This window comes from Falco punctatus (genome assembly GCF_963210335.1).
Source record: "Falco punctatus genome assembly, chromosome: Z".
NCBI lineage: Eukaryota > Metazoa > Chordata > Aves > Falconiformes > Falconidae > Falco > Falco punctatus.
This window is the reverse complement of record NC_137586.1, coordinates 52,411,135-52,906,094: the sequence shown is the minus strand read 5'-3', so window position 1 is coordinate 52,906,094 and position 494,960 is coordinate 52,411,135. Positions and strand designations below refer to the sequence as shown.

Below are 494,960 nucleotides of genomic sequence, written 5' to 3'. Positions count from 1 at the left end.
CTAAATTCTCAGGTGGCTGACAGTTCCTCATCCTCCCAGATGGGCTCCTCCCCTGGAAACATCACCCACCACACAACCCCTTCCTAATTTTTGCCTGTTACGTGGCAGAGGCACTTAAAAGCACCACAGTGCAATCTGTGAAAATGTAGCACTGCATTTTCAATGCATAAAATGCCCTATGAATGAAAACAAGCAATGCACAAAGGCAGGCAACTCTAAATTATGGTTCCCTCTACAGACATACTGCACTGCCATTGCTCTTCTGCAGTGAAACGGTTCATGTTTTCATTCATGCAGTTAATGCTTTGCCTTATTATGAGCAATCTGGATGATACGCAGTTACTGAGGCAGCTGTATCTTTCATCTTCTGTCTTGTGTTTTGGTGCTTAGCCTACCACCATTGTATTTCTTCAAGTGGCATAGAAATACAAATACCTGAAAGCAAAGAGCTTGGACTGATTGTAATCTGACATAATACTATAAACTGGAGTCTTGTAGATAGCAGTAAATACTCAAATAAATAACGCAGACCCTTCTACACTAAATAAAAGCTGATGCATTCATTTCGGTAGCGACCCAAGCTCCTTCTCTCAAGTCACCATCTCACAGAGATGCTCAGGGCTGGACAAAACAAAAAGGTTCCTGGTTCTGATTTTGCTTTCCCCAGTGTAGCACAACTTCAGTGACTTAATCAGATTTACTTTGTTTGTACTTGCAGCTGGTTGTAAAACTGAAATAAAAATTGGGCCTTTAATGTATAAATGCAGCTGTGTGTTTTTCACCATATACTAGAGCTTTCTTTACACATCCAAACATTTACTGGACTGAAATTTTAAATTCTAAAAGAAATAATTTCAGTATGTTTACTCAGAACACAGGGAGAAAGAGTACATTTAGTTTACTATCAGCAGAGTGTTATGGCTCATCCCACATAGTAAAGACTTTGAAAGAGAGGGAGGTATACTGGATAGGGTTTTTAAAAGAGCTAGTGACCTGACATCAGTGGAAACAGTGCTACATCAATACCAAAGAACTGAAAATTGCCCTGCTACTGATGTCTCCTTAAAACAGGTTCCTCTAAGGAAAGTGTAGGCTTTTTCATTATCATCAGAAGGCTGGACTTTTAAGTTCTGGAAATAGGTATCGGTGCCAACTGTTTCAAGCATTTTGACATTTTCCTATAAAACAGCTAGCATACAGCTGTTCCTGAGAAGCAAATGGACCGTTTAATTTAGATTGCTCTGTTAAAATACCTGTAGGATGGTGGGATATCTTTGTGCACCACTGGACAGCATTTCTCCACTTGTGCATTCTCCTGGTTGAATGACAGTGGCATGAGGTCATTGAGAGACAAACGCTGACAAATTTTACAGGAGGGATGACATGGGAAAGGGACACAGTTACATCTGATGGCAAGGCTGTACAAACAAAGTCAATAGCCACACTGGCACTAGTTTCTAAGAATAACACTAACTATACTTATATTTGGGTGGCTTGAGTTTTCCATGTGGATGAGCACATGTGGCTCCTACAGATTTCTCAGAGGCATTTGTACCTCCCAAGTCTCACATCCACAGCAAACATTACATTGGCTTTTGTGTCCTGTAGAAGATGTGACAGATCTTTGCAGGCAAAGCAGTCTCCGTCAGGGAATCCTGCTTAATTTAATTTATTGCCAATTAACACAGAATTTCAACTACTGATTCAGACACTGGGGGTGGGGTGGGGGTTGGGGGGTGTAAGAAGACACAAACTTAGGGAAAGACCTTTTATCCTCCCTCCCCAAGCTCAGCCCCAGTTCAGCACTCCTCCTCGTCTCAACATCCCTTACTTTCAATAGGTGTTATGCTCAGTCCCTTCCAATTCCTTCAGCGAGGTACTGGGCAATGTGGAAAGTTGGGGTCAGCATGTAATGGTTTCTTTCTGCTGTTTCTTGCTTCTTACTCATTTTCCTCTGCTGCTCCTTGCCCCTTACTGTTCCTTGCTTCACACTGGGTCCTCCATGGGCCACAGTCCCTCCAGGGTGTCCCTGCTCTGACATGGAGTACTTCCTCCAAGATTCTGTCTCTCCCTTCCAGGTGTTTCCTCCACTTCTTCCTCCTCCATCTCCTCACAGATCTCCTCATATCTCCTCCAATGTCTCCTGCTCTAGAGGCTGCTGCTTTTTCTTAAATATGTTTCAGCAGAGGTGCTATGCGCTGCTCTTATTAGTTAAGGTTTTGGTATGCAGTGGGTTGTTTTCAATCCTTTTGAAGTTGGCTGAAAGCAGCTATGACTGGCACAAACAAGCTCACGGCCTCCTCCCTTGCAGACCCCTGCTATGGAAAGCCTGCTAGTTACACCCAATACACAGTCCCCATGGCAAGCACTTTAAGATTAGACCTGATCCTTTCTTCTTTTTCAAATTATATACTTCCCCTTCAAGCTATTCTCTCACTACAACATCCGTTTGCAAGTACGAACAAGCAGCCCACGCTGGCATCCAAGGCTGGGTGCAAGGGAAGAGCTACCAGAGCTGCAAAGGAACTGCAGCCACACCAGTTACTGAGAGGTCAGTGGACATGTAAATTGCTATTCATGGAAAAGGCATTATGTAGTGGAATGAAGGGCTGGAACTGAAAATAGGAAAACACACTGTTCTTGCTGAGGACGTTGTTTCTTTGTTCTTGTAACTTCTGCAAGGCAAAACACACCATTGTTACACCTGCAAGATTGATGGCTCCTAACATCAGGATACTATAGAAGACTGTGGACTTAAGCAAACACATCAAAAATGCCTTGGTATAAACTGAAAAGGTCTAAGACAGATTTCAGCAATAAAGCAAGCCATAGTTTAGTACACATTTTGCAGTAAGCTGTTGAGATATTCCATCTGGAAATCCAAGCTCTTTTTAGCCCTAGATAACCTAGTTTGGATTAAGTTCAGGAAGCAGGGAAGATAGCAGATTAGTAATACTTCTATTCAGAAAATTACTTTTCAAAGAGCTTTTATCACCTCTTTTCTATTACTTGACAGTTTTGTAGCACAACCATAGCTTCAAGATCCCTCACTATTGTATCTTGGGATGCACATTGAAGGTTAATCTGCATTTCAAGCATTTGCTCTGTCTTGTTTTACTCTCCCTTGATTTGCAATATCTGAGTCAGAGGATGGTGACAGCTTTCCTAAGGTCTTCCTGGAAGGAGCTTCCTAAATTTTAGTAAGAAATAATTGCAGTGCTGTTATTTTATAGCAACATAAGCTCTCACTGAGCATCCTAGCTTCAATTTACATTTCCTAACATAGGAGTTAGTCACTCCAGCCTGGTTTACAGTCCAGTGAGTACAAGTGACTACATCATGCTGTTTACTGCAAGCTGCTACACTCACTTTTCTTCTCATCCCTCTATGTACAGAAAAACAGGTAACAAGTTGTTGCTGTTTAATTGTTCCAAATGGAGAGAATATGAGCAAGCCATGATTTAAGCAGTTATAGGTAATGTTTCTTAATATAACATACCTTGTGTTTCAGAAAGGTGATTTAAAAGCCATATCTCATAAGGGTTAGTTGCCAAATGACTGCTGTTATTTTAAGAAGAGAGCCCATTGCCACAAGCATAGTTTCTCACAAACACTTAACATTAAAAATAAGCAAAATTACATTTGCAATAATGTCTGGCCTGCAAGAGTCTGTGCAAGCATTGTGATTGGATGGATAGCTATGGGGAATGTAAAAATCCAAGGTGAATAAAGCCCACACTTTAAAAATTCTGCACTTCATCTCCCACAATTGATGTTCATGCTAGTAACATCCCAGTGCACAGAACAAGAAAGCAAAAATTCATCACAAAAGAGAAGTGAAGCCTAGTAGACATAGAATATGATCAAATTCAAAGAAAGCCAAATGAAAGGATGCAATGTGGTTTTCTCTAACCTCAGTTTAGGTACCGATGGACAAATCTTCACTGGTGTAAAACAGACCAACCAGGATGTGAACTTCACCAACTGAGCCCTTGAGATGTAAGCCAAAATGGTCAATTCCCAATATTTCCTCATGGCCAGCCAAATGCCATTTCACATCAGTTCCAGTACAGAGCAAAATTCAACTGTTTAAGATCCTTACTCAATCAGTCCTCATGAAATGCTGTGCAACTTTTGCCTGAATAAGGACTCCTACACTGTGCTCATTACTACAAAAGCTTCAACTTTTTACATAGAGAACATGTATTTGAGTAGCTCCATCAGGTCAGTGGAGATGGGAATTTGACTGCATACACTGGCAGTGCCCCCTCTAAATTTTAACTGTAGATAATGTCAGTCCCTGATTAACAAATCTTTCACCCACAGTTGTAGGGCTGTAGACAACAGCAATTCAGTGCAAATCTTAGTGGCAAGGGGACCCGTTTTAGGAAGTTATGTTTTTCCTTCACTAGATAATGACACTCAAGAAGGGAAAGAAATGCACCATCGAGTGTCCAAAAACAAGCTGTGAAACAGAAGGAAAGAGAGGATGGTATTACTTCATAACTCTCTGGCCAGAGGCCATGAAGGAAAGAAAGAATGCTGTCCCTCACCTCCAATCTTAACAAAAGAGTTACACTCAGGGCAAGCCGTCCTCAGGCCCTGGAAGTTTTTATTTACCTAGCCTCACTGCAATACACAGGTCAGTAAGCCCCTTGGCCCCCACCCAAGCAAAACTGTGCACTCGGGCTCTCCAGCCTCTCAGCAGCTTCCTCCGGCTTGCTCTGTACCCCTCAAACCTCCAGCATGGAGCTGGAAAAGTGCCTCAGTCCTTCTCCTGGCAGCATCTCCATGTCCATGAGAAGGGAGGATACAGGCCTCTTGTCTGCCACGAACTACACTGGCATCGAAGAAGGAGTTACACTTTTCTGCTACTGTCAGAACCATTCTCTCGTCTTTTCCCATCCCTGGCCTCCACTGAGCTCAGGAGTACTCCACATTACTGAGCTTTTGTGTGTCCATGCCATCCTCCAGGACTTCCTTTCCAGGAGGCAAGAAATACCTCTTTTAGGCTTCCTTTTCCAGCAGTGACTTTTTCCAGAGATAGGACTGAGACCAGGTTTTGTGTTTGTTCTCTTCATACAGCTGGAGAAGCACCTTCTGCAAGTGAGCTTTAACGGTGTCTCTTCAAATCCTGAGCTTCCCCAGACATCAAGATAAACTTATACTGCAGAATGATGGATCTCTATTCAAATGAAATCTTTCCAGAGCTGCTCTGAATTGCCAGCCCCCTTCCACCCTTACAGACACTACAGTCTGCTCTGTAGTGCCCAACTCATTTTCCTCTCACTAGGTTGTTCACTTCGGGGTTTGCTTTGCGCTGTGCTTTTATATTAAAAAAAACAGGCAGCTTCTGAGTTCTGCCAGCTGTTACATTTCACCCTGTTGAAATAGCTTCCTTTATGAAAGTTTCCAGCTCTTTTATCGAGGCAGCAGGTTTGACCTCTACATTCTTTAACTACTTGGAGGCATCCAGGGATGGATCTAGGGTGTAGCTGGCTTGCTCTGCCGACACAATCCCCTTCTTGGCTCCAAGATGGCCCAGTTCCCACTTCTGCTCATTTTGTCTTAATGTGAAGAACTGGTATCTCCCTGTGCCTGTTAATTATCTCCCCAGCACCTGCAGCAAGAGGACATAGTAAAGTTTAACTTTCTCTGATGCCCCTCCCCCCCTCCCATCCATTACTGTGTGATTTCATCAGGTAGTTGGAGAGACTCATCCCATTACTGCAAACGCTGTCTTTAAATTGCCTCCAGTGTTGGTGCCAGAGGCTGTGCAGCCACTGGTCAGGATATCAACAATCTTCCTGGGGATTTTGTACACTTCCACAGAGGCTCCAGTACCTCAGCTATGTCTTTTCTCATCGTTCTTGGCCAGCTTTCCTCTTTATACCCATGTGGCACGCCCAAGTGTGAAATGCTCTCTTTATTGTCCAGCATCAAAACTCACAGACTTCAGTATCCAGATCCTTCCTTTCCTTCGGAAGAGCTTCCTTCTGTTTCTCTTCACCTTAGATGACCTCCTTCTTGCTTTTGATGCTTCTGCTTCAGCGTATTCCCACCTGCCTCTGTAGCAAGAACGATGCAATGTTTTGGAGTCACTGCAGTTTTGCAAAAGGACAAGACAATCAAGCTTCATTTCTCTGTCCTCAAGTCTTTACACAGTCATCCATCCTGCTGCACATGCTCCTGGTAATGCTAGCCCGAACTGCCATAAAAACTAAAAATTCTGGGGCTTCTTGTTTCTCCTGTTAACTGTTTTCTCCATTTCTTAGGCCTCAGAGTATTGCACATAAGTGTACAGGAATTAGCTAGCTTTACTGACTCTGCTACCTTAAAAGGAACAAAACACTCTGGTCACTTTTTTCCCCAAGTCAGGATCCACCAGATCACCCCTTTCTTAGGCAGCCAATAAGATATTCTCTTTTCTTTGAGAAAGGCAATGTCTTCAACACTAGCTCCATCAGAATTACAGAGCAATGAGATATCTGCTTGTGTTGTTTTTCTTGATAACTGTAAAAACTTGTCCACTTTCTTATTGCGCATTCAGGAAAGAATTTTATTACAGTTGCTGTATCCTGTGATCTCTCTCCAGGCTTCCTCCCTAAGCTGCTCATCAGTGTTGACTTTCATCTTTCTAAAGGAAGTCATGATCAGGGCCAAGTTTTTTGACCAGGATTTCCAGGACTCCTCTGCAATGATGTGTTGGCTACTGAATCATTGCAGCCTACCAGAAAGAAATCTACAGTAAAAACGATTCCTAGCTAATAGTCCAAAACTATTAGTTTCCAAAGGAACTATATAAAGAAATGGAGGGCATGAGAAAAATGATGAGTATATAACCCTAAGAGGAGGGGATGCAGACCATACAGATAGATGTAAGACAAGTTTAGTTTCTACGCTATCATATAAAGCTCTCCCAAGGTTAGCCACAAGATGAACATGCATTTTAGGTTTTGGCATATTCTGTCTTCCTTATTAAAATCAATGAAATCTAACCTTGACAAATTCTTGAAAACCAATCCAGGTGCCAGGAACATTGTTAATTCATGGGAAGCTATGATCAAGAAAACTATATAGGAAACATATACTATCTCATTTCTGTGAAAACATTTTTTTTTCCATTACTGCTTTTAGTAGTTCATACATCACATGTTGTGCTAATCACAGGGAGTCAGAAGTTAATATAGCTTAGGAGAACACCATTTTGTAATGCATCTGGTTATGAGTGATTTTAGAGATTAATTAGATGGGCTTTGGGTCTCATCCGTTCCTGCACCATGGTACTCCCTCTAAACACACACTGGGCTGATTAACTGGGTGTTATTCAGTAGCTCAACTTCAGATCCAGAGTTTCTTCACAGAGTACATTTCATGTTGAACTAGGCCCGTGTGGTCATTACTCTTTTTCTTTTCCATATTCCATTACCATTTTTCGGTCTTAAAAAGACAAGAAACCACATGGATGCCCATTAACATACAGAAGGGGTCTTGTTTACAACAGATGTTTATCATCCACAAATTTTCTTCCACAGAAGTTCAGTCATCTTCAGGTTCAATCCGCTACTGATCAGGTGTAGTGTATTTCTTTCAGGGACAGAACGATTCTGTGCAGTCCATCTGCATGTTCGGCAGTCTCCTTAGTACATCAAAGTAAAGGAGTTCACTGACCCTGAAAAGTAAATTAAGGTTGGGTCTTGAAAGCCACCCAGTAATTCTAGTCCTCAGTTAAATGGGAAGTGTTTGTCTCAGTTTCTGCCACTTTAAATAATCAACTCAGAGTGATAGGTTCAGAATTTCACTCTTGCTCTCCAAGACTGCTTTGGAAATATTTAAGTTTAAGCATTCAGGTTTAATTTTGTTATGTTTTCATTTTCAATCAACAATCAAGTCAACCTTTCACAGATGAGTACTTTCAAAGCTGCCAACAATCACTAGAGTTTCTTTGGGACACTGGAGTGACAGCTCTGGACCCTCAGTATCTTACCTGTTCTCTGCTTCTAAACATTGTGCACAATGATGAGGGTACTGTTTAAGAGGTAGTATTGATCATCTGTTTATAGGTGCTCCAGTATTCATGATATATAAATCTCTGATGGCAGAAAGCTTATGCAAAATTCCTCCCTGTGCAATTACAGTTCAGACATACAAGCACATAAATGTGTAAATAAGCTAATACTGTGCCCTGGATGGATTCCTGTGTACCTGATCATATGTAGCAATGTGAGCTGCAGGGTATTACAGCTGGGAAATCTCAGGCTGCACAGGTGGAACCAAGATTGTAGAGCTAACTGGGAAATTCTGTAAGCAGAAGCTTTTCTGCCCCTAGAATTAGCCTTTAAAAATAGGAGATGGGTTTCCTAGCAAAGTAAGAATGAAAAAATATTTGCTATCTACAGAATATTTTTTTTCTTACCCTGAATTCAAGTAAAAAAGGATTCTTTGTACTATATTCTTTATTTTATTTGTTCTTTATTTCCATTGTCCTTGCTGCCACCCTGTCAATGGAAGTTAAAAAACCCCAACCAAACAAGAAAAGCTAGGAAGAACTAGAAAATAATGTAAGGCAACAAAACAAACAGGGAATGCCCTTGAGGAAAACAAACTTTTCAGTTTTGTAACAACTACAAATCAGAGCTTTCAGAGAATAATTATTAGTAGTTTTATCAGTTCTGCCTGATCAGCTTGTTCTTCATTAGCTTGTTGCATGTGGACAAATAGAAACGGCAGTAATTGGTGGATACATTCCTATCCTGCCTACACCAGAACAAACTCCTACCAGAGAGAAAAAGAAATGTTCTTTCTTTCAGGGGTTTTCTTGGGTCATTTTTTGAGGAGAACTGGAGCACCTCTACACCTTAAGCAGCTTAGCTGCTCTTGCCCCAGTGCAATTGTGCCCCTGAAGGCTATAGGTGGAATATAACCCTTCTTACGTACTGCCTCTGAAAAACTGACTGCAACCGACCACTGAATGATAGTAAGAAGCAAGAATGCATCTTGATTTACACTATTATCTTTACGTTTATATATATTTAATTCCCTCACTGTGTCAACCCATGGCAGTTTTTCAGCCTGAACGCTGGGGAAATCTGGCCAGCTATTCTGTTAGGAAAAGTTTAAGTCTAGTTGATCCTACTTCGGAAAGACATGGTGGAGAAACTTACTTCTTAAGGGATCTTCCAAGTCTGTTTTTCCACATTACTCTCCCTACAAAGGAACAGAGCATAACTAGTAAGTACACCTGCGTACTGCTGTATCACACACATGCTCAGCTGCACATTCTGCCACAGGGGAGCCGGAGGAGGTGTCAAACCAACTACAGTGCCATGGCTGGAAGCCCTGTTCTCACAGGAAGACATACAGTACAAAAATCTTGCTATGCTGTAACTGTTTAAAGGAGAACCAGCAGTCAGGAGTTTTAAGGCACCCCCTCGTTTTGCACAGTATCACCCCCCTTGGGAATGTCAATATAAATCAACTGTCAGTACTGTCCTTGCTAACAGAGCTCTATGCACGCCTCTGCCTTTCAGGTTTCAAAATTTTTCAGCAGTACAGGAGTTACTGGCTCCCCTGCCAGCTGGAACCAATGCTGGAGACTTGAATGACCCATAGATGCTCTTGCTGTCCAATATTTTACCTGCCATGCAGAAAAAATAGTTTGACGTGTGGAATTCATTTGCTTGGTATTAGCAAGTAATAGAAGTTGAACACACCCCTTCACCACTTATATTGCAATTTTAGAGGAGAACATCCTCGCTGACTAATTTTCTGGCACGTGTCTAAGATTTGAGAATGTGTGGGCCTGCATACCTAAATCATTTGCTGAGTAAAACCCTGGTGAAGATACTCCAAGAAAAAGCAAGGCTGATTTTCTGAAAAACAGCAACTAAACTCCAGTTTTGACCTGCGTCTTCAAATATGATCAGTAATATACTTTGCACTTAACTATATGTTCCCTTACATACAGTGCGTTATCACAACTGCATGTGAATCTTGCACACATTTATTTTACCCATACTTTCCTGAGGATCTCAAAACCCTGGCTCTTCCAGCTTTTTGTTCCTGGGACTGATTTGCAGACAGCCAGGTTTTGTATTTGCATCTTTCCACTTGCACTTCCTAGATGGAGACTGCTGGTAGCTAAGCTTTGTCTTGCTGTTAGCATTCTGTGGAGTTTTGGCAGCAGCAGCACAGAGCAGATGGCAGGCCTTTCTCCTTTCTTTAAGACACACCAACTGACCTGGAGGCATGTATGGCCATGAAGTAGAGACTGAATGCAACAGTACCTCCAGATAATGTATAGGAGAGAGGGGCTGCAAAACAATGCACATCATGACCCCACTCCTGACACTCCCACAAATCACTGTCACTCACCTTTGAATCAAGTTCCTCCCTGCTGCTCTGGATCATAAGAGTGACTATTTTGTATCAGTAGAGACCAGCTACAGCTACAGCACAAGTTGTGCTCCATACAAACACACAAAAAAAGGAGAGTCCTCAGACTGGACAAAATCACCTTTGTCTCTCCTACAAAATCAGTTCCAGTCCGCTTGGTACATTGCTGGTAAACTTCACTTCAGCCTTGATCCTCATGGATCAAGATGGCAGTATTTTCTGCTAGTTAGAGATTACTTTCATCAGCTATATTACTAGTACTGGTTTTTATGGAGCTCTTTGTATTAGAGAACCTGGGCCTCATATGCACAAATTAAAGGAAAAACCTTTCCAAACTCTTCTGTCAAACTAATCTATGGTGAAAAGCTTCCTTCTGCCACATACAAATGATATCCAAACCCGGCACACCTATAGCTAGCTGCAAGACAACATTAGAGTTGTTAAAACTGAGTCTCTCACCACAAAGTTTGTGCTTTTCAAATTCTCACAAGCTTCATTAACTACTCATATGTTTAATGAGCTTTAAATAAATGGATGAATCCTCATCTGCTGGTGTTAAAGCAACTTTGCAAATATGCATGGGTGAGAATCCACTTGAAGCATACTGTTTTATCTCTTTTCTTTTTGACAAAACTGGTTTCTAAACCATCTAATCCATATTTATCCTTTGGAAAAATGCAGTACAAAAGCAAGTATCAACAACCTTCCATGCTTGACAGAAAGAATTATCTCCATAGAATAACTAATGTGATTTAGCGTCTATGCCAGTTCAGGCCTCATCCTCCCTTCTACTTTTCTCCTACCTTCTTTCCTACACAAAAGACTTCCCTTTATTTTCCCTTATGCCCAGCCTGCACAAACATTCCTCACTAGTTAACAGCAGCGCACAGAGCCAGATTCTGTGACAGGATAAACCAGGGTGCACCCAACGCCCTCAGCTACATTACACCACTGCAGACCAGCGTGAAAGCCTGGCTCATGCACACGGGGAGTTTGCTTTTTCAAGTTAGCAAATCCCTGAATTGCTGGGACATGCTGCAAATACATCTAATTACTGGAAGGCATTCCTCCATCTCCATAGACCATTATATTGCTAGTTTAAACACAAACTGACTTAGAGCTTGTCAAAGAAGCTACTCCTTAGTAAGAAAGCCAGTGAATTTACAGCTGAGCACTATTCTACTTCTGTGGACACACTCAGTGTGCATTAAGAAAACTATTGTTTGGTCAAGTTTTGAGTGTTTGAGCAGTAAGTTTTGCTCAGGAGCAATTCCCTGAAGACTATCCAGTGCAATGCTGATCAGCCTTGTGAGACCCAGTGAAGACAAATACACTGAATATACTGAAATAACCAGTAAGAACCAGTGATGAAAAATGCTAGAAAAAACCCACAGCTTTCCTGCAAAGTTATGATTATTACTCACAGTAATTCATTCTTGATATGCCTCTGTAGTTTGCCAAACAGATGGCAGGTTAACTGCTGGAAGGTTAACTCCGAAGCAGCTTGGGCAAAGGCTTCCAGTATGTCACAAACACATGCACACATGACTGGGTTCTCCTGTTAATCAGACAGTTGTTAACAGAACTACTACATTTTTAGAAGGAAATTGAAACATTTCCCCTTCTGTGCTGTGATGCAAAATCCTCTGGCATCCGTCCTTCTCTAAAACTCACCTCAAGAATTCTTTGTCAGCCAACCTCTTCCTACTGGTCTGGCTCTTCTTCTATTTTCAGCATAGCTGTTCTACCCATCAGCTCTTCTCTTCTCTGTCCAATTTGACAAATTCTTCTTCCTTTGCTACTTCTTGTCTCACCCTTCCTGAGTTAACACTAAGGAAGGCAGTTAAACCTTCCTGGAATATGGCTAAAAGCAAGACCTATACACAATGGGAAGGTGATCATTTTGAGGCAGGGAAGCATAGCCTGAAAATAGGCCCCTTCCAGTTGTATCAGTTACAAAGTTTCCATTCTTATAACGAGAAACACACACAATACTAGGCCATGGCTGTGTTAAATTAGCGTAAACTTTCACATCCCTTGTTTACCCATTGCAAATGAAGTCTAGATCCATTCCTACCTAAGCTGCTCAGATGGTCAGCTTGAAATAGATAAAAACCACTTTTAGTTACATTATCCACATAGATATAGATGTAGATGTAGATGTAGATGCAGGTGCAGATGTAGATGTAGATATAGATAGATATGGGCCTCAATTATTACTGTTTAAAATAGAAGTTTGGGATCATGAGGACAATTGTCTGAGAGCTTTGAAGTATGTAGATTCAGATTTCATAAACACATTGAACATGTGGCTGCCTTTCCAAGTGATCTGAAAGCAATAAAAGATACAGCTTAAACTCCCTTGCCAACGCTAGACCGTGACTAGTACAAACTTTGGAGTCCCACCCTGAGCACTTGTGATTCTGGGGTGATTCTGGGATTTCCATGTGCATTGAGATGCAAGAAGACAGAAGAAACTGTCTGCTATAAAGTACTGTGAACAACATCCGATTTCTTCTGCCAGGAAAGCTGTACAGGTTGAGTCCCACGCGTAGCACAGATCCTTGACACTGAAAGATGATAGGTTTAGGTCTCTCTCCTTTACAAAGACCCTCACCCCCCTACACCCTTAGTCCAGACAAAGAACACTTTTACCAGGCTAAACAAAGGAAATGCAAAAGCAATGTGAAGAGAAACTTCCACATAACTTACAGGAAGAAATGAAAGGACATATGTCCCTTTCACTTAATCTGTACATGCAGTTCTAAGCCTTGGACAAGGCCACTGTTTTTAAAGGTGGAGGAGGTGCAGCTGGAGTTTGGAGCTGTAGGTCCCTGTCCCCATCTCACAGGGATTTCATGTGTTGATGCACCGCAGTACCCACAGCACAGCAGAGGCTCCACCTGCCAGGCAAAGCTGAAGATGTTTTGGATCCTGCTGTTCTTCGGTGGGATTCTTTGGTTATTTTTAATAGACTTTTTTTGCTGTTATTCTGACAGTGCCTGAGCAGAAGTGAGTTGAATGCTTCTTAGGATGGGCAGAGACATGCAAAGCAAAGTGAGTTAACTGCTTTTGTTTGGAGTAGGTATGTACCACAAATGTCAAGCTGTAAAGCGCAAAACATAACGGCCACCAAGATTTTGGCATCTCTTAATTCAAGATGCCCTTATGGCCTAAAACTGGACTGAACTTCTCTTTCAAAGTGTGCATGGCTACTATTGAAACAGAAATAAAACCTTCTGGAAGTGAAGAATCATCCTGACAGGTAAGCTTTGTAACAAATCTTACCCATATTCCCAGACAGAAGTCAATATTCTTATTTATATGCAGCAATCACAGAAAAAGTACCAGTTTCCTCCTTCAGGCATGTTCTGCTGAGGTCAGGTTTTACTGGCACCAAAAGACCTCCACAAAACACTCCCTTTTCAGAAATAGGATTTTTCCTTGCACAGGTGACCTCAAGGATGACACAATTGTGAAGGCTGCTTGTGTGCTTTACTGCAACTCTTCTTAGCATGTTAGAGGCCAGTTCAGAGAACTGCTTAGGTAATAACTCAAGAATGCCAAAAATTACTCATGATTAGAGCATCTCTACATTGTTGATTAATATGATCACAAGTGTGTACAGTTCAGCAGCCAAACCCAGACTTCTGGCACCCATTTGCACTGGGGTTTGTATCTTTGTTACTGTTAATATCAGGTCTGCAAAAATGTATACACTGCAGCCTTCTTTTAATGGCACCAACATTAGCATATAAAACAGTCCTCCTAGCCAAGACCCACGTCCTGCACCTGAACTGTATACCAAGCACCACGCTTAGGATCCACATGCCATAGCATCAGGTAATGTAAAGGCAGGAACAATGTTTATATCCCCTCGCCCCCTGACAACTGAATATAAAAATGAGGAAACTACATTAAACACTCAAACTTTAAAATTTCAAGTGGTGTTTCAGTGGGGTAGGCATTCTACCTCTGTTTCACCTATCCAGTATTTCCTTTAGGAATAGCTGAACTAATACAGCCCCTGGTAAGATACGACAAGCTCTGATAACTTCACACCAGTGCCAAAATATCTGAAATCAGGGAAACAAAGGGAAGGCTTGAGACTGCTCAATTAAGTTCACATTGTATCACGGGCTCTGGGATGAATTCAAAGAACAGGGATTCAGCCATATGATCTAGAGTTTTATTCAGTTCAACCCTAAAATGTCCACTTTGTATTTTTTAATGGCAATCAGAAGAATTATCAAGACAATATTATCTTCATAGGAAGGAAAATTCCCCAGCATATCCCAAGTGTTTCTAACTCCTAGATAGCTGTGTTTGTCTGTGTACTAATTAGTCTCTTCAACCAGCTGGGGTTGTAAAGCCAGGTATCGGACCTAGGCAGAGACTTCAAGTTATTGCTAACAGGTAATTACATTAAAAAAGGGAACAGCTCTTCTTTTACACAGAAAGAATTGTTATTTACATAGTGCCTAGAGCATACTACAGGCTTTGAAGGGAAAATTAAACAACCAGCATATGATGTAAAGCAATAATCCCACTCTTACGGTAATAAAAATGAACATGTTTTCTTCCCTAGGTGGATGGGCTGGGGTCCACATGTTTCAATACTGAAACATGTGCTTTTAAATTGCCACGGTGCAGACATTTTTTTGTTTGTTTTCTTTCAGCATTAAATCTCTCAATTCCTCTGCCATAAACCAGGAACAGATTATTGAGTTCAGCACAGTTCTTGAAGTCAAAGGGAGTTACTTCTCCAATAGGAAGGCTTTTGTTAAGAACACAAGGCTGTTTAGACACAGTGCGGATATGTAAGCTGTAAGGAACAGTTAGTGCCAGAGAATTTAGCTTGTTCATTGTGCTCATCAGGGTGTGTTACCATTTTGGCATGAAAAAGCTGCACAGTATTAACAGAAGAATTATTGAGAAGGTAGAACATTTTCATAGCCAAGCTTCCACAGTTCACTGTGTTATTGCAGACCTGTACAGTGCCAATGAGCCTGCTGACAAACCCCAAACAGTAGCTGGGCATGACCAAAACAGATTGTTTGAAAGCTCTACTCTTGCAATCAAATGCAAGTGGATTTACGCTTGCCAGTCTCTCAGCCTGCAGCACCTGTGTGTACACCATGGGACACAGTCCAAGCACTTTAAAAAAATTTGAAGGGAACTCAGCTAAGAAAAACACCCAGATGTCTTGCACATACAGAGAATTATTCACACTTGGTTTAATCATGTGATGGACAACCATTTGAAAACAAAGAAACCAAGAACTCCATTTTTCTTGGAGAGGAAAGCTTATGGTACAACAATTAACTTCACCTTACCCTCTTTTTTGACTTGACATTCTTCATGGTATTTTGCTTTATGATTTTACCTCCAGCCTGATGCAAAACCATTTAGTATCATTATAATTTACTACACATGATAATTCCCACAACACATTTCATCGTTTGTACCGCAGTAATGCACAACACTTCTAGCCAGTAATCAGGTGCTGTGTAAACAGCAAATATGAAGACAGTCCTTGCAGCATAAGAACGTTTTTCATGTACCTGGAGCACAGAATTTGCAGACTGTGGAACTCCTTGTGGATAAGGAATTGGCTGGATGGCTGCACTCAAAGAGTTGTGGTCAACAGCTCCATGTCCAAGTGAGATCAGTGATGAGTGGCATTTTTCAGGGCTCAGTACTGGGACTGGCACTGTTTAATATCTTTGTTAGTGACATGGATAGTGGCATTGAGGGCAACCTCAGCATGTCTGCCGACAACACCAAGCTGTGTAGGTCACCTTGAGGGAAGGGATGCCATCCTTGACAGGCTTGAGAGGCAGGCCCGTGCAAACCACATGAAGTTCAACAAGGCCAAGTGCAAGGTCCTGCACCTGTGTTGGGTCAATTGCAAGTGCAAATACAGGCCAGGTGGAGAATGGATAAAGAACAGCCCTGAGGAGAAAGACCTGGGGTTGTTAATGGATGAGAATCTCAACATGACCCAGCAATGTGCACTTGCAGCCCAGAATGCCAACCGTATCCTGGGCTGCATCAAAAGAAGTGTGACCAGCAGGTTGAAGGAGGTGATCCTCCCTCTCTATTCAACTCTGGTGAGACCCCACCTGGAGCACTGCATTCAGCTCTGGGGGCCCCAGCATAAGAAGGATATGGACCTGTTGGACCGGGTCCAGAGGAGGGCCATGTAGATGATCAGAGGGCTGAAGCACCTCTCCTATGAAGACAGACTGAAAGATTTGGGTTGTTCAGCCTGGAGAAGAGAAGGCTCCAGGGAGACCTTATAACAGCCTGCCAGTACCTGCAGAGGGCATACAGGGAAGCTGAAGGGGGACTTTTTACAAGGGCATGTAGTGACAGGACACGGGCAAATGGTTTTAAACTGAAAGAAAGTAGATTTAGATTAGATATTAGGAGGAGATTCTTTACTGTGAGGATGGCAAGACACTAGAATAAGTTGCCCAGAGAAGCTGTGGTTGCCCCCTCCCTGGGAGTGTTCAAGGCCAGGTTGGATGGGGCTTTGAGCAACCTTTGCTCTTTGCAGCTTTGAGCTGGTCCAGTGGAAGATGCCCCTGCCCATGGCAGGGGGGTTGGAACTAGGTGATCTTTAAGGTCGCTTCCAACCAAAACCAACCAAACAAAAAATTAAGTCCCTTTAGTTCCATACTCAGCCTCATTTATCACACATACAATTTCATTAAATCATTTCAGGAATCTCTTTATGAAATCCCAGTTATATGACTGAAGTTGTAACCTAGGCCTAAGGAGGCTAATGATATTCCTGCTAACGGGGAAAAAAATCTGACCAAGAAGCTCCCACATTTGAAATAAGAGAATGTCATTCTAGTTCCTAATTCTCACTTCCTTATTTTAAAGGGAAGGTGAAAATGAGCACTTAAAGCTCCTAACTTCTGTCTTTACCATACAGGGCTTTTAAGGCTGTCCCAGTATGAGGTACAATTGCAGTTCTTGCCTATGTATGCCAAATAATGAATATTCCATTGAACAAGGCTCCGATTACACTTCCAAGGAAACCAAATTGGAAATCTGTGCTATTTTTAAAGACAATCCAGTTTACCATAAAATTCCAGCTCAGCTGGCTTATTTTCCAATCTGGGGAGACATGTCCAGTCTTGTTAGAAACACTGCAGAAGCATGAGCTTTCTAGACCTGGGCAGAAAATATCCTTTTCAAGAACAGCTCTTTTACAGTTTAAAGTGTCCAGATTACCATGTAAAACCACCTTAAAATACAGGAGGACAGGAATACTGCTTGAAAATGCTGTGTATGTGTCTACCTGCTTTTCAGGTAGAAAAGAGAAGAGATGCTCTTGCCTGAAGCACAACATTTTCCGCTGCTGCAGTCTTGAGATTTCTGGCTGTAACTCTACGGCACCACTGAAGTAGCACAAGAAGGGACAAAGGCCTGTAGAGTAAGGAAGGATGACACGGAAGAAGGGAAAGGAAGCACAGAAAGTGCAGGCACTCACAAGAACAGATCCAAAAGACAGTCCATGGAAGGCAGGGTCTTTTTGGAAGGGACTGCAATACTAGATCTGGTATGCTGCTCTTCAAAAGATTGTTTTATCTAGACCTTTTTTAGCTCATAATTCTGTCCTCTCAAGCACACTGACACTTCTTTTATCTTTAAAGTATAAAACCTGTTTCTTCACTGGTATGTATGCAAGTCCACAGCTACTACAAAATTCAGGAGACAGTAAAATTGTACGAATAAATGTAAATAAGACATTCTCATTATCCCACTAGCGAAACAAAAATTATAGCTGTGGTAAACTTTGTATTCATGAGGAAGTTAGAAGATTCACTGGTATGTATAATGGGCCCCCAGACAGTTCAGTACTTAGTAAACAGCAATTGTGCAGTTTCCTTTAAATATCCCTGAAGTGAAAGATAACAAATGCAGGTGGAAAATCTACATTAACAGGTGTGAGCAATGGGGGGTGGGGAACAAAACTTCAGAGGCTGTTAAAGTGGTAAAATGCTTAGTTTCTTACCACCCTCACCCCCATTTCCCATAGCAAATCTAAATATTTCCCCCTCAATTTATTTGTGCCTTTGTACAGAATAGGGATAGCCAGTAAACAACTTTACTGAGCAACTTGGTAACAACAGAGTACTAAGAGAGAGAGAAATCAACCAGTGCTTTAGAAGGGGACAGAAGAAAGTCTGCAAGGGGACAATGGGTGGGATTCCAGTGAAGAACACCAAAAAGCACAAGGGGGAAGGAAAACAACGGATGCATTTAACTATAGCAAATTGCAAAGCTGCTTCTAAAAGTAATGACACTTTCTTTCTAAATTCCTTACTACTTAATTTTACATTGCTGTGCAATATTGTGTAGTTTGTGTGAGTGTATGCTACAGCTTAAGTAGGAGCAATCTGTAGCTCATGAAAGAACAACAACAAAAAATCCATCTCTTTTTGTAGCTATTTAATGACAGCTAAACTGTACAGAAGTTGCTGTTACAGAGTGGTATACAAAAAAGGGAACGTGTATCATGTTACAAATTCTTGCAGCATTAAATTTCCTTCAATTTTGGTCTCTTCTAGACCAAGGGAAGCTGCTCTGTCGTGCTTTGAGAGCCTATCCTGCTGTTAAGATAGTTAAAAAAAGAAAAAAGCGATGACAGTGTCAGGAAGATCTACAGACATTCCTGAAACTGACCTAAAAAACCCCCAAGGATAATCCAAGTCTTCTGTTCACAGGCCTGTGAGGGCCAGTCCTCACCACCCTTTATAGCAATGTCCTTGAAACAGGAGTGGTGGTGCTGCAGCTACACACAGGGGGCAAACCCCTCACCCCGTTTTACTGGTCAATGAAAATAACTATGGTTAATGAAAAAAAACATGAATCCTAACCATGGTTAATGACACCGGGTAAACTTACGGGGGTAAATGCAAGAGGCCAAATGGAGACCAGGTAAATGGTACCTACAAATGGTACGTATTTGGCCCCTCGAAGTGCAAAATCCAACCCTGCTGCAGGCCTCGCATGCCAGGTCTCAGTAAACACATCTCGTTTTAGCTCTTTTAAGAATCACTGTGCATGCCTCACCGCTGTGGTTTTAACACTGTACAGATACCTGTCTTCTCCAGAGTGAGCGACCATTTCCATTTGCTGCTAGAGAAGACTGCAGAAAATGATTTTTTTATTTCCCCAACACACACACTCTTTTCTCCATCACGCACTGCCAGCCTGAGCTGGTGCTGATCTAGAGGTTTCGTAAGTCTCTTCTGAGCACTTAACGCTTGATCCAAGATCAAAATTCTCACTAGGAGTAATCCTTTCATGCCAAAATCCATACGGTATTGGTGCGAGCTTTGTGTGCAACAGAAGGCTCATTCACGCAGCGTGCCGCGGGGGTGGCTGAACACAACTTTGCAAGGCGATTGCGGAGCGGCACAGCCTTCCGTTATCATTTTGCCAGCACCGTTTAAAGCAAAACCAGAAGCGCGGTTTACAGGGCCGGAGGCAGCGCGCCCCCTCCCCCCTGCCCCGCCCCGAGGGACGGGGACCGCGCGCCGCCCGGCCGCCCGCCGGCCGTGACCGGCAGTAACCCCGCGCACAGGCGGGCGGGGCGGCGCGAGCGCTGCGCTGTCTGAGGGCTGAGCCCGGCAGGCGCGTAACCCTTCGGCTGCGGGAGGGGGGGGGGGGGGCTGGTGACAAATATAGCGCGCACCCAGTCCCGCTGCAGCCCAGCGTGCGCGCCACGACTAAGTGACACCGTCACCTGCGTGCCTTGTGTGTCGCCCTGCTTCCCCGGTCCCCGGGCCTTGGGGGGGGGGGCGGGGTGCCGACCTGGCGGAGCAAGCAGGCATGGGGGCCCGCGCTGCGGGGAGTCGGCGGGCGGATGCGCGGGCGGACGCGCGGGCGGGACGGTGCGGCGGGGGGGGCAGCCCCCGCCCGGGCGCGGGTTGGGGCGCGGGTGCTGGCGCGGGGCCCGCGCAGGCGCGCCGCGTGCCGCCGCCTGACCGGCAGTTACCCCGCCGCGCCGCGCGCCGCGAAGTAGGTGAAAAGTAACTCGGTGTCAGCGCCCTCAGGAAACGCGGCGGCGCCGTGCGCGTGCGCAGGGAGCGCTCACACACACACACACACACACACACCCCCCCGCGATCCCCCCTTCCTCCGCGCTCTGCCTGCCCGCGGCGGGGGGGTGCACGGCCCGGCCCGGGGGCAGGAAACGCGGGGGGTCGGGCGGGAGCGCTGGCACTCGCGGAGTCAGGGCGGGGCCGCAGCGGGTTGCCGGGGGGCCGGTAGCAGCGCAGAGGCCGCCCACCCCCCACCGACCCCCCCCGGAACGCCTCGCCCACGGCGGGGGGCGCGGGGTCCGGGGGTTCGGGGCCCGGCGGTTCGGGGCCCGGCGGGGAGCGCGGCGGGGGCTGCGGGGGGGGGGTGGTGTAGCCGCGCCGCCCGGCGCCAGGGTGGGCCCGGCGCTGCCACTCCGCTGTGGGGGGGCGCTTGTAGGCCTTCACTGGTCACTTCAGCAGATAGATCGGTGTTTCAACGGGTTTTTCTCTTGAGGCGACAGGAAGACGGTGGCTTGGCTTTAGACTTCTGATCTGTGTATGGCCTCTCAGGGAGCGGGGGTAGTTCACACCGCCCCAGACCAGGCAGGCGCTGACGTTCCTCTGCCTGTGAAAAAGAGCCATCAGCTCTCACATACGTACACACACACGCGTGTATTTTTATATGCGTGTGTATATATGTAATCAGCGGCTTAGGTACTGCAGTTCGTAGCCCTGAGCAGCTTCCCGGTGGGCCTGGGTCACTCCGTTGGGGGAGATGGGTGCCGAGGGCCAGCGGCCCGCCGAGCAGAGCAGTGGCTGGCAGGAGCCCGCGCTGTGCTGAGGCAGGCGGGAGCGCTCCGGCCGGGGAGTTGCCTGCTCTGTAAACAGCTGCACAAGGAGCCTGACGTCCCGCAGGCAAGCCAAGAAATCTCCAGCTTTTTTTGCACCTTTCCTTCGCACAGCACTGTAGGAGTCCTTTGTTTTACGAAGCGGGAGGAGGGTGTATAATGTCAAGAACGGCATGGCACAGATACTGTAATAGAGAGGCTTCCAGCATCTCACAATCTATGTTCATCTCCTCTCCCTCTTCTGGAATGTAATTCCTATAAAGTGTGAATAATTTATTGCAGCTCTTGCAAGCTTCAAATTGTACAACTGTTTACGAAGCGCAAAGAACACTGGTGTTTACTATATTTTAAGCTTTGAGTACATACAGAGACAGGGGATAGTGATTATTATAACCAAACTAAACTACAGTGCCAGGAACTCTGCAGGAGCTTTACAGCTGTACATAAAGCTACCTGAGTGAAAACCTTGGTGGGTTTATCCTGTGTCACCATTTCCACTTTTTGTAAACACAAGATGTACAAGCTCATCGAGCAGATTTTGCCTTGAAACACACATTTGACTGAATATGAGGACATCACCACATTTCATTACCTGTCTTAAACTGCAGTAGGTGTGATGACAGTAACAACAAGGAGAGCATACGATGCTGTTGCTGAGAATGGTAGGTTTCTAAACCTATGCTTCAATTACATCTATGTTAATGTCTTAAGTTTTCTAAATGTAGAGGGACTGGCTACGTTTCTCTGAGGCTGACATCACGTTGTGCTTTAATTAAACCTCACTGTACACTTGCCTTTTCTTTTTCCTAGAACTATTAGTCTCCTGTGCCCCAGAAACAATTGTTCCAAATACTGTGTGGCCCAGTCCTAAGGAAGATAAATGTATTTAACCTTACAGAACATGCTGCTCTCCCACAGCCTGAACATGCTGAAACAGAACACAGCTGCCTCAGAAGACAGCACAGAGAGGCTGCAAGTATATTTCAATAGAGAAGGAAAGATAAAGTTGGTATGGACCTTCAAAGTGTGCGGGGAAGAATGTATTACTTCAAAACCCTTCATGTTTGTCCAGGCGGTCAGACAATAGCATTCCTAAAAGCATACCATGTCTGTTTAGCAGCACTTTCAGAAACGCTGGGTACCTCACAGTGCAATTTGAAAATAGGTTCTGGCTTAAGTGTTTACAATCCATTTTCCGAACACTGGAGCAGCTGGTGTTAAATTCAGTCCAGAGTGGTAAATGGCAGACATTTTCACATTTCATTTCAGGGCACTGATTTCAGTGCTGGATTTGCACAAAAGTTGGGCAGCCACTCCTCCGGGTGTTCACCTTGCATTGCGCCCTGAATCCGTAGTTGAATTTGCACTAAAATCAGTAAGAGAGGAGTAGATCTGGCCCAAATTACTGCTGAAAATCTCAAATATTAGGAATTGAATTTTACCAGTAGGATATGAGTAAAGTTGCACCCCAAGTTTTTACTGTTTGGGACCTGTTACCCCTGTTACACAGCAAAAGCCTGACCTGGCTTCTTCCATTAAAGTCAGACCCTCTGTTAAGTAAGTTTAGTTTAAGCAGAGCTTTGTTTCCATGACTTTAGGATGGATTATGCCTCACTGCAGTTACTTAAGTGTCATGTTGCTGGTTTTGCCTTCTGACAAATTTCTTCCTGCTATGATTTCTCTTGCTGCTAGAGGCTTTCCACAAATATTCAAACAGGGACAAAATTGAATTGGCATGCCATCTTCCTCACTGCCATGAGGGGCTGATGCAAGCAATATACTTGGAGAAATAACCTCTTTTTTGAGGGTTACACATTGTCCTTCTTCCTGCCTGCTCTTTGCGGTTGAAGGAGGAAACAGGGCAATATCTGCATTCAGCCACCTGAATCGTTCAAAACCTAGCTTTCCTTTCGCATGCGCACACCCTAGCTAGACCATCCAGCCCAATGTCTATAACCTGAAGGCAGTTGTTTTCAGCCATACCAGCTAATTTTGTGCCCTTTCAAATAGGACCGAATTTGAGACAGCCACAGGATAATCTGCAAAGATTTTGAGCTTCAGTGGCTCTGTTCCTCAGGAGAGAAGTCTTGATCTGTAAGTTAGACTAGAAGCCTGCTCACTTCAGCACTTGAGGGAAACCGTTGAAAACACTGGATGCACTAAGCAGTATTTCAGGGGCTTTTCCTAAGCCTGTCGTGGGCTCCCCACAGTTGTTACAAGACCATGTGCATCACAGGCCACTAGTTCTTCTTGCTTTCTAGCCACATAGGCAAAGGTGATCAGCTCCATTTAGCACACCAAACCTGTAGTTCAATTGCCTTCAGCAGGTCCTAATTCTGCCTCACGCTGCTTCACATGCTCCCAGTGTCTTCAGTCCAAAGCTGTGTGTCTGAGCCTCAGGACATAAGAAACATTGCACTGCTCTCCCACTGCTCAGGAAATGCCCCTTCTTGCCTCTTCCTTCCCAACAGACAACTTTTCCTGCCAGGTGCAAGCAGCTTTTTGTAGATCCAGCCTCTTACGCCTCCCAGTTATGGAGGGTCACAGACTGCCTGAGTCCCCACTAGTGCTTTTCTTCCTCTCCCATCCTGCACTTTCACAGTGCTTGCAAGTCCACAGGGTTTTATTTGCACAAAAACCTCTTTCCAAGTGTTGGTGCTTGCAAAGCCCCTGGAATATGAGAATGACCTACACCCACATGCCTGTAAGTCATGTTAACAACTTAGCCAGGCAGTCACAGAAGAATACTTGGGAAAGTGTGAGAAAGAAGGTAAGTAAGTGTGCAAGAGAATACCTAATGGAAATGAAATTCAGGTCTCAGTTCTTACCAGATGGCTCAAAAGTGCTAGACTTAAGGCCTAGATCCTCATCCCCCGCTGAGCTCTGCTCACTGCATCATGAGAAAAGAGGGGACGAGGAGGAGAGAAGGTGCAGCTCTTCGCATATCCCCCCAACCATGCAGCTGCCTATTGCTCAGTGGGAATTGAGCTGCATGGGAAATCTGGCAGCTTAATTTCTCTGGAGCATTTTAGCGCTGAGTTGTTAAACAAATCTGTCCCACATAATGTAAATGTATTCTGCAACACAGCACATTATTCTTGATGAACTCATATGGCTGCTAGGCTGAAAATTTGCCTCTAATTTACTCTGCGTGCACAGGCTGCTTTCAAACATAAGGTGAATGACTTATTGTAACCCCAGATTGGTTTCAACACCAAGTGATTAAGCCGTGACATCTAGACAAAGTAAATTAAGGAAGTGGTTTCAGAGAACAGGCTGACACAAGACAGGCACAGAACTAACTCTGTAGCAAAAGCAGGATGAGTCATGCATCTGCTGCATGTGCTTTGGTCTAGTTCTTGCAGATCGGTATCTCTTGTACATAGAGCAAATATGAGGGGAGGCGCTATAATCTGACAACATGTTTGTATATAACAACACTGTTATAGCAGCATCCATCTTCAAACATTTTTACCCCTTAAGCATCACTCTTACCTTAGGGAAGCTATACCCTTCACCTCTACAGCTGCTTTCTCACCTAATCTCCCTTTTATTTTAGGGAGTTGTATCTCTCAAGTCATGGTAAGTCTGCAGTGGTTTAGCAGACCAACACTTTTCTTTAATGATCATCTGTCATATGCAGAATTTACATGGATTTCTTGTCTTTTATGGCCTCAGAAAATATGAACCAGATTCCAAAACCACATCCCAGTCAGCTCAGCAGAGTGGGTTCACCATCGTTAGTTTTGAGATTTAACACGCATCCTTACTGAACTGCTGATGACAGAAGAAAGGCAGATAGTTCCATTCTGGAGAGCTGCAAAACTGCCACCTTGTTCTGTTACGAATAGATGGAGCCTGAGTGATACAAATAGGTGGAGTCTGGTGAGCATGTGCACTTCATTCTCATCAGCCTTCCCGCAGTCTGCACTTACCGAGGCAATCATCCCATTGCAAGTGAGTTCAGTGTAGAAGGGGCTTATGATGCCCACCGACTAAATATCTCTTAGAGGCATCTGCGTTTTTTTTTAACAAAAATGCACAATGTTCCCAGTCCTACAGCTGCATGGACACTTACTATGGTGCTTGATAGGGAGGAGACTGGAATACAAGTGACCCAATTAAAGTAGATGGCAATGGAGATGGTAAGAAAAATGTCTCTCTTGCCCTGACTTTTCCTCTCCTAGATGCCTGCTCACTAGCATTACCCAGGAAATGAGTAAAGGAAGCAGGTCTACCATTTCCCTGAAGTATCTGTACCATAATTACAGCTGCTCTGTTAGATTATGTTTGGCTTTTACTACAAGGTCCTGTCAGTCACAAAACAAGTTATATTAAGGATCACTGCACACTGAGAATTCCCAGTTCCCTGACCTTCACATGCTTGCTATGTTAGAAGCAGCTGTACTTTGATGCTTCTCCTCATTGATCTAACATGCAAGTATCCACTGGAACTGCTCCTCAGGTTTTACATCTCTGATCTTCCTAAATTCTTCCCAGAAGACTGGGAGCTCTCATTTGCACTGAGAGTGCTTGTTCTGGCTGAACTGGCTTAGCCTTTCCTGAGCCTTCCCTAGCAAAAGACCGCAAATGCTACCCGTTTTAAAGTAAATTGTGCTTTAAAGTAGCCATTGAGCTACTACTGTTGGTTCTGGCTATAGTCACTGCTGGCAGACTGTTGCACAAGGCACACTGTAGCCTCACATACGCTTAGGCTATTTCTCTTTTTTAACTCTGCTATCTTCTGTTCTCAGGTATCCTCTGTGCTCTGCTGTTAAAGCGCTTCCTCCATTTCAACCTAGAAGTGGGTGCATTTCGCTAGGCGATAAAGCAGCATGCTGCATTTGTGTAATGACTCTGAACTCGAGTAACCCCAGTGGAGAGCTCATTATTACAAGTGCTGGAACAGGCCACATGGTAGAACCAGATCTTCCTGCCCTGAGTCACAGAAATAGGGAAATGCAGAATTCTGTTTTCATCATTAGAAAACCAAAAAAGGCATCTGGTCTACAAGGTAATATATGCTAGAGGGGCCAAAGGACAGCTGGGTTCTGAAATATGCTGGCATAATTTTGGAACTACAACCTAGCTGTTAGGTGCAAATGTAAGGAATTTTCCAGGAATGGAAGGGCCAAATTTTAAAAACTATTTCAGTGTTACAGAAAATCTCCCTAAGAGGTTATCAGCCTCTTCAGTCTCCTAAACACTGTGCTTTCACCCAGAGGCACACGTGGTTCTCCAGACTGGGTATGGAGATACTCTGGAGAGTGCATTCCTGTAGTTCTCTCTGGTGTATTAGTAGGATCATCTCAGGATGCCCTTCTTGAGAGTGCTTTTAGCAGATTGTTGTGGGACTATTCAAGGAGTTTTGCGGTAGGTGAACCAACAGAACTTCAGTGACAGAACTGCTTGTAGGTTTTATCTGCTTCTAAAGGCTGTCAGTATCTTAAAGTATGTCCTCTACAATGAAATCCAAAACTAGTTTAGTAGTCCAGGGCTTTTATAATGCCTTGTTTGCAGTACACCACACCAGGTGGTATGGAAACGGGCTTTTCAATCTCTCTCTTTGCCCGATCTCACCTCAGGCAAGATTTTAGTCCTAGATTTACTGACTACATTTTCTAATAGCAAGCCTGATGCAGTCAGAGACCTACCAAATCAAGGTAACAGCTGTTTCCTCTAGAATTTTTTCTCACTTAGTGGTTTTCCAAACAAACCAGAAGGACAGCCTTTTGAAATTGAAACAGGACTTGTGGAGAGAACTGCTTAAAGAAGGCTTAGTTGCTTTGCTGGGCAAAGTGATTCCAAAGACTGAGGGTACCTCTCATGGTGCCGTGCAGCCAACTGCCTGATCCTCCTTTAGAAACTAAAAGCTGTTTTCCCCAAGAAGTTCTAGAATGCCACAGTCACAGGCATTGTCCCTTAAATATTTTGAGATTGAGGTTAAACTTTACTTCAAAGACTTTTCCACTGAATTCACAGTGGAAGGAGGAGTTGAATTCAAGCAGCCTGTCTCCAGAAGAGGACGTGACTGGTTATACCTGATAGACTCGTATGTGCCATCCCCCAGCCACTTGACCTATATCTTTGCCTTTCTCTTAGCCAAACACTCTTCTTCAGGGTTCCAAACCCCCTTGCTTTGAATGGTGCAGAGACAATACCCAGCTGTACAAACAGCAGAGTGCTTCTAGTGCCTTCACAATGCTAGTGAATGGCAGAAGGTTGAGTGTCATAAAGCTCTGCACATCAGCAAAGGGTGTGTAGCGGTGGCATGCTGTTGCAATATAGTTATGAAGGACTTCCCTGTGCCTCTTGATTTCTAACTGGGTTTCATGGATACATCTGGCCATTGCTGCTGGTTTTTAAAATTAGATTAGCAATTGAATCAGCAGTAGGGTATCGGGAGGCTGGAACAGGGAGAATGGTGCAAACTCCTCTTGTACTGCCCTGATGCTGAGATGAGTAATTAGTCTCTTTTTATTCCAAACAAAAACTCAAACTGCTAGCAAAGATAATGGAGACAATTTGGCCCTTGCTGCAGCCCCTTAATCCTTTTCTATTTCACATATATGCATACTGGGATTACCTGCATACACTATAAACTTCTTTTCTCAAACATAATCCTTCACAGCTGCCAGCACAGAAGCATGCCAAAACAGGGCCAGGGCCTCTGGCTGCATATCAAGGTGGGCAGAAAGAGAGCCACTTAACCATAGACTCTGAGTTCTCATAAGCCATAAGTTCCCATGAATCTGTGTTTTTCTTCTCTTCTGCCCCATCATGTGCTTGGCTTATTTCTTAAGCATATAAATAGTTTGCCCTACACACAGGTAAGTCTTGGAATGTCTGTGGTGTGAATACTAAATAAAAAAATAGATTATAATCATTTCCTTCTCCTGAATAAATGAGTCAATCCCCTAAAGCAAATTCCTATCACTCTTCATGTCCAGTTGCATTTAGCTAAATGTGATCCTTTCTGCAGCACTTACTACAGGCATATCATTCAGGCAGTTCTGTTAAAAAAATCTCCATCTGCCTGTGTCAGCATCACTGACCTGACATATGTCTATCATGGGTCATTAATCACACATTAAAGACATGTGTGGGTGCTGTCAGGTTTAGTCTTGGAACAGGTTCTGCTTCAATGGGTTTGAATGTCACCTCCCATTGGGATCATTCATTTCCAAGGGAAAGTAATACCTTAGTCTTTTCAGGAAGTTTTATTATCTCGCACATTTTGTCCTTCACTTCATCTAAGTTACAGTCATTCTCCCTCTTCCAGTTATAGAACGTCTCCCCTGAAGCCACAGTTCCCGGTGTCAACCAAAGGGAGCACTACAGAAAAACTCTTGATGCTTTTTTGCAGTCTTCAACAGTGTCGCTTCTGTAACAAGTAATAGGCTCATGAACTCGGCTTCTGCACATCTTCTGTCATTAATTCTCAGAAGTAATTTTCACATTTCAAAGTTTTATTCACAATCTCCTGAATACCTGGGGTGCAGGTGACATGAATGCCAAGGATTAATTTGAAAATAGTCAATTTATATTTTCATGTTCGTTGCAGTTACATGTTCGTTTCTCTGTTGGAGAACTTTTGTAACTAAGCAACAAGAACATGTGTCTCAAATCTTATATTTGAGAATAAAGTGTGATTTTGGCTAGCGCAGAGTTGTGTTTGTGGTATTACAACAGATTCTTGATTTTGTACACATGTAGAGCATTGAAGTAAGTTTATCCATGTCTATCAGGAGTAAGCAGGCCCACTAATATCCTATGAGAACAGTCCGGACTACTTGTATGAACAAGTGTTTGATTTTCCAATGTGGGAAATAAATGAATCATGGAATTTCCAAGTACTCGCACTATGAAAATCTAACTGTGAGAACGTTTCTGGAAGGTGATGAAAAAAAGGCTGCAAACATGTTGAAAATTAGTTGTCCTTAGACTTTGAAGATACATTCCTGGAGCTCTCCTTTGCCCTGGCTATTTTATTCAGCTCTGGTATTTCAGGAGAAAAGATTTAGGAATGACTTACCTCTCTAAGGTGAGTCAATACATAGCGCACAGAACTGCATGTCTCGAGAACCCAAAGGCTCCACTTCAGTGCCTTATCTTTCCTCACGTATACCTTCACTCTTCAATTCATCCCCTCTTAGCAGGACCAGGGCTTTCTTACTGTTCTGTACAGCAGCTAGCACCATTAGGGCTTGGTTTGGAAATACCATAAAGACCAACTTTGTTTAGGTGTTCCACAGAAACATGGCATCAAGACAGACCACAAGTATTAAAAGCCTCTATTACTGGTAACCTATAGAAGAAACAGTGATATTCAGTTTATTTCTAGCTGTGTGTACATAGAGTTTATAAAAACTAATAAATTGAATGTTTAAGATGACAGACATATTTCTTTTTTTTTTTTCTCATGCAGTGCTTTAGCCACACAACAACCATTAATTCTAACAGAAATCGAAGTAAAAAATCCCTGTGTGACGCATCAAAAACTCATGCACAAACATGTAGTACCTGGAGAACAATTCAGAATTAACTACCAACAAAGTGGAGGACAAGTGGACAGCAAGTTGCCCATGAGCCAGCGCCAGCAGCATGTCCATGTGGCCAAGAAGGCCAGTGGGATCCTGGGGAGCGTTAGGAGGACCGCGGCCAGCAGGCAGAGGGAGGTGATCCTCCCCCTCTGCTCTGCCCTGGTGAGGCCACATCGGGAGTGCTGTGTCCAGTGCTGGGCTCCCCAGTTGGAGAGAGACAGGGAACTGCTGGAGAGGGTCCAGCAGAGCGCTGTGAAGATGATGAGGGGACTGGAGCATCTCCCTTGTGAGGAAAGGCTGAGAGAGCTGGGCCTGTGTAGCCTGGAGAAGGGAAGACTGAGGGGGGAACTTGTTGATGTGTACAAATATCTCAAGGATGAGTGTCAAGGGGATGGGGCCAGGCTCTTTTCAGTGGTGCCCAGTGACAGGACAAGGGGCAATGGGCACAACCTGAAACACAAGAAGTTCCTTCTGAATATAAGGAAGAACTTCCTTACTTTGAGAGTGGCAGAGGACTGGAACAGGCTGCCCAGAGAGGTTGTGGAGTCTCCTTCTCTGGAGACACTCAAAACCCACCTGGATGTGATCCTGTGCAGCCTGCTCTAGATACACCTGCTTTAGCAGGGGGTTGGACTAGACCAGGGGTCCTCACACTTTTTAACAAAGGGCCCGGCGCGGATGCAGTGGCAGGCAGCCATCTGCGGCTGCTTGGTTTCCCCCCCAACCCCCGGCGGGGGGTGGCGGGGGTTCTGTAAATACCGGGGGCCGGATTGAGGACCCTGGGGGGGCCGTGTCCAGCCCTCAGGCTGTAGTTTGAGGACCCCTGGACTAGGTGATCTCCTGAGGTCCCTTCCAACCCTGACCATTCTGTGATTCTGTGAACTGGGGAAACTCAGGTAGGTAGATCAAGTGCCGAAAAGCATACAGATACGTATTTACACTCTGATTTGTAGGTTATGTGTCACAGGGAGTCCTCCTGCCTAATATTTTATAGGAAAAAAGCTATAGTGGAAATCAGGCAGAATTGTATGAGGGGTTACACTGCTGTAATTTTTTAATTGCGTAATTTTTTATTAAAATTTATATAGAATTATATAATAATATAATAAAATAATATATATATATATAATTTAATTGTGTAAAATTCCCTTCTCTGTTGTCACCAAGTGATTCAAAGTTGCATTTGTCAGCCATCAACACACTAGGATCTTCTCCCTATATCTAAGAAGTTTAATTTGGGGTTCCATGCACAGGGAATCTCTGCATGGCTTTTCCTTGCCAAATGTCAGCTATGTGTAACTCCAGGCAGGATGTCCTAAGTTCTGTTAAGCAGCCAGGCTTCAGCCATGCTTAAGCCATGCTATGCTCAAAAACATATGTGAAAAAAGTAAATACACCTTATATGTGACAATAAGGATTTATGAATAGTATAAATGAAATCTTAATTAATGAAAGAATTATCATTCCAGATTGAATTATTAAAAAAAAATGTTGCTATAAAAAGTCTCCATAACAATACAGTTTAAAATGTTAAACACAGTACTTAGTTTCTAACCTTTTCCCTCGTGTTACTCCCTGCTGCTCCTCCAGGTACTAATGTTAATAGTTTCCACCTAGTTGGAGGGGAAGGGGTAGAGTAAATCACGAGCATCCAGATTCCTTTGCCAGGAAGCATATGATGTTAATTTCTCCTTCCTGTTGTCCTTCCTTTTTTTTTCAGGTACACATTTTATGTTATACTTTCACCCATTGCTCTTTCTTCACTGGTCTGCAACTCCATATTGTATCTGCATTTGCTATACATTATATATACATTGCATACATTCCACTATGTATGTGGAATATTTGTACTTTTTTTTTGCTTTGCTAGTCCTAGGAAGAGCTTTGCCCATCTCCAGGTCTGCGTTTCTTTAACCGTTCATTGGTGGGCTAGGACCTTCAGGACCAGCCTTTGTGTCAGCTCTTATCATTTCGTGCCCATACCCCTCCATACTGCATCTTGTGCACTCCCTTCCCAAGGCCTCTGCTATCATGCCAGGCCTGTTATTCATCTATGCTACATCACTATGTTAAAGTTATATCTTGCTTTGCACAGGACAGCTATTTGTTAGTGCTACCAACACTGCAACCATGGCTGTACCATACAGTGATAAGCAAAACTAATGACATCGTCATTAGAAGAATTGCTGTTACAGCTAAATGAAGTAAAAACAAAACTTCAGTCAGGCCAAGAAAAGTTCCAGCAAAGCAAGCCTGATAAATTTCAGGGCTGAGGCCTTGCAAACTCTGTACAAAATCTGTGACACATTACTAGCAATGACACTGCTGCATTACGAGGCTACAAGGCTACACAACCTGCCTCAGCTGTGAGGTGAGGCTCACTCATGAGACCACTCTGTTCATTCAGGATGTATTAGGAGAAGCTTTCCCAGTCACCTATGGAAAGTATAAGCAAGTTTTTAGCATAGCAAAGTGATGTGCAGGCACTGGCTGTATTTCAGAGCAGGTACAGTCCCCATGAAAGGAAGAGTGTGAAGACCTTCCTGTTAGAGTTATTCCAACCCTATCCCTCTAAAGCAAACAGGCTTGTAGGGAATCCCAAGCCCTTGGACCCAGGTCATCTGCAGAAGTACCATGTGTAAGACATGGATTAGACTAACACCCAGACCTCTAAAATCATGCAGAATTCTGTAGATATGTGACATCTGCTTTGGCCTCTGAAAATCAGGGACTTGCAAAGGATTCCACATTGGTTGCCCAGACAGAAGACCTCACAGTGATAACAAGGGATAACAACTGAATGATTGAATAACTTTAAATAAAATGTCTAGAAATCCATACTGATACCACAAATACCAGGAAAGGTCTACAGCAATTTTGGTGCAGGACTCCACGGTCATAGTTGAGGAGGGAATGGCCTATACTCAACCTCAAACTTTAAATCTGTAAACACTCAATACTTGGACACTTTGGCATACTGTTCTGCAGAATGTCTGAAGTAACAATCCAGGTCAATGGGATTTTTATAGCTTCTTTAGAAAAAAGAACAAACAAACCAAAAAAATCACAAAATTAAGCATCTTCTGTATAGGTGGTTTAGTATTGATATTTCTACATGAATCATTTTGCATGAAGTATTATTTGAAGTTCTGGATTGGAGGTGGTTCTTTTGATTTACAGAATGGATGCATATGAGGAAAACATGTTACAAACAGCGACAAAACTTAGTTAGGAACAATCTTTCCTTTTAAGCTTTGCTTTTGGGCTATTAGTCATTAATATTCCTGTAATGACTTTCATTCTTTGATTTAATATCTAAGGAGATTTTGTTCTCTAAAAAGCAAATATATAGTCTGTAGGTATGCCAAAGCCTAACAGCAGTCTTCTGTTTGACATAGATCAATACAAAACTGCCTCATTCTTTACATCTAATTCTGCTTACCAACTATTCCACCTTTTCAGTTTTAGAAGCACAGCATATTAAAACTGCTTTAATATTTCTAAATTAAAAACTGGTAATTAATACACCTATAGCAAATGCTAAACTCACAGCTTTATAAAAGTAATATTAGCTGAAGGGCATAATGTTTTTATGCCCAAATAACAGGAGATATCTTAATAACTAAATATAGTACAGAAGCTAATATATTCTGACAAGAATTTTGGGGTTTGATTTTTTTTTCCACCACAGAGTTTTCTACTAAATTATTTGACCAGCACTATTAAGAAATAATCACCTAATGACAGATACATGCAATTATCTTTAATCACCTGATTTATTAATTTTATTGAGATCAGTAAGATCAGATCAATACTCAGTTTGTGTCTACATATCAAAGATAAATGATTCAGCATGTGAGTCATCAGATAATGATGGTTACCAAATTAAAAAATAAAATATAAACTTCCACCCCCCAAGACATACTATATTTAGGTCTTCTTACTTTCTTACAATTAAATCCAAGTTTTTAACCTGTCTCAAACTCTTCATAGGTATGAGTCTGTCTTGAGAGGGTCATTTTAGTAAAACCTGTAAGTTTAATCATTTCCATACATGCCGTTTTACAAGTTGAGTTAATTTTACTTTGATTACTTGATAAGAAGGAGAAAATCTGGTTCCCCTTTACCTACAAAGCCTCTAAGCAAGGTGTGACCAACCTAAGTCCTTGAGCAGAGTGCACATTTTAGGTCCAGTTCTTGTGCCACAGATAATATATTGCACAGGTGGGGACTGCTGGGTATCCAAGCTCCCACATGAAGGATGAAATGAGCCAAGAAGTGTCTTGGTGTGTTTTGGGTTGCTTTGAGGTCCATAGGCTAACCTGTCCTAACTCCACCTATAATGGCATAATGGGATGCTGGCAATCAGTATTGTCTCCTGCCTGTGAACAACCCCGGACAACCCTGCCTCCTTGATCCTCCATGGTGTCTGGTTCTTTGTCGCGTGAAGACTGGTATGTGTCTCATATTGCCAGGAGGCCGGGTTACCCTTGCTTTTAACCTTACATTAACGTGAGGGATGACAGTATTTTTCTATCTACAAATCACCCCTGGGAAAGTCTGTTCATCCAGTAACTGTTCCCTTGTTTCTTCTTTCCATAAAAATACTTGGAATAACTCTCTGATGGTACACATCTACACTGAATTACTCAGCTCCCTAGTCCATTCCTTGTCCTGGTTTCCTGACATCTCCATTACACAAATGTTAGTTTCTGTAATCCTCTGGGGTGTTTCTGCTTTGTTTTGGGGTTTTGTTGGTTTTGGGTTTTTTTTGGAGGGGGTGTGTTCTTTGGTTGGTTGGTTTTGTTGTTGGGTTTTTTGTTGTTTTGGTTTTTTTTTCTCCTTGAGATAGAAAACTAATTCTCTCTTATGTAAGATCCAAGCGTAATTTTGGAGGTAGCTAACTCAGGTCAAAAGGCAGCCTGAATAAGACAGCATCAGGTCTGCCAGATATATTATCTTTTAGTCATATCCCAGAAGGTTTTGCACCCTCAATACACCTCTGCATGCACTCATGCTACAGCCTAAGTCATACAACATACCATTTCAGTTTCATGCTAAAAAGACATTACACTGCCAGGCTGGAAAAACTGACCACCACAGAAAACGGTGTCTGTCTTATGCCCACAGGGCATCACTGTGCCAAGTGCTTATGCAGTATGCATGTTACCCCCTTGGTCTAGAGTCCCCAGCAACCGCAGACATAACTCTAGATCACTTAAACTGAATGCCAGGAGCTGGATGCAGCTAGCCATGATATACAGCCAAGAACTCTTCCCCTTATCAACTGACTTGGTGCTTCATCAAGCTTATCTCAGTTCTGAATTTGAGCAGTCACTTCCAATGCTTTTGTGATAAAGCCAGTGGAAGACTGAGCTGTGTATTGTGCTGTAGCCTCTGCTTGAAGAGGAGAAGAAAGTCTCAGAGCACTTGAACTGTATCCTGGGTAAGACAGCATCGGGTCTCACCACCGTCCTACACAAGCAAAGATAAAGGTAACTTGGTCTCCAGTTTCATGCTGGGGCTTATTTGTTGCAGCAGTGTGGAAGCAGTAAGATAGTAAGATTCAAAGGTCGTTTCTCTTTGTATAGTATTTCCAGTCTTACTGAGGTGGTAAATACTGAGATGCAGACCACAGCTGCTACTGTCAAGGCTTTTACATGTATATTCTCCCAGTCCTGTTAGCTTTACCTCAGTGTGGTATGACCTAGTGTATTGGTCTGGTCAGAAGATGGTTTATTCTGGTGACAAGAAAGTAAAATATAACTGGTGATTTGCCATCGTGCCGTAATTTTCAGATCAGAACTTTGAAGGTCTCCAAGTCTGTGCATTAACAGAAGAACATAAGCATGGCTGCACTGGTCAGATCAGAGCCCCATCTCCCTTAGGTCCAGATGGCAGCAGCAGGCACCTAAGGATGATCATAAAGAGGGCAAGCGTATAGTGGTATTTCCCTGGCATCACCTCTCAGTCTCCAGTGACCTTTTCAGGGTCTCTTTAAGTTTCACAACAACGATAAAACAAGCAAGCAAGCAAACAAACAAACAAACAAATATAAAATAATGGTCTAAAACCAGAAGATCCTCAGTGGCATGGTGGCTGATTTTGAGACCTGCCCAGTGCTGTACCACTGACAGCATACACTGCAGGAATAATTCCTTCCAATCGACTTTGGCTCCCACAGGAGGAACTGGGTCTTCTGTGGGGACTTATGGATACAGCTGTAGCGTTAAGGAGAATAAGCTGGCCTTGGAGTGGAGTTTAGTGGTTGTAATGAATGTTAAAAAAAAAAAGCCCAAACATATTTATGTGAAGGTGAAAGAGTATGTCAGGTCTGGTTTGAACTAAAGGCCTGGGCTGCATAAAGGTTCTTTATGGGCTTTCTGATAACTTACACGCAAAGTGGGAGGATGGCTTATGTATGGCTGCCTTCCAGGACTTTGGCTTGTGCATTGGTCTACAATAAGGTGTGTAAAGTACATTTGAATGGAAATGACAGTCTAGAGAGCCAGACTGCTCTGAGGTGCAGGGCGACAGGATGAGATGTAACAGGCACAAGCTGCAGCCAGAGAAACTCAATCTGGTATTAGGAAAAACTTTTCACTATGAGGGTGGTCAGTCCCTGGAACAGCGGCCCAGAGAGGCCTCTTGGGGATCTCCATTCTTCAAAACTCAACTGGGTAAGACCTTGAGCAACCTGATGCAATGGACCTGCTTTGAGTGAGAATTCAGACCAGAGACCTCCAGAGCTTCCTTCCAACGCCCGTTACTGTAGGAATCAATGATTCTTTCAAGTCTGTAAAAACTTCAGTGAAAAATCGTGGTTCCCTGGGAGAAGAAAAGCATGTTATCCACTTTAGATCAAACAAATTCGCATCAAAGCACTGAGAAAAAACATAATTTCTATCTCTCTGTGATTTATTTTTACTTTTGTAAAGGATTATTAATGGAGTAATGAAAAACAACACCAGCAGAGACACACCCAGCAAGACTGTAGCTATTGATGTGCACTTTACCAGTGTTTTTTGTTTCTGAAGATTTTCAGTTATATTTGGTTCATAGGCTCTAATGCCTTCTTCATCAGATGAGTTGGAAATATCTTCAGAAAAAAGTAAGAGTCAAAACCGATTGTCAGTCACATGAATCTTCCCTTTGATGACAACATATAATCTAGATCTCCTACAGTGTTCTTCACGCATGTATCTCAGAGCATTTTATAAAATGTATGGTAAACATTGTCTTCTTTTCATAAAAAGAGGCTTGAATATGGAAGAAAGTGTTCAAGGTCACGCTGAAAAGTACTGGCAGAGCTTGGTAGTAAACCTGTCTCTCCTAAGTCAAGGAAAACAAATAGTGAACTTTTTGTTTTGACGATCACACCAAAAGCCAGGGAAATAATCACTTTGATTCAAATCATACAAAAAGACATGTTGGTAAGTTACCAAATTAGTGCTGAAATGCAAATTACAACATTTCCCATTGGTTTTCCAGCCAAAACTTTTCCTTGACCTCAACACAGATTTTGAACTGTTTTCCATTTTCTACTTGATGACTGTAATTTCATTTGCCAGTACTAGGTAAGAGCTCCAGTTCAGCATGCTACTTGGACACAAATATCCCCAAAACAGTCAAGTGTAACATCACAGAATCAGATGCTAAAAGAGAAGCCTGAACTTCTGCCTCTTTCAAAGGACACTCAGTTAAAAAAAATAATATTTAGAATATTAAAATACTAATAATAGTAAAACAAAAATATTTTTTAAAAAGCTGGTAAGAGCTTATCATATTGTTTTCCCTGTAATAGTTACTGACGTACAGAGAGAAAGTGGACTAGATCTTCCATTTGTGCAACTTTTCTGGAAATGCAGAAGAACAAGAAAGGTGCCAAAAAATCACAATGCATTCAAAGATGCTGTCTAAAGAAACCATAACGAGAACTGCACCACTACAAAAGATGTGAGAAGGCAACAGCAATCCAGCTCTGTCATGTATTAACTTCTAGGTACAGCTACAAATATAAGAAATATCAGACCAAATGCCCATTGATCCAGTATCTTGTCTCAGACAGTAGCCAAAGACAAGGAAAAAAAAATACACAAGACAATCATATGGAAACACTTTTGCTGATATACTGTCACCTTTCAGTGGTTTGAGAAACTATCCTCACCTTTATGTTTATTAGCCCATGATGGACTTCCATTAATTCATCTAATGAAATTTAGTCAACTCTGGTGTTGAATCCATGCCTTTACAATGAAGCCCTACACAAGGTCAGAACAATTAAAACAAGGAACAAATATTTATCAGCTCAGTACTTCACTTTCATAGCTTCAACAATCTGTCTTTTGAAGGGAAACACTGACTACAATCGCAGGGACACTCACCTGTCCTTGGGCTATGCAAATGTTGGAAGATTAGTCCAATCTCCTGTAGATAAAACTCTTGTTTAATCCAGGATATGGCTGATACCATTCGTACTGAATTTACATAATGCCCGGAAACAAAGAGGGCAAGCAAACCCAGCTGCCATGCTTTCTCTCTCTTTCTTGTACCTAAGTTATTACATGAGGTGACTGACCAAATTTTTAAACCCTTTAAAAGGCTTTCGGTGTCTGGTTCTTTTTTTTTGTTTTGTTTTGTTGGGGTTTCTTTTGTGTGTGTGGTTTGGTTGTGTTTGTTTGTTTTTTTTTTTTTTTTTTTTTTTTTTTTTTTATGTTATTAGTATAGTTTTAAAGTGTAAGACATTTCAAACAGCAAACATTTTCACCGAATTGTGCATGTGCCTAACTCAGCACTCTCTTGGAAGGGAGGAGCAGGAAGGGGGAAGGATTTCAGCCTGATGCACCATTAAGTTCAGGTGCTACTGACCTAAACACTGAATTCAAAGACATTGAAGGTTGCATGAACATATCTGATTTGTGTGTTTAAGAACATAAATACAGTGTAAATGTAAAGTTCTTTCTTAAAACTCTGAATATAAGATGAGTTTCCAGAGTTGATGATCCCATGTAGCTGTCACTAGACTCCTTGAGAAATGCACACACTTAGCATCTGAAATCAGACCACTTTTGTTACTTTTTTCAGCTTCAGGTCCTGGGCACTAGTTTTGCTCATTGTTTGATATGTATAAAGAACACAGAATTGTAAAGCTAAGGGAAAGGAAAGAAACGAAAAAGCCAAGCTGTCAGTGTGGGTTTTTTTAAAACTCAAATAATTTCTAGTTAGTCATGAAGTTCATTTTCTTTTGTTCAGCTTTAATAATGACATCAACCCAATTTTCCAGGAAAGCGCAAAAGATTATGTGTGCGGTGAACTACACCCCAATGAGTTTGCCTCCTGTTGTCAGGAATTACTTAATTAAAGTAAGAGAACTGAGATTTTGAACAACATATTCATTGTAATGAAAGTGCATGGGAACCTGATAGGGTGCAACAACACCAGAAAAAAGGCATCTCTTTTGTCCATCAATTATTTTGTTCTAAACCAGATGACTCAGGGCATGAGCCACAATAAAAGCTGACAATCCAGAGGAAGATGTTCTACCTCCCTGTGGTCTACTGGGCTAATCTTTCAGTGCCTGGGAAAGGATGAAGCTTTCATCTTGCACTACTTGTTGATTTTATCAATGTTGTCTTTGGAGAAGGACTTAGGGCTGTCTGTTACTGTTTCAGCGCTTGTAAAATTCCCATCCCCCAAATGAAACAATCAGCACTGATACTTGTTTCTTGCCTGCCAGATGATTCACAAGCAAGTCTGGGTCAGCCTTACTTCGAACATAAACAATCCATAAACAACAATCATGCCATTCAATCATTTGTATAAAAATTCAGCATCAAGGTCTCCATGCAAACTTGCAGGAGAGTATGTTATCAAAACTTTGTTTAAAAATAAATAAATAAATAAAAACTAAAAAAAAGAGAAGTGACTTTTCCTAGTTGTACAAGAGATTTGGGAGTCGTGTGGTCAGAGGTGTCTACCTGTGATGGCTCCTGCTTAGTGTGGTTAAATAGGGCTACCACCTGGCTGGGGTTGGTAGCAGTGGGTGTATTCTGATTATTGCTAATACTACAAGCCATAAGCACCTTATAAACTGCAGTTCTGAATCAATTTGAACATACTAACCAACAGGGAAATCCTGGCTCTTTCAAAGGAAAGAGAAGGGGAGGAGGCACATTGGCACCTCTGGTATTCATCCACAGTTTAACCTGTGTGTTACAAATTGGCAGATCTCAGCCAAGTAGCTTGTGGAATAATTTATATCTTCAGATATGACTCTCAAAGTTCTCCACATCACTCCACTCTCCCCTTGCACCAACACAAGATGTGCTCGCAGGTTTCTTCTGAGAACCGGCCCATTTCTGCTTGCAGCCAGAGGTAATGTATAAGCTGCCTTTACTGCTGCTTGTGGTCACTTTCCTTCTAGCCTTAAAGCTGGTCCACTCCAATATTTGTGGTTTAGTTTTTCTGCTGGAGTAGTTTTCTCCCTTTATAAGGAGTCAAGTCAGTTCACAAGGGCTGTGTGGCTGCTTGTGCTGGCGTTAAGGGGAAACTGCAGGAGCATGCAGTCAGCAGTAGGAAGGGGGGAAATGGGAAGAGGAAGTAATGTTATGCTATATTATTACCTAACCTTTCTAGAATTTCCCTACTCTCCCCTACTCTTGGTTACCTTAAATAATTCTGTGTTCTTAGCAGGTTTTGCTGCTTTAATGAGAAAAGGACCTTTGTTCTCTAAGTAGTAACCTTTTTCAAATCCTTCTCAAAGCTTTCTCAGCTTGTGGATTTCAGCCTTTCTTAATAGCTTCTAACAAGGCATTTCAAAAAAGCTGTTTAGAAAACTTCACTTCTTTATCATGAATGGCTTGTTTCATCCCCCCTTAGCCTATGCAGTTTAGCGTTACACCACTAGAAGTCAGGGGACTCTGCTGTTTTATACTGGTTGGGAACCTAGCAGCCAAGAATCTGCTCCACTATTCTTCCTAAGAAATTTATATCAGAAGCATGGTTTATAAAGGCAGAACTATTTCAACCCCTATTATACTGTTCAAATCACAATGCTATGTAGTCCCATCTCTAATCATTTGCTTCAGAATATTCCCTTCTAACAGTTTTTCTCAGAAGAGTAGTATAACATGGGCAACTCTCCAGCCAAGCAGCTCTTCTGAATGATAAAGAGCATAAGTTTCGTCACTAGCATAGCTATTTTATTCCCTGGCTCCTTAGGAACTCCCAGACAAATGTCATCCAGTCCTGGCAAACACTCACCAATTCCTACAGGTTTTCTACCACATTTCTTTTTAATGCTTCTCCCTATGACAATGCTTCATCAGCAGACAAGCATCAGCATATCTTATACCTTGTTGTGAGGACCACAGCAAAAGGATCATTTTGCTGCTGTCTTTTTGATGTTCTCTCTTGACAGAAAATGTGTACTTTGTCTGGGTTATATTCATTTTTCCTTAGAGGATACAAGAAGGAGATAAAAAATATAATATCCAGAGAAAAAGTCCCTCTCCCTGTTTCCATACTATGAGGACAGTGCCAGGGAGAGGGGGAACTACAGCCCTGGCTATGAATACACAACAAGTGCCAACAGTTCAGATTATCACTTAATGTCATTTATAATCAGGTAGTCCCCATTGATTCCCAGTCAGAATCAGAGCCTTATTATGCACGATACTGCCAAACCATTAACCAGAAAGAGAAGCAGATGCTTACAGGGGGCTTATTCCCACCTCGACAGCTTACATAATTTCTGGCATTTCCTGTTTCCAGATGGACTACAAACAATTAAACATTTGCATCTTCAAAGTTTTAATTGCTCCTCATAGGAATCCCAATGAGGTATGTGCTATACCTATTATTATCCATGTTTATGAAGAGCAGGAGACAGGAATGGTGAGTCGTATAAACACTGATGAGAAGTTTCTACCATCTACCTGTAAAGGAGGCCACTAGATCTTTTCTCAACATATGCCTTCTCCCAGCTGCATCACCTATTCTGCCTGAACTAGGAAATGAATGAAGGATGTAATCACATTTCAAGAGTGTAAACGCTCATTTACATGTGGGCTGAAGAGATACCTTCCACTTCAAAATTATCTGGAATCTCATTACAACCAAATACATTCAAGATGCCCTCCCCTCCCTTTCCTTAGATTCCTGCCCAATATCTTTGGACAGCATACCTGCTGCATGGGCATAATGACAGCTTCATGAGGAGGCTGCCTGCAGACTGAATCTGGTGTGCCTGTTCTGCTTGTCTTACACACCTGCTGATACCAAGGACTCCCAAGAGTTTTCCTTCTAGAAGCAGTGGCAGAGTTATGACCAAAGAGACTACAGGCAGGTGTGCAAAGTGGCGGAGAAAGGACGGATGAGTTTTAACAAGTCCAGGTAACACTGCTGTTTACCAGGACTGATAAAGGCATGGATGTGGAGCCTGGAAAGGCAATGAAATCCTGGGCTGAAGTTGGAAGTATGCCCAAATGCAAAGCATGCTACTTGAAAGCAGAAAACCCTGTTTTCCCATCTGTTGGTCTATGTATCCTGGTGGTGTCATATAGGAAACCGAGTTTCAGCAGTCATGTGCTGCAGACGTTTGTCTTCATTCTGAACTCATAGTCCAATTACAGCCAAATTTGAGAGGGAAAGCAATCGTAAAGATGTAGAATTCCTTCACGTTATAGGAAAATTGTTGAACTAGTGGCAGAGCGACTCCATCAGTATGCTCACTAAGGGAAAGGCTGCACTAAACACTGATTAACAGCAAAGGATGGACATGGGACAGAGATGCTACTGGTTCTCCAGCCACTGGAAAGCTCTCGTCAGAGCCATACTTAACTGACCAGAAAAACTCACTCTGCAGTCCGTATATTGGTGTCTAATAAGGAATGAGTTGACAAAGCAGCTTTGATGTAACTGTTAAAAAATCAAGCAACTATAAGATGCACATCCAAAGAAACTAGGATTTATGAATTCTGCACCTTCTGGAACTCATTGTTCTGATTCAAGAAACAAGATAAAGGGGACCACATGGCATCACATGTTCACATTTTTATATCCATTCAGAAAACCACCTCAATTCAATGTATACAAGCACAGGCAGTTGAACCATCCTTGTTCACCTTTCTAGTCCCAAGAATAAAACATTTAACAAGACCTACATCTTAGGAGCAAAATTTACTAGAATGACCTGGATTTCAGCACTTTTCAAACTTTTGTTTCCTGAGTACACCTACATGCATTTTTTTTAAGTGTTGAGACTTACATTGACATAACAAGGGCCGTGTTGTGCCCCTTGTGTGGAGCCTTGGAAATGAAAGGGCTAAGATAAAATGTCATCCAAACAACATAAGGTGACTCCAGAGTCTCTGATGAACTTTTCAGAAGATAATTAACAAGACAGTAATGTTCAGCCTTGCTATTCCCATTCCATTTCCATTTCTGTTTCCATTTCCATTATCATTATCATTCCTATTCCCATTCCCGTTCCCATCTAACAGAATTTCTTAGGGTACCACTAAGACAGAGCTGTTCTGGCTGTCAATTACTTCCAGAAGTTTTGGAAAAGATCTAGATCCTGATCTGGAGTGTAGTTTCTCCATCCAGGTAGTCAACAGGCAGTCTTTGCTATAGATTCTCTGATTTGTTAGTATTTTAATACCTTATAAATGCAAAATGCCACAAGATCATTCTCTCTCCACATCATTATGATTTGAATTTCATTTGACATTTAGAATGGGTACTCAGGAAGTGTCTGTTCTGTTTTTGGTCTGATTTTCCCTATTTGCATCCCAAACTGGAGAGAAGTACAGAAAGAGCATATCTGAATTCTCAGCCTGATAAGCCAATGTTTAGTTAGATTTTTAAAATAAATCTCTTCCTAATGCAATATTGAAAATATATAAATACAGATTAAAAGAAATTCAGCAAATATTTTTCAAACCTTCTGTGACAGAACTGTCCAGGATAGTTGTATTTCTCTGCCCAGTCTGCAAGAGAATCCTTTGCATGGGCCTTTCCCGGGCATTGCATTCCCTGTCTCCATGCATATCATCTGAGGCAGCCAGGAAAGATGAACCTTACTTCCCTGCATCTTTACAATGGTCCATAGGCGTGACCCAATGCTGGTAAGGTGACTGTACCAATAGTTCATAGTCATACTAGAGGATATTCTTGTTTTGAGGCAAGTGTTTCCCCCTGATCTCAATCCCTGTCTAAAGTGCTGTGGATAAATGGTACAATCCAGTCTTCTGATTATTATGAGACAATTAATGAGAAAAAGTAGTTGGGATTTGCAAGTCAACACACGCTGAACATTTTCATCCATCTATTTCTGTGATGTTTTTGCCATCCTACAGTTCTTCACCAAGATATGAGAGGGAAAAAAGTGTGCAGGATAATGCAGATCTGAAATGAACTTTCCATATTTTAAGTCTGATTTCCTAAGAAAATCCTGCTAATACTAAACCACTGGCTACCCATCTGCTTGTCTCTCCTGTGATGAAACTCTAAAGATGAGCTGACTGACTTGTGGTCTGAGTCCCTAAATATAAAGTCTACAGAATGATCTAGTTGGCAAGAGAATAGTGCTGTCTGCCCGTAAGATGTTTTCACACTGCTTTCTCAAAAACCAGGCTTTTCCAGCACTCACACATCCACAGTGAGGAAGGAGAGGAGGGTATGGCTCCATGTGCTGTGCACATGCTGACTCTGCCGAGTTAGGAATAGCTTGTGATGGGCCAGCCTACTGCATGGGAAGGCTGAAGCATCACTGAGGGTTATGGAGCAGGTATGCAAGGCAGACGCAGTGAAGATCAAGGGTAAGGCCCTGAGTGGCTGGCATTTCCAGACCCTCAGACTTACTGCCTCGGAAACAGGAAACTGGGGTGTAAGCAAACAAATTTGCCTGCCTCCTGTTACACCTGAAGGAAGCCAAAAGGGAGGCTGCAAACAAGAGATGATATTGAGCAGTAATCCTGACTTCCCTGGGTGCACAGCTGGTTCCTTATCTGTAAAAAATTGTGCTATCCGCCTATAAGATGTTTACTCTGCTTCTGCATTTCAAAAGTTGAATGCCAAGCAACTGGATCTTTTGCCAGTTTGTGGGTGAGCTTTCCACAGGCCAGTAACATGTCAAGCAGGATGCAGTCACAAGGAGGCTGGAGGGGAGGGTGTCACGTGAAAATGTTGGGAGGAGAGGTGGGAAATCCTCTCAATCCCGGGTGTTTGATCTGTCTATCAGCACTCCAGGAAAGCTGAGACCCTTGTGCCCAACCAGTCTGTCAGCGTCCCGTTACAGGGACCCTTCACTGAACAGTCGTGCTGGATCGGAGGGCGATTTGACTGACTTGTTCAGGGAAACGCACCAACAGCGTCAGGGGGAGTCCTCAGCAGGTCTGCCCACTTTGTCTGAATGTGTGACCTGCTGCCGGCAACTGCTGGCGCCCACAAAGGATGAGTACTAATGGTTTACGGAATAACACTCTGTATTAATATAAAAATCATGACAAATTAAGGTTCATGATTGCCAGTGATAGGGACTGTCTGCAAAAACAAGCTTGAAATGATATACAACCAAACTACATACAACTAAATTATAATTACTAATAACAGGTAGCGTGAGTTAGTTATTTAGCATGCATAACATGAAGTTCTTACCCAACAGGTGTCCCTATAGGGGAGAAGACACGTTCAGCCCATCAACTGATCCCAGAAATTACGATGGAGTCTTCCCCTAACTTCTCCCCTCATCTGTCCACTTTTTATACTTCATAGCACATCGCATATTCATTTATCATACACAGGACTGGTTACAAGTTTCTCTCTTCTAATGCAAATTAATACACATCCTCAGACGGCACTGCTGAGTTCTCTGCTAACTATGCATCCTCCTCAAGTGGCGTTTTGCCTTCTTTTGGGGGAGCTATTTGAGCTGGAGGCCATGATCTCCCACTACCACAATTACCTTTGTCCTATTTTCAACTAATTTTCTGTTGATATCAGCGGATTACAACACCTTGTCATCCTATTCCCTCTCATAGCCAGAACCTTCCTCACTTGAAGGCTTCTTTCTGCATAACTTAGATAATGGTGTTGTTTTCACTATCTGTTCTTTCTCTCTCATCTTCCCCAAGGCTGACTACCTTGATTAGAAATCCACCCATTCATAACAACTTTAGAGTGAGACAGCTTGGCGTAGCTTTGTGAACACTGAATCAGAGTTGGATAATCTGGGAGTATAGACAACAATTCCCTGCCACTGGACTTATTTCAGTCCAGGACTAGTCCATTTCCATCACATTTAGGTGGAGCTCGAGTGACTCTAGTCATACATGTTGTTGTTGCTAACTGGTATCGTGTGCCCAGTGAGGTGTAGTAGTACCTTGGGAGCAGGTAACTTTGGGATGGAGGTGTGCGTTAGTATTGCAATGACATTATTTCATCTGAGGAAAGTAACTTCTCCACAATGTTTGGCTCAGCAACAGACATCTTATGGATTCTTCATGCGACAACTGCTGTGCAGTTTATCAGCTGTGTGGTGCCATCCAGTTCCCATTCCTGCAGGAGCACAGCAGAGCCCGGCCACGGGGTCTCCACTCCGCTCCAGCCTCCGTCGCTCCCATCAGCAGGTGCTGAGCTGGCAGGGTGTGCTGCTCAGGGAGCCGTGGGGATGTAGACTCTGTGCATGCCAACCATCCTGAAGGCGATAGCTGTATTCTACCCTAGAACAGCTTTCTGTAATACTACACTTCTGTTAGGACCCAATTTTCTCTAATTCCCTGCCTCAAGGTGATTTTTCCACAGAGGGAGAGGGCTTTCTCAGAAAGCTGGCATTTGTACTTTTTAGCTTCAGACCGAGCAGGGAGTGGAGGCTTTATTCTGTGCAGTGACGCTGACACTGCCAAACTGAAAACACCTCATGAAAACCGGGTCAAAGTGCTGCCATGGAGGATGTTGAGCATGATTGCCTCCACAACCTCTTTAAGTTTGTAATTTCCCAGTGGTGGTATAAGAGGTGTAAAAATATAACTTGTCCTATGCACATCTAAGTAGTATAAAAAATCCACAAGGAGAAGCAGCTCTACAAAAGATGTACAGTCCTAAACAGCCTCATACAGGTACTCACTAAAGCATGTTCTCTATTTTCTGTTTGAGCAACCTGAAAAAGTAAAAGCCATTGAGCTTTAAACTGCCAGACTTCATTTGTCAGAGCATCAGCGATGGCCTGAACTACAGAGAGAACTAGTGAGGAAATGTCAAGCTGTGTATGAGACCAGACAGCTTACAAGGAGGCTTTGCATCCACTCTAATGCTGCATTTCATACACAAAACTTACTTTGTTTTCCTTATATGACCCTTTAAATTGACTGCCTTTCACAAAATACTGTAGTCAGGATTTTGGAGTCACTGGTCTCTTCCTTGAATTCCTTCCTGGGATGTATGGAGGTTGATATGCTGTGTTCATAGAATAGTTTAACACCGGAGAGAATGTTTATTCCAAGCCAGCGCTGGTGTTAACCTGCTGATGTGAGTTTGATTTGGTAGTTGTTTTGCTTTAATCTTAAATAAGTATATCAAAAGGAGTATAGCTTTTAAAGAAAAGTTTTCTTGATTTTATAGATAATAATTTGCATAAAATTGGTTCTAAGTTTCCTTAGCAACATAGCAACGTGAGTCAAAGCCCTATAGACACTTGTAGAGGATGTCAGTGATTTAATGTAAAAAACCTCGCCAGCACCTTTGATTAGTCTCAGGATCTTACTCTTAAAAAATTCTAGCTGTGTCATTAATGCCTATAATTAAGGGAGAATATAACTCCAAAGAAATTATTTAGTGTCTGAAAATAACAACTAGCTGTGCAATCAGATAAAATACACTTCAGCTCCCTGTTGATTATACCAATCGCAAAGGGTAGGGAAAAAAAAGACTATTGTCCCTATGCAAATGCAAAGGCAGTAAGAGCCGGTCAACCTGCTCATCTCAAGTGGTGCCAGAATTGGAACTGTCAGGAAGCACTAAATACTTCCTCAAGAAATGTCTTTCCACAGAAGACATAATACCGTTGAAAACACAGAATACTCCACAATAAAAACCAAAACCAACCACCCACAGTGTTATAATTCAGGACAATGCAAACTGAATTCCATGCTTGCTATCTCACTCTTCAAGTTATGTCAGAGATTATATTCCACCACACCACGAGCACAACAGGAATATTATCTGTTGAAGTGTGAGGATATTTTTCAGTCAACATCACTTAATCACAGAATAACAGCTAATTCACGTTGGAAGGGACCCCAGGAGCTTGAGCCCAACCTCCTGTTCAGAGCAGGGTCAACCAAGAAAGCAAATCAGAACATATGATGGTGGATGGGGAAACTGGCCCGAGTCACTCTTGAGTGACACGTTTAAAGTCAACAGAGGAGTACAAACATTATGCTGAAGTAATAGGTAGTAATTAGGCAGAGGGCTTTCTTTAGGCTGTAACAATAGAATGTAGCAAGAGTTGTACCAGTCTTGTAGCAGCAGGTTACATCTGGAAGGCATTAGGAAGGGGAAGAGTAAGGAAGTATTCTCCCTTGCTTGGTGGAAAGCAAGAGAGTTTGCTGGGCTGCATAGTGTGGCCTGTGGCAGAACATGTGGTGGCAGGCAGAGGGGTTACTGGAGTATGTGTTTTACCTTACATGGGGTAAAACAGGAGTCAGTGAGATCTGCTGAGCTTTGGTTACCAAGATGGTGAATTACAGAAAAGAGGCAAAGAAGTCCTCTGCTGTTCCTGCCTCAGACTAAGTAAGAAAAGTTCACTGAAGAAAGTCATGCTGCGATGAGTTATCACAAAACTTCATCTGTGAGATATGTATTTTTCATCCAACTAAAAAGAAGTCAAATTCAAGACAACTTCTAACTTCTGATTTTTCTCCTGACCTCTTCTCAAATAAATGTTTACAGAAAAATAGCAAGGTCTATACCAATATACCTATATATTAGGACAGGGTGACATGGAGAATGGAAGTAAAGGCCAAAGAAGGTATGCACTAAAGCAAAAAACGTGTATAATAACTACAGATAAAGACAGGTAGGTGATTCATGTTGATGCTTTTGTGGATGCCATAGTTTCATCATTATTTTCTTTGCCATATCAGTCATGCTCCACTCCCACAAAAATTAGTAATGAAACCATGAAGGACCAAAGAAGCTACCCAAGTATACACTAACATCAGCTGAGGCAAAAGTCAAATATTTGACATGAACATTGGTAAACTGTTACTTCCTGTCAGGTTGGATTTAGTGTTGTTTATCCCCAAGAACACCCATCACACATTGTTTGTATTAGGATAGGCGCAAGAAGAGGAACGAACCCATGTCAGAATCTCAGTCTCTGTGATTATTCTTACCATAAATAGAAAATAAATTTTCAGAGTAGAGAGCAACAGAAATTCTGTGTACAATCTTGCCAACTGGATTTGGTTAGAATTGGAAGCCTTTAATTTCTTTCAAAATAACTCTTGTAACAGTAAACCTCAATAATGTGTGAACTGAATAAATTAAGGTTTTGCGTAAGACTTCTGCCTTCTCCTATAGAGCCACAGAAATGGTGCCTGTGACTTTATGAAATCATCCTGTGGCCCCAGTGTTGACAACCCATGTTTTATAACAACCAGAGGATGGTTGTTCCACATGACAGGATGAACAGCCAGATAATCCTGTAAGGCAAAACACCTTCCATCTCACTTGGAAGGCATCATCTAAGTGCAGATAACACCTATTTATCCTACAATGTTCTCCTGTTCATTTGGCAGGAAAAGCTTTGTGAGAATTGAGTAATCCATGCTTTCTGCAGGTCTCTAGTGAACTCCAGTAACCCCTGTGCCTGCCACTACTCACTTGTCATGGACTATACAGGCAGGTTCAAAAATTCCCTTGTGGGCTGGCACTGCTCAGAGCCACAATTTTGTAAGCAGTTGTTGATATGGGTGTCTTCCATTGCACTAGAATAACCCCAGGACTGGTACAAAAACACCCATTGATAAATGTCCTCCAGAGAGGCCACATACACAACAATAGCATATGTTTTGCATTTAATTATGATTTTGCAAACATGCATTGGTAGTAAACACATCAGCTAAGCAATAACTGTACATGCAAGCCCAGGCAGAGCAGGAGTCCCATTAAAGAAAGAACATCTACTGAAAATGTACCTACTAACTTAGTGCTTGCTTGCAGCTAATTACCATAATTTCCAGGGAATGTTGGGACATGCTAAATCAGTGGTTCCTGTTTGTGTTTTTGATTGCCATTATTCAAATACAATCTACATTAAATACCATCTGTATCTTTTTTTGGTCAAACATGCAAACTGAGCACAATAAGAGGCAACAGGCACCAACAGTGTAATTCATATTTCTCCAGTGCCTCTAGCAGTTAGACAATGCACCATCAATACAATTACGGTAAGAAATGGTTCAGCGAGATCCACTGTTGAGGTTAGAGCAGCCTGTACACCAAGCAGATGAAAGGCCCATCCTGCTGTGACCCTTGCTAAAAAAATTAATATAATATGTATGTATATATCTGCATATTTAACTGTGATTTTGAACACAGAAGTATCATCAAAATGTTAGACAGCCTAAAAGGAATTCCCATGAAGATCGTGGGATCATGGGATAATTTAGGTTGGAAGGGACTGTGGGAGATGCCTAGTCCAACCTCCTGCTCAAAGCAGGGTCAGCCATGAGGTAGACCAGGGTGCTCAGTGCTTTGTCCAGTCACATTCTGAAATCGTCCGAGGATGGAGATGGCACAGCCTCTCTGAGCAGCTTGCTCCACTGCCTTGGCTCTCCTCCTGGTGCTACAGTTTCTTCTTACATCAATCTGGACTTCTGTTTCAAGTCACACTTGTTTCCTGCCCTCCTGCCATGCATTGCTGTCATCTCATCCGAGCTGCAAAAGTCAACCACTAGGACTCTGACATTAAACCTTTATCTGTTTGCAGACTCTCTATTTTTCCAGTGAAAGTACAGATCCCTGTATGGTAAATTTAAGCTTTCTGAACAGGTACTGATCTGTAGTCCCCTGACAAGTTGTTGAGGACCGCCAGCTGGAAAGCACTGTCAAGATAAATTCCCAATTAAAGGAGAGAATAGCTTGTCAGGTTTCAGTGTGGAAGACTGGGGAGCAGAACGGTAGAGCACCAGTCTAAGTGGAAAGATGAGACTTGGCAGGAGATGGCTAGCAATGAAGAAACTTCAACACAGCTGATGAAGTAATTTTATTAAGCTGGACAGGAAAAAGATATAATAGAAAGAACACAATCTCTGTTCACTAATGAGAAAGAGCTGGCACCCAGACTGCTGTAAATCAGTTTATGAGCTCTGGTTTATTCAGTGGAGGTATATGCCACTTACACCACCTCAGGATTAGGCCTGAAGTATCTTATTCCCTAGGGAGCTATTCCTTGTCTCATTCTATGTATCATCTTCCATGTGTTGGCACATTATACACCAGCAGGAAGTTGCTTGTTATGTCTTTACAGTGCTGCACTGCATGATAATTCACTGCTCACTGACATGTCAGAAATTTTTTTAATGATGTGCCTCTGCTGCTCCAAAATAGGGTGAACTCTGAATATTATGTTTTATTTATATTCCACATTCATTTAGATCAAATGGCAAATCCCAACATCCTCATAGCATAGCTCAAACTCCTTTTGCTATATTCCTGCTATTTGAACAAATAATCATTATTCATTTTTACTTTTTTGCCACCAAGTCAAAGGTGGAGAAGTCATTACAAGGACAAACAGTCCTGGCAAAAAGTTTGTAGGATGCTAGAGGGAGCACAGGCAGTCTACTTATCTCACTATTTAGTGAGACTGAATGAGGGCTACATTAAACAGCTCTGATTTGTCTGCAAAGTGGGAGAAAAGTGGAACTGGAGCTATCCCAGGGATATGGTGGTGCGTATTTACATTATACAACAAGCTGAATTTGCAATCTGATGCAATTCTGGTATCAGCCACTGAGTCAAAAGTCATTCCATGATATTGCTCTAGATCTTTAATTACATCCCCTGTCTAGGCAGGTACTTAAGTACATGCTAAACTCTCACTTCAGCACGATCACTCACATGCTCCCAAGTTAAGACACATGCTTGACTGTCTTGCTTAACTGTGGCTGAGCTTGATTAATTTCCAAGTCAAACTAAGTAAAGATAGTCACAGATTAAAAGAAATTTAGATCGGCCCCTCAAACTCGGTGCAATATCTCGTGCCAGGGCAGATAAAGCACAAAGGTTAAACAGAAGCATGACACAACATATATTGATTTTTAATGAGGCTGTTAGGTAGATTGTTCACTGATACAAATCAGCATAGCAGCAGCACCATCACAGCTGTCAAAATAATGCTGATATGCAATTGCTCAGAACAGTAGGACAGCAAAGTGAGGAGCATGGAGGTCCAGTATCCCATGGCTGCATGCTAACTTAGCTCTGCTGCCTCATCCCAATGCAGTGCAATTGCAATACAACCTTCAATACTATAATACCTATTCACAAATGCTCTGCATAGCAAATGACAAAGATGAACTACATTTACTGTTATCTTAGTGCTCCTGATGTAGCCTTCCCTCATTCATCATTTTAATATCTGACTCATCAGCTGGACACCAAATGAAATCCAGGTTTCCTAGTGATGTCTCAGTTAATACACACACAGTCAAGGCATGCAGTTTAATTCTTTATGATCTGGATAAACCGAACTGCGTTTTTTCCATTATCTCCATTCCAGATTTTAGGTTTCCAGTGTCTCATGTTCAGATGTTTTAGTCTACTCATGAAAAAATACACCTTTCTTTATAAATATAAAAGCTAGAAAGAAAGTATATCCATTGCACCAAGCTGTTTCTGCTCAAACTTCCTGAAATAATTCTCTTTCAAGCAGAGTCCAGGTTCAGAAAACCTCAGCTCTATAAAAAAAAATGAAGCAGTCATCATTTTTTTTGAAAAAGACTTTTAGACCAGAAGCAATTAGCTTTAATTCTAACCCCGTTTAGGTTTCAGCTATAACCATTTGTAATACTGTAAATGTTAAAGCACGTCAGGAGCATTGTAAACCATTTGATAAAGCATTATCAACTGTTTCCCCATTATTTCACAACTAATCAGAATAATGCATAATTACTGTACAATCAATAAAAGTAGATCATAAATTAATTCCATGCTTACAGTATTGGCTTTAGCTCAAGCATTCCAGTTCCACTGTGGTTAGATTTGGGAAGTGAAATGTTTTTTGAGAAAGCCAGTATTGAAATGGAATCAAAACGCTTAGAGAAAAATATTAGAATGTTACTGTAAATGACAAACCTGTGCCATCTCTTACAAACTCTTGTCTCTCCAGCACTAAACAAACCAGAAAACAGTTACAGGGCTTTGAGATATATATGATATGTATCTGGTGAGAGGTGGAAAAATATATCTGTTTATATAAAGAATAAAAAGCGAAAAGCAAAGTTCATGCTGAAGCTACATGAAGTCATGACAGATAGATAGAACATGTGCTCGCACCGGGTCTGGCCGAGCCCCACGGCAGCCCTCGCAGCGCTGTGCCTGTATGGGTAGCTGGGAAGGTGGTAACACACCAGTGTTTGACAGCTGCTGAGCAGCGCTCGCACAGCAGCAGGGCTGACTCTCCAGCCGCCCCACTCCAGCAGGCTGTGGGTGGGCAAGATCTTGGGAGGGGGCACAGCGAGGACAGCTGACTCAGAGTGACCAATGGCATATTCTGTACCATATGACATCGCTCAGATAGAAAAAGCTAAGAGAAAGGAGGAGGAAGTGGGGACATTTGTTATTTATGACATTTGTCTTCCAGAGCAACCGCTACGTGCACTGAAGCCCTGCTTCCTGGGAAGTGGCCTAACATCACCTGCTGATGGGAAGCACAGAACAGCATCTTTTGTTTTCCTTCGCTTCCATGTGCGTGACTTTTGCTATTGCTTCATTAAACTGCCTTTATCTTGACCCAGAAGCGGGGGATGCTTGCCATCATTGCAGCACTCAGTGTTGCAAGTGGATGACTTGACCTTCTAAGAGCATAAGGTGGCAATGTCCAGGTATTAAAGCCTGAAATGAAAATGTGTCTGAAAAGAGTCTATCCTGGCAGGCAGGAAACAGAACCAGCATGTCCCAGGCACAAGCAGTTCCCACCCCCTCCACTTGCACACATTCAGACACCCCATTTTGATTTGCAATAGCCGAGCAATGCCACTTGCCTAACAGACAGAGCAGTGACAGCCCAAGGAGCAGCAGCTGGAAAGCTGTACTAGTGCAATGCTGATTTACCTGCACGGTGATGAGAGGAAAAGGTTAAACATTTCTGTCTTCAGGAACAAAAATTACTGTCTTACTGCTTTGTCTCAGTGTGCAAAGACTGGCACACTGGGAAGCTGCAGCTCCCAGTGAAGGAGCTGCCCAGCAAGCTTCCAGATGACAGCTGGAGGTGCAGAAGAGCTGCAGCTTAGCAAGAGAACAGGCTGTCTTCAGCTGCTTTTGGAAGCTGTAACATCCTGCTGTATCCTCAAGTGGTGTAAATCTGTACAGCACCAATAACTTTGAAGGACTGGTGCAAGCGTATATAGGAGGAGGAGTAATCTTAGTTTTGGCAGACACTTACAAAGATCTTAGGGCAGTAATGATCACTTTGTCCTCTATTTGTACGACTCTAACCACAGTGGTACTTTGGCTCTAAGCTGCTTGGGCAACTAGTAACGTTAGTAACTAACAGGTCTCACAAAACACTGCACAAGACAAAAACATGCAAAGTGTAAACTAAAATGAAAAATTATAGCTTTACCACTCTGTTTGCGCTATAAGACCTACACCGTGTCCTACAGAGCAAGGAGTATTGGCAAAGCTATTAATAGTTCAGCCACAAAATGCTATATTGGTACAGTTATTCAGCTTGTACTTCGTATTAGTTTTCCTTCCACTTTACACAAGATGGCCTCAATCGAGTTTTATGCTCTCTGGAAATCTGAGTTCACTTTGAAAACAAGGAAAGATAAGCCAGACCCTCTTCTACACGGTGTTTATAACTCAGCATGCAAAAGGTTAATGGTCTCTTGAAATACGTGTGTATATATGGGACTTGCATACCTTTTCTTCCTTAACTTTTATCCAGCGCAGATGTCTGATCTATTTAAGACATTATGCCAGCAGAAGAGAGGGTCAGGTAGGAATTAGAAAACAGAGAGAGGAGGGAGAACACCAGAGCTGGGGCGTGGGAAGGGGAGGGAAGCTTGCAGTCAAGACACAGAAGTCAAACTGCTTGTAGAAGAGGCTTTGGGCTTTTGCCGGCACCAATCTAATAATGTTTGTGACATCCTAAGCTAACACTCGGTATACCAAATTATACACCATAAAAAGCAATCAAAATGCAGAGATGTGGTGCTGTGCACAGAAATTTCTGATATTTCAGAATTCTTTTCTTCCCAAATAGCAACAGCATTAGTAGATTATTTTCCATAAAAAATCTGAAAGAAATACTTTCTGGAATTACCCAAATCTGACTAGGTTGAAGTGCTTTGTTTAATCTCTGTTGTCTAACATACTGTCTATTGCAGCATGGCATGGCATAACACATTAAACAATACCCTGAAATGTCAAAACATTAAATGAAAGGTTCTTAAATCATTCAAACCCCCAAACATTTCATATCTTGCTCCCAGTAACGTTCTTAAATGTTTCTGACTTCGCTGAGATGAGACAAAATTGTCATTAAAAATACTGCTCAGAAATTCTTACCCTGTTTTGCCTTCTACTTTCCAAGTTATTCTCAAATGCATAAAGAGGTAACAAAGAGGTTTGATATGCTCTGAAATGGGAATGGAAGTATTTTATGCCCTGTTCACCCAGGTATGAAGTACAGTACAAGGTAAAAGCACACGTCCTGGCAAGCCAGGCCTTCAGTGAGCCAGGGGTGCTCGTCATGGGACGAGAGGGCCGCACACTATTGCAACATGCCTCCCTTAGAGGAGTTACCAGTCTGCTGAAAACTGAAATGGAACAATGGTGGGAAAAGCAAATTAAAAACATGCCCAGGTATTGGGTTTTGACCCTCTGTTTGTAAGTCTAATTTAATAAAAGTTCAATGTTTTTCTTATATCTAGATAGGTTGCAATTATGTTGTTAAGGCAAGTGTAAGAAGTTACATTGCTCTGATTTTTTCTGGCTCACTTCTTTGCTGGTAGTAATACTTGTTAGGCTTTGATACCTAAGGGCAAATTTGGGCCTAGTTCTCCAAGAAGCATTGTCAGTGGTGCAGACTGGACTCATGAAAAGAAGTGAATTAATTTTGTCATAGATGAAGCCTGCAATATTACAGAAGTCAAACTGCTTATGCAGTGGCCTTGATCTGGGATACTTTCTGTGCCTCTTTCATTATCGTGCTGTTTTCCAAAATGAATGAGTAGTCCAGCCTTCAGAATTGATGTTCAGCTTTAATTGCTTAGTGCTGTATCTTTTGCCTTACCACAGACAAACATCCTCATGTATTTTAGTCTTGAATTAGTTCAAGTTTCTTTTCATCTGCTGTTAATTCAAAGGCTTTGTTACAATAGTCACTTTCATTCTCTTTCTCTTTCATCACCTGTCGCTTCCACTCTCTCTCAGTGTCAGTCTTTACCTTATCTCCTAACTGAAGGAAAAAAGAAAACCAACCTCCTCCATACCAGGGAAGAACACGTTTTGCATGACCTACATATTTCCACCTCATCTTGCAATATCTGTTTCTACGGTGACTGTAATGAATGCACACAAAAATCAAGCAACCTCATTTTTTTCACTTCATTGTTCTGTTTTCTGGAGGTAATGAATTTTAATGTCTGTGGCTCCAACAGACCCACAACAATGTCAGGTCATGGCATGGGATCAGGAGAGATGTACAATATCCCAGCTGCTCTAATCGCAGTCCTTACTGTATCAGAAGCTGAGCCTCAGAGGCTGGGAGCAGGGCTCTTTGTGTTCAGGCTCTGCCTAGGATTTGGGTGTTGCCACATCTTGAAAGCCGTCAGCCACAAACTCTGACACTAGTTTCCTCCATTATCCTGGGAATATGCCTTTGTAATGGGAAGTAATAATTCTTGCCTGGCCACTGCAGGATCTTTGAGATGGCAATCATTTTTTATTGTTAGTCTCTACAATGCCAAACACAACAGCACACTTCTCTAGATCTGCAGGAATGACCATATCGTAAACACTGGGAGTAATAAGGAATAGCCAGAAATAGTGTTTTGTGTCATGACTCATCTCAAAGTAGTTTCTATTGCTTTCTTGGGACTACACAAAGATAGACTGTGTCAGGGTCGGAAAGAAGATACCCAAAGCTGTAAGCACAGTCAGAAGGTTGAATTCCCAGTTAATTTTTGAAAATGTTAAGCACAAATAAAAGACCTGGGGCATGCTGGGGGGTGAGTTTATAGTGCATCCTGTGCTCTGCTGTTAATGGTCCTTTGTATGGAGCCACACCTACACAGTAGAAATCAGAACAGACAAGACTGGGGCTGTTGATTTACCAGGCTAGTAGTTCTGCTGAAGGTAACTGTGTAAATCAATTTAGCAGCTACTCAGCTAAGCTAAATCAGCAAATTTCCCTAGTATAACCCACTGACCAAGCCTTTTCACAGCCTTGCAGTGTGGAAACAAGCTGTAGAGACTGAGAGGAAATTCCTCACTTAATCCCTTGCAGCAGTCATCACATGACCTGCATCTTCTAGCAGCTGCCTTTTTCAGAAGCAAAGAACTCACTTAACAAATTCTCACCAACAGTAGCTTCTAGGAATATTGAGTCCTCCAATACAACTTTTTAAAACAACCATCCAACAAACAAGAGGTCCAAAATACCACAGTAGGTATTTCATGATGAGTGGGGGGCACTTCCCACACTGAGGATCTATTTCTGCAAACTCCACTCATCCTCCTCATGACATAGAGTACATGAAATTACAGTGGCATACTATGAAAGCATTGGTCAAGCTGATATGCTGGCAGCAGCCTCCTCCCATCAACATTGCATCCTGTGCAAACAGATCTGTCACTCAGATCTCTGAACGCTCAGCTGACCTGAAAGAGCAGATGGCTCATGTTGGGGAACGCTAAGGCAGCCTGCATAAGGAAGCATTTTGAATAAGCCACCATTCACCATAGACTTCCTAGGGGGTTATATGGTCTGTATTATCCAAGGACCATGCAGTCTGCGTTATCCAAGGACTATGTGGTCTGCCTGTTTAGTGAAGCAGTGGCCTGAGACTGTGCTCAATTTACCAGTTTATGTATCAAATATCAAGAAAGAAATTATTTGCCAAAGGCACACAGTGAAGCTGGTACTTACCCAGCTGAATCCTTTCTCCTCCTAATTGGTGCAAGGTATTCCTGTGAGGTGCCCTCCCCTTTTTTTGAAAGGCTGACAGCTGTGTTTTTCTTTACTCACGTTTCCTTACTGACACGGCCATTCCCTGATGAAGCCATACCCATTCTGTCAGAGTCAGGCTGAGCTACATTGACCAGGCACTTCTGACTGCCAAGTCTAAATAGCATCAAACGTTATGCCTAAGTACAGAACAGATGCCCCCTAAAACAGTCACAGCTGGTTTACTACACAGCAGGCCATCTGCTCATGCAGCACAGATGGGTAAGAACAGAGCAGCTCTGGGCTTTGCTCTTTTCCCTGGCTCCAGGTTAAAATAAGATGAGAATTTTGATCTTCGTATTATCAGAGAGATGACCTCTCTGTGACGGAGGAAGGCTTCTGCAACAGGTAGGACAGGGTCACAGTCAGCATGGACAACAGGCAGAGGACTTGCAGAAGACTCCAGGGGGCTGCTCTAGCTACCTGGGCCATTCTCCAGAGGAGATGAAGATGTCCACACAGCACGCCATTCCTCTAAACACATGCACAGATACAGAAACAAAGAGCTTCTAGAGACCCTCATGTCCTCAGATGTAAGGAGAAACAACTCTTTTTATGATCACACTTTACAAAGCTGTGAAACACTCAGATGCCACAGCAGTGTCTAAGAAGAGAGAGATTAAAAAAAAGAGATGCAAGCTGTAGAAATAAGGAAAAAATCTGGCTTAAAGAAGAGTACAGATTAGGCCTAAACCTAGGATTTACAGCTTTAGAGTCTCATACCTCTCCTCTAACTCATCTGGGGTGTATTTAGCTGACTGTGTTGCACTGTTTTATATTCCTGAGGCTCCTGTTCAGGAAACTATAGAGGGTCTCGGCGAGCTTGAAATCTGGTTTCAAGTACATGGATAATCCAGCTGAAGTAAAAAAGATTACTGCCTAAAGTGAAGCACATGTATAAATGCCTTGCTGAATAGGGATGAAAGTAATCAAGACAGTTTCTACAGGTGAAAGATTTGCCACTGATATACACATTGAGAGTTCCCGAAGCACCCAGCAATGTGTGAATTTTACCACCAGCTTTACAAAAAGAAACCAACAATGACATAGAAAATGGATATATGCAAGGCAGCTGTTCAGTGGCTAGAAAAAACAGTGACATATGTGCTAAATCTTTAGGATTCTCATTCAAAATAACCTTATTGCTGCTGTAAGATAATTACAGACAAAGCTGAATGGGTACAATTCACTGAAGTGCCTCCTATTAATGTACGAGGCCTGCTGAGACCCTATAAAGACCGATAATTCAAGTAGTGGCAAGGAAAATGTTCCTTATTTGAAAATCTGGTGTCTGACTTAGACCTGGGTCTTAAAGAGTTCCCTGGAGCTCTAGATAAACTGAGATAAAACTACATGAATGGGAATTTGAAGGGAATGGGAAGGGTAGGGACATAGGAAAGAACCATGCTCCCAACTCCTGTTGTAAATGGCAAGCAGTTCTGAGATTATTACTCATCTTCACATGAACCCTATTACCTATAATAGTGACTTCAGTGCGTTCAATTGTTATTTCACTTAAATGGGTAAAGCAACAAAACTTATCAGAAATAATTATTTCATCTTATGCTACAAAAATGCATCTCCAAAGTAGAGTTGAGTAAGCCTGGAACTGAGTCTCTGACTTTGATTTCCTAAACCACAGCATGAGGCAGGGTTATAAGCTGCAGATTGAGAGCTTGCCATTACTTTACAAGAAGATGTCCTCTCTTGTTCTGTTCAGGTGAATTTGGGGTCTGGTTTGTACATTCTTAGCACCTTCCATGTTCTGCACATCTTCACAAGTGTTCCTCAGCTCGTTCTCACTAATTTTAATTTTCCACAGAACCCTGTCAGCCTCTGTAGCAAATCAAACAGATTCAATTCAAAGCCAAAGCAAGACTGCAAGTGACTGAAATGAGTAGAAGCAGTTCTGCAGAGCATACACAGTAAGAACACCATTCTGCCTGTGAACTTTTTTCTAGAGCTACAGAAGTCCACCTGCAAAACCCCAAAATGACACCTCCCACTGATTTTTTACTCAGCGAAGACCAGAAGCTCCTTGAGAAATGGTTGACAAAACCTTCTAGTAGTCTAGAAGGCATCCGCTTCTTTATGTTAGCACAGCATATCAGCATTTCCCATACTTGAACACACATGTCCATGTCCTTAGGAGGTGAGCATGTATTCTGGAAATGGAGAATTTTCTTGAAACACAGGCATTCTGGAGTTTTAAAATCACCTGCAGCACTTTCATGCTTTGGTTGATCCTGTCTCTCATTTCCTCATCTGCCTCTGAGAGGCTGGTGTAAGTCCCTCCGCTCTCAAGCCATGCTTGCAGTATCAGAAAAGAGTCACACAACTCAGACACAGTGAGATAGACTAATAAGTAATCTCCCTCTCTAATGGTCAATAAAGGTCTTATCACTCATCCTGCACTCACCACACAGCGTTCTTATTGGTGTCACTTTATTCTGCATCTGAACTTCCCTGGAAAAATTACTGCCATGTAAACCAGGCAAGGACAGCAAAACCAAAGTTACAAGTCAACACACAGACTGAAGCCCAAAGCTGCTTACACTTTTGCCATGGAGCTTGTCTGGATTTGCCCCATATAATCAAGGGCAATGTCTAGACAAATAGGACAGTTACTGGAAAAAGAACCAGCACAATGAGATGGAAAAAAAAATCATACCTGTGAATTTTAGCCTAACTTTAAAATAACACCGTATGGCTGTTGCCTGTACACAGATGCAGTGCTACATTCAACTTTACAGATGTGCATGTTCTGTGAAATATTCTCCTGTGAAACTCTCTTATGTAACAAAGTTGTCATTACAACAGTATTCTGGGAACAAGGAGAAGGATAAATGAGATTTACAATTCCCCAGTGTGATATTTAATAACATAACAAAAAACTGATTGGCTAGTTGTTACTTTAGTAGCAGCTCTCTGTCACTGGACATTGGTCATTCTTCGGGTGACTTGGATTCAAGACCAAGTGGTCACGAATCTTTGATTCATGACTCCTTGTGGTTTGTTACATAGCTTGCACCTCCTGAGAACAAGCTGTTCTCCAGCTGCAAGTCCCTGTGCTTTGGGCCTTTTACTGCACCTGTTCATATTTGCTCAAAGGCAAGAACCGATAGAACTATGAAGTCATGCTGCACCTGCCAGCAAGTGTCCTGCATATGAATCTTGCCAGGTAAATCTTGTCCAGTGCATAAAGGCTCCTGCCAGATTAACTGCTGGCTTTCAATGGCTTTCCCGGCTGTAGTCTAAGAATTTTTTTTTTTTTTATAGAGACTTCCCAGATTCAGGAATTTGCTCTTCCTTAAAAATGTAAATGAGACTAGGTCTAGGATGCTTTTTTTACCAATAGTTTCAAAAAGGTTTCCTTTGCCGTCTCCTTGAGTTAATGTATATTGTTTTGAATACAAAGCAGCAGGATATAAGATCCTGGTGCCTTTTAATTCTGTTCTTCAAAGAGAAGACAGTTCCCATTCCTCCTTTTCTGGTAGACCAAGCTATATGTTTGCTATGGCAAGAGATAACAATTGTTGCTACTGTGCTCGTACTATCTTAATTTGGTACTCTGGTCCTGAACATATTGCTAATTCCTACTCCATGAAAGCATTTCTCAAAGCGTCTTTCTTTCAAAAGTTCACAGTACTTCATGTACTAAATTATTTGCTCTAGCTGAATATTTAACGAAATCTCAAAGTTTTGGACATGAAGAAAACAAGTTCATATTCATCTCTAATGTGGTGGGATGAGAGAAAACCACTAACAGATATTATACACACAGTAACATTTCACTGGCTACTGACAAGTAGGTTTAGCAGAACCCCATAGACATGCACATAGGAGGGAGGATGCACAATTCAGGTAAATACTCATACTGCCCAAACTGGGACTGGCAAACAGTACTGGACAAATTGTGAGGTATTCAGTGGCAGGCACGTATTTGCATGACAAACTAGTGAGTGCCACCAAAAAAAATGTTTGTTGCTTGGTTCATTTCAACGGGACTACCTTCTGAGAAGGACCTTCTCTGCCTGCTTTCCATTTCAGTGTATAGTTGGAAAGCCAACACTTTCTTTCCGAACACAACTATCATAAAGTAGTGCAGAGAAAGCAGGATGCAGAGCAGCCAACACTTCAACAGCTGGATTGCACCTCTGAAGACTGCAAAACAGAAGCTATGTGTTGCAAGAGTATTTTGACTTAGTGGGCATATCTGGCACTAGCAGAAGCTTCCAAGTGCTCACCAAAGTTAGTTCTGAAGTACAGTTACATGTCTAAAGCCAAAACTGGGCATAAATGAAAAAACGTAATAACTAGCATTTTCAGGTTGTAGAAGAGGTTACCGTGTGATGCTGTTACATATAGATCCAGATGTTTGAGCTTAAGGTACAATGAGATTCGCTATTTTTAAGGATACACCTCATAGGAACTCATAGTGACAATAGCTGGTACAGCCAAAGACTGTGGTAGAAAGAGGTCGAAACAAGTAGAAATAGGTAGAAAAAGGAAATATGGAAACAGTCATCCCAGACATGGACACATCCCCTCAGCCACCTGGAAGAAATGTTGCTCTCCTACAGGCATACATTGCTTTGCAAAAGACTGGGAAAGCAGCTGGAGGTGGATGCTTTTAAAAACGAAACGCCTAGATGGATGCTCTAATCTACCTCTCATACACATGTTAGTGGCTGCATTATGTTCCCAGATGCCTGATGTCTAATGGAAACTTTGCAAAAGAGTCACATGCCTTGTTCCTTCACTTTCATAAGGGCACTGGGCAGGACACGTGAGGCCTTCAGCTGTGTTATGCCACATTTCTCTATGCAGAGATTTATGACCAAGTAGAGAAAAGTATGACATGGGGGGAGGGGGGGGGGAAGGGGAAGTATTTTTATTTCTTTTGGTGGTACTTCTCTTCCTGCTGTCTGAATCCACAGAGCTGATCAATAGCTCTGAAGTAATTGATATTTTCTGTAGTCTGCTTACCTGATATTGGCCACTGAAACCTAGCTGTTGCTCATACTCCATCCCTTGAATTCATGGGTCATAAATAACTAATTTGCTGCCCACTGTTGCAGATGAAAAGCCGGTCTTAAAAGCACGCCTGATTTTAGTTTTAGCATTGCAATCCCAAGCCAAGGCCAATGTCTCTCTACTTTCTCCCTGGGAATGGTTTGCAGTTCTTTCTTTGCAGTGTTATGACTAGCTCTTTGTACCTTCCTATTAATTTCCTTTTTCAGCTCTCCACTGCCAACTGCACTTTTCAGTACAAGGTTATGAATGCTTTACTGGCTTTCTTGTCTCATTGTTTTTGAAACTGTGCAGCAAGCAGGATATGCTTCTGTTACAATAAAAAGGACATTCAGTCTTGGTCTAAATGCCAGCAACGTGAACCGGGGAAAAGAACAATAACCCAAAACACCCAGAGACAATAAAGTTAAAAGGAGGCTGTCACATTCAGACCTTTGTTGCATTCTTCTCTTCATCAGGAACTTTGACTCATGAATCTTAAAGAGGGCAGGAGACATGTCTAGCATTATTTTCATGGCACTGATGCATGAACTCATTCAAGATGGGGGAAAGTAAATATTATGATGCTTGGCACTGGATCCCTATAGCTTTGATGTTCTTTGAAGTTTCATACTGCTTCAAAGCAGGAGGAGTAGTTACTTGTGTTGTTCACATTACAAAGGCCTGCCAACAGGGGTGTAGCTCACATACTGGTCTGTCGAGGTCCTGAGTGGCACTGTCATCTGGCACTCAAGATCCTGCTTCATTTGCTGTCATGCTCATGCTAGTAAAAAAGCACCATTGACACTTTTGGGATCTTGTTCATCCAGGGACTGTGAAACACTTTGCAAAAGGTCAGTAAAAATCTTGACAAGTTAACGAGCGCAGAAGCCATCCACAGTTTAAAGGGCATTCTCATAATACTTGAAGGTATTCATTGTATAAAATGAGCCCACTGAATCCTCATCAGTCAACTGTTATGGGCAATAGATCACTTTTGCATTATTATCATATGCTGACAGCTAGCTAGAATAGCCTAGGAATGAAAATAACATCTTCCAAAAAATGAAAGAGTGAGTCACAGAACAGACAGCATGACAGTCTAACTGAGACATTGCTATTTTGCTCCCACTGGAGCTCTCTACTGACTACTGTGAAATGGCTTCTTCTTCTTAGTATTTTGTTGGCTTCTTAATTTACCAGTGAACAACAAACACTGTATATCAAGCCATCTGTTAGGGAAGTCCTTGATTTGATCAGGGATACATTTATACAGCTAAAGACATTGTTTGGTACAGAGCAAATCTCTCTGGAATGACACAGGTTTAATCTCAGGTGAATATTGTGCAAGTACCTTTTTCCTCGCTGTGCAAATGAGTTTCGGTGCCTGTGGACAGAAGAGAAAGTGGTTACAAACCCAGGGAAATAGAGCTGGATGTAATGATAATGATAATGATGATGATGATGATTATAATAATAATAATAATGCTCAGAAGCAATGCTTTTTCATCTGAAACAAACTGCATAAAATATAGAGCAAAGCTCTCAAGAAAAGTTGTTTAGAGAAAGAGAAAACCACAAACTCAAATACCATATGTGTCATTGGTAGGAGAACAGTCACATGGGAAGATCTCTCCTAACTCTGCACAGTCACCACTTCAATGAGAAAAACTGATCGATGACTTTTTGAAATCAAGTGTAATAATGATAAAGTCAAACTTGATGCACTGAGTTTAACCATAGCTGTCAATTTTAAACAGTGGAAACAAGGGATCAAAATGTGCAAAAAACCACAAAGTCAAAGCTGCTGAAATATGTATCTTTCTGCTGCAACTGCCTCTGGAGATGTTGTCCGAGCACCTCAGTGCCAAGCATTACGTGAAAACATGTCCTTTACTGTGGAGTTAACAGTCAAAATCAAGGAACAAAAAAGATTGAGAATGGAGAGTGGTTAGTATCAGATTTATCAGAAGGCAGAAAATCTGGTGATAGATCATCTTTGGTCCAAATAGCACTACATGGAAAGCCAGTGTTGCCTGGAAAAAGAATCATATACTCAGTCCTCAGCTTTCACTGATAAATTCATCTCTGAAACAGCCTGCCAGAAATAATTGCATCTAATAAATTCAATGAAAACACAACGGAATCTGTTATAATTGGATCAGCTTAGGCAATTTCAGTTCGATCATTCTATGCAAATTAGCCCTACATCCTGATCCACAAAATCAAACTCCAAATCAGAAACTGAATGCAGTGTTGTGCTGGCTAAGTTCCTCAGTGCCGGGAAAGACCAGTCACATGCTGATGGATTTTAAGTAGCGCTCTGAGAAGCTGCAAGACTCTTAGGCTTGCAGCCAGTGGGTAACCAAAAAGATGGGGAACCCTTTCTCTCTTTGGGAATCCTTCCAACATCACTTCAGAGCTGGGAGCTATCACAAGTGCTCTCACTGGTATATGAGCTGTATCAGCTGAATACACCAGGAGACACTGGCACAACTGGCGGGCAAGTGAATGGAGGGAGGAATTTCCCCAAGTCTGTCTCAGTGACCTGCAGTCACAGCCTACAGGAGCACCACAAGCTGGCATTTCTGCTTTCACAGAAGCAATGTCACCCTCAAAAGAGCACACCCTGCCCACAGCACCTCCCATAGAAGACAATCATATAAAGACAAGGTGTCTTTGGTGCCTCCCTTTTTCATGCATCTGCTCTTAACACCTCTGGCCATTTCTGGAAGAGGTAAATGCTACAAGCACTGTGAAATGGGAGAATTTGGCCTAAAAAGTATCTGCAAGTTCTCTACACTACTACCTACCGTCATCAGCGGAGCTAGCTCACTTCCAGAGTGACTCTCTCCCCACTTCAAAAGGAAAGACAAGGAGAGTCTGTTTTCTACTAACAACACACTTCTCCATCACAGTGCACTGTCTGCAGCCAATAATTTGGCCCATTTTTTATGAATAGTATACAATCTGGTATTCCAAAATAATTCAAGGGTATGCCTGTGTAACTGTGTAAATGGTAAAATTCACTGAACCTATCCCTGAAGGATTGATTTGCCTTTGAATGTGACCTGAGCTTTTACTGCTTGAATATTGTTCAGGCTTTTTGAATGTATTCACATTTGCTTTCAAATGTAGCAACTTCCATGCCAAACTACACTTCAGGACAAAAAGATAGAGCTCACTAATGGAAATAGTTGTAAGGTTAAAGGCAAAGAGGTTACTGTTTCTCCATCATGCTCTACGTAGGTGCTTTTATGATATTTATCATATAATGGGAAGCCTTCATAGATATTCAGTGTTTCTAATACCAATTATTCAAAAACCAACTTGCCTTAAATATCATGACACTTCTAAAATGTTGGTTCTACTAATCTGCCTTGTAGTTTTAAGTTTTTAGGTATTATTTTTTTCCTCCAATTAGGGCCAGAAGTACTTTTACATTCAAAACAGGTATTCATCCAGAAAGTCCTTTCCCAGCACCTCTGGGACCAGCATCCCAATTCCAGAAGTTTTCTGAGTCACAAAAACAGCAGCCTCCTTGCCTTCCTTTAAACACATGTACAGCCTAACTTTTTCTCCTGTCTGCTGGGATGAGGCAAAAGCTCTAAGGTGGCTGTATCCAGCAGCAGAAATAACTCAGGCCATACAGAAAACACAGAGTAGTTAAAGATCTGTAGGAGAAAAATCCCAGTGTCCACATCAAGTCCTCTCAGTAGAATCTGAAGAAGTATTTGAAGATGCTACTGCATCCTTGCTCTGTTCTTAAGCTTCTCCTTAAACACTGTGTTTTGGCTTATGTTGTGGAAATAAACCTAGGGTCTGACCAAATATATCTCTTCTTATGTTCTTATAGAATAGGGCAGGGAGGAGAGAAATTTCTGTCTTAGTGAAAGGACAGACCAGTCACTGATTTTAAATACGCACTTCTTGACCCACTTGCACATCTTGGTGTATTCATACTGCCTTCTTCTGCCACAATAGCTTGGAAGTGTGTCTCCTTTCTTTCTTTAGCATACTGTCATCTGTTTACATGCCTTGGTCAGCAGCTCAGCAATGCCACCACTGCAGATAAAGAGACTGCTTGAAGAGGAGGAGAACTCCTTGCTGGTGCAACACTGTTCCATTTCACTGAACACATGCAAATGGTTTCTATGTGCTGACTTGCAAAAGCATTGCAAAATACAGGAAGGAAGGAAAAAGGCAATGTTTTTTTGCTGACTGGACAGAGAAGACAGAGCCGTCAGTCCCATCCATGAGAGCTACGCTAACATGCATGGCAACTGGATGCTCACAATGCAGTAAAACTGTTCTTACTGCTCATCTTCTAGCCCTGTCATCTTAGGGAGCATTGTTTTCAGACAAAATAATACTAACTAGCAGGAAGCATGAGTTCTGACAAAGGGGTCAGTGGCTTTCTGCACTAGGGTCTTTCCAGAGACAAATTCCCTCCTCAGGGAAGGCATGCTTGAGTTGTCTCTTCTACTGATATTACAAGGTTAATTCCATTTGTCCCAAGTTATCAACTTTACTCATGCATTCTGAGATTACCTATTTGACAGTATGTTCCAACTCAAAAACAACCACTGGGCACAGAAGCCTGAGCTGAGGGCTCAGGCCTCATAGCTGGTCCTGGAAGCACCAAGTCAGCAATGTACCAAGCAGACAGTTAACATCACGTCTGTGCTTGAAGTTCATCATCATCCAGCCAAGCATTTAAGCACACAGTTGAAATCAACTACCTGTGTAAAATGCTTTGCTAGACCAGATCCTTACATTGACCAAGACCTGGGATTGAGTCCTCCTACTGAGACGCCACACAGGCCCACAGGAAAGTACAGTAAGACTGTCTCCTGAAGTTATTTAGTTACATATTAGATAAACTCACCACCTGTGGAGAGGGAAAAGAACCCCCAACCAACAGAAGCCTGTGGGCATTGATTTTTGGCAATGATCATCGCTGAAAAGTCATCAAAATTTCTGAAGCACGCCATGGTCTTCAAAAGCCCAGCAATCAAACCAAGTCTTGTATCATTATCTCCTAAGCTGGAAAATCTCCTGCCCTGCAAGAACACACAAAATACTGGGATATGAAAACTTTGCCATTGCAAAACTATTTTTAATACAGTAGTTAACATTTCTGCTGACATCCAAATACTGGATGCTAAAAATACTCTCCATCTTCATTCTAGTCCAGAATTTTGGTATGCATAAAGAAATAGCTGCTGTCTTCTTCAAACACAGAACAGGTCTGACTTCTAAGGCTAGACATGGAAAAAGAAAACCAGCATCCCAGAGCTGTGAGCTTACTCTTTTACTCTATATTAAATGCGCAGTTACTGCAGCTGTGTGGCAGATCAGGCCATTGAATGTACAAAACGGTGAGATGGCCATCTCACTGCAAATTCCAACTGGGGGGAAGTAATATTTTTACAAACTGTACAAATACATTGACCACAGTGTTGTAAGGGACTGTTCCATCTTCCTGAAAATACAGTACCATAATATTTGAACAGTGAAATGAGATTTAAAATATTTTATTGTGTTAAGCAACAATACTTATAAAAGGGACTTATTGCCATAGACAGCAGAAATGGAACAATTGGATCCTCCAGTACTTCAGCTAAACGATTCCTGATTCCTAACTACAGGCACAATCACAGTATGACTTGAAGCACAAAGATTCTTGCCTGTCTCAATGGAGAGAAGAGCAAATTTACTATAAGACTGGGAGGTTTTCCTTACTTTCAGGTTTTCTTTCTGTACCACTTACTCCCTCCCTGCTAACAATAACCAGCAGTGATGGCCAGGAATATGAACCCCGAAGCTTTGCCTTTGGCTCCTTGATCAGAACACGCAGAAGACTGACTACCGGGACACAATGCAAGCCTCAGGTTCCTGGCTGTAGTAGGCAAATAGAGCCGATATGGGAGGCGATTAGAGTTTGGATTTAATCTTTTGCTGTGCGTGTTTTCAATGTGAGGGAGGAACAATGCTGAGGTCTTCCTGTGATTTTTCTTAATATTTGTCAAAGATGCCACTCTCATAGAATCATTTAGATCAGAAAAGACCCTTAAGATCATACACCCACCTTGCCACAACCCCCTTTCAGGTAGTTGTAGACAGTGATAATGCCTCTCCTGAGCCTCCTTTTCTCCAGGCTAAACAACCGCAGTTCACTCAGCTGATCCTCACAGGACATGTTCTCTGGACATTTCACCAGCTTTGTTGCCCTTCTCTGGATACAGCTCCAGCACCTCAATGTCTGTCTTGCAGTGAGGGGCCCAGAACTGAACAGAGTGTTCAAGGTGCAGCCTCACCAGTGCCGAGCACAGGGGGACAATCACTTTCCTAGCCCTGCTGCTTACACTGTTTCTGATACAAGCCAGGATGCTGTTGGTCTTTGTCATCTGGGCACACTGCTGGCTCACATTCAGCCAGCTCTCAACAAACACCCCCAGGTCCTTTTTTCCACTGGGCAGCTTTACAGCCACTCTTCCCCAAGCCTATAGTGTTGCATGGGGTTGTTGTGATCCAACTGCGTGTCCTGGCATTTAGCTTTGTGGAAACCCATACAATCGGCCCATTGATCCAGCCTGTCCAGATCCCTCTGCAAAACCTTCCTAACTCAAGCAGATCAACGCTGCTGCCCAACCTGGTGTCATCTGCAAACTTACTGAGGGTGCACTCGATCCCCTCATCCAGATCGTCGATAAAGGTATCGAACAGAACTGCCCCAACACTGAGCCCTGGGGAGCACCACTTGTGACCAGCCACCAAATGGATTTAACTCCACTCAGCACCACTTGCTGGGCTCGGCCATCCAGCCAGCTTTTTACCCAGCAAAGAGTACACCCATCTGAGCCATGAGCAGCCAGTTTCTCCAGGAGAATGCGTGGGAAATGGTGTGAAGGGCTTTACTGAAGTCCAGGTACACAACATCCACAGCCTTTCCCTCAGCCACTAAGTGGGTCACTTTGTCATAGAAGGCGATCAGGTTAGTCAAGCAGGACCTGGCTTTCACAAAGCCACGCTGGCTGGGCCTGATCACCTGGTTGTCCTGTATGTGCTGTGTGTTGGCACTCAGGATGGTCTGCCCCATAACCTGACCTGGCACTGAGGTCAGGCTGACAGCCCTGCAGTGCCCCAGATCCTCCTCCCTGCCCACCTTGTAGATGGGTGTCACATTTGCCAACCTCCAGTCCACTGGGACCTCCCTGGTTAGCCACGACTGCTGGCAAATGATGGAAAGTGTTGTGGGGAGCACTTCTGCCAGCTCCCTCCGTACCCTCAGGTGGATCCCATCCAGCCCCACAGACTGGTGTCTGCGTCCAAGTGGTGTAGCAGGTCGCTGACTGTTTCCCCTTGCATTATGGGGGCTTCATTCTGCTCCCTGTCCCTGTCCTCCAGCTCAGGTACTGGGTACCCCAACAACAACTGGTCTTACTATTAAAAACTGAGACAAAGGTGGCATTAAGAACTGAAGTATTATACTTCCATGTATAATAAATCTCTTCTCTTTTTGCTAAGAAAAATGAGAAAAAAACTCACTAGAGAAGAATGGTAACAACACATTTGAGTACAAAGAGCCAAGAGAAGCAGGAAAAAATTATAAAATTACTTGAATCACCACAGCAGACCAATTTCCTTCAGAACCTTCAATACTCCTAGCCAGGGGGAATACAGCTGATGAAGGTTAAGAGCATTGAATTGTGCATGAAGAATAATCCTCAGTGGGCTCAAGGCAGAGTTGGAATCAGGTTTCAAGTCTGAAGACACTGAGATCTGGGAATATGGTTCAGAAGATTATGAAGCCTGTGAAATGCAAAACAAGAGCTAGTAATATCACAACTTTTTATTGCAGTTGAATTCCCCTCAAGGTCCAAAGATCTTGGTTCAAAATCTTGAAATCTCACTCAACCTCTGTAAACACTTGAAAGGAATTCTCCTACTAGCAAGCTGTTCTCAAATGCTGCTAATAGTTTGATGGCTAATTATTTGGAATGAAATTCAAGGGGAGACAGACATTCCTTCATCAATCCGTATACCGAAATATTATGCTTTCTCATGGACAGCCAGAAACTTAACTGAATGGGCAAGATGTAGTCCTTCCTCCTCCATTCTGTTGGGAGAATTATGGAAGACTCTCTCCAAAGTGTACGGGCCAGCAAAATATGCCAATTACAGAATTAAGGAAGGTGGTGAGCTTTTTTCTATATGCTGCATGATAGCCCTAGTGCAGAATAGTTTTTTAACCTGTCCTTAAACTATATGGAATTTTAATTTGTTTTATTCCCCCTGCCCCCCCTTTTTTTTTCTTTTAATTTTTGTCTGTTGGCTTATACTAATTTTCCTGGTCTGCTCTTCAGTCCTTTGGATTAAAGACACTTAACACATCAAAAGTTGAAATAAATAGATAGATAGATAGATAGATAGATAAATAAATAAATAAATAAGGTGGAGCAGCCCAAAGAAGGGCAACAAAGCTGGTGAAGGGTCTGGAGCACAAGCCTTATGAGGAGCAGCTGAGGGAACTGGGGTTGTTTAACCTGGAGAGGAGGAGACTCAGGGGGGACCTTATTGCTCTCTGCAGCTGCCTGAGAGGAGGCTGTAGGTAGGTGGGTCGTTGGTCTCTTCTCCCAGGTAACTAGCAATAGGACAAGAGGAAATGACCTCAAGTTGTGCCAGGGGAGGTTTAGATTGAACATCAGGAAAAATTTCTTCACTGAAGAGGTTATCAAGCACTGGGAGAGGCTGCCCAGGGAAGTGGTGGAATCCCCATCCTTGGAGGTATTCAAAAGATGTAGGAGTGGTGCTTAGGGACATGGTTTATTAGTGGACTTAGCAGTCCTGGATTAATGGTTGGAGTTGATGATCTTAAAGGTCCTTTCCAACTTAAATGATTCTATGATTCAGCCATCTCAGTATTTCCAGATCTACCAGGACAGGAAACAGCAGTCTTATTCCAGACTGGGAGATCTTGTTCTCCCCATTTGCTGCTCCTTTTGATCATTGTTTACCATGGCAAAACACAAGATAGAGTAACTGCAAGACTCATTTATTAAACTAGAAGTTGATTTGATCTGGAGCTGCTTCATATATCATTATGTTTACCTTTCCTTCAATGTATTGAAATTTTCTAAGTTTACAATCTCTCTGTAAAATCACATTCCTGTTATACACGTTTTCTGGACATTCTCTTTATCAGAAAGGTGCTTGGAATTAAAAACATTATTTAAATGTTCTCTCTATATTGTGTGGCTTAAAGATTCAAACCAACCTAAAACACTTTGGCAGAAAGATGTTAAAATACAAAAGCTCTCCAAATCTGAATTTTCCAAGTGCTTCAGTTTAGCTCAAAAATAGTCCCCCATGATCCCTGATGATGTAGTGTGAGCTTAGATTTCCACTAGTGTTAGCCAAAAGCATTACAGGACGTGTCTCAGAGGCAGATTCCTCTTGATGAAAAGTGCAAATATTGTTCAGCAAATAGAAAAGTCCCCTGGATCAGGGCTGAACTTCTGCTGAGACCAGGCCTGCAAATCAAAGCCTGAAAGGCTGCATAAACAGGAGAACCTGTCAAATTTGCCTGGGTCTTGAATCCAGCATAATGGCAGTGACCCATCAGCTGCAATACCACAGCCTTGAGAGGGAGTCCTGCTTGTTCCTTTCACACAGCTCCCTCTATCAGGACTCAGTAATTCATTTACAGGTTCAGAGCTGAAGTAAGTTTGTAAGCACTGGGAAAAAAAAAAAATCTTGCATGGTTTAATAACGCCAATTCTGCCACCTAGTGACCAAGGAAAATTGACCTACACTTTATGAAGGGGCTAAAGCAGGATTGGCTCCAACCAGCTACAACCGTGCCATAGCTGGCGGACGGGCACTGACTGCCATAATGCCATTAGTGCCCACGGTTACCCAGGCGGAGTGCCTGGGTGCTCAGAGCTTAAACATACTGCTCAGCACTGCATGAGAAGGATGACCAAGCCAGCATGTAGAAGTCCAGTCTCAAGGCTCAGTCATCAGCACCCTGGAAGTGCTGACGATCCCAGACCTCTTCAGGGAGCTCAGTCAGCAGGTTCATCTGCACAGGAGCACAACACCGGCAGACAGGATGGGAGCCGATACTGATGTCCTTTGGCTTACTGGACAGTGAGTCTGATTTGGACCCCAAAAGTCCAGCGTATGGGTTGTGGTTCAGCCGGACCTTCCTGCGTTCGGAATTCACACAGGGAACTCATGAAGTACTCACTCATAGCAAAGTCTCACAGCCCTGTTCTCCAGATGAACTGCCAGCAATCAGCAGTCTCCAGACCTGAAGCCACAGAGTGACTTGGTGCAATTTCCTACATTTCAGATGGATTCCTCTGAGCTGAGCCATACATGAAAAGGACATAATCTACATCCATTGGAAATGTATATGCTCTTCTTTGCCCAGGATCTTGTGACTTTATTTTCATTGTCCTGTATCATGGATCTACGAAGAGATAAAGCATTTAGGGTGGAAAGGTGGCTGTACCTGCTGTTACAAAGGGAAACAGCAAATAGCATGGTGTTTAGAAATGTGTTTTCACAGCAAAATCACATGGGTTAAAACAAATTGCTTCTACACATCTGCCTTGGAAGCATTCCTACACTACATAGGTGTAAACCCATTCCTACCTGCTGCATTCCTCAGTGGTTACCCATAGCAAAACAATATTCAAGCTTTTGTAAAGTGGATGGCAAGTGGATAGAAAACTACAGTTGGAAGACTAAAGATGCAAAAAGCGGAGCTGCTTACAGGCCTGTATTACTAATTAATAAAGTCTGCAATCAATCATTAAAAACTTGGCAGGGCCAGAGCTGCAAATAGCATCCAGGCTTGCCATCTCCATCTTCCTTGTTCTAATGACTTGAAAATCCTTCATCCCTAGGTAGCTGTGCATCTGTTTTACAGCCTTAGTAACACTGCTATAAAAAAGCTACTGGAAGTAAAGCTAGCTACAGGGCTTTGGTTTCAGGCAGCTGGTTTGTTCTTTCTTGCACATCTGTAACTCAGAAAATGTCATCAGAATGCATGGAACTAAAAAGGTGAAAGGAGAGACCAGTTTCAGACCGGAGTGTCTTCACAACCCCGTTATCTCATATTCAGTCTTGTCCCAGGAAAATAAAGGTGGCAATTCAGGAATGCATTTCTATTGCACCCCAATATACATGTAGCTTTAGCTACTTTCCTAGTTGAAGCTATAGCATTTAAGCAGAGCTTTTGCAACTGTGAGCTAGAAAAAAAGGGCAGTAAACCAAAAAGTATTTAGTCTTTCTGATGAGTGACAGACTTTGTGTCATGCAGCTATTTCTAAAATCTTTGGAAGGCATTCCCTCCTTTTGTACAACATACATTTACCACATGGAATCAAAGGCACCTGGGATTATCACAGAGATACTGTAAAGTAAATCAATGGCCACTTTGGGTTTTTTCTCCTCCACACTGTCATGCAAGATAGAAAAGCTACTTTCTTGGTGATTAAACCATGTATTAGAACAACTAAACACAGCAAGATTCTGGTAGGAGAGAGAAGGATGCCAGACTGTTGTTCCACAGTATACATATTTTATCCTCCAGCTCCATCTGGTTTCTCAGCCTGTCCTGTTTTGTTCATAGAATAGGAAATTCCAGCTACTATTTGAAAGCAGAATCACTAAGGCAGTGTTTGTTTCAATAACGAATTGGATTCAGAAAATAATGGGGGGGGGAAAGAGGAGAGTTACAACAGAGGAGATCCAAAAAATGTTTTGATTTTTATCTTCTTCCAAGGAACTGGATGGTGAACACACTACTGAAGACAGCAGCTGTTTCTTAGGGTCACAGTGGAGGAGGGTGTAGAGATCTCTCAAGTGGTTGATCTAAAAGGTTCAGCTCAGGTAAGGTGTACTACTATATGTCTCTACCATTTCCTGAAACAAGTGTGTATGTAGCTTTGCATTTTTGAACCATACTGTCCTACATATCAAACTGAAAGATCAAAAATTCCACAGATATCCTGGATGAATATTCCTGGATCCGTACTGCAGATGATCCCTAAATGACTCACAATTTTAATTCTCCATCCTGAGGTGCCATTAAGAGACATGATTTTCAGAGCTAATACTAGGTCATGCATGTGTGTGCATGGTGGTGGTGGTGATCGTTGTTCATTTTATATAGAAATGAACCAAAGCATAGATGCCTCTAGAAAGCACGCAGCGAAAAGTCTTGTGCACAGGCAATCAGCTTGACAGTCACTGTGCATCAGTACCACAGCTCAAGCATTTGTAGTTCTTCACATGCCAGAAGAGTCACTAACTAGGCCACAACTCAGGACTGGGTACAACTTTCCTACTCCAGAGCCGTGAGGCACAGACAGACACAGACATGAGGTAAAAACGTCTTTCCTCCCAGAATTCCTTTTGTTTTCCTCATAGAAAGGGGACATAACACTCCTTTTCAGGTGTCACAGTCAGCTCTGCATAATGTATCAATGAAATGGTGACAATACAAAACAACCCTAGCAAACAAGTGCTAATGATTGATACTTCATGCCCACCCAGAAACTCACAGGGAGGAACAAGTGCTGCATCAGGTATTCAGTCAGACCCAGGTAAAAGAAACCACAACAGCAGAGGCCAATATCCTCTCTACTTGGAGTGAGGGTAGCTCCCCCACCTCTCCTTTACCTAGGTATCACACACAGTTTGACACCTGCTTAACGACTTCCATGATGACTCACGAAGAAACCCTCCTCACAACAGAATGAATCTGCACTATAAACCAAATGTGATCCCTCCTGCAAGCTCAGTGGTTGAGGTGGAGGTTATTTATTCCTCCAAGTCTGAGAAGATGTAGAAATGTCACAGGAAAATACACCATGGGCAATCCACTGCCACAGAAGAGTTGTTCTAAAGAAGGATCAAATGCAAATGCAGCCAGCTCTCCTAATTCTTTCATACATTAGCCTCCCCCACTGAAAAAGGTAGATCCACTTATCAGAAGGGTGGAAGAAGTCCCCTCTTCTTTACCCAGCTACCAGCACTCAGCAGCAGAGTGCATCCTGTGGAGACATTGTGGAACTGGTGGCTCTAATCAGAGAAAAGCTTCACAGTAGGATGAAATTTATCTAGGAAAGCCTCTGGTTGAGCTGTTTGGCAAACATGATGGAGTAAAACCTGAAAAGGAGGGCATGTCTCTCAACCATAACTGAAGCTCTCTGAGACTTCGACCTTACCATCACTCTTATTGCAATTGAGTTATTGTTTTAAGCTTTTTGCTAAGCAGTTCCTCATTGAAAACTACAAGTTCTTTGAAACAGAAACTCCCTGTGGCAGTGCATAAACCTTGACCTAAACCTTTCAGAAATTAATTTTGATACCTGAAGTGCAATGTCTGATCTATACTAGAGTCTGCCTTTGGCCATTAACCCAAACAAAACCAACTGTTCAAGGAGTGAGCCATTCATTTGAAAAATGAATGAACAGCAGTGTGATACTTCTAAGAGCATCTACAATATCTTAGTGATTAGCTAATCAACTAAAAACCAGCTTTTTTATTTTTTAAGAAGAAAAAATGTGGAGTGGATTCCTTTTTTTCATATTACAGAACAGCTACAGAAATCAGTTTCTGTGGGATGGTCACCAGTTACTACCAATAAGGAGGTTTTATCGTGTAAAGTCCAACTTCTCATGTAAGTCATCTGTGAGCCAGAGAACCTTTCTTTTCTCTATCTACTCACAAACCTCCCTGCCTTTCACTGTTTCCATTCATTCATTGGTCCTGTTTTGCAACACAGACTTGCCATTCCCCTAGCTTGTCTCAAATGCACGGTGCATCAAGAAGCAGTGAGGGGGGCAGCTGCTCCACAAGGAAGGTGAGCTTGTAGCCAGGAGCCTTATTATGGCTCCTGTGAGCAGGGATCTCACCGAGGAGTTGAGATGTGGAGTGGCAAGCCTGTGTCAGGATCAGGGCCAGAGACAGTGATCAGGGTCAGGCAGACTAGAGATGAAGCAGTCTGATGTCAAGCCAGACAGCCCAGCCAGTGGGGTCTTAGTCAAGGTGAAGACCAATGCCGACACATCTGCTTACGCAGCTGTATGTGGCATAGCAGCAGCACCCCAGCATAAGGGCAGCTCCCAAGGGAAAGGAGGGCCAGGCCCTTGCCTCTGGCCTTCTCTACAACAGTTCTTACTAGTGAAAGAGCTGACCTTGGGCTCAGACAGCTAAACTGAACTCAGCCAACTAAACTCCTGGAAGGTGGATGTGCTTCTGGACCCTGCATAATAAAGATCTGAAGCAAAGAGGGAGAGGTTTCCTCATCTACTTCTAAAACTTGCAAGGGGCTTTCTGGTAATGAGCTATCATAAGCATCCACCTTGGATAGACTTGGTGGATAGACTCCACCTCTCCGAAGTATACAACATTCCCACAGCATTGTTAGAAAACCACTTCTTCAATATGTAAATGTTTTCCATCTTTCAGCTTGAAAACTGTTTCACCAGATCTTCTGGATGTCACAGTGACACACTTTTCACTCTTCCATAATCCCTCCTACCAGAAACAGCTATAAGAGCATCCCTGCCAGACACTGCATCCTGCCCTGGGGTTTTTCCAATGTGCCACGGAAACCAGTAAAGCTGTAACATTTGTGCCCAGGGTCTGTCAGTGGCTCTGTGGTCCACACCTAGCTAGCTGCCTTGGTCAGGTGTCAGGTTTTGGGAACACTAATCATCGAGGCAACAGGGACAGCGACAGGAAAGAAAACCTCTTCAGTCAGTTATTAGCACTCATCCCAGCTCTCCCCATACTCTTAGCCTCCTGCCCCAGTCCCTTCACCCCAGTATCTCAGTTCTGTGTCAATAATCACATGCTCATTAGTCCTGCAACAGAAGTTAAATACTTCTGCTTGTCTGCCACAACTGTGATGATGTTACAGCAAAAGTGCTATTTGTCAGTGTCACCTGTTCAACAGTGATGTACCTTTCAGTGAAGCAACAGCATGTTTGGCATGTCAGCTTATTTTCTACAGGCAAACAGCTTCTGCTTTTATTTTTGAAATATCCTCCCACCTGTGAACTTAAAACAACTGTCAATGGAAGAATTAATAGCAGGAAAACTGGTACAAGTGACTAGAGGCTGGAGTTTGAATGGTGTCAGGAAGAAGTAGAGAGCAACCAGAACATTCGAGTACTGTTAAATTAATGGTTATGGGAAAGGCAGAGAAAGAAAATTCCCACAGACAAGTCCTGGCTTTCTACACACTATAAAACAATGTACTTGGTGGATATTATTCCAGTATTTAGGGGAATACTTTGCCAGATGAAACAGATGTAGCCACAGCAAACCAAACCAAACCACACCACACCACACCAAACCAAACCAAACCAAACCTAAAAACCATTGACTAATTGTGTTCCTGTAAAATACTTCTGAGTTTGAATGAACAATCAGAAGCAAATTCTGTAACTGAGCTATAGCCTGCAGGTAATTAAAGATAAAGTACTGACAAGAAAAAATGCTTGAAGAAGTTAATAGAACCTGCTCTTCCCAAGAATACTGTCAGCCAATGTTTTCCCTTTGGTGTTTATACCACAGTGAGTATTGCAGATGTGCAAGGACTTTTTTTCCCCCATCTGAGCTTTTTGTGGCCTCAGACACCACAGCTGTTGGTATGAGGCTGTGTCAGCCAGCACAAGACTGGTTCAAGGCACATGGGCAGCCTGATACCCGATATGGCTGAGCAGATGCAACCTATATCTACTGGAGTGCATACGTTTTTCACAGTACCATCCAGCTGTCCAGGACCAGCAAGGATGGAAACCCTCCAACTAGACCAGTTAGGTCACACAAGCTCTACCACTTACAAAGTTTAAATTATTTTTTTAAATAAGCAATGTGCTTTTTTCAAAAAGAAAGTCAGGATTAACAGGAGCTGATGGAAGCACGGAACTTCTGAAAGTCTCCATCTTTTCTGGAAGCCAGAAAAATTAACATAACACCAGACTTTCATTCTTATGATCACTTATAGGCTTTCACTAAGCAAAGTTGAAAGTTAAGCATTTCTACATGTATAGGGGACGTGCAAATTGAAATTCTCAGTTTCAAATAAATCTTGATGCCTGTTTATATTTATATGTACTCATTTTTGTAATTGGGATTGGTTGGCATTGTATAAAACAAAATTGCTTTTCAGATTTTTGAAACCCGAATTTTAAAGTTGAACTACAGTGACTCAAAGAACAACTAAGCAGTGAGCCTGGGACCTTTAAAACTCATTCCAGAGAGAAAAGTGAAATTCAGTGTGAAGACCCTCAGCAATTTTCCTGTTAGCTGTCACTGGCAGCTGCATTGACTGTATGTATACTGCCAAGTGCAGTATGGAGCTGAGTTATGCTGAGTCCTGTGACAGTCCCATCTCTCTATCTACCCTTCTGGTTTAATTCAGCCTCAAGGTTTCAAAAAAGTACTTTCAAGGACTCATGCACAGGATACCCATGAATATTTTGAGCACCATCAGTGTCTATTCACTTACACTGAGTATATGAATGAGGGTTTGTGTTCATGACAAAGCATTCTTTGGTCTCAAGGCTATTTGGTCTGAAGCCTGCACCTGAGTTGAATGCCAACTCTGAGCCCGCTGTATATGTTCTCCATAACCAGTAGTCCAGATCTGTCCCAATCAAGCAACCTCTAGTTGTCCATTACTATAACTAAGCTATAAAATCCATTACAGCCTAAGTCAGTCTCTGGAGAGTGATGTTTCTAGTCCTCTCTCATACAAAATACTATACAGAAAGCCAGAGCAACACAACACATTGAATATTGCCATGTCTCCTTTCTTGTCTTACTGAGAAAAAGCTGAATCTTCCTTGATGAATGCTTCCTTGCATAACATTAAGAAATGTAGAATGGAACAGTACCTCCCTCCATAGCCCCTCTTCCCATCTTCCCTAAGAAAACAAATGGCAGGTCCCTTTAGCATAGTTTCTTTTAGGCAATGACTTTTCTCTAAAGAGATTTACTGCAGCAGCCTTACAAGAGATTTGTAGCAGGCAGTCCTCCATCTGCAGTCTTACATCCTCAGTGTGAGAGCCATAATTCTCCTGGAGTGAAATGACAGGAGATCATAATGGCTAATCATGTATTATGATGATACTGTCTCTACAGGAAGGATTGCACTTGGCTCTGCGTGTCTCCTTTGGGCAACAAAAAACTTTCTTACAAAGCTGAAACAAATTAAATTTTTTCTGGTTGCTACTGTGACATCAGTTGGACACCCCATCCCCTCACCCGCTCCCCCGCCTTCTCCAGACAATGGCACTGTATCAGCTACTTTAAAGATCATTTTCTGAAGAGTGGGTTTCTCAGAGGTTTGGATATGGGATATGGAACATTTCAGCTGCAAACTGCTAGCATGTTTCTGGCTCAGGCTGACAATGAGGTAAATGTATGACAGGTGTTTTACTTGCATGAAATGATTGCATGAAATGATCTATTCCTACAGTTCTTCATGCACAGGTGTCCAACATCAGAATGAAGTCTGACAGGTATTATATACTACAAAGCAACACGTTTTAATATTGAAAGTATATCTATTTTACTTTCATTGTGGCATTAACAGACTACTGTAGGCATAAACCACATGCTTAGAAAACCATTTTGTGAACACACCAAAATACTATTCTTCTAATGAGTCTTGAACAGTTTTGATAGCCACCGACAGGACTTCCCCTGCATGTCTGTCCTCTCACTGAAAGTTACACTCTAGAGTACGATGGGCCAAAATTTGATTCTGAACTAGGGAGAGAAGATTTCACCTTCCTGATTAAATCAAAAAGCTCTCTGCTGCTTTCTCTGTCCTTGGAATCTTCAGTTCTTAAATTGAAACAGACCTAATGTGAACAATTTATGGGGCTGCACCACAAGGCAGGATCACAGCAAGTCTTCTGACTTTCTCAGAAAGCTCACTGAATTGACCTGTTTTCCTCTATGGTCAGGCAGTCAGCAAGAAAATCTTAGCTTTAACTTGGGAGAGCTCAGACTTACTGAGAAATATGCAACTTTTCTTAGTCAGAGATGAGAAAGTCTGCAACAGTCCTGCCATTCCAACTGCAAAGCAGGATCACTCGAATGCTTTTGCCATGAACTGACTAAAAATCGTAACAGACAGCATCTTTGGTGTACAAGCTGAAGTTTGTAAGACGCAGTTTCAATTCTCTGCTTTGTGACTGGTGTCCTGTGTGACTTGGCACAAGCATCCATGCTGTAGCTCCCCAGTAGTAAAAAAGTGCAATGGCATGGTAAAACTTTCCAGAAAGATGATTGGTTTCAGGTGGGTTCTGAGATATACAAGATAATGGAGCCACAGGACTCTGAGTGTGTCAGTGGACTTTATCCCCACATTCCTCAGAGATGGGCTGACATGTCTTTGCTGGAATGCCTTCTCATGTTGCATTTTTGTTAGTATTCTGCTGAAATCAGCAGAATCACTCCTAATCTGACACTGAGACAAAGGTATGCAAGCTAACTGTTTGTTCACTGGGCACAGTATGGAGGGAATATGTGTGATTCTGTATTTAAACAGATTTAAAAACCAAAACAAAACACAGGAATGTTGAGACTAAGCACTCAGGATAGGATTTTTAAAAGTGCAGAGTGGTTGCCAAGCTTTCATAGGTGCAGATTTATTGGTAGAAGGAAGAAGTCAGCAGAATGGTAATAAGCTAAGTTTGTCTGTGAGAAGAGGGAGGTGAACACAAGGACTGTAACAATGCCTTGCTGGTGCAATACTCAATTTTTAGTCTGCATGATGAACTCTTCCCTTCCATTAACAGCAAGGCCAGGTTTGGACCACTTCTTGATTAAGCAGTTGGCCCATTACTGAGCCTGTTTGAAAACTCCATCCCCAAACCTCATATTTAACATATCTAAATGGTCTGAATTTTACCTGCTACTATTTTAAAGGTATTTCTCTCATTAATATGGAACAAAACCTATAGATTGTTTTGTACCTTCGAAAATCTTTCGGTGTTTAAATATAGATGCCTAAGGTTAGGATCCTACACCTGGTGAGAAAAGATAAATATTTTCACACAATTCATGCTTTCTGGAATGTTTCCTTACAGGTTTGTTTTTGGTGGTTTTGGTTTGTTTTATTTCTTCTCTTCCCCACGCTTCTCAGAATGGAAGCAGTCTGGATACAACCTACAATTTACTGAACTCATTTTTGTCATTTTAGGGCCTTCTTTCTGTTGCTGTCTCCTTTTCCCAGTATCAGATGGTACTTCAAAAACTCTAACCTGTCATTCTGAGTCTAGCAATGAAATGAAAATATAGATAAAGCTCATCCTTCTTAGATGAGGGGAGAAGGGCAACTCAAATCTGTTACAGAAAAAAGCCCTGGATTCTTACTAACACTAAATCTGGGCAGTCAGATTTGCACTTCAGCAACTTGTGATGTAACCATGCCTTAAAGAAGATTACAATCGGCTTCAGAAAGGAATCCATAAAGCACAATTCAAAAAATGCATAGGCATATGCTTAAAGTTCAACTTGTATATTACTGAATTAAGGTTTAGCAATTCCCATTTTAATCCTTTCCAGTTTCTTCAGAAAATACTAGTATGAATCAATACAAAAGCAAGTACAATCATGAATAAGCAAGAACCTCTTAACTTTTCCTCCCTTTTCTGTGACTGGCCAAAGTTAGCATAGTTAAACTAATTAAAGCCAGACATCTACTGCCACTGCTATTACTGCATCTCTGTCAAAAATGCAACTAATTTCCTCCGGTCAGAACCAGAGATAAGGGCAATTACTCTGGTGATTACTTCTAACACTCAGATTTGTCCAAATACATTCTACAGTTGTCACATACTTCCACTAAACCCCAGTTACCTGTGCTTCAGCCTTTACAAGCTTCTCCATAAAGGCTCCCAATGAAGGACTAGTATTTTTTAATCACTATAAAGCCACCTACACAGCTGAACAAAGCTTTTGATTATTGGCTAGAATGCCTTTTGGGTGGGGGTTGTTTTTTTCTGCTTTTTAAAAGTCCACAAATTTGGGAGGCAGAGACTGTGTTTTAATCCATTGCTATCTTTTGATAATCAAGGTGAACATATTTAGTCTGCATGCAAAAAGTAGGAAGCAGTATTTAATTACCATGACAACACTTTGAGGTCCTAAATGAAACTACCGAAATGAAAGTCCTAAATGAAAGGACTATTTCAAAACATTGAATTTGGTCTATTTAACAGATTGACTAAATCACATCTATGGCACAGACATCATGCTGTGGTTACCCAAGCAATCAAAAAAGACAAACACTGGGACAAAATCAAGGTTATAAACGGCAAAACTGAGAAACTGAGAAACTGAAATGATACATCCAAAGTTACACAGAATTGACTACAGATTTCTTTTTATCTAATCACAAAAGAAATATGCCTCCTAGAGAGTGTTACTGCAAAACAATTCTTTGATGGTCACGCCTTTGCATACAACAGAATATTTGGATGGAATGAGGTAGAACAATGAGAAAGAATGGTGATGTACATATAAGTGGTAAAAAGGTATTTTAACCAGGTGTTAGACAGTATGAAAATTGTGAGAAGTGATGTTACTTGCCATTAAACTGCAAAGATCTAAAAAAAAAAAAAAAAGGTATAATTCACAATTCACCCACATGCCAGTTTTTGATCTATTTTGGAAGCCTAACGAGACTCCTTCTCTAGTCAGGCAGCCTCTTTTGCCTCATTCTGCCTGTCACAGGATCATTCTAAATTTAGTCATTGTTGTTACTTCTAATCATGGATATTCTACTATATTGATAGAATTAAACCTGTTACAGAGTTAAGATTTGGCAAAAATATTTTATCATACAGTATCACTAAAATGCTTAGGCCATGTTCAAGCACAGCTGCTGGCCCAGTAAATTTTCCTTAAGAGAGGCTGCAACTTTCCAAACAGTACTCCCTTTCACTCTGAGAAAAGCTGACACCTTTGTTGCCATTAAAGACTGCAAGATGCAGCCGTGTAGTGGCTTCACCGTTTCAGAAGCTCTGACGCATTTGCTGCTTCCTGCATGGTTTAGGAACATGGTCCAGCCTATGGTTCCAAGCCTGAATTTGTATCAGCTAACCATGCAGCTAGCATCATCCTGATGTAGCTCATGAAACCAGTTTTTTGCAGCTACTGAGGCATACAGCTCAAAAAATTGACACCTGCATTTGTGCCTCTGAGATGGCTACAAAGCCTGCCAAAATCAGCTGCAAAAATATGGCAATCAATTAGCTGCGAACCTAGGGCACAACTCACATCTTCTGCAATCACTCAAGGCTACCATTTCAGATGGCTGGGCACTTAATGGTAGGAGCTGGTCTAAAGAATGGGATAAGCCACACTAAAGGCAGTGTAAGGCACAGGCCTGCTGGGCTGTAGATTTCTCAACCATCTCCCACCAGCAAGCAGGGGCACCTCAAGCCCCCTCGCAAGTGCACGTACTACAGGGCCACACACAGCCCTCGTCTCCCTTTCGGAGCACCAGACGCTTGGAAACCACCCTGACCGGGGCACGGCTTCCCCTCGCGGCTGCCCCCACCCCCGCAGTGCCCGCACCGCCTCCGGGGAATCGAGACGAACGTCTGCTCTGGCCCAGCCCCGAAAGGCAACAACCAGGGCCCGTCGGGCAGGGCAGGGCAGGGCAGGGCAGGGCCGGAGCCGCCACCCGCCCCGCCGTCGCCTTGGCGACCGGGCAAAGGCAACTGCGCCACCGGAAGCGGCGGGCGGGGCAGGGCGGGGCCGGGGGCGGTGCCAGCCGGCCGGGCAGGTACCCCCCGCGCTGCAGCACGCTGGCCCCGCCCCAGGCCCCGCCCCTTCCCCTCAGCCGCGGCAGCCGCCGCCGCGGGGGGAGGATGAGAGGGCGCCGCGGCGGGGCTGGTGCTGCAGCCGCTTTCGCCTGATCGGGCCCGGCGGTTCCCCGGCGGCTCCTCCGCGCCGCCTCGCACGTCGCCGCCGCCCCGGGGCGGGCCGTCGGGGCGAGTGGATGCCCAGCGCCTGCCCGCCCAGCGCCTGCCCGCCGCCTGGCGCCTAGCGGGCACCGCCAGGGCAGAGACCCGCGGACGCCATGGGCTGCTGCAGCTCCGCCGCGCAGGTGAGCGGCCCGCGCCCGCCGCCGGGCCCCGCTGCCCCCCTCCCCTCCCCTGGCCCCGCCGCCCAGCGCTGCGGGCCCGCTGTCCCCCACGGCGGTGCCCCCCTCCCTCGCCCGCCTGGTGCTGTCCCATGGCCGCGCACTCGCTGTTCCCGCCATAGCCGTGCTCTCGGGTGGCCGTGCCTCCCCGTGTACTTCTCACGGCGCTGCTCTCCCGTCGCTGTGCACCACTTTGCTCCCTCTCATCACCGTAGCCCCGCTGTCTTTCGGCTGTGCATCCCGTTGCCTCACCTGTAGCACCGCTCTCCTGTAGCTGCGCACTCGCTTGCATCCCCTGTAACCGTATTCTCCCATGGCTGTGAACTCCTTGCATTCCCTTCCCCCCCCCCCCTCACGCCCCGCCGACAGCTCTGCTCTGCCATGGCAGTGAACCCATTGCTCTCCCCTCCCGTAGTCCCGGTCTCTCATGGCTGTGAACCTCTTTACCACCCCCCCACCCCCCAGGCTTGATGTATTTTGTTCCCTTCTGTGGCTCTGCTCCTCCCCCTTATGGCAGTGCACCTCCTTGCCCACCCCCAGTAGCCTTGCTCCCACCATGCTAGGCACTTCCACCCTCTGCATTGCTCTGCAAACTGTGTGCTGCTTCCCCAGTGGATCAGCATCATCCTGCCCCTTTCCCCCCAGCCCTGCTGTGGCTTTGCAGTCTTTGCCATATCCTGCTCCCATCCCCTGCCATGGCTGCAGCAGCATACCTGCAGCTGTCCCCTGCCATCCCCATACTGCCTTGCACTCCTGTCCTATGGCTCCACACTGCCTCCTCCCCTCTCCCGTGCCTCGATGCACCCTCGGTATGTAGCTCTGCACTCCCTCCCCTTCCCTGCAGCTTTTGTTTTGGGGTTCCTACCCCACCCAGAGAGAGGAGCCATCTCGTGGGAGGAAACTTGCCATGTCCAGGGCCTCCCCCAGGTCAGCTGTTTCTGAAAAGGGAGACAGGCCTAATCCCAGCCCCCTTCCCCACTCCATGGCCAAGGGTTCATTCAGGTGCCCTCCTGCATCCTTCTCCCTGTGTGTGCCTGGCCCGGTGCACATCTATTTCCAAGCTCGGGGTTTTTTTCTTCCCCCTCCCCCCTTGTGCAGCTTTGCTCTTACTGACTCCTCTTTTTTTACCCCCGTAGTGGTGCTGCCAAGCGAGGCACAATCAGGAACTCCACCCAGTGCTCCAGTTCGCGGCTCTGCTTCCCATTTTAACTTTCCCTTTGAACAACATGACCAGGGCTATACTGTTTTTTGCATGGCTCCTTCCTGAAGGCTGTAGGATGAGCGTTCATGACTAATGCTGTGGCTGTGCTTTGCTTGCTTGTAAACGTTAAGTTTCCTTTGGCTGTGTCACTTGCAGTGGCTGAATCCAGCTTCCAGCAGACTGCTTATGTGGGAAAGTCCATCTCTGCTGTCCCAGATGACTCATCACAGAGATGAGTTTTTGTAGCTCATCTGTTCAGGCAGACTTTTTTTTTTTAAAGGGCTCTGTCCTTCCAGTGCAAAACACTGCAGAGGGCTGTCCAGTTGCAATAGGGAACATCCTTTCTGTACAGCGATTTTGCTGCAGAGGAGAAGGCAATCAGTTTTATGATGCATGAAGAAATGACTTGAATTTCAGAGAGAGACATGTATGCCAGATTTTAAAAATGTTCGGTCACTGCAGTAGACTGCCAGGGGAGCTAGTGGAGTCTGAATTGTTTGAGGTTTGCTGGAAAAAAATGTTAGATGAACCTCTGTCAGGAGTGGCTTAAGGAAAGCTGTTACAGACTTGGAGTACTGAGAGTGAAGCTGATGTTTTGAAGTATTTTCCAACAGTATTTTCTGAGATTCCTATCAAAATTGCTTTTTTTAAGTGTTTGGTAGGCCCTTTCTACCTCTTTGAATTGCTATTAACTGTTATGTTCTTAAATGAAAATGCAGGCTTATTTGTGGGTAACATTAGTCTGAAAGCAGAAGAATCAGGTGGTTTAAATATCTGGCTTCACAGATTTCAACTAACTGATTCTGTTTTTCAGTGAAGTTTGTGTTGCGCTTTCAGGGCACATGATGTTGATAGTACACTACTGAACCTTTCATTTGCTTTCCTTAAGTGTGGCAAGATACAGTACAGTAACTGACCTTTGTATCCCATATACCTAACAAATATAAAATATTGTTTATTTAATTCCTTAGTCATAGGCAATTGTGTCTCCCTTCAGGAAATCCAAATCAAAGGCTAGTTGCTGAATATTTTATCATAACAGTTTTGTATGGTATATCGATTGCAAAAACCTTGCTACCACCAGTACAGCATTACATTAGGGCCTAATGTCTGTCTTATCCTCCTATTTATCATTAACAATAAATGCTGTGTTCCTCATCTACCGTTATCTTTATACTTCCCCTGCTGTTGCTTCCTCTTAAACTTTCCTTGAGCAGGGGTCCATCAGATATTCCTTTGTGTTGCCTCACTTAGTCCTTGCTTCTCCCTGTGTAGCTAGCTGTATGTTAGTCTTTGACATACAGTCCCTTACCATGGATGTCTCACCTCATTCCTTATGACTTTGTTTTTCAAGTTGATTTCTCATTACATTTTTTTCTTCAGCTTTCTGCCTATTTGATCTTCATCTGCTAATCCTCAGTTCTGTTTCTGAGAGAAATTATTACTTCTGTTCTGATTTTGCCAGCCATCTTGCCTGATTACTGCATTTCCAAGTCCCTTTCTGATGACTGCCACCTCCTCATCTCATTTGTGGTAATGCATCTACCTGTGACTGGTTGTTGAATTAGGCAGATTTCTTTGACATCTTCTTCTTAACTCTTATTTCACACTCAGTTACCCTCCCCCTCTCCCGGAATGCACTTCCCAGTTCCTCTGCTTTGCAGGCTGTCTGGAGCTCTGCCTTAGGCTTTTTCCTGTGTCTCTTCCCCTATGGAATCTGAAGGTTTCTAGAGAAAAACTGATTAGAGTTGGCATGTTTACCTTTGCTCAGCACTCTTGTCTGCTACTTACAGTGATGGATTCTTGTGTTTGCTATCTGCTTTTTCTGTCTTTTAAGTGCATAGCCTGACCCCAAAGCCCCATTCATTCAATTTTTCTGTTTTAATTCTAAATTTCTGGGGTTTACCTCTTGCTGCTATCTTACTCTCTGATTTTTATTCTGAGTTACTATCCTCCAACCTTAAAGCTGACAGTCAAGTCTGCTTGCCTTTTCCAAACTCCAGAGCACTTAAATTTTTTGTTGTACAGTCTCTCCTCTTTTTTTCATACTAAAGATCCAGGTTCCGTGGTCTGCTAAAATTGCCTTCATTAAGGTCTCTGCAGCCTCCTCCTAGCCAAATTACAAGGATTTCCCTCCTTTTTTACCCTCCTTGATCTCTGCTGCTTTTGCTAGTTATCTGTAATCCTCTACTACTTGATGTGTTATTCTCCCTGGGCTTCTGTAATACTGTCCTCATCTTATTCTTCACTGCCTTCTACTCTCTGATTATTATTTCTTCTCCTCTGCTGCTGTTTGTGCTTGCAATTTTAGCATTTTCTTCCCCTTTCATTAACTTACCTCCTGTTCTACCACATTTTTCAACTTGGTGAATTGTTACGAGTGATATTAACTTGAGCTTAATACAACCATACTGGGCTTCCTTCCAGGTTTGCTCATTCTTTCCTGCTGTTTAACCTGTTGAGGTGCTTCAATCTGGATTACTTCTTTCTAGTGTATTTCTTTTTTTCCATTTCAGTCATATTCTATGCTTGCACAAAGTTCTTTCACTTCCCCTGGTGTAGTATATTCTGTGATCTGCACTTGTTCTTTATCGTCAGAACTGGAGTTCTTGTTAACCTGTTGTTCCTTTTCGGTGTTAAAACTGTGTCATCTCTTTGTTTCTTTAGGGGCATGCGCTGGCCTCTACTTACTTAGGTAGGCTTAGCTCTATTTTTTTGTGCTTGCTGACTCTTTGACTGTCACCATCTTGAAGCTTGAGCTTGTTGGGAAAACCTTGTGCAATGTCAGCTACATCTTACAGTTGTTGTCTTGGAGCAGTCTGTGTACTCTTTGTTGGTTGTCATGACCAGATCTTCCAAACACGTCTTTGAACTGTAGTTGGTTGGCCAAAGTGTGCTAATCTACATAAGATTAAAATAAAACCTCGTGAATGACGGGAGAGAAATACCTCCACTCTATTGATCTCTTGTCTTGCAGTGCTGAATACCTTCGTGTGGCTCCAGCCCACTGTCTTCCCTTACCATATCTTTATCATGAGCTTCTCTGATGAGTGCTTCTGTCTAGGTGCATCTGTTTTGTCATGGATCTGCTGTACAACAAAGCTTAAAAGTTTCTACACATTTTTGGTACAGATAGATTTTTATTTTTTTTTTGTTGGGCTGTTTTGGAAATGATCTTCCTTTCCTAGACATGGGGATCTTTTGAGCAAATGGTGCTGAAGCCCTAAGTTGATAAAATAAAGATTTAGAAGAAATTTGATTAGTTACATTAAAGAGGAAAAATGGAATCCACAGTCAAGTGGCAATACTCTCTTCCCTTTCTTTTCATTCTTCTTCTTCATCAGTGTTTTTTTCTGCTAATCTCACATCATTAGTTCATTACAAAACTGGATTTGCAGGAGATAACTGTTAGAGTTCATTGCTCTCACGTCACCATGACTGTTAGGCTGTGCTGTAAATCTGTTTGATGGAAGTAGTCTGTACACCTTTCTGGATTTTTTTGATGTGTTTTTTTTTGAGGAAGCAAACTTACAGTGTAACTCAGATTGTTCCGCTGACCTAGTATGTAACACAGCTACACAAAGTTTGCACTGTTATGTCTGAGGGACAGAAATTCATTGTTCATGAAATGGAACAAGCTGTGGGCAGAAGTGGACCTTAAATTGCTTAAATTGGAGCAGTTTTGATACAGAATCCAGTCCCTCTTCCTGCTCTTCTGCAATTGAATTGAAGCGGCTGATTATAGTTAAGCCACATTTGCTTTGGCAAGATGTTACAGGAAAGAAGGCAACTTTTTGAGGTCTTGGTGTTTGTTTTGGGACTGGGAAATACTGTGTGTTTATTTTACACTTACATCTTTGTATGATAGTGACTTTATCTAAGATACGTGAGAGAAGCTTAAAATCTCACTGGAAACTACGGGCGTGACTGGGATAACATGTGCTTCGTTTATTCTTGGTGATTTTAGTGGTGGCCTTGGTTTTTACAAGACTAAAAGAACTTCGCGGTATAAGAGGAGGTAGGACAGATCATCCATTAACTTTCCCTCGAACGTCTGCTGTCAAAGCAATAGAGAATAGATGTGGAGTTCCTAACTTTTAAAAATTTCATCGTTTTGATGAAGTATCTCTTCTAAGCTGTTATGGACAAGACAGATCCTTAATTGTACTTCAGCCATCTCTTAAATTGTCAGGTTCTTGCAGCCGAGTGAATGTTGGGGGCATCAAAACATGCCTATGTCATTGTGGGCGTGGGTACTGTCATGGAAGAAGAGCAGCTGAGTCATGGTGTTGATTAGCAGAAACAGAACGAGTTGTGAATTCTACTTCCAGAAGCTAGGAAGCTTGATGTCCCTTTCAACACATTGACAGTAGGTGAAACTTCCCTTCTAGCCTCTGGTGAGCAGATACAGAATGAAGCCTACAAGCAGGATCCAAGAGCAGTGCTAATGAGACAGGCATCTTGGGGAGTTGTTGACTACTTTTCTGTATTTCTGGACTGTGAGCTCTGTTTCCTGTAAAACATGAGGTGTCCTTTTACAGATGCTGTCACAAACAACTGTGCAAATAATTCCTTTTGATCTTAATGTAGAAAGAAATATTTCAACTACACAGATACTTGCAAGTACTCTTTCTAATTAATTGATTTTTTTCCCACTGAGGACTAGCTCCTTCTGAAGTTCTGACTTCTTGCAGCTGTATCACATTTTAAAAGTTTTAAGTAGTGTATTATCTAGTTTACTTTGTCAGGTAATTCAGATTGACCTTTTTTTGATAATTCATTGATAGTTGATAGTTCATTGATAGTTTGCTGATAGTTCATTGTTGATAGTTTAAGCACAAGTTGATAGGATTTGGATGGAAGATTGCATCCTTGCAAGGCATTTTTTTGATATGGTGAAAACAAATTTGGAAATTATTATTTTGCATTGTTAATAGTGAATGCGAAACCCAAAGTTTTTTATTGTAATCTAGTCGGCATCTAGAATGCTGTCAGCTGTTAGGTTAGCAATTGTGAGAGTATATTCAGTTTCATCCAACTGGCTGCTTTTATTTTTCATTATGAAGAAATCACAGTGTGTGTTATGTAGTGAAGTTGTCAGCTGTCTTCGTGCTGTTTACTCTAAAGGCAAGCTTTGCACCAGCTGTGCATGCTTTTTTGTCCTTTGGGCTGCTATGATTTTTGTTCGTTTGAACTTAGAGTGGTTTCTTTAGTGGGAAAAAAAAACCAAACCCAAAAAAACTTGCAAACCAACTTGACAGAAACTGTGTCTTTTGTTGTTTTGTATTTGATTCTTTCTCACTTGAAGGAGCTGTTGGAGAATTGTGTAAACTTTATATTTTGCTTCTGAAAGACAGTTATGCAGTGTTGCCAGGTGACCACTACCTGCTGACTGAACTATTGCTAATTTTTTATCTCTTTTTGATGAAACTATACTGATAGGGTTTTTGTGTATATATTTTAGAGAAAGACCCAGTGTTTGTGAATATATAATAGAGTTCTTCTAGGTCTTCCAGCCACTTCAAAGTTTATGAAGCAAATAAAATTTATTGCATTTATTTGCCTCCTGTCCCTACACCCCCTGTTTTTCTTTTTTCCCCCTTTAATCTTCAAGGTAAGCAAATTTCTAATATGGAATGAAAGTGCAATTGTATGACGATAGCCTCAAGAACATCTGTATACATATTTAAGAAGAGAGAAGAGTCAACTTCATTTTGAAGTTAGCTTTACAGTCCTAAGATTAATTTTCTCTGCTGTAATACGATTTCAACACCAAGTGTGCAAAGCGCTGCAAGAGTCATATACGAATGTCATATACGAATCTGTAGAAACAAAACAGGAAACTGATTAAAGTAAAGGTCATTATAGCCATGTCCTGGGGATGCTTTGTCAGACTTGCCCTAGTTTGCTGTGAAAAACTGCAAAATAATTACCCACTTGTAAGGAAGTATGGTTATGTAATTAAGGTAAGGACTTGACATGTTATTTCCCTTTCCATTCTCCTCTCACCCTTTACTCCATGAATCAGATAGAGCCTTCTTAGTGTGGGTTCCTGTTAATCTAATACACTTTCAGTGTCCTCAAGCACTGCCCTGTTAGTGTAATACTGAGTGGTTTTCTTGTTATGCCAGGAATTTTGGCCTGTAAATCAGGATTTTGTATTTCAAGAACCTATGTAAACTCCTCCCTTCCCCCACATGTGAATTTGAAGTTTTTCTGATCTTCATTAGAGGAAAGGGGGGGGGGGGGGGGGGGGGGGGGGGGAGAGGTTCTGAGAAGTTCTTGTGCAGATGGCATCCTTTAAATGTAACTCAATATGGCTATTGGATTCTCAGTTTCCAACATAGCTCTGTCTTTTGGCTTTCACACAGTGGTGTGGAAGAAAGCGTGTGGCCAAGTTGTGCAACAGTTAGTTCATAGTGTTCAATATAGTGCCACAAGGATCATGAACCCTTCACCAAGTAGGCCCTTGCCTTTAAAAGGTAGGAAGTTCTTTTGCAAGTATGGTAAATGCAATACAAATATACATGTTTTAAGGATTTTCAATTGACAAACCCATTTGAATGTAGGATGCATTTTGAAAGAATACTTAGCAGACTGCAATGTCTCTAGAAAGTGGCAAAATCATTACTTTTCACAGCAGGACTGTGCAGGCCACAAGCTTTTAAAGGACTGTAATGTTTTGGTCTTGTTCTGCTTTAGGTACTTCTAAGAGTGAAAAAATTATTTCAGAGAAGATTACTCATCACACACAATGAGCGTAAAGAACAGGGGTAGCGTTTTCTATGGAATGGGCTTCAGCTTCTGTGGAGACCACTAATTGGGGAGTTTGCTGGTTTTTCTTCTGCTACTGTCATGTTGTGGTAAAGCTAACACATTTGAAAGCAAAGTGTGTATTGTGATCGGACAATGTTTTACTAGTCCAAAGTTTGAAAATATTTTGCAATTTGGGACTTGCATTCTTGTAGTAAGAATAAAATCTGAGAATCTGTTTAATAGGTTGTTATACAAGTAGGAAATTCAGTGCATTCAAGTAACTTGGTAGGTGCAAAATACTCCAGAAAGTGAACTGGTGTTAGGTTTGTTGTTTTGTTGTGGTGTTTTTTTTTTTTTTTAAACATGCATTGAACTGGATATTTTAATCCCCTGAAAAATATTACTGTGATATTTGTAAAGTGTCCTTACTTACTGCTGCTTTCTAATAAGTGCTTGACAATGTGTTACAAAGAAAAGAAACAATAACTAAATACTTTGAGGGTTAAAACCTGGGCTTTTGTCTGCAGATGACCTTATTTTTAAGCTTCAAAACCTCAGCAGGTGTGCTGATCGTGTCAGCTCTTTATTTAATCATCTGTGTTATGTTTCAAGATAAATATTTTAAGTTGTAGACTGAGGTGAAAGCGTGTAATAAAGGACTTTTAGAAGAAATGTTTAATGTGAGTTGACTGAAAAGATGAGCAGAAGACAACGGACAACACAACATTTGTCAGATTCATAGGCGAAGTCTCCTTGTATGAGTTTTCAGGGTAAACATCTTTATATTACATCGTCAGTAATGTAAGTACTGTCTTATGTGCTCTCAATTTTGTTTACATTATGTTGAAAACTCATAAATATCATGTATGGAGTATGAGAAGATTAGTGAAGTAGCAGTTGGACACCAGAATTGGTGGTATGCTTCATCTCTGAAGAGAAGCAAAGCGTGAATAATTTACCCTTTAGTGGATAACCTTCAAAGCAGTAGTACACCATCAGAAAAGCTTTCCTGTCATGAACTCTTGAGTTTTGTACTTACAAAGAGCAGATGCATCTTTTCAGTGGACAAGATGTTAGAGAGCAAGTGGTGATGTGGCGCTACTAGGTAAATAACGGTGTGGGTACTTACATGTAAAGTACTCGCATGTGGCTTCTGGTAAAACTTTGAAAGCATGACTAACATCGGCTTTGAAGTAAATTGAAGAATAAAGCATTTTGGAATGAGATTGAAGCAGAAATTCCACAAAAAAGGGTGTTAGACACCACCGTGATTTCCATGTTCTGTGATGCTGTCCCCTTTGGAATTGTCCAAAGGCCTTTGCCCTTGGTATCCGGAGGAAGGCTCACAGTGGAGGGCACTTGCAGGAAACAATGTATATTTGCCTTTTTTTTTCTAGAGATGACAGCTGCTTGTCGCTGTAATAGTATTACAGTGACAAGCTCATTTGCCCCTGGAGGTGGGAGACATGGCTTCAGTTCTGTAAGTCTGGGGGAATTCAAGCATCCACCTCCTAGAATAATGCTGTCATTTGCAGGCTTTTTGGGATAGGAGCAATACTGCTCATCTCCAGAGGCAGAGCCAGGACAAGTCTACACTAAGAATGTTTTTGGTGTGTTCATGGAGATATTTTTATTGATAAAGCATAGTTCATTCTTCCAGGGAACTGGCATAGTTCTGGAGTAAAAGTCTGTGTTTGCTGGTATGGGTTCCTCCTCTAGTAATGAATGCATACCAATAATTTGCTATATATTGAATCAGTTTTACTGTGAACCTGAAAGAATCATCTGAATTTGTGATAAACTGCGATAAGCTACTGCTTGGTGCTTTACACTTGTAGCTCATGCACAAGTCTGTAGGTAATGATGAGTGCTTTGTGTGGGGCAGCTTCACACAGTGTTCTTGGGCTTCATGGTGCAGTAAAGTAAGGGTTTTCTATAAAAGATGTTAACATACTTGATGAAGTCATGAACTGAACAGACTTAGCATTTCAAGGCTTTGCTTTGGACGCATAAACAGGGTGCTTTCATCACATGAAGATTTTATATAGAGAGCTAGTTTAGAGCTGCTACTTTTGTTCTCAGAAGTGTACATGTGCGGGGGAAGTGTGTGCGAGTTTTGCAAGGTTTAGGGTTTGGGGGCTTTTTTAGAAACAGTGTCATCCAGTCTTCAGAGTAACAGAAGATCCTAGAATAATTACATGCTTCATTCTCACTAGAGGTAACACAAACATTCATGTTGGCATTTTCAGGGAGGCTTTGCTTTGTTCACTTGTGAGGGTGTTAAAAAATGTCCATGCCTTTTCCCTCCCCCTCAGTATGAATTCCTTTTGTGTAGGGTATTTAACAGGTTAAAAGTTGCCTAATGCTTTTGTTTGAAAATGTGAAACAGCTTGCTAGGTTTTGATTCTATATGCTGATGTTTTCCACCCTTGTTCAGATCAGTTATAATCTGCGAAGTTGACTGCGTGAGCAGATAAATGCTCTGTTTTTAGTGAAGTAGTTACTGAGGCATGTTTATAGTGAACTTAGTCAGTGCCTGTGATTGGTATCACATACATTTTAACCACTTTGTGGTCAAAATGTAGTTTAGGTGCATTTTACTGGTCATCTTACTTGCTGCAGTTTAACATTCATAGTGAAAGGAGAGGAATGGCTGGTAACTTCATTTGATGTCAAAATGGCTGCAGCTGCTTCCAGAATAGGGGATTTATGTCTTGCTTTTAGGCTTCAGTTAAGAGTGATCCAGAAACATCCTGAACTATTAATGCTTGGGATCAGGACTCATTTCCTCTTCCACTTCTGAACAGATCTTAATTACAGAGCCTAAAGAGGAAGACATTTCATTAGGACAATACAGAGTTACTGCTAGTTATTGAATGGTTGAATAGTGTAGAAAGTTGTGCTGTGTCTTTACAGAAAAATGCCATGCTTTCTGATAGCTTGTATTGGAAGCATTAGGTAAACTAGTAAATTATGGGTCCTCTTTTTCATACATCGCGTACTTCATGGTAAAAGCTAGCATGTGATTGGGACTGTTCTTTAGCTTGTAAAGATATGTAAAATGAGTAAAGAATCAGCTCATTAAATGGTTATTAGGAAATGCTATCAAAAGTTTCAGGAACTGTCTGGTTGTGGCAGTGTGGAGATGTTTCAATAGCATGTGAAGTTGTAAACTTAAGTTGCAGGAAATCTTCTGGACTGGCTGACTTCTAGGTAGCAGCCTCTATTTCCCAAGGAGAGCTCAAGAGCTGGACTGTGTCTTACATGTCATTTTGTGGTGTGCACAGTACTGCAAATGGACTCACCAATTCTGGAGCACTGAACTTGCATTGTAGGTGTAAAGTGACCGTATTATGTACTCACTGTGCTGTTGGAGTAAACTGAATGCTATTCATAAAAACAGTTGAATCTCTGGCACTCTATCAGAACTGGCCTTCCTTCTAGCAAACGTAGATTCTGCAGGACTCAGTGGCAGTTTCCCACAAAAGATCCTGGTCAGGATAAGTGTCCTTTTTTTTACCTCTAAGTACTCTTTATTAATGCTGTGTGCACACTATGGCTGCTTGTCTCCTATATAGATAGGTGGCTACACAGCCACTTCTGAATTCCTTGATTTAAATATACAAACAGCAGTCATTTCTGTTTACTCTCCTGTATTGAGCTATAGTTGCATATACTCTGAATCCAAAAGTTACGTCAAGGTGGTAAAACAAGTGAGAGGGAATGTAGTTAGGTGAATGTGGTTCTTAGGATGGGATTTTCTAACCCATTATCTTAAACTGCCGCACCAGTAGTAATATCCCTGAGGATTTTTAAAAATATAATAAAAATCTATCCTTTCATTTAAAAAGAAAAAAACACCTGAAATACTGAAAATTTTGGGTTGCAACTATTTTCTTATTATTGAAACTTGTTGGAAATTATAACAACAAATGCTCCATATTTAAAACCCTGAATTAATTACAGCCATTTGAAAAGTCAGTTTATGTAATCCTTTTGTAGTAATTTAAACTGCAGGTAACTTACATTTTTTAAAAGAAGTATCTTTGGCACAGGTTACATACATTTCATTCCTTCAGGAAACTACTTGTTCCCCACCCCCTGCCTCAATAACTTAAAAATCATTGATTCAACATGGCTAACTTGGCAGTGATAGCTAATTCAGCAGCGATAGCTGATGCAGAGGTTTCGTTGTGTTCCTGTGAGCTTAATGAAAGATTGAGGTCAAACTCTTGCCACAGAGAAAGGAGCTGTAACAAAAGCGGAGTTACTCTTAAATACCAGAAAACATAAATGAGAAGGATGAAAAAAATAAAAATTGTTTCCACTGCATGAAGAACTGTGATGAGAACTTTCCCTTTGTTTTAGGTACCAGAGGATCTGATTGTACTGTACAGAAGGACCAAAGGAAATCAATGTTACTACTTCCATGGCTTCTGGAACTATCGATTTGTTTTTTAGCGTGGTTCTGTACTTAAAAAAAAACAAAATAAACCATGTCCCACTGAAAAGAATAGTCACCATTTTAAGGAACAAACAGGAGTTCAGGTATTCATGCATACCAGTGTTTGTAACTGACAGTGTAACACAATAGTTCTGTGAACAGAAGATGCATCTTAAATTTTCTTAAATTTTGTAAATTGTCTTAAGAAGGAAGTCTTTGTAAAGGACATGCCATTGCTGTCATGATTGAGATACTAAAACCTTGGAAGATAGATGTAATGCAGAAGTGAGACTAAGGGCCAGAAGTGGTTAAAAATTCAGTGTCTGTTTGGTGAGAGTAGTGAATGAATTTATTTTGTGACTTTATAGTCTTTAAGTAAAGGTCAAATAATGAACGCATGTAACTGGTGAATGCACTGGAGAAGTTTCCACGCACTAGGTCTGTATCTGGCAGTACTGTAACCCACCAGCTGAACCAACAGAAGTTTCAGAAATAGTAAGTGTTCTGAAAAGTCACATCCTTGAAGTATGGTGTGAGCTGCTAAGGGGGAAATGGGCCAAATGCTGATGTGCCAGAGTATATAGGATCTGAAAAAACTTGGAAATGTAGGCCTGATAGTTTAGATGGATGAGTCAAAATGTCATGTCTTGTGTTCAGTATTCAACAGGAAGAAAGTGGCCGTTTCTAAGTGTAGAAAATATGAAAGCTTATTCTCAATGCCTGGCAATGGAAGACTAGATGTTTTGCAGTATCTTTGTCTTGTATTAAAACCAGATTGAAAGCTAAAAGGAAACTAAACCAAACAAATTTATTGCTTTTTAATGGAATGTCAAAATGATTCATGCACGTCTGTTTAAAAACTATTTCAGCTTTTCTGTCTTATTTTCTGTCATTTTTTACTTGGAAGTGGAAGGGATTTAAACCAAACACTCAAGTAGATGATTATTGGGTCACTGTGTTTCATCTGCCTGTAAGGTTTCATCTAGCATTACTTACAAGTAATTTGCAATGATTTGTCCTGGATGTGGACCTTCTAGAAGTTCCCAGCACCTCTACCCAGAAGCCTTCTCTTAAGCCAGAGCAGCACAGCTCTTGTAACTGGTATCTCATGAAGTTTAACTTGGTTTAGTTTTGCTGGCTGTCGACTTTTTGCTTTAAAATTTTGTCTTCTCTTGGCTTGCTTAGCACTGTGTATGGTAGTTCTGGAGTTACATTAATAGTTTGCAAGACTCCTTTTCCTCATGACTAATGCATCTTCCCATAGGATTTTGGTGGGACATCCTTGTCCTGGGTCTCTTCTGAGGTTTGTTTTTAGCTGAAAAATGTGAGGATTTTATTTGTTTGTTCTGGTTTGGGTTTATTTTTTGTCCTTGACAACCTGTATGAAGCTACTGTTCTTGCAATTTGTGTGTTCATATGCAAATTGGAACAGTCCTATACTCTCCAGCTGCTAGCTTAAACTCGCTAGCCAAAGTAAAACCTTGTCTAAGGTGGAGTCTCAACTTCTCCCTGCATCTCCTTTTCATCCAGTGGCTGTTACTTGGGCCAGTTTTTCACTGGGTTGGCCTTAATTCAGCCCATCTGTCTCAGCAGTAGCTTCATTTTCTTCTTCCTGAAGCACATGATCTAATCACTACAAGATTTTAGAATTTCTTCATGCCGTCTTTCTCACGATGTTTCAAAAGCCTCTGCTGATGGCAAATTCCATCTTCATCCTGATTTCATTCACATCTTTGCTACATGCCCACAGCTTGATTTTCCATATATGTAGTACTGCAGATGTTCTTTACTTGGCCTCTTGCTTCAGTCACATCACTCCCAAATTCTACATTGCGTGAGACATTTTGTTTAAAAAATAATTCTCTGTTAACTCCTTGCATCAGCAGTTTTCTGCTGACATGCTGTATTTTTACCCTTTTTTTGTGCTCTTATGTGTGTTGCAGTCTGGTTGGGGCAGGTGAGTGCTTGTATTGTAGCATCCAGTACAGTTGTTACTGTTAACAGTGAAAGTGGTAGTCAGTGCGTTTGTGTTATGATGACAGAAGTACATTACAGTATGCAGAAGAGACATAAATTCAGACCACCTATTTGGTGCTGCAAGTGTATATTTTGGAAGGGAGGAAGAAATCTGGAGGGAGGACGGGTTCTGCATTTCTTTTGAAGTGATTGGATGCAATGAATACCAAGAAAATAGCCGCTTTTTATTTTGCATTTGCGTACAAGCACTTGCTGTCTTGAGCCATGCAGCTCTTAATTGAGCTAGCCAACAGCTAATGTGCTGGCATTCTTCATGCTTCTCTTCTGCAAGAGAAAGCCCAACTTTAGACATCCAACTTTCTGGGTGTGGAATTTAGACATACTTGTAAAATTGTGCCTCACCCAATACATTTGGTTTTGAGAAGCATTAAGTTTGCCGAGTCTTCTGCAAAATGGACAGATGTCAACTTCTGAACATGCTCATTTGGGTTGTTGAGTAAATAACTCTTAAAATCAGCGCAGAATGTCTGTTCTGGGCAGAAGAAGTGTTCCCAACCCGCAAGATTTTCTTGGAGAGACAGGCTCTTTTTCCCACTTTGCGTTCTTGACTGGTAGTGCTCCTATCAGGTTCTCGGTGCTGTCATAACAGTGCACAGGTAGTCCTGTACTTTGTTAATGGTAAGAATATCCACAGAAAGCACCGCATAAACTATGAAAGTTCTGTTTTAAAAGAAAACCTAAAATGAATCAAATGTTTTCCAGAAATGTTCTTTTTCCTCTACGTGTTTCTCTAGCATTCTTGCATTAGCAGATACTGAAGGCTCTGTCTGGAGGAAAGGCTGAAATCAGAAGTGCTGCTTTAGGACTGCAGGCAAAGCATGTCTGCTAAAATTTTTGTGGTATTTCAGTTACAACAGAGAGAAAGCACAGTTTCCAGACTGCAGAACAAACAACATTTGTTAGACCTTATGTTGGCCATAGATTGACAATTTGTGTTGCCCAAGCATAAATATCATGGTGTGAGGAAATGTCTAAAGGTGTGGAGTGAACAGAGAGCAGTCACAAGAGAGACACAGACACCAGCATCAAAGATTAGGAGGAAGGACTGTGAAGCTATGGAAGAAGGTTTAGGGGGAATCCAAAATGCAGAGAAGCAACTGAGAAGAAAACAGCAGACAGATAATGGCATCTAGCTTGGGTTGTAGCAAGGGCTGGAGAGGAGAAAGTTTGAACAGGCTACTAGAACAGGGTATTGCTCCAAAGGTGCATGAAAGATGTATAATTTCATACCATGTTACTATGCTAGATGGTTAAACTGAAGATTGCCAAGTATATAGTGTCTTTTGAGTTGCCTCCAAGGGTACTTTTTGTTTAAAATAACTTCTTTTTTTTTTTTTTTTTTTTTTTTTAATGTTTTGGAGCAGTGTAAAGTCTATGGACATAGAATTAATTCCTCTGTGTAACATTTGAACTGTGTGCTACACCATCGCATTTTAAGTTTGTTTTTGACTTAGTCACTTAGTCCATTTACAATAAGTAATCCATTTTATTTACTAACTGTGACTAGTCAGACAACCTAAATCTTTGCCAGAGCTATTCCAAGGGATGTCCAGTGGCTTTTAAAAATCCTATTAAAAGATTTTGTTTGCAGATGGCACAGAGAGAATAAACCACCCCCACCCCAACAAAACAAACCAACCACACTGCAGTACTTACTGCTCCCTCTTTTGCCAAGGGCAACTTAATCTTAAGGTACATCTATAGCTGAAATCTCTCTGCTGTTTGTAAATAGATCTCTAAAGGATCTAGAGTTCTTGGAGTGGATTTGGGAATAGGAAGTATGAAGCTTTACATATTGTATGCAATTATGATTATGATAATTGTAACACTATAAATGTCACAACTTTGTTGTAAATGTTAAGTTTGAATAGTGTGTTAGTTTTAAGTGTGAACCACCAGGATCAGAAGACGGTTTTGTTGAATGAGTGTAGTAGAGTGCATAATGTGACCTTTTGGCAACTCTCACTATGGATTATTGAGTAAAAAAAAAAGAAGTTTGACTGTTTCGAAGTCAGATTGAATTTGCACAGTTTTAGTATATAAAATACAACATCTGCGAGTGGAACTTCCTTAATAAAAGATTCCAAAAGTAGCATGGAATTCCCCAATGCAAAAGCGGGCTACTTAAAAAACTCTGCTTTTTGAAGCATAGTGCATGTAGGATTACATTTATCTTGTACCCAGTTTGTAGTTTTCTAATGCTAGTATTTGAAAAGGTTGCTTTGTGCTTGTGAATTGGCAAAAAAATACCTTGCCAATATCACATGAGCTACATGCTGCAGCATTGTTTGGAAAAAAAAATCTACAAAAATACATACTGGAGCTAAAAGCTGTTGACTTCTCATCCAACCATGCTATTTGAATTCAGTACTGACATTTGCTACCTTGTCAAGAAAATCTTGAAAATCCTTCAGAATCCTGAGAGGAAAAAAAAAAATTGAAAATTTGAATAGGTAACCTCTTTTGCTCTGTCTCTGAAGAGGCCTGTTCTGTATTCTCCCTATATCAATCTCTTTTTCTTCCTCAAGTATGAAAACAATGTGCGCATTTTTGGGGTCTTAGTAGACATAGGCAAACAGTTAGCATGTGGGAATTAATTGAAAAGCTTGTCTGCGTAACCATGTATTTGTAAAAGCAGCTATAATCAATATTTTTTTATTATCATTATTATAAACAAATTCTGATATGGTGGTTAGATTTGTGCTATAGCCAATGCTCATTCTTCTCTTAAAATAATTATTTTCTTAAAAAACTTCTTGCCTGTATGGTAAACTGACTTTTTTTAACAGATTTTAACTACCTTAGCAGAGTATACACACTTAAGAAATTTTACATCTTTATACTTTGCAGTAGAGCCTCCATCATTGAGTATTTCAATCTTTTAAATACACAACTTTCCTTTCTGGCACCTGGGTGATACAGACTTGATTTCTTTGCTGAAATGTTAAGCCCAGCTGCCTCTTGGCAGGTAGAAAACTGTTCATGTAACAGCAATTTATTACCTCCTTCCTATGTACACTGTACTTGTTAAACCTGACAATAGTATTTTAAAACTTGGGAGCTTTTAAAAGTTTAACTTTTTTTTGTTATTGGAAAGCAGATTACTGGAAGGTAGCTGTGGAGGACTACAACAGCAAATATTGTTGATTCTGTGCCATTAGCTTCTCTCATCTGTTAGGAAAAAAAATACAAATGAAAATAACCTGTTTTTTGGATAAATACCTGTAAATTTCTGGGCAAATGTCCTGTGTTCTAGGTAAATAATTCTTTGTCAATCAAGTTTCCAGTGGAGGCTCTTCTTTGAAGTATCTTTCGTGAGCCTTACTCTTTAAGTTTTTTGACTAAGCTGCTTCGGCTGTATTTGAGTTTAAAGATAAATCCTGTGTTAATGCCCTGGGGAGTCATTTTCTGCCTTTCTCTGTTATGAGCAGAAGACAAAGTTTTGTTAAACCTCATCTCTCTCTTCTCATGTAAGAGCTCCAAGCGAGAGTGGAAGCCTCTGGAGGACCACAGCTGCACAGACGTACCATGGCTGCTCTTATTCATCCTCTTCTGCATAGGAATGGTGAGTAGAACTCTGTGAATGTCTTCTTACATATTCTTATATAGTTTACGAGTTTGCATTCATTAGAAGTTTTAAAATCCTGTAGTAACTTAATCACTGGGTAAGGCCAAGGTATGCTGTCGTAGGAACCATCAGTACAACAGAAATGGGTAATACGTACATATCAAAGGTATTTGGTAAGGATCCATAATTTAATGTTTGTGCCAGTTTTTGCTTCACCTCCTCTTCCTCTGAAACTCCAGTTTCATTTGTAAGTCATTTTCAGTGTGGCTCTGAGGTATCACTTGACTCAGTTCCTTATGGGACTGTGCATGTCCCAGAAATGATAGCTTTGAATCTAGTAAATAGTTCTGCTATTTGCTAATATGAATTAAATGACAGTAAATTTCTTGCTGAGAAACAAAGATTCTGAATGTCAAACAGTTGACACTTTTTTTTGTGTGTGTGTGGAATGCTTAGTAGAAGCACCTACTAATAACAACTGTATTACTAATACTAAGATCTTACCAAGTTATCCAGGCTTTGTCCTGTGTGATGAAATGGTTACTTCTCTCAAAGCAGCCTCACAAGACTATACACTTTATATTAAAAAATCCAAGAGCTGTAAATTAGTGAAAACTAGAAATACACTTCTTTTCATCTTGTTTTGTTTCATGGACCTATGTATGCTGTTCTTTCTAAACAGAGAATGTCTGTCACTGTCTTGTACTGCTGTCTTGCAAGCAGTAGCCCTTAAGAGTTTGGGACTTCTGTGCTGTCAGCTTTATTTTCTACTGTACCTTGGTTTCTGGTCTTTGGAATTATTCCTTTGAAAAACTTATTTTTCTTTCCCCAGAGGATTGTCATTGGCTGTGCTTCAAGTGCAAAGATGAAACTATTTTGTTGAAATTATATGAACTATATTGTCACTGTAATGTGAATATCTTAAAATCATAAAAAGCACAAGTACTTCCTGAAACAAGCAGCTCTTTTTTTGTGGTTGTTTTTTCTGCCTTTCTTGATGTCCTCTGGTTATTCAGTCTGTACCTACCTGTTGCCCCAATTATAAATTAGTCTGCTGTGGGTGAATGTTGCAGGTTTTCCTGTCTAAGCAATATGATACACAATGCACTTACCCTTTTGAGTCAAATACCCTGTTAGTCACTGTTCTAGGGGACTTCACTTGGAGGGTTGGGTACCGTTATGGGTCGAGAGGACATCCCCACGGTGTTGTAAATTAGCTTAGATGAGGAATTGCATGATTTCCCTTAACCTGTGTATATGGAAAAGAAACATTACTGAACCAGCAAAGAACCTGAGTGCTATTGTATGTAAAATGCCTGCTAGTATGTCTTTCACAGAATGGCAAGGATCTGAGAAATTGAAAATGAGTGCTGGTAGTTATTACTTGTGGTATCCTTTTGCTTACTTTCCCCTTGTTCTCACTTTGATATTAAGTCTGTAAGTGCTTTAGTGCATTGGCAAGAGAAAGATAATTCCCAGCTCGCTGTCTGGAGTTTCTGTGTAGGCTGTCCATCAGAAAAGGTCCCTCTCCTGTATTTTCAGACCTTTAAAACCGCCCATGTTTTAACTGTTCCATGCAGACTTTATTACCTGGTATCATCATCTCATCTGATCCTGTCACTTCTATCTGTTGCTCCTCACGTTTGTCTCAGCTGTTTACTCTGCTGCTCCTTCTTAAATCTTAGCTTGCTTCATCTGTAAAAACAGTTCATTGATGGTAGTGGAGTGAGCTGATGGTTCACTTCTCCCTGTCAGTGGTGTTGCTGGAGAGCTAATTATTCTTTTGGGCGAGTCTCCTGTTCGCATAATCACTGCCTTGATCTTGGTTTTGCTAGTGAAGTGTCTCAAGTTCACAGCAAGACCTGCCTGACATTGGGTATTTTCCACATTACTCTGAGTCATTTTGCATTGTCTTGCTCTGTGGCTGTTCCTTTCCTGCATTTGAACCCAGCATCTGGAACCATAGTGGCCCTGACCTGAGCACTTTCTTGAGAGGATTTCTTTAAAAGGAACTTAATTCAGATAGGGTTCCTTATTCTAGCTCATCTTTGAAAGCACATAATTTGAAGGAAAAAAGTAATGATCTTAAAGCAAGAAAATCTGGACTGCCTTGAGTCCTCGAAGATGCATACTAACCCTTAACAACACCAGCTCTTCTTGTAGCTCTCCTTCACTGCCTGCCCTTGGCCCCCCTTCTGCTTCATGCATCACTTCCTGACAATTTTTCTCAAAAACACCTTCAAGATTCTTAACTGTGCTTGGATAATACGCAATGTTAGATATCTGAGTCCTCTTTTGGCTTGTATTAAATTTTATAATTACACAGCATTCTCTCGGATGGTCCTTGTCTTTCCTTTTTTCAGTCTGAAGGAATTTTTAAAGAAACTCTGCTTAGAAATGAATGAATTAAACTGACTTTTCCCAACGGTCAAACAGAACATTACTAAACTGTGGGTTTTTTTCTTCTCCAGGGTTTTATCTGTGGCTTTTCAATAGCCACAGGAGCAGCTGCAAGACTGCTTTCAGGATATGACAGTTATGGAAATATTTGTGGACAGAAAAATGTCAAGGTGGAGGGAGTCATCAACAGTGGTCTGGACCTCACACACAAGAAGTGAGTATGTGATCAAATTGCTTCATTCTGTAAACCAGGAAGGGCAAAACCTTTCTTCCTTTGAGAGTGGTTTTCAATTAAATGGACAAGTAGGAATGAGCTAGCATATCCCTTTTCCCTTCCCCAGTTTTCTCACGTAGAGAACAGCAATCCTTTGTAACAACCAGTAACAGTACTTGGAGAGTATATATTGGCGAATGTTCAGTATGAGTGCAGCTAAGATGTTGAGAAATTTCCCTTTTGTAGAGTCTGCTTCATGTAGGACATTGTATCAGGCTACTGAGAATTTTGTTTGTCTGCTAGAGTTTTAGGTGTGACAGGTATTCTTAGATTTGGGAGCAGGTCTTCGATACCTGCGTAGAAAGTATTCACTTTCGTTGTTGTATGCTCAGTTTCTGCCACTCAGTTTAGGGGCAAATGGGATATATCTGACATATTAAAATGAGACTTTAAAATTTGAACTGTAAGCAAAATATATTTATGTGGCTTGTGGAGAAAATGCACCAAACTTTTAAGCAGCACACAACTCTTACTCTGAGCAGTGTCATGTTAAAACACATACTTACAGGTCAGAACCAGCACAGGTATTTCCTATCTATTGTGCAGGAAAACTTCATAGTGCAGTAGTAGTACTGGAGCTGAGTAACAAGACTTCTGGACTGACAGGTTGAAAACCTGTGAGCATCTGCTGAGGTTTGTCTGCCAGTCAGTGCTCAGAGTGCATCTGTACATCTTGGGTGACTTTAGAAAGTAAACTATTTAGCCTAACCTTAGAACAGTGGTATTAATTGACCAAAAAGATGTTTCTTTCACTGTTGATTACTTCAAAGACCTAAAATGTCTTTAATTTCTGGGCGTGATAGTCTTTTACTTCACACTTACAGGCTAAAAGAAAATCCATAATTTATGTGAATTATTTGGGAAGGGTGCTTTCCTAAGATTTGCTTATTTTGAGTTGCTAGACTGAAGATTTCTAAATATCTGGTTTAAGATTTAATGTGGCTAGGTAGTTGGTGTGTTACCGGAAGAATCTGAGCGAAATAAAATAACCTGAAACTTTTTACAGATTCCATCTGTCAAAAGAGTAATTTCTTAATCTAATCACAGCTTCAGGGAGGGTTGAAGGGTTTAGAACTTAACACAGCATAATTTTCCTGGGTTTTTGTACTTAAATATTTTCTAAAATAAGGTGTATTCAGTATGAAATTGTCATTCTTGTGGTGTGAGAGAAAATGTGCATTTTAAAATTCTTATATAAGTTTAAATTTGAAAGAAATGGTGTCTGAGTTTGTGTGAAGGCAGAGAAACTGGGATACCTTATTGAAATATAACAATTGATAGTGTGATAGTATACATGTGACAGAAATTAGGCCATCATGAGGAGATATGTACCACTAAGTGATTTCCTCAAGTAAATGCAAGATCAAAGGATAGCAAATAAAAATAGGCTGTTCTAAACAGTTAATAAACAACAACCCATTGCTTGTCAAAGTCTTATTAACATTCAAAAGAATTATGTTTTCATAATAAAGGTATCATGGCTTGATTACCTAAGCAAATGAATGGGATATGCTCATATCAACATGAATGGACTTTGTAATCTCTGTTTGGTTGAGAGTGAGGGAAAACCTTCTGCCAAGGCAGATTCTGTAACTCTTCACAGTGAAGTGCCTCTGATACAGTCCAGGGTTACACAGCTTTGGAAGAGACCAGCTCTTATATAAATGAGTGATCCTTCCCACTTGTACAGCCTATAGCTTTTTAGTTTCTTCTGAAAAACTGCCAAGCAAATTATCTGCTTTGCATCTGTCTCTAGCAGATGGGGTTCCTGCAGTGTCTGTGGTATGGTTCATGGGAGTATTTCATGCTGTTTTACAGGAGTACTTTCCAAACAGATTGTAAACATAAACCCTTCATCCTGCTTGTACATTTTGGGTTGTCTAGAGAAGGAAAGGGCTTTAAGCTCTACAAATGTGGTTCTGGAAACATGAAGTTATTCTCATTTCATTCTGCTTGCAGGGTCATTCTGCAACTCTCATTTCCCAGTCCAAGGCAGAAATCATCTGTATCTGTAAATCATCTGTAAAAATAACAGTTTTTTCCCTGTAAATGACAGCGACCCTTAGGCACTGTAATGAGGAAGTGAAATGGATGCGGTCTGTGTGGATATGGAAATCTGGTTGGTAATGGTGAAGAGCAGAGTCCTCACAGTTATATGATTTGACCCATGTGCATTATATATGCTGAAACCAGTGAGATGAAGTGTTGGGAAGGAGGATTTTTACAGTCTGGTCTCATCAACAAAGTATGAATCAAGCATCTTTTTATTTTTACAACGAGAACACAATACAGCTTTAATAGGCTGTGCTCTAGAGTCAGACACGGGATTATCGTCTAGCCCTGGCAGTGAATTCTCATTAAACCTATCTGCCTCAGATAAGCTTCTTTTCAAGTTCTGGCAGTTATAAGTGGGTTAAAAAAATTACCTTTTATTTACAAATTAATGATGGCTATGGCAGCCAAATATAAGTCTCTGAAATGCTAGTTCAGTCTGAATTATTTTTTTTATCACCCATACTTTGCCACTTGGATAAAATTCAGTTTGTGCTGTTCACTCAAGTACAAGGAGATGTGCATGTGCTGCTATAGGGAAGAGTTACGGTGGTATTCCACCTTAATAAATGCCTTTGACTCAGGAAAATCCTTGGGGCTTAGGTAGTGGGAAAACCCAGGGAGAGTTTGCAGCACACATGGTTGAGTGAAACTGTATATGCCCTGCCCATAATTTGTTTAGAGATGTGATCACTTAAAACTCACTTCTCCATTATTGTGATAAGGCGCTTGTAGATCACAGCAAAGGTTTTCTGTAAAGTACTCATTTGCCTATAAAGAGGTGCCTTGAGGGTTGACAGAAAATCAGTGACACTGCTAAATCTAAGAGCATACAAAGTACATGAAGGTAAGATAGGCTTGTTTGTATGACTTGCCACAGTGCTTCCAGAGTAAGTTGCAGTGTACAAAATAATGATGCCTTTTGTCTTCCTGTTTTGCAAGGTGTCTTTACTGATTTTCTCATGGGCATGAATAGGCAATAGGGTACTTGTCTAGTAAGCTACTAGAAGTAGCCAAAATTTGGTGAGAAGCCAAAATTTTTGAAGCTTTTTTTTTAGCATCTGGTCATTTTGAAATTATATTTTTAATTAATTGCCTAGAAATAGGGATTTTTCTTTCAGAAATGAAAAAAGAAATGTATTGCAATGTAAGCTTGAAATGGTAAGAAAGCATAAGGCAGGTTATCCTATAGATGTGTGTAAAAAAAATAAATTAATTATGCGTTTTGAAAAGTTGGAAGTTGTACTGAAGTTCATTTTGAATTACGTGCCCGAGGATGGACAACTTCACCTTATTTCCAGAGACCATGAGTTTTGCAAAGTTAATAAACTCTTTCCTTCCTTGCCTTCATGTACAGGATTCAGCCTTAAATTAAAGATGAGCTTAAAAATTCTAATTTTTTGGCAACAGGAGGTAGACATACTAAAAATTACATGCAGTTATTTTTACTCAAATAACTTTTTCATCATGCTGTATTTCAGAAGTTCTTTTAACCAACTTTCAATTTTTCAAAAAAGAACAAAGAATCATAGAACCATAGAATAGTTTTGGTTTGAAAGGACCCAAATAGGCTGCCCAGAGAGATGGAGGAGTCTTGAACATCTCATCTGGAGACATTCAAAGCCTGGTTGCAATCCTGTGCAGCCTGCTCTAGGTGAATCTGCTTTAGCAGGGCAATTGGACTACATGATCTCCAAAGGTTCCTTCCAACCCCGACTATTCTGTGATTCTGTGACTTAAAGACCATTTAGTCTACTTTCCCAACCATAGGCAGGGACATCTTCAACTATATCAGATTCCTCAAAGCCCTGTGCAGCCTGACTGTGAACACTTTCAGGGATGGAACATCCACAGTTTCTCTGGGCAGCCTGGTCCAGTGTTTCATTACCCTCACAGTAAAGAATTTCTTCCTTCTGTCTAATCTGAAGTGATTGTCCACCTGTACTTGGCACTGGTGAGGCTGCACCTTGAACCACCTTGAACACTCTGTTCAGTTTTGGGCCCCTCACTGCAAGACAGACATTGAGGTGCTGGAGCTGTATCCAGAGAAGGGCAACAAAGCTGGTGAAGGGTCTGGAGAACAAGTTCTGTGAGGATCAGCTGAGGGAACTGGCGTTGTTTAGCCTGGAGGGAAGGAGGTTCAGGGAAGACCTTATTACTGTCTACAACTACCTGAAAGGAGGCTGTGGCAAGGTGGGTGTTGGTCTCTTCACAGGTAACAAGTGACAAGAGGAAATGGCCTCAAGTTGTGCCAGGGGAGAGGTTTAGGTTGGATATTAGGAAAAATGTCTTCACCAAAGGGGTTGTCAAGCATTGGCAGAGGATGCCTAGGGAAGTGTTTGAGTCACCAGCCCTGGAGGTATTTAAAAGACAGGTAGATGTGGCAGTTAGGGACATGGTTTAGTAGTGGACTTGGCAGTGTTAGGTTTATGGTTGGACTCGATGACCTTAAAGAACTTCTCTAATGTAAACAATTCTATGATTCTAAATCTACCCTCTCTTAGTTTAAAACTGTTACCGCTTGTCCTATAATTATAGGCCCTCATAAAAAGCCTCTCTGCATGTTTTGTATAAGCCTCCTTTAAGTACTGAAAGGCCACAATAAGGTCTCTGTAGAGCTTTCTCTTCTCCAGGCTGAACAAGCCCAACTCCCTTAGCCTTTCTTCATAGGAGAGGTCTGCCAGCCCTCATTATTTTCCTGAGCTTCCTCTGGGCCCACTCTAACTGATCCATGTCTGTGTTGTACTGGGGATACCAGAGTTGAATGTGGTCTGCCAGGTGGGGTCCCATGAGAGCAGGGTAGAAGGGCAGGATCACCTCCCTGCTGGTCATGCTTCTTTTTGTACAGCCCAGGATACAGCTGGCTTTCTGGGCTGCAAGCTCACATTGCTGGCTCACGTCCAATCTTTTGTCCACTAGTACCCCCAAGTCCTCCTCTGTAGGGCTGATACTTTGTAAAGATGCGTAAGATGCTTCCTGGGTTGTAAAACTAAATTTCCTATAGCAAACAAATTTTTATTTGCAGTGTTGAAGCATCTCTAACAATATGATTATTTGTTTACTTTAGTCTGTGTATTGCTGATGTAGTTACTTTCTTATCAACAAATTAGTCTATTGTTGATTCTAAATAACTGAAATTGCAGCTCAAAGTGTGTAAGTATTCTTCTAGTGAGAAACAAAACGTCTTCTGTGGTGACACAGCATGGAATTTTCTGCAGTAAAATCACTTACTTTCAATAAGTAAGCTTTATAAACAAAAACTAAACCACCTTTTTCTCTGTAATGCTGTGCCTAGCATTTTGAGTCTTGTTTTAGCAGCTAGAAATTAAAAAATTCTTACTTCTCTCTTCTAGATAGACCATGGATTGAAGCCACAGGTTTGATAGGTTGGTGTTCGCTTTGCAGCTGCCTTACTGCTGTCAGAACTCTCAGCCATGCAATGCAGTGTTTGAATTACATGTGTCTGTTTAAGGGTATGCCAACACAGCACACTTCTGTCAAAACTGCATATGGCACTATAGTTTCATTGTATTTCTAAATTTCCAGACGTGAGTTAAAATTGTAGTGTTCATTTTACAAAATATTCTAATTTCTTCTGGCCATTAAAATTACAGCTTGGTCCTTGAGTTCAAATCACTGTAAAAGTGGGCTGTATTCTAGCTTCTTAATGCTGACTTCCTTGACTTGGTTTCCTTACGTAATACGTGTTAAGGGACATTCAGAGGAGCCTCCTGTCTGGCCACTGGAGCCCAGCTCGATACATCGGGGTCTCTGCCTGGACTGAGGGATCTGGATGGGACACTGACATAGCTGATTACATGGATTAGCGTTGACAGGGTGCTGCTTTAAACAGCACCTGCAATGTGGGACTTGCATAAGCACAACCCCAAGCAGCTGTGTCCCTGCTGCTCCTTGTGGGCTCTAAGAGACAGACAGTCACCAGTGCAGGCCCACATGTGACGCTCTCCGGGTTTACAGGCACGTGTGCCTGTACAGATCCTCCAAGTACCAGCAAAGCCCCTCGGCCCACCCAGGCCCTCCTACTCACCCCATGGATCCCCCCTATTCAGCAGCTTGTGCATCTTGGTGCTCACTGGCAAACATTAATGCTGTGTTTGCTTGAGTGTTTGATGCTGACCGTTGTTGATGATCTACCAAAATACTGGCACAGACCTTCCATCCACCTGACACTTATGCCTGGACCTAGAGCCTCCTACTCACCGGCTGGTACAGCCTGGAGTTTGCTGGTGAGTTACACATGCACACATGTGCTTTGGGAAAGGTACACGTGCTCTTCCCCTGTCAACAGCCAGCACCACATGGACTGTGACACATGGTCCTGCTCCAGCCACTATGCTGAGCCCTTTCACCTCTGTAGCTGTTTTTTTTGGGGACACTATTCCCACCCCAGTGGCTGGTGGCCAAGACTCCTTCCTGCCTTTGTCACTTGTACAGAGACTCCATTCACTTTTGTAGCTGACACCACAGGCCTGGGGCACCCACACCCCTGGTCTGACTCCACTTTCTGGCACCAAATATCACGCTGCTTCCCTCAAGTAGCTGGCACTTAGTGCTTACACCATCTGTGCGCATAGGATAGAGCCAAGAATTATGCAGAGAAAAAGTGAGTTAAGAAAGATTTAGTAAAAGGATATGACAGACTGCAGTGATCAGGTACTGGGTTCAGTCAGACCAATGTATTGACCAACTTCCATGTAACTGTCCCCTTTTACACCCCTTTCTGTCCGCCCTTCCTCTTTTTTTTTTTTTTTTTTCTCCCTGAATTCTGTCCCAGTTCCACTGACCCCTCCTGCATCCTGCACCTTCAGATCCACATCCTTAAGCGTTGCAAAGTCTCTGCCTGCAGTTTCTTGACAGCCCATCAATTATTGTGATTGAACAGGTTTGTTTCTGGGTATTGTTTCCATTAACATTAACTGGTCAAGTTTTATGTCTGTCTCCCTCCTTTTCTATATGGTCACAATTTGGCAGGGTGCTTCCCCAGATAATACTGAAAGATAAGAATTCTCTCTGCATATCCTTACCAGTTGGTGTACTGACTAGATTTGTTTCCATCATACACCCCCTTACCATGTGGCAGCCAGGTTTGACTCTGTGGGTTCTTGTTTGCAGCTGTTTTGACTAGATGCCCTCAAAGGAGCAGACATTCTCCTTCTATGTACCCTGACAGTGTGAAATAGCAACTGTGGGCACTTGCTTTCATGAAGAGGAAGCTATGACAGAGTATCCAGTTAACACAAGTATTGTATGTTTTGGTATCAGCTCAAGAGTATTTTCTTCGAAACGAAGGAAAACGGTGGAATTAGTGGCTTATTGCTGACATGCAGTTACTTTGGCTGTGTCTGCAGGTCAGAAGTTTTCAAGTTTGCATTTGGCTTCTTAGACTTCCATGATCTATGGAGTCATGAGATGTTTAGTATATATTGAGTAAAAAAACCTAGAAATAGTACTGGGTAATTTTCATAGATGCACGCACAAGGAAAGAGAATGTTTTAATAATGCAAGTAGTCTATTACCGCATTACAGGTGATACAGATGACATGGGTTTTGGTGGACTTTCAGGAAGTAAGACTGTGTGTACTAAGTACTAATAATTCCTGTATACTGAGATTGGATAATAGAACAGTCTTTCTGTGGGGGAAAGTTAGGCAGTAATTACCGTATAGACTGAAAGTGTTCAGGCAGGACCTAAATGCTTTCTAGGAGCAGAAGAGCTTTTTATTGATTACAGAGTGAATTCCTGTTGTGAGGACTGCAAAAATAGAAATGGCACTTTTTTATAGCAATGATCTTTTCCTACGGTGATGTTAGATAATACAAAGAGTGTATTTCAGTGCATACTATATCACCAGAATAGTAAGAGTTTGGAAGACTTGTTCACTATAGAAAAACATCCTGCATCTTTATTAGACCATGAATGGACAGTGCTGTAGGGTAAGCATTGGTGATGAAATGTGTATAGCCAGGAGATGACAGTAGGGAGTTATAATATGTACTTCACATGTTGGATTTTAAATGGCAGTGACTCATCATGGTAAGTTAGCAAATAAAATCTCTTTAAAATAGCACACTTGAACATTAGGTTGTTCTACTTGAAATATCTGAACGATTTTTATTTCAAAATAAGTAGTAAACTAATGTGCTCTGTCATGTGGATTAGTGGGGTGGAAAATCATTCTAAACCAAAAAGCTGTTCTTAATTACTGGCATTATGTAATCATTAAAATAGCTGCATTTTTACAGCCCAAGTATAACCTTATGGGGTTTGTTGGGTCTTTTGGGAAAAAGTTGTAAAACTTGAAGTCATGTTTAAGGTTGGAGTGAAGCTTTTGTTTGTGAATGTTTAGACTTTTATCTGTGAAGAGGCATCATAGAAGTGCTGTTGTTTTTATGAACACTTGAATGACCTGGAATCTGGTAGAGTTAAACATCCTTTCTGTGTGATCCAGAAGTATATAAATATCTATATGTTTGTGTTGTATATGTTGAGTGCGTGAATTTTTTTGACCCACAAAATTCTGCTAATATCGAATTTCCTGTGTTTCTGGGTAGACTGATGGTTAGTCTTGGCTGAATCCTTTAGGTTGTAATGAAATTGATCTTGTTCAGTGTAATTTTTAATTAAAATAGAAGTAACTTTTCTTTTTCTTCCCTAGGTATGTGTTCTTCTTGGATCCATGTAACATTGACCTGGCACATCAGAGGATCAAGTCTCTTGCTTTGTGTGTGTCAGCTTGCCCAAGGAAAGAACTAAAAACTCTGGCTGATATTCAGAAATTTGCAGAAACTAATGGTATGCAAACCCCATGTCTGTTTTTGTTCAGGTACCAGATGTTTTCATAGGATTAAAAAAAGACTCATGTAGTAGCTGAATTAAAAATTAAATGTAAGAAATACCAATAGAAAGAAGGTGATATTTTTATGAAGCTAAAATGTTACTATATCTTATTTATATATACTAGGCTTTTATACATACTAATATTAATACTGAGTATCAGTATGCTTCTGTTTTGTCATGTTTCGGACAGTTTTGAAAGACCATCTTTAAAACAGGAGTACAAAATGTAACAAGAATTTGAGAGAATGTCTGGCTGTAGGGTATGATCTCAATAACTACAGAAATGTCCTGACATTGCTGCTCAAGAGTAATGCTGTTGAAATGGCGACATGTATATGGGGTTAGCAAGAGCAGTGCTGCCACTGTACGGCACTTGCTGTCCAGAGTATGGCAGTGGATGTGAAAATACTCCTGCCTTCATTCAGTGCTACAGTGCAGTTACTGTTTTTTTGTTTTCTTACACTTCCCTTTTTTAAAGAAGTGTAAAAGAAATAAACTGTATTAATAAATGTTTTTCTCTGTAGTAATAATACTGATATTACTAGCTCAATTCATATGTTAACACTGCATGGAATAAAATGCATTTTGGACCTTCCAAAAGAAAGTAAAGGTAAAAACTTTGAGGAAATTTCAGGGGTTTTCAGCTGTTCACGTGGGAGTGTTTTTTGTCCTAAGCTTTCCTACTTAGTCTTTTAAAATGCTGTGAGAGGATTTCTTTGCATGGTACTTGGCTAATGATGAGTCAGTCTGGGTGACCAAGTTCAAAGCAGTGAAACTGATTACTTTTCATAGAAGGAAGGGGGATGTCAAATTATGTTCTGATAGAAGTTATGTGAACGCTTCTTGTTTGAAAAGCAGAGTGAGTTGAAGTGGCATTAGGACACTGCTAGTGCCCTTGAGTGGCCCACTGCATTGTGCCTGCATACGTGTGTGAATGAGGGAGCTGAACTATCATGTGGTATTACAGCATGTGTGGAGCTGCACCAGCATCTGTGCCATTGCAGTGGGTGTTCTGGGAATGGGAGCTTCCCCATGTGATCTGTACGCTGCTGTCAAATGCAAGCCCACAGTGAAACTAGCCAGTATCTACAGTTCTGCTCTTTACCCTGTATCTGAACACGCTGTGTTTTTCTTAAACTAATGCAAGCCAGTTATTTGTTGGTATGAAGTCAAGGTCATTAGTAGTGTTTTTTAAGTACCTCTTGAAGTAATGAAATGCAGCCATGCCTTGTTTTACCACAAACGTTATTTCTGTGTTTATAAGTCAAATATTTCATTAACTGTGCCTGAAATACGTTCAGTATAGCCATCTTTTAAAGTACACCAAACCCATTTTCCTAAAACATGCTGTGGCTTGTTCTCATGATTCTCCATTCCAACTGTATCTCCCTTGGTGTTTTAGATTTTAAAACCTGAAGGTAAAATACGGTTTTTTTGAATTATTAATATCACAGCCAGTTGTTTTGATTTATAGAAGCTTGGTCAAAAGTATGAAACCTGGTTTTGAACAGAATTGTTACTGAGTTCAATTCCTAAGTTTCATTATATGATACTGTACTTATCAAAACCAGGTTCTAACCTAAAATGAGCTTTCCTTTTGTAGATGAACTCTGTTCAAGACTGGAATCACACAGCTCAGAGAAATACTTACGGTTATGTTTCTGCTTAAATGTTCACCAGCTTGTATGGGTTCCAAAAAGTGATGGTTTCCAGCAAATGAACTGCTTAAGTATTGATCACCTTAAATATTGCATATGTATAGTGAAAGTTCAAGCATGATTCAGTCTTGTAATAGAGCAAGAACAGTGATTTAGCACCAAAACTATAGTATTAAGTAAACAGAATCATTTTTGAGAGCCACTTAGTAACTATGATAGGGGGTTGAAATTAATTAATCCGAAGAGGATGTTTGGCCTTCTTTTTCAAGTGACCATAGACTCCACTGTAAAAAGGATAATAAAGCAATGTGAGAGCTTTGAACATGACTGTGCAGAGCTTAATTGCAGTTTGTTTGTGATGATATCTAGTTAGAATTTAGAGTTCACCTGTCAAGTTCTGAAGAAGGAGGGAAAGACATATGTGTTTGGTTTCTTGTGATAAATGCTGAATTTTCAGTCTTGCAGCTTCTGACGCTCAACAATAAAACCATCGTAATTTTTTTAATATGTGGGTAGAGAACGCAGTCAACTCTTAACTTTGCTCAGCTGAGCCTTTCTGAAAGCTTTAACTTTTCCTGCAATGTGAAAGTCACAATTGTGCTGGAGATAAGCTCTGTGTAGGTTGTTGCATATACATTTGCAGAGTTAGCCATTTTCAGCTAGCTCACATGCCATCCTTGGGAGCACCTTACTTGTCCATGCACCTTGGAACTCTTTGATAAATTACTGTTTAAGAACCCTTCCAGCTCAAAAAAGTTCTCTGTTGTGCCTCAGTCCATCAAGAAGTGGTATGATAAGTTCAAATAAAGGTTTTTTAATCTGAACATCTTTATCAAAGGATGCAACGTAGTAAAAGATACTACAGCATCCTTATATTGATTAATGATTTCATCAACATCAAGTATGGTCTTCCAGCTGGCTTAGAATTTACGGTATCTTTCCCAACGTGGGAAAGGCACTTGATTCCCTCTACATAACGTGACAAGAACAGCCAGCCCCTAAGGTTCAGAGCAATTATGGCAGTGCTTTTACTTGTTGTGCAGTACAGCTTGTATTTTTCTGTAAGCAAGATTATAAATAAGCATTTAGGGCAGGGAAAATGCTTTCTTGAGGCATGAAGATCATTTCATGACAAAGCAGCCTTTTGGCTTCCTGAATCAGTAATGATGCACTTGCTATTCTGCTGCAATTTGGGAAAAGGAGCTGATTTGGTGAATAACTCTGCACTATTTCAGGAAAGTAACTTCACTCCCACCCCCATCCCACTTACTGTCCCACAGTCAGGTCCTGCATTTGCAGTATCTTGCTGTATAAGAAGTCAATCCCTCACAAAGCTTGGTTAATTTTAGAAAAACAAGAAAGGGCACGCCTTTAAGCTGTCAGAATAATTGACACCCAGAACATTGGGAACCAGTTGGTACATTTTATGAGAGGAGGAAAAAGGGAAGAAACAAGCTGGGCAGTTGACCACTCAGATCTTCAGCCTGTGCAAAGGTGCAGCTGGTAAGGTATAGGAATGTTCTGGAGCGACTTCTGGAGCTGGTGCGGAAAGGCATAGTGATGCAGAAAGACTGAGAGCACGTTCTAACAGTGTTCTCACGCAGCCATGCTGATACTTGAGTTTGTAGAGCTATGCGTTGGACACAACTGAGAATACTGTATATTGCAAACTGGCTGCTGCTGGTCTCCCAAGGATTTTTCTCACCTGGCAGAGGATCTTAGGCCAGGAGTACTTGCAATTTGTTTTTGCTGGTCTTGGCACTTAAAGTATGGATTTTGAGTAATGTTGACTGAAAGCTGTTTTTTCCAGAGAGCTGATTGATGCTTCAAAACTTTATGTCCATGAAATATTGCAGTGCTGTTTTCAAGGACTTGCCAAAGCATTTTGGAAATGTCCTTGAAGACATAATTCATATATGACTGTGCCAAATGAGTAATGAAATGTCATTATTAAAAAGAGACACTAAACAAGTGGGCACAATTTCTGTTGTGTTTAATTTAGTAATAACTATATTGACAGGTCATGGTGGGAACTGATATTCCTATCTGTTCTGTAAATGTCTGGATGCACATTTACGAACCTAAAATGAAATTTCTATTTTACGGCATGTTGGCAGGCATCTTCGTTCTTAGAATTCTGTAGCTAGGCCAGGCTAGTTGAGATCTGGGTGGATTTAGATAGAGCCAGAGGTAAAGCTAAATGAAGTCTGCTACAGAGACTGACCTGAAACGATAAAGAAAATCAGTCTGGCTAAGTAAGAGTGGGTCACCTCTCTGACCTATGGCAAGGAACTGTAGGGGAAACAAAAAGGATTTTTCTTTTGCCTGAAGATAATGACATCTTCTTGTGTGGTAATCAAACTATGTCTTTGCAGTTACTGTTGGTACTTGCCTTAGAAACAGCAGTTACATGGGTTGCTGCCAGCTTCTTGACATTCTTCTTCTGTTCCCATCCCAGCCATCCTCCCTCCTCTTTGTTTTTAGCAAAAGTGTGCTGGTTAGAATTTAATCCTTTGCTTGTGATTTTCCTGAAGCCTGTTGTACCATATTAGTTCTAGTTGTCTTATGGGTAAAGAGATTCTGCACCACTAGGTCTCTGGAAACCTGAGTATAGTTTTGAATGTCATTTTTTGAATGGCTGGAATAAAAGCACACTATGACTGGTATGGAGTCATCCACTGCCACTTTGTCAGGGTTGTCTTGTGTTGGAAATGGATCCTCTAGTCAGAATGAAATTGTTTTTGCAACAGAAGGTGGCTGCATGTGGAGTCTTCCAGAAATACTGTGTTGTGTTATGATTACATTAATAAACCATTTGGAAGGGGGGAGGAACAGTGAGGTAATAAATCTTGCTGTGGATACTGAATTATTTAGAATTACATGAAAAAAAAATCTGGTATCAAATGTAATAGAATAAAATGTCAAATGGAAAGGGATGTGTGCAGAACAAAGGCCTGGGAAACAGCCATTGTTAGGTATTTAGCATTTTACTTTAAAATGGTTATTGATACTTGGGAAAGATTGTGAAGCTACTGAGGATCATCAGGATTAGGTGGAGTGACAGCATTGTCTGAAAGTGTACTGTTTATTAATTGTGAAGAGGGAAAAAGTAAGGACTGTATTTTGTGTAAACTTGCTCTGTTAGCAGCATAAGGGCTGTGTTCTGGTCTTGACAAAGTGTTTTTTTTAAAACTTTTTAAACTTACACACATGGACACACATACAAATATGTTCTCAGTATATGTACACATACTGAGAAGGGAAACAAGGATGATCATGAGGAAATGATTCTTCTGCCTGGAAAAGAGAAGAATATCAGTAAGAGGAAGGTATGGGTATACCCAAAAGCAGCAATAGCTTAGTTAAGGTTTAAAAACCCAATGTTCCTTGATCTCATAACCTGAATACTATGAAACTAGAGCTGAAAAATTAAATTAATAGGAATCAACCAGATTTTTTTTCCACACTAGTTATGGTTAACTTAAAAACCATAATGCTATGAGGATATTTTAGATACCAAAAGATAAACTGTTAGAATAATAGTGCTTGGATATTAAATGGGAGGTTAATATTCAAGGATATCCTTGAGCTGTAAGTTGTGGAGAGCTATAAATACAGTAAGGGAAACATCTGGAACTTAACTATATGGATTTTTAATTTGATTCCAGAGTAGCTGATTTTATTTAGCACTGGAAGAAATATGAGTGGAGTAACGGGGAAATTAATACTTATTTTCAACTTTCTGTACTGTTCATAAGAATGAGGGATAGAGAAGAGGATAGTCTGGGCTTTTTAATTTCAACTCAAAATATGTGTATATGAATTCTGACTGATGTTTGGGGTTTTTTTTAACATACAGTTGTAACAGCAACTGTGCTTGGCTATTGCAGTAGTTGTCTTTGTGTTCTCCAGTTGTGGATCTAACTAGTGATGTTTTGTGTTGGGTTTTTCTTGGAACATTCTTGCAGAAGCTACATAATACTTACTTTCACTTCAGTCCCACATTTATTTATTAAAGCAAGCTTCATTTTTCCTGCCCTCTGATGCTCACTTTCTAAAAGAAGTGATGGTGTGTCTTTCTGCAACAACTAGATGTTTAGATATGTGCAATCCTTGCTTTCCTTCCTTCAAAACTCACACTGTGCTTCTGGAAGGCACCAGTGGATAGATCCAAGGAATGAAGCTTGCTTTCTTTACCAAGAACAAATCTGTTTTATTAATCTGAGAAGTCCTGACTGCAAAGTGGTCTGTCCTGTGCCTTCCTGCCCATCTCAAGGTATCACTCTTTTTCTGGGCCCTTTCTGCTAGGGCCCGGAAATTAAATTTAGGTGTTAAGATTCAGCTGTATCCTTGTTTGACCTTCTGCCTCTATTCCCGCACCGTTTGCAAAAGGCTGAGCTGCAATGTTCAGGTATGTTTGTACAGTCCTCAGATGCTTCCACATTAACCGCTACCTCAGGCTGTATTCAAATCAATGGCTAAGAACTCGAGGTTTTGTTCTCTCACTCATTTCCAGCTCCGATGCTGATCTATGCACAGCTAAATGCTACTCCATTCTTAAATGAAGCATCAAATGTGAAATTGTCTGCTTATGGAATGTTTTTGTTGGTCTAAAAACCTGTGGGCAAATAGGAAACTTATACAATCTATAATAATATTTTTATTTAATAATTTAAATTAAATAATATTTATACAATATATACTGAACTTTATGTAAACTTAGTGCTTGTGTTCTGAGTAGAATTACTTCCTGTTTTTGTAGACAGGGTATAATTACAGTTGTCAGATGTACAGACAAAGAATGAAGGAAGTCTGGTCAGCATTGGTGTTATTTCCTTTCATGATGGCCTGAACCTTTTTCCACTTGGCAGGAGTTTGCGAAGAGAAGGTCTTGTTATTAGTCCTTGGTCTAATTCTGAGGTCATGCAACATCGTTCTGTTACTGGCAGAAGTCAGCAATAGATAGTAACATACCATCTTCTGTGGAAGTAGTGCTTGGCATCCTACTTGTTCTGTGGGTTTGAGCTGTGGAATTTGCGGCAGAATTCCCTACAGATACAGAAGGCAGTGTTTTACGCTTCCACTTTTCTATGCCATGTTGCTAGTCCGTAGTATGCTAGGATAATATGCAGTTATTGGTGGCGTACCAAGTTCTCTCATTGTGTGACACTCCAGACTGGTAATACGGTTGAGATTAACAGTTTAGAACTGATAGTTTGACAGATAGATTTGAGGCAAGCTCTGGAGTCAGAACAGGAGAAGAGTGTTAAGTATTTTGTCCTTATTAGAGTCTGGGAGCCTTGTCCTTCCTGAATACCAGTGAATTCCAGCTCTGTCAATATCCACCTGTCAATACATCTAGCTTGTATTGCATGGGTTGGTCGAGTATAATTGTCTGAGTCTCATGTACTCACAATGCTAGCTATGTTTTAGTTGGTGACACTTGGTCATAGAACACCCAAACCCCAAGAGTAATTAGCATTGTGCTAGAAGTACAGAGGCCAGTAGCTGTGATTTAAACAGTCTCAATCCTGCTAACATTTCTGCACGTTTCTGTCTCTGTATTTACCTGGAGTTTGACTCCTGTGTTAAAGGACTCATGTTACTGATGGAGTTAACAGGATGTTGCTTGAGAATGAGAGAGAATGCTTAAAATGGAGTAAGATGTAGAGTTTTTAAAACTATAATTTCTGCTTCATCATACGGTCTTTTAGAAGTCAGTTATGTCACATATGTGCATATACATACTGTCAATCAGACCCCAAATGGTAAGAACATACATGGAGGTTCATATAAATCACCGTATCAAAACTGCGGTTTCTAGTCTCTCAGTCTGTGTTTTGCCACATGCCTCTGAAAGGAGGAATGTAGAGCTGCTTGGAGCTGTGCCTAACTTAAGCAGAACATATTCGTAAGTTCCTAAGGTGACTGTACTGCTCCTGGTACTGAAGATACCCCAGGTTATCTCTGCACAGTTCTGTATTTTTCTGCTGAAATCCTTTACTCTGAATATGAGTCCATTTTTTTGCATCTGAAAGCCCTTGCTTTAGTTCCTTCAAACAGTGTTGATAGATGAGTAGGTACCACTGAGCAGCTCAGAATGGGAAGCAGAGCCCCTGGTGTTCTTTCCACCACTACCATTCAGGCAGCGTTAATGTCAGTGGTTTCTCTGTGGGCTAGTCGTCTTAGCGGTTGACTTAGGAAGTCTTGCCATTTCTCAAGCTGAAAATTTTGATATTGATCGTGAGGCTGATGTAGCAGGAGTTTTGTATGTTTGTTTAGAACACAGCAAGTACAGGAAGAAAAGCTGTACTGGAGCTCTGGTCTCTAAGTGTAGTTTTATCTAACCACCTTAGGTTAGTATGGAACTGTCTGTTAAGGGCACTGCTATGGAAAGGAGGGGCTGTGTCTTGTTGTTTTGTGTACTATGTCCTCAGAGCATGCAAGACCTTTAATAATTTGCCTGCTCAGTTGGAAAGAATCTTTGAACTAAGATTTAGTTCCCCACCTTTGTCCTGGCTTTCTACAGCATCTTTACATCATTTATGCTAACTGTAGCTCTTCTTAGGAATCCAGAGGTAGCAGCTGTTCAGCTTTTTACTAAACTAAGTCTAGCCAAAACAGAAAGAAGGCTTTTAAAGGAAGTAGTGGCTGTCGTTCCTACAGCTAGGTTAAAGTTGAAAGTTTGTCTTTGGAAATACTTTGCTCCAGTCATGGCTCCAGATTATTGCAGTGGCTGGAGCAACTTTTATTAATGGAAATAAAACCATGGAACAGAACTGTGCAGAGTCTCCAGGATACCACTTTGTAGGTGAAAGCACCAAATACAGCACTGTGGGATCAGTAAACTCTTGTGTGCTCACCATTAGCCTGGCACCTGTTGCTCCACATAGTTCAGAAGTATTTTTCTTTAAGGTTACAACATGTTGGGATCTCAAATACAGTCCCTGTAGGACAGTTAGTGTTGTTTGCCTAATGATTTCTGCAGAAGAAATACATGCATTGCTGTAGGAAGCAGAGGATGTATTACTTCAATGATTTTTTTTTAGTTTGTTCTCTGAATTCTACCCATAATATTTTTGAAACATTTACAAATTATAATAATTTAGGAATGATAGTAGTGTCTTTGGTACTTGTCTCAGCACAGTAGATTATTTGAATTCTTCTTTAAACTTTTGCAGACCTTGGAAACTCAAACAGCAATAATAAGGCTGGCTGTGCTAAGACAGTCTCTACTAACCCAGAATAACTGATATGGGGTGGAAGGTTTAGGAATGCAGTCCATTATTCCGACTCTTACCTTACAAAATTAAAACTTTTATTTATTGATGCACAGGGACTCTTTTGTTAAGAAATTGGTTTAAGTCTGATGTAAAGTGACACATTACTTCAGCTCACATTTGGGTTCTAGTACTCCTACGAAATATTAGAGAAGTTGGAAGGTTTTCAAAGGAAGAAAGATATATGGGAATAGTAAAAACTTATTCTGCTTTATTATGTAGGACAAAAAGACAAATAAATCTCATGGGCATTATTGCAGCTATTGGGCTGGTAGCTCCATTAGATGCAGGGTGGCTATGTCCCTTGTCTGTCAAGCTCCATGAAAGTATTTTTCTGCTTGGCTGGGAGTTGAAAGCAGCACACTATGTGAGGTATGTAGCTGAAGGGAAGAGATCCAAAGGAGCTCTGAGAGCAGTTCCAAGGCAAGAGATAATAGTGGCAGCCAGAGCCGTCCACTGCTCCATTGCATGACAGGAGGGAACATGCCATTTGGTTTCAGAGGGACCTGGCAAGATGTCTCCGGTTTCCTCCACAGCCAGGGGTTTGTTGGGTTACCTTAGTCTACAAGTCCTGCTTGAATGGCTTATGATCTGGGATTTGGTTTCTGCTTGGCTTGCATTTGTGATCCAAACAGAAGGTCTTCAGATACACATTTGTGCAAAGAGCCTGGAACCTTTTTCCCTGGCCATAGTAAGTTGTATACCCATTTTCTCTTCTGTGCAAACTGCTAGAAGTCACAAGGGAACATGGGCATCCACAGATCACCCGTGCCCCATAAGCTTATTTAGGTGTGGGGGCCTCTGCATAAGGTAATTATAACGTAGTTCTACACTGGTAGTGCAAAATGACCAAGCTGGCACCAAACATTCTCTGTCATGAATCTGAATTCTGTTATCCACATACAGCCCCACACACACACACTTCTTCCTGTAGAAGTTCTTGTTCTCATCATAGAGTCGTAGAATAGACTCATAGCCTAATTTAGGTTGGAGAAGACCTTTAAGATCACTGACTCCAACCATAAACCTAACACTGCCAAGTCCACCATTAAACCATGGCCCTAAGCACCACATCTACATGTCTTAAATGCCTCCAGGGCTGGTGACTCAAACACTTCCCTGGGCAGCCTCTTCCAATGCTTGACAACCCTTTTGGTGAAGACATTTTTCCTAATATCCAACTTAAACGTTCCCAGCACAATTTGAGGCCATTTCCTCTTGTCCTGTTGCTTGTTACTTGGGAGAAGAGACCGACACCCACCTTGCTACAGCCTCCTCTCAGGTAGTTGTATAGAGCAGTAAGGTCCTCCCTGACAACCCCAGATCCCTCAGCTGATCCTCATAAGACGTGTTCTCTAGACCCTTCATCAGCTTAGTTGCCCTTCTCTGGACACACTCTAGCACTATAATGTCTGTTGTGCAAAACCAGTGTTCACAGTGTGGCCTCACCAGTGCCGAGTATAGGGGGACGATAATTTCCCTAGCCCTGCTGGCCACACTATTTTGGATACAAGCCAGGATGCTATTGGCCGCCTTGGCCATCTGGGCACACTGCTGGCTCATGTTCAGCTGGCTATTTACCATCTTTATAACTTAGCTTTAAGCCTATATTCAAAGCAAAATAAATGTGAATATCTGCAATCTTCTTTTTCCTTCTGTTTTTAAGATAAACATGGGCGTATCTCTACTGCTGCCCCTCCATCAAATTCTGGCATTATTTGTAAATGTGCTTGATCCAGAAGTTTTTGTATCTATAAGAACAGATTAAAAAAATTTTGTGGCACTATAGAGCCTTTTGTCCAAAAATAGTAATAATTACTTTTAGACACTGTGTCTTCAACTGCAATGTAAGGAAGGTGGTTTCGTCTGATGTCTGTTTATCTGGTACAATGTTTTCCACATAAGCAATTAGAGGCATAAGGATTCATATAAACAGTATAATTGAAAATGAAGTTTAGATATTTTACCTGATATCTTCTCTTTGCAGGAAATCTAACTTTCTTCAATGGTGTATTTGGTGTTTTGGACCTGGCCCCAAAAAACTAATTCGTAGAAGTGGTATTTAAGTAGTGTTCCAGAGACTGCATGGGATAGCCTGCTCAGCTGCTCTTTGTCTTCTCTTTCAGTCTGTAAATAGAAGATGTCTCTTCATAGAGGTAGCAATGTGGCAATGGTAAACAAGATTTCTGCAAATAATATTCTACAGTATCTACAAATAATACTTCTGTTTGATGTCACGCAGGCAAAGATAAAGCTGTCTATCAAAAGTCTTGGTTTAATTTGGGTAAAAGTGTGTATGTGTTATCTAGATGCGCTTTATAGAACTCTTTCTGATGAAGTATTTCTGGAGAGGAGACTTCCATAATGGAAATAATTGAATATTTATAGGGATGATCAAGATGTCCTTAGTTTATTATATAGGAAAAAAGGACGTGAAAAGCTGTATATCCAGTGCGCTTGTGCTGGGGAGTAAGCAATCTGATAGCAAACAAGCTTGGGAAGAAACTCGTCTTTGGGTAGGCAGCTTATACTGTTGGAGGCTTTCTTACCTCTTCCTCCAGTTTCTGAGGGACCCCTGCGCCAATCTGGTTTGGCCGTTGCTATATTTCTAGAAGCATTGGCTCAGATGTTCAGTATCTTGATTATAGACAAATGGAAGGATATCTGTCTAGGTAACATACTTCCATTAGGCAAGTGTCAGGTACTAAGGAAACCTTAAATTATATTTTAATTTTGTTGTAGGCAATTTGATCTTTATTGTGTTGCCAATTTGTTTATGCAGAGAGTTAGCTTTGTTAGAAGTTTTGGACATCTAATGCAGAGCTTGTGTTATTTTTCAGCCAACTTTCTAACTTCAGCAGTTTGGTTCCTTTGTTTCTCCCTCTGAAGTCTATAGAACATTTGTATTTTGAAAACACAGAAAAAATCCCTAAAAAACCACTTGAACGTTTCTGTAATGAATGTTGTCTTACGCAATATTCATGCACTAAAAATAATGGAGAAAAAAGTGTGGTGAAGTGGCGGGGGAGGATGACTTCAAAGTGCTTTGTGTTCTTTTTTACACTGCATTGTGAATTAGCCTTTTCTGCTGGAATACACAAATGTTGGAAGACCCAAAGCTAGATGGAGTGTCATTCTGTTGCACTGAAGCCTATGTTTGGCTTGATTCACTGTTCTGTTATAGGAGGAACTGTAGCATAACTTTGTGGTAATAACATGCAGAGCTGCAGAATCAGGATGTGTATCAATTTTAATGCTTTTTGCAAAGAATAAGAATATTTGGTTTTTATTTTTTCCCCATCAGTCTTTTCTTTTTTTTTTTCCTTTCAACAGGATCCACTCTGTGTAGCTATGAACTACTGCCATCAGAATACACTACAGACCCAAGGGCTGCCAAGTTATGTCCTAAATATCCTGTTCCAGAGAGGTAATATTAACATCTTGCCTGACTGGGGGTAGAGGGAGCAGAGATTTGTTTGTGACAGTTCTGTAGAAAATATGCAGCACAGATCTATTCTGTCTTACAACTGGATGTTTTAGTGTATTATTGCCACATGTTTTTAAAAGACTCTGAAAGCAACTCTTAAAGAAAAATCCAAACTATCCATGCATGTGTTACTCAGACTATTGAGCTGGTACCTTCAAGTTCTCTTCTGCTTCATGTAACTGACACTGTGCTGAGTATCAGCTGTTTTATTGCCTTCAGCAATATATCAGTAATGCAGATCAGACACTATTATGGAGCACTTTAGATCTTTGGGAGGAAAAGGGATATATTGACATGCAGCTCTCTGCAGTGTTCACTTCTTACACCTTGCTTTGGCCAGTCAGATTTAGCAAATTGCTTCATTTTTTATTCTTTCAGTTCCCAAATGGCTAATATGAGAGTGGGCAAGTACCAAAAAGAGGGCTCTTGTTTTATAAACAGATTGATTTGGGGTTTATTGTTTAAAATATTATATTAGACTGCTTTTTGTGAAGTAGGATAGAAAAGTTCTTAGCTCCAGAAACTCTTGCTAGCTGTGCTGGCTAGAACTGGAGATGAGCATGGCTGAGAAAAGTGATGTGTTTGCTGTGGTGCACACCCTTTTCTCAGTAATTCCACTCGCTCAAGAAGAATCACATTCTCTCTTCTCAGTTTAGCTTCTCAAACATATTCAGTAGTGGGTGGTAACTGCAGAGTCTTTTCCAATGCACAGTTTTCTGTTACGTTTTTATTAAATGTATTATATCAGTTCTAAAACTCTGATTTTTAAGTTTTTCTTGTTTGCATGGTAGTCTCTCCAGTGAATTATTGTAGTGACAATAAGTAGCAGCTAGAATATTAACTTTTTTTTTTACTTTTCCCCACTGCAGATTAATATTCTGTGCAGTTAACCAGCTGTTACAGCTGTAATACAAAAACAAATGAAAATTTCAGTGCCAGCTTGCGTACTGAAAAGGCTTGACAGTCTTAAATTTTGCCAGAATTATATTGACTTTTCTCACTGTGTGCTCCCATGTCATTCAGTCTGAATAAATACAGCTTAATAAGAAAATAAAAGGATAGAACAATGTGTCAGAGCTCTAACGACACTATGTAGATCCCTCACAAAAACTACCTCGTTATTTTTGAAAAGCTATTGTGTAGGTGAGCTATTTCCACTTTTTTATTTGGTATGAATACAACATAAAATGTGTTTGAATATTTTTGAGATCTAAGAGTCTGAACTTAATGCCCTAAGGCAAAAAAGGCCAACATTGCATCTATAAACCACTCTGGTTTTCAGATTTTTATAGTTAAATTATTTGAGTAAATTATTGTAATTTGGAGGGGAAATGAAATCCTCTGGAGACAAACGAAAACCCAGTGCCGTGTAGGCTGGGGCATTCAGGGAGAACTTAACACTCCTGTTCTCAGATATGATCTGTCAAGAGGTATCAGCCATCTGATTCCCATCAGATGGAGGTAACGTATTCTGTGAGGACTGTCCCTTGATGTTTTCTGTTGGATGACCGGGCTTCTTCACACCTTCCAATTTAGGTTCCAATTCTCAATTGACTCTTGATTCTCCAGCTTCAAGGCATTCTGTCCAGCTTTGACTTAGCAGTGCAGCCTGGCAATGCAGCCAGTGGTACACTTTTCTTCCAGAAACCATGCCTAGCATACCTCAGCCTCAGTAAAGCATAACTTTGCTGTTAGCATGTCCTAGATGAAAACCTGTCTGCCTTTTCCCTGCAGTGTTTAGCTGTGCCGAGCTGTGCCAAGGGGCTGTCCTGTAGAGGTTATAAAGAGCTGCCAGCAGTGGCATTCCAACCAGGCTCCTCAGACACGGGTTGCTGTATGTGTCCAGGTGTAGCAGTGAGAGGAAAAAAGCTTTCCTCTGAAAACTAGTACTTGAACAATCAGATGGGTCTCTAAATTTCATTTGAATATTACATTATATACGTTTTTAACACTGCCATTTGCTGGCTTGAACTTTATTCACTCTTCTTCATGATTCTCAGAAATTTGTAATTCCATTTCAGTATGTAATATACCAAGTTATAATCAAGAGGCCATATAAAATAGCACAGGTCACAGAGTAGATCCATTATTGCATTTTTTTATTGAACAAGACACTTTACCTCGCATAGTTGTTCAGTCAGAACCACAGAAACAGCAGTGGATCTCAAAAAGTGGATTCTCGGGAGTCCCATTTACTCAAGAAACCTTGTAGGAACCAATAACCTCATTTTTTTATTAATTACAAGAAGCTAGAAATTAACTACTACACATGAAAATAGATAACTTAAATGTGTAGTGAAATTGGTATAGATTAAGGGACGTCAGATGAGTAGTATAAACTCTAGTATGCAAAAAGCATGTTTTCCTCTGTTGGGATGTATTTTGGCACAGTATTTTAATCCCATTAGTTCCACTTTTCAAAATGGCTATTTCTGTATTTCAGTGCAGGAATGACAGTCCTTTGCCTACTCCCAGCTGAAAATTTGATCTTTGCTACTGGTATTGGCAGCTAATAAACTCCCTAGGCTTTCTGCAAAGTTGGAGCAGTTAACAATTAAATAAACCTCTCAAATTTCAATTTTTTCCAGTATTACTGGGTACAGTGAACCGCAGTATGCTGCGTGTTCCAAAATAGGCTATGTTGTAAGAGGCTGAAAGGATACCCGGGCCATCTTTTAAATAGGGCAGCCATCATTACGAGTTTAACTTGGTTTTTTTAACAACTGTGACTAATTCATGGTTACTTTGCTGTGCCTAACTGCTGTCTTCATTACTACCCAAAAGCAGACCATCAATATGAGCATCTCCAAATGCATTTAGCTATTCAGCACAGTAAGTTTAAAACCATATAATTTACAATCATCAGTCACTTCAAACAAACACCTAGGACTAATTACCTAGGTATGGCAGGTGATCATAATTTCTCCTGAATTCTGTACAGAATAATTACATACTAATGCTTCTCAGCATGTTGTCTTTTTTTCCAAAAAAACAATGCGCAAAAAGAATGTGTTTAAGGCAGCTGGTTTACTTACTCCATGTTTAAAATGACAAAATTCTGGAAAGGCGTGGCCTTAACAAATAGTTACTGAGTACAGAAAATTGCTGTTTATAGGTCATTGCTGAAATGGGCAAACTGCAAAAGATTATGTGTATTGCTGCTACAGTCCACTGGAATCTTTAAGTAAGGAAGATTGGACAGGCTAAAGCAAATAGGTTAGAAGAAAAAACTGACTTAATACGAAAGACATTTCTTTCATTGGATCCAGTTACAGGAGGGAGTATGTAATTATGGGACATATGTCTGAAGTGTAATTGGGAAGATTGATCAAAAAGATGTAATAGGCCACTTTGAGATCTGACATAGTTTATAAGCAAGAAAGGCAACTACTTAATGGGAAACATTTGGAAAATAAAATTGCCCACTTTTAAAGTGAAATTTTTTCTCTCTTGTATCTTCTGATGAACTTGATAACAGGTTCTGCTGAGTATTTTGCAAAGTTTAATACACAATGCCAGTATTTTGGGGGAGGATGCTTCCAAAACAGTTCAGGAATAATGAAACATTAGAGGTATCTTTGCATCTTTTGGGAAGAATGTAGTGCATAATTTTAACAAAGTTAATCAAAGTAAACATTGTGATTGTAATCCTCAATACAGTAGCAAGTTTAGTATGGGGAAAGACTTAAGAATAAATACATTGGTTTTGCTTGGCAGTAGTAGTCAGTGCTCATGTCTTTTAGCTTGAAATGTATGCTTGCCAGAAGAGTATTGCCATTCTGTGATTTCTTTTGCTGCAAATATGGACCAGTATACCATTCCAGCATGAGTGAAAGGCACTGTTTCACCTGACGCTTGAATGAGAGATGCTTAAGTGGAAATAGGAACATGTATTTTCAGAGCCTTGCCATTTAAGAGTGGGAGGGTGTTAATTTCCTATTGGACTGTGCAATCCAGTCTCACAGGGTTGAATACTTGTAAGAATTGCATCACTTCCCATTATGATCATTCTCATTCCAGCAGCACTTGTGCATTCAACACATGGTTTCTGGTTATGATGTTATGAGGGTGGAATGGTTGCATCTATTCACCTTTCATTTGTGTGTTTATGTGGCATTTATATTAAGTAGGAGTAATTTTTTTTTCTGATTTTTTTTTCTTGTGTCACCAGTGCACCTATTCCATTCTTCCATCGCTGTGCTCCTGTGAACATTTCCTGCTATGCCAAGTTTGCAGAGGCCCTGATCACCTTTGTCAGTGACAGTAGTGTCTTACACAGGCTGATTAGTGGAGTTATGACCAGCAAAGAGATTATAATGGGACTTTGCTTGTTATCACTAGGTAATTGTTTTTCTCATTACTAGCTATTTCTTAGTACTGCATTAGGAGATTGTTTAACACCCTCTAACCACAATATGAGCAAAAAATTTGTATGATAGCAATGAGCCCTTAGAAAATGGTTCAGAATGCTTTTTTTAAATTTTATTTGACAGCTGGGTAACTTACTCAGAAGCAATATACATATGCTTTCCTGTTTTTTCTCCTCTTCCACTGATTATGAGATGTGTGGATGTTGATTAGCCAACATTGTTTTTTGTGTACTTAACAGAGCTTCCCGATTCTCCTGATTTTTGTTATAATATCCCCCTTTTCCCATTTCTAATACTAATCTTCTGCCAACTGAAGTTCACATAAACCCTTTCCAGATAAAAAGGACAGGGTGAGAAATGCACACTCATCCAGAATGTAGGTGTTTTAGTTTGTTTCATTTAACGTATTTGTGCAGGGATATGAGAACTTTCAGAGGGAAAATGAGAAACTTAGGTGCCCATTTGTTGTATTGTATGTTACCTGCTTCTTCCTCTTCCCCTGCAATGAAAAACTTCATGTCTTTGAAAATCTCAGCCTTGCCTAAAGAGCTGGAAATTCACAGCAGTATAGAGGTGCTGAATTGTTTCTACAGTTGTGAGATGCCTCTAGCCTGTAGAGCAGGGGTCCTCAAACTACGGTCTGCAGGCTGGATACGGCCCCCCAGGGTCCTCAATCCGGCCCCCGGTATTTACGGACCCCCCCGCCGGGGTTGGGGGGGAAACCAAGCAGCCGCAGATGGCTGCCTGCCACTGCATCCGCACCGGCCCCTGGTTAAAAAGTGTGAGGACCCCTGGTCTAGAGTGACACATATCACTAGACTGAAATGCTGTTTTAACAAAGTCTTCTGAGTTAAGGTGGAATACTACTCACTTACAGAAATTACTTTCCTAATGAGTCTGTTTTACTCCTACCAAGTATGAAATCTGAAATCCTGAAATTGGAGGCCCCAGATACTAGCCATGTAAATGAGCCATGTGTGGTTTAGAAATAAATACTGCAAAGCTATACCTGATAAAGAAGTTGTTTTCTATCTGCCTTTGTGTATAAAAAAAAATAAAAGAAGATACTAGATACCATTAAAAAAAACTACAAAACAACCACACAAGGCCATTGAGTATCTTTTCAATTATAACTGGAAAGCTGTTTAGTCTTCTGTCTTGACAGCTGCAGTATATTTGATAATAACAGTAGATACTGTTCCAAATCTGAACAAGTGGCTGATTAGCAGTGCTACTGTTTAGTTAGTCAGAAGTTAGTAGAGCTTTAGATACAGTTAATTTAAAAAATATTTTTCATACCTTTGTAAAACAAATTTAATTTATTTTTAAACAGTGGGTAAGACACTGTGATTCAGAAAGCCAGGTTCCAGTGGCTTTCATGATGTACATGATATGTATATGCAAAAATATGTGCCTGTACTTAAACGTACCGCTCATTAAATCTTAATTGGCTGAGATTGTAGAGGACTTTTTAACATGCAGTTCCTGACAGTCGAACTGTATGAACACAGCTTGTTAAAGAACTTGCTTTGAAAGTTGAAAGTAGTCATAGTTGTTTTACTTTTTACTGGCATGACTTTTTGGAATACACAGGTGTTACATTATCTGCACTTGTTTGACAAGTGTATTTGAGTGCGAATTCTGCCCTGTTCCTCAGGAAGTGTGCTCATGTTACCAGACTTGGAGTACTATCATGTCTTGCTGTCTGTTTTGTCATTGTCTAAATACATCTCTGTCTGTATGTATGCATTATGTCTTGTATTTAATGTACCATGTAAATGTATTTATGCTCCTTTTGTTTTAATCAACAGTATCAAAGCAGAAACATAGAGGTGGCTAATTTCCTTAACTGTCTGTGCAGTGAGTTCATAAGCCTCAGAAAAGAAATCTCATGTCTAAAAATTCTGTTGGAAGGCAGCTATCTCAGTGCAGTGGAAAATTAGGAAGACTATTTTTAATTGAAATAATTGCTCTGCTTATTTTATTTGTCTTCTTTTCCAGTGTTGTCCATGATTTTGATGGTTATAATCAGGTACATTTCAAGAGTACTTGTCTGGATTTTAACAATTCTTGTCATTCTGGGATCACTTGGTAAGTCTTGTTTGTTTCCCAGTTTTCGAGAGCCCAGTTCTAATCTTTGGCTCCATGTCCTCATGCCAGCTACATCCTGCGCAGATCATGGACCATGCATTTCCTTTCAGCTTTCCTTTGAGTCCCTTGCAAAACATAACATCAAAAATGCCACCTTTGTAATTGCGGTCCTCTCCCGGAGTGTATGTTGCTCCTCTGAGATTTGCTGCATGCTCTGCTCGTCTGGTCAGCTTCCTGTCAGCCTAGCTCACTAGAGCCCATGTAGGCAATAAGGGATATTCTTCACAGCACTTGCAGCACAACCTTAAAACTTGCCTATTTCTTAAGCTGCCTTCCAGGCATGTCCGACTCTGGCAGACTCTGGCATACTTGAGCATGCAGGAATCAAATGGTAAATTACTGGTTATGCAGGTCCAGGAGACCTCAGGATGTAGATGTGTCTGTATGACCCTGACATGTTAGTCAGCCCCTTCAGCTCTCCAGGTAGCTCTGTGGGTGTATTTAAGACCTGTTCTTGAGGAGGGGAAGCAAAGGTGCTTTTCTAGCATTTCTAATTAAGTCCTTGTATTTCCACATGACTCAAAGTCCTGCATGACCTAGGTCATGTGTGAAATGCAGCCAGCCATGCCATCTTGGGAATGGCCAAAGAATGTCTCATCCAAAATGATGTAGCTTGGGTGAAAATACCCTTACTTCATCATGTTATCTTTTTACATCCGTAAAACTAAATTTTTCTGTTATTGTTACTCAGTAGCTAAGCTGCAGGAGCAAAATCACAGACTCAACGACCTATCAATATGATCCTAGTTGAAGCCACTTTACTTAAGTGTCTGCAAGCTTATATACAATTTTAATATTCATACACATGTCACACTTTAATTCTGTTGGTTACATACACTATTCACATGCTGCTACACAGATACTAATTGGTTAAGAGCATACAAGTGGTTAGTCTCATCATTAAAATTGTTGACATGCTTGCAGTCATCAGTTCCCAGCTCAGCTCCTGTATTTCTGCCTGCTTAACTACCAAATAATCCTGTTTTCTTGGTTCGAGGTGTCTTACTCACACAACCTTGCAGCCTTGCTGAGCAGATAAAGCTTTTAATTATATCAAGCTACTAAAGCAAGAGTGACTTTTGGTAGGCCAGGTGTCCCTTTTCTTCCAAATACATTGCCACACTAAGCCAAAATATATGGGCAGATGACCGTATAGAAGGAACAAAAATAGAATACTATCAAATTATGAAGCACTATGGAAAAAAAACAGCAGTCCATCTGTTTTTTTCAGGATCATTTTGGTTTTCTGTTTACTGATCTCATGATCTGTGACCACAGAAAATGAAAAAAATTGATTTTTTCCCCATGTTTTCCATTTTCTTTACAAGCTGAGCAACTATGTTGAGTTAAAGAGTTGAATGACTTGTCTTATTGCCATCCGTTGTTATGTTCTAAAAAATTGCATCCATTACACAGCCTGAATAAGAACATATCATTTGTGAGACATACTGCTTATTGTTTATTCACTGTTTGTTTAGGAGACCCTGAAAGAGCATCATCCATTTTAGACCTGAACAGAGTACCTTCAGTAAAGACTTGTGATCTCCAGATAAGCTTATGCAGCTGATTCAGAAATAACAAGAGGGATACTCAAAAGAGGGGAAAAAAAAATTATCGGAGAGAAGAGGTTATCTCCCTGAGGGGGTGGAGTCTTGTGTTTAAGAAAAGTTCTACCTTGGAAAGGTAGCTAGAATAGGAGTATGATATTCTGGCCCTATGGGTAGGATTTTGGAAAGTACCTCACGTTATAGTGGCCTCCTGTGCCTTTCACTGATGTTTTTTCCAGTGCCCAAAAGACATTGTCTGATGCAGGTGTAGCTGTGTGCCATTAACCTGAGATGCTGTTTTCAGCATCAGGACTGTTTCTACTCTTTTCAGTTAGTCTTCTCAGGAGTGGAGACTCCTTCTTTTGTTCCTCTTGTTATTTTGCATCCTCATCCAAAAGTCTCTCTCTGTTCCTCCTACCAAATTCTTATGCACAACTTTATTATACACATATATACGTACATCCTACCGTATAACCTCATTTTTTATTTTGTACCTCTATTACCTGTATAATAGGAGCTGTGATCTTCATTTTTAGGGCTCCCCACAAACCAGTTATTTCATGCGCTTCACCGTAAAACACAGGGTCAGAGAGCTTCAAGTTGTCTAAAGTGGTTGTAGTGGGTGATACTGTGGAAAGAGTATATCCACTTGAGAAGAGGGCAACAGAGGAGAACTAAGCACTTCTCTGTCATATGAAGTTCCTGTTGGCTTGGGCATCAGTGCCCTTGAGTATTCTCTGCCACACTAGACTTAAAAAGAAGAAACTGATTATAGCTTCTTTCATACTAGGTAGTGTGACTTTATCATATAGAAGGAGCATTTTTCGTTTATCCTTTTTTTTTTTTTTCTCTAAAACACAGGTGGCACAGGAGTCCTGTGGTGGCTCTATGCTAAGCAACGAGTATCTGCCAGTGCTGTTGAGACTCAAATAGCCAAAGACAATCTTCAGGCTCTCCTGATCTATGCCATTTCAGCGACAGTCTTCATGGTATGCTTTGTTAATGACTATTATTTTCTTATTGTGTCTTCCTGGTGGTCTCTATTTTTTTATTCAGCTGAAAGGTTTATATTGCACGCATTTTTGAAGAATTTGTTTCTATTGCAAGCTCTGTTGCAGTGATACATATGTTTGGGGTTTTTTTAGTTCCAGGTATTGTTTTCTAATATCTGGTTTTGAGTCAGGAGAGAGTTCCTAACCCTGCAGCTACTTTCCTCTGCTGTAAAGTGTCCACAGGGACTTCCAAGAATAGGTGGAATATTGGACTTCTAATTCAATTTCACTTACGAGATTTTTCTTAGGTTCTCATTTTAGAGATATTTTGTAATTTCTGTTTATTTGAAAGTCCTTAGACTATTCCTGCTTCTGAAATGGGTTGTTCCCAAACTTTTTCCATTTACAGAAGGATCATTGTGAACTGATTATTGAACCAATTCCTCTTCTTTAGGCCTTGCTATTCATTTTGAAGCGGACTTTACTACTAAAAATTGACAATGTTTGACTAACTTATGCCACAAGACCACCACACCATGCTCAAATACAAATGTTAAATTGTATTCTTTGTTACATCATGCTGATTTCACTGGTTTGTAAAATATAATTGAGGATAGAATCTGGTCTAATTTCATCAGCCTGAGGCTGGTGATGATTCCAGATACATTATTATGAGATTAGAGTTCCCCAAAAGTATAATTTGGAAAATAATTTATCACCAGAGGAAGCTGATACAGGTTTTACATTTTGGTCTTGTGGTCATATAGATAGAGCATGTGTTAATTTCCTGTTTTTGAATATCTTAGCTGTGCAAAATGATGTCTTGCTTAGTTTTCAGTTCTCTGAAATGTGATTTGTAAACTTCTCCCGCTAGGTTATCTTGTTCTTGATAATGTTAATTATGCGTAAACGAGTAGCTCTCACCATTGCCTTGTTCCATGTGGCTGGCAAGGTCTTCATTCACCTGCCACTGCTAGTCTTCCAGCCGTTTTGGACATTCTTTGTGCTTATCCTCTTCTGGACATACTGGATCACAGTCCTGCTTTTCCTTGGTACTACAGGTAAGCAGCTACCAGGCTTATTCTAAATAAATTGCACTTTTATTTTGGTTTGGTTTCAGGCAGAGTTAGTTAAAAAGCATGTGGGAACCTCTCAAAAAAACCCCACATGTTACGCTTCTGTGCTTGTCTGCTTCAGTGACTTCAGAACATTTGTTTCAGGGAAGTAGTGTTTGAGTCTGCAATCCCAGTACGTTAATTTGTGCCTTAGGCCAGCTTTTTGGTTTAATGCAAGTTGGTATTTTGCAGACCACAAGATTCCATTAATAAGTCTGATGTAACAGTTTTTCAAATAATTCCCTCTAATTTTACAGAAACAGGTTAAAACCAGTCTAATCTTGCAGCTAATCTCATAAAGTAATTGTAGTGAGTGTCCACGCAGATGAAGACATGGTAATGTAAGAACTGTTGCACACAATTACCATCTACCCAAATGTAAATATACTGAAGTAGTTTTCAGTTGTTCATAACTTAGGTGTCCAGTATTATTCCAGCATTTTCCAGATCTATTAGGGAGATTTTTCTGCTATTACTACACCGCATTCTGAAAGCAGCCACTGTACTCTCTAATTTCTACCCGCTGTGAAGAGCGTGGAAGGTGAGAGTTTTGTTTGTGTTCAGGGTCTGACAAGAGCTTCTAGAATTAGTCAGTCCTATAGGTCCAAATCTTGGTTACTTCAGCAGAGAAACCTAGCAACTGCTTTTTAAAATGGGAGATATCTGTGCTATTTTGCAGTAGGCAGTGGAGACCATCATTCATTATTAAAACCTTAGTATTTGAAATTTATTGTTTTCTGCTGATCCAGAAGTAACAGCGTTTCAGGTCACAGCTATTTCAGGATAATATAAGATCAGTATTTTTTATTTCATAGCCTGAATTCTTGGTGAGGGATGGAGGTAATAGAATTCATGTGTTCTTGTTCTCATTACTGTTGAAACTTCAAGTTTTCATTACATGCTGTGCTATGTTCATATAATGTTCGCCTCTGAAAGTGAGTTAAGTCTCAGTCCTGTGCTTTACTCTGTGAGTTAAAGACCACCGCATAAGGACTAAATTTGTAGCAGAATTTAGTCTGATACTGTATTTTACTGACAGCACTCTTCAACTGGCCCTGATTCTGCAAAGACTATTTTATGCTTGTAGCTTTATATGCACTCAGTATCCTCACTTGTATCAGTTAAACAAAAATCTTTATGCAAATGGAGCCAGATCTTTTCAATCCAAACCAGAAGTGAAAAAGTTTACGTTATCTGTGTATGAGAAGAAGCCTACACTCACGAAGAGCTTGTTCACTGAAACCAAAACTTACGAAGAGCTTGTTCACTGAAACCAAAATTATTTCAATAGTTCAATTGCTTCAAAAGAAAAGACTAATTTTTTATATAAGCATAAAAGCATAGCTAAGAAGGTGGAGAAGGCGCTATCAACGCTAATTCAAAACAGTGTTTTTTGAGGTAAGCATTTTATCCACATGTTACTTTCAGTATTTTTCTGAATCTCAGCCGTTCACATAATTGTGTAAGACAGAACATCTCAATGTGAGTTAATGCATTGAAACAGAGCTTATCTGAGGAGGGTTCTGACATGTGCTGTCAGTCTCAATACATGATATCACTATTCACATTAGACAGTCAATGGATTTCTGAATGTATGAAATAATAAATTTAGAATTCTAAAGCTGCTCCTTATGTTTGTAAAATGTCTGTTCCTTTAAAGCTACAAATATGGTTGAAATACATGCACAAAGACTTACCATTAGGAAATCAAAAGCGATTGTTGATGTTAACATCTAGATATAAGGAGCTACGAAGTTTAATATTGTTTCTTAATATATGAATAATATCAACAGAACAGCAGACTGAAATTGAGGATGATTGAGACAAGCTTCTATTATGTTTAACTGTAAGAATTTTTGCTACTTGGAGGTGGTTAATTTTGGAAATTTTCACCATGTGGCTAAAAATTAGAAGTGTTGCAGGATTTTGTGTATGCTCAGAATATTTTTAAGAGCTTTTTTCAAATGCCATTATGCTGATTGTCTCAAAAGCTGTATCTTCTTACAGTCTTCCTAAACATGACATTTAGAACTATTAGTAGAAGCTAGAAGGATTCTGCTGTAGCTGGTTATGAACTGCTAATACCATATGCTGGCTTCTTTCTGAGTTGATGGAAGCACCATTACCTTTTTTTACCCTTATATATTTCTAGGTAGTCCTGTCCCAAATGAAGAAGGATTTGTTGAATTTCGGATGCTGGGTCCTTTGAAATACATGTGGTGGTATCATGTAGTGGGACTCATCTGGATCAGCGAGTTTATCCTAGCCTGTCAGCAGATGACAGTAGCAGGGGCTGTTGTGACATACTATTTTACAAGGTATGAACAACTTAGCTCTACTGTGAGCAGCCTAGAAATGGATTTAGCAGAAATAATGAGGGACAGAGCTTTTGGGGAGAATACTTGCTTCCATCCTGGAAGCTGGAAAGAAGTTGAATTGTATTGACTCTTCTTAAATCATGTCATGTCCTCAAATAATCTGGTTTGCTGGTTACAAATGGTATTCTTGATATTTAGGATTTGAATTATTGTTTGCCTTGTAACCTGTGCACATTGTATGCTCATGGATGGTGGTTTGCAAACCAGGATGCACCTAAAAGGTCATCTGTGATGCTAATAATTAATGCTGATAAGCTCGGTAGAGATTAAAAAATATTGAAAGCAATTGGTTATTACTTTAATTGCAAAACAGTGACCTTTAAATTATTTACAGGGCTTCATTAATCTTTCTTAGACTAGGTTGCTTAAGGTGGCATTAGCTTTGTCATTGACATACAGATTCTGACAAGTTCATGTACGAAAAAAAGTGACTACAAAATATATGAACATTAAACCTGCGTATTTCATTGCTTTATTTGTGTACTGAATTGTGTATCAGGGCATACCTTACATTGACTATTCTGCATGTATCTGCTACCTGTTCAAGAAGGCAATACTAATTATTAAACAATGGTTTTGCCAACTTTCAAGAACAAGAATTTTGTTTTACAGAGATGTGAAACTGCTTTCAAAATAGTGAAATTAGCTTTGGGGGTTTAGTCTTGTATTTAAAACTTTTCTGAAATTAAGATTGCTTAAAATTTACTTTAAGTAAAAGAAAATTAAGTTCAAAACTCTGAAAGAGTATTCATCTGATAGATCAAAAATATTCTAGCCATGCTGCAATAAAATAGCTTATTTTAAGGTACTTGGTTCCTTGAGGGTATAGTAATTGCTCAATCAGAAATGTTAAACATCTGAGAAAAGAATTTACTTAATTACAATTAGTAATGTCCTCTAAAGTCTCCACAGAGACTGACAGAACAGGAGAGAAGGGGAACACAAGTTTATCAATATGCCAGCTAAAAAAGTATTAGCGTTGTTTCTCACTTTTTTGAAGGTTTTGAATTGCATGTCATCAAATGTACTTTTATAGCAATTGCTAATAGGTGATAGCAGTAATACAGCCAACTGCTAGTACAACTACCCTTAAGACTCACTGAGTCCTTATCCTATTCCTATTACTGCATCAGAGCCAAAGCTGTGACTTGCACAGGATGTCAGTGTGGACTGAACAGTATGCCCTGGAGGCTAGTATGAGGATAATACATTCCTTTTGCACGTTGTTTTCTTGAGAATATGTGGTGCTTCTAGATGATGTTGCATACAGACTGATCATTCTAGTTTATTCTTTTTCTCTTTCTAACAGGGAGAAAAGGAATCTGCCATTTACTCCTATTCTGGCATCTGTTAATCGCCTTGTTTGTTACCACCTAGGAACAGTAGCAAAGGGGTCTTTCATTATCACACTAGTGAAGATACCACGAATGATTCTGATATATATTCATACACAACTAAAAGGAAAAGTAAGAGAAATAGATTCCATTTTCTTACTGATACTCAAGGCCTGATGTATTTACACATTAATTTAATCTGTATGGGAGGCTGAAGTCTTTGTTTTGGAATAAATAGATACGAGGAAGAAATTCTTCACTATGAGGGTGGTGAGGCACTGGAACAGATTGCCCAGAGAAGCTGAGGATGCCCCCATCCATGGGAGTGTTCAAGGCCAGGTTGGGTGGTGTTTTGAGCAGCCTGGTCTACCTTGCCCATGGCAGGGGCATTGGAACTAGGTGATGTTTCAAGATCCCTTCCAACCCAAACCATTCTATGATTCTCATAATGAATGGTCTTTAAAGGACTGTGAGTTACAAGCTAAGTATTGGTTACTGAAACACAAAGGAATATTTTCTTAAGATCTGTTGGTTTTTTTCTTTGTTTCCCCACATTCTGTGCTTTCCTAGGAAAATGCTTGTGCTCGCTGTATGCTTAAAGCCTGCATCTGCTGCCTTTGGTGTCTAGAAAAGTGCCTGACGTACTTAAATCAGGTAAGATTTTCAAAATCCAAGTTTTATATCACGGCTGATAATATATATTTTCCCAGAATGCATTCTGAGACCGACATATAATGTATCATACTTTGATAGGAACTGAACTTGAGTGACTGTACTTCAGTCTCGTCTCTATTAATGAAATTACACTGCAAATCACTACATTAGTCTTTGTTTACATTGCAAAGGTGAAAAACTTTGTGAGCATGATAACTCAACTTTATAATAATTATTTAGCGGTTGGAGATGTTCCCCCTTATGTTCACTCTGTCAAAGTACATCTGAGTTTCAGTATATGTTTGCTATGAAAAGAGAGTGAAACTTTTGTACACAAAATGAACAGCTGTACATAACATCAAATTGTCGTCATCATCTGCAAAGTGGATAAGAGTTGCAAGTTGTGACACTGGCTGGTCAGACCCCTTTGTAAAAGAGGTTTTATTGGCCTGTGGTTCTACCTCTGTTAAGTACATCTATAAATATCTCTGTAAAATCTTTTTTCACAGTTTTCATTTTTTTGCTTGTGGAAATATAGAAGGTAAAATCTGAAGCAACATTTAAAAAAACCCTAGTGTAGTCCTTGAAAATTTTCCTGGCTAATCTTGAATGCGGTCTAGAGAATTATCTAGAAATTATTTTGGTGGACTTACATGACTCCAACTCTTTTGTATTTCCAGAATATTTTTGCTCACTACTTAATTGTGGTAGTTATGCCACTGCTCACCTCCTCCTGCAGAGAAATTGCAAATTCTGTTTAATTAGGTTTTTTGGAATAAACTTGTTAATGCATAAATGATGAGCAAGAGAGGAGAAGAATAGTAATTCTCTACCTCATGTAGTTGTCTTCTGTCTACTGGTACATCCTGCTTGATTCAACAGCTCTCAAGGGAATGTTTGTTCAATAACATCATATGACTTACGTGACTTATTAAGAAACTGTATCTTTCCCTTCTCCTTCCCTGCCCCCTCCTCAAAATACCTGATCATTCCATGAGTAAATCTTCAATCTCCTTTTCCCAGAATGCATATACAGCCACAGCTATCAACAGCACCAACTTCTGCACCTCAGCAAAAGATGCCTTTGTTATTCTAGTGGAAAATGCTTTGCGAGTGGCTGCCATAAACACAGTTGGGGATTTTATGCTGTTTCTAGGAAAGGTATGTCTTCCGTTTACAGTTATGGACCTACATAGTAGCAAACTTCCCTTAGCAATGGCTTGCACCCCAAATACAAAATACCTTAAAACTGCTGTTTCTTAGCGTGCATTTTATCGCATCTAGCAGCAGCGTATCAGGAAAGGACTGTCCAGGGTAGGCAGGATAAACAGATGATCCACTTACCTTAAGTAAAAGTGATTAGAAGGAATTAGTGGCCAATGGTGACATCTTTTGCATGAATTTTTTGGGGGGTCAAGGAAAAGTGATTAGAAGTTCTAAGTTTTTTACTGGTTTTCTGGTTAAAACCTAGAATTCTAAGGAAACAAAGCATTTCCTCTAAATTCTATTTATTAAGGGCTCTCCAGGTTTATGTTAAAAGTTGGCACATTATTGATGACCATTTATGACAAAATTGGACTGGAAGGTAATACGGAAGCCTGCTACAAGAAACTGCCAGCTTAAGCAACTAAGTTACCTTACTCTGAGAATTAAAAGGACAGTACAATAATTGCTGTGGTCAGTCAGCTTTTTGGGTCTCCAACTGGTGAAGATGTCCTTTATGGAAACTTAATCCAGCGAATTATTCCTGTCCTTTGAAGGATTTTGTGCTATTACTTACTAAAACCAACAATACCAATCCACTTGAATCACCTGTGCCTAAGCATTCGGACACTGGTTGGTCTCAACTATCTTCCCTATTACATTCCTTTACTTCTATTAAGTTAGAGTACAGTGGGCTGAACTTATAATCCAATAATTATGTCAATAAGATGTAAGAAGAAACAAACACATAATGAAAACACAGGTGCTTGGAAGACCATGAAATTGCATACTGTGGTTTTATGGAGGAGTCTGAAAGGTTTTAGGAAACATCTCCCTGAAAAGATGTCTTTCATATTATTAGAGAAATGCACAGGTGACATAAATGTTAAAATGAACAATGCAGTATATAAAATACAGTATCAGCTAGAATAGTGCTAGGCTGCCAGTCCAACCAGGTACTTTCATAATACAGTAAAGCTGACCAATTTTACAATTTTGTGTTTAGCTGCAGTTCATCATAGTAGGTTTAGAAATGTTCAAAAAGTTGAGTGGCCACAACAATTGTTTTAGTCCTTTTGTTATTCCTAAAGACTGAACTGGTACCCAGTGGAATATCTGTTAGGGCCTCACACATCGTTTAGTTCTGCGGAGACTGGTACGTGAAGTGCCTCGTGAATTCTGATCTGCTTCCCCTGTATGGAGATGAGACAGAGATAAGACAAGCTTCGAAGCTGTTTCCACTTGCAAAATGAAAAATATACCATCCTTCTAAGACAGACCTTCTCCCCCCCACACACAAAAAAACAATTGTACATTAAATGATGGGTAGCAACAGGTTCTGGATGTTTTATAATTGACAGGATTCAGTTATTTTTTACAGGAATATTCTGTAACACTAGAACTATGACAGCAGGATATAAATGTAATGTGCTCTGAAAAACACCTTTTGTGCTGAAGGAGGTGTTTGAAACTATTCTGATTTGCATATGCTGGACAAGTGGATAAAATGTAATTTATGCTTAGGGATGTGGGGAATACAGGAGGTAAAGATGTTGTTACCACTAGCACTTCTAGCTCTAGCCCTGGCAGAGCAAGAAACACGTAAGTTAAAAAAAACCAACAAATCAAACAAATATCAAAAGTCTTCTGCCATTGGAGTTGTCTACTGTTTTCTTTTTCAGGTCCTGATTGTCTGCAGCACAGGTTTGGCAGGGATTATGTTGCTGAATTACCAGCGAGATTATACCATCTGGGTGCTGCCACTCATCATTGTCTGCCTCTTTGCATTCCTGGTTGCTCACTGCTTCCTTTCCATTTATGAAATGGTTGTTGATGTCCTTTTCTTATGTTTTGCCATTGACACAAAATACAATGATGGGAGCCCTGGGAGGGAATTCTACATGGATAAAGTTCTCATGGTAAGTTTCCCCTTGCTCTCTAAGGATATGGTTCCATAATACAGGTATTTTGACAGTGGAGTGAACTCACTAGCTGCGTTTAATGTGGTAATTTTTTTTTTTTACCTGGGTTACTTTGCTGTCTTATACATAGTTTGATCACCAAACACTTTGATCAGATGAGATCAGATAAGTAGTGATGCTTCCTTCCCTTGGCATGACTGGTATTGGCTTCTATTTTGCTGGCTCTTACACGAGCAGTCATCTTGCAGAATCATGCTCTTGGGTATCATTTCTTGTAAATGATACAATGCAGAATGGAAAGAAGCAAAATGAGGACTAAGGACTTGGGGTTTGTACTCTCCTAAGAAGGACCTCTCTTGGGATGTGGAAAAGAAAAAAGTATTCTACCCCACACGTAGGTAGTAACCACACTAGAGATTTTCTTATTTCAGGTACGCAGGAACCAGCATTTGACTCTGAGTCTGTCATGCACACAAACCAACAGGTTTTATACTCTGCCTTGGAACATAGATGCTATGTCGAGACCCTTTGCACAATTCATTTCTTACAGTTTGTTCCATCTTACTCCCTGTTCACTCTAGCTAGAGACTAAGATGTAAAAATTGTGCTCCTCAGAGCCTTCCTTCATCTTGTTGCTGAGTAGGTAATTTTCTTGGCAGTGTTTTTAAGTGGCAACCATAGAAAATGTCCCTGTAAAACATACCCCCATGTGTAGGGTAGAGGAAGAGACTCATGGCTTCTTAGCATAATTCTGTTTTCTGATTACTTTTTGGAAAACAATTACAAGAATTTATGTTAAATTTCTGGTAAAAACTTACAGAATCTAAAGGATATAATAAATGGTAGCTGATGAGTTGCTTTTTGGCACAGAATTAAGAGTAAAATGGAGCATGCTGTCTTGGAAGACAAGATAAATCATAAAAGCATTGTGGGTTTCTTTAGTCAGCACTCGATATCACAAAACACTAGCAGCTAAATTTTGCTGAAATTTGCTACAGCATGCTTGCCTTTAAAAAAAACCAGTTGCATAAAACTGAATTAGCACCTTTGCTAATCTTCGTGAATAGGTGATTGTGATCTGGTGAAAAATTTAAGAGTTTAGATTGAGGGAAGTTAGGGAAATCAACAAGACCTTGCAGATGTGTCTCGTCCCTCTGTTTAGTGGCATTCTAACATCACACACAGTTCACAGGATAGGATGTAATAACTGGGATCTCTGCATTTTGTTGGTTGCTTTTGGGTTTTTGACAACCACACTTCTACTACCCTTCCCCATAAAGCAGAGCATTGTGTGGTAAATGTGAAAGTTGTAACATCACACAAGGCAAGTACCTGTCTGGCTTCCAGAAGGAAATGTGGCTATTTGGCAGGGTTTCTTGATACTTCATGGATAAGTCTGAGCAAGAGAAGCGTGCAGAGCAAGTTGTGTTGACACTTTGAGCAGTTACATCTTGAAGCTTTTTCTTGAGATCTGATGCTTGGAGTCTGCTTTAAGAAAGCCCTTTTCACTTTGTTATTGTTTTTCAGGAGTTTGTGGAGAATAGTAGGAAATCTATGAAAGAAGCTGGCCGGGGAGGTGGAGCTGAGGGCAGAGAGCTAAAACCAATGGTAGGTGCAGGTGAGGAGGTGGCGATCCTCCAAGAGTTTCACTTTTACTTCTTCTCCCTCTTTGTCTTTACTGACTGCACTTCTTCAGGAGAAGTTTTTGTTTTCTGTATCACTCAAGATGTTCTGCTTTTTCTGTTCGTGAGCTTGCCTATCACCTGGATGGCAGAGTTTTTGTCACAGCTGAGACCATCTCCTGTAAAAGTAAGATGAAAGGAACTGTCATATGAAACAAATGCAGTATAATTTCATTAGGATTAGTAGTGCATGCTATGTGGTATACACAGACAGCCCCAATTGCTGAGTAATCTTAAAATAAGATGGCTCTGGAATTCATTGGGCTATTCTGACTTTAATTCTCTTTTCAGCCCTGAGCTGAGCAATTTTTGTTCATCTTATGTTCACTGTAAAAGCCTGGAGAACACTACTGAGCACATCCAGTGTTGCAAAGTAGGACCAGGCTTATTTAAAGCTCTCACCAAATTATTTTATACAGTAACGAGGAATTGGATACAGTGATTCCTTTCAACCTGCTCAAATGACATTTCTCCCAGTTGTTTGTTTTTATTGCCAACTACTTATGTTGCTTGTCTCTTGTGTGCTCTTTCCATCTCACACTGTCGGATACACAGACAGTGAACAATGCATCATTTATGCTTCTGCAGCCTGTTTTACTTATGGTGTGCCTGTTAGGAAGGCATTGCATGTATGAGTAGCCTGAAATAAGGAACAGGAGGTACAGGTAACAGATAGGAGTATGAGTTTGGAAGGTGCAGAACTGAGACCGTATGATGGAGAGCCAGGCTGGGCAAGGTATGACTTGTCATCGTGCAGTATGACTTTGTGAAGTAAAATATTTTTCCATCATTACTTTCTCAGAGTATTTGAGGCCTGACCTTAGTTCCTTACCATGGAGACAATTTTTTAACTTAATGGAATCTAAATAAGTGTATGCTAACAGTAGCGTTTTTTTCAATGATGTATGTGAAGCCATGTTGCATGAGCACTTTTTGACCAACCTGGAATGAGTTCCTGCAGTAGAGTGGATAGATGTGTAGCTTTGTGTGTTCTGCTGTTTCATTATAGCGTATCAGTTTCTGTATTTGCTTATGCCTAAATGCTGCTGTGTTTATACATCTAAAAAACTAATTCTATGCTCATTCACTGTTTTCTTCTGGGAGTAATTCTAGCCGTTCAAAGCAACACTAATGTTGGAATTTTCAGTGGTCTAAACCCTGTAGATTTAAAGCTGCCGTGAGAATTGGGTGTGCAAACGCTCTAGTCAAATGCACAAAAAATCTCCTTGCAAAATTTTATTTTAACATCTAATTCAAACAACTCATTTACCTTAAGTGGTTTTCCAGTTATGCTCTCATCAGTGCTAGCACAGATTATATTATAGTTGTATAAGCACTTACACTTCTGTACTTGACTGCCTAAAGCTTGGATGTTAAAACCTTTACTCACATCCCACCTTGTAAAAGGGCAAACCAAGTACTTTCATAGGCAGGGTGGTCCTGTTCTTGGAACTTGATGCCAGGGGCTTGAGCCTGGCACTGGCTGAAAGTCCTCCTAGGACTGATGGAGAAGATGCTGAGCACTTGGGGCTCAGCCTGAATGTCACCTGCTGAATTACTCCCAGTTCTTCTGCTCGTGTGATTGTCTTGTTTGGAACTGATTGGGCCTTGTTTTCTCAAGTGGTCTTCCATTTTTTGGTGTTCAGCTCTGGTTGAATAAATTTCTGAAATACTAGGATCTCCCTTCCTGACAAGGACAGGATACAGCAGTTACCTTCATGAAATTTCTCATACCTTTCCCTGAAAGCATTGATAAAGCCCTCAGTTACATCTGGAAAAGCATCATTGATAGGTCTGTTCTCCTGTCTCGTAGCACCTATAATCCCAAAATTCGGAGTCTGAAAATGAGATGATTTTTTTCTTTTTTTCCCCCTTTTTAAAAAAGTCTTTACTGTTCTGCTTCAGTCTCCTTGAAATGTGGGTGTTTCTTAGACATGAAAATTAGTTCTAAAAGTGAAATGCCCTAAGTGCAGTCGTATGCAAATAGGTATTGACAGAGATGAGTAAACGTTTAGGACTTTCTGCTCTTGTATCAAGGCAGAAGGAAAAAAAGACCTTTTCACACTTTTTTTGTTTGGTTTCCAGTGACCCCTTTGACACAGTTTCCCCTTGTCCTTTGGCGTTTGTCTAAGACTGTACTGTATGGCTTTGTTTTCTAGGCCTCTGGAGCAAGTTCATCTTGAAACTAGCCAGCCATATTGGAACCCATTGACATTCCAAAACAGTATATATATACATATATATATACACACATACACACACACACACACACATATATAAATAAACAGCCAAAATCAGAGAAAAGGAACAGGGATTTAATACTTTTATTAACAATTATTTTTGTGAAACATGTACTCTTTTCATACGGGTGGCTTTTACAAGCAGCTTTATCATTGTTCCATTTTTTTAAATTATTCATTGTGGTCATGGAAATGTTGATTCTTATCTGCTTGATATTTTAGAATCTGGAGGAGTTATTGTAAAGATAATCTGAAATGACGACTGGGTTTAGAGACCGATTTCTCATGACACTGCTAATCTACTGAGAGTTTTACTTGTTTTAGTTTGTTTAAATTTGCATTAAATTCAGGAGAGTTACATCTAAGGAAAACCTTCAAATCAAGAAGAGTCTCAAATTTAATTTTTCAAAAAGTGGTTTCAGTGAGAGTTCGTTCAGTTTGAATGGATCTGTAAGCAGTCATTTTACTTTGCAGCCCTGGTGGGGCACAGTTTTGTTTATCGGTATCAGATATCACAATAACCAACTCCTCAGGTATTCAGGTGTGTGGGAGCCCTTGCATCTCCTATTAAACAGAAACTACAAAATGGGGACAGATAATTTTTATATGCAATTAACTTCCTGTTTTACCCTACGTACCCCTCATACCAGTTGCCCTTTATCCTTCCCTTGAGTTCAGTAGCCTCCGTCACACTTCAGCAGTGCTCCTTTGAAGGGTATGGATTCTCCATATGAGCAACTGAAATAACAAAAATTGTTAAAGCTCAGTCTTAGCCATACTCATGATTAATTCATGACTAGATATAAAGATGCTGAGGATGGAAAGAGAAATGAACTGTACCACTGTACAAAAAGTACTGTATGCTTCATTTCATTTAATGCCAGGGAGCTCTGGGAAGTGAAAGGGACCATTCCTTGCCTGTTGTTTCATCCATATTTGTATGTACTGTAGCGGGTGGCTAAAACAGGAAAGGGCAGAGAAACACTTCTTTGGATGTGTAACTGCCAGAATAGCTATCTAGAGTTATCTAATAATGACAAGAGAACGTGCTTTTTTATTATTATTAGTAGTAGTAGTAGTAGTATTGTTAGGTACTTAAATTTCGTTTCAGTCTGGAAGCTCACCAGATACGAATGCTAATATTCAATTGTTCAATATATTATAATGGTAAATGCTTAAAAGTGTATTTGCTAAGAGTTCATGATCTGTCTATGCTATATACTCCTTTTGTTACAATTTTTTTAAGAAAACTATTTTTGTTAATGTAAAGTTAATATTTCAGAGCAGAATTTTTAAACTTATTGCACTAAATACAAGCTCTGTACAAATAAATAATGCCTCAATGGTTTGATCACTCCATTTAAGAAAATACTCTGAAAGAGAAAAGCCCTTCTACAGAAGCTTTGAGATGGAGTGGAGAGGTATGTTGAGGTAGAGACATGCACAACTCATGTTATCAAGGCTTTATAAGCAAGCAGTTACCTGTGCTTCCTTTCAGAGGATCAGACTCCTAAATTGGTGCCGAAGGTTTAAAAAAAAAGGAAAAAAAAAAAAGTAATATCATGTAGCTAACCAGTGCTCTTACCTTTTGGCAATAGTGAAATATTTCACTTCTGCTTCTAGAAGTCATTTGATAACTTGAATTTGTTTAGTTTACTTTCAGTAAGCCAATTAAAAGGATTTACTTTTTTCACATCACAGAACCCAAACTACATGAAAGGTATAAAAATACATTTAGAAATTATAGCTGCTGGGAAGGCAGGGAGAAAGAATTATCCAATCCTGCAAGCACTTGAGACGCTGATTTAAGTGAACCAAGTTGGGAGCTCCACTGTCATCAGGACGACTAAGTATGGACATTGTAAGTTACACATCCATGTAAGTGCTAACTGGACTAGAGCTTCAACCTAGGGACTCAAACTGTAGCCCTGGCAAGGCCTCTCGGTGCAAGTTAGAGGTCAGGCTATCTAGAGGAAGCACTGGAGCAGCCTTAAGTTTGTGGAGAGGAGGCATTCCTGCTGTACCAGTGTCTTAAGACAGCAGTGGCACTTAACATAGATATTTGTGTAGATCAGTGGGGTTTAGCAACTGACATTTAAAAACTGGCTTAGATGAATCCTAAAAACTGGATTGCAAGGCTAAGAGACTTACTGCTTCCAGAGAAACCAATTTCCATCTTGTTTGGATGTTACTTGGAAGTGCTTTGGTTGAAGCCTTGGATTCTGCTCATTTTGACAACAAATTCCTGCCATGACCAGTTACACAAGTTTGTGTTCTCTGCTCACTGGAAGTCCTGGGTGGGGGCTTTTCTCTGTAATTGCAACTAGGACTGCAGTTGGAAACAAATTTTGTATTTTTGTATGACTTGAATGTGCACCATTTTTATAGCAGTTTATCCTGTTAAAAATAAATTTGCTTTATTTACGTGGTGTTTAAAAGATACAGGCAACACTTTTCTATGGGTGGTTGTAATGTTTAAGTGACAAATCTATACAATTACAAAGTTATTAATAAAATTATGTGCACCGTTCTTGAGTGTATATCCAGCATGCAGAGCTTTTCATGCCAAAAAGGCATTTTGTCCACACACAGGCTTTCCAGTGGCCCTTCAAAGCTTTTTAATGTCCTGAAGTTCATTTGCAACGAACTACAAGCTGCCCTTTTCCAGCTTATGTCTTGTGCAAGGAGATAATAAGCAAACGACTGATGTCTGAAGAGGACAAATTTAGACTCTGCTTTCCTTCCCTAGTGGGGATAGTGGAGTGTGGGAGAACGCTTGATGTGTAAATCCCTAGTTGGCAGTGTGGGTGCTGGGGTCTGCCAGTTGTGATTAATACTCCTGTTGCCAGCTGGTTATTAAAGCCAGTATATGGAGTGCTTTTGGAAGCATTCTGGACTAACTAGAGTGATGCTGCACTGGGAATAATGCTGTTGGAGGGTCAAATGAGACAACTGAGACAGAGAAATCATCTCCTTGGAAAGCCCACAGAACCAGGTAGTGCTTGAGGATGGATTCAGGCAGGATAGTTTGGGTTTAAAAATTAAGCCAATGGGATTACTGGTTCCCAGCATTTGGCTTCTGCAGCAGTTTGCATCGTAGCCTCTGATCAGCTAGGTTTCAAAAGAAAAAAACCATGCCATTCTTTAAATTGTTAATTTTTTCCACATTATTTTAATCTCTGTTTTATTTGGAAGTTGAGCAGCGGTGTGTTGTCTTTATTGCTTCTTCCAGCCCTAGAGGCTTTTTGTTGCTGTTCTTTTAGCTCTCATTCCTGTATCGCTCTTCCAGCAAAGGAGTGCCAAGTGGCAGAGTGTTAAGCTCCCCATTCTCCCACCGATCTCAGCATGTGCCTTCTCACCTGTCTGAGGCAATGATCCAGGGTATCGCCTAGACTGAATGGGAGGGGAAGTAGGTCCTGAGCTGAGGTCTGAGGTGGGGGGTTTTTTTGCATGGTGTCACTCCATCACTGTGCTGGCTGTGGTTAGGAGCACAGCCCATTACTTCTACAGTTTCAGTGCTGCTCCACAGCTGGATTAAACATAGCTGTGGCCAGCCTAGAATTTCATCGTCAGCCTTCAGGTAGCTTGTGTTCACACTCCCAGCTGCCAAAAACAGGATGGGGGTTTTACATGTAGCCTTAGCTTGGCATGGTAACCCAAGGACTTTCTGGATTAGGAAAGCACATTCTAGAAGGGAGAACTTAAAGTGGAAAACCCAGTTACACATTGTGGTGGGTTGACCCTGGCTGGCAGGTAAGCCCCTACTCTGTTGCTTGCTCAGTCTCCTCAGCGGGATGGGAGAGAGCATTGGAAAGGACAAAAGCATTGAGATAAAGACGGTAAATTAAGTGGAAAGAAAAATAAAATATCAAAGTGATGCAGAGGCAATCGCTCACAGTCTCCTACCAGCAGACCGATGCCCAGCCAGTCTCCAGGCAACGGCTAATTTGGAGCCACATGCACACACATACACACCCCACCCCCCACCCCCCCAGTTTTATTGCTGAGCATGACATGGTATGGTATGGATTATTTATTCAGTCTGTTCAGGTCTGCTGTCCTGGCTGTGTGTCCTCCTGCCCTCTTGCCCAACCCCAGCCTACTCTGCTGGGGTGGCAGAGTGGGGAACAGAGAAGGCCTTGACCCTGTGCAAGCACTGCTTGACAACAGGGAAAATGTCGTGTTACCAACATTGTTTTGACTGCAGATCTGAAACACAGCACCATGGGGGCTGCTGTGAAGAAAATTAACTGTATCCCAGCCTAACCCAGTACATAGGTCCACTTATTCAAGAGTTAATCCAAGACTTGCTCCCTGCGTTTCTGTACAGCACCTTCTCAGGGTGGTTACTTCTTTCTGAAAGGGCTTTTTTTGCAGCAGGCAGTTAGCCTGCTCCACAGTGCTCCCTTTCATGGAGGGAGCAGGGGATGCTAGCTCTTATTCTTTCAGCACAAAATGGGGATATAAAGCAAAAATGAGCCCTTTCTGTATCAGTGTTCTGGCAATTGAGCAGCCAGTGTTGGAGACAACATACTTAATGTGCCCTCAGGGCATGCACTTTAGTGGTTTGCTCTGAGTGTTTATGATGTGTTCTATGAATGTATGTTATAGAGTCAGAATAAAATGCATGTAGCAGACACACACTCATCACCATCCAGTGATCATTTGGTTCTAGGTACATACTATTACATGCTGTATTGAACATGGCACAGTCATTTAAAGAAACACTTAAGATGTAAAAGTAGACACCTAACATCATCCCTGTTTTTTAAATCATGGCTTTGCCTGTGCAGATACTGTTTACTAAATCTAAATGTCACTAGTCCATTATTTCATGAACAGCTTGTGTGTCACATTATCACCACAGGGATCGTGTTTCATGTTTGTGGAAAAAAAACCCTTGTGTTTCCCAAAAAAAAAACCCAACAGACTTATTTGAAGTATTTGTTGCACTCAGCTTGTTTGTTGGGACGATGGAGGTTTACTTTAAAGTTTTCATTTTTAAATGCTCTTTCAACTATTTCATGTCTGCTGTTATTCCCATCACAAAACAAGATTATGGAGACTAGTAAATTTGTATTTCTTGTGTTCTGTAGCAAATACTGTTCTCAAGGTATTTTTTTTTCTTTTATGTTTAGAGAGATGAGAGAAGAGATAAAACTTGTCTCTTGTGATGTGGGTCATGTAAATAAGGCAGAATTTCTGTTCTGGGATGGAGCTGTGATGTGTCTTGCAGTGTTTGCAAGCTGATGCAATCAAGCCAAAGCTCTTCAGAAACATTAGGATTATGAAAGTATTTCTAGGGACATTAGGTAGCATGAATCCATCTAAAAATACCCATTTGGAGGCTACTATCTGGCATTCTTTTGACAGAGAGATGTTAAAATAGAACTATCAGAAAACCAGCAAACACCATCAGATTCTACTGCCCTGTCTCCCTGAGGTCGTATGTGAATATGATGAGCAGAATTCGGTGTTTCAAGTATTTGGTACTTTTCTACAGAAACACGGTACTCCTCTTAGAACCAAAGCTGCGAGAACTAAAAGGAAGAGTACCAGCTGACTGAAGTTCCTAGCAGAACTAGTGTTATTTCAGTAACTTTGAGGACAGCTCTGGCCTAAGTATGCAATAGAAACTGCTGGCAGCATAGGTGGCTACCAATCCTCTAGCACACCACGGCTCCCCTCTGGCTTGGGGGAAATGGGGGCAGCTAAGGAGCATTTCAGAAGGGTTTGTGAGATTAGGAAGCCTGGGCGCTGGCTGGAGTTTCCACAAAATTCAGAAGTTTTAACTCTCAAATAAATACTGCATGTGCTCCAGTATTAGTGTTAGTTGGGTCCTTCTGAGAAGGGAGAATCTCTCTCCTTAGAAAAAGAGTGCCACAGACAAGGCCGTAGTGTCTCCTAGGACAGTGAGGGAGGAGAAAACAAGAATGTTTTGTTTCTCATGTAGGCCAGAAAGCAGCTGCCAGAGGTCAGGTAGAGCCATGGAGAGCAGGATTTCACAGGTAGAAAATATGCCACAGGATCTTCACAGTAGTTAAGAAAATTCCCATTCTGATTCACAGACCTCGCACAGCAGCATACCCTGTGCCATGCTTTTATTTTGCTCTGGAGCTCTTCAGAGCAAGAAAGTGGAATCCTGTACCTACAGAGAGGAATTATTTCTATACGGTGAATTTTGTTGCTGATTATAGCGACTACCTGAAGGGAAAAGGAAAATCTTTTGAACAGATCTTAAAGGCTTGACAGTACTTGCATTGTTATAGTCCATCAAAGCTTCATCTAGAAACAAATTTTTCATCCTCTTTCACTCATACTTCTAACAGGGCAATCAAACCCCTGGACTGGCTTAGTGATTTACATTGAATCAAGATCAACTAACAAGTGCTCCTTTTTCCAGTGGAATGCCACCTCCTTTGGGAATGGGGAAAGTAAATGTGACACTGTTTATTGTTGTCTTGAGAACTTGAAATGTTTTATACTGCAAGCTGTGAATGCAGGAAGAGAAGGGAAATTAACAGTGCTGATCTAATCTTAGATTTTTCTGTGTAAACTGACATTGTGCCAGGATACTGATGCAAAACTGTATTTTAGTCTAAGAAATGTATAGATTTTTTAATGTATCAAAATAAACTTTTAAGTAAGAAAGAAACTTCTCTGTCTTCCCTGTGGGGTGCGAAGCCCTGCGCTTTTCCCTAGGAATACTATCTCGTGTCCCTGAAGGCAAGCAGAGCCCATCCAAACCTTTGCTCAAGCTTTGCTTTGCACTTCAGCTGAGTAGCTGCAGTAGTGCTGGGCATGCCACCCCGGCTCTCAGTGTGCTGGTGCCAAGAGAAGCATCGTGATGCTAATGCTTGGCTGAGTTGGGCGGGATGAATGGGGTTTTGTAGAGCAGAGGTGTTTTTTCTGCTTTCTTCTCTCTAACCAGCTGCTCCACAGCTTCTCTCCTGGGGATAGGAAACTTCCCCTCCAGCTGTATGCCAGCAGTTCCACCCATCCCCACGTTCTTTGGCCTCCCTGGTAGCTAGGCTACAGGGTGTGTTGAAAGGTCAGTCCCACACAGAAGAGGTTGCTGAAGTCTTCACTGTGGAAGTGAAGGTTGCCGTGACAGGTGCACAGAGTCCCCTGCACTTCCCCAGGGTGCAGGACTCTTTAAGGACTGCTAGGGCTAACGGGCGCAGCCTGGCTAATAACACGCGCTTTGCTTGTAGGGACAGCTTAGTGGAAATGCAGAGTAGGGAGGGATGAAGGAAATCTTGTTACGCATTTTGAGCTATGCAAACTGCACATCCCAGCGCAGCACCTCTTGTGGGGACACCTTATTCTGCGAGGTCCTGCACGTGCTCCCAGCTCCCAAGGCAGGGCCCGCTTTCTGCAGAGCTGTTCTTACAGGCTTGGATGGCTGAAGACGGATGGTGAATAGAAGTAATAAATAACAGCAGAATCTTACCAGCAGAGGCACGTTGCAAAGATTCTTTCTCCTCTCCCTCCCATGGGCACAGCAAGTTTCTGCTTTCTTCACTGCCAGTTTTTTTAATACACTAATAAGCCAAGCTGAACCGTGTTTCTTGCTTGTATTACTCTACTGCAAACCACTTCTGCACTGCATTGCCATAAGATGGTTTACTTTATCTGGGAACCACAGCCACTTCTGAACCTGAGGCTGAAGCCGTTGTAGCTAATCATTAAATACACTTAGGATGAAAAGGAGCAGGCAGCCCATCAGGCAGAACCTCTGCACGCAGGCACGGCCCTGTGCTGTGGGCCCAAGTGTTTTGCTGCATGTCTCCTGTGTTTTGCAGTTCCTGCGAAGGTATGTCCCTTTAGCTTGGAGTGCTTGGCTAGATGGGTTGAGTTGCATGGAGCAAAAGAGCCTCCGGAGATGCCCTTCATCAAGTAGAGTGTTAGGGGCAGAAGGCACTCCATGTACCGGTTATGAAAACCTGTCTGGTTTCCACTGGGTTTGGCTGTGTCGGGATGCTGAACAGGAGCTCTTTGGCTCTCATTGCCCCCTCCAGCAGTGAGGGACTGAAGTGCTGGCTGGCTGGGGAGGGCAATGCTGATTCCCCCAGCTCTGAAACAAAAGTTTTGTGGCTTCCAGGAGGGGGGAAAGCAAAAGGAGCTAAAGGTGGGCTGGGGAGGGCTAGTGAGAGAAGCATGTGCTGGGAGAACAGAATGGGGTGTGGGACTCGGAAGTGAAAGGAAGATATGAGAGCACTCCGGTGGAGTGGGAAGGAAAACCCAGGAAGCTATTAGTGGGCAGGAGAGCAGGGATCTGGAGACAGGTGACTGGAGCTGCAAAAGCAGGATTTGTTCTTCAGCCATGCAGCGGTTCCCACTGCGAAGACACGCTGCATGCATTGGGCACGTACCTCTGGATGCTGGCCTCGGAACTCTGCTGGCATCAGCAGTTGCAGAACGGCACGGGCAGATGCCTCCTCAGATCTGTGCTCCCTGAGCCGCCCTGCTCTCCCACCACCGCTGAAGGACCAGTCTCCGTGCTTGCGGGACAGCATGGCTGGGCTGCTGAAGGAGCTCTCCTGCCTCATCTGGGGCCCTCTGTGCTCTCAGCGTTCGGCAAACCAGCTCCTTCTCCGAGCCAGTGAGGCCATATCCTGCACCGCTGAACTTGACACAGCTCCTTCCTCCCACCGGGGGCCACTGAGGAGCTGACCCAGTTTTAGTTGCTGATATTTAGATGTTTAATGAAGATTAGCTAGTGCACAGGGAGACATTACTTAGAATTTCTAATTGCCGTTTAAATTATGAATGTGTGAAATGGGTGGAGCTTCACTCCCACTCACACAGCACCTAAAAAAGCTGTTTTTCTGACATCTACTGCCATGACCTCCATCTGATACACTAAAAATGTTGAAGAAAATCCAGTGCTAGGGCAGGTTTTGAGACCCTTACTAGAGCAGTCGAAGCTAGAAATAAAGCCAGTGACAGAAGGTAGTGATTTTTTTTTTCCTGGTACCTCAGCTGACAGTAATCAAGTGGGAGACAAATAAATGGGTGAGCAGGTATTTCACACTGCAGTGCTTTGAAGAAGAAATCACAGGGCTGAACCCTGTGACCTCCCCCCCCCCCCCCCAAAAAAAAAAAAAAAAAAAGCCTGCCACAGTCCCAGAAATAGTGATAAGATATCCCTTGATTTTAATTACTTTTCTGACAGCTCTTAGCTATATTCTCATTTTAAATATTAAGTCCTGGAGGAATACAAACATTGGGCAAAAAACATTTGGTGTAGGCATTGGCAATGTCAGGTGGAGCAGTGTGTTCTGGCCACCTCTCCTGATTGCAGGGACTGCCATGTCCCCCCATCTCTGCTCCAGGGGCTTCCAGGTAAGAAGGGGGCAGCTCAAACATGTGGACACCTGCCTGGGGCCAGCACACCCTTGCTCCACCACAGACCTCCTCTGTAGCCTGGGGCTCATCACTTGCTGTCCTTGTGCCTCCCTTTCCCTGCTGATGGGGATGCCATGAAGGCGGGTACGTTACAGATCGGAGGCACTCAGATGCTGCAGAAGGAGAGACGAAATAAGGGCAGGTAAGGCTATGTGGGAAGTTGGGATATAAAAACACCTCTCTGCAGCTGCAAGGGGCAGAAGTTGCAGGGAAATGGTACAAACGTGGACACCTGAGACTCATCCCTCTTCTGATGCTTAAACATCTGAAAACTCAATCCTCCACTAGCAACCCCCTTCCAGCCCTTTAGTGAGCCTTGGTAGCCCCTTAGATACATGAAGTCATTCTGACTTCCTTTCACATTATCTGCTGATTTGTTTCTGACACTTCTGGTTTCAGTGAAACCTCTGCTGACACAGGATGCGATTCAGTATCCCATGTTTTTCTGTGCTGGGATTCGTTGACCTGGCTTTTCATCAACAGAAGGATGGAGCGGCAAGAACGGTAGTAACGGCAGTCCCAGAGAAGTGGGGGGGAAGGGCTTAGAAGAATATCTTGAGAGAATTCAGGTTTTTATTTTGTTCTCTAAGCACAAAGCACTCTATGACAGAACTGTACTGAAACAAGATCCCTCAAATCCCAGGCAAGAAGCACCACCGCAAGAGCCTACTTTCTGCAAGAAGAAAAATGCGCTTGGAAGGTGCTGCGGGGTACCTCCCAAACCTCTCCAAATTGCACTACCCTGAATGATGACAGCAAAACATGACTTTCAATACCTTATGTATTGCAAGTCATGCTGGGGAAATGTAAATGGACTTCAGTGAGTTTTCTGCCTGTTTCATTAAGGCCTGGTAGGAGGACTGCGGTGGGCTGCCTCATTCTTAAGAGCATGGAAATCCTGCTGCCTCCAGGCAAGGAGCAGGCAGCTTGCATTTGAAAGCTCTAGCGTTGCATCCATTCATTGTGAGACAACACGAGGACAATGAACCTCAGAAGGTCCTGCATTGCATCACAGCAGGAGACCAGCCCGCCAGAAGAACATCTGAGGTTCATGCTGTTTATGATAAAGAGGAAGCTTGAGAGCTTTATCAAAACATAACTTTTTTCCCCAAAAAACACCCAGCACAAGAGTGTGCAGGTCTGAATTTCGCACAAGATGCACAGCTTGAAAAGATACTAAGCTTCAGAAAGAGGTAATAACAAGGAAAAGTTTGAAAGAAGGATGTATGAGAACCATACACAAACCTGCCGTTTATGTTCACATCATTGTGTTCATGGGCCAGGGCCACCAACCTTCCCATAATCATAATCATAATCATAATCATAATCTGGGCTTACTTTAAGAATAGCACATAACAGGGCAAGTAAAAAGTGCCTATTGATTTTTTGAGCCATGGCAGCAAGGCAACCATTGTTCAAATCAAATTGAACATTGATATGTGGCAACAAGCTTGTGCTTGGGCTCCTTAAGTTCCCAGCCACGACATGGTGAAGAAAGTGGGAGGAAGGAGGGAACGGACTGATGACCTGCCAAGCCAGAGGCAGAATGTCAATGGGGGTAAGTCCCAGCAATAGCAAAGCCTTGCTTAGTGTCCAGGCTGCAGAGCACCTAGTATTTATACCTTGTAGCCGTGTCCTCCCCCTTGAACTCTTGCAGATGTCTTCCCATTAACCCTTCTAGAGGGATCAGGCTAGAAAGACAGTAAGTAGGGAAAAAGCATTGGAAAAGCCAGTAAATACAGAAAAGACAGTAAGTAGTAAATGAGATGTCAGAATAGAGACCTCAGTGAGCTGCAGAAATGCTCAGAGGAGATCCAAGAGCATTACCTGTGCCTTGCTTTTGGAGGGATAGCAACAGCACACTTCTTTGCAGGGTGGGGTATTTGTGCTTGCCTCTACCAATTACAGCTACCCTGGACAAACACAGCTGCTGCTAGCAGTTAAAAAGAATTAGGTGGTCTTTGTCTAGAATTAAGCGTTTGCACGGAGGTGTCTTGGAAAACTGTATGAAGGCACAAGAGCCACTGCAGTCTTGGGAGCATTGGATTTGCAGCAGAAGGAGCTTCTGGAGAGACCCTCCCTTGAGTGTCTGTCTTTTGCAAAGGGGCAGAGCTGTCCTTGTGGTCTGTTCTGATACAAAAACTGTTAGGAAGGTCTGGTAAGAAATGATGCATCACGGCAGGCCAGGATATACAGCATCTTAGCAGTAACACAGCAGGCAAGCGGTACCGAGTATGTCACATACATGCAGATATACCTATGGTGTGCTTGTGCAGGTTACCAAGTGGAAACTATTATAAATGAGAAGCACTTCAAACTGAAGTAGCCTACTCTTTAGAAAAAAAGAGCAGCTGCTCCTGAACCAAATAATTATTTTTTTAACATTAAAAAGGCTTACACAAATACAAAAAGTGTGTTTTCACTCTTCCAGATGAGTCCTGCCAACCTGCTCAGCCTAAGGGCACAGCTCAGTACAAGGCACAGGCAGCATCATGAGCTTAAACAGCAACAGCTTCATCTGCTATTCTCTTCCTTCCTTTGCAGTCATAATAATGAAATCCAGGGGGAATTAGAAGTATTTTGACTGCAGAACTCATCAGCTAACCATTGTAATTTGGCCATGAAATATACAACCATAGACTAGCAAGCACAATTAGCTAATAAGATCAGTGCTTCATCATAACCCCATTTTAAATGTGCTGCTGGAAAAGTAATTTTGACATCAAAATAGCATCACAGGAAATGCATATTCCCCGAAATTCATTGTGTGTTCAATTAAGCAACATTACAAAGAAGCCAGGAAATTATTTTCATTGCGGGTTGTCATTGGGAGGAATTTCTCTGCAGAACGCTGTGCTCAGACCTGTGCTGACAAGGAAATTTTCTAAGTCGTACCCTTCCCCCAAACACAGCCAGGAGGACATGGCTACCAGCGCTGGCTGTGAAGTTTGTAGGCTGCCCACAGCTCCCCACCACGGGCACTGGCTGGGGGAGGCGCTGCCGACATCCAGCTGCACACTCAGCTCAGCAATATCCTCCATAAACAACTCCATTTTGTGCGACTCAGCATGGCTTGAGTCGTATTTATTCCTGTGGGGCACTATAGGCCTGCTCTTCCCTCTGTGCATGAAGATTGGGAAATGGAACCAGCCATGCTTCTTTCACTGCAGGCTATTCCAGCGAGTTCCTAGAAAACTGAGTTTGCTGGGGCTGCTGGATCTCACTAGCAGCTCAGAGCTCTTTTGGGAATCTAGTTTAATGTCCCGGCAATGTACAGCTGCTTCCCACAGTGTGCATGGATGCGTGGCGCTCCCTGGGTTTGGAACCCCACCCAGAAATGATGCTTCCACTGGAGGCTTTGTGCAGCTCTCTGAAAGGCAATTGCGACATATTTTTTTTCTCCTCTGCTTTCTCCTGTAAGAGCAAACTGCTCCCTTTTCTCTACCTTAGGCCTCTAACAAACCAGCAAAGGGCAGATCATCTCCTGTGAGCCCATGGCATGAAATCTTTCACCGCAAAAACAGTCCCAGTGCAATGAAGTCTCTGATCTTCAAAGGCACCTCCTGGACCAGCTCCAGTCCAGGACAGCCCTGTTCTGAGGTAAACTGCAGTGCTGGCTTCAAACCACCCTTCCCAGGACCTGTTATCTCGGTGCCCCCCTGCCTCCTGAGCCTGCCCTGAGGGTGGGCTCCTGGCTGTGCCACCACTGCTGCACCGTTTGCCACCCTCTTTGCTGAAGGACTATTGCCAGCTTGATGACCTTCCGGTGGATTTTAACGGTGTGGGTCCCCCACGTCCCTCCTCCTCCAAGGCAGAGCTGACTTGTGTCAGCATCTGCCCCCCTGCAGCCAGTGGTCCAAGCACCTGGCGTGATTTCCGTGTGGACGCAGCCAGCCTATGGGCACCACCAGCAGCATGAGCAGATAGGAAGCTCATCTCTTGACTGGCCCAGCGCAGAGTCAGGAGATGGTGCACAAGGCTCTGGCACTGCGGGTACCTGACCTCTTCCTGGCCCCATCCTTGCCTCCTCCAGCTAGCTTATCAGAGCGTGACCCGAGGCAATGCACCAGGGGTTATTGCTCTCCAAGAGGGAGTGGGAAATTAGCCGTTGGGGCAAAGGTGGTCTACTCCCTTTGTGTTTCAGTTACAGTAAATGTGAGACAGGAACAGAACACCCATTGCATGCTCCCCAGCTTCTTGTGCCTAAGGAGAGTTAACGGCACATCATGCCCAACCATACTGTGGGCTTTTTCCAGCTGCCAATCTTCTTTTGCTGCACAGCCAGACTTCCCTGCAAGATAGGGGAAGTTAAGGGGTCAGATCCATCATCCATTGCTGCTCTCCTGTGGGGGCACACAAACATATGCAACACTGCCCGCACAGAGGTACAGAAATGTAACTTTCAACCCTTTTATAGTTCTCTTCTTATCCTTAAGGCTTATATCCCCTGAATCACCTTTTTTACCTCACCTCAGTCACTGCAGTCTCCTATTTTTTTCTTTTCTCTGAACAGGCAGGAGATCTTCATGCCACAGGTAAAACTCAATCTGTGCTTCTGCTCTCTGTATGCTCAGCTGCTTTCCTCCTCTCCATCTGCCTTGCAACCCTTCTCTTCCCCCATGCTCTTCACCCCAGCTGTACCTCCCTCTGACTCTCTGCTGTCCTCAGTGATTTTCCCAGATCAAGCTCTTGGCCCCAGCCTTGAACACCATGTGTGATCCTCACCTCTCTCCCACCCATATCTTCCCTCCACAACACCTCCGCTCTTCCAGCTCAGACCTGAGGCGTCACACAGCCATGGCTGCTCACCCTGACTCTTGCTCCTGCAATCTGTGACAATGTTCCTCATCTTTCCCCTGTTCTCTGTGTCCTTTGTCAAGCTAGATAGCACATGTGTCAGTCTCACAGTTTAAACAAACCATGGGAAAGAAAATGGAAGCTGTCTCCATTCTGCAACTCTGGCTTGCCCTGAACTTCAGTGAGGTATGCACAGGGACAAAGCCTCAAACCCCTGCCCTGACTTTTGCAAGATCAGTTGAAGACAATGCAGTTCTGCTGCTGTTTTAACCTTTAATCTCCTTGCTTTGTAGCTAAACGCTGGCAACCGAGAATAAGTATGTGTCACTACCTCCTTGCACATCTATACTATGGTTCCTGTCTCTGAGTACGTGGGTCACTGTGCAGTGTTTGGTAAACCAGGGGTCCCGCTCTGTTGGCGCGGAGGGCTCGGACACAACTTATACGACCAATGTGATCAAGTAGTGCCACTTTATTGAAAGACTTAGAGCAATTTATACTCTCAGCAAAAGATAAACACACTACGTAGGCTTTGTTATGCAAAAAGTGATAGGTTAATACCACTCGTTCCACACTTCCACCTCCCTCATGATTGGTCCCGGTGTGGTGCCCACATGCTGTGGCCCCCTTGTGCAGGCATCCTGTTTTTTCTCATCTTTCCGTTCAACTCCCCCATCTCTCCGCAAACACACAGCCTCCCTATCTCCCCTGGCTTTGCACATGTCCTTCACAACACCGGCAGCTTGTTAGGGCTGCGGCCTGCTATTACAACTAAGCCATTCGGTCTGGATTGCTCACAATATGTCCATTGTCTTTCAGCTACTCCACACCGCTCCAATACAAAATGTCAAAATATTACTGGTGGAACTTCAATTGCTCTGGGCTCTGCCAGCCCCCCACCCCCCCTTAACTGCACTACAAGCAGAGTGGAAAACTGAAATGCACTTTCAAGTACTTTTAAACATCTCACCCTTAAATTATTTGAACAAGGACCCAAAGGCCTTATGCATGGTGGTTTGCAACTTCATTCTTTAAGTAGTGTTTGAATGAAAGTGCTAGATGTAGGGTCCGTAGTTGGCACAGCGCTAGGCACATGGCAACACAACCATAAATAGTAGCAACAGTCTGTTTACATTTCCTTCAGAGATGGAGCCCACAGTCAGATCTAAACAGTCCTAAAGCTTTGTTTCAGAGTGTGTTTTACCTTGGCTCCAGTTATAATTGAAATACTGTAATTTATTTGGAGTGCTCCCTTTGGGAAGACAGGAGGAAGATATACGCTCCACACTGGCTCCAGTTCAGGTAACATTTGGGGGGGGGGGGCTTTCACTGATTTCTGCAGGATTTCAGTGCCCTTTTCAACTGAAACCCAAGAACATCCAAAAGTGACTAGTGTTTTCAGCACCTGGCATTTTTTAATTAAAACTTCCTTCAGTTAGTGGCACTAGTAGAACTTACTGCCACATGTTGTTACCCACCTCTCTACCAAGATGCCATGGCTGACAGGTGGCAGACCCCCCTGATGCTGGGCACACAGACCAACATACATGCAAACTCTTCTAACGGCAGGTGTGTCCCTGCAGTGGTCTCACGGTGTTCTCTTCTGCATGGACCCTTGGCATCCCCTAGTGTGTGAGGGCTGTGGGGCATGGGGCCAGCGAAGTACCTGCAAGAGGTGAAACTGAGGGAGCCTTGGTTATGGGTGGGGACAGGGAGCACAGCGATGTGTGCTGCTGATACCCAGGTCTGCGGGTGCTTGTGGAGATGCAGCAGAAGCACTGGGATAATGCAGGTCACTGCAAAGCCAGCAACAGTGCTTGCAAATTTGCATCCTTTATCTCTTTGCCTTGTCTTTGCTCCTTTATGAAGTTCTTCAAATGTCCCCAACAACTTCAGTAAACTCTTGGTTTCCTGAGCAAAACTGCAGCCACTTCAGAAGAGGACATGCTCCCAGGAGCATCCAGTAAAAAACACTATTAATTATAAATTCCTGTCAGTGATCAGTGAGCTACCCATTTGGCCAGCTGGCAAATGGCCAGCTCTTCAAGTCAGGCACATCCAAATTGCATTAGTAGCAGGCAGCTGCTTCTGTGAAGAACGGCATGCTCAACACACAGACATTTTCTTGAGGACCACGACAGCCTGCTTTCCATTGCAGGTCTCTGGCAATAGCTGCACCCTTCTAGAGGAGCATGTTACAGAGCTTCACTGTGGGCCTTCACTGATCTGGGTGGCCATCCCACCCTGAGGAGGGAGCCACCAGGCCACAATAGGCACGGGACGTCTCCGACTGGTTGCATTGTGCCCCAGAGAGCAGGCAGGCACCGTGGGGAAGGGAAATGGGTCTGCTTGGCCACAGATTCTGAGTGAGGACTGAGTGCATCTCTTATTTTGCAGGAGAGCACTGGTGGTGTTGGGGTGGAGTTGGAGCTGGCTGTCCTTGGGAGGAAGGAGTGGGGCTATCACCCGTCGCTCCTCCAGCTTTCAGACCACCTGCAGCCCCCAAGAGAAGAGCCAGGACTGCTGTTCACGCCACAGCCTCCAGCTCCGTTGTGCCCAGCCTACAGTCTCCGTGTGCCCAAGAGCTTCCTCCTGTGCAAAGCCTTCAGACCCCACCACCCTGTCCAGCAAACTAGTGGAAACCAGCAGATAAAAACAACAGGTCTTGCACCATGCCTGCACCTACAGCATTCCTGCCTGACACTGATGACAATCAGGTAACCCACCGCTCTCCTCTAGACAGGCAGATGGGCGAAGACACAGTGCCATCATCTGGGTGTTTACAGCCACCAGGTGACCTCTCTACCAGAAGGCAGGGGCTCTATTTTGACAAAGTCTTTACGGCAGACAGCAATGCACGCAGAGTGTGTGCCAGCCCTGGATGAAGAGGGCAAACCAGTCTGCAGCACAAAAAACAGGATTAGGAGGTCTTGAGACCATTAAGAGGACAGTGGCTAATCCGTGCTGTGAAGCAGCTTTAGGAGGCCTTGAATGGCCCTGCCACCGCCACCCACCAGCACGGCCTGCCTGATGGCACGCATGGCAGCAGCTGTGCCCCAGCACTGATAGCAGTCTGCCATGGGGGAAAAAGCCTTTGCTTTGGGAACCTCTTGTAAGGAAAGAGGAGGTCCAGGTGGCAAGCTGGAAAAGCAGACGCCTTTTACCAGCCACAGGAGTACAGCCGACCGTACAGCCTGGCAAAGCGCAGCCAGCCTTGAGAACATTATTAATTATGCTCCCTCTCTTGCAAACTGCAACTAGTCTCTCCGCTGGAGTACGCCAGCACATCTCACCCTGGAAATTAGAGCTCGTTATTTCCTCATCTCCCCTTACCTCCTTCTCCCTCACTCTCTACTGGAAAAACAGGCAGCAGCAGACCCTTTTCCCCAGATGTGCTTGCTTTTATGCCACGTGCCTCCCTTTCTCTGCTTTTTCTCCTGCTGCTTCCTCTGCTCCTCCCGGGTTTATCTTCTCACTCTGCCTGTCTTCTTTCTGCTCCTGCCTGGCTGCAGACCTTCTCAAAATCTGGTTTTAAAATGTGAAGTGACTTCTGGACTGGCTCTGTGTAGAGGGATTTTTAAAGGACCGAGGACATATGTTACCATTGTCCGGGTTGGACAACCCAGGCCTGTTAGTTCAAGCTGCAGAGCGACTTTAAATTGTCCTGGGAACAAGCAGTGTGAGAAGGAAAACGAGCTATGCACAAACAAGAAGCCAGGTGCAGAGCAAATCCTGGGAACTGCGAAATCAGCACACTCTGATCAGGTGCCGGCAACATGCCCACCGGTCAGCCACACGGACGCCCGCATGACCAGAAACCTTTATCCAATCACCTGTGTGTAGAGTCGTGTGAGCGGTCGGTTTAAGTTATAAATATGACCTGTTTGTTTAATAAAGGAGCACGGCATGTAGCCATATTGGTGTGATTGTCGTGGGTTGGCTGACTTTCCACGGGGGACCCTCTTCAGCTCTGGGCCAAGCCTTTGTAGGCAACGGCTAAGAAAATGTGCTTACTGCTTTTTGACACGGGTCAAAGCTTAGTCCAATAGGCACTTTGCGTGAGAGGAACAACTTCATAAACGGAAAAAAATTATGTGATTTGAAGAACTCAGCTTTCATCTGCATGGATGGGTGACTCCTGAGCAATATACTTAGTTTTCACATAAATGGGTCTTTCCTTTCTTTCCAGCAGCTCTCAGTGAACTCCCTTGGCTCAGCTTTATTTGAGTGGTGTATGTGAGTATATCCTACCTGTGTAGATGTATCCTGTGTCTTGAAGAGCTCCTCCTCTCTCTGCAAAAACAAAATGGAAAGAAATTCGCAGTAGGTAAGTGAAATTGAAGACCAAACTCCACTGAGCTGGGTCCTTCTGAAACTTACCTCACCTGATGGAAAGAGTCAGTAGCACGGGAACAAAATCCACAGTGGGGCAGGTCCCAGAGACGGCACAAGCTTGGTGCAGCGCTGACGGACGGATGTGCTACCAGAGAGCTGGTACCAGCACAGGGCAACAGCCTGCTGTTAGCAGAACTAATTTTACTGGACTTGGATGCTCCTGTTTACTATTCCCCACAGCTCATGCACTTTAATATAAGGCCAGTTTCCTTGAATGAAGGATGGCTACTTTCTTTCAGTCCTAGTTATGAGTTCTGTGGCAATTTGTCGCACTTAAGGGGTATTTTTGGTAGGCTGAAGTTCCCCAAAATGTGCAAAACACATTTCTGTTCAGTTTCCTCTGCAGTCACATACAGTTTTAATTATTGCCCTACTGACCTGAACAAGACTGTGACCCAGGGCACAGCTGTGAATGTCTCTGTGGTACTTCTGGCACCACAGCATGGGCTGGGAGACAGGGGGTTTAGGAGCCTTAGGGAGCACAGCGATGTGTGCTGCTGATACCCAGGTCTGCGGGTGCTTGTGGAGATGCAGCAGAAGCACTGGGATAATGCAGGTCACTGCAAAGCCAGCAACAGTGCTTGCAAATTTGCATCCTTTATCTCTTTGCCTTGTCTTTGCTCCTTTATGAAGTTCTTCAAATGTCCCCAACAACTTCAGTAAACTCTTGGTTTCCTGAGCAAAACTGCAGCCACTTCAGAAGAGGACATGCTCCCAGGAGCATCCAGTAAAAAACACTATTAATTATATTTCCCAAGGGAAAAATGCTCTGACAGCGATGGATGGGGGAGCTGGCTTAAAATACGGGTGCACAAGGGTATGTGGTTATGTGGGAGGGTCACACACAGTAGCAATATTGAGAGTATGAAACTTATGAATATGGGAATAATCAGTGGGAGAGAAAATAAATGTGGAATTTAACAGTAAAAGGTACTCTGGAAAAGAGCACAAAGCGTCTAATGGATTAGCTTATGTATGATTTTCTCTCATGTCTTCCGAAATTTTTTAAAGCAGGTTTTGGGGCATGTGCAGGTAATAACCTTTGTGAGAAGATGTGGTGCACCAGGAGTATGTACAGGCCCTTTCACCAAAACCATAAAATTAATCTGCACAGGGCAGGATGTTTAGGTTTTCTCGAAGAGGCTGTGGTTCAACAGCAGGCCAGCAATAGTCCCCTCCCCAAGCTACATGACTGCCTGCTGGGGAGCCTGTTGTGCATCACTTGCCTTCCCAGCTAGCTGTGCTCACAGAAGTCAGGTTTCTATGACACACAGGCAAACGGCAAAACCTCCAAATCCAAGTGCAGTGGCTGACGAAGAAGATGCTTCATGCCCCATTTCTTTTTTTCTTATTTTCCCCCACCCTCAGAAATACCCAAGTCCTGAGCTCCAGGCTGCATGGAGCAAGGGAGAGGAAGCCAGCACAAGCACTCTTGTTGCCTGATGCAGAATATGTCCTTAATGGATTCAGGCTCCAAGCTTTTCTATAACAATGATGATGTCAAGTTGGAGCTGGGGTGAAAAAGATTTCATCTTGCCTATACTGATTTATTGTGTACCAAGTGGCGATGGTGGTTTTTACACCAAACTCCTTTCCTGCCCCCTCACAAATTTAGTGCCACTAAAGACAGATTCACTGCTGACTCATAGTGCTTTAGATGAGGAAAATATTGCTTTAAAAGCTTCAGAACCTCATTTGACACCTTATTTAAACTGGCATGGAAGTATCATTGAGTGAAGAGCAATTGAAATCTCAGTTCTTGTTTGTTTGTTTTTAATTCTAGTGTGTGGGGGTTTTGTTTAAATTAATGCCTTAGTGTGTATAAAACCAGCAATGCAGTAGACTTTAACGAGCATTCCAGGGGAGGAAAATCAGTGGTTCCAGTCTCACACACATTTTACTCTCCTCCCTTTCTAACTGGAAGACTACTAAGAAAATTCATCAAAAAATCAAAGCTCTACTATACTAAGTATACAGTTCTTAAAACAGTGCTTGTGTGTACATTTTAATTTGATGGTTGCAGAGCCTATTGAAACAATAAAGCAGATTTGATAGCTACTACCTTCTCTGCATGCACATAAATAAGACCTCACCGTGTCTCTTTTACTGCAGTGACTAACTGATTCAAAGAACAGTGGAAAAGCCTGTTTTCTTCTGCCCACCATCCTTCCTCTGTTCTTGATAGGAAGCAGAACACTCTGAGAGAGGCACACCTCTACCAGTTCGGGAATACCGCAGTGTTGGGGTCTGCAGTGGGTCTGCAGACAAGTTAGTTGACTTCAAAGACTTAGCCGTGTACCTTTAAGACAGCCACAAATTGTCAGGTATGTAAACAGGATGTGAAGAATCAGAACTTAGAACTGCAGCGTACGGGCACCTACAGCAACAGCAAATAGCAAGCAAGAAGAAGGACACAAAAACCTGTCAGGGTCTAACACTTGCACTGTCTAAGATATATAAATAGTTTGTATAAACAATAAAGGTCATTTTGTCCGAACCCACCCACGCAGACATAGTGTTTCTTTTCAGTCCGCCTCGACTTGCGTCACCGCATCACAGGGCATTTTAATAAAAAATTCTCAGTTCAGTTCTTCAGCTGCGACTAACTTTGCTTTGGAAAAAAAAAAAAAAAAAAACACGTTCAGAAGGTGTTAGTGGGGATAAGAAGATTGTACAAATTTTATTTCCTTGAGTCATGATAAAACAGTGCAGTAATTACATTTAACATAATGATTCATCACTGGACCGACTTCTGAGACCTTGGTGTTCATCAGGGTAATGAACTGATATCAAGGACTGCAGCACTGTCATGATCTGTTAGCCCACCCACAGTGACTCCCAGGAAGCCCTGGGCCTTGCCCATAAAACCCATCCTATGCAGCCCTCCAATTTTCAGGCAGCTGGCTAGGAGGAAAGCCAGGGAAGTCTTTATTGTTCTTACAATGTTTGTGCAGACCAGATCCCATACACAGAGGTAGCCAGCTTTCTCTGCTGTTCCACTGATCTTCCTCTGACTGATCGGTTGTGCTCGTGGTTTCTGAACCTTCTGCTCAAAAAGGAAAAAGAAGGAAAAAAGGGAAAAGGAAAAAAAAAGAGAGAGAGAATAGAAAAGCAGCAAGAAAACTCTGCATCAATACTGAGCCTGTTGGGGCAGTTTCCCTGCAACTCACCCCCTGCCCACGCACATAACCTCAAAAGCACAAAAGTGCCGCAATTGAGAGACAGGACGCAGCTTGATGTAAGCAAATGTCACTTTAATTAGCCTAATAGCATGATTATATACACATAAGCAATTGTTACATCTTATTCTGATCGGTTCAAAAACTTGCTTATTCTATAACTGTGTGGCAGCTCGTGGGAACACTTCATGCTAGCTATTCAGCAATTCAGCAATAAAGACAACAATGTCTGCAGTTCTTGCATCACGTCCTTGAGCAAGCTGACAAACTGACCGCCTTATTCCTTGTATAGTCTCAACTTGCTACTTAGTCCCTGTTTCTATACCCTTCCGTAATTTCTCATGTCCCTTACCACCAGGGCTTGTGACCCACAAGCTGGAGCACATTCCTTTCAGCTAACTGATTGTTACTTGTGGTCCTGCTTCCCAGGCCCCCTCCTGCACAAAAGGGCTCCAGGTCGATGGTGGGAGTGAGATGTTTTGTTTTTGAAGGCATTAAAAGAAGGCTTTTTCAAAGTAATGGGTCACAATGGCTCTGAGCTGTGCAAGGAGTTAGTTGATGCTAGAGCCACACTGAGTCACACATAAGCAATTCCGATGTCTAGCGGTGGTCACAGGGTCCAGCCCTTCTCAAAGCTAGCACAAAGCACATATTCTGTGTTATTAAGGCCATCCACAGCTGTCTTCCTACCTTGTTATATTTCCTGGCTTGGTTTCTTAGACAGAGTTTTAGTATCGCTTTTAACTACTTTCAAGCCTTTTTCCGTATGGAAATGCAACAGCCTGCTGCCTCCTTCTTATGCAATACATAGATGTATCTGGCACTGCAAGTAAATGTTAAGTACTGCAGCCCAAATACTGTTTAAAAAAAATGGCATAATCTTCTACTTGGAGCTGGGAAAAAAAGAATATTAATATTGTAATTTTCATGAGTTTCAAAATAGCACGTGCTTCTAGGAGGTGGTCAGGTAAGGAAGGCTAAATCTTGTTTTATGCTTTGGGTGCTAAACTGTGAGGAAGCCATACATCTGCTGCTAGAAGAAAGCTGCTCTGCGGTGAAGTCCTTCCTTAAATTTCTAACCTCTGTTCTAAAGACAAATTTGATAAATAGATGTGTCCAATTTACCATCCTCTGTGGAGACAGATTAAATCTAACCTCTACTTGTATTGTTCTGTGATTACCCAAGCTGGTCCATTCTTGTAGGGAGCTGAAGTATTTCTTCTTCCTCCAACTTCTTGTCATTGTTTCCTTTGAATCTTCTTCCTGTGACATCTCTGTTTGGCCTATATTAGGCTAAGAGCCTTAACTTAGAAGATATTCTCTATCCCCCTTAACAACCTGCCAGCAGTGTTTCTGCTTGTGCGTTAGCTTAGAGACCATCTGCTTGTCAGGCACCTTACCTGACAGGGGTTTTGTTCAAGACCCAGGTTCCCAAGGGCTGCCAAGGATCCGCACATGTTCCTGCCATGTTCCCTGATTTTCCAGTGTACAAGGCAGTAATTTGTCATTATAAGTTCCTTTAGGACCAATTCTAATAACCTGAAATATTTCTTCTCACCAGTCCTCTCACTTTGAAAAATCTCCCATCATGGAAAAAAAAAAAAAACCAACCACAAACAAGTCTATAGAAAATCTTAGTACATACTTTGTTGCTCAATTTATGTTCACAAGAGTGCTGAAGGAACCAATAAACCCATGGAATTATTTCCCAATGGTGACCCTTCCCTTGCATTTACAGTTTTGAGATGAGAAAGCATATGGGAAGATGTGTGGCTGAAACTTTCCACACAATCCATGCCTGGAATTAAGTGGGCCCACAACTTCAGAAATTGATTGAACCACCCACCCCAAGCTACTGCAAAAGGTTTTGGAGCCAAACGTGCCCGTTCCTGAGGCTGGTGGTATGTGGGTGTCTGACCACAGGCACTACTGCTGACCTGGCTGCTGGCTTCTCTCCCAGGCCAAGACATAAACAATCATTTTGAATCTTAGTATTTTGTTGCTAAACTCTTTCGGGCAAACAGCCCCTTACCTTTGATTCACAGGGTTATGGTAAGTCTGCAGTCTCCCTAAGAAGTTGTGTTTAGAAAAGTAGGCACAATGTTCATTTTAAGAGCCATAGTTGTCTCCTTGAAAACCTTTAGCACTTTTTTACCTCCAAGAAGATAAATGATAGGTAAGTCCCATTCAGAAAGGATGTCATCACTAAGAAGATGAAACCACTCCCCGGCTTTGAAACTCCTCGCTGCCAGTCTGGTACAGAACAGAAAGTATGTATGCGAATGGACAATGGCCAGACAGGTTGCAACAGGGCAGTAGTCCCAGTTACAATTATGTCCCACAGTTTTACTGCCCACCACATCCCCCAGCAGCTGCAGGCTGCTGGCTGCTGTAGCAGTAGCCATGCCCTGTGCTCCAAATGGTCCGATACTGTTCCAAGAGGTGTTTTTCTTTGTGGTTTTTTTGGTTATTTATTTATTTATTTATTTATTTTTTATTGAGAGGGTCTCCTCAAGCCAAAGACTCTTCGGGTTTTCTGTGCAGAACCAGCGGGATCAGCAGGCATGCAAGGCAAAGCCAGACCCTTTGCCATGGGTAGCCAGCAGGGATGTCTTGCTCCCAGCAGTGAGCATTTTTCCTGTGGGTGTAAGACTCCTTGCCTTTTGTCAGCCCGAGATGTGGCATGACAAGACACGATTGTTCTTCCTCTTCTTTCAAAGGTTTCAAATGGAAACTGCAAGCACAGGAGGTGGGTGTTAATTGGAACAAATAAGATACCAGCTACCTGGAAGCCACAATAAAGGTTCAAACCGCAGCCAAGGTGCAGCCCGTGCCAGGTAACAGCCCCAGGAGACCTCAGGATGGAGTGGGGAGGGCTGGAGCTCGGGCACGGCCACCCTGCCGTCCTGCGGCGTGGGGAGCCTGCGCCATGCCGGGTGGCTCGCAGCCTTTCGGGAGGTGTGAGGGTGTCTACGCTGGTCGGTGGCAAAATCCCTGCGCTGTGGTAAATTTCCATGCCAGAATCAGGCTCCTGTGGCGGCGTGCCTGGTGCCTCAAGCGTTGCTCTGTAGTACCGGCACAGTGCTGGGAGCTGCTATAAAACCATGAAGCCACACTTGAGCCCAGAGGCTGCTTTATGGCTGTATCTCTGCAAAACGTCATCATTATGAAATCACTACTTCTTTCCAACACTGCGATGAAGAAAAAACAATTTTTTTCCTTTTTACAATTGGGTTAGCAGGCTCCGAGATAAAGAGAGGCTGCCTTTCAGGACGTCTAACCTAACATACATGTGTACCTCGCAGCACGGCAAGGTTGCTTACTTGTGGATTGCCAAGTGCGCTACTCCTGCAGCTGCTACATCGTTGCAACCGCACCCGGCGCCGGGGCAGGGCCCAGCCCCCGCTGCGCGGCACGGCCCAGGCGGGGGCCGCCCCAGCCCGGCGCTGCGGGGGGCCGAGCGTCTGCAGCCGCGGCTGCCCCGGCGGTCACCCAGGGTTTCGGGGTGCCCGTCCCGCGGGGCTCAGCACTGGTCTCGGGGTGGGGGGACCCTGTTTTCTCCTGGCGCCCGGGGCGTGGTGGCAGAGCCTGACACGTGCGCTCCAGCCCCCACGCAGCGGCCCGCGGACCAAGGGGCCGCCGCAGACGCTCCCCCCATCACCCCCGCCCCCCAAAGCCGGCGGTGGGACTCGAACCGGCGGCTCCCGGAGAAGCCCCCGCTGGCGGGCCGTCCCCCTTTCGGCTATCGGCTCTGACTGCGCGTGCCCGGAAGCCCCTACGCGAGGCGGGGTGTGTGTGGGGGTGTGGGGGGTGTGGGGGTCGGGGCGGGGTGTGTGTGGGGGTGTGTGTGTGTGTGTGTCTCAGTCTCACGTGCCGCTGCCGTGCGCGGGGGGGGGGCGGGGCAAAGCAGGCGCGGAGGGCGGCGCGCACGCGCAGTCGCCGCGGCCGCCTCCCCCCGAGCATGCGCCGGGTCGCGGGGCGGGGCGGCCTGCGCGCGGGGCGGGGGAGCCAGTAGCTGCCCGGGGAGCGGCCGGCAGCACTAAGGCGCGGCGGTCCGTGCCTGCCTCGCTATGGAGGAGCAACGGGTGAGTGCTGCCGGCGGCTGGCTGGGAGGGAGGCAGGCAGGCAGGCAGGCTGGCTGGCTCGCTGGCTGGCTCCCGCCCACCCTCCTTCGGCTGTCCGTGTCGCCGGCTCCGGCGCGGGGGCCGCGGGCAGCGCCCAGGGGCAGCCTCTGGAGCCGCCGAGGAGGCGGGCGGTGCGTCCCCCGCGTGTCGGCCTGGCCGTGGCGCTCGGCCCGGCTGCCTGAGGCTGGGGGCGGCGGCCGCCGCGGTGTGAGGGGTGCTGCGGGGCTCAGGAGCCCCCTCCGGGGGGGCGGGGGAGCAGAGCGGGGGCGCCCAGCCAGGGGGCCTCTCCGTGCCCGCTTGCTGCCTGTGCCCCCGTTACCGCCGCCGCACCTCGGTGGAGCGCAGCTCCGGGGCAGGGCCCTTGCACGCCGTATGTGCCTGCCGTAAGTAATTCCGGTGCAGTAGTGCCTCCTGTTTCCCATGGATGTCGGCCTGTGTTGAAGGGAACTAATTAATAACAGCATTTTCTAGTTCGTTTGTTGGTTTTTTTTAATTCCCGTATGGCTGCTGCTCTGTAATTCCCTCCTTCCCTTTACTTGCTGTCTGCCCCTCCAGGGAGATCGCTGGGATGCAAAGATGTGCTCGGCCCAGGGCTGGGCTTTCTAAAAATGATGCTCTGGAAAAAGTTTTGACTTGGCCTTTTGGCTTCCAGTATAGCAGTGCGGAATGGCTTCTGTTTCGGTCCCCGCGGAGGCTGTGCTTTCCTTAGCTTGGGAACTGGGCTGTGAGCCGAGTCTGGATAGCTAGTACTACTGATGGCTCGGAATTTACAGATCACCATGGTCTGCTATTTCAGTTCAGTGTTTGTGCGCTGCCACTGCGTACTTACCTGTGCTTTGGAAGGTGAGATGTGGAGTCCCAGAAAAGCATGCTTCTGGTAGAGAGCGTGTGAATTTGTGTCTGTCTGCCTTTGCCCGCTTTATGTGAGATTAACCTCTCAGAGGACTAAATGAGGGCTGTCGCTGTTACAGGTGCTCTAGATGGATGTTTCTGAGTGATGTCGCTGGTGGTATTTGAATTTCAGCGCTGCGCAGAGTAGTAAATATGGTAGTAAAATTGCAGCTGATCTTGCAGTACTTGGTTTCTTAATTTGCTGTTGCCACCTGTATTGCCTTATACACTCCTTCAAACTCTGGCAACTTCAACATGTGGAGAAGTGCAGAAGATCGAATTAAAGAAGGCTAAGTATATCCACTTATATGACACAGGATTTTGACGTAGGCCCAGGGCCACTTCACAAACTCTGTTCTGCATCCAGTCATGTCATAAGGCTTCAATATGACCTTGAGCAAGTTGGTAACTTTCTTCTTAAACAGAACTGATGTAATTGTTTAATTTGTTGAAGTTTGATCTTTACTTTTATGAGGTGCCCATCTGCTTCAACAGATGCTATGTGATGTTAGTTACTAGCTATTCAAAAAAAGGTGTGTTGCCTACTTGTATGCTCCTGGCAAGACTACAAGCCACCACATGTTGTGGGCTTCCTGTCCTTTTTCATATCCATTCCTATTTTTCATCGCTTGCGCATCATAAAGCATGCTGTTGCTTTATGAATGCAATGCATTATTTTTTTCCTGCAAAGAATGTATTAGTTTAGGGAATAAGAATAGGACATGGAAGTGAAGAGCAGTATGAAGCTGACCGATAACAGCAAAAATTACTTCTGTAATAAACATGCCGTAATGTTTTGAAAATAATTTGAAACTGACCTCACTTAATACATGCTAGCCAAAGAGAAAAGTAAAAACTATTTGTAATAGGATTCTGTGAAATACAACATCCATCAGTGGGCAATAAATTTAAATTTCCTTCAGTGTAGAAATACCAAGAAGTTTTAATGAACTTGATCCTGTTGAAATTCTTCTATGAAGTGACTTGGAATGTAAGCCTCAACTGCTGCTTTCATTGCTAACTTTTCTAGCACCCTTTTCATTACATATAAAGGTAATGACTTTTTAGAAACTCCCATTAAAGAAAGAAGGGGCAACAGTGCAGTGTTTTGAATTTGGTGTCTGTCTTGGTATGTTTAGAAGAAACTTAAATATTACTTATTAGTGAATAGAAAATTACATTAGAAAATATTATATGTTAGTGTTTCCTAAAAGCTACCTTTCTGTTCTGGTGGCTTGTGCATTGGTATTTAAGAAAAATTCTGTCTACTACTGGTGGGGTCTTTTTAGGCCTCTTCTATCTCTGTTTGTAGATGGCATCTAAACTTGTTTGAATTTGACCAAACCTGGTAGAATTTCTGTATGGAGAAAAAGAGCTGTACTGATTTCTGTTTGATCAGTTGACTTTACATTTAGATGTAGTGGAAAACCTTGTTTGATAGCTGTCTTCTAGTTGCTGCCATGTATTTGGCTGTTCAAAAGCTATCTAAGCATTCCTCACATGTAGATCTTTTCTTTTAATTATATGTAGGTATGAAACAAAAAACATGGTTTAGTACTATGTACAAGAAGACTAATGCATTGGGGTTTTTTTCCCATGCGGTGCAACTGAGTAAGCCCTACAATCCTAGCAAAGAGGATTGGGAGTACTGTTGTTCATCCAAGCTGACAGGTATTTATAGGATCTAAGGCTTAACTACAGGCTGTCTGACATGTGAAAACAATTGCTCCTGGGCAGTAGTACATGCAGGAGCAGCTGGTTGGACAACGGGGTTTCATGTGCCATTTTAATGTGAACAACACTATCTTTAAACAAGCTCAATTTAAACCAGACAATGAGAAGATTCTGTAATGAAGTGACCAAGACTTGCTATACTCTTTGTTTCTGAAAGAAGCCAGTCTAGTCTTGTTTTATTTCTTCAGTCCTAATTTCAGTCATTGCTGGCTGATCTGTGATGTCTTTACGTGACACCATCACAATGCCAGTAGTAAAAGCAGTAAAATTTCACTTTCCTGTGCTAGTGGTTTAACTTTGTGAGCATGATGCTATGCAAACAGGCAATGAACTGGAGCACCAGTAAATACATCATTGCAGATTAATTGAAAACTGCTGAGGAAAGGGTCAGAAGAAAAAGGTATGGGCATGGCTTAGGACTGGTCGAGAGACTCCTTTATACAGGTTGTAGTGTCAAGGTTTGTTGTGGATGTTGTGAAAGAATAAAATATTTTTCATGCTTTCAGCAAACAAATGTGATCTAAGTAGTAAATGTTTGTTAAGAAATTGGTTATGGAGGGACCTCTGCAACATCTTTTTGGTGGTCTGGCTGTTTTTAAGGTTATGGCTTATCAGCTCCCCATGCCTCTCTTTCCTGTTGTCAAGTAACACTGTTAAACTGCGCAACTCCATCCTCTGAGTCCAACTGATTAATAACGCCTTAATTATGATAAAGACAGGTTTTACTTTTAAGAGCCAAATCTAGCATTTTATAGTTAGATTTGTTTCTAGAACTTACTATCAACCAGGCTGAATTAAATATCAGAAAATCCTTAGTTACCTCCTCACCTTGTTCTTTATTTTTACTTTACATATGCTGGTATGCTCTGAGTTTTAATTATACAACTTGACTTAGTTTTAAGTACCAAGCACTGATGTGTTTTTGTCAAATTCCTAGAAGATGTGACTGACTACTCAACAAAATTGGACTCGGTGGTTTAATTTAAAAATGCATATTGATGTTCTTAAGGTTTTGCCTGCTTAGTATGTGTTTTGTAAGCTGAATCTACTTCTTTTTAATAAGCTGGAGTAGTACACCACAAATAACCTTGATATGCTTACTGTTACCTGAGAAAGCATTCCTCTTTGAGGTCACCGTTAATTGGAATTATAAATTATTCACCAAAATATTTTGCCACTTGTAGAATAAGTTTACAAATCACTGTTACAAAATATATTTATTCTGTATTATAAACTGTCAGCTTGGTTGTTTAAGACTAGCTTCTTTTGACAGTAGAAAATACTACTTTTTCTTCTGGGTTAACTTTCACCGGCTTTTTTTCTTAATTGGTTCTCTATTCAGTTGTGTAAGCACTAGTTTGCTGGTCTGGAGAAGTTGTATATGGCAGAGTGTACTGCCAGTAGGTAGCCTGGTTTAGGTGACTTGGGAGTTGCAGTAGTAACATAGTTAGGGAAACGGTAGTGTATCATAAAACAGTTTCTTGATTTCTCTTAAACTAACAACTGGAGATCATCAGTTTGGTGTAATGCTTCTTAGACCTTTGATACTCTTCCCCTTGTTTTTAAAAAAATATTAAATATTTCCTGATCCCATCAGAAAGAGTTGAATTCACCACAACTGGAATGATTATGATGAATTTCCATATATGTTGAAGTGGTGATGGTTAAAAAATTACAAGGTTCTTTTACAACTTCTCTCACTTGTTTTTGTAATTCTAGGAGATGCTGCAAAAGATCGTCTCTACTCTAGCAAGCAAAAATTATGAAATTCACAACTTCATTGACCTGCTGAACCATACAATAAAAAACCTTCAGGTATATATATTAAGGATCATAAGTTGTAGCTGAGAGGGGAGCAACTTCCTAGTTTTGTCAGTCTCAAACTGTTTGAGTGGTGTGTAAGAAGAACAGAGTTTAAAATGTATTTTCTTGTTGGAACCAGATAGAAAACATTTTCTTTTTTGTGTCTGTCTCCTGTTGAAAGGTATGGTGGGTTTGCTTTTCATGTGAAAAGCTATTGTAGGATTTGATTTGTGTGGAAGAGAGAATCTGAATTTTGATGCAACATCTCAAACTTGTGTTACTTGGAAATAGTCTGTCTTTTTTAGACATCTAGTCTGCTTGGTAGACTGAAAAATGAGACCATTCTGATACTTGAGAAAATCTTTGCTCTTTTCAGTAGTTGCGGATTTTTGGGATTCAGTTAAGTTAGACCTAATTTTTGGAGTGTCTACAGTAGGCTGATTTTTAGGTTTCTTTAGCCTATCAGTAAGCTGTAAATTGTTTGTTCCATGTTAAAGCTGAGCCAAGTTAAGTGCAGAAATGTAAACCATCCAGCATATCTTTAAGCTGGTTTCTCGAGTGCAGTTGTTAATATTAAATGAGAGCATTTTATGTGAAACTGGATAAGAACATCTAGCAATCCATACGTAATTGTGAGAGGGAGTCAGAGGCCTTCTGGCATAGAACAAAGCTGGCCAAATATGTTGATTCCATGCAAGATTGATTCTCATGGAATTTTCATGGATTTCAGTCTTCAGTGTTCTGATACAAAGTCTGCTTAGGAGATGTCCATCACTTCTAGGTTTTTTTTTCTCTTTTGATAAGGTGAGGAGCAGTGACAAGGTATCTATTGGTCATAGCAAAGCGTATTTGGACAATGTGATTTCCAGTCTAAAAGACTAGTTAGCATTGTTTCCAATACAAATTGCAACAGTTTCAATTCTCTTCTCAGGTAAACTCTTCTAATGTAATCAGTGAGCTGGATGAAGAATTTGATGGTCTGTATTCTATATTGCATGAGATGAAGGGGAGTATGGCCAGCGCTATTCAGCAAGAAAGGATGCGTAAAATTCAAGCTCTGCAGGTAACTAAACTGGAAATTTTTGCAGCTGAGCAGAAGCAGTTTAAAACTAATATTTTAAATTTCAACTGAAAGTGAGATTTTGATAGTGTTGCAAGAAATGCAGTAAGGGTAATATAAATGTTTTCTTTGCTATAAGGATTCATCTGGTCCCTGCTAAGGTACTTCATGGTCTCTAGCATATTTATATTCTCAACATTGTTATGCAGAAAGGAAGTGGTACTACCTGTAGAGCTTACAGGTGGAGAGTGGCTGCATAGGAACAGGACTTAGGTATGTTTACTACCTTCAATCTAATGAACAGCTTCTGGAGTAAAATTGGTTTCTTTCTGCAGTTTGGAATATGAGGATTTGAACCTGTAGACATGCCTAATTGATTTACTCAGGCTTGAACCTAGAGTCAAGAATCCCACCAGGTACCATAAGTACAAAGGCTGGTTTATTATTGACAGAACTGGCCATCTTCTGCTTCTTAACACCAAGCAATTTATGTATGCACACTGGAAGATGTGGGAATTGTTTGGGAACAGGTTACATTGATGCCTGCTACTAAACCAGCTTCACCAGCTTGTAGTTGTATAATGTCATGCAGGAGAACCTTTCCAATGGGTTTCAGAGAAACAGAAACAAAAATACAACTTTCTGAAACACACAAAGTCTGTTTTTCCAGTAGTGTGTAGCAAGTGGGCTCTAGCTTTCAGAAAGTCTAGTTGCATGAAGCCAAAGCACAATTAAATATTTTAAGCAGAAGCTGTTTCTCCAACTTTTTTCTTGAAGTGATCCTAGTTGCACCATTCTGCTGCCTAGTTCTTTTTACTTATGCAGAATAAGGATATTGTTTTTTTCCTGAAAAACTTCACCTTCTCATGTCTAGTGAGTTTAAAGAAGTTTTAGGAGTGGTTTCCTGAAACAAATTCCACAGGCTTCCTTGTAAGGCCTATTTTATATTCATACTTAAAGACTCGGTTTAAAACATTCCAGAATTTCTGAGTGCACAACTTAAGTGAGCACTTCAGTGCACTTTTCTGCCTCCAGTTTAATATTTATCCCCATATGTCTGTTCCAAGTCCTTCTGAAGTTTCTCAACAGACCTTTTCTACCTATGTCCAGGGACGTTTTGGACTTAAAGGCTTAAAGAATAAGTGCTTCTCAGTGAACAGCTTACAGGAGAACTTCAGCTGTGCTACATATCAATTATTCTAACTTGTAGTGAAGAAAACCTAAAGTTAGTCTTGCAAGAAATTATTCTGGAGCTGAAAACTGTTTTAATGGTTACTCATCTGGCAGTTTGACTTGACTGTTGAAATTTTCTATTAATTCTGCTAATCTAGTTTGATCAAGGTCAGATGTGGTTGAGCCAGGTTTTTCTGAAAGCTTGTCAGTGTGGTAGAGCTGTATCAGGAATTGCTGCCCGATACCTGTGTTGAACAGCGGCACTGCTACTTCATCATGGGAGGATGAAGACAACTGGAATGTTAGATCACTGACACAGTTAAGTGCCCTACTTGTCTTTCAGCTGAGGCTGTTGTCTAACTACAGGCTCAAAGGACATTATGTTTACTGGATAACAGCACAAGCTTCCTCTGTAACTGAGGCACTGCAAGAGTGCTTCTCCCAACAGTCAGTCTACGAAACTGAGCTAACAGGTGAAAAGTGTTGCATCGAATGCATTAATCCAAGCCATTATCTTTGAACTGAAAATTAACTTTCTATGAGGAAACCGAGGAACTTCAGTGAGGTCTAAACATCCTGTTTAAAGGAATGAACTTGCTTAATTTTTTGTCCTCTTAAAGTGTGTGTGCTGTAGTTAATCTTCTGTTGTTGACTAGATGTTCTTGTTGAAAATAAGCTGTAACTTAAAATAGCGGGGCTGTGTAATGGTGGAAAGGGGTGAGGATTTAATATTTAGACTGATCCCTCCTAAATAATTCCCTTGAAAGTTAAGGCCAAATCAGAAATTCTCCTTAAACCCTTGCTTTGGAAATACTTTGCTTTGTTCTGGGGAGGTGTATTTTAATGACACTGAAGTATGTACTTTTAACTCCTGAATGCAGATGCATCTCAGTAAGATGTTAGTGGAAGCATCCAGTTACTGTGTCATTTCTGGAAAGGTGTTTGAAAATGCCTCTGGCACTTGCCTCTCTTCTGAGGTGTTTGCCTGGGGTATTTTTGGAGTATCATGGTTTATCTCGGTTTGTCAGTGCTGGATATCTTCCAAAGAGGAGAGCAGCTGTATTAGATGACAGCTTGTGTTAATGGCATGCTTCAGAAGTTACCTGGAAACTGTGTACAAACTTCTAGCTGTTGGACTGTTTCCATGCTGCTATTTTATCTCTGAACAGCAAATCTGAGCAGCATCTGGCAGCTGGCCCTGGTCAACTCACTGCATTTGTCAAAACTAGTTACACTTCTGGAAGTGTTTGAGACTGGTCTGTTCTCAAAGTTGATGCAACTGTTGGTTGCTTTTGAGACAGTGAGTGCTTTCAGAGCAAGCTGTCTTTCCTGAAGTGTTTTAAAGAAAAATAGTTACTTGCTGTTGACTGGTTCTGAGATATTACAGTAAGTATCATATGAGTAGAAAAACAGCTGTAGGTTGAATGACAGTGTAAAAGCTGCTGGCTGGTTTACAACATGCATCTTGTTTAACCTGCAGTATGTTTAGGATCCTGTAGTGTATTCAGAACTAATCTTTTTAGGGTTATACTCATAGTATGTAATAGTGGAAGTTTTGTTTGGACAGTTTTATATACTGCAATGGTACTTTACTAATGATAGAGTTTTAGATAATCCAGAAAGAAATTTCTCTTCTGCCCTTCTTCCTCTGTTCCTTTTTCTCTACTATCCCCTTTGTTATATAGCAATATTGATTTTCAGGATTGTCTTGTGACAGTTCTGGAGCTGCTTTGGGATAAAATTGTTGCCTTTTCCAAGGCTACTGCTACATTAAACAGTATCGGTTCGCTGATGAAGTGCAATTCTGTAAACAGAAATTGTGGGGCACAAAAATGTATGCATTTTTTTGCTTCTGAAATCCTGATGTTGGGAGAAACGGGCCTTAAAATGAAATCTGGCTTTTAAATCAGACTTCACCACCTATCTGCCTTCTTCCCCATTTGGATTTTTAGGACATGCCATGTATTGCTGTGCACTTCTTAAGCACTGTGAAGTTCTAGTTACACTACAGCAATGTGTCAAAGGTAATAGCCTTGATTAGATAAGGTAATAAGTTGTTACAAATGTATAGCAAAGCCATGTAGTTCTAATACTGGTGGTTTATAGCCCACTCTTTAAATGTGGATACATCACTTTATTCTTACTTCCTGTTTTTGCTTCAGGATCAGCTTAGCCAATGTAGTAATGCCCTAGAGAGTTCTGAAGAGCTGCTGGAACTTGCTGCGCAGTCGCTGGACATAAAGGACCCTGTGGAATTCTTAAAGGTAGAAAACATTGGACAGATCTGCATAAGGCAGATGTTGATATTTGTCTCAGTGTAAAATATCCTTTGCATTACTATACTGGACCCTGCAAACTTAGGGTAATACTGAGAGTAGTGATAGAGAGGCACATAAAAGTACAGTTAATGCTCTGTGGGGGAGGCAAAGTCAGGCGCTATAGTCTTAAATTTTTATGCAATGTCTAGATGAAGTTTCCTTTTATTTAGAATGAGAGGGCAGGGAAAGGAATGCCTTCTCCTGGACAACTGTCAGTGCTAAGCAAGCTTGCACTGATGCCAGGTAAGTGAACCCAGAAAGTGAGGATGAGAGAAACCTGTATAAAACTGAACTAAGACTTACAAGGTTTGTGATAAGTGACCTGTCAGTTGCCCAGTGCTGTTACATGACACTTGCACACTGTATTCTAGGTGCAGCCGTCGGTGGATAACAAGCTGTTTGTTTTGCAGAACTTCATGCAAGCTATGAATCTTTGATTTGCAACCCTGAACTGTGTAGCTGTCCTGAAAGATCTTATGAAACGGAATTCAGGGCAACTCTTGCTTTATTCCCCGAAACCTTCTAATGCGGTTGCATATAGCCTAGGCAAGAGCGTGATCTGGGCCTCACATTGTGATTCCAATAAAAATAACATGTACTTTACCACAACAGACTTGTAAATAAGGCAACATGTATCTTAACTGGAGGAATATTCTTACAGATGAATAAACCAGCATATACGCTGACTCAGTACACTGGACTTGCTGTAATAATTCTCATATTAAGTGGGGTCAGCCATGCCAAATTCAAGACCCAATTACTTTTGCCTTTTTGCATTGTAACAGGAACAAGGACACAAATTACTCTAACGGTGCAGGTAGGAAGGCTCTCTGACTGTGTCAGTTGCACTTTTTGGCAACATGTTTGCATGCTGTCCTGCTTGTTGAGGGTCAGCTTTGATTTATTTGCCTTGAAGAGTTACAATTCCTAAACTGAATATTGTTCTTAGCACTTCAGTTTGAGTTGTCCTTTCTGTCTTGGCATAGTGATGTGTAAAAATCGGTAGCTCTTGAGCACAATGCAGAAGGTAGCTTTGAATTCATTGTAAGTTGTTTCTTTTCAGACATCTCTAATGCTTTTTTCAAATCAAATACACTAAGGAAGGTTATTTGAGTGTTTGCTGAGGGGAAAATCTCTTAATTGAGTCTGAAGCTTAATATGCTGAAATCCAATTCAGTGAATTCCCGGTTATCTAGGATTTGAAACTTGTAAATTTGCCTTTGGATATGGCATTTGAAGGTAATATTGCCTTGGTTATTAGCTAGCTAAATCTATTGCTCTGCTAATAGTAATACCAAGTGTTCCTGAAAGGCCGGCTGCAGTCCTGACTTCTTATTGGCACAAATTTTCTATGGATGCTCTACTAAATCAGTTTTTTCTAAACTAGCATAAGACTAAGCTAGGATTATTTTTTTTCTGTGTTAGATTTTTGGTGGCTTCATTCACTGAATTAGTTTACCTGGAAGTCAGAAGAGTGCGAATGCCAGCACATAGGAGGGTTCACTGGTTAGGGTGTGATTTGACACTACTGGGCAGCTCATCTGTGATGGGCCAATACCAGTCTCTGTCAGTAGCCTGGACACAAACTGAATTCAAAGGGCATAAGCTATGGCTGTCTTGCAGAAGGCTGTTTGTTGACTCCTGGCTACTGTGTGTTCCACAAGGAGTAGATGTTATGAAGAATGCTTCTGTTTTTAAGTAGCTCTGTTTTTGTCTACAGCTGTCATGTAGTAAATCAGTCAGTAGTTCTACAATAACTTTGGTTTGAGGTAAAACAAAGCTACCTCTTAAGCAAAGTTATTTCTAAACACTTGGATTTTTTTCTGCTTCCCACTTGGGAATATAAAATTGGTTTTGTAGCGGGGTCAACTGTGATTTATGGTTGGTTGTTTTCCATTGGATGTGCTTTATATTTATTGAAAAATAAATTTGGAAGTCCTTCACTTTTGTTTGACTTCAAACTGGGAAGCTACCTAATTTTTCTTGTCCTGTCTTTGGAAGGGAAGGTAGTTAAGCTGAATGGCAGCTAGATCAAGTAGCAGTGTTAACTCCAATCCATGGATTCAACAGACCTAGCTAAGCCAATGCTATTTCAACAGTAACATTTTGTCTTAAGTTTGCAGTTAAGTCTGCATCTGCTTCGGTGGTATCATTTAAATGCTGGGAAAAAACTATGTTCTATGGTTTTGAATAGTGACATATGGAAAGAGTCCTTTATTATACTGTTCTGACAGTACTTACTAACTTTCAGAGGAAGAGTTAAAGGAAGTCCTATTTTCTCTTGTTTGTCAGAGCCTTTGCCCTATGATGTATAGCTGAACAAGTCGGGTATAGTTACATGCCCCTAATAAGTATTTTTTAATTTCACAGAAAATCCACAGTAGTTAAATTTTACTGATTTGGTTGTGTAGCTCTTAAAATGTGAGGGAGATTAACCAATTAAGAGAAATCTCAAGAGATCAGGAAGTTGAGTAATTTGGAATTGGTTTGTTATGGTTCTTAAGATCAGGTTTTTCCCCAGGTGACATAATTGCAGTTCTAACCAATACAATTAACATACTTTATGGGAAAATTTATTTTGATGAAGATGTTAAATTCATTTTGATCTTCAGATCTGAGGAATGCAGTTGAGATTATTCTCAGCCTTCTTGCTTGTTACTGCCATTGATACTTGCATGGAAATATTAACCCTTTTCTCTCTCTTTTCCTGCATGTGCATCAAGGCTGCCAGACAGATCAAAGATAGGTACAGTACAAAGTCTGTTGCTTTTGGTGTCTTTGAATTAATCTTATATTTGGAAATGCCTTTATTTTGGAAGGGTCATAGTCAGCTTAAATGAAATTCATTGACTCATGTTTGTTGTGACATCACAACTTCTGAGAGAGAACAAAAAATGTCTTTCTCATGCAGTGTTTTACCTTGCTAATTGTAGGTCTTTCATAGCTTAATAAAGAGAAAGATAGTTTTTAATGCAAGGAAGTAAAACTCTGCAGCAGCAGTTACTTTCTGTGAATCTATATAATCAATACAGTATACTATTAACAATTATAAACTTCTGATTTATTAATACCTGATGTCTGAAATTTAATGTTTTAAGCTGACTGTCCATTTAAATTATGAGAATCTTGTTCTTTGGCTTTTTCAAGTACTTACAGACTTTTGCTAGCTGATTTTCCTTTTGAATGTAAAATGTCTTGTAGGTGTTGAAATATTTCTGGTGACATCACTGACTAATATCAGTGAAATTGCTATTTCTGGTAGCTTTTCTTTGAACTGTGTGTGTCTTCAAACTATTGTTTAGAAAGCAAAACTTCACTGCTTCAAAATAAATGGTAAGGATGTATTTCTTCACTTGGAAGAATAACCACATTCTGAGAGTCTGACCTTCTGGTTCAGATGTCTTACTATGATGTGCGTAATATTTTGAAAGACAGCTTCCAGCATATGTTGCTTTTATGGACCGAATAGGTTGGCTTTCAGTTTAGAGGTTTTCAAGGAGGGTTCTGACTAGCTAAAATCTCTGAAGTTTCATGTAAAATGAATCAGTGCTGAAGAAATTAATCTTTGCTTTTCCAAGGGTAGAGATTTAATGTCCTTAACAAATCAGAGGAATAGTGTCAGTGATAGGAATCTTAATACTTTTTATCTGTAATAAGCATCCTCTTACTGTTCTAGTTCTTGAAATGCTGTGTGATCTAATCCATTTTGAACCAGTTGTGGCTGGTTCTCTGTCTTAAAATCTGTGCCTAAACAGAAGTTAAAAAGCTTCTGAATCTGACTAGTCAGTGTTCCCTTACCTCTAATCAAGAGGATTATCCTTTCTTAAGGAAAAATTTACCAATCTGGCCAAGCAATGAAATCTACTGAGCAGCCCATACTGAATTTCAGAGCGTCAGCTCTCTTGGGAAATCAACACTCTCTTACGATGTGCAGTTCAGGGTCTTAATTGTTTTATATCCCAAAATTGTAGTGCTTGTCACTCTTGACAAGTTTGTATCTTTATTACTCCATATTTCCTCCCTGTTCTTCACTCCCTGAATATTTGGGTTTTACCATTCTTTAATGTCTCTGTAGCTAGTGCACGATCTCTTGCATACTGGTGAAGTACTTCAGAGCTCACAGGAAGTGATAAATATTAGATGTTCTAAAGGTGCCACAGATCTGTGGATGTAAATTGGATACAAGTGTTTGCAGTTGACTTCTTTTTGTGGTGTGTATATTACTTTGTTGCTAAGAGTGTCTTTTTCTAAAGCAGGAGTTAGGACCTGTGTGCTGTCTGAATCAGTTACTCAAATTCTGCTGTGTGGCCTGATGTCTTCAGAGTTACAGAACTGTACAAGAGAATTGTCCTCCTTTTTCTTTGGTGGTGTAGTTGGAGTACAGGAGTATCTTCAGAGTATTCAGAATAAGGACTGAGCTAAGATTTCAGAAATGGAAATAGGAGCTGTGCTTCAGTGTATCTTGTAAGACTGATCTGATAACTTGCAGACACCGTGTTGCTCTGAATATGCAACTTGAACATCTCTTCATCCTCTGATAAGAACAGAGGTAGATATGAAATCAGAATATTCAGCTTGTTTGCTGCTTTTTATAAATACCTCCTGAGCAGTATTTAACACGTGACAATGCACTTTGGAGGTAATGAGTGGATCTTGTCAAGCAGGGAAGTCTTTCTAAACTTTTCTAAACTTTCTAAACTAAAGGTTTAAGCTTTAAATTTCTAAGTATATAAAACATGATCCTGATTCTGCAGTGCTTTAGATTTTTCATGGTTCCTGATTTTGTGTAAAGTGGTATGAGTTTGTGTCTTATCCAAGTTTTTTCACTAGTAAAAGAAGTTTTAATCTCCTCTCTAGTCACTTCTGATATTTCTTTACCTACTGATACTGAAAAACTGGGAGTTTGCACTATATTTTGAGACAGTCACGTTAACAAAACTTCCTATTTTGGAGTCTATGTTAAATGGTAAACAGCTACCTATTAGAAAAATGTTCTGGTCTTTCATCAGTGTTTTGGCTAACAGTTTGACTTTAATGATACAGATTATCTGAGTGCTGTTTTTGAAAATGGCTATAGGACTTTAAAAAATGCACAGTACATCTTGCTAATGCTGCTTTCTTGAATTTAGAGTTACAACGGCTTCAGCATTCTGCATCTCTCTGAAACCAAAGGTCAATGATAATATGACTCATATGATGGTGGACTTCACTCTGGAAAGGCACATACTCCAGTCCGTAAAGTTTTTGCCAGGTAAAAACTGTATGCGGTAATTTGTTAATACATGAATAACTTACTATATTTAAAACAAAACCACACTTCTTGCACCCTAATGAACAAATTTTTCAGAGTACCTAAACTCATTATTCTTACTCATTGGATGTTAAGCTGAATACCTTGAGGGTAAAAGTTTTTTAGTTTTATTATGTTAATTTCTGTATAATATAGCATTTATGAAAATAACATTCATCTCAGAAGTAAGAATGAGTCTTCTAGACTGTCTTTACTTTGAGTTGCTGCGCACACAAGCAAAGCAAAACAAGGAATTTATTTGCTACTTCCCATGGGCAGGGAGGTGTTTGGCCATCTCCAGGAGAACAGGGCTCCATCATGTCTAAGAGTTACTTAGGAAGACAAATGCTATAATGCTGAATGTTCCCTCTCCTTTTTTCTTCCCCCAGTTTATATACTCAGCTTGATGCCATGTGATATGGAATACCTCTTCAGCTAGTTTGGGTTAGCTGTCCCCTCTCTATGTCCCATGCCCCTCCAGCCCTCTCACTGGCAGGGCCTGAGAAACTGAGAAGTCCTGTCTTAGATCACCCAGCAACAACCAAAACCATCAGTGTGCTGTCAGCGTTGTTCTCACACCAAATCCAAAACACAGCACTGCACCAGCTACTAAGAAGAAAATTAACTCTGTCCCAGCTGAAACCAGGACAAGTTGTCAGTTCCTCTGTACTTCCTGAAGTTACCTTAACTTTGTCAAGACGGTAGCTACTAGCTTGATGCTTAGGGACACTCTGAAGTCTTAAGTCATCTGCAGTAGTGTTATGCATGGAACTGTAAGCTGGTATGTTGCTTACAAGGGCGGTGGTATGGTCTGAAATGCAAGAGAGGGATAATCTAAAAGGGCAGTGGTATTACTATAATACAAAATGTGTATTGATGCATCGGTTTGAAAGTAAACTTAGATGCTGTATACCACTGTGTATCTTTGACGTCTTTTTATTCATACTGCTTTTCTATTTGCCCTTGACTGACACAAAGAATATATTGATAATAATACTGCTGGCAGGGATGTTAATTGTTTCATCTCTAGATCACTAATTCAAATCTGTTAAGGGCTTGGCAGCATCAGTTTATTTTTCTGCCAGTTTATCTTGTATGCTGCAGATACGGTATGGGATAGCAGGTGTAGTAAATTGCCAGCATTATTCCTTGTGGTAGCTAGCAGTGTCCAGGCAGAAATTCAACACTGTGGGTGGCAATCATTGCTCTGTATTTCATAGATAAGGGAGCGAGGTAGGTAAAGTGATCACAGTGGAGAACAGGAATGGGAGCGTAAAGATGTAGGAGCAAGCATGGACAAAGCCTTGTACCTAGATGAAGATATTTAGTATGACTTATATTATGTGTGCATTTTCCTTATCAAGTATATAGGAATTTAAATTGTTTGGGCCTTTGATTTGTAAACAGGAATATTAACTGTCTGGACATTAATCTGGCTTTCTTTTGCTGTGGTGCCAAACTAATCAAATTACTCTGACACGAAATACTGATAGCTCAAACTGTTGCAGGCAAAATTGCACTGGGCACTGATAGACCTTCATAGGTCAGGAAACACTAATGTCTTGCTGTGGGAAGTTGAAAATGGGTTTGGTGTCATGGTAATGCAGTCATTTGAACACTGCTTGCCAGAATTATGCTGAAGACTTGGTCCCTCCAAACACAGGGAATAGTCTTTACCTGGTATGTTATACCATGTCAAGAAAAATTGGAGTAGGTAGTTAATCTTACAGGTATATGTTCTGAAATACTTGGCCTCATCTTAATTTTTCTGTTGCCAAAGAAGTGATCTTACTGATCCTATTCTCAAATTATAGTTGGATGACTTTGAAATTTGATGGCAAATGTACACGATTAACACTTGAGAACGTGGTTTAAACCTGGCAACCAAGCACCACACAGCCTCTTGCTCACTCCCCTGCCGTGTAGCAGGATGGGGAAGAGAGTCAGAAGGCTAAAAGTGAGAAAACTTGTGAGATGAGATAGAGTTTAATAGGTAAAGCAAAAGCTGTGTGAGTGAATTAATTTGCTGCTTCCCAGTAGCAGGCAAATGTTTAGCCATCTCCAGGAAAGCAGGGCTTCATCATCTGTAACAGTTACTTGGGAAGACAAAATGCCATACATCTTTCCCTTCTTCTTTCTCTAGCTTTTATTGTTAAACGTGACACCATATGGTATAGAATATCCCTTTGGTCAGTTGGGGTCAGCTGTCCTGGCAGTGTCCCCTCCCAGCTTCTTGTGCACCCCCAGCCTACTCACAACGGTGTTATGAGAAGCAGAAAAGGGCTAGATGCCTTTTAGCAATAACTAAACCCCCTGTGTTATCAAAACTGTTTTCATCATCAATCCAAAGCATAGCACCATAAAAGCCTGTATGAAGAAATATAACTGTCCCAGCCAAAGCCAGTATAGACCTGAATGCTTTTGCTTCCAATCTCTTCTGTGCTGCTTATTTGTTCTCAAGCATTTTAGACTTATACTACCAGTTTCAGTGTGATTCCTGCTTAGCTTAAACTGCGGGGATGTGAGGGGTGAAAGGGAATGTTTCAGTAGTGTTATATGCAAATGCTTGAACTGAACAGCTCATACATGAAGGGAAGGTGTAAAGCAGTATGCATGAAGCAAACTAGGCTTTCTGTTTCTGCGGGACCTGCTAGAGCGAGGAGGTGTTTGCATCTAGATGGTAGAATGACACATCTCGAAATGACTCAACCATAATTAATGTGATGCAGATTGTCATCAGTCATTGTGGAGGGGAATCAAAGCTAACAATCTGTTAAAAAGTTTCAACAGCAGTGAGGCAATCTATATGTAATTAGAACTTGTTCACAGGGGCATTACACACAAAGTTAAGGGTTTGAGTGTTATGAAAAGGGATGATTTTTGACAATCTGCAGGTCTACCAGTAGGATGCATTGTTATTATACTTTTGATGTTCCCGCATGATTGACCTGCGAGCCACTTTTATGTCTACTTCAAGCTTTTGTGAGAGAGAAACATTCACGTACAAGGAAAAAACTTCTGCAGATCATTCCTCCAAAACCTGCAAACAATAAAGCATCTTTTTCACAGCCTCCAGCAAAACTCTGCTTTGAAAGTAATTTGGATGCTACAAAGAATATGTAGATGCCTGCCTTAGAAAAACATTTTCCAGTGACTTAAGCTCTCTTTGATTTCATGGAAGTAGACTTCTGTTTCTATAAACATTCTATTTCCGTCTTTTCTCTAGTGAATCTTAGGAATTCTTTCCACTTGTTTCAAGACAGGATGAAAAGGAAAGAAGGCTAGTGAACTGCTGCTGACTGGCTAGTGGAAACTATCATGCTGTTAGTTGTCTGTAATAATGAATGTAAACTGAAGTGATACTGTTGAGGGCTGCAGGTACTTACCTTTCAAAGACTCAGAAATAAAAGTTTACTTCTTAATGTCCTTTGTTTAGTGTTTTAGAACTAGTTTAGAACTTAGTTTAGAACTCTAAATGTAGGTTCATAATTGTAAGTCCACTCCACTCTAGCATGTCCTTTGTACTGCTTCCAGAAGGGGATCGCCCAACTTGGTGGCAAAACAGTCATCTGGAAAACATGATGGAAATGTTCGCTTTAGAGCTAATGCATATTTCTCGTTTTGTGAAATGTTATTCTATCATGCTTTGCTAATGGAATAGATCCTCTAAAAGGAATGAGTGTTACTCAGTTGCCAAGGGCAACTTCTGAACTCTGTAAATCCAAGGAGAACAAATTAATATTCAGTCCATTCTCTTCTCCGTACTGATCTGTGTATTTGTCTTCTGCAGTACCCAAAGCTCCAGAGATAGATCTAGCAGCATGTTTGGTTGCTGATAACTGCATAACAGTGTCATGGAGAATGCCTGAAGAGGACAGCAGAATTGATCATTTTTTACTGGAGTATAGGAAAACCAACTGCAGTGGGTTTCCTCGAGCAAAAGATGGACAGCGTTGGGAAGCAATAAACTACATTAAAGCTACTGAATATACATTATCAGGTAAAGGTGTCTTATACTTCAAAACCAAGAATAGTGGTATAATTCTTTATGCTTGGAAATTTTGCAAAAGACCTGTTTTCCTGTATGTAATGAAGCTTCCATTGTTTCACATTAGTCTTGAGTGCTTTGTACAATTATGGCTCTGCATTTTGTTTTGGCTGAGGTTTTGTAAAAAATGTGCCAAATGAAGTTCATACTGATACTTAAACTTGTTTTTTGCAGATTGAGATAAATGGAAGACAGCTACAGTCTTGTAATAATTGTCAATAATGAATATCTATCAAGTTTATAAATATTCACTTTTTAGGTCTGAAATTTGATACAAAATACATGAATTTTAGAGTACAAGCTTGCAACAAAGCTGTGGCAGGGGAATACTCTGATCCTGTGACTCTGGAAACCAAAGGTAAAATTTCAAAGACTCTAACCTTAGATGTAGTGAAAACCCTGCACTTACTGTTCTGCTTTCATACATGAACTTGTATGTTAAGTCTGTTTCTGCATGAGCACTGCTGACACATGTCCTAAGTAAAAAGGAAAACAAGTATTTCTGTATAGGATTACAAAACTCATTGACATAAAGCTGGTCTTTTAGTATTCCCTACCTCATTTTTAGTGCTCGATGTGACTTTCTGCAACAGTTTGAGATTGGTTGTTTTGAACTGTGGATTGATAGTACTATGTGAAGCTACATCATATGAACATACAGCAAGAGAAGATGAATGTTGTGGCTGAGCATCAGTAGGACTCTTGGGGCATCTAAACAGTTGGTGTAGTTGGCTGGTTATTGGTACTTAGTATGTGACAGGTGACAGCTTTCTGTAAATAAAAGTTGCTGAAAAGAACTTCCTGACCTTGTAGCTGTATATGCTAATCACTGTCAATATTAAAAAAAACCCAACAACTAGGCAGCTCTAGATTGCTAGAGTTAAGGCACTGCGTTAGAAATCAGTTTGTCTGAGGATGGTGGCTTCCTAACATTGTTTTGTAAATTAACTGGAAAAACATTTCTTGGAAATTGTTTTGTGACAGAACACAAAATGGGATCTTAACTATTATGGTGGAGAATAATGATCCTGAGGCTTTAGTTATAGCCAAGTCTGTAGTGTAAAGGGCAAGATGACTGATATGAACTGGATAATTAAAATATAAATTCTGTTACTTGTGAATTCTGTTGCTTCATAATAACAAAGCTATATGCAATTTGAATGAGCTGATGGGCATTCAGGTAACTTTTCTAAAATTATTTTAATACTCCTAAGCAACATTCATTGTCAGATATATAGTATCCATTTAACAGCCACTTACATTCCTTATTCCAGTACCAGAAAAATAATTCTGATTTTGAATTTTTGGGTAGTTGTGAGGCTTCCCATATTATTTTTGTTACTTCTATGTGAACATTTAGTGCACTTTAATAACAAGCCCACAGAAGCTCAGTATTTTCATCCATGTGCTTACCTTACTGGTTTTTAGACTTGAGTTCTGCTGAGCTCTAAGCTCTTAAAATCTCAAGTATACTTTCTTTCAGATTTGGACTATGATATCTGATGGTGTTAGGACATTTAAGGTATAGTCAGTAGATAAACTTCTTAGGGAACTTGGCATGTTGTATTAATTTTGTTTTCTTGGATGAAAGACTTGGCTGCAACAAATACCAAGTCTCTTCTAGTTGCATGCATCTACTGTTCCTGTATCTGCAGTTGACTTTGCAGTTCAACTCTGCCTCTATGAGCTACCCTGTCAGTTTAGTATTTTCCAAGTCAGCAGTCCTTATGAATCATGAACACCTTGTTGGCAACTTAGTGCTGTGAAGTGTGAAAAATAAACATATCTTTTTAAAATCATTCATGATTTTAAGAATCTAGGGAGCAAACTATAACTAACAGAAAGTGCTAGCTGAATTTCATTGCTGATATTGCAGCATTATAGAGATGAAGAAATTTACTTTGATGTAATCTATGCACTGAAGGTAATAGTTGGCTTTATGTAAAGGGCTCCTTACCCTGGTTACAAGCATTAGACTAAAAAGCTGATGTTTCTGTTAAGTCAAACAGTGCTCTGCTACAATTTTACTTCTGCTTCTATAATTTTCTATGAACAGCCACTGTTGGGATAGAGCATTATACCATTTCATTGTTTTGCATTTTGTCTTGGCCAGCGTTTGTGTTCGGTTTGGACAGTACTTCATGTCACCTGAACTTGAAAGTTGGAGATACCTATGTTGAATGGGTTACTACTGGAGGCAAAGGCCAAGAAAAAGTAAAAGGGAAGGAAAATAAAAGCAAGTAAGAACTGTTTTTTTAAATGCTTAAGTTGTCTGACATGTCTCATCTGGCAATTAAGGGATGAGGGTAGGGGGACAATTAAAGCATTGAGGACAGTGGGACACCAAAGGAATTTTCATTCATAAATGTTGTTCTGGAAGAAATTTTGGTTTTTTATTTTATTTTCCTTCCCCTGTCACACAGATGTGGAGGTTGTTTATGGAAGCTATTAGAAAAGTTTTAATCATTAAATAGGATTCAATTAATTTAAAATAATTTGTTAGTTGAGTACTTTGAATGATACACTAACTTGTAGGCATAGTGGGTTGACCTTGGCTGGCCACCTGGTGTCCACCAAGCTGCTCTGTGGTTTCCACTTCTCAACTTGACAGTGGGAGAAAGAATGACAAAAGGTTTGCGCATTGAGATAAAGATGAGGAGATCACTCTGTAGTTACTGTCACAGGCAAAACAGACATGATTTGGGGAAATCTGAATTTATTGCCAATCAAAATTCAGAGTATGATCATGAGAAATAAGAACAAATCTTAAAATACACTCTCTGCGCTGCTCCCTTCTTCCAGGATCCACTTCAGTCCCAACTTCTCTACCTCCTCCCCTCAAGCAGTGGACAGGGTTGGGGGATGAGGATTTCAGCGAATACATGTGTTGTCTCTGCTGATTCTTCTTCCTCATGCTCTTTGCCTGCTCCACTGTGGAGTCCCACCCAAGGGAGACAGTCCTTCACTAACTGCTCTGACGTGGGCCTCTCCCACAGACTACAGTCCTTCATAAACTGTTCCAGCCTGTGTCCTTTTCATAGGGTGTAGTCCTTTAGGAACAGTCTGCTCTAGTTTGGGTCCCACACAGGGCCGCAGATCCTGCCAGCAAACCTGCTCCAGTGTGGGCTCTTTGTGGGCTGCACCTTCCTTCAGGGCACATCCACCTGCTTTGGTGTGGGGTCCTCCATGGACTGCAGGGTGGCTGTATCCTCATTCCTCTCTTCTATATGCTCTTTTGCGGCAGCTTTTACCCTTTAAATAAGTTGTCACAGAGGCACTACCGCTATCACTGACTGGTTCAGTTTTGTTTGGTGATGGGTCTGTCTTGGAGCCAGCTGTCACTGTCTCCTTCTCACACGGGGCGGCTTCTGGCATCTTCTTACAGAAGTCACCATTGCAGCCCTGCTGCTACCAAAACCTTGCCATGTAAACTCGAATACAGTAGGTGAGGTAAATGTCAGCAGACAACTGATGTAATTCTGTTTAGTAGTGTCCCAGGTTAGTACTGGTGAATAGACAGCTTTTCTGCTATAAAAAAATACAGAAAGCTATCTGCTTTGTCCTTTTGGAAAAGCTAAGGTTAGATAAATTCAGCCACGACCTATAGTACCAATTTTATCTTGTAACACTCACTGGTGAGGAAAAGTTACCAATAAAACAAACCACGTAGCAAAAAATAATGGAACGTAACTCGTAAAAGAAGTAGCAGCCCTGAACACATTTGCTAGCCATTTTCCTCTAAGAGAAGTACTTAAGTAACTTAACAGAATCCTTGGTAGGTTGTTGAGCGTTAGGCCATTTAAATGTGTGCTGTTCAGAATCACTGAGTAAATATGCTTGGAAGAACATCACTGTATCAGTCTATTCTGACTGGGCCTTGAATATATCCAAGGATGAAGAATGTGTTAACTTGCAGGGCCTCTGTTCCAGTCCACCCGCACAGGAGGGGAGGAATATCCTGATACCCAACTAGAATTTCCTGTGGTGCAATGAGTACCGGGTGCCTCTTGGCTACTTATGTGTACCCCTCTGCGAAAAGCCTGACTTGATCTTCTCTGTACTGTCCTGTTGCACTGTTAAAGACAGCAGTTGGCTCTTGTCTTCCTGAGGCTGTGCGAACCCAATTGCCTTCCTGTACCCCACTCCCTTAATTGAGTTGTTGGCCCTCCACTGGACTTGCCTCTAGTATGTCAGAGTATAGTCCTGAGGAGCCCAGGCTGGGACACAGGGCTTCAGGGTCAGTCTGACAAGTGCCAAATCAAGAGGAATGGTTACTTGCTTTGGCCTCCTGGTTGCTGTCTTGCTGCTACAGCCCAGGATGGGGTCGGTCACCTCTGCTGTGAAGGCACAGTGCAGTGCATTGTCCACCTGTTGTTGGCTCCTGTTGTCCACCAACACTCACGGCTGCTTTTCTGCAGAATTGCTCTTCCCTCAGTTGTCCCCCAGCCTGTCCTATCCTGTGGGGTTCCCTCATCTGGAGAACGCTATCCATAACTGTGACCCTGGTGCTCATCTGGTTCTGTGTACAGCTTATGGCCAACTACCCAGTCTATATCTTACCTCTTGAGGTTTGAGGGTACTGGGTTAAAAGCCTTGCTAATGTCAAGGTGTGAACAGCGTTCAGTGCTCTTGCCTTGTCTGCAGAACTGGTTGCTTCTTCCTCAAAGACAATGAATTCACTTTCAACGTGCACATTTTGGTATAAAGAGCACTGCTTGAGATAATTTATGAACAAATACCTTCCATATAGGCATATATTGCCAGAAGCATGGTAGAGTAAGTTTTAATGGCAGTTTAAAAATTGGGATAACTTACTGTAGTAATAGAACGGTTGTTTAATGACTACTTATTTCTGTCAACAGTGGCCAGAAGGTGATAATATACCTCTTATTCCTGGGATCTAGCACCTAGTTTTGTTGGGAGTTTATGCTACTTTCCTTTGCTTGATGTACTGAGAAATAAATCTAATAGCCTTTATCAGTAACAGCGCACATGTGCTTTTAAAAAATATTTTGAAGGTTAACCTGGATTCACAGAAGTTGTGTATGTATTTTCCAGTGACTGGAAAAGAGTCTTCCTGGAAGGATGTGTCCTAGTGAGAGACCCGATTTACAATGGTTGGAAGAACATTAAAACATTCTAGTGTTGATAGAAAGATCCCTGTTATTTACAGACATATTTATGCTTACTTAGCCTTCTGGCACATGATGGTGCGCTAAATTTTTCTACAAATATAGTAAAGAGTACCTTTCTGAGAAATTTAAAATTTTTCTAGTTCTTATTTTTTCAATGTGAAAACCTTTTTGCCTCTGAACTTGTGCTGTAAGCTAGACATCAGATGAAAACAAATAGTTGTTTTTACACTTTCAAAGAGAATGAAGTTAGCCTGATGGCATGTGTAAAAAGCTTCACGGCAATTCTACTTGCAGAACCCATCGTCCAAATGAAAGCATCTCTCTTTTTGATACATAAAGGCAGCTAAAATATTCTGCTATTCTTTGTGCAGTTGTGTTAGTGTAAATTTTTTCATTATTTTTCTAACAAAACTCCTGTTTGAGAAATTACTTCTCCTATTTTGCGCTCTTGTTCTTTGTCACTGATTTAGAAGTTGTGGGACCAAAACAAATGCCCAGGTTCCTAACTTCTTGTAGGTTTTATTCTTCTGTATTCATCTATCAGATGGATATGTATTTGGTTTGAGATTAGCAGTAAAGAAAAGTTTTTGTAGGCAAAAACAAGCTCTTGAAGCTGTGCAGTGTTGCTAGTTCTACTACAGAAAACATATTAATTTCTGCTAAACTAAGTTTTAAAAATCTCTTGGAGATAACCGCTAACTCTGGGAGTCTTAACCTTGGTCTCCTTTTGTAGTTGTAAGAACTGGTGAAACTCTTTACTGGCCTTTGCTTTAGTAGAACATGGTCACATGTTCAGCTTAGCATCTCAGGCTAACCTTTTCTAGCAGGAGATTTAGATGAGCTTGGATTCTTTCTTGCAGAGAGGGCTTTTGTTCCCTTTTGAGTATCTGTGCAATGGTGTCTGTATTAGAGGGAAGATTTGAAGCTAGCTCCATAGTTGGTGGGAAAAGTTGCCTTATTGTTTTAAAAATGAAATGTGTAGCTTTCAGGGGTTGGAAAGAATATGATGACAATGAAATGCTAAATGATCTGTAAAATATTTGTTAAACTAGAAAAAAACCCTATGGATAACTTCTGATATCCATCCATGGATAACTTCTGATATCCATCCATGGATAACTTCTGATATCCCTCCTCAACCATTCCAAACCAGAATACATACTGCTTGGAATATGTTGTATTTGCTGAAATGGACAAGAAAACTGAGACTAACTTAAGTGCTGTAGGCAACAATCCTAACCATCAGACCAGAATATCTGTCACTGAATATTGGAAAAACTGCATCAGTTATATACTAACTAATAAAGAACATGCTGTGTTGGAAAATGGGCGCCAAACTGACTTTCTGCTATAAATTTTTCTGACTTTCCCTATTGGAAGGGAGATTTAAGTACTTGGAGAAAAAAAACAAACCAAAACCAACAACTATTTTTTTAAACTTATGCCAAATACCTAATGTCATTGAACTGTTAAAGGCTGTTAGATTTTGAATAGACAAAGCACATGCAATGGCCATTTACAGAAGACTTGAATAAAATAAATGATATTGAGGACCTTTTAATGTCTTCCTAACTTTGAGAAAATAGTAGCAAAGCACCTGCATCTATCTTATGGTGGTGCTCTAAATGGCCATATTGCTTTTTGCATAACTCATTTATACTGAGTTGAGCAGTAATAGTAAAATAGTAAATAGAAAAAATTGAGCAGCTTTTGTTGGAAGTGTGAGTGAATGATCTTTGCACTTGAAGCAGGATGGAAGCTGCCGAGAGTGATGATTCCCCCTGAAATTATGCTTTAATTCTTGGCTATGCTTTTCTCTTTTTCCATGCTATCACTTGCTACCTTTTTCTTTGGTAAGTAAACTGGAGCTTCCTTCATGTTAACAAGATTCAAAAGCATATGATGTGATGCACCTGCATAATATGTTCGCACCCTTCATGTAACTCTTGCAAGCAATTTAGAAGTTTAGCTGTTTTCTGATCAGTACTGGCAAATTTATATGATAAGTGGTGATGCTAAAGTAGACAGCCTTTTCATCAGTGATTTCTTTTAGACTTCTGTAACTGGAATAAATCAAACTTAGTCATGAAGGTGAACCAGAGATTCTATTATACTTATGTATGAGAGCTTAATATCCCACTCATATTTTGATTCCCCTGTGACTTTATTTTAATGACGGTATGAGGCAAAAGGGCCATTTTCTAACCCTTTATGAAATGGTATTAGAGAACAATTACAGAAAACTTGAATTTAGTGTTGAAGGAATCTGAAAGGAAACAAGCTAAACTTCACTATATTAGTGGGCATTTAAGTGGCAGTTAGCTTTACCAAATTGTAGCTGAGGGAAAGGTTGGAGAGAGAACTTGTGTGTGTGATAACTCTTCTAAGGTTAATGTATGATATACTACAGAGGATGAGGATTTGGAAATGACTTCATGTGTGTATTTCAGAGACTTATATACTTAAAATTTTTTTCCAATTAAATTAAACTCTAAACTGCATAGGTATTTTTGAGAAGTTAAATTTTTTTGCTACCGATCACCTTTAAAGTAACAACCAGACATGATTCCTGGCTACTGAGTTTTAATATTCATTGCAATTTGCAAATAGCTTTCATTTTATGTAAAGCTTAGATTGCTAGGAATACTTTTTGGGGGCACAACTACAGTAAAATGTTTGAAAACCTCATGAGGTTAACGTTATTCTTTTATGTAACTTATTACTCATTAGAATATTCTCTAGGGCAAAGTGTGGTTTTGTTTATTTTGCTATTGTGTCCTGAGAATGCTTTTGAAAAGAATGATTAGAAAATCTAAGTCTTTCTTTATTGGGATTAGGCTTTTAAACGTTATAATGACTCTTGAGGAGTTGCTGTGTGCTTCTTAGCAGAATGTGTTCTGACACAATTTTCTGTAGTCTTTGATACACTTAATCACAATCTTCATCCTTCAGTATACATTTGGTGTTTGATTTGTTGGTGGCTTTTTTTTTTTTAGGAGAGCGATGCAGTAAACCCTGGAAGTCTCACTTTAAAAAAAAATTATATTAAAAAAAAGATAGAGTTGACTCTCTTGGGTTTTATATAATCTTCAGTGTGTATTTTCTAATACAGTTATCACAGTTTTACTCCTTTCATTCTTCATAGAGTTAGACGTTTTCCTGGCATTTCAGTCATTGCTTATACAAGCCATACATGTGCTGAAAAACCTACATTTAATACAACTGATGTTATTTTCCCATTCGCTGTTACTAATAGTGAAAACTAGGCATTTTGGCATTGAGCATCAACAGTATATTCATACTTAACAGATCATCTACAACAATCAGATAAGACTCACTAGAAATCTTATGAGGAAAACTAGAAACATGAATTCTCTGAGGTTCTGCATAGTACAGGCAAAACAATGTTTTATACAGGCATTCATTCAAATGCATCTGCAACACATCTGCTTTTTTGTCCTGTTTGCTTTCTCAAGTGCCTCTGAAATTGTTTGTTACAATGCCATGTATCTTTCCTTGCTGTCTGCTCTTGCAGTTCTTGTGCATGCATACTGATAGAGGTGTTAAGTGGTTGAACTAATGTGTCATTTCAATAGCTTATGTAGTATGTTTATTGCTCCCTGATTGACTTGGGAAAAGTTGTCTGTGTGTGCATTTCTGTAATTGCATCCAAATCTTGAACGGTTAATTTCTTCTTAGAAGTGGCCCACAGTCTCCAAAGAGGATATCTTTTAGCAGATCCTCGGTGAGGAGGAGCAGCAGAGATCGTTTTGCTGGTGAATCATACACGGTGTTAGGTAAGGTGAACTTTTAAATTTTGTTAGAGGTGTAATGCTGTGGGAGAACAGATTAGGTGGGAATTAGAGGGAAAATCTGTGATTGTTCAAGGCTGTGTACTTGATGCTGTCTTGCATAGAAGGAGTTTTTCCTATATAACACCACAATTTCATGATACAGTATGTGTCTTCAAGTCTGTTGAAGCTCTTCTGTTATAAAGCTCTTTGGTGACTAACATTCACTGCTTGTCTCAGTAAGTGTAAGTAAAAGCTGTTTTGTTATTCTATTTTAAATTTTTATTCTGTTTTCTTGTACATGAATTTTTTTGTTCCTTGTAGTTCAGGTTTTTTTACTTTTAAGCCCTCATCTTAAAATAAAAAGAGAAGTGCCTATAAGGAAGCAAGCATTGGAAGGTATGCTTAATTGTAGCAACTAAATGTTGGGGTTTTTTTGGTAGGAGACACTGCTATTGAAAGTGGACAGCATTACTGGGAGGTGAGAGCCCAGAAGGAATGCAAATCCTACAGTGTGGGAGTAACATATAGAAACCTGGGGAAATTTGAGCAACTGGGGAAGACTAATTCAAGCTGGTGCATCCATATCAACAACTGGCTGCAAACCACATTTTCAGCAAAACATAATAATAAAACCAAGACTCTAGATATGCCTGTTCCAGACAGAATAGGAGTGTACTGCGACTTTGATGGAGGTAAATTACAATCTTAAGATATCTAGCTAAAAACTTACCCATGTCAAATTGAATCAGGACAAGGCTAAAGTAGCACATTACTTCCAGATTGATACAGTCTCTTAATGAAAATAAGGCCCAGAGCTGTTTGTGTAATAATGCTTGTAATGTCACATGATCTGGGTTCATCTGTGTGGCAGAGCTACTGAGTATTTTTCAGTCATGTGGACTGTATTTATTGTGTTCTGGAAAAAAATCAATTTTACCAAAACTTACACACTGATAGCATTTAAACATGTATTTCAACTCGTTTTCTGTCTCTTTTAGGTCAGCTCACATTTTATGATGGAAACTCAAAGAAGCTCTTATACACCTTTAGAACAAAGTTTACTCAACAATTATTACCAGGCTTCATGGTCAGTATCTATAAAATTTTGTTCCGTTTCTAGCACAGAATTCATTTTACTAAAGACTTAATTGGTTTTTAAAGGAAGAAACTGGGAGCGCTGTTTTTGGCTGACTAATAATTTTAAACAATTTTTAACTGTTTCTTTTTGATTTCCTGTGGTACTTAGAGCAGCACTCCAATGGGAGAACTCTGTTATCTGGATGTCTCTGCTATGTAAATAAGTCATCACATTTTTGTAGGGTAAATTAATAGCACATTCAAGTAGCTGATGAGCCTGCTGCAGTAATTGGTTTGAACTGATGCCAATAAGAGTCCAAGATGCTGCAGGCTGTCCGAGTAGCTATCATGAGATGGAACAACAGCAGATGCTTCTCTCTGAGATACAAGACTCTAGCTTTCAAATCTTTAAAAGCTCTGTGGGATTTGTCTTGCCAGCCATTTCACTAGCCGGTGTAACTTTTTTGTGGTTCTAAGCTAATCAGTGAAAACTTGTTGCAATTCTAAAGATTCAAACCTTGCAAAAAAATGTACAGGAAAATTACTAGTTACTGTGTATTGGTTTTCCTTTGATGATTTAAGTAACTAACTAAATTTGCAGGCTTCAGCTGTGTTAAAAGATGCCATCAGGTGCATTATACTTTGGAAGCAGCGTACAGGTCTAGGAAAACTGTGGAATCTGGAGGAGGCTAGCAACTCAGCTGCCTAGATTCTGATCTCTAGTCTCATGTAATGTAGCCCATAGAAACATAGCATAGTAATTTTAAAGTGTGATTAGACCAAAATAAAGTTATTGTTCTTTTGGGCATGGAGCAGGAACAGAAAAGTAACTCGCCTGGGCAGCCTTACATCTAGCACTTGCAAACACTTGATTTTTCACTTTCATCAGACAGAATTGCCTGCACAATTTCTACTGTTGGCTAGAGGTACTGACAACAGGAGTCCAAGAATTTTAATAGCTGTTTATTTGGAGGTGACTAAGCAAGTTGCCTTACTGATATGGGGAACAGAATGGCTTCGGAACTGCTGGGATACCTGAGTTAGCCATTCCTCTACCATTGCTAAGGCTGACTGACAAGTCAGTTCCTAGGGCATCCAAGGAAACACTTGCTTACCCATGGTTTGGCCTATTAGCTTGCATCTCATACAGTCTCTAGAGCAGGGGTCCTCAAACTACGTCCCCCCAGGGTCCTCAATCCGGCCCCTGTTATTTACTATTTACAGACCCCCCCTGCTCCCCCCCCGCCGGGGGTTGTGGGAGGGAAACCAAGCAGCTGCAGATGGCTGCCTGCCACTGCATCCGCGCCGGCCCCTGGTTAAAAAGTGTGAGGACCCCTGGTCTAGTGCTTGGTGATAGCAGTCAGACCTTGGGTTAGTCGGAACACTTAAAAATTGCAAGCTACTTAATTACAGCTCTCAGATTTATTCATAAACAGGGATAAATGTTTTTTCAGGAACTTGGTTGTAAAATAGAGGTCACTGGTACCTGTGCCCTTAATGCTTCTCAAAACATAGGGGTTTTTTTGTATTATGTTTACATTGACATAATTCTGCCATGTTGTAACTAGAACTTAGCACTGCTTTCACACACTGGAGTGTAGTGACAGTATTGCTTTTCATTGTCATAAAGTACTTGCTGCTAGTACATTGGTCTTCAAAGAAGTTTTCCTATTATGAGCAGTTCTTTTAGTGGTAGATCTTAGACTTGGTTATAAACTTAGTCATAAAGCATAGTATGTGAAGCATCTTATACTTTATGGTCTTCAAAACGAGCTTCTGGGTGATTAGAATGTTTTACAGAGTACTGTGACTAGAAAGCAAGAGGGAAGACGTGCAGCTGCAGGTTTTGTGTTAGTTCCGTTGTGGGACAGGAGAAGAGATGTAGATAATTAATAATGTTCAGAATGTTGATTTTTTTATTTTTTTTTGTCCTTAGATCTGGTGTGGTGGGCTTACGTTGAGTACTGGATTGCAGGTGCCAAGTGTGGTGAAAATGCACCAGAAAAGTGAAAATGAATTGAGTGGTTCAGCAACCAGTTTAAACAATATCGCCTAGTAATGTCTATTATTATATATTGCTGATTATTTTTTTTTTCCCCCTGTGTGGCTGTTACTGACAGAAGCTTGTCAGAATTGGATTAAACTGGATTTGCTACCTGCTGCTGTTTGGGGCTTAAAGTGTTAGGAACCTACTGTGAATCCAGACACAAGTGTCAGACAGAAAACTGAACTGTTGCCTATTTGAAAAATAAGTGGAGAAATAAAAAGCTGTAACTACGTGCTTTTCTAATACTGTATTTAAACATTTTGTTATGGACATGAATATTACTTTTGTAATTAGTGTTTTTTTTCTGTGAAAAATTAAACATACAGGTTTTTTTAGCTCTCCTAACATGAATTACTTGACTATAGGTTTTATTATTACTGGGCTTCCCATTAGAACCTGTGATATCAAACATGCATTTCAAAAGAGTGTTGATTTGCTACCCTAGCCTAGCAAAATATCACAGCAGTATGATTTCAAAAGAATATTACAAGAAGTAAGAGCAGTCTGTGATATTTTTTTCTGATATAAAATCATCCTGTTTCCCAGGAGTAGCTCATTTAAATATTGGATATTTAAAGTTTGGCTTCTGTTTATTACAGATTACAGAAAATGTAAAAACTTAAAGGTATTTAAAAGTGTTCTTATGTAATCAGGGAAGATGCATTATGATAACCAGTCATTGAGCTGGGAATTATCTCAGTTAAGAGGTTCAGAACCAAAAATCCAGAGCTTTTTTAAAACTACAGCATGATACTGCTCTCTTAGCTCTTAATTGAGGGTCACCTCTTGGCTTTCTAGTTTTGTGGCATTATTCCAGTTGGATTATGATAATCAGCAATTCACATTGCACCTGATGAAAAAATGACAAATTGGATCTTTGTCTGCCAGTAGCAAAGGTGCAGTGCAGCTGAGGCTGGGAACAAGGGTGTGAGAGCTTCAGTTTAAATGCATCTCCCCAGAGAAGATCATGGGGAATGGGCTATTGCCAAAACACCTTTCAGCTTTTTCTTAAGCCAGCTCCAAGGCTGGCTAAAACTTCTCAAACAGCTATGTCAGTATCAAAGCTGGCAGCAGAAGTGGCACTAAATTCCTGTTGATGGGGCAGTATCCTCTGAGCCCAGGCGCACATTTTTGCTACCTGTTCTGACTAGCCTAGTGAGGATTGCTGGAACTGTCTGGATAACCAGAGACATCAAAAAATTCCATGATTTTTTTTATCCAGCAGAAATGTAGCTTATATGTGTAGTATCCCACCCTAACTTGCTAGCACATACCATACGTCATGATATATGTGGCTATGAGACTGGCCTTCAGAGGACCATATCCTAAAGGGTCTCCTTATAGCCTCCCAGCATAATGCCTTCCCCTCTCTTAAGGGCAAGGGAAAAAGTGGAAAGTGAGCAAATGCTTTGCCAGCTAACATGATCTGCATGTACATGTTTTTGTTCACATATCAAGTGAAATGTTGAGCCTGGGTGTTCAATGATCTCAGCTCCTAGTTGGTAGCTTAGTAACAATAGTCATATGATTCATAATAGTGGGAGAGCTAAAAAAATAATCATGTTATATTCTTCGTGGAAAATTGCAACTTTTCAATGAGAATTGTGTGTGTATTTTAGACTGTTAAAATCTGTTTTCTTCCCTCTAATCGAGTCCGGGAGCCTAGAAATAATTTTCAGATATACACTTGAATCAGCTGTGTCCTAACTGAAGATTTTTTCCAAATACCATCTGAAAACTGTTTCAAATTCATGCTGATAGTCCATAGTGAATTGGCTTCTTTCTTACAGGCCTGAACTGTAAAAACATTTTAAATATTGATACTATCAATGGGTCCTTTGTGTCTATCAAGATTTCTCAAGAAGAGAAATTCCGTGAAACAACTCATAATCTGATTATGATGTTCAGTGGAAAACTTAAATTTTTTTTCTTAATACTTGCTCTAGAAAGTTATGTTTCTCTTGAGAAATCATGAAGTTGACAGGATGGTTGAGCCTTCATGTTAACTTTGTATCTGCAACTTGAGCATCTCTATTTGCTTTGTGAACAGATCAGCTGTGATTTTTTTTTCGCAGAGGAAAAGTGCAAAACAATTCCCAGTTTAACTGTACTTTCCTCTGCCAGTTTAGTGTTTTGGGTCTTGAAACAGAGATACTGGAAGGTGACATGATTCTTGAACAGTGTTTGAATGCTTCAAATGTTATCCACAGATGTTGTTATATTATCCTAATAGTCTGTGTAGTAATCTTAAATACTACTTCCTCAGTTCTTTACTTTTTACTTCAGTGAACACCTGACTGGGTGTGCTAGGGGCTCAGCTGCTATGAATTCAGTGGTATGTGAGCAAGTAAGACTTGTGTGGTTGAACCCTGGTGGTGGTTTGAGAGAGCAGGGTTAAGATAGATGCTCCTTATTTTGAGACTTGTTCTTCTAACGACTGTGGTAAACAGATACAGAAATAGGCTAGCAACCCTTCGCACTTGATGTTGGGTGTTCAGCTACAGTTCCTACTTCCCTTTTTGGCAAGAAAGGGAATATTTACAGTAAGTTAATGTGTAGTGAGAGAAAACTATGAGTAACCTCTATTTCTACATAAAAGCATTTGATTTTTTTTTTTGTAAGATGTATAACCTGCAAGTTAAATTTGATATGCACAATGTAAAAACATAGTTTTTCTTTAACATTTAAAAGAAAGCTTAAATAATTTCTTACTGTGACTTGCAAGTTCTAGATTAACTCATGTCCTGGATGAAGTCAATGTGACCTTTTTTACCCTTAAAGAATGAATTTGTTATTTGATAGTTTGCACAGATGTCAAATTTTTGCTGCTAACAGCTAGTACAACTGTTTTTAGTAAATGGGGATATGAAGAATTGCCTTAAGCACTTTAGATTTCTTAGACTTTTTTCTTTCCTGAGCTAGTAGTTGTCCAGTACCAATTTATTGGTGATATTTTGTTGAAGTTGGTGCGCTGTTTGTACCTGCAGCAAGAAAGGGATGCGTGCAGCCTGTGAAGTTACTTTTTTCCTAGGCAAATCCACCTCAGGAATTGGAGAGGCTGTTCTTTGGCAATGGAATTAGACCTTTTGAAGGTCTATGGGTTTACCCGGAGTTAATGCAAAGTAGAATATCTGTAGTAATTTAATACTCCTTGAGCCTCTGTGTTCTGGAGTTGTTGCTGTTAGGTGGCTAGACAGGAGTTTTCTTCTGTATGACCAAAATAAGATTTATAATTTTTTTCTAAACAGCGATTGCTGGTAGTCATTCAGACTTCAGATAACTTCAGGATAACTTGTGAGGAATGGGAGGTTTCCCCTGAGTTAATACATCAGTAAATTGTAACTTTTGTTGTTTCTACAAAAAGCTGTATGAACTGCAACAAGGGATGTGAATTTTAGAAAGGATGACTTTAACACATCCAGGTGATAGGTGCTTCTCCAAACACCAAATACAGATGGCAGAGGGTGAAGGCTTATTTAGCCCTCCTCTAAGGACAAAAAAGTAGAGGCTACTGTACAAACCCTGTTTCCCTACCCCCTTGTGCCCTCCAACAAGAGTGCTGTTCCTGCTGTTTTGCATTAAGACCGGGGAATGGGAACTGGTTCCCTCAGGAAGAACATCTGACTTAGCACTGTTGTGGTTTCCTAACGATCACTGGTCCTGAACATCATGCATAATTTGACAGGCAACAGCGATGAGTTCTGTTGATTGTTGCCCCCGCCTCAACCTCCCTGGAGCCGTCTGAAGGCCCTGCTGGAAGGGGAGGCCTGGCAGCGGTTTTCCGTCGCCATCCCTGCGTCCCGGCCGCACACGGTGAGCCTCCATCGCTCGCTGCCTTCCCGCAGTGGCCTGCGACACCTCCTGTGCAGCTGCGCGTCCCGGGGGCAGCCGCCGCCGGGCCCCCACCGCCGCTGGCTGTACTCCGGCCTCCTCCGCCGGGTGCCATCCTTCGCCGCCGCGCAGCGTTCTGGTGTCTTTGACTGAGGTGTGATGCAAGCGTTTTGTATTAATAAAGAAATCTGAAATCTGTTGTGCCTGAGTCTCCCTCGTTTTATTTTCCTCCGCGGTGGGGCTCGGTCCCCGGGCGTGGAGGTGCTGAGGGGGTGCTGGGTGCCCCGGTGGGGCGGGGCCGGGAGGCCCGCGGTGGCCGGCTGGCCCGGGCGCGGATCCGGCGGGCTGCCTCCCCACCGCGCATGCGCGTACGACGGCGAACGGCGCTTTACGGCAGGGAGCTGTCGCGCGGTGAGGGCGGATGCGGCCCCGGTGGTGGTGGTGGGGGAAGCCGGCCGCGGCCCCGGGGAGGGAGCGGGGAGGGCCGGACGAGGCGCAGCGTTGCGGGTTGCCGTCCCCAGGGCCCCCCCCTAGCTGAGCCCCTGCTGCGGGCTCGTCGGGCTCCTGTAGGCCGCTGCGGCGCAGGGCTCGGGCCCGTGGCGGCTGCCGGTGCGGCCTACTCAGCGCCCCGTTCTCTTCTGCCGGCCCGCAGGAAGGAGCTGGGAAGCCGGGAAAGATGAGCTGCGCCGCGCTGCTCCCAGGCGGTGATCGAGAGCGCCCCGAAGACTAATGCAGAAAATCAATAAGAACGTGGTCCTGGCGCTCCTCTCTCTGACCAGCCTCGTTTTCCTCCTATTCCAGTTGTACTATTACAAGTTCTACCTATCGCAGAAGGTGAGACCTGTGCTGCACAGGCTGACTTTTTGGCATGACCCAGTGTAATGCTTATTCTTTTCAGAGTCCTTCAGCAGCATTAATGACACCCCCAAATTTCCCTCATTTAGCTAGAAATTCCTATGATGTTGACATGAAGTGCATCAGTAGCCTGAGCACATTTGTGGTGGCAGAGGTACAATCAGGTTTCAGTAGTCAGTCTGATGCTCAAGTTATTGTGTCAGCCAGAGGCATCTCATTCTGTAATTAATAGGATGCCGCTTGGTGTTCTCAGCTGCAGGTTTAAGCCACCAAGACTTAATATTCCCAAGCCTTCCTACTCTTGTTAAGTGACTTCTGTTGAAAGTGAAGTCAAATCCAGTGCTGTCTTCATGCTCTTCTGAAGAAACAAGGAACACGGCATTTATTGATTGCAGGTTTTTCAACAGTGGTGTTTTCAAAAGAAAACTCAGCTTTTTCTGCAGATGTCTTAGTGCTTTGTGATTCAGTGTTTATAATTTTCTAGATGTTACCGATTAAATCCTGCTTTTATACCACCCATGAAAAGTTTAGCCAAGTGTGATCTTCTGTAGCCAAAAAAGAGGTACATGTTACTATAAATGAAATACTCTGTTTTTTTGATGACTTCATTGTTTACAGTTGCAATGCATATTCAGCAAAGGAACTAATTTTATTTTTACAGAAAACCCACGTAAGCATCATGTTTCCTAAGTTTGTATTCTTTTGTTGAGAACGTTCTTAATAAATGCAGGCAGTCTTAGCACTACATAGTATCGTGATCTTTGACTTCTTTTTCATAGTTTCTGATTATAAACAAGGTGATGAATGAAAAACTCTTCATAGTTTTGAAAAGCTGAAAGCATAGCCATTAACTGCCTTGGCTTTATCATATGAATATACTCCATTTAAAATTTAATCCTCTGGGATCACATCCAGAAAGACAGAAGCACAGTCCTCCTGTCTTTCCTCGGTGGTTATTTACCTAACACTGTCTGTGTTTGTCATCTTCCTATTTTACATTGACTGGCATATTGACTTAGAAACCTGAAGCCTGATCATGCAGTCTTTGGATGTCTGGAAGTCCCCAAGGCTTGTGTTGTCCTTCTAAATAACTGCTCTGGTTTAGTGTGCTACAGTTTCACATTCAGTACTGTAGTTGAGTGACCAAGGGCATAACCACAGCCATAACTATAAAGTGCTACCTGGATAAATGCCCTTAAATGTCCTGTTAAGATATCCTAAGCAGGGATTCAACTGAAACTTACTTGAATTTTTATTTCTCCCTCCCCTTCTTTTCTTTTGATAGAATGGAGCAGTTTTTTCCAAAGTCAGAGGAAGCCAGTCAGGCCAGGACAGCACTAGATGGGTACGTACAACATCATGGGTTAATACAGTTCTTCTGCCAGTCTTGGAGAACTAGCATGGAATTGCAAACTCTGGGTCCAGTTATCTTGCCTCTTTACTGGGATTTTCTAATATTAAGGACTAAAAGATACTTTCTTCGCTGAGTAAAGTTACTAAGCGTTTCAAAACATTAGTTTTAAATGGAATTGAGCAGTGGTTACAGCTTAGCAGCCTTTGCCTGTGCAGTCCTTAGTAGTGCTGCTAATGTTTTTAAAGCCAAACTTGTTCTTTCTGATACAGAAGTTCTTCTCCAGGCTTTTGTATTCTTGCAGACCAAATATTGAAAAGATTGGCGTATTTGACATGCAGCTTGTTTGATAGTGATGTGATTAAAGAATCAACTGCAGATCTCAGGTCATCCTGAGCAGATCCCTTTGCTCGCTCCAGTTGTTAACCTGCTGCTCTATGTTTTGTGTTACTTGCTTATGCTGGGTCAGAGCTCTTAACAAGCAGGAAAATGTTACATTTCAGCAGTCACCAGTTGCTGTATTTCAGTGTTCAGGACCAGTGTTAGGAGTGGCATTCCGTACTTGAAATAGGATATTTTTTGTTGTGTCTTGTTTAAGGTTTGCAGGATTGAGCTCAAGCAAAACATCATGTTGGCCTCAGGGAATCAGAAGGTCGGTTATGGTATTTGTAGTTAGCATTTCTTTGGAAACACTTTGACAGAAGTCTCTTGATGACAGATTTCCCACCAGAAAAAGAGCACAGATGGTTAAAGAGAACAGTGTGCTGAGACCTAGCTACCTTTTGCTTTGGATGCAATTTGATAATGTTTCTGCTTAGCAACATTAGCCATTTAAATGCCTTGTTTCTGCTGAGCAGGAGGAAAGGTGCTCTGATTAGGGGCTGTACTTGGGAATAATTAAAACCAACTGCTCTGTGGACTGCATACTTGCTCCAGGAATGTCTCACTGTTCCTGGAGGTGGCATCCTTTGGAGCGACCTACTAGTTAGGTGACATGGTCACAGTGGGCTTCCAATCTGCCAGTCTGTGGACAGAGTTCTCATTAATTTTTAACTTCATCTTATGAGATCATCAGTAACAAAGCAGAATGCTCCACGGTCCTACCAGAGATCTGTTGCCCTGCAGGGTTTCTTCAGAATTCCTATGTGATGGGTCCAAAATACTCCATTTTTGAATGCCTTTTTCTTAGCCGCTTGACATTATTGCCGTGTCATTCTACCAATTATTATACATTTCAACTAAAAGCTTCTGTTTCCCTGGAGCAGTGGTGGAGGAGTGGGAAGCTGATACTTTCGCACAGATTTGCTTCGTGTTTATCAGTCTGATCTGCTAGTTTTAGTTACAGAAATAATGCTAGTACATCACAGGTTTCAGCTTCATATAGCTGAAATCGCTAACAGGGTGGCCTTGTTTCTGCCTGTTTCTTAGCGCTGCTGCCTAAGTTCTGTTTGTGGATCCACATTCTGTCTTCACATTTTTAAATCTCTCTGAAGCCAAAGCCCCGTACCAGAATTGGAGGTTGGCACGTGGAGTCTGTTTGAACAGTCTTAGCAGCTGGACAGGAGAAAGGCTGGAGCTTCAGTTTGAAAGCCACAGTTGGCTTGCTGGATGGGTACCTTGGGCATTGGGCCATTGTTCTGTATCACACCTCTTCTAGAAATCTTGAGATGTAACAAACATAAAGCCTGACAGTGCTGGTCTAAGCAAGTTATTTTTTTCTGATTAGAACAGTACTCTTAAGTCATTAAATGTAACTGTTACAGTTAAATACATCAGTTACATTTTTAATAGCAGGGTGGGTGTGAGTGCTGTAAATGGCTTCTGTGTGCCATGGACATTTAAATGTACTTGATTAAAATTCTCCACTGAGTGAAGTTAATAAATCCTCTCATTAGGTACAGGACCGTCTTTTAACCTTTCTATATATTGTTGCCATGGTTGAGTACCTTGGGTACACTAGCATCCAAAGACTGGATAGCATTCACTTCCCACCTTCTCACTGAGTCACCCTTCGTATACAGCAGGTCTCATGCCTGAGGTTTGGGGATACTGTTCGGGAGTGGGTCAAAAGCCTTGCTAAAGTCAAGGTATGAACAGTGTCCATAGCTTTCATGGTGCCCATAGACTTCTGCAAAGGCAGTCGATGTGATTAGGTGCAGTTTGCCTTTGGCTGACTTTCCCAGTCACATCCTGTGCATCATGCGCTTGGATGTGACTTTCCAGGGACTTTCACTCCAGAAGCTTCCTGGGGACTGAAATGAAGGTGATCAGAGTTCCCCAGATCTTCCTTTTTGAAGACGGCATGAGATTTGGCCTTTCTCATACTTGAAGAACAACTCCTGATCACCGTGGCCTTTCAAGATAATGCAGAGCAGCCTTCAAATGACATCAGCCAGCTCCCTCAGCTAGGAGGGAGCATCCATGTGCATCACATCTCATCCTACAATATCTGGTTTATTCAAGTGCTTTCCAGCTCAGTCTAGAGCTGGGAAGAATCTAGAGCTTAGCCTACAGTCCATTCTCAAGTCTAGCGCTCCAGAAATAAGAGTACACACTCAGAAAATGTATTGGGAGATAAGATTTCCTTCTGTTGGTGGGTTGGGTTTTTTTCCTTCTGTCAAAGTTTTTTAATGTGTTAACCTTTGTACACTTAAAGATGGTGTTTCTAACTTACAATTTCATCCTATGTCAAACAGCACGTGGTTAGGAAGTTCCTAGGCTTAATAGCCAGTCACAATATACCAGTGTATTTGATTGATCCTTTGATTCTGGGACTGGTTGATAAAGACATTGAACAGATCAGAAGTTCTCCTGATGGCCCTAATCCAGAATGCAAGTACTTTTGTGCTCCGAGAGACTTTACTACGTTTGCACTACTGGACAAAACATGGAAACACGAAGTAAGGGTCTTTTCTTCAGTTCACATTTGTGTATTGTACATTCAGCTGTTCTACAATTTTGTGATGTAGTGCTTTATGTTTGTATCAAGGCCTATGAATTAATTTTGTGGAACTCTTGTAAAGGTACTGGTAGAAGAAACTTTTTTTTAAAGTAAAAGGTATCCAGGCCTGGATACATGAAGAGTAATTTACAGATAACTAAAAGTCTTCAGAAGCTGTTTGTGATATTCATAAACACTTGTAGTAAGAGGCTATGCCAAAAAGAAAAAAGAAAGTAGTCTGTTAGGAAGAAGAAAAACCTTAAGCCTGTAATATAGATACAGCCATAATAAATCTCGAGTTTGAGGATCAACCGAGGAGGAAATGCAGGTGTTGATGTGACAAGGCTGGAAAGATTATCATAGTCTGCTGGTTTACATTTCTTTTAGTACAGCCTTGTACTTAGCACCATCTTATTTTGTCACTTGGTGTATTGATATCTCTGCTTTTCTTTGGTGCTCTGAGATTTTCAAATGTATGTGTTAAAAATAGACGTATAGCGTGTGATGAAGGACAAAATGGAATCCAAGGTTATTTCATCAGTATGAAGAGTGATCTGGAAATATTTATTAGTTATACAGACTAAAGATACCAGTGGTGAACAGCTTTTTTCTTCTTCTTCTTTTTTTTTTTTTTTTTTTTTTTTTCCAGAAAAAGCAGGAGTCATGACAATGGTCTGTGACTGTTTTACTGAAGGAGTCCCGCTCAAGTGAAGAGTGGTGGTACTCTGGAGCTGGTCAGGCCTTTGTTTTACCCATAGCTGTAAAGGGATTAAAGAAACTGAGAATAAGGTTGTGTGGCAGCACACTAATATAAATCCGTCTCCCCATTCCTTTCTGTTTCATTGATAATATCTGCAGCATCCAGAGGAAAAGCTGATATGCCTGTATAAAACTGTTCAAGGAGGGTAGTTCAAGAAAGTTCAAGAAAGGGTCTTCAAATGCCGATTGGTTCTTTTTTTATCAGACACAATTTCATTCCCTTTTTCTACGGAAATAGAAAAGCCTGTTACTTAGTGCAGTGTTTAGTATTTGATGAGATTTAAACAAATAATTATGTACATCATAAAAGAAGATTTTGCAGTAATCATTTTTGTATTGGTGGTATCTTTATTCAATGACTTAAAAATGCCAAGTTCAGCACAAGAACAACTTTAGAGAACAGTTTGAGGATGCAGAGAATGGTGCTATTGCAAGGAGCAGACTTATTCCAAGCACAATTTACAACATTTATTTATTTGTTGCTTTATTGAATAGTTTCAGGGACAAAATTTAAGACAAAGAAATACATTGGTTGGAATTGCTTGTAGTTGCTGAGCTTTAAGGTCTTAGAAATTTTTGAGCAGTTCGTGCTAAAGTCTGATTAGAAAATGAAAATATGGAATGATGTCAGTTAATAGTAAGTATTTAGCATTCAATTTTTGTTCCTCTAATCTTTAGTTTCTCTGTCTGTCTGTCTTTCTACTTCTCCCTCTTTCTCATTTTTAGGTGGGTCTTTTTAGAACTGCTGAGAAAATGGGGTTCCAATGGCTAAAGATTATAAACAAGGACCCCCGCTTGGATGGGATGGATGACCTGTCTGGGATTGAAATTCCGTTGCACTACATATTTAAACTGGCATCTCATGCTATTCACCTGGTGGTGTTCTATGAGAGGAGTGGTAATTACCTCTGGCATGGCCCTCTGAGACTCAGGCAACATATGGACAGAAAGTTTGTGCCTTTCCGGAAACTCCACTTTGGTCGCTACCCTGGAGCATATGAAAAGTGAGTTAAAAACAGGAGGGAAAAAGCCATAATGACACTTCCAAAATAATTTATTTTTCCTGAATATAAAATCATTTTCTTTCTCAAGTCAGGTTGCAAAATTTAGCTCACATATGGTTCAGCCCTCAAAGTGCAGGTAAACTAAGGTATGAAGGTAAATCCAGTTCTGTTTACCTGAAGACAAGAGCTTCCTACCATTCATAAACTAAGAGCTACATTTTAGAGGAGATTGCTGTGTAGCCAGGTTGAAGCAGGCAGAAAGATGAGAGAAGTCAAAGAAATCATGTGTGAGGTTGAGTGTGCCAGGGGTCCTACTGCTGGAGGCAGTGGCTTACCATTAATGTATTTAGAAGTTTGAAATCTGTTGATAGCCATCTGTGTTATCAACACAGGGGTAAAGCAGAAGTGGCAAGGCTATTTAGTGCTAGTGGATAGCTATTTGGTGTTCTTTATGTAACGGTATGTGTCCAGAAGTTGAATACAGGTATGGAACATTAAATGAGAAGGGTGAACAACAGAAATCCATTCAGTAACAGTAGAAATAATCGGTGTCAAAGAACATGAATAAAGAGAAGTGACATTTGTACCACAAAGACATGTGTCAACCATTGCAGCTAACCCATGCTCTTAATGTGGTGAGGGGACTCCTTTCCTGCATAAATGTTTGAATTGGTGATGTTACTTGTTCACAGTCTTCTGCTTAAACTTTGCATTAAATTGGTGAAGTTACTGTAAATGTCTTCCTGTTCCTACAGTGCTTTCAGTAGCAGTTATTTCGGGAAATACAGATCATGGCAGATCTTGTCACTAATTTCAAAGCCAAGCACATACCACTTGGCTTTGAGAACAGTGATCCTGTAGGGTATGTGTATGTGCCATTTATCAGAGCAAAACAGCTGAACATTTCACAGGTCAGAATAATGTGTTTAACTTTTTCCTTAAAATTTACACCATTCTTTCTTCCTTTTAAAACATGGAATCTGCACTGGTTATGTGGCTAAACATTTGAAGTCAACTGTATCATATTCGTTGTGAAGGTTAAACAGTTATTAAATTTTAAATGCAGATAGCCTCAAAGTACAGGGTAAAATTTGGTTCTTAAGTGCATCCCATACTTAAGACAACTAAATAAATAGCCTGAATTTTCAAATGTACTGAACAACAGCTGTGAAAAAATTCAATGCAAGTCATGAGTGAGTAAAGGAGTCAGTGATCTGACAAACTAACTGTGAGCACTTACAGGCATAGAATTTCTTTTTAAACAAAATTTTGAAATGTATGGGGAATTTGTTGAAGCTCTTGTTGCTCATCTTTTATTATCAGTTTTGGGTACATTTGGACAGAGGAATCACTGCCAGTAGTGTGCATTAAGATTTTAACCTAGGCTAGAGGAAAAAGTGACTTGTGGTTTGTAAAGGAATTGAATGGGGTAATGTTACCACTTTTCTTCCCCTGCAGGCCAGAACTTCTGCTTGTTTCCATTGATGACATAAAAGTTCAAATTCCAAAAAATCCATCCAGTTTTCTAGAAGAGATGTCACACTCTAGATTTCTTGAATGTAGGTACAGAGAAGCTCGGGCTTTCTTTCAGGTTAGTGGTAATCACTTAGTGTCTCTGAGATGTGTGTGTTCACTGATTGACCCAAACCTACAAACAATTCACTGCTTTTTAACTAGATAAGACTGTTTGCATACATAAAGCTACATACAACCTCTGAGACTCATCCACAGAGTTTAGTAGGTGGTAATAAAACTAAAACTTCAACTGAAAGTCATGGTGTTGTCTTTTTCACTCGTGAGTGCATTTTTTTCCGTTTTCCAAAATTTTGAAGCGGTAACCAACACGTCCGTAGTTCTCACACGTTGTTACTGTTAAATAGATTTCTTGTAAATAAGACTAAGATTTTGTGGTTGAAAGTTTTCCTTGTGGCAATTCTCTAAGTTCTGAGTATACTTCACTTTATATTCTTTGAACTGTGCGCTGCAATTCCGTGTTTCTAGTTCATTTTGAAATTACTTACTTCGTTGCTTTTTGACCATGTAAGCTAATATTTTCACTACTATTTAAAGCATTATTTTTAGGATACTGCTACCTGATTTAGCAGGAGTAGAAAACTTTCTGCTGCAGTATGGAGAGCATTTTGTCCTAACTTGAAGAGGACCAAGAGTTAGCACAGTTAAGACTGTGGAGTTAGAATCAGGTCACTGAGTCTGAGCTATCTCTGATTTCATGGAAGGAGGGAAAAGGGCGTACTAGAGGTTCCATTCTTCAGACATTTGAGGTCTTGTGGAAGGGACTATTCAGTGAAGGGAAGACCATCATAGCTCCCATATGTGTAGTAGGAGGGTTACTATACCCAGGGGTACCTGTGTGTATAGTCACCTCGCTTGTAAAGTACACTTCAACTCCAACAAAAGCCCCACTTCAACTCTAAAACCTCCAGGCAGTAGTTGCCACAGGGAGAGAAGATGTGCCTCAGAAGGTATATTGAACTTTGAGCTTTAGTACTGAAATTAGCAGCTGGCATGTGTTTTAAAAAGTTAAGTATTCATTCAAAATGTCTGTTGCCCAAGATCTCTTCATGAAAGCAGTTGTGAAGCTGAGTAGTGCGTTGTTCCTGTGTTTGATTTGGTGACGTTTGCCCAGACTTATTTTTGGCTTTGCATTAAATAGAAGATCTTCCCACAGTTGTAGCGGGAGGGTGGGCATTTTTTGTTCATTTTGTTTCTACTCTGTGGCAGAAGTTGTCAGCATCTAGTTGTGACACTTGATGGCGCCAGATAAACTAGTGTGCTGGAAGTAACTGACGCTGTCCCTGTTTTCCCCCTGGACTTGTGAAGCTTCATCTGTATTGTTGCCAAGTGCTGGGAATCAGTGCCTAATACATATATGCTTATTCTGTCTTACTGTGACTTTGCATTCTGCTGCTTTGGAAAAACTGGGGATTGATGTTTAAGAGTTTAAATTTTAACTTCTCATTCTAGTGCATGTACTCAGACAGGGGTGTATCTCTGAGAACAGATACTGCCCAGATATTACTTAAGTAAATTTTTAAAGGTCATCTTTTCTTAGGACACTGAAAAATGAAGGGAAAAGTTTGCTGTCTGATAATAGCTTGCTTACTCTTCCTTTGCCTTCCAGCTGTATCCTGATGATGCCTCTCTTGATGCAGTGGAATTCAGAAAAAAAGCAAAATCCTTGCTCCATCTGGCTGCCCTGACACTGAATAACTTAGGGGTAAAGTTCTGGCTGAGCAGTGGAACATGCCTTGGTAAAACATTTGTCTTATGTTCTATTTTTAAACTCATCTGAAATTCTAAACATCTAATCCTCTATTGCTTCTAATGTCAGCTGAGGTTAAATATAGTGGGTTGGAAGGTAGTAATGTGGCATTAGCTGTGTTGAAATAGGTCTTTTTGCTCCTGTCAAAATCATTTTTTCTTCAGAAACCTGAGCCCTGGAGATGCTGAGCAAATTTCCATTGAAGCATTTAAAGTTAGCAGTTACCTGTGTTGAACTGATCACTGCTTAGAAAGCAATGAGAAGATCCCTAAATTGTGTGAACTGGAATTTACTGAAATGCTAGTTGGAAAACACAGTGATGGGCACATATTTCTGCTGTCCGTGTATAGACTCACACCTGATTTCCTTCCCATGCAATTTGGTGCTTATTACTGACTTTTAAAATACAGTTTACGTGTATTTGTTTATTTTAGATCACTTCCTTTTAATAAAATTTCAACCTATTAGTGTAGCTACAGCGGGTTCTCAATTCTGCTGAGGATGGAAAAAGTATCTTACCATTGGTGAAAATTCTTTTATTTATTTTTATTATTTTATTATAAATTTTATATATCTATTACATATATATTTATATTATTATATAAATAGTATTATATAATTCTTTTTATTATTGAAATAGGTTGGGAAAACTCATGTGTGTGTGCATTTGACTTGTATTTGTTTAGTCTTGGGGAATATAATTTTCTGAATGAACAGTTACTAAAGGCTGCTTTAATGAAACAAACAGGTGTCCCACTTCTTGTTCTGAATGGATTTGTTTTTTCCCTTTTTTTTTTCTTCTCAGGCTGGTACAGACAGTGCAATGTCATTCCTCACAGCAAAGATGTGGATTTGGGAGTCTTTATAAGGGACTACAAAGCAGATATCATTCCAGCCTTTCAGAAGGCAGGGTTACCACTGAAGCACAAATTTGGCAAGGTACATAGATAATGAACAATTTACTTCATGTGTCTTTCTCTAGATTCATAAGTTTGAGTACAGCTGCAGAACAGCTATGTAGATGTGGGTATCTGAAGTCTCCTTGGCAGACATTTACTCCTTAGGGTTTTACCTAAACGTATAATCCTGATGATTTTTGTGTGTTCTGTTGGACAGCATGTGAGAAAACACCCTTCTTAATAACTTTGGCCCTGTTTGGGGAGCGCAAATTCCACCTCAGAAGTTTTCAATAAGTTTCAAAGGGGTCTGATCTGTGTCAGTGGTGCTAGGGAAACTTAAGAATCAGGTTGAATTTAGTCTTTCAGATTGGATGGGCCTCATCATACGGGAGGATTGGTGATAGCTCTGAGATTATCTGTAGTCCTGTATGTAGAACTAGCAGAAAGGGAAGGATGGCTTGAGGTGGGCTCTGGGCTTGTTTATGTGGATCTTTATTTAGCTTTTTCAGAGTGCAGGCTGTAGAAGGATGGAGAAAAGAAACAAAATTACAGGAATATGAAGGTTCAGCCACAGTTCAAGTGATATATCATTACTGGTGCTAGCAAGCGTTTTGTCATAGAGGAAGCATGTTAAATGAAGACACATACCTACCATGTTCATTTATTATTTTGCTTGTGGCAGAGGACAAGGAGGTGGTGCTGAAGCTTTTCAGGCTAAAGGGAGAAAAGAGAATGTAGTCCCACTGAGGTCCAGAAAACTTCCAGTATTCTCAAGGCATTAAAAAAAAAAAAAAAAAAAATCATAGTGTTAGTGTGTTTTCTTCAGTTAGGAGTCACTCTGCATACCTGGCCAAAATAAACTTGTTTTCTGAAACCTGCTGACATAAGTAGCTTTGTATTTTTAAGAGCATATACAGTGTGTATTTTTGTCTTGCAGGTAGAAGACAGCTTGGAACTCTCTTTCCAGGGAGAAGATGATGTGAAACTTGATATTTTTTTCTTCTATGAAGAGGATGACCACATATGGAATGGAGGAACTCAGGCCAAATCGGGCAAGAAATTTAAGTATGAATTGCATTTGTAGCTCTAATAGGAAAGGAATTGAACAAGTTAGTGTTTAGTGTTGGCATTCTGTATGTTTGTTACCTGGCAAAGTCTGTGCTCGTTGTAGGAAAGGCAGTTACCAGAGGAGAATCAATGAAGATTTTGCACTTTGAGACCAGAGTAGAAAGAGAAAAGTACTGTGCCTTGCTAGAGAGGTGCTGGGCTTGTCAAATGTCGATTATCTTGTGAAGTCAAAAGCAATGCTAGCATGTCATGTGTCAAGCAGATCTTATCTGGACTGTGACAATCTCTGAGTTAAATAAAGAGCTAAGCTGAGAAAGAAGTCTGTAAAAATTCTGTCTGTTGCAGAAACTAATTTTCCAGTAAAAAATGAATCCTTAGGCATCAGTCTTGATGTTGGAGTGTTATGGCAGAAAGCCTCAACTGTCCTTGCAAAGTAAACCTCATAGTTTCAGATTTTGTGGTAGTGATTTGGAATACTTTATTGACTGTAATCTTGTGACAGCAATGCAGGTGACTACTGCAGACCTTGTTGTTGTTCATGTACTGAAAATGGAATTTTAAACAGTACCCTACATTTTTTGCTTCATACCTTTCAGTATTAAATCAGGAAATAAATCCAATAGCTTCCTAATCTACTCACCAAACTGAATATAGGTTTTGATAATTAGATTTGTTTCTTACCAACATCCACCTTAACTCAGAAAGAGATAATTGCAGACTAATTGAAAACCTCGTTGACTTCTATAGGATTTCATCAGCTTTCATATTTTACCTGAACTGTATTTACTTATATTTAGCTAATGGGAATTTGATGAGCACTGCCATCCAAATGGTGATAATGTCTGAGTCCTTGTCTTAGTTGTCTTTGTTCTGAAATGATCAACAAAGGTTGGGGAAGATATTTTGATGACCAGAATCAAAAGGCACACATAGAAATAGACTAAAGGAAGAACTCTCAGAATATTCCCACAGAAAATGTGCTGTGCTGCAGAGTATTTTTCTTAGAATACAGCAACAGTTTCATAGTTTTCTGAAGCAGGCTTGATGTCTGCTTTTCCATACAAGATTTTGGAGGGGTTTGTGTGATGCATCCTGAGGAGGAAGCTGACCAATAAATTCCTTTTTAAATTGCAATACCTGTTTCCATGCCAGTGGAGTTGACATGCTCTTTAAAAATTCCATTGCAGAATCAGACTTGGGTACTTGAGAGCTGTTTTTTTTTCCTCCTTTGATGTGACTGGTCCGATGTATGAGGATAGAAGGTAGATGTGAACCTGTGCTATGCTCCAGCTCCTGTATCCTAGGATATTCCAGGTCTTCTGGAACTCCATCTTTCATAAAACACTTTCCTTTCCTTGTGGCTTCATACTCATTTTTGGTGATAATTTTTTCCAAAATTTACAAACATGGCTTTCTAGTTCAACAAGAACTAATTTGCTTAGGCATAAGGATGCCTCTAATTCTGAACAAGTGTTTCTTAGGCATAGTTTACTTTACTTAATCCATACAGAAAAATGCTTGTTTACCATTATAGATGCACTGAGCCCTGACAGAACATGGCTGTTCAGAATGCTTAGCCCAATAATTCCAGATATGTATTATTCCAAATACATCCTTAGAAAGAGAAGAAAGATCACAGCTTTTTAATTGTGAGGTGTGATGGTTCAGCGTGCTTGATCTGAGTACCTGAAGCACCAGAACGACCCTCAGTTTTGCTTGGTCTTCAGGCCTTTCAAAATTCTTAGGGAAGTGGGGGAGGTCAGTCAAAAGAGAAGTGAATGATTGATCATGCTGAGTCCTAAATCAACTTTTAACAATGTTCAAGAAATCTCACCAGCTGTTTCTGAGGTATCAGAAGAGATACTGGTTGCTACTAGATCATCATAGATAAGGGCGGGAGTTCAATTCCTAGGTATTTTTATATTTTTAAAAATGAAGAGTAGAGGACATTTTCTTCAGAAAACTAAATATTGGCACAGACATACTTCCTTTACGTCTTGCTAAATAAAAGTACGAAGAATGAAAGTGTTTTTCGTTTAGTCTGGAAAATATTTTTCATTAGTCATATTTAGTCTCTGTTTTGTTGGAGAGCTGGTTTCTAAACCTTACAAGTCTGGCTGTATGGTTTGCATTTTCATGTACACAAATACTTTCTCAACTTTGCAGGCACAAGCAAGCATGTTCATCCTCCTTATTTTGTCTTAGAGTTACAGCAATTGAGACCTTCTATTTGTTTACAAAATCAATGCTGAACAGTTTCATTCTTCAGCAGAGAATAAGTATTTCCAAAACTGAATCTGGGAATCAAATCTATACTGTATGCTTTAGTCCTTAAAATGAGTTAATTCTGGAGGCTCTTCACCTAGAGTACTTTGTGTAAGCCTAAAATGTTTTCAGTACTTGTATGTCCAAAGATTGATGAGACTGAAATTGGAGGAAAAAATGGTGAGCAGTGTATGTGTGCAAGAGTACAGAGCCTTATTCCAGCTTGGAAGAGCAAATGGTGAGCAGGGATTCCGGTAGTGTGAAGAAAGCTAGTTTTTTCATCAGTGAATGTAAATGTTTGATTTTAATAATAGTTAAATGATCGTTTTGATGAAATGTCCAGCTAACTTTTTAATTTGAAGATTAGTTTAGTTAAATTACCTGTTTGTTCTCATTAAGTTATTATTCATAGTGCACTTTCTGGAGGATGTATTATTTCAGTGGTTTGCCAATAGCTGTTGCATATGCATGCCCACTGCAGTTCTGATAGATGATTTTCTAGGTTAATAACAGCTAAATAGCTATTTGATGCTTATAGATCTACTATTAAAGTTTGATTACCTTGTTTTCCCCTTGGTACCTGGCATTTTTTTGCTTTTCGGTGTAGTTCAGAGCTAACTGGTAGTCCCTGGGTATATATCCAAAAGTTCTTGATCTCTTTTTTTTCTTTCCTTCCATTTCACGGATAAAAGCAAGGTTGTTTTACTTCTGATTCTGTTTGCTCAGCACTTAGAAAATTAACTTTATGCTTAGAGGAACATGCAAATTTTCTAATTCGTGCAAATGCACAAATATTTTAAACTTCTTTTTCAAAAATCTTAAGTGCGTATTGTTTCATTTTAACCAATTAAAAGGAATTTCAAGATCACTTTTTTCTTGTGGAAGACTTCACAGCTACAGCAGTGGGAGTGATCCTCCGCAGGAGTAGTACATAGGCTTTCATGTTTACTTGTTTAACCCATTGACTCTGACACTGAGCTCTATGTGATGTTATTCTGATCAAACTGTACATTTACCTGTCAACTTACACTGGTGTAAGCATACTTATAGATGGGGTGTATGCTGGCCCTTCTGCAGAACAAGATCAGTTTGGTAGAATGAATTAATTTTAAAGTTTGAATGGGCCAAGAAGGTTTCAGAAAGTACAAGGTGGCAGCTGTATCATAATTCTTCTCAGCTGTTCCAAGTCTGGCACCATGTTTGAACATGGGTACTGAAGGGCAATTTCCTGCTTGCTTTGGTAAGATTGAAGAAAGGTAACAAGTTGTTTTTAAAAAAGGCCTGACTCATAATAAAGTATTTAATGCTGCTTTTATTTGTAGGGGAGATTTTGATAACATGTAGCAACCTCTTGAGACCCTTCTAAATAAGGTGACTGTTATGTCCAATTTGTAAGTGGAAAGTAGAGAGATAGGGCCTTAGTGATTTCCTATGGATGGCAGAATGATACGGGAATAAGCAGCAAAGAATTAGAAATGCTCCTCCAAAGAACGTATGGCAAATGTTAACCAGTTACTGTTCATAACACGACCCCTGTCCAGTATGGAAATAATATTTCATAGATAGGAAGTTAAGAAATAAGAAAAAAATATTGCAGGTGTAACATGGCCACTCACTGCAGTTGTTTGCTTTATCCATGAACTTATTTGGAGGTGTATTTCAGTCTTTGCCAGTGACTGTGTTCTTTTGTTACGACACAGGTATCTCTTTCCAAAGTTTACTCTGTGTTGGACTGAATTTGTTGAACTCAAGGTACATGTGCCCTGTGAAACCCTTCAGTATGTTGAAGCCAACTATGGCCCAGACTGGAAGGTTCCTGTGAAGACGTGGGACTGGAAGAGCTCGCCATCCAATGTGCAATACAATGGTGTCTGGCCTGTCGATGAATGGGATGATGTCATTCAAATCTACTGACCACCTGACTGCTAATAGGGCATACCTGATACCCTTGAAACTGTTGGTTTGTAATTTCCTATTTCCCAAAGGCATCAAGATACGTTCCTTTTGTAATTTCTCATCTGTTTCCTAATGAGTCATTTATCTTTTTTTGCTTAACAGGTGTTTTTTTCACCTTCATCATGCATTTTCCAGGTAGTTGAAGGAAAAGATCAAAGGCAACTGAAGAGAAGGGAATCTGAAAGGAAAGCTGCACAAAGAGAATAGAGAAGAAATGTTGCATTAAACTTATGGGCAGTTGACTGTTCAAATGTAAAAGTGGCCAGCTGGCTTTGACTTTCCTAGGATCATGAAAGCCTTGGGACTGTTCACTTCTCAAGCTTAAGAGAGGGATAGGATGGAAAAAATCCCAGAGAAGTTCCTCTTTTTTCAGAGGAGGTCCTGTGAATATTCAGCTTTTAAACACCTATGAGTACCTCAAATGTGTTTGATTTGAGACTGATACTTCCATACGATATACAACAGGTTGCTCTTGGGAGTGGAATATATCTATTACACAGGACCTGTATGACTCACCTGCTTTACATGCAGGAGGTAGTGGGTAACGGTGTCATACTAAGTGAATCGAAGGAGCAGCTGTCCACACTGGACATCTTCCAATAACCGTTGGGTTTTTCATGAACTAACCACTGCATGCAATTGTGACAGGGGATGTTATCTGTGGGTTGTTTTTTTTTGTTTTGTTTCTTTATTAAGAACACAGAGGTATATGCTGCAGGGATATTTTTCCTATGAAAAAATAAACATACTGGCTTTGATGTCCCAGTTAGTGTGTTCTCCATGTAAAAGTTTTGACTAGATTTTAAAAAATTATAGCTATCCTTGCTTTTTTACAGGTAGATAGAAATGGGGATATTCATAGTTTTCTGTTTAACATGGGCTCGCAGAACAGAGATCTCAGAGAATTGCAGCTCTTTAAGTATAAGCAGAAGTGTTTACAAATACCAACTGTTCCATCAAATTTGCAGTAGCATTATTGCAAGTGAAGTGTTAGTGTAACATTAGGCTTTGGACAGGAAAAAAGTGGAAGCCTGACAGCTCTCTCCTCCTTTTTCTGCTTGTGCGTTTGGTCAATGAATTAAGTATTCTCCATCAGTATTTTGGAGGGGGATAGTAGCTTTCATACAAGTGTGCGTGTCCCAAGTTTGTTCCAGTCTTGTTGTGCAGGGAAGACAAGGGTACTAGAGCTGCTAGTGAATTACAGCTGTAATATATGGTACAGACCCAGGAGTATTTGTGAACTGGTGTCAAGGTACTGGATTCAGCTTATGTTTACTTGCAGCAAAGTGGTATCCATTCTTTCCTTGCTAAAGCAGAAAGGCTATCTGTGGGTTGCAGCTTTTCCAACTTTCACTGGGTAAACGTTGAGCCTGTGGTTTGTGTTCTGTTGATCTGCAGTTTTTGGACCTGTATTCAAATGTGTGAAGTTCTGGAGACATGAAATAGCTACTGCCATGTGGCAGTTGTACTACTGTATCATTCCAGGTGCACACCGGGGCTTCCTTGCTATTTTTGTCCTGGAGTGTGCTGCATGCTTTTTCCTGCCAATCCTGTCAGTTCCAGTGGTGTCCTGCCACGGAAGCACTGGAGTAAATTATTTAGCTTCTGGCAACAACTTGTCATGCTAGCTCTTCAATTCATATGGTAACTTTGTTAGGTTTGCCTATTTAGGAAGAGAGAGAGATGTAAAGTCCTGCTAATGCCATTTACTTGGTAAACGTTACATTGTACGAGATAATTTCTCAGGTAGAATTTTTTGTATTTTTTTCCTTAAAATGAAAAAAAACAGTGTCCTTATGATTTTTGTGTTCAGAACTCCATTGTTGTGAGCTTCTTTGTTTAATAATATACAATAAGCCTGTAACTTTTTCAAATGTGATAGATGTTTTAAGAGTGAAAGAAAAGATTCTATCAGAAAATTATAATCCTGTCAAATTTTTGACTTTGTATTTGTAGATGGGAAGACTAATGGAAAAAAATGCATGTCCCTGATGTCTTAAATCATTCATTATACCTGTAAGTTATTCTTCAGTTTAAAGTATTTTCTCTTCAGAGCATACATGTGTGTGTTTAACACTGATTAAAAGGAGCATCTAATTTGCAACTCAAGATGTTTTTTCATCCTTTGTTTTGTCATCTTCAGTAGCATTGAACACACTTCATTGTAGTTACCATGCCATAACGCAGAGAATAAAATTGTGAACTGTTACACTGCTTATTGACTGTCTGTATTGAGCTTTTATTTTTTAATAAAGATACTTGGACACAACAAAGACACTTGGAATAAAGAAGGTGCCCATATGTAGAGAAAAGGATCCTGCAGTTACACAAACACATTGCACTTCTGCATGTCTCCTGTCATGCTTTCTGCAGAGCCCTGACCGCAGATTTTCAGCTTGTAGAATTGTGTCCCGAGGAGCAGTGTAAACATTGTGAAGCGGATGCTCTTCAAGGCATGCCGTGAGGCTGAAGCCTTACCATTCCACGTGGAAACACCCAGATTTAGGCGTTTGTTTTCTGTTTGGTTCTGAATCACCTCATCTGAAATGGATTCTTAATTCTGTGTTGCCTTCCTAAGTTACTCATTACCTTCATTTTGAAGGTGCTTTGGAGAGGACGACAATTTCTAAATTCTCTTTAATGGTATACATTTAAGGTCTTAAGCAACAACTTGCAAAATACCTTGACTTTTATGTAGCAAGCAAAGCGCATTACATATGTGTAACTGTTAAAGATAACCAGAGCCTATTCAAGGATTGCCCGTGAGCTGAGAAGAGGGTTGCAAGATGTTCAAAGCTCTGCAATAACCGCAAAGAAAGACTGAAGAAAGAGGGTTGCCTGATGAGAAGGGTCAATAAAGAGCTGTTAGGAGATGGTTACAAAAAGGAAGGGATGTAGGAAATAGAAGTAAATGGGAGGAAGGCAAATTGAGGTCACTTGTGTAGAATACTGGAGTATTTTACATGTGGAAATGTGTAAAGCCTTTGACTTTGGAGGTTTTTGAGAACACATCAGACAAATACCAGCCAAGACACTGACTGTAGTTAAGGATTGACTGTAGTTAATCTGTCTTCCAGCTCGATGGAGTTCCTGTTTTATGTGATTCTGTAGCAGTTTTCAGTAACATTCTGCTTTTACAGAATGGAAATTAGAATCTTCTGTATGAGCTTAAGAAAGGTTTTATTTCTAGAAACAAATACTAGAATTCATACTGGAAGTGATGGTCAGCTGCCACCCCACTGTGGAAATGATAAGAAACTGCAGCATCCTGAACACTTGCAGAGTGTGATTGTTTCCAGCAAGAGTGCAACGCAGCTCTTCTGAAGGATATGTCTGAGCCAAATTGAGGATGTAGAACAATCGTGTAATTCCTGCACAGAACAGATGATGCTTGGCTGCACAGCATAGTGAGCATCTGAGGGAGATGCTAATGCTTTTGATCTGTCCGGAAGGAATTTTCTGATAGAAGAAAGGCCTGTGTGTATTCCACCTCACTCTTCTTTAGAAGTCAGAAATAGAAGGTAGACAAAACTGTGATGATACAGATAAGAGGGAGTCCTGAAAATATGGCCGAGTCTTTCCCGGCTGTCCAAATGAAAAAGAAGTAGCTGATTTTATTATGCCTTTTCCCTTAGAGTCTGGGTGATGCTGGTTCCTGGGGTAAACAGTTTTCATCCTTTGCTGCTTTAGAACTCTCTCCCCTTGCATAAGTCTTAAAGTCTGTCAAGAAAAAAACTGACTCTGCAAGGCGCCGTCAGTTGGAATTGTTTGTTTCTGACAGATGAACACTGAAGGGGTAACTTCTGTGTAATAGTGCAGGTACCTTCCTTCCCTCCGAGGACTGGCTTGTCATGGTGCAACGGCTTGCAGGAACTTGGTTCTGTCCTTTATTACTCATTGGCAGAATTCTCCAAGTTCACACAGCATTTCAAGGAATTTAGGGGCAGTTACTTTGCTCTTTAGGTTTTTCATTCTCTTCATGCAATTCTGTCACACTAGGTGTTGCTGAACAAAACGCAGGAACTTGGGAAACTGCATGCCAGCACATAAAAGACTCTCTACCACTTGTATTTAAGACCTACATCCTCTCTTTTGGTAAACAGGCACCAGCAGCTGATTTACATCAGCTTATAATCTTGCTTAATAGCATTAGATTGCCTGATGGTGAGTTCTCTACTGGCGCTCGTTTTACACATAAATGTCCTATTGATTTAGTCAGCAGCAGAGCATGTGAGTTAGGAGCTTGAGTGAGCCTTACGGATCCCAGTCACTGCTGTAATTAAGGGGTGTGGGTGAGAGCCTTCCCCTTGGAAAAAGGGACAATGAAAGTTTTGTTCTTAAAGGAGGGAAACTAACTGTTGTAGTTGTGCCTGTTTTCCTGAAATAAATCTTTCCTGTAGCTTAAAAGAGAAGTCACATATTTTATCCAGAATTTACTAGGTGAAATGTCATGCCTGGTGCTTTGCAGATCATACTGTGTCCTCATAATGTTTCTCTTCTAGACCCAAAATTTCCGAATACCTTCTATCATCAGTAATCAGCTGGAATGCTAGTGGGTACATGTATTTCAGACTGCAGGGGCACTGGAGCAGTGATACGCCTGGCACAGTACTCTCTGTGCAAAGGTAACGACATCAGTTCTGAAACAGAACGCAATTTAGCACTACAGTTGATAACAAGCTGAGTACATAGTAACGTAGGATGGTGTTGTGACCAAAGGAAATCCAGTGGGATGTAGAGTGTTGGCATTGGCAGGAAGAGTGAAACATAACTTGTGTGACTATGTCCAGCATTTCAGGGGGTGTACAGAGACCAGTGCAGACTCTTACCTGTTAAGGTGGCAGACCAGTTCGGGAGTACTGAGAGGAAAACAGTAGACAATAAGAAACTGCCTACAAGGAAATGTTGGAATAACTGGGGTTCTTTATGCTGAGAAGGGTGGGTCAGGCACCCCATCCTGTTCACATGCTTGATAACGCAAGAATGAAGAAGCTTAAGTTTCACCAAGGAAGATCAGACTGGACTGTAGGGAAAGTTTTGGGAATTTAAGGAGAGGGTAATAGTTTGGAGAAGGGCATAGTATTTCTACCCCTGGAGGCCTTCAAGAATGTGGTTGGTCAGTAAGTGTCTGGAAGAAATGATACGATTGCATGTCTTCTTGCTGTTACCTGGAAGAGGGCCCAATTAAGTTTAGGAATCAGTTTTCTTACTTCGTTGTTTTCTTTTGATTTCTTTGTTTTCTTACTTTTGGAGTTTTATTTGTTTGCATGTGTACATATGTGTGTGTTTGTGTGGGGGTGGGTTTTTGGCATCTGAACAGTATTTGACCCACAAAATTCAGCCTGCTGGGAGACCTGGTGGAACATCTTTATCTCAAGAGATATGGATAGTGTTAGTAGGATAGGGGTGCTATTCTCAGAGGTTCCATTTGCTGTTACAAGAGTGATTAATAGTGCTTATTTCAGGAAGTCCAGGTTTGCCAGGTAGCATTGGGGTAAAAGGTTACAGGTAGGTATAGATCCCTAACTTGAGATGAAATCCCAGAATCGCAGAGTGGTAGATTGGATGGGACCTCTGGATACAATTTGGTCCAACCTCCATGCTCCAGCAGGACCACATAGAGCTGGTTGCCCAGGATGGTGTCCAGATGGCATTTGAAGACTTCACAGCCTGTCTCAGCAACCTGTGCCAGTGCTCTGTCACCCTCACAATAAAAGTGTTTCCTGATGTTCAGGAGGAACCTCCTGTGTTTCAGATTTTGCTCATTGCCTCGTGTCCTGTTAATGGGCACCACTGGGAAGAATGTGACTCCTTCATCTTTGCACCCTTTCTTCAAGTGTTTATATACATTGATGTGGTCCCCTCCTGAGCCTTTATTCAGAAGAGGAAGGTTAAAGAAAATGTAGTCCCCAGCTCCCACCTCCCGATAAATGACAGAATCAGAGCCATAGAACGGCATTTGAAAGGATGTAGTTCCAACCCCCCTGCCATGGGCAGGGACCTTCCACTAGACCATGTTGCTCAAAGCTCCATCCAGCCTGGCCTCGAACACTCCCAGGGATGGGGCATTCACAGCTTCTCTGGGCAACCTGTTCCAGTGTCCCACCACCCTCACAGTAAAGAATTTCTTCCACATATCTCATCTACCCTCTTTCCTTTTAAAACTGTTACCCCTTGTCCTATCACTAAACTCCCTAATAAAGTGTTCCTCCCCATCCTTCCTGTAGGTTGCCTTCAAGTACTGGAGGGTCTTATAGCAAGTCTCCTTTATATAGAGCAAGGCCTTATAGAAAGTCTCCCTGGAGCCTTTTCTTCTCCAGGCTGAACAACCCCAACTCTTTCAGCTTGTCCTCATAGCAGAGGTGCTCCAGCCCGCTGGTCATCTTCATGGCCATCTGTCCTGGTTTCAGCTGGGACAGAGTTAACTTTCTTCTCAGTAGCTGGTGCAGCGCTGTGTTTTGGATTTGGTGTGAGAACGATGCTGACAGCACACTGATGGTTTTGGTTGTTGCTGGGTGAGGTTTATACTCAGTCAAGGACTTCTCAGTTTCTCTGGTGCTGCCAGCGAGAGGGCTGGAGGGGCACAAGAAGCTGGGAGAGGACACAGCCAGGACAGCTGACCCGAACTAGCCGAAGGGATATTCCACGTGACACAACATCATGCTGAGTATATAAGCTGGGGGAAGAAGGAGGAAGAGGCGGATGTTCAAAGTGATGGTGTTTGTCTTCCCAAGTAACCACGATGCGAGCTGGAGCCCTGCTCTCCTGGAGATAGCCGAGCACCTGCCTGCCCATGGGAAGCGGTAAATGAATTCCTTGTTGTGCTCTGCTTGCGTGTACAGCTTTTGCTTTACCTATTAAACTGCCTTTATCTCAGCCCACGAGTTTTCTCACTTGTGGTCTCCCGATCCTCTCCCCATCCCGCTGCGGGGGGAGTGAGTGAGCGGCGGCACGGTGCTTGCTTGCCAGCCGGGGTTAAACCGCAACACAGTCCAACAGGTCCGTGTCCTTCTTATGCTGGGGGCCCCAGAGCTGCACACAGTACTCCAGGTGGGGTCACACCAGAGCAGAATACTGAGGATCACCTCCCTTGACCTACTGCCATGCTTCTTTTGATGCTGCCCTGGATATGGGTGGCTCTCTGGGCTGCCAGTGCACTTTGATGGTTCACATTCAGCTTTTCAACCACCAGTATCCCCTAGTCCTTCTCCACAGTGCTGCTCTCAATTCACTCATTGCCCAACCTGTATCTGTGTTTGGGATTGCCCTGATACAGCTGTAAGACCTTGCACTTGGCCTTGTTGAACTTCATGAGGTTCACGCAGGCCCACCTCTAGATCCTGTTAAAGTTCCTCTGGATGGCACCCCTTCCCTCTAGAGTATCAACCACAACACACAGCTTGGCCTTATCTGCAAACTTGCTGAGGGTGCATTCAATCCCACTGTCCCTGTTGCTGATAAAGGTGTTAAATAATACTGGTCCCACTAAGGACCCCTGAGGGACACCACTCATTACTGGTCTCCACCCAGACACTGAGCCATTGACCACACCTCTTTGAGTGCGGTCATCCAGCCAATTCCTTATCCACTGAGCAGTCCACCCATCAAATCCTTGTCTATCTAGTTTAGAGACAAGGATGTTGAGTAGGACAGTGTCAAACACTTTGCACAAGTCCAGGTAGATGTCATCAGTTGCTCTTCCCTTATCCACCAGTGCTGTAACCCCACTGTAGAAGGCCACCAGACTTGTCAGGCATGATTTGCCCTTAGTGAAGCCATGTTGGCTGTCACCAATCACCTCCTTGTTTCCCACGTGCCGTAGCATAGTTCCCAGGAGGATCTGCTCCATGATCTTGCCAGGTACAGAAGTGAGACTGACTGGCCTGTGGTTCCCCAGGTCTTCCTTATTTCCCTGTTTAAAAATGGGGATGATGCTTCCCTTTTCCAGTCACTGGGAACTTCACAAATCCACTGTGACTTTTCAAATGTGATGGATAGTGGCTTAGCCACTTCATCTGCCAGTTCCCTCAGGGCCCATGGATGCATCTCATCAGGTTCCCCATGGTCTTGTGCACCTTCAGGTTCCTTAGATGATCTCAAACGTGATCTCCTACAGTGAGCAGTTCTTCATTCTCCCAGTCCATGTCTTTGCCTTCTGTGACTTGGGCAGTGTGGCTGGAGCACTTCCTGGTGAAGATGGAGGCAAGAAAGTCATTGAGTAACTCAACCTTCAGCGTGTCCTGGGCAACCAGGTCTCCCATTTCCTTCTGGAGAAGCTTTTTGTGTTTCCCCTGACATCCCTGGCCAGATTTCATTCTATTTCCTAGCCTGGTCACCAGCTGCTTGGACCAGTTCTCTGTCTATGTCCTACACTGTCTGTCCTTGCTTCCACCCTCTGTAGGTTTCCTTTCTGAGTCTGGGTTTGCCCAGCAGCTCCTTGTTCATCCAGGCAGGCCTGCTGGCATTTTTGCCCGATTTCATCATTGTTGGGACACATCATTCCTGAGGAACAATGGTGGAGGTGATCCTTGAATATTAGCTAGCTTTCTTGGACCCCTCTTCCCATCTCACCAGGTACCCCACGGACTTGTGCACCTTCAGGTTCCTTAAATAGTCTAGAAACTGATCATCTCCTACAGCAGGCAGTTCTTCATTCTCCCACTCCCTGCCTTTGCATTCTGTGAATTGGACAGTGTGGCTGAGCTCTTGCTGGTGAAGACTGATGCAAAATGTTCTTGAGTACCTCAGCCTTCCCCTTGTCAGTTGTAGCCAGGTGTCCCGTTTCTCTTATTGTGGGGTGAGTAGTTTATTTCATCCTCCTTTGTTGTTCCTGAAGAAACCCTTGTTATTTTTGACATCCCTAGCTAAATTCAGCTCCAGCTGTGCCTTGGCTTTCCTGATCCCCTCCCTGCATTCCCAGACCATATGCCTGTAATATCCCCAGGACGTGCATTCCTGCCTCCACTGCATTTTCTTCTTGTGTTTTAGTTTGGCTAAGAGATCTTGACTTAGCCGAGCTGGCCTCCTGCCTCTCTTGCCTGACTTCTTGCATGTTGGGGTTGAAAGTTCTTGCACCCTTTAGGGGGTTTGCATGGCAAGGTTTTGGTATCAGGGAGGCTACAGATGTGGCTTCTGTGAGAAGATGCCAGAAGCTTCCCCCATGTCCAGCAAAGCCAATGCCAGCCAGCTTCAAGATGGACATGCCACTGGCCAAGGCTGAGCCCATCAGCAACAGTGGTAGCATGTCTGTGATAGCACATTAAGATGGAAAAAAAAAAAATCTCCACCAGTGAGAGCACTGAGATTATGCGAGAGCAACAACTCTGCAGACACAAAGGAGAGGAGGTGCTCTAGGCACTGCAGTGGAGATTCCCCTTGCGGCCTGTGATGAAGACTTGTGCTTTTGTGCTGGCCACTCCAACACCCATCTCTTGTCTTGTGCTCAGCATTGGTGTTCGTGCCAGTCATCGAGGCCTCAGCCGTGTATTCCCAGGGCCCCATCAGGTCATGCTGGTGCCTGGAGTGGTTCCTCCCCGCATGCAGGACTCCACACTTCCCCTTGCAGAACTTCATGAGGTTCTTGTCAGCCCATTTCTCTGGCCTGCTGAGGTCCCTCTGGATGGCAGCATGAATCAACCAGTCCTCCCAGTCTGGTGTCATGTGCAAGCTTGAAATTGCACCCTACACGGCAAGGCATGTGCCGTTGATTTTCATTCTGTTTCAAAACCTGCTCAAGGGAGTTTTATGACAACTTTGTTGTGGTTTGGTTTTGGCCCTTAGAGTGGGCTTGTAACCTGGAGGGCCAAAATTACACCCTTTGAATGGTTGTGGTGCTTTAGCCTCTTTGCTTTTCACCAGCTCAGCCATTTCTATTCCTGCCACTTCAAAGCCAAGACAAACCAAGTGGCCCTCCTTGACATAAAGCAAATAATTACAGCAGCTTTTAACCAGTTGCCTCCTGTCAGAAAAATCAAAACTCTTGAGTATAGCAGCCTCCACACAGCTGCTGTTGAACTCTGTGGCCTCTTGAGTTGATGCTAGCCTTGGTTTATCTCTGTGTCTGGAGCAGGATCTCAGAAGCCCGCTGGGGCAGCAGGAGCATCTTCTGTTGAAAAATCTGTGTGTTTGCTTTTTGGGCACTTGTAATCATCTCACATTGTCAGCATTCAGGCTTGGTTGCCTGTTAGTAACAACCTTTCCAGCTGCACTGAAAGAGAAGAATTTCTGAACAAACATGGTAAGGGAGAGAAGATTAAAGAGGTGACAGTGAGTAAAGACAAGAGCCAAGCCAGAGCTCTTTTTTAAAGTTAATTATTTTGTTTTGGGAAGCCAAGATACATTTGTGGCATGGGGGAGGGGGCCCTTCATGACAGACCAGACATATGGTGCCTTATCCCCTGGCAAAATTGTTTTTCTTCATCTATACACAGGGATGCCTTGCAAACTTATTTTTACCCATTCCTTTCCATCCATATTCATAAAGGAAATGCACAGAAATCCTCAGGTCTTGTCTGTGCATGAAATAAGAGGTAGTATTCTGAAGCACACCCATTATGACTGTAGCTATACCGGCATGCAAGCATTTATTCCAGAGCAGAAACACTTTTAGCAGGAGAGGGAGTAAACCAAGCACACACCTGCAGTCTGAACTCACATTCTGGTCCACAAAGAAGGACTTATACCAGCACAGATTATACTCCTGTATCCCTGAGGTAAGAGGATGCAGTGGGTTCTGGTGCATTATTTGTAAGAATAAGAGGCATTTTAATCAGTGAACACCTTCTCAGTCCCAGGGGCTGCCTTCTTCTGCAGGAGTGTAATGTAGCCTCTACCCCTCTACAGCCCGATGACACAGCGTCCTGCTCTGCACTTGCAAAGAAAAGGAGCATTTCTGTGACACGCAGTCCTAGCACAGAAAGGGAAAAGGATGTCAGCAGGGCCTTTAGCTGTGAGTCGAAGCTGACTTTGCAGTGTCCTTTGGCGTTGGCATTTTGCTCTGTGAGACTAAGACATGTAACATACCTGAGGACACAGGAACACCACCACTGAAGGAGCTTGGGGCCCACCTGCAGCACAGACCTTGGCACATGCTGCCTGTAGCCATCTGTGATGACTTTCCTGCAATGCTGATGCCCTTAGCACTCCATGGCTGCTTGCTGTAGCGACTTACCTGGGTTAACAATGTCTCTCCAATGCATTAATCATTTGTTTAGAAAAAGTGCCTGTTTTTTTCCTGCCGAGACCAAACTCTTGCCAAGGGACAATGCACTGAGGCCATTAGCTTCTTCATTACTGGTCTTTTATGGCCATTTCATTACCAGCAGCTACTGAAGTCAGCCAGTCAATCTGCTGCCCCTTGGCCCTCCTCAGACCTGCCCTTCCCTGTTGTACAGTAGAGCTGTTCTGACCTAGGAATACTGGTCCTCACATCTCCTGTGAGCAAGGCAAGGAATGGCCCAGAAACGTAGCGATACCTGTTCTTGTTTTGACCACTCTGTCTTCCAAGCCCTCCCCAGTATCACTTCTAAGCCTCTCTGAGTGTTAACCAATCCTTACTAATATCTTACCTGGCAGACTGACATGAAGCTGGTTGAATCCTGGAGCTGGATGCTTTTGATTTTGTCCAGAGTGGTGACCAGACTGCCCCATCTCCCATTTCACTTCTTGAAATACAGGTTTTCAGCAGGACACACAGGCCTGAAATGGAGGAACCTGTGTTTGAAACGGGGCTAATGCAACTTTTGTGCATGGTCACTGGTGCTCATGCAGAGGGTTGGAGTCCTTAAAAGATGTGAGTAAGATCATACTCATAGTACTAATTGGTGCATTACTCCATGATGTTAGCAAGTAGTAAGGTAGAAATGCTATGCTCTACCAGAGTACTTTCTGTGTAACTAAGGTCTTTCTGCCAACAAACTCTTAATAAAAGTGTGTGCGGCAACGACAGCTGGAAACAACAGATTACACGCTTAAGTGACTTTGTGATTGTGCTGGTTGTCAAAATGTACAAGAGCTTGTGTTGTTAATAGTTTCTGTGGCTGGCTGCCTTTCACCTGGCATGTCATACACCTGGATCGCTGTGTGATACCTGAACAATGCCCAGGGTCTGTGCAGAAATGGGCATCTACCTCCTGGGAAAGCAGCACTGTCCGAACAGAACGGTCCTGGATCTGGTACATTCCCTGCTAACACTGAAGGTGCTGAGAAGAAAGGGGGGAAAGGGGGAGCACAGGGGGCTGTTCTCATAGTTTTCCATTATTCAGCAAGGCTGTTTTACATCAAAATGCTTGACTAAGGCCAGTTACTTAGAGGGAAGAACGAAGACTGCCATGGGTTTGGGATTCTTTACTGCTTTGTGTGTTAGGGGCCATTTTATTTTCATATGCGAGGAAAGGGGAAAATATGAAGTAGAGGGAAACTAGGGATATAAACTCCTCCTTCCTGATCTGATCCTTAGTTGGCACAAAGAGGGAAGGCTGCTGATGCCAGCCCAGCTGCTCTGGTTTACACCAGAGGGGGCAAACCCAAACCACCCACCAGGTGGGCATTGCTGCCCCCCCCCCAGTGCAGGTGAGGGCCGCAGCTCTAACAGTGACCAGCCGCAGCTGGGAGGTTTCAGGCTATTCTTCCTTGTCCTCCCCAGCCCTCCCCCACTGCTTCTCATCCTTGCTCTGTGCTCCATCCCAGAGAGCTGGGACACAAACAGGCAGCTTTATTTAGGGGGGGGGTGTGTGGTGGGAATGTCAGCAGGGGTGGGCAGAGGGGTGAGTGGAAATGAGTTGTGCTGATAAGCCTTCTGACTGTATTTTATTTTACTGAGGTTCTTAACAAATAATCTTTATGAAATGCAAACCTGGCTTATCAGGCTAATGCAGATTGTCTGAAATTCTTATCTCCACAGGCCAGTTAGCTGGAGTGATCCCCTTTTCACAATGAATAGAGAATGAAGAGCTGCACACAAGCCTACCCCTCCCTCCTTCCAATCATTGCCATTTACTGGCAGTGAACCGAATGGCTCTGACTTCCAAACTCATAAATAACGCAGGGGCTTCAGAGCTGAGCTGTCCTGTGTTTTGAGACAGTTGTTCAGCTGTGCAGGGAGCCCAGGCTGGCTGGGAAAGGCACGGGGGCAGGGGTGGAAAAAGAAAAAAGGAAGTCGTCCCTGTTTGTTGCGCTTTTCTCATAAGAACAGTCTATGTTTAAGCCGACTTCTAATGCTAGAGATAGTGCAGTCTCCTCACATGCACAGATACATCCTTTCCTCTAACCACTGTCAGTGGACCTGGCCCCTGACATTTGAGCCTCTTTCCTTGGCATGCCTCTTGCTCCATAGCTTTGCCCACTGTCTACTGGGGAGAAGCTGCTGCTATTTGTGGGTTGAATATTTATTCAGAGAAACGTGCCTACTGCTCAGGAGAAGGTTTTTTTTCTTCATTTTGTTCATTCTGTATATGCATTTTCAGTGCCTCCTGTAGGTCAAGTTTGTGTATGTGGGGAATGGACGGCAGCTAAATAGCTCTGCAGCCTGTTCTGGGGACAGAAGCATGGAAAAAAGTAATAACAGCTGTGAGGAAGTTTTATTGTTCTGGCTGCTGAGCTCTGGGGAAAACACATAAAAGTCCGTCTCTGGGAACACACGATGGAGTAAACAGATGCTGCTGTTGTCTCTGTGCCGGTGATCTGTCGTGATGTCCTCCTTTCCTGGGACACCATGAGATGTCAGATGATCTGCCCTGATGCTAGCTCTTTAATTCAAAAATACAGAATAGGCCTGTGCTAAAGTGACAAGACTTAGTGAAGGAGGGGCCTAAATTTTATCCACCAATTTGCACAAGTTCCCTCACCTCTGTTTTGCCCTTTTCCTTTTCAAATGTTTTCCTGCTCAAGAGGCAAGGGTCTAGGTTCAACGTTTGGTGTAAGGGGACCTCATGAAGCTACAGTTGTGCAGAAATAAGGCACTGTAGGGAACGGGTTTTCCACAGCATGCAGCGCGGGGAAGGGTTAGTGGACTTGTTGTCAGCTCCTCATTCCTCTTGGCATCCAGGCAGGTGCCAGTAAGAAGGATTAGTTTAGCAACAGAGATGGACTCCCTCAAAGTGGGAGAGCTTTTGTACCCAAGGACATAGTTTATTCCTTTGTATTAATACTAGTTAACTGCTAAATCCAGGGATATGAATTACACCAAAGCACAGAAGTATCTTGGTGATACTTTTACTGCGGAGCATGGAGGTACCACTGCCATCCAGTACATTGGGCACCTTGCATGACACCCTACATCCCAACAGATGCAATTGCTGTCCAGCTTTGCACATTATGCAAGCCAAATCGCATCAGCCAGCAGCTGGGAGGAGTTATTGTTTCCAGGTAACACCAAGGCTTGAGCTCTGGTCTCTGTGCAACATACAGCAAAAGGGCAGCTCTCTGCGTTGCAGCTCCTTGAAAAAAAACGCTTGGTGAAGATGACAGTGTATGTGCTGTCAGTACACACCAAGTCTCATCTGGTGGATGCTTCCCAGCTTTTATTCTCGTGCTTTTCCCCCAGAAGCCAGAAGTGGCTTCCCCTTCTTGCTTCAGAAAAAGGAAAAGAAATCGGAGAAACAAACAGGCAGGATGACTTCATGATACCCTGCAATCTCCTTATTTAGCTAGATAATTATATAGCGTTTTTCATTCCCACTGCTGTTGGTAGGAGTAAGAAAACCACACTGCACTGCAAATCTGTTTAGGTGGTATCTGTGAATGGTAGCTGTCATGCAGGTCTTCAGAGGCCCCCAGACAAATACAGCAGGCATGAGTGAATATGTAAAGCAACACCAGCATCTCCAGACCTAGCTGTGAGGATGGAGCGTGTTCCTGGAAACAAAGACTCACAATTAGTCTTGGGTGATTACATTGCAGCATTTCTACTGGAGGATTAAATTTAATTGTGTCTCTTCTCTTCTGGAAGGTTCAGTTTTTGTTTCCTTGAAAGGCTCAAAAACCTCTTACAGTTGCCTGGCCTTACAGATGTCCCTCTGTACAATGGAAAAATGTCCAAAATTTTCTTCTTTCCCTGGTTTTGATGTGAATATGTGTGGGAGGGTCCAGCACATGCTATGTGCTGTTTCTCCTAATCTGGAGATCTGTGTCCTCAGTTCTTTCTATTCTACAGCTAACATATTTCTCAGCTTAAAGTTTCGCCCCTTCATCATGGGTGGACGTTTGGGGTGCAGACCTGGTTCTATTTGAAATCAGCAGCTGAACTCAGCTTGACAGGACCTGAAATTCATCCATCTCCCCCTCCATCTGGGAGGGCTTGACTCAGTCCCTGTCGATGCCCTTAGATGATGTTAATTTTGCAGTATGTCCAAGGAGCTATGGTGTTCACCTCCTCTTCAGTTTTTTTTTTAGCCTCCCTGCTGAGTTGCTACAGGAGAGGTAACTGCTTTCCTGTGTGGGAGGTCTTGGATTGTGCTTGCGGGAGAGCTGTTTTGCAGTCTCATTCCTTCTTTCCTGAGCGTACAGCTGGTTTGTTCTGGTGGGTCCTGCTGCCCTTCCCACAGTTGCCACCTCAGCCAAGTCTCTGGATAACTGGGCTATGTGGTAGCTCGTGGGCAATAAAAAGATAATATGTTGGGTGTGAGGCTTCGTAAGCCCTGAGCATACTCATTCTCCTGTCACTACATTGCTCCTGGGGGGAGAGGTGTGGGCTGCAGCCTGAGAAGCTCTCTAGTGATGTTGGAGAAAGGGTCAGGTCTGGTTTGGTCCCAGCTGAGTAAGGTACTGGTGAGCACAGAGGAAACGGTGCTTTTGGTTCTTGCGTGTGCAGGACCCTTCCGCCTAGCTCCTTTCTGTGGCAGGTCTGGATGGGCCCCAGTGACCTACCCACAGGGAGACTGGGAGGAGCCACACAAGCTGGCCCTTTTCAAAGGTGATGGCTGTTCTTGATAATGCCAACTGGCTCAGCTTTCATTTCAGCTTCCTGAAGACTAATGCAGACAGATCAATTAGGGACTGTGAACAAGTTGCTGCAGCTCCTCAGCCCTCCCCCAGATAATAATAAAAATATACCCCCGCTTTTCTCCTTCCTTGAAGTCCCCGGGAGAGAATTAGCTAGTGCTGCAGGTGCAGCCATCCTGCAGGGTGGTGAGAGCAATGAATAGTAAGGTTTTTAGCTCAAGCACACTAAGGCTGTTCAGCAGCCATTGGATAATCCTCTGTTAATCAGATTATGTAAATTACTACTTCAGCATCCCTATCCCATCTCTCGTCCCTCTGCTCTCCAAGCTGGAAATAAAAGGCACTCTAAAAAGAAACATTTAAACTGCAGAAAGGCAGTGCTGCTGAAAGGGATGTGCGGAGGGTGCCGAGATGAGGAGCAGCGGAGCAGGGCTTTGTTTCCCTGCAGACGGACGTTCCTGCTTGGCAAAGCCGTGGGCGACACCAGCAAACCAAAGGTCAGGAGTGGGTGCTGCCTGTGTATTAACAGTGTCTCAGCACCGGGCAGAGGAGGGCAATGCTGGTGCATATCTGGAGGCCAGCACTTTGTCCCGGGATGTTACTTTTTGTGCACTGAAAGAGCACCCCTGACCTCCTTGGAGCAAACTGACCTCCTGCCCTTTCTTCCCTGTTCATGATGTGTTCTGCGTTTGTTCATCCATAGTGTAAAGCCCAGCACCCCAAACAAGGTTTGAGTTGAGAGATGTTGTCAGCAGTCAGGAGTTGGTCACTGAACACAGTAACCAAAGGGAACGAAGGGACAGATTATCAAAGATGGCCACTGTAGCTATGTCTGCAAAGCCTGGACATACAGGCACTGTATCACTTAAAACCTGCACTTGTGGTTTAGTGCGTGCAAGGTAATCATGTCCTCTGATGCCGGGTTTCATATAGGGTTATGTCTTCCTGAAACACTTGTCAGGAGCCTGGGCAGTCACAACAGTATCTTACTCAAATTTCAGCTGTACTCAAAATGTGGCTTATGACACTTACTTGGTCCCCGAGGCTATCACATTTTTATCCAGGTAGGAGTGGTGTTGGTTTTGTTACGAGCTGGAATAGAAAGCCAAAGAAGGCAAGAGAGGTCAGTTGCAACCGAAACAGAGGAGCTGAGAGCTTATTTGTTCTTTGTGTGGCCACTGAAAGCCACTCAGAAAGCTGAGCTGACCTACATTTGCTGTATAATACTCCTGGCTGAAAGCAATTTCTTTTGTTTGTGACAAAGATGAGGCTGTCTTTCTCATGGCAGATGCAACACGCTGGAGTTCTCCACCCCAGACTGGGTTTTCTGCTGGGGTTTTAGTACTCACAGACGATCAAGAGAATTTGTTCCCCAGTCCTTTTCCACGCTGTTGAACACACATCCTGATACATCTTGTTCACAGTGGGTAAGCAAATCTGTCTGAAGTGCTACTTGTAGGCTATTAAAAATATTGCACATGCAGAGCTCAGACCCTGCTGGTTTGATGGGTCAAGCTAATCACAGGGCATGCCTTGGTTTCATGGGCTCAGGTGACACAGCTGGGGGTAAAACATGCTAAAGTGTCTAGAAGGACTTCACTGGAGTCAATGGAGCTGCTTCCCTGTGATCTGTGAGAGGCTGGGATGCTAGTTCTACAGGAACAATACTCATGGTCAGGTAGGGAATAGACACGCCGGCCCAAACTGTTAGGAGCTTCTGGCTGACATTTCACAATAATTTTGAAAATGCAGGTGGTCACATACGCAGGTTGCATAGTTCTCACCTTGAGGAATTTCACCAGAAATTTGTCTTCCTTCCTCTGGCTGCTGTTGGCCTTTGTAGAGCTGGTGGAAGGTAAAGAGGTGTGCAGCACAGTCGTATGATGGAATACAGGTGAACCGAAAGGGTAATAGAATGATTTCTGCATGCTGCAGATCAACGCTTTTCTATAGTAACCAAAGTACATCAGTTCACTGAAAGTCATCAGCTGAGCATCTGAAATAGAGATGTATTTAAAAACAGTGGAACCAAAGCAATTGAAAATGAAATTTGAAATTGATTGTACCATCTCTCCACCATCAAGGCAGCAATGAGGGCATACATTCATACATCAGAAAAAAATAGGATTGCAAAACTTTAAAAGCAAAGGAAGAAAGCTAGCTTTCAGAGTCAGAATAGTGAGTAGGTCTGGTTTTTCTATGTGAAATAGACTGTGTAATCATAATGAACTGAGATGCCCTATTTCTTGGAGTTTCCCTTTGCACACACATGCATTGCTGGTCTTGCAACAGGAGCAATCTCAATCACCGAGTATGGGATCTCTCCTTTGATGATTTCAACCTCAGCCATTCTCAAACAGCAACCTGCACTAAGAAGAGATGTTAGGGAGATTCAGAGCAAATTCCCTTGTTCCTTGCAAAAGTTCACCTCAAAGAGCAAGCCACATGGTTTCAAAGGTTTGCACATGGACAAAGAGAACTTGCCAGACTGTGCGAAAGCCTGGTGACTCCCAACACATCGAGTACACATGGCTGGGGGTTGAATGTTTTGCTTGAAGTTATACTGGAAATTAAATCTCTCAGTCCGACTTTCTGTCATTAGTTAAAAGACTGTTGTAAAAGACGCAAACACATCTACAGCAAAGCCCCTTCACAGGGTTTATAATCTGGCTAGGAAGGTTTTCTCATATTCAACTCCATGTTTCTTTGAATGCCTGCTTTGAGTGATGCTTGTGTGGTGGCCTTATGGCTGCATGCAGCCTGGCTGAGCCCAGTGAAAATGCAAGCTGCTGATTCTCTGAGATGACTGTCTTGTTTTTGTCTATTTTAGGTGATTTCCCAAGAACTTGTAATGTCTGGGTACATCTGTGTCAAAGGGAAAATAAGCTGCTTGTCTCTTCTTTCTTGTTCCCAGTTTAGAGAAACATTAGGTTTTCAATCTCTTTCTTCTGTGGCTAATAATTTTCTTCAAGGCTATCTGCAACTTTCAGCATTAAAAAGGAGATGATTTTTGGCTTCTGGAATTAAGCTGAAAAGTGTGGCCAGAATTTAAAGCACCCCCTGATGTGAGTGTTTTGTTAACACTAATAAGAGATTCAAAACGTTACAAAAAGCTTCAGATGATGGAAGTTTAATATTTCAGCAGCCTGCATGCAGCTGCTGTTCTGAACGTCAAGCAGCCTCCTCCAGCTCACTATATTCAAAATCTATTGATCTAAAATTTGATTTTAAAGGGCAGGAGCCCAGATGTGTATAATTGCTTCTTATTGTTCCCATCTGTAGAGCATGGCTCTGAACTCACAGCGATAATGTGACAGTGTGTTTGCAGCCTCTTGCTGTCCTTTTTCTGCCCATCACTTTGTGTGTGCTGCTTTCATCAGACTGAAAGGGGTCAACCCACAAAGGGGGAAAAATAATTTGAACCATGACCCATCTTCTGAAACCTCTGCCCATTTAGGCAGTTTGTTGTTTTTTTTTTTATTATTTCCCGCTCATCTGCAGATGTGGGTATGTCTCAAGCTAGCTCAACAGCGTCAGTGAGCAAAAACCGGTCTTGGGAGAGAGACACAGCTATGCTTGTTGGAAGGAAACCATGGGAGCAAGAAGAGAAACTTTAAGATATAGAGTAGTCTTCAGAGCTTGTGGCCTTGTAGTTAAAGGGAGTTGCTAAGTTGCTGTGTCTACAACAGAAAAAAGAGGTAAGAATGGAAAATTACTGAGCATAGTTACCGGCTGACACGTCAGCCTCCTCTAAAGGTATAAAAGGCTTGCCTGATTTTAATAAAGTGTCTTCAAGGTGTCTTCGAGTGTCTTCATGCCTTCGATCTGCTCCCATAGTCCATGCATCATACGCCACATGCAGCAAGCATTTTGTTGGGAAAAGACAGGGTTTGAGGTCTGACCCAGTGAGAAACACAAATGCCATTTTTTCCTGCCTGACCATTACTCTGTCTTGGAGATGCTTCTGTTGGCCCTGGAAACTATGTAGCAGCAGAATAAAGCCTTTTGCTCCTGCTTGCATACCGCACTGTCACATCTGCCAGGAACAGCTATTCTTTCTTTCACAAAGAGGAATAACTAGGAGTAACTCCCCTGGGATGTTTCAGGGGCTAGAATTTAAATGCTGGTGTGCCACCTTTCAAAAAGAGACATGAGGAACCCAGTTTTTAGGACATTCACACTTTGCAACAACCCACATGTTCTTGATTTCTTCAAAGTGGCCATCTCTCACATCACCTGCTTTTCAGAGCTACACATGTAAATGCTGTTGCATAAATGACTGACCATGCAGGCAGTTCGTTGGTTCGTCCAGGTCAAACTGTTACCAGTATCTGTGGTGCTGAGGCAAGCTGATGAGCTGACCAAAGTGTGGCTCTTCAGAAAGTGATTGCACTGAATGTGAGTTCAGCACTGCATGGTGGGTGGACATGCTGGGTATGATAGCAGAAATCCCAAGGAAGTCCATACCTGTTGTCCTCTTCGGCCTCAGTTCTTACCCACGAGAGGGCTGAGACCACATTTTCTTTTCTTTCCCTGCTTTTGTTTCATCAAACTTGCCAAGGAATGCCTCTCTGCTAGGAAGGATGTGTACCTGCCTGGCAGAGTGAGCCTGCATTTCAGCAGGGGCCCACCAGCACTGCTGCAGTAAAACAGAGGTTTCTGCATCTGCTGACACAACAGCTGTATGTCCCCATTTACCCCGTTTGCACTCGCAGTGTTGCCCACCACCCTCTCGTCATTGGTGCTGTAAGGGCACTGGGACTCTGCTTTCTGAGAGAAGCAGCAGAGGAGGGAAAATGGCCATTGCATCAGCAAACAGGCTAATATCAACACCAGTCCAGAGGCAGAGTGCAAGTTACAAAATATATTCTGTCTCCCCTTGACTTCTCATGAACTGATGGGTGGCTGCTAAAAACCAGGCCCATCGCAAGTAAGGAATTGCCCTTGCAAGGACTCCAAGGAAAACTAACAGGATGGATCCTGGCAGAAAATTTTGTGAGGAAGAGCATTCCTAGGTTGCATTATCGTTTTCACTGGTCTTGTTGCCCTCTCCTTGCCCCTTGCTGAGCGATACTGTACTGGCACCTATGGATTGCTCTAGGGAGAAGTAATCCCAGGACTGCAGTGATATATTGACAATGCATTTCCCCTGCTGTCATGTCACTTCCAAGTATGGATAGGAAGCTGAATGGGATTGGTGTGGTTCATTGGTGCCAATTAATCACAGTTCAATAGGAAGCTTAATAAAGAGACAGTGAAGCAGACCCTCATGTATGACTCCTTCTGAGCAATCTGACAGGGTGGAAAAGTCCCTTAAAGTTGGCATAGAAGTCAGAACCTCTATGCCATCCCACCAGTACTCCCAATGACTTGACACCAACACGAGTTTGGCACCTGGGACCTCCTGCCCAGGTCTGGACAATGGGTTGCAGCGTGTCCCAACAGTGCATGAGAAAGTGCCACTGTGCTTGCAGCAGCCTCAGAGCTTTGCTGGGTGGCCTCTCAAAGGAGGAAACAAGCTGGGGCTGCAGGGAGCCAGGGGACGGTGGGCAGCAGGAGAGCGAGGGGAAGGGCAGGACCTCCCAGGCGCTGTGGGTTGCACAGCTTCAGCTGGGCTGCCACAGAGGTGTTCAGGAGGAGTAATTCCCTCATACAGCAGGAGAGAGATGAGACCTTGGGATGTGGCAGAAACACTAAAGAGATACGGTGGCGGCTTTTCTGAAGTACATGGGAGGGGGCTAGGATGTCCCTTTTTCTCATGTGAGGTTTCCTGCCATGAACCTGCCTCTGGAGAGGGCACGTATCTGAGAGCCCAGGAGCAGGATCCAGCTCTCTTGCATGCATATGTGAACGAGAGTGAATAGCAGCCCACCCAGTCCCTCCCCCTGCAAGGACAGACACTTTCCTGGCTGTATATTTTATAGTGCTTCATCTGGCCAGGTTTGAAAGCCCCAGGCAGTGAAGTATCCAAGCAGCTAGAGATAAAGAACTTCAGCTCCCTCCCCTTTCTGGACGGGCAGGCGCCCTTCTCTACCACTGCCTGCTGGCTGGAGCATCTCTGGGCAGATTTTTGGCAAATAATGGTCTGGAGGAAGTAACAGGGAGGAGGGGCACTCTGCAACTTTCCAATGTAAATTACATGGAAATCAGGCTTCTGTGAGGCCAAAGGCCCCTCCGGAATTAGGCCTTTAGTTAACATAACACTTGTGCTAAATGAAGCGGTTGACACAGCTTTCAGGCTGTAGTGCCGCCGTTAATTTACCGTGTGAAAGGGCTGAATGTTCAGTTGGGCTCGGCAGGGGAACAACTTGCCCCGGCGGGGACCTGAGGTTCATTCTCTCCAGATAGCGGCCACATCATTCCACCGCTGGGCTGTTAATATTTATGGGGAGAATCTTGTTAACTGAAACATCCACGGTGCTTTAAAAACCCTGGTAGGTGAGCCCTACCTAGCCCACTTGCTGTTTTGCCTGATGTGTCTGGGTAAGAGCTGAGCTTTCTTGGGGCTTGCCGGTGGAAAGTAGTGGTGTGCTGAACGGTGCTTTATCCTGGAGGCAGGCATTTTCCTGCACCATGACTCTAGTGGGATGATTAGCTGGGGCTTTTCCTTCCCCATCCCTTCTTCCCCTTGAGTATCCTGATGCTCCCAGTGTGTAAGTAGGTATCTCGCTCTTGTTCTCCCTATTTACTCTTTTCTCCACCCAAAGCAAACTCCCAGCACCTAATGGAGAAGTGGGTGGGGGTGCAGATGAGGTCATATGGGTCTGAAAGACTTTGTGTGTTTGTAACAAAGCTATGCCCTTGTTGGCTTGTGCCTGGGGCAATTTCATGACTACTTTCATGGAATCATGGAATCACAGAATCATAGAATAGTTTGGGTTGGAAGGGACCTCCAAAAATCACCTAGTCCAACCCCCTTGCAATAAGCAGTGACACCTTCAACTAGACCAGGTTGCTCAGAGCCCCATCCAAGCTGAATTTGAATGCTTCCAGGGATGGAGCACCTACCACCTCTATGGGCAACCTGTTCCAGTGTTTCACCTATGAATAGAGTTGTTACCCAGGGAGAAGATGAGGCTGGATGGACCAGTCTCTGTCATGGACACGTGTGGGCTCCAGTGATGGAGATGGTGTTAGTCTACAATTTTTGTTCTTTGCAGTCAGATGTCACCTTGCTTGCCTGTTGTCCCTGTGCTGAGAGGAAGTTTTGGGGCCACCCCAGCAGTATGGAAAGAAGTGCCTATTTCACCAGCCCTGTATTCTAGCTACAGGGGTATGGAGCTGGCTCATCTTTCCTGTAAAAGCATGCATTAAACTTGCCTTTAGTGCAATGCATGGGCCCTGAAGGGCAAGCTGGTAGACATGTGAATTCACACCTGCAGCTGCCCGTTGTCACACAGACTCCGGCCTCTGCCAGCACAGAGCTTGGGGCAGTGCTGAGACTTCAGCAGCTGTAGCTGTCTTCCAGGCTGCAGAAGGTGCTAGCCCTGACTGAGTGAAAGGGAGCTTTCACCAAAAAAAGTAGTGCAGGACCGATTTGCCTGCATGTGGTCACCATCACAACCTCACTGCACTTACTGTCAGAGCAGAGAGGGAACCTCGCACTTAGAAATACAATAAATGCATCAGTACTGAGTCACATTAAAGCTGGCTTTTGAATGAGCATCTCTTCTTCTGGAAACATTTACAAGCTGAGAGCTGAATAAATAAATAAATAAATAAATAAACGAAAAACCAAACAAAAAAAAAAAAGAAGAAAAAAACAGGAGAAAAATTAGATTCTTGCCACAAACAGCTTCCATCCTTTCCCATAAAGCACGCTTGACCTTGCCAGAGCTGCTCCAATGCTAGTAAGCACTGTCTCAGCTACAGCCCTATATCAGCCCCAGAGAAGGGCAGAGAGAGTTTGGTGGGAAGAGAAAAGGCAGGATAGAGAGAATCTCCTGGGAGATGCAAAACAAGCTCCCTGGATTGCTAGGACTAGTGGTGACACGCGCCAGACAAAGGACCTGCTACTCTATAAATGAGGCAGCCAGGACCACTGCTAGGCTGACTCCAGTGAGAGCGAGCTCTGTGGCCAGGCACTGCAAAAGCAGTCAAAAAAAGAAAAGTAGGAAGCATCCGATTTTGCTGTCTGTTTGCCTGCTGACCACGTTTCAAGAGGCGCAAGCACCTGTGAACAGAAAAGTAAGTGACAACGGCCTCTTCTCTTTACAGTGTTGCCTTCCCTCTTTTGGGCTTTTCTTTCAACTTTCTTAAGAATGCCAAAGTTTTCTCTTGGAGCAGGGAACATCCTTAAAAAAGGAATTTGTGCAATAGCCTTTTATCATCCACTGGATTTTTATTTCTTATCATAGCAACTCCGGATCTTGTCATCAAGAACTTAGGAGTAAGGCATCTGATCTGACAAAATTACACAAATGGCCACTTACAGGTGGCTGGCTGACTGCCTTCGGTCAAGCAAAGTAACTGTTACTGCCCTGTTTTTGTGCCTGGACTTTTCAAATTCTTAATATCTGCAGAGACTCAGTGAATCAGACCTCATGCAAGGAGAAATTATTATTTCCTTTTACTACTTCTGAAAGAAATGTTGATGCTTAGATGTGGAGCGAACATGTGAGTCTAAAATCACTGTTCCTACTTTTCCTAGATTTTCTTACATCATAATCACACACTAGGCAAACTCATTTATAGCACTGCAAAGTGCTGTAAATCAGAGTTATCGCACTGGTGCAAAATGGTTACACAAAGCATCATAGATTCTCTGAGTTTAGAACTAAAAATTAACAGAATTCTCTAATAGTGTTTGATATTTAAAACAAATGATTTGCAAAAGTACAGATGATCATGCATTCAGTAGCCTGTACTGTTTGCTGATGCACTAGACTGTGTGGGAAGCCTTTGACAGTGTAAACAGGTAAATGTGTAAAGAAACAGTTTTAAATTCCAGTCCTCACATATTTAAAAATATCCCCACTACTTCATTGGACATCTGTCTTACAAATAATGTGCATGTAAAGTACACAGGCGTTTGAATTTAGCTCAGTTCATAGTTCACTTAGGAGAAAAAGCTTAGCAATTTTATTAATTTTATTTCTGTCAGTAAATATTAATAACTCTCAGATTTTTCAAAACCTTTTGAAACAGCCAATATAAAACATGTTTATATTTCCACGGGTAGCCTTCTGCATAAAGCTATATTTGCCTGAGAAAGTTAATAAAGAACAAAGCAAGTATTTTTCTGAAGTAGGTGTCTATATCCTTCCTTATTTCCACATAACAGTATAGGATGATATTTGATTTTTAGAACCTTTTTCCACCATGTGTTTCTGTATTATTTCTCAAAAGATAACTAAAATAAATGCAGCTTGTTTTAACTCTCTGTTTACCTAAACCATTAAATTAGTCGTGATATGAACAGATGACCCAAGAAATCAAGTGCTCGCAGAGTCAGCGTGCCAGGTAGAAGGCTTCAGGACTAAGTGCTGCTGCCCATGAGAGTGTGGTTGAGACAGGGATGATCTTCATGCTGATCTTTCTATCAGGCATAGCCCCACAGACGTTAGCAGCGTGACATTTAGGGGAAAGCAGGATTGTAGTCCTTGTCTCGTGGTGGTTTGTATCACACTTTTGGAAGTTATGATTTGTTGTGTTGGTTACATTTCTGGATGTTTATAGTGACCTCTAGTCTTATGCACAGCAGACCCAACCCAGTTCCCGGGGTGATGCCATGCTGGTCAGCAGACTGGTTTTAACTGGTGTTTGGTAGGAAGACAGGGCACTGCACGCTGCTAACAGGATGCTGTCAAACGTTCAGTCTTGCTTTTGCTGAAGTCACAGAGAGATTTGCTGTCAGCCTCAGAGCAGACCTGGGCAAAATGCAAAAGCAAATATTCTCTGGGGGTCATATCCAAACATAATACAAGATCTGCCTTCCTACTGATGCAAATGTCCTTTCTCTGCTCCTAACAACTCGTGTAACAGCATGAGCCGCTGAGACTGGTCTTTCCCAAATTGTAAGATATGCAGCATCTAGTCTCCCCTCCTTCACATAACAGACTCTCAGTAACGAGGATGTGGTCTTTCCTACATATGCCTGCGAGCCAAGGAATTTAAAGCAAACGGACATGTTTCTGCCAGGAACAGCTACCGTACTGCCTCGTAGTGGCAGGTGTAGAGAGAGGGATGCAGGAGGGAGAGCTGTGATGAGATGTGAGCAAGTATCTGTGTGGAACAAGGTTTTGCACACTGGGTCTGGAAAAAACAAGTCCTTGAAGAACTCCCAGAAGATCACCAGGCTGTTTTTCTTGTCCATGTTAACCCTGAAGCACAGAGATAGTGTCTGTATGTAGTATTTTGGAAGCTAATTTGGCAGAGACTGTTTCTAAAGGAAATCCACTGGAACTGTAGTTCAGACACAAAAGGGCCTTACTGGAAAAGGGACTAGGAGGACAGAGAAGTGCTTTTCCAAGGAAGACTCTCAGATCTTCTTGCACAGAAAATAACACAAGTGCAAATTTAGTGAAGAAAGGCTAAACCTTCCAGCAGAGTGTTCCTTTCTCAGCTTTGCAAGTTGTCATGTCCATGCCAATACACTAGAACTCTATTTAGCAAAAAACCTGTTGCAGCCCATGAAGGGGTCCTTTGTTTTGCACTGAGCTCTAGTATAATTAGAATTTACTGCAAAGGAACACCAAAAGCACTGACAAAAGGGGAGCCAGGGCAAAAATCCCCACCCACCAGCCACTCATCATCACTATTGGTAAGTTCTTAACCACACATTTTGTGTCCTCCCAAATGCCTGCTGGGTGGCAGCCCATTGCTTTACACACCTACCTGTCCCGAGGAAGCCTTAGGGGGCATGATGCCAGGGTGTCCAGGTTAAGAAGTCTGCAGGCTAGGCTGATTTCTCCAAAAGCAGCAAGCTCTCTGCCCTGCTGAAGGTCTGCACCCTCTAGGAGGGTAACCCGATTACAAAGCTAAGCAACCCAGGGGCAACACAGGGTCAGGTGAAAAACCTGCCTTTTGAAACTGTGATCACATATAGACTAGCATCCCCAAACATGAAGGCTGACTTAAGCTTCACACCTTTACACAGCTGCTTTTGAAGGCTCCAGCGATCTCCTTTTTCTAAAGGTTCAACAAGAGCACAGCGTAGCTGTAGAGGGTTTCTGTAAATGCTTCCCTTAGGAGGGCTCCCAGAAGCAGAGATTCCACTATGTGCATTTTGTCCCAGATTTACTGACTATAAAAAAGGTAAATCACTCTGTCAGTGCTGACTGGCTTTTATAGCGTTTTTGCTGCTCTGCTATACTTTGTACCATGGTATGATTGTCAGGTAACACTCCCAAAAGGCACATGAGGCAGTGAAAGGAGCCCTTGTTTACTTCTGAAGTAGCTCCTCTTCCCACATCTTATTTGAAACAATATGAAGTTCATTGCTGATGTTGGGAATTGCCCCATGAGAGCTGGGAGAGGATTTTCTCTTTCATTACACACATGCAGCACCTACCAATGCTAAGCAAGGCTGGGCCACTGCCTGCTGGTGGCTGCTCTAACACAAACAGAAATGCTTTCCTTTCCACAAACCTTACAGCTGAGACGAACTAATTACAGGCATGAGGGACAGGGATGTGGAGACAAAAAAAAGGAATCTGCCTGAGGCAAAGGCACAGCAGAAATGAGGACAGAAGTTCAATTCCCTGATTGCCAGCCCAACATTTGGCTCATCACACTGTGCTCTCTGTGTCCTTCTCCACCATTGCACCAGTGGGATTTCAGGTGGGAGGCACTTGGGGCGGGAGGGGGGGGGGGGGGGCGGGGGGGGGGGGGGGCGGTAGTGCTGAGATACAGGGAGGTGGTGATGGAGAGAGGAGGCTGAGGAAAGCTGGGACTGAAGAGTCCATACCTAGAGGTGTGCTGTTCCTCTTGCAAGCCATCAAGCTGGGATGCAATGTCCCCTCTCCTCTTCCTTCCCCTCCCAACCCAAAGGAAGTCGTTGCAATCTAAGCAACTGTGCAGCAAACAGAGCATAGTGCAGCTGCACAGAGATTGAGTTTATTCCTCCTAGAGGGTGGGGAAACAAAATAAAATCATATGTTATGGATAGGCAGTGTAATGTCTTGTGGCATCTGTGCTCAATCTTGTCCTCTGCACATCGCTGAGTCCCATGCTCCGAGGCTCGCATCAAACTAGGGAGGGAAACAATGAGCTGCTTCTTTTTCCTCTTCTCCAGATCACACCCATGCAAAGTGAACAAAGCACAGCAGCGCGGAGCGATAGCTGGGGAATCTTTGCTTCTTGCAGTAGATCAGGCTCGCAAGCACCTGCCTGATACAGGAAACAGGCACCATCTGCTCTTCTGTTGCCATTTACTTAAGTGCTGAGGGGACTTCATACAATCCAAAACGATATGTTAAATAACCAGTTTTAGCGGGCACTGGGTTGCCCCCCTGGAGTAACGGTGTGGCACTCCAGGTTTACTAGAAGCACTCCAGTTCTTGCTGGCAGCAGGCATCCGCTGTCTGATTAAGATTTGCAGGAGTAGGTCTCCAGTGGCCAGTTTCAACATGGATTTAACTTCACTGAGGTCAAAGGTATAGCTTGAGGGAGGAACTTTCTCATCCAAGATCTTTATTTAATAGCAGTCTGCTAATTATGACTGAGTGCTGGGCTCCTGGTGAGTCCCCTGTCAGCCCTCAGACATTAACCGCTGGGCTGGGGGCCATTTGCTGGGGAATGTCCTAGCGGAGATGGTGCTTTGTGCCTAAGCTGCTCTGCTGCTGCCGCCTGAATTGCCTGGATTTTGCATAGAGAAGCTGTGAGAACTGCAGCTACGAGGGAGAGATTTTCATCTTTTCTGTTGTTTGGTCTTTTGTCTGGTGACACTTGCTGCTGCATTAACCACAACCACTATTGGGTCATTTGCCCACTGCCCCCCCACCCCCTTTTCATATTTTTCAAAGGAGTAGGCAGGGGGATGGAAATAGCTTCAGTTATCTGTTGGCGGGTGGTGGTATTTTGTTTTTTCTCTTTGTAGCTGTTGGAGTAGATTCACTGCTGGGCTGGGGTTATTTCTTTGCACAATTCTCCTTACACACTGCAGATGTGGATCTTAGCTCATGAACTGCACTTCTGGACGTGTCTTCTTGATCTGAGTTAAACTCTGACCTCAGTGGCAACATTTTGCCCTTCAGAGTAATGCCTCCAGTGAAAATGGTGTAACCTTCCAGATTTACCTTCCTGAGAGCAGAATTAATCCTCCAGAATTTAAACTGCTGTCTTTCTGGGTTTCTTTATTGTCAACTAAATGTGGGGCTATTAACCTGTGGTTAGGGAAGGTGACCAGAAAGCACAGAATCCAGGTTAATGCAATTTATCTGTCCATGATATGTACAAATGCATGATTTTTGCATAGATTTAAATTCTACCAGCGGGATATAAGCCACACACAGCAACTAGACAATACATATTTTATACAGTACTTCATAGAAATCTAAAGAATACATCGCTCAGATATGCAGCGCTAGCAAAGACCTGAAGCTGCAAGTAACAGCGTATTGAAAGCTGAGCTTGGTGGGGAGAGCTGGAGAGAATGGAGGGAAGAGGAAGAAGAGAATGAGACAAAAGGAATGGAAATGAGATCCCTTGTCAGTAAACTGGTTTAATTTTAACTGGAAGGTGCTGTGGTTAAAGAACTTGAGGGATGTGTAGGTGACTATACAAGAAAAGAAGCTGTGCTGAAACATTACAGTTACTGCAGAATTGGACCAGGCTCCTTTTCCTCTTACGTTTCTAGCTGAATCGCTGAGCACAAAAACAGGAAACTTGTGCCAGTAAAGCCAAAAAGGAGATGGGATTTTAAGATGGAGAGAGTATGGAGGTGGATTACACCGGAAATGAAGCTCCCTGTAAAGCTATCAGCAGAAAAGGAGGCACTGGGAGAGGGAAGGAGCTGCTGTTTGCTGATCTCGAATAAATGTCAGAAATACAAACACTTGTTTTTGAAGTGTAAAGCTGGAGCTGGTCTCGCAAAGGCATCTGTTTGCTAAAGAGAAGAAAGACAAAGAAAGCATGGTGTGAAGGAGTAGGCTGGGGTTATTTTTCCACCAATAATACCACTAACAGGACGAGAAAACATGTTCACAGTGCCAGGGCTGAACGCTAACCTGCTTTCCTGGAGTACTGCACTGGGGACTGTCTGCAGGAGGAGAAAGAAGGAGCAGACCCCTCTGCTGATATTCGTAGCTGAGATGTAGACAGGTGCCCAGCAAACCCAGACCCATATGCTAGAATTACAGTGCAGAGACTGAAAGGCCTGCTAAAATACAATACACCTGACCCATTAGAAGAAACAATGAAGCCCAAATAACTTTCTCTATGTTATAAGAAATAACCCCTTTGTACATCGATAAATTTGTCTTTAAAACCAGGACAAAACAAAAGAAAAGAAAACAAAACCAAACCCCACCAAAAACAGGGGGAAGAGAGCGACCAAGAGAGCAGCAGGTGGCACTCTGAATTTCACATGGATCCAAGCAGCTGCTTGGACTGTAAAGGCAAATGTTTTGCCTTCAGGAGCACTGGAAGACAGGGTTTGAGATGTGGAGCACTGATGTGGCAATATTCTTGCCAAAAAGGTACATGCTAGCTTCCACGTAGATGCAAAGTACCAAGCAGTTTTGTTCCCATAGCACAAACCAAAATCAATGCATGGAGTAGGAGAACAAAACAAAACAAAAAACAAACAAACAAAAAAGAGATACAATTCTCTTTCAGATCGAGCAGTGGGTCTCAAAATAAGTCTACAAAAAATACGCAAGATTCTCAGTAACCTATATGATGAGGCTTTGTTTTTTAAATGAGCCTCTCAGGAAGCAAGGACATTTTGATGAGGCAATTTTCTTGTCCCCTGAAGGCAGAGGGGACAACTGGGCCTGACAGTAATTTCAGACTTCTACCAAAATAGACATCTGTTAGCTCTGTAAAGGCTGCAGCCGAGCGCAGCTGGCAAGGTATGGGTGGCATGAGCATAGCCACATATATTACACATGGGCACATTTGTATTAGCTGCATCTCTGGCCGAGGTCTCTGAACACAGCTACACAGCTCTGACATAATTTACAACGCTGTAACTGTATTTCCCTGGTGATTTGTAATCAGTGCTGGACTGGAACTTGAAGGAAACTTCCCTGTCTGCCATGCGCGTCTTGTCTCCCTGACAAGGCATCCCAATTAACTTCTGAGACACAGTGGGATTTTTTTGTTCACCCAGACTATTACCATGGACTTTTGTGAACCCCAGGTGTCTTGCGTGGTGTGAAGCTGCTTCACAAGGACATGGAATCACAGTTGGGCTGTCACCCCAAAAGTTCCTTCTTCTGGGGGTGAAGGGTTATACCCCCTGCTCCCCAGTCCCCCATGGGACTGCTGTAAGGGCAGATTTGTCCATGAATACGAAAAGCTGAGGTTTTCGCATGTGTAAGAAGGTAAGTGGAAACATTTGTCCTTTAGTCTCTTGGCTGCAGGTAGTTTTTCCCTGCTCCAGCTGTCAGTGTGCCATTGGCATAAAAAGCAGCTTCAGAAATGGAAAAGAGTCTCCTGCAGGGCTGTGAGCGAGAAAGGAAGACTCTTTCCAGTGGCAGTGGGAGCAGGGTTAGTGCAACCCCAAGAGCTTTTGGCAACCTTTCTGGTAAATGGCATTTAAAATTACTGTGTGCCCCTCGCACAGTGCTATCCTGTTCCTAGGTCTGCTCCGGGCACTGGGCTCCCTTCGCTGCTCAGCTCTGAGGCAGGGTGGCCAGGTAACACCTATGTAGACATTTTGGCTGGGATGCCTGCACATTTTGTAGGAATCGCACTTTCCCTTTGCAGCCTGCACTCATGGCACTTGTGGCTTGGTCTTGGCAGCTCTCAAAGGCTAAAGCAGAAGCCTGAATGGATCAGACTGAAGAGTGTCAGCCACCAGCAGTGAGCAGTCAGTGTGGGCTAGGAGGGAACCGGTCTGTTGCATCCCTGGAAGTCTCCTGAAATAACCATAATCCCATGTGTCTGCAGTGTTGCCTGTCTGTTCACTGAAGCCCCATGATGAAGGTCCACCTAGCTTAGCTCCAGCCACAAGTTACCAAGCTTGGGCTAGCAGGGAGCAGCCTCCAAGAAGGTGTGAACTGAGGCTGGGAGAGCACGGATCTGTTCTGCCCTTGGCCTGCTTGCCTTTCCCCATAAAATATGCCAGGGTGTTCCTCATGCAGCCTAGTGGGATGTCTAATGCATTGGCTATTGGGAATTCTGCTGCAGGGGAAGTCTCAGGAGCCTGGAGAAGCTGGGCTCATAGCAACACCAAATGGCTGTATGAGGACATTTAACTCCTTTGTGAAGTCCTTATTGGACTCTGGCATCTGGTTGCAGCTGCAACACTTATGATCGTGGCTGAGAATGGGGACGTGACTTCAGGGATTAGGGTTAACCGTGCAGGACATGCAGGACAAGGGCATCAGCCACAGAGGGCAAAAATGAGAAATGTCTTGTGCTACCACTGTCTGCCTGCTGCTGCCCCAGAGGTTACAGTGCCCCCAGAGCAGCAACTTGTGTGAAAGCCAGGGGTAGCCGTTCACTCACAATCTTATTTGCTTTGCAGCACCTTGAGAATGACAAGGAAGATCTTCACCAACACCAGGGAACGATGGAGGCAGCAAAATGTCAACAGTGCCTTTGCCAAGCTGAGGAAACTCATTCCCACCCACCCACCAGACAAAAAACTGAGCAAGAATGAGACACTCCGGTTAGCTATGAGATACATCAACTTCCTTGTCAAGGTCCTGGGAGAGCCAGGCCTGCAGCAAACGGCAGTGGCAGCACGGGGCAGCATCCTGGGGTTCTTTCAGCAAGCCCCACACTTGCAAAGCATGGAAGAGCTGACACTGATTGAAAACTGTGGCATCTCCTCTCCTGGCATGAGCAGCAATATAGTAGAGTGTTGGTCAGAGACCTCATCTACCTAGCAGACAATGAGACATGCAGTCTTGGTGTTAGTCTGATAGTCCCCCTCTTTTTGCAGAATCTATGGGCTGCTCCTCTATGTATTGTGATTATTTATTTATATTTATTACTGTTTTATTTGGTAGACATTTTTATTTAATAGGAAAGGAAATCCTTGGTCAGCCAACAACCTGGAAGACCAGACAGTGAACTTGTAGCCTGTGGGACCTTGGAAAGACTTGCTGCTGTCACAGCGGAGTCCAATCCAGGAGGGCTTTCTGCCTTGACCTCTTCCATAAATTAGGCCACAGAAATTCACCCCGTGTTTCTGACAGGGAAAGAGATTATTCTCCCATGCTGTTTCAAGGAAATACTACTGAGCTCAAGAATTACCACTGCACCACAAAATTTGTCCAAGACGGGCATCTGGCCTCAGTAGTGATTTTGAGATTTTGAGAGATGTGGTATTTGCCACTCCTCCACCAGTGGTTCCAGGGGTTAATTGCACTCACACGTGAGCCTGTGAATCTTATTTCCAGCTTCATTATTTTTTGTTGTTGTTCTTTTTTCTAAAAAATACGAGTCCTAGCCCTTGAACTTGCCTACATCTCTCTCCATCAGAATGGAGGGATCCCTAGTGTCAGAGCAAAATGCTATTAAACAAAATTAAACATTATGTTAAAGCCAAAATGCCAATTAAAATATAAGAAGACATAGTCATAGATGAGTTTCAGTGGGTTCAATAGGCAGAGTAAACCTCCTCTGCAGTGGCAGTGTGCATGTGAAGGAAGCTGGTTAGCTACGCTTCAGCTCCCTTAAAAGCCCATCAAACAGGTTGGTGGCAAAATGTCTTTATTCTTCAACAGCTGTAGTAATGGGGGAGGTCTTGTTTTGGGGCAGAGGTCCCAGGAGAGAGGCTCCAATAACACACTGTGAAAACCTTCATGGAAACACCAGTGAGCAGTGCCCCTTCCAGTGCTTGGGTGCAGGAGCAGCTGGAGTGTGTCTGGGCCTAGCAGAAGGTGCTGAGGATGCACCACTGGTCTGCTGTGGTGCCCTTTTGGCACAGGGCTGTGTGCCACGGGTCTTGGGCATCAAGTTCCTGAACAAGCAGCTTTTGCTGCTGTGGGAGGCAGAACCAAGCTGCACATGTCCTTGCTGTCACCTGTAAGACCCTGGTGCTGCAATGCTGGGCTGCGTGCAGGTTGATGACGGCCCTGGGTGGGGTACCAAGACCATGGACAAGACTAGGGGCACGCTGCGTGTGTACTTCACTGACTGTCTTTATGCTCCCTGCTTTTGCCTACTGTAGTTGAGGTTCCTCAATCTGGACATTATCCTAAATGGGCTGATGGAGCAAGGACAAAGAAATCGGTGTAAATGTCTTCCACTTGATTCAGTGGGTCAGTTGCCTGTAGAGAATGCCAGCCACCATGCTGTAGGTGTTTAGATGATGAACAGGATAAAAAGAGTTTTCATGAATGTGACCATTGTGGGTTGCTGCCCACAAATCAATTTAATTTCCTGGTTGAGTTATATAACCTGTGCTAGCAAAGGCCTGGACTGCCCATGCAAGTTACAAAGCTTCCTAGACCAACAGAAAAAGTTTTAAGTAGAACTGCTTCCCGGTCAGACCCTGCTTTCACTGACAAAGGTCCTTTTGATTTCCATGTGGACCAAAGTACATGTCAATGCTTAGAAAAGACAGCTACTCACCACTGGTGAAGCAATGGAGCTCCCATGTGCCAAGGTGTGTCCCTGGTCTGTTTGTCTATGCATGAGACAATGAGTTGCCTTCAGGAAGGAGAGATAGAGTTTGTGCATGTAATATGTACAGTCCTTCTGCATGAGGGGATTTAGCACCCAAAGCTGAGCTGCCTTTAAAGTCGCACCAGCCACCAGGTTCACCAAAGAAGCCAGGGCTGGTTCCTGCCAAGTGTATAAAAAGCTGAAAGGGTTCACAGTGATTTCATTTTGTTTCTGAACACTGCTTACCCCTGCATTTCTGAGTTGCCAGGGCTGAGAACTGCACTGGAGAGCAGCTGAGAGGACACACACTAGGAGTGTTTTGCACAGTTCATGAAATCAGTACTGCTTTCTCCTGCCTCTGCCCACTTTAATGTTACTGGATGGAGTCACAGCCTCTTCTGCATAGAACCTCAAATGTAATGAGCCAAGTCCTCCTCCTAGCTTTCTGTTGACTTGCTGGGAGTTACAGCAGGATAAATCAGTCCAAATAAATTAGAGCACTTACTGGCAAGGTGTGGTGATGCTATTTGGTCTACCAGTCACTTCCTATCATAGGAAACACATGTCACCAAGGCAAGCCACAACATCTTGTGAGCAGAGTTACTGTTCAGGGAAGCAGAAAGAAAAACTGGCATTTTTTAAAGTGATACGCTTGTTATATTTTCTATCTGAAAAAGCTTCCCTTCTTCTTATTGATTTAGTTCATATCAGCACTTTTCTTTGTTCTCCTTTCAATTTAGGAGCTCCCTAATCTCATGTGCAGCATGTATTTCACTAGATCTACCTACCAAAGACATTTTGTTTTCATCACGTTTCTTCTGTGTTTTGTGGATTTCTTATCTGTATGATCATGAACAAATAAGGTGTAACTGCTCACATTTTGTGCTATATGATGTTATTTAACATCTAATATATTCCAAATAAATTATTTAAGAAACTAATCTTTGTCTTTTAAAATGTCTCTAAATTTCATTTTACATTTGCATACCACTTGGTAGAGGATACCAAAAACATTACAATGTAATTTCCAGTAGAGGATTGTTCTACTGTTCAGCGCTCAACGCAAGAGCCTTGATGTTAGAAACAACATTTTCATATGATAAAAAATGACAGGAATTCTTTGTTTATTATGATTTCTTACACTTTTGAGTTGAATTGTATTTCAGTCTACATGCTAAGGGGATTTTGACTAGCTCTTGAAACAGCCAGATAAATAAAAGTTCATTGTGCAACAGTGGTGTGTTTGTCTTCCAAATATTCATAATTAAAAATATTTTAACCAACTCTATTTTAAATAGAGAAGTCACCCTAAAGAATTAATTTGGACTCTGATTTGAGTCTATCATTATCTGGACATGTTCAGATAGGGAAAACCTACAGATTTGGACTGGAGTCTAGGTTCAGTTGTAAACATTTATCCAAAGCTGAGGGGAGCTTAGGATGTAAAGCTGCTCTTCCTGGCTGACACCTGGTGGCAACAATATAATCCCTGATTGACTATAAGGCTGGGAGAGGAAGCACTAGGATGCAGAAGCTGTGAGGAAAAGATGGGAAATCACTGGGGCAGAGGGTGAGTTTGTTTCATGCTTAACTGGATGTCTCGCAGCCCTGACACTGGTCTATGATACACCAAGAGAGGGTTTTCTGCAAAATATGTGCCTGAGAAAGGTATTGACTCAAGAGATTTTTATATAAAAGTTGTGAAATCAGCCAACGTGAGGTTCAAAATACATATTTATGCTAAGCAAGGCAATGCCACCTTAGAAAGGATCCTCTGCTTAGAGCAGGTAATGCCAAATTAGTTTGTATGCTCAGGATCATGTGGCAATGCCTCCTCTGAAGTGGGCAGGGTACATCCATGTTAACGTGGTGCCGTGCTGTGAGATAATGGGACCTGTGGCATGGAGATACACCAGGTCACTTGGAGTTGGCTGAGAAAGTCTCATATATATATTGCAGCAGTGGCAAAACTTTTGTATAAAAGACAAAAATGTACCCAGTCTTCAGACCCCTACTGAGTCTCCCAGTTGTAACTAGCAGTGCTGAATAGAGTTGTGTGAATAGCACTTTTTTTCCTATTATAATTTTTTTTGGTGATGATATGGCTGTCAATATTGCAAGGACAACCAGCTAAGGATGTTACTCTTTGTGTAACTTCTCTGTAACTTCTTCGCTACCTCCCGATACAAAAAGGCATGATGTGAAATTAAAAGATGCATGGCTGCCTCGAACCCACTGTACTCTCAACCTGCACAGAGGGTGTGAGGTGTCCTTCTATGCCTTCGTGATGCAGAAATCCCAGTGGGACATTCCTTTACTTCGGATTTCCAACAGGATCAATGGAAGAATATAGCTCCAAATTTCAGGTCAAATGAGGAATTACTTTCCTCAGAGCCTGGGTGCTGGGAGACAAGTGCCACTCTTTAGCTGTCACAGAACCTAAGGGAACTGATGCCAGGAGAGGTGCAATGTACACTGTCCTTAAAAGTAACCCACACATCACCAGGAACAAGCCTGCTGTGCAGACTGCTGTTCATCACGTCCACTTCTCAGTGTCTCCTTTGTGGCTATGGAGTGTAACTGCAGTTGGATATTTGGGTTGGGTAAGAAAAGAAATATGTTACAACTGTGTCTTGCAAGGACACTGCAGTCTTTGCATGAATCCCGTGATGGCCAGACTGTGGTTGGAGGAAGGGTAGGTCTGCAGTCAGGGTTTTGGCCTGAGATTCAGTGGATTCAAATCCTTGGCTGATGTGATCATACTGTGCCTAGCACTGGACATTGCACAGCGAAACCCTAGATTGGTATGATGCCTTGTTTTTCCTGCAGTATTGCCCATGCCAAGGAAGACTTTGTAGTGAGGCACGTACTTAGCAGCCTTGTTAGTTGTACGGAGTCTAAATCAGGGAGGAGGAAGGTACAATGAGCATAACAGAGGGAGACTCACAGGATTCCTGAGCCAGCTAAATTAAATGGCAAAACAGAGTTGTTTGGGACACTAAGATCCATCCTAGCATCTTGCTCTGAGCAAGAAGCAGAAGCTGCAGGACCTACGTGTTTCAGAGGCATACTATTCATGAATTTATCTTCCAGTATCAAAGTGGGTCTCACAAATTTCTTTGCTGCTAGGGAATGATATGCATTGGCCATGGCTAAAGTAGTGTGAGCAAGGCAGATCTGACTTTTGTTCTTTGAAGCCTGGGTGATGAAAGGAGGTGGAGAGAATGGGCGACTTAACTACTGACCTGTGGGACAGGGGTCACTTGGGAGCCAGTCTTAAATCTAAAGGTCATCGACAAAGTGACAGAGTCTAAATCCATCACTTTTCAGGGGTGCAATTGTATTTTTAACACAGCAGGTGCTGAGAGAATCAGAGGGGAGAAGGTGGGTGGAGGAAGCAGCTCAAGTAAGTATTAGGGTTACAGAAGGCAGTGATTGCCCTGTATCTGGTTGATACATGTATCTATTTGAATTTATTCATTATTGTTCTGTCCATAAGCCACGGGTAGCATTTTCATTACACTACGAGTTGGTCCAGCTCTCCTCTATACGAAAAAGAGTCAGTCTCATCCTATTGTATTCTCCCCCCACCCCCTTTCCCATGCGCGCAAACGAATGTACATCCCACCCCTCCACAGCCTGTTTTGCTGCCAGGGATTGCAGACCCCATAGTGCACAACTGAGGACTCTGCGATAAGCCTCTTCTGGGAGCACTCTTTGGAAAAGGGACCTCCCAGGCACTGAAAGCCAAGAAGAGAGGGAAAGAGCAATGAACATTTCTGTGGGTACCTCTCCCCTGCTGAGTGTCAATGCCACAAAACAGCACATAAATGGCTCAGGATGAAAGGCAGAAAGAAGTCAGTGAGAGTCCTGTGGATCTCATCATGGACTGAATGAGGACTTAGATGAAGTCTCCAACTTCTTTTGCTGGCAAGCGATGCAGAGAGGTACTCACACACAGGGCAGGAGAGGTTTCCCATGCCCCCACTTTTCCATCCCATTACAGCTGGTTGGGGGCACAGTGACCAACACTCAAAATCTCAGATCTGGGGAAGATCCCTCACTTTCTTTGAAATTCCCTACTCTCAACCTTGAAAGACAGACTCTTTCTTAGGTAGTCTAAAACCTTAATGGAAAGCTAAAGGATGATGACCCACAGTCAGCAAGTCTCCAGGGAGGTGTTCTGCCTCCAACCCTGGGTGTAGAGAACATTTAGCATTGATTTTCTCTTTGTGTCTGTGTTTGGCAAACCCTGGTAGACCGAAGTGCTTAGTCCTGGAACCGAGAAAGGCTAAGAGCAGCCAATATTAAATCTTCCTTCAAATCACAGCAGAACTACTGTGCTCTGATACATAGACGTACAACCAACCAAAACATAACTTACGGATTCCCCTAGCTCAAGACTACACAGTATTAAATTCCAGCTTTAAAAAGCTTTACACTTACTGGAAATACCTGAAGACTCTCAAGAGGAAACTACAATGCTTAAAAGCACCTTGAGTGGAGGCTATTAGACCTGGCTCACCACAGAAGCTCAGGCCAGCTGACTGTGACCTGAAGTGTTTTACTGCTGTAGGTTAAAAGCTGTTTCAGAAGAAAGCATCTGGCCCTGCTAAGAGGCTCTGCAGTGATCTCTGTGGGATTGAATGGCCAAGTTGGTTGCCAGTTGAGAGTTCCTAACAGAGCGAGTGAGCCTGGCAGGCTGGGCTTGCCAAAAGCGCTCAATGCTGGCACAGCCTGCTTGGGTGGGAAACGTTCCCACCACTTGAATGGGAACTGAAATAACTCAATGATGACGGGAGCTGCCTGCTCTGGCTCTTCCTCCTGAGCTATGCTGCAAATGTTTTCCCTAAAAATTCAGGCAGAGAAGGGCAGCCAGCTGCTGTTTGGTGAACATGCCCGGCCACCGTGTTTGGCATGGGAAAGCCCAATCTCAAAGTCCACATTTCTCCATACGAGTGGAATGCAAATGGGTTCTCCCCAGCTCTCAGATTTGGAAGCAAGGGGAGAAATTAGTGGCAGGTAGCTTCAGCAGCGTAATTTTACTTATTGATTTTGAACTGAATAGCTGAGCAGATTAGAAAACACATACATATATCTGTCTGTCTGTCTTTTTATCTTACCTGCCTTACCCTTCTCATCTCCTTGAAGTCCATGTTGAAGTTCATTTAAGGTCACATGCAAAGGGAAAACCACAAATTTTGCCTTTAGAATCAAAGTTATTCTTCTTTCAGACTAAGGAAAAAGAAAAATGATGAGAATGAAACCAAGACAAATTGTCAGTGAAACTGGGAGAAAGTGTGTAGGATGGCTCTTTCATGTCGTGACATAGCTGGATAGACGTTACTCTTGTTGTAGGAGGGTAGACTTCTTCCATATTACTGCTCTGTATATCATCTACAGAAAATAGAACACCACCACCTTGTTTCTGTTAAATCTAACAAGTAAATCAAACTGCCAGTTATGCAATTCTGAAAGCCCTTATACAGTGGCTCCTATTAATTTCAAATATTTCCCAAGAGTACAGGCTGCTGAACCAATACAAACACTGATTATATTTTTTCATTATCTAAATATGTTTTGTATTTCCCTTAACAATATAGTTGTAAGCTAACTGCTTATTTCTAAGGTCAAAGAAATGAAAATGCTATTAAAATAGTAGTAAAAAAAAAAGTTTATTTGCTTTTTATCACATCAGCAGCGGCAAAATAGTTCCAGCAGTTCTCTGTATGTGCTGTCATAGAATCACATAACCATAGAATAGTTTGGGTTTGAAGGGACCATAGAGATCATCTAGTTCCACTCCTCCTGCCATGGGCAGGGACACCTTCCACTAGACCATGTTGCTCAAAGCTCCATCCAGCCTGGCCTCGAACACCTCCAGGGATGGGGCATCCACAGCTTCTCTGGGCAACCTGTTCCAGTGTCTCACCACCCCCACAGTAAAGAATTTCTTCCTAATATCTAATCTAAATTTACATTCTTTCAGCTTAAAACCATTGCTCCTTGTCCTATTACTACATGCCCCTGTAAAAAGTCCCCCTTCAGCTTCCCTGAAGGCCCTCTTCAGGTACTGGGAGGCTGCTATAAGGTCTTCCTGGAGCCTTCTCTTCTCCAGGCTGAACAACCCCAACTCTCTTGCGCTGTCCTCATACGAGAGGTGCTCCATCCCCATGATCATCTACATGACCCTCCTCTGGACCCGCTCCAACAGGTCCATGTCTTCCTTATGTTGGAGGCCCCCGAGCTGAATGCAGTGCTCCAGGTGGGGTCTCACCAGAGTACAGTAGAGGGGGAGAATCACCTCCTTCAACGTGCTGTCACAATTTTTTTGATGCAGCCCAGGATACGCTTGATATTCCAGGCTGCCAAATGCACATTGCTGGGTCATGCTGAACCTCTCATCTATCAACGTCCCCAAGTCATTCTCTTCAGGATTACTCTCAATCCATTCTCCACCCAACCTGCATTTGTGCTGGCAGTTGCCCCAACTGACGTGCAGGACCTTGCACTTGGCCTTGTTGAACTTCATGAGGTTCACATGGGCCCACCTCTAGATCCTGTTAAAGTTCCTCTGGATGGCACCCCTTCCCTCTAGAGTATCAACCACAACACACAGCTTGGCCTTATCTGCAAACTTGCTGAGGGTGCATTCAATCCCACTGTCCCTGTTGCTGATAAAGGTGTTAAATAATACTGGTCCCACTAAGGACCCCTGAGGGACACCACTCATTACTGGTCTCCACCCAGACATTGAGCCATTGACCACACCTCTTTGAGTGCGGTCATCCAGCCAATTCCTTATCCACTGAGCAGTCCACCCATCAAATCCTTGTCTATCTAGTTTAGAGACAAGGATGTTGAGTAGGACAGTGTCAAACACTTTGCACAAGTCCAGGTAGATGACATCAGTTGCTCTTCCCTTATCCACCAGTGCTGTAACCCCACTGTAGAAGGCCACCAGACTTGTCAGGCATGATTTGCCCTTAGTGAAGCCATGTTGGCTGTCACCAATCACCTCCTTGTTTCCCACATGCTGTAGCATAGTTCCCAGGAGGATCTGCTCCATGATCTTGCCAGGCACAGAAGTGAGACTGACTGGCCTGTAGTTCCCCAGGTCTTCCTTATTTCCCTGTTTAAAAATGGGGATGATGCTTCCCTTTTCCAGTCACTGGGAACTTCACAAATCCACTGTGACTTTTCAAATGTGATGGATAGTGGCTTAGCCACTTGATCTGCCAGTTCCCTCAGGGCCCATGGATGCATCTCATCAGGTCCCCCATGGCCTTGTGCACCTTCAGGTTCCTTAGATGATCTCAAACGTGATCTCCTACAGTGAGCAGTTCTTCATTCTCCCAGTCCATGTCTTTGCCTTCTGTGACTTGGGCAGTGTGGCTGGAGCACTTCCTGGTGAAGGCCATGGCAAAAAACCCATTGAGTACCTCAGCCTTCTCCATGTCCTAGTCAACCAGGTCTCCCATTTCCTTCTGGAGAGGTCTCACATTTTTCCTAGACTTCCTTTTACCACCAGCATACCTACAGAAGTTTTTTGTGTTGCCCCTGACATCCCTGGACAGATTTCATTCTATCAGGGCTTTAGCTTTCCTAACCTGGTCCCTGGCTGCTTGGACCAATTCTCTGTCTCTGTCCTACGCTACCTGTCCTTGCTTCCACCCTCTGTAGGTTTCCTTTCTGGGTCTGAGTTTGTCCAGGAGCTCCTTGTTGATCCATGCAGGTCTGCTGGCATCTTTGCCCAACTTCATCTTTGTTGAGATGCATCGTTCCTGAGGAACGATGGAGGAGGTGATCCTTGAATATTAGCTACCTTTCCTGGGCCCCTCTTCCCTCCAGGGCTTTATCCCATGGTACTCCACTAAGCAGATCCCTGAAGGGGCCAAAGTCTGCTCTCCTGAAGTCCAGGCTAGTGATCTGGCTGTGTGCCCTGCTCACTGCCCTAAAGGATCTTGAACTCCACCATTTCATGGTCACTGCAGCCAAGGCTGCCCTTGAGTTTCACATTCCCCACCAGCCCTTCCTTGTTGGTGAGAACAAGGTTCAGCACAGCACTTCTCAGTGGCTCCTCTATCACTTGGAGATGATAGTTATTATCAATGCATTCCAGGAACTTCCTGGATTACCTATGCCCTGCCTTGTCCCTCTAACAGACAGTAGGGTGGTTGAAGTCCACCATGAGTACCAGGACTTGTGAATGCGTGTCTGATCCTATGTGTCCCTAGAGGACCTCATCCACTCGGTCTTCCTGGTTGGATGTTTTGTAGCAGATCCACACTGTAAAGTCACCTGTCCCTGCCCTCCCTTTAATCCTGACCCATAAGCCCTTGGTTGGCTCCTCATCCACCCCCAGGCAGAGCTCCAAGTGCTCCAGCTGGTCACTGACATAGAGGGTGACGCCCCCTCCTTGTTTCCCCCGTCTGTCTCTCCTAAAGAGTCTCTATCCTTCCACTCCAATGCTCCAATCAAACCAAAGACAGCATTTCTTCTTGAAAACTGCAGGTTCAAGTTAGCCAGGGTCTTGTCATAAATACTGCCTCAAAGCTTGACTTATCCTGACATTTCTGTTTGCTTTTGAAAGCACTGTTTGCTCTCTGAAGTACTGAAAGTCTAGGGCTACAGCTGTCAGTAAGACTCTTGATGGTAAGGGCTCAAGTTAGAGCATTTCAGGGTTGTCATGACTGCTTTTTGGGGTTCTCTTCTTGTAATCTCTGCCCACACATGCTTTTAAGATACCTCAGAAAGATGAGGGTGACTGACCAGGGAATTCAGCTTGAAAAGCTAGCTGTGTGGAAGCAGCCTTGGAAGTTCTTTTTTAAAGATTTTTTTTTAAATCAGGCACCTTCAAGTCATTTAATCTTGTGTTCCAAAATACAAAAGCATATAAAGCCCCTAGTTGCTTTTAAAACCTGTGGCTATGGATTTGTGTCTTGACTCCTCTGGGAGGGTTCTTCTCCCAGTAAGGTCAGAAAGGAGAAAATTAGTGCAGGCACTAAGGCAATGAGGCAGATTGTTTACTGCTTTTAGCAATGCAAGCCCCGCACAGAAAATGTCCAGGGAAAGAAACCCAGAATCCCAGCCTCTCTTCTCCTAGCCAGTTTGCTTTTTTCCTACCATGTTTCTTATCAGTCTCCTGCAGAGACTCTAAAACTCTTATCTTAGATAGGCCAGATTACCAGGCTGATCTCTTCTCCATGATGAATAGGAATCAAACAGTATTTTCCACCGTCAGCAAACCATACATTCCCAGTCCAGATAATTCAATTAATACAATCTCTCCTCTCCTCTCTTCTCCCCTCCATCCCAGCTCTCCTGTCATCCTTCCTCTGTCTTCTTACCCTCCCCACAATTAATTCCTATGCTTTAATACCATCTGAGAGTCCTCAGTAAGAAGAGGATCTGCTTGCTATGCAGGTGCAAGTTTTCAGCACCACAGCACAACAGCAATACCATCCCCTTCTGCCCTCCTCAGGGCTTCTCTTTGTGAGCCATTTTTTCTTTTTTTTCCTTTTCAGCTCCATGCTGAACAACCCCATGCAGCTAATCTGATTATGCTAATTTGTACTTCATGAACCCAAAGACTGTAAGGGGATCTGTGGAGGGTGAGCTGGGCTGGGGATGAGGGTGGTGAGGACAGGAGAGAGGGTATGGGGGGGCGGGGCACATACAATGGGTTCAAGTCAGTTAACAAAAAAAGCCGTCTGTATTGCCAAACAAAGCACACTCTGGGTAACCCCTTGCTGCTCTTGACAATTTAGAGTGTCCCAAACTGGCCTGCGCTACTGAGCAGAAAAGGGAGCACAGAGAATATGCAATGAAGGGTCACAATGAGAAGTCTGTTTCCTGTTGAATGTTGCTTTTCTTTTTCTTTAACTAATCCTTCCCAGAATCTAGTAGTTGAAGTATGGTCCACAAATTGTTTGTTGGGTGGTAGCTATGGCACTAGACAGCTTCTGAGCACACACATCCTCATCTGACCAACTAGACTGATGCTGCACTTGAAATTTATTGAATAATGGGTAGTGACTTTGCAGACACACACTTGCAACTCTAAATATGGATGGCCCCTCTGTAGGACCTGACAGTGTCCCCACCCTGGTTTTACCAACATTATCTTTGCTACAGCTGGAATTGGTCAGGAAGCAGTCCTGAAAGGAAACATATAAATGGTATGGAAAAAATTGCTTTCGATATTAAAGCATCCCTATGGTAGAGTTTTGGCAATGGCAATCACAGAACTGTTTGCATTGGCAGGGACCTTCTGGGATCTGGTCCCACCCTCCTGCTCAAATAATGTCACCTAGAACAGGCTGTCCAGGACTGTGCTCAGTCAAATCTTGAATATCTCCACAGACAGAGAGTCCACAACCTCCCTGGGAAACCCATTCCCATGTCTGACCACCCTCATATTAAAAAAGTTTTTCTTCTGTTCAATGGATTTTCATGTTTTTTAGTTTGTGTCCATTGCCTCTTGTCTGGTCAGTAGGCACCGTTAAGAAGAGTCTGGCTCCCCACACATTCCCTCACAACACATACTGGAACATATGGAGAAGCTTCCTTTCAACCATCTCTTCTCGATGCTGAACAGTCCCAACTCTTTCAGCCTCTCCTTCTGTGAAAGGTGTTCCAGTCCCTTAATCATCCTTGTGGCCCTCCACTGGACTTGCTCCAGTAAATCCATGTCTCTCTTGTACTCTCTTGTCCAGCCCAGAACTGGACACAGCACTCCAGATATGGCCTCACCAGTGCTGAAGAGAGAGGATGGATCACCTCCCCTGACCTCCTTGAAGGAAACCTGATTGTTCCTCAGGATACTGGTACTGGTGCAGGATGAAGACTGAGTGTTGGTCTGAGCTAGTTCCAAGGATGCTGTGAGCGAGCTCAATGCTACCACTGCCTCTGCTGAGCATATTTGTCACAAACCGGAAGTATATTTTGTCTTTCGAACTGGAAATCATTGGAGGGAGGCACCTTGTTTCCACATATAATAAAAGCACTGCCTATAGTACATGCCTGCAGAGATGACAAGAGAGAGAGGGAGGCATTACGACACTTCCAGAAAGAGAAGATCCTGAGCTTACAGTCCCTAAAACTCCAGTGAACACTGTTTGCTAGCTAAAGGCGTACAGGGGGACTATTAACTGTTTCCTTAATGTCCATTTTTTGTTTTCTGCTCCTTTTGGGCAGAAGTTCAGAGTGTTAGTTTCCAAGAGACAATTCCTGCCTTTGGTGAATATAAATCATTTGCTATTGAGAGGAAAAACGGGAGACGGAAGGAAGACATTTCTGCACTCCACCTTAAATAGGATGGCTCCCTTTTCTCATGCAGAGAAGACTATTTGTTCAGTCCAGAAGAGTATTTCAGGACATCTTTTTATGAAAGAAAATGGAGGAAGAAAAATGACTGTCTTACAGCTGATGTCTCAGGTCCAGTCTCAGGTTAAGCTGTATTTGCATTATATTTCAGAGAGGTGATTACATATGGTTTATTTGATGGATATAAAATATGCAGTTTCTTGCCAGCATTGCCCTTGTATATCTGAGATCTCATTTGCTGAATGTTCAATGCATTATAATGTATATATCAGCATTTAATAAAACTAGCTCTCAATAACACCCTGAGCAAAGGAGCAGAAGAAATATCAGAAACGTAAAATTAACAGGTGAAATTCAAATATAAATTGTAGGCTTTTTGCAATTTCCACATGCTGATTGGGGTCTCTATGTTCATAATATACATGGAAATGTCCCTTGCTTTTCTTCTTTTCCCTGGGAAGAAGGGAAGCTTATCAAATGTGAGCCAAATCAAACAGTATTTTTATGAGCTGTATTATAGCATACATCAAGACAGCTGATTAAACAAATAAGCTTGAAATCTGAGACAATCAGTAATCCCAGATCCTATGCTCCCTGAAGGCCACATTCTTGAAGGTACTGGAACACCGAAAATCTACTGATATATAATGAACTTTAAAGACCTAGGGTTTTGCCCTATGGATGCATCTAATGGAGAAAAGTCAGTGTATGCAGGAGGACTTACTACACAGGAATAGTCTGAAGCATAGTGATATGTATTGTATGAGGTCTTACTGTATCCTTTTCTTCCCTTGTACAGTAGGTCTTGGGTCAGATCAGACTGGTGAGGATTTGACAAAGGAGATAAACAAAGCAGCATAATCTAGAGAAGTCTTACTCTGTGGCCTTGCCTTTTGCCTGACCTGAGGGATGACCTTGCCCAGACCACTGCTTTTTCTACTTTTTGTTCATAGAGATAGTGTGTTATACTAAACAAGGATATTTCTTTTGCTGTGTATATATAGGCAGTTTAATGCAATGTGTTATGGCCTCATTTGAAACTCTTAAGTAATATTGTGACATGTAGTACTGAAACAGTAACAGTTATAGTAACGGGAATATGTAAGGAATGTATTGCCAACCATTACTGGCAATAACCTTGCAACTACCTAGCAGTGATTAGAAAAAACCCTGAGAAGCTGGTTGAAGTAGGTTCATAACTTTCAGGCCCAGAACAGACTCCCATGTGGATAGAGTGAGACCGGTCAGTTTACTGCAATGACAACTGTGTAGAGATAAAAGGTACCGAAGGTGTATTGAGCACAGACTCTTGGGAATCATGCGTATAGTCAGAGGAAAGGCTCCTCAGCGGTTGTTGGAGCTGAACTACAAGTCAATACAATGACTAAAAGTTCAGCCAGGGAACATTACAAGAGAGTGACACTGCGCCACTGATGCATGCCATTGCCTTAGCCCATGAGGCAAGTCATGACTGTAAGGAAAGACACCTTTGAAACTTGGTTGGATCAACAGAGTGCTGGAACTTGTTCCAGTCCTGTGAAACTAAGCATCTAGTGATACATGTAATGATGCAGTATGGAGATAAAGAAGGTAAGAAAGAGTTCAAGCCCACTCTAGAGATCAGCTTTGTTCAAAAACCATACTGTTAAGGAACAAGATGTGCTAAGAAGAGACTTAACCCAACACTGAAACCTAAGCAGAGCTGAAAAGAACTAAGCAGTCAGGCCTCTACTGACAATTTCTAGAAGAGTTACCTCCCTGCAGCCAAGATCACAACTTTCATATGGGATACCTCTAGCACCTGAATTCAGCTCTACACAAAGTCATGACTGAGTTTACTGCTGCAATAAATACAGAAAATACATGGGGTATGTAACTCAAGAGCATGAAGCACATGCCTAATTGTGTGGACATAACCTAAGGGTATATGCTAGGGAGCTCCTGGATAAAGCCAACATCATCGGCTGCAAGTTGCTTCAGTTCCCAGTCCCAGGCTTCACCTAGGAATCAACACAATGCTGCTGCTCTAAGTGTTGTAGAAGAGCAATTTAAAATTGATTCTTAAATATTTGTGAGAATCTACTCTGGTGTGAGGGAGGAGGGATCTGAGGCAGATGTAAGTCTAAGCAACGCTACTGCTCAGCTTAAGGAACACTTCCATTTCTCCACTTTTCAATCTAGATTGGCATCAACCAGCACACAAGGAAAATAAACCACAGTAATGTTCTGTTAGGAGACAAATGGCTGTGTGAAGTTCCTATGATTTATGTTCTCAGCTAATCTTTTTAAAGCACTTTAGCAAACAAGTTCATAGCAAAAACTGAAAGGAGACAGGAGAAGATGACCTGCTGGAGGAAGACTGTGGAATAGAAGGAGGGCAAAAGTAGTGAAACACAAAGTTGGAAGGTATGCAGAGGTAAAGGTGAGGCCTGAGTATATGTGTGTTCATTGAAAGCATGCATGAGTGAGGTGACAAAGATGGGATGAAGAGGCAGATTCTCAGAGAGAGGAGACTGAGAGGTGTACTAAGCCATGACTAAATGCTGAGGATGGCATGGAGAAAGAAAAAAATCAGGGAAACTGGGAATGTGATAGTAACTGTGAGGAGTGACACAGAAAGAAATAGGCAAAATTGATGCATATAAGGTGCTAGAGAGAGGGGAAGGAAAAGAAAATGTGCTAGAAGATCAAAGTAAGCAGCTTGCGAGGGATAACAGACTGTTGGAAAATGGGGAAATATAAATGAGGCAGAAAACTGCAAAGCAGAGCAGGAACTAGATCAGAAGAAGATGGCAGTATGGCAGATGACAAATCACAAACATCAGGATAAGCGCTGACAATGGGAATGTCCATTTTATATGCAGCAAAGATTATTACTTTCACCTGACTTGATTTTTATGCATAGACTTGAGTTTGAGAGTTCTTCTAAGAAAGGTAAATAAATTTAATCTCATAATCCATAAAATATTTCTGATTTCCTGATTTTGGGAAGAAGAGTACAGATGTATGAGTTTTGGGGCATACCGATGACTACAGAAGACCTTGTTTTGTTCATAAGGCACCATTCTGAATTCCAGGTCAATGTCTCTAGGATGCCTGACATCACAAAATAAAACACTAAATAAACATATCCCACATTTAGCAGCAACTTCACCAGCCATGCTTCTATGCTAGGTACACAGACCTTTTCAAACACTAAATTAGCATAATGGCCATAGGAAATGGACACAACAAATGAATTGGGCCTGACATCTCTAGTTCAGGTTATCCACATCTTCTGTAACATCTAAAGAGTAATGGGTCACTGATGTCATGCTCCATGGAGATTAAAGATGTGGACACAGACTCACTTTGAAACCAACTCTATTCCTTACTTCTCTCTTTGTTACTGTCAGGTGTTATGTGGTGGTTTCAGGTTTACCTAGAATGGATCAAGAACACTGTCTATTCAGGATCAGTTATGACACGCAGTATGGCAGCCATCAGGAACAGATTTTCACAACTGTTTCAAAAGTAGTATGTGGCAACTTAATGAACAGCTGGAATGTTTTCTGAAGTGAATTCAGAAAATATTTCTATTAATTTATCAGTGTCCTCTTGGAAATGACAACTAATCCTGCCACAAAGTACTCTGGCACATGTGGAAGTCGGGTAGCTAATCAGCAGGTGTCTGCAGTGGTGTTTTTTTGAGGTCATGCTAAGATTCCTTGGGCAAGAGAGTCAGTTCAAGCTTGTGCTTTGTTTTCATGTTGAGCTTTAAGGTCATGCAAGAGCACAGAACACTAATCAGTCCATCTTTAGTTTTCTTATATGCATAGCATGCACAGCTCTTTTTATTAGCCAACACCCAAAAAATGATGAAAGGGGTATCTGTTCTTCCAGTCTGAAATCAGCAAAACACAAAAAAATGCGTAACACACACACGTACCCAGCTTACGCACTAATACCATCCTCTCACACTGCCGCCGTTCTCTCAGCATCAGTGTATTTGGTGCAAGGATGAACAGGATCATTTCAGAGATGCTTATTCTTTATCTTTAAATTATGTCTGAAATATCTGGGACACCTGGAAAATCAATGACCAGTTTTAAGTTTTCTTATTTGTTACTCTAGTTTTATTACACTGACAGTGTTCCTTCATCTGATTTCTCTTTGGTGGCTTCCCCTGCCCTATGCTCTGCTAGGATGCTACACTGAATGCACAGAAATCTCAGGGATCTCTCCCTGGTTATCAGCAAACTTAAGAGAAACTGCCATTCTTATTTCCTGCTGGTGCTGCAGGTAGAAAACCCACCATAACTTCCTTCATATTTTCCACCTAACTGCTGTGAAAGTGGCTTGTGAAGATCCACCTTGTGGAGATGCTTCAGCTGCAGTGAAGACACCCTTCTGAAGATGCAGTATGTATTTGAGGACTTGACTAAAGATTCAGGTAGCTGTTGCCAATCTGCTACATGATAGAACAGGTAGTGGTATCATTGCTGGCATATTAGAGAATGTGGGTGTATCTACATGAGTTGTAGGCATGGTGGTAGCTGCACTTCAGACATTGCCATCAAGCACAACATGTTGTTGGCCCAAATTACCATTTTCTTTCGTGTCACTATAGATTCATTGTGGTCATTGCTATTTTTATTTGTCTCCCTCTCCTGTGATCACACACGAGATAGTCTGAACAGTCTTCACTTCCTAGCAATGAACTTGATGCCACTCAGTGACAGAAATGGTCCAGCATTTCTACAGCCTATGTCTGAAATTCCGCCAGTAACTCTTCTGTGGCTGCAATGGCATAGATGCATATCATTGTTCATCAAGCAAAATGATGCTGAACTTCTTTCCGCCAGAGAATGCAGCTTACTGATTTATTATGTCTTACCATCTATCAACTGTGGCAAAGCAATATTCCGCTCTAGAAAACAAAACTGTAGTTTCCACATCTGCACATAAGCACAATAGAAAATAAGAATTAGATGTGTTAATATTAAGACTAGTAAGAGATCACTTTGGCTAAATCTTGAGCTCTTCATGTAGATGAAATGGAGGATGGAAATGTCCAGAAAACAGAAACCAGGTTCATGCATATGGTGCAAATGTTATGGAGAAAACGAGTCACTGGATAAAAAGAAAGGAAGAGGCACTGAGAACAAGGAGGAATTATTCTGTGAACATGGTACTTACTGATAAGATGAAAATTACTTACTACTCATGGCAAGGTAAAACTATTCTGGGAAAAAGTTCAGGTGTTCCCTATCTTTCCCTGCATAAGCCCTTTTCCAAAAATGATTCTACAGTTATCCCAGTTATTTCCTGAAATTACTTCTTGGTAGTCAAAGAACTAGTTTAGGAGAACCTGCGGAAACTGTATGTTTTCGCACTGCTTAACTTCACCATACAGTGGGCAAATCTTAGAACCATTAACCATTCTTTTCACCAGTTTGTGGAAATTGAATGAAAAAGGTAAAAATGGTGCTCTTCATTAGTAGAACAGCCAAAGACTCAAACGAGTAAACTAAACTTCTGTCCTCACCAGGAAAAAAACCCCACCAACAGTTAATATGCTCAAAAAGCATATTAAAAAGCAATGTAATTGCCCTTCTATCACAAGTTAGGCAGTCAGGTGGACAAAGAAAACGCAGATGTCATATCTTTGAGTTAGAAAATCTTTGATAATGTTCCACTTGGGAAGCTCACGAGCACACTTAGTCTTGTTGAAAGTACTCCAGAACTGATGCAAAATTGGTTAGAGATCTATTTTTAGAAGAAAAAACAGTTATCAGTGGCCTTCACTATCAAAATGGATGTAAAGATATATTAAAAGGTTTTTTGTTGAGGTCTGACCAGGATCTGGTATACGTTTATACACTTAGTAATTACTGGGCAGGTGATAAACATTACCTTAGCCTGGGAAAGACCACATGTTGGAGCATCCTTCTTGGAAATTCTAAATACTATTGATGAATAGAAGAAATATTCTGTGGGGGTGGGAGGAAGGAAAAAAAAAACCACAGGGATAAAGGCACTTACACATAACCTGTGCATAAGAACAGCCAGCTGTAGCAACTTGTGACGGGGATGAAGCACAAGTGTAGAAAAGGCTCTGGGAGCCAAAACCGATCTCAAAGTCTCCGTGAACCTGGACCATCAGGATTTTGTAGAAGAGTGCAAACAAAGGACCCAGTAGAACCGTTAGGTGCTCTGACAGGCACAATGCGGATATAGAGGCGAAGGGAATCGGCCCTTCATCAGTCAGGACTAGGTACAGGGGACCGCGTTCGGGGGGACCGCCTCGCCGCGGCCGGCGCCGGGCCAGCCCTGCCGGGGGGCGCTGACCCTCCCTCCCGCGGGTCGGGAAGCAGCGCCAGCGCCGACCCGCCGGGAATGGCACGGCTGCGGCCGCGGGCGGCTCGGACACGGAGCTAAAGCCGGTGCTTTTACACGGCCCCCCGGCCTTCGCAGGGCTTACTCTGGACCGCCCCTCAGTAAGCCGGGCGGGGGAGAACACCCCCAGGAGCTGGGGAGTGCCCGGCCAGCCTCATCCCGGCCGCCGGCGCCAGGCAGCACACAGCGACAGGCGCTCCGAGCCCTGCGAGGGGCAGCCGCCGGGCAGTGCCCCGCACCACCTCAGAGGGCCCACGGCGCCGGGGCCGCCGCCGCCGCCTCAGTGGGGCCGACCGCCCCGCCCCGCCGCTGACGGCGGCCGGCAGGGGCCAAGCTTTCGCTGGGGCGCTCGCCGCCGCGCTGGGCAGTTGTTCCCTGGTTCTGGGTCCCGCCGCTGCGCGGCCATGGAGCTGTGGCAGGTGCCGCTGCTCTTCTCGCGCCTCCCCATGTTCCCCTTCTTCGACCTGGCACACTACGTGGCCTCCGTCATGGCGCTGAAGGAGCAGCGGGGTGAGCGGGGGCCGCTGGCGGGACGGGACAGACACCCCCCCCCCCCCCCCCCCCCGCGTTCCCCTGCCGCGCCCCGGGCTTCCCCGTGTCTCCAGCTGTGCCCCCCGCACCGTGTGCCCCCGTCCCCTGATCGGGCCAGGCCAGAGAGGGGCTGGCAGCCCCCTGCCGCCGGCCGTCCCAGCCCCAGCTGGGTAAAGGTGGCCGGCGCGCAAGATGGCGGGGGGTGCCTGAGGGGGGCCGGGGTGCGCGGAGCGGGGCTGGGCCGGGCAGTGCCGGGCGGCGCCTGGGGTGACCCGCGGCTGCCGGGGTTTTGCCGCTGGATCTCTGCGGGAGCTGCAGGTGTCTCGCCCGGGTTGGAGTGTTAAAGCATCTCCGCGGTCTTTTGCCTCGAGGGTTGTCCAGCCTGCAAAATGCTAGAGTCTTGGTGTTCTTTTTCCAGTAGTTTTGGATCCTGTTTGTTTTTAATGACGGCGAGTGACTAAGCCTCAGCGCGTGTGCCGTACTCCCGCAGAACCTCAGGTGGTTTGTGTTCGGCCCGGTGTAGCGAGAGGTCTGTCGGCGCTCCCGGTGGCGCTGAAGCGCTGAAGCGCGGCGAGCAGAACGCCCAGCGGTGCGGTGCGGTGCGGTGCGGTGCGGTGCGGTGCCGTGCGGTGCGGTGCGGCGCGGCACAGACCCGCGGCGGGGGCTGCCGGGGACCCCGCGGCCCGCGGGAACCCCTCCCCCCGCTGCCCCGCCGGGAGCTCTTCCTGCAGCAGCACCCAGATGTTCTCTGGCAGGCCGTAAGCATGCAAATGAGTTTGTCTGCCGCCTTCATTAGGCCATCTGTCTAATTGACTGCAGAAGCCACATAGGAAGCCCCTAGCCACATTTTTCTTGCTTTCTCAGAAACAGAGGCACTGGGGAAATCAGCCAGGACTTTTGTTCAAAACTTTTCGCAGTTTTAAAGTCCCAAGAATAAAAGGGTTGGACACCCCGAAGTAAGATTTATGTATGCAGAGAAGGAATGAAGATCACAGGCCAATGACTCGCTGTGAGGTATTACATCTGAGAGGAGAGCTGCTCAACTTTCGGGTTTATATCCTTCACACAACCTGGTTATACAGGAAGCTGTTAAGGAAATTCTATCATCAAGGAAACAGCTTGGGAATCTAATGAGCAGGTTGTGTGCTAGTGACTTTTCCTGTTGCACCCATAGATTGTAAAATTTAATTAGGAAAGCTTTGTACTCCCGGTAACAGGGTTCTGGATTTTGTGTGAGTGCACATAATGACATTTCAACCTCTACATGCTCTTTTCCAGAAAATGCTTTGCACTATGGTTGTTAACCCCAAGCCTCATTTTTAGTCTTCGCAAATGTAGAGACTACCCATCTTCTAATGTTCAGAATAACTATTTGTGATGCAGCTTTGGACAGTTACAGTAACTGTGCATACCAGTTGACAGCGGGCTTTCAGGATTCAGTTTTCAGTTTGGGCCCCTCACTACAAGAAAGACATTGAAGTGCTGGAGGGTGTCCAAGGAAGGTTACCAAAGCTGGTGAAGGGTCTGGAGCACAAGTCTTATGAGGAGCAGCTGAGGGAACTGGGGTTGTTTAACCTGTAGGAAAGGAGCCTCAGGGAAGACCGTACTGCTTTCTACAACTACCTGAAAGGAAGTTTTAGGCAGGTGAGTGTTTTGGTCTCTTCTCCCAGGTAATAAGCAATAGGACATGAAGAAACAACTTCAGGTTGTGCCAGGGGAGGTTTAGATGGGATATTAGGGAAAAATTCTTCACCAAAAGGGTTGTCAAGCATTGGAAAAGGCTGTCTAGGGAAGTGGTGGAGTCACCATCCCTGGAGGCATTTAAAAGACACTTAGATGTGGCAGTTAAGGACATGGTTTAGTGTTGGACTTGGCAGTGTTAGGTTAATGGTTGGGCTCTATGATCTTAAAGGTCTTTTCCAACCTAAATGATTGTATAATTTGGTGATTCTAGTGCAGATTTGGGAGCGTCTGCTTGCTTCAGATTTTTAAGGCTCTGCCTTGTTTATATACTGAGAGCTTTGATCCCTTCCTAAATGTGTCAAGGTGAATTTTTATGTCCTTCTGGTTAAGTGCACTTAGCAGACTGTGGAGACTGATATAAAATGCTTACATGTGCCAGTGTGTTCAACAAATTTTGTTACTACTGCTAAAATTGTTTCTGGGTGCTAACTTAAATAATTTTGTGATATAACTGTTCCATTTAAAAAGAGACTTGTGTATAAAGGTATTTGATGTTATCATGCACTACCTTTAAACTTTCCTCAGGAATGGACACAAAGACCAGGGTGAGAGGTGTCTCTCCACTTTGCTAGCATCAGAATAGCTTTAGTGAGACAGCACTTCTGGACAGCAGAGTTGCTGTCAGAAGTCTGGTCAGATCCATGCCAATATTTTTCTTTTCTTCTTGGCTTAATAGCTGGAAAGTTCAGAACTCTTGAGTATCTTCTAATACTTTGAATTAATAACTGCAACTCAGGTGACTATATGTTGGTCCGGTGCTTACTTGCAAGTAGTTTGAACTGATACTGAATCATAACTGAAATAGCAGTCATTATGAAATAGTTAGGATGGATATATTAACATTGAATAATATTCTTTAGGCATTACTATATATTCTTTTTGCAAAATTGAAACAGTAGCTATATGTCACAGGGGATTAACTGAGTAACCTTTAGTGGCTGGTGATATAAGAAGCATGTGGTCAAAGGCACAGCCACATTTGTTTTATCTCAGATTACTTTCTCATTAAAATACCAAGCCCCCACACTGCTTAAAATCAGATTCAATGTGGATATTTGTATCATGGATGGGCATACACTAACTGGGACTTTTCCAGTCCTTCTAGCTCAATTTTCTTGCTGACTTAGGAGTGTTGGCAAACAACAGCAGTGACAACTGAAGTGTTTTCCACATGTTTTAAAATAAGAGTTCTTGGCTAGTACGTTCGGGATTGCTTAGGAGTGGTCCATTTGCAAGTCCAGTCAGTTGTAGAACTGGCAATTTTCTTTTTTTTTTTGGATGGAAGGACAGCAAAAGGTGTTGAGGGTTGAGAATGTGTCATACTTGGAAGGAATGTACTGGTTTTGTTCTTGCAAGTTTTCTATGACTTAATTCTGGTGGTCTGAAGAGAACTAATATTTTTTTGCATAATTTTGCTAGATTAGATCTGGCTTTATAAATCCTTAGCTTAATTGATGTTATTATATCCAGTTGAACAGAGGTGCTAGAGAAACTTCTACAAGTCCTTCGGGTTTGCTTTTTAGATGTGTACGTGGTATGTATTCCTGATTGCCTGTTTGGAACATGTTGGAAAGGTTAAAGCAGGTCTTATCCTACTGACAGAAATAGTTTGCTAGCAAGGTTTTTTTAATTACTGTTAATTAAATTTAAATAATTTTAAACTGTATTCAACAAAAGTCCTTGTGTTTTGAACCTTACCTTTACTTTCTAAAGTATACCATTTGCAGGACTAGTGGCCTTCTGTCAGATCGTATTTTGCATGGTTGTATGATACCTCATTAGTTTTACAGGATGCATCAGAGGACAAATATAAATGACCTCTTGTTTAAAAACATGTGACCCACTCAGAATTGAGTTTATTTTCTGAAAGGTTACATCTCAGTCATAATTTAGGTAGCAATGCTAAGATTATTAAATTAGTATCAGCATTATTTGCCTCATTGCCTTCTATGTGGTGTATATTCCTTGTTATAAAGCAGGTATGGACTGTTAAATACTTGAGCCAAGAAAATTCCAATGTTGAGCAGCAGAAAAGTCTTGAAATCCAGTGGAGTGTCCCGTCTCTTACCTTCTTCCATGTAATACCTAAATGAAGAAATTTGCATGCTTTGTTGTAGAGCTTGCTCATAGAGGACAATCTAGTAATAATAACAGGAATTCCTATATGTGTCCTCGAAACTGGAAACCACTTGCTGCTAGTTGTAAGGGAGAGTGTAGAAGCAGTGATTACTGAAAAGCAGGGGAATGGGTTTGAAAAGAGAAATAGCGAACTAATTTTAAAAAACCCTCAATTTCATTAATTTTTTTCCCCAGTTTTTTCCTTTAATCTGGCCTTCATTATAAGAAGTGAAAGATCATGAAAATACTTTTACAAAGTATGTAGGAGTGAAGGCAAATTGAACTAGAAACAATGTCAAATGTGCAGCAGAAATAAATTTAATCCTTTTCAAACATAATACATGAGCATCCTTTTTTCCTTAAAACTAGTTGTTACTAGCAGTGTTTCATTAATTGCAGTCAATGTCAATGTGTGTGAAAAATAGAATGCAGTGTGTTAAAGTCAAAGACACAACACTTGGAATGGTTTCTTTTCATTATTAGCAATTTGACCAAACACCAGCTGAGTGTCAGTTGGCTATCTCTCAGTCGTGCTGCATTTTATGGGGAGCGAGGAGGCTGCCAGTTAGGTGTTAAGGTGATACTTCTCTGCTAATGTAAGGTGAGAAGCGTCATGCTAACGAAAGATTGGCTGCTGCACACCCACCTCACAATGGAGGTCTGAAGTATAAGATTTTATTTTTTTTTAAACCTGGTCTGGAGGTTGACAGTTCTTGGATGTGGAACATCCTGTCATGATCTGGTTACTGGTCTTGCTTCAAGACCAGATCACTGTGCAGATTACTTCCTGTGTTACACCTTTCCAGGAGTTAAAGATTGTGCATAATGGTACAACTGATCTGTTAACAGTACGCCCCAGTTCTGCCACGTTTCCTGGTGATTTGTGATTTATAGTGGCTTCCTCCTTTAGCTGGGTTTTCTCATTCTCCTGTAAAGTTTGGGATGTTTCTTTTCTATATGGTCACGTTGCTGCTGTGGCATTATAGCACATTTAGTGGAGTTACTCAACAGAGAGAGTACTGCTGAACAAGGAGGATAGGATATACTCTTCTTGTTGCAAGAAAAGGAATTCAGCCCTTTTATGCTAAAGTAGATATATAGTAGTACTTGTAATGCAGCTGTGTCCTCAAATAAGAGAATAATTGCATTTGAGAAGAAAGCTACTATAGTTCTTTTGGACTTGTGTCTACTTAATATAATTATATTAATACAATTAATGTTTTTTTCTGGATGCAATGGCTGTCAGCATTTTTTGGTTTGGGTTTGTTTTTTTTTTTTGCGTTTCACTACCTCAATACAGTAAGCACAAACCATTAATACTCTTCAAGTGTCTTAACCTTTTCAAATATGTTGGTGAAAATAGGTCCACATTCAGTTATATGGGATCTGGATTTAATGACCCACTTTATGTTTTTACTTTTGCTGTTAAGTTACATCAGCAGGCTTTAGAATTTTCTTCTGTTAATTTTATGCACACGAACATAATTGATAGCTTCTTTGGAGAAGTGGTAATACGCAGTGACAAAGCTGAGCATAACCAGCTTGGAGGACTGGGTACTGCAGTACGGAAAATAAATTACACAGTAGTTTAAGAAAGATATTTTATATTCAGATGTGCTGTAATACTAAGGAGTGCTCACTTTTATAAATTGGCTGTTACATAGGAATTTACATAGTACTGCAGTACATCATAGCTGAATTGTATACAACAAGAAGTGAATTGTGTTGAGAGTGCCATGTTCTCTTTGATGCGTTGGAGCGTCTCATCTTGGATAAGAAACTTCTTTTCCCACAGAAATGCCTGAAAAACCAAGGGCTTCTCCTTTGAATTGGGATCAGATGTCAAGTTTTGTTTTGGTGCAGGCACTAGGTTTGATTTCTGCTTTTGTGGACTTCAGCCTTTGGGCTATGGAAAATTAAACTAGTTCATGCAAACAGGTCTACACCTGTGTAAAGGGGAAGTTTTGGTAACATTGGACTTTTGAAGTGGAAGGAAATAGTCAAAACAACTGCTTGAGGATCTTTCTGGCTTTGATAAAGTGTCATTTCCCCTGAACCTACTTAAGGCTTCCCATTACCTCCAGCATAATCTTTTAATATTGAATACTGTCTTGGTATAGTTCAGTTGCAATCTAAAAAGGATAATTAGTTTTAAAGATAATCAAATAAACCAAACTGTGAACCTTACAGATACTATTATGGCTTCAGGTAAACTTTTTTCTCGGTTCAGGATTGCAGGTGGAACTATTTAATAACTGTTTTGGATACTGCTTTCATTTTGGTCAGCAAACACAGTTAGTAGGGCATTATGAGGAAAAAGGAAAACAGTGACCTTGAATTCATGGAACACTCAAAAGCAGAAAGGGAATTCGTAGAATAAACCCCCAAAATTTACCGATACCAATCCTGTCTAGGTCAGCAAAGCCACTTGTGTATTTTTAATAGAAAATTGAAAGCAACTGTCTATCTGTGCCATGTTATTAACAATGAGATCTCTCAGCCATGCTCTGAAAGCTTTCTCTTGTTAGCCGAATAGTTATAATAAACCAACCCACAAAAGATACTTGGGGAACACAGTGTCCATCTCTCACTTTTTTTTAGATAGCATATGCCTAAGTCAGTGTACTCTAAAGTTTGCATTTCTGAAGACTCTTCCTGTGAGAGCCTATAAATTCCTGCAGGATCTTTCATTACTTAAAGGAGCAATGTTGGACTGAATGATTTGAAAAATATGGGCTTTTAAAACCTGATGTGATTCCCAAATTTTTCTTTCTGTTTATTCATCTTTTCCCTTTGTTTCAGGAGCTGTGGAAGTGTCAGTCCGAAGTCCAGTTGCCTGCTGGTTTAGTGCTATGCTTTACTGCTTTGGTGGTTCAGTTTTGTCTTCATTGATGCTTGCAGAACCTCCAGTAGCCTTTCTGGCAAAGAGCACAAATATTCTACTGGCCTCTTCAGTCTGGTAAGCAGCCACAGTTGTGTTAAATGAGTGAGTGGTATTGGTTCTGAGGAAGCTGTGCTTTGATCCTGTACCATCAAGTTTCCATGTAAATCAGAAGCTTAACTTAAATACGGATTTGGATTCTGTCTCTTCATCCAGAAAGTCACTGCAGCAAAATAGCTGTTATGATCCTGTTCTTTAGGAATAAAATGCTTGTAAGAGAGCAGCTCTTATGGGCTGTTGTATAATGAAATGTGCAGTCACTAGACTAGACTTGCCGAACATATAGTACTCCTGGTCAAACAGCTGAAAACATTATTTTGAAATAAAGTGGACTTCAGTTACTGCTTTTCTGGATATAGGTAAGTCATAAATGTAATCTATTTTTTCAGCAGTAGCTCTTGAAGACCAGAACCTGGCTGATGTGAAGAATTTGAACTTTTACTGTAATTGATGATCTAAGACAAGATCTTTTTTCCTATCCTCTAGTTTCTGCTTCCTGACATAATTTTTTTCTATATTTTACCCTTTCCCAAGTGGATGGGTGTTGTGGTGGAAGAGTAGAGAGCTGAATGGGTGTCATGGTTTAACCCAGCCAGCAACCAAGTACCACACAGCTGCATGCTCACTTGCCCCTCACCCCCATGGGATGGGGAAGAGAATCAGGAAAAAAAAAAGGTAAAACTCATGGGTTGAGATAAGAGAAGTTTAATAATTGAAATACGATACTAATAATACTAATAATGAAGAGGAGAAAGAGGGAATAAAAGCCACTGAAGGGCTGGGGGGTGTGTGGGGTGGCGGGGAAACAAGTGAGGCACAATACAGTTGCTCACTACACGTTGACCGATGCTCAGCCAGTCCCCGATTGCCCCCCTCCGGCCAGCTCCCCCCAGCTGATATACTGGACATGATGTTCTATGGTACAGAATATCCCTTTGTCTAGTTCAGGTCAGCTGTTCTGGCTCGGCTCCCTCACAGTTTCTTGTGCACCTGCTCACTGGCAGAGCACAGGAAATTGAGAAGTCCTTGATTTAGAGTAAGCACTACTTAGCAACAACTAAAACATCAGTGTGTTATCAATATCATTCTTATACTAAATAAAAAACACAGGATTATACCAGCTACTAAGAAAATTAACTCTGTTCCAGTCAAACCCAGGACAATGGGAAGTTGGGTATGTGAACGATGAAGAAATTTGGCCTGGTTTGGAATTCAGAAAAAGCACTGGAATTATTTTCTTATAAATGTAGCCCTCCAGTGGAGTTAATTTGTTCCAGAAGATGATCTTTGAAGAAACCCTCAAACTTAACGAAATTTGTGAGCAGCAGTGGGGTTTTCAATTTAAAAATCTCAATTCCTATCTTAGAAGGATGTTATCTGCTTGAAATCTTCTAGTATCTGTCCCTTGTAGCTTCTTAGGTTTTAAAATTGCAAATTCCTTAAAATGAAAGTATTTCTGTGTGTGTATAGTGTGTATCTATATATTAGTTTCCTGGTCTTCATGTTGCAATGAATATAACAGATTTCATTTAGGCAAATAAGTGAAATGAATAATGTGCAATAAATAGTGCAGTATTAACAAAGGTCCTAGAATCTGCTTATAGTTCATATTAGTCTGATGCGGGCAGCGTGACTGCTTCTTTTCAGAAATGACGCAAGTTAGGAGTACGCTTAAATAGAACATGATTCCTGTTGAACTTAACATGGTCAAATGTGATTTGCTGTGCACAAATAAAATGAGGTTTTAATGAGGAGCTATGAATGTTATGAAACCTTTTAAGCTTCTGCTTTTACAGAGGTCTCTCTTCATGAGTATAATGGCTTTTAATTCTCCGTCCCAAATCACGTGAAATGAAATTCCCCAAGCCGTACACAAACCTGGAAAAGAAAAAGGGGTTGTGCGACGCTTGAGAAATGCTCCAATACTCTGTAGGACAGCGACATCTACTGTCAGCAGGTGTTGCTAGCAGAAATTACGGGCAAAACTGCGTGATCCAGTTTACCAGTGCTTCGGGGTCCTAAACCCAATTTCTGCAACTGTAAATTAAGTCTGGTTAGTGTTGTCTGTTGAGTACATGCCTTAAATGGCTGTTTGCAGTAGGCATTAGAATACGTGCTCTCTATACATGTTTGACTTCATAACAACTGAAGCTGGGTTGTATACAAAGGCAATTGACTTTACAATAGGAGAAAAAGGAATAATATAAGCAGTTCAAAAGTAAGGCTAAAACGGAGCACCAGAGCAGTAGTTTGATGATGATGTAAATTCCAGTAAATTTTTTGCATGTGAGAATAGGCTATTGCATGCTCGACTGGGAGGTCTTTGGAAGTTTGCAGTGGCACGGTAGTATATCCACTGTATTAAAAAAAAAAAAAAAGTATATAACTAGGACAGGACTTCAGCTAAACTTTGCCCTTCTGGGGAGGAAGCTTCCTGGCATTCTGCTGTAAAGCATAAGCATTTTTTTCACAAAAAATAAAATCCAACCAAAACCCCCAAACCAAGTGCTGTCCTGATTTCTAATCTCTAACCATGAAGCACAACTTTTCCTAACTCTGGTGTTTGCTAGTAGTTCTAATGAAGTAAACTAGACATGGGAGGTGCATCTCTGCATTGCAGCCTGAGTAAACAGGAGAAGGATACAGACAGGATTGAGCTCAGAAGCCTAAATCAACAGGCAAGTATCTTTTTGAGGGCTTTCTGTGCTTGTGCTTAATTGTTATGCCCTTATTCCTGTGCTGAAATAATCTAGATACTTTATCTCAATTGTTTTTTTGAGACCTTAAAAAGACTCTTAAAAAAAGTCTCTGCAAGAACTTAATTTTGTTTATGATTGAAGAGATACAATAAAACACCACATAATCTAATCTTTTAAAATTTACTGTCAACTTAGGATTTCATTGTTAGCCATTTTTAACTTCGTCTTGAAAGCAACTTGACAAAAGATATTATTAGATTTTGAGTTCTGTGCTTTCAGTGCTTTGAAAAAAGATATGTGATTGTAATTGGCAAGCTGGAATAGCTAGAATTAGTGGTTACTAAGATGTGAAATGTGTTTGAAAATATATGTGCATTTCATCTGGCATGACACTAACTAGTGGAGGCATTCTTGCTGAAGTTATATAATTCCATATACCTATCAGTATGAAAGCATGGTGTCAGCATGTAACTTACTACCCTGTTGTAATCCTATTAAAAACCCTCCAATCCAAAAAAAACCAACCCCCAAACCAAAACCCCTAGCCAAACACAAGATAGCCCACAAAACCCCACACCATGCCAAGTCAGTCAGATGCTGATTTAATACTTTGAATTACATGCTATGTAAGCTATAAAATGGTTGGTAAAATTTAAAGCCGTTTCTTGTGCTTTAGTGGATTCTTCTTTGGGACAATGAGGCAGTAAGAACAATTTCAAGTAATGTCTGATGATTTTGGTGCAAGAGCTCAAGCATGCTCAAAAGCATTTCCAATATGTCTACCACACAAAACAGTGAGTTATCAGTATATCATGCATTGCTAGTCGTACTCCAAAAAACCTTTAAAGGTTACTGGAAAGTGAATTCCTTAGCAAAACCTTTTGAATGCTACTAATGGGTTTTCTCATGATTTGCAGGTATTTTATTTTTTACTGCCCACAAGACATATTCTACCAGTGCTTTGCCTTTCTGCCTCTTCGGCTTCTGGTTGCAGGAATGAAAGAAGTGACTAGAACTTGGAAGATAACAGCTGGCATTGCACATGCGGACAGTCACTTCAAAGATGCCTGGCTTGTCATGATAGCTGTGGGCTGGGCCAGAGGTAACATGCATAACATCTTGGTCTGATGGATTGTGATGTTTTCGAGTGGTATTTAAATGGCTAGCCCTTCAGCATAACTGTAGCACCATTCCTCACTGTGCTAGATATGATAGTCCTAATACAGTCTGTTATCCCCTTAGGGGCTCAAGGCAAAAGTCTGTGCAGCAGTTTTTCTGCCTGGATTAAGGGTGACATTGAGTGACTTTGAGGGAGGTTCATCTTATCCCTTCAGAAGGTCTTGTGAGGACTTGTAGGATGGGCAGTTGATGGCAGTAAAGAAGTAGATCTGTGTAGCTTCAGTGCTATTACTAAACCTTCAAACAGCATATTTCCTCAGAGCTGTTTTTCTTGCATGTGGCTGAAGAAGAGAACTTGTTTTCTTAGCTTTTTGGGTTGTAACTATTAGCTGATTTTAAACACAGGAATTAACCTTTTTGCCTGCCTGCTGTTTGGATTAGGACTCTGGAAGCTACCTTTCTAGCAGCTGTAGTTGTAGTCGCATTAGAACCACTTCAGGAAGAAGTAGTGCAGCTCTTGTTTCTATGTGCTTGATTCTGTTCTGCTTTGGGAAACAACACATGTTCAATGTGATGATCTGATGTATGCTTCTCACAGGTTATAATATAGATCAGTCTCATTGGACAGAGTGTCTTAACACCTCCTTATGTCTTGATTCTTTTAATGTAAAAATACATATCCACTTTTCTTGCAGAGGGTCCCTGTAGTTCATAGAGACATTCTCTGTACTTACATGATGACATGAAGAATAGATTGATATTAAGCCTCTCTGGAGATTCAGGCATTTGTTTGTAGTGATGAATGCATCAGTTCAGATGCTGTCAGATAAAGGTAAACCTGAGGCTCTTGCTGAGTAGCCAGACCTCTAAGGTGTCATGTTAGTTGTGCAAGTCATGCACGTATAAAAGATTGGATTAGTCTCTTAAAGTCTAAGCTTTGGGTACCACATTTGGCACCTGTTTTGCTGGGTTAAAAATGAGTTTTGCTGGGAACAGTAATAGGTTGTGCAGTAGTGATAGCAGTCAGTGGAGGCTTATTGTAGATCTCTGCAATTTCAGGAGCTGGTGGTGGCCTGATTTCCAACTTTGAGCAGCTGGTGAGAGGAGTGTGGAAACCTGAAACCAATGAACTACTGAAGATGTCCTAGTAAGTTTTCTAAAGAAGACTGCAACATATTAACTGTTGTTTTGCTAACTCCTTGCCTTGACACTCACTTCTAGTGGTTCAGATAAAAAAAAAAAAAAAAGCAGGAGGACATGTTTCTGCTCAACGTTTTGGTGTGTATCTTGTGAAAGATTGATTGATGATCTTTGGTAATTTTAGAAGATGTTTTAATCATTTAGGTTCACAGCACCAGAGCACCAAATGGGAACACTAGTCATCAAAAATCATTTGGCAGCAAGTAGTACTGAGTCAGTAAGAAGTTTCTGGAAAGCAGTATTAACTCAGTTTGTCTTACAGGGATGTGGTCTTCTATGCAAAATGAAGGGACAGTGGTACCAGAAGTATGCAAGTGAAGTCTGCCTTTTCGTTGCATGCTCTGAGCATTGCTAAGATAGCTTCCTTTGAGTGTTGTCACTGTTACTTTCTCTGCCAGTACTGTTTTCCTCCATAGGTGTCAGTTGTTTGAGAAGATGCAAATCAGTTATTCAATATAGCAAAAAAGTACTGCAAGATAGGAAATGTTACTCCTCTTGCAGAAGCAAAGAATGGGAATATTGCATGGCTCCCAGTTTAGTCTGTACAGTAAAATGAGAGTTGAAGACAGGCTAGAAAGCCACAAGCTATTATTGAAAGTCAAGATAAGTGTACTATGGTAATTTCCTAAAAACTGTTTGATCTTTTCCATATTACTCTCAGGTCTTTAGAAATAATTATTTTTTTTAAGTTATCTTGCTTTACTTCAGCCAGTCTTCGCAACAGAATATCAGAAAAGAAATTTGTAGCCTTTCCTTTGGCAATATTTCAACTTTTTATGGCTTATCTTAGTTGCTGGCTTTTTCTGAAGTTTAGAATTTCTCTCCCTCTGCCAGTGCGCAAGTGGCAGTCTTGAAAGCAAACTTCCAGAGGGACGAGGTCGCTGTCAATAATAGCACTGTAAATGCAAATAATGCTGTACTTACTGGTCCAACACTAGAGCAGCTCTTACTGACTGTGGCGGTGCTTGCATGTATTCTTCTCTGTGGTGGATGTGGCTCAAAATAACACAGAAAGAATTATTAAAATTATGTGTAATATATAAAGCTTAAGGATATTAAATAGAAGTAACTTACCAAGTTAAACAGATAAGACATTCTGCAGATGGATGAGATGTCTGTATACATAGTTGTTTTTAGACTGCCTGAACAGTAAGTTGATGCAGTAAATCTCTGAGTTACTGAAAAGACAGTGAAGAATGTGTCTACACTAGATGCTCTGTGATAACAGGAATGCACCTGTACATGTCACATGTAGATGCAGATTAAGAAACGCACAGAATTTTTCTGCCAGTATATTAGGGCTCTCTTTTCAGACTAGATAACTGACCAAAGTTGGGTTTTGACTGCATACCTAGCAAGGGATTTACCACCACAATGAAGATAGCTAAAAGATGTAAATCTTTGCATGTCTCAAGTCAACATGACTGTGTTGGCAAAACCTGGTAGCATACGCCAGGCTCAAGTCAATTATAAGCTGACTGCAACCCTAGAACTGCTGGAGAGTCACAGTGGACCAACATTTTGGACTACGTTATTCTTCAACATTTTAAGCAACTCCTTGGAGTAACTAACACCTGGAGTATAGGAGAGGAATCGTTTATTTTTAAGTCTAGTCTGAGTAGTGCAGACTTTGTTATTTAACTCCTCAGTAAGATATATTGGGAGAGGAAGGCAAACAAGGTGACCTATAGAGACTGAATAAAGGCATTGATTTGAGGAGGATTGTTGAGTATGAATTTGCTGGGTGTGTAAAGTACTGTTGAACTCTATGCTTGTCCATATTACTGACAGAAAGCATAGTAATAGTATATAAACTGAAAGTCTTAGTTTAATTATGGCTAGGTTTTGGACCTTGTCACTGTTACCACAAGTTTTCCTTAGTTCTGTTCAGAAGTAATTCTTTTGCACACTAAGAACGTTTATTGCTTTCTAGACCATGGCAGCTTTCACTGTAGAGCAGAGAAGAGAAATTAACATTGTTTGTTTGAATTCCAGCCCTGTGAAGGTAACATTGATAGGAGCAGTTCTTTTCACTCTGCAACACAGCCAGTACTTGCCAATAGCAAGACACAACCTCATGTTTTTATACACCGTATTTCTTGTTGTCTCCAAGGTAAGAATGTCATAGTGTTGCAAGAAACTAAATAACAAAACCCATTTTGTTTCATTATTTCAAAGCAAAGAATATGCCGTCAAACATTCTATCACAAGGTAGAATACATGCTTCTGCATGGATGGTCAGCTCCTGCTGAAGTCTTAAACCCATATATAATCTTCTGTATGTGAGCAAAATGGAAGACCTGTTCTGTTACTGATACTGTTTAATGCATGGCGGGGGGTGGTGGTGGTGTGTGGGAAAGAAAAAAATCAGTAGTATGGGCATCCAACAGTTGATATGCTAGCCTTGTATGTCCATAATCTCAAACAAACTTTATGCTTGTAGAAAGAAACTCTCCTGCTCTCTGCCTTTTGCTAGCTTCTTAATGCCTTCCTCGGTTTGCAAAGAGAGCTAGCTAGGGTTTTATCTAGCTTAAGTGTTTGCAACGGAGGTGTTTAGGTGGGAAGAGAAAGTATCAAAACCACTTTGAAGTAGCTGTAACTACTTTTATAATAAAATAGATACTACCTCTCTTTTGAATCCTTTAAACCCTCCAGTTTTGTTCATTTCCATGATGATGCCTGTCTTCAGGATTATTAGCTAATAAGGAAGTGTAGTCTCTGTATTAGCAGATGTCTGGAGATTTTAAGAGCTTCAGAACTGCTGAACAGACTAGAGATTGTCTTAAAGTGGTAGTTGCCAGTCTCCTTTCTGTGAAGTATCTGACAAGTGTAATTCTAAGGAAGTTACTTCAGGGAGCCAAGACTTCAAGCTGATGCTCATGATTCTCCACCTAAACCAATAAAGGCATTGTTGAACTGGGGGTGCTGGGAATGGGAAAGGAAAGGAATGTTATTCTGGAAGTCAGAAATTACAGCTGTCTTTAGATGGTGGCTGTCAGGCTGCAGTGAAGTGACTTAAGTTCTTAACCTGATGGTCTTACTGACAATCAGGAACTTGAGTATCCACTTAACTGCTAAAGCAACAGTTATGTGTTCTAAGGAATTTTCATCTAAATCTCTCAGCTTTATGGAATAAGTATGGCCGTCTGGATTTCTAACTGAAGTCTGGCTGTGCATATGTATTTAGCTGCTTTCTTTTTGCATTCTTTTGATTTAAATCGAAGTAGCCACCTTGTTTACAGATTTTTAGTTTGAACAAAGTACAAAACCTAGTAAAAGTTGCTCTTCACTTTAGTTGTATGATGTTAAATGTGGTTTACTCTTAGAATTATTTTAATAAACCTACATAGAAAGTTTTTTGTGCACATTGTTTGTGTATAGGTATGTGAAGAGTGTAGGTCATAAAGAAAAGCATTCTTTGATCAATTCCAGCTAAAACGAGCATATTTCTGTTCTTGGTTGGCATGGCCTCATGCTTGTGTAGAAAGTTAGAAATGCCATACATATATTCAGCTTTGGACTTGTTTCCAATTGCTGTGAAGTCATTAAAACTTTTATTGTAACTTGATTGTTGTTTTTCCTAGGTAACAATGACGTTGACAAGATCTGCAACTTCTCCATTTGCTCCCTTTGAGGCTGCATTAGGCCACATGTTCTTTGGCTTGCAAAAGACACCATCCAAAGTGAAGGGTGAAGGTGCTGCATCTTCCAATGGCTCTTCAGTCTGTGACCGGTCTTCTGAACAGCAGCATGATGGTGTTAAGAAAAGACAGGCAAAGAAAACAGAATAAGTGTCTTAAAATCTTTGATGGTCATGACCTTTGAAGATGTTTGTATTTCAGATTAGGCTGGCTGAGAAATTTGTTTAAAGAAATGCATGTGAGGAGAGAACAGGGCTGTATACTACTGTGGTGTTGTTTGCCTTCAGAATGTGTTTTGTAAGCTACTGTTCAGATGTCTAAATGCACATGTTGGATTTTTAAGCTAAAAACTACAATTTTTTATGTTGGTTTTAAGTTTACTAGATTTTGTATTTATGATAACTTCAACTGCTTTAATACTAAACAGATATTTTCAAAATGTGACAGTCGGGTTTTTTTGTCTGATAATACCACTTGTTTCACCTCTTCCCACCTTCCACTGATTCTTACATTTCATTTGGATAGCACATATTTGCACTGCCAAGTGTTCACATTAGCTTGTCTCAAATAAGAAAGTCATCATCTGAGTAACACTTTATCACATTGCACTGTAAGGCCATGAAAGTGTACTGAACTCATGCCTTTAATTAGAAAAATAACTGAATTAACTGTTGAAGAATTGCACTGGTCTAGATTTTCTTCCTTTACTTAGGTAAATATTTTTTGTACTTTTTTTTTTTAATAACTGAATTATCTGGCACCTTTAAAAATCTTTGCAGTTGGCAAGTAGACAACGTTTCTGTATTTTCATTGTTGGCTTACTTTGACACTTTACTTGCAAGCATTTGGTACATTGCTGTTTTTCATGTTACGTAGGTGATTTACTTGTGGTTTGCAGTTATCTTTTAGTTTGATTGGAACTAGACATCTCTGCCTGTACTTTTATCCAAGCATGTGCATTTTTTTATTTCCAAAGCCAAACTTCCTTTCAAAAAAAGAATACCGGACAGTACATTTACCTCATTTCTCATGAGTTCGTCCCTGTTTTGCTTGCTGTTAATAACCACCAGCACCAGTTTGTAGTGATCACCTCTGGTGCCATTGTGGAAGAAGCCTGCTGTCACCTACAAAATTCTGGGGTTTTTGATCATGGGCCGATTTACGTGACACCAGGCCTCTGCTGGTGACAGAAGGCATACACCTGCCTGGAATGGGGAAAAATCTTTGCGCAGGAGTTATCAGGGCTCATTGAAAGAGCCTTAAACTAATTTGAAGGGGGAAAGGGACAAAACCAGGCTTGCTAGAGAGAAGCCTGAGCGCCGGCAAGCTAATGTTTGAGGGATGGTGTGCTAGTGAGGTCCTTTGGTCTGCCACCTCAGTGGAGGTAGGGGCTGGAGAGGCATGTGACAGCAAAGACACAAAGGTTATTGTGTTAGAAACCATGGAAGTGCTTGAGAATGGTCATGTAGGAATTAGGGCTTCTCCCCCCAAAAAGGTGGTAGGAACTATAGCCCAACTGAAGTGCATCTACAGCAATGCATGCAGCATGGGCAACAAACAGGAGAACCTGGAAGCCATTGTGCAGCAAGAAAACTGTGATACAGTTGCCATCATGGAAACATGGTGGGATGATTCACGCAACTGGAGTGCTGCAATGGATGGCTATAAACTTGTCAGAAAGGATAGGCAAGGAAGAAGAGGCAGTGGGGTAGCCCTGTATGTTGCAGGGTGTTTTGACGGTCTAGATCTTAATGTTGATGATAGAGTTTGGTGTTTATGGGTGGGAATCAGGGGAAAGGCTAACAAGGCAGATACCATGGTGGGAGTCTGTTATAGACCACACAACCAGCATGAAAAGCCAGATGAAATATTCTCAAAGCAGCTGGGAGAAGTCTCACAATCACTAGCCCTTGTTCTCATGGGGGACTTCACCTTGTCAGGTATCTGCTGGAAATACAGAACAGAAGAGAAGAGTAAGTTCAGGAGATTCCTGGAGTGTGTGGAAGACAAATTCCTGACACAGTTGGTGAGGGAGCCAGGTAGGAAAGGCACCCTGTGATGTGATGGTTGGAGGCCACCATGGGCACAGCGATCATGGAATAATAGTGTTTTTCATTCTTGGAGAAGTAAGGAGGGAGTTCAGCAGAACGGCTGCCTTGGACTTCTGGAGGGCAGACTGGCCTGTTCAGGAGCCTGGTTGACAGAGTTTTTGGGGAGGCAGTCCCGAAGGGCAAAGGCGTCCAGAAACACTGGACATTCTTCAGGAAGGAGCTCCTACAGACGCAGGAGCAGGCTGTCCCCATGTGCTGAAAGACAAGCCGGTGGCGAAGAAGGCTGACCTGGCTGAGCAGGGAGCTTTGGCTGGAATTCGGGGGGAAAAAGGAGTCTGTGAGCTTTGGAAGAAGGGGGCAGGGCACTCAGGAGGACTACAAGGGTGTCATGAGGTTATGCAGGGAGAAAATGAGAAGGGCCAAAGGCCAGCGACAACATAATCTGGCTGCTGCTGCAAAACACAGCAAAGAACATTTCTACAAAGGCGTTAGCAACAACAGGAGGACTAAGGAGCATCTCCATCCTTCGCTGGATGCATGGGGAAACATAGTGACAAAGGATGAGGAAAAGGATGAGGTACTTGACGCTTGCTTTGCCTCAGTCTTCAATAGTAAGACCAGCTGCTGGGGTACCCAGTGCCTGAGCTGGAGGACAGGGACAGGGAGCAGAATGAAGCCCCCATAATGCAAGGGGAAACAGTCAGCGACCTGCTACACCACTTGGACACAGACACCAGTCTGTGGGGCTGGATGGGATCCACCCGAGGGTACGGAGGGAGCTGGCAGAAGTGCTCCCCACAGGACTTTCCATCATTTGCCAGCAGTCGTGGCTAACCAGGGAGGTCCCAGTGGACTGGAGGTTGGCAAATGTGACACCCATCTACAAGGCGGGCAGGGAGGAGGATCTGGGGCACTGCAGGGCTGTCAGCCTGACCTCAGTGCCAGGTCAGGTTATGGGGCAGACCATCCTGAGTGCCAACACACAGCACATACAGGACAACCAGGTGATCAGGCCCAGCCAGCGTGGCTTTGTGAAAGCCAGGTCCTGCTTGACTAACCTGATCGCCTTCTATGACAAGACGATCTGCTTAGTAGATGAGTGGTGAAGTGTCTAGAGAGCAAGTCTTATGAGGAGCAGCTGGGGCAACTGGGGTTGTTTAGTCTGGAGGAAAGGAGCCTCAGGGAAGACCCTATCACTCTACAACTACCTGAGAGGAGGCTGTAGCAAGGTGGGTGTTGGTCTCTTCTCCCAAGTAACAAGCAACGGGACAAGAGGAAATGGCCTCAAGTTGCACCAGGGGAGGTTTAGATTGGATATTAGAAAAATGCCTTCACCAAAAGGGTTGTGAAGCATTGGAAGAGGCTGCCCAGGGAAGTGGTTGTCACCATCCCTGAAGGTACTTGAAGGATGTGTAGATGTGATGCTTAGGGCCATGGTTTTGTGTTGGACTTGGCTGTGTTAGGTTATCTGTTGGACCTGATGATCTTAAAGGTCTTTTTCAATTTAAATGATTCTACGATTCTAAAATAGCAGCAGCACTGGAACTATTTATTAGTGTTTGCTTAACTGATACCTGCTTTTTGCATCTTTTTTGCACATGAAGTGGAGCAGTTCTATGAAGCAGTTTGTATGAAGCGGCATACACTTCAGAACTGAGAATTTTGACATTAGAGATGTTACATTTCATAAGAATAGAATCTTTTCAGAGGAATCTTTCATTGATATGCCAATTTTTAGAATAAATTAAACTATTTTTACAGAGTTAGATTATTTGTCTTCAGATAATACTTCTTTGAAGAGTATTCTTCAGCAAGAGGTGGGTTAATCTTTGTGTGGCAATGCAGAGGAGAATGTGGAGGGAGATCTGATTTGAAAAGACAAAGTTCTAGTTCTACGTACATACCTAAATTTAGAAAAACTGTTATCGGTGCTGTGCTTACAGAAAGAAAAAAAAAATACCCAAGAAATTTCTTGTACCTGTCTAGTCACATTTCCATGGTAGTGACTAAAACCATTGAACTCCTCAGTTTGGAACCCCAACTGTATAGCAGGTGTGTTGTATCTTGAAAGCTAAAATGAGTATTTTATTCAACAGAGAAGAAGTAAAAAACAAAAACAAAACCAAAAACAAACAAAAAAAAATAAACCCACCAAAAAGAGCCCCCAGCTCTTCAGACAAAATTGCAATCATATTCCTGACATTTTACACTGAAACTCAGTGCACAATTATGAATGCTTGGAGTATTCACTTGCAGGATGTCTCAGTTTTTAGTATCATGGATGTATGGATAAACTTGAAGCTGCCAGCTAAGTAGTTAATGATCAACTAGTTATTCAGCAACACCAGCACAAGTTGTCAACAGTGTTTAAAACTTGTGGATTTTTTTTTTTTAAATTGTGTATACTAGATCACAAGAACCATATGGAATTGGATTGTGGTATGGAACTGTGTTGCACAACTGTGAAATATTGGCTGATAACTGGCTACTCTGAACCCAAATAAATGTGAAAACATGCTTAGACTAATTATTTAACAATTCTGCAATTTGAAAGAAAATATATGGTTTTGTATTCATTTTGGACTCAAAAATAACATTTTTTTTTAAAAAAAGTTGTTTTTCTTGACTGAACACCTTAAGAGAAATACACATCACACTAAAAATCTATATTGTTGTGAAACAGAACATAAGTTATGCTGAAAGAAATCCCATTGTAAGAACCATGAAAACAAACCTTCATGTTTAAAGATCTTGCAGGCTTCTGAAGGATGATACTGAATAGTTACATGCAAGTTTAACACAAAATGCAATAAAAAAAGATAACCAGTTTCTCAGGGTTCAACCTGAATTCTGTAGGAGACTAATACTGTCGGTTCAGGATGCCTTAAATAAGCAACTGCTTCCTCATTTTCATGCTGATAGTTCCGCATCTCTCCTAAACCTCTCTCTGTTAGATTGGTAAGATTTCCTTACACTGTTCTGTTCTGGTAAAGCTTGTCAGATTCAGCAGAACTGTGTATGTGAACTAGTTGGCTGCCTCTAATTCTGTCATTAGTCTTGTAAAATTAGAAGTAGTTCTTTTGTGCTAATATAAACTAAGGCTTGAAGGAGTTGTTTTATCAGCTTAATTCTCAGGCTGGAGGAGCCTATTCCTGATTAATCAAATTGCTATTCTGGGTCTTCGTTTCTATTAAGTATGCCCAATTTCTGTAAAAAAGAGTACCTTCAGATGTGATTCATGAACAGAACCAAAGTTGCTTTAGGTGATAAATGCATTTTGCTTTCCTCTTCAATATTTTCTACGTTTCATTTTATTGGAAAGAAGTGGAGGTAGAACAATATCATACAGACAGTGCCTTCACTTCCAGTGTCAGTATATTAGGCAAGACACAGTTGCTCAAGAATTCCAAACATCTGTCCTCTGTAGGAATCTGAATTTGCTCAACATAAGGGCCATGCTGAAAGCTAGCATGTTCCAACAATCTAGACAGTGAATACAAACCTTAGACAGAATGAAAACTCCTAATTTCTAAGGTTAATCCTAATTTCTAAGGTCTAAATGAATTCTTACAAAGAGTAGCAACAGAGAAGCAGCATTTGACACTAAGATGAGACTCAAAAATCTGTTGTAAATAGTAAGTTGCATTTGTTCTGATAAAACTGCCCCATTAAGCAGTCAGTTGCCTTTTGTGACATTTCTGAAAATGCCCAGCAAGGAAGAGATAGCAATGTGAACATGGATAGAGAAATATATTGATATTGTTAGGCAAGAACAGCCTGCTCCACACTGATCTGCAAGTGGGTTTTATCTACAGCCAGGAAGTAGAATGTGATCAAAATGGCATACCAAATAAAAACTCCTGCAACCAAGTTTGATAAACTAGTGCATGCATATGTCCAACAACTTCTGTGAAGGAGGGACATAACAGGTTGCTGATAGAGGAGGAACAGAACATGTTGTCTGGGTGGGGATTGGTGATGAGTGGTGTCCCTTACGGGTACGTATTGCATATTGGGACCAGTGCTGTTTAGTATGTTCATTAACAGCATAGTGGGATCAAGTGTACCCTCAGCAAATCTGCAGATGACATCAAGCTGAGTGGTGTGGTTGACATGCCTGAGGGATGAGATACTATCCAGAGGGACCTGGACAAACTGGAGAAGTGGGCCCATGTGAGCCTCATGAGTTCAACAAGGTCAAATGCAAGGCCCTGCACCTGGGGCAGGGAAACCTCTGGTACCAATACAGGCTTGGGGGATGAAGGGATTGAGAACAGCTGTGCTGTATCCTGGGCTGCATAACAAGAAGTGTGGTTGGCAGGTCAAGGCAGGTGATTCTGGCCCTTTGCTCTGGGGAGATTTCACCTGGAGTACTGTATCCAGCTCCAGGGTCTCCATTACAGGAAAGACACGGACCTGTTGGAGTGGGTCCAGAGGAGAGCCAAAAAAACAATCAGAGGGCTGGAGCATCTCTCCTATGAGGAAGAGCTGAGAGAGTTGGGGTTGCTCAGCCTGGAGAAGAGAAAGCTCCAGGGAGACCTTATTGTGTCCTTTCAATACTTAAAGATGAGCACAGATTTTTTTTAGTAGGGCCTATTGTGATGGGAGAAGGGGTAATGGTTTTAAACAAAAAAGGGTAGATTCAGACCAGATATAAGGAAGACATTTTTATGGTGAGCGTGTTGAAAAATGGGATCAGGTTTCCAGAGAGGTGGTAGGTGCCCCATCCCTGGAAACATTCAAGGTCAGGTTGGCAGGGCTCTGAGCAACCTGATCTAGTTGAAGATGTCCCTGCTTATTGCAGGGGGATTGGACTAGGTGATCTTTGGAGGTCTGTTCTAACCAAAATATTCTATGGTTCTTTGATTCTATGAAAAAAAAAGTTTCCTCAAAAACTTTTGGTTTTTTTGTTGTTTGACAGTTGTTGAAGCATGCTGTCATGGTGGTTGAGACAGCCTTACTGATCCTGGAAGATGATAATGCCAGTGCCATGGAGTTGTTATTAAGGACCCAAAGAGCAAGAAACGTGCATCTACTTTGTTGTCTCTGGCTAAAAGTTTATCAAGCTTTTTGTCATACTTTTCCATGAAAAATTATATGCAAATGGTTCCTTGTGGCAGTCACTTCCATCAGTCACCTTCCGTTTGGTGAGGTATTTTCCTTTCCTTAAAAGAAGACCCCTATCAAATGGTTGAATATCAAGGCTGGATTAGATAGTCTTGTGGATTTGTTGTTGTTGTTGGGCTTCTTTGGGCCAAATTTGGAACAAAGTAATCGAAAGATTTTTTGATTCAAAACTTTGGCACACATTTTGTTTTCTGAAAATTACATCCATTTATGGTCCTGGGATGTTTATGGAATTACATGGAAGTATTTTTGAGTGTCTGTCAGTGGAATTTGAGCGTACCTTTAAGACACTTCAGAAGATCATGCTGAGCAAATTGAAGACATGATTTTATATTGTTTTTCTATTGTCATAGCAGAATGTCAGAAAAATCCAAGGCGAGGAAATTATTTTTGTATTGAAGAAAGTACCATTTCATGGCAACTTGTCTCTCACAGGAGTGACTTCTTAGTTCAATTGTTTGCATAAAGACTTTGCTATCATTACTTACCAGTCGCCCGTCAGGCACCAAAGCTTGGTTCTAACTCTCCCAAAGTGAGCTGATGTTCTGCAAAGGAGGTGGTTTTCCTTTGGTGTTTGATTCTTAGCTCATGAAAATGTAAAACAGAGGGAGAGAGGCTTAGCGCTGTACTTTGTCTTTTTGGGGAAAGAATGGAGCATGGCAGAACGACCCATCTTTCTGAGCAGCTGCTTTTGTATTAATTGGGGCATGTTCTTTGGCTTCAATCCAATCATTCAATATATTTTTAGGCCCCTTTAATTCAGTATAGCAGCTGAAATCAAGGAGAGGTAGTTCATGTGATATGTTTAGCTCATAACAGACCCCACCAGCAGCACTGAGAACCAGCATGCCAGAAAGAAAGATAGCAATGAATTGCCCTTTTAACAACAGCCTCTTCTATAGGTTTTGTGGATTTTTAAAGTAAATTCAGGTTTCAGAGTCTGATAATATGCAAAGGAGAACCAAACCTGAATTTGAGTTTTGAGGCAATGTTGCATGGTTACGAAGATTTACATTCTGATAATTGGGATATTCTCTCCTGTAACAAGTACACATATGCTTTATTTTTATAATGGACCTTCTGGATTTAAAAGTTCAGGATCAGGCTGGGTTCTTCTGAACCCAGCTCTCCCAAGCATAATCCAGATGTCTTGTAGCTGGCTTTGGTTTAGAACTGTCTTGCCAAAATAATAGTTCCTTAGCAATCAAATGTGTTGATGATTTTTTCATTGCCTTCTCTTTACCTAAATCTCCTGCTTATTTCAGACTGAAGCTTTATGTGAGTAAGTTTGGCAGGAACCAGGTCATAACTGAGTTTAGAAGAAGCTAAAACTCAGTCTGTTAAAAAAAGAGTTTCAACGCTAATATTTATTAAGTAAAAAGATACAGATGCTAAATACTAAAGAGTTTACCAAAAATCAACAAAAAGTCAGTGCTATAAGGCTATACTTAAGAAAAGCAGAGAAATTTCTGAAAACAAACCTATGCACTGCTATTGAGATAAGTAGCTGTATACAGATGAACACAGGAAACAAGTTACTAAATCATGTGTTGCTATGTATATGTTCTTGTCCTCAAACACCATCTGAATGGAGCACAAGGTTAATGAGCTTCAGACCAAGCTGAAGCAAGCGCACAAGGAGTCAAGACAAAATGGAGTAACTCCTGGAAATGCTATACAGTGTGCTATTACTATAGCAAGAGGAGGAAACCTAGACAGACTGCTGTCAGAAATAAACTAGGAATATGGTTCTAACACTAGTACAATCCTATTGTTGCTGACCTAAGAGGTGATATGCTGTGTTTCTGAGTCTGTAGCTGGTCTATATGGATGTCTATGAAATCACAGCATCAGTCCTGCAAGGAAAAGCAATGATTAAGAAGGTCAAGCTGGGTAAGACCCCTGGGGATATGTCTGCAGTGTGAACTACAAGAACGCGATCAGGCATTTCAAGTTATTAATGAGATGTGCTTCTGATGTCTTTAAACAGCACCGATTTTTTTTTTTTTTTTTTTTTTTTACTCAGGCTGAAATGGTGTGGAGAAGAGTGGATTATGTCTGGGCAGTTCATTAATGTCGGGGGGGTGGAAAAAAAACCCAAAACAATGAGGGTGCTGAACAAGATATTCCTAGTAAAATGCATCCTTGCTTCTTGGTATGCAGTCAGGTAATACAGAATTCAACCACCTCTAATGTGGGCAATAACGGAGCTTCTCATTGCTCCTCCAGGGGCATCACACTGCTGTGGCTACTAGATCTGACTTATACTGAAAAGAAACAACAAGGAAACCTGTAAAAATTGTGGGTTATCTTTGGCACAGAGGGTGACTGACTCAGTAAATCAAGGGTGCTAGAGAAGATGGACTGGCTATCACAAAGGTCTGTAAAATCAGAATTGAACCTGATGCACATGGAATGTTTTTCGCATAATGCAGCAACTTCAGGTGAAACTGGTAGGTGATGGACCCTGAGTGAACCAAGAAAAAAAGCTATTGCTTAAGTTGCACAATGTATAATTAAGCTGTGGAACTCATTGTCTCAGATAGAAATGCTAGAAATAGAAAGCAATTAGATACCAATTCTGACTCAGGCAGGCCTCACAGTGTTTTGTCAGACAGTGGAAGTGTTGTGGGTACATCATATAGTACATGTCTAACCTATTCTCAGATTTTCTCTAGCCATGTACTCTTGGCAGACCCTGTTAGCCAGGAAAAGGTGCAGACAGTCTCCTCCTGCCACAAATTATGCAGCTGAGATTCCTGGGAAATTGCAGGGATCAGCACATCTGGAGTGCGAAGGATTGGCTTCACCCTAGAAATCATGCCTCCCACGACCGTGGTGTCTCCCCTTACCAGGCACACAAAAGGCTACTAGGCTAGAGAGACCACTGGGCTGATCCTGCGTTGCAGTAGTAATATTTGTATTTCCTGCTGAGAAGTGGGCCCTTGCTTTGTTAGTAAGCATCTCTTACAAAACAGAAGCAATTTTTTGCCTCTGTGGAGTTCATTCTGTTATTTGTAGAATGCTTTCAGGAGCCCAGGCAAAAGGGTGTTCTAGACACATGAATTATTACTATTAGTATTGAGCACAGTTGTTTTGCTGACGTTTTTTTCCAGCTGAAAATGTGCTTGACTGAAAGGAAACATATTTTTGCAAGAAAACCATATTGGTGGAAATTGTTTTTAACTCTGGGTAGCAAAGAAACCCAGTAAAACCATTTTTATATTAAAACATGGATTTTGTTTTGTGAAAATTTTCTCCTTTAATTGGAAGTATTATTATTTATGGAAAACTGATGTTTAATTCATCATGGGGAAATGGTAAAAAATTAAACAAAATTAATAGGCTTTGGGAAAAAGTAATTTCCTCAGTTGCATTCTATCCATTTGCTTAGGTATTGACAGAAAATTTTCTTTGAAGCTGTCATCTCTTTCAAAAAGCAGACTTTGAGGTTAATGAAAATTTTCAGCAAGTATCTGCGCTGTGTATAAAATGCATCCATCATTATGTTTTTCAATCCAAATGTGTTTTTGAAAGAGTCATCATACTGCAGCTGGAAATCTCCTGTGATAATACAGGATTTTGAAATCTTGGGTAGTGGGGAGAAAAATTGTTACTTTTCAGGCTGTGGTCATGTGGTAATATTAATGATGACCCGCCTTGATTTTTTTAGGTTGCAGATAAGAGTTTTATTTCAATACTCTGGTCATAAAAGACGAGGTTTTGTTATTTTTTTGATGTAAGCCACATTAAAATAAGCATTGTTCTCATGTTCGAGGGCCTCAAAAAAATTCAGGTGGAAAAAAACCCCCGAGAATGGTTTAGTCTTACTTACAGCAGTCCTGTCCCTTTTCCTTTCCAATGTTAAGCTGACGTGAAAAGTACCTGTTTAAGCCTATCACGTTGTGCTATTTGTAGCGAAAGGGTATTGATTTTTTAACTTGTATGGACTCAAGCCATGCTACAAGAACAGAGCAGCAGAAGCAAATGGGAAAAACATTTTTTTCCTGCCTTGTGGTTGGTGTTATGGAAACATAAACACTCTTGAAAGACAAAGCAAAATGGGATAAGTGTTGAAAATGGCATGGATGCAGTGGTAAGCTTCTGCCTTGGTAGTGAAGCCTCAGCAGCGAGAAGGAACATCTGCAGCAGAGGAAGTTGAGTCTGTCGTGCCCTGCTCAGGGGTGTTACCTGATGGTTGTCAGGAATGTGACTTGTGTGATGTGAACAGCTATAAAATCCGGGAACAGTCTTCTTACGGAGTCGGGACTGGGAGCTATGTTTAGTGTTAGCTGAACATGAAGGCTGGCCTGGATATGAACAGTGAAAAACCATGGGTGACCCTCCACAGCTCTCTTGGGTCTGTTATTAGAGTACCTTACCTTTTGTTATATTTATCTTGTTCTGTTTACCAAATCTGAACTATGAAGAGTGCTACAGACTTCTCCTTCATTTGCCTGGTGTTATTTGGCTCATATTATTATGACTTGCTAGTGGATGTGCAGAAATTTTACTGCTTTGTGTGCTTTTTTTCCACACAAAAGTATGCTCTTTCATACAACCAATAAATGCAGGACTATTCAGCATGAAATGGGTGGGTCAGGCACTTCCAGTGTGACTTGTGAAATAGCCTGAATGCTGTTGAATTGCCTGGAGAGCCTGATGTGAACAGATTTGCTGTTATTCCCAAAGCTCTTTGCCAAAGGAATTACAGATAAACCATAGGAAAACTTGAGTAAAAATCTCCTTTGGTATGACCATCACCAACTATGATGGCATTCCCATAGCAAAAGGTTTGTCCCCGTCTGCCCCAAAAACATTTAAGATGTGTTCTATCTAGCAAGATTTAAAAATGCAGATCCTGTTTCCAGCTCTGTGTGATTAGGCATTGGCCATGCTTTGAAGGCTATAGATACATCTATGCTCATTTAAAGCTTTAGCCTGAACACTTAACAGAGGATGTCTGGAAGGATGCTGAACACATTTCATGTTTTATTCCCCTTGGGTGTGCAAATTTCCAAAGCAGCTTTGACAAAATTGGCCTGGAGATCCAGCACTGAGCATATTGTCTGAGGGACTGTGTGTCCTTGGCTCACAGTCAGGCAAGAATAGGTGCTGGGTTCTGGGTCTGCATGTGCCTCTGCTTTTAGAAATAATTCATGGTAGTGGAAGGATGGTTCTCTGGAACCATTCAGTCTCTTCTTTACTTGCACGTTTGGGCACATTTTAAAGCCTTTATTTCCTCAGCCATGAAATCTTCTTTGAGTGGTTGCATTCTGTCTTGTAAGCACTCTATTTAGGGCTTTTCCAACATGAGTTTACAAGCCCATATGGATGTGCTGAGGATCCAGCTGGAGAATAGGCCTTGCTGTAGCAATTTCTGGCTCCGCTTTATTGTGAACATCTTGCTAGTCATAGGATTTGGAGGGGGAAGGAGCACAGTGGGAAATGACATCTACAATTCCCAGTGGCATGGACCAAAGCTGGATGTCTAAGTTTTCTTTAGAAGGTCTTCCTCTTTCTATGGAATGGGCATTCTTAATATTCTCTCTGCTGGTAACAAAGCCATGTGACTTCCATCAACACATACAACTGCTCTCAATTTACCCTCTCTCTCTGCTCACTGTCATCAGCTAAGACAGCGTTTCACCAAAAATAGATTAAACTAACCTGTTCTGTTTTCTGTTTGCAGCTTGCTTAGTTAAATGTGTTTCAACTGACAAGCTGTAGCTTGTTAAGTCGTGGCAACCCTTTGTCCACACTCTGACTGGTAGATTTTTAATTGCCTGCTAAATTAAATAGTTCTTTCCACCTTCCCATGATTATTTTCTTTATCTCCTTTGACATTCATGTTACAAAGTAACAATATTGTAATTATTTTTTAAAAGAATGAAATTACTTTGCCTGTGAGACATTCAATCTTGGAAGGTCTAACAAGGTAGACCATTGTTAGGTGGTATGCAATAGTGTCATCCTGCAAAATATGGGAGAAAGGTACAAAAGAAGTGTGAAAGTAAAGCCATGAGCCTGTAAACACACAACACAATTTAAGAAGGAAGTAGTCATCTTGATGTCAACTGAGACAGATGGGAAACTGAAGGAGTGTACAGGTTTTGTTTGTCATGGCTGAGACTTTGATTAAAGAGACCAAGTCAGTTACCCACCATGGAAAGTATTCACACTAGCACAGATATACTTGTAATCCTTAACTAGGATATCATGGACCAGAATTTGTGGTGTTATCCATGGAGTAACATCCACCTGCATTGACAAATACTTGTCTTCCAGTGCTCACCTCCACAGCTGAACATTCCCACCCCTCAGAAGCTGAAGTTATGATTGCCAAGGTATGGATTTTGCTCAGAAGCATGAAAGGTGGTACACATGCCCTTTGAGTTGTGTTAAGACCTGTGTAGGGGACGTGCTGAGCCTGAGGTGGTGGAGTACACCACTAAGCAGCTCTCTTCATTTAGGGAGGTTATGTCCTTTCTTGTCTCTGCGGTTCTGTGAGTCCCAGTATCCTTGTAACTCAAGGGGAGGAAGAGTCTGCAATTTGTTTCCTTGTCTGAGCAGAGTGTTTCTCCTTGTGAGCTCTGCATCACTGTGCTCTCTGCACACACAGTCTTGGTGATGTCTTTTAACTTTAATATTTGAAAAGATATTAGAAAATACCCCACTGTCTGGATTGTTTCTAGATTCTCCTCTGTTCTGCCACATTATTGTGTTTTCTGCCACTTTCTGGGGTCTTCCTAGAGTGTTACCATGGCTCTGATAACACATGTATCAGTCCAGCCATTTCCAGCCTTGTCTGGCCTACAGGCAGTAACACTGTAGATATTATAATAATAAAAGCAATGTACTCTGAGCAACATAGAGGTAGCCCTGACAGCCCTGAAAACAGAAGCAGAGAGCTTGGTTTAGCTCTTTTACCTTGTCTGGCCACAAGGAACAGTGGAGAATGTTGCAAATGAGTGGTGGTGGCTATTCATGGAGCGAGGGCACCATTTGTGCTAAAGAGTGTGTGAGGTATTTAAGATTTAGAGTAAAGCACGAGAAGCATTGAACAAGCCTTTGCCTTAATAGCTTTTATATGCAGCAGTCATGCTGCTGAAGCACCTTCATTAACATTTCCTTATGTCACACCCTGGAATTGTAACAACGTTTGTAGCTGTTCAGTTTCCTTGCTGTCTTGCCACACACTCTTTCAGTCTGTGCTTCTGCACAGCCTGAGAGACATCTGCTGGCAAAAGCCATTGTAGCATTTTGTAGGAATACCGAATTGAAAAAGCAGGCAGTCTGAGGAGTAGTGACAGAGACGGCAGTAATATCACACGTCAAGCAATTCAGAGAATTGAAGGTTAACAGGCGCTAGTAAGTACAGAGGTAGATAACTAGTCCAATTTAATCAACTGTCTAATTGTGTAAATGCACGTTTTGCATACGCAACTGTTGCCCTGCTGTGAAAGCAAATGGGTATGTTCAGGCTCATATCTATGCGATAAAAGGTGCTGCTTGACCCATCTGAAAGGATCACAGGAGATCTATCAATATATTATAGGATTTACTGTTTCTTTTTGTAAAGGTAGGGACAGTTTTAAAATTTCTTTTCCAAAACAAAGAAACGGTATTTGCTTTAAAGGAGTTGTGCTAGTCCACATTAGCTGATGACCTAATCCAAAAGCTCTCAGAATTTTCACTTCTTTTCCAAGACTAGGAAAATGTAATGAACAAACAACATGGAGCTCCTCTTTCGAGGAACTGAAGCCCTGCGTTTCACCTCCTGTGTTTGTTACATCAGTACAAAATAGGCAACCCATGAACAGTAATGTAGAACTAGTAGCTGATTTGCATATTTGTTTAACTGTTACTTGCAAGCAAGAGGTTTGCGTTACAATTGAGACATATATAATTTAAATTGCATGTAAATTGCATATAATTTAAGTTGCTTATAAATTACACTTCATCTTTCACATAGCAGCTTTGCTAGTTAAAATACGGTCAACTGTCTCCATCCATATATGCAAGCAGGAGTTCTGTTTCTTTCACTGAAATGTGATGGAGGATAGAAATCTGCACTATCAGATCTAGCTGAAGCATAGCCAGACATCAGAGATGCTCTAGAGGACAAGCGTCAGGTCTTTGGAGCAATCCTCCACGGCAAAACAAGTCTCCTGACAATGAGTATCTGTATGCGAAAATGGCCTTATGAAGGCCTGTCTCAAGTGTCCATTGTGCATCCCTGAAACTGGCAATGTTATACAAGTAACAGTCACCTTCTCTGTGCCTTCCTGTATGTATATAAAATTTGCCATGGTTGAAGTCTGTGTTTTTGGAAGTTCCAGAGGTAACTGGAGTTGACTTACAGGACTTCTGGTCAAAAGGAATCAGTATTTCAGCATCTCCTTGGCCAATTCCATGACTACTAAAATAGTTGACTGCCTTACACATAAGCTGGCCTTACTTAGAAGGAAAAATGCGAAGGTTTTTAAAAGCAAAATAGTTATCATTCTTCCATTGCTTCCTGCCAAAAAAGTTCTTCTGGCCCAAAAGGTTTCAAGGGAGTGTCTTTATTTTTCTCTCCACCTGTCTCTATTTATAAGTATTGGAAAATATGTGACGAGAAACTCAGAAAGGAATGGATTTTAGGACTTCAAGTTCAAATATTTTGTTCAAGGGAAGCCCGAGTTGTTCTTGGTGAAAGGGACAGCCTGGTGGCAAAGTCTTGAGAGGGAGGTGTGTGCTGTTAAGGCACACAGCTGAAAAGGGAAAGTCATTAGTTTCAGGAATAAATCTTCAGTGGACACAGTGGGTTCCCCATCACTTCGAAGTGTTCATCTGGACTCCAGAAGCCTCTCCTGAAGCTCCCTTTTAGATATGATGGTGTTCAGCAGCCTTTGTCTGTGGCCAGATCAAATGCTCTTTTTCCTTATTGCTCACGACAGTAGTTGCAGTGTGAGAAAATATTACATCATCAGTAAGAAATACTGAATTTAATTAATTACAATTAAAACTGTGATCCATCATGAGTTTCTTTCCTCACACCACTTTTTCCCATGGTCATTTTATCCACTGATGATTGAATCCGCAGCTGGAGCTGCAAAATTAATCCAAAGTCCTTAAAGTCAAGGTGATCTAAATGGACAAGCGATCTTTTTCCAAGCTTATCAGTTTAAAGGTATCTGGCACTCGGCCTTCAGACTCTGAGCTGTATAATCCTTATCTTGGTAAAGTCAGTAGCAGTGTCTTCACTTACTTCTGCAGAAGTGGACCTTGCGTCATTACTGCTCAAGTATGATCCTTTGAATCATTTCACCCACTACAGCATACAGCTATGTGTCAGATGTGATTATCCCATTGCTTGTTATTGAGGTTTTCTCTCATTTCCTTCCACTTTGCTATTGCAAATGACATTTCACCTTCATTGTTTTATATTCTACCAGAATCTAATTTGAAATGCATTGGTCTTATTTACAATTTTTAATACTACTCATTCTTCCTGCTCCTTGTGATTTTCAGTTCCACAATCTGGGCCAGGATGTAAAAACATCTTTTCTAAAAGTGTGGTAGTACGACATCTGGGAACTTTTTGGAGGCAAGGTCCAGTCATGAAATCTCAGTCCAGGTCCAAAGTTGCTCAGAAATTGTATCTGGGAGCTTGATTCCTTATGCACTTCTATTAAATAAAAGAGGCTAAACAGAGCAAAATATTTAAGTTTGGATTATGTTGTACAAATTTCCCTGAGCTATTATTTTTCAAGTTTGGGGTTTGGTTTTGAAATAATCTCTCTTCTTGCTTAATAAAATAAAATAATAAATCAAGGTAAACAAAATATGTCTGTGTCAGAAGGCTCATTTATAATTCAGCTGGCACGGCTGGCTGATCCCAAAGAAGGTGGAGAATGGTGAAAGTAACTTTCTGCTGCTGTTATGTTGCTTTGATTTGCATGTGTTCACAAACACGTTCACTTTAGGTACTGGTTATGCTTCCCTGGTAACTTTAATTAGACGAGGCTTTGGTTCTGTGTCATTGTTGTTCATGTTGTATCCTGCAAGAGTAAAGTGTGCATGTGTAATGTACAATATACATGTATGCAAACAGTATTTGACTTAAAAATAAAAAAGAAATACCCTGTATTCTTTGAAATATTTAAAACAGAAAACCAGATGATGGTTTCAGCTGCAGTCAGCTGGATGGATGGTGTCAGTGACGGATAAATTTGGCCTAATGCCTGTATATTGTGATACTTGATATTTTTGGCTAACTACACAAACAAATATTGTGGTATTATTCTTGGAAAACAACATGAATACCACTCTTGCTTTATTCCCTTTGTCTTCACAAACACTTTATGGCAAGTATTCATCACCAAAAAAATATGAGACCATGTACACTGCAAAACACATTAGGTCATGTATTTTGGCACTCTGCTATGCTGCAAGGTCTGCCACAAACTTGGCTGAGCTGTACATAATTCTGACAGTATTTCCCATGCACTACAATTCAGATATCCTTTTCTCTTTGTACGAAGAGGTGTATATTTGACTTGGTGGGTCGTGGTGGTGTGGTACACTGGTTCTAGACCAACCAAGGCCTGTGTGTAAAATTGACACTTCAAAATATGACTTCGTTAGGACTTTTTACAAGAATTTACACTGCTGTTGCATTCATGTGCTTTTTTCCCATCCTGCCCTCGCCCACCAGCCAGTGCTTTCAACCTTTTGTAGCAGACCCCTAACACCCAAATGTTTAAAGAGCCTAAGGACCTCTGCTGTGTGTCCTGGCTTCAGCTGCGACAGAGTTAACTTTCTTCTCAGTAGCTGGTGTAGCGCTGTGTTTTGGATTTGGTGTGAGAACGACGCTGACAGCACACTGATGGGTTTGGTTGTTGCTGGGTGAGGTTTATACTCAGTCAAGGACTTCTCAGTTTCTCTGGTGCTGCCAGCGAGAGGGCTGGAGGGGCACAAGAAGCTGGGAGAGGACACAGCCAGGACAGCTGACCTGAACTAGCCGAAGGGATATTCCACGTGACACAACATCATGCTGAGTATATAAGCTGGGGGAAGAAGGAGGAAGAGGCGGATGTTCAAAGTGATGGTGTTTGTCTTCCCAAGTAACCACGATGCGAGCTGGAGCCCTGCTCTCCTGGAGATAGCCGAGCACCTGCCTGCCCATGGGAAGCGGTAAATGAATTCCTTGTTGTGCTCTGCTTGCGTGTACAGCTTTTGCTTTACCTATTAAACTGCCTTTATCTCAGCCCACGAGTTTTCTCACTTCTGGTCTCCCGATCCTCTCCCCATCCCGCTGCGGGGGGAGTGAGCGAGCGGCGGCACGGTGCTTGCTTGCCAGCCAGGGTTAAACCACGACACTGTTACAGCTATGCTACAAGTTAACTGCAACAAAGTCTCTTCTACAAACCCTTACTATCCCACTGTCCCCTCCTAACCCATTGCTACTTCTGGCTCCGATCACCTTGAAGTACTATCAGTCGCCACAAGTAGCAGTCTTTTCTTGGAAGATCTCTTTGGGAAGTCTGAGACTTTGGCTTCTCCTGTCAGTATTTTGTTCTGCAGATGACGGCTCTGGCATCCATCCTTTGGTTATCAGGGCAGCATTTTTTTTGCATGCAGAAGCTCCTTTTCCAGCAGTGACCTGGGGATGTGAATAGGGATCGGTCTGCAAGTCTACTAACTGGTGATAAATGGGAGATAGTCACCTTAATATCTCTCAATATGACACTTGATTCTTAGAAATTACTGTGTACTGCAATTTCAGATGGCTGCATGCACGATGTGTCCTAGTCTTGGCCTTCTAAGTATCAAGCTTAACGAACCCCTAGTGACCCAGATGATTATTATACTCCATACATGCACTTGGTAGTTTTCCAGTGTTTCTTAGCAATGCCTAGATGTCAAATTTACTGGAATTGGTGGAAGGACTCCAGCTAGCAGCTTGTACCCTAAATCAGTGCTGAAGCCAGGAAGTGTCTACGGGCAACCTGATGGCTAGATCAATTCTGCAGCATGTTACTAACATGATCTCGGGGGGACTGCTAACAGACTGAGACACTGTTCTAAGGAAGTGAAAAAAGGTACTGCCAGAAGTACTTTGATAATTTTTTCTGTTATTAAAATCTTCCTTTTCATTCACTTCTCTTTATGCTTTCCCTATCAAAAATCAGCATCTTTATACCTTGGTCACTCCCCATCCATGTAAACAGTAAGTCTGAGAAAACTTAACTCAATTTAAGGTAGAGCTTTAAATGTTTATGAAGGGAACGATAAGATGCAGTTATCTACAGTAATAAGGACTCCATTTGAGAACTGAGGTGACCTCTTTCAGTCCTGTGTTTCCAAGACACTGCTGTGTGGGTGCTGTAAGAATTCAAAAGATACAAGTCTGCAAGTACCTGCTGCAGTACTTTCATGTATTTATAATGTTATTCTAGACTAGCAGCAAGGCTCTGATGAATTCTTGTTACTTATCATGAGTGCTGGCTGTACCTGGCCATACATTTGCACCCAAAATCTTGGAGGATATGGAAGATGGAGGACAATATGGGAATGTCTTGCCCATGCTACTGCCATCCTTGGGTAATCACTCGGAACCAAGCATCGATGGAATCCATCTGCTCTGTCCTGCCCAGAGGGAGCTGAGTACAAGTGGGTTATCAGCACCTTCAGTGCAGGTGGCAACACTGACAGCATTGTTCACATAGATCTTTCTGCCCTGGGATGTATTATGACATGGTACCAAATTTTAAAAAGAAACCATATAATAAAGACCTCACACAATGGATACACTACCAGAAATTATTTCTCTGTTATCCCTTGATATTAAGGTTATGCTCTAACACAGCAGTTGACTGTTGGTAGGTGCGAGTACTGTCATGATTTTAAAAAAGTGAGACTGGAGCACAGATACTTCTCTGTCAGTTCTCCGTTTCTCCAATGATTCTGGATTAAAGCTAAAGAATTAGCTTTGTTTAAGCCCCCTCTTAACAATTGTCAATAGAGTTGGTGGGAAATAACCTACTTGGCTACGTTTCCCATGATGATCTCTTGTCTACTTTGGCTTCATTTTGCAGTTTGTTTTGATGAATTTTGCACACTCTCCTTCCCATGAAAAGTCTTTTCTGGATGGCAAATGTCTGCTACAGAATCTGCTTGTGCCCACAGACGGTATAGATGGATGGCTTCAGGGCTTTTTTTTTTTTTTTATTATTATTTATTTTGAAGGCTCAGAGCTGTTACTTCTGAAAGACAAACGCAAAGAAGTACACCCAAAGCCAATGGAACGGAAGTGTTTAGAGCATAACGGGTGCCACCCCGGCCTCAGAAATCTATGCTGACCCGACTGCAGACGCGGGAAGGACCCCACGTTTGAAGTCACCCCCAAGCAGACCAGAGAAGGTGCAACTCTTTGATAACCCTGGATGGCGCCGCTGACGTTCTTTCAGATAAACCCGCCAAGTGGGACGCCCCGGCGGCTCGCAATGAAAAGGAGCCGCGCGGTTTTGCGACGAGGAGAGCCGGAGGGTGGGGCTGGGAAGATGGCAAGTCCCGCACACGCCGGCCGGCTGCAGCGAAGCCGCAAACCGCAACTTGGTTTCCGTTGCGGGCTGGGAGCGCAGGGAACTTCTGGGTCAGCCCGGCAAGTGGGGCTGCGCCCCGCCCCCCGCGCTTCCGCGGGAAAGGCTGCGGCCGCCCCCCCCCCGCGGACCCGGGCCCCGCCGCCGCCGCCGCCCGGGAGGAGGGGGCCCCCGCGGGGGAAGGGCGGGGGGACCGAGGGGAGGCGGGCGCGGGAGAGCACGCGCGCACCCCGGCCCGGGCGGCGCCACGTGGCCGCGCCGCCGCCGCGCGCCCGCCGGCAGGTGGCGCGCGCCCGCCGCCGCCGCCGCCGCCCGGCCGTCCCCGGGGCACGGCTGCGTCCCGGTCCTCGTCCCCCGTCTCGGTCCCGGCCCGCCGGCCGCCCTGCGGAAAGCCCCGGGGGCGGGGGGGCGCCGGGGGAACGGTGCCCGCCGCCGCGCCCCTCCCCGCCGCGCCCGCAGCCGGCGAGAACGCCCCCCCACCCCACCCCCCCGCGCCGCCCCGCCCCGCCCGCGCTGCCACCGCCCCGCGTCGCCGGCGGGAGGAGCCGCCCGCGGCGGGAGCCGGGATCGGTGTCCCTGCCCGCGCGCCGCCGCCTCCCTTTGTGCCGCCGCCGCGGGCCTCGTGCCGGGCGCGGGCCCCCTGGCGGGTGCGGCACCTCCGCGGCCGGCCGCCTGCGGGGCACGTGCTGCCGCACTGCCGCCCGCCGGCGGGGTCCTGCGGCGCCCCGGCCTGGGGGAGGCTCCGGTAGCGAAATCTGAGGCTCGGTTGCTCCCTTCTTCCTTGCAGTGCAATCATTCTCTTTTCCCATCAACCGCAGGTTCAATTTCGTTGCACAGAGTTGCTGCCGCGTTACCGCACGACGCCGGGCACGGGTGCTTTCTCATCAGCGCAGTACTCCGTACAGCATTGCAAGGTGTTACCTATCGTAATCCAGCACATTTTGAAATCTTTCTTCCGGCTGTGGCAGTGCCCCTCAGCTGGTCTGCATGAGCACGTTTACAAGCTGGGAAGTAATTACACAAACACGGTTATTTTTTTCTGTATATGTTACACACACAGCGCGCACACCCTCTACACGTCCTGGAGGGGGTTTCTGCTGAGTTACATAAAGTTCTTCCTGTGCTAACAAATGTTTAAGTGAACAGTTAGCTTTGACCTACTGAGATTTCTTCTCTGCTCTCAACAGACAACCCCAAGCATCAAGCAGCTGTCCAACAGCCTTTATGCTTCTTTTATTTAAGGATGTGGTGTTTTTAAAGCTATGAATTAGCTATGTGCCTGGGTTTCAGTTCTGCAGAGTGAAGTTACATTGGTAATGCCACCTGTCACTCACAATGTAACCTTTTCATAGGCATTAACTAATAAATATGTACGCAAAGTAGTACTTGCAAGTCAGCTGGGTTTTAGTTTCTTGTGCAATAGCCATGTATGATAGAGAGAGTCGTTCTCTCAAAATGCTGATTTTGTAAATAGCTTAAGTCCCACGCTGAAGACTTATTGAAGGAGATGTTCAGTGTTAAGTGCGTGGCAGTCATTGCTTATTCTTAATGACAAATTATTAAGATAATACAGGCAAATACATCATTTCAACAGCTCCTTGTTTTTTGCCATTCTCTCTGGTCTTGTCCTTGTAAATTCAATTTCACAGGCACAATCTGTAATGCAGCAGATGCCAAGTGTAGCCTTCTTGTTTCATAGGATCCAACTAACTGTCTATGTGGGATTCATTTAAAGAGTAGCACAGGCAGCAATGAAAAAGACTTGTCCTTCTGTTATAAAAAAAAAAAAAAAAAAAGGATGCTTCTCAATTAGCCTGCCCTTATAGCTGGTTCTAGGGTTGTTAAAGACCACCTACTACCATGCTTCTATGCAAGCTGGCTCTGAAGTCTTTATAAAATCAGTGGAGAAAACAATTGTGTTACCTGTGAGTGTGGCCTTGCTTTTGCAGGTGAAGTTTTTGTAGGTCAGGCCCAGATACTTAATGGTGCTGAAACCAATGGAACTTAGGCATCTGAACACCTTTGAGAATTTGGAGCTCTGTTGCCATTAAGACTGCAGAGCTTTGCCTATTTGCTGTTTTACAGATTCCTTGTGACTTACACTGAATGAATGTACATGTCTTAGTCCTACTGTAGGGAGATGAGCCACCTAACTCATTGCCTCTACATTTTCTTCTGATTTTTTAGAGCAGAATGCAGGCTAGTAGTCATTCTATCCTGAATAATCTCATGGAGGTTTCCTCAGGAAAGATTTTGTGTAGACACATATCCATGATATGTCTGCATGACAGAAACTACCCCCATAGAAAATTCGTTCTAATTGACGTTGCAGTAGCGATCAAGAACAGCTGGGTGATTGGTGGGATGCAACTATATTTTGCCAGTGGGATGGCTGTGCACCTGGAGTTCACATCTGCAGAGCTCAGATGCAGAGATCTGTACATGAAGTCAGTGAAAGAAGGAGAAGAGCACAGCTGAGGGTGCCCCACACAATTAAAGCTGAAGAGAAGTGCACGGCCAAAGAAAGAAGTGACTGTTTCCTATCAGTACAATGTACTGTGCACCTGAGCACCAGATGAAGCAGGATCTGCTCTGAGCCGGGATTTGCAATGGGGTGGGTACCAATAGAGAACACAAAGGCTGCTTTGAATTTGAAGACAAAATTTTGAGCTTTAGTGTGTTTGACTGCCCAGACTCAGGTTCCCCCCAGCCAGACCTCTGAGCTTCAGTGCATGACAAAGGCATGGGCACCGTAAGGAACACCCAAAAACCAACCAGCTGGAAGCTTGCAAATGCAGGAGGTTGCTACAATCTCTCCTTCTCTCTGGAGTGCTGGTGATGGACTCAGGGCTTTGGGTAGACATGTCCGAAATCTTCTTCCAAAAAGAAATGCTTGTGCTTATTTTGAAGCAAGAAAACAGAAGGCACCCTGTTGAAGTCAGCACCACAGCAGGAGAGGGAAGCTGCTCTGCTGCAGTTCAGAGCCTTTTATTCAGCACGGTAAAGGCTAGCACACTCATCTTGGAGACCTATGTGGGGAATGCAAAAGGCCCTTCCACTGTGAGAACTAGGACATGTGCCTGCCTTGCATGCGGGTGGACATGCTCATGGAAGTCCCTGGCAGGGGTCACACACTTTTTAGTTGAACAATAGCATATTTTTAGTTGAACAATAGCATATAAGATAGAGTAGAGACAGTGGGACACTCCAAACCCCACGTTGCCTAGGTGTTGAGCTGTTGGAACAGCTCATCTGATACGTGACCTATTCCCTGCCACTTCTGAGGGTCAAAGGGTGCAAGCAACAGGCTGCACTGATGGCTAGGGGATGTGGCTGTGACGGTGAAAAGTATTTGGCTGCTGGGCTGGGAAAGGCGTTTGCCTTTTGCTCTTTATTGATTCTAGCCATAATGTTAGGAATACTGTGGTACTAGCATTCCTCTACCAACCTTTTTTGGGATTATGCTAGGTTCAGGCAGCAGATATTGATGATGATGGGCTACAAGTAAGTGATAAAACATTACTTGCTTCTTAGGTACTGTTTATATTTAAGAGTTGACTATTTTAGCCTCAGTGGGAGGAGAATTGTTTTATGACATTATAATTAGCAGTTGTGTGAGATTAACAGCAAGACTTATTATTTCTGGTAGCACAATTTCTTTTTTTTTCACATTGCCTAATTAAAAAAAGAACACTTCATCATGTTTTATAACACAGCTTTAAACAAACAAACAGAAAAAAATAATTTCAGGGGATGGACCAGAGGTCTCTACTACTGAGATTCATGGTAGCTGAAGTGTATCTGAGAAACTAAAGAAGACTGATGGTCTGGCAAAGAGTGAATTGGGCAGAGTACATAGAGACGATACTTAGGAACATCTTGGGGTGATGATTAGCGAAGCTTGGAAGGTGTTAGAAAGATTAATTTCCAGCTCCTTCCATGATGTGCTTGTTAACACAGTTATGTCTGACCATTTTTCCAAAGACTGGGATATTGAGGAAATCTAAAGGGAGTTACTGGCCTAGCTACCAAGGTATTCCAATGTACCTGACTCTCTCATCCTCACTTTTTTAGAGCATTTGAGCTGTGCCTCTCCCCAAGTTCTACTGCGAGGTTGCCAGGTTTGTTTTCAGGATCTGTCAGCAACTTCTTCCCCGTGACTTTGGTCACTGTAGCAGCCCCACATCTAAGTCTGGATGACAAGGCACATGATACTGGCATTGTGGTTACATCTAAAATTCCCATTGGGAGGAGAGCTCAGACAGGGCCTGGAGAAACTGCTGAAGGACCTCTTGTTTGTGTTGGTTTTGAGATACACTTGAGAAGCTGGGAGCTGAAGGCAAGGTGCTTCTGTCGAGTCCTGAACATTGCTCTATCTGACAGAAATTGGAGGCAGTCTCCTGCCTTCCTGCCTGGGTTTTACTTTGATAATCCCCGGTGCATCCCAGGCACCTGGTTGATTTGGTTTTCCTAGGAGAGAGGCTTCTTTCTTGCTTTGGTCATATCAAAAGAATCACACTCAGAAGATGGCTGTCAGCAGTTGCTTGGGACTACAGGCCTGCATGATGCTTTATAAACAGTAAGAAATATGCCTTGCACTGAAGTTTACATACTTTGCCCAGAAACAGGGCTTTCTTATTGCCTTCTTTGCTTTGGGGGTGTGTGTGTGCGCGTGTGACAGGAATTGCCCCCCAGCATCCCAACACCTGGTGGCTGGATTATCAGCTGATGTAAATCATTACCACTCCAGTAATGTCAAAAAGAATGATGTCTGAACCATGCTTGTTTACCGTCTGTCTGCTTTGTTCTCTACACGGGTCTTTTGGGAGACTGGGGGAGGGGGGGGGGGGGGGAGGGCTGCAAGTCTGCTGAGGGAAGTGAGCCCATAATGGGGGCATGGGGACACTGACAGGCTGTGAGTACTCCTACTGCTTGGTCCTGTCTACCCTTTTCTGTGCTCCTTTATTTTTACGTGGTTTGAGGTTTCCCAGATGTTTTCTGGGCTCGGAGTTGCTGGAATTTTCATTGCATCTGACATGCCAACACACTGCAGCATCAGGTAGCCTGTGTCTGAGATGTGGTGAGAAGCACCACCATGATTCCTGGGGCTGGAGGCTTTATGGTGCTGGCTTGTGAGAGGAAGATCTGGAAGATGCACTGTTGTTCTGGAAATAAAGAGTCCTGCCATCCTCAGTGTCTTCTCTGGGGATGATGGGCTTTACAATCTGTGTGCTTATTAGATTATTAGGCATTCTGGTCTTTCTGCATTTAGGGAGAGTGAGCATTTTTGACAGCCCACAACGTGGCTGTGGGGTAGGGTGGGAAACTCATCTCACATGGATGCTTCGTGGGGTTGTGCTGCCATCATGAGTGGCAGGCAGAGAGCAGAGAAGCACAGGTGCTTCTGCTGTGGGCACTTGTCTTTTTAGCATGCCTGAACAACTGGAATCTGTTTCTTTTGTTTACATGGAGTAGAGGATTGCCCAGTGAAGAATGCACGCATGGTCGTGGCTCATGACTTTCACACTCTGTGTGACCAGGGACAGGCACAGATGAATAGTTATCCAATGCTTTTGACTGTGGCAGCAGATATCATAATTTCTTGCATCCACCAAGCAAAGGACACCACAGGCTTTTGTGTATGCGACTTTCCCTTCCCTGTCACAGTTTTTATCAGTGGACCTTTCTGGAAGTACTACCCAAGGTCTTTCTCACCAGTTGCGTTTTATAAAAGTAGATGGGAGGCATGGAGGCATTGGGGTTTACTCTGGACAATGTGTGGCAATCTCCCTGGAGGGTGCAGGACTCCCTGATGCAATCCATGAAGTCTCTTTTGACATTTAAAGCTTTAAATGGTGTGGGGTCTGGCTACCATGGAGACATGATCTCAGCCATCTGACACACAATGTTTGAGCTCAGACAGGGACTTGAATCGATGGCTCCATAAAGGAGGCAGCAGGGCATTATCAATGAAATGTTTTCAACTGTAATGCCTCCTTGTTGGCCTACAGACCGTGCTTTCCTTGCAGCTACCTTGAAGGACTGTAGTTCTTGTAGGTTTTGTCTGGATAGGTTGCCACTGTGTTTCTATTTTTGCATCAGCTTGAACTGTGACTGAAGTTTCAGCAGGATGCATTATTTATACATGGGGACACCAATACAAAATGGAGAGAGGGAGATGTAAGTGTTTTCAGAAGCTGCAGATGGGGATTTTCAAACTATTATGAGAGCTGGAGGCTCAGCTTCCACTAGAGCTGCAGTAAGGTAAAGGCACCAAGGTTTGTTCATTTTTTTTGGAAGAAACCTCTGTTGCAATCTATAAATTATCTTTGAAGAAAATTCTCCTCTGACTGCAGGAGCTGTATGGGATGAAGACACTTCTTTTTGCACTCAAGAACAAGTGAAATGTTGCTGGTGGTGTGACCCAGCACTCAGAGTGCAAAATGCATGGGTCGTGGCATACTGGAGAAAGAGCCAAAGTGAATCCAATGCCACACAGCTCTAAAGCAGCAGTGCTGTCTTGCTGATGTCTCCAGATTCTAGGACCAACTCTGAAGTCAAAATTTTCAGAGCTTTTCTGGAGAAAAGCCCTTATCTTTCAATTTTACATTTTTCATCATGCTCAGACACAAAGCAAGGTTCTAACAGGTGAAACATGTTATGCTTCTAAGCATCACCCAGCACTTCCAAAGCTGTATTTTAGCCACATCAGCTTTTTTGTTGAGAGATGAGATGCAGATCATGTTTGAGGTTTTTTTTCCACTTGTGTGTGCTCAGATGACATAGCTATTAAGACTCTTGCAGTCCACCCTTATCTTAGTGATACTCATGCAAGGTGTGTGAGTAACATTTGGGAAAGCTGTTTGATGTAGTCATCCGTAATAGCAGTCACAACAGAGATCTTAAAATAAAGGATTCTGTGTGTTTTACCAAGAGAAGCCACAGTAACAGGTTTCAGTTTAAATGAGAGTTGTATTGCCTTCCATCAGAGATGACTTGAAAATAAAGTACTTTGATGGTAATACTGCAGATGTCTGCAGGAAACCCAGCACAGCCTTGAACACTGTAGTTAGATAGCTGTGCAAAAAAGTACATGAAGGGAAGAGCTAATGTGCAATACTTCTATTTAAGATAGAGGGAGGAAATAGAAATTGTGATAGCATGCTATTTCAAGTAATAATAGAAAGTACTTGATGTTTACATGGTGAATGGATCAATACTAATTCTGTAGTCAGGGCACATACAGTAGTTTGGATTATACAAGTGATAGATGCACTCGGTATAACTGAAATTTCCACCCTGCAACATTTATTTCTCACTGCATGTTAGATGGAATTTTCCACCCAACTATCTGAAAGGATTTGCATAAGAATGGTGATAGAGCAGTATTCTTTAATGATGTGCTTTTCTTTGTTAAACTTCAAAAATGTCTACGATGCATGATGAGGTTCGGATGAATTGCCAAGCTAATGCTTTTATATTTTCTTTAAAGAGCTTATCTTCACTGTGTTGTGGGAGTTACTTTATATTGTTGTCATAAAGGCAGTAGCAGTAAAGCCGACTTTGTAGCAACCCTGGTAGGTGCCCCCTCCTCCTTTACCTTCAGGTCTTCAGTACTGCTGAAGGAGGCAGATCACAACACCCCTTACCCAGCACCTGTTTGCTCTACCGTTAGCTCATTTGTACTGCTTCTGTGATGCTATATCTGGCATTACTCATGGTTGCACTGTGTCATTTTACTTTTAAAACAATGACCATCTTGGCATTTAACCTATATCAGCCCAGGCTGCTGTACTGTTTGTTGAAAATGGGTCATAACAAGGCTCTTCCCAGAATGACGTCTTGATTTAAAAGAAGCTCATGATTAAACCGAATGTGAAAATCTTCTGCCAGTGGTGATTTTTACAAAATGATAGAGAAGACCCTTTTGTTTTGTTCTTAAGCCCCTTCCAACAAAAATCTATTTTTTTGAAATACAAGAGAAAAGCTGCTTGAAATTGGTGAATTTTAGGAATGCAACCTGATGAGAAGCAATATTTCTTGCCTTGGTCATTGGTCCAGTAAGTCACCTCCTAACCTGCACTGTAGTGAAGCTATTCAGAAACCTTGAACAGCAGGAAAAATACATGAGACAGGTGTCCGCAAGGTTTGTCATCAAATCTAATTGTATGTAGGGTGCAATGATTCCACTTTTACAACAGCTATTAGACAGTGAGGTTAATTGTGCCCTAAGTCAAGACTTTTGTAGCACAGCGTGAGTGTAACTGAGAAATGATTTGGATTTTGTTGTATTTACTGTTTTTGTTTTATTTTAGCATTTACTGATAACAAGCATTAATTAGAAAGAAATTTAAACAGACATAACTTCTTCCCTAGTGATCTGAGGCTCTGCTCTGATATCAGACCTCACATGTCAGATTCACTTGTATTTTGTTTTGTTTATGCCTCTGAAAGTATCAGTTTACTGTGTGTCCTGTTAGCTGTGTGTCCTGTACATGAACACTCTAGCTATAGAGAGCCCAACGCATCCCGTATATGTGCTTTGGTAGTCTGTCACGCCCACAGAATAATCACACACCTTCCTGTGCTCTCCTCACTTCTGCAGCCTATCTTCCTCAGCCCCCCAAACTCTGGGATAACTGGGTAGCAAGAAGAAAGCACAGATATCTGAGCTGAAAGAAGGGAGGAAAATTTTTATATCAAATCTCTTTCAAACCCAACATCTGTTGCAATGTCTGCAAAAATAGGCAACTAAAATTCAAAATCTGCATGATGACTTCTTAGTGGTAGCTGGAGAAGGAGGTGTTTTACTACAGTGCAGGACTGCACATTTACGCATGGACACAGGTTTTTGAGTGTGCATCTACAGCTGTGCACAATGTGTGTATATTTATATATTTGTATTGACATTTATAATGTAAGATTACAGGATAATTCAGGTTGGAAGGGACCTTGGGAGGTCTCTAGTCCAACCTCCTGCTCAAAGCAGGCTCGGCTGTGAGATCAGACCATGGTGCTCACCATTTTATTCAGCTGTGTCCTGAAAACCTCCAAGGATGGAGATAGTGCAGCCTTTCTGGGCAACCTGCTCCACTGCCTGCCTGTCCTTGGGGGAAGAGATGTGCCCTGATCTCCAACCTGAACCTTTCCAGTTTCAGCTGATGCTGCTGTCTCTCACCCGCCCATGGGGCACCGCTGGGAAGAGTCTGTCCCTGACCATTGATTCTTTCTCAATAAGCACTGTGGTGCTGTCAGGTAACCCAAAACCATCTCTGCTCCATGCTGAACCAGCCGTGACCCCACAGTCTGTCCTTGCAGGGCAGTGCTTCAGCCCCAGTATCTCAGTGGCATCCCCTGGTCCCCATCAGTTAGTTCACATCTCTCCCACCCAGGCCCTGAAACAGGACTCAGGGCCCTGATGAAGCCTGTTGAGTCTTTCCCAGTCCCCTTCTGGCATCGCTGCTGGGGCAGGGCTGTCTGCTGGCCCGGCTCCAATTGCACAGGGTCCCCATTGCCTGCTTTCTCTAACGTTACTATTTATGTACAAATGTTTGCCTAATCCATGTTTTTTAAAATGTGCTTGTGCTGATATTTAAACTAGCGTGTTTAAGACATAGCAACCTTACATTCAAGCTTGTATTTTTAGTGTTTTGTTGAATTTTTGAGGAATGACAGATCCTCCCATCTCTGAGTTGGTACTGCTCTGTCTTGTGTATAGCCCCTTACCAAACATGACCCTTGTCCTGCCTCTGGAAACATTTCATGATGACGGCATAATATGTTTAGACTTGGCAACCATTTCATGGGTTGCAGAAGGGAGGATGTCCCAGCTGTGGAACCTTTTGTTAATGGAACTGGCACCAGATGGACTGGCCACTTTGGAGGAGGGGATACTAGCACAGTCATTATACTGATGCTAGAGCTGAATGTGTGTGGAAAGAATCAAGAGGGTCAGCTTTAAAACACAAACACTTATGTGTGCATGAATGCTATTTTATATTAATATTTTTTTTCTTGAAAACATGCGGAACTAGTTTCTGCAAAGCTCTTCCATTCACATGACAAAAAAATGCCTTTGTGGCTGGGTTCATGCATCACTGCCCACTGCAAGCGTGCCTGTCCCACAGCGGTGTTCTGTAGTGTGGGGTGAGGTGTGCAGGTACTAACGTAGCTGTGTCTTGGAGTAGTGTGTCCCAGGGCCTGTGTCTCATCAGATGTCACAGGTAATGGCTAACCAGTGTTGCTAGTTCTGTTCACTAAAATGGCAGTGTGCTTAAAAAAATCTACCTAACTTCAAAGAGCAGCTAGCATGAGAGTATGAGCTGAAGCTGCGTGTGCGTTTCTTGCTATATTTTACACTCTACTTTTAGTTGCTGTTCTGCTACAGCCCTGTCTGACACCTCAGCATGCCAGCTGTACTCATTTTACAGAACCACCAAATCCCCAATTAGTGCAATTTATGTTATTTTGCCATTTACAGCTGTTTTCTGGCGAGGAACTTGCAGGTGTCCCCCTTACTCCAGTGTGTGCCTGGCAACTCTGGGCCAGAGGACTCTGCAATGTTTGGAGACCCCCAGTCCACAGTATTTGTTTTATGCCAGTGTCCCACTCTTAACTGCAAGTGAGCAAATGCCTGTTTTGTGGCACATGAGAGGACAGTAGGTCCCAAGCTGAAAGGCAGTTTCTTCAGATTTAACTGGTGTACTGGGTAACGGTGTATGGGCTGGGAAAGTTTCTGTGGCATTGGGTATGACAGCCTGAACTCAGTCTGTCTTTGCTTTCTGGATTTTGTGTCCACTCTACATGTTATTTTAACTTAGGTTTTGTATTTAAGTAGCCTGCGTGGTGGGACTGAGAAGTAACTGCTGCCTTTGTATCGGCAGAAGATGTGATATTTGTAAAGCCATTATGGTGAAGATAAAGCTTTATAACAATGCAGGAAATAAAGCCCACAAAATTATTTGAGAAGCCACACTATCCAGGATAAATGTTACAGGAAGCATTAACCTTCCATAAAAATTCCTTTGCCAGTGAGGAACTTAATACACAGTCTTTGTGAGAGAACATATTATACCTCAATCATGTTCTGAAATGCTTTATTTAAGAATTAGACAAGAGGAAAACCTTGGTTTTCTGCAGTTTAGGCTATTTGCATTTAGAGATTTTAAACATTTTTTTTAGACATTGATGCTTAGGAGCTCATAGATATGTAAATAATATCTATATATAAATGGTGTGTCCTGTATTTTATACACATACATGATTTTTGTACTTTCTGTCTGTCTTTGTGTATGGCAATCTCTTGCATTTTTTGCCTTTTTTTTTTTTTTTTTTTTTCCTCAAATAGGCACCTGGAAGAGGATACGATCACTGCCGAGTTGTACAAGCTTGCTTCTAACTACATTAAATGACACTGAGGTTTTTATCATGGTAAATTGGAGCCATAATTCTTTCTAAGCTGGGAAAAAAAAATAGTCTCAATTTTTTCTCCTGATCAGAGGTCCTAGCTGGGCAGTCCTGGTGACCTAAGCTGTCTGCTGGTTTGTTGAAGAGACATGCTTTGGGCAGGGATGCTGCCACTGCCTTCCCCCACCCCCTTGTGATGCTTTCTGGCAGTCTGTTCAGCAGGGTCCTGGCACTGACTTGAACATCCTCCCCAGGATGGGGACCTCCTGACAGGGAAACAAAAGGAATATGACAGAAGCCTCCAACCTGGTTCACCAAACAGTCAGAATATGGTACAGAAGGTTCACCAGCTGCAGTTTGGTCTGGGCTGGAACCAATATTTAAGGTGTAAGGTTTTCCTGTCTCATGTCTAACTGCCAGAGTGGTACACGTTTAGACTCCAGTTACTTGTATCTGGTCAAAACAAACTTGGCATGTTGGTTTTTTTTTCTTTGCTTTTGGATAAGTAGACCTTGATATCCAACTCAGTGGCTTCTCTTGCTACATTTGACTCGGCTTATAGCTGCACTAGTGTCTTGTGAAGCTTTTATATAATGCAAATATGTTTTGGATTGAGACAGTTCAAAGAAAGAATTTTGTTGCAATTTTTTTCCCTAGTTGTCATATACCTGAGGTCTAGAAAACCTTGTTCTGTTAAGTCTCACTTTTTTAGTCTCTTGAATGCTATAGAGTTATTTAGTTTGCACTCCTTCAGAGAACTGTTCAGGCAGTATTGTCCGATGATTTCAGACTCAGATTTGGTTCAGAAACGGCTGATAAAGTGTAGCTTTTGGAAAGACCTTCCTGTAATTACTCCAAGAGGTAGAGTCTCTCTTGTGTGAGATTCTGGTGTACTTCTTGCATAAGACATTTCTATGGTGCACCAATACTACCCTCCTACTTTTGGCCAAAATATAAAATGTACCTCTCTATGATTCCCAACCCATATTTCATCAGAGACTGTGTCCTCAGCTACCCCGTCTGGAGGTTTCTGCAACTTTTGATGGCAAGAGAGTTCTTTTGTTGGTAAATAGTAAGAGCTGTCCGTCCTTGGTATGTACATAGAACAAACTGCAGATAAATGCTTACAAATAATGATCTGTCCTGACTATTGCATGAAGCTTTCAAAAAATAGCTGTCTATAAGTAAAAATAATCCTGAGACTGTTTATTAATAGAAAGATGCTTCAGGTCTTCTTACTGCTGGTGCGCTGGAAGAACTAAAAAAGAGAGGTCTAAAATTCTTTTGGAAGGGACTACTGATATGAGGGGCTCTTGGTCTAAATATACTCAAGGTCTTTTGAAGGGACCTACTTTTTGAAAAAGTAACCATGATGAGTAACCATCTTCTGAAAATTGAGTGGTTTTGTGATACTTTAAGTTTGACACAAGTTGATGTAGTTGTCTTCAGTGTCTTGGCCAGTTGAGTTTGTTATCTCAAAAGCTGTGCACTATAACATGACCCATCTAACTGCTTTTTCTAGTTCATTTTAATGTTCTTAAAGTGAAGAAAGTTTGAAGTAGCTGAGTTATTAACATCAAGGACTGAATGCATATGGTCCTTTCGAACTATCCCCACCTCTCTTCATGAGATTGCTGTGGAAATAATAATAATTGATCTTTCATGTGTTTATCACTTGTTATGAACCACTTGTCTTGCTTGAATGCTTAGAGGCTCTGATTAAAATTTCACTGTATTGTGCAAGGTGCTGTACAGATGGAAACTATTAGACAACCTCTGTACCTAAGAGCTTGCATTCAAGAGGGACAAGACAGATGAAGGACAGGATGAAGAAGCACCAAAGACGTTTGCCTTACTCTTTTTTTCATGCTGCCCTTTATCACTGTGCTGTCTTCTGGAAGTACATTAAGTTATGTGATTAGTACTCATTGGGTTCAGTTATCTATCTTCCCTTTCAAAGAGAAAAATTCACAAGCTTCTTGGTCTAGGGTTTTAAACACACTTCCATATTGATCCCTGCACTGTTTGTGTGCACCAGTACTGGCAAGGTCAGAGAAGGGTTCTCGGCAGAGGGAGGCTGAGACAGAGCTTTTGTCCATCTACTCATTTGATCTGCAGGTGGTTCTGCCTTACTGGTGGGGGATGTTCCAGGATGTATGGATGACACATTTGAGACAGGAAATTTTGCAGCACCAGGCAGTCCGCTAGATACCAGGGGCTCCAGAGACCAAAGAAGCAGTCTCTGGATTCTGCTCCTTACCTTGACTGTGCTCTGTGAGAAGTCATACTGGTGAAAATAGGGGAGGGTAGGCATGCTGTGTTTGTGGGACACTGCGTGGCAGAGGAGCATGGCTGCACTTACATGCTGCATACCTTCTCCTGGGGGGATTTTGTGCTGGGGTGCAGGGTTGCTAGGATCTGGCCAGTTGCTGAGAGTAGGGTGTTCTGCTCATGCCAGGCTGTTGTGCCTCAGCTTGGTGGCCCTTCTAGGGCCCTGCTACAGCTGCTAGTCACAATATAACTGTGCCATCTTTTATTGTAACCAGCTTGAGGCACTGTCTTGTGAAGTTTTCCTCACTTTCACTAGGTTGCAGACACTATCTTTTTCCTTCTGCTTTCCTCCTACAGGCAGTCAGTCACCTCCTTGCTCAAATACAGGGCCAGCACCCGAGGTGCCTTTGGACCAGGGCTGGCATCTGGGGGTACTCATGCCGCTTAAGCAAGTTCTCTTCTAGTGCTCTGCCTTTGCATGAGGTCTTGATTTACTGTTTACCTTCTCAGGCTTGTAACAAGTAGGCATCCCAAAGCCTTTTAGACATGCTTACTTTCTGCATCAGGTAGTCCAAGAGGTCATGTACAGATTGAGACTGAACAGTGAAACATCTGCATGTGCTTAACCTTGCTTCCCTTTTGAGTGTTCTTTGGGCTTTGATCAGAGCTTTTTAATCAGTCCAGGATCTTTCCTCTTCCTCAGTACCCTTGCACGTGCCTGCTTCTCCAGAGTTCTCTCTCCTCATATTCCTGAAGTCAGTTTTTGCTTCTGCCTTTTCAGTTTTAATCTAAAATGGCCAGTGAGAACCGCATGTTTTTATGGCTCTAGGTCCTCTTTGTCAAGGGGACTCTTAGTTAGTTAACAAGACAATCCATGTACCCTCAGGAGCTGATCTGTTTGCTACACTTGAAAAACTGGTTCATCTCAACAATAGCCATTTCTTTGTGGAAGGGACTCTGTGTGAATGGCATGAGTAATTACCCATTTAAGGAGAGGGCAAATAACCTCCATTTTCATAACAGAGTTTGCTGTATGCAAAAGCAATCCGTGGTACATAGATTCCCAGATCATGGCACTGAACTTTTGAGCTTCCAGCCATTGCCCTATTAACTGCATCTTTATCTCATGAGCTATGGACTTTTCTGTCCTCTGTGTGCTGAAAAACAGCACAAGTTTTGGGCTGCTGAGAAGTTTCTAAATTGAGCATTAGATATTTTTTTTTCAAAGACTAGAGCCAAACTTAAATCTTTCACTAGTAGACTGAAGCCTCTTAGGAATGAAATTTACAATACTGAGATTTCTCTATATAGATACACCCCTTATTATAGTGTTCTAACTAGAAGCTGCTATAGTTCATTTTATTTGGTAGAGCTTTCTGGTGAATTATTTTCTTTCTCAGTAATTTCTCCGTTTAGGAACCCTCCTGAGAAATCTTTACTGTATTAGCTTCAGCTTTGCTGCATCTTTATCTTTAAATAGCTCTTTTAAATTTGCTTAGGCAAATCTGGGGTTTTGTCTGTCTTCAATGGTATTAAAATAGTATCTGAAAGGAGTGTCACCTGGGTAAGAAGACACACCACTAGACGATACTATAGATGAGAGACAGATGGATTGCTGCTCAGAAGCAACAAGATTATGGGTAGAAACCTGTTTACCTTTTGCAATACAGCCACCAAGCTAAACAAGTCATCGGAACAGAACTGAGCTGAATAATGCATATCTCTACCAGTCTCTAATTCTCTGAACTGCAGAAGAGTTTCTTACACAAAAATTCTTCTTCAGCATGCTTGCAGAGTTATCTATCCAGATCTGAATGCTGGAAAGCACCTTTGAGTTTTGCTTTGACATTTTTGTAAGTGCAGGCGTGTTGCTGGCTAGCTACTAGAACTCCTGTCCTTTTGCAAAGGCTACACTTTTGTTAAATCAGCTGGGCATACCTAGTTGTTTAGTTGGGGTGGGGTGGGTGGTCTCTCCCTGGGCTGTTGGAATGGGTCCTCTCTGTAATCTTTGTGTACCACAGGTACAAACCAGTAGGACTTGCAGAACACAAAGAGGAAGTTAACTTGCGTGAGATTTACTATCAAGACCTGACACAGCTACTCAGTTTTACTGGGCCACTACAGGACAAAAAACAGCAAAAGCAACACTTGGTAGGGCTGCTGTAGTGGAGGCTGCACAGCTGATATTGCTTCCTTTTCTTTTTCATTTTTCTGAGCTGACTCTTGAACTCTAGTGCATTTTGGACTGAATGTTCAGGCACAGTTTTATCTTTCTACTGAGGAAGAAAATGGAAGATCGTGGTCACATAGGTTGTTTTGGGGACTTTTGCCAGTCATGTACTGAGTGGTAGTCTTTGTGGCTGAGGCTAGGCCTGTGTTTTTGTTGTTTGAGCAGAAGGAGAGGAGGAAAGTAGTATGTCAGCTGGAGGACTTTTTGTACTTGCCCCTTTGAAAGCACCACTGAGATCAGAGGTTCAAATCTTGGCACAGGTAATAGCTTGTGGTAAGGTGGTAAAGAAAAGTCTTCCAATAGTTTAGCAGATTTGCAGATACCTCTGTGACTACTAAGTGAAGAATCAGGAAAGTCTGCACTCTCATTGTGTGTGTGTATCTTTCTTGGCAGGAGCTGCCCAGTGGTCCCCAGCAGATAGGTCCTCAGGTGGAGAAGGAGCACCGTGGGATGCAAACCTCTCCCAGATTTTGGTCTGCTCTTATATTAACTGAGGGAGAGACATGCAGGAAGGGAGGTCTGTGACTTACTGATAAAACAGAATGGTGTCTACACCTTCTTAAATATGGGACATCAGCACTATGCCTGAGTTACAGGTGGATGAACATGCGGATTCTGACCACAGGGGTGAGAAAATGTACAAGGCTTGACCTTGTGTAACCCATTTCAACATAATCAGTGTTAATCAGGGAAAGACAAGTAATTGCATAGAATTTTTAAGCTGTCTTCCCTCTGCTCTGCCCATGTGTGACTCCATGGGGTATGGCATCCAGGGACATATTCTCAGAATTAAATGCTGGGTGGAAATACATCTGTGTGGGAATACCTCTTGAATCTCAAAGTGACTGAGATGAGTCTGCAGCATCACTCTTGATACTGTCTCCAAGTAATACCCACATTTTGCATGGGGTGGAGAAGTCTTTCTGGGAATGTGGGCCCTGGCACAAAAGGGACATCCTAAGAGGACGAACAATTCAAACAAGACAGTTTCCCTAGCTGTAGAACAGCAAGCTCTTCTTAGTGTTGTGGTACATCAATACATCTTGGAACTGAACCTTTCCTCAGCAGACAAAATGCCCAAGTGTTGTATGTGTTAAGATTAAATGCCATCATGCTACTGGGGTCTCTGAAGAGCTATAAAGTGAAAGCCTATGTGTTCCTTGCCATAGGAACAGGCCCTGACCCCAGCATTCAGTAGCTGGGAGCATTTGTAGAGAACAATGGGATCTAAAACCGTGTGTAAGATGTTGTCCTCCTGATGTAATGACAAAGTAAACTGATTCTAGCTCTTCCACACAAGGAAGAAAGCGGAAACTGGGAGTAATGGGATGGAGTAATGAAATAATTCTCCTTTTATTGAGGTATGCTCCAAAATATTAGCCAAAGAATGCAGCTTACTTCTGCTGCAACCAAGTACCTCTTGGGCAGTTTGACAAGCATACACTTGTCTGGGTATGATGTGTATGCTTTTGCCTTGTCAGAGGGTAGTGTGGTGTTGCTATAGGTCATGCTGATGGTTCTTGGTTGCCCTCTTGGTTGGTAATGACGGTTTGGGCTAATTCCCTCCAGAAGCACCTATACCGCACAGAGCAGCAGCGTATGTCTCAGGGCTGCCCCCAGCATGCCACAGCGCTAGAGGCACACTATATCTCTTCCAGGATGCATTGATCTCACCCCTCCCAAGAGAGGGGATTATTGTACTGACTGATTCTCCAACTGAGGAAGGTGTTCTGCCAGCCATGCAGAAATGTGTTTGCTCCACGCTGCAGTCATCAGAGTGGCACAAGGGCCAATGATAGGATCACTCTCAGCCTGGGAAAAAAGTCAGGGTGCAGCCCCACTTGCCTCTGCCCTGTGGGGCAGTGTGGGTCTGAGGTCCCAGCTGGGGCTGCGACTCCACCATAAGGGCCAGGCTGCATCTGCGCACCCACTGCCAGCTGTGGGATCGTCCAGGGACAGGTTTTGTTGGAGAGCACATCTCCAACTGACATCAGTGAGGTCTTTCTCTCAAAGTGAACATTAGGCAGCTATCAAAGTGCCATTTATGAGCAAGATTCATGAACTAATTAGTCACTAGGCCCATTAATCAGAAAGACTAGAAATAATTCAGCAGAATTCATGCTGTCAGCAAGCATGAGAAGAGCCCTCTCTATGACAGCTTACCTTGCATTTTGATCATTAGGCGATTCGGAGTTTAGCCCATCCGTCTTGTTTATCTGCCCTCAGGGGAAAATAATCCCTGCATCCTAGCAATCTCGACAAGTTTGAAATTCAAACATATTTTCAGTTCTGTCAGTAAAATATCAAATGGGCACATTCGGAAGAGTATTGACACACAACAGTGCTGGTGCTTTTTTTTCCAAATGTATTGTCAACAAATCCCTCCTTCCCCTGCTGCTAGTCTGCATGTCTTAGCTCGACACCATCTTAGGGAAAGTAAAGGGTGGGGTGCATGCATGGGTCATTAAAAAATAGTTAAATCAAAATATTCTAATTATTCTTAGCAGCCTTCCCAAGAAAAGCAAAAGGCATTCCCCAGTGTAACTCCACCTTCTTGTGTCTTGGGTGAGATTTATTTACATGTGCTTGAGCAAGAGATACATCTTAAAATAATCAAGCCAGTGTTTATTTTGGCTTTCTTTGCAACTTTTCCCCACATCAGAAATCCATCCTGAGCCTGTGCAGTGAAATATGTCTTTAACAGATGCATACCACAATATTGGTAGGAAGTAGATTGGTCACTCTGGAAAGCGTACACTAACAAGACAGTCACAGATGGTCTCAAATCTTGGTACGGAGTTGTTGTGGCTACTGTTTTTTCATTAAGCATTAATTGCTGGAGGTGGAAATCATGCTTCTCAGTGTGCCAAAGCCCAGAGATGGGTCTTACTGTGTAACTCAGATGCAGAGACTGGAGCAGAGAAATGAGAAGTCTGGCTGGAAACCTGGGATGCTGTGAATTTCTGCCTGTGGCCAGAAGGGCTGCCTGTCATCTTTACTTTAGGAATCACTGTCTGGGTTGCAAAGGAATTTCAGTGTGGAGCAGGGAAAGCTCACCGGGAATGGAAGCAATTTGGGAGGTAAACTAAGTTGTCTCTCAAAAGAAAGTCTGCCTAGGAGGAACTGTTGGCCTGTTGGAGGTGGAAAGAACATGCAGTTGAAACTGAGGAGAGCTGATGTAATGGGAACGTGGACCAGGCCAGGAGGATGTTCAGTTGTGCTCTCTCTATACATTCTGTGTTTTGTATTTTTAGTGTTACCATGTGAAGCACTGGATCCTGAAGTAATGGGTACAAAGTTCTTATTGTTCTGTGGAATTTTTTTTGTGCAAATATTCTTTTTAATACTCTTTATTGCCCATAGAATATATTCTTTTTTCCATATTAGTAAAAAATGGAGAATTATTTTTCCCTCTGGATTTATCAAAGAAAGCTACTGTACCAAAATCTTAAATCACTTGTGAAAGAAGAAAGTCATACTGTTAATTCTGTACTCCAGCTACCATTTATTGGTGGGAGTATAGTTTTTCTCAATGTCATTTCTGTTTCTAGACTTTATTGCTATTCTCACTGGATATACTTTCCTCATCCATTTTCCTGTTCAATCTTTGGTGTATCAGAAAACGTTATTCCTTAGGCTAAGCCTAACTACGTAATTTAACATAGTGCTTCGTTATGGGAGATGCAGGTTAGGGGTGACATCTCTTTGTTGCATATACACATCAAGCATGGAGTTTCATTACTGTGGTGCTGCTCTAACTTTGTTATAGCTCTGGTTAGTGCTTTGGGGCTCTTCTGCCCTAAAAGTTTCAAACTTTAGCTGGGACACAATCTTCTTTACCTGTAACATTGCTTGATTTTTTCATATAAAACCATCTGATCCCATGCAGTGCATATAAACACAGTCAGTGTGATATTTCTAGTAAGGTGCAGATCACTTGTTAAAGAAGTGATCCATAGCAAAGCTTAGAAAGCCGGACTTGGTATCTGGGCTGTGTTCCTGTTTATGCTGTTACATACTGCCTTCATCAGCTGCCTGTGCCGTATCGCTTTTAGAGAACTTATCGTAACATCATTACATTTTTCATCTGTCTTGGAAGTCTTGATAGGTTCATCCAGTTTCATTTTGAGATGGTGGAAGAAGAACAAATCAAAAACTTCTGACAAATATCAACATTTCCTCGTGTTGTCAGAATGAAATGTATCGGTACTTCAAAAGGCAGGATGAAAATTTGATGTTTTGACTTTTTAATTTCATATTATGTATTATAATGCAAAATAAAAAAAACTAGGTCAAAATCAATTTCATACTAGCACAAGCTAGTAGAGTTTTACCTGTAGGCTGTGATTTTTTTCAAAGTGAAAGTTTTCATATACGTGTAAGAAGATACTGTTCTCCTGTTTGTGATTCCTCTTATCAGTCTCATTGTGCCTTTGTGTAATCCTTCGTTGTGCTGTATCTTATGTTTTCTTGGTATTTATTCCTTGTAATGTACAGATTCTGATAATTAGAAGTTTCCAAAGTGCATTTCATTTTTAGGATTATTTCTTCTCTCCTTCTTAAAAACCTCCCTAGAAATTACGAATTAGGTAAAACTTGGAAGATTCTCATGTTTTGAAGCTTTAAGTAGTGCTGTTTGATTAGTTTTGGGCTGTCAGAGTGCAAACTGTCCAAACTAACCTGGTGACTGAGCTTTCCTGATGATACTGTAAATATGCATCGGTTCCCAGAGGTGCATAGTTCAGACCTCTTCACTGATGAATAGGAAAACCCTGCTGCTGCTTCTGTTATAGTAAATTAGCAGGAGAAGGAAATGTGGTGAGGTAAAAGGAGAAAGAATATCCTGTGAGACTGGTGAAGGTGGGGAGGAAGGAAAGGCAGAAGAAGAAAATAGGCACAACTGGTTTTAATAAAAAAACCCTTTTTAAATGCTACTCAGAGCTGTTTTTTACAGTGGAAGGATGTTTAGCATTAATTCTATAAGAGATGCTTTTTTTTTTTTTTTAATTTCACTATTTTTTAAAGGTAGCATAGTTTTGTTTTTGTTCTGTTAGCAGCCAGTTCTTCCAGTGAGGTGCAATAGTCAGTTTTTAGTGCGCATTTTTGACTATCCATCTTCAGTTATCCATTAGTTCTTTCTCACGTAGTGCACAGAAGTATGCTCCGCTGGCTAACTCACATTCCGTTGCTGGCACTTCATCTTTCCCTGTTAAAGCAGTGATCATCTACTCACTTGAAATGTAAATGTGCACTGGAGTCAGTTCCAGCTCTGCCACTGGTGTTCTGGCTGCCCTTGGGTGTCTTACTTATAGCCTCTGTGTGCCTTGGTCCCTATCTGTTCAGAAAGGGATGGTAGTATTTCCTCTGCCCGCTTATCCTGCAAACTATTCTTTTGCAAGGACTTCCTTTAGGAATTGTGACCTTCAAGGAGCCTTAAAATATTATAGCATAAATAAGATCAGAAGAAATATTTTGGTGGAGTAACAGAAGTTTCCCCTTGGAATAGTGGCTATACATGTCCCAAAGGAAAGAAAGGCATTAATTTGTTTCATCTTTAACTGAAGATTCTTTATTCAGCTTGAAATATGAAGAGTTTTTGTTATGTTATGGGAATCTATTAAGATGACCAAATCACCAGCATATTTTCGTGATGTGTATTAATTGGTCAAAAATCTATTCTATTCTAACTTTTCAGGCTAAAAAGTGGTGACCCTTACCTTACCAGTGGAATTTTTTAGAGTAATCCCCATACTTTCCTTACTGCAAAACATACCAAACATTATTTAAAGCTGTTAAGGAGATGAACAGTGTATTGGGACCGTATTGCTCTCCTATCATCTGGCATAATAGTTTTCTTTTTGCCATTTAAGATTAAAACACATATGGAACTTGCTTTAATTTGTCACTTTTATTTTCTGAGTTGCTGAGTTCCAGCTTCAGCCAAGATGTCACATTAATTCTGTTTAAATCTTGGGGAGCAAGCAGGTTGATTGGAGTTAACTGTTTACTGTATAATGATTCTGAGCTTAAGCAGTGTTATCTCCAGCAAATGTCGTTGCTGCAATAGTCATCTGTGTGGAGCCCTGGAGCAATTCTTGGCTTTTTCACCGTATCACTTCACTATCAAAGCTGAAATGATTAATATTCACAGAAAAAAAATAGATTTTCTCACAGCAAATCTTCCTTTCTATTTCTATTTGGTGAGAACCAAGCCTTCTGCATACATTATATGGATCAGCTAGAACCAGTCTGAGGAGTGAGGATGTATATCTGTGAAAGTGATACAAATACATCACTGTGATTATCAGAAAGGAATTGTAAATATGCCTATATTCCTAGCACACTTTCCTTTTATTTTCTGAAGCCAAAATCCTGCCTGGCTTTTTGTCCTGATCCTCCTATTAGCTATGGTAATACAAAATCAAGAATGGTACACTTGAACAGGCTGGATTTCTGTTGCGCGGAAGTGTGGCAAATGGCAATTGAATTGCCCCCCTTTGTTATTGTGAGAGCAATGCTGCTCTGTGTGGTGCTTTGTGACAGATAGCAGCCACTATGCTGCAACTCTGCCTGGCAGCATCCTGGGGGATGGCCATGCATGTGGTGTGACTTTGGCCCAGGCACATGCAGAACCAGTCAGGTCTTGGACCTGTTATAAGGACCACAGTTTTCAAGAGCAGATGCTGACTGAATTGCTCCCAAATGCTCCCTAGCCCTGAAAGTGCTCAGGACATCTAAAATAAGAGTAGTCTAGAACAAGTTCCCAGATAGCCATCTAGATGCCCATTATTTATAAACAGAAAAAAAGCAGTCAAAACTTGGTTCAGGTACATGAGCTGGTTTCCAGAAGCTGATTTCAAAAGAGAGTCTTAAGCTGGTTTCAGGTCCTGCTGAAGTCAGTATTAATCTTTGCACTAGTGAGGTGGACCTTAGGTGAGATGACATCCCAGAAGTCAGTGCTTCACAGGAGAAGAGTGTTAATTTGAATTTTCTGCTGTGAAAATGGTGAGTGGTCATACATTTCATCAGGACACCCTTCACCCTGCAAAAGCAAACAGCCGCTTTGCTTTTGAGAGCCCTTTGTTGTCCAGCCCTGTCAGCCTAAAGTCTGTATATATGTACAAAGTATCATATCTATGTATAAATAGACATTAATTTATCTATAGGTCTATATATATGTATCTTTTTGCTGGATTTTTTCTGATACCAGTTAATTATTAACTCTGTTGGATGGGTGCACTTAGTTCTAATGCTTCTTTGAAGTACTTTAAGGTGTCTTGGCAGTATAGTGTAGAAGTTTCAGATGCTGTAATTCTTCTAAATGCAAGAAGCCTGCCATGAGTGCAAAGCATAGCATGTAATGGGAATCGTAGTGCCAGCTTGCTACATCCAGAAATGCCGCAAAGAAGGAGAGTTGCTCTGCACAAGAAAGACACTTGAAGAATTTAACTCTAAATCTGGCCTGGGCATAAAGCAGAAGCGAGGTTCACCTGCTGATGAGCCGAATACAGCCCACATCTGAAGAGGACGATGGAGTGGGTCAGATTCAGTCACCTAACCTGGGGCTGGTGACACAAAGATGAAGCCAAGGTACTGCTGCGTGTGCCAGGCTGTCGCAGGAACTGAGAGCATTGTTCCTCATGGAGGGTGTTTCAAGCATTTGTGCTGCAGGATCCTGCTAAGGCGGTGCCCAGTGTGGGGAGTTCCTGCCAAGTTCCTCCTACCTGGAGCAGCCCTTTGTCGAAATTTCTGTACACCCTGCAAAGAGAGTCTGTGCAGGAAGAAGGCACCTACAAGAGGGACCGGAGCATCCAGGCTTCCCAGGGAGCTTATAGTGTATCTACATGAGCTATCTGTGTGAGGAACTGGTACTATCAACTCTCATCCCAGAGAAAGAAAAATCTTCAGGTTTTGCAGGTATGACTGTTAAATGGTAGCTAGGAAGTTGCTGGTTAGATTTGCAAGCTGGATTTCTTTCCTCTTCAGGAGATGGAAAGCCTTTGTCTCCATGTAGGAACATCAGAGGAGGCCTCCTGCTATGCCTTCCTATCAACAAGGGTTTGGATTTGGGTGAGAACAGCCTCCAAGGCCAAAGCATTTTCAATTCAAACACTGCTGTGCTGTGTGCCTCTCCAGCCACACCTTCAGCTTGGGATGTGATCCTAACCAATTTAATTGAGACCAGTAAAAAGAAAGAACTGCTTCTACTGATGCTATTAATTTTTTGTAGCAGTGGTATAAAGAGAAGCCAGCATGAATTTGACCCTGTCTGTCCATGAGCCAGCAAAAAACCAGAGCAGATAGTGCAGGCAAATATAAATCAATGAAAGCTGTGATCAATAAAAAGAGCATTCTGTGTGGGGTGGAACATGTTTACCAGAGATCTAGAAAGACAATGGCCAAGGATGCCTTCCAAGTCATCGCTATGTCTGGTGGAAAAGGCAGGCTGAGCATCGGGATGTATCACTTCAAGGGATAAAATACAAAGTGAGAAGCACTGCTTTGCACCTCATCAGGAAATTTCTGTGGTGCTCCTATCCCTCTCTTTGGGGCTGTGCAGAAGCAATGTGAGTGTCTTTGGAGGAAGAGCAGCGTGCAAGAATCACACTCACAAGCATTTATTTTAAGAAGAGGCTAACATGGCCGTGCAGAAAGCAGTATCAGGCAACTGAGTTATGTCCTGCTGAACCCATTAAGCAAGAAGACTGCCGTTTGGTGCCTTACGCTGTAAGGCGTGAAGACACTTTTTTACTGATAGTGGTGGGGCTGTAAATGTGAACCCAAAACTAGCTAGCATGTTGTAAAGGTTACCAGATCACCTGGCATTGCGCAGAAAGAGCATTTCCAGGATGTTTGGAGAGGTGAGGATGGGACCTGGACTTGTGTTGAAGTTACTGCAAAGGGGTGTGTGGCCTTTTCCTGTGCCGTGTGCCTCTGGCACGCCTGTGAGAAAGCAATGAGATGAGAATGCTAAGGAACCAATTCCCGTCTTCACTGAGGAGCTCTCCTTTGGCTTTGGCAGTATAATTGCTATTTATTTGCTCCCTGAGGACATTTTTTACTTTTAAAAGGTGGAGTTAAAAAATGAGCTTTTACATCAGAAACTGTTTGGGTTGATAACCGTTCTTTTGGTGTTCATTCTGTGGCGTAAAAGTCTAGGAAGTCTAATGGACTCCAAGGAAGTAATTACCCGGTGTACATCTAGAAGTTTTTATTGATATTTAAATGTGTAGCTAAAGAAAATACAATGACAAAGTGTTAATCTATTATATTTTTTGCATCAATTCAAAACAGCAGTTAATGACACTCTTAGACAAACTTCATAACTATTATTTCTTAAACCCACAATGGTGATGGGGAAAAAAACTGAAGGAGGAAGTTGTTCTGATGTAGCTAGGGCTGTTGTTTAACCATTCATCTCTCTTGGTAATGGTGCTTGATCAGGAACATTTTATTTTCCTTCATTATAATGATATTTTACTCCCCTTCATTTTAACTTAATAGTTCAATTTCTTAAGTCCAGGGAGTAGCGGTTGTGCTCCCATTGTAATTCCTGCACAGAAATAAAATCTAACAGGCTGGTGTGATTACAAACTGTGACCTGCAGCAGTGCTTCCCCGTTCTGTCGGTGAGGCTGGCTGCTGCTCCTCTTTCTTCCTTCTCATACACCTTTCCCCCTGATTCAGGCCTCCACGCTCTCCCACCTCTCTGCAGCTGCCTCTTCCCGTAATACAACTCATCCACCCTTAATGCATTTGCTCTTGTTGAAGTATATCCAGGAATAGCTTCCAGATGCTGTCATAGATGTCCATTTCATTATTTCTGGTGAAGGGATTTCACTAAAACACAGCTCCACCAAGAACAGCAGGAGTCTATGCCTGGTCCACATCTGCTCATCTAGTTCATCCCTACAATCTTCTTGGCCAGCAGCATAGTTAAGAAAAATCCAGCTTTTTTCCTCATTCATGACAAATTTTTGGAAGTGAGTAGATATGTTCCGGGACACCCGGACTTCACAGTTCTTAGCAAGGTTAGTTTCTAAAAGTGGTACAACCATTCCAATAAAATACCTCAAAGGAGTTGATAAATCTGTTCTTCATATCAGAGCTCTTGAGGTTCCCAAGAGGTGGATGTTTACTCATCCAGGAGGCTTTGATGGGGGTGCGAGTAGGGCAGGAGAGTGTCTTCAGGTCATAAAGAGCAAGCATTTGTAGATGTCCAGTCCAAAAATGTACTTAGGTGTACAACTTTTATTTCTGTTCACCTAACCCTCGCTGCATTCTCTGTGTCAAACTCTTTCATTCCTTGTCACCATTATAGTCTGAAGATGAGGGACCAAAGGGAGTGGGGCCCAGGGGAGGGAGGATGGGGAAATAAGCTGTCTTTGTCTTGCAGGTCAATAACCAGAGAAAATGGAAGAAAGGCTGTCATGTGAGTGAAAGGCAGACACCTTAGGTTGTAGGGAGCTGAAAAGACAGGGCTGTGATCCGAGGGTGGAGAGCTGTGTCAGCTGTGGTGACATGACTTGGAGATCCTCTTTGTATTGAAATATGGGTTTGGTCAGAAACCTCAAAGAGAATACCCAGCTGCAGTGAAAGCTGGGAGTGAACAAGATACAGGGAAGATGTGAGGCTGTAAGAGCAGATGCAGGGGCAGCCCAGCACGTGAGGGGAGAGGGCTGGGGGGCAGGTACAGGGTGAAGGGGCCCTTTGCTGTGGGGGCGAGGGGTGGTGGGAGAGGAAGTTCCTGGTGAATGTTCCCACCCAAAGAGCTGGTGGGGGTGGATTGGTCCTGCAGGAGCAAAGAGCCTGAATGCAGTTTGAACACAGTCTGAGGCTGTCAGTTCAGTGGGTCATGCTGCCCACAAGAAAAGGTGGTCTCTCACAGCCAGAGCATGGCTTTTGGACTTGATGAGCAGGAGGGGGACATTTCAACAATGGTTTCTGTAAGTAGGAAGAAGTTCTCCTCCTTGGCTTATGGAGCTGGGCTTAGCTCGGAAAGGAGACGATCCCCAAGTGCTCTCTGTGCAATTGCACATTGGGTGCTGGTGGCAATTCTCTTACATCGTGGGGGACCTGACCACCTTACTGTAAAAGTGCCGTCATCTCCTAGCACAGCAGTGGTGCTACCCAGCCTGAGTGGGTGCTTGGCTGTCTCTTGGTGGTGGCTGTCTTCCCTGTGCAGCTTCAGGTGTGACAGGGAGTTTTTGAGGGAGTTTGTTCACCAGCCTCCTGCAGACCCAGCTGCACTGTCCCCTGTGGAGTTGTGGCTCATGGTTTTACTTATCAGTGAAAGATCACTGAGGAGTCTGTCACGGGTGGGGGAGGGCCCTGAACTGCAGCAATAGTCCTAGTATCACCCATTTCCTTTTTTTCTTCTTGCTTTGCTGTTCCATGCTACCTTGGCTTGTCATCTCTGTCTCCAAAAGCCAATATGTGTTCAGTCTCATAAAGATCTGGTGTTATGGTAAAAGCACATCAATACCTCTTGATGTAGATTCCTCAGCATTTACCTGAGGAATCCTCATTTTGCAGATGGTTTGGCGTTCTCTCTGATGAATGGGTTTTCCTGTTGTCCTGCACTCCAAGGGTTTTTTCGCTTCCCGGGGTCTTGTTTACTTTTAATAGGTAATTGTACCTCTAGATATTCAAGGATCTCAAACTCTGGTTTTGAGCATGGTAGAACATGCAGTCTCAGTCCAACTGTGTGATCTAGAGTACCTTATGGCTATGTTGTGTGATAGCTTTGTAGTGGTTTTCAATTGCTCCATTTTAGTTTACACTCATTCTGCTCTCACACTGTGAGAAAAGGTGACTGGAAGTTCCTGTTTTATTTCTTCTACACCATTAATTATTGTACACAGATGCACGTATCTAAATATAAAGACACCTTTATTGCATCTGCCCTTAGCTGAGTCATTTCTGTGGCGCACTTACATTCTTTCCCGTCTCCTCTCATAAGCAGCTTGTTCACTGTGCTTTTTGCCAGTCCCTTTTCGGTTTGGGTGTCTTGAGAAGGGTGTCTGGGATGGGACATGGTTTTGGCACTGGATGCGTGGTTTATTTCCCTCCAGTACTGGCTACAGACCCTCTTTGGATCTGGAGGATTTACGGTGTTTGGCAGGGAATGAATGTATCTGTTACATCTTCTCTGAAGTAACATTTACAGATCGGCTGACATTTTTGGCAAGTGAGGAAGGACCCAGAAGACCCACCAGATCGGCGGTGCCTGCTGTGAGCTCCCGGTGAGGGTTTGGTTGCTGGCAGCACAGCTGGGGCAGCAGCACTGCGCCCGCTGCGCCCCGTGAATAGTGGGGGACCTGGGTCTCCCCGTCAGCCGGGAGCTGTGCCTGCTTGGGGAAGGCAAAACACGGGAAGATGTCAGTGAGTCTTTCGGTGCCACGTGTTCCTCACCGGCTGGAGGCTGCTGAAGGCAGTTCCATGTAGCTGGGGTTGAACAGTCCTTTTAAAATCAGCCTTCGGTGTGCCTTGCTCTCCTCACAGGCCGTGGCATCCTCTGCTGAAAGCCCCCGAGGCTTTGCTGAGCTTGACGGACAATTCCTTTTCTTTCTTCCCCTTTGTGCTCTCTCACAAAGAGAAACTGCTTCTCTTCCAGGCAGAGGGAGGGAGGGAGGCAGGGAGGGAGAGAAGAAGGCAGGGAGGGACAGAGGAGGATTTCTTTGCTTGGCCTGGGATGCCTGCACCTTCACACTTCCAGTCCTGTCCTACCACCAGGCTGGATTGCGTTGGTATGGCAACCTAATCCCTGCACTAACCAAACCATGAAAGGTGCAGGAAAATAATTATCCATCTCCATTTAACTAATGGAAAACCGAGTTCCAGAGGTTAAGATTTCTTAAAGGAATTTCAATATGGATGTGTCCTGACAGCCTTTTGTTTAAGGTACCCACAATACCTGGATCCCCAGAAACAAAGGTACAACCAGCACTGATCTGAATCTTTAGGTGGCTTTGACAAATGTATCTAACAGAAGATTACACCTGGGATTTCAAGAGCTCTTTGACATTTTTCTTGCTCTGCAGTCATTAAAGGGACTGTCCCAGCTGAGCTGATCAAGGTCACAGAGGTTGCCAGTGCAGAGGTGGGACTGAGCTACATATCTGGAGTTTGAGTTGACTATCTTCTGATGCTTTCCTCTCTGATACTTGTTTTACTAATAAAATAAAACCCAATTTCTCAGCCTGAGCTTCTCTTTGTGCCTGAGTGGATAGTTTGGGTCCTTTGAATGATCAGCAGCAATTGGGGAAAAAACCCACAAATGAATCAAAGTTGCTTAAATTTGCAATGCCATCTAGGGAAACGTAGAAGCCGATGGAGGACATCATGCCAGTCCGGAAAGTTTGGCTATGTTTGTGTGCTTTGAAAAAGAATTTCATATACAGGAGCCTGTTGCCTTGACCTGAACTTAGCAGAGGGGCATCTTGAGGCATTGTCACATCTTGGGAATGTGGTCTAGCTTAGCATCATTTATAGAGTATGCATTATTCTGGGCTAATGTGAAAGCAAGCCTTTGATCTCATTCCATTGCACCAAGCGAAATAGATGTAACTGTTGAATTCCTTCCTCTTTTATCATTCCTCAGTCAATAATACTACAGCTTACCATTCCTCCATCCCCCTCCTCCTTTGTGCAGCTTCTGGGGCAGTGTTGCTTTCCTTCTGGTTTTCAATCCTGCTGCATTCCTCAGGCTTTCAAGACAGGTTTTGTACAGAAAAAAGGAAAATACATTTCATAATGCAAACATGCCCTGCTCAGCATTTTCAGTTATCTTATTTATATGCTGCGGTACAGCTTTCTATGACCCAGTGATTATCATTTCCCAGAGCTATCATCAGTTTAAAGCTACCTGTGAATTGTGCTCCAGCAGATGGTACAACCCTGTGAGTACTGCATGAGAGCCTGAAAGGGAGGGGATGGGGCAAACTGTGCATACACAGAAACCAGGCTGTTGCCCCAACAGCCAAAAACCCTCTAACTTGCATTGTTTCTCACATTGTTCAACTTCAGCATGTGTTGTTGAGTACTGTCAGGCTGTTAACCACCAGGGAAATCAAGGTGGTTGTTTTTCTTGTTTTTGGGCCTGTCTACCCTACTGATTTTTTTTCCCCCTGCATAACAACTGAGCTGATTAATTCCAAGATAGAATACCAAATAAGTAAGAGTCATTCATTATATGCAGTATTCTAATAGATTTCAGTGTGATCTAAACTTGGATTGAATACTAACCCATTGATTGCTATTCAGTTGTTTAAGCAGCTGTGCTACTAAGCTGAGCAATTGCACTGTGTCATCCTTCCCTTTCTTCCTTCGATTCCTACCTCCCTTTCTCCACTCTTGAAATGGCTAACCCCTTGTCTATACATTTTCCTTCAGTGGATTCTGTCTTTTGTGACTGACTACCAAGTATACAATGGAAATAGTAGTCATCCAGCTAAAGTCGTGAAAGATACGTTATCCTCATGTAATTGGGTGAAATTCCCATGGGTATTTCACCAAGCAGAGGAGGTTGTTATCATTCTTGTTGAGATGATAATAAAGAGGTGTGATTTACTGCTTCAGTTGTTTCAAAGGTGTCATTTGAACCTATGGAAGTGTGGTGCTGTTAAACAGACCTGGACAAAGCCTAACAAAATAGTCAGTGCACATCTGTATCTGTAGTCAAATTAAAAAAAAAAAAAAAAGCAGCTTGATTGTTTTAAAAATCTTGTGCTTTCCTTTGGCTCAAAGTGAAGATGTGGGTGCTTACCCACTGTGCAAGTTAGGTTTTTTTTGAGTCTTGATTCAGCAGTGTACATAAGCATGATGCATATGTATATATCCTTACTAATTGAATGTGCATATGCATTTTTATACATGTTAGTATACACATTTAAGCACTTTTACAGATATCTAAGTGCTTTTTCTTCAGTAGTGAATGACCTACATTTGTTTTCAAAGTTAAATACATAGTCAGAGTATCTGGTGGAAAATGTGGTTACTTTAGGTATCTAAGCCTGCCTTAGATACCTGTCTTTAGGCTACTTAGGTTTACACCTTCTGGCTTTTACCACTAGTGGTAATTTATCTTGAACCTGATTGTGTGTCTAACATTGTGTAAAGCCTTGCATTCACTCATTCACTTGTTGCAGATTATGCCTGCAGCCTTTTAATAATTCTACAGGTCCACCTCCTTTGATATACTGTGTAGGAATGGTTATTACAGGTGGCTGCCTGAAGTTGGGAGCTAGATCTGATGTAATAATATGAGAGGAATCCTCATTTAAAAAAAAAAAAAAAAGGCTTAGTAGCAGACCTTTTATTACACTTTGCGACTCATTGTATTGAGTTTGTTATGAATTCTGCTGACACTTCTGCAAAGAGTCAGAGCAGCGCTGAATTGTGGTGGTGGGAAAAATCTCTTTCATATCCACTACTTGGATGCCAAAAATGGTTAGTGCCAATGGCCATTCTTGCTTTAACATGTTATGGATAGGAAATAGCTGCAGGGAGAATCAGAGGAGAGGGGGAAAATAGGCAGCTGGCTTATGGGTTAACTGTGAGATTCCTGCTAGCAGAGAATTTCTTTCTTCTCTCTGTATTGAAGCCCATGGATGATAAAGCTGAAGTTCTACATCATAAATTCCCATTTGGACATTCAGTTTTTAGAACCTACATCCAGCATCCTTATCATCTTGAAGTTAAAGTCACAATCAGTAATGAAATCTGCTTGCTTTTCACACACTGAAATTAGCTTTGATTCTTTGCCTGAAACATATGTTTAAAAGGCAACATGCACATACTGTGCACTGACCCTATCAAAGCAATAAATACCATTGAAGTAATTTTCTGAAGCTGCCTACAGCATTAGTTTATTTTTAATATGGTCCCTCTGAAGGAGTGGTGTAGGAAATACCTATGGGAGCTATTTCAGTTGCCTGTCTGGGGGGAAGTCCCTACCTTGCCCTGCTGAAGAAGAAAGTAAGAGGGGATACTAATTTCCCTTTGTTGTTGTGAAAGATAATGTTTAATTCATTGGATTTAGTTCCTTTCTAAGGAAAATGGTATTCTGTTTGGGTGAGAAAAATGCTTCTTTGATGCTTAGCATGATTTGAAGCGAGGGATGAGGGAGAGGGATATTGCTGTAACTGAGAATGGGGTTTAGTCTATGACAGTTTTCCTGATTCTTTATGATAGCTGTTTTAGTCTTTTTGCTTTGTGTGATTTGTCCTGCAGTGTTACCTGGAGAATCCTCCTGGCTCTGGAGATTCCCTTCACAGAACAAGGAGGATACAGGCATGTTTCCAAAGCAGATCCACTCACCCAGGTGAAGACTGCTCCCTACTGCATCAGGGGATTATGCCAGGATCACCAAGGAGTTTGGTGGCAGAGCCAGTGAGTGGATAAGACCATGGGCTGCTTTCACACTCTGGTACCACCATTCTTCTCATTTTAGCACCATAAATTTATTAGCCTTTCTCTACGTTTTGCCATGCCAGAGCCACTGCAGGCTCAAACAAAGAATGCAACTAAGTGCATGAATTTTCTCTCCCTTGAATTTCAAGTGACATAAGCACAGTTTGGATTTTACAAATCTGAAAGATCAGTCTGCTGGGAAAGGGAACACATTTTTTGTCACTCTTGGTCACAATTAGAATGACAACAAGGCCGGACTCCTCCATCACTGCTCTTTAACACTGTCAGCACCAGCTTTACCAGAATTATCCTGTATGAAGCATGAATGGACCTATTCATTTCTCACTTTGTTTGACCTAAGACTCTAGGAACTCTTTAATAGCATATAGGCTGCTTTCTTCTGTAAAGAAATGATTAAGTTAAAGACTGGGCTAAAATATGTGCTCTCTTAGCCATGAAAGGTTAATTTTGTGTTTGTTTGGACACATATGTAGGGTAGCTCTGTTACGCACTCTGCTTCTAAATATTGTTTCATGCCATATAATGAGTTTGAAATCTGTCATCTTCCAGGGTTTGTATTTGTGTATGAAAGAAAAAGAAGCATGCAGGAGAAGTATATAGTTTTAGGAATACACTTTGATTCAATTTATTGGATTTTATTATGGCCAAGACAGAAAATACTCAGATCTCATGCTGAAGACACGTTTTTCAGAACACAGTGTTTTATTTTAAATCGGTCCCCAGAGAAGATGATCTCAGGCAGGGAAATGCATGCAGTCTTTCCAAAGAGATAAGAATAATCATTGCATTTCTACTGTGCATTTCTTTAACATGGTAAATTTTATATAAATTGTAAGACAGAGATCATATTCAGTTGCTGACAGTGGAAGTCTGGCCACCAGTGTGGTGAAACAGCTGTCTGACACAGGAGCTCAGTTGCAAGTTAACCAAAAGCCATCTCATTTTCTTACCTACAAATGAAGCAGATGTTCATGGGTATCAGGAGTTTTGTAAGGTGAAGCAAATCTTGCCTTGTAAGTGGTTTTCAGGAAGCCATATAAGGCAGATAAAATCCATCTGAAATATAAATCTGACACTAGGCTGTGATCTCCCTGTTCATGTAGCAGAGCCTTGCCCAGCTGAAACCGATGCGACCATTGTGAGACCAGTGAAACTGGAAAGATTGCTGGTGAAGTCATTCAGATGCTTCATGGCAGCAGGGACCAGCTCATCATTGTGATTAAATACACACTTAGATATTGAGCCCCCTGCTTGTAAGCACCTTTCCTAGCCAAGCTGATGGAAGCCATGGAGAAAGACCCTGCTAGCCTGTGGAGGAAGGTCATCGTTAGCTTGTCCTCAATGTAAAAATGGCCACAGAAACTCCTTTCTTTCCTCAGTTTCTCTGTAGAGCAGCTATGTTATACCATTGCAAGGCAAGTTTGTCTAGCAAAAGTAGGGTTTTTTTGTCTCTCTCATTGTATTTTTGCCTAAGCCGTCCTGGTCCTGAGGTCCACATGAATATTTGTGGAAGTTTTAGAAATTGCCAGAAGTACCTTAGTTATCAATCATTCACGTAGAGCTGGAAAAAGTTCTGGGTATCACTAGGTAACCATCAATCACAACATAACAGAGCTGAGCATAGTTTTACATTTCTTTGAAAGAGTTTGTTGAGTCATGGTGTGGGAAATGCACAATGATGGACCAGCAACTCACACTCAGCTTCTGGGCCTGTGGTAGTGCAGTGCTCATTGTGTTTGATGTACCAACAGACTCACAAACAACCTGAAAATACACTGCCCAGCACTGAAAACATCTCCTCTTACTAGGGACAGGAGGACTATTTTTGTGTGACATTTAAAGACAACAGAAATTAGAAAATGGCTTCTTATGTGGAACTACTGAGTATTTCCTCTGTAAAATTATTTTTTTGCCCATAGATTACCATTTTTAAAAACAAGTTTTTAAAATTGCTGATGTGGGAAGTGTCCATTCTTCAGGAATTTCTCTGTATTTTTTCAAGGAAAACAAGATTAATTTTCTGTCTTGAAAACCAAGCCTATGGTAAAGAAAAAGATTTTCTAAAATGAGATTAAAAAAATCAATGCTTAATATAAATTAAATCTAAAATATAAACCAAATTAAAATTTATGGAAAATCTAGAAGAAAAGGTGGTTAATTGCAAAGCCATCAAAATAAAAATATCCTCTTTTTTTAAAAGCAGACTCCTCCTGCTAACTAATTCTTAAGTCCCACATGGACTGGGTAGATGATATGAGTGTTTTGGTTTTTTGTTTTGTTGTAGCTGGATTTATAGTCAGCTTTTCAGAGGAGACTTTCTTTGGTTTTATGGTGGGCTAGAGGGCTTAATACTCTATTGCAAATTATCTTGATTGCACAGTTTATGACGCTATTTGATTTATTGTTAAGTAGAGTAACAGTTACCAGGTTAATGTTGGTGTTTTCTTTCTTCCTGTAGATTTTTCTCTTTATAGCATCCTTAATCAGAAAGCTGCTGCTTACTCCAGGACAGGTCCTTTACTGAATGAGCATGGTGTATCAAAGCAAACTCCCACAGAAATTGCAAAAGCCAAGGAAATTATCTGGTCACTCTCAGACTTGACCAATTGCTCATTCCCTTCCCATTCCTCCTTCCACAATCCCACTGCAGTATGCCAAAGCTCTATGCTGTCATTTAGGTGCTTACAGTCTGTAAAAACTGTCAGCAGACACCATTTGAAGATGGTTCCTGCTGAAGCCCATGACACAGTTCCATGGATTCTTTTCTGGCTTCTCAAATAGAACTGCAGTTCTAAATCCCCACTTACCTAGTTCCTTATGGAGAGCAATAACTTGTTAGAGGAAAACCTATGCCCTAAGCAGAAGAGGAGAGGAACCATATTCCAACAGAATGAAAAAATTGAAATGCATCATAGAAAAAGGGAAGGGAGAAAATCCAAACAAATCATGCCTAGACTGTTTGGTTTCTCCTTTGTTAGGATTAAAAGAGCGCTATCTTTAGGAAGACATTTGTTGGGATAATGAAGATTGGGCATTTAGCAGCCTAAATAAAATTAGGTTCCTATTCCCACAGATGCATTTTTGTCTAGTGTCTGAGGCTTAGAAAAGGAGTGTTGCAGATTTTCCTCACCCATTCATAGCAAGCATCTAAATGCTGATCTTTTTGCAAAAGAAGAAACAGAAAAAATGAATCTCTTGTCAATTTGACCCACCACAGTTTTTTTGCATTATTGATATATCTGTAATTTTCATCTGCCCTTTCTTCAGCATGTATATTTATATATGTGTATTTCTTTCCCACAAACCTGCAGTGCAGTGCAAAGCTAGATTTAAATATTTTCAGACTGACTGTACCCATCATTTGCATTCCACTGACTCATTCAGAGCAAAGACATCTGAGCAGAAATACAGCAGATAAAAGAGAAACCATTAATCCAGGGAAGATTACTGGCACAGAATCTTTATCCTGTATCCTCCCTGAAATGAGACAAAGATCTTACTATGTACATCCCTCTGGCTTAGCTTCAGAAAGTAAGCAATACAGTAGTGTAGACATGGTACTTTTTAAAGGCACATTACATGGACTGAAACTTCAGCCTTCTGACAGAGCTTATTAGTGGTGAGGTGTTTTTTGGGGATTGCTTTCTCAGAAGACTCTTCAGCACCCCAGAACTTCTTTTTGGCTCATGTAATGGTTAAGACAACTCATCCCTTATCTACTCCTAAAAAGACAGCGTTTGTCTCCTGGAGAATGGAGACTGTTCTGTAGCACATGGGTTATACGCATATTTTACAGGGTTCTTGCTCCTGCTGACACCTCATCTTGACATGAGCTGTAAATGCTAGTTAGCTTTTAATGAGTCTAATAAGGCTAAAGCTTCCCAGATACTGGTGCTTCAGTTCTGGAAGGGGGGTGGGCTGAGGATGTTGGGCAGGCTTGCCCTTTTCAGTAGACACTCATTCCAGGTGACTTGGCATATTAGATTTCAGAGTGCAGCAGGCTTTTATCTCCCTTCTCTGTGAATGTGGCAGCTGCAGTTGCTTTTCCATTTTCTGGTTGTTTGTCTCTCTCCCTCTGTCTGTCTGTGTGATATCGATCCCCAGCTAAAAGAGCTGAGATACATAGAGCTTGGGAAGCATCTCTTTCTTCTCTGGCAATAGGTGCAAAACCCAGCTGCCATGCAATTACCACACTGTCTCGGCTACTGCTGGTCATTGACCATCTCCTGCAGGAACATTTCCATGCCATAATAATGACAAAACCTACCGCAGTCGGTTAGGGCTTCCACTTGAAGCAGCCCAGAGGGTTAGACGGCTTTCTGAAGGTAGTTCCATGTGTTTGTGACCTTATCTTGCTATAGCTTGCATTCAGCTATGAAATTAAATTACAGGAAATGATTCAGTTTTGAATCATTCTATTTAGACTGGCAGAAGCCAAAAGGCCTTCTGTAAGCTACAACAATGTGGACTGTTATTCAGATGGGAAATGTAAATACTTAAGCATGCCTGATGAATTGGACCAGAAGTGCAAACTGTTCTGAAGCTTGGATTCTCAGCTTTTATTCCAGACAGTTTTGTTCCTCCAGAGCCTCTTGTTCAGGTGAAGAATGTTTTCCTTTTCTCGTCTCTGTGTAGGGTGAATGTATATTAAGACCTCTGGAAAGTAGCTAAGCAAAACAGGAACCAAGACCTGGAGGAAGCTTGTTTCTAAACAATCCAGCATCCTCTTCAAGTTAAGAGCAGAAGAACATTTAAGTTCATGGAAATAACCTTGCTGTTACGGAAAGTTAAGCTTACCGAGAGTAGACCATGATCTCTCCTGTTTTAAACTGACAAAAAGTGAGGTCAGAAGCAAATCTTGTTTCTTCCATAATCCAGAGCTGTTCTACAATGGCTTTTTTTCCCCTAATAATGTTCACATTATCCGTTAAGGTTGATTTGGTTTCAGGTGTCAAACTAGAGGCTGGGGTAATAATCTTTCTCAGTAGGAACCTCTTATTTATGGAGTAGTCTTTGCCTGTTTTGAAATGCACTTTCTTCTCCTGCACATATCAGTTATCTCTCCTGCTCCTTTTTAGACCTTGTCACCTTGCCAAATATTGAAATAGGAAGGTTTATTTATTGCAAAGGGTATGTCTTTCAGTGTGCTCTCTTGCTCTTTATTGTTCCTTTAGATTTGAAAGGCAAAAGTGCAGTTCTTGTAATCGTGTGAGTTCTTCACGCTTCCTGCTAGAAGTGGCCCTTTTCTGCCTCTCCTCTGGGCATTGCTGTGAGGGTCTGTTGCTTGCATTCTCCCTTTGAACCACAGCTGTTTGTTTTGCATTGTGCCACTTTTGTTTAGAATTTGACCAAATGACATTATGGATGAGCTGTAGGAGGAACAGCTTGCAAGGGAACTTCAAGTAATCTTAGATCAACTAGTTGTCAGCTGCATTGTGTTATTATGCAGCATGCTCCTTCCTCTTTTGATGTCTTTGCAGATGTTTTAAGCTTCACATAAAAAAAGAAAGTATTTATACAGACACATTACCTCACCTGAGATGGAGTCATTGTGCTGTATGCTTTACATACAGTAAAAAATGCTTCTCTGTTCCTCCTACGAATTTAGCATCTAAATGATCAAGACAGATAAAGCTTTGGAAGTGAAAGAGAGGTCCAAGGTCACCTCTGCAGGAAAGCAACTGAACACATCTCCCGTTCTGCAGTCAGGTGACAGTCTGTCCTGTCTCTTTTATAACAGCTTCGATAAGATGACATTTCACAAATCCAAGAAACAGACACTGCCTATTTCCATACTTGCAGGAAGGGCGTCTTCAAGTGAGGAAGCTTGATTACAAAGTCTGCTGAGTATGTGAGGGAAAGAATGAAATATTGCGTTGACCACAATCCTGATTTTTGTTATTCTATTCCATTATCTAATGGAAATACGGTATGATATTTGTTCCAGTCATTGCAAACAGTTTTCAAACTGGTGCAAGAGTAGATGTGTGGAATGGGAGCAAGAATTTTTCTTTCTCCTTTTTGTGTGCATGTGTGTGCACACATGCTCATGAATGTCTGATTTCTAGAAATAATCACATGCATACAGTTAAACATATTGGCAAGTCTTTGCACATTGCAGGGTTGGGGATGTTCATCACTTGCCACAGAAAAGAAAGTTTTCAAGGCCCTGAGGAAGTCATCCTCTGGAGTTGTTATTATCTTACAAAGCATCCCAGAACAGTTTTGCAACGCCATGTAACCCTCTCAGCCCCACTCATGAGGATGGATAAGGCTGAGGAAAGAGCTACAGCTTGGCAGCTTGCAGAGAAAGAGGAGGAAAGATCCTTCCTTCCTCATGGTATAGAGATCACATCAATGCCAGGAGCTGCACTTGAGAATAAATGGAAGAATAACAGATCCCTGCATGTTGCCATGGAGCTCTTCTGTCTGGGCTTCAGGCATGCTGTAAAATACGGTCCTTCTCTTTGTCCCCGTTTTAGGCAGTCCTAGTTAGTTTGACAGCATTACTGTGCTTGGCAATCAGTATTATCCCCATAAAACAACTAGGTTAGTGTCAGCAGAGCCATTTCTAGGGCTTGCATCCCCTGACTCCTTGCTTGCACACTGGTTTCCAGACCACCATGCTCTGCTGCTTCCCCCCCACACCCCAATCCTCCAAAGCACTCCTCTACTACCACAGAACTTAACACATAAAGAAAAGCTCTTAAACAAACCAACAAAAACAAACACACAAACCCAAACACTTTTTTTTTTTTGTCTTTGAGATAGCCAAGTTTATTTTTTTATAATTTGTTGATTTGCCAGTTATACTTTACCAGGCTTCCCTCTTATGGTGTCTGTAACTTGACATTATGAACCTTCTTATTAAATCAAGTGCTTCCTGAACATTAGGTGGTGGAGTGGAGGAAGAACCAAATGTGTTTTCAAGGAAAGCTAATACTGATAAGGTGTTGGCCGCTGGCTGTCCTCATTGTTAGAATGCACATTCTCTCCCTTGAGTATAGAGCACCTTCTGATGGAGCACTTCTTATACTGAAAAATGACAAGCATTAAGAACTCCATGCCACTTCATTGCTAAAATATTTAGTAGAGCATGCTTGCTTCCTCCCTCTGAAAGTGCAGTGTATTTATAGGAGCACCCTGTGATGGAGCGTCATGCTCTGAGCAGTATTTTTGAAGAATAAGGCAATACTATGTGTGAAGGGGTGGGGCAGGGCTCTTCTGTTGTCCCCTCCTGTTAGCAGGTGTTGGAAGCCTGCAGGGAGTTGCAGGAGTTGATTGACTGGAGCAGATTCACTGTGGTATGTGAAGTGTGTTAAGTCCCTGCAGGCTCACTGGGCTGAGGAATTTGGGGTCTGGGATCTCTGCAGGAAATTGCCAGGAAAGACCAACTTTGGGTGAAAGGGGATGTTTAGGTATTTTTTGTTATCATAAAAATGCCAAATCCCGGGAATCCATCAGCATGTGAATACTACAGGTCAGATACTGAAGTGATGTGCAGTGGCAGGTTCATAGTGTGCTCTTTGTAGCAGCTGGGAATCCAAGGCTTACCAAGGGTAAGATTCCTTCCCTGCTTTGTGGCTGTGAGTGTTAGAAATAAGGTCCCTTAGCTCCTGTCCAGAAAACAAGAACAATGGAAGATGAAGGTCACAGAAATGACAAGAACAACTCTTGTAATCCAGTGTTGTCAGCACAAACACAGCAATTGATTGAAAAGTGTCTGCTAACCAGGCAGCAAAGAGCACAATTAGAACTGAAATAGCAAGTGGGTCTATTTCAGATACCAGCTTGCACCACCCCACTAATTTTAAGTCTTGGTGATTTTTCTGTCTGGGCTGGAGTCAGCTGGGGACCGAGAGCAATCCTGGGCTGAATGAAACTATGTGCCCAGTGCAGGACTTCTCAGAGCTTCAGCTGTTAAGAGGTACCATCATAAACACGCCCTAAAATTGAAAGACAATCCTCTAATCTACCTTGGGGATGAACAAGGACCTCCACAGAGTGTGGCAGAGGACTGCTTAAGCTCTTCTGGAGACCATGAGGTCTGCTGGGGTTGCTAGGTCTCCTGCATCAGAAATACATGGTGGACTTGCCCTGACATAAAGGGTGTATCAGGGCTCAAGTTGGACAACCTTCTAGGAAGGGATGATTAAGGCTAGTTGCAGGAGAACATATTAAGGCCTACCAAATTTGTGGGCACTCTGAGACAGCTTCCTAATGTTGAAAGTCAGATGCTTGAGCTCTGGCTGCGGAAGCGAAAGCCTTTTAGACAGTTAGTGATGTTATCTTGCTGTTCTGATCTCCAAGAAATGTCATACGTGAGAAGTATAGCAGAAATTAGTAGACTTGGTGGTCTGGTAGAGTAATAGCACTTAGGGACTTGGACTGCAAAGCAGGGTGAGCAGGCACAGGGTGCCTGCCGTAGGACCCAAATAAGTACATCATCTGGGAACACTGGGCAGGAGATGTTGGCAGACAGGGGCAAAAGTGACTTGTCAACACACTGGTTCTGAATAGGAGGGAATGATGTCTAGAGAAGAGAGCTCTTTGCAGATAGACTTGTGTTCTCTGTGTGTGTTAAGATTAGCTGTTCGAGGAGCAGCTAATAGACCTCAGGAATGGGTAAATTCAATGTGTGAAGCTCCATGGCTTGGAGTGCCATTGATGACATTGCACGGCAGCTGTTGCATTTTTCTGAGTCAAAACTTTCAACAAACTGTTCAGTAAGGGCGCACTCTGATCTTAATAAATATGAGCAGTGCATAATAGCAGTGCAGTGCAACATTGAACAGTTGGTTACTTGTAGGGTTGTTTTGGTAAGTAACAATATATAAAAGAGGTGCTTGATTTCTTGTGTCATTGCTGAGGCTGGGATGGTTGCTACAAGAATCACAGCATTAACCCTGGGTATATTCCACGCTGAGAAAACAGTGATTTTTGACCAACCATGTTCGGGCTTGTATTTACAAAATGCTTGTCTACATAGTGCTGAGCACAACGTAAAAAAAATTGTATGTGTGCCCATGGCATTTGCAAACTTGGTTGACTTTATGGGGAAATACAGACACATAGTGCCCCAGATAATGGGATGATGAACAGAACTACCTCTTCATGTTCTTCTATTATCCCCTCACTCCCACCCAGAACTGCTTTTTCTATGTTAAAAGGTAAAACTATGCACCAGTTTTCCGGTTCTGAATGGCTGCTGTATTTTAGGAAAGGATCTGAAGTCTTCTACTGATTCAGTTTAATATGACATTCTTTTAAAAACCAGCCCAGGTTGACTCCAGGGGTGGCTGCCTGTCGTCGTCAGGTGAAGGAGTAAGCGTGCTATTTAGTTTGCACAAGGGTGGCAGAAAGTATCCATGGATTTGTGCACTTCTAGCTCGTGCTAAGTAGCCCTACACCTTGCGACATGACAAGCACTATTGAACTTGAGGAACTGCTTGTGAATCAAGTAATTGGTTACTGTGGGCAGAGGTGACTGACTGTATCCCTCATATTGTTGGGTGTTTTGGTGCTGAAGGCTCAATATAAATGCAAACAATTATCTCTATCATGTTCTTGTTGTTGCAGACATCTTTGCTTGGCAACAGCAGTTATTTCTAACTAGCTAATGTTTGGAGGTCCCTGAAGGTGTAATGCAGTACTGTTGTAAGTGAACTCTATATATCTATTTGAAACAAACGAACCCAACTTAAAAATTAAATTTCTCACGCAGAAATCATTACTACAGTGGAATAGATTTGTGGTAAAAGTAGTTCAGGCTTTGGAAAAGGTCACATAAAATGTTCTTCAATTCTGCATGATAGGTAGACAATACCATCTTACAATACCCAGTTCTCAAATGGGTACTTTAGGAGCTTTCATTGCTTAGCTTATTCCACATCATGAAAAAAGGAGATCCAGTCATTTTGTTCTGGAAAGCATTTTTCCCATCTCTTTGGCTGTCATATGTATTTAACTGTAGTGCCCTCAAGGACAATGTGGTGAATCAGCATGCTAAGGGCTACGTCCTACAGCCTGTAGTTTTTCATTTCACATTGCTTAAGAATGGTCCTCTTTGTTTCCATTTTGAGCCACGGCTGAATTCTTACATGTTGTCTGATCTTCAGGCTCAAATACCCAAGAAAATAGGCAGCTGTGAATCAACCCTCTGTGTGCTTTCTAGCAGGTAGTCTAGCAAAGAAGGCAGTATGCTTCTTCTTACTTCTTTAAATTGATGGGGATTTGAAGGAAAATACTTTAATAAAAGTCTCATGAATGATTATTTTCTCCCTGCTGATGATTGTGAATTGCATGCAGAAATATAAGAACCTTTTAAGAGAGCCCTATGTGTTTAAACCCCGTCCTTCAGATTTATAATTAAAACTCGTTGTCTTTATGCTATCCTACACCTTATGAGGAGGATCACCTTTCTAATTACATGGTACCAGGAGGTCTGTCACATGCTTTCACTTAGTATTAAGCTACACAGTTGCTTTTTTTTTCTTCTCCTTCTCCTTCTTCCATAGATTCTGTATTATGTTTTGGAAATTTGACATCATAATTTTTTTTTTTTTTTCAGTCCAGATGTTTCACCCTGTTATGTTAAGTCATCTTGACATACTGCCATGAAATGGAAACAACTGCTAGTTTTAACATTGCTCCATATCTTTATTAGAAGGTACATGTCATGCATCTTAATTCCCCATATACATGCTATCTTCCCCTCTCCCGCCTCTCCCCCATTACAATTCTTTCTTTTCCTCCCTAAAGGAGGAGGTGTATTAAAATTTCCTTGCTTTTCTGCCTGAGTGGTTAATGAGGTTCTAGATAGCATAATGAATATGCAGTGCTATTGATTCTCTGTGTGTGTGTGCGCGCGCGCTCGTGTGTGCGTTTCTGTGTGCATGTCTTTAATCACAGCTGGAATGCAAAATCAGACTCCACCTTTCAACTCTATCTCCATCATGCTGAGAGAGTGAGAGAGAGCGAGACTGAGACTGCTAGACAGCTCGAAAGAGATTGCAGCTCAGATGTCCTGGAAAACAGCAAATCCCTCAGACCTGGCAGATTCCGTTACCATGAGAACTGCAGATATTTCCATTGTGATGGCTTGCTCTAGCAGCCATCTGTTACACCCATTTGATTAGGAAGTACAGTTCAGCTTGTATGGGATTTTCACTGCACCTTATCCCATGGCAGTGTACAGAAACTCTCTCTCTTTTTATATGCTAAACTCAATGTTTTTAAAGTGCTGTAATTTACTGAGGCTGAAGGCATTTAATGAAATGCTAGGAGGAGGTCACTGAGGGACAGTATCTCTGAGAAGAAAGAAGTACATGAGATCTATGAAGAAGATTAGTGTCCAGTATATAAATAAGATCAACCCAGAAATTAACTGTATTTAGCAATTCCTCATCCTTGCCAGGGAGAGGAGCTTGATACACAGACCTCATGAAGCCATAATAAAATCAGTAATTGCTTCCTGTTAGTTAATCCCACTCCATATATATTTATTGTATGCATACAATAAATACATGCAACAGATATTTTTCAGGTCCCCTGGAAAAAGGGAGAAGGTGATGACTCTCCCCAGATGCCTGAAGTGGTGCAGTGACTGTACTGTATAACGATTAGATTAGCTCTAAAAATTTAATGGTACTATTTGACTTTTCCTAGACACAGAACAACCTTACACTTTCTTGAAGGTTTTCTGTAATTTACTGATTAAAACAATTGTTTGGTCTAGTTGAGTCCCGCGGTGTAAATTTGCGGTGGAGGAAACGGTAATGGCACATCAAATGGATATAAAAACAAAGGAGTCGCCTTCAATTAAAAGTCTCCAGACATTCTTCCTAAATGGCTGGCATTCCAGATTCAGGGTAATCTTATGTGTGGGGTAGTTGCCTGGAGTATCTTAAAGTGACTGAAGGTCTTGTAAACTCAGTGAAGCTAATTAAATGCTCACACACTGAAATGAATTTCTGATTGCTGCTAAGGAGGCATTGAGGTCAGCTCCTCTTTTCATTGCCCACACTTTATGGCCAATGCCAGATAGTAAATAAATCAGATCCTCAGAATCAGGGTCTCTGTGGTTTTGTTCCTCTTATATATTCTCCCACCCGGCTGAACATAATTCCTTATCCGTCTTCGTCTCGGCATGAAAAGTTTTCTCTTCTATTGTTTTTCCTCACATAGCACCAGATTACCATGGAGAAGACTATGATATCATAAGAAATGAATGAGCATGTTTCTCACCATGGGTGAAATATACATTCCAGACCTAATAAAGTCAGAAATCATGTAATGGCCTGGTAAAATGAGCTGCTTAGCTAGTGTAAATATAAATGGTTCTTCTTTAGGGCTCTGCCTCAGCTAAGGAAGTTCTTAGGCACTTTGCTGAGTATGGAGAGGCATAAGAACATGTTTAAGAGCTTTTCTGAATAGGGATATTTCTTAAAGTGCTTTGCTGAATCAGGGCCCCCAAATGTAAAAAAGTAAGTCAAATTTCCCTTCCCTCTTATAATAAAAGATTTTCTTGTTGATCATCTTTACAGCAAATTAGAACTTTCACTTCCTGCAGCTTCCCATCTTGCATAATCCTGGAGGCTGAGCCACAGAGAAGAGAGTCCTTTTTTTCCCCCCTCTCTGTTTTTTCAGACAGGGCACTTGTTTTATGAATGTGGTATCTGCCTTTGACAGGCAGCAGATGTATGGAAGCCCTGAAATCTGAAACAATAAATACCATTCAGAGTCTCACCACTGAACCTTCTTATAGTACTGCCTTTGTTAAATGAAACATTTACAGGAATACCATCCCCCCCTTCCCACCCACCTTCAAGGCTAGGATCTGAACTATGTTTTTAAAGTAAAGGTTAAGTACCTGAGGCATGAACAGTTGACATACAAAAGAAACTAAAGTAAATTTATCATTCGTTTGCCAGCTACGAGGTGTGTCGAGGGCTTTTTCTTTCTCTTTGTAATGCATGAGAAAACAAACCTGGGAAGTGTATGCAAGGAATATTTCTTTTCTACACTGGAATGTTAACATTTGCACCTTCTGACTTAATACCGTATATTTCTTCAGAGTCATCAATCTCATGAGAGTCATCTTGCCATCTGTACCAGCATTGCTTCAGGCTTCCATATGAAAGTCCAATCTGGCGGTATAAATACTGGATAATGAAGAGTAGGTGTTAAAGTTTCTGACTGGTTGGAAGATGAGTCTGTGTCTATGAAGGATCTGAATTTGTGTGCTAAACAAACAAACAAAATCTATGTTAACATGGAAGTTCAACCAGAAAGAGCATGCATGTTTGTCCTCATGCCCTCTCCCACTCGCTGTGTTGTTTCTCAATTTTCTCTTTATCTTTCTGTGTTTAATAGAGTTCACCCAAGATCTGAAAGAAAAATGTTCCTGACCATTATGTTACACTTTGGAGATTACAAATAGGGGTAAGATGTTGACTTGCTGTAATGCAGGTTTCTTTTTTTCCTTCCTTTCCTTTTGCTCCAAGAAAGCTATAACTACACAGATTAGCAAAACTTTTGCAAGAATGGATGTAAAACAGATTTATCTCAGTGTCAGCTTTATCTGATCCACTTGGTCTTGCAGAGTTTGGATGGTTCCCTTTGTTACAATAACCAGCGTTCAAACATCTATATCCTCAGGGTATTAAATGTCAGCCTCTAGTGTACTGTTCAAGGATAAAAGATTGACAATACTGAAGTACTTTTTTTCTTTTTTTTTTTCTTCTCCAGCACTGGCAGAGTCTTTACTCTGCACACCACTGCTGACCCCAGAAATGACCCACAGGAACTACTGGCGAAAAGGTATTTCAGCTTACAGGCATTAGAAACTCTCTTCATTAATAGCCTTTTTGCAGACTTTTCAGATAGATTTCCTGTCATTGTGATGAGCATATATTTGTAATGATGTCCCTTAAGTAAATGGCTGGTGGATAATTAATTGAACTAACTAGGACTTTCAGTACTGTATTTCCTTTTTTTTTTTTTTTTTTTTTTTAGGGGAAAGTCTTCCTGGTGGTCTTGTGTCCTCTGTGCTGGATGCACAGACCTTTGCCACCTGTCGGCCAAGACTTTCAGCCCCCATTCAAGTAAAACTCTAAGGCACTCTGCTGAGAGAGGTACATTTTTTGTTTTGGTTGGCATCAGGACTGAAGAAAACACTCCTGGAAGATGAGGGACTGGCCAACAGCCTCTTTAAATGCAGCCAGCAGAACTGGTGCGCTCCAGATACTGTTAAAGTACAGGAGGCCTGAGGTGTGCCACTTGCTTTTCCTTCTGCTGCTGGCTGGGCAGCTGGGACTGCATTGCTCCCCTTCTCTGTGCAAGTGGGTAGCTGCCCAGAGCTTCTTTCTCTACAGCTCAGGAAGATGCGATGTCCTCTTCTACCCAAAGCTGCCAAATCACCAAATGCCACATTTGCCACATTGCTGATGTGTTGCTGAGCCTGAACTTGCTGGAAGAAGCAGCTCAGAAGACAACATTTGGGCCACATCAGGGTTGCAACTGTTGCCAGGGAGTAAGGTAGTGAAAAATTTGGCGTATTCATATCCTGAAGTGTGTTGTACGCTGTGCAATACTGATATGCACACTGTTGATAATAAGACCATTATTCTAGTTATAATACTGTTCACTGTGGCACTCCCATTGTGTGTACTCCAGTCTCCCAAATAAGCCAAAATGGTGGGAATCTGCACTGAGGCTGAATTAGGCTTATTATTGTATTTCATTCTTAGATTACCCTCTTAGTACACTGGCCTCCAGCCCCTTTAATTAAAAGCTTGCAAGCATGCATTCCATAGATAATTTCTGACCCTCACAGCTGGTTTTGAGGCAGCTATAGTTGATGGTTTTGGGCAAAGTCTTTTTCCCTCTCTCAGAGGTCTTGTTCAGTTTTGGAAACGCAGTTGTGACTTACTAACTTTGCAGTTATTGGGACATTTCTCAAAATGGAAAGGAAGTTTGATGAACATGCAGAATTTTTATTTGCACATCAAAGAGTTTAGATTTTTACTCCGGTTGTCAAACAGTATTTATAATTACTTTTATTAACCAACTCACAATTAACAGGAGTATGAAGGAAAAGAAGTCTTATTTGAGCACTGTGAATTCATATGTGACACCTCCCCACACTTTTATAACTGTGACTGTTGGCTAAGGAGCCATTATTTTCTCAACAAAAGAGCATCCATTGAGGCGATAAGGGAAGAATATTGAGGTGTTGGCCGAATACTTCTGAGATTTTGTTCTGACAATTCTTTGCATGTATATTTAAATTCACTTGTCTCCATATGGAGTTGAGTGTGTCAGCTGCTGCTTTGAGGAGTAACTGTGCTTTACTGCATTTTTCATTATTTTCTGTCAGAAAGGGTATGCCAAAACAAAGGTCCCATTTCAGTCAGTTTGATCAGATATATAGGGTTTCTTGTCCTCACACTGATGAACAAAAAGTATGAACAACGTGATCCTTGCATTACCTATGCCATTGTAAATCAGGATGAACTTTGCTGAAGTCAGTGGAGTTAGCTCACTGTTTAAAGCAAACTTAGGAGAATAAGGTATTTGAGTGCTGTGTCAGTGCTTCCTTCTGTTTGGCACTTACAGTCTGCTCTGGACTAAGCCAATAAAAGAAAACAATCTGCTAAAAAAAATGTCATGTAGGTGTCTAAATAGTTGCTTCTGAAATTCAGCTGTGGAAAGTTGTGATCCTCTGTAATTACTGCTTTAGTCAAGATCTTTAGACACCAGGTGTCCTGACTCACACAGCAGCAGAGCAATGTACAGCATGCCTCCTCATCTCCCATCCATCTCCGCTGAAGGTGTGGTTGCCCTGGTATTTTGCACTTTGTTAGACCTGTAGATGCAGCTGGTGCAGCCCAAGAGTGCTGAGTATCATACCTGTATATAAATTCCTGATTTGCCAGCCACTATTATTTCAAGCATTTCTTCCAAGGCAAATGGGAAAGGGGTTTTAGTACGTAATGTGTGTTTAAGTCTGTCTCTCCCTTTAAGTCTTGAGATCAGTTATTTATGGGAAGCAGACATCTAGGCAATCTTACCCTTTTCTTCCGTGCATTGAAGGCAGTGAAGGTTGCAATATTAATTGCTGCATCAGCCACTTTTAGATTTAATGTTTTCCCCCATTCTATAGGCAATGTATCTCTTGCATGATTTCCCACATAGTCTTCACTTTCACAGTCGTCTGAATGATAAGCAACAATAATGTCTCTGGAAGTGATCCATAAATCATATTCAAATCCACGCATCCAAATGATCCTATTTTTAATCTCTAAACTACTGTAGTGTGTGCTTGCTAGTGCGGTTCAGTTAGAAGCATTATGTTTCTCACCTACATATTTCCTTCAAATCTGTGCTAATGTACCCAAAAATAAATAAATAAACTCAACCTGGAGCTTGAATAATGACACACAGAAAAACTATGGGCAATGAAGACCTCCCCAAATTAAAAAAAAAAAAGTACTTATATGCACTACAAAGAACACAATGTTGTATCAAGATCTATAGGGGGAATGTGAACGGTCTTGGGTTTAGGTCACTGCATTAGAGTGGAGAGTACCTGATTTGTCTTTGTGGCTTTCCCAGAGTCTCTGAATGACCTTGGAGGTGTGGTCTGCAGCTCAAATATGCCTCTGATCATATACCTGAGATATAAATCTGTATTAATTATCAGTGTGAACATGCCACTCTCTATTCAATGCTAGAAACGATAGAGAAATCAAAAAATTCTAAACAAATTTAACTGTAGATGGTATTTAGATTCAACCCAGGGTTTGGCAGCATGTAGGAACCAGTCAGGACTAGGCCAGAGAGAGCTGGTCTATCTAATCTGACATCTTGCCACTAATTTCCCGTGCTGCAAGTTCCAAGATTTAGGAAGTTCTGACGTAGGTAGGTGAGGGATGACCTTTTTCTAAGGAAAGTTTCTTTTAGCATCCTCAGACTAGTTTTCATGTGGGGAGGGAGGTGAATTTGAATTGCGTAATTTTTTAGGCTACTGTGATCCTCCTCCTACTGTGATCCTTCTCTTGCCATTGCGGTCAATGACAGTGACTGATGACTTCAGCATGAGGAGTGGTGAGCATTTTCTCATCAAGGAATTGGAATCTCACTGGTAAAGGAATTTCCATTATAATTTCTCAGGGAAGCCTGATTGGGCTAATGGTCAAGTAATATTACTCCTCTGCAGGGTTACACTTAGGGTCTCCTTCCTCAACTCATGGGTCCGTTTTAGAGCTTTCATAGAAAGAAGCCCTCTTCAACAAAGGTGGCAAAGTTCAGTGTGACGTCTGGTGTCTGAATGATGTCTGGAAACTCTTGCAGACAAGTTGCAGCTTTGACTGTCATTCAGTCTGAAGTAGTTCCCATGTTACCAGCTTGGAAATGAGTTGGTGGGATCTGGTTTCATTCAGTGCAGACTAGATTATAGTTCCATGGACTAATGAATTTTTGCGAAGTGAATATCCCCAGCCCTTTTAAGCAGGAGGAAAGAGTATGGTGCATTTCTGTGAACTGCAAAATCACTCCCTCCCCAGACATGAAAGAAGTGAGTTTTGGATGCATGTAGCCGTAAAAAAGGCAAGGCTTTTAACCAGGGCAAACTGAGACTTCTGCAAAAGTTGTGTCCTCTTTGGGCAGCCCTGCCAATGCAGGGTTTAAAGAGGACAGAGCAGCAGCATTAATATTGTTCTGCCCAACAGCACAGCTCCTTGAATGGCCCAGCCAGTGACTCTTACTGAGTCCCCACTTCGTTGCTGTTTCATTGTATGAATTTCTATCTCTTACCCATGGTAGGGGAGAAAAAGCGATGTTCCTTATCCACATCCATTTGCTGGCTGCTCATACAGGATACGTTAGTTGACAGATTTGACCGGATCTTGTTCTTTATCAAAGGGTATAAATAGTTCCAGGACGCTGTGTGCTTTTTTCCTGGTACCTCATTTGTTGTTGTGGTCTTATGGAGGTATTCCTGGGACGAAGGCTTTTGCTTCATTGTGGCTACAGCTGAAACTTCCTTTCCTTCCTTAGCTCCCCTCATCCAGTCTGTTGGGATCTTCTGAAGATGAAATCAGAAGTGGTGCCAAAGCTTCACCCAGCTGATGACTGGCATCCCATCACAGGAATGGTGATGTCCCTTCTGGAGGTTTTTAGGGATCCCCTGCCCCCCTTGCCTGTTCCTCCTCCCATGCATCTCTAAATCTGCAAGCTCAGACTTGTGCCTGGCAATCTTCTTGCAGTTGGATACCAAAGGAGAATGGAGAAAAGATGTCTTTCATTATCTTTGCCCACATGTGGTTTAAAGCAGACTGTCCATCCTTTGCCTACATTTTGGGTGTTGCCTGCAGCTCCAGGGGAGGATGGGAAATAGGTATCTCTGATTCTGCTGCTTCTACATATACACATCACGTGGCCTGAAGTAGCAGGTGCACATCCCCTCCACTGCCAGGGCACCTCATTATGCAGATATCCCCCAAGGCATGCAGCTCCATAGTGCTACCCAGGCTGGAGTGCTGCCTAATAACCTTGATCCTGACCTGAATGCTAATGGGCCTGTGACTTCAAAATGTTCTGTGCCCACTGCATATGTTTCTTTTGAGGTGATTATGGCAGTTATTGGAGAGAGGGTTTTTTCTCCCAGTGGCTGGAAGGAGCCATGAGAGTGTCTTTAGGCATAAATGGGATTTCCAGAACATCTGATATGGAATAGTTTTCAACTAAGTCATAGTTCTGGATGGTAAGGAAATGTATAATATCTGAAAGGATGTTGGTATTAGACTGTATGTCAGGCTTCTGCATAGAGTTTCAGCACCAGTGCTGGACTTCCAGGCAAATACGTGATGACAGCTCTGAAACTCCGCGTTTGCTATGTGCCTGAACTAAATATGCAAACTGAACTGAGAAATTTAGTAAAACCTCAATGTAGGTTTTTGAACTTTGCATCCATGCTAACAGGGGAATGAGAGCTATTTTTTCAGAAAAGTTCAGCTTTCTGCATTGTCAGATTCGGTGTTGACAGTATTGCAGATTTTAATTGTTTGTTCTGTTGAAAACAAATTGATATGAAAGTATTTTAAGGTGAGAAGCTGTCTTAGTAATGTGAGTAGTTGGTTACCATTAGGGGTTAAAAAGGGGAAATGCTCTTTGACTGGGTAGTGCATACATTGCTTCACAATATCTAAATTATTTATTGCACCTTTTGATAAGGGTTGCATCCAACATTAGCCGAGGTGGAGATTGTCAGCTGCATTCACATCAGAATTGCACCCTTCTCTGCCTTTCCTTTTTAACTAAATTCAGCCTTTGTGGCGTTGTAGTGGGTGAGTGATCAAATTTTACTGTAAATAAGGCTCCATTTAGCAGCAAGTGTAAGCAAGTGTGGACCTAAACCAGATGCAATTTGGTGGATGTCTACACATCAGAAATAGGTGTCTGAGTGAGAATAAAAAGTTTTGGTTGAGCACACTGTAGAAGACATTACAATTGGCTTCAAAGTCCAAATGGAGACTCAAATCCCTCTAGGATACAGTTTTTTCCAGGCCTCCAAAATTTCAATATTGGTAAGAGCACTGATAGGAATTTTCTCTTTATGTGTAAAGGGAAGCATTTCAGTGTTTCTCATCCTATGTGGACAGAGACAAATCTCTCTTTTGGCTGTTTGCCTTTGACTCAGCATTGGCAGCTCCCCTTTTCATCAGATGACACCATAAAGACATGTGAGAATCCCCATGGAGATGACAGGTATCCTACACAGACCTGCCTTCCTGCAATTGAATCTGCTGTAGCTCCCTTCCACAATGTTTATGGGTGGACATATTTTCTTCCATCCTTTCTCCTTTAGGGTAAATAAAAGCAACACTAACTATTGCAGAAAAAAATACATTCACCTCTAAATTACGTATTTTTTTCAGGTTAAAAGTATGTAATTTCACAAGGAACACTCTGGGACTCATCCTGCTGTGAAACCATTGCTCAATTTCTCTCAGCAGTGGTAAGGTCCCTACAATCCCCATACTGCTGAATATCCCCTGTGAAAGTCAGGGCACTGGTACGGCAGATGACAGCTGATGCTGGGATATTGGCACATGGCTCAGAATGCTGTAACAGCATGAGATTTTGCTTCAGGGTTCCCAGTGCTTGCGTAGTTCATATATGTCAGGCTCCTGGTTAATCATAGTTCACTGTACAGTGAATGCATCCTATTGACTTGACCAGCACCAAGCAGTTAGTTTAAAAGAGAAGGCAGTGTCTGCCTTTTGCCATCTTTCCCACCCTAAAATAACAAACCAAATGTCAGTGGTATGAACCGAACTTCTACTGTAAGTGTTAGAAAAGAAAGTGGGGAAGAAAGTTGGTGAGAATACTATTTGTTTTAGAGATGAGGGCCCATTTAACAACAATGAAAAGTATGCTTTCATGAGCAAAGAAGAGTGAAGAACTGGAAAGATGGTGATGATAACTTATAAGAATATACAGTGAAAATAAATGCAGTTTAATAAATTCAAAGGCTGACTTGTGTTTGGAGTTGAAGGTTTGAAAAGAAAACACTGATTTTTGTGGAAGATGTATAAGCAGGACACGCTGCCAGTCAAAAACAGAATAGTTGGAAGGAAAAAGATACTGTTGAGTCAAAGTGAGAGGATCCAGCTCTCTTAGTTGTCCTGGAAAAAGTAAAGGAAGGAGAGAGAAAGGAAGAAATTCGTTAAACTGTTTGGTTCTAGCATCTTCCCCCCAACTCCACGTCCGCCGTCCGCCCCACCCCCCCACCCCCCCCCGATGGTTGTTAGGAAGTTGAAGGAAAGTCACAAATTGCCAGAAAACAGACAGGCTTGGGGAAGGATTATGCAAACAACAGCATAAACCAGACTGTCTCCAGAAGACGGTTTCATGTATTAATTGCAGGTGTGCAGCTGAACTAATGCAAAGCTGTGAGTGGGAATGAAAAATGCAAAGGAATATTTTTATTACCCTCTCTAGCCTCTTCCCCCAGCTCCAACCCAGCGCTGTCTGAACTACACAGTGTTGACTTTGACAGTCTTCCTCTACTCTGGCTCCAGTTACTGCCTCCACCCCCAGACTGGCTCAGCCACCTTATTATTAATCATGTTTGCCTGAGTACTTGGAGATACCCAAGCAAGTCTAGGCTTCAGCAGTTTGAAATCTAAGAGATCTTCTTGTTTTGGAGCAATGCCAGCTGCTCTCCTGGGACCACTATTCCATATGAAGATCTTCCAACTCATCCAGGAGGAAGCCTTTGCAAGCACGGTGCTGACCTTTTACAATGATGGCCATCTTTCTGCTAAGGAGAGGGTGATTACATGAACAGTGGGCCAAAATGTGATAGTTACCCAGGAAAATCTAATTTTTTTAAGAATAGACTGAAGCTTGAAAATTGGCCTTTGATTAGAGCTGGCTAGTAATGCTCCATTAATATTTTTTCTTGCGGAGAAAATATGCATGTGTGCAAGAGCATATGTGTGTGTGTAGTTTGGTTTGTTTTTTCCCTTGAGACAAATTCTTTTTTCTTTCAAAAATGTTCCTTTTTTTTTTTTTTTTTTTTCCTTCAATGAATTACTTTCCTCCCTCCCACAACAAAAATACATCTATAAGATGGAGAGGAGCAAGGGAATTCTTAACACTTATTTTGAGATTTTCCATGAAAAATGCCATTCTTTGTTCACTGTCTCTGAAATATATCTACAGACGCAGTCAAGTTTCCCCAACCACCTAGGAATACTGTGGCATTGTCATGTCCTTCCTCCCCTTGCCCTTTGGTTTCTTTCATCTTTCAGCTATGTTTAGTAGGTTAGGTTCCCTTACCTTTTACTCATACATCATACCTTCCAACCTGCTTATCTTTATCACTGTTCATTGTATTCACTCTATTTTATTGCCATCCTCTTTATATTGAGTTACCCAAAACTGATCACAGTTTTCCAAGAGGGGCCTCACCAGGGCTGTGTATGAAATTATTACCTCTGTAGTCTTGCAAGTAATTCTGCTTCACATCCCAGTATGGTATTTGCCTCTTTGTGCTACAGTCTCTCACTGTGAGCTCATATTTAATCTGTCATCCACTATCACTCCCTAAATAAGTCCTGCAGCACTTCCCCTTTAGTAATAAAAACACAGAAAAATGTTTGAAGGAAAAGTAAGTTATCCCCTCGGGTGGCTCTTTGAGAAAACCAGGGTTTTCATACAGCTGCAAAGACACTGAAACACAGCCTCATGCTCTGCTTCCACATATCTGGATTTTGCAGCTCTAATGCCAAGAGTGAAAACAGATATGGCATTTCCTATTTGTACATATTTTCTTAATGTTTGCTGGTTGCAGTCCTGGACTACTCAGAGCATTGATACAGTGGAGGAATGCCATATCTACTTTTAGAGTTCATATCTACCAAATTTAGAGTCAGAAATCCTGCTGTGCTTTAAGTAGTTTGGAGGTATGTGCTGTGAATGTTGCTTTAGCTACTTGATATTTTATGGAAATTGAGTGAATGCTACTGTTTATGGGCAAAACTAGGACATGACTTGACTCACAATTTACCATCTCTAGGTTTGGAGAGTTCTCCACTCTCTAGACTAGATTCCTCTCAAGCACTTTTTAGAGTGAACATTTTCTCAGAACTGCCTGTCTTTCTTTTCTACTGCTGAATCTATTTAAAAGAATTTTGTTGACATTCGAAGTTGAAAAGCCTGTGCATTGTTTAATCTCTTTCTTTTTGGCCAATGAGTTGTCCTTCCAGAATAAAAATCCTTTCCTTTTTAGTCCATCTGATTATTCAACCTAATTAATCACTGTGAAAAACACCAGTGAGGATTTCTAAACATTACGCGGGGAAGTATGATGAGCACATATTTACCTTCTGAGGGCTACAGGAATTATGGTATGTCAAATCATAGTATGTTGCATATGTGGATAGTCTGTTGTTTTGGTACTCAGCCATTAACTTTTTCTGTATTTATTCTGAATCAGCCTAAGTCTGTTAAGCCCCAGCAATACAGATTGCCCCTTCTTCCCATGTTTCTAAGATCTCCCTACCAGTTTCTCTTTTGCTCTCCCTGAAGGACACCAAGCATTACAAACTGCAGATGAGCAGTTCTTGGAATTGCCTGAACAGCCAAGTGCAAGAACTGAATGATGCAGGAAGAAAGACCCTATAAATATTGCAGAGCACCAGCATTTTTAAAGTGCTCCCTCATTCCTGATTGTAGCATAAGAGCATGCATTCATAAGGCATGCCACCCTGAAATTGATGGGAACCTTTCTGTGGACTGTACAGTTTGTGTACTAAGCCTCCAGGTTCTTGAATTGAACCCTCACTGCTACAAAGAGCTCTTAAAATTACATTTAAATTTGAAATAGAAATCTCCTCAGCCCTGACATTGGAGCAGAGTTATTATTTCCCATGCCTGTCTTTTCTCACTCAGGAAGCTGCTGCAACATGAAACCCTCTTCTGATTGTTCCTCCTCCAAATGCCTCTCTCAACTGCCTGAACTCCACTATTTCCTTGTGAAAGGATGAAAAATATGGGAATTTAGGCAAGCAGAACAGTCCTTAGCTCAGACTGAAAAAGCAAGGTCAAGAGGGGTCTGATTTTCCCAGCCACTGAAACGTGTGTACCTTCTTCCTTTGTCTTGGCACAGGAACACGTAAAGTGCGATTCTCAGTTTAGTAAAGTGCTACAGTGGAACTAAGGACTAAAGAGAGCCCTCAGGTGTGCTTTAGGGCTCATGAGAAGATTCATTTCCAGCAGTTTGGTATTGCAGAACCAGGTAGTCATGAGACCACATCTACATATACCTGTGTACAGCTCTGGACATGCAGCTTAAAACCAGGAACTGAAGAAGCAAAATCTGCTCATCTTAACAGGACGATGAATGAAAGGGGACATGTCTGCTGGATTATAAGTATACTAGGCTGAGGGAGAAGAGTTGGGGAGAAAAATTTTAGTAAAGAACAGAACTCTGATAGGAAGAAATTGTTACATGCTCTGCAGAGGTTTTGGTGTTTGTTTGGGTTGTTTTTCCCCCTGGGAATTAGGTGAAGATCCTTAACCACTCGAAGGAGGTTCTTGAGCAGCCTCCCAACAGGCAGAAGTGTGCAGGGGGAAGCTAAGACTGAGTTGTGTCCATTTGCAAGAGATGTTAGGTGGTGTGATTGCATGCAGTCACTCACAAGTGCTCCAGATGTGTCCCTTTGGGGATGTTCAGTGGTTTAGATGCTCATCTTGAGAACCGAGCTTTTTTTGGTCTGCACTGAAAAGTGGACTGAAGAAATCAGGATGTATGGGTCAGTTGCAAACATTGTCCATCTGCATTAATTCATTGGTTGTGAATGTAAGGCTGTTTAAAAGAACAGGCAATTTATCTCCCAAGTATTTAGTAAGGTGTCCACAGAAAAGCAGTGTGATCACAGCTGCAGACTGACTTATGGTCATATATTCTTAAACAAGAACCTTGTTTGGGTTCTGCTCGGAAGGGGAAGGAGCACTGGCATTTCTGTCTGACTGACAATGAGACATATAATCTTGAGAGATCCACTACTAAGGCAACAAGTCTGAACAAGGTGGTTGCTTGGCTTCAATTTCATGCTCTCAAGTTCAAATTAACAATTTTCTTACACGAATAAAAACGTCAGAATGGTCCCTAGCTTTAGGCCTTAAAAGGAGAGTGGTAATGTGGAGAATTTCCAGTGCTGTCAAGCAGGTGCCAGGAGTATGTTTTGTGTGTGCTTTCTTGATTGAGTTGGTTGTCACCTATAAACAAAATCCAACAGGTGAAGCTTCAGTAACAGAAAAACATAAACAAGGAAGAGATGACTGGCTGTGTTGAATATTTTGCAGTCAATGCCATACAGAGTTCTGTCCTTCTTCCGAATTACAGGCCTTTCCATTCTGCCTGAATTTCATTGTGTGGATCTTTCTGCTGAAAATGACCTTCCTCTGGGAAACTTGCCACAAGTGTCCGGAACAGCCTTTTCTTGGTCATGTACAGAGCAGTGCAGGTGATTTGGAGCAATATGAGGTCGCTTTGATTTTTCCTTTATCAGGTGATATACCAGGAGTCAAAAATAGAGCAGCTCTGTTGTCTGGTGCTATACTGCAGGCATCCAGCGATGTCTGCCAAAGGCTGCACTCCCTTGCCAAGGTCTGTGGCTCACCAGGACTGACCAGGGGATGAGGTGATATGTTCCTGTGCAGTGATCTTCCTTGCACTTTAAACACAGCTACTGTCAGGAACTGAACAATGGTGAAAAGCTTGGTTCAGTCTCTGGTCACTTCTCTCAGCACCATTCCTTTCCTAGTTTGGAGACAGATTGGAGCATTTCCTTCTTTTGTTTATTTCATGTGGGAACAAATGGTTCATTTCCCTCTGTCCCAGATGCTCTGAAAGGTTTTCTAGTTTCTCCAGAATATATTACGCAATGCTGCAGAGCAAGTCCTTTTTTTTCCAACTCCATGCTTTTACCATGTATTGTAATCTGTCTGCTCTGATTAGGTTCATCCTATAGAATCATTGCCAAATCCTGTTTTACACAGCGATGTTTAGTCTTCAGCCTGGGAGCTGTGTGCAGTCCTTTTAAGTTGTTCATACATCAATATCGGTCCTGACTATTCCCAAGAAGCTTTGGATGGCAGGAAGAACTAAAACTTGAGTTTCACTGTGCAAGTTACAGGACAAACACTGCACTCTAGTCTGGCCAAACTTCCACTGCCATCAACAAAAGCTGGGCTTGAGACTACGGCTGCACTTCTGGTTTATAGCACAGGTTTCCATACAGGCCACTGTCTCACCAAGGACTGGATTCTTCTATTAAAGAGCTTCATTGCTTTTTTTTGGAAGGGACCCAGTGGGACCCCACATTTACGCTGAATATGTTACTTAGGCAAAAGTAAATTTAACCCATCTAATGCTTCTTTATAAGAAAACAAAAACATTCCAGTGTTTTCTCACATTTTCCTTAAATATAGGTGGATTCCAGATCAACGTGGTTGCTGACCTTGGTGACAATAGTAATTCATTATTCTTTAACTAATGCTTTTATTGCAGGGATGTGTGGAATCCAGGGCAGGCTGGGTCAGTCCCATACACACACGCAGTTACTAAGACTCTTGAGCAGCCCTGGAAAGATCAAGAACACTAGGACCTTTACAAAACTGTGTTTTATATCCTAATCAAGTCTTGGTTAAAATTTCAGGATGGTGGAGAAATGGCAAACATTTTAACATGAGACGTGGTCATGATTTTGTGGCTGGGTGTAACTAAGGGAGCTCAGCTGGCGGTGGTGCCTTGCAATAAAAAAGGATGGGTAATCCTGGTGCCAAAGGTGGAGGGAATTAAGAAGCCACCGTTAACATGGGAGCTGTGTTGGCTGAGGAGGCCACTTAGCAAATTCCTTACTTGAGCATTCAAGGGCACTCTCGCAACTCGATCCTCACTTTTCCAAGTGCAGGGAGGAGAAGAATGTTTCACTGTCCAGAAAGCACCCGGGCCTTGAGATAAATGAGGATCGAAACAAACGTTTCCATTCATATCAGGGGCCCCTCCTCACTAGCGTCCTCACTGATCTGTAAAAACCTTCTTTGTAAGTGGTTTCTAAAGCATAATCTGTGCTTTTAATACCATTTGATTGAATAATTCCAATGCAAGATTTGTTTTTTAAAGGTTTTGAGAAGTGTTGCAAGTAGCAAAAGTTTTTAATAGAAACCTGAAGTCAGTGACTGAGGAAAATTTCCTCACAACTGTTCCTGTTGTGGAGAAAACTGGAGAAAAATCAAGTCCAAAGCACTGAGGGTCATGTGAATAGCTACAGAGTGGAATTCAGGGTCTTCATTTCAGTAATTGCAGTGAAATTGCTCCCAGCAGAGGCAAGGAGCAGAAGAGGAATTTTAAAGGTCTGAGCAGGCTATAACAGAGCTCTACCTGCCTTCCTAAAGCACTGAAGGAGTCCTGAGCACAGAATTAGCTTACGGAGTGGGGTTTTTCTTTTCAGAGCAGATTTCCCTTTTTTTTTCCACCACCCACAAGTCCACACCAGATACTGAGTGAGCTTTACAGGGAACTGGATTTGTTTTGTCTAAAGCCCAGGAGAAAACCAACAGCCCTGAAATGGTAAAAGTGAATAAAACTAAAGAGCGCACGTGCCTGTGTGCGTGTGTGTTTAAGGATCATTTGTTCTTCTTTTTAAGAGACATGAAATCATGAAATTGGTTTAGTGAAAAGTCACATTCACTCTTTGGTGAAGTTGCAGACCAAGGTTATGTTAGAGCTACAAAGAATTTGGAAAACAACATGTAGGCTTGAAAAATGAACCATTCCTTCACATATATAACTTAGTATATCATCCTCGATCATAATTATAGACAGATTTGGATTGAAGCGATTATTGAATGCATTGTCCTTAAAGATAATCAGGGACATGACCACTGGTGACACTGTGATGGAAAGGACTAAACAGTGCAGTTCATCATCTCAGCCCTTGAAATGGCTGAGATATGCAAAAGTGCACATTTTATCCAAGAAGCTTAAATAGTACAAAGGGAGGAAGAAAAAAGACAAACCAAGCCCAAAAGGAGGAATCAGGTGGTTTTGCAGACTGCTGTGTTTGAGGAACAATTTGACAGAGACAGAGCAAGATGATGATAACTTGAAAAAAGTATAATTTGTCATGATTACCTCTTTTTTTCCCTTCCTCCCGAAGCAGTACTGTTTGCAGTTTGCACCCATTGCAATTTATACCTGGGTAAAAAGATGGCTTGGGTAAAAGATAGTTTACTTGGAAGCATGCTTGGGTAAAAGATAGCTTAGCAAAGTAAAGTATAATTTAATCCCTTCACTTATCTGGGCCTGCACTAAGTATTTTAGATGTCTTGAAACCTCAGTTAATGAAGCCCATTGCAAAAGTCCATTAAATGCCTTGTGGGTGGGATTCATTTCTTGAAGGACACCAAATAGCAGGGAGGGATGATTTCCAAGTGGAATATGATTCAGATAATGCTATATTTCCTCATCCTGAGAAAAATGCCTTGTATACATGTTTCTTCTGCACTTTCATTAGTCAGCCCTGCCCACCTCTGTAATTTTTCTACAGACAAAACCCGTATATTCTCTAGGTAACATGAACAGCTGATTCTGTTGCTTTTGGCTACCAATGCTTTCACTTTGCAGGCTATTGCATCCAAAGGTAATGTCACTGTTGCGATTATCACTGTATGTAAAGATGCATCTGTGAAAGAGGACAGAGGAAACAGGGAGTTTATAATCCTGGAGTCTGGGCAGTCTGACTATCACTGGGCATATGGCAATTGCCTGTTACTCTGCATTACTATACAAAGGGGACAGAAAAACTCCTCAAAGGATATGGGTAATTAAAATGAGTATTTTGTTTCCCCATTTAATTTAATTATTTTCCTCTTAATTTGGGAGAGCATCATGCAATAGCTGGCTCCAGCTGAGTAATACATTGGAGATACCATGCCATTCTCTTAAAACTTTGAGACATCTTACATTGTTTAAAAGGTTTCAGGAGCCATGATACATCGCTTGAAATGTTGTAGCACATGCAACTCACCAAGAACCCTCTGATCTGTAGAGCTACCTTTTCTGCTTGTCATTTCAGGCTCCTTCCCTCTTACTTGCTCTCTGTGTTTTGCCTGTTCTGCCTTCGTACCTCTTCCACTACCATGATCAGTTTTGGCACTACCAGCCATCCAAATGCATGATAGACTTTAAATAAATACCTGAAGTGTCCTTTTTCCTCCTTCTGCCATGCCCACACAAAGCAGTGAGCCTCCCACGCCTAGAAGGCCTCTTTGTAACAGCTCTGTAAACAGCCCAGGCAGAAAAAATGTGGGGAAATTTCAGACCGTGCATCCTGACACTCTGCAGCAATGTGTGTTTTCCTTGAACACTAGGTCTTTCTTTGGGAGTTCTTTGTGGACGTCCTCAGCGAGGCTCCGTAGCACAGATGTGGGCTGCTGAAGCATCTCCAAAGGGCTGGCTCAGAGCTGGACTAATGCCTTCATCAAATTTAGAGCCGCCTGGAGGCTGAAAAGCAGCGCTCTCTGTGCCTTTTTCCTTCCCACATATTTGTCTTGCACTCCAAGGCTCGACTCCACAGAGGTATTTGAGCTCCTCACTCCTTGATATCAGTGGGAGCTATGTGTCTACACAGGAAATGATAGCAAACATCTGTTACAGATCAAGGCCTGAGATTTAGAGTCTCATTTACCATGTGTTGATGATGACAGGATTGAAGAGGGACTACTGTGAAGAAATGTTTTGGTGGCCTGAATTTGCTGAGATTTTGCTCTGCTCTGGAGGCTTAAAAATGACACAGTGGAGGATCCTGTTATACTGGGTGAATTACATTGGTCCCAGTCCCCCCTGCTGAAGCCTGGCTGTTGGCTTGCTGCACTGCAGTGGAGAGAGTGACTTTCCAAGCCTTGCAGTTGCAGACTGAGCTCCTCCAGTGCTGGGGTCCTAAGTCCTTCTCCCTTGAACACCAAGAGTCTCCAATTAGCAGCACATGCTCATCCTCCTTATGATGAGCCACTGATTTGGGGTACAGTGCTTTTTATTGTGTGCATGTTCAAATAATTTCTTTATCTTGTACTTATTGTCCATCTGTTTCTTTTCTTCTCCTTTGGTATCTGTTCAGTCTCCTCCTTCCTTGTCGAGAAAAAAGGAAGCGATGGACCTTTTCCCTCACTGACTTATGAATTCATTCTTGTATCATCCAGTTAAACATCCCATTAAACAAGCCATTCTCAGGAAGGGGTTATTGACAGTAACCTCTCCATGTTAGGCCTCTGATTCATGTTTGAAATTAGTTCCAGAACAGCAGAGGGAAGCTTTGGCCTTGAACTGTGATGTCCTTTTTGCTGAAAGAGTTTTTATTTGCACAGTCCTTTTAACCTTCTGCTAACTCATGGCCTGGTTCCCCAGTCCTCCACAGCTGATGCAATCACTCATGCTTAAACAACACTAGAAAGATGCTGGAGTAATGTCCACCAGGCTGTACCCCTTGCACAAGCCAGATTTTTTTTCTGGTGATCCCACCTATAGCCCTGTTTGTGCTTGTGAGCCCCACTTCTGTAATAGACTTTGCACTGAGACCATGGCTTCCCTCATAAATACAATGACCTCCTTGTCTTTATGACCCCTAGTTCGGGAACTGCAGTAAACAACAGAAAAGCAGGACTTCAGCTTACGTCTTCTGTCACTCTGTCTCATTTACAACCCCTGAGGGCTTCGACTGGGAGAACAAGCCTCAGGAGCCCTCAGTGCAGAGGTACAAGCACAAATGGAACTCCTACCTAATGAAAGTTGGATGCTTTGCTGCCTTATCTGCTTTAGACAGGCCTCACTGATTCAAGAAGTTTGAGGTTTTGGTATTTCCAGAAAGGGGTGAGGTGGCAAGGCATAGCCGTACAGTTCCCTTTAATTTAACTGCAGGAATTTACTACTCTTAAGGAGTTGCCCTTTTGAGCTTTCTCCATGGTTCAGTCTTGCAAGTAACAGCCATAACATGGACCTGATCATTACTCTTTCTCTGGAGAGAGGTGTCACTAGTTGTTAAGACTGATGAAGTTTTCACAGAGCTACTGGAGTAAAATCTCAACAGCTTTTTGGCTGAGGGGAGGTGAAACAGTCGAATGTGAGATCTGTGGCCAAAACCAAGCTATTGTTTAAACTTCAAGTAGCCTCATTGCTAGATATATCAACTGTTGCTCAGCTGGGCTGGAGCAAGGTGTGCAGTGTAAACCCATACTGCTGCCTGCAGTCCTGGCTTAGGATTCAGATTTGTCCATGCTTAGGAGAACATGTCCCACAATTCCAAAAGAGATGCAAAACAGTATGTCCTCTCTGGCCAGCACTGCGCCAAGTACCATTTGGAGAAGGCTGAACCTGGGACACCTGTGTCAGCCACCCAAATCTGGGGTTAACCTGACCTACCTATCTATTAGTGATTTGTAACTAATTTGAAAAATAATCATCTATAGAATTATTTGTATGAAGGCTGATTTAAATGCTAATTGAGATCAGTGTCCCGTTCTAATCCCATTGTGGCAGGTGTTACACAAACACAGTAATAAAGGCTCTGTCTTGAGAACCTATGATCTAAAAGCAAAAGGAAGATAATGGGTGGGAAAGGAAAAAGAAGCAAAATGTCTTGGAAGCTGTCAGTGGAAAGATCGGCGGAGTTAAGTGTTGTCATACAAGTTTATTTCAGTGGGATGGAAACTCTGCAATGTCTGGTTATGTATGATCTATCCAGACAAGGGAGGTTCCTTCCAGCCATCTTCTCTAGCCCAGCCTTGGACAGTATCTCTTCACCCTTTCAGCAGGTACTGGAGGAATGCAACTCATGCTAAATGTGCAAATAAAGGGAGGAAGGAGGAATTACCATGTGCTGTGGAATGCTGTCTGGCATGCTGACTCCTGTGCATGTGTATACGCAGACACACACACTCATTTATGTACACAAAGAGACCCAGAAGGAGGTGAGTAGGGAAAGTTTTTCTGCCTCACACTAAGCCTCACAAAGGGAGTGAGTGAATTCTCTGAGCGAGCAATCCAACTGCAGCTTGTGTTTCATATTTGTGTTGGATGCTCAGGTTTCCAAATTAAATCTGCAAGTTAGACAGGAGTCCATGTTGTCTGCTGATCATCTGTTTAGGGGGGGAAGGAGAACAGAAATGACAGAAGAAAAATACTTGCAAACAACAGTAGTAATTAAAATCAAGGATTTTAGCATTACCACCCCTCCCCCCAGCCAGATTTGTCTGGGGAGAAGATAAATAACTTCAACTGCAGGCTCCATGCTTGCTCAAGATTTGATATATTTAAAACAGGTCCCAAAAGCCCATACAGATTTTTAATCAAAACCTGCTCTTTTTGGTTCCTCTTTCTACGTAAATGCCCTGACTTGATAGAACACCAAAACCTCATTAAACTGTGATCAGTGTAATACAAAAGATGGAAAATGAGCAATGCTATTTAAACTGCTGCAACTCTACACACACTGTGTTAGACAATTCATTCTCAGGTTCAAGGTTACACATGGCATCGTAAAGAGTTCACCTCTTCCCCTCCTTCTAGTGCTAAACAGGGTTGGATTCTTGCCAGCACAAAAGAATCTGCAGTCAGCTCCTTCAAGACTGAAAAATAAAGTTGGTTTTTTCCTCCCTGCAGGAAAAAAAGAAATGAAGAAAAGCAGACAGCTGCTAACTAGTTGTCTAGCTGTCTATTTGTGGACATTTCCTTTCATCTTGTCATACCTTTTGTGCTGTTTGAAATGTTTGGAGCTTAGACTTGAAGAACACTCAGTGGATTCCAGACTTGTATTAAAAGAAAGAAAAAGAAAGGCAGAAAAGTTCTGACAACAGATGCATGTTTGTGTGTTGGGGCCACATAATTCCAAACATCAGCTAGAGCATTGATTTTATTCTCATCCAAGCGAAGGAATTTTTTCAGACAAGAAAATACCCAGTAATAATGCAATTTGTAAGAAAAGCACATATATCTAGAATGCAAGTAACAAGGATACGTTATAAGACCTCTGCAGAACAAGCAGAGGCCATTTGGTCAACCACATCTGCTGCTTTTGCTGTTCCACTGTTCTGTTTTCACAGAATGGATAAAGTCAATCTCTGTCTGGATGGTTTTCCTTTTTTTTTGCCATCTGAGCTGTTGAATAGAAGCAAGGCAAAAGTCTAATTGATGTCAGTGATCTTCAATGAACTTCAGATCAGACTGTGGTGTGTAGAATGTGCTCCTACCTCTGCTGATTTTGTTGCCTTCTGCTATGCAGACAGTGAGCACAGGAGGGGACTGGCTATTACTCTGGGTTCCAGACACATCTCTGGAGTCTCCCATTCCCCCAGACTTACCTTTTTCTCCAGCAAAATGGAGGAAGCAAGAACAGCTGACAAGTGAGCAAAAGCCAGGAAAAAACCACTGAAATGGTTCCCCATGGTAAGGAATCCTTCTCATCCCGTCCCATTTTAGCTGCCCTTCCTGGCACCTTGAAGGCAAAGAGCTGTCTTCAGACCTCTTCTTTTCCTCAGGAGGAGCAAGGCTTTGTGGCCATCACAAGTCCAAGGCAGCAGTCTCCTAGAAGAGGAGCTTACCTGGAAGGACCAGAGAATTCCTAGCCTATTCCCACCGGTCTGTGAGATTGGTGTTAGACAGTGAACAGCATCTCCACCCCTCCCCTCTATGCCAAGAGGCTGCTGTAGCAGAAATGTTCCAGGTGCCGTGTGGCTGCCTGTGCATCCTGTGACTTGTCTGGCCATATTTCTTAACCAGTGAGGCAAGATGGAGAGGCACCACCATCACCAATAGCTGTGACCTTGTTGCTTTTCTGGTGATGATCCTGGATGTTGGAGGTAGAGTGAGCCTGGTGGTTCATCACTTCCTTTATTAGAATTGTCCAAGAGGAAGTTCTCATAGGCTCAGTGTTTTGTCCTCATCCACCAGAAACCTTTTCTGCCTCTTCTTGCATTCTCTGAAATACCAAAGCTGTGAGGACAGTAAACTGAATTATGCTGATTTCCAGCACCTGAGAAACCTGTTGGCTTGATATCTTGAGTAATTCTTGGTCTGCAACAGAGATGGCTAGCTGCCAAAGCAAGAGTATGAAACCTTCATTTAAAATACCTTCTGCCACATTGAATTCTCACTCTTTAGGCAGAAGAAAGTGCTCAAAAGTAACCAACTCTGAAGCAATGCCATGAGTTCTCTTGTGCCCTTCAACTTCGACTCCCTAGCCACTGTGCCTGCGCATGCCTCTGCCCATGGAGTGATGGGCAGAGATCCTCTTGTCTGCAGACACCCAGTCACCTGTGACAGAGGATGTCCATGTCAACAGCATGAGCTTTTGAGACTAAAGTGGCATGAGGCAAGACAGCTTCAAACCTTGGGTGAGAAAGAGCTTTAAACAAGGGGATGGCTTTTGCTACTAACAGCAGATGTCTTTTTGGAAACTCCTTGATTAGACCCTGAATGATGAAGAGGTTGAAGAGAGACGGGATATTTACATATAAAAAGGGACTCTACTTTTGAGATCAATTAGACTATTCAGGGTTCACACTATAACCCCTTTTTTTTTCCCAGATTGTATAGAGCCCTTGCTAGGATTAAGCATCCATCGTCCATCGAGTAGATTATCTTTGCATAGAGGCTGGATCTAGTGTTACAGGCTCTTTATTATCTCTTCTTTGAGACTGTGCAGGCTACCCGCTTGAAGTTCTTAACCCTTAAAGCACTTTATTTGGTATTTATTTTTTCTTCTCTACAGGCAGCCTGAGATGGGAGCACTGGTATACAGACCCCACCGGTCCTTATTCTCCATAACAGCACCATCTCTCCTTTCCCCCTTCTTCTGTACACAGGGGGCCCACTGAGTCACATCAGCATCAGGTCCTCTGTTTCCTAATCCTTTTCATCTCCAAGAAATGTGCACCATTCTTGGTTGGCTTGGGTGGGCTGCAAAATTCCTGTCAGATGAAAACACATTGCAGCTGCTAAGAGTTTGATGCATCCATTTTGAGGGATGTAAGAAAGGCCATCAGTGGATCAGGTGATGAAAAGCTCAGGACTGACTGCCTGAGAAAAGGGGAGATAAGAGGAACACAGGGTAGAGGGTTACAAAGTAGTGAGTGGCTTAAAGAAGATTCCCGTAACAACGCTGTGTCTGTTGAGTGTAACAGGGTGTTTAAAAGGAACTGGGGGTTCCTGGGTGTAATCTTGCACTTCCCTCTAAAATGACAAGTTCTGGAGAAGGCAAGAGTCCACATGGATCCATGGGTCTGGGTTCTCTGTGCCTGTGCTCCAGAGGCAGCTGAGCACAAGTGTACTGCAGGAGAATCCTTGCTAAAGTGCACCATTGAGGCATCCCTCTTTAACCAGTGAGTGGCTGATGCCAGTCATGCCGTTCTTCCCGTGCTGCCTCCCCTGTCCTGATGTGGCCACCGCTGCAGCTCACCTATTAGGTGCACATGTGAGAAGAGGAAGAGAAATCCTGAGTGGGAATATCTAGATTGTGGTGATCTTTCCTTCTTATTGTTCCTATAATTGAGCAAAGAGACACACTTTTCCTTGCCAGCCTCCTGCTCAACAAAATGACAAACTTTTCTGAATTGCTTTTCTTATCATTTTTTAATAGCTTCTGGCTGTGGATGTTGGAGTCCGCTCCAGCGCTGTCTACTGACTTCTGTCTATTTCAGCAGAAGAAAGATCTCAAAATAACATCTTGAAGTGATTCCCCAAACTGCCTTGTGCCCTCACCTTGTAAGGCAGTGAGATTTTAAGTGACCCAGGCTGCATTATCCTCGGTCTTATCACCAGACAAGATCCCCAACTGGTTTTAGCTAACGCATGTTCACTATTCCAGTCTACACGTGCCAGTCACTTGCCATGTCTTTGCTCCCTAACTGGGCATGACAGAACTGAAGTAAATGGAGCTGCATTGATTTTCATGGCTCACTTTCATCTGAGAAGGATGCGATGGCCTTACTTTTTACCTATCAGCTACTTGCATGCTGACAGGCAAATGAAGCATATAGTTTCTTCCCTCATGCGCCATATATGTTGCTTCTGCAGTCATGCTACCCCAGTCTGAACAGGAATAGTCACAGCCATTTCTTCATTGACAATAGACGCTTATGTAAAAATGCAGAACTGAGCAGAGTAGGACTAAATGTGCTGGAAATATGAAGAGGAGAATGATCTTTGGCTGTGCATCAAAGAGCATTAAGGCATTCTGAAGCAGATTCCTCTTGCTCTCTGGGTTTAATTCAGAGGGGATTTTCCAGCCACACAATCAAGCTCTTCACTGTGTGACTTCCTTCCTGCAGGAGCTGGGAAGTCTCAGGTTCTGTGCAGGACACAAAAAGCCATAAACGGGTCCAGGGTGTGTATGAGTTTCTGTGGAGATGACAGCAGACCTTACTGCTGTTCCAAATGTACAATGCTGTTGGACCTGAAAGGCATCATTCCTAGTGAATTCTAACAAGTGAGAATTGATCTCCTTTTCTAGATATTCACATTGCCTGTTCTTAATCAACTCATGCTTTTCTAAATATTTTTCCTCTTGATCTCTTAAAATAGTTTCCCAGGCTGTCTCTACTGCTGACATTAACATGCTCCAGTCTGTGTTCCTTTTTTATTATGTCTTTGTCTTTTTTTTTTTTCCTTTACAGAAAACAGATAACTGCCTTATATAATTCAATTTTGAGTTCATAAGCTATTTCTCCTAAACATAGCCTTTATGTGGAAACATCTAAGGATGCTTATTTGACTTTCAATATTATTTAAAAAAAAAATTCTGAAAGTATTATGTCACCTAAACTTGTGGCCCTAATTCACTGCTACCAGTTCAGTTTTCCCTCTGCATGCTTCCTGATGGCTTGCCTCATTTTTCCAAAATTGTCAATTTAGCTGAAATGCAACATGGCTTCCTTGGTATGAGTTAGCTAAACCATAATTACTCTAAAAATGTTCAACATTTATGAATAATTACCCGATCAACTATGTATTTTTCTGTTGTGAAACACTCATTCTGCAGCAATGATCAAAGTATTTAACATGGTCATTCCTTTTTTGTGCGTACTTATCTTTTCCATGTTTCATTTGCCTGCTAAGACCTGCAATTTCTAGTTTTGATGCACAGGTTGTTGGATATTTCTTGTTTTCAAGTGTTGGCCCCATATCATTGAGGGCTTATTTTATCTAACTCTTCCTTTTCTAGGTCTGTTTACACCTATAAATATGCCCAGTTTATTATTTGAGATTGTCCTCTATTCCTTTGCCGAAGCATGGCTGGCTTTTATCTTATGTTTTAAACCAGTAAATATTGAGCATTCATGAAAGATGAGGTACATAATAAACTTGTCTCTAGTTGTGCAATCAGGTATAAGTGTGGCTGCCTTTAAACAGAATATGTCAATTCTGTGATCTCTGTGATTTTCTTTAATAGGGCTGTTGTAACTTGTCTCCTGTTACACTGGCATACACATTAGGTGTATTCTTAGTAATAAGACCACTGTTCATGAATATACACTAGTAGTTCTGTAGCACAGGTGGGAAATGACAGCCCTGGTGCTCCGTAGGCAGGATTAAGTTGATAGGCTTTTCCTGGACAAACTGATTTAACTGCAGTGAAAACCATTAACTGGTCCCAAATATACCATGTTCTGCTTATAATGTGATGGTTGGTGTCAGACAATACTACTGACCTGGTGGGATGTCTAAACTATTCATTGGAATAAAGTAGCTTGTGCAGTAGAGAAAATGCCTTTTCTTGCCTTCTGACTCCTCCCCTATGTGTCCTCTAGTGTTCCTTGCTTTTTTGCATCCTGACATCCCTCTTGGGTACAGCTGGCATGGGGTCCATACATGCATACATATGTGATTCCTCCCTGCACATCTCCAAACAGGGTCCTCTACTTAATTCACCCTTGGCTTGACTGCCTGTGCTGTAACACCCTTTGTGGGAACTGGTGTTTGTGGTAGCGGCAATGCTGGCAATATGTCCCCTGCCGTATGACACTTGCTGGTGTGGCTGCATGCTGGCAGCCTCAGAGACTTTCTGCAGTGCTATCCCTCAATCCATGCAAATTCATGCCCACTGGGTCCTGCTTTTAGAGCTGGATTAAAAATGTGACATTGCTGCTATTTTCACCTGTTCAGCTTTTCCTTTTGAGAATGCAGGTAAACATATCAGGTGATAGGATTAGAGATAATGTTGATTATTCACACACATGGGGCCTAAATTTGTGGAAATGAATGGACCGGATTCTGCTTGGCTTTGACGGGGGTTAGGTCAGGCTGCAGGGTATGTGTAACACCAACACTGGAAAGCATCTTCAAAGTGTTTGCAATGTTATCATCTCATGAAAAGTTCTAATCTGTTTTTCATTTTGCCTCATAATCATTTCTTCTGGGCTAGTTAGTAGAAAAAATAGCAGCACACACTCACAGCAGGTATTTTCGAAAGATACACGCATATCAGAATGTATTTGTGAATGTGGATGTTTGTGTTTTGTTGACGGAGCCTGCTCAGTCTATGCCTCACATTAGTCATATTCTGTCATGTGTCTGAGCTGAGGTTCCTCGTGCAGTGAAATGGATTCAGGCTGCGTCATCTGGAAATGGCAGGTTACTCCAGTGGGACCATGTGAGGAGGTGAAGAATGTATCCCTGCTCTGTGTTTGCATAGCAGTATTGCTGCATGCCAAGAAGATAATGGGTGAATGGGGATGGGGTCAGGGTGGGGGTGGGGAATCCAGCAAATGGATCATATTTTTGCAATGGGGGTATCCAGCAGGCCAGACCTGCACAAAATGAGGACAAAACTATTCTTTGTTAAGAACCTGGTTTAGGGTCTCTTTGGCTTGCTCCCCCACGCAGGACTAGGGTCATAAAGCTCATAATGAGTGGCTCACGTTCACCGTGAAGACCAGGTGAAGTGATTTGTCTCTCCGTTCCTGCCAGGAGGAGGCGGAACGACCCTTTGGTGAGGTCTGGCTCCACTGGGGCTCTCCAGTGGAGAACATCAGTAGCGACCGCAGGTTATACAGGCAAATCCAGGATGAGCTTCTTTCCTTCGTGCTCACTTCAATTCTGCAAGTATTAATATTAGAGTCTGGAGAAATGCTCTTAGAATAAATAAAAATTTCAGGACACGTATACTAACGCCCCCACCCACCCCCCATCCTCAACATAATTGTTTGAAAACTGTTTTTCATCTGTTCCTTTGTGATGAAATGAAAAAGGTGTCTGTTAAGTGCATATCTGGAGAAAGGAAATCCCACCCTAAAATTTACTGGATTAGTGACAGATCCAAAGCCCACCGGAAACAATGGGAAGGCTCCTGGTGAGTTTAGTGGGCTTTTAGTTTGAGGCCTAAATGTCTGATACGCCTGGTTATTTGTGTACCTCATCTCTAATCATAATCTCTGCCTCTTGCTGTTGAGTCAGAAGAAGCAAAGCAGCAATTTGAAGGACTTGCCCAGCAAGATAGTAGCCTTGCTGTAAAGCTGTGTGTCTTGCTGTCTGTAGTGCTCAGATCAGCCTCAAGTGACCATGTGGAGTAAATGCACTGAACAGTTCCATTAGATTTCATTTTTTTGTTCATTGGTTACTACAGACCTTAAACAATTTTTGTTATTCCCTCTAAGCTGGTGTTTTTGCTGCAGTGTGGAAAAAGTAGAACTGGTGGCCTTTCTCGCTTTTGTCCGCAACTTACTTGATAATATCTTGTGCCTTAGTTTGCAGCAATGGAAAGCAGACAAGCCAACCCTGCTCCAACTGATGGAAGCCTTGTCTTGTTTTTCTTGGGTGTAAATGATTGAAGCAAACTCCAAGCAAAGCAGAGTCAGACCCCATTACAAGTTACTGCTAAATTCACCACTTTATACTCTTTTGGAAAAATTCATTTTACACAGTTTGCATCTAGTTTTGAATGCTTGCATCGTACCATATTTAATTTGGGAACTATTTTCTGTGGTCATGAATTTCTCCCTGGAGTGTCTTCCCAGGTAATAAAATGTTAGTGTCTTTTTGCACTTCCAGAGATGCTAGTCTTACTTTTATTAAGTGCTTTGCATTCCTAACATGATGCTCATCCTCAGCGTTCGGGTGCTTAGAATCATAGAATCATTTAGATAGGAAAAGACCTTCAATATCATAGAGCCCAACCATTAACCTAACACTGCCAAGTCCAACACTAAACCATGTCCTTAACTGCCACATCTAAGTGTCTTTTAAATGCCTCCAGGGATGGTGACTCAAACACTTCCCTGGGCAGCCTCTTCCAATGCTTGACAACCCTTTTGGTGAAGGCATTTTTCCTAATATCCAATCTAAACCTCCCCTGGTGCAACTTGAGGCCATTTCCTCTTGTCCTGTTGCTTGTTACAGAAGAAAAGACACCCACCTTGCTACAGCCTCCTTTCAGGTAGTTGTAGAGAGTGGGTCTCCCCTGAGCCTCCTTTCCTCCAGACTAAACAACCCCAGTTCCCTCAGCCGCTCCTCAGAAGGCTTGTTCTCTAGACCCTTCACCAGCTTCGTTGCCCTTCTCTAGACACAGCCCAGCACCTCAATGTCTGTCTTGTAGTGAGGGGCCCAAAACCGAGCACAGTATTTGAGGCGCAACCTCACCAGTGCCAAGTACAAAGGGACGATCGTTTCCCTAGCCCTGCTGGCCACACTGGTTTGGATACAACCAGGATGCTGTTGGCCTTCTTGGACATCTGGGCACACTGCTGGCTCATGTTCAGCTGCCTGTTGACCAACACCTCCAGGGTGTTTTCCACCAGGCAGCTTTCCAGCCACTCTTCCCCAAGCCTGTAATGTTGCATGGGGTTGTTGTGGCCCAAGTGCAGGATCCAGCCCTCCTCCTTGTTGAACCTCATACAGTTGGCATCAGCCCATCAGTGCAGCCTGTCCAGAGCCCTCCGTACACTCTTACTACTCTCAAGTAGATCACTTCTGCCCCTTGTCCAGATTGTTGATCAAGGTATCGAACAGAACTGGCCCCAACACTGAGCCCTGGGGAGCACCACTTGTGACCAGCCACCAAATGGATTTAACTCCACTCAGCACCACTTGCTGGGCTCGGCCATCCAGCCAGCTTTTTACCCAGCAAAGAGTACACCCATCTGAGCCATGAGCAGCCAGTTTCTCCAGGAGAATGCGTGGGAAATGGTGTGAAGGGCTTTACTGAAGTCCAGGTACACAACATCCACAGCCTTTCCCTCAGCCTCTAAGTGGGTCACTTTGTCATAGAAGGCGATCAGGTTAGTCAAGCAGGACCTGGCTTTCACAAAGCCACGCTGGCTGGGCCTGATCACCTGGTTGTCCTGTATGTGCTGTGTGTTGGCACTCAGGATGGTCTGCCCCATAACCTGACCTGGCACTGAGGTCAGGCTGACAGCCCTGCAGTGCCCCAGATCCTCCTCCCTGCCCGCCTTGTAGATGGGTGTCACATTTGCCAACCTCCAGTCCACTGGGACCTCCCTGGTTAGCCACGACTGCTGGCAAATGATGGAAAGTGTTGTGGGGAGCACTTCTGCCAGCTCCCTCCGTACCCTCGGGTGGATCCCATCCAGCCCCACAGACTGGTGTCTGTGTCCAAGTGGTGTAGCAGGTCGCTGACTGTTTCCCCTTGTATTATGGGGGCTTCCTTCTGCTCCCTGTCCCTGTCCTCCAGCTCAGGCACTGGGTACCCCAGCAGCTGGTCTTACTATTGAAGACTGAGGCAAAGCAAGCGTCAAGTACCTCATCCTTTTCCTCATCCTTTGTCACTATGTTTCCCCATGCATCCAGCGAAGGATGGAGATGCTCCTTAGTCCTCCTGTTGTTGCTAACGCCTTTGTAGAAATGTTCTTTGCTGTGTTTTGCAGCAGCAGCCAGATTATGTTGTCGCTGGCCTTTGGCCCTTCTCATTTTCTCCCTGCATAACCTCATGACACCCTTGTAGTCCTCCTGAGTGCCCTGCCCCCTTCTTCCAAAGCTCACAGACTCCTTTTTCCCCCCAAATTCCAGCCAAAGCTCCCTGCTCAGCCAGGTCAGCCTTCTTCGCCACCGGCTTGTCTTTCAGCACATGGGGACAGCCTGCTCCTGTGTCTGTAGGAGCTCCTTCCTGAAGAACGTCCAGTGTTTCTGGACGCCTTTGCCCTTCGGGACTGCCTCCCCAAAAACTCTGTCAACCAGGCTCCTGAACAGGCCAGTCTGCCCTCCAGAAGTCCAAGGCAGCCGTTCTGCTGAACTCCCTCCTTACTTCTCCAAGAATGAAAAACACTATTATTCCATGATCGCTGTGCCCATGGTGGCCTCCAACCATCACATCACCCACAAGTCCTTCTCTGTTTGCCAAGAACAGGTCCAGTGGGGTGCCTTTCCTACTTGGCTCCCTCACCGACTGTGTCAGGAATTTATCTTCCACACACTCCAGGAATTCCTGGACTCTCTGCTGTACTGTGTTTCCAGAAGGCATAAGGTCAATTGTAGTCCCCCATGAGAACAAGGGCTAGCAGTTGTGAGACTTCTCCCATCTGCTTACAGAACATTTTATCTTGCTCTTCATCCTGGTTGGGTGGTCTATAATAGACTCCCACCGTGGTATCTGCCTTGTTGGCTTTCCTCCTGATTCCGAACTCTATCGTCACCACCATCAAGGTCTAGACAGTCAGAACTGTTGGTAACATACAGGGCTTGCCCTCTGCTGAAAGACCAGTGATTAAGAACTTGAGAGTGGTTAAAACAGTAACCAAAGTGCATTGTAGTATTTCTCCTTACATTGAGCCAGATATGTTCCTGTCTTTCCTGCTTGGAGCAGTGTATTGACTGTGGTAATGGGAAGGTTTATAAAATCTTTGCAATTTAAGGAGCAAATACCGTATGCTGTTTAAAACTTTTCACCTGAGACTAATAGGTCTGAATCCAACACCCAGCGAATCTAGTAGAAGTCTTTGCATGGTCTGTAAAGACAGTTTGATCAGGTCACCACAAAGTCAGCATTGCAAAGATGAGTGGTGAGGTTTCCAGGTATGTCCAGAGTGGAGTATGGTTGTGTGTGTTCATATTAAACACAACACTTAAGGTTTCATGCATTGTAGTTCTTTCTCTAGGGACACTAATGAATCAGATAGTATTAACAGTAAAAATGCAGCAAAATGCCATTGGTGTCCTGATCAGGATGCCTCCCATCCTGAAGTCATTGGTTGTTCCTCTGTGGAAACAGAACTGGGGTGAGTGTGTTGGAAGATAAAGTTATTTCTGGTGGGCCCTCTTTGAAGAAGGTCCAATAATTTCATGGTGGTCAGAAACTCACTTTAAAAAACTTTTTACTGTGTTATTTGAATATCTGTAAACTAAAAGTGCCAGGTTCTGCCTCTTTGCTTAAGAAGCTGGTGACCATAGACCCCCCTCTCCTCCCCCAGCAGTCTCTGTCATGAGACTAAGGAAGGAACAACAAAAAGGGATGATGGTAATTTATTTCTTATCAGAGGAAGTCTACTTCATGACTGACTCACAGGAGTAATTATCTGTCAAATTGTCTCTGTGTGCAGGAACAGTCCACATTTCCTTTCCTCATCCTGAATCCATTATGGTTCTTACCAGACTTACAGTAGTTCAAGAGCATTTCTTTGTTATTTGGTGGGTTCTTGATGCTTAGGAAAGGGAATTAATTTTTGGAGTGTGTCTTAAATTCCCAGTACTCTGCAAGGCCCAGTATCTTGAAAAAACTTGCAGGAATAGCATTGCTATACTAGATCAGACCACTGATTATATTCATGCTGGTTTTGATGGAGTCCAACAGCAAGTCGGTAAGTGAAGGGCAAAATCTCCAAAATGCAGATAGGCAGTTGGATCAAACAGTGATGCAAGACAGAACATTTTCTTCCTAATCCATGTGAGCTGTACATATACACAGTAAATACTGAGGTCTGCATACCAGTTTTCTAAAGCTAATTTGGGAACTGCTTCAAAAGAGGAGGGGGAAAATGCAAATTTTTCCCCTCCTATCTTTGAAAAGAGTATTTGACAAAATTTTCCCTAAATTGTAGAGTTTTGAACAAAATTCACTCTACTTTTTGCTTTTAATGTAGCCAAGAGCACTGTTTATAGCCATCGAGGTGTTATTGTTGCAGAAAACCTACAAATGATGTGCAGATGGCTTCCACAAGGGCTGTCCATGGGTGTCATTAAAAACATTACCTTTCTTTCTCTTTAATATCTTGGCATGAAGGTGTCTCCACCTTCCATCAAAGAGCAGTATAGAAAAGAGGACTTCAACATTATCTGGTTCATTTTCATCTTTTTATCTGATTCTTCTTTAAAAAACTCTTGGGCAGGTGATCTGTCATTTATCATTCACCACTTGTAGCTTGCTTTTTTATTTTCTTCCAATATAAGTCATCAAAGAAGGATGTGGGTTAAAACGTAATGTGGAATAACATCATAGATTGCAAGCCAATGTTGCCTGGCTTCCTGCATGACACAAGCAAGAGGGTAGCCTCCAGGAACCTGTGTTCCAGGGCTGCATTTTTCTTCACCCTGTGGCAGTGAATTAGAATAGCTGGTGACAGCAGGCAAAGGTAAAGAGAATTGTCTTTTTTTCCATTGCTCTGCAGAGTGGAATCCAGAAATTTTTCTCTTTGCCCCAGCAGAGCTTTGTACCAGGCATTGTGTGCATTTCAGTAAACAGAAGAAGTATTACCTTCTGAAGGTCATGTGAAATCATTCAAACTTGAGATCATTCCAAGGCATGACATGAATGGAGGTTACATAAGTTGTGCCTTAAGCCACAGAAGGAAATGTGGCCGATCAATCAGCTGTAAGCTGACCTCAGCCCCAGAGCCATGGAAATGACTACGAATAGCCAGATGCTCACCTCTTTATTTAGCAATGTTGAAGTGGAAGTTGCGCAAAGACTGTTTAACAAGCTTTCTTGTACCAGACCTGGTTAGAATGGACTTGTGCCAGAGAGTCGGTGATAGTGGAAGAGAGCAGCAGATGAGACTGTCTTCAAGAAAAAACAATAATTTGAATTAAAATATATTGTATTTTTGTGGTGTCTGAAGACAATCCTCAGGTGCTAATCTCATCTCTACAGTGTAGTTCTGAGGCTAATAGCTGTTGTCTAATTTTACAATGAAGAAACCACATAAAAGGTCTTCCCTCTTTTCCTCTCAGGACTGATTTTGCTAGGTGCAAACATGGAGGACTTTACACTTAAACCAAAAGTGATTTTGGAGGTCTTCCTTTACAAATAAATCACTCTACCCAGAAATTCCCTCAAAGGTGTAATGACTCTGGGAGGTGTTTAAAAAGCAGAAGACATACAAGCTGACCCTTATGTTGTGCTCAAAGGAAGGGAGGCTGTTTAGGACAGAAAGGTAAGAAAGAAAACCTGCATCCAAGAGAAGATCTGGGGAGTTCATTAGCAAGACAGGATGTAACTACCCGAGCTGGAGTCGGGGCATGACACAAGCATTGTTGTTGGTACGCATGTGAAGAATGCAATGGGATCCAAAGGTGCATCTATTTGTCTGTCTGTCTATCTGTCTATCTACATTTCTGTGTGCACTTACTATCTCAGCATGAGCAATGTACCTGGTTGAGAAACAGAAGTAGGGCTGAGAGGAAGGGAAAGACATAAAAAATAGGTCTAACATTTTTCTAATTTTGTTTCCTTTTGTTAGGTGTAGTTCATAAAAAGCGTTACATGCCAGCAGCATGTTTAAAGCGTATGCAAACACGGCATGCCCTTTGCATGTTCTCAGAACAGCTGAGTGCACAAGTGCAGGCTTGCATTTTGCAGATGTACTTTGGTGCTTATAGCTCTCCTTTGTTTTGAATCCCACAGTGGTTCAGACAGCATTTTTAGAAGTCCCCTCAGCATCTTGTTTATGATGGCACCCCAGGAAAGCACCACTATCTTGACACCACTGGGGGGGGGGGGGGGGGGGGGGGGGAAGGTAGGTATTATTTAGAATGCAGAAAGTAATTGGTAGGTCAGATCTGTTGATGTTTCTCCAGCAGCCGAGTTACAGCAGTGAGGGCCTGACCAGAAGTAGCCCTGTTGTGTTAAAGCCAGTGAAGCAGTGCTGATTTACATCAGCTGGGGATCTGCCCACCTCCCTCCAATGGCTGTACACTTAAAAATACCCAAACAAACAACAGAGAGTCTGCTTGAGCCCTGGTGTGCTTTTTCAGACAGTTCATAAATTTATTTTACTGGCTGCCCAACAGAGATCACCCGCTATGCTGAAAGAGCAAAGAAATGAGCTTGAAGACTGTTAAAAAACATGAAGGAAGAGTGGGAGAAAAGGCTAGCCTCTGGCTGACATCCTTGGTAAGGGGCAAATCTGCTGCATACACAGCCGGACGCAGCCATTCTTGCTCACTTCCTTCTCATGTCCATAAATGTCTCTACCTGGCCTGCCAAACTTGCATTCCCCCTGACCAAAGAAAGACATGCTCCTTGCCAGCATCAAAGGAACCAGAGGGAGGAGTGAGTTTGGTTCTCTAGCCAGCCACTAAATGGTTTAGGGCAGATTTTATGATCTGGCTGTCTGGAATAAACTCAGAGTTTTTATATTACTCACATGATATTTCTATGTGAAATGCACATTCCTGATCTTCAGTTCTCTCTTACTAAGTTAGTCATTCCCTCAGAAGTGGATAGCAACCAAGACCTTCCCTTTGGTCCACGCTGCCTTTACCTGTTCATGGGCAGGTTTCCAGATGACAACTAGAGAACATTGAAAAATATACCTTGAAATATACCTTGGAGAAAATTACTTACATAGATATAATTTCATTAGGTTTTGGTTGTTCTCCGTGAATAAAATGAAGTTGTTAAGCAAACAACAAAATCTGCCAGCTCAGAGATCTCAGCACAGCAGCTGAATTAAAGTTGATCAAAATTATGGTGAATTAGGAGATGAGATGCATCCTGCAGGGAAAGACCTGTCCAGGTGTCACCCCAGGCCAGGTTAAAGAGAAGAGTATTTTTACACAGTACCAAGGACATGTGAGCTCATAAGATCTCTTGGTTTTCAGCTTGACAGGGAAACTGCAGGAACATTCCAATGCATGTTGGAATACATGTTTACATGGTTACAGTGTACTAAGAAATGAGCCCCTGGCTATCGCAACCCATTTGAAGTTTGCCACTGCAGCCAGTGAAGAGAGCTGTGCACCTGCCCAGTGTGCAGATGCATGTTCAACACACCTTTTGGAGGCATATTTTTGGAGTGAACATTACTATAGCAGGTAATGTTGCATCAACTTGCAAGAGGGGAGCTTGGTTTTAAAGTATGCCTGGGGCAAATGTGCATGAGGCTGACCCTTCCTTCTCTCTGCCACCTTATTCTACATTGCTGAAAAAGAAGGTGTTGTGAAGATGACCATTTTTTGGTAGTTCTTGATCAAGGCAAGGAGAGTACAACTTCACCTGTGGAACCAAATCAAAAGTTGGCAACATACTGACATTGGTGGAGCTGGCTCTGCCAATAGCACAGGGCACATCTGCTGCTGATATGTATTTTTAGGTTTTCTGTGATCTTTATCTTCACAGAGTGCATTAGAAGTTATAGAGAAGGTGAGGTGCAGGTGCTTGTAAATGAAGGCCAGATGTGTCTTGTTATGACCTACAGTCCCATTGCTTCAGAAAAAATTGAGCCTGTTCTGGTCACAAAAAATCAGATAGAATGATTTTAAGGGCTGTGAATTGCCTGTGCTTTTATTTCAGAGGCATTAATGGAAGCCTATTTTTGCAACTAATGCTAGAAAGCAGGTTGTCTGTTTTTATGGCAGAACATATTTTTGTCGAATTGTGCTTTTTTGTGTGTTGCAATGAGCTTGATCTCTCTGCTTCTAGAGTGTGTGAATCATTATATTTATCACTAATCTGTGCTGAAGTTGAACATAATTTCTTTATTTTCCCCTGTTCTCAGTTCTGCTGGAGCTATGCTTGGCCTGAACTGCAGCTCAGCTTCCAAGCCTCACGCCTCATAAAAGAAGAGGAACCTTAAATAAGGGTTCAGATATGAATGTGCTCCTCTGCTCTTGCCCATCCCATTTTCCCTCATGAAAAAACACCTTTGGAGCTTACTGTCAGTTTATGTCTGTGATATTTGGCTGCAATTAACATTTTGGGATAGAAGTGTCTTACAGCTTAAAAAAATGAGGCCTTTCTCTACTGCACCATTACATCTTGGAGATCGTTCCTCCAGGCTTTCTTATTTGTAACAGTCAGTCCTGGACTGGATGGATCATTGCAGGAATGAAAGCAGAGTTTAACACCATTAAAGTTGTTTTCTCCTTGCCAAGATTCTTCACAAAAGGTCTTGTTACTGTCAGTGGCTCTGGTGGTATCATGTCAGGGACTAGCAAGACTGTAGTTCTGGCAGTTTCATGTCACTGCACTCTGTACTAGCTCTTGATGAGTCTCTGTATCATCCATTGGCATTTACCTTATTATCCTGCCCATATTCCGCCTTGCTGTCTTTTTATGGGACATCAGCCCCAGGTCTCTTGTCTTGCATTTCTGTCTCTCTGCAGGTTTGTTGCTGGCTGATACCAGTGCAGAAGTAGTAATTGACCTATAGTAATTGACAGCTGAAAAAATGGTCTGATGGGAACCTTGTGAAGTTCAGCAAAGGCAAATGCAACCCCCTGTGCCATGGGTGGGACAGATGCACACACTGGGCCAGGCTGGATATAAAGAAAGCTGTGTGGACAGGAAGGACCAGCAGCTGAGGTCTCCTAGGAGGTGCACTAGGAGTGCAGGATGTGGGGACACAGCTTGTAAAAGGGGATGCTGCATTGTGGCAAAGGGGGCATATTGGTCCGTGGGATGGTGGCCTGACCCAGGGACAGGTTGCCCAGAGAGGCCAGGGGATAGCAATCCTGGGTTAGTGTTTGCTCCTGCTAGACCTTGCTTTGTGTGGGGTGGATCGCTGACTGCCTGAGGTCCAGTCTGACCCACTTGGTGACTATTGGCTGAAGTGCACGCAGAGCTTATGGGAGGCACCACTGGCTATTTCTGCAATTTTTGACCCCAGAGACTTCCCCCGCCCTGATTTATTTTTCTTGAAATAAAATATCTTGTAATAGTTTTCAGTCAGAAACCTTCAACTTAATGATGCTTTCCTTGAGTACAAAAGCAGTGGGAGAATCATATTTTTAAAGGAATCTCCACTTGAGATAGGATGATATGCTTGCATGCTTGTGAAATGTAGTTGCTCAACATTCCTTCATTTTGTGCTGCCAGCTGCCAGCCCTGTGGTGATCTTGTGCTCATGCGGTTTCCTGGTGGCTTCCCTGAGACTCCACCGGCACGCACAGCATTGACTGCCATGAAGCTTAGCTGACCATGAGATCATAGTTGGGATAATTTTATAGCCCATGGATAGTTTGAAAGATGGATTCCTGCTTGTGAGAAAGGCTATTCCAGTGTCCAAGGTGCATCCTTTGTATTAATTGACAGGTAAAGAAATGGAAAGGTTTCTTCACACCCTCCTTGCTGCTGATTTCTTTCAACTAAGCTATTTTATTTTTCTTTCTGAGGGACAGAGAGAAGATGCTGTATCTTTTGTTTCAGTGCCTTAGGGTTAGAACTTCATCTTTGGCTGTCTTCAGGTTGCTACATCAAAGTAGGCAGTAAGAAATTAAAACCACCAGGATAACATAATGAAAAAGAACAAGCCATTTAGCGGGGGTGGGGGGGAAGGAAAAAAAAATCAATATTTTGTCTTTTAGGTCCCCAGTGAGAAATACTTGTGTAGAAAAGGCATGGGGGAAAACATGAACAACGGGCTTCTCCTACCATAATTGCAAGTACAGCCAAGTATGTCAAGCGTGCATTTGAGAGACAGTGGTAAGGACTGCTTTGTAAACAGGAGCAGAGCTGGTGAAACAGGACAATAGGTAAGGGTCATTCTGTAGTAATACCTAGCTTGAAGAAACCTTATCTGAGGAAAAGAACCAGTATAGCTCTGCAGTTATAATTCTAGATCAGGATATTTTTGTTTTATCTCCTGCTGGATGTCCTTGCCGCATTTTCTATTAAGCTTGATTGTGTAAGTGAGTTGCATGTTTTGGACACACTTCCAGGTTTGGGAAAAATAGGTGGAGAAATGGCTGATGTGTGGATTTCACTCAGATGAAGTCAAAAGCAGCTGCTGGATTTCTGAGCTGCTGCAACTAGACCTGCCCTAAAGCAGGTTTTGGGGGCACAAGAGGGTGCTGAAGTCTAACTGGGCTTCATGTGGGCCACTGTCCACAGAGTACTTAGTCTCCAGAGGCAGAATAGCAGGCCTTTTTTGAAACATCCTATGTTTGGATTAAGGATGTCTTTCTCTTCTTTATTGACATTGTGGAGTGAAGGGTAACTGCTTTACAAGTCAAAACAAATTAAAACTACAATATTAGGAATATTGCCTCTGAGTGTTAAAACTGTATAATACACACCGGGCAGCAAGTTGTTTAATATACAGGAAAAAGGTGCACAGGTTAAAGAATATTCTGATAAGTTAGATATATTCAAGTCAGCAGGGCCTGATGAAATTCACCCTGGAGTACTTCAGGAACTAGCTGAAGTGATCTCTGAACTATTAGCAATTATCTCTGAGAGCTCATGGAGGATGGGTGAGGTCCCAGAGGATGGGAGAAAGGCAAACACAGTACCTATCTTTAAGAAGGGGAAATAGGAAGACCCAGGGAATTATAGGCCAGTCAGCTTGACACTGATACTAAGAAAAATGCAGGAGCAAATTATTGAACAATCAATTTGTAAACACCTAGAGGAAAATAAGGTGATAAGAAACAGCCAGCATGGGTTTGTCAAGAACAAATCACATCAAAGCAATCTCATTTCCTTCTTTGACAGGGTAACTGGCCCAGTGGATAAGGAAGAAGCAGCAGATGTGATAGATCTTGACTTTAGCGAGGCTTTTGACACACATCCACATGACATTTTCATAAGTAAACAGGAGAAATATGGTTTAGATGAAGTTATTATGTGATGGGTGCAAAACTGCTTGAAAAATTGGGCTTATTGGTAAAGCAGTTATCAATGGTTTGTTGTCAAACTGGGAAAACATATCAAATAAGATACCACAGAGTCTGTCTTAGGTCCCGCATTATTCAATATTTTCAGCTTTGATGATGGAATATGCAGAAAACTTTTAAAAATTGCATATGATACTTAACTATGAGGGACTGCAAACACTTTAGAGAACAAGATTTGAATACAGAATGAGCTTGATAAATTGAAGAAAGGGTCTGAAATCAATAGGATAAAATTCAATAAAGACAAGTGCAAAGTATCACTTTTGAGGAACAAAAAAATCAAATACACAAGTATTAAATGGGAAACAACCAGTTTGGGAGCAGTTTTCAGAAAAAGGTCTTAGCACAGAGCATAAACAAAATTAAATTCAGAAATGTGAAGATGTGTGAAGAGTAAATTCAATGATGGTATGAATTATTAGTAATATTGTGAATATGGGAAGTAACTATTTTGTTCTGCCCTAGGTAGTGGGGCCTGACCACTACGTCTGTGTCCAATGATGGCACATTTTGAAGCACAGACAATTTGGAAATCATTCCCTTCTTAAAAGAGAAAGAAGTAAGCTCAGAAAACATCTTCTATAAGGAAAAGCTGAATTAATTGAGTTCTTTTTTCTAGGAAAGAGACATAATAACATCTTTTAATAACATTTTTGTGTACTTTATGTGCATTAAGAAAAGGACACTTACCTGCTCTCCCTGTCTAAAATGGTGTAAAAAGAAATGGATGGAGTAAGCTGATGCAAGAGATACTTAGGTAAGACAGAATTCAGATAGATGCTCTGGCTATGGGGATAGTACAGAACTGGAACAAGGTTTCTTAAGCATATTCTAGAACCCTTGTTTCAAATCCTGAAAATGAGTTAGACAGACATCTGTCAGCGATGTGAAACAGATGTCCTCTTGAGAGTGCTTCTACTTTTACATTTCTACACTAATTCATACACCTCAGTCAAGAGAAAAACTCACATGAACAAGATAAGCAAGAATTGCATACATATGCATGCAGACATACATTTCCCCCCAAACTCCCACCCTTCTCCTGAAACCCCCTTTTAAAATTTATGTACACTTATCATACACTCCTCTACTCTTCTTTTCACCTGTCTTTCCCTTGAAAGAGCAGGAAGAGTCACTAGTTATTCCGTACTTAATATGAAAGATTATGGAGCTAGACAAGGTTGCCTTCTATACAAACATGAAATCCAGAGTATTGGTTTTTCTGAGCTGGCCCTACAACCATGCAAAAGCAAGACCCAAAGCCATAAAAAAGCCTTTTGAAACTATCTGCTCTAAGTTGCTGTAAGAAATGCTTTGTTCTTTTCTCTTTGTATTTTTGATGAAGCTACACAGTCAGAGAATGAAGCTTTATAAATATGCCTGCTCTTTTTTAATGATAAACACGGGACAAACAGGATGGTACTTTTATGAGGTTTTATTGTCATGATTTTGAACTGGTGTGTTATTTATGAGACTGTGCTAGAAAGAATGCAGCAAACTCTCAGTATCTTCTACTTATGTTTTCTGTGCAAGCCACATGCATCTCAAAACATAGCATTGAAAATATATAGTGAGAAGTGGGAGATGCTTTTAGGGCTATAAGTCCAGAAATCTTAGTCATCAGGTGTTGTTTTGTGTGAAGACTATGATAAGAAAAAACATTGCTTTAAATTACTAATCTAAACTTTCTAACTGATATTTAAGTGCAGGATTTACACACTGCATTGCAGGGGATGCTACCTCATACTGACAGTCAAATAGCAGTGTCTTCTCGCCCTTGATGTGCTTGCCTTTGTGATGATATCTACATAAACCAAATTCGGGATAGCCTTTTTCAAAGGCTACGAGACCATGCTTACAAGTAAAGAATTGCTTGTCTTGCTGAGAAACTGGGATTCTTCCTTTTGCATCTTGGTGAAAACCTTTCTGGTACAGGTTCCAAGGACATTAAATTTTGCATGGTTGCTGGTAGGTTGAATGTATTTGTTTCCAGATTTGGGGCTTAGGCTTCCTCACAAATCTGGGGACCTAGGAAAAGAGAACTACCTGTATGGAGAAGGAACATTTTGCAGGTAAACTGGGTGGTAGGTCATCGTGTTTGAACAGTTCTCAGTTCCTTGGGAGCTGTGTTGTCCAGGCTGTGTTGTAAATGTTCCTGTGCATTCAAAGGCAACCAAGTTAGCTTGAGCCAGGTTCATGCATAGTTCTAAGGCTGCATTCATTTGGTGCTGTGCTTCATGAATGTCTACATGCCAAGGTTACTTGTGTTACTGACCTTCCTTTTCTCTGTGTTGCTCTGGCCCTGACCTTATTCACGGTTTTAGCATACGTGCTTTAGCATTACCCGAGTTTTAATAGCCTCCTATTACCCCTTTGAAACTGAGGGTTTGTCAAAACTGAGACCCCCAGTCTCTACTACAGTGCCAGCAAGATTTTACGCACCAGTTAAGTCTCAGTTAAAGACTATTTTGAGACTTTATTGATGCTATGTAGAAAAATAAACTTGCATTTAGTGACCCCAAGTAGTATACTTGGGCTGGTAGGAAGATATACCACTGCTCACATTTATAATGAGGTCTACAGTACATAGCTTTTAAGAGGGATTTTGGGGGTAAAAGGTTTTGGGAGGTCACTGGTAACACTGTCATTAACTTGCCAGTGAGGAGGTAGGACCATATTTAGAGCCACTTTCACCCCAGCTTTCTGTAATCTAATAGGTTTTAAACTTTCATTAGCTACCACAAATGAAAGATTTGTGGTAGTATGGAACCAAGAATGTTCTCCTTATCTCTTGCAAAAGGTATTATTAAAGATAAAGTAAAATAAAACTTCCTGAATCTAAATATAGGCTACACTAAATTGGCAGATTTCAGTAAGCATGCCTGCTTAGTAATGGAGACAATGCTGAGTGAACTTTACAGAAGAGGAAAAAAACTAACTAAATAAAAAATCTTTTCTGAAATGCTGCCAAAAATTAATGCATTTTTCCCCCTTTATGAAATAAGGTTGTCCTTGCTTTCCATCTCAACCAGCTAGAGACATCTCCTTGGAAGACATTTTCCCCTACCTGGGGATGATAAATATATCAACCATAGAAGTTGTGTCATGACAGAAAGGAAACCCCTGCCACAGTCCAAGACTAGTTCAATTGCTGATAAGATTTCTATATGTTATAGAATTAAAGATGGATTCACAGACTAAATTAGGTAGGAAAGAGTAACCTCTAGGAAATCATCTGGTCAGATGCTCTTCACAAAGCAGATCCAGCATAGGGACCCCGCATCATAGATATTGCACACCTTAAATTGTAGGGGAGATGTTGGCTAAGATCAAAGGTCTCTTCTTACCTCTAGCATTAGCCAGGAGAGGTTAGGTCCATTTCTGAAGTCTCTGAATTGATCTCACTGAGGCTTGCGTTTCCCATCTATCTTCCCTCACCCCAAGCCTTCACGCTGAGTTCTGTGTTATGCCAAAGGGGAGCACACAGGAAAGCCTGGATGAGCACAGGCACCCTGCAATTGGGACACGTGTGGCACTGACCATTTCCAATGCCTTTCGCATTTCCTTCTCGAAGGCCTGAAAGTCCAGATGATATCTCCCGTATCTGTATATATCCTGTATATATACATATGTGTATAAATCCTGTATAGATTTCTGGGGCTTTCATGGTGGACCCAATCACTGCAACACAAAGAAGGGGAGACACTCATCCAGATACTGCAAGGCTGTGCTTGAAAAAAGGCACTACCAGTGTGCATGCAGCAGCCCAGTTTGTGGCTTGCTTTCTTGCCAGTATGGCTTAACTTCAGTACATCCACTGAAGTGACTGTATCAGTAAGAGCAGACTTTGATGAGAGATACAGCCCACCTGCGAGAAATATATATATACACACATACGCTATCATGGTGATATATTTTAATGAGAGCTTCATCACGACCAGCTGGTGTTATCCGAAATAAATTACATTAATAACGTGGTTGAATTTTCAGTATAAGACCAAATAATGAGAATTGTAGAGCTGCAACATAATGTGGAGTCAACAGCTTAGTGGGCTGAAAATACCACCTTAGGCAAGTCTCTGAATCTGCCTGCTACATCACCCTCCTTCTGCAAAATAAGGTTTAATTCTCCTTCCCCCATACCCTGCAATGTTGCAAGGGTGTAGTCCTCTGGCACCGAGGAGAAAAGCTAAGATATCTGACAGCAAGGTCTGTATTAACACTTCAGGTAGCACTTCTATTTAGGGGCCAGCAGGCTGACAGCTCCTTGCTATATAATACTTCTGTTCTCTGTCTCTGTTTTGGTTTGTGCTGGATTCTACTTGTGCTGCATCACGGTGCATGGGGGAGGTGCTAGAAGTCAGTGCTCCTCTCTTCCTGCTGGCCTGCAGTGGTGGAGGGGGAGAGGCAGGCTATGGTTCCATTGGGCTGGAGGGAACAGGGCTCAAGAGCTCCAGTGAAGTACTCAGACAGAGATCTGCATCATGCTCGCGGTGTTGCCAAACTCCATGGAGGAAAGGCTGCATTTCTGGGAATGTAAAGCACAGGATACTTCCTGCAGGATTACAAGAAGGCAAGCCTGCTGTAACTGCATAGCAGTGCTGCACACTTCTCACCCAATGTCAAAGTGAATCTCCATCAGGATGGAAAGATTTCACCACTTTACTTGTTAAGTACTCTCATTACATGTACTTAGGGTGTGCTAGACCTTGTCCCTTGCTTCTCTATGACTTCTGCCTGTCAGCTCTAAGAAAGAAGGTCAGCATGGAATCAGGAAATGAGTAACGGATATGAATTGATCCAAGCAGTTTCTCTACATGGGCCATGTTTCAGGCTAAGTATATGCAAAGATTCAAGAAAATTGTAAAGTAATAAGAGAGTAGTAGGAAAGTAACATCAGAGATATACAAGAAATCGAAACAGTAGAGGGGAGACCATATTGCTCTCTGCAACTACCTGAGAGGAGGCTGTGGGCAGGTGGGGTCAGTCTCTTCTCCCAGATAACATGTGACAGGAAAAGAGGAAACAGCCTCAAGTTGCACCAGGGGAGGTTTAGATTGGATATTGGGAAAAATGCCTTCACCAAAAGGGTTGTCAAGCATTGGAAGAGGCTGCCCAGGGAAGTGGTTGAGTCACCATCCCTGGAGGCATTTAAAAGACACTTAGATGTGGCAGTTAAGGACATGGTTTAGTGTTGGACTTGGCAGTGTTAGGTTAATGGTTGGGCTCTATGATCTTAAAGGTCTTTTCAAACCTATACGATTCTATGATTCTATGATTCTATGATTCTATGATTCTATGATTCTATGATTCTATGACCGGTGCTTCTTTTTTCTTTCTGGTCCCCAATGTAGGCAGCCATCCTTGCCAGCCTCCCTTTCTGCCTAAGAACTCAGATCCCTCCACAGGAATACATGATTAATGGCACATGTGTTTCCAAGTGTGTGCACAGAGACACAGATGCATATGCAGGAGATTCTTGGTAAGTACCTCTTTCTAAGTGGAGAGTTTCTCCATACATATTGTTTTATCCATGACTTAGCTTTTCCCCTCAGTGTTATATCACTCTTGTCTGCCTTGTCACTTAACTGTGTGAATGTTTTCTTTACTTTCTAAATCATGATTAATTAAAGGATTTCTGTTTCCTCACAATACCTTTTTTTTTTTTTTTCTGAGGATAATTTTAACTTAATAAGGAATGTGAGCATATAAATATAAAATGTCTGTTGTGTGTTTTTCTTGCAATAAATCTGATCATTCTTTCTACTGCTGCTCAGTATATCCCCCCCAAGGTATGCTGAATTTGATCAGATCACTACATCACTGGAATCTTGAGCGTCACTCATTTGTGTGCTAATTATTCTTAATCTGGGTCTCTTTAAAAAGGTCGTCAATTAGACTTTATTGAATTGTCAACATTCATAGCAGCAAAGGGAATTCGGTAGCTGGTGTAATGATGTCACAGATGGCTAAATATCCTGTAGTCTGAAGGGGAAAATGAATTAAATATAGGTTCAAGTTACAGAATGTGGTGTGAAAATGTGGGAGCCAGGCTTTTTGCAGAGGAAACCACTGTTCACAGTTGATTGAAGCTGACTCTAAAGACCTCTTTTATGGCACCCTTTGGGAAGAGCTATGAATAAGTGACCCTTTCTCATCTAATTCCCAAAGTTCACCTTGAAATAGGTCTCTAGATGGTGCAGGTCTTCTGCCTTCTTAAGAACATCTCAAATCTACCTTGCTGCTGTTTATTTTAATTTTCTGTAGATTCAGGACCACTGCTTTCTGCAGTAAATTCATTACTGAAGGCCACCATGTGACATGCCTTGTGTCTTCCACTCTTTTTACCCTTTATGTATGTTACCAAGCAGTGATAATGATAGGTGACCTCCCCTACAGCATTTAGGGCTGGATATCATGGGCTGGCCAAGAAGGTGAAAGCTTGCAGCGTGAGTTATTTGATACACAGTATTTTTAAACCTTAACCTTATCTCAGCCAGGAATTTTACAGGTATGTTGAGGACCTTGGGTAAATTAATAGGCACCTTCTAAGTCAGTTTTTCCATGAATTTACTGTGCAGAACTGCGGGCAGTGTGTCACAAGGAAGAATATGCAAGTGATTTTGTGTTTTCCAAGTGAATTGGTCTAAGACAAATTTTGAATGAAGAATGTTGCAACCAGAAATCTGGCAATCAATACTTTGTTTCAACATCATATGTACCTGAAATTGTACTTAGCTATGCATGAGCACACTAATGGTCAAAAATGTAAATAAAGGTTTTTTAAAGTTTTTGGTAGTGAGTTTCTTGTGTTATTTGATCTCATTTATTATTGGATAAGTAATTGCCATTGAACATTTAGCTCGCATGCTTGTAATTCTTATCCACTTAAGTGACAGAAATTCATGTCCCTATTATTTGTAATATTATACACTTAGAGAGTGTTGAGAAAAGTCATAGAATGAAGTTACTGTTATTCTTCTGATGAGAAAACAGGGCAAAATGACCAGCCTGTGATGCGTGTACCTTACAGAACTCATTAATGCATGCAATTTAGTTAGTCCTGAAGTAAGGATTCTTTAGGTCATTTTTGCTGTGTGTGAAGACAAGGCAAAGCTAATTTTGAAAGGTTACCAGCTTTTAAAAAGTATATTCAAAGCTTTGAGAGCTGACAAATTCAAATGAAGGGGAGGGGTTGTTGTTACTGTGCTTTTTTATTATTTTTCTCCTTCTCACTGAAATAAAATCTGTCCAGGATTGGAGAGAAAGAGCCAGAAGCTATCTTCAGAAAAGATATAAAGTTTCCAAATGAGGAAACTAAGCTAGCAGAGAACAGCACGCAGTACTTCTATTAACTGTTGGTGGCTCTGTTAGCAGGAACAAAGAAGCAGCAGTGATATTAGTAACCTGTTCAGATGAAACTTCAAGGGTCTCTTCAGCAGTGTGTCAATTAAATTGGTGTCTGATTAGTCTTTTGGTAAATCACGCTGGCACAGAAGTCGTTGGTTTAACTTAGCATTTAATATAAAAGAAGTTTTCTTGAAAGTGCAGTGAAGAAAAAGCTCGTGGTAGCGAAGTGGAAGGTGGTGAATGTCAGCATGTAGACACAGAGCAGAGTGTAAAAATGCTTGAAGATTGAAGTAAACAGGTACAGCGGGCTGTGTTTTTGAAGCCAGGGTATAATGTTCCTTCAGTCTTGGTATGAGATGAAAATAACTGAAGAAAGGGGGCCAGGCATAGCTGTGAACAGCCCTGTGAGGCTTGTAAGGGGGCATCTATGAGACTCAATGCTGTGTCTCAGTGTGGTCCCTGGAGCAAACAGGGGAGTATTCACAGTCCGTTTGCTCTGGTGCTTCTGAACTCAGTGGCAAGAGCTGACCTTGTAGTTGCCATTCTGGCAAGAAAAAGGAGGATTCCCGCTATATCACTCTCACCAGAAAAGCCTGGTGTGCCTGAATTCAACCCCTCTAACAAAGCTGTAAATTGAGAATGGCACACTGCTGTTTCCCTAGGAACGAAGTATCTAAGACTTGAGAGGTACTGGTAGTAACAGGATGCCCTGCTGCGGTCTGCTGTCTGGCTCTGTGCATGGTATATGGTGCCATCACTGTCCTACACACACGCGCTTGCAAAGAGCAGGAAAGAGTGTGTCAATCCATGGCACGTCCTTTGGCTGTCACTGCACATAGGAAGGTACCATCTTTGTCTTTCAGGTACAACATGAACTTTTCAGGAATGTCTTGTGGGGAATTACTTGTGGGGAATTGTCTAAACCTTATTTTACATGGAGGAGTTTCAACTGCTTTTAAGGCATCCCAGGTAGACAAGAACCCAGCAGTGGGACCCAACTCAGTGGGAGCTCAGCAACATCTTTTGTATCAGTAAAGTGAGTCACTGTTGACATTTAAACTGGTGGAAAGTAACATTACTGGCATCTGTGGTTGAACAGGTAAACTTGGCATGGATTGTTGTCTGTCCATCTATTCATACTTATGATCTGTTCATCATGGCAGAGCTCTGGCAGAGCTCAGAGTGTTGTGATCAGCAGTGCAGAATCCAGCTGGAGGCCTGTAGCTCATGGTTTTCCCCATGGATCAGTGCTGGGTGCAGTCCTGTTCAACTTACTCACCAGTGACCTGGATGAAGGGACTGAGTGTACCCTCAGCAAGTTTGCTGGTGACACAAACTGGGAGCAGTGGCTGACACACCAGAAAGCTGCGCTGCCGTTCAGCGAGACCTGGACAGGCCAGAGAGCTGGGTGGAGAGGGACCTCATGCTATTCTATAAAGGCGAGCGTAGGGTCCTGTACCGGGGGAGGGACAGCCCCACACACCGGTACAGGCTGGGGGTGACCTGGTGGAAGGCAGCTCTGCGGGGAAGGACCTGGAAGTGCTGGTGGCAGCAAGTTGCCCATGAGGCAGCAGTGTGCCCTGGTGGCCAAGAAGGCCAGTGGGATCCTGGGGGGCATTAGGTTGTCCTCCCCCTCTACTCTGCCTGGTGAGGCCACATCTGGAGTGCTATGCCCAGTGCTGGGCTCCCCAGTTGGAGAGAGACAGAGAACTACTGGAGAGGGCCCAGCGAAGCGCTATGAAGATGATGAGGGGATGGAGCATCTCCCTTGTGAGGAAAGGCTGAGAGAGCTGGGCCTGTGTAGCCTGGAGAAGGGAAGACCGAGGGGGGATCTTATCAATGTCTACAGATATCTTAAGGGTGGATGTCAAGAGGATGAGACCAGGCTCTTTTCAGTGGTGCTCAGCAACAGGACAAGGGGCAATAGGCACAAACTGAAACACAAGAAGTTCCTCTGAATAAGGAAACACTGCTTTACTCTGAGGGTGACAGAGCCCTGGAACAGGCTGCCCAGAGATGATGTGGAGTCTGCTCCTCTGGAGGTATCCAAAACCCACCTGGATCCAATCCTGTGCAACCTGCTCTCAGTGAACCTGCTTTAGCAGGGGGTTGGACTAGATGATCTCCTGAGGTCCCTTCAAATCTTGACCATTCTGTGAATCATCATACTTGCTGGCACGTAGAAGTTTCTTTTACTGATACTTTTTCCTTCTACTGAGGAAAGAATTGCTAGCGACATGGGGATAAAATTAAAGTTATTTATGGAATTAGTTTTCATTACTGTTGGCTTTCTCCTTAGCATCAACAGAGTGTAACTTCTTTGCATCTCAGTTGTGCTGTCTCACTGATCTTACTTTCCCCATTTTCTGTTGGTCTCTGTAGTTGCTTTCAGCAGCTGGTTCACCAATACTGATTTTTCCTGGGTGTGAATACGCTGTGCTTCAACTGTTGATAAACTTTTCCTCTCCTCAACTGTAGTACAGCCTTCTTTCTGAAGCTTTTAATTACTGCTTAGTTAATTACAGTCAGTTTGATGTACTCTGTGAAGAGGAGCAAGTTCAGTAGCTCAGAGAGACTCTTTCTGTTTCAGTGTTCTCTTTTTCTCTGCTTAAAATGTGCAAGCTAAATTGCCCATGCTGATTTATAATTAATATACATTCTAGGATTTTGGTAGCATTTGTGCACAATTAGTAATTTTAGGAATAATTTCCATTTCTTTGCTGTTTTTCTTACAATATTGAAATCTCTCATAGTTTTACCAAGAAGATCTCCTATTCCATTGAAGTTACTCTAAGGAGATGTGGGCGGAGGGGTTAGCTATTAAGCTAATGTTTTATTTTTACAGTGAATCACTGACTGGAGAAGGAAAGGACACTTGGCCCTATAGGTTAGTCCCCTGTACTTTAGTCTGGTTTACATGTTTGTGCATTCATGTGTTCTCTCTTCCTTCCTTATAAACCATCTCTATATCTTTTACAATAATTTATGCCGTTAGTTTCTTTCTTAGTATGGTTTGACCTAACAAATTCATGTGTTGTGTCCTTGAACATATACCTGATATTGCAATGTCTAGCATCTAGGCAGCCACCTAGCAGACTCAAATCCACTCCTTTTCCATCAGGGCATGATTGTGACACACTTCTACATGTAAAGGGTCTTTAAAAAAACTTTCAGTGCCAAGGCCTGAGGGATGCCTAATGAGCCAGGTGATTCCCCACTGATCGTCTGGCAATATGTGTACAGTGCCTGTGAAGCACAGTGGTTGTCACATAAGGTATGCAGCAGTGACAGTTAAGAGTTACACACTGCATTAACTCTGAAGATTTTGTTTCTAGCTCCTCTACTAAGCTGTACATGACTGTGTTGCATAGCCACTTGTTCTGCATACACATTTGTCTGGCTATGCTACTGGATCGTAACCTCCTTGGAGCAGGCACTATCTAGTATTACATACCTAGCACAGTAGTCCCTGTTCTCTGTTGAGTTCTCTAATCAACACCTATGTGCAAATACATAGTGGAAGTTATTTGCTAACAGTCATATGGGATATTGCAGTTGTTTTCTGGTGTGTGAGGATGGCTGCAGTATCTTAGTATGAGAACCACTGGAGAATGCTGACTCTTTTTTCATGTTGACCCCTGTAAGATATGCTGCTAGAATTTCCTTTTTACTTTTAGCTTTGGTCTGGATTCTGATTCCTTTTGCTTTACTCTTGAGCTGAATAGCACCTTTTTCCAGAAATGTCACATTGGTTCAGTGGGTCATTCATGGATGGGAAGGTACTGTTGAACATGACTAAAAGCCTTGGAATCTGGTCCTTAAATCACATTTGCAAGTTGAACTGTGTGTGTGTGTGTGTGTCTTTTTTAAGCTTTTTTTGCAAAGACTCTAGTTTACCCTGTTAGACTTCACTGAAACCTTTCATTATTAGTGCTACTGTTAGGTCACAAAGCTTCATAATGTTCTTCGTTGTTGTTTGTTTCATGCACTGAATTAGAAATTAATTCTCTCTCAGATTCACTGGCATATGCTTCTAAGTTTATACTATCTATTTAATGTATCCCATGGTATGTGTGTCTCATCAAATGTGACAGATTGGGGTGATTCTGTCAATAATTCATATTTGATATAGAGTAGAACAAAGTTAAGAGGGAATTACAAAGTAATATAATCCCTGTCCCTTTTAAAACAGATGAAGTTGGACTAAAATTGATGCCTTCGACCAGGACACTTAACATTCAAAAGCTAAACCTACCAGCATAGGGAATGATAGATGCTTGTTTGGAAATAATATGGGAAGTCAGAGTAGAGGATAGCGATTGACGTCTTCAAAAGAAGTCCTCTGGGCCTCACTTTTCAGAGGTGAGGAAGCAGCCACAGCTCTCATTAAATTCCACCGGAGTCCCAGGTGCTCAATACCTCTGAATTTCAAGCAATTAAGTAGGGCATGCAAACTGGGATGCTGTAAGCTGACAACAGTTGAGGCTGATCCACTTGAAGGTACTGCCAAAGCAGTTGCTGAGAAACTAGAGGCTGAAAAGGAAAATAGTGAAATCAGCTCTGTGTGTGCCAAAGACCCTGCAAGTGTCTTTGACTTCTTTGATAGAGACTCAGATGCTTTGATTAGCGTAGAGAAATAGCAGTCAAGGAGGTTTTTTAAAGCAGCTCTAAATGGTTGGAAGATGTGAGGACTAGAGGCTGTTTCTGCTGTATCTGGGAGAGGAAGTTTCCCTGCTATATGCCAAGAGTTTGTTCCATGATCATTGATGGAAAACAGGGACTCCTGCTAAGCTATACAGGCTTTTAGTGAAGCAACTGTTCTTCAGAGAAGGGACAGCTGCAATTTGACGAGTGTTGTGCGTGCAGACTGACCTCCAGTGCTTTACCAGGCATCTTTTTCCTGCTGCAAAAGGTCTTTCTTCCAAGGGCATTTGCCAGAGCTATTCTCTCACTGGTTTGGTCCATGACTGAGGTATGGAAGGGAACCCTTGGATGTTCCAGAGAATTAGAATTATTTTGCAACCCCCTGGATACCTGGAAAAATATGATTTTGCTTCAATAGTAGTAGTAGCAAAAGTCCCTTCAAGTCCCATGAGATCAGTGTCTGCCTGTGAAGAACTGTCTGATTCTGCAAGTTTCTTCCCTGTACAGTCTCCTGTGGAATTCTTCTGCTGTGTCTGCAGTGTTCTGCAATGCGTGATGCCTGTCTTTTGCAGTTAGATAATACACTCTGAAAATGTTCTGTAATTTCCTGTGGAATTGTCTGTTCAAGAAGTTACATTATCACAAAAAGTACCTTCAGAATTTTAAAACTATAAAGTTCTGGGCTCCTGGGCATTTTCCCAGCTCCCTGTTTTTCTCAGCCAGACTTAGAATGGTTGGCCCCTCCTGTCTAACCGAGGCACACCCCACTGCATCAACACTGCTTGGCTGAGGCCTCTCAGGGGCTGATTTATGTGCTGACAAAAGCAACCACGTGTAAGGAAGCAGTCTGTCTTCCCAAGCCTTTCTAGAGGCTGAAGATTTCAGCTGCACAGATGCTATTCAAGAAAACATTGTGTAATTCAACTGCATGAGTCTCAGAGGGTTGGGAAAGCAAAAATCTGGCTAGGAAAACCAAGTGTGGTGCTGTGTGACCACACTGAGGAAGCTCTAAGCTTTCATGTCTTTGTGTCTTGTTAATAAGATACGGCAGTACAGAGAGAAGCACTATGTCAAAAATATGGTAACCGTCTCCTCCTTCAATTAAAATAGGTCTGATGCAAAACTAAGCATCACCACCTGTTAAAAATAAATTTACTTTGTAGTTTATGTGATATTCCTTTGCTGAATGTGTCACAAAGGTTGTGCTGAAGTCACATGCTGCAGTGAGGCTAGTGTTGATTGACGTTTTTCTCCTTAAAGGTGCACGAAGAGAGTATGTTAACAAGTGATGATGGTAACTGATGGGTGGGGACACTAGGTGTGCAGAAGGTGCTGCACACACATGATGTCTAGGACTGTTGGAGTTTCTTGCTCATATTGGACAATCAGCAAAACTGCTTCCCCCACCCCTGCAGCTGCCCCCCACCCCCCCTCAAAAGAAAGAAAAAAGAAAAAAAAAAGTACTATCTCAAAGTCTCCAGTCTGCTTTACAAGATACACCAGACTCAGAATTGCAACTTGGTGCTCAGTCTGTATTATCCTCATGGTGGATTTATTTAACAACTGACAGTTCAATGGGTCTGATTCTCCTTTCTTTTGCACAGCTTTAGGCTGGCAGTTACTTGAACAAATTTTATGGGATTATCTTTGTATAGAACTTTTTTTTTGTTGTTTCAGTGAGGGTAAACTGTGTAGCTGCAGTAAAGCAGCTATTGAGTTTTTTGTTCCTGTTTTAAAGTTGAGTCTGATGGAAGTAACTCCTAGCTGTTATTCACCCACCTTTCACTCAAGTAAAAAATTGGGATGAAATTGTGGGGAGAAAAGGATTATGTCTTGACTGTAGTAAGGGAAAACAAATGCTTCACTTGGAGTAATCTGGAATGGGGGAAAAAAAAGAAAATCCTGGGTGAGGACTCTAGTCACTAGGTGACAGAAATCTAGTCACTAGGTGACAGAAATGCCTGAGAGCAAGCATTTACAGGCTCTCATGAAAACATTCTCCTTGTGCCCTGGTGTGGAAGAAGAATAATTTGAAACACAGGAAGTTGCCATGGAACAGAAATATCACCCACTGATGAGCTTTATTGCCTCATAATGTGTCAGCCTACAAAGTCACAGCAAATGGTTGAGATACTTTCTGGTGTGACAGACCAAGACCATGGCACTGTCTTGTGACTTACTCGAAAGTTGTGATAATAAGCATCCCTCCTGCCTGTCATTTTTTATTTCACTGTGTTTTCTCAAAAAAGGAGTTTAACTTTTCAGAAAAGAGTGAGAAGTTGCAAACAACTAAAACAAAAAATATTTTCCCATGGTAGAATATACTGTTATATAACAAACCAGAAAGATTACTGTCTGCTGGAAGGGAAAAACATACTTGAAGAGCAAGATGAAAACAAGACTCAAAGAAGTGAGTTTTGAACGTATCCTTAATGCAAAGTGAAAAAACTGAAGTTACAGACAGTAAATGATGCACCAGTCATGGCACTCCACTCACAGACTGGTATTATACTGTCATATGCTGTAGGTCCTTCTTGCTCCCCCAGTCCACATGAGAAACATATTCCTCTCCACACCCTGACCATGGACATCAGCCTGCATCCTGTATCCCAAACAAATTGTTCTGGTTTCCATTTTAACAGTTTTACTTACTCTGTCATTTCAGACCAACTAAACAAACTCTCTCTTTGCAATCTGGAAATCCAGAAATCTTAGCTAATCTGTCTGCTTCTGATGCCTTCCAAGTTTGATGAGGTTGTGGTTGTTTTATCTCTCACTGTTATTAGAGAGCAGGTCAATGCTGCTCCACTTATTCTGTAGATTTTTACTGCTCTGTGGATGTCAGGAATATTCTTTTTATCTTCTCTTTTGAATCCCCTGTTAATCATATCATGATGCACCTTTTTTGAATCTATAGTTTTATTGAATGAGGTTTTTAATCTTTGCAGAACTCCTAACTAGTCATGTTCATAAAGAAATGAAAAAAACCTTGGTATTCGTATCACCTGATGTGGTTGGTTTTTTGGGCTCTGCAAAGATTAAAAACACAGTAAGACTTGAGAGCATCCTAGAGGGAATATAGAGGTTACTATTAATATGTTCTTCTTTTGAATGTAACTGATCTGAGGATTTGGAAATAGAGGAAAAGTGACTGTTTAAAGCAATAGACAAGGTTGAGATTTTAGATACATACTGCAGAATATTACAGTAAGAAGAAACTGGGAAAATGATGAGGGCCAATGCTGAAGCTGTTCCTAGATACATCCTCATTTCCACAGGCTCAGAGACGCAAATACCTGTTGTAGGATTACAGTAAAATGATTGAGTTGGTATCAGCGGTGGGATGACTTCTGATGTGGTAATGGAGAGTGCTCCATGGCACCTAGGTAGATAGCCAAGGAGGTTTTAAATGCTTTTTCACAGCAGGCATAGCTCCCTGTGTCCATCATCTGCAGTGGCAGTTCTGCACTGCTGTTACTGATGGTGCTGCTGGCTGAGCACTGCTCTTGGGCATGGCTGCTGGTGGGGCAGGACTGCAGCCCTCAGCCTCCTTAGCACAGCCATTTGGTCCCAATTTCTGACCTGCAGGCCAGGAGTAGATTTCCCTTTTCTTGTGCCTCCTTCATCTGACCTTTACCAGCTGTGGGTGTTTCCCAGAAAATGTTGTCAACAGCATTGTATCCTGGCTAGGACACGCACTAGCCCAATCCTTCTGCAGAAGACATCGGTGCAGTGTTTGAGAAGCTCCACAAAGAAGAGGGAGAGGCAGTATGAGGAGTGGAGAAGAGACCAGATAGGGACAGGACCTGGTGGCAAACACAGAGGAAAGCATGAAGAGAGCAGGACAGGAGAGCTTTAAATAAGGAAAGGAAGGGATGGAAACACAGCAGGGACAAAGAGCCTTCCTGTCTGGAATCCTGAGGTCTCTTTTCAGGTCTGGGCATAGATTTGTCATGCAGTCTTTGGAAAGTCACATCACGTTCCTGCTTGCAATGTGTCCTCAGGAGCCTGGAATGTGAGCTTAGCTGCTTATTATTGGACTCCTTATTTACAAAGCTAGGAGGGCCTGTTTTGATCTTTTATTCTGATTCCTTTTGCAATGCATGCAGCTGAACTTCCTAAAATTAATTCCTGCTTAAACTGAAGCCTATCTTCTTGGGAAAAAAATCCAGTATTTGTGGGGGAAATTCAGTGCAGATCTTTAAATCCAAATTTGGTGTGTTTATCTATAAGTTAATTTCTGTGCCTTTTTTCTACTTCAAATTGTTTTATTTTCAACTTCAGTAGATGTTAAACCTTGATGTATCTTTGTCTCTAGACCCAAAGCTCCTCAATTATCAAATTCTTATTCCTCACAGGTGGTTGTAATCTCTGATTATTTCATCCCCTTAATACGTTTTTCACAGAGAAGGACTTAATTTATTTAAGCTATCAGGCACATTTCCTCATGCTTTAATTGCTCTAATGGTTCTTCTCTGGACCACCTCCAGATTGCTACCAGCTCCCTGGACTGTGGGTCCTGGGGTGTGCTGCTGGTGGAGAGCTGCTTCCAGTGGGGGACATGCGCAGAGAGGACAGGCATGGGGAGGCCAAAGGCTGCACACCTCATAAAGAGCACAAAGACCTGCTTGTGGGCAGACAGCCCAGACTCCTTTGTGACCGGCTTCCAGTCCTCATCTTTGTCTGGCAGGTGTGACCGTGGCTGCAGCCTGCAGGAAACAAAGACTGCTTTTCCTTCACAGCCCTTGCTGGAGGTACCTGGTGTCTCCATGTCTCCCCAGTACTCAAGCATGCTGGAGCAGCTGCAAGCAGCCCTGGCATGTATGCCAGAATACACCTTTGTCCCAGATGATTTCAGGAAGCACTTTGCCATCCTGAGGATGGAAACTTGCTCTTCATGAGTGTCTGACTGCTTTTGCTTGGCCCTGTGTATGTAAACATTACCCTGCAGCTGTTTCCCACCCACTTTTTTATCTGTCATCTTCCTTCATCTGCTGATGTTGGAATAAATATGCAAAGATCTGTTTAAGTCCCTCTGTTTTGTTTTTTTTCCAAATACATTTCTGAAGTCTGAAATGAGAGACAAAGAAATAAAAGATTAGCAGATATTAAATAGCACAAATTACAAGGAGTCTGGAACCAAACCCCTGGATGAGAAGAATCCAGACTCCAGGGGAGTTGAGGCGGGACCTGCATCCAAATCCACATGCTGTGGTTGATTTTCAATTATATGATGGGCTGTGCCAGAAGTCTCATTCAGGGCAGAATGGAACATGAGTTGGATTTGGGTCTGGATTTGAATTTTGTGGTGCAGGCTCATTGACAACTGGCAGAAGCAAAACGCATTTATAAAGGAACAAATTAAGTGAGTGAAACTTATTACCAATGAGAAACGAGTATGAGGCTGCAGAAGGAACCAACCTAACTCATGTGCCCAGTCTACAATTGCTGACCGACACGAGTGATTTTACGCATGTGCCTCAGTTGTTTCAAACACCCTAGACCCTGTTCTCCTCTTGCTGTTCTTACGTCACTGTGACTCTACTGACTTCAGTGAAGCTATTAATAATTTACATAACTTTAAGTGGCCAGGGAATAGGTCCACTGACATTACCAGTGTCTGATCCATGCCTGATGAAAAAAACTTACTAAAATAAAAAGTGGTTTACATATTTAATTTGACAGAGGCATACATAAAAATATACCTCACAGTCCAAGTTAATATGAAAAGCCTGTCAAATCTGCCTATATAAATCTCAATATTTTCAACATTTAATTAGAAAGAGAAGTGTTCACACTTCTTACTAAGAAGGGAAAAAAAAGGTTAGGTTATCTTAGAACATTATTATTATAGAATATAATATATTGAATTATTTCAGAACAACCAATGTTGCAGAACTATCTCTTCAAAAACCAAAATATTAACATCTGTGATACATTTAGAACAAATCTAGTTGATATTTAAGTTAGTTACCATTCTGTATCAGAACAATAATTTTTCCCACCCCATCTGCTGTATATTACCATTTTGGTCTCATTGGCTGTTTTGTTTGAAAGAACAGAAAAAAGGCATTAAAACCCAAAGTCCATTATTCAATTAAAGGACACGCAGTATGGCTTGTGAAAAAGTAGGCATTGACCTACATTAGAAACAGAAAAAATATTCATTGCAAAACAAAAGGACTTCCTGTTTTTCTATTCACAACTGACTTGTGAGCTGACCAACATTTCTGAGAACATAATTTACCCTCAAATTTGCCAGCAAACTTGTGTGCATAAATTTCTAGAAGAGTTTTCTCTCTGTATATGCACTGTGTGTGATTACATGCTTGGTCTATTAATTTAGGAGGTTCTTCTTTTTGTTCCCTGATTTGAATCTGAATCTTTTGTGATTGTAAGAAACACCAGTTGTGTCATAAAGATCGTTCAGTCATTGTTTTCAGCAACGGAATGCAATTTTCAAAGCCTCTGTGCTGTGAAGTTCTGACAGTTTTACCAGTTAAAACCCTTTCTATGTGCTTTTTCACAGCATTTCATAACACACTTGTAATGGCAGATGCTCTGATTTAATTATTAGCTCATACTCCAGACTACAGCTACTTCAATTTTCTTGATAATTTTAAAGACTCATTGTCTGATGAATATCAGCACATTTTATAAATTCATTCCATTTAATACCTAGTATTTTTCTGGTCATTTGCTTTTGCAGGCACATAGACATCTGCCTATACCTCTGAAGGATTTCCAGATTTCACATCCATATGCTAAGGTAGAAATAACATTTGAAGTAAAAGAAAAAAAAATGTTTTCTGATCTTCCAATTGTAGGTTGTTCATGATCAAATTTTGGATAGGCACAAACTGCAGCTGTCCCCTTGGTAATTCATGATACTACTTTCTTTTTGGACACCCATACTAGCCTCCTCATTGCTATCAAACACAGGAAGCAAATTAATTCCCCTTAAAATAGATGCCTACCTGAGAGTGGCCAGAGTTCTGATTAGTCTTTTTCCCTGTCTCATTACTTAACCCATACTTTTTAGTGATGCTGGACAGTCTTTTTATCTCTTATTTTCAGTTTCATTAAGCTGTCACTTTGGACAGCTTCTTTGCAAATTCAGCAGCATGTGGTTTAACAAAGTTATGCTGATATTTCAGCCATTTATGTTTTTTCTCCTGGTGAAACACCTGGCTTAAATATTTCAGGCAACAGCCAGGAAGAGGACAAGTAATGGCTGACTAATGTGATTCATCTTAGTGCCTACTTAAAATACCAATAGAAATTAAGAGATAATAGGATGTGTTAATTTTCTCACGAGACAGGTTTTTGTGTTAAGAGAAAATTTGCCTGTATTCAGGTATTTCTGTGGGTGGTAAAGAGCATAGTAAAACTGAGGAAATGATAAAAAGTATTCAAATGGTCATGGCAGGGGATGGCTTCTGTCCATCCCATTGGATGATGTATGAACTGGAGCAGTAATCATAATTTCTCTGTGCTCTTGGTATGTAAGGTGTTGGAAACGCTGACTTTGTACGGAATTGGGCCCTGAACAGTACAAGACACCTTGTACTCTTCAATCCGTGTATACTTTGTGCATCCTCTGCTGTTCGTTAGACAATACTGCAAACAAAATACCCACTCCAATAGAAGTTTTTTAAAAGCATATAATAATTACAGAAAGGAGTGAATATTTCCAGGTGGAGCTGCTGGAGTATTTGACCGGCTGGAAGTGTCTGTTGCTGTTAGGACTGCACAGGAGTTTCTATGGAAGACCAGTCTGTCAGACCATTGCAGCTGCATTCACTCATGATGCAAAGCAAGGTGCATGTTCGGATAATTAGCTGAGTCTCCCAGTTTTGTGGAAACTGGCAGATTCATTGTGAAGTGATTTAAAAGAGGTGTGCTAGAGCCAATGGACACTTGCCATATTACAACAGCCAGAGATCTGAACTTACAGTAGTTGCACAGGATAATTTTTCTGACTCTAGGTACTTTAACCATGCTAAGTCAATGAGACTAAAATTTTGGCTTTGGTGTGACTTGAGTAGTAAGTTCTAAACATGCTTTTAGCGTTACTTACAGTTGCAGACTTTGTTCAGACATGGTATCTTCAATGAATGAAAGCTGTGTTGAGGTAACTGTGGTCTTCATGTTAAACTTCTAAGGAAACTGTGGTTTTGCATTATAACACTGTAATTGTTTACTAGTCAGAAAGTAATTCTTACCACAAGCATAACATTTTTATTCCTTGTTTAACTAAGCAAATAACTGTATCTTCTTATGATGAAAGCATCTTAGCTCACTCAATTCCAAATATCTAAATCTGAGCTAATCATCTAGGTTACTTTTTATAAGCAATGAAAAGGAATAAATCTTTCTAGGGCACAATCCAGTGACCTACTTGAGGTGTCTATCTTAGGATGAGATATTCGGTGGGTTAGAAATGCCTGTTAAGGGAGACCATGTCAGTGCCTCTGTTAGTGATGCCTTTCTTTTAGATGTCTGCATCAGATAATGCCCACACTAGCTCTGTTTTTCAAACATTGAGATAATTTTCCTCCTTCTCAAAACCTTCATGGAACAGGCTCACACTTCTCCTTCTTTCAGCCTTTCTGATTGTATAGATCTACAGCTGCTACAGCTTAGTGCAATTGTGAATCTGTAGCAGACGCATAAATCTGCAGTACTGTGATAGGCACAGGCATAGCACCATTGCGGAAGTCTGGAGACAACTTTAAGCACTGCTGATACAGTCATTCCTTTGCATTTTCAAATTGTCTTTGGCACTGGTAGTCCACTCACAACTTCTGACCCAGAAGGTTAGGTTTACTTGCTTAAGATTAGAATGTCTTTACACGGAAAACAATTTTTTTGGAGTTCAGAGTCTGGATTTTGCCTTTATGATGCAGAAAGCTGGTAACAGCAGCTGCTGGTATCTGTTGTTGCACTTCAGGGACATCCAGATGGCATGTTAACTTCTGCAGTTTCTGAAGGATCTGAGAGAAAGTTTCTGTGTTTGTCCAAATTTAAAAAAAAAAAAAAAAAAAAAAAAAAGTTCGAGTTTTAAAGTACTTTGCTTTCCTGCCACAGTACTAATAGGGTGCCCCTTCAAAAAGATGTGCAGGCCAGTCAGTATGCTGCATGCATCAAGCCCAAGGGAGTATGCTATGCCGTATTATTAAAGTCGGTGAATCTTATGAGTCTGATTCAAGAGTTCTATCTTTCTGACACAATCAGCAATACGTTGGCATGCTGAAGCCTGCTGTGTGTTCAGCAGAGATTATGATGGATTAGTATCCTTTATTTCAAGCACAGAATCCAGGGAATGATTTTAAATGTTTGATTTCTTCATTGAGGTCTTCAGTGAGCTTGAAGGTGAGCAGCTCACACATGGTGTATAGAGCCCACTGTAATACAAGTTATCTTTGCAAACTGCTATTTGTTCTGTTCTTCAAGGATGAAGAAATGTGATTTCTTCCTGTGGCTATGCAAAATTGTTGTCTTTTATTGGACTATGTCCTGGGGCTCTGTACTGGAAATTAATACTTGTCTCTCCTCTGTTGCCTGTCTCAGCACCTTTTAACTTCAAGGAACTTGACACTGCTTCAGTTCTGTGAGTTTCTGCAGCTTCATTTCATGCTACTGATCATCAGATTTTGCAAGGTCTGCAAATGCCTTGTAAACAACTTTCCTGCTGTAGACCAAGCCTATTCCATAAATAAATCAGACAAGTGGACTGGAGATGGCTTCAGCAGGGTATACATGCAGCAATATTTCTGTAGTTGTAGATGCCTTTCTTCTTTTTCATGGTGATCATTTTATTGTTGCTAACACCCAGAAAACAGAGCTCAGTGTGTAGTACTCCAATCTGAGTCATAAATAAGTATTGCCACGTTGCTTTCCCCATCCTTTGGGTCTGACATGCTCATCAACCCCTTTTTTTCTAGCTGATGTCTGAAAAAATTTTCAAAGTTGGACATCAAGTCATGAAATGTCTGTGCAGGAATATCAATCCTGAGATTATCATTCCTGCAATTGTCTTATGCTGGCTCCATTGCTTCGTTTTCCATAGGTCATCAGCAACGTCTGTCAGACTGGTTGGTGATTCAGTGGACTAACAAGATCTGCCTTATCAGTAAGCACGGGATTTTTCTAGTTGCTCTCAATCTTTTTGAGCCAGGCTTCAGCATCTGTGTATATCTTCAAATCTTAGATCTTGCAGATCTGCAAATACCTGAACTGGAATGCTTCAGCTGTCATCATATCTCATACATGAACTCTGGAGCTCATCAGTCTAAGAGTAGCAAGCGTCACCCCCAAGATTTGAGGCTACTGTCCTCTGAGTGCCTTTGTTTGCTGATCTACCAGGGTTTCCCAAAAGGTGTATAGATTCAAGAACTGAGAACATTTTCTTTCTAAGATCAATATTAGCATTATATTCTGTAAGATTCACCAGCATTGTGTAAATAAGAGCAGTAATAGCAAATGGGCAAACAGATCTGCTAGGTAGGTGTAACCTAATTTTCATTTCAGTGACCATCTTGGATAAATGACCTGTTCTGGCAGAGCTATCACATGTAAAACAGCTTCTATGAAAATGCACCAATAAAAAAAAAAATCTTTTCCAGTTCAAATTGTTTTACTTCAGCTTAATGCTTTAAATACTTTATTCCTACAGCTGTAGTTCTGATTGAAAGAATAATACCAGGGCAGTGCAGGGCACTTAGTGGTGACAATGCTACACTTCTGCTAAAGCAGATGAAGGTTTGAGTCAGTTACCTGAACTGTTGTTTAACTGCAGAAGCTGTATCTAGTTGCCTGTAGCACATCCCAGGGCTACCTCTACATCTTTGCCTGTCCTCAGGGCCACTGGTTCTACCTTCTGCTAAGCTCCTCTCCCAGCTATATGAAGAGTCACAATTTGTATCCATTGACAGAATATAAGGATGGCAAATCATACCAAAGGCAAACACAATCCCTTATCTTGCCTATGACAGCTGCCAGATTCCTGGGGAAAGAAGCAGGACACGGGGTTTGTACGGGATGATTATTTTATGCAATATGTTCATCTGGCTTCTGACAGATGCTATGCTTCCTAAATTTGTCTGTTTGGATGTTGATCATAGGTTTGTGCTTGATCCCATTACCCCTATAGATGCTCTACCAAAAACGTAAACAAAAAAGTCTCCTTGTCTCAAGGAGAATTCATGGCTTCTGGGGCATTCTTCTCAAAGTTCTCATCTTACACATGGATATTAAACCAGAAGTTTCCTACAGACCTAAAATTTATATCCAGTCTTTAGAGAATCAGCTATGCATTTGATATCTAATGCACAGTTTGCAAGTAATTTATGGCAGGTTAGTTCTGGAAACAAACAAAAAGCTGCAGCTAAAAAACGACCCTATATTGTGGGAAAATAAAAGCAAAGGTTTTAGCTGTTAGCTTCATCAACTCAGTGTTTGTCAGTTAGGTCATAATCACCTGTTTGCCTCCAAGCTTCTGCAAATGTTGTTTTGTTTTTGTGCATATAACTGGATCGGCCGCACTAGATTTAACTCTATGTGACTGGATCTATTCATGGAAGATTAGATGACAAAATGTATTGGGTCAATCCAAACCAGATCTGATATATTCATCATTGTGAATGCATCTCTTGATTGACTGTGATGGAGATGACCAGAGTCCTGTTCCCTCAGAAGATATGTATAAGCCCAAGAAGACCCAATTAGTTTTAATGGTATTTCACCACTAGAAAACATCCTGACTGATCAAACTCATGTATCTTTTGCATTGCTGTCTCCCTACGCGTATTTTTGAAATGTTCACTCCTGTTTTTAATGAACCTGGAGAAGGATATTGATTAAACTGTTAAAACATCTAAAGAACTCAGTGTTCTCAGTTCAATAAAATATAGCCATTTGTTGAGGTTAACTTCAAAATGTAGCTCTCCCTTGGTTGTTGTTTTTTTATTATTATTATTATTTTAATTTTATTTTATTTTCTTCTAGATTGGTGATTGACTAAATACATAGGTACCTCAAGTTTTCTATCTTGTTCCATTAGCTATACAGAAGTTATACAGATTTTCAGAAAGCACCAAGTAACTACCTCTTCTCTATCAGGTCTATTTAAAACATCTCAGATTTGATATCACAGCCTCTGAACCATTGCTGCTCAAACCTGAATCACTTGCCTGCCAGTTAATGGTTCCTGCCATTGCCTCTTGACAAACTTTTGCATGTCTTCCAAAGAAATTGTCCATGGAGATAAGTGAGAAGGCTTGACTCACTTCTTCTTGTCTAATGGTATTATATAATACTTATTTGTAGTCACTGAAGAGGGTCCCACTCTCTTTAACAGGTGCTGTTCTAAATCCCTGGGCCTCTTGTTTGTCTCTGTTTACAAGAGACATCTTTTGTAAACGTGACTCTTCTGACGTAGGCACAGAGGCATCCACAAACTCTGTTCACGTGAACTGTGACAAGGAACTGCTCTCAGTCTGCAGACCAGGACAAGAGCTAAACCATGGGACAAATGGTGAAAAGCTCTCTGTCTTCTCCTCATCTTTGTCCTGCTCTGGGCCTATGTGATGACCTGCAGTCACTTTAAACTCCACCTGCAGATGTGTTCTCACCTCCTGAAATAAAGAAAAGAAAGGGAAGAAGCTACAGATTTGCAACAATTTTCCCTTCACACACACCCCAAAATACAGTTTACATATTTTATGAGATTAATGTCCTTTGTTTCTGATTACATGAATCTGATCAGCATATTAATAAGTTAAAAATAAAAACCTCTCAAATATGCAACAGCTGCTATTTTTCTGCTGAATTCATTCAGGGTATGTAATTTTTTATGAAATATTTATTGTGTTAGAGAGAGGGATTGATCTGAGAGTGTGCATGCACATGTGTGTGTGACTTTGAGCTAGCATTAATACAGCAGTTATGTCTCTTCTACATAATGCATGAGGACAGACAGAGGAGGATATCCATTGTGTTGTGTGGTGGAAAACATGTAAAGCAAATTGTAGTTATTCTGGTGAGACAGGGTGTGGTGGAGGCAGGTTTGTCAGGACTGAATGTGTCAGTGTGTGGCAGTAAGGAAGAGCAATAGAGTAAGGTCCTGTTCTAGAAGATGTACCATTATGGTTATTGGTTTTGTGAGAAGCCCATAACTCTTGTTGGACTGTGTGCCAAACACGGGGTAAATATTGCAAAGATCTGAGGAAAGCCTATTCAGTCAGAGTTGGGAGATCAGCTCAGCAGATCTCAGAAACACTGTGCTAATGTGGTAACCACTCTATTTGAAATGTGTTTATGTGGTCTGTGTATTTGCAACAGGTACTTGATATACCAAGACATAATTTTAATTTCCATATTCTTAAAAAGGTGCAAAAAAACCCAGAGTTTTAAATGTGACCTGCACTTTGAGGTATTTTTTTGACGTTGTCTTTCCAGATCCTGATCCTGGAGTGGAGGAAGGGTACTGAAGATACTAGAGTTCCCTTTGAAGCCAACAGGACTCTGAAGTGCTCAGCATCTCTCAAGTTCATTGTGCAGCAGCTGATTAATCTTTAGAAGATAACAGCTGCGTTCCAAATGCAATGAAGTGGTCAGTCCATACATGTGCACTTTAGCAGCTACATTGTCAAGCTGAATGAATGGTTGTGCCTCCTTCATTCCCTTTTTCTCCCCTGAAAAGAGTCAAGGAGAGTGGAGAAGCTGGAGAGTGGAAGACATATAAATTGAATCCCTATACATAGTTAAAATAGAAGACTATTTCATCATGATTGAAAGTTAATTCTCTGTGTTGCTGTAGAAACCCTGGCAAATGCATTAACCTCAATGCCCAACCATTGCATTCTTTTAACAGCTTTATTTTTAATAGCTGTTTACTTAAGAACATGTCTCAGCTGTGTTACCATATGCTTTTTGTACTTCTGCACAAAGAAAGGTATTATTTCTTCTCAGGTAGGCTGTGCGAATAGCTCAATTTACTGCTGCCAGTAACTTCTTTACTTCATAAATGGCATATTCCCTGGATGTGTGTACTGCCTCTGCGTGATATAAGTACCCATTCCTGCATGACCAGGGCAAGCATTCTTTTCTGCAGTACTCAGACAAAATGAGGACACAGATCTGCAAGAATCTGAGATTTTAAAGAATCCTCCTCGGTGGGATTTCCACCCTTGCAGAAGACCAACAAATGTGGAGACTGGGGAGAAGCCAGAAAGTTCTGCTGTTTTGTTTTGGTGAGATATTCATACCTCCACTTGTCTTTCTCCTCTCACCAGCCACCCCCACCCGGGAGTGTTGATGCTGGTTTGGTGCCCAGAATACATGATCCCTCCACAGAATGTTGAGAGACAATCTGGAATTAGGGTTTATGTCAGCTGTTGCTTAAAGGAATGAAAAACAGACTTGGATCTTGAATACTGTGTTGTTCCTCACACAAATGGATTGTGACCTGGATATACTTAAGGGGGTGTAAATTAGAGCAGGGTTAATTGCTGATGATAAACAAAATTAAATATAGACTTGGGAGATTGCACCCTTCTTTTCCTCTTTAGATTGTTCACAACTCTTGTACACGTTTGCCCATTGTTTTATAGTGCCTGATGGAGTGATTGCGTGTCACTGGCATCAGACTCTTGAATTCCTGTAAGGGTCCAGTCTAAGAGAGCAACACATGGAAGTGCATAGCGGTCTCACCCCATGCTGACACCACATGAAAGCTCAGCACCTTCCTGGGTCGCTGTGTAATTGCGATAAGCGGAGAAGACATGATCAAGTCATTTGACCTTAGATTCTCTGGATGGCAGCAGCAGATGGAATTAGGAGGTAGACAGACAAGATTAGGGAATTGCTGTGATATTTTAACTCTTTCTAGTGTCTGCCTGAAGAATTGTCACTAAAATTAAAGCTTTATAATGTTGGTTAGACTTGAGTTTCCTTAGTATATCTTTTCCCATTGTTGCATGTGGAATGATGTGCACTGTCTGTGGCCCCAAATGTGAAGGATGTGTAATTTTTCTGTCTGATATACTTATTCTCTTTCAGGGCTCTGGTGAGGGGCTTTACAGGATCCAAGCTCCAAATAGTGCAGTCATGATCCTTTGTCAATCACGCTTCAATTCCATTTTCAGAGGTCTAATACAGGGCTGAGGAACCTAATCCCAATGGTCATTTCTTAATTGTGCCTTCCCTCATATGCTTGCCAGTTTACCGGTTCTCTAGTAGTTCTTCATTTTCGGTCACCTTTCACCCTAGTTGCAGTGAAAAACAAGCCACTAATTTTGAGAACCCAAGTTCTAATTGTAAAGCATGCGATTGAATTTCCGTAATAGCCTCAATGTCAGGGCTGCTGGAAAAGTGCCTAGAGGTCTGTTCCTCTGCTGGGTCAGTCGAGAATTGCTTTGGGTATTTGCCCTACGTTATCTGGTCACCTACTTAATACAGAAGGGGGAAAAGCAGCTTTAAGAGAAGGTAGGTTTCTCTAGAAGACACAAACTTCCACGTGTGTCTTAGGACTGTGTCCTGGGATTTGAACAGCACATTGTGTGTCACACCCTTATACCTCAGTTAGCAAAAGTCCATGTTTATCTGTAGAAAAGCAACATTAAGTATTTTCTTCCTAAGCTAAGAAGAGTAGGGAATAACTTCTTCAGAAAAAGCAGGATTTAATTATATGACAAAGTAAATTTCAGACTCGGGTCTAAACACTTTTTTTCTGGTCCCTTAGTCAAACTTCCTCTTGCTCTTTTTCAGCTCCATTAGAGTACTCTGAATGAATGCCGAAGTGAAGGTCATGTGTCATGGATGTTGAAACCAATGAGCTGAGAGTGACTTGAGAAAAAAATTGGAAGTGGCAGAAAAATAAATAGGTTTATGCTATATTATTCCTCTGGCTTCCACAGAAAAGTTTGGATACATACATGATATTGTACAATTAAGAAATAATGCTGTCCTCAGCAGTCTTTATGGTACATTGCTATATATGTAACACAGACGGAAAGGAAACTCTGTGCCTTTTCACAATATTATCTTTGCTGATCATCTGCTCCCTGGTGACCTTATCAAATGACCGTGGTAGTTACTGTGGATTTCTTCTTTCAGATAGTTTTAGTCTGTAGCTTCTCTGCTTTTGCATGTCACCAGCAATCTGAGATGGGTACGGGGAAGGCCTTCTCCTACTTATGCTTTGCTTTTCTTGGACTCTGTAGAGTATCCTTAGAAATGAGACATTCTGCACTGTATCCAGCTGTATTTTCCTCACAGTTGGCTTGGACAGGTTTCCTAGTTTCCACACAAGTCTACACAAACATGCACTTAGATAGCTCTATCAAGAAAATCACTCCGCTGTTAGGAGCAGTCTGCAACAGGTTCCCACTCACTGCAAAATTTTTACAGTCAAGTTATTCATCTATTTCCTATCTGCCAAGGTCTTGCTCAGGAACATAGACAAATACTTAGTGAGAAGAACTCACTCTTCAGTAGCGTAGACACCCTTTCTTTTGAAATCGGAAGCTCATTTGCCAGGTTCTAGAAATAAGTGCTCATGAGTCTTTGGTGGAGAAAAAAAAGATTATCATGCTCAGTCAAATAACAAGACCAATGGCTTCAGTTCATAGTGTATATATGTTATAGAAACACAACTGAGACACCACACACTGGGAAGACAATTGCCTGGGAAAAATACATAGATGTGCCCTAGAGCTGATGAGTAGCAGAGAGTCTCTTTATTGCAAGTAAACACGTGCATTCTTTTTGATCATGATTGGAGTAATTGCTGCTTGTATTTAATTAGTGAAACATAAAGCCTGTCTAAGAAAATATATGGGAGAAAGAATAGACTTACCATTCAAGTCCAAGTACAGAACTGAGAAATACTGGTGTGTACTTTTTTTTTTTTTGTCAGCGGTGATTGTGCCTCAGTTGACCAATTGTAAAATGGGAACGTATATTTGCTCTGTTTATTTGGTTTGAAAACAACTAAAGAAAGAACTAATGTGATTTCTAACCCCTGGATGTGTTCAGTTCCTACTGCCATAGGGACCTGGCCTCAGCTGGGGCATTCAGGTGTCCTTAATACAAATTTTAATGCCATATAAGCATGGATGTACTGAAGAAATGCATCTTTCCAAGAGAAAATTATTTCCCTGCATGTACTAGATCTGAAATGTATTCTAAATTTTGTAGCCCAGTTAGTATATGATGCCATTTTTTATTTCTACAACCACATAAAATCCGTGGAAAAAAATACTCTTCTTGACACAAAGTCATTGTAAGAAAGGGTACTTGTGTTAGGTGCTTACATGCCACGGTGATACAGACTTGCATCATACAGAAATTACCCCCACAGGTTTCTGAATGCCCCCTCTCCCCATCAGATGGGGGAGTGCTGACACTACCATGTTTTGCAGGAGGAGAAAGAGAGACACAGAGGTGTCAGAAGTTTTGCCCAATGCCCCAGGAAAAAACGGGTCAGCAACATAATCCTACCTCTCTCCAGTCCACGATAGCTCCAGCAGTGGCCAGACTCTGATCTATTGACTCACAGCCAAGAGCCACTGGAGACCTCTAAGAGCTGGGACTTCTGCAGGAGGGTGACAGGAGAGTGGTGGCAGTGGCTCTGTTGCAGGGCGGGCCTGGGCTGGGTGTGCAGTGGGTGCATGCTGACAGCACCAGCCTCAGTGGCTCAACTCCTCCCAAAGCAGGGTACTCAGGTTGCTTGGGAGCCCCAACTTCTGCACAGCCTTTGTATGTGGCAAGGCCTTGGCAGAGAACCCATCATGAGGTTGTCTGCCAGCATAATGGGGGTTAAGACCTGTGGGTTGACCCGGTGTTTGGCCATCTTCCCTGCAAAGGGAAGCCTGCAATGGTATAATCCATCTCGATTACTCAAACGATTCTGCCAGATAGTCTGATCCCTATCTAGGCTTCACATCAGTATGCCGCTTGGAAAGCAGCAGCTTGTATCCCGTGTCTTTCCATGGTTTGGCATCAGCCTGCAGGTTCTTGTGCTACTTTGGTACAGTGGAGATCATCTCTGCCGCTGTGACTGGGGCTGTATCTGCAGTTGTCCCAGGTCATCCTGAGCATGTAGTGATGACAGAATTTCTCATCAGAGTTGCTTTTGCCACAGATGTCTCATCCATGGGACCACATTTACTGTTCTAAGGTGGTGGTGTGACCACGGTTCTGTTATAGTGACGGGCAGAGTACTTGCTCGTGGTTTCTGGATGAGCTGGAATCAGGTGAAAATTCCAGTTGAATGCTGCACAGACACAGGGGCCACAGGAAAATCTTATCCCTGATAAAGGAGAAACAGCAGCTGCATGAATTCCAAGCTGTCAGGCAAAAATTGCAAGGAAACTATGCACTTTTCCTGAGTCTGTAATTCCTACCTTTCCATGTTCTGTTGACCTATGTCCTTACGTCACCAGTGGGTCTGACGTCTTCTGTTTCTCCTATTCTCCTAGGTTTTCCTTCTCATTTGCCAGGTGCTTTCCCTAGTGAGGTCCAGCCTGGAGATACTGAATGGCAAAGGTCACATGTGGCTGGGAACCTGAAGCCAGGTAATCCATGTCCTTGTCAATTCATGAACCCTTTTCAGCCTGTCCTCTCTCACGCCATCACGTTTAGCTATGGAGAAGGAAGGAGTCATATGATTTAGTTGTGTCCAGTTCTGCATGGTTACTCAAATGTCAGTCTCCACTGAATAATGAGATGAAACAATAAAAACTTGAATTAAATATAATCATTTTGACACTTTGGGACAATCTGTCTGTGTACCGCTTACAAAATTCACTGCAGCTTTATGAACTGTCTGTTTTTATGCCTAATCACTATCTTTGTCTGTGTACTGCTCTTGCTTCTGGTGCTAAGAAGTCTGGAGCGGCGCCTTTGGCTCTGCCGTTGAAAGAGGCAGTCGTTAAGGACTATTAGGCGGTGAATAGGCAAGGTCCAGGCAGAACAAGGGGGCGGCTGAAGCCTGGGGAAAAGCCACTTTTCTCCAAGTGCCCTCCAGGAGGCCTGGAACAGAGGAATTTTCCCAGCAGCGGAACAAAGGAACCAGGTGTTGGTGGTAGGGCTTACGGCCTAAGAGGGGCCTTGTAGGAAAGATGCAGAAGGAGGAAGAGTGAGCCGGGGGACCAGGGCGAGGGGAGGAAGCAAGAGTGGGAGATGCTCCGCTGGGGCGGGGGCTGGGTTGAACTTGCCTGCCTGAACGGCCAAGTTCAAAAAAAGTCGGTGAAAGGAGGGAACAGCTGCACTGCACACAAGGCACACAAGCACATGCACAGCATGGTCAGGGACAAGCTGCAGATTGCAGGGAATAGCTCCTCACCATGCTGTAGGACTCGGACCACAACTCCTGGAGGAATGGGACACCAGAAGCAGGAAATCATGTGGGTCTGTGTCAACCGCTTTACATAGACCTTGTGCTACTGATGAGGAGGGGGTACTAACTTTAGACTGGTCCTTGCATCATCCACACACCAGCCTTCAGTTAGCATGTGCTCCCAGACTGGAAGTCCTCAGTCCGAGCTCCACCAGTCTGCATCTCCAGGAAAGAGTGCTCTGTTTGACTGGACCTGTGCCAAGGAACCAGTGGAAGAAAAGCAAGTGCTGCATGCGTGTCGCTGCCATAAAACCCAAAAGGACATCAGGTTGATGGAGAAAGGTTTGACTAGGACTACACAACCTATCACTGTAATGAGACTGATTTTCTAGTATATTGTAACACCTTACATTCAAGTAGTACTTCTGGTCCTAAGGGGCAGGAGAGAGGAAGATCTGCTGCCAATAATAAGGTGCAGTGAAACTTCCTCCTGGCAGTTGGTGGAGTGCACTCCTTCCCACCAAGCAGATTAGGATCACATGAAAGATGCTTAATGGAACTTAAATGAAGTCAGGAAAGGGAATTGTTGTCCAAATTGGAGTTAGGCTAATTGGGACCACAGCAAACACAAGAACACCCACCCCATGAAAAATTCAGTGAGGTTGTTAATGATGAGAAATATTGCTGGACCTTTGTTTTCTGCCTTATCTGAAAAACTTTGTCTGAAGCAACCCCATAACTCCCGGTGGGACTATTAAATCAGATGTGAACCTACCCCAAAGGTGTGCATAATGGGTGGTATCTGGCAAGATAAGGCTGGTGTGTACCATGGCTGAAGAGTTTTAATTATTTTTGCAGTGAGCATTTTAGCTTGGGAGTACATTAAGTGTTTTAAATGGTCTCCAGATGTTGTAAAATCACTATAAAAAGATAAAAACCATCTACAGATTTTAAGAAAGGCCATGATAGGTTAGAAGAGAAAGGTCAAATATTGGGCCTCTTATCAGCTACAAGCAATGTCTAAGTGCCTGTGCATGGCAAAGGAACATCATTCCTACCCTATCTGAAACCCACAGAAATGCTATGCTTTGGATGTGGTGATAAGCCCCTCTAGCTCCCTACCTACTCTATTTACTGCTTCTGTCTCTCTTAGAGAATGCTGAATCATAATAATCAGCATTTTTGCATTGTATATAAAACAAAAGCAATAACTCAATAATGGAAAATCTTGAGCTAAGGGTGTTGTTTTTGGGGCTGTGCTCATTTTCCTTCAATGCACAAGTTATGCATTAGAAACTATTCCCTCTGGCAACCCATAAAACAGAAACTTCCCCATTTTTTCCACCCTAGGAAACATTCTGTCAGCAATTCACTTGCAGCGTTCATCTATGAATATTGAGATGGCTTTTTTTGTGACTCGTTCCTAACATATTAACACAAGGTGCAGTGAGTACCTACAGTATACTACAAACTGTGTGAATAATTACAATCTGAACAACAGTAAGCCTAATCAAGAAAACATTGAAGGCTGGAATGAAATTTTTGATGCACAACAGGGCCTGTGACATTCTGAATTTATTCTACTTCTGTTCTACTGCTGTCAGAAAGCCCATTAGTTTTAAGACCGCGGCCCTGTATACTTCAGTATTTCTGCATATTCTTCAAGCAGGTGGTGCTCCACATTTCATTGAGGGTGCTCCAATGCAGAGAGATCTAGGCATGCATCAGTTGTTACTGTGACATTACATATGCATGAGGACATACTAGGCAGTAGAAACAAGTGTTACACATGCAACACAGAGGTCAGCAGTGCCCTGAAGTTTGCTGCTGATGGTTATAGGTGACAACTGCAAGAATTCGTGGTACACCTATCACCTAAGCCAGCCTAAGCTAATGTTTCATTGCAGCTTCTGTATGGGAAGCGTGTGTACACCATTGGTGTCTCTATTAACAAGTGATAATTCCTTAAGCTGCAGTAATTTGTGACTTTTTTATCCAAACTCCGAGTGTAAGGTAGGAGAGGATGAGTCAGGAGACAGGAGAATACAAGATATCAGTGTATCCTTAAAGGACACCTGGCAGAGCATCAGCAGTTTGGACAGTGTTTGTGCTCTCCAGGTTAAGTTTTAAGGAGGCATATGAGAAGGAATGATGTATTGGCACTGTGGACTTCAATGCTGAGTGACTTTATTGCATAAGGGTAGAGATTAGATAGTGTAAGAAGTTACTCATGGGAACACGTGATAGGCAGACAATGACAGATAAAATTCTTGATGGAGTCAAAGCAGTGACCAATCACTTGAAAAGGTATAAGAGCTGGGATATAAATGTTGTTAGGACTAGATGCTTGTTCTCCTAACTAATAGAACATTGCTAGGAGAGGACTTCAAATTCATAAATCGGATCTCAAAAATCGTATCACTTTAAAAATTAAGTTACCTACTTTTTCTTCTTTTTTAATAATGGAACAGCATTCTTTTATTTGGTTTCTCATTTCTTGAGTCTGCAAGAGTACATTCTGTTTGTATTTTCATTATTTTTTCATCATGACCACAAAACTAGAAAGATTTTTTAATGAAAAATGAAAACCGTTTTATTCGTTCTTGAGCTAGGGCTTCAAGGAAATGTCAAGTGTCATGAGATTTGTGATAAAGAGGATAAGTTTGGCATTTTTTTTTTTTTTTTTTTTTTGCATTGAGCCAAATAGGCATGTTTTATTTCCAGGTTTTATTGACTTCCATGTAAATGTTCTTGGATAACTATTTAGTATCAGGGTTGCTGTCCTTCTGATGAAAGGATGCGGTACCTTCAGGAGATTTCTGTTGAAGCAGACTGCCTACAGCACAGACATATTTTGAAAAAGGCTGGTCTCACAATCTCTCCTCTTGTCCTTTGTAACATATCAAGGAAAAAATGCTCACCCCTGCTTTGCAAGTTTTGGGTGTCAAGTTTTGCATTGATGTACCAATTTAATCACAGAGTAAGGACTCCATTTTGGGTGCTAGGAAGTTTTGAAATTCTGCACCCTGATGAGAAAATAAGTTTCAACATTCTATAGCTGTTGGGTGACAGCAAAATTATCAGAAACAGAGGAGGAGGGAAAGAAATCAATGAGTAGAAATGATTAAGCACAAGCATGTAATACAGGAAATGGTTGCTTTATCCAGCTGCATTCTTAACCATCATTCATCACAACTGGTTACTGCACAGTACCTGCAACTATAAATAGTTTTCATTTGACCTTTTCTGCAGCTGTTGAGTACAGAATATGCAAATACAACTTTGAATGCTTCCACATGTTTCAAGTATGAAACTACACTCTTGCACCAGACTAGCAGAAGAGAGCAGTGGTTGCTTGTATGGATAGCCTCTTGATGCTCATTGAGTGAATTAAGGCACTGCCACCAGTGCTTTTGGGGCAAAGTGTCCACAGGGCGTGCAGATCTGCTAAGGTCAGTGGAATGACTGCCTAGGAGAGTGGACACAGCAGTACTGAGATGGTTTTGCCTTTCCCTCCTTGCAGACCCCTGCATTTTGATATACACTCACTGCTCAACACTGACAAGGTCCCTCAGGGTCAGGACTGCTTTCCTGACACCAAACCTCATGTCTTGCAGCTGCATCTGATCCTCCTGCTTACAATACATAGCACTCTGGGAGGAGCCATGAGAGCAGTTTCAAAAGACCTGGGCTTTAGGGCTTCTACATATTAATTCCAGTTAGGTGATTTCTGTTTTTGTCCTGGATTTAGTCCTGTAGGACCAGGGTTGCTCCAGCTAAGTCATCCACTGTCCCTGGATAAAATGGCAAAGAATCTACCTCAGAATTAATTACTGGGGATTCCTGCACATGCTCCTGTGCATTCCCCTCCATATTTCTTTTCTTGACAAGGACTTGTAGTTTAATGCTTTGAACTTGGAAGTACTCACAGAAACTGAAAAGCATTTGACCAGTACAAGACTATTTATCTAGAATGAAATAGAAAAAGCAAATGAATCTTGTTCTGCAGTCTAACACCATGGTCAGTTTTCCCCTATGATAATTTTACCTCTCAATTTTTAAACAAATGAAACAGCCAAACAGAATATTCTCCTGCCTACAGGTATTGTCTTTATCCAAGCAAATGTTTCTGTATATCTTGGTTAAGTTTTCTGTCTTTTCTATCCTTTTACTTCCCAGATGCCTCTACTGTCTATTATGGTGCAGGTTTTCTCTGCAGCTTGTGTGAATAACTGCTGTAATAATACCTTGTGCAGGTGTTTGCCATTGCAAGAGTGCCCTAAAGTTATTTTTAAACTCCACCATATGAAAGGACATCTAACTGCTAGCATTTGTACTGCAGTTCACTGGTACAAATATATGTGCACAGTTAATTGCTGTATTAAATTGCACCTTGCAATTTAGCTGGGCTTGCACTTAATACGTTCTTTGAAATAGATACGCATGTGTGTGCACACCATGTGTTTGTCTTGAACATGAACAGCTAGGACCATTATAATAGATGATGTATTAAGCAGTAAAGAAAGACATAGACCTGGACAGAGCCTGTGACTGAGAGCAACCTTGTGATGCAGAGTAAATGAGCAGATCTCAGTGAGGTGTGTTGAGGGTGCTGAGTTGGGGTGGAAGCTGAAGGTAAGCCATAGCAAAAGAAAACTCAGTGGCTTTGTGGGATCAGAGAGAGAGGAGGTCCTTGCCTGTCCTCTTTGCTATAAGGGCTTCAGAATGGTGTAACTATAAATTTGAATATTAAGATAATTTAATTCTGCAAGCAGTAAAAGACAACTAAAGAATCTCAGAACTAATATGAAAGCTCAATTACCCTAGCAACTATATAAATTTTATTAAAACACACTTCTGTTTCCTCCACCATTGCCTGTTGCTTGTTTCACTTTTTTTGGAAGACTATTTGCTTCAAGTCTTTCCTTAAACTGTAAGGAGATAGTTCTGCATTCCTGTTCAGTCTGGGGCCTCTTGGCTGAGCCAGCGGATGTGTGATATGGTGGCTCACATGACACTGATATATATCTAATATGAATGAAGGGGAGATCACCCTGCCCATTTGTACAGGCTACAAAGCAGCTAGTGATTTAATGTGATTGTTGCCATTACTTACTGACATGTCTGGCTTGCCACGTTCTGAATGAACTTCATCTTTTCAAGAAAAGTCCATATTTGCCTTTGCAATTATCATCACGAAATCATTCATCTTTTTAAAAGTTATCCTAAATGCAGGGAATTGTAACTGGTTTACTTGATTATGTTTTGTACTAACACTGTATTTATTTTGGTCACCCCAGCTTCTTATTATCCTAGACAACCAAGACTTGCCTGTGATGTGTTTTGCCAGGGCCTTCCACTATAATACATTAGGATATTCCCTGTCAGTGATGAAACATTTACTGCAATTGCTTTTGTTTTCTGGTTACCAAGGGTGATGCTCTACTTCATGTGCCTTTAGAAAAGGAGGGTAATGAATCCATCCCAACAGTTTGTATCCAAATGTCAGGTTTTCCTCTGTGATTATTCTGATGTTATTACACGAGGGCCTGCAACCCCTGTCGCTGATCCAGACCTCATTGCCTCTGTGCTTTGAACACATCAAAAAGACAGTCTTTGCCCTGAATAGCTCAGATGGTTGGTGTCCTTCAGGACTACTGCTCTCGCTGGTTGGAGTGTAGCTGTGGGGACATGGGCTCCAGGAGCTGACCCTATGTTTGACACTGTGCAGAGACCTTCTTGACCGGTGGGAGCCAGTGAGGTGTTGTGCAGGTGCACAGACAACCTTCTGTGCTCTGTTGGAGGGCCATGGTAGAGGTCCAGCTGAGCTGCTCTGCTCAGCAGCCTGTTTGCTTCCCCCACTGGCAACCAGTTGCTTTGGTTTGCTTTTAAACTTGGTTCACTTTCACATTTACTTTTCAGTAGCAGAAGAGCTGAATGATCCATCTTGACATGATACACTGCAGTGGATACAATGGGGTGAAATGGTTTGTACTGCCCCCAACCCTATATTTGCATGTTGAAATTTCTGAGTATCTGATAGCAGTGGTATGGAGTTGACTCCCTGAGCAGCAAAGATTGATTTCTCCTTTGAGTAGCCATACTCTCCACAGAACTATCCTTTCCAGTTACGTTTTGAAAGTCATCAGACATGCTGTTATAAATGATCACTGAAGATTACTGGAGATGCTGCAAAATAATAGTGAACCAAGTAGCATTTGTAATTTCCACTGCTGGTTTGCAATCATGAGTCAAAATGAACCCCGTCTCAGTTGTAGGGCTAAACTTTTTTTCCCTCCTCTTTACTTCTGTATAAAAAGGTTGAAATAAATACTGTCTGGTGAATTTTTATGCAAAAAGCTGAACTGCATTCCACTGTACCAACAGCTAGCATTCTTTGTGAAGATCAAGACTAGCTCAGAAAATACTGGAGGGAAATCTACATTTTCAGTTACTGTGAGGTTGTGTTACAGCTCAGGTGAGTCTGAGATGTATATCTCTGATGTTCTTTCTCCTTAATTCCCTCAATATAAATCAGATGCCACTTATGCACAATATTTATCACAATTCTGTTTGTTAGTAGAGGTTTTACTGTTTTATAAGCATGATCACCTCCATAGCCCTTGTTTTCCTGTGAGTCACTGGTGTCATAAATGCCCTCAGTGCAAAAGAACAGACATGAATCAATTTTAATAGAAAATGAGCTGTGATACCTGTGTTCTTCTATATCTTCAGCACATTGAATTGTCTTACAATAATGCCTCAGGCCTTGCGCTGGTAACATGCACAAGCAGGTGTATAACTTAAGGCATGAGTGTAAGCCTAGTGGCTATTAAACTATGCAAGTTTAAATGCTTCATTAGAGGACATGGTAAACCTTCCATCTAACTTGGAGATATCCCAATGATTCCAGTACAAATTTTTTTTTATGTGCTTTTTCTGCCTATGTTGTAGTCTGGGCTTGCTGCAGAGTTTTTGGAAAGAAATTACATCTGGCTGTCAAGAAAGGGACAAAGCAAACTCCAAAGTCTGCTCCTAAATTCCAACACTGAAAACTCAGGTGTTGCCAGTCAAAGGCAAAACCTGGGAGGAATGTCAGTGCTAGGAGGTTGTCTTTTGATTTTGTATTTAATCCATAGCAAAGGCGTTCTTTGCACTTCCTTCATTTTTCTTAAGTAGAAATTTCTGTGGTTTTCACCTCTCTTTCAAGACTTCATGCATTTTATATAAGAATTAAGTGCCACTGGGAAGATAAAGAGAATGCGCCAAACCATATTCATGGCATAAAGCTTTCTGAAGCCCATGTTGTGCTAATTCAATTTTTTGCAAAGCTTAGAGAAACTCATTACTGCCTAAACTAGCCACCTCACCTCCTGAATTGGGACACAGACATCAACTTCCTTTGAAACAGGTAGGGCAGTTGGTGTTCAGGTCAAGAAGCATGGGTCAATTTTACTCCTGACTTTGGTGTAGAGGTAAACAAAAAAGTATAGGAATAGGAGCAATCTTCAGAGCTTATCAGACATCCTTTTGCACCTCCATTTGCTCTTTTGATTCTCCAATTTTTTTTATTTTTTTTTATTTTTTAATGTCTTCATAGGAACAGCTTGTCAAAACCTCCTTGTGTTGGGGAGAAGCTCTGCTCCTCTATTTAGTCTGCTGTGTTAGTCCAGAATGCTGGTTAGAGTAACTTGACTGCTGCCTTTTATTGCTCTACTCTTCTGGTTATCCTGCATTAGGTGAAGCTGCCTGGGAACCTGAGATGCTACTGTGTGGGCATTCGGTGGCATGCACAGCTGAGAAGCATGAGTGCCACCACCAGCCTAGGGCAGTTGCACTGCTGGAATTTTGGTTGAGGCATCCCTTACACCCTTATACCCTTTTATGATGGCCTGCAGAGAGCCAGCAGCTGCTCAAGTGGCTCATCCAAGTGCTGATTATTTTCTCAAAACCCTTCTCCAAGTTGAATTAGCAGTGTGGGCCCCAGAAAGCTGCATGCCATGGAAATGGCCAGGTGTAGTCCCTTTCTCCTTCTGTCAATCTTATGTGCAATGCACAAGATCTAGAACGTGTCCCATCCATGCAAAGCCATTTTATTTTAATGCTCTTCTCTCCACAGTAACTTTTAGACCTTCTCTGTTTGTTACCTGTTTGTTGATGAGAGGGTCCCATTGTGATTAGCAGAGGGAACTCAGAGCTACTGAGTTATATTCCCCTTTCTTCTTTTAAAATGCTATGCAATCTTAGGGCTAGACTTGTTTTTGTATGGATGATAGACACCCCAGGGTGTTTTTTAGGCCCTCCAGCTGTTTGACTCCTGTAAAATTAGGTGCCCTAATGCAATTGAAAATATGTCTGGCTGCTGAATTTTCACTCTTAGGCTTCAACATTCTTTTCAAGAGCTCTGATTTTGAATGTAAATTGATTTCCTCACTTAGCACAGAGGATTGATGTGAAAACCCTTACCTTTACAGGGATACAACAAATACTATATTTTAAAATAAAAATGTTGGGATTTTTAATTGTGATGTTCATTTTTAGTCACTGTTAACACTTTCACATGGATCAAATTTAATGATATTTCATTCACAACTTAGCTGCAGCACCATCAGCCGACTCTGTTCTGACCAGCCATCTCTTCTTAGTAGTTTCTGTAAATGTGTTGGTTTTGTCAAGCTATGAAGTTTGGAGCATTTCCTATAAAAATTAAACCAAGAATTTCTAGCTGTATCTGACATGTCACACACGATACCAAAACAAAATTATTTGTACTGTCTATTCTCAAAAGTTATTCTCTCTTATTCTTTTTCTAATGTTCCATGGAAACTTTTATATTTTTTTTGTGAATTCTGAACCACAGGTTCTTTAAATGGGCTTGTAATGAGATGGCTCTTTTATATGAATTTGTGAACTTCACTGTCAATTCAGATCAATAAATCCTGAACCAATTGAGTTTTTTAATATAACTTACTGAAGAAGAAGAAAGTACTATGGATTTGATTGCTTCCTCCAGCTTTTGAAATGTAAAGAACAAACACAATATCAGAATAAAGATTTTTTTTTCTTTCCAGGTTAGGCTTGTGCAGTATGTATTTAGTAATTCTGGCTGATTCATAGCCAGCGGTTTGCATCTTCAAGAGCAAGTACAGGGTGTTCCTTCTCAGATACAATGATCAGTTCTGCAAACACTGCTTAAATGATATCTCGCCATATTATGGCAGCTTCTGCCAGCACCTCTGTAAGTTAGGGGTTGTATCAGCATTTCCATTATAAATGTAACATTTACACTACTACCGCCTTCCTTGATTTATATCATGCTCCTGCACTATAACACAGAATCACATTTTCTTTGTTCACTGCAGCTATACAGTGCTGTATATAGGGCTGAGGGCTCAAGGGATTCTTCTTCAAGTGCTCCCAAATCTCTCTCCAGCACTATAAAGTGTAGCATTGCCTTTTCAGCAAATATTGATGCTTTTTATTCTTTGCTTCAAGACATTATTCTGTTTATGTGCTGTGTACCTGGACTAAGGTACATTTACAATTTACCGGTGCATGTACTGCAGGTGCTTTAAATCCTTCTGTTCATTATCTGCATGGTCAGTTGGAAGGAACAGGTGCCTTTCTGCACCGAAGACCACATCCTGCATTCTCCATGTCCCTGGTTTTGCCATTGAGTCAGGATGCAGGTCTCAAACCATAAGATGTTGAGAAGCAACAGAAAGGGGAACTGAGTATAGGAACGCAACTTTATTAAATTAATGCATAATAAGTACCCACTGTATTCATGGTCCATTTATGTATCATTACAAGTGGTTAATAAATCATTAACACATGATGTTACAGACCCAAATAGCAAGCTATTATAAATATTATCATCATTCTGTCAGAAAGTGGTGTTGGAAATTAAATTTATAACCACACGGTTGGGCCTGGCAGCTTTCTGTGACAACTGACTTTCTAGTCATCTTCGATTTAAAGTAATTAAAGCGTCTAATTCATCACTTTTATAAGCTATTTAGAAATGGGCACTAATATTCAATACATCCTTCTACGGATTTTACTGAAATTTTTCTCTGGTCTTTTTTTTTCCTTTTTCTTCAGAAGATTTTGTACCTTCATCATTTCTTCTGAAGAAGAGCATCTGTGAACTGTTTGTTTTCTCAATCTGAAAGTGGTGAGAACATTATTGTTTACTGTTTCTTGATTTAAGGTACAAATCTTAATGCTTGGGAAAACCTCCTTATTTTTAACCATAAACTTTAAAAAAAAAAAATGTTTTTGAAAATGTTAAGCCAAAAAGCATATCATCAGGGAGCCAGTCTGCCTAAATGGCTTTATTTTCTGTCTTGTGACAACAGAGTGAAAGATCTTGAACTTTGGATGACAAGTACTGACTGCACTGTGAGCATCACCTCCATTTCTTGGAGGACTAAGCAGAGCAACCATGCTGGCCATTCCAGTGTCTGTGCTAACCAGAATTTGGTACCAACACCTCAGGTGGCATATGGATCAGGGAGGGCAAAGGCAGAGTGGGCATGCTGAATCAGGTAGCCTGCTCAACCCTCCTCCTACCAACTCCAGGTCACAGCATGGGAGAAACCTCATTTTGCAGGTATGTAGGTACCACCTGTCCAGTGGATTAAAGAACAGTTCTGTGGACTTTGGGCTATGAATCCAGTACCTTTTAAATAATCACTTAGACTAAAAGAAGGAAGAAAAGAAAAATTGAAGTATTTTATTACAAAAATTACCCAGCAAGGCCTCTACATTTTTTCACCTGCTAACACACCAGCAACTTTCTTCCCACCTCACAAATTATATTTACAGTTTCCTTGTGGTTTTTGCCCTGAAGTCAATTTTCACTACAGCAGCTTTTCTTCTGTTCTGTGCCTTGGCTCCTTAGGTCATTAACCTCAAGCAAGGAACTTTGTCAAATACTTTCAAAAATGAAGTCCAGTCTATTTCCCTTGTCTGTCCTGGTGGCAATACAGCACATTCAAAGAATTCCCACAATTTTCTGAGGCATGACCTGCCTCTCCTGAAACATGCTGGTATCTTTGCAATCTTTCAGCAAGCTGTGCTGTACCAAATGTTCCTCCATTTGATCTTCTTAAATATTTACTCAACTGTTTCCAGTGACTCTCATTCAGCTAACTGGTCTCCAGTAACTTGAAAAACTCAGCTAGCTTGGTGGCTTGTAAGTTTGTTTTTAATAAAAACCTAAAAATAAGCAGAAAAAATATTTTATTCTCCCAGCTTACAGTCTCTCCTAATGTGAAAAATCACTAATCATTCTGTGGGTTTGGAGAAATGTTTGGTTGTGTGGTAGAAACAGTCTGATCTCTTAATAACCTATCCAAGAGAGCTAGCTTCTTAAATCACTGCTGCCTATGTTTACTGTGAAGTGCGATGAAAATACCAGTTTACCAACAAATGCAGTAGAATTGGTGATACCTGTGGAAATGTAGTAGTGATTATTATGAAATGACAGTGTAATTGGCTTTCTGGCAATAAAATCCTTCTATGAGCGGAAGCTTAGGAGGAAATGGAATGACTTCCATCAAGTTTAGCATAGTAAGTCGCTTTATAATGTTAATCCACTGGATAGAGTCTGAATGGACATGGTGGGTGGAGGGGTGGGGGTGGGGCAGGGAATACTTCTGCACTTTCTTTGCAGATGACCAAAGCGTTAAATAACTTGCATCTGTGCTGTGATGCCTAGGAATGAACAAACAGGGTTTTAAAATGTATTTCTGGGCAAGATCCTCTGTTGTTTTCTTCTGACATCACATAATTTCTTTCAGTGCAGACCTCCTTTCCTCTCTCCTGCAGGATCTGGCCCCTGCCTCACCAGCACAGAAGATCATTTTAAGTTATGAGTGGAGGAAATTTTTAGACAGCTCCCTTCCTCCCCATGTTCCAATCTCTTCAAAGCTCACAGGCAGTGAAGGTACTCCTTTCACTTGAGCATAGGGGAGTTTGGGTGTTTAGATCAGAAAATCCAAGCTTGCTCTCTGCTGTCACTGAGAAGCTTTGAATGGCTGTATCGTGGAGCACCAACCATAATGTCCTAGCTGGTCATTGATCTTTTCAGGCACATTCTTCTAACTAGGGCATCCATGTGGCATGATGGACAGGATAATAATTTAGGAAGAAAACATTCTAAATCAATCAAAGGCAGCTCCTTTGGTCTCCTAACTGGTTGCCTCTGCCCTGTGAAACTTCCTGAGAGGAGCAGGTGAGTGAGGGATGCAGCAGCAACCTGGAAGAGAGGAAACATTAGGACCTGAAAACTTCTTCTGCAGAGTGGGGGAACAGTAAATGTTTGGTATTTCTTTTACTTTTTTCTTGGACTGCAGAGAGTGACTGGGGAGGAAAGTGAATTTTCTCCCAGTGTCCAGCTTTTCAGCATTTTCTTTCTTCCATTGTGTGTCTGTGTCCCCCTCCCCCACCGTGCCATAGTATTTACTGGCTTGCAAACCAAGCACTGTTTTTCTTCCAAAGATAAAAAGGTAGAGGTCCATCTCCTCTGCATCCATCCCAGGTGCAAACCTTTTCTTCCTACTCTGCTGCAATGCGTATAATTTCACACCTTAAAGCACTACTCTGCTGCTTGATGATAGCTACATATGTTTCTCTGAATCTTACTCTAATTCTTTCCAGAATAAGTAGCAGTCATTCTTGTTTGGCTAAATTGGTTCTCCAAGAGTCACCCCAATAAAACATATGCACAATCAAGCATATACAGATTAGATAGTATACAAATTGTGTTGATCAAAATGTTTTCTTAAAACATTTATTTTTTGTAAGACAATTGCATTTCAATCAGACTGCTTTTTTTTTTTAATTTTCACTATTTAATTTTTCAGAAACTGAGAAAGATTTTTTCCTTCAGCCACTGGAAACTTAAATTTTAAGTTTTCATCAATTTTTGAAAGAAAATTCTAAAATTAAGTGTTGATATAAGTGAAAAGAAATTTACTTTTTTAATTACTTCTAGGAAGACAAAACTTTTCTTAAGTAGCTTTTAATATGTTGCAGCTGTAAAAAAGAATTTGCGATCTGATTTGTCAGTTTTTAAACAGTATAGAAATTCTCCATTTACAAACTGGTTTATGCTTAGATTTCCTGTTTTAATATTGATTTTTTAAAATTTTTTTGAATAATCTAACAATGTCTATTCACTTTAGATAATACATGTACAGACACAGTAGTACTGCAGATCAGTTTTACTGATGCAAGGTTCTGCTAATGACTGTGGAAGAGATCTCTGCAAGACAAACACTGGTCCTTGCAGCTTGGGGGAAGGGAAGAAATTGAGGTAGGTATTGCTTTGTGGACATTATATGCACTCATTTTAGGTCTGTGTTAGAAAGTGTTGCTATTTTATCCAAAACTGAGATGCGTTTTAGTCCCACTTCTGTATTTCAGTTACAAATGTTTCATCAATTTACATATCTAAACCCTTTCATTCCAGTGCTCAACACACATCTGTAATAGCCCAGCCTGCATTTTTAATAACTAAAATCACCTCACAATGCAGCCATCAGCTCTCCAGTCAAAGGCTTCAAATGATGGAGGATCTCAGACAGCCCACTGGTACTGACCAATGTTGGCCATATTTGTAGAATGCTAAATCTGATGCAAATCTGTCCCTTCTTCTTGGTATTGGTGTGGCATACATTTCGTCTCAGCTGATTATTGATAATACCTAAACCTCCACTCACTGATGCCCACCACTGTCAATTAATGAAGATCCTGTGCACTGGCATATTTCTTTAAGCTTTCTACAGAGTTTGTCTTCCACTGGTCAGAACTTCCCCCTTTCCTTCATCTGTTACGTTATGGTTACGACTCCTGTAAAGTCACAGCTGTGCTCAGTGGTTTTTGCAGCAAAAGTAAAGAAAGGATTCAGAGGTGATATTGCTGTTCTGTATTTCACCCTGTCAAAAGTTATGGACACATACCTTGCAGTGGAAACAGCACAGTAAGAGAATGGCTTGCATCTGAAATGCATTGCTGTTTATAGTCTGCTGCAGCCTTCCCTTTCCCATTTCTTGTTTCTGCATACTATTTCTTAAGAAATTCCTCTTCATAATTTCTTCAAGGTTTAATTTTGTTTGAGACAAGCAGATATTAAGATGCTTCCCACTCCTATAGATTCATTTTTGATCCTGATCCGTGAATCTTTTATTTGCTCTTAAGAATTCAGAAACTCTTTTCTTCATTACAATGCCTTTTTTTTTTCCTGGGTGATGCTACTCCATATCTCTCCCTACATAAGTTGTCATTTTCACCTCCTGACATTGAAAAAGTTTCTTGGAAATACAGGTAGAAATAGTTAGAAGAGAACGCAAAGTAAGTGGAAGGTTTCAGTTTGCCAGCCCTCTCCCTGCCCACTGTGTGAAGACCTGATGCACTTTGTTCTCCACAGTGTATTAGGATGTCCATTATCAACAATGGAAGCTTGTTAACACGGTAACACGGAGTCTATCCATTATTCCTTCTGCTCCTTTATAAAGAGGCCATTAAAATAGAGCCAAGTGCCTTTCCCTACAGGTTGAAATTTGAACAAATTTAATTTCTATTTGTTAGGGAAACGTGCTGCTGGGGGAAAAAAGCCAGATTGACAGTTATGGAATATAAAGTCCTTTATTCATCAACAGCGCAGGTAGAGGAAATGGCTGTTTCTCTTGCCTTGCCAATTTTTGCTCATCTCTGACCTAGAGGTATCACCTCAAGCTTGCAGTTCATTCTCCATGTCTTTCTAATCATTGGGCTCTCTGGTGAGGTAGGTACCAATTAGCACAGGTTATTTTTGTGATGTGGACAGCTGACCATTAAGAGAGGACAGAAACCTTGAATTTTACTTTGTGCAATGGCAGTTCATCATCATGACTATGGAGGATAGATTTGTATTGCTGCCCTGAAACAGTTTGGCTGGGTTTGTGTTGCATCCATCCCTGCCATTTCAGGCATCATAGCGTCATCAGCTGTGATAGTTTTCACATGGAAAAAGACTACATAGTCCACTGCCAGTGAACCAGCCACCACAAGCCTGAGGTCACCTTTGGCCATTTTCTGCCTGAGGGTCTGTGTCATTCCAGTCTAGCCAGGCAGTGACACACCAGACTGTCTGCCTTTCACAGTGTCTAGGATCTTCTTGAAAGAAAGGTTAGACCCAAAATACCCTGTTCTGGAGGAAACCCACTGAAAACCTCATTTTAGGTTCATGAGAGACCTCTCATTGAAAGGTCATCCTGGTGTTGCATGCTGGGGGGTGGTGATGGTAGTCTGTATTTGAAATGAGGCTGAGAGCTGCTGACTTCAAAACCAGGTGTTGCTGGTCACTGGAAACCAAGACTTTCAAGGGTCGTAAGGAGGGGCTGGACTTGAGAAGAGGCTGGGGTGCCATCCAGGCAGGAGTGAATAAGCTTGAGGTCATCGCTGCCTTGGACATACCCACTGTTTTTAAGTCTAGGCTGAAGTTAATGTATGCAGAAGAATCTACTGTGATTACAGATGGGTCCTGCATCACTTGTTTGCACAGCAAGGGGCAAAGCAATCCAAGCAGGCTTTGAAATATGCTTCTAAATCAGCAAAGGAGAGGATAGAGGATGCTGGCACTCTCGGGCAGTGTTACTGACATGCACACACAGTTGCTCAGTCAAAGGAATTTGCAACCAAAGGCTCCTCATTGAGCGTGGCGGGCAGTGGAAGCCCCACCTTGTTTGAAAACTTGAAAACATCCCAGGCTATAAATCTCATTCATTTGCATTTCTTTTCAAAGGATGAGGTGGAGCGTGGAAGACAGCAGTACTGATGAGGATTAAACTATCAAATGGGATGAGCTTGTGGAATACCTAGTGCTATGCCAAAGTGCTCTGCTTTCTGATACATGTACCGAATGAGTGAAGGAGGCTGCGTGAAGCATGGCTCAGTTAAATCTGGGTTGTGTAACTGTTCTCACAAAGATGAAGATAAGCTGGATCACCATCCAAAATATGAAGACATTTATTTTTTATGTTTTCTTCTTTTTTATTGCTTTTATATTATTTTTTTTTTCCCCATGTCATTTATGTAGATTGAACTAGTAGTTTCTCTCTCTCTCTCTCTCTTTCTGGTTGGGGCCGTCATTTTGTTTTGTTAGTTTGGGGTATTTTGTTAAGAGGAAAAAAAAACCCTCTTGAATTTGGAAATTTCCCAACCTCTTATCTATTCTTATCAGTCACATCCCATTACATGACAATGGTGATATAAAGTGGACTGATGGAACTGGGTGGGACACGTCACAATGTGGAGCACGATGTGTCAATCTGACAACTGTAAGAGACAATGTTTCCTATAACCTGATTTATTTAGTTTTTTTTAAACTGCTTTTCAGAAAAAAAAAAATGTCAGGCCAACTTGGCATTAAAGGAGAGAACTAAAATGGAGTTAGCTGTTTGCCTGCATTGAAACCAAGCTGAAAAATGTCCTTGAGAACAAGGTGTAGTGTTCTCCTTCATTAGGAGGCAAGAGATACTTGGTCTGAATCATTGCAGAGAACTACAGATGTAGTGGGATAAACAAAGCTGGAAACTCTGTATGTCCAGATGCATGCAGCTAGGAACAGAACCTGTGTCAGTCAGGTTTCTGCAGATTACAAATTATTCCATGTAGAGGTACCTGTGTTGGCTGTTTTATGTGGCCATGCTTGACTTGCAGTGTGAAAACTAATGTTAATCAAGGGTGCACCTAGCAAACTGGAGGTGGTGCTGTCAGTGGTGGGTGGAGCAGTTACATCTCCTTGGCTGTAAAGCCTTCAAGCAGATTTTTCACATGCTATCATCACTAGCACAGCCTGCACAGTTTGATAGCTCCATTAGTGAGCACTCCTCTTCCTCCCCTAGCCCTACCCCAGAACTGAAGGTTCCTCCAACTCTGCTGTTGCCTCTGATGTAAAAATTACTTGTATGATGACAAAATTCAAACCAGACAAGGTGTCCCTGGGCCAGGGGAGAGACACCTATCCAACAAACTATCCAACAAAGCTGCCAACAAATTATACTCCAGTCTTTGAATGAACTTCCAGACTATAGCTACAGCCAACATGGAAACCTGGTAGGACTCCGATATCTCTGTCTCTGTCTCTGTCTCTCTCTCTCTCTCTCTCTCTCTATCTAATCTATGCTGCATCACAAGAGCCTGACAGAGTCACCTTTATGTGTGTTGCAAGGTAGCAGGAAGGGAAGGTTCTCAGAATATTAAGAGCAAGTCACATAGAGATATGTCTTCTTGTCTCCTGTGCTTCACTCAAGCTTGATGTGCAAGTTCTCCAACAGCGATCTTAAGGTAGTAAATTTATTTTCAGGAGACTGCAGATTTCATCCAAACAAGGACTTTTGAAACTGCTTGTTTATGAGATGAATCCTGTTTTCTATTCATGTTCTGGTTTTCTGCTGAAATACCTTGCCATGGCAAGACTTTTCTTTTTAGCAGCCGCTAAAATCACTTGGTTATGAACTATCCAGATTTTATCAGAAACTTAGCAAATCGGCTCAGTGTTTGTGTGTGTACATCTGTTTGCATGTGTGTATGTGTGTGGCAATGGATGTCCATGATGTATGGCTGGCTGGCTGGAGTATCCCACTACCCACACAGAATGATTGCGATAAGAAGGCTTTTCCCAGCTCAGTATTACTATGCTTCATCTGAAATTGGCTTTGCTGACAAGTCTGCTTCTGATTGTGTGCTTCTGATGTAAAATGTATCATTGTGCCTAATTTCAAGCATAATAGTTTTGTAATAATCTCCTGAGGAGATACTAAGTTATATTTATTTGTGCTCCCTTGGGTGATCGTGCAAGTTGCTAGCATGACAGCAGTAGCAAGACCTGGATACAGAACAAAGAAATGCCCAAGCTGCAAATGTAGGCTTCAGTTGTGGTGGTTATATGTGAGGTACATAAGATGTCTTTTTAGGAATGCTGGGTTCCTGGCCTCTGCAGATTAAATATTCCCCTCTGTCTCATGTCAGTTGAACTGAAGCTTTTGCCACCCAGCAGCCCCAGGAAGATAGTAACTGTCAGTCACCAGCAATCTGCACTGCATTTATAGTAACAAATAGGATGCCATTTTGGAGAGAAGATGAGATTCGTATAAGTATCTGGCAAGTAACCACATACAGTTGCAACAGTTGTCCTCCTTTTATACATATATGTATGTCCAGATGTGTGAAACAAGTGTGTGTTAAACATGTACCATTCAGAACTGGATCTGGATTTTAACAAAGGCATTGTACTGAAGTAATTTTCTTCACCTGCCTTAATGAAGAATGCGGCATGGATGCGGAACCCATGCAAAGAAGTGCATTCTGAGATTTCTTTCTTGCCAGTTCAGCCCTATTAATTTGTTCAGCACAAACTCGAGTATTTTAGTAACAGGCATGGAATATTATGCCTGCTCTAAAATGGCTTGGTTTTAAGCACTACTTGGGCTGTGTCTGTGTTAACTTGGTTGGGGGAAAAAACAGGTTTCAAGCTTATCCTCCTTTTCTTTCCCTAAACACAGCTACAGGGCAAAACACATCAAGTGTCTAATAAGAGAAATAGCATTATCATATGCTAATTTGCAGTAATGTTCAGAATAGCACAAGAAACAAGCCTCTGACTGTATGTACATGTTGAAATCCATCCTTGTCAACAGAGCTGTAGCATGGCTGGTTGTCCTTTTGGGGACAGAATTTGTCTTCCTGAGGCCACGGCAGCTCAAAAATCAGTGCTGATATGAGAGCTCCCATTCAGGGATATATTTTATTCTGATTTTACCTGTGTTTGTTTCCTGCTGAATGTTACTGCAGGAAAGGTAATCAGCTTGCAACCGAAGACCGTTGTCTCTCCTTGCTCAAGAGCAACATCTCCATCTCTTACAGGAATATAAACTGACAGCTTCCAAAAGAGTATCTGTCTATTCCTCTCTCTCTGGAAAGCTAAGAGGCACCCTAGAGAAGTCCAAGAGTGAGAGAAACTGCAAATGGAGAAGAGAAAGGACATCTGAGAGTCTTCACTAAATAATCAGAGGACTGATTGATTTTAGACAAAGACATGAGTTATATAATACATTCCTACTCTGTGACTAATCATATGCAAAGATTGACATGTTTGTGAGTATTCCCAAAACTGATCCTGGGCTTACTGTGGCCGTTTCTGCAAGCCAAAAAAAAAAATAGGTAAGGGAAAAAAAAAGTTATGTGGTTTTTTTTTAAAAAAAAATTTGTGATTGTACTCCTAGGACAACATCCTGAATTTTTCCCTGGTGGACCCTTGCCATTACCATGGCAAAATGCCTGGAAACTACCTTTCTTTTCCACAAAAAAAAAAAAAATGTTTTGAAGGAAGAACAAAAGAAGTTTGAGCTTTTGTCAGATCATTGGAGATTGCTGTGTTCAGATCCTCAGCTGATGTAAATCAAGGTAACTGCAGTATTGCTACAGTAGTTAAAAACTGACTGAGTCTCCCATCCATCATGGAAGGCTGCTACAGGGATTATTTCTTTGCAGCTTAGATGGAGATGCTGAAGGAACTGCTTCTACTGCAAGGTGCATGTTTTCTTGTTAAGAAAACATTGCTTATTCTTAATTGTTTAAACTCTCTTGTATATAACCTGGTGGTCCCTCCTATCACATGGGCACTTGTTGTGTGTGACTCTTTGCTTTATTTCTTTGGTTCAGTAGTTGAATAACATGTTAATCTGCTCTGAAGATGCATAATGGGATCAGTGGAGATCAGGATGTATGTTTTAAATTTAAAAGGTCCTTTCTTTGTCTGAACCACATTTCCGTTTTATATCACAGCATACGTGGCAAAAGAGTACCCCCACTAGGCCAAGGTACTTAACTAGTCAATAATAATCTGTAAAATTGAAAGGCTTCATGTTTAAAAGTAAAAGGATTTATTTGTAGCTAGTGATGGTCAACAGGTAAGCACCCTGAGACCTCCATAAACCTAAAGACTTTATGTTCGTTTAAATACAGAGACTTGCAAATCCAGTTTTACAGTTGCAGAGCTATGAAATATGTAAACCCTCCTTTGTGTATGAACTCAGGTGCAGTGCATCTGACTCGTGCCCAGCAGTGAGATTTTTTTTTTTTCCTTTTCTTTTACATAGAAATATCCTGGGGAAATTAAACTCATCTGAGCTAAGTCAGGAATTGTGTGTGCCTACAACATGACTTAGATAAACTTAAAAAATTCCGTTATCGGTTCATACCTCTCATTATTTAATGGCCAAATCTGGATTTGTAATGCTGTTGAGGCTTTAGTACAAAGTCACTGAAGCAGGAAAGGCAGGTATGTATCTCCACATGCCGGTGTGGTAGGTGGTGACTGGGTGAATCAGCAGCAGTGTTTCACGTTCTGGTGATCACAAGGGAGACACAGAGAGAGTCAGTCTCAGAGATCCCCTGTTCCCGGACATGCTAGATTCACTCAGCTCTAGCTACTCTTTGCAATGCAAGCTGTTCTCCTGAGGTTTTCACAGCATGAAATATTACAGCAAAATTTATCTTTAAAGACATTCTGGAAGTCAGATGTTCATTGATATTGAAACATGTAATTCGTAATCTGTAGCCCAAATGTTGCAATGTTTTATATGTGCATTCACTTGTCTTCTGTTGGTAAAGAGTATTATTTCAGGATCACCTAACAGCTGATTTGATTAGCTGTGTTATCTTCTGGAGCGCTCTACTGCTGCTTCGCCCGTAGACCAAGGAAATACGTGATTACCAGGGTAAGAAACAAAGGTAGCAAATAATGTATGATTAAGACTAAAAGAATCAAACTGAGGTAAGGAATAACAGCCCTGTGAACTTCCACATTTCCCCAGGAGTGTTCCAGGTGGCAGCATGCTGACAAAAAGAGGCAAGGTGGTTCCCTCAGTTAAGCCAGGATTGTGACCTTCTCCCCGGTGAAGGCTCATGTCAGGCTTCAACTATTGCTGTGGCCATGCAGTGGTGGCAGTGACTGGTCCAGTGCTTACCGAAAGGTCATTTGTGTAATGAGCATCATTGTGAGGAATGTTGTGTGGGCTATTCTAAACCCTTTGTGCTGATAGGAAGTGGTACAGTAGGGAGAACTCTCCCGTCTTGTGGTTTTATTATATTTGGAATTTAATAAAATTACTTTGTTGCTTACCCTCACCTAAATGTAGGTTAAAAAATAGCATTGCTCATGCATTCTTTCTATATTCATGTGTTTGTTCTCAGAAGCACTGTGCAACAATAAGTAGACAGAACATGGGACTACTTGTGGGGAGATCTGAATTCTCTTTCTGACTCTACCTATTTGCTACTCTGTTATCTGAGGCATATCACATCACCTCTTTCTGCCTTGACTTCCCTTTTGTAAAACAATAGCTACCTTCTTCAGTAAAAGGTTACAGTCTCTTCAGGTGGAAACTGCAATAATGGAGCATTTCTATAATGCTCCCAGTTGCCTTTGGAATGCTGAGGAAAATGGAGAAAACTCAATGAATTAGAGATTTCTGCTCACAGTATTCAGGAAACTGTGAGAGTCCACTAAGGCAAAACATGGCTCCCGCACCACTACAATACTAGTGTGGTTAAAATCTTTCAAAGTACACGGCTGGGGTAAACCCTGCAGAAAATGCACCTGGTCAAACCCTTCTATGATTTGTATCATTGAATAGCAATGAATAGTAATAGATTTGCACTACATTCTGGGTGGCTGTTTCCTTGCCACAGCCCTGTTGGGGTACCAAACCTATTATTGCTATTTCCCACCACTGTCCTTTTGGCTCTGAGTCTGTCCTTTACAAGCCCGGAGCCTGGCTGTGAGTCAGGACTCCTACCTTACTGAATCCACCCATGACCTTCTCCATGTGGTCATTGTTTCTAAGGTTTTGCCCATTTGGGTCTTGCACTCATTTTTCTTCCATGCTTTCTACAATTTTCCTTAGTATTTTTAGTCAGGCCCAAGGAGAAAGGAGCTTCAATGTAATTTATGTCTGTTGTCTTCTGAAACTCTCCTTTCCTTAGGCCTTGCCTGATGCACAACAACAGCACAGCCTCTCCAGCTAGCTAACCTGCATAGCTTGGCCTGCACATCTACAGCTGGTGTGCGCACAAACCCTCCTTTTCCCGTGCATTGAGGCCTCCTGCAAGTGCATGCTGATTTTGATCTGTCTGCTACATTCAGTGCATGATAGCTTTGGTGCATGCTGCATCTGATCATGCTGCTTCTGAGCTATGTCTTTGTTTCTTCACTACACGCTTCCTGTGATCTGACCCTGTCCAGATCCAGCTTGCTCTCGGAACAGACAGTGTTTGGGGATGGATGTCACTGACACAAGAGTGTGTTTGGTGTGAGTTCATGCCTGAGGACCCTGGAGAAGAAATTGAGCCCAGGAACATGGTGTAGGCAGGCTGAATTGTCTTTGCAAAGTATCTGTGCTATAGGCAGGTGGGCTTCTCTGGTGTCTCCAAAATGCTAGGGACTTCCAAGATCCAAACTCTTCTATGAGTCTTCTCCCTAAGAGTAAGTTCCTGCCACCTTCACTGTGGACTGACCACACTGCTGTCTATGCTAGTGCCTTCTAGCATCCGTCCAGTTGCTGCCGAAGTCAGGGATTATTACTTCAATATCTTTCTCAGGACAGGGTCTCAGACTATAGCCTCATCCTGGGAATTTTCCCATGGCTTTTATACTGTACCTGTTATATGTGGTCTCCCTTCCAGGGAGAGAACTGCAATGAGCTGTGAGAGCTGAGGAGATGAGATGTGGAGCGGAACAAGTGTGCTAGAGGGTTTACTGGTATTTCTTGCAGGTTAATACAATCACTAAGGATAAAACCTCCCCAACAGAAAGATAACGCAGCTTGCCTTTCTTTACCTACGTATTAGAAGTGCTTCTTACACATACATAATAGATACTAGAGAAATATTGGAGATGGGTCAGCTCAAGCTTATGTTAATGGCTGCAGAGAATAATAATAGGTTACCATTTCAGTCAAGAGGTCTTGAAAATGTAATAAGGCAGCTAAAATGTCAAGAAGATGGTTATGTTTTTCTCTGTCCTTACAATATTTTCCTTATCCCTTTCTGTACATAGGGCCTATATGAAGCTTCTGAACACATTTTGTTGTTTTCTCTATGCTTAAATCATTTGAGAAGAGGAATTACATTGTGGTTAAAGAGTTATAGTGGGGCTTGAGGCATCTGGCATAATTTTCAGATCTACAGTATTCTTAATTCCCAGTGTTTGGCTCTGACACTCAGCTATGTCTTCCTGCCAAAGGCAGTGGTGGATGGTGATAGGTTCCTTGCAGAAGAAAGTAATCATCTGAGGATTGATATCACCTCACTGATTTGCTGAATATGAGGAACTATTAGCATATTTGCTTTCAGTGAGCACACATTAACATGGCCACACTTCTGTGCATTTCTGAGATGGTTTGTTCAAAGCTATCTGTGTGCATGATGTACTGCCATGGGCTTACACCATTCCTGTCTGAAAGCATCTCCTCCCCACCCAGATATAATAGTGGTGGCATGACTGTTTTCCCAACCTCTGTCTCTTTTGCTTATTTTCAATAGAAGCCTTTTTTGAAGAGACTGTCTCATCCCCTGTCTCCTTTCAGTCCATCTCTTAAAAATGTCTTGCATGAGGGGTGGAGGATGAACAAGGATGGCTGTGAATTAAAAAACCTAAAAGTATATCTATATTCATGTGCCAGCTGATGCAGCTATTGCTTTGAAAGCTGAGTGTAAGGAGAAAAAAGGTCTATGTTACAAAGCCAACATGCAATGGATACCAAAAACATAACATCCACTTTTAAATGAACTACTTGGTATGGTGAGCACTTGGACTAGTAAACAGCCAGCATCCCCACCTTTGTACATTTACAGATTTGTACACATTGTGTTCTGGGATCCCATGCCTAGTACAATTAGACCATGGTACTGTGCTGTCAGAAAAGGAGTTGTTGGGTTTTTTTACTCCCACTGGCTGCAAGAAGATCTATGGCCATATAGACATGTATGTCTGAGGCAGAGAAGCCATTTAAGCCCCCCATCCCCCTCAAATGGGCCAGGGAAACCAGAATGTTCCTTTCCCTTGGCAAATCTGTAGGCGGGAGGTATGTTTTCCTTCCAACACTGAACTGATGCAGCTTTGCTATGACTGAATTTGAGAGAATATGAGCAATTCTCCTCTCCCGATATCTTCTGTGGGACTCAGACAGTGGGAAAGACTGCCATCATTTACCTATGCAACCACTCTATCTTATTGTTGCCCCATAAAACATACCCTTAGAAAAGATGAAGACTTGTCGGTTCGTTGCCTGCACCGCCACTTTGCAATCTCTAAATAATAGTGAGATTATGGTGTGCTATAAAAGTATCTTTAGATAAACCTGTCCGAGTGCAGGGCTGATACTTGCTTTTAGATTAGATTTCAGTATGATCTCTTTTATCTTTTCTTTTATTTATTTTTTTCTAAGATAGCTCTTTTAATTCTCTTAGAACCTGAAAGAATGGTGTTGAGAGTGAACCTGCAGACCACATTGTTAAGCCAGGAAAGGAAGACTGAACTAAATTTATTTTCAGCTGATTTGTTTGTACTCATAGCTGAGTTACTCAGCCTTTCATGTAGTTCTCCCATGCAAGTATTAATCTGGCTCACTGGTTTTTGAGGTCTTGAAGGATCCTAGCACAAGTCGGCACAAAGTATATGCTGTGTCTAGACCGAGAGCTTAATTCACACTCAGACTGCAAAAGGCAGTGTAATATTTTTTGCTTTTATGTTTGAAAGACTGAGTTTGCTTAAAAGTTGAGTTCTAGAGCTTGAGCTCTAGCTTTCTGGGAATAGCATGCTGTGCTTATTAAAACAGAAATAAATAAAGAAAGTGTGCTTGGGGTATGACTTGGAATTACCCTGATCACGGTAAGATGATTGAAAGTCAGACCCTGGAAGGTAAACATAATTAAATAAACTATCCATCAATACTCTTTTTCTTCTTTTCTACCTTGTCCAGTTTCTTTCTTAAAGCTGTTCCAGAAGCAGCTGGTGGTTCTTGTTGTGCCTATGCCTGCTTTTATATCTGTTGATGACTGGCTGCTTTTTCACCTGTTTTTTTTTCAAATTGGAACCTAAAGGAGCAAAGACTGTTCTCCTCCAGAGAAACTGTCTTCCTCCAGGACAGCCTCAGATGCTCCTCTGGCCACAGAGAGATGCCTGTCTTTTCTCACCTTAGACAGGTGAGGTAATCTCCAGGGGATGACATGGAAGGGTGAACTTGGTGAGTCTTTCTCATCAAGAATGGTGAGAAGAAAAGGAATTCCTGGAAATGTCTTCCAGAGGCACGGCAGCTTCTCTCATGGCCATGATCTTGGACTGCATCACAAGCTATTTAAGGAATTCTGTGTTTAGTTCAATGTTGAAATATCTTGTTCTCCAATTCTTATTCTCAGGTTTCACTGACAGAGTCCTGTGCATTTGCTAAAGTCTGTGAAGTCTATCAATGAAGCTGTGATGCTTTTGTAGATGAAAAGTAAAAGAAAGCATGTCCACGGTTGGGAGCTCTGTGTTGGAATTAACATGGAAACTGGGATTGTCTTTCATCTTTCTTGCCCGAAGCTTGTAATTATCTTCACAAATTTATGATGAGAACCAGTATCCATAAGCAAGTACAACCGGAGGTGCCTCAGCAGTTTAGACACAGGTTGCCCTGGTACTGCAGACAGTGATTACATCAGCTATCTTGATTTGTTTCGCTAAAGCTGTCCACAAGAGGCTAATGTGCAAAAACTGCAATCCATTTCATGTCATCTGACAAGCAGCTATGCAGGAGTTGTGGCTTTCATTACTTATTAACCTGGAATGGCAGTGAATTGACCACATAGAGGTATAAGGCTTTGTATTATGCTGTTAAGTCCCTTGGGCTGCTGAGCACACCTAAATATATTTTAGTGTTCAGTACAAAACACTTCACTGAAATCCATTGCTAATCCTCTACCACCACCTCCATCACATCATTAGCTGAAAAGTCAGGCTCTCATCCAATGGAAAGAAAAACAAATATGAAACATGAGAGCACAGAATGTGGGTGAACCTGAAGGGTTGCTCAATAATTATTGTCTCAGCTGAAGAACAGGAACAGTACTTTGGAAATGAAACCACATCTCACTTGACTATTTGACTATCTTGTCCTAGGGGCCTTGGTTGAAGTTCTGACATCATTGTCAGCACTTTTCTTATTTCAGGCTCACTGAGTTTCCTGCTGTGGAAGAAAAACTGGCTAAAAAAAGAAAACTGCTAGAGCTTAAAAGCACTCTGTTAGCAAAAGCCAGCAGTGGAGGCCTTGGTTGATGAGTCATTTCACACAAATAAGTGCCACACTAATCAATAAGAAATACTATCAGGGGCATTCACAGGCAGGAAAAAGCAAAATCAAAGCCACGGGGATACTAAGGACAGGGAAAATGAGGAGGACTGCGTGCATATGTATGCTTGTGTGTGCTGGTGTGTGGGTACTTGTGTATGTGATCAGAAAACAGGTGGAAGTTGGAAAGAGGGGTACCTTATTGGAGCATGCTGTTCTGGGGGTAAGGACAGGTCTCCAACAACTGTGTGGCTTGCAGCCTTGTTTGTGATAATACCTTACCTAAGGGTTTCATAATGCGGAAGTGTGTGACATTTTCGTCACATTTATGACCTGCTGTAGAGATTAACATTTCATAGGCGTTTAGAAATCCAGTTGCTAACACAACTGGCTTTGCTATCCTTAGTATGAGTTCTGTTATTATGTACCTGTTATGTATGTATTGGCGATTTATTGACATTGCTATTCAAATTAAATTCTTGAGTAATTAGTCACCAGTGGATTCACTTTCCCAAGTTGCAGCAATATGTCTCAAAACCTCTTCAAGCTTCTTCCAAGCTTCTCTCACTGGCATTTTTCCAAGATGTTTCTTAAGAACAAGCACTGAAGCTGATATTTAGAACATATGGTGATGATGTGTTTGTATGTTCATTAAATCAAGATACCAATGAAATAAAAGTGTAAGGCTTTCTATCCTTTTAAATGAAATTGTCAACCTAGATATCTATTGCCTTTGCTGAAATCCAGCCTGAAATGACTTGTAAGCAGTGCTCTGTTATGATGACAAATTAATTCACATCAGACTTTGATCACTGCTTGAAAAGTTTTCAGACATCAATTTCCAGCAGTTGCATTTAGAAAATGAGAATTCAGTTTGGAGTCTCAGATTCAAAACAACAAAAGCAGAAATGCCTTCATGTAGCTGGTATGCAAACATCTAGAAAAATGCAGGGAATTCAGTAGAAGCTTCTTCCATGTGTAAGATAAAGAATTTCAGCAGCACTGGTTGATACGTACAATTAAAGTTCTACATATGGCTCGCTTTACACAAAGCCCCTTGTGTTACTGTTGCTTGTGTGTACAAATGCATGCACTCACACAGAATATATCTGTCTGTCTCTCTTTTCCCATTGGTCTCTCTTCTTGCCATGTAACATGTCAAAAGGAAATGAAAAAGGGAGGGGGAGTGAATCTGGCTTAAAATAGAATAGAATTATATTAGCCAGCTTAATAGTGAAGGTGCATTTTGGAAATACAGTTCTGTATATCTAATGTTTACCACTTGACTACTCATGCCTCAGGCTCAAAATGCATAATAATGCAAATTAAAACACAGCAAATGGAAGAGCTAGAATCTCAAAGATAACTATACCTAATGCAAAGTATGACAGAACATCTGCTCTTTAATTAATCTTACGTAAAGACTGAAGCTGTGCATTAAGATGCAGAGTGTTTATGACAACTGTTTTTTGTAGTTAACATGCTCCTGGCCTCCCTCACGTAATTGTTTCTGCTTTGTAACACGCATAAAGCTCTGATAAACAACAACAGCCACCTACAAATTAACATGTTGGGAAGGGAATGGTTCAGAAACACAAAGTCAAAATGTTTCAAGGGAAGCATGGGTTGTAGCATTTAAGTATGTGGAAGTGGATTTTTGATGATGATGATAAAAATCTAACATCTGGTTTTGAGAGTACACTGATGACAGCTGAAATCCTGTGATTAAGATTAAAAATAAAGAAAAGCAAGAAAGCCCCTTTGCTTTAATGGGTCCTCAATTTTTAGGTGGTCAATTTGAGATGCAGTTTAGGAGTCAGATTTTCAGAAAGCATTCAGGCCTCTTTTCCACTGCCTTTCAGAAAAGTAGGGCTACTTGGAAGTATTTTGATTTAGCTACCCCAAACCTCTCCTGATTTCTGAAGCTCTTTACCATCTATTCAGTTTCCCCTTCATCATGAATGCATTCAGGTGCTCACATGGATAGAGTTGCTACAAAGGATGCAAAATATTTATAGAACCTGTGCATTCTTCTTGATATAATAGTTTCCTTGTTCCAGGGTGATTTATTTTATTTTATTGAAAAATAAATTCTCCAGTTATCAACATGGATATAGTTGCACAGTGATGGACATACTGGGTGAAGATTAGTTTGGAGATAATATGACAAACTAATTTGTATTAATCAAGATAACTGTAAAAAGAGTTTAGGTAACTGTTAAAACCCCTATTTGTCTTCTACCTAGGGTGAGTGGGGCATGAAACTCCTCTTGACCTCAATACAAAGGTAAGTAAGAGAATAGTCACAGGAAAACCTAAGAATTGTCAGTAGATGCTCATTCTCACTGGCTGCTGTGCAAAGCATCATCACCATCGGGACTTCATCAGGAACTCATGAAAGCTGGCAATGTAACTGCTAGTGTTGCTTACTCTGGGGAGAAGAAAAATTTCCTTCATCTTTACTCCCTTCCATGGAGTGGTGCAGGCTTGGACACAATCTGATGCTCAAGTGGCAGATACTTCCTGTGCATCCATCTGGAGCAAAGATGTTCTCATCTAGATTGCTGAAACCAAATCTTATCCTCTATAAATTCAATCCAAGCCTGAATGAGAAGCTAAACTTTATGTTATTAGGAGATGTCTAGTTGCAAGACATATGCTGGTTGTATATAATCTGGGCAGAAAAAGAGGGGAAAGGAGATTGAAGAGCTGTAGAAATATCATTTATATCGTGGCTTGGTTGTGTTTTCCTAAGATAGCGTTTGGGACCTTCCATACGGAACCTAAGGAAAGACAGCTATGTAAGGCACCTTGAAAACTCTTTCACTTGGTATAAATGGCTGGAGTCCTGAACAAAAATTACAGGATGCATTTTGAGATGAATGAAAATAGGTTACCTGGAGAAAAGATGAAGCTGGCATGTGGGTTACATCTGTAAAGAATCATTTTTATTTGCCTGGATATGTATAAGGGAGGAAGACAGATAAATTGAAAGAGAAGTGTCATCACAGTAACGTTCACTCTGGCAAAAGGTTTGCAAACAACACAAAATAGCTGCGCTTCCAAAATGATGGCTTTACGCAAAGTATGTCAATATCTATTTGTGTGTATATACACATATATATGCCAAAGGTAGCCTTGTTGCTATGGGAATTGTCAGCAATTATTTTCCCCTTACGAGCTGTATTATAATTAGTGATTTCTATTTCATCATGGGATGATGCAATGTAAATGCAGGCTTTCTGCTCATCCACTTCTTCCCATGTATAGCTTTATTTCTCCAGCTGAGTTGATGCAGCAGATGCGAGTGTTCACTGTAATGAGGGACTGAAGAAGGACCTAAGTTTTACTGACATTCGAATTGCTCTGGGCAGCTCATCACTTTTTTAATTTATACCATCAGAGAGATGGCAACAGGGTGTATGTCTCCTATGGAAGTGATCTGAAAGCTTGCTAAGAAAGAGCCTCAGTCCCTTCCTCCTTATAGTCCTGTAAAACCACAGAGGAAAATAAAAAAGCATTTGTGAGGAGTCATTCAGGAAGAAAGATTAACAATATAAACCAAAGGAGGAGACAGGAGAGACCTTTTCCTCATTGAAGGTGGGTCTGTGCTTATTCTGATGAAACTTCTACAGACCCTGAATGTCCTCTAATCTGAATGTAATGCTCGTTGCTGTTCTGCTGCTTCTTTGTTCAACAACCTGCCTGTTCTGCTTGTGGTTGGGCTAGGGGAGGGGGAAGGGCAATCACCAGCTAGCTTTATCTTTGTGTGAAGAGCAAACATAGTTGTCATCCTCAAGGCTGTGGAGCAAGTCTTCCCTGCAAAACAAAGGGGTAGGCAGGGCCCTGTTTTTCCACCTTGTTGTCAGTGCACCCTGGACCTCTCATGAAAAAACAGGAAGGTTTCTAATTTTTCCTTTTCCTGAAACACATCAAAGAACATGAGTAGAGCAGAGAGATGCTTTCCCCACTTCCTATACACCACCGATCCCCCAGCCCCACCCACCCCCCTCCTCTGGCCATCTTATTTGGTGCAGAAAAGTGTGTGGCTTTAACCTTGCTTGTCTAATAACATGTGACCTTGACTTTACATGGGTTGGAAGGATTTCAGAGTTGGTTTTATCAGGATTAGCTTTTTATCTGCACTGAAGTATTGAAGGAAGTAAGTCATCTCATCTCCTTTCACCTTAGGCTCCCAGCTTTCTCCTCTAGTTCTTCGAACAGTGTGGAGAAAATAGACTGAATTATTGTGATGAGTATGGTGATATCACATTCACTGCAGGGCAAGAAAGATGAAGCTGCCACTTGGTGCTGGGCTCAGGCTCTGTGTGGTAGGTTGCATTCTTTCAGCTGCTTCGTGCAGGAGTTCAGAACTCTCCTTTTCTGACACCATGTACTTCTTTTCATGTGCTCTCTGCACAGGCATCACTGCAGCCTACCCTTGCAGAAGAGCTTGTGGAAACCAAATATAGAGGATTTATACCTCTTCATGTCTTCTCTGCTTCTTGCAACACAAACTGACTTTGAAAGATTGGCTCAGAAAATGAATATCCAGGACATTGCTCTCTGTTACTTTGCTGTTAAATTACTTTCCTGAATGAAAATATTGAATTCCTTTGAAAGCAAGTGCATAACATCTCTGGAAATGAAAATCCTGTGGAAATCACAAAGGAAAAAAGACTGAGGGATATAAAAGCTTTGTATCTCTAAATGTTAGTCAGGCTGAGCTTCTTTTGCTTTCTTTTTGTGTGTGTTGTGTGACAACAATCATAAATGCGTTTTCTAATGTTGACACAGACAGTGCTGGGATCTCCTTGATGCTTACGTTACATATATGTTCTATGTATAATAAACAGCCAATAACATGATCTTTAATTTATTGAAGAGCTTGTGAACACTCTGAGTGAACACAGTCCAGTTGTTTAGCAACCCCGACCTGCTGTCATCATACCTTGTAGAAATTATTGACTTCCGTACAAGACTGCCTCATCCTTGTGAGACGGCATAACATAAAAGTTACTTTCAGTGAGCCAGCTTCTCAAGCCCTTATCCTTGGTGAGTAACACCTGATTCCTCACATGTTCTCATGGTTTCCATGCAACTTCCATCAGAGTAAGGTGCTATTCCATATGGGAGATCTGGCAGGGTGTATAAACCTCAGTGGAGACTGATGAAATGTATTGGACAGATTTTTGGATGTAACAGACACCTTCCTCCTTACATATTCCTACTGTATAGCCATGTATTAAGGGACGAGGTTTTTCCCTATGATAAGATTATAGCCATCCCTAGAAATCAATAACAGTTTGAGCATCTAAGAGGACTCAGGACTGTGCACCTTGGTGACTGTAGCCATCAGTTGTTTCTTCAGTGTTCAAGTCACCAAAGTGGAAAAAAGCAGTCTTGTTGGAGGCAGCCACAGCCCTTTGCTGTTCAGTGCAGCTCCTTTGCTAAAGTCTGGGATGTATAACGTACGGAGAGCTCTGATGTGCTTTAAATCACAATGTCCAAACAACTAGTGGGTATTCCTTTAATGAAATCTCAGAGATTCTATTGTGTAAGAAAGGGAAGTAAAGGAACACTGCAGGGGTGTGAAGTGTCAAGCAAATTTTGATCTGATTTTCTTTAATAAAATACTGCAGTCCTCAGAGAAGAAACTGAAATCAGTGGTGAAAAGGGTTTTTTAAATGTGACTCCAAAAAAACCTCATCATAAATTTTCAGAGGAAGGTAAGCAGGTTCAATAGTGCATGGTATGGATTAATTACTTCTGTATTGCATTTTTCTTTTACTCATTTATATAACTCCTCTGGCCTTGTTCATGCTCCTGAATTACATCAGTGAACCTAAAAAGAACAAGCTATTGATATGTCTCAATACCATTTTACGTTCCCAGAATTCTGTTTCACATTGAGTAAGATTCTTAAAAAATAGAATCTCCTGAAACCTGCTCTTGCTGAAATCAGTGGAAGATTCACTCCATAGAATTAAATCAACGTAAAGTACCTTGGAATTTCTCCCATTTGGATCTGTAATTCAATGTTCTTTTTAACTCTAGACCAGGAACCCAATTTATGTCCAATTACATATGTTTCTGGCCACTGTCAGAAACAGGATACTGATAGTCTAGTTCATATGGCCACCTAATGTTCTTATGTTTGCACAGATGCACAGATGCATAGGGAATGAAGAGCTGGTGCTTCCATTTTCCTTGGTTGCCTTGCTCTTTTCTGCAGACCAGACTTGATTACTATCTCTATGCTGATGACAAAGAGATCAATGTTGCTACCCAGACCTGTCTTTTTACCTCTGATCTAGAAATTAAACCTGTTTCTGAAATCCCGTGGTGGGTATGTAGTCCTTGGACCAAAGTCTATGTATCTAAAACAAAGTTCTTGAGAGTGCCATCTGTTGAGCTTTTGCAATGATCTGTTTAGTTGATCACAGTGGGAAGTTGCTTGTCACACTGGACATTGTCTTCAGCTTTCTTTACAAACTTAAATCCAGGTTATTACTTGTTCTTCCTTATTCTTTTTGCATCATATATTACATGACTTTTCCTTCTCCACCTACATCACCTATGGCTGGTCAGGCTCCTCACACCTTGCGCCACAACACAAATATTCTGGTCTTTGGCAAAGACTAAGAACACATTTTCTCACTCTTATAAATCTTTCCAATGTGTCATTTTGACTTCAGCTCTCTTCAGTTAGGATCTCTCTACCTGTTTTATCTTCTTTAGCATTTGGGCTATAACCTACTTATCTTAATTTTCAAGACCCTTCAGACCTGTTCTACATATCATCTTTTATTCACTGGAAGATGCCTCAGTAAGATAAGATCTCCCTCTTCTGATCAGCCCATTCTGCCAGTTTTCACCTTTGGTGTTATAAATTTCCAAAAGGTAATGTTGGTGCTTTCCCTGTGCTGCATAAATTTGAAATGAGGTCTCTATTAGCATCTGCTTCATCTCCACAAATTCTTGCTCAAAATCATTCTTTATCACAGTACCTATGGTCCCTGCTATGAGGTCTGAGTAGCTGGTGGGTAGGGAAAGCTTCCCCTCACAGTGGCTGATACAACTCTGCTGTTTCCTTCTCCTCCCCCATCAAACCTTTCCATCCTTTCTCTGTCCTCCCTCACTGTGGTTGTTTTCATCAGTTGGCTTTCTAAGGTTTTCATATATTTTTATGCTGAGTTTCGACAGAACTTACCACAATGAATTTGTAGTCTAGACTCTGGGAACTCCTGTGAGCTATTGGAATACAAATAAAGAATATGCATTTAGAGGAAAACCATATGTTACTTTGGAGTCCTGCAATTAGGAAAGATAATACTGTCATAAAGACTTTGAGTGGGAACTCAGGGGGTGTGTACTCACTTTTAGCTGTCGTAGCCCTCTGGTCACTTAATCTCACTGGTTTTCAGCAGTGCTCTCAAGACTGATAAATGTTCATTAATATTTTTTTATGGTTTGAAGTTATGAAGTATTGCACTAAGACAAGCCATAGCAGTATTTACATAAAAATGCAGGGGAAATTCTTGATTATCTGGTTATGCAGTGGAAAAAACAAGCTTGATACAAGTAACATTATCTATGATAGTTAATGTCCATGCAGAGTGATGATGATGGTTCAAATTATCTTTCCAGTGTCTCAGCAGTATTTCCTTTGCAATCAAGAAATTACAGTTGAGCTACAAACATATTTCTTGCTTTGTGGATGAATATTTCCTCCAAGGATCTCCTGAAATCTGAGATGTGCAATGGCTCTAACATTCCTTTTCCCATACAGAATTGTTTTGGTAAGCAAGAAATAAAATTAAACCCAGGCATAGCAGTATTTTAAAAGAGGAAGGCAGTAGCCCTGAATTATCCATGTTGATTTGACAAAGCCAGTGATGCTGCAGATATAATACACGGCACTGCTGTCACATCACCAAATGACATCTTTTTATCCAAAGTGAAAATGAAATGTCAAAGTGAAGGAGTTCTGCAAGTCTTCTTGTGCTGTTTGCAAGACATGTAAAACTCACTTTTGTGCAGTAGGGTAGCTGTTTATCAGAACTTTGCTTTAAATTAGAAGTCATTCAGGTATCAATGTCTAGTTAAGACTGCCTAACATTCCCCTTACCTCGGACCCTGTTGTCAGTTGCTTTTAACCTTGCCAAGCATGACTTGTTTGGCTTGAAATTTTCAATGCTTCACATATTTCCTTCTTTTTTTTTTCCAGAGGAAGTTTTTTCCATTTTAACTTTTTTAAGGGTCCAAGAATTTCTGAGAATGTTAGCAGAAGCAATACATCCATAATAAACATTTTACAATTGCTTTCATGGTATTCCTGTACCTCTTTGTTTTGGAGAGGTTCTTGACATTTTCCAGGAGTGCTTTCCTGTAGTAGGGTCCTGTTGCCACCCATATGAAAACTGCCTCCTAAGGCCAGGCTGCAATCCTTTGCAGTTTCTATGTGCTCAGCAGAAACTTCTTGACTTATGACCAACATTCAGCCATTAACAAGACTCTGTGCAAACCATTGCGAAGGAGAGGCTGACCAAGGTCCAACCAGCATTGCTGTACTTTCCTGGCAATCATTACCAGAACCTTCTGAAACTCAAACAAAACAAAACAAACAAATGAACAAACAAACAAAAACAAAATATCCCAACAAAACAGAAAGCTGCCCTTAACTGAACCAACTTTGCAGGGAGAAAAGCTGATATTTCCCTGGTCAAGATGCAGAAAGATGGGACAGGTGGAAGAAAACAGAATTTGATCTTTAAGCTAAATAGGCATCATAATGGGTGCTCAATGGCTGCTATGCAGATATGTTAAGAGCTGTTCTTCGATTGTCTTAACTCTTGTTGGTTTGACCTTCCGTTCTTAAACTCTTCTTTTAACACAGCTCTTGAAATGGCCACAGAAATCAACATATGCAATGTGTGAATAAATTCAGTTCAGTGTTTGCTCTGTGGTTCTCTAGAATTTTAAGCTAGGTGCAGAAAAAGAGTGTAAAATTTCCTCAGCCCATATAACTTCATCAACGCAAGAGGAAAAGGCATATATATATGTGTACACACACACACACACATATAAATATAAATTTTAAAAAGGAATACATTGGAATGAATTTATTTTGCCCATCTATTTCACACCAACTTTTCAAAAGCTAAACTGTACCAAGCCATAGTCAGAACATAGAAAGAAAGATCAGGTAAGAGCAGTCCCTGGGTTTATGAGATTCACAGTGTTTGTTGACACCACTGAGTACTTTGCTTTCCTTACTAGTTCTCTTGAAATTCTGAACCTGTTAATTTGCCTGTAACTCTTACAGGAAGAGGATAGAGGGTGTAAGAGGGTTTAGTTCATTTTCTACAGCTTGTATTAGCCAGTTCCTCTATGTGTGACATCATCATTCTGCTTGCATTGCTCTTGGGGTCTGTCCTGGGATTGCTGTTGCTTTTATTATAGATCTGCCTGAGGTCCAAAAGTATTGCAGGTCATATAAGAACAGAATAATGTCAAATGCAATTTACAAGTAAGGAACTGAGTCACTGGGAGGTGAAAGTGACTTATCTCAGCATTAGAAAAGCCATGACATGAACCAAGTCACGGTCCAGTATCCTAATTGTGCGAACAGCTTTCTACTCAGAGTTGACATTCAGCTGAGGTCACTGGAAGAGTTTTGTGGCCATGAATGTACAAAAAAGATTGAGGTATGGTGTGTGTGAGATGAGGGACAGGTGACATTATAGTGGGAGTCTGCTAAAGGCCATCTGACCAGGAATACTAAGTGAATGAGGCCCGCTACAGACACATAGGAGCTGCTTAATGCTCACAAGTCCTGGTCCTCGTGGTGGACTTCAACCACCCTACTGCCTGTTAGAGGGACAAGGCAGGGCATAGGTAATCCAGGAAGTTCCTGGAATGCATTGATAATAACTATCATCTCCAAGTGATAGAGGAGCCAGTGAGAAGTGCTGTGCTGGACCTTGTTCTCACCAACAAGGAAGGGCTGGTGGGGAATGTGAAACTCAAGGGCAGCCTTGGTTGCAGTGACCATGAAATGGTGGAGTTCAAGATCCTTTAGGGCAGTGAGCACGGCACACAGCCAGATTACTAGCCTGGACTTCAGGAGAGCAGACTTTGGCCCCTTCAGGGATCTGCTTAGTGGAGTACCATGGGATAAAGCCCTGGAGGGAAGAGGGGCCCAGGAAAGCTGGTTAATATTCAAGAATCACCTGTTCCATGTTTAGGAGTGATGCATCCCAACAAGGATGAAGTTGGGCAAAAATGCCAGCAGACCTGCATGGATGAACAAGGAGCTCCTGGACAAACTCAGACCCAGAAAGGAAACCTACAGAGGGTGGAAGCAAGGACAGGTAGCGTAGGACAGAGACAGAGAATTGGTCCAAGCAGCCAGGGACCAGGTTAGGAAAGCTAAAGCCCTGATAGAATGAAATCTGTCCAGGGATGTCAGGGGCAACACAAAAAGCTTCTGTAGGTATGCTGGTGGTAAAAGGAAGACTAGGAAAAAGTGGGCCCTCTCCAGAAGGAAATGGGAGACCTGGTTGACTAGGACATGGAGAAGGCTGAGGTACTCAATGGGTTTTTTGCCATGGCCTTCACCAGGAAGTGCTCCAGCCACACTGCCCAAGTCACAGAAGGCAAAGACATGGACTGGGAGAATGAAGAACTGCTCACTGTAGGAGATCACGTTTGAGATCATCTAAGGAACCTGAAGGTGCACAAGGCCACGGGGGACCTGATGAGATGCATCCATGGGCCCTGAGGGAACTGGCAGATGAAGTGGCTAAGCCACTATCCATCACATTTGAAAAGTCACAGTGGATTTGTGAAGTTCCCAGTGACTGGAAAAGGGAAGCATCATCCCCATTTTTAAACAGGGAAATAAGGAAGACCTGGGGAACCACAGGCCAGTCAGTCTCACTTCTGTACCTGGCAAGATCATGGAGAAGATCCTCCTGGGAAGTATGCTACGGCACGTGGGAAACAAGGAGGTGATTGGTGACAGCCAACATGGCTTCACTAAGGGCAAATCATGCCTGACAAGTCTGGTGGCCTTCTACAGTGGGGTTACAGCACTGGTGGATAAGGGAAGAGCAACTGATGTCATCTACCTGGACTTGTGCAAAGTGTTTGACACTGTCCTACTCAACATCCTTGTCTCTAAATGGAGAGACAAGGATTTGATGGGTGGACTGCTCAGTGGATAAGGAATTGGCTGGATGACCGCACTCAAAGAGGTGTGGTCAATGGCTCAATGTCTGGGTGGAGACCAGTAATGAGTGGTGTCCCTCAGGGGTCCTTAGTGGGACCAGTATTATTTAACACCTTTATCAGCAACAGGGACAGTGGGATTGAATGCACCCTCAGCAAGTTTGCAGATAAGGCCAAGCTGTGTGTTGTGGTTGATGCTCTAGAGGGAAGGGGTGCCATCCAGAGGAACTTTAACAGGATCTAGAGGTGGGCCCGTGTGAACCTCATGAAGTTCAACAAGGCCAAGTGCAAGGTCCTGCACGTCAGTTGGGGCAACTGCCAGCACAAATGCAGGTTGGGTGGAGAATGGATTGAGAGTAATCCTGAAGCGAATGACTTGAGGGTGTTGATAGATGAGAAGCTCAACATGACCCAGCAATGTGCATTTGCAGCCTGGAATGCCAGCCGTATCCTGGGCTGCATCAAAAAAAATTGTGACAGCACGTTGAAGGAGGTGATTCTCCCCCTCTACCGTACTCTGGTGAGACCCCACCTGGAGCACTGCATTCAGCTCGGGGGCCTCCAACATAAGGAAGACATGGACCTGTTGGAGTGGGTATAGAGGAGGGCCATGCGGATCATCATGGGGATGGAGCACCTCTTGTATAAGAACAGGCTGAGAGAGTTGTGGTTTTTCAGCCTGGAGAAGAGAAGGGTCCAGGGAGACAGCCCCCCTGTACCTGCAGAAGGCATACAGGGAAGCTGAAGGGGGACTTTTTACAAGGACATGTAGTGATAGGACTAGGGATAATGGCTTTAAACTGAAAGAGGGCAGGTTTAGATTAGATACAAAGGAGCAATTCTTCACTATGAAGGTGGTGAGGCACTGGAAGAGATTGTGTAGAGAAGCTGTGGATGCCCATCCCTGGAGGTGTTCCAGGCCAGGCTGGATGGGGCTTTGAGCAAACTGGTCTAGTGGAAGATATCCCTGCCCATGGTAGCAGGAGTGGATCTAGATGATCTTCCAGGTCTCTTCCAATGCAAACCATTCTATTATTCTATGAATCATTCTTTTAGCATAGCTATGAAGTCAGCATGGTCAGGTCATTCTGCAGTCAAGGAGAGAGCAGGAAGCAATCGGGCAGCAGGCAATTCCAGGGGCTTAATTTTGTCACCTCTGCCTAACATCTTAACTGTCAGCTGGACAACCGTAAGCTGTAGTTTACTACACCGAGTGTTCCCAAGCAAGATGGTCTTCTCCAAGAACAGAATGTTGAATATTAAATTGAAGATCTCAAATGTATACTTACTATTTATATATTCTCAAAGTATGGTAGTCCTAGCTTATTTTACTCAACAATAAATCTTCCCTTAACTAAGCTAATCTTCTTCTTTGTGAAGTCAAATTTGCTGTAGCTCTGTTTATGTAAGAAACAGATTAATGTTATTAGAAATATTGGATTACAGTAGTCATGAGATATTAAAATAATTACAGGGAAAAATGGACCTATTTATACACTGAAATGTATAAGACTATATTGTGACTAAACCAACATTACTCCAGATCAGTAAGATAATGATTGCTGTTAGAAAAAAAGTAAACATTTAACATATGGTGATATTTGACACATCTTTTTTCTGGAAATTTTAGAGAAATGTTGAGTATTGAACTAAAAGTTATTGTATTGAACAACAAGATTTACTGAAATGCAAAGCCTTTAAAAGCACAGTATAATACAGGTTTGGAAATGAAGTTCTTTAACTCTTCAGAGACAGAAAAAGGACTGTTTATAACATATACACAGTACAGCTGTATTAAATTATTAATTCACTTGATCATCAGATGATCCCATTCTGCATCTTACTGAAAGATGGTAAAATTTGTGTCTTACCCACTGGGTAAGAATTCTAATTAAATGTGTTATAGTCTTCATGATGACCACAGGAAGTCAAGACAACATCAATAGTTTGTATTTGGTCACAATTTTATTATTTTTTCTGAATCTGAAAGAGATACTAATAATCCCATCATTTTACTTATCTTTTCATGGCATGACTTAACATATACAAAAAAATGTCATATATGCTTTGGCTGATTTTTAAAATATGGATGCCTCAAAGAAGGAGGTTTAGGAACCAAAACCTTTTTCTGTTGTGAGAAATCTCTCTTTCTCCTGCAAGAACAAAAATATGGAAATATACTCCGCTCTTACTGATTCAAAGACTCCTTAAGCCACTTTAGTGCACGTTTTTAATACATGCTTTTAAAGGCCATGCCTAAGTTGCTGTTTTAGTCAGTCTTAGTGAAGTAAACTTCCTATTGTTTCAGCTAACGTTCAAGAATTACTAAAAAGACAGTAAGTGATTACTCATGTACTTTTAAACCATACGCTTGTGCTTGCATTTTACCTGTATCACTCCACATAGACTGTTTGTTTTTGATGACAAATAAAATAAAGCATGGTACAGAACATCTGGAAAACTCATTCAAGTTTGAATGGGCGTAGTCACAAGCATCTTATATGCCTAAAAGCAGAGAATTGTACTTAGGAGTTCTGCAAAAAGAGACATACTGATCAAGAGATATCTGATAAGGTGTTACAAGATTTGTACATTGTTTCTCATTCTACTTGAGTATCTTTTCCCAAAAATGATAGATAGCATATTGGTGTAGGCATGTCTGAGCTATGCATGTGCTGAGTCTTATTCCACTGATAGTTTGACTAACTTCAGTGAATGCTCCATTTATGTCTGGATTGAACTTGGTGAAAACACTTGTGAAATGAATTGCTGACAGATATGAGCAAGGATATCAGAAACTTGCCTGAATACAGTGTGTGGTGGAGGAATTCCAACAGTGGTGACTCAGGCTGATCCAGTCATTCCTCTGCAAATGGAGAGCGAGCTTTCTGTGAGCACGTTTCTAGATGACCAGGTAAGATGTCATGTAGCCGATCACTGAGATGTGATTTCATCCACTCCTTTGGTCAGTATCCAGACCAGAAGTCATTCAGCCATTGTGATTGACAGCTTGGGCATAGGTGCTGAGTCTGAACGCCTCCACACCTTGGTGAACATGGGCTCAGGCCTGAGAGTCAGATTCCAGTCTGCAGTCTGATTTGGCAGCTCTGTGACAGTGGTTTCAAAATTTCGAGCTTGGGTGTTAACGTTTCCTTGGCAATTTGGGGGGACACGCACAGTTGCACCACAAAATCCCCAAACCAACCCTGCTCAGGGTATTCAGGTTGCCCACTGTGGAGACCACAGCCCTTGTAGTTCACCCAGCTCAGCATTCCCAGGGGAAAGCCTGTGTTCGTTCTCTAGTTTCAATTATCCAGCACATAGCCGAGTTTAGAGAAAGCTTCCAAATCCTGTCTGGCATCTAAAGTTGTTTTCTCTTGGTGGAGGTGGATGGGAAACCAAACTCACTAGGCTCACTAGAATCAGTAAAAAAATCACAAGGTGCTGAATGAACATTTGAAATATATGCAGACTCCTGCTGTGACTGAGGGAAGTGTTGCCACTAAAAACAGCCACCACTTCAAACACCAGCACTTACAAAAGTTTATGTATCATATCAGCATCAGGCAGTGTCTCCCATATTCAGAAAGGAAGAAACTTTGGGGTATCTCATTTACGCCTGGTAACTGCTGGGCACTGGGTGGTCTCTCAGGTTTTGTGCGCTGTGTACAGGGTTGTAGCTTTCAATGGATTCCCTTCCCAAAGCTGGATTAGGGAGGAGAACTCATCTTCATTGTTCACTGTCTGTGACGAGATAATGGGGAAAGGCAATGCTCCTCCCCTGCTATCTCCCCACCGACTTTGAACAGGTAACTACCTGGAAAAGTCTTTGAATCTCTTAGAGGGAATTCATGGGTCTCCTTTGTCAGGCTGAAAGAAGTGTGTCTGCTCTCGCCAATGCTGAGCAGTGTGACAGCGTGCTACTAAATCTGCTTTTAGCTGCTTCAGAGATACATGAAGCAAGGAAGAAAGCAGAGTATCAGTGGGTGAGCTTTTAATGGGGTGGGAGACAGGCTGCTGCTCTTTTCTCCATCATACTGGAGACCATCATGAAAAATGTTGCTATTTCCTTCTCTCTCCTGAGGTTCTGCACTGTTATTGTACCTTCACTCAAAACTGTCATTCTCCAGGTGTGCCACACTGAGTGATCCCTCAGGTGTGTGTATGTCTTTGCAAGTAGGCATGATACACAACACTTTCATCTCCAGTTTGGTGAGAAAAGAACAAATGCAGCACTCCAGCAGTCTAAAGTAAGTCTGCTGTGTTTTCCCACCCTCAGTAATATTAAAGCAGAGTTAGAAATATGGTGATAGGGAGAAAGTAAGAGTCACTAGACATAAATTTGTTGGTTGCAGTCTGGAAATTTTTCTGCTCAAAACAAAGCCATAATCCAGCCCCATGTTATCATGGTGTCCCATCACCCCTTTAACATCCAGTATCTGAACATATTTGTCTGGGGGCGTCTAATATCCTGTAAAAATTGTCTTTTTGGGGAGAGTAGTGTAATATTTACCTGTCTTCTGTACCTTAGTGAGCATTTTAAAAAAAAAGTGTTAAAAAATCTTTCTTGCTACCTGTATTGTGGGGATTATACCTGGTTCTGTTCTTACTGCTTTGGACAGTTAGGTGGAAGTAGATCTTACTTCCTACTAGACTCCAAATTTTGTATTTTTCTTCTTAAAAAGTGTCCTAGAAGATTGTACTCTCATTTCAGGACTTATTTTATTTTTCAGGTCATTAAGACTGCTTTAGTTAGAGCAGAATCATTGTGATATGGAACAGGTTTGGCCCATTAGCCTAGTTTTTACCTCCCCACTTTGTATATATGGTGCTGGGCTGGATTTACAGTAACTGGGAATCGAAAACCATTCCGCAGCTCTGCCACATTTAGCCTGGATATAAACTGAGATCAGAGAAGAGGATTACCCACTTCAGTGAATGGGATGGTGGTAGGTGAGGAAATGTGATGGCATCTACTGTACTACACAGCCATTGCTTGGCTGTAGTCATCACATGCCATCTCAGGAGTACATTGCTCCATTCCTCCACATTTTCTTTCAGTCCTTGACCTGATTTGTTTCTTTCAGCGGCATCTTTACTTTCCATTGGAACTGCTAGTGAAAGCAAGCCTGTAACGTAAGGTTTCTGCTAGAAATAGTATTTTTGAGTAGTACAGCTCCTTGAAGATGTGGAGTCTTCCTAGAAATGTTAGTTTACGCTTCTTTCTAGGTCTTTTATGTTAATTGAGCATTCAGTGGATAGAGCTCTGTGGAGTGTGGTATTCGTGGAGACACCTATCTTTCCAAGGTTCTGCTGGTTGTGGCTACCATCTAAACAAAATATGGGCTTGATACCTGGTAGCTGCACAAAGCTGAACTGTAGCTTGTACTGAAAATAATCCATTTGATTTTGGTGAGGTTTCTGTCACAATAAGGGACTGCTCAGCATGGTAATATACGGTCTTCTGCTTTGTAAGCCTCCATTCTCACTTAGAAGTAGCAGTCCTTGCCAGTATGGGGATGAGGAAACAAATTGCTCAACCAAATCATAGCATAGATGATTGCAGATACTAACCTGTAATATAGCTCTGACCAGACAGTTCAATCCCAAGAACAGAAATAGAGCCTTTTACAGTCAAGTCAAATTTCATCAAGTCTTTTGTATACTCTTTTGTATACTCTTCCTTTTCCATGACATCGTGTGGAAACATCATGGGGTGTGTATGTGAGAGCAGAAAGTGACCCATGCTTTATAATCTCTTAAAGAGAGGTTGTTATGGACAGTCAAACGGGAACTGAGCATCACTTCCTCCATTAGGCCATTTTAAAGAACAGACTCTAATTTTTAGTCTTTTTTTAGCATTAGGAAAAGCAGGCCTCAAATACTTGTAAAACTGTGGATACCCACAGTGAGGTGTCCTCAAGAAGTTAGGTTGCTCTTTTTCATGAGATGAAGACGTGCTTAAATCTAATAATCACAGTCATGGAAATACAGTTCTTTAAAGAAAAAAGAAAATTAGTGAATACAAACATCCATACCATTTCACCAATCTGACTAAGTGCTGATGATTTTGCATGTGAGAGATGTGCCTTTGACGGGGAGTTTGAGAAAGTGACAATTTAACTGGCAATTTCCCTGTTGCTACAGAGAACAAAGGCACACCAAAGCTGTTAACCTGGAATATGGAGTGTGCTAAGGAAGTGTGAAAAGAAGCAACAGATACTTCAGAAAAACAGCTACTTTACAGTATGGCTGCAAAAACTGAATTTGCTCATTTGTTTTTGGCATAGCTTCCTGGATCTGACTCAGTGATATTTTCCTAGCTGCCCTCACAATGTTTTTCATACTTGCTCCTAAGAACCAGTTTTGATATAACGGCCCAGTAATGCACGCCTGGTATTTGTCACATAATCTATAGTTCTCCCATACAGTATGGCTCAGTCATTCTGCTTTAACAAAAAAGAGTGCTGGTGAAATATGCTTCCTCCTTCAGCTTGCTGATGAGAAGTTGGACCAATTTCCTGAAACTTTACTCAGAATGGGCCACGCATCCTACTGATGTAAATGGCATGGTTGTGTGGACTTATATGGAACCGGTAATTGTGCCTTTAATTGAGCACTCTGAAAGTGTCTCTCTATTGTAGAAGAAATATTTGCTCTTGGCTGGCAAGGCAAAACTGTGGAAAGAGGAAGTGAGTCTGTTCTCCTTATTTAGAGTCTACTTTCCTGAAATCGTTAGTTGGTTAGATTTTCACTTTACTATTCATCAGGCCTTGATGAGCTGCCTACATGCAGAGCAGCAAGCCAGTTGGGCTTTTCAGAACTGTGGCTTTACCTTGGTGGTTCAGACCCCTGGAAACGTTTTCACTGACTTAACTAAGGACAGACTTGGACCTTTCAGTGCTTTGAAGTGTGCTTTGTTCTAGCAGTCAGACTCAGGGCAGTCTTTTCTGCGTGAGCCTCGTTCCATGTAGCTGTAGCCACTGCTCTTCACCTGGGACTCCCACGGCTGCCACTGAATTTGGAGCTGCCCATGGAGGGAATTCAGGCTTTCCCTGCAAAACAAATGGTAGAGGAGAAAATTAATCTGATGGGAAGTACAGAATATTCTTTCCTGTGTGAATGACTTAAATTTTTATATGCTTCTCCAGAGAGAAACCAACCCTACTTTACAGTGAATCAATTAAGATTTGGTAATACAAACAAATGAACTTTGAGTTGTGCTATTGAGTCTACCAAATTACAGTATCAGAAACTGTATTGTCCACATCTCTTTAAAAGTGCAATTCGTTCCTAAGCCACAAATACTCTAAAACATTACACATTTTGTGGAAATCAATGAGAATCATGCTTACAGATCTCAGAGTACTGATTCATCCATAAATTATGCTGAATCATATCCCATGGTCACAGTAGACAACAGAAGACCACAGAAATACAATAACCTCATTGCTTTTATTTCCATTCCATATGCTACCTCCAGTGATGGCGAACTGGAGTGAAGCATCAGCTATAAACCTCTTTGCTCTGGAAACAAGCAACATTCTTAGTGATGTAGTTGAAAAAGTGCTTTCAGATGAATTGTATACAGCATATAACTCAGCATATAATTTATCTTTCACGTATTCTGTCAATTTTTCCATTGAGACAAGTCCTTAGGTTTTCCAAAGCCATTCTTCTCTCCTACGAGCTCCGTTCTTTTCCCAACAGTGGCCTATAATGGTTCTTGCAGCCGTAAGGGGGTGATCAATCAGTTTAACCTGGCAGCTCTTAAAACAAGTCAGCAAATGAGTAACCTCACAGAAATTCCAACAGACTCCCAATAATCTTTTAATGTAATCTTAGTAATATGGAGTCTAATTCCTCAGTTCTTGCAGGTCATTGGCAGTTCTGCCTGAACATGAACATTGCATGGTATGTCCCCATGTGAAGAAATTAAAACCAAAATTGGTTCTATATCTGAACAAAACCAGCTTGTGCATAAAGTCTTTTTCAGATTAAGGAAAAAAAATTCCTTATTATTTTACTGCTGAAGAGGATCAGAAGACACTGGGTTAAGTAATGTGATTTTTTTTCTTGCTGAATTCCTCCTCAAAAGTTCTTTTACCAGTGTTTTCATTCTATTTGAACTGTTTTTAGTGGATTCATTACTGCCTTACTCTGAAGGTCATCTAAGCCCTTCCATATGGCATGATGAATGTGCATCCCTCTGTGTGACCTGTTGTCCTATTTATGCTTGTCCATCACATGGTAAGGGACTTCCAGATGGCACATGATGATAGCTATTTACTCACATGATAGGTCTGTGCACAGTCAGAAGACATCCAATCCTTCTCTGTGCTTATCCTGTCATTCAGTGTATCCTTCTCATATGACTGGAGGCCTGAATTTTGGTCATGTTATGTTGCAAATCAAGACACACAGTAAAAAGGATGTCCTCTCTCTGCAGAAGCCTATGAGAACTGCATGGTCAATGAGAAAGATAGCTCAACACCCATCAGTGCAGAGTGAGACTACATGAGCATAGTTACCTCCTTTCCTCCCTATGGATCTGAACACAAGTCTAGGGCTTGAGTAGGTGGAGGAAGCTCAGCTGTCCCCTGCATTTTTCTGTCATTGTAGCAGTTGAACAGGGAGTAGATGGAGCCATGAGTACCAAGAACCGGGAGCAGAAAAGCCAATCAGCCAGCTCTTCTGCTGCGAAAGGTGGTAACTTACTGCTGAATTTAGGCAAGTGATGTCCTCAAGGAGGAAATGTGAAGAGGTCTATCTGAAGCATAGTGTGTCTATGAATGCAGCAGCCTCAAGCAGAAAACTCTTGGTGGATTTCCCCCGCAGCAGGAGGCCTGGCAAGCGACAGTGAAAGGTTTGGTTCAGGCGCATGCTCTGAGCCTGCTGTGCTCATTCCTACTTATCAAGAAGATCAGCAAGAGACGCTGGATGCAAACAACTGCACAGAGATGCAGATGAAAGCATTTAAAATAAAAAGAAGAAAGCTGAAAATGACCTTACACCAGAGATTTTCTCCAAAATCTGTCACTGCTTTTCACACTGGAACAAAAAGTAATGGAGCCTTTCAAGCGTCATCTTGGCAAATCCTGTAGATAGTGTGCACCACATTTTTCTCTCCAAGAATGTCACAAAGGCCATAAAAATACAGAGGAACACACACCCATTATGAAGTTTCGCAGTAGACCACTGATATAGGAAGCAGTACTGGCAAAAATACATCTTACACGTGTATACATGAGGTAGTAACCCAGGCCAGTTTCTTCCTTAGTGCTTTTTGGATCCTACCCACATACTTCTCATTATTGCATAAAACCTGTTGAACTGTTGCTGTGACCAGTTGCTTCTTCATTTGAGTCATCCCCTTTCGAGACACAAAACAGATGGTGGCTGTTCTTAATGAAAAGGGCTATTGTATCCTTTTTTGTTAGTAAATGTGGTTTTAATGACTTGGGGAAAAATATCAACAATTTTTTATTGAAAAAGTTTGCATGTCTCAATTTTATGCTTTTACCGACAACAAAAAATTACTCACAATTTACCAAAACCTCAGGATTTTCCTGCATAATAAAATTATATTGAAATTTTGAAATCCTATTTTGGCATTTTCCAGTGGTTTTCAGTAATAAGATGTACAGAGAAAAAAAAATATTTGCTTGTTTGTTGTAAAGCCATAATTTTAAACCTTTTTGAAGTGAAAACAACTTTAAATACTTTTGTAGAAAATGCTTTTCATTTTCAGCTAGACCCAGTGTACATTGAGGCACAGAAGAGTGTCTGCAGATACATAAGTTATGAAACTGGGGTGTGTTAAACTCACATGGTGTGGCTGCAACTCTGACACACAATTTTCATTTTTTATTATTTTACCTGGATGCCTATAGAGCCTTAGAAAACATCCTCTTGCTGCTGCTGAAGGCTGCTAGGAATAGATTATAACTCTTGGGGAGTCTTCATCACTGGAAGGTCTTATAAAAAGGATTTAATGAACAGTTTTGGTTTTCCTGACCCAGTTTTAGGGTAGTAGGGTAGGACAGATAATGGCTTAGTATCCCTGACAGCTCTGTTTTCAAAAGGATGGTTTTACTGATCATTTGTAAAAGTCAGTAGGCTCCAATAATTTAGGAGTTACTTATAAAGCTAACCCACCCCAACATCAGGGCTGCTCTGATATGTATAGTTATCAGTATCCCAGCTGGTTACTTTGAAAAGATGATTGTTTCCTGGATTACCTGAAAGTGTAAAGGCTTCTCTGCAAGAATAACAAGGAATTATTTTGAACAAAGAGGAGTTATGAAGTCAAGGGTAATAGCTTAATACAGAAACAAATTGGCTGCCGAGTCCCCAATGGGCCCACAACATCTTCTGTCTTCTGCACTGACAGGGCTGCAGTGCACGAGGCGGTACTCTTTGTCCTCTGTGCAAAGCTTAGTGCCCTCAGTGTGCATAAACTTCTTAAACAGAAAAATGAAACTGACGGACATCTGAATAAGAGCTTTGCTGTTTTCATTTCTATGGGCAGAAGCTCTGCTTTTCTGGGCACATATCTGACCAGGAGAAGGATTTGTCCCTGTGGTGAGGCAGCAGTACCTTGGTTTGTCTCCTGACTTCTTCATAATACCTTTATGGGTTTCCAGGGCAACTTTAGTTTGTATTTCAATTGTACACCGATTTACTGAACAGGCAAAAGAATACTCATTTTGGAGTTTTTTTCCTTTGATTATGAAAAGTTCACAATAAAACTTTAAAGTAGAATTCTGGACAAAATAATAGAAGCATATATGCAAAAATGTCTCATTTTTTACTAATTTTGACTAATGTTCCAACTCAGTGTGGAAACACATTTACGTTCCCAAAGAAAATAAATTGTTCAGTAAACACAGACTCCTTCATTGTCGACTGGAAGAGGGAGAAAATTATTTTGAAGTCTGCTTACAAAAGGAAGACTTCAGAAGTCCAGATGTACATGTATGTGACAGAGAAATGCTACTTCATAAACGTATCTTCTTGGACAGCCATGTCCCCTACAGAATGAAGTATTTTAGTAAACTAACAGCATTAAGTATGATACCAGGGTTTCTTGGAGAAGTGTAATTATCTTTTATGTACAGACTTCAGCTAAATACTGAGCAGTTTATTCTGACCTTAAAGCTTTGTGGAACTGGTTTCTTAACTAGTGCAGAAAACTACTAGTTAGGTTTGAAACCACTGAAATGGTGTTTTGAATTGGGAATTAATTGACTTAATGTTTTAGAAATGTATTAAGTCAAATTCTAAGGTAGGTGGTTCATTCTTATGTGTGAGTCGAGGGTGTTTCTTTCTTACTGAATCTTTTGGAAAGGTATAAACACTAAAAGAGGTACAGCTCAACATTTCTGAAATCATAGTCATTTTTGGTTATTCATGGACTGAGGTATAATTTAGAAATGTTCAAAGACCAACCATGATTAGTAGTCACCATGTCTAATCTGTTTAGCTCTACAGTTCTGAGCCAAGAATGAGTGGTATGTGCATACCAGAGCAAACGGAGAAAAAAGGTCTGTGAGTATCCATTGAAATTCAAAAGTCAGTTTTAATTCAATGATGTCCATGGAATGTTCCTGTTCATGACCTACAATCAGATTTTGGACATTTGTGCAAGAAATCAGGAAGTGCACAATTTTGCCCTGCGTTTTCATTCCAAGTTAATTTTAAATTGGATACCTGAAAGCATGGTGTTAATAACATCTTCAGTCTGGGTTTTGTTGGTTAGATGGCCTCATGATACTGTGCCAGTTCCCTCTTTTATGCTTTTTACTCATGACCAAGTGTCTGCAAATCAAACTATATAGACAGATCCACCTACTACGTTTTCCTCCTGATTTCATAAAATAGCCAGTTTGGAGTAATACAGTCTTAGGACTGGGGCACCATAAATATGCTAAGGAAACTAGGTAGCTTTAAATCTAAAGAAATCTGGAATCAATATTTGTTCCTAAGTTTTTTCTCAGTGGTTTGATTCAGAAATGATGGTCTTCACAACAGTGGAGCTGCAAAGAACTGGACAAGTGGAGTGTATTCAGACTGACTGCATGCATGTACAGGATGGTCCCATGGCATCAACTTCAGGTTCTTCTAAGTCTGAAAGGCTTTTTTTTAAGAACTATTGCTTCAGCAGAACCAGGACTTTGTCTTTACCATCAGCAAACAGGTAAGTCTGGAGCTGCAGTGGTGGAAGGAATTGCTGAATCTCAGCTGTGGTTTCTAGAATTCATAAGTTGTAGTAGTATTTCCTGAGTTACAAATACCCATATAGACCCTATATATCTGCCAAGGACCAAAACAAAGATGAAAGAATCCTGGTGGGTGAAGATATATCTGAGAACTGTTCCCTTCGGCACAGAAAAAAAATGCTCTATTAAAGAAAAAAATACATCATTTCATAAGGAACTGTGAAAAAATAATTTTTCAAGGTGTTCATTTAAACTTTGAAATTCTTTGACGTGTGAAGGGCTTAGCAAGCCCATGAAATAGCGTAATCTTTTGGTTATGCTGCTACCGTCCATATCAGTCTATTTATGTATCTGCCTAGGGTTAAGATCAAGGGCATTTTTCAAAAACTTCTTTTAATTCCTGGATTGCAATTCAAGTGAAAATCAAAGATATGTAAGAACATCTTCTGACTTGAAAAGTTTTCTCCTCTTGATGTTAAAAATGCTGTTGGAGGTGTCTTTTCCTTATCTTATGGTCAGTGCTGCCTAGTGTGATCTGGATTACGTAATTCTCACTAAAGGGTCTTTAGTAGAAAATATTATTTTTTATCTTTTTTTTTTAAATTACATATGAAATTTCAGATGCTTTGTTCAATAAATTTCTCCTTAAGTTCTGCTAATGAATCATAGAGGACAGAAAAGTACTTGTTTTTTAAAAATAGAAATGTGGGGTAATGAGGTTCAATGAATGAAGTTACAATTGCCAAGAACAAGAATACCACTGACAGAGCAAACTAAAAAGTCATGGAGTATCACATGAGAATTGTATCTACTATAATCTTTCAGGGTGTTCCTCAGAGAATGATCATTTATGATTCTCTGGCATATGCTAAGAGTGAGGACTGTGATTTCTGTGATTGTGAGGCTATGAGGACACAGTCTTTCTGCAAATGTAGGAAATATGCATGTGAATGTATGTACACACTCCCTGCATAATGGCCAGCATCTGCCTGCTGAAATGTCACCAGCTGACTGCATTTTTTTAACGTATATTAAAGCAGATTGTATAACGCCATTCTCTGTTAGAGTAGTTATTTGCACATCTTCAGGTTAGATGTGAAATGGAACCTGTAGCCAGTGCATAAAGAAATCCTTTCATTGAAAATATCTGGGGGAGATCCCTAATGATGGTTGCAAAAGCTTTCAATGAAAACACTGGGCATTTCTTCTCAGCTGTCATCTCAGCTTCTTCTGAGTTAGGAAGCTAACTTCACTACCGTTTTCATATGGTGCACACATGGAAGGCATTCCAGACCATGCAGAGGCTCTGCTGCAGTATGGGGAAACAGTGGCAAGTATAACAGCAGCTTGAGTGGAGGACTCAAACCATAGTTTTATATTAATCCATGACGGTAGACTCATGAAGCCATCCAAACTGGGCAAGGTTACAGAGGACTTGGCTAGAAAGCCGAGAGCTGTGTCGTGCTTTTAGGATGTAGGTGTGCTTAAGGCAACTGGCCTGCAACACTCAGAAGCATGTGGAAGCCAAATTGTGTCTCATGTATCCCCCAGCCAGAGCCCCAGTGCATGCATCTGTGTGTTCAAGAATGATTTGGCATTTGTGCAATACAAGGCAATCAACCATTTTATTTGGCCAAATTCCGGTCTCAATTCAGCTCCTGCAACCTGTGACCTTACTGCTGCTGCATGGATATAAGGGAGTAAAGGATTTATTTTTGTCTGTTGCATTTAAAACAATGTGTTGAAAACCTAGAAAAAGTTGAAGCTGTATACTATGTTTGACAAAACAGATGCCAATCAGTTACAAACTGATGATTTTGCTATATTAATCTTCCTGATACAGGATTAAGAAATGAAGATGAAGGAACATTTCTACCAGGCAGAATACCTCTTCCATCCTCTTTTTAATTTTTTTTGCCTTAATTAATAACTGAAGCAAGAATACACATGATCTGCTGTACTTTATGGAAATGAAGGGTCTTTACAATGTAAAAGGATATTTTAGAACTGGCCAATAAAGTGCTTTCCAATTTCTCTACATTGCTATATGCTATACTGTTATATATATTGCTTTAGACCAGTGATTCTGGCAACTTAAAATGTGATATTAAGTGTAAGCACACCCTTCACATGCTCATGCTTCAATAGCTTTTGGTTGACTTTGTGACATGGGAATCTTCTACATCTAGAAAACATGGTTAGGCATTTCTGGTTCTGCCATGCAGAGGTGCGTCTGCAGATCTCCAGTTCATGCTAGACTTCACTGATAGCCCCTGTACCCTGTCCTAAAGGTCAGCACAACTCGTTTATGCTTACCTACTCATGACAGTCATCTGCAGTGTTCTTCATTTTTTCTTAATTTTTGATAGCTTAAGTGCAGTTAAGTCTGTATTTTGCAAGGAGATTGCGTTTTCAGAAATAATATGGCTCTGGAAGCTTTTAATGGTGACACAGGCCTTTGTGACACATTTTCTCTGCTTCTGCTACTCCCTATTTCCAACAGCGCCTTAGAAAAAATACCCTGAGCCAGAAGAGTGGGAGCAGCTGCCCATTTCTCCCCGCATCTCTGTTTAACCCATAGTAGTTTGGGGTAGGTAGAATTCAATGGTGACAGGTGTGACAATGGGAAATGGACATTATGCATGGCTGTTTTGAGGTCAGTGTTCAGTTGTGTCAAAGATCTGGGAAGGTGATGGCATCCAAGTGAAGAAGGGGATTTTACAGGGAAATGTTCTTTTTCTTAGAGATGTATCCTCTTACTTTCCTGACCTCTGGTTCCTTTTATTGCTTAATTAGGTCCAAATGCTCATTTTTTACGACTTCTGCTCCTCAGGCCTTGAAATACAATGCCACCAACTGTCAGTGTGTCTTCTTTGTGACCTTTGCACTTCCTGACTGCTGCTCGCTGCTGTTGACTGTCTTCAAGTCACAAACAATCGCAACCGCCATATACACTTACATTTGACTTTGTTGCTCCCTTTACATGTCTGGTGATGTGTTTGCCATATTTCCTGCTGGTCTAGTCAGGTGGAACCTTGCTCACACCAAGGTGAAGAAAGACAGAAAAAAGCAGATGTTGACATCAAGGTAGCTGCCAGCCTTCCCATTTTGACTCTGGTTGTGCTTTGCTTTGACTGCTGCTGGGCAATCAGCTTATGCGGAGGTGAGGAAATACATTGCACTCATCTCTGCAATTTACCATGGCATGGGACAGAAACAAGACGAACTTCTGCCTTTTGACTGGAATGTGGACCTTCTTCTCCCTGTTTATGTTTGGATGCTGACAGCTGGACTGGACAGAACAACCCACAAAAAATAGCATCTAAGGACTTGGCTTTTGGTGGCTGGGAGAAGGCATTTTAAAACAACCCACATTACATGGCAGGCTTCTTAATGTAGCAGCTGCAGGGTAAAGATGGAGAGAGGGGATGCATGGAGCTGTGAGTTTTCTTCACAAAGGTTTGTTGAGAAGTTACAAGCAGGACTATTTCTTGAATATTCTGTGCTGTTGTCAGTGTAACCTCTCAGCAGATTCTGTGCCAATGATTTGGAATTTCCTGGGGAAAAATTATTGTGTCAAAAGAAAATGTCTGACCAGCTCTAGAGCTTAGTCACTGTAACGCAAGTACATGTGGGACCACTTGCAATACACCACAGAGATATACACCTCACTATGCCATTTCAGCGTCTTGAATTTAAGATCTCTTAGCAACCAAAGGAAGATAGTTGGTGTGTTTGCCCATATTATCTTAAGTCATAAACCTGACAGGAAAAGAATTTCTCTTTTGCAATTAGTTGTTCCCTTGGGAGAGACCATCTGTAATGTTACTGTGAACCGTCCTGATTCCTGCACAAAGAAATGGGTTAGAAACCTGATAAGCAGTTCTGTACAGAGCATTAAGCTGAGGTAGTCCTAATTGCCATTCCACAGTAATGAGACCTTGTGCACAGGGTTTACTGAGCACTCCAAGGACATGCTTACGTACTTTGGTTCTCATTCACATAGGTCTTCTCTACCAAGACTGCACTAAGGCCTAACCTAAGGCTGAGAATAACAATCTGCCTTAGCTCTTTTAATATGGTAAGGAAGTCTGTAACTCCGCATAATCACGTGATAATTACAGCACAGCTATTTTCTACTTGCAAACCACTTCTCCATGGCATTTTACTGATTTGACCGTGCTGATGTTCTTGCAAACAGCAAAAAAACAAATCAAAGTTCTGTCTCTGTGTCTCTAGTTTTGATGTATATCTTGCTGTCTTATTAATTTATATTTGTGCATTCTAATTTTCTCTCACTCTCTAAGGGGACCTTGACAGAAAAAAATTTCCCTCTTCCATAGTGTCAATCTGGAGTGCTTCCTAGGACCTTACTTGACAAATTCCCTACTTGTACATGTACCTAAAATAGCGGCAATGTCCCTTTTCTGTCCTTATCTCTCCCTGTGACAACCTGTAGATTCTGAAGGTTTGGGTATTTTGACTGCTGTGGGTTGTTGTGTGATTCACAAACAGCCAAGAGCTGCTGTTCTTGTGAGCCGTTCTGGTTTAACAGGGACCACTGGGCTGGACTCTGTGAGCTCCGTGGTGCCTTGCTATATTTGTACTCTGCTGGTTCAAAAGGAAATATAGAGCCCTGTTGTGCCCTTGGATACACACTTGCATTTCTGCCTCGGTTCGGTGGCCTGCCTGTTGGCGTCACTCGCCTGAGTTACACCATGCTGGGCAGCTGCTCTTGAGTGGCCCACAGCTCAAACAAGATCTGCGTACAGTGTCCTTCAGCAGAAGTATGCCATCTGGTTGAGCCACAATTTCATGGTGGTGTTTGGAATTTAAACAAGTCACCGAGGTCAGAGAGTAACCTAACCTGTTGTAAACCCAGCTCAAAGTACTAGCTTTTCCTAGTGAGCAGTGTTACTTCCTAGCTGGTCTGTGAAGACAGTCTTTGCCAAAAACCTTTTCTCAGCTTGGTTTTTTTATTGGAAAAAAGGTTTTCCAGTCACAACAGCTATTGTTGGCAGGCTCCATCCAGGCACAGTCGCCCTTTTCCTTTGTTTTTGCTTTATGATCCAATGCCAGTCAGCATCTGCAAGTCTCAAATATATACAGATATCCCAAATTCACTTCAGTTGTTCTGTTGCTTAGGTTATCTGACACATAGTAAAAATAAATGTTGTAATTTTAAATTTATGTACTACCCACCATAAGTAAATGCATACTTTGTTTTAGATGCCCACCATAATGGTGAAACATTCTTTCTTTTGTCATAAACCCACATATTCTACTTCTTAGGTGAGTATCAACACTCAGTCTAATCACAGCACCTAGGTTAAAAGATAACCAGAATTTTAGTTGACAGTGAAGGAATGTGTTTTCTGGGGCCTTACTTTTGGAAATGACTGAGCTGTTTTGCATTCAGTAAAGAATAAAAGTCAAATTAAATTGAGACATATAATCATTAAAGAAAATTATGGAATAGGTGGTTTTGGTTTAGCAAAGTTATAAACAATAAGATTTAATAATTAGTTTAATGGTACGGGGTTCTACTAATCGTGTCTATTGCCTGTCCACACACATGCTGTGGAACAGATATATGGAATAGTACATAACAATATTATATAAAAATATACTACGTACACACATGTTAGAAGACATAATAATTTCAAGTATTCGCTTCATCAGCACTTTTCAGTTGTAAAGAGCCATTTGTAGTAGTCTAGTCTTCTCAGGGACCATCTTTCTGGAAATAATCTGGTAATCTGGTACAAATAACATTATGTTCTTATGCCAAAACATCCCCTGTGCAGAAGGATATTTGCATTTTGCAGAGCAGTAATGGGGACTCAAGTCTGATTTTCCTTCTTCAAAACTCTTATTGCTCTCTCCTGCTGCTGTGACTGCTTTGGACTGGCTCCAAACCACTGACTCTTCTTTCAAATGTACTGTTAATATGCTATTATGTTAAACAGGCTGATAGAGTAAAATGGAAATGAACATGTGCAAAAGTCATTTAGGTCAAATGAAGTAACATGCTTTCAAAATATTAGCCAAAATTTTAGCATAAAACTTTGATGAGGCTGAGGAATCCTCTATTGAGCGGGAGTGTGGAATTAGCCCTTGTACAGACCGTGTTTAGAACCTTATGATACTGTTTAATTCTATGGTTCCCCAAGGGCTACTTATAACCAAATTAAAGGGCGCCTTGTGCATGTTCTGGACACTGATTACGGGACCACAGACTGAAGCTGAAGACAGCTCTACAGCCACTAAGTATGCAAGTAGAGACACCCCTTAATTCAATTATATGTACCCTCTGGGATATCTGTAATTATAATAAGAAGACATTTTGCAATTTATCCAAGGCCAAAGTTAGAGCTGGGGTTTTTGTGTGTGTGTGTGTGCCTGTGAAGAAGGTATTTTCTCAGCCTCAGAAGATTCAACAACTCACCTGTGTCTGCTTTGCCTTGAGATATTCATAGGACTGTGGTTGCCCTGCAGAAATGCCTCAAAACGCCTGTGGTTGCTGGAGTGCTATACTAATAGTATTCATGAGCTTAGGTCTTCATTCTGTCTGGTTTAAGAGAATACATTTCTGGGATTGCAGCCGTGCTGCACAGACCTATCATTTAAACTGTACTGTAGGTTGTCAGCAAGTCTCTGCCAGCCTGGAGATCTTGGCCTGCATTAGGTGAAATGGCATTCTAGTAGCCTGAACACCCCTGAACAGTTTGTCAGGCAATAAACAGTGTGTAGGGGATAGAGGGGAAGGAGGCTTCTGTCCATTTTTCTCTATATCAGATTGTGTGCTTTGTGAGTATAAGTCAGTACAACTCCATTGATTTTGGCAGAAGTCTGCCAGCATACACCATCTGAAGATTTGGCTCAGTCAGTAAATCAGGTTTTTGAAACAAATATGTATATTTTAGTGCAGTCCCTGGGCATAGTGATCCATTTTTTTCACTGAGATGAAATAGCAGATGTTCCTTTAGATGATTATCACTACCCCTAGGACCAGAGACAGTGTCATGCATTTGTGATGGTTACATCTGGTAGACTATTGTGTAAACCAATGTTTAGGGTCTTTTTTTCATTGTCAGTGAAGGACGTATATTGGTATATATATTCAGTTTCAGCTGAAGCTAAGTGCAAGTAATCCACTAGTACACTGTACTGTTTATGCAGATTTCACTGCATAAACATTTCAACAAGTCAATTGTTTCAAGCCAATAAGTTTACGCCTTTTTTGGTTCAATGTTACTGTGCCTTGTTTCCAAATGAACTTAGAACAGAAGCTTCTAGGGTGAGATAAAATTTATTTTCCCTTTCTATTGCACAAGCTGGTCTAACAGAAGTGGAAATTCCCATCTCATTACTTGCAATAGGTGTATGCCAGCTGAGGGTCTGGTCCTGCTGGGTTTGGTTTCAGCCATAGGACCAGTACCAGCAGAACCTGTGCCCTTTTAGTGCTATCTTCATTTCCCAGGAACCCACCTTGCTCAGACAGTAGGTGGTGTGCAGAGCAAGGCTGGTCAAATGCATGGATCTAACAACTATATGCAGTTTAAAAAAGGAGTGGCACTGGATGACATTGTGAAGTACATCTCAGACACACCTTTATGGCAGACAATCACCTACTTGTACTGTTTGCCCACTGGGTCCAGGTGATGCACACTGATGCTCTTGAGTGCTCCTACCTCCAATTCCCCATATACATTAAGGGTGAAAGTGCGAAGAGGTAAGTGGGAGACAAGTTGTGAAGGTACAGGAGAACCCTGGAGACTTGTTTCTGTCATCCTTGATTTCAGCGTGATTACCCAAAGAGTAAGGTACTACTCAACCTAAATAAAACTGACAGACCACGTGTTATGAGCTGTGCAACAGTCTGAAGTACTTGTACTGTAGAGGGTGGTGCCTAAGAAGCTCTGTAGCCTGCAATGCTCTGCAGCAAGCAACAGAAATGATAATAACAGCAAGTATGCTGCTCACTAGTATTACAAGCTCAAAAGAAATTTTGAAACAACTTTATTTTCTCTAGTTCTCCTTAGACTTGTGCAACATGTCCTCTACAAGGAAAATGGCTTTCCCTAGAAGTAATGCTTGCAGGAATGAGAAACTCTCAGTGTTGTCAGAATTAATGACACCCAGCAAGGGCGGGACAAGTGAAATTCTTGAGGGGAAACAACAATCCATGGAGAATGATCAAAAAAAAAAACCAGCTGAACAAAATTCAGAAAATTTCAAGGGTTTACGTAAGCCAAGAGAAACTTCAACTATTACTGAGAAGTTTTCCCTTTAGCTGTTGAAGGCATTTTGGGCAAGCTTCTATTTATAGATGATGGTTGAATAGCTATCATTTTCATCCAGGTCATTTGAGTTTGCTGAATTCATGGACTTTCAGTGTTGTGTCCAAGGTGAACATGCTCTTGGGAGTATTAGGTGTTGAGATGCAAATGCATTCCCCCTACACGAATAGATTTTCTTTGTGAAGAAACATCCTGTCTTTTCCTCAGACATATTTTCCTAAAGACACATGTGAAGATCTTGTACTTCCCCTCCCCCACCCCAGATCAAAATTTTAAAAGCAGCTGCTGCTGAGGTTAAACATGTAATAGGCATAAACAGAGGTAGGTTGGTTGCTCTGGTTCGTGAGCTGTCCCTTCTCATCTCTGGCTGCCCATTTTACATGCAGAGAAATCCAACTGTGCAGTGCTATCGAAGCACACAGAGTAAGTTTTGTGTTGAACCAGCAAGGTGTAGTGTGACAAGTGTCAATACATGCTTTCCATGCTCTTACATCCTGCTTTAGGCAACTGCTATCGGTTCCTCTCATGAACAAACTACTGAGGTAGGGGATTTGCAGTCTAATCTAGTACAGCTGTTCTTTCACTGCCAGAAAACCTGAGTGGTTTAAAAATATTGACTTTTGAGTGGAACAAATCAAGACTTTTCTGAAAAAAAAAAAAGAAAAAGAAAAAAAAAAGAAAAAGAAAAAAAAAAGAAAGTATCCTCAGATGGAAATGTTAGAGCTGTAGCCTGGAGAAATAAAAAGACCAAAATGAAGAGCAGGTCCCACCAAAATGCTTTGCAAGCCTTCAGGCAGCTCATGGCTTTTTCTGGCATTCAGTCCAAAAATGCATTTCACCCACTAGGAGTTTATCGTGCCATATGTTCCCCCTGGCACTTCTCTCTCTGTCTCTCTGAACAAAATTAACTTCTGAAACTGGCAACTGATAAATTCTGGTGAACACTCCAGGCCTCCTCTCAGTAAAGCCCACCTGGAAAAGATCACATTGCCATCTTCAAACCCACAGATTTCCTGTTTGCTACTGTGAACCGATGCAGATCCTTTCTTTCCTTCCAACCCTCCATCACCTACACTGATCACAGGGCATCCTTCCTCACAGGGATGTGGAGCTTGATTAAATACTCAGCATATGAAGGATACACTCGTTGCACAGTCTTCCAATAAAAACAAATCAATGCTCAAGTCAAATGATCATCTTATGACAGGATAACATTACTGCAAGAACCTATATATATTCAGGAGGATGAAAATAAAATTCAACCCAACCAAGAGGATTCTCCTGCAACAGTGGTGTCTAATGTTTGGCCTGAAAACAGAATGGGTTTCTTTGTACTGTTAAAGTTCTTCAGCAAAGACAGGAAGTTCTCAGTTCTTCTAGAAGGTTCTCTGGAAATTCTGCTGGCAAGGAGGTGTCTTTCAATGATACTTCCGTGGCTGGTTTTCCTATAGGTAGCGAAGCAAAATACAGTATTGCAAATTCAAACATTTTGCTATGGTAGACAGGACTGTTTCTGCTCGCAATAAAAAGGCAAATAGAAAGTTCATTTCTAGTGCTTGCAAAGAACTAAAAAAGTTTGCCCTCTTCAGGCCTCCACACCAGAAAGCAAATGAAGAATGAAAAAATGTGCTTAAAATTAGTGAGGCCTTCGTGTAGGCTTACTCATGAATTTTGGATACCTCAGAGATTATGACATATTTTAGTTTTCTTGTTCCCCACTGAGTAAGCATAGCTCAACTCAGTTGCAGGCTGATTACTTGGCTGTTTTCATAGTACTAAGTTTGGCGACCAGTCAGATGGGCAGAGACAAGTCACAACCGATAAAACAGGATTTTCTCCATCAGGATGGCAATTACGTTGGCATGATTTGTCACAGCCAGGATATTTTTTTCTCACTATGGACTGTACTGAGTTGATCTAGCTTTCCCCTGGTGTGGACTAAAAGCAAGTTCAGATGCAGTTACCATAGCTCAGCAGTTAAGCAGCTGCTGCTGAAGCATGGCAACTTGAGGGCAGACCTGCACTTTTAGGCAAAATACGTATGTCTCAAGTGAGCTGCCTTTCACTGAAGACATTGTATGGGAAGAAATAACACCGGAGATTGTTTTTCATAGGGGAGGGGATGGGGAGGAGAGGAGAAGGGATTAAAAAATTACTTATTTTGTTTGCTTTTTATTTTTAAAGAGGATTCTAGTGTCTTAGAGTATTGGCTTTGTTTTACAGAATTTGAATGGCAATCCATATTCAATAGAACTCACATGTCAACATTTTTTTCTCCTATGGTGGCACAGTAAGACTGTTTTGGCCTCCCTGTCAATTAGGGGTCATCCATTTCAGATTTCTTCTCAGTAGAAACCCATAATATTGGTAATACTACACCCACACTGTTACGACGTAATCATAATAGTATGTTAATCCTTATAATTACCATGAGAAGCAATGCAGATTGGATCATAATTATCTGCATCTCACGTAATCATTGAAAATTCATGTTATTTTGATTCTGCTGATTGATGGGTCATGTTGGCACCAGCTACAGACATTGTAACACTGTCTCCTGATGGCTACCTAGAAGGTTTCAGATGAGGTACATCTGAATACAAGGCCAGGTCCTCAGCTGACAGATGTCAACAGAGGTTCACCTAAGTTAGTGCAGCTGCCAAGTCATAGCTGGGTGTCTGCTGGTAACATGTGCTTTTTCCTACTTCTTCCCAAAACCACAGAAAGAATTGCAAAGTGCAGAGAAGGACAGTCAAAGTGATCTGTGGAAAGTCTGAGGAACAGATAGACTATGGGACACTGAGGGTTGTGCATTTCCCCATTAAGTGTATTTGATGGCTTTTGAGAGAAATATGTGGGCTTCGCTTTAAGAGGGAGCTGGACACCTCTGTGTGTATCCATGGCTCTGTTTGCTGCTGGAAGGTAGCACCAAGTAACTCTGAGGAGCAATCTGGCCCGGAGAGACCACCATGAATAAACATTTTATTTCCTGAATAGGTTTCACTGAAAAATATCTGAGAGAATCTCTGATATTTCTATGCATATAGATTAACGGCAGTCTTTCACTGGCCATTATTAAGGGTAACTTAAGAAAAACCGAGTTTCTGGAAATATTGTTTCCCCTCAGACTGAACAGAAAGAGGTTCCTGAGGTTCAACAAATGCAAAAAAACCCCAAACAAACAACAAAAAAACCAAAGACTGAACAGGAATCACCTCAAATATGAAGATTTGCAGAGGGTGAGGGTCAGTGTGACAGGAGATGAAATAAAGTGGATTTTGGCCATTCCAGTGTATCACACTGGCTACTGCCCGTACTCATATCATAGGAGGAGGTCAGAAATGTGTAGCCTCTCCCATTGTCTTTCTTCATCCCATTTATATCAAAACTGCTCCTGTCCTTTCAGAAATACAATTAATCCTTGAAACTCTTTGGAGCAGAAAAATATGCAAATTAATTTTCAAGTTTGAAAAAGGATTAAGAATTTAGAGCAGTAAAAGTAAAGAACTAAATCTTGGTCTCGCACACTGTGCTTTCTTCTTGCTGTGTCACAGACAAACAGGTGACTGACGTGAACATTATGCCTCTGGAAGGGATCTTTTCAGATAAATCAAGGTCTCCTGTATGACAGTAACAGCAGATATTCACAGAGCTTATACTAGTCCTTTTTATGGAACTATTCCTTCATGCCATGGATTACTGGGACTTCCCTAAATTGCTTTGGTATCTGAGATAGTTTGCGGCTCGTTTAAAAATGAGAGCGTTAAAGTGGTGAAGCAAAGCTGTTTCTACTCCCTCACTAAATATCCTCAAACAGGATCTGCTGTGACCATTTCCCCTATACTGATAAGGTTAAAATCACAACAACATTACAAATTAGTCATGGGCAGTCTCAAAGGCATTTTATTTGTGGGAAAGGTCTTTTACTATGAATGTAAGTGATGCAAACAGTGGATGGTGACATGTTATTCTGCTTCTCCTTTCTTCCTCTTTCTTTTTTTTTTTTTTCTTCTTTTCTTTGAGTACCCATTGATGTTACAGGGAATGGGTTTAAATGTATATGTTTTTTTCTGTCTCCTTTTCCCTTGCTCCTGGTCTGGCAGTTTCTATGTTTCTGCTTGTCTTTGGATTTTAGGAACAAAACAGTACCTGTTTTATTTGTGGATTCCGAGCCTGCTCACAGATTGCTCTGTTCCCCTGCCTTGGCAGTCATCATGCAGTGTATGTGCTGGTTTTTTACTGTGCTGAACCTCACCTGTCACTTTCATCTGCTAACAAGGTTTCCATAACAAGTGATGGAATGCTGTGGAGGATGCATATATTACTTCCTTTCACTGTCATTCTTCCTCCTAACTGCTCTTATCAGGTAGAGCACTCCTCCCGGCTACTTATAGCCTCATCCCCCCACTCTTCTAAATTTTCATCTACCAAACCTCAGCACCTTCACCCCAAGAACAGAAGCAGAAGTTTGCACTGATGGGTAGTAATGGGATTCATCTGCTTTCAACAGATGTGGTTATGCATCTCCCTGCTGCTCGCAAACAGCCCTTTTAACTCTTTCACATACTCAGTCACATTCCCAAATATTATCATGTCTTTGAATGATTGATAGGAGAACCACAAAAAAAAACAAAAAACAAAAAAACCACCACCAAACTTGGTTCCACATTGATGCTGATGTGAAGTAACTAGCATTTCAACATTCTCCAGCAATTCCTCAGAGAAACTGGAGAGGCCAGCCATTACAGTGTTCATTTGGATCTCTGTTCAGATCTCTGATCACCCTTTCAGATTATCTCTGATCATCTTTCTAGAAGAAGCAGCCTTTCCTGAAGGTATCAGACCAAGCTATTCAGAAAGTTTACTGTAGCAAATCTACCACATAGGTCCTTTCATCAAGAGATTATCTCAATTAAATTCTACATTTGCTGTAAGTAGAAATCTTCAATGACTTTGTTGATTTTGAGTGGTATCATAAACATCAGAAATTCACAGTTTCGAAATCAGAACTTGATAAAAGTCACCTGCATTATTTTTTTTATTTCATTAGGGTACATAATTTTCAGTACTAGTGGTGAATGAAAATTCTGTTCACTGTATAAGAACACCAAGCTGAGTATGAGGGCTTCATTTTGAGAAAGTGAATTATCAGTGAGGCAAAAAATAAGTGGTAAATATGTAATTTTTGTGTTTCTCTTTCTTTTATTACGATCTATTCACAAAAACTTTTACTAGAAGGGAGATCATGCAAAAAACAAATGTTAGTGTTACTTGGCAGTGTTTCAGCTAAGATATACATGCATCAGTCATCTTTATATTCATCTGCCTGCTTCATACTTTGGTATCACCTATGCTGAAATTATAGGCAAAACACTGCTAAAACAAAACATGATACCATGCTCTGCCAGATCAACATAGTATTTTCCAGTCTGCCAAAGTGATATAGCGATAATGTTTACTTGTGATACGCTGCTATTCACTGTTATATAGATCATAGATATTTCTGCTTTTATTATGCTTCTCAAAGTCCAAAACAATAAACCGTTTTGCTAGAAGTATCTGCCTATTTATGAAGAGGGGGCTAATGAGTGAGATAAAAGTGCCTCTTTCACTTGGGATAAAGAAATGGTAAACCAAACTAACGTAATCTATGCTTTCATGTTAAACAATGGTTAAAAGTCAGACTCTGGCAAGTCTGATACTCATTAGGGCCTCTGTGTACCCAAAACCTGGTCTCCATCAGCTGGTTTAGTATAGCTGATCTGAGCTGTGCAAACATTCACCAAATTTGGAACCTTTTAAAAAAAGCTCAGGAAATAATTAATAGTTTGGGCTTGGTGAGATGTGAACTCAGCTATGCTGCTTTGAACATCAGCCATCTTGGTGCCCATGATTGGATTTTATATGCAAGATTTAATTAAGGGTGAAGGATTTGGTTGCAGGGTGAAAGCCAATGTTGATCATTTTGGGAGCTCCTTCAATTTTGGGGTTGAAATCTAGTAAAGGTAAACATTCTGCAAAAACATTTGGAAAGAAAGCACACTTAAACAATGTGTTTGAATTCAGGAAACTGAATAATTATCTCCCTCCTAGCCTAGGAGATTTATCTGGAATAGATCTGTATTTTTCTTTTCTCCCAAGTGGTTCCTCTGCTCAAAGCATGGCTTTGTTTTGTATTTTCTTACTGTTATAATTTTGACTATTTTAGTTCATTTGTTTTCAGCTGTTGCGTTGTTGTTCTGGCTGGGAAGGAAGTATCCAGTCACAGCTTGAAAAAATGAAGATTATAGAGTGCTTTCTATGGGTGGACTAAAGAAAGCCAGTCTGGACTTTCTCATCTCCATCACTCAGGAGGCAATGATTGTCTTTGCAGCTTAGTTGTGATTCAGGTCACATATAATTTGATTTTAGATCTACTGACATTATGATTATATAAGATGATGTTCTCCTCCCAAGTCAGGCTTTCGCCTGTCTTCAGTCTATTTCTGGTTATAAGGTGTTCGCTTGAATCAGGAAAACTATTCCAGGAAGCTTCCTTTGCATGTACATTTGTGAGATAGCAAGAAAAGAATCTTGGGGATCAGGAAGAAGGAAATAAGTATTTTACAATCAGAGTCATTATAGCTGGCTTTATCTCTGAAAGGATGGTGACCATTCAAAGAGTATAAAATGAAGATGGCTGGTAATGTTCTTCTGAATAATATCTTATTTTCTGTTTCCCAGCTTCCGTTCTGTACTTCCTCTTCTGTTTCACTCAGCTGAAAAGTCTCCAGTTGTTTCTATTTCTCCCTATATCACCGCTGATTGAGTTTTCTATTATTTCTTTTCCATTCTCCTTATTCCCCCTTTGTTTCCTTGGATTGCCTTTGGCATTTTTAGCTGTCACTCTAGTTTTTCATTTGTGTGCTCAAGCACACGAGCACAGGCATACACACACATGCATTCACACACTCACTCACTTGTTCCCACTCTCACTGGTAGCACCGTCTAGGAGGCCACTGATTCCTCTGCTGGTTCCTCCATGATTACCCAAGTGATTCACATAAAGTCTGGAGCTTAATTTGACATCACTGTTTTTGTCCTATTTAACTGTAGTTTCAGCCTTGGAGGGCTTTTAGTTCTACTTGTTTTCTTCATACGAATCTGATTTTCCTCTCATTTTTCTCTCTGGTTTTCTATTTGTTACTTCACTAAATCACTTAAAATGAGAGGCATTTTCATGGGCCAATTAAAAATGTGGATGGTGTAAAGGTGTAAAGGAACATTGTTGCTCTGAAATTGCAGGTCAGCACCTACTCTCTCATCCTCCTTTCAACTGAGGGTGAGCAAGCAAGAGATGCAGAAAAGACACGTGCCTGTGCACTCACACTCTCTCTCAGAATATATAGTTTACCATTATCTCTATGCCACTGGAAAGACGAAGGGGTAATATCTGTAAATTGCTAGACGTGTGATTACTTCTAAATAACCATGACTGTGTCATACCTGATTGCTCAAATAATCCTGGTACTTGGGTTTCCTCATTGCTTTATAACTGTGGATACTACCTTGAATTAAGCCTTAAAGGAATACAGTCATGCTCCACAGTCTAGACAGGCTAATTCTTCACAGAAATAGTAGGATTTGATTTGATTTTTATACACATACACACAGGGTGATGAGGCACTGGAACAGGTTGTCCAGAGATGCTGTGCATTCCCCATCTGTGGAAGTGTTCAAGGCTAGGTTGTATGGGGTTTTGAACAACCTGTTCTAGTAGAAGGTGTCCCTGACCATGG

At 41.9% G+C, this 494,960-nt stretch overlaps 5 protein-coding genes and 1 long non-coding RNA gene across 11 annotated transcripts; 5 read left to right on the top strand and 1 right to left on the bottom strand.

Annotated features, from left to right (window-relative positions):
- Positions 1-22,795: 22,795 nt before the first annotated feature.
- LOC308056665 lies at positions 22,796-406,589 on the bottom strand. Its single transcript, XR_013924909.1, has 2 exons — positions 388,339-406,589; positions 22,796-70,728 (listed from the first exon to the last, which is right to left on the bottom strand). It is a non-coding gene; the product is annotated as an uncharacterized lncRNA (long non-coding RNA).
- Positions 84,852-149,153, top strand: SLC44A1 (solute carrier family 44 member 1). 3 transcript variants are annotated; one of them, XM_080372380.1, is made up of 16 exons: positions 84,855-85,476; positions 103,426-103,515; positions 105,990-106,132; positions 114,922-115,058; positions 127,375-127,468; positions 131,700-131,869; positions 133,900-133,989; positions 136,458-136,585; positions 137,541-137,649; positions 139,856-140,021; positions 141,391-141,547; positions 141,986-142,069; positions 143,093-143,230; positions 144,955-145,191; positions 146,722-146,802; positions 149,036-149,153. In XM_080372380.1, exons 1-16 carry the CDS (start codon positions 85,450-85,452, stop codon positions 149,057-149,059), a joined length of 1,875 nt encoding a protein of 624 aa, XP_080228506.1. In that variant the 5' UTR covers positions 84,855-85,449; the 3' UTR covers positions 149,060-149,153. The 3 variants fall into 3 exon arrangements, with proteins under 3 accessions (XP_080228504.1, XP_080228506.1, XP_080228505.1); XM_080372379.1 differs by having other exon boundaries at positions 84,858-85,476; positions 137,463-137,649; XM_080372378.1 differs by lacking the exon at positions 149,036-149,153 and having other exon boundaries at positions 84,852-85,476; positions 137,463-137,649; positions 146,722-149,028.
- FSD1L (fibronectin type III and SPRY domain containing 1 like) lies at positions 174,878-209,422 on the top strand. Of its 3 annotated transcripts, XM_080372383.1 has the most exons (14): positions 174,911-174,983; positions 175,578-175,865; positions 179,367-179,462; positions 180,382-180,513; positions 183,846-183,947; positions 186,725-186,747; positions 189,131-189,252; positions 193,082-193,291; positions 193,599-193,697; positions 195,453-195,579; positions 202,174-202,271; positions 202,709-202,960; positions 203,267-203,355; positions 205,282-209,422. In XM_080372383.1, the coding sequence occupies exons 3-14, from the start codon at positions 179,370-179,372 to the stop codon at positions 205,399-205,401; spliced, it is 1,467 nt and encodes a 488-aa protein (XP_080228509.1). In that variant the 5' UTR covers positions 174,911-174,983; positions 175,578-175,865; positions 179,367-179,369; the 3' UTR covers positions 205,402-209,422. The 3 variants fall into 3 exon arrangements, with proteins under 3 accessions (XP_080228508.1, XP_080228507.1, XP_080228509.1); XM_080372382.1 differs by lacking the exon at positions 175,578-175,865 and having other exon boundaries at positions 174,878-174,983; positions 202,177-202,271; XM_080372381.1 differs by lacking the exon at positions 175,578-175,865 and having other exon boundaries at positions 174,878-174,983.
- On the top strand, positions 209,876-227,822 carry FKTN (fukutin). Its single transcript, XM_080372387.1, has 10 exons — positions 209,876-210,057; positions 211,364-211,423; positions 214,126-214,329; positions 215,856-216,133; positions 217,592-217,724; positions 219,276-219,405; positions 220,222-220,355; positions 221,253-221,380; positions 225,349-225,608; positions 225,707-227,822. The coding sequence occupies exons 1-9, from the start codon at positions 209,953-209,955 to the stop codon at positions 225,560-225,562; spliced, it is 1,386 nt and encodes a 461-aa protein (XP_080228513.1). The 5' UTR covers positions 209,876-209,952; the 3' UTR covers positions 225,563-225,608; positions 225,707-227,822.
- Positions 234,527-261,501, top strand: TAL2 (TAL bHLH transcription factor 2). Its single transcript, XM_080372390.1, has 2 exons — positions 234,527-249,730; positions 258,180-261,501. The coding sequence occupies exon 2, from the start codon at positions 258,190-258,192 to the stop codon at positions 258,541-258,543; it is 354 nt and encodes a 117-aa protein (XP_080228516.1). The 5' UTR covers positions 234,527-249,730; positions 258,180-258,189; the 3' UTR covers positions 258,544-261,501.
- TMEM38B (transmembrane protein 38B) lies at positions 277,183-298,545 on the top strand. 2 transcript variants are annotated; one of them, XM_080372388.1, is made up of 6 exons: positions 277,183-278,485; positions 285,170-285,326; positions 288,925-289,109; positions 290,186-290,273; positions 292,322-292,439; positions 293,911-298,545. In XM_080372388.1, the coding sequence occupies exons 1-6, from the start codon at positions 278,380-278,382 to the stop codon at positions 294,115-294,117; spliced, it is 861 nt and encodes a 286-aa protein (XP_080228514.1). In that variant the 5' UTR covers positions 277,183-278,379; the 3' UTR covers positions 294,118-298,545. The 2 variants fall into 2 exon arrangements, with proteins under 2 accessions (XP_080228514.1, XP_080228515.1); XM_080372389.1 differs by lacking the exon at positions 277,183-278,485 and adding an exon at positions 278,540-280,150.
- Positions 406,590-494,960: the final 88,371 nt, after the last annotated feature.

Excerpts from the sequence above, each read along its gene's own strand:
- SLC44A1 (XM_080372378.1), top strand. The coding sequence starts at position 85,450 with ATGGGCTGCTGCAGCTCCGCCGCGCAG. Across the intron at positions 131,870-133,899 it reads ACTTTGCTTGTTATCACTAG|TGTTGTCCATGATTTTGATG; the intron begins GTAATTGTTTTT and ends CTTCTTTTCCAG. Across the intron at positions 142,070-143,092 it reads GCCTGACGTACTTAAATCAG|AATGCATATACAGCCACAGC; the intron begins GTAAGATTTTCA and ends TCCTTTTCCCAG.
- FSD1L (XM_080372381.1), top strand. Across the intron at positions 179,463-180,381 it reads ATACAATAAAAAACCTTCAG|GTAAACTCTTCTAATGTAAT; the intron begins GTATATATATTA and ends TTCTCTTCTCAG. Across the intron at positions 195,580-202,173 it reads GGGAAGGAAAATAAAAGCAA|AAGTGGCCCACAGTCTCCAA; the intron begins GTAAGAACTGTT and ends ATTTCTTCTTAG.
- FKTN (XM_080372387.1), top strand. The coding sequence starts at position 209,953 with ATGCAGAAAATCAATAAGAACGTGGTCCTGGCGCTCCTCTCTCTGACC. Across the intron at positions 210,058-211,363 it reads AGTTCTACCTATCGCAGAAG|AATGGAGCAGTTTTTTCCAA; the intron begins GTGAGACCTGTG and ends TTCTTTTGATAG. Across the intron at positions 217,725-219,275 it reads AAGCTCGGGCTTTCTTTCAG|CTGTATCCTGATGATGCCTC; the intron begins GTTAGTGGTAAT and ends TTTGCCTTCCAG.
- TAL2 (XM_080372390.1), top strand. The coding sequence starts at position 258,190 with ATGACAAGGAAGATCTTCACCAACACCAGGGAACGATGGAGGCAGCAA.
- TMEM38B (XM_080372388.1), top strand. The coding sequence starts at position 278,380 with ATGGAGCTGTGGCAGGTGCCGCTGCTCTTCTCGCGCCTCCCCATGTTC. Across the intron at positions 278,486-285,169 it reads GGCGCTGAAGGAGCAGCGGG|GAGCTGTGGAAGTGTCAGTC; the intron begins GTGAGCGGGGGC and ends CCTTTGTTTCAG. Across the intron at positions 285,327-288,924 it reads CTACTGGCCTCTTCAGTCTG|GTATTTTATTTTTTACTGCC; the intron begins GTAAGCAGCCAC and ends CATGATTTGCAG.